The sequence below is a fragment of the Bombyx mori genome, chromosome 22, assembly GCF_030269925.1.
Source record: "Bombyx mori chromosome 22, ASM3026992v2".
NCBI classification, from domain to species: Eukaryota; Metazoa; Arthropoda; class Insecta; order Lepidoptera; family Bombycidae; genus Bombyx; species Bombyx mori.
In genome coordinates, this window is record NC_085128.1 from 7,329,994 (window position 1) to 7,786,740 (window position 456,747).

A 456,747-nucleotide genomic window follows, 5' to 3' on the forward strand; every position below is an offset into this window, starting at 1 on the left:
GAATATCAAACTGGCAATGACAAAATAATATTCGATACACTATAAATGATCAAGGTACGCAAATGCGATGGTCTAGTGGTTAACGCAATTTTTTATACCACGGTTGGTACTGACCCTGTTGGCGTTTCTGCTAAAACTATATATTTGGTATTGAGTATTTCAATATATGTATGTACTTACTCGGTATTTTTTTCGTTAGTGTTTTGGAGCTGTTAACGGCAATAAATTTAAATGTGGAACTTTTAACAGAATTAACTTGAGTTAAATTTGTTTTCAAAGTCGTCGTGACCTAAAGGAGACATGAGACACCCGTATCAAGCGAATATTCTGGTCTTTAAATACCGCACGTAGGAACCATTTTGTTCTAAAAAAATACGAATATAACACGTTTCTACGACCGACTTCCACGATTAAGGAATAGTAGTATCGCGTAATTAAAATTAAACACGCTAAATTTATCGTATATGTTCATTTCGTAATGCCTAGGGGTAACCACTTAACACCAGGTGCACAGTGTGCTCGTTCACCTGCCTAAGCAATAATATGTAGAAATTTACACCTAGTGGTCATATATAATCACACTTTTTTTTTTTTTTTTTTTTTTTTTGTTTTTTTTTTTTTTTTTTTTTTTTTTTTTTTTTTTTTTTTTTTTTTTTTTTTTTTTTTTTTTTTTTTTTTGCTTATATGGGTGGACGAGCTCACAGGCCACCTGGTGTTAAGTGGTTACTGGAGCCCATAGACATCTACAACGTAAATGCGCCACCCACCTCGAGATATAAGTTCTAAGATCTCAGTATAGTTACAACGGCTACCCCACCCTTCGAACCGAAACGCATTACTGCTTCACGGCGGAAATAGGCGGGGTGGTGGTACCTACCCTTTTTTTTTTTTTTTTTTTTTTTTTTTTTTTTTTTTTTTTTTTTTTTTTTTTATGATTGAAAGTTTACTGGTAGCCCGAAGGCCTTTCCAGTTTCACCAGGACAGGTGGGCGAGCAAAGGCTCAGCCAAGAGGGGTGGGATTTGCTAACAACTGCCCGAGCGCCTCCGAAGGAGACTTAACAACTCAAGAGCAATTGTTTCGCGAATGAATCTACTACCGGATCGGAATCGCGACCCGCTGAGAAGATCCGGCGAGAAACTCAGCGGGCTGATGCATGGGTTAGGTTGCACGTCGACCTCTTTGTCGAGTTCGACGAGTACGGTTACCGGGGTCCCTAAGCCTGCCCCTAGTATTAGAGCTGAAGGCATCTAATGCAAAGGTTATTGGATCTGATGGATCCGTAAGGACGTGTCTAGGGCGTCGACGGTGACTGGCTCCTGCATGATCAGGATTCGGGGAGTAGTCAGCGGCGGCAACGATAAGGCGATTATCATGACGCATAGCCTTATCGAAGTATCGTTCCGACGCTGACTTCATGTATTTCCGAATTGATTCGAGGCCCAGGTCGTCGTGTAGGTCAACGTTCCTCACGAACCACGGAGCCCCGACAGCTAACCTGCAAAAGCGGGATTGTAGGGATTGGAGGGTGTCTATGTGTGTGCGGGCCGCGTGAGCGAACACCACACTCGCGTAAGTCATGACGGGCCTTATGCAAGTTTTGTAAAGTGTCACCTTGTTCCGAAGGGACATTTTACTCCGCTTACAGATCATGGGGTAGAGTCTACCGAGAATAAACGCGGCACGGTCACGGACTGATTTTATATGCGGGCGGAATGTCATCGATGCATCCAGGGTAACGCCCAGGTACTTGACCTTCCTGGCCCAGGGTATGGGTTGTCTAAAGAGAGTAATCGGGGGTGTGAGATTCCTCCTCCTAATCCGGGAGGAAATCCGTGTGGAGCTTCCCCTCTGAAATAGCACCGCAGTACTTTTCGCTGGGTTGATGTCTATGCGCCATTTTCGGAACCACTGTCCTAGGGCTAGGGCTGCGCTCTGAAGCTTCTTCGCGATTAGGGACTTATTTCTACTAGAATAGTAAACAGTCGTGTCGTCGGCGAATAAAGCTAAATGGGTCGGCGGCGACCGGGGAATATCGTTGACGAATAAGCTAAATAGGAGGGGTGAGAGGACAGAGCCTTGCGGGACTCCAGCTGTGAGAGGTCGTGGGGAGGAGCGGGTTCCCTCGACTCGATATCGAAAAGAGCGGTTCGACAAGAAGTCCCGTATGATGAGCACGAGACTATCCGGCACGCCCATGTTGAATAGTTTGAAAATCAAACCATTGTGCCAGACTTTGTCGAACGCTTTTGCGACGTCGAAGAAGAGAGCTCCCGTGTATAACGGTTTTGGTCGATTAAGCCCCACAAGAATGTGCTCCGTGAGGCGGTGCACCTGTTGAACGCATGAGTGATTTGTACGGAATCCGAATTGTTCATCGATGAGAATGCCCTTGGATGAGACGAAGTCTCTGAGGCGTTTATAGAGCAGACGCTCATACAGTTTGCCTAGAGACATGAGGAGGCTAATCGGGCGGTGGTACCTACCCGTGCGGACTCACAAGAGGTCCTACCACCAGTGAAACATGACCGGTATACAATCGTATGGTGATATAATACTGAGATATTAATAAGATTTATATTATTATCAAATTGTAATATGTACATATTTAATAAATCTTAGTGTTATTTTATGAAAAGTTTACTTTTATTACTTAAACATTATATTATTTGTCATGTCATTATTTATCGCGTATACTATATATATTAGCTATTACTTCTGTTTGCCGATTAATTGCTGATTATGCCGATATACTCGTAGAATTAATTGGATGAATGGCTGTGTAGAAACGGTTAATGTCACGGCAAATTCACAGAGCTCTCGGAAAATCTAAACCTGAGCACGCGTGACAAATAAAATCAATAAGTAAACGATGTAATAAATGTAGTGATTTAAATGTTTTGTAGTTTGTCTTTGTTGGTATATCTAAATACGTAGAAAGCTTCGATTCACTTGGCCTATTTCAATAAAAAATAATTTGTTTTTGATTTACTTATAACGTTATTTTATTATCATTTATTGTCTATGGTTAATTTTACAATATTGGAGCATTATATAGAGCATACAGCTCAATACACACATACATTGCCTTTGTTATAACCAAATATTCCAAACGATCTGTGATTGATAGCATTCCCTGTCAACAGTGTCATCCATTTAGATAAAATGCGGCGCCGCGCAGTCTGTTACCGCCATGACTCCACGGATTAAACATTCTAAATTTACTTTGATTAATTTTAATTTAGCGGAATATAGCAACTTGCAACTCGCTTGTCTGCCCTCAGGAAACTAGGTCAATGGCGGCTTCGCCGAGAATAGACCGTCGCTTTAGGGTGGATGAAATCTATTGTTGCCTATGACAAGTGGACCACGAGATCTTAAAATCTATGCTTTGTGTAGTTTTTTTAATATAGACAGAAACTAAGCCGCTTTTCATAGGCGATTCGCTGAAATATTTGGCTTCTTTTAGGCAACCTAGGCCACTTTTTATTTATTTATTTTTTATTGCTTAGATGGGTGGACGAGCTCACAGTCCACCTGGTGTTAGGTGGTTACTGGAGCCCATAGACATCTACAACGTAAAATGCGCCACCCACCTTGAGATATAAGTTCTAAGGTCTCAAGTATAGTTACAACGGCTGCCCCGCCCTTCAAACCGAAACACATTACTGCTTCACGGCAGAAATAGGCAGGGTGGTGGTACCTACCCGCGCGGCCTCACAAGAGGTACTACCACCAGTAAAACTTGTTGTTTACCACTAAACTACCACTTGTTCGAATCGAGCTCTTCTTTTTATGCGTGGGCCAATGACCGAATCTCCTACGAGCTCTCCGCATTGAGGGGGCGCCACGGGGTATGTGGAACTGCCAAATCTACTCACTAAACGGCTCTCTTATGTTGTTGCCCACAAGTCAGAGAGCCCCACCCGGGACATAACCTGGGATACAATACTTCGCCATCTAAGGACGCTGGACCGACGGAGTCGTTGGCCAAAACGACTCTACGTCGGCAATCTTGATAGACATCCCTTCAGGCTCCGAACCGTAACCGAGAGAATCTTCTAACCTCTAAGAAAGCTTCAAGCGGAAACTGAAACTAGGCGAAATCCCTTAGCCTAACGGTGGCGGATCGCCCGGAGAGATATCTCTTTCTCTTATAAGCTCCCCGCCTCTATCATCTTCGAGATGGGGATCCTCAGAAGTCGAGAATTACCTTCCGAGACTAGTCGCTGTTGAGCATTGTAATTTTGACGCTTGGCAGCGATAAACTTGTCTTATTTGAGCAACGGGGGACACGATTCAGTTCCTTCCAGGTGGAGCAAGTAGTGAACGCGTGCTTCTCCGTATTCTTATCGCTGCAACAATAGAGTACCAAAGATAACTTTCGAGCAATAGATATTTTCCGAAATTTAGGACTACTGCCAAATTTAGGGCACGTGCGAGTAACATCCTCGTCCTAAAGTTTGTGAAACTTCTAGGCTTCTCTGTTAATATTTAAATTGTTCATGAATTGCACGTCTTTGAGCAGAATTTTGAAATTCACTTAAACTGTTATACATGGGCTCTTCGGAAGAGAACTAGAAAACTTTTGCTTTATTAAGTAAGTTTAGTAGAACGATATTATATCACAATTGTACAACTTTACAGACAGAAAGGATTAATAAATAATTGCTCATTATTACACGAATACATATTAAAAAAACATTTAACTACAAAAGTATTATTTCTTTCTTTCCAAAATTCAAAGTTTGTTTTGATGTTATTTTCCTGAGTGGAGAGTTTATTATCTAGTTTCCAGTGATGTAAGGAAACAAAGCAGCATAGTGGCTAGTGTTTTTACCCAGAAAAAAATATTGGAAAATTTAAGGTCACTTATCGAAATCATCATATTAAAATAAATTTGTACGGGTATATTTCTAATAAACGACCAAATATACTATTTAGTAAATTAAATGAATTTATTATTTATTTATTGTGGTATTTTTTTCAGGTTTCGCGAGTCATTGCCGCAGTTAACCACTGTTACGGCTTAATATCGTGTATATCAGTTTCATTTCATTATTTCCGATGTTTTGGAAACTATAGTTTTATGATCCTTTTAATTTTATTTATTTTATACTTTTTAATTTTTTTATCATTTAAAAAAATGGTGTAATACTCTGTTCCAAAAAGAACGTAATCACTATATTATTTAGTTATCCTACTTTACCTAGAGACACACTCACATATAAAAACGTATTTGCGCGATATACAAACATACACGAACAACATGGCAAACTTTTAAATAAATAAATTTATAAATTACTATAAGATTTGGCTGTAGAACTACATTCCCCAGGTCTGTTTTTGATTTCCGTTCGGATAAGACGTTCGATACATTCGTGTTGAGCGATGCACCGGTGTTCGAATCCCAGGCGGGTACCAATTATTCAAATGAAATACGTACTTAATAAACGTTCATGATTGACATCCACGGTGTAGAAATAATATCGTGTAATAAAAATCAAACCTGCAAAATTATAATTTGCGTAATTACTGGTGGTAGGACCTCTTCTGAGACCGCGCGGGTAGGTACCACCACCCTGCCTATTTCTGCCGTGAAGCAGTAATTCGTTTCGGTTTGAAGGGTGTGGCAGCCGTTGTAACTATAGGTACTTGAGACCTTAGAACTTATATCTCAAGGTGGGTGGCGCATTTACGTTGTAGATGTCTATGGGCTCCAGTAACCACTTAACACCAGGTGGGCTGTGAGCTCGTCCACCCATCTAAACAATAAAAAAAAATTAAGTTTTCTTTTATTTTTGAGTCTAAGAAATATAATTTATATGGTTTTCCTGCAGAAATGAAATCCGTTTACGTAATTATGTAAAAGTACTCGTAGGTATTATATTTCAGAAGCTCTTCGTAAGTTAGATCAATTAACTTTAATAATTATTAAATTATGATAAGCTTAAAGATTTTGGTGTTTTTTTTAAATTATAAAATATAATTATGTAGGCTTTGTAACTATATAGAATATATAACTATAACTTTTTAGATATATAGTGTAATAAGAGAAAACCTTTAATGAATATAAGGTTTTAATAAGCTAAAATTAAAAGTAAATTTTGTTTTAGCTACATTAGATACATTGGCAAATAACTAATAAAACAGATTGACCATAACATCAACTTATGACTGATAGTTTCAAGTAAGAAGTTTTCAATCATATAGGTACTGTACCCGGCGATATATGTTTATTGCATATCGACTTTCGGAAATTGGCTAATTCCGGCTTCGTAGACCGTAATCTCTGTCGCACACCACCTATGTGATATCTACATAGTGCAGTAATAAAATTTGGTATAATCGAAACAATGAACATAGCTTAATGTTGTTTCTTTTTATATTATAATTCCATTACTGTCGGTGACTAAAGCCGGTTAAGGATCTTGGTACCTTTATCAAAACTGTCATTCACAAGGTAAGCCTTTTAGTGTAATTTGATTTTGTTGATGGATTCGCTTAGGTTTGGTTCGAAATCAATATTTTAAAACGTTTCATTAACTTGAAGTGGAAAATAGCACAGATTTTTTTTTATTGCTTAGATGGGTGGACGAGCTCACAGCCCACCTGGTGTTCAGTGGTTACTGGAACCCATAGACATCTACAACGTAAATGCGCCACCCACCTGGAGACATAAGTTCTAAGGTCTCAGGTATAGTTACAGCAGCTGCCCCGCCCTTCAAACCAAAACGCATTACTGCTTCACGGCAGAAATAGGCAGGGTGGGGGTACCTACCCGCGCGGTCTCAGAAGAGGTCCTACCACCAGTATGAAGAATCTAAACTTTCCTTAAATTTATATCATAAAATTTGTAACATTAACCAGAAGTTGTCAAGAACTAAAACTAATATTTTCAGTTGAAATCTTAAAGATGCTTAACCACTATATAATTATGGTCTGAGAGAAATAGAACAAAATTCTCTTCTCATATCAGTAAGATCGAGAAATAAAAATGCCATCATTGCGTGTACATATTAATGACATATGTATAACGTTTAGTCCGTATCGTAATTAGTCACGCGAAGCCACGACGAGCTTTTCCAATTTGACGCTCATGAAAAGGCTGTCTATAAATAATGACTTAATACCACAAGCGTCATTACGAACGGAAAACTTCTACAAATTACTTCCTGATCAAGACGAAAGAAATATTTTATTTGAATTAAGAAGACCTAAAGTATTATAAGTACTTTTTTTCATCAAATATATTCAAGTAGTTTAAAATTAAATTTCATCTTAGAAACAAACAGCCACGTTGTATTTAGATTATGAATTGAGAATTAGGATGTTGTATAAATGAGAGCACGAGGCGAGATGTCGGCACGGTCCAGGTGTGAAAGTTTAACGACACTAAATATTTACGAGTCTCTATAATGCATGTCCGGGGCCCGTTTGATCTGTTTTCTGGTTAAATTTGTAATTCTAGTGAAAGAAATGTATTTTCAGCCTCTTACATAACGGTCGAATAGTTTCTTTTTCGATCAAGTTTCCATGAAATAAAATACATTTCCGAATTCATATTTTGCGGTCACATTTGCGGTGTGATGTGGAATAATAATATCGTAGTTTAAAAATATGTGTTTGACAACGCATTGAAAGAAAATATTGATTTGGAAGTAGTGGGTGTGGAAGTATTGTGTGATTTAACAATAAAATTACCTCGAATTGAATGTATTGTTGACTTGCAAATTTTATTTTGCGTATTTACTCGTACTTATAGTGCTGTAAGTTGAGTGCCCGCCACGATCCTATATAAATTATTCTCACCTTAAACCTTAACTTAAGGTCGAACCGTGGAAGTTTTAACAGTTTTTAATAATATTCGTTTTTAATAATCTTAGAACACGACGATGTCATTCTTCAAAATCTAAAGCGTCGTTAACTCACGGCAGAAATAGGCCAGACCCGCTGGAAGTAAGTAGCCGACGTAAACTTTAACATGGATGTCGTTGTCGCGAACTAACTTCGCTTTGTGTCAAACGCCAGAGTATTTTGACGCCTAGATAATAAGTAACTGTATTCATACTATGTTATTGGGGCAAATATCACCTTTATGTATAGTGATATAAAGAAATTAAAAGCAAAAAAATCTAAACTTGCATTTTTTTTATTCCTTAGATGGGTGGACGAGCTTACAGCCCACCTGGTGTTAAGTGGTTACTAGAGCCCACGGACGTCTACAACGTAAATGCGCCAACCACCTTGAGATATAAGTTCTAAGATCTCAGTATAGTTACAACGTTTGCCCCATCCTTCAAACCGAAACGCATTACTGCTTCACGGCAGAAATAGGCAGGGCGGTGGTACATACCCGCGCGGACTCACAAGAAGTCCTACCACCAGTAAAAACAAAAAAAAAAACAACATGCATTTAAACTAATCCTAATATAATAAAACACAAGACTATCTAGAAAAATATATTAAATTATCCAATAGAAGTTTAGGTACCTACTTTTATCCTAACGTTAGGTAATATCGTAAAAATAATAGCGGATCGTGTAATCAAAGAAAACTTTTCTACTTACCTCGGGGCAAAGGGGAGTTCTTAGAGCTTGTACCTCCAATCAGAAGTCAAAGGAGTTAATAAGTATCGTATCTGGTATTGAGATAAAGTTGTGTAATTAAGCCATGAAAAGAGTACATTACGTTATTACCTCAACAGGATTTTCACGTATTATGAGTATAAAATTTATATTAACGGATATATTAAATAGCATGTTTCACGTATTGAAATTTTCCTATGTTGTGTAATATTTTAGGAGCTTTAAAATGTTTGTGTACAAAAATTGTTCCAATGTAAGCTGTTCCGATTAACGGATAGAAGTGTAAGTACATAATTGCCTAACAAATCTGCAGGCCCGACAAACTGTCATCTACAATTTCTCGTTTTGTAACAACCTCTGTCTGTCGGTTGGCTTATCTCGACACCGAATAGTCGGCATCGACATCTGCCAATCTGGACTTTCAGCGAACAGACAGAAACAGAGGTGGATAAAACTGGGAAACGAGACTGGGAGATAAGTTGTTCGCAACTAAGGATTTTGCGCTTTTACTTGCGATATTAGATAGATACTATACGATATTTAAATATAATTATGAAGTTATGAAAATATGATTATGAGTTGTTAAATTATGACTATTAAGCGGTAGGCAGCGGCTTGGCTCTGCCCCTGGCATTGCTGAAGTCTATGGGCGATGGTAACCACTCACTATCAAGTGGGCCGTGTGCTTGTCTGCCTACAATGGGAATAAAAAAAAAGGTTAAACATAGCAGGTTGTATTCTTCTCTTTGTTGCATATTACACCTCTTTATCGTCTAAGTATACGGCTGTATCTACTAGTGCGAAGAAGAAGAGCGACGATAGCCACTTAGCTGCTTAGAAGACGTCCAAAATATATCTGCCTTGATAAAAAAAGATGTGTGGTTTTGTGGGACACCGGATAGGAACGAAGTTCCTTATTATAAAATATTAATTTTAAGTTCTACTCGAGGTATAAAGAAAATAATTATTAGAGTATACATTTTTTATCATGATTATTTTATTGATAATAATAATAAAAAAACTACTTTACAACTTTATTTTATTCACAATGATTTAAAAAACAAAATGTTATTTTTTGTACTTATTACAAAGTTAAATCCTACACTGTGTGCATTACTAATAAAAATCTTACGTTACGGACGTTTTTCCGGTTACGGTACCCCTCCGCATCGTCCCATAAGGAACTTCGTTCCAAAAAGATAAATTCCATCGAGTAGAGAAGCAGTCAAACAACAGGTAACAAAACTAGCGACAGTACATATTAACATCACCGACACGGGTTTTTATGTTTAGACCAACGATTGTGTGCGACCCTTCTATTGAGAACGATCCTAAATAAATAACATTGCGAACAAGTTCAGTAGGCAGTAAGCAGCGGACCGAATAATATCGCTGGGCACAGGTTTTTAAGTCTAGTCTCTTGAACCATGCAATTTAAAATTTTAACTAAAAATTACTCTCCCCTCCGAAGACGACCTAAAATGGTTTTAGCGGTGTCATTACCGTTGGGATCTATTTGTACATTAGTTTAGTAACATTTGGTTGGGTTCTTCAATAAAATACTGATGATTTTATTTATTTATCGTATGGCATTCGTTTACACTGCGTGGTTATAATTTAAATGTACAGTTTGTGAAATAATCGATAGCTTCTTCTGTTAAATTTTTGAGATCTTCCACTTGGCCTGCGAATTTCGTTAGTGGGCATACCATGACAATGTGGCGCATAGTTTGCTATATTAGGTGATATATTAGGCATTTATTGCACACCTTGCTTAGCTGGCGGTAGGCGAACGACTGCCCTCACAGGAGCGTCGCCCGACATCGCAGAAGTCATATTGCAATATGCAACATTGCATATTATCTACACTACATTAGGAAGTACATTTTTTCAACTCTTTGAACAACTTTGGATTATCAAGCCACATGATATTGAATTGTCACCGAAGTAAACAACACCACAATATGAAAGTTGCCATCCAATCTGAGACCCGAAGTCAAAGCTTTACGTATATTTTGTTTAAGAAGCTTCTTTTTGCATCACAACAACGACTATCATTCAAAATAATTAACGGTACTCAAAGACTATTAATAATAAACATTAAACTAATAAACGATCGAGAATGTTAAGAGACCGAATTTTAACTGCGAGAAATTTCATTTAATGAACACCGAACCCACTTAATTCCTCTTCGCGATGCTTCCCTCGTTTCATGTTTCATTTCATTTAATTTAAAAATATTTTTAGTCCGAGATAGATGTGCCGTTTCCCGGGGGCTCCTCGCTGCCTACCGTTCAGGAGCGTTTCTATTATGGAAGCTAAATTGCGCTAAAATCGCGAACCGTGAAGCGAGAAGTTCCAGTTAAAGAGAGTGCTACGTTTTTCTTTTGCACTCGTTATCTACTCAGTTCTGTGATGTTTACTTTGAAAACTTTAATGCGGATATTTATTGCTTTCGCTCAAAGTTTTATAGTACGGAAGTTATTGAACGTTACAAATTAAAAGTTACTCAATCATGTATTATCAGACAGTAAATAGTACTAGAGGTCCCGCAGTAGTCGAAATTCGACTATAATTAATTAGAATTGTAAGTTTGTACACTATTATGATTGTATTTTATACTTCTATAATCACAAATTTCGTCAAGACTACACTATAAAAAATATTAACAAAAACTAACAATATTTAATCTCAATTTGACAACAGACGTCAACAACAAAAGTTTGACAATAAATAGTATGCATGCGTGTGTGCGTCAAATACATGGTATGTAGTGTGTGTAATGTTTTCTTTATTGATTTAATGTATCTTTTATGTATTATTTAAAAAAAATATTAGCATTGTGCACTTCTTCTTTATATTCTCTAGAAGTTTGGAAAATTTCATACTCCTCCGTCCGCGCAATTTTCGTAAAAAGGGATACAAAGTTTTTGCTTCACGTATTAATATATAGATACTGGTAATTCTTCTCGTCTTTTAGCGATGTACATGCACTGATAATCTCACGGTCTATCTAGTATTAATGGTGTAGTTTGTATAGGAATAATGGGTTACCAAACTACTGAAACACCGATGTTATTTGACAACGCAATGGTGTGAAAGGTATGTTTTTATTTAAAAAAAGAATGTATTCAAAAAGTCGCCAAAACCATTATCATATTTAAAGTTATTATGAAAGGGTTTCTACGTAGCATTTCATTATGTAGAAAAGTTTTAATAGGTCAGGCCGGCAAGTGCTCTAGTCGATAAAGCGTAGGCGTTTTTTCACCCCTTGTTGCATTCATTACTTAACTCCATTTTATGTTTAATTTGTTTTCACTGACCCAGTACTCTGTTTAGGCGTGCATATACATACGTAGTTTATGTACACAATATAACTTATGTAATAATATTATCTTGTTATTGTAGCCTCACGACGGAAATGCGTTATTCATGCCTTGTTTTTATGTTCCACTTCTACGCGAGTGTGTAGATACATATGTACGTATACGCTTGTTTACGCAAACGTAAGTACGTTACAAAATAAAATTTGTAAAACATTTCTAACGGTACGTCTTATAATCGAATTCCAAAATGTAAATTGGTTTGTATCACGTTGATCAACCGAAATTCGTCGTGTAATCTAAATTTTGATTTCAAAACGTGTTCAATGAGTAATTTGATTAGTATTCGTCATTAAAGTGCCTACGTGAAACGTTGATAATTTAAAATCGTCAAAGATACACGTGATGTCGTCGTGGCCTACAGGATAAGACGTCCGGTGCATTCGTATGTAGCGATGCACCGGTGTTCGAATCCCGCAGGCGGGTACCAATTTTTCTAATGAAATACGTACTTAATAAATGTTCACGATTGACTTCCACGGTGAAGGAATAACATCGTGTAATAAAAATCAAACCCGCAAAATTATAATTTGCGTAATCACTGGTGGTAGGACCTCTTGTGAGTCCGCACGGGTAGGTACCACCAACATGCCTAAGTAATAAAAAAACAAAAAAAAAACGTGACAACGTAAAAACTTATTACTGTTACGTAATTTATAAATCTGCGTGGCCTAAAAAAAGATACCCGGGGTACTCGTATCGAGCGATGTGACTTTGCCTGTGTAACAGTGACGCGTTCCGGTTTCAATGCTCAAACAACCGATATATAATTGAGATTTCGACCTCAAGTCTCCAAAAGGGTGGTGGTATCCATGTTGTAACGTGTTTCACACTTTTCACTCAACGTCACTGGTAAGTCGTGAGCTTGTACCTCCAACGATGTATTAAAGAATAAGAATTTAAGAATGGAATCACTGCCCTGCAAACTTCTGGTGGAAATATTGCTGTGTTATTGTTTGAAGGGTAGTAATAGTAGTGATATAATGTAATTGATACGTTGATATCATGAGTTGATCGCAAACGTTAGGGTTACGCTGAAATAGCCTCTCAAGGCTCTCAGCTTAGGTAGGAAAAAAAAAAAAAAGATACGTTGATATCATGAGTTGATCGCATGAAGACTGAAGAGGCGGCATTCTTGTTCCTATACCTATAAGGTGCTCGGGTACCACTAAACCATCAATTGTACATGCAGATTATTCTTGTTAACGTGTCCCGATTCAGATGGGAAGTGATACATTTTGGAATATAAAAGCGCATATAGTGCGTTCATTTTCTCAGCACATGATAGGTAACTTACGTCTTTCTTTCATTCAGCGCACCTCAAGCATCGATACATACTACATCATATTAATCAATGATTGCTGAGTTACATCTCCGATCGGGAGTTTGGAGAATCAATAAAAACAAGAACCACTTAATTACAACATTGATATTTTTGTGTCTAGTAAGGGTGAAATGTTTTCAAAATTATAAATATGTAAAATAAAATAAACGTTTTGATTCAATTACATATATAAACGCTTTGTTATTGTTCACCAACCATTGTATAGCAAATCTTAATAATCACGGATAAATATAACTAAGCCGAATAAAAAGAATTCCAATAAACGGGACGAAAAATGTTGATTAATAAAACAATATACCTGAACGTCAGTCGGTGAAGCCAAAAGAAATACCGAGCAGCTTATTCCCGAAACATATTTAATCCCCTAGTAAGAAAAGGTCAATGTTCTCTATTCGAGCAGACGTAAGTATGTTTGTTCTACTTGCGAAAAAATAAAAGCCGCTATATAGACGGAATATAGAAGCAGTAATATTCATTTGAGTGTGTAATAACAGTAATTTTCGGGATTTCATGTAAATTATGGCCTAGAATATTTGTGAATTAAGGAGAAGCTTGTTTTGTTTTCGGACTTTTTTATTTTTTTTATTGCCATGTAGGCAGACGAGCATACGGCCCATCTGATGGTGAGTGGTTGCCGTCGCTCATGGACGTCAGCATTGCCAGGGGCAGAGCCAAGCCGCTGCCTACCGGCTAAAGTGGAACAGTGACGAATTATCTAAAATACTCGTGATGTCCCATGGCTCTGGCAATTCGGTAATTGCTTTTGCATTAAATCGTAGTATTGTCTTTGAGTTTCGGTGCCCACTATACCCGGACACCGGACACCTTTGAGATGTGGACTCGTTTTGAAGACTAAGTTTTGATTGTTATTAGGCTGGAAGCCGACTTAATTTGGAAGGTGTCACATACCACATATACTTTCAGAACCACAACTAACCAAAAGATATTTCGTGGTGCCCAGCCTCAGATGCAAGACTTTCTGTCTTTTCGGATGTATGGAGTTTAAGGAGCGCATTAATTTAATCTGTGCCTCGTTATGGGACTTTCGGAAAAGCCGCGTTTTTATCAAAGCTAACATACGCTAGGTATGTGTTAATAAACCCGGTTGACACAACAGGAAAGATTGACGTGAAGATGCTGTAAAAAAATCCCAATGGTCTTACTGTAGCAATCTGAAATTGACTTAAACAAATAACGTATTAAAACTTGTTATCAGAAATAGATCTTTAAGAAGTCTTTGCCTTGAAATTACTTTACATGTAATAGGTAGCCGATTTGTTTGTGTAATCCGAGTATCCGATATTGCCCGAATCAGGAGAACGATCGCAAATCGCTTTGTGTTCGCAGGTCGGTAGTTTCGATGTTTGCGATGTCGGCGCGTGGTGAGCCGTTGACCACGCCCTGTCAACAGAGATAACCTCTGAAATGCTTCCCAGAAACTGTGCACTGCAAACATTCCAGCCTTTGTCAAACACTACACTGTTTTCTACCTCTACCACTGTTTCATTTTCTATTTTTGCATTTTAATTCAAAGCACTTAACGTAACTGTAGTGGGTGGCGCATTTACGTTCTAGATGGCTATGGGCTCCAGTAACCACTTAACACCAACACTTGGGCTTAGTGCTCGTTTACTCACCTAAGCAATAAAAAAAAACGTACATTTTATTTATTTAATACATAGACAAGCGAACCAAATCACTGTACTGTAATTATACTGTACGTACTATCGAAGATAAATGAGTCAACAGCTTCAAATCAAATATCAAACACAGTATTCATTCCACCGTAACAATGAAATGTTTCAATTAATTGTTATTTCGTCAACTGTCGAGGGATATACCGGCCTAAGATATAGATCTAAACAGATACATTAATTACAAAGTTTGCTTTGATCACATGTTATATCCTTCCATTAGAAAACTATCTGATGGACTAACTGACTTAATTCGGGAAGATACTTTTTTTGTTTTGAATAGCACACATTTATTTCTATTTGCTGTAAGAATTCACCAGAGCAGTTGAAATGTCATTAAAGTTGGTAAACATTTAACGTTGCCGAGATCGGAAGTACGGAACCAAGACTTGAAATAAAAGCTATTTGTGAAGAATTCCATTGTTCTCTCTTTGTCTCCACTTGAGGTTTATTTATTTACCCATCGAGATAACGCAGAGTCCGGATTGCTTATAGAAATTACACCGGTTGTTTGTCGATGCTTAGAACCTAAAGTTCCAAATTAGGTCACATTTCATTCCTAATATACTACTATCCTAATATATAAATCCTAATATGCTCCTAATATATTATTCCTAATATACTCTTACATATTTATGTGTTCATAATGTCATGAAACACTAGAATATTTGGCATAATCTTTTATCTTCGAAAATTTACGAGTCGTAGTCGTTTCTGTGGTTGGCTATAAAAACGTTCAGAAGCTCGAAACGAATTCAACCCGAAATAATTGTTGTTTTAACATTTAATAATGTTTTAACTACTTTAGCACAGTTCTATATAAATGGGTCATTGGTTTCGTCGTATTAAAACTTCCTCTCGGACGTTCCCACATTTACTACACCGTCGTTACGGTAAATTTTATTGTTAAATTTCTAAAGCTTATTAAGTTGTAAGTGCTACGAACGTAGGCTTTGACTACGAAGTAACAAGATTCTGGTGTTCGACTGTTTATCTCTCGCCTGGTACCTACAACAAACTTTCCAGTGTATAAACAGAACAAACGTCTACATTAGTTAATGTTTGCTACATATACCTATCGTTTGTTCTTGTTCCTACTACTTATCACTTCACTAAGGTAATACGTACTTAACACGTGTTCACTAACAACTTCCACGATAAAGGAATAAAATTACATCGGCCTAATTTTTCAATATTATTGATGGTTGGTTACGTTAGCCAGTAGGTACGTGGATTTACTCCCGTCCCGCCCAGTTTTATAGCAAAGGATTACACAATACAATTGAAGCTGCAATCATGTCTCCAGGGTTGTGATAGCATCAACGTTGTGATGTCTATAGATGCGTAGTTCAATCGCTCTTCGATTTAAGAAAAAAAATACCTTTGTCTTCACTTAAATTGAGTACTCTTAGATTGGGCCTATTTAGTTGTTACTTTATCCTAAGCAAAGAAATAATCCTTAAGTACGTCGTTTAATTGAGTATTAAGTTTCCTTTGATACACTGGATATTTATTTAGGCTTTCATTTTGCAAGGCTTTACCGGCACCTGTTCTCGTTTTCCTCTCTATTGTTAGACCATCGTGTTTTGTTTTATTGGTTTCTATGTTGTACTTAACGAGGGCTTCGAAATGTCGTTACGAAATTGTTTCGTCTACATCCGATTGGCCGGATTAGGAATTCATTTCGTTTCGGTTAATTGAATTTCCAAAAATAGATATGTAATTATTTATTGGATGGAATACCTACGATACGTACAAGGCCGTTTCTTTTTTCTTTATAAACTATATTTACATGTATGGGTGTTTAAAAGGTATGTAATTAACTTCAAAATAATATCCATGATTAGATATTGGGAAAGAGGCCGGTTCCATGGTGTTTGTAAAATCATGACGTCAACGTTGCTGACGCCATTCTCTTCATCATTATTATTGCCTTCTATAGTGATAGTAATTAAGACTCACTTTTCCAATGAATTACATTTATTACATTTCAAGTGACAGCGACAGCAACAGAGAGCTCCGCTCAGTTCGGCTGCTCGAGTCGGAATGTGACGAGCGTTTTTTTTTTCTACCTAAACTGATAGTCTTAAGAGGCTATGTCAGCGTAGCCCTAACAATTAGATGAGCTCACGGGGCTCAAACCTGACACTAACTCTAGCAAGAGCAGTACTTTGCAGAATCTACCACCGGGTCGGAAACGCGACCCACTGAGAAGATCCGGCAAGAAACTCAGTGGGCTGTGTCGGCTAATTTACTCGCCGAGCCCTTGCATACATGCGTTGGGATTATAACAGTTATCCAACATTATTAACATTAAGGAAATAGTTAACTCTAACCATATTAGTTCACTAAATAGCAGGGTTGCGCCGATAGATATTATAATAATAAAGAAGTTAACAAAAACATGAGGTAGTTTTTAGACGGAGAAATACTTTGTAGCTTTTAATACGTACACAGTTTAATGAAACATCTTATCATTAATTAACTGCGTGTCACAGCAGAAGTATGTATTACTCGTAAAATTAACTAATTAGTAGTACAAAAAATTGGAGTAAATTTGAAACATTTTATCGGAAGTAAATTATGAAGTACAAATTCCTCAGACATAGAGATAAATAGTGTTGCACATTTTGCTATTCACAGGATCTGAATAACGGTGCCCGCTCTGAGGTGACCACATCCAGAGCATCGGGTGACAACTTGGCGCCCGAGGGGCGCACTCACAATGACTGCAGATTCTTACTACATTCACATCGCTATGGAATAAATATGTGCTTTGCTTGAAACACTACGTACTATTTCAATTCGCAGTTTCGCCTGCGTGGACTTCATTTTATATCCTGTGGCCGGAGATCCATCTATGGCAGTGGGATAAAAAGACACCTATTATTTTTACTCAGAAAAAAAAAAACTATGACCATACCAAATTTCATAATAATCGGTTCAGTTCTTTGAGGATGAAAAAATCACAGAATGCAATAGTCAGGGCTATTCTCAGTATAATTTTGGACAGACGGATAAAAATTTAGTGTAAACAAACCTATAACGTTGGAATCCAGAAAATAGCACAACCGTTTCTGTCTATTTAATTGAAAAAGTTGGTCATAAAAATAAAGGAATTGAATTTGCTATAAACAGCGTTACTGAAATAAAATAATTGTATTATATGTAGATGGGTATACAATGAAAAGACGCGTCATCGTCAATATTTTTTTAACAAAGACTGTTCACGCTTAAAAGCCTTTCGTAATATGTCATTGGCTTTCATTTATTCTAATTTAACTGACGAAGTCAACTTCATGTAGAATTTTTAGGTGCTTGACATTAATGTTGTTACTGTATCAAAGAGAATTATACCAATAGGTAATTATGGATGTTGTCTTTTTAAATATTTCATCATCATCAGCCTATAGCAGTCCACTGCTGGACATAGGCCTTTTCAATTGTTCGCCACTGAGCACGATCCTCGGCTTCTCTCATCCAGCTCCTGCCAGACACCCTGCACATATCATCACTCCACCGAGCCTGAGGGCGTCGTGCACTGCGTTTTCCAATTCGCGGTTTCCACTCAAGAAGGCTTTTACCCCAACGGTTATCGGTTGTCCGGCTAATATGGCCAGCCTATTGCCACTTCAGCTTACTAATTCGCTTTAAATATTTACCATTCAACAATCTGAACTCACCTTTGCTTCGAACTAGTGTGTTAGAGAACTGAAGCCTTTGTTATAGGAAGTATCCTCTTACAAGCTTTGTGTGCAGGCCGGCACCTCAGTACGGGATGCGTCTAATTGTCCTCATCCCTTCGCGTGGAACCACTCTACGCCTTAAATAACTAACCCTGGACATACAGCATCAGTGTTCTCACTGCAGCGAACATTGCTGACAACTAACCGAGCAGACGAAACGCGAGTGACATAGTGAATTTAATTAAAATATACTTGATTTGAATTTTACGCATAAAATTGACTTACCTCCGTATTATGAGGCACCGTTGCGACGAGAATATGAAATTAATGCCCGACTACGGAACATAACGAAATTACTGTTCGTTCCAGTTTAATAACGAGAATATTATCTTGTTACTATTGCTCATCGTTTGGGTAAGTGAATACGGTGCGATGAGTAGGTATTCGTTTATGATAAAATCGAGAAGAATTATATATAAACGTGATGAAACTCAGTGTAGGTACACAAGCGATTATAGTAATAAATAATGATGATAAAGTATGTACCTATCTTTTTATATTATTTTTGCGTAGATACGTCAGCGAATCTTGATGATATGTGGTTACTGGAACTTTTGTATTTTTTTTTTATTGCTTAGATGGGTGGAGTGTGAGTTCACAGCCCACCGGGTGTTAAGTGGTTACTGGAGCCCATAGACATCTACAACGTAAATGCGCTACTCACTTTGATAGTTGAGATATAAGTTCTAAGATGTCAGTATAGTTACAACGGCTGCCTCACCCTTCAAACCGCAACGGCTGCCCCACCCTTCAAACCGAAACGCATTACTGCTTCACGGCCGAAATAGGCGGTGTGATGGTACCTACCCGTGCGGACTCACAAGAGATCCTACCACCAGTAATTACGCAAATTATATGTTTTTTACTTGATGTGAAAGCCACTACACACTCACCCCATATACGTTTTTACCTCTCTCATTAATTTCAATTTCGTTTTATATTAAGTACTTTCGTTTAAGAATTTCATCGGGGATGTTAAAGTTATTACGAAAATTAAAATTCCTAAGACCCTAATTAAGCGCCGAAATATATTCAAACACAGAATTACTCGATTACCCAAGTAAATATTGTAATATGTTAAATGGATTTCCACTTTGTTTGTCTTACAACTTTTGTTTGAGCCGCTTCCTGGATCCGAAATGGAATCGACTCAATTCCCCATTTGCTCGAATCAAAGCTTCAGAATAAATTTCGCGTATGTGAAAAATCTAGCGGGATTCGATCTGTGATCGTACGTAATCGACTTCTGATGAGATGACAGTCTCGGTTCGCGTCAATTCATCTCAACGTCATCGTAAGGTACAGGAAAATCAATTATTTTCGTATTTAGTGAGCTGGGATCGTATGTGCGGGGTGCGGCGGGTACAGAGCGCTCGATCGATACGCCTCGCGGCCGGTCAGGTAACGCTACACATAAATAATGAAAACGCTCATCGCAACCACGTCGAACTTCACGATACGTATGTAGGTACATAGGTGTACGGTGAACCTTCGAGGATGTCTCGTGTCAAATGTCAATAGCAAACCATTAGTGTGTATAATAAAAAATCCTACATTTATTTCCGTTATCTGGTACCTGTAACACAAGTTCTTTACGAACTTACCACGGGACCAGTTAACGTGGCGTGATTGTTAGTAAATATTTATTTATTTATTAGAGATGCACCACGTGAAAAGTTTACACAGACACGCAAGAAAATTTTCTCTTTCAATTTTAGGCTGCCTTCCTCGCACTATATGATGTGATAAGATTATCTCTGTTACATAATAGTTGTCATAAAATAACATAAAAATACATTTACAGACAATTTTGTCGAAACGAGGAAATTAATTCGAAATCTGAAATTGTTAATGCCACGACAATATTGTTTTAAAAGAGTTTTTCTGACTGACGAGAAACAATAGGCATATACACAATTAGTTTACATCCCAATGTCGTGTTTCAGTTTTTACTGCGATACTTTTTATAGAAGACTTTGTCCTCTGTTCTCCGGTATTTAATTTCCTTCCTCCCTGTACTTAGGTTTCCATTTGATCAAGACGGGGGCGTTTTACGTTACGGATTCCCAGCTGCGAAGTCGTTTGTCGGATTGGGATGTAAGTCAACGTCTTTTATCGAAGGAAATAAAAAGAAAATACCCTTACGTTCTTGCAATTTTTTCATAATTAGTGCATTGATTGGTTTTATGTCAAAAAATACGTGTAAATATCGCTGATTCATTCATGTATGTCATTTTGATTTTTGCAGGTAATCAACAGTCGTACTCAAGACCTCAAGACTCAAGAACCAGAAGAGAGAGCAGTGTAGAAAAATGTCCATGTTTTGACAACTGTATTCGAGTGTGTGGAAGAGTTTTAAAAATCCTCTAGCACCATTCGAATTCAGTGCTCGAACGTGGTTATCCAACACGAAGATTTCTCCAAACGTTTTTCTCAAGAAACATGATAACGTAATTTACTGATAAACTTACTTTATGAATAAAGTTTTTAAATTATCGGAAGCATGAAATGTCAGTCTAATCAATTATAAAATATTGAGTGATGCGTACGATAGATGAGTTGATATAAATAACTTAAGATAATTTTCGTTACTGCTTAAATGAGTGAACGAGTTCACGGCCCACGGTTAATTGGTTAACGGAGCTCATAGTCATCTACAACGTAAATGCCACCACCCGCCCTGAGTATAAGTCTCAGTTTTTACAGAACAACGGATGCCCCACTCTTCGAACCGAAACGCGTAACAAATGTTTGAATATGTTTGAAATTTACGAAATTCTATTCAGTGTACAGTTCATAGTTAGGTATATAAATAAAAGGAAAAAACTGAAGACTTTTGTTTTTTAACTCTTAAAAAAGCGTTGAGAGTCGCAGAATGACATTAAGGTATAAAAATCTAATCTGTTGCTTATTAGCCCCGGAGATTGCTAGTAAATTTCAATCTACTCTTAGTTTCCGTTTGATTAATGTGTATCTACCCTCTACAATAATATTAATCTCGAAAAAATGGAAGGTAAACATGTTGAATGGGATTTTGTGTTCTTTATCATAAAAAAGATTATTGAAACAGTTATTAAATATAAAAGATGTCACGAGTAATATTATATGTACTCTGACTCTTTATGCTTCAATAAAGTGATATTATTTGACTTCTAAGCTTATTTCAAGTAGACATTACCAACTCAATATCAATAACAGTTCGAGTAGCTTCCACTTATTAATTAGATTAGTGAATTAATACAAGTAGCGATCGTCTTCTTACAGCATATTTTATGTATATATTGGATCGCTACACGTTGTTATTTAAGCATTTTTGTACCTATTTTACGACTCTCGTGTGAACAAGGATACTTCTGGAAATACCGCGGAGAAATTTAAATTAAAAGGCGTTAATTTTTGTCTCTGAAAATTCATTCCTCGGCATATAAAACTAATTAACTTTTCATCTTCTTAATCGTTTCGTATGACAGAGTGGTGGTGATCGATATGTAAGCCTTAGAGGGGACACATTTGACGCGTCTCACGATGCGCCGTCATGTCTCCCTGCTCAAGGCCATGCTGTAACACTTTTATAAGGGATCTCCCAATGACTTTAGATGATCGTAAACACGATGCCGAACACACTCTATAGATCATCTGTCTGATCTGGATGGGTCAACAGTGCTAATCCCAACAATGTCATGATTAGCGTGAAATATGGCAAAAAACGATATCTTACAAAATCTAACTGAAAGCTTTATTTGTTGAAAATAATTGTAATATGATAGAAATAAAATTGATGTAATAAGGAATCCACTTCTCGAACTTAAGTTTTGCGTTTGATATTTTTACAAACGCTTCAATTCATTAATTACTCAGGCACAAGTTTTTTATATTCTTTGTGTAGGCGAGCTACTGCCCGTTTTTACTTTTACCGTTTTAAGCTTATTACATCCAGGCTTCAGGCCATGAATACTGTCGACCGCCTCGTGGAGATAACATTTCGTGCAGGATACGTATTCAAACGGGCACGCCTCATTCGTGACAGAAATAGGCTGGTAATGCTAACCGTTGGGCCCTAACACACTTTATCAATATTTTCTACATTGCATTAGGCATACGAGACGGTCCTCATGGTGTTAAGAGATACATAGTTATCACAACGTGAATGATGTTCTCATCTTACCTTTATCTTCACTTGTAAGAAACGAGGAAACCGTTTTTGAAACACAAAGCTATAAAAACATAATTATATGTTAATAAAATGGATATTTGTATAAATTACAATTGTTTAATATCTCTATTTGGCTTTTTTAGCTCTTTTGTGTGTGTGTGTCTCTTACTGGTGGTAGGACCTCTTGTGAGTCCGCGCGGGAAGGTACCACCGCCTTACCTATTTCTGCCGTTAAGCAGTAATGTGTTTCGGTCTGAAGGGTAGGGCAGCCGTTGTAACTATACTGAGACCTTAGAACTTATATCTCAAGGTGGGTGGCGCATTTACGTTGTAGATGTAACCACTCCAGTAACCACTTAACACCAGGTGGGCTGTGAGCACGTCCATCCATCTAAGCAATAAAAAAAATACAATGTTGCCGAGCACCGGTATAGAAGGATGAGGATGAGATAGGCGCTTTAAAATACAATTGACACTTCGACAAAATGTATCAAAGTGGGTGACGACATCGCGCTGTGATGTTCGCAACATGAATTAAGATAAATGATTTTGTGTTTATTGAATTATTTATTATGCAAGGCGATCCGCTTGAGTGGTTTCATTGCAACAAGGGTAACATACCCGTTATTGATACATTAAAGAAAGATGTAGTAGGTAGTTCGCTGAATCTGTGCATGTCCTTCTTTTTCGGTATGACTATGCGTCGGAATTCCGAACTGAGTTGCTGTGTTGGTATTCGTAGTCGGAATTTGTCACATCCTTTCCTTACTACAAATGATCATAGATAATGTACTTAATATAAAAAGCAATCGATGGAACCAGTTATTGTAATTGCTAACATATTTGTTTTTTGATTAGATGGGTGGACGAGCTTACAGCTCACATGTGGTTAACTGGTTACTGGAGCCCATAGATAATGTAAATGCGTCACCCACCTTGAGATATAAGTTCTAAGGTCTCAGTATAGTTATAACGGCTGCCTCACCCGTCAAACCAAAACGCATTACTGCTTCACGGCAGAAATAGGCGGGGTGGTGGTACCTACCCGTGGGGACTCACAAGAGGCCGTGCCACCAGTAAAATTCATAGATTCATTGTAATAGATAGAATTTACTACCAATAAATAAAAAAAACAAATATGTAATATGTACTGTTGCTTACAGGTTGTAGTGCGTGTGAATTTTTTGTAATGATTTTATTCAGTGATTCATATGTTTGTTTTCCAAGCAATCCTTACTTACTGCTGCTACTTAAGCTATGTGTGTGTTTTATATTCGGGGTTAGGTTTTTTAATAGTTTATAACGTTAATATAACGTTGTAGATCTGGGCACACGTACCTATTCTAAAATCCCTCACTACAATAAAGGGAAATAAAAATATAAGCTAAACATAAAATAAGTAGAAATAAACGCTGTTCGATGCACCCACTTCGAACAGGATCATCTGAACCACCTCAATTTTTTTTTTTTTTTACCAGTACTAAGTCTGTGTGAAATGCAATATTATTTTATTAAAATATTTAAATGAATAGTTCTATATGTTACAAGTATGTTTGTATTTATCTATGTTATTTTATTATCATACTGTTTTATGTATGCTTTCCACCCCTCTCATAGAAAGCGATGCAACTGCTTTTGTGTTTTCATGAAAGAAAATGCATCAACGAATCAAGCTCGCGCCTGCACAAGCGGCTTTACAAGTGATTTAAAATTTATGAATCCTTTAAATGAAACAATTATGTATAATACAGAACATTTTTTTTTTAAATATCCGTCTTTAAGTGGCACCAACGCTAAATGAGAGCTTATTACCGTATCTCAATACTTCATAGGTAAACTTCGGATTGGCCGAGTCCTTGTCAAAGTTAGCGACCTTTTTTTTGTGATTGAAAGATTACTGGTGGCCCGGAGGCCTTTCCAGTTGCACCAGGACACGTGGGCGAGCAAAGGCTCAGCCAGAAGGGGTGGGATTTGTTAACAGCTGCCCGAGCGCCTCCAAAGGAGACCTAACAACTCAAGAGCAACTGCTTCGCGAATGAATCTACTGCCGGATCGGAATCGCGACCCTCCGAGAAGATCCGGCGAGAAACTCAGCGAGCTGATGCATGGCTTAGGAGTTAGTGACCCTAAATGCACAGAAAAACATACGGAAAAACTGTTGAGAACTTCGCGTCGTTGTTCTTGAAGAATTTATAATCTGTTTATCCTTCAAACTGTCTATTTATGTACCGTTTCTATTTGTTATTCAAAAATGAAAGTGAATGAAACAAATAAATTTCAAAGGCTATGTTTATTCGTATTATCTTCAATGACATGTAACCTCCTTAATTAATGTGCATAAATAGGAAATTATTATTTACATACATTCGTAGATCACGGTCTTAAAAAAATATTGTATTCAATGACAGCCAGCTGTCTACTATCTTACTTTTCGTAAATGGAAACAAAATAATTAAACATAAATTTCTTAATCACAAAATCCAAACTACATTATCAAACGAAACCGTGTGTTTAACATTGTATTGACTTCAATATTTATCAGTATTCTTTAAGTAATAAAAAAAAAAAATACGCGTGTATTCTTACGAGGAACATTAAAAAGTGTTTTAAAATAAAAAAATTAGCTCCTTTAACTTTCTAGCCGTCTCTTTCTGACGATACATCCTTACTATAGAAATGACTATTATTAATTACAACACATACAACTCGCAACTTATATCTACTAGTGACCGATGTGCAAAAGCGCTCCTTCTGAGGTAATAATAATTTACAATGTGTAAACTGGTGACTACTAATTGACTATTCATAATACCTTAAAATAAAATTAAATAACATCCGATCGTTTACCCAAAAGCCCTAAAGGTAACAACAGAATTGTCATGGATTCGTGAGTTAAATATAACATGAAACGTTAATACAGGGCGCTCGACTCGTGCCCATTAACAAAATAACAGCGTTCTTTATGTTAAACAAGTGGGAATTTATCGACACTTGAGTTCAGAGCATCATGAGAACGCCTCGTATTTTTTTTACAAGGTCGTAAACCGAACCGCCTTTAGCCACAACAACCATTATTATATTACGACCCCGCTCCTTGTGATAATTTTCGTGGTTTGATCTTTCTTCTCGTTGTCCGAATTCAAATTGTGTTTCGACGATTGTATTTTCTGCCACGTTTCGCCTAAGGCCTTGCTGAAGTGGTCGTCAACGCCGCCTTTGTGATTCAATTGCGTTTTCTCATTCTCTTTCGATTTTGACGTTTGCAATTGCCGCCACGTGTCGCCTAAGGCCTTAGCGAAGTGATCGTCAACGGACAAACTGGGGTCGTCTATTTCCATAGCGATGATCTTGGTCGGTTTGGGAGGTTCTTCAGTCTTGAATAGTATAGGGCTGCTGGCTCTGTCCTTCATGTTGGGCTTAGGGCCGGGCTGGGCGTTTTCCGAGTTCTTCTTGAACAAGTTCATGTAATCGTCGCCGAGAGATCTTCTGAAATGCTCGTCGATCACTGGATCACACATCGACATGGAACCTGTTAGAAAATACGTAAGTGTACATTTTGAAATCGATGATATTCACTCTTATCAGTTAAGTTGTGTTAGGGGACGATATATAACTGGTGGTGTAACTGTCCTATACGTAAATACGCCACCCACCTTGGGATATAAGTTCTAAGGTCTCAGTATAGTTACAACGGCTGCCCCGCCCTTCAAACCGAAACGCATTACTGCTTCACGGCAAAAATAGGCAGGGTGGTGTTACCTACCCGTGCGGACTTACAAAAGGTCCTACCTCCGGTAATTATGTTTCCATTATTTCAAAATAAACAGTTTTTATGACTCGGCCAAACTTTTATTTCGCGTGAAATCGTTTGGGTCAATATATATGGCAACCATAAATCATATCATACATTAATACCAAACGTCACACATGATACGCTTTGTTAGTGGCTGGCCAAACGCGAAAATTTAGCCTCACAAAGTTTGTGATTTAATGATTCTGTTTTTTTCCTCCTACCTAATCGTGGGGGCTTAAGAGGCTATTCCAACTACGCACGGAATGATAGGTGAGCTCACGGGATTCAAGATAAGAGGACTTGCTAACACTAGCCCCAGCAAAAGCATGTTTCGTTGTATTTACCACCGGATCAGATTACCCAGTCACTAAAAAAAAACCCGGCGAGAAACATAGTAAACTAAACGATTCAGTATTGGTACAGTCTACTATTACAAATTTCTAGATTGTTTTGTAACGGTTTTCGGTTTCTTTGTAGGCAGACGAGCATACGGTATATTTGATGATAAATAGCCGCTGTTGCCCATGGACATCAGCAATACCAGGGACACATCAAATCTGCTCCCTACTAAATACTGTTCAATGAAAGTTAAATAACAATATTAGGTGCTTTTCTTAATTACAATACTATTGTATTGGCAAAGCCTCTTTCCAGGTAACAAAAAATTTTGAACACTACTCTTTCTTGTACTTCGTATTATTTAAGATAGATAAGTAGTATAGTAGTAGTAGTGGACGGAAAGAGACGTGCTGGGCGAAGAAAAAAGTCATGGCTCCGGAATATCCGGGAGTGAACCGGTATTGCCTCCGTCGAACAGCTGTTCCGGCTGGCTGCTGACAGAAATGAATATAGGAAGCTAACGGCCAACCTTCAGGATTGAAGAGGCACTGGAAGAAGAAGAAGAAGTAGTAGTATACCTACATATGATTTTAGAATCACGATTAGCTCACAATATTTTTTGTCTTTTTTTGTCTTTCAATAAGAAACAAAATGTTTAGGCCGTGCTCCTGGTATTGCTGATGTCCTTGAGCGATCGTGGCTACTCACCTACACGTGGGCCGTATGCTCATCGTCTGCCTGCAACTGTAATATAGGAAATTTAAAAAGAGTTACCTGGTGGGGTGTCGTTGCTTTTGGTGATGACTGAAGGGCGACTGTAGGGCGGTGGGGCGGGTCGGGACCGCAGCCGCATGTCTATGGGAGCCTCGTACTTGCTGCCCGGGTACTCGGGAGGCGCTTCTGCCGAAAACGATACAACACTAATCAATCACATTCGGACAAATCGGCAATCGGACACATTTCGCGGTCTACCTAATAATAATAATAACTGGGAACATCTCTCCATGTGTCGTTTCACGACATCCTTGTACCGGAGGAGCTGGCCGCCATGCTTTCGCTTGCCGTCCTGCAGTTCAGAGAAGAAGATGCGTTTCGCCACTCTTTCCTCCGCTATGCGTGTTACATGACCGCACATCTACAACGTAAATGCGCCACCCACCTTGAGATATAAGTTCTAAGGTCTCAGTATAGTTACAACGGCTGCCGCACCCTTCAAACCGAAACTCATTACTGCTTCACGGCAGAAATAGGCAGGTTGGTGGTACCTATCTGCGCGGACTCACATGAGGTCCTACCACCAGTAATTACGCAAATTATAATTTTGCGGGTTTCATTTTTATTAAACGATGTTATTCCTTCACCGTGGAAGTCAATCGCGAACATTTGTTGAGTACGTATTTCATTAGAAAAATTGGTACCCGCTTGAGATTCGAACACCGGTGCATCGCTCAACACGAGTGCACTGGACGTCTTATCCTTTAAGCCACGACGACTTCAAAACTTCTGTCAGAACATCTGATTTTCATGATGGCACGAAGGCATTTAAGATGGAAGCGATTCAGAGTGCGAATGTGGCGGCGGTACACACACCACGACTCAGAGGAGTATAGGAGGTTTGGCAGCATAATTGCCATGTATATTAAAATCTTTATGTCGAAGTGGTCGTCATGACCGAAATCGGTCGGATGGATCATCATCATCAACTGGGAATAAATCACGTACGGTCATTCAAGCTTAAATTAGGATTTCCTGTGTTATATTCCTGTGTACTAGAGACTAACATACATTCTCGTATAATAACTTAGATAATATAGTAATATATTGTAATGTTCATCATACGAATGTTTGCTCGAAGTGGGAATCGAATCCTCGACCCTCGACGCAACAGTTAGGGGCACTAACTACGGTACCGCCGAGTCAGCCAACAATGTAAGAATGAATTCGCGATCCACCTTGTGTTAAATGGTTATTGAAACACGCATGGGAAGGTACTACTTTCTGTTGTGCAAAGCATGCTTTTTGTTTTTAAGAGTGGGACAACAATATTCTTTGTTTTGTTTTACAGTAAAATTGAGTTACGTCTTAAGATGCGTGGTATTCACCTCAGATATGGGGGTAGCTATGCACTAATAGACTGTGAATTCCGTTTAAGGAATTTAAAAAAAAAGATTGAAAAGTATATGTCTATGTATTATATTAGAAAAGTTATTTTAACTCCGTCAAATGTATCAACGTGTTCAATAATTCAGTATCATTAATAGTTGTGTCTTACTTTTTCCGTTGACAGTGAGATTGGCGGGCCCGTCATCAGTTTCATCGGAGAGATCTCCGTCGCTGTGAGGCTGTGCACGCGTGAACGGGACCACGGTGCGTCTTTCGTTGAACGACTGCGATCTGAGCGCCATCTTCCCGTTCTCCCTTTAAACAAAATAGTTTAGGTACATTAAAACCGGAACAATCGATAAAATATTTAAACGTGTGGGTGCAACTCTAATATCGCGCTGGGCTATCTGTGGTTTTGTTTATGGCGTCGTTTTACGTTTGATTTATGCTTATTTAACACCTCGAATATCTTTGGTATCGTAACGCTGTAGTGGAACGGCGAACTAGATACATTTCGATGAGTTTAGCTGAATTGAAGAATATATTTTTATTGTTTGAAGTAAAATAAATTACAATATATTTAGGACACGAGCAATACTCGTCTTGTCACGTGAAAGAATACTAGTATACAACAGTACAAGGAGTGTCGTGGCGTACAACTCTTTGACAGGACGTAAGACCTAAAACGACTAGATATAGACTAAGACAGACACTTGGCATGAATTTGATAAGAAACAAAGAGAAAAATGGAACGAGGGCGGGCGTGACTAGCGGAGGCAGTACTTTTTGACTTCCTAAAACACGGACACGAACCAGACGACAAGGAACGAACTGACCGTTCTCATATTATTATGTACATAGACATTAAAATAGACAGAAAAGAACGAACCGATCGTTTAAGGAGTATAAATAGTATGCGCACTCAGAATCTAGTCGACCTGTCCTGGTGAAACTGGAAAGGCCTCCGAGCCACCACAGGTAATACATCAATTATAAAAAAAAAGAATCCAGCCGGATCAACTCTGAAGTATAATACGGTCCCGAACTTAAACACTACTTTATCACTCACTTTGGTCTGTATTCAGGCAGACGAATTGATCTCCGTTCCCTCCTCCATTTTCCAGTAGCCTCTTTAGATTGGCTGCGTGGAGTCTCCGGGGACAAGGTGCGATCACCTTCCGACTCGCCACTGGAAGCCGTCGAGGGTGTCTCTGGAAAGAAATAATCGCAATATTTAGTATTAATTTTGATTATAACTTATTACGGAGAAAAACTTTTTGAAACAAAAAAAAAACAGTTTTACTATATCGTAATTGTAAATGCAAGTTTATTTTAATATCTCGGAAATGCATTGTGCACTTGATCAATCGTGCAATCAGTTTAGTTCTGGTCACAAACTGATAATGTTCAAAATTAATTCTGACTTGGCATCATGTTATAATAAAATAATACAAATGAAATACACAATGCAAACTGTGACAATCGCTTAGCCAAAACTGATTAAAATACGATGCTCCAACACTAGTAATATACTAAGTACTTTAATATTACTTCTTTGTTAACAGGTTTTTTTTTGTTAATACTTAATAACAATAATAATAATAAAAATTTAAATGATACAGATTAAACTGTTCCTTTCAACTGTATGGCTTTTTTACGTGATTAAATTTTATGAACTGCCAGTGATAACAACCTACTCTAAGGTCAAATGAACCATTTGGCCCCTTAATGCTTTCCGTTTGAATGTTTTCAATACCAACTAAGATTTAAATAGATAAAACAATGTACACATCTAATCGTGTTGACAACGTATTTGATAAATAAACAAACAAACATGAGATAATCGTATGATATTTTAGATAAAAGGTTATTTGAATAGGTAAATGTTTGGGAGAAAAGCAACTACATATACTGACATATACTGAATGATTCCTAAAGCCTTCATCTTTAATGGAAATCAGTAAAGTTGCTTACAATGCTATGCTGTGCTTAATTACTACCAACATTTAACTGTAACATGTCAGAGAGAAATTAATTACAAAACGATGATTATGATGTTTCGTAATAAACATTAAATTAAATTATATTTTACAAAGAGTTTGTCATCTCATGAATTTACCATTTATTTTGATTAAATGAGATTTTTTTTGACTAGTGTTATTAGTGTATTTATAATTTTAAAGAATTATTATTATTATTTAAAACGAACATCGATACGAGTGCATGTTTTCATCGGACGCTTTGAAATTGGTGATAATTATATTTAGATTTTATAATCTACACCATTAAGTAGCTTTCTTGTAATCTAAAATACACCGAGTCAACATTACCTTGCTTCTGTTGCAGTGGATAAAAAAGTATAAATACTATGTTAAATATTTAAACTTAACTAGAGAAATACCGCGCCTTACAGAAGATATTTAAGGGAAAAAAATAGGGAAACAATGTTGTTAAAGAACAAAAAATATATCCAAGCAGGTAATATATATTTTAGAGTGAAATAATTATATTTCAAGGCTTTTCTGTTGTGCTTCCTTTACCTTTTTCCGGAGATGGCATCCACGGTTGCCATAGCGGCAAACTGAACTTGGGCGACTGAGGTGGCTCCATCGAAAGTAAATGCAATCTCAAAGAAGTCTGAGCCAGAAGTAGCAGGTGATGGGGTAGTTCCATCATCACAACAATCTAACACAATACAATCTACGATGATGTTTCTCATGAATTCTCATACCAACACTTGCAAGAGTTAGTATAATTAAAAGGAAACGGTTATCCGATAATATGTTTTTTTTTTTGTTATAATTTAAATTCTATGCCTTAGAATCGCCTATTATTGATCACAGATTCGCTTATTTCAACTACAATCACAGATAATATCGCATCACATAACCGGGAACAATTCTCGTATCAGAATAAGCACGGCAAAGGAGATCACTTTGGAAACGAAAACTGCAGTTGAACTCCGCGAGACAAGACACTGCAGCCCTTGCACGTTTAACACTGAAGGCTGACTGAATAAAAAATGAACTGGAAGAGATTACATTGGAATAAATAAATGAGATGAACAAAAAAAAAAACGAAACCGAAAAAGAACAAAAAAAAGAGCATCACGCTACATCCACGCGGCCGGACGTTGCGGCGCTTCCTTCGAGCCTCCTATATACAGGGTGTTTCGTGTATCGACATGCCCAAATAAGATCACGATCTCAAGAAATTTTATTATCGAACATCAGCGTTGTTGAGAAAATTAACACAACGTTAATCGTAATTATAAAAATTATATTGCATGACTAACGGAGGCGGGCATCAGAACGGTTCACCTCTCAGCCTTCCATCGAAATAAAACAAAGGAAATGATGACATCACGTCATTTAAAAGTAAAAAGACTTTGTGTGAATGACAAAACGTTGTTTTTGTAATTTCCATTGGCGACCTCAATGCTTTGCTATCAGGAAACGGTTTTGTATTAATCGACACGTATTTTTTGAGATAACGTTGAAGATGAAGTTATGGGTATAAATAAAATTGTTAAACGTAGGTACCATATACCTATATACTCAAATTATTTTCTGTACTTTAATTACAGATGGTAAATATAGATAGCCGTTCGGATATCATGAGAAGGTATAATTTTGCGGCTTCATCCTTCTTTAGCCTTTTACTTCCTCAATTTCAAGTCCTAAGCTATCGTTAGTTTTTTACTGTTCCCTTTGGCTCAAGTCTTAAAGGTGGGATAGCCGTTATTATAATTTAATTAAGACTTGAATCTATAACTACTTAAAATGGGCCGCGGCATTTTCGTTGTCATGTCTGTGGGTTAAGGATCTTAAAATTATGTGGACAGTGATTTAGTTCGCTCATCTATGTGAAAGTATATTCTATAGTAGACACACCTATAATAAATATTTATAGTTAAAATAGATCGGCCTATAGCTACCGACACATCAACCTGTTCGGTCCATTCATGAAAGTGCGTGCGCGCAGGGCGCGGGGATTAATGAACCCCCTCGTTTCCTACGCTCTGTCTGCACCTACAACCTTAATTTTAACTTTATACTTAAACATTTCAAACCCTATTCGGACGTTTTACAGTTTACTTTCGATTGCACCTTGATTTACCATGGACATTGGGGCATGTATACAAAATTAAATTTTAAGTCTTGTAAATAAAGTACGTTTTACTGTGACAATTGTCGTTGTGTTATGTTAGTTCAAAAATAGAAGAGGTTGTATCCTTGGAAGGTTATATTTTATTTTGGTGCTAGAGGTGTCAGGGAGAGGGGACGAGGTTCGGACTGTGAGAAGTTGCCGCATCTCCGCGGGGCTGTATAAGCATTAACTTTTTATTGTCTAATAGAGCGACGGCAAAGGTGTACCGCCAGGTAAGGCTTTGGCGCCGCTGCTTTAATTATTAAGTCTGGTCGATTCGCCGAACAGAAATTAGAATAGAAACTAATAAGAAAATTAATTACAACAGATTACAAAGAAGCCGAACGAAATAATTTTCCAATAGTTGCTACGTTTACGGTTTTCTAATAGTCCTCTCTGCTTCAGAAGTATTACACTTACATTGAAAATTAATAAATATGTTTTAATTCTCTTATTTTAGTCGTCTATACTAATATTATAAAGAGGAAAGATTTATTTGTTTGTTTGTATTGAATAGGCTCCGAAACTACTGAACCGATTTTACTACTACACTATTCCCTAGTGACATAGGCTATAATATTTTTTGAAAAAAATTAGGGATCCTTACTAAAATTCCAATAATGTAACCCAAGGTGTAGAAAAATTACCTGAAATATTCTTTACATCGCGTGCCCTGCGAAAACTATTGATGATAGAATAAGCTAATGTACTACGACTTTGTAGATATGTATCATTATCATTTACAAAACATGTCGCGCCAGCATATGTCTAACTATTATAGTTATGCCGCAATAAGTGTTCTTTTATTTAAAAAAAATAAAACAACGTCAAATATCGTTCAATTTTTTGTTAAAGAACCGAGCGGAGCCGGAGCGGGCCGCTAGTGTTCGATAAAGGTTAATATATATTCGAATTTGGAAATTCATACAAAGCTTCTAGAGCAATATGAGGATAATGTTCTAGTAATGCAAATTCGTTGTATAAACAAGTATCTTCTTTATTTTCTCTCTCGTTTTTAATCAGTAACCAAAACGTTATGCAACATTTAGAAGGTTTTCGAAACTCTTGTAGCCAGTCCCTGTAATTAAAAGAGAATTAGGTCCGTTTTATCCACAGTTTTATCATTACTTTTATTTTGTTTGTAGCATCTCCAGCGGAGCGGATCCCTTCGTATTTTTCAAGGAACTTTTGTTCGGACGTGTTCAAGCGTTGTATTGTGATTGGATAATGAAAGTACAAGTGGACTTCTAACAATAACTCGATATCTTTTTAAAGTGAAAACTTTCCGAAATTCATCTATAAATTTTTAGTAATTTCTTCGGTTTTCGTAAATATCATTTTTATTTATGAATTGTTCTTTAGCAGTTGAATATAATGTGAACTTACGAATATGTAAAGTTTAAAACATTTATAACAGTCAAAATCAAACAAGCAAATTAAATAAAATTTTAAACGTACAAAATAACAATTTAAAACTTGAAATTATGTTAGCATTATGATCTCAAATAAAAATAAGTAGGCAAGTACTTATGCGACGGATAGTGCTTTATTTCTGGTATTTATCTACACGTACAAAATGAAATTTAATTTTAAAACAACTATTTATTCGCAAATCGCTACAGTTTCGCTGCGATTGTGAAATATCATTTTCAAAAGCACATTAAAACGTTCGAAGGGTACTCAACTTCGAGAGCGGAAACCGCGATCGAAAACGTTATCCTGTTCGAAAATATTTAATAAAGGTCTGATAATATGGGGTACATCCTTCTTGAACAGAGGGGAGGATGTGTGTAATTCGGTGGGCGCGCATGCGTGTGAGGAACTCATCTCGACGGCTGGCTACCGAGACCTCGAGGGCTGTTTATTTGCACGAATATCGATTTGCTTGTAACTTAAGCTTTATTTAAACGAATCGTTGTAAAATGCCGTAGGGATCGGATGAGCATTACCCTATAATACACGCGCGCTGTTTTTTTTTTTAATAAATCCTTTTTAAGAGCACAGTCTTAATTTTCTTTGGTGCTACTTATTGTATTTTTTTATTTTTTTACTGCTTCGATGGTGGACGAGCTCACAGCCCACCTGGTGTTAAGTGGTTACTGGAGCCCATAGACATCTAAAACGTAAAATGCGCCACCCACCTTGAGATATAAGTTCTAAGGTCTCAAGTATAGTTACAACGGCTGCCCCACCCTTCAAACCAAACGCATTACTGCTTCACGGCAGAAATAGGCAGGGTGGTGGTACCTACGGACTCACAAGAGGTCCTGCCACCAGTAAAGATCTATTGAATTTAAATATATATTTTTGTGGTTTCGTGGTTTTTTCTGTATTCCATAAATTAATATATAAGATTCAAGAATGTATTTTTATTGTTTTGCAATTTTATTATGTCCATAACATTATTATATTATGCACGTATACACGAACAGCTATTTTCTTTCAATACTAAAGTCTACATTTGGATACTGACAAATAATAAATTTGTATTATAGCTAGCTAAATAAGTTTCCAACAGACAAGTACTTAGAAACCTTTCCGCATTCTAGCGTGGTGCTTCCTCAATAATAGATTAGCTCCTTGACGGCAATTTACGAGTGTATTGTGTATTTAATACCAACATGAATTGTACATAACATCATTTATCATTTGTTAGAATTTCCGTATCGTATTTTTATCTGTCATATTTTTCGTGACTAAAATATTTTATTATTATATTTTAGGACGTATTTTATGAACACAATACATAGTTTTATTATTTTATTATTACAATTGTGTCTTTATACTTATGACCTAAACGACTTCATGAATTTTAATACATTCATCTGTGGATTGACTTAATAGGAGTCTGTTATTTCAACATGGTTAATTATATTGTTATTAAAACAGTATTTCTATTAAACATAATTAAGAAATAGTGAATTCCATCGTATCTTATACAATGCTTAATATAAGTAAATGTAATGTGAACAATCGGGTTTTTGTTCTGGAAAAAACAAGCTCACTGTTCACGTCGTAAAAGTGTTACCGGACAGTATGAGTACTATAGTTAACAATATTTAGTTTCACAAAATAGAACATAAACATAAATTTCAGTCTGAGATTTCATCAATGGTGGTAGGACCTCTTGGGATTCCGTACGGGTAGGTACCACCACCCCGCCTATTTCTGCCGTGCAGCAGTAATGCGTTTCGGTTCGAAGGGTGGGGTAGCCGTTGTTACTATACTGAGACCTTAGAACTTATATCTCGAGGTGGGTGGCGCATTTACGTTGTAGATGTCTATGGGCTCCATTAACCACTTAAAATCAGGTGGGCTGTGAGCTCGTCCATCGATCTAAGCAATAAAAATAAAAACTTTGAAAATGTATGACTGACTAATAGGAAAATAAAAAATAAAAAGCCAAAGGTTTCGGTGCCGCGGCGAAATCTTAAATTAAAACATTTTAATATGAAAAAAAAAACGAACGATTCTAATATGCGTATTATGGTTATTTGAATGTTCAAACGAATACATTAAATATTCAAATTCTTCGTTGCGTGTAGCCAGTAGCCCGATTTGAGGGAACACGGAATGTTAAGCATAAGTGAAACGTTAGGGTTCGCACACACAAGTTAATTAAGACTTAAAAAATATTATTTGAAAAATGAATAATACCATAAATTTGTTTAGTCATCTTTTTTTTTTATTGCTTAGATGGTTGGACGAGCTCACAGCCCACCTGGTGTTAAGTGGTTACTGGAGCCCATAGACATCCACAACGTAAATGCGCCACCCACCTTGAGATACAAATTCTAAGGTCTCAAGTATAGTTACAACGGCTGCCCCACCCTTAAAACCGAAACGCATTACTGCTTCACGTCAGAAATAGGCAGGGTGGTGGCACCCACCCGTGCGGACTCACAAAGAGGTCCTACCACCAGTAAGAGTCATTTTATAAATGTTTGTTTTTCCGCCATTTTTTTTAACAGAAAACATATTAATAATCACGTTTAAGCAAATAAGGTAGGAATATTCTAAGGGATTCTAGTATTTTATGAAGTGAAACTAGATTATCTAAATACGAAGTAACTACAAGCATTAGTTGACATATTTTGCGTCAATAATCGTCATGAATAAAACGATGATGTCCAAGTAATCCAACAATTTAAAATTGAAAAATATAGTGCTTATAGCTTACGAATGTCTCTGTTTAAAGAAACTTCTTAGGAAACCTATAGTCGAAGGATAAATTAAACAACCAATACATTCCTGCCTTTAAAAACGGCAAAAGATATTTCTTTTCTCTCTATGAATCCTCTAAGGATTCTATGAATTTTACCAATACACGTGACATGTAGCAATCGAACTCATCATGAGACATGATATCGTCTAGATTGTGAAGTATAGCGGCTGTTCCAGCCCTTCAAGCCGGAACGTAAGGAGGTATCGCGGCAGAAATAGGCAGATTAGTGGTACTTGTCCGGGCAAGCTTACTATAAGCCATCAGGAATTACGCAAATAATAGTTTATGCGACGTTGTTTTTTATCACACCGCATTCCTTCAACTCGGAAGTCATTCGTAAACATTTATTAAGTAGGTATTTAATTTCAACAAACTGGACCTGCCTACGGGATTTGAACAAAGACTTTATTGCGCCGTCAGACTCGATTACACCGTCTCGTCCTTTTTAGCCCACGGTGCTTTCTATACTAATATGGCGCAATTACGTTGTCTATGGGCTCCAGTGACCACTTAACATCAGGTGGGCTGTGAGCTCGTCCACCCATCTAAGCAATAAAAAAAAGATTTGTGGTGTCGTGGGACACCGGATAGGAACGAAGTTCCTTATTATAAAAATATAAATTTTAAGTTCTATTCGAGGTATAAGGTTATTTTTTGTACGTTATTACAAAGTTGAGTCGTACACTGTGTGCATTACTAATAAAAATCTTACGTTACGGACGATTTTTCCCGGTTAGGGTAACCCTCCGCATCGTCCCATAAGGAACTTCGTTCCAAAAATAATAATAATAATAAAACTTCAAATTTTCGTTCAATAAAATCCCAAGTTTTACAATTTAACGTCGTGTCCACAGCACTGGCGCATCCTGGCTGCCCGGAGGCACATTTACCGGCACGAACGTTCAGAAACCGGTAGCAGCCATCCAGCATATTAGCATATAATAATGCATTTGTATAACATAAATGTACATAAACGTATTACAAATAACGTTACATTGATTTTCTAAAACGTCGTTGACGCAAGATGATGATTTATCGTAAATACCAGTCGTGATTTAATTTATGTATCTTAATGCATAATAATATTAACTAGAGGTCCCGCAGTAGTCGAAATTCGACTATAATTAATTGGGATTGTAAGTTTGTACACTATTATGATTGTATTTTATACTTCTATAATCACAAATTTCGCCAAGGCTACACTATAAAAAAATATGAATAAAGACAAACAATATTTAAACAATTCTCAATTTGACAACAGACGTCAAGGACAAAAGTTTGTCAATAAATATTATGCATGCGTGTGTGCGTCAAATACATGGTATGTAGTGTGTGTAATGTTTTCTTTATTGATTTAATGTATCTTTTATGCATTATTTAAAAAAAATTATTAGCATTGTGCACTTCTCCTCTATATTCTCTATAAGTGTGGAAAATTTCATACTCCTCCGTCCGCGCAATTTTCGTAAAAAGGGATACAAAGTTTTTGCTTCACGTATTAATATAAAAATTTATAGTAATAGACCGAAAGCTATTGAAACCGTCAATTTTGTAACAAAGTCAATTCGGTATTAAAATAGAATAGGTAGTGCTGTAATGATTTTTTGATAAGATTAATTTTCGGTTTCAATTGTCACAAATCTATCTATCTCGTTGACGTTTTTCGAAGTTGACTATTGCCGATAGATTATATGATTCGCCATCAGTATGTGATGTGTATCAGTAGGCATTAGGCATTCTAATCCCTACATTAGGTACAGTTTGCAAGCTTATTTGGTCGGGCAATAATAAGATTCTGCTTTTATACAAATTAACTCGCGGTTGTTGTTTAATACAGCTTATGCTTGACGCTGAGAATATATAATTCACTTTATTATTTAGAGGAACTGTAGATATGGGACATATTAATTGATGACTAACAGGCTAGCTAGGTTAGCTCACTACCTAACATCATTCTTGAAAGGCGCCGAAAGGCGAAATGATTAGATGAAAACAAAAATGGCCTTCGCACCTATACAAAGACTATTTACAAACAACATTGTTAGGCTTAATGAAGATGTATCGAATACAAGTTTACATAACAATATCGTAGTTCAATGCAGCGGCGGAAGGCGAATGTTTCGAGTGAAAGTGCGGGAAGCGTCAAAACATACTGTATAACATCCAAATCTTAGTAAATAAAACATACATTAAAATCTAAACGAAACAGTAAAGATACCTAGGTAAATATAAGCGAATAAGCCTAGATTAACTCATTGAGAACATACATTATTCTTCAACACGTATGATTTGGTTGTATTATAGTAGTTTATTATAGTAATATAGCATTTATTGTTTGATTAAGTTATCAATAAACAACGAAGTTTGGAAGAGAAAAGTGGGGATTAAAAATTGAAATGTTGGCACTCGATTCAACTTGACGATTTTAGCGACATCTAGTTATAAACATCGATATTGATAACATTGAACATGTAAATAAAAAGCGCCACCTAGTAGCGTTTAACAACAACTTTCAAGGTTTAAGTTGGTCTCGGTCTGTCACTGTCACTGATCTTAGTACGAGAGCGTGGTCATTTCAAAGATGGAACTCGTTTCTTATTTTCCATTTTGTTTTTGTACCATAATTAACAAAATGTTTTTATTACATAAGTACTCCGTGAAACCCAGCTTAATTATATGTTGAAATGAGGTCCGCGCCACCTATCGTACGTTGATGACACTATTCTGGAAACCGACCAGAGGCCAACAAAGTCACAAATAAAAATTAATAACTATTGAAATTGAATGTCAATTGGTTAAACGATGAGTGATTGCAAACAAGACAAACGCAATATTCAGGAATTTAATTTCACATTAAAAAGAATGTAGATAAAATGTTTATGATTAGACACGTTTAATGTTAGTAAATTCATTTTCATTTAATACGACAGAATGCTTATTTTTTGAGAAAATTCCAAACTATCGGGTTCAAAATAACGGCTTTTAATAACAAATAAATAATAGTTTAAAAAAAACTAACAAAATACGCTTTTATAGAAAATCCGACTAAAAATAGAAAATAAATTTTAATAAATGTGAATTAAAAATAGTGTAAGAAAAAAATATTTTATTGTAAGAAAGCGTGTTTTATTGTAAAATTCTACTTTTATTATTAATTTTTCAGTTTTTAGTCGAATTTCAATTTTTCAATTTTTTTTTAAATATTGAATTCTCTTCGGTCCTTAATAAGTATACCAAATTTCGAGTTAATCCGACGTTTTGAAGGGGGTCAAAATCATGTTCAATGATTCCGTTACAAACATACTACATACGTCTGAAGCTAATAAAAGCGTATTAAAAACAGTCGAAAATCTCGGTAAGAAATTAACATTAGTCAAAACATGAGTAATTGAAGCAGCAGCGAGTAGAAATTACGTTCTTCCTACTCTCGCTTCGCAGAGCATGACGGACACGTGCCGATGCGTTCAGACCAGTTACACCTTACATCCAGGCCATGACCTTCGCGACAACACGTGGAAACAAGAAAAAAATGTGTGGACTTCCTCGGATTAACGTTTATATTTTGATTCAATTTTGTACTATATACAAAACAGATTTTTTAAAGGCAGGACTGTTTTCGAGAGAATTCAAAATACATCTATACTAATTTTATTATGATGGTTCAGAAAAATACTAAAAATAAGACTTTTGTTGCCCTAAGAGGTCTGATCGTCCGCCATGAGTTAAGTGGTTACCATATATAGACAAGTATAATGTGGGTGCTATCGCTCGTGTTGAGTCTTTGAGACATGAGCTCAATGTCTCAAATATAATGTAATAATGTTATCCACTCGTCGAATCTCTATATATCATACCACCAGTATATACTCGTAGTAGATAGTCATGCTATAGTGGATTCCGGTCATCGTTCTCGTCGAACCCGTCGCTTGCGACGAAGGGCTCGTAAATTAATCCACAGACACAGCCCATTGAGTTTCTCGCCGAATCTTCTCAGTGCATCGCGTTTCCAATCCGGTGGTAGATTCTGCGATGCACGGCTCTTGCTAGGGTTCGTGTTAGCAACGCCGTCAGGTTTGAGCCCCGTGAGCTCACCTACTAGTTAAGGTTACGCTGAAATAGCATCTCAAGGCTTCAAGCATCAGTTTAGGTAAGAAAAAAAAGTGGATTAATACGATGAAAAATACATTCGACTTTCATTTTGATACTGCTGAGTCTACTACGTCAGTTCTACATGTGATAATATTATTTTCACAATAATGACACGAACATTCGACCCCAGCCTCTCCTCGAGCTACCACTATTCCCGGTCTAATAAAATAGACCAAGAGTGGAGGAATGGCGTGCCTCCACTCCTGGTCTATTTTATTACCTAACCTCGCCCGCTCCTAATTCCTATCTTGTGTACTTATAGCAGTTGGTCCCGCCGTCGTCGCTATTTCTACTACTAAGTAATCATGAGTCCTCCTGGCTTTAAAGAGCGATTTAGTCGTTGCTCTAATCTAATGAAGACTTTGGTGTCTGAAGGTGGACAGGTCCGGGCTTTTTTAAAATTCCTGGACCGATGCCGGTGGTAGCGCGTATTGTGAGCTCGCACGGATATAATTACTTTTTTTTTATTGCTTAGATGGGTGGACGAGCTCACAGCCCACCTGGTGTATGTGGTTACTGGAGCCCATAGAAATCTACGACGTAAATGCGCCACCCACCTTGAGATAAGTTCTAAGGTCTCAAGTATAGTTACAACGGCTGCCTCATCCTTCAAACTGAAACGCATTACTGCTTCACGGCAGAAATAGGCGGGGTGGTGGTACCTACCAGCGCGGACTCACAAAAGGTCCTACCACCAGTATAACCAGTATAACTACAATCACACCTATTTCTGCCGTGAAGCAATAAAGCGTTTCGGTTTGAAGGGTGCGGCAGCCGTTGTACTATAAAACTGACAGTTAGAACTCATGTTGGATCATTCTCATCAAGGTGCCGTGAGTCCGTCCACCGATCTAAGCAATAAGAATAAACTCAATATATTTCATATATTCTAATACCTATTGCGAACATGATAGCAGAACACGTTATCTAATACCATATAGAAATTATGATCCACCTTGCGGGTGACATTGACAATCATTGTAAATTAATTTCAATGATTTATTATAATTGAAGCGCTCTGGCTTCTTGTCGATGCCAGGTATTTCATATCTATATATAAATAGGCAAAGAGAATACAGCTGAGTGCCATTTTCTCTTCTGTTTATATCGATTTTCTTTTATTTTTATACGTTAAGTAATGATTGACCCGCTTTAATCTATCTATCTATATATAAAAATGAATTGCTGTTGGTCAGTCTCGCTAAAATTCGAGAACGGCTGGACCGAATGGTCTTGAATTATTTGTGGAAGTCCAGAGAAGGTTTAAAAGGTAGATAAATATGAAAATGCTACGAATAAAATAAAAATATAATAACAATTTTGTTTTTCCTTTGATGTGTCCCCCCCCGTCGGACGGATTCCTTTTGTTTGTTTTAAATTTATTTTATACAAAAGCTTAGGTCTTTTATTTATCGATTGAGGCACTACGAAGTCTGCCGGGTCAGTTAGTTGGCAATAAAATAATTAGTATGTTTTGTTTAATAGTGAGAACTAGCATAAACGAGAGAGTGAGAGAATAGAAGAGAAAATGTAATACATAAAATTAATTTAAATCTTGATGTGGTCTGTGATTGTTGTCGAATATAAAACATCAGACAAACACTAGTTAGTATAAAGGTGTACGTCAGATTTATAGGTAAAATTTAGAATTGATTTTTACCCAGATACATAATGGCAATAGATAAGAAAATATATTTTATTGTTCGTAAACATGAGATAAAAATATATCTTTATCATAAATCGTGTATAAACCCATACATAGAAGAAGTATAATAATATCGCCATGACTTTATCATAAATTAATTCATATTTGGTTTATACGTTAATCGCTTATTGTAAAAAAAAAAATATAAAAATAATATACCGGATCAGCTACAATTTATTTCTTTTGGAATGTACTTTGAAGCGTAATAGTTCCAATACATATAATTTAACTGAATTAGCAATCCATTATGGGTGTCTCTATGTGCCGATTTTTGTTGTTACACAATACGGAATAGCACCACGTATTCGTACGTTTGTATGTTGAGACGTGGTAGCCATGACATGCTTTATTCAATTCAAACGCAACTTAAGGAGATCCCTTGTGTGGATTCATACGCCGCCCCAACGTTTTGTTTGTACAGGCTGCACATCTGAAGATAATTTTATTGTATGTGTAATTTTAATGTTCGCCATTCACTACTCGGAGGAAGCGAATTAACGATGTCAAAATTACGAGTATTCTATGAACTGAATGTATGACTTATTCTAAAAAAAATCATGTGAAGTACTTCGAAATTGATTGCATCACAAGAGGCGTTGCCTGAATTCCACGCATACTTAGTAAATATCTATTTACTGTTTATTGAGAATTTTATTATCTATTTGAGTGAGCACTGAACGTTTCTAATGGACTGAGTGTTTGAAGACGCGATAACAACTCATATAGAGGTCAAGTAAAAAAATTTATCGAACGCCTTCGAAGGCTATTAACATTCTTAACTTATTAATAAGTGCTGATCGAGTCAACTAACTGAAGTCACGAAACAAGAATCGCGGAACAAAATTTAAATGGGCGTGCGTTTTTAAACAATTCGTAATACACATATTTATAAACATGCAGTGATTGTTTTGTTTGAGGTTTCCGGAAGTCTAAGAGATGATTTTAACCAAAATCGGACCAGGATATGATAGCGCTACGTTCTCAATGCTATAATAACTTCCAATGTCCGAATCGAACTGGTTTTCTTAACGAACGAGTCGACATAACAAACTCGCGGTTAAAACTTTTCGTACAAATAATCAGGTTTCAAATATTTTGAACATAGATTTTTTTGAAAATGAATTTTTACTGTTGGTAGGACCTCTTGTGAGTCCGCGTGGGTGGGTACCACCACCCTGCCTATTTCTGCCGTGAAGCAGTAATGCGTTTCGGTTTGAAGGGTGGGGCAGCCGTTGTAACTATACTTGAGACCTTAAACTTATTCTCAAGGTGGGTGGCGCATTTACGTTGTGGATATTTATGGGCTCCAGTATCCACATAACACCAGGAGGGCTGTGAGCTCGTCCACCCATCTAAGCAATAAAAAAAAAAGATGAATTTATATAGTAGTATGTCGTTTGCTTGGCAAACTGCGTTCAGAGAAACAATATGCGAGTCGGCCCGAATAGCTCGAATAGCTGCACTCTCGCTTTGTTGCCAACGAAATGGAATCCATTGCCATTAGAAATTCAACTCGACATGATAACTTCATCGCTCGGAATTCCTTAAGCGTGTTGCGAAGCCGCCACGAATGTCATATTGTCACGCACATCGCATTTTTACCATCGTTCGACCGTTGGTATTTTCGAGCTTTCGTATTTCACACGCGTTACTGCATTATGTCAATGCCGAGATTGCGAATTCAGCTGGCGGTTATTTATTACATGGCCACTGGCTATTCGGCGTTCATAAACAGGTCACCCAAATATACGGATTTATGATGCTGAAAACAATATCAGTACTGTGACAGCTATAGTAAAGTGCTATTGCTAACCAATACGAGATTGCTCGTAGCCGTAGTCCGTAAGGCAACCTACATTCAGCATTCTTTTCGAAACCGTAACACGCCGCCTCCGCGTTCCGGATATAAACATGTGCACGCCACATTCACCCCAATATCTTCCGCTATAAAAACCATTTCATTACGATAAGTCCTTTTAAAGAATGCTAACTATTGCATTTGTAGAGAGTTGTTATACATTTACGTGCATAGTAACGATTGATTGATGTGGCGCCGATTGCCGATCTTAATAACAAATCTCAATAACAAAATTTAAAAGGGGCACTAACAATCACGACGAACGATAATATGAGTCGTCTATTATCAAAGGTGGCAATCTGTGCATTTGGCCAAAAATTTTTTATTGGTATGTCAATACAGATTGATTTGAATATAATCGTCTCCTTCAAAGAATACGGTTCAAAACCTGCATTAAATAAAGGTTAATAGTTAACCTGTTATTTATCTAAGATGTCGTTCCGAAGAGTTTTGTGACTGCCAATGGAATACAAAGTCAATAATTCGTTTTTCTGATTTACCAATCATTGTCCAAAAGTCAGATTGCCGGCTTTGATAATAGTCGACTCATATATATCGCCTAATTGAAAAGCCAGCTGTTAATAGTAGAATCATTTTCGCACACACAGAATGAGTACATTCACTGAAACGTCTTTAGGCGTTCAGCTTAGTTGGCCATACTATGTTTTGATAGCAAATGTTGATGATGATCGTGGTTTCCTTTTAAAGGTTTATTAAGATGTGGTTAATCGCAAGATATAAACATTTTTTCATAGCGATACGTTGTGTCTTCCCGTGGCTTTTGAAACAACCATTTAAAGGATTCATTGGAGATAAAAGAGCAGCGTTTTCAGATAACCAGCTTACTACCATCGCCGATTCACATTTAATGGTGGTATTGTAGAGGTATTAACCCGCACGAGTATGTAACACCAAGCTATTTATTCCTGTCGCAAATCAATTATGCTTTCTTTTTCGTTCTGTTTTTATTCAAGACTAGCTGACCCGGCAGACTTCGAAGTGCCTCAATCGAAAAATAAAATACCTAAACATTAGTATAAAATAAACTTTAAACAAATAAAAGGAATCCGTCCGACGGGGGACATATCAAAGAAAAAACAAAATTGTTATTTTTATTTAATTCTAATTTATCTATCTTTTAAACCTTCTCTGGGCTTCCATAAATAATTCAAGACCAAAATTTGCCAAATCGGTTCAGCCGTTCTCGAGTTTAAGCGAGACTAACGAACAGCAATTCATTTTTATATGTATATAGAGATAGATATAAAACCAAGTAATCAAAATGAATAATTTTATTTCTTTAAAAAAATAGTCGAATTGAGTCGAATAGTCGGTAGTACGAACTTGTTTACTGCTTATTCAGTTTTCGTTTTTATTCGTTTGGAAGTCGTTCTTTTCATAACAAGTTATAATCGATGTTTCGTGTAATGATCGTGTTTTACGCAGCGTAGTCGTCGTCGTGGTAAAAACAGAATGGAATTTGGTGACCGAGACCGGGGGGCACGCTTCGGCCAAATTCCTGAACGCTTTCTCTGGTGGGCGCCGCGACTCGGTGGGGAAGGCACGCGCTGTGCACCACACCGCACGCACTAGCGCAACGAAAGTGAGCGTGCAATATACGAACGACGCTGACGACGCGTTGCATAATTATTCGCTACCCAACCATTGTTTGTAAACACTCAATAAAACGAGAACATTTAAATTTGCGTGATTGTATTTCGATTAGATAGGCCAGGAACGCAGCAATAGACAAACGACATTCTTAATTTAAATTTCATATCTTCTCTTACAAATTTTAATTGCATTCCTTAAGTGTTCAATATCTTAATTGTAGTGGTAGACTTGATTTTATCTTTTAAAGTATTTATGTGTGTACGTTTTTTTTTTAAATCGCACGACTGTATCAAATAACGAATCCGCTTAACACAATATTTAGTACGACATTACATATTATTATGACTTACAGAGGGGTCTATAAAATATGTTTAAACATGTACATATATGTATATTTTATCTGTTTCAGGGCCATAGGTCGGATGGATTGTCAGGTGACGAGGTCTGGTATTTACAATTTACAAGACACGTATTTCGTAAGCAAAATTATTTTTACGATTTAATCAGATTACCAGATTTTATTTAAGTATTTAGCTCGGGTTTATTATTTCTGATTTTTCGAGAACAGTTTTCGTAGTCACGAAGGACTTTATCTATATATTAATACGTGAAGCAAAAACTTTGTATCCCTTTTTACGAAAATTGCGCGGACGGAGGAGTATGAAATTTTCCACACTTATAGAGAATATAGAGAAGAAGTGCACAACGCTAATATTTTTTTAAATAATGCATAAAAGATACATTAAATCAATAAAGAAAACATTACACACACTACATACTATGTATTTGACGCACACACGCATGCATATTTATTGTCAAACTTTTGTTCTTGACGTCTGTGGTCAAATTGATAATAGATTAAATATTGTTTGTCTATATTAATATTTTTTTATAGCCTTGGCGAAATTTGTGATTATAGAAGTATAAAATACAATCGTAATAATAGTGTACAAACTTACAATTCCAATTATAGTCGAATTTCGACTACTGCGGGACCTCTAGTTATTATTATTAGGCTTGATTTAAAAAATCGATATCAATGAACATAGAATTGTTGTTGCGAACAGAGTAACTATTTACAAATTACTACTTGAAAATACCTAGTTAAGAATAAATTTGTTTTAAACAAGTGAAGTAGGTAAGTACGGTTGATCCATTGTTTAGGTAAACGTATAGCCCGGACGTATCGGTTGACTGAGCCAGGATAATGTGGTAAACAATCAACATGACGGTCAACATCTGACGGTCACCATCATTAGATAATGAGGTTTCAATTGTACGATAACTCTTGTGAATTGCTTCCTATTATTTCTTAACTACCTAATTTTTAATGTTTCTGAAATACAATTGCTGGTACAAATACTGGTGGTAGGACCTTTTGTGAGTTCGCGCGGGTAGGTACCACCACCCTGCCTATTTCTGCCGTGAAGCAGTAATTCGTTTCGGTTTGAAGGGTAGGCACCCGTTGTAACTATACTGAGACCTTAGAACTTATATCTCAAGGTGAATGGCGCATTTACGTTGTAGATCTCTATTGGCTCCAGTAACCACTTAGCACCAGGTGGGCTGTGAGCTCGTCCACCCATCTAAGAAATAAAAAATAAAAAATTCACTCTTCAAGATAATTCAGTATTCTAGGATAGTCGGGTCTGTGAAAAACTAAAAATAGAATCTACTACAGTATAATTAAAGTTGAAATAAAACATTGTTCTTCATTCTTTTTGAAGTTTTTTTTTTCCACATGCCTATTCGCTGGTAAGTAGCCTAAGGGGCTGTTCAAGCATCTTGTGGATGAGGAGGTGAGCTCACGGGCTCAACCTGAAAGAATTTACTAACTCTAGCCCTAGCAAGAGCAGTGCTTCGCAGAATCTACCACTTGATCGGAATCACGACCTATTAAGAAGATCCAGCGAGAAACTCAGTGGGCTGTGTCTATGGGTTTCGCTCAAATTGGACGACAGTCCTAAGATGAAATTACCGAAGACACATACATAACACAAAATGAATGGAACTGTTTTATTACAGTGGAGATTATCAGCAAAACATCGCTCTTTTTCGAGAGTTGTTCCCAATACTTGGTAGGATTTGTTAGGCCATGTGTAGAATAAAAAAAACCGGACAAGTGCCAGTAAAACTCGTGCCTTGAAGGTCCCGGTGGCAAGCTGTTGCTTACGTATTGTGCGTGTGTCCCAAATATATTATGCATTACCCAGAAAACAAGTTTACTAACATCAATATTAATGTTAGTTAACTTGTTTAAGAATTTGGCTGTATGGATTATAATCCCTTTACATATCCAGTTTTACGAACGGAAATCAAAACAATTTAGAGATATTTATGTAACAGGAAAATTATTATAAATACAAAATAACTAGACAACGAAAAGAATACGTTTTTAACAACGTATATATTTTCTTTAATGAATTTTAATGAGAAACAAAAATTACTGCGATCATAAGCGATTTGGCCAGTCTGTTTTTGCACGTTAAAAGACAAACTAAGATTTGCGGTCGAAAAATTTAACTCCCATGCAGTTTTTTTTACGTGACAGTCGATGATTTAACTGCAAACGTAACTTTGTAAATAAAATAACAAAAAGTTTTTTGTGTCAGAGATACAAATATATTATAATTTTTAAGTTTTTCCTATATAAAAGCATTTCAATTTTCATGGTTTTATGTAATCGGAAGTACCCTTACAGGCTTGTGACTGATATATTGTGATTATCTAGTAAAATTGAGAAGCTTGACATTTTTATGACTTCCTTCCGTCTTAGACCTTTTTAGGTATTTCGTACTAATTTTAATTTAAAACCAGTTTCTGAGAAAACACGGTCTGAGTGTGGGACCGATAGACAACAAAGTCAAATTACTGCAAGGATTCAGTTTTTCCTTTTTCATGCGGACTCACAAGACGTCCTAAAATATTAAATAAATTCAATGTCATTGTCTAAATGAAATATATTCCCAGTTTTTTTTTTCGTTTTTGTAACTAATGATTCGATTTAATGAACATGATTGTAAAGTTTCTCTTCAGCCATACGTATTATGTTTAACATACAAACTGGCGCGTTCTCGGGAGACAATGTGGTTGGATCTGGAATGCAGCCTGCTTACAAGGCCGCGAACCGTCCTATATCTAACAACTAGATAACGCGACGTACATTCATATCAATTAATTTATATCGCATTTATGCAGCGTATCTGCGTGTATTTAAATGTAAATACAGTGGCGAATATTTTTACATAGGTGTTTCAATGTCTTTTATCTTTCAGAATTTCGAACAAGTCTAACTTTTTTAAATATATCTATACTCTATATAGTCATAGTTTCGACTGTGCCCAGTCTTTACAAAACTGCCCATGGATGTACCAATTTTATCATGTATTATGTGTGAAAGCAGTAGAAGTCAAGTTGCATTTAATTCGATGAAGAAATATCAAACAATCATTTTGAATAAAACGTATTTGTTATGACAAATATTTCGTGTACCTATATTGAGTGTTGTGTCCACTAAACAATGTCAGCTGGAATTCGGAATGCGATCCGCCTACAAGGCCGAAGGCCATCCCGCCGCTAGAAGATAATATGTGTCGTCGAATTAACTATATTTAAATTATTATAATTTCTATTGATTATTACGTAACTTAAAGTTGAGATCATTGGAGGTAAAAGAAACCATTTAAAATTCTTTTTTGACTTATACAACATAATTAGTATTATAATATAACGAGGCATACGTATATCCTGCGGTATGTGATCCGCGAAATCACGAACACATTCAAATGTGAGTTACGCAACAGTAAAAAACAATTTCATAAATTTCCTTCGGCTGTGCCAGTAAGGATAAGATAATTAAACTATAATCCTTACCAAAACTATCGGAGTCGCTGACAGGATAGGCAGGACACGGCTGCACCATGGTGGCAGCTCGTGATAACACATCCAGGGGAGTTTCGACCTTCTCCATTGCTTATCTGAAATTTATATTCGAATCCTATTAGAGAAAGTTTCACTTTCTTTTATTACAACACATTACAAATAAATTTAATGTGTCCTTAAGAGTTTTACGGCAAAATTAATTTATATCGTCAATGAATTATAATTGATATATCAACATTCCGCTATCAAAATAGGATGCCAATAAAATTGCAAAAATGTAAACAGATTAAAGTGTTGGAATGCGGACCGTGACTTAACATTGAATCTCGATTATTTTGAAACAGTCTGGCCGGCGCTGCGAAAAAAAAAACATTCATAAATTAAATAAGTATCGCAGACCGAGAGTCATAAAGGCATACGAATACCGGAGCAGTGGAATTTCCTGACGGCACGTTAACGGCTAGACGTTGGACAGACGTGCGCCAAGTCTTACAGTCACCACGTAAATAAGACAGGAGTCAGATGATCAAACAAAGAGTTGTGAAACGTGGCAATTGGCCGCATACCGCGCACGTCGCGGGAACGAAGCCAATGCTCCACTGTACTCCGGATCCGATATGCTCCACCAGACAATCACTATTATCATCACTATTTCATAAAATTCGAATTACGAAAAACACGGTTTACACCGGAAAATATTTTCGTGTTCTCAACTTATTTATAAATTGAGAAATTAGCCCCAAAATTGAGGGCATAGTAAACTGTCTTACCAACTTACATACCATATTGTCATATATTGCCGTGTTATATATATAATAATATGTAGTTAGACGTGTGGTTAGTTGGTTAGTACATCAGGTGCAAGTCTTGTAGAAATACTATTATTTCACGTTATAAATTCATAAGTTGTATCTTAGGTCATTAATTTGAATCAAAACAAAAGACAACGATCGAGAAAAATTGAATACTTTTTGTATTGTGTACTAAAATTATTGTGGGTTGTAATAATTCGAAGCTGTTTTTTTTTTTGTTCTGCTTTTATTACACCAATCTAAAAATTTCTTAATAGGAAAGCATTAGAACACATTTCTATTTCTATATCTTGTTTTAGATAACATTATTGTTTATTTACACGACCTAAATCAAATCTTAGCTCCTGAAATACAGGTATATTCCAGATTTATTAAATATCTTTCACTCTATCAAACAGTTCTTACGACCGTACTGTTGAAGGGATGGGCAAACAAAAGAGCGGAACAAGCGATGATTTGTTAATGATGAGGAATTTGGTACATTAACCACATTAGAATTTTTGTGTTCAGTGGCGGAGTCACGCGCACTGATGGTATGTCGGTCTGTACACATAGATGCATCATTCGACACAAAGTTAGTCAGATGGTCACGAAGCCATTCAACGGAACATTGAAGTTGTAATGGAATTTGACATGTAAATCCAATTATGTACGTACGTACCAGGAATAGTTGAAATATTACAGGGACTTTTTTGTTGGCTGTAACTTTTGTATACAGAATAAATTCACGACATCTGATAAGTCATTTAAAATATTTTATTTATTAACTAAATATTATTATTTAGATTAAATATTCCGTGATAAAATATGTTAAATATTACCATATAAGTAGATACCTACCTATATTCTTCGAGTTTACGCTACTCGATTTTGCTATTGCACTCAATCATATATTATGGTCTGTTAAAACAGTAATTTTATAATATATTATAGTTTGCTAATAGTTTTTTATAATTTATAAATATATAAGTTAAAATATAAACTTTAAAATATAAACTATGATGAAAAGCCGAAAATATTAAATTATTCTTTCCGATGCTCCTGGTTAGAATATTAGGACAAAATAAAATAAAACACTATATTGTTATTTATGTTCTTGATGCGTGTACAAATTCTCTAATTAATCGGACGATTTGAAATTGTTAAAAAATAAGTTACATAGATAAAAACAGGTCAAGCTAATAAAAACGTGATAAATATATAATTTCCAAATTAGTTGCGTTCACATACAATGGTTCGGAAAATGTAACGTGTATATTATAATCAAAGTGTCGTATGTATGCAGTAGGCAGCGGCTTGGCTCTGCTCCTGGCATTGCTGTAGTCCATGGGCGACGGTAACCACTTACCATCAAGTGGGCCGTACGCTCGTCTGCCTACAAAGAGGCAATAAAAAAAATGTATGAAATTATTGTGAAGTGACGAATTTGATAAATTGCGCTCAAGAATACGTTGATATTGAACCAATATTGGTTAATTAATGTTATCTATAGTACTTTACAACAGTATAATTTAACTGTTCGCTGAACCGTATTAGTGTTATTGATTGTACAATTAGGTACATAATCTCGAATACCAAACTAGTGAATCATTCTGTTTTTCAGTTCATTTGAAATTAAGGCAACATTGCGATTCGTTTTACGCAAATAATTGAGACATTTCAGATACACTATTAAACTGTAAATTTATAATCTTACAGAGTAATTAAAATGCTTTCACCATGGTAAAATTCTTAGGAGGAAAACCTTTTTTTTAAGGATCAATGAATTTTTAAACACACTTTTCAGGGATTTTTTTTCTTTTATTCTATTAAGATTGGACTCAAAATAAGACTTTGCGTAGAGCTACATATGGATAAAAATAGTTTAATAATAGTTGGGCTATTATTATACCTCTTTTGTTAAAAAAATAATAGACACGTAAACTAAATTTCTTTATAATATTTTTTGTCTCAGATTGTTGTCAACTAAAAAAGATGGGTTTTAATTCAAACAACCTATGCTGTTACATTGTGTTGCGTTTATTTGATTGAAGCTGTAGATCGATCAGATATCTAAGTATTTAAGTCCTGTTTAAAATTATATCGTTTTGAATCTAAACAAACATTTGCACAAATTCCGGAAGTTTTGCATACGTTAGATGCTCTGTAAATAGGCAATTCAAAAATAATATTTCTTAAAGGTTACATTATTTTTCATCTAAAATGCATCATGGATTGTTATCACCTGCCAGTCACCAACGAAAACCACATGGTGGTCGAAACCTTGACATTCCGAGCGTTAAAAATAATTCTCTATTTCAGTTAAACGTATTCTAAAACGACTTTCGTTCTACTTCTCACACAGTAAGGTTTGGATTACTTTGAAAGTTGCTTGTTTAATGGTAGCCCGCATTTGGGGTGAATTCTTTTACGACATTCGCCACCCCTGCTGCGCCTGCGCACGTGGTGCAAGGGGAACGAGGGAACTACGGCAGATGTTCCATTTGTAAAACTGCCTATATAGTTATCCATGCGTAGTTAACTGTATTTTTTTTACTATGAATAACTGAGCATTGATTCAGGCATATTATAACGTGGACGTTTTAAAATTGGAATACATATTTGAACTTATTATGTAATACCTACTTACCTACTTACCATTTGTTAATATAGACATGTTTGTTAGACTGTATCTGCTTAGTTTTTTTTATTATTATTAAACGAATTAAAAAAAAAATTATATCATAGATATGCCAATAAAATTCGATTTAATACACTGTATACCTAGGTAGTATTGTTTGGTAATGCTTATCTAGTTTAAAGCGAAATTTTAACGGAAATTCTTTGCTGGGCGTCCGGTTTAGTGTGTGTTTTTGATAAAACTGTTTACTGTATAATACTTATAATACTTTACATATCGTTGACGTATAATAATATATTCTTTTTACATTTAACATCAAAACGTTTTTAAGGTATAATCAACGAATATGAATTTTTAAACAGCTACAGAGCCTTAATGAGATTGATACGCGTTCTAATTATTCTAAGATTCCATTGTTTTATGTACCTACTCAGCATAAATCAAATTTTAAAGGCAACAAGCTTACAGAATAATTAAGGCTGGGAAGATCATAATAATTTTGTTTTTCGTTAATAATGAATTTTCAGCATATTAAAATATTCTAGAGCGAAAATGTATTTGGCAATTGGAATTAATTTAGGTAATAATAACTATCGTGTTTTATACATTTATATTTGTAGATTATTTGGATTGATTTGATAAAGAGCAGATATATCCTAAATTGTTTACCGCAAACGTCCAAATATCTATACGAATGCATAAAATAACCAACTAAAATGAATAAAATGATTTATAAATACGATGAGTATGATGGTCTTGAGCAATCAGTGAACGTTTTATCGTGTCGTTATCAACGTGCGGGCCACATGCATGTGTACCGCGCGAATGTTCGCATTCCACGCTATTATGTTCGCGAGATTCCACGCCGTGGACTAGCTATCAGCCTTCGCCGAATACCGAAGTACTTAGAGGCGAAATTTTTTGTACTCGCCAATTGCAAATCGAACCGGTATGTAACTCATTTCTGAGCAATGTTTTTTTTACTAAGGTATTTAAGCGATCTCATAACCATTATTGATCTTGGGCCCGAATCTAAGTCTGAGCCTAATTTTATGAAGGAAATTTAATAAATAACTAAATGTTTTCATTGAACAAGAATTACTCTAACATTATAGGAACTGGCATTGAAACTCTGTACAGGAAGTTTGATAGTTCTCAAGAAAAAAAAACAGTTTTATAGAGTAAAAACATTGTAAGTACTTACGATATTGATGATTTCCCACGACGTCCAACAACAATCCGAAGTAACTTTCTCACAGCGACAGAAAGTCCCGAAATTTAACGAGTTGTATTCAAACTTAGAATCCAGAAGCGTATATTTACTATAAATTATTTCATGATAAGCTGTATTACACCGGCGAAGTACGAAAATCAATAGGAATGTATCGTAAACGTTTACCAGTCCCCGATAAACTCGGTATGTAAAAAATCGCGATGTAACTTATTGCGACGCAAATTATACAGATTTCTAATAATTAATAATCATCGTTCGCCAAACACTGATGAAGTAAATATTTGTTGTTATTTCGTAAAATCCAACTGCCGCGCCACGACTCTGTTGACGAAGTAGTCGCGTTTGACATTTGAGCCGAGCCCACTACGATCGGAATTCGTGGAATGTCAAATATTTTTAGTGCTGCCATCTGTGTAGAGGAATCCGAATGTATTGAGGCGGCACTGGAGTGGGGCCATTTTGTTTCCTTATATTGAATATTATGTCGCCAACGAAACATTTTAAAACGTAATCTCTTTTGTTGTCTCGTTTATAGCTCCTTATTAGACTGAAGCGTTAAGGTCAAAATCTGAAAACATACGTCGTTGTTCATGACACTTGTAAATACCTTGATTGGATCGCTATGTGTACCACCAGTCCAACGTAAGACTGCCTTGGGCCTCGTATCTTTCTGCCTGTGCGTGATAGTAAGTTTGTGTGGGACTGTGAGAATGCGAGATGTTAGCTAGCGGTCACCGGCCAGCGCAAGTCAGCGCTACAGCGCAGACGTTCTGTTGGCTGCCGACGGCCGCGTCTGCTGCAGGGTTATCGACACACGCCGCGAGGCGAATAGTAGGGTCGACACTCGAGAACAACGTTGGCCTGCGCATGTAGCATGACACACTGTTTCGGTTCGATACTTTCTTTAGAATTTATTATTCAAGAACATGGAATATCTCGTGCAAATAATACTTTTTTTCACAATTTAATAGTGAATTATTAAGTATTCGTATCATCTTAATCTAAGTATCAACAATTTTTTCATTACAACAGCCTTAACCAATGAAATTTCATGAAATCTTGAATTAGTTTGGTTTTAATAAAATTATGGTTAAATAAAATTTAAAATTATGGTTAAATAAAATTTATATTTAGTAGACATTTATTTTAATGATACCTACTAACATTTTTTGTAAAGGTGCGTTAGTGTTCAGAATCGTTTATAGCGATTAAATAATAAAATGAAAATAAAATTGATTATCAAAGAGAGGAAAAATTGTACGGGTAAAGGATAGCACAGCCACTAAGTCATATAACTGACACTTAAGACTTCATAATATCTTAGGTGGGTCGCGGCTGGAGTCATGGTCCAGACGGCTGGCCGATCCTTCGGCTGGTCGTAGGACCGTCGAGGCGATTCGCCCGGTTCTTGTGAACTGGGTGAATCGTGACAGAGGACGCCTCACTTTCCGGCTCACGCAGGTGCTCACTGGGCATGGTTGCTTCGGTGAGTTCCTGCACCGGATCGGAGCCGAGCCGACGGCAGAGTGCCACCATTGTGGTTGCGACTTGGACACGGCGGAGCACACGCTCGTTGCCTGCCCCGCATGGGAGGGGTGGCGCCGTGTCCTCGTCGCAAAAATAGGAAACGACTTGTCGTTGCCGAGTGTTGTGGCATCGATGCTCGGTGACGACGAGTCGTGGAAGGCGATGCTCGACTTCTGCGAGTGCACCATCTCGCAGAAGGAGGCGGCGGGGCGCGTGAGAGACGCACAGGCCCGCCGCCGTCGAGCGGGGGCCAGGGAGGCGGATCTCGCCCAAGCCCTGGCCCTCTAAGTGTTTCGGGTCTCCCTCACATGTCGGCCTGGGGACCGACGAAGGGGGCCTAAGAAGACGACGTGCAAGCTGCTCTGCACGCGTTTTATGCATGAGCATCCGGGTGATGGAAGGCCGGCTATCCTCAACCCACGCTGGCGTAAATCACTTAACACTAGGTAGGCCATGTGCTCGGGCACCCGTTTGGTACGGAATAAAAAATAATAATGTAACCAAGCATGGTTGCTTTAGGAAAACCGAAATGAAATTACTGGTTCGCGGCAAAAATAGATAGAATAACCTATACGTGAGGCATACCGTGATACATCAAGCAAAATACGCACCTCCACAGGTTCTCGCCGAACCTGTCGCTCGCGACGAAGGGCTCGGGCGTAGCAACTCTGGCTTGAGACACGCTAGGGTATCGCTGATATAGCCTCTCAAGATTATCAGCATAGGTAAGAAAAAAACTTGTTTGCAACTTTATTTGCAACTAATGCGCAATGCTTGAGGGACTTACTGTCGAGGATGGAACGTGTGAGCCTTGAGTTTGGATTGAAGATTAACCGCAGTAAGACCAAGGTAATGATTGTCGATCGCGCTAAGAATAACTCACTGGACGTGACTCAAATAGCGGGTTGCGACGTGGTCCAGTCCTACATATACCTTGGGGCTTTAATCTCAAATAATGGCGGATGTGTGGACGCAATCAAAAGGCGCATGCATGGCTGTCACGAGGTCGGCGATGGACGGGCCGAGGAAAGTATGGAGAAATCGAAACATAACCAAAACCACAAAGATCAGGCTCGTTAGAACACTAATATTCTCAATATTTCTATACGCTGCTGAGACGTGGACCGTGCGGGACCTGGAAAGGAAGAAAATAGACGCTCTGGAAATGTGGTGCTGGAGACGAATGCTTGGAGTTTCGTGGACCGACTTTTGTACAAATGTCTCGATACTTCAGGAACTCGGCATCAAGCAGCGTCTATTTGCTATAGTACATTCTCGAATGGTGGATTTCTTAGGATACGTGTCGCGACGAGATGGCCGGTCCATAGAACGCCTCGTTGTACAGGGAAGGGTTGATAGTACAAGACCGCGCGGGAGGTCACCAGTGCGGTGGGCCGACCAAATTAAAACTGCAGTGGGAGGTCCTCTAAATGAGTGCAGTAGCATGGCCTCGAGCAAAACAAATCAGGAGATGAGATGAGATGGCGGGACATCGTGAGACGCATCAAGTCTGCCCCTTCCAACACTACATGACGACCACGACCACTCTGTCAAAAGTGACACGATTGAGAAGAAGAAGGAAAAAAAACCACCACGGGTAAACAAATGTTCATTTTACGAACTAATAGACATGTAGACGTAAATACATCCATAGACAACGTAGTTTTAATGACTATTGACTTACGAGAATCCAGAAACGATCTGCCACTGTCCCAATGAAATATTTATTGCACCTACGATTAAGATACCTATACCTATTACCATCTTGCTTATTTCTGTCTTAAATCAATGAAACGGTCCGGTTTGAGAAGATTTACTTTAAGGTTAGTACGGCTTAGCAGGCAGATACTCATGCGGTCTACCTGATTCTAAATAGTCATTGTCGCTCATGGAGATCAGCATTGTCACAGGCAATGGCCTGCCATTGTTAATTCTTTTCATAAAAGAAGGAAGGGCATCTCATTCTAGTGTCGTATGGTAGGTGGTTATAAGGTTGAATTTGGATGTGCCGTCAGATGGTGCAATGATAAATAAAACGGCGATATAATATCAAGTAGCTCTTCCGAAGACTTTTCCTGTAGCTTACGGTATTAAGTACAACGAGCAGCAAAGTCTCGAGTTCGATCTCCATTCGAAATGGTTCGTGATGTCCGACAGTTTTCAATAATCCGAACATTTTCATAAGCCAGGAGCACGCATTCAGGCTGAAGAAATCGTGGCCTAAAGGACAAGACGTCCTTTACATTCGTATCTAGCGATGCAACGGTGTTCGAATCCCGCAGGCGGGTATCAATTTTTCTAATGAAATATATACTTAACAATTGTTCACGATTGACTTCCACGGTGAAGAATTAACATCGTGTGATAAAAATAAAAAACCCGCAAAATTATAATTTGCGTAATTACTGCTGGTAGGACCTCTTATGAGTCCGCACGGGTAGGTACCACCACCCTTCCTAATAAGCAGTAATGCGTTTCGGTTTGAAGGGTGGGGCAGCCGTTGTAACTATACTGAGACCTTAGAACTCTCATCTCAAGGTGGATGGCGACATTTACGTTGTAGATGTCTATGGGCTCCGGTAATCACTTTACACCAGGTGGGCCGTGAGCTCGTCCACACATATAAGCAATAAAAAAATATAATAAAATAAATACTATTAAAAATCCTTCAACATGAATGACGCCACTCACGGACACTTGAGGTTTTATTATTTCAATATTTTCAATTATATAATAATTACGCAAATTAGCAATTTAAAGGTTTAGTTTTTTTCTCGTTCTTTTCTTCACGGTGAAAGTTATTCCTGCTGAGTACGTATTTCACTAAAAAAATTGGTACCTCTGTCTTGAGGATTTCAACACTAGCATAGTCGCATCGCTTGAGACGAATATCCTTTAGGCCACGACGACTCGAATAGCGAGATGCAATCACTACGAAGTTCTATTAGTACTCGTCTTAAAAATAATAATGCTAAATTACAGATTTTTAAACTAATTTCAACGTTGACGTCATAACTTTTATATTATTAAAGTTTGTATTAATATTGTGTAAACATGATGCATAGAATTACATAGAATTCTAATAACCGAAGCCATTATCTACGTAACTTGTCCAGAAGATCGCAGCAATAAGCGCATAACGTTCCTACGTATTTAGATTTTGTAAGCATTCAACTTTAAAGAAAAACAATCCATATTGAAACCTTTGCTCTGTTCTGGTCTCAATAATAAGGTAACATTCGTTTAATGTTTTAGGTAAGATTCACAAATAAAACAATACGAATTATGACACGATATTTATTTAATCTAAACACAACAGTTTAATTAATCCCTTGACAAATAAATGCATTGTTGACGGAAAACAAACAATTATTTAATACTAAAATAACATAATAATATACGCATAACGAGACCGATCTATATTTTTTTAATTTAATTTCAATCCCAAGCTGCAGTGCGTTGTGTCAAGTTACACTTAGTTCCGGCTAATTCCAAAATACCAATTTTTTTTATATATTTCGTTCATACTTGCATAATTTCCATTTACTATTGCTTTGATATAAGGATGGGTACCACATCTTGACTGGGGCGTTTTAACATATTTAGAAAAGTTCAATCATCAACTCCTATAATGAACTCACTAAAGTTTTTTCGCAGCGTTTGACAACCTTCCTTGTGCTAAGTTTAGATTCTTCTAAGGATTCTAATAATTCCTGTTCTTTGCGGTAGATATTAGATTAATACACGTTGGACTTGTCATCGAAAGCAATAAAACATTAAGATGCAAATATTAAAAAGCAATTACGTTGCTTTGTTTTTCTGCAGAGTGAGATTGAATTTAATCTCTAATAATACCACAAAATCACGATGACTGCATTCAGCTAAAGCTAAGGTCAATTCAATAACGTCTATTGAATAATTTGTTGGTTTTATAAAAAGATAAACTTTCGTAAGCTTTCGAAGCGGTTCGGAGAGTTATTTAAACTTTGACAATATATTTTTTATGAAAAACAGTGGGAAGAAAGTTAAACGATGCGTTTAGTTATTTCAATTCTATTTGTTTATTATTTTTCAATAAGTAATACGTAAGAGAATTGAATCCATCTTTTTGCTGTTCATATCAACATTTTTGTTTTAATTTGACTTACTTATTAATTTGCTTATGTGATTGGAAGATCACTTTTCTGGTAATTGTCTTCTTTAAAACTATAAATAATTATCTACTTTTTAAAAGCACATAAATTAAACTAAGGTAATTCAATAAATCCATTTTGTTTTTGCCCGACCTAACTGTTACATAAAATAGTGTAAAATCTTCCTAGGGACTTTATAAGCGTGCAATTTTCGGGATTTGATCACACTTAATATAATTTTAATTATATCTATCATCTAAGTACAATATAATCCTCTAATTATATCTAACCTAAAATATATATTTGGTTCTGTTTTTCGAAGAGGACTCAATTGATTAAATAATTTTGTCCAACTAAATAAGTGAAAACATTTATAATGTTAAAAACGTTAATTAAGTTTGTTTATTTATTGTGTTTTTGTGTATATTTTTGTTTTAAATCCATGAAATTTTGTCTCTAAAATCATATTTCGTTACGGTAATAAATAATTTAGTGTAGAGAAAAAAAAAACATGTGGGCCTCTACTACTATTAGTATTGTAAATAATACTTAGGTCTCAACTCTATTTATTGACTATTGACTCATTTTGACACTACTATTTATTATTCAGGTCAAAGAAAAAGCATAACTATTAATTTAAATCAATATAACTCAGAGAACAAGCCACAGAGAACAATTTAATTAAATCTTACAATAATTTCATCAACATTTAATTCATAAAAATGAATTGGGACGGACGGCATACATCCAAAATTAATATTTTATTTATTTAAATGAAGTAATTCCCCCCTAATGAAGAAGGAATGTGGGAGAAAAGTATATAAATATTTTATGTATGTTTCAAGTTAATGACGCTAAGTACATTGTTTTAGGAGATAACGAATACCCTGTTGTGTAGTGGAGTATTAAGAATGATAAAATAATCGAAAAAAGTCGAATGACATAATTTGTATTGAATCAGTAACTATAAATAAATAGGCAAAGACAAAACAGATGCGCTTCTTCCCTTGTTTGTTCAGATTACTGTTATTAAATACCTACCTTCAAAATAAAACAAAAGAGAAAATACGTAAAATGAATCTAATTCTTTAGGTGTCAATGATTATGGCTTCTTGGATTGTTATCTGATTATGACCACTAGGCCAACACTAGTAAGGTTCAATTACCACAGACACTACAAACTATAACATTTAATGCAGAATTTTAGACTTCTACGTCAAAGCTTAAGTATTAATGTGCAATACATAATATACATTTTGTCAACATTGATTCAATAAATAGATCATATAAGGAAACATAGTTTTATCATTCATATATACTTTATTGCTAAGTTTCTAAACGTACCAAAGCGATATTATGCCCACCGTATTATGTCAAACAATAAGTTAATTTATCTAATGCGTTATGAACGATAAAGGAATGCAAATAACTAATTATTTTTATTATATTGTTTCCACTTTTACATGCTAACATTGCAATCTACTGACGATTGTACTATGGATAATAGACGTAATAGATTAATGAATAAGTTTTCAAACTACCTTAATAGTAAGTTACTACGATTATTAATGTAATGTATTTATATAGTTAGGTACTTTATAGGTTAATACTTTACCGCAGCCTATAAAATGACTATTATGATTTTCGATCACAAAAAAAAAAACAGTTTTCATGGCGATTTCATTGAAAACTGACAGCACTAAAATTCTGACTTGAATAGTTCCTAAGCAACGGCGGATCCAGCAGGGGGGTCATGGGGGTCATGACCCCCCCCTGAGCTAGTTCCAGGACTTGAACTAACTTGGACTAATTGAAGAACATCATGATTTATTTATTATCTATTGTTATCAAAATTAAATTATAAGTTCTTAACTTGCCCACGACTATGTGACCCCCTCCTGGCGCCAAGGCTGGATCCGCCCTTGTTCCTAAGTAATGCTAAATTGTTATTTCTATTAAAATTATTCGCTATAAGTAATGATAGATTATTTGATGGTCTTTCATATCTCGATTTACTTCATTACTTCGTTGTTTTTTGTGTTTAAGTAGATTTAGCTCATACAGATTGAAATCAGTTTGTGTTATTCTTTGGATATTATAAGACTGTGCGTATGTTGTTACTATATTCGACTGAATTGTTGCATTGAAGTTTAAGTAACGAGACAAGACAAGAACTATATTTATTAATAAATTTTAACTTGCCTAAAACAAATCATTTTGATTCAATGATCTGGCACGATTTAGTGGATTGCCTACTTCGTACGAAATTCGTTTCAGTTTTATCGTCCACTGACAATTATAACTTCTTACTTAACCCTCATTGAGAGTAAATGAATAAGCTTTTGTCCGCATAGGTGTGGGATTATTTTAATTTCTTAAAGATAAGCCTTCTCTAAAATAGCAATAAGTGCACCTTGTCGCATTATTCTATGACAATATTGATTTTATTTCTAGAATTTATCGTTAATTTTTTTACTTGCGAACTAATGTCACACAATGGAATGTTTAAATTAATTGGAGCTTTGAATCAATGGCCGCGTAATTCTTGAAAACAAGTTTGTATCAAACCATTTAGTTTGTAAATGATATGTAGCTAATGTTTTTATTTGCAGAAAAAGGACTTTTTCATGCAAATAGTAATATTTTATATACACAGTATATATAATATATAGTCACTACAATATAATTTACAAAAACATCCCTCGTCACAAATTTTGTAAATTTGGAAGGAACATAAACTCTTCATATTTCAATAGGCCGTGAATTTTTCAATAAATTTAATAAAATCGTTTTGATTTAATATCTAAGTTAATCTTTTACTATACACATATATAGTATTTTATAGCTTTCTATACAGGGTGATTTTTAAACTGGAAAATGACAGCTAAATCTATAACCGCGATGTATAAGTAAAATATGGTGAAAAAACATATAAATAAACAATTAAAATATTCCTTTTATGAGTATTTTTCGGTTATACTGTTTTCAAATTTTGTATTATCCCTAACTGATTACTACAGGGTGTGCTTATGTAACCATAACAAGAACAACTAAAAAAAGGTCGATCTCAAAATTTGCCGGAATTATTAATCACTATTATGAAAATCACCCGAACGCTATATTTGAATTCATAAGATACATACCAATTGGATTATTATCATAAAGTGATGAAATGTGCCTTTAGAATACATAATAAAATTTCTTAATTCGCACGATTTAAATTACGAATACTAATTTTGTTAAATAGCACTAAAAAATTAAATGCTATCTACGTTTTTATTTATTTATAAAACTACTGTACTATTTACTACATTGGTTTTCATTTAGACTATGCAATAGGACCTAAGCCTTATTAAAAAATTGCTCATTTTTTAACAAAAGTGCATTAAAAATACATTTACACATGACAAATTGGCGTTTGAAACAGACACACACTGGAAGCTGGAACACAATCCTTAAATCAAATTTTAAGGATATTTTGTAGCAAGTTCCACGTTAATTATAATTTAATATCTATTCTACTATTCTTAAAATATACATAATAATATTAGTGGAACAAACATACGTCTACGTTCAAACCTACAAATGTGTGAACAAAAAATTAATCTGTAAAAATATTAGGCTAAATTGTCTAGAACAGGGCTGGCCAACCAGTATATCGCGATCGACCTGTCGATCATGGCTATTAGATCAGTCGATCCCGGCAAGACAAAAAATATAAAAAGCAACGTAATCACCAATAGCTGCACGCATCATCTTCATCTTGTATCATTTGTTAACAACCATTAAGTCACATTATTTATGCTCTCTTCTACACAACAGTTCTCTTTTATATAATTTCAGGTGTGTTTTAATATTTTTAATAAAAGAAACAATGCTGCTGTAGCTGGTAACAAATGGCCGGACCAGATACGGTCCACGTTGCTATCCACAAAGCCGAGGATAGGCAGGAATGGCGCAGGATAATACAGGAGAAAGTTTTTAGAGGAGGCCACAACCCTCAGCATTGAGGATTATTGACGCAAGGAGGAGGAATAAAAGAAAATATACTACTTCTTTGTATACTGAACTACATTGTTTCGTTAAATTTCAAATGTCATCGGTAGATCGCAGGGTGTTTCGTCAGTAGACAGTAGATCTTAGTTCTGGTAATCAAGTAGGCCACCCCTGGTCTAGAATTACAAAAAGAGTTGTTTTACGAAACGCAAGGGCCGTTCGCGGGATAGCAGCGGTCTGGGTTGTAAGTGGTTTGGTACGTCTTGACTTGTTCCGGCACACGGAATCATCTTCAAAGGCCTCTTAGAAGACGAAGCCCCACACCTTTGGCAGTGATCCCGCCGAACGCCCAACGGTCTTTGCCACCACCACATGCCGTCCGCGTAAACTCTATGGCCGTCCTCATCAAGGCCCGTACTGTCGTTTCCTATATAACTATCGTATTTATCGTACCCTGATCTAACGTATGTTGGGGAGCTGCCATTGTTGTACTTCGACCAATTCCTTTCCGACCAAGTCGATTCGCTGTCGCATGGTGTGACTGGTGCACTTTGAATCATTTTCGGCGGGTGGTAGAACTTCGACTCGTCTGTAAGGGATCCTCGCTTCTGGAAATTTAAATTAGGTATGTAACGGTAGATGCCCGAGGGTATTTGTTGGATGATAGTATCTATACACTTTGAGAAGGCGGCACGACATGAGAACCCTCTTGTCGTGGCCGTTGGAAACTACATACCCGAGCCTGTAGACCGAATGGTAAACACAAGCCTTGGCAAGAGCAGTGCTTCGCAGAATCTACCACCGGATCAGAAACCTTCAAGATATCTTATTTCGCAATAAGATATTGGTTCTGCATTATACGAGTAGGTATATTACCAATAACGTATCAATCAGTGCTTGTTCTAAATAACTTTTACTTGACAGCAAAGTAAAAAATAGATATTCTGTAATGCAACGTAACATATCAATATTGACAACGCCTAGATTGAGAACATTCCTATGCTTTATCGAATGGTACGAAAGTAAATTGAAATTTTGCATTATTTCACTTTAAAGGTTCGGACTATTTTGATAGACCACTGTAAATTTTCATAATAGCACACCGTAATATACCTGCTGTATCTTTTTCAGAATTTCTCTAGATAAAGCGTTTGTCTAGAAGAGATCGCTTTTAGTGATAAGACCGCTTATTGTACCTGGCTTTTGGCTATTTTTAAATCTTATTTGTGTAATGGTGTGCAATAAAGTATATTCGCTCTCTCTATTTGAAAACTGTGTAATCCAAACACGTAAATATTACGAATGAACAAAAAGAAAAAAATATTTATTAAATGAAATTGAAAAACGAACTCAACTAATTTAAACATATAAGAAATATTAAACTCCAAGAGATGCTACTGAAACTTATTTGACAACAAAATTAAATGTAAGTGTGTTAGAAAGAAAGAAAGAAAGAAAGAAAGAAAGAAATCATTTATTCGCCAAGCATAGTGAAAATGAGTTATTACATAAATTAAAAGCAGCGTGTATGCTTTGTCATTATTTGACATGCGAATTTTAGTGCAGTGCATAGTTATAATATTATATAATTTACCATTCATTCATCCATAATTCAACTAATAATTAAAAATCCATTTATTTTCAATGTCATCCCCAAGAAAATCATTCACGTGATAATAATTTTCACTAATAAGATTACCTTTTAGGTTTTTTTTAAAATTAAAATCATCTAAGTCTCTTAATTTCTTCGGTAGTTTATTAAATATCCTAACGCTCATACATAGTATACTATTATTCTTTAATGTAGTTTTGGTTTTTGGAAAACATAGCTTATCGTCGCGTCGATTTCTGTTTGCCACATTAGACATCTTAGTGAATCTATTGGTTAGTCATTACTTTGTAAAAATACATCTATTAAACGCAGTCACGCTAAATAATTGATATTCAAGCTAATACGGTTGATGAACTGCTTCGTTCATTACCACAAGGCGACCTCGTAAAGGTCATGAAAATAATAGCAAAACAAATTGAAAATGAGTTCGCCAAATATAAACCATGAGTTACATTAGTTTGCATGACTTTTTGTCGGAGCTATTGTTATTATTGTGAATTTTAACGATTCCTAGAAATAGCTTGTTTATTCGAGCAGACTATTATTTTAGAACAGCGTTGAAGATTAGGTAATTTGGTTACGTTTTTTTTTTTAATTTTGTATTTGTCTTATTATCAACTACATGTTAATGATTTTATTAATAACTAGCTGACCCGGCAGACTTCGTAGTGCCTCAATCGATAAATAAAAGACCTAAACTTTTCTATAAAATTAACTTAAAAGAAACAAAAGGAATCCGTCCGACGGGGGACACATCAATGGAAGAACAAAATTGTTATTTTTATTTAATTCTGAACATTTTCATATTTATCTACTATTTAAACCTTCTCTGGACTTCCACAAATAATTCAAGACCAAAATTAGCCAAATCCAATAGTCCAGCTGTTCTCGAGTTTTAGCGAGACTAACGAACAGCAATTCATTTATATATATGTGTATATATATAGATATATAAATAACAATATATAGTTAAGGTAAGTATAACTATAATTAATTATAAGTATTAATTATAATTATAAGTCCTATAGGTTACGGTAGTTTTGTTTTAATTTTATTCCGAAATAGTTTTTGTTGTTTTTATTTTGTTTTTGTATTCTATGTGAAGTGTTATTTTTAATGTAATATGGATGTAATATTTGAAGTAAACGAGATAAATAAATAAAACAAGTTTTAAAAGGAACGCTTCCGTTAATTTAACACTAGATGGACCCTAAGATCTATTTATCATACAGTAATTGAAAAACTTTCCAAATTTATTCCAGTCGAGGGTAAATAAGCGGGCGGTTCACCTAATTACATCTAGCTAACACATGTGGATAATAGAATTTGGTAACAGAAAAACCAAAGTTTATAGTTCAGTAGTTCATCGTGGTCTAAACTCTAAAGAATAAAACGTCTGATGTACTCGTAGCGACCGATGCGACACCCACTAAGTCTCTCGCCAGATCTTAAGACTCAGTGGTTCGGGATACCGATCCGGTGGTAGATTCTGCGAAGCACTGCTGCAGGGCTAGTGTTAGCAAATTCACTTAGATTGAGCCCGTGAGCTCATTTATCAGTCCGAGCGTAGCTGAAATAGCTTCTAAGGCTACCCGCGAATAGGTAGGCAACTAAAGATATGACGACGTTGGTGTACAAAGTCCCTTAGACGAGTACAAATTTTGGTAAAGAAATACGTCCATGCCTCATGTTCACGAATCATCTCCACGATGAAGAATAGCATCGTATAATAAAAATCAATCCAGAAAAAAATTTCATTTACGTAATTACAATACACTTGAGACATAGATATCAAGTCTTAAGGGTGGCGGTATTTACTGTATTTAGGGCTATAATCAATTATATAGGAACAGTTGCAAATGATGTTCACCCATATTTTGGTGTTTCATCCCCATAGGTGACAATTTTTAAATAAATAATTAAAATACCTCAAAAAAATCAAATCCTTAAAAAATGTAACTCGTAACATTTTTAAATAATCGCATCGGCTATATTTTATTATGTCAAATGCAATCTTTCTCAGATGCAGATATAGATACAGTCAATACAGTCACGTGAAAATAGAATTAGATCATTTGATACCCGATTCATAAACAATACAACGTGTAATAAAAGTATGTGTAAGAAAAATTATGAGGTTTTAAAAATTATACATGCCTTCATTAAATCGAAGTTGGGCAGCCTGAAGCGTCACACCTCCTGAAGAAATTTAATTGGGCATACTCCCTGGCGATTGTCGCCAGATCTGATCATCACCATTCCGTCCACTTCGTCACCTACTTGGATCACGATTTGGTCACGGAGCAGCATCAGTCCATTGTCTCCGTCCGACACCTGAAGTTTGGAGTTGTCGGCACAAAGTTAATGTTTAATCTAATCTTTTAAAAGGAATGCATGATGTTTACATGGCACCTTTTTTCAAATGAACTAGGACTGGTACAACTGTTGTTGGCACTCCAAGAAAGGTTTATACTATTGCACTATTAATCTACGGTAGATGGCGTGCAAATCGTATCAAGAAGTGGGTTTATGTTGTCTATAAGCGATAGTCTGATGGTAGGGTGTATCATAAGCCCGCATGGATATGTACTTCAATATTTTCATGTCTCTGTGTGGATATGTTTAAACAGATTTTTATTTATTGTTAGCTTAGGGTGGTCGGGCTCACGGCTCACGGTTCACTTGGTGTTAAATGGTTCCACGAGCCCATGGACATCAACAACGTATATACCACTACCCACTTTGAGACATGAGTTCTAAGCCTCAGTTTTACAGTACAACGGGTACTCCACCCTTCAAACAAAGACGTATGCTTGCGACTGTTTCACGGCAGAAATAGACAGGCTGGTGGTACCTACTCTGCGGGCTCACAGGAAACCCTACTTAAACAAATTATAATTAAGGTTGATTCTTCACCGTGGAAGTTATACGTGAACATTTGTTAAGTACATATTTCATTAGAAAAATCGGTACCTACCCGCGAAATTTGAATCGATACAAAGGCACTGGGCGTTTTAGGTTAGGTCACGACAACTTCATTCCAACGATCACTGTGGAGTAGCTTCGATAAAAACTTAACATTAAGTAGATACTGATAAAAAAGAACAATGGCTATTAAACAAATACTGCTTGCTATAAGCCAAACGTCTGAGGAATTATTTGAGATGATTCCATCATCTCGTTTTTACTATCGCAATGCCCGCCACCGGAGTAGAGTTGCGTTCATCCACAGTACGTTTCCAGAGACCTTTTTTGCCACGTACCATCAGGCTTTGGAATGAGCTCCCCTCCACGGTGTTTCCCGAGCGCTATTACTTTTCCTTCTTCAAACAAGGCTTGTAGAGAGTACTCAACGGTAGGCAGCGGCTTGGCTCTGCCCCTGGCATTGCTGAAGTCCATGAGCGACGGTAACCACTCACCATCAGGTGGGCCGTATGCACGTCTGCTTACAAGGGCAATAAAAAAAAATACGTGGGTAAATTATTTTAGTTAAAAAAATGGAAGAAACGACGAGTGCAATCTTCTGTTAAAAACAAAACTGTTATCAAATTATAATATCAATACTACATCCTATAGTGTAAAATGATTTAGTTGATTAATTATTCAGATAACGTAGAAAAAACTATGCAATAATTGCAAAACGGATAGAATTTTCTTTTTCAAGCAGAATTAACATAAGAAAAAAAAGAGAACTTTATGAATTCATTTATTCGACTTGAATGTTGGTATAAAAACAAACCTGCAGATTATGGGTGACTTGTAGAGGTCTTTCACCGGCTTGCAATTTTGTGCAGTATTTAGATGGAAAATATCCAATCTTTCCCAAGCATTTTCCCTTCCACCAGTCAGGGTCGGAGGTGTCGATGACGGTCACTTTGTAACCAGCTTTAAGATCTAATTCATCAGCATGGCGAGACTTGAAGTTGTATAGAATCACATACAGATTCGTTGGAAGAAGACGTTGATGTTTCTGGAAAAGTTGTTTTAACATACGCGATAAGTAGCGGCTTGGCTGGCAATACTGATGAATAACAGTGGCGGTTACCACTGAAAATTAACAGTCCGTCAATTCCGACGCAGTCCAGGCGCAATAAAAATATTTTATGCAAGTTATTTTCATGATTAAGTTTTTTTTTGGGGAATGACAAGATAAATATTCGTCGGGAATTATGAGGCACACTGGCATGAACGGCACGGCAGTCTCTGTTTCTGCCGTAAGGCAGACATATACGTCATTACGGATCCTCCTGATCCATTAACGGTGCTTTTAGGTACCACATGCACCGGTCAAAGTCCTCGTCGAACCCGTCGCATGCGACGAAGGGCTCGTCGAGCGAATTAACCCACAGAAACGGCCCACTGAGTTTCTCACCGGATCTTCTCAGTGGGTCGCGTTTCCGATCCGTTGGTAGATTCTGCGAAGCACTGCTCTTGCTAAGGCCAGTGTTAGCACCACTCCCATTTGAGCCCCATGAGCTCACCTACATGTTAGGGCGAAACTGAAATAGCCTCTCAAGGCTATGAGAATAGGTAGGATTAAAAAAAAAGGCAGACATGCGTTTCGTTTTGAAAGAAAACCGTTACACAGTACAATTTACAATGTCACGTGACGGTTGCGTGAACGTTTGAATGTCTATGTGTCGTGTCGAATTTTTCGTTGTATCTCAGATTTTTTTTCCCCAAGATTTGTAAATTACATATTTTGTGTTTCAACCTTCGGTTTTCAAGTTGACGGAATTCACGTCGAGGTATCTATATCGGCAACAGCTTACCACTACGTATGTCGTGAATGCATCACTAAATCTACGACAATATATATATTTTTAATAAGCTTTCTCTTTTTTTACTTTTTGTTAGAAAATAGTTTATGACATAAAAAATATATTTGAAATTAATACTTTTCGTTTCGAAACTCAGCACGTTGAAATTGCACTGGAAAATAACCCATCATTCCAATTCCCGAGCCACCGAGAAGTGACTGTAAAAGTATTTTCTTAAATTATCCACTTCAGTTAGCAAATCGGTGAACTGGATATTTTGAAATTACAAATAGATAACTTTTAAATCGAGTATGTCATTCGAGCTCCCGCTTCGGAGCGCTAACACCTCAAATGCCTCACGTAATTGATTTTTTTGCTTACACCTTTAGCTTCTCACGAATTCCAGAGTTGAATATTTTATTATATTTTTCGTAAGTATTCGAAGTGTTATTTTCTTAATAAAAGCTCCAGTAACAGATATTTTCGGTGAAATCTGTACTCCTTTTTTAAATATCATAGCGACAGCTTATTAAACCGTAAACTGAATAGTTAATTGCCCTTTCTTCATCTTCATCAACAAGTGTCTTGATTAAAATAATATCTACACTAATTATAGTAATTCCCCTGCTATTAACCAGTCGTTTATAAAGTTTTAGTAAAATCACATACACGTCAATATCTGTCGTGGCTTGTGCCACACATAGTGTTCCAATTGTTCGCACCCTTTGAATAACTCGTATCTCGTATGTCGTATCACTCTTGTCAGAGCGGTCGTGGTCGTCATCCAGCATCATTGTTGTGGGCAGATGTTATGCACCTCACGAGCAATCGCCATTGCTCCCGGTTTGTGGTGAGCCTGGTACACTCATGCAAACAGCCGCCAACTGCCGACTTGATCTGGTCGGTGGGCATGGGCACCCTTCCACACGGTCTGGTGCCTTCTACTTTGCCCTGAACGACAAGGCGCTCTATGGACAAGTAACAGTAATCTACAAATAATGAAATAAGAAAAACAAACTCACGCTCTGTTGTTTAACTGGCGAAGGGCACGGACTTGCGCTGTTAGAAGACAGGCTTTTGTCCGGTTCGTCTGGCAATTCAACGCTGCTCATGCGACCTCCACGCGTATTCAATAGCTTCCTGCTATGTACCGGCGATGATGGAGCTACGACATTTTAATCGATATTCATTAATGCTGAAAATTTAAAAACAAACATGCACATGCAAATTGTCCGATAGCAACACAAACTAATTTATTTTTGGATAACAATAAAAATTAATTAAATACACAAATGTATTTCAATTGGGTTATACGCATGTAAACATTAGTAATTTAATTTTTTTAAGATAAAATATATTTTTCATCACAGTTTATTGTTCTCTGTACTTGAGAGATTATTCGCGAAAACATTTTTTTTTGTTACTAAATAACACAGGAAAACAATGTAGTACCGGTTACTTGGTTTCATCAAATTAATGAAAAACAAATAAAGAAAGCTTACTGAAGACAGCCTTGGAATAACAGACCGTTTTTGCTGGTCTATCTGTACGTTTCACAGAAGGCGGAAATTACATCACTGTTTTCCTGTTTTAGATTAAACACAATATAGAACGTACATGAACACGTGTATCTATGAACGAGGTGGTTACTTATTCTAGGAAAGCCATATCTCATGCAATTTGCTCTGCAGTAACCTAGAAAAATAAAACAAAACATAAAACTCATGCAAAAAAAAATACTTACGTCATAAACGCATTCAAAATAATACATTCGTAACGGATTTTTTTCTATCAGAATTCTCACTGTTGAAAGTTTTGAAAGAGTCTAAAGTGCCTATACACGATCTGCATTTAAATATTAGATAGAAGAATGTCACCCATGTTTAATGTTAGCTTTTAATAACTTTAAACGTATTCGGAAATTAATCAGACAAGGAAACATCAAAAAGAAAGTGTCCGACAGTAGGCCGGTAAGTACCCGCCTATGTGCTAAAACAATACAATAAATTTCAAAACACACAAAAGCTAAGCCGAAGGGATTTTCTCTCTGGTAAACATCGCTTGTGCCCACAAAACTGCTCGACATCAAATACCCAAGTCCAAATAACGCTATTGTTATTAATCTGTTTTTAAGGTTACAAAAGAAAAAGTAGACTGTTGTGCGGTATGTTGATTCTCATAATAATATTCTGCGAAGAAAGGTCAGTCACGAACTTCCAACATTTTTGATGTGCTTAATTCACCATTGTACACGTCTGAACGTCGGAAATAAATCAATGATCGCGTCGCTGTTTGGGAGTTTGTGTTGATGTCCTTTCAATTCGATGTTTGAAGATTGAGTAAGTCATATAGCATTATTTTGTGGACTCGGGTAGTTTTATTACTGTATGTATTCGTACATAGGACACGGCTGCCCTGCGAGGGCTGTTGGTCTCGTGCTGGTCGACGCCTCAGCTCTCCACACTCTGGCGAGTCCAACGACAAGCTCTTCATCCTAAGGTTCAACTTTTGACGTCTCGGCGAATGCGGTGCTATAACATTTGACTCAATGTGAGCATGGGAACTTACCTAGATTACCATAATTCTTTAATTTGAGTGTTGAGACTTATTTAATATTGAAATAGTATATTTTTTGTGTGTAAAAGTGTTAAATTTGTTACTTAACAATATGTTGTCATATTTACGATTCGCTAGTTAGAGGCAATTAAATAGATTTTCATGTGAGATTCATTTGAATGTACAACCTATTACGAAAAACAACTCATTTACTAAAATTCATTTCATCAAAGCTAACGCTAAATGTATGTTAGTACCTATATTGAAGACAAACAAAGTTCACTATGTTAAAAAATATTATATTATTGTAAGTAGGCAAACAATTTCCACCGCAACAGGGCTACATATAAAATTAAAATAATAGTTTATGTACAAGAACTACGACGAAAAAGTGCGAAAGCAGTGCAAATAAAAATATTAATAAATTTTAGTTAGAATAAGATACAGGATAGAAAAAGATGAAGTGTATAGAAGAAATTCCTATCCGAAATACGTATGTGACTCCTCGCATTCTCAAATAATTGAATTTGATAATTATCGATGATAGCTACTGCGATATGAATTCTATGTTTCGGATGCAGCCTGTGATCAGTAATTTTAGATACAGTAAGACATGATTTCGTCTTATACATGGCATTTTTCATTACTTTCATAATTGCTAACGTGTGGAGTTCTACGAGGGTCGTTTATTATGAAGACATTATTGGTACCAGGTAAGGGACTGGTGCGGTCAGCTTGCCTCAACATTTGGGCACTCTTCGAGTTCTTCATCGTACCTGTGTGGACAAGTAAACAGGAAACTAATCTGTAATTGTTTTGATACTATCACTAAATAGCCCCGAGGCAATGCCCTGAAATTAATGAGAGAGAAAAAAATAATAGATAACGCCATAAAGTGAACAAACAAAACGAAACAAACAGAAAAGTCTTCGATAGTCGATTTATGAGAGTTCTAATTTCGTGTTAGATAACAATATTTTCCGTGGCGCGTGATTTAGTTTTGTTTTAAGTATTAAGAGATTCGTGAAACGTGATACGATAGTTGCCGAGTTCTGGGTTGAGAAGGCTGCGGGTAATATGGTGCAAGTGAAGAGGAATAACGAGTGTCTGTTCGTATATCATCGCCAAAAACGACATGCAGTTAGGGGCACGCTCGGAAAGCCATGCATCACTTACATCAAAACGCTCTCTCGGAGGATGTAATACGCGAATAATTAAAAATCAGTGCTAAATGGTAATCAGAAAAAAAAAGTTGCTCAGATTTAACTTTTATTACAATAACATTTTACATATCACAGTACGCGGGGCGCTTCGGGGTAAATTTTATAAAAGTATAAACAAGACATCCGTGAAGCGGTTCTCTAGAACGAATTACACTACCGCGTTGCGTGCACTGCCCTGTCATGGGCGGGACTCATTTAATGACATCGTTCCCGACGGACCGAATTATATATTTATCATTTTTTCTTGCGAACGCTTGCTGTGGACTTGAGAATTGAAGGTGGTGGATCACCATTTTCGTTAACGAAACATAAGGGCTGTCCGAAAGGTCTCGTTGTCGTCTGCTCCGATTCTGCAAAAATAATGTGCGAACAAAACAAAATAAATGAAATGAATAAAAAAAAATGAAACAAAAACAGTAACGTACAGCACTTCAACGAAAGAATGTATTTAAGTATGATTGGGTTCGGGAAGTTCGATCGCGGTTGTCCATTCCTGTGACAGAACCTTTAGGCAGGATAGGTTCAAGCATCTAAGGTTTTTCCGAGCTTCGTCTAGTTCAATCCTATATTCTAAACTAACACTGCAATCGCGAAACTGAACATAAAATAACATAAAATACTGAACACACAAAGTGACACAAACAAAAACGTTGCACCGTGACCCAGCAGGAGGACTGGACAAACAAAGCCGTGAGACGACTAGAGCGATGCGCTACGGCAGCCGTGGGCGCGTACTTTCCGGTAGAGAAATTGATCGGTGTTGAGGAGAGCCGCGACGAGACCGTGAGCCCCACATCGATAAACTCTTGACTCCGGCGAAGAGCCTCCGCCGCACGCCGCCGTCAGGCCGCATCGCCGCGCCTACCGACAAGCAGCGCTCAGTACCGACCGCACCCCGCCCCCGCCCTGCGCCCGCGACTATACGATGCGTGCAAAAAACAATTCGACACTACTGAAAACGAGTGATTTGAGTAAAGCTGCCGGACGGCCGTCACGCGCCTCGACCGAGCGAAGGACGGCGCGGCGGCCGGCGGCCTACGGCGCGACTCGAGCGAGAAGCGATCGAGCTCGGGTGCGGCGCCAGACCTGAGCTGGAAGAGAGAGGCTGGGGTGCGACAGCCAGTCCGGCGGACGGCCTCGCCGGCGACCGCGCCGCGGGACACTCCTCCGGCGCCGACACGCGCACTACGGGCCCCCCGCCGCCCGGCTTCGATATTTCGTTGGCGCGCTTCAGAACTTGGTAGGTCTGATCCACTTCCTCCTCTGAGTATCGAAATTCGATTAGATCAGGATCGCGATTACGAATGTGGTCACCTAGTACATGTATGGCGAATATGTTTCGTTCGTTAGATCTATAATATTGCTTATGATACATTTACCCAGAATCTAAAGTGGCTAGACTGAATTAGTTACTGTTAAACAGATTTGGTAAATCGTAAAGTAATCAATACAATGTTTTAGTTCTAACAAGGCGAGGTTGTGTACACGAGTTGCGCTAATGGTGTTTGCAGCCGTTAGTGAGTGAGGTTTTGTACAATTATCAAGTTTGTGGGGTATCACTTTTAGTACAATGGTTACAATGTTAGTATAGTCGAACGCTTCGGGAGGTTGCACGGGGTCACTCTGGACTCATACTGTACCCTCGTCACAGAAGCTATCAAAATCATCATCGAACTCGACAGATTTCTTGAATGAAATCTTGGTGAGTCTCTGTCCTGGCAGCCACCCGTCTCCCGCTCCTGGACAACGTGAATTAAGCATCTGATTGTGTTAGTTGTAGCTCGTGTGTATTAGTATGAAATTGAATTGTTAATGAAGACCTTAAAGGCAAATGTAAGATTGTATGGTATAATATTTTAAAGTGGTAGTTTTGTTTTCAGTAAATTTGAAGTTTTCATGAATATTTTTTTACCTTGTGTCTTAGAATCGTTATCAGACGATAGTGTGTTATTTAAATGAAATGTACATAATGAGGATAAAACTTACCACGACTTCGGTTTGCATAATTATCAGTAAAAACGAACGAAAAGTATTCAATGATTAATTTTAGTTTCTATTTTATATTGACTTTCAACATCTCGGTTCAAATATTTACACCTAATGATAGTCGAAAATTTACCTTAAGTATGTAGCGAGTGTTGTTTGATACAAATATGTATTAATAATGATGGTCAATGAGGCTTACTTTCATCTTCGAATGCAGTCTCTTGAACTCTGTGAGACTCGATTTCGGAAGTGCTTTTCTGTCTGCGCAAGAGCCGGGACTTTGTTTGGCATTTGCCTACTTGTGGCATACAATCTGTATGGACGTTCATTTTGCATAAACGGCAGCGGAGACCTTGTCTGGTGTGACCTAAGAACAATTAAATTAATTGTACCGCCGCCTATTGTTTTCTCATAAGTCGTTTGTTAACTCGAATGTATTACAGTCGTCGTGGCCTAAAGGATAAGACGTCCGCTGCATTCGTATCTAGCGATGCAACGGTGTTCGAATCCCGCAGGCGAGTACTAATTTTTCTAATGAAATACGACTTATAAAATGTTCACGATTGACTTCCACGGTGAAGGAATAACGTTGTGTAATAAAAATAAAAAACTCGCAAAAATTATGCGTAATTACGGGTGGTAGGACCTCTTGTGAGTCCGCACGGGTAGGTCCGCACCACCCCGACTATTTCTGCCGCGAAGCAGTAATGCGTTTAGGTTTGAAGGGTGGGGTAGTCGGTGTAACTATACTGAGACCTTAGAAATTTAGAAATTATATCTCAAGGTGGGTAGCGCATTTACGTTGTAGATGTCTATAGGCTCCACTTAGCAGCAGGTGGGCTGTGAGCTCCACCCATCTAAGCAATAACAGAATTAAAAAAACTGGAGAAAAAAGGCACTGAAGTAAAATGTGATGCTCAACGTTTAAATAGTTCTGAAATAACTCGTTACGAACAGATTGTCGAGCTTCGAACAATGAACGAGCAGCCGCTGACAAATTTTAATTCGATTAAATTCGCGCATAAGTTCGCGCGCGTCGGCATCAATCAAAGTCTTGTTTTGAAAACTGGAGTGGCAGGAACTGTTTAACTACTCAGTGACCTAAAACTGTTGGCGGTTAATGCACAGTGAAGACTGAAGATCGGAAAATTTTACAACCTCTTTCATCATTATCGCTAAATTCTTTAAAAACACCGGATCATAATAGAACAGTCGTGATTTGACTTCTAATAAATATTTTGTTACCTTTACGTACGTATTCTTACAAAGGAGCTGTGGGCTTCCAAAATAAATCTTAGAGTACAATATTTATCCTTTTAAATTAATTTGAAGACGAATGAGAAATATACAACGTAAATAGGACTCTTGAACTTTTATCAGAGACCACGAAGGCATGATATCATTATTTTTGACAATAATATTGTAATAAGTTACTAAAATAAAACACAAGACAAGTTTTTCATTGTATTAATAATCTGGCTTACACATCCAAAATCTTTGTAATTTAGTAATTGTCTTGCTTGAGTCAATGAGCTTTTTATTCAAATCATTGTAATTTATGACGAATATATTAATGACACCTCTCAGGTTTTTTTTATTTTTATTATTTGATGAATCTCTCTTTAAGCTGAGGTATCAAATAAACTAAGCCTGTTCAACGTTTTCTTTAGGCGTTGACATTAGTTTAAAGGAATATTTAAAAAAACAATAATATTGAATTTAAAAGAAACATCTCTTAAACAGCTCTTAAAAGGACAGCGTCACTCGGGATGATGTTGAAGCCTTTAAGGATTCTAACGAGGCCTCGCGTACCTGAATCTGTTGAAGTATCTAAAAGTCACGGTGGAAAGAAACTCGCTTAAATAAGCCCTGGAAACATTACAGTATTTTTTCGGGCAGTCCAACATATTCTAATGTGAACGCGATCGCCCAAGTCGAGATGTAAATTGAAAACATGATTATATTGTAATAACGTTTACCTACTACCCCAGCTACTCAAAAACAGGCATTCATTGATGCTGCTTAAGGATTTCGGAATCAATAGGCAACATGGGTATATTGCCTGTATATTAGCTGTACGGGTTTGAAAATTAAAATACGGCTTACCTTCACTAAAACAAGTTGAACACGTAATTTTTAAGCATACGGGTGTGAAGAAACCACGCCCGTAATTAAACCACGAATTAACTACAAGTTGTAGCAAATGAAAAATCAAAACTTTTAATCTCTATATATAAAAATGAATTGCTGTTCGTTAGTCTCGCTAAAACTCGAGAACGGCTGGACTGATTTGGCTAATTTTGGTGTTGAATTATTCGTGAAAGTCCAGAGAAGGTTTAAAAGGTAGATAAATATGAAAATGCTCGGAATTTAATAAAAATATCATAATTTTTTTCCTTTGATGTGTGGGGACACATCAAAGTGGACACACAAAATCGGACGGATTATTTTGATTTATAGATTGAGGCACTACGAAGTCTGCCGGGTCAGCTAGTTATAAATAAATAATAATAAAAAATAAAATTAAAAATTCTGTGATATTCCAGTGCATATCTTAGTTTTCACAAAAATCAGTAGGCATATTATTATGTATAGTCACTATAACGCAGTGAATTCATAAAATATAATTAAAGAATTCTTGTCATTCTTAGTAGGATTAGTAATGAAGAAGTTGTTTTTTGTACGTTTACGTGTTGTTGATATTTGTAGTTTTATTTGTTCGTTTTGTTGAAATTTGATACGTCAGAAAATTGCCTCGAGAATATGCGATGAAGGGAAATTGAGATATGGCACGTGCTTAGTCGATTTTGCTACGACATTATAATATCGATTGCGCGGGCTGTACCACCACAAACACGAACACAGCACGAGTGGTATTTGTTTTGTGATCAAATTATGAATTTAACAATATTCTATAGCTTTATCAAGATATATTCATCTTAGCGTGTCAATATGTACTTGATTTTTTATAAATGTTGTTAAATGTTTTTGTAAAAATTGTAAATGTTTTGACTAAGAAAGCTATTTTGGTTTTTATTAATTATTGATGGCAAGACTTATTGAGATTCTACCACCATTCTGCCGCGAAGTAAAAATTCTTTTTCGTTTGAAGCATGGGAAATTCAAAAGCTGTTTACTGTAAATATTGAGAACTGTGATGGTTTTCTAGCAAATATTTTGTAGAATAAATGAAAAGATCGGTTTTAGAATCTTATTAACTGCATCATCTAAGTATTTTTTTTTATGATTGATGGATTACTGGTGGCCCGGAGGCCTTTCCAGTTTCACCAGGACAGGTGGGCGAGCAAAGGCTCAGCCAGCAGGGTTGGGATTTGCTAACAGCCACCCAAGCACCTCCGAAGGAGACATAAAGCTCAAGAGCAGCTTCGCGAATGAATCTACTACCGGATCGGAATCGCGACCCGCTGAGAAGATCCGGCGAGAAACTCAGCGAGCTGATTCATGGGTTAGGTTGCACGGCGAACTCTTTGTCGAGTTTGACGAGTACGGTTACCGGGGTCCCTAAGCCTGCTCCTAGTGTTAGAGCTGAAGGCGTCTAGTGCAAAGGTTATTGGATCTGATGGATCCGTAAGGACGTGTATCATCTAAGTAGCCTACTATAGTAAAGTATGAAAACCGCGTAATAAACTTATAAAATATTTAACTTTATTAATTTCATTTTATATCTTTAAAAAACATTGTAATTATGAATCCTCCGAAGAGCTGAAAACAGAAATAAAATAATCGGATTTGTACGCGATTAAGGACTTTATCTGGAGATACCAAAGTAGTCTCTAATTAGAGATTTTACAACAAAGACTTTTATGGGTACATTACTTTTTGTGGCTTTCTTACATGTAACACGAATCTTGAAATACTTACTTCAACTGATTCTAACATATAATTTGAAAGAACAAACTCACGATATGTTTATAAAATTGATCAATCGTTAAAAATGCTTTTCCTATTGATGTTTATTTTTCAATATTAGTAAATCAAACTTTTTTTTTTTTATTGCTTAGATGGATGGACGAGCTCACAGCCCACCTGATGTTAAGTGGTTACTGGAGCCCATAGACATCTACAACGTAAATGCGCCACCCACCTCGAGATATAAGTTCTAAGGTCTCAGTATAGTTACAACGGCTACCCCACCCTTCGAACCGAAACACATTACTGCTTCACGGCGGAAATAGGCGGGGTGGTGGTACCTACCCGTGCGGACTCCCAAGAGGTCCTACCACCAGTGAAACTTGATTATTACTGTTATGTATTTGACTTGAATGAAACAAGGACTTCATTGCACCTCTCACTCCTAATATTAAAATGTATTTTCGAGGGTATTTAAGATGTTGCCAAAGTTGGTAGATATTCGAGAAAAAAATTGGAAACGAAGACTTAAATAGCCGAATATTTATAACAAAGAAACAGACGCCTATTGGACTTAAAATACGACTTCTGGTATCATAGTCAAGATCCCCAACAAATTTATTAGTTGGGTGTGTTCATAACAACAACAATATGTACTGAGCTTATGTCAAAAACTTCTTGTTATAAAAAATTTAGAATGTACTAGCTGACCCGGCAGACTTCGTAGTGCCTCAATCGATAAATAAAAGACACATCAAGGGGACACATCAAAGGAAAAACAAAATTGTTTGTTTTTATATAATTCCGAGCTTTTTTATATTTTCTCACCTTTTAAGCCTTCCCTGGACTTCCACGAATAATTCAAGATCGAAATTAGCCAAATCGGTCCAGCCGTTCTCGAGTTTTAGCGAGACTAACGAACAGCAATTCATTTTTATATATAGAGATTACTTACCTCGTAGCACTTGTGAACATACATCGCAAGGTGTGATTTTTTTGTATGTATATTCTTGGAAATTGTGTGCCTCGGAATCTCCTGAACGCATAGATTCGCGCGCCGCACCATTCCTCCTACGAAATAAAATATTGTAATTACATAATTTTATAGGTAGTTTCTGTATTGTTGCAAAACCTAACTATTACAAATTTATTATAGTTATTGTTTTCAATGGTTTCAAAATCGAAATTACGGAACACAACATAAATCGTCTTGTCGCATTAAAACTGTATAATCTCAAAACTTATTTAATTTTACACGAGAGTGTTTTAAAGGTTGATTGATGATTTTTTGTGTTTGATGATGAAAGGTTGATTGATGTTTTTAATATTAATCATCTTTGCAACATTTCTTTTTTACCAGTTACATTATCTGTCTTTTAAAGTAAGATAAAATTATGTATTCATTTTGTTAATAGTAGTCAAATAATAGGTAAACGAAAAGAAAAAACTAAATCTAAACTACGCTCTTTTGACAGTATTTATGAGAAAAATACCTACTGGTGATACCAAATGATTCCGCATATTAACTCAATTTCGAATATTTTAGGAAATCGTACACTTTTGATGCGAAAAGACGAAATGGGTATTTGCGTCATCCATAGAAATAAGGCGGACTACAAATGGAGACATTTAGAATTCATCGATAAATTGATCGTATGTGGTTGCATGTGTAAAACACGACAGCGAAATTAATCGATGGCTTCCAAGGTTAAGGTGAGACGTCATTCACCAAGTCGGCGGTGGTAATCGTTTACCTACCAACATTAGCACAAAAGTAATCACAGGCCTTAATGGGCTTCGTTTAATTAACGTTCTTCTAGGAATGTCATGGACTGTCTCTAACAAAGAATTTTCACTTAATTAAAACCAACAACCAGAATACAAAGCGACATCAGCAGATTTTTAAGAAACGCGAACTTAATCGAAAGCGAGCGAGTGAGCGAATTTAAAATAATTAAAGGGCATTTCGGGAACGTTGCCTTTGCCTTGAAGCTTGGTGTAGCGGAAATAATAAGCCGGTGAACATTAAAACTACTTAAAATATTGTGTGGTACAGAAACATGCTATATTTGAGTGTACTTGCTAAGTGAGAAAGGATGAGTAAGTAGTTTCAGGGGCATGTATCGAGGATAGTAGCACATTTATCAGTTCGTGTCACAAATCTCACACCTACAGGGCACAATTACCTCATCGCCATAACCGTTGACACAGCGTGGTACATTTGATTTTTTCTTAATGATGCAAAAAGAGAGAAATAACAACATGAACAAAACACCGAAATCGTGACAATTTATAAAATAGGCAAAGTATTGCAATTAGATTCTGTGATGTATCGATGTGTGGATTGAAATTGAAATGAATAAAGAATATTCGAATCAACCACATAGTACTTCACTAGTAGGTATGTACATTATTTAAATCCACCTGTCAAATATCGAGGACATCACAGAGTACCAATAAATTTGATTAATATTGTAAGAGATTCAATTAGTACCAGTTGGATTTATTGCAATTATTATATATTCTTTGAGTTTATTTTGAATCTCTCACAAATAGGCACGTGATTAAAATGAATATCTTACAATGATACAAACACAGAAATGTACGTGTAAAACCTGTAAAGCAAAACATTATACACCTCATAATTTGAATTAATAGCGTGGCGTAAACTGAACTAGTTAAATATTGTGATACAAAGATACGCAAAGTACATTACGTCACTGAAAACGCAATTCGAAGACATATTATTATGTATATACAATTAAAATTAGCTTCCTTCTTGCTGGAATCACAATTTGAAGGCACCAGTAGGGATCGTGATCGTCTGTAGCAACGTGAATACTTACACCCTGGGATATTCGATCATAGTCTTATTCTTAGTTTGACGTGATTCCTTTGTCCTGAAAGTCGTTCGTGAGCACGGGTTAAGTGTATATTTCCTTAGAATAAAATGACCTGCGTTATTTGAACTCCGTTATAATCACATCGTTTGATTCGAGCACACCGGACGTCTTATCTTTTAGACTACAATAACTTTGACGTCATTGTGGCGACTTTAACGATTCTGTGAACTTTACCTACTAGTGAATAAGGGTATTTTTTTGTAAAAGTTAGGCCGTAATCAAAACTGGCTACGTCGTAAATGTATACCGCATATAGCTTAGAGTTAGACTAGCTTCATGGCTCAGTAGGACTATCCAATTTTGATTAAACTTGTATGCGCTGCAATGGAAACAGTGTTTGTCATGTGCAGGAGTCAAGTTGTATGGAATTTTGTAGTCGCAATTTCTCAAAGACAGCAGGATTTAAAATTCGGTATAAAATTGAAATCACTACATAGTATAAAACAAAGTCGTTTTCTCTGTCCCTATATCCCTATGTATGCTTCACTCTTTATAACTACGCAACGGATTTTGATGCAGTTTTTTTTAATAGATAGAGTGATTGAAGAGGAAGGTTTATATGTATTTACATGTATAATAACATCCATTAAATAGTGAAAAAATCAATAATAAGTTACAGTTTCCGAAGCGAAGCGAGGGCGGGTCCCTAGTTAAATATAAACCACGATTACGTCCGATTTTGAGACTGTATTAGTTGAGCCTGCAACTCATGATTCACGAGGGGAATTGTCGCTATTCGAGTCCATTGACATTACCTTGAGACGTGTGGTTTCAAGCCTCAAAAGATTTGCTATACGCCTATCCTACCCTAAAAACTGTTACGAGTGAATGCTAAACTAGGACAATGTGTAGGATGGTGGTATCCACAGTGTAGGTTAACATTATGTCCTATCGCTGGAAAAATTGGGAAAGTTGTGTGAAATAAGTAGTAAGAATTAGGGTAGTAGAAGTAAATTGAAGAGAAGATGTTGGATGGGTTAAGAAAATGTGGTAGCAACAGCTAGCGGCTATGCGGCTATTGCGACACGTTCCTCTAATGAATAGTCAGACGTTTATCGGTGCAGAATCCTCTAAAACGTGGGACATCAAAGAGTTTCTGTAAAAATATTTTACGAAAAGTCAAATCTAGCGTACGGCTTCGTTTGTTTCGAGCAAATATGTTTAACTCTTGTATGCATCTCGTTATCTTCAGTTCAAAGACTATGCAGTGTGCAAGTTAAATCGTCTGATTTTGTTGAATACCTACCCTACCTATTGAATCTATATAAGTATATTAATACGTGAAGCAAAAACGTTGTATCCCTTTTTACGAAAATTGCGCGGACGGAGTGGTATGAAATTTTCCACACTTATAGAGAATATAGAGAAGAAGTGCACAATGCAAATTTTTTTTTTAAATTATGCATTAAATTAATTTAAAAAAACATCACACACACCACCCTGTATTTGACACACACTTATATTATACTCTTGCATATACACATACTATTTGTTTACTGTCAAACTTTTGTTATTACTTAGAGTCTGTGGTCAAATTGAGAACAGATTACTTAATATTGTTTATCATTAATTTTATTTGTATAGTGTAGTCTTGGCGAAATCTGTGATTATAGAAATATAATAAATAGTCTTTGTCTCTTTGACAATAGAACCATGATAATGTTCAAACTTATAATTTCAGTTAATTATAGTCGAATTTCGACTACGGCGGGACCACTAGAACCTTTTAAATATGCAATTTAATTCAATTTATATAGTAATTTATTGAGACTAAATTGCTAGTTACAAATTATCCGACAGTGTAATCGGATTTCCAGAAGCACTATTAAAAGAAGCTCTACATGATTTTGTGCAAGTTCTCGTTATAATAATCTTGTTTGTGTATTGCGTCTAATAGTTTTACATTATGTAATACGAAATTCGTTGTTGGCGTACTGTTTGTGTATAATACGCCAGTTTCAGATCTAGCTTCCTTTTGTTCGTGATTACAGACTATCTGGTTCATTCAATTTCGGCGACATGTCGATCGTTCAGACAGCACAACGCCTTTGCAATCTAGTCGATATTCGTGTACACACCTACAATGTCTCGTGTATATATATAAAGATATATTGGTATTGCTTGTATTTATTTTGAGTCATTTGTTTTCGCAGTTTCGTAGGTTACCATCGCTCACGGTCAGCACGTATATGCGTTTTTCTTTGATTTAGCTTTTGATATATATTTAAACAAAAAAATATGTATATACATGGGTTGCTGAGCCTTAGATTCGATTTTGATAAGACTTGGTTCAATTATTATTTGCTATTCAGGGAAGGTCTTTGTAATAGTATGAACGTAAGATAGGAGCTACGTGAGTTCTTTCAAGCCACGATATATTTTTTAAAATTCACAACGCGTGCGGGTTTCAGTAGTTATTAATAACATTTATATAATTTGCTTATGGATTAAGGAAAGATTGCTTAGAAAATAATTTTAAACACGGTTATGTAGGAATAATAGTTAAAGCGACTATAACAAGTTTTTCTAAATATAGTTTCGGTAGAATCTTTTCTATGTTGAATGTTTCATGAAATTTCTATCCAATCCCTTCAGCCGTTTTTGTGTTATTAATATTTATACATAGTTTCATATATAGCATAGATTCCAATAAACCCGTAAATGGTATAATTAGTTCAGTTAGCCAATACTAAGGTGAGTCATACCGCTTCTAGATTCCAGGGATTATGCGGGATATAGATATGCGGGCCAATTCATCTTACGAGCTAAATCCTGTGGTCGACCTAAACGCCAGATTGACGTTATTTATGTTTACGTAAATTACAATATTACAATATCTACTTTACAATACAGATATTGATGTTTTGAAACAAAACCATTTCACGAATTAATTACGAATTTCTACTATTCAGGAAAACTGCAGTACACTGATGTTACTTTATTTAGTGAGAACGTTTGTTTACCTTTGTTTTACTTCTGAGATGCTACTACTAACTATACTGAGATCTTAGAACTTATATCACGAGGTGGGTGGCGCATTTACGTTGTAGATGTCTATGGGCTCCAGTAACCACTTAACACCAGGTGGGCTGTGAGCTCGTCCATCCATCTAAGCAATAAAAAAAAAATCAAAAAAAACTTCTGTCTCGTATTTTCTGAATATATATTGTGTGCAACAAAACATCTACAATTATTTTCTCTGTGCTAGTGTATTTTCGTGCCTATGTCGGAATTTTTTTTATCTTTCGTATCGGTAAATTATTGTATATATTATATAATACTATATATTACATTATTTTATTCGCATAATCTGACTATATACGAATATTTTACTGTTTTTACTGATCTTTGCTTTCGAGATCTTTTTTTCTTAATTTTATTGAAGTGGAAACGAATTTCAATAATGCAGCGTTCTTAGCAAATACGTAAGCAGCTGCTTTTCATTAGTTTTGAAGCAGTTCAAGCACCACTTCTTGAAAACCCAAGTACATATTTCGTAGAAAATACGAAGACTCTTGGAAAAATTTAAAACTATTCATTAGAAAATAAAATTTGATTCATTTTGTAGATATAAAAACCGAAAATGTATTTTGTTTTTTTTTCTGATTGAGGTGTGTTTTTAAACAACTAAATTACAATATCCATTAATCTGTATTATAAAAGAACGTAGAACAAAGGATGTTATCTGGCTAATTACTATTTTACTTAATCGCTCTGAATACACTATTTAAAAAGAGAAACATTTTCCATTAATACTTTTGAAAGTCGTGTAGGTAATCATAAATTAGTTAGAATTTAAATTTATGGTGATATTGTGAGTAAAATTAGCAGCGATAATATTATACGATACTCACTTATCTGGCACGTGTGGCGGAGGTGCGCTAGGCGGCTTTAGGCTCCGAAAAGCCTTCAACCATTTGTTCTTCATACTGCCTGCCGAAGACGAAGATAATTTTCGATCTACCCCTGAAGCACTGTCTGCTTTTGCCGCGAATAGGTCTCTCTGCGCAAAAAAAAGGCCAATTGTAATAACTTAGAACATTGATTTATTATTAGCAATTAACTTCAAACCTTTTGCATAGCGAAAGTAAAATTCAAAAACAAATCAGTCAATGATGACTTTGATCAGTACAAAAATCTATATAGTTATAGTTGTTCTATCACTGTTTCGTTAATATTTAGAATTGCGTGTTTTAAGTCCATTCATATTACACATGTGTACTTTCCCACTTACTGGTTATGGTAAAAATGGTTACAATTAAAGGGCATAACTACACATTTTTGGCAATTAGGTTATTCCATTAATTTTGTTTATGTAGATTGGAAACATACTCTTTCAATTATTTAATTAAAATATTTTTTGACGAAGCATGTTGCTGATAACTTTATTTCTGTAATCTGACGTAGCATGTTGCGGATAATAACATGTGCTTTTAGGTTAGGAATATTGTGTTCTTTTTTTTTATAATAAATAAATTAAAATATGCATGAATATAGATTACTTAACTAAACTTAAGATACGTATAATTTTGGCACCGGTTGGTTTAACCATCCTGCAAATTTCAGCCGCCAATAATTTGTGCATTAGACTCGACGAGGATAGGAAAATGATTACTACAAAACAATTAAAATTCCCAATTAATTTCTCAATGAGGCAATTGACATTCAAGTCAATGGGCTCCGGTATCATCAGATGAGCTCAGAAGTATATCAGAAGTACCAATGTACAGTAAAAATGTGTGTTGCATTTATATTATCGTCTGTCAATATACGTTTCTTATAAATGAGAGTAGCAATATTCATTTTTATCGATATTTTATTCATTATCAAAATAGGTGCTCCTTTTATTAATTTGAGCTTGAAGGAAATCTCAGGGCAGTTGGACAAAGGAACTTTCCGCTCATCTGGTGTAGTAAGTGCTTACCAGAGCTAGAGATATAAATTAACCCATAGACACAGCCCACTGAGTTTCTCGCCGGATCTCAGTGGGTTGCGTTTGCGACCCGGTGGTGGATTCTGCGAAGCACTACACTTGCTAGGGCCAGTATTAGCAACACTCCTGGTTTGAGCCCCGTGAGCTCACCTACTCGTCCGGTTACGCTGACATAGCCTCTCAAGGCTAGGTAAGCTTAGGTATGAAAAAAAAGAGAAATTGGCAACGTAATTACTATCGCACAATAACATAAGCAATACCAGGAGTGCAGCCACTGGCTACTGTGAAGAACTCTTTACTGTCAAACTCTCAATCTTGTTTGAAGAAAATGGTTACCATAGCGCGCTGGGGAAAGAGACGAACGAAGGGATTGATTCTATGGATCGGTCGAGTGTAACTTCTTACCAAAATGTATTTAAAGTATGTATAGATAATGTTATAACGTCTTTTTCATCCGAATAACAAAAAATTAGATAGGTACTCACCTGCACGGAAAAAGATTCAACGAATTTCAAGAATCCACCCAAACACTGTGATGCAAATTAAGAAATTTGCATCCCTTTTCCAATGTTTGGACGTAACTTTTTTTTTATTTGGGTCATCAAAAGCTATGTCCCAAATGTAAACAGTGGCCTTATTCTAAAGCAGTTTTTGGTTTTTGTGTAAAAATATTGTAATTTTGCCTAGATAGAAAACTTTTTGTGTAAACATTCATATATTTTAACAGAACCAAGTTTATAAGTGAGTAAACAGTTATTTTTATTACGTAGAATTTGACTTTACTGGAGGTTTTGAGTATACATTGTATGTAAATATCTCGTATATGTTTAGGATTCGTATCATGATTGCATGAATTATTTGTTTATTTCATATTCCCTACGGTTCTTGGATTGTTTAATGTAAAAAATAAGAAAGATTCGTTATCTCTAAGGCTTAGGCAGTGTTGGATCACAAAAGAGCCTTACTAACAGAATGAGAAAAAGGCAAACGTTAAGTAAAAAAATTACGAATTCTTTTAAAAAATCATGAATTCTTTTTCTTCTTCTTCTTATTTCACATTATGTGAGGTTGGCGTAGCATGTTCTCTTGCCATGCTGCATAGGGATTTGGCATCACTTTTACGACTGGCACCCTGCCTGATGTCAACCCTCTTTGAGTTAAATTTCCAGTAATCATCCATTCCTACATAGGTACCGTAGAGAGGGAGGGACTTTTCTGTTTCTTCTTTGAGGCTTATTTTACACAATCCGTTTTTAGTTCAATGATTTTTTTATTGCTTATATGGGTGGATGAGCTCACAGCCCACCTGGTGTTAAGTGGTTACTAGAGCCCATAGATATCTACAAGGTAAATGCCGCGACCCACCTTGAGATATGATTTCTAAGGTCTCAGTATAGTTACAACGGCTGCCCCACCTTTCAAACCCAAAAGCATTACTGCTTCACGGTAGAAATAGGCAGGGTGGTGATACCTACCCGTGCAGACTCACAAGAGGTCTTACCACCAGTAAATTACATTTTATGATATGTGACGAATAAAATTTTGGAAATTTGTGGATTTTGTAAGCAATACTTGTATTACAAATATACAACTTTTAAGCATTTGGTTATTAGGCGTACCGTCTAATAAGTATGATATGCGATGCAACTTTAAGTTAGCCTTAGCGAATGGCTGCAAAATCCTTTCATGATTTGATAATACATTAAGCACTTGTGTGAATGTCATATTATGTATAAGTAAAAACCCTAAGACCAAGGAAATCGATTTTATTTGACATATTGGCTATGCAAAACTACGAAATAGAGCATTTAAGAGTGAACCGACTCATTTATATTTTCTGAATTCTTTTAAAATCCTGATAAGAGCTCTACAAGTTATCAAAAAGTCATAATTTAGCTTTTTATAAATAGCTATAACAGCACATGTTTATTTGTTACGCTCTTATAGAAGAGTAATAACAGAGAGATATAAATGATCATAAACAACTGTCTAGAGGACATTATCAGTATTGTTAACAATCAAACGACCGTGAGCATTTAATTGCAGTCCATCGAGTCTTATTAGTGGAAATGGATATTCGTTTAGATAAAAGTTTGAGTTGATCTGTAAGGCTTCGACCATGTCAAGCTATTTGAGACTTCGTGTTCCGCCGTCTGTACTTGTAGTAGTATGTTACTACTACTTACTAACCTTATTTTCTAGCCAAAGCTTCTCAATAACTCCTATCCTTCCTAACAAATTCAAGTTCCTTCAAACTAACTATAATTACTTTGGTTACCGCATTAATTATTGTATTGTACCTTAATTCCTACTCTTTGTTCGCTTAAGTCGTGGGTTTGGAGTTTGGAGTCCACACGGGTTAGTAACATCGACCTATTTCTCTCGTAAAGAAACCTCGCGTTTGTGTCTGAAGATAACTGTTATTCCAATGCAAATTAAAATTACTTTAACACAAGATGGATGCCGGCATTTACGTGGTGCCTTAGGGACTCCGTTAGTTCAACATCTACGGAAATTATTAAAAATATGATTTTACCAACCCTACTCAGTCAAGAAGAAGGAGATAGTTCTTCTTCTTCTTGATTGAGTAGGGTTGGCAAACCCATTTCTTGATTAGTATCAAACCAAGATACTAATCAAGAAATGGGTTTCCCTAATATTGAGTTACCTTTTTAATTCGCGAGTAGACTATAATGCTATAGAGTGTGATCATGAAATTCCGTCATTTCTGAACCACAAATCCTAAGAGACGTTTCGCGTTTCCACAACTAGGCTGGTTAATTAGAATTGCCGCTGCGTGACTTTAGTTATGAAGCATGGGATAAAACTATGGACCAATTCGGTCACGCAAAGTAAATTGTAATCAGTGAGCACCGAACACAACTATTCATGACGACGACCCGAATAAGCAATTGCGTGAGCTTCATTTTATCTGGTGTTTGCGATAGCCCCAATTTTGTTCCTTAATGCAAATGTACAGTATTATAGGTGTTTCGTTTTCTTCAGAATATTTAAGTGGTTCAAGATAGAGGTGATGCGTGTCAAGTGCAAATAAAAACCGCCCTCAACCGCCTTATCGCAGCGGATGGACGCCAGCGGTGAGACGGGTTATCTGCAAGCCATTTTATCTTTATTCAAGCCTTTCGGGAACTATCCAGTATTAGAAGTTTGTTAAGATCTCGCTTATTTTACTCTGTAAATAGTTTTTTTTAACATCAAGACATTATTTTCTTTCTGCCTATCTTCCCCGTAAAATAATAATTAATTGCAGATCAAAGAGTAAGACAGTTCTCAACTACATTGTTGTGACAATGACGGCAACTTCATGTGTCTGATTGGCTACGGCGTTTACATCAAGGTGTAGATAGAAGTAGAGTTAAATAATAATTTATGGTCTGGTGGACAATGGGCTCACTTACCCTTACGCTAATTTTATATTATTATTAAATATTTTAAGTATGTACTTAGATAATTTTTAGAATAGTTCTTTAATTGTCACTTCATGCCAATTCCTGAGCTAAGTACCTACATTTGATCTAACCGAGCTCCTTTTCTAGATACTCCTTGAATTGAAATAAAACAACGCAATAAATAGGTAGGTACATAAAGTATTATATGGTAAAGATAGTTTTTTTTTGCACCTAAAATCTATCTCAGCAATTTTCTTTCAACTGTCAACAAAGTCAGTCAAATTAATTATAATATTATAATATTTAACTTTAGCTTAATATAAACTGCATGTAATTACAGAATTGCAATAGAAATATAAGCGTTTCATTTTAAATGACTATCCATTCAACATTCTAGGATTTTCATCTGTGTAATTTGCGTCGGAAACGTCCACGCGTAAACACCCAGACCCCGAATACCACAGAGAGTCAGACCTGAATCACATGATAGAAATCGTCAGGATAGTGGACAAGAAAATTGTTATAACATAAAACGGAACTATTGAAGTTTCTTGAATCGTGCGTCAGTCAAAAACAGACGACGAAGACATTGCATGGCATTCAATAAAATTTATTTTAGGTGTTTACATAGATCATCCACAAATTTACATAAAAGTAAGAGGATTGCTATTTGATTTGGATGTTGTAATTTAATTGTTAACTAGTTAAATTACTATCCGTCCGGCCGTAGCTGGGATAACTCCTTAGGTTACTAGCAAATAAATAGGGAAAAGAAATTGTTATTAATAGCTTTTGTTCACAACTATACTTTTTTATAATTAGAATAATAGGAAAAATGACGCTAAAGTATCTACACAAATTAGTGACCAGAGACTTTTTAAATTTATTTGAAAATATATAGAACCTGGAATCATCTCGACTTAGCTTTTAATAGTTTATTGAAAATGTGATTTTAAAATAACTATACAGCATGATAAGGCTGCGTTTAAACTTATTAGTGGGTAAGTTGGAAGAACCAAATACAGCGAAATCCTAAAAACAATTGTATTTTATGCTTGTCGTATAATTAATTAAATAATAATACTGAAAATTACTGTGGCATATGACGTAATAATAATATTATCTTCTAAACTAGGTAGTCCAAGGATGAAGTTTTAATTGGAAGTTAGGCTGTAAGAATATATATCAGTATATTTTAATAAATAGATGAAAATAATCTGTATATCGTTTTAGTTGTTATAGCTGTTGATACCATGACATGGGGTAAATTGGGATTCTGGGGTAAATTGGGACAAACCTGCGGAAGATTCTCAAAGTACTTGTAGCACGGAATCTACCTAATTTTCTTTAAGGTAATATTTATCAATGTATAGAAGAAAAACCAAGTTAACTATGGAAGTACTAAACATGAGTTAAGTTCCTCACAAGTCGAGTATTTTTTTTTATTTAGTTAATTTTTTTTTTATTTTTTTTTAAATTTATTTATTATAAAAAAAAAAGAACACAATACTCCCAACCCAAAAGTTAAGTTGGTCCCAAAAATTCGTCAATATAATTTAAAATAGTGGTTGAAAAGTGCGTTTTAAAACATCTTAAAGAACTTTTAAAAAAAGTAATATTATCGTTGTTTTTTCAATAAGATCACAGTTTATATAAGTTTTTAATACACCTGGAAATACCACAACAAACGGTAAGTTGCAATATTCTTATTTTAAATACAATATTTCGACAAAATAAAAAATGTATATTTTTTCCTTTCTTTTTGGGGAAAATTGGGACGAATGTAGGGTAATTTGGAACGAGACTGGAAAAATTAGGGACGAGAAAACACAAACTTGGAACGCCAAAAGACAAAATAGGGATGGCGTGTTAGGGTTGTCACTGATATCTTATAATAAATTTTTTAGCCTATACTATCACTTAATTGCGTGATGTAAAGAAGGTTAATGTGTTTATCAGTTAGTTTATGTAAGTATTATAGGTAAAAGAAAAGTATATATATAATTACTTTTTTTTCGCGACATTTACCTTGTAATATCTGCCCGGTCGTATGTTCTTTATAGCAATAAAAAAAATTAAAAGTTAAAAGAACTCAAACGAATCAAAACTTTTGTTATTTCAGAGTCTATTCACGCGTCGAATCATGATTTTGTTAACATTCACAACGAACACACACAAATAAAAACAGGCCTCAGATTTTAAATGTGACATTAATTAAAAATCCGAGATATCCAATTATGAGTGAGTGAATTAATTGAGTTTAGTTATTTCGCTTAGAAAGAATTTCTTTTATTTTTGTTATTATTGGCAGTAATCAGATAAAGCTGTTTTTTTTATCTTATTCACCTGATATCTTACTCTTGCTCAAAGATTATTTTGAAAATGTTGATTAAATAAAATTGTATTATTGCATTTCCAGTCCTTTTGTTTTCTATTTTTTATTCTATTTTATGATTTTGTTTCAGAGTTGTGATTTTTAAGGAAATAAAAAATAATAATTTTCTAAAATATAATATGCACATACTTATTTTGATCATTGGATTGTTGATTATCATTCACGTCACTTCGCTTCGGAATAGAAACCAGCTTAATTTACACTATGTTGTGTATTGTGCTTAAATTATGGATTGTATTCATCATTTCGGTCCATATAAATAATTATATGGCACCTACCTATATATCGCAGTACTGCGAGTTGACAACCCTTACAAATATCCCAATTTAACCCTTAACCGTGTCAATTTACCCCGGACGCTGGGTAAATTGGGACGGCCATTATTTTACCGATTATTTCTTTAAAATGAATAATTAAAATAATGTAACGGTTTTTATCACCTAGGTACGTTCAAGACTCAACTTCTTTCTTTGGTTGAGCAGTGACTATTTAATTGAAACTATTTTAAAATTCAATCTGAAGGTCGATTTTGTCCCTATTTACCCCATTGTACGGTAAGGTATATATTTTTAAAATTAGTAAAACGAAAGTCGAAAATAATAAACGCGAGGTTAAAGCGTAAAGTCAGTTGTAATTAAATAAAGAAAAAATACTTTCGTTGTTTTAATTAATTTAATGTTTTAAGAACTTACGTCATTAAAGTAGACTTGCTCCAACCGCTGGCGTGTTTTATTCGCTTTACTGTATTCAGGCAAGCTAGATTGTCGCCGCATACGCATTTTTTGCTCCCGATCCATTGTCATTAAATCAGACTTTTGAGACAACACTAAATAGTGCAAACGATGTACTAAATCCATATTGAATTTATTTGCCAAAAGCAATTTTTCTTCGATTTTTTTTGTATGAAAAAGGAATAAAGGTTCAGAACATAATTTAGCGAGCAAATTTTATAAACAAAACAAAGCAAGCATTATTTATTCTTTAAATGTAGTTTCCACAAAATATTCAAATTGTATTCACACAAAATATTCTGTAAATTGGTTTCTTTATACAAAGGATTTCAGAGAAAAATAAAATTAAATGACAAGCTAGAAGTCGCGTGCGAGATTACTCCGCCGAGCGGGGCGGGCGCCGAGTGACTGGGCGGCGGCGGTCGGGTCGGGGGTCGACGGAGTCGCCGGATGTAGCGTGCCGGCGCTCAGAGTCGTCGCCCAGCAACCGTTTACAAACAACCAAGAGGAAAACGCTCTATAAGACAATAATTTCTAATTTTCGGGTAAAAATCATTTATGGCCGCTCTGGTGTAGTGTTGGTGTATCTGGTGTAGTGGTAAGTGACATGGTTACTACACAAGGGGGTCGCGGGTTCGAATCCCGCCGAGAGAAGAAATTTGTATGATAAATATAAAATGTCTTTTCCATGGTTATGGATGTATACCTATTAAATATAAAATATGTATGTGTGTAATAAAAATCTTACATTTATTTCCGTTATCTGGTACCTAACGTGGTGTGATTGTTAGCAAATATTTATTTATTTATAAAAAAAATTCAGATCAACGTCATTCAAAATTATAAACAACTGAGTTAATGGTCTTGATTAGGTGAAATGGAGTTGAGGAAAGCTATATCTGAGCTTTATTTCAGGACGCATTTACCTACTGTATATTTTTAATAAATTTACTGATTTAAGTATCCAGTATTAACTTTATTAACCAGTTAGCAGGGTAGTAATTATTTCATTGATTGATTTTATACCTATCTAAATCAGCGGTGCCCATGCCGGTTCGTTTTGGTTGCTCTGGTATAGTATCCGTATAGTACCTACCTATCATTAGTGGATGATCATACCCGATCCTGTGGACCTAATGGTAAACAGTTGACGTCGCCCTAATCACGTCATTCCGGTCCTCTCGATCCATTAACGGTGCTTTTAGGTACCTAAATCAAGCACCGGTCACCGTCCTACCGTAAATTAACCCACATACACTGCCTACTGAGTTTCTCGCCGGATCTTCTCAGTGAATCGCTTTTCCGATCCGTTGGTAGATTCTGCGAAGCACTGCTCTTGCTAGGGCCAGCGTTAGCAACATCTCCGGTTTGAGCCCCGAGAGCTCACCTACACGCTAAGGTAACGCTGATATAGCCTCTCAAGGCAATCAGCATAAGCCTCAGTTTATTTGGTGTTGAGTGGTTATCGGAGCTCATAGACATCATAACGTGAAAGCTATCACAATTGGAATGCTTAGCAGCTGTCCTACCCTTCAGAGCGGTATGCACAATTGCTTCGTCTTAGAAATAATGTACATACCCATACTTGTCTACATACAATACGCCCCACAACTTGTATTTACGAATTTGTTCAAATTTTGCGACTTCAATCTTTATTTTATGATGTTATTCCTTCATTGTGGAAGACGATCATCAGAGTTCAATGCGTGTTACCTTACAAAACTTGGTACCTGCCTCGGGGATTTAAGCACCGGTATAACATGACCCTTAATCCGACAGACATTTTAATGACCTACGCGCTCATTTTAATAATCTTATTTTTGTTGCATAAAGTTAAGAAGTTTGAGGCTTTGCGCTTGCGGTGACCATCAAGAATAAAAAGTTAATGTTTGTCTTTGTTGCTCATTATAAATGAGGTTGAAGTTTCAGTTGAATTTAATAACGACTGTGCCACTCTTCAAATTTGAATAAAGAACTGCATTTTACCCAATGTGGATTTTTTTCGTGAACGTGTTCAGTTCATTCATACGTAATATTGAATTTATAAAAGTAATTTCAACTGGATTTTAGTAATCATTTTACGTAAAATGCATCTTGTTCTTTTGTCGCAAACTTCCTTCCTAGACGTTCACGAGGAAATCGAGTGTTTCTCGCTCAGTGATGAGAGAGCGTCGTCTTTAATTAATATTTATACAAAACTAAAACAAGTTTTAGGTGTCCTTCTCATCCTTTCCAAGTGACTCAACTGGCTTAGCAATCGTACCATTATAAAAAATAAATGAAGAAACTTTGAAACACTTCTAAAAAAGGTTCGCTGTCTCTGAGGTTTTTAAAGGATCTGAAATTTTAAAAGTTTGCTTCGAATTGAATAAGGCGCGGAAAATTTGATGATCTAATTTTTTACTTTTTCGCTTTATTATGATTTCAATTAGGAAATTATAACACTTTTAAATTAAAGTTTTTTATTTATTTATTTCATACAAGGCCATAAAACATGCCTTGTAAAAATGTACAATCTTCATGACAATTTTTATGTATTATATTTACGAGCAATGAAAAAATAAGTCAAAAATATATTTTATATTTTCGTCAACACATGATGTCATGTTATTTAGATCTACTACGAAAAATGCTGTGCGAATGAAAAAAACATCTTTAAAACCTGACAAATATGATTGGATTTCTAAGGATGGAAATAGGTGTAGAAGCTTAAATTTTTGTTGTTATAAATCGATGGAGAACTATTCAAAAATATATTCTGAAATTTTCAAATCAATTCCACGTTTAAAAATTATAAACGTTTGAGCGAGCGTTCTTCGGTCCTTCGTTCATCAACGATTTAAAATGTATTGGAAAGAAAAAGAACGTTAGTAGGTAGTTCTTTTATTTCTTAGAACAATAGACCGTTGATAGAAATTTCTAGAAGAATTAGAGACCCGTGACGAAGCATAAGTTTTAAAACGATCTTCATCGAATAAGTTTCGTTTATACATGAAATGTCTGGGTATCCGAAGAACGGGCACGATACTTCAACTCGGAGTAGTTGATCTCGTAAGAGATCATTTCATGTAAAATCACCTTAATATAGTAATTAAAAAATCTTTTAAATAGAGTTTTTCACTGTCTTAACGGCTTTGTCACAAATAATTATGCATCGAAATTACAAGCAGGCCATAAAAACATTTTAAACAGGTAAACGTGGCCTCTGGTTTAAGATGGATGTCCCTTATAAGTGCGGTTCACAAACACCCCGTCATGTCCTTTTATTAATAATCGATTTGAAAAAAATTGTCGAATAGTATTTGTCATGCGTTCCTTAGGGGTTGGCCGAGGTTTGAATTTGTTTTTTTTTAATTATATGCACATCGGTACTGGTCTCTGCGAAGATAAAGAGGTTATATAAGACTCACCTTTAGCGACAGTAAAGAAGCTCGAAAAGCTGAAAGTTGAAAATGATGCATATGAAGCTGACGAAGGACTGCATATAATGCCGGAATAGCCGATTAACCAGTAAGTTTTCGAAATTGATTTAATAGGCGACATTTTTTTTTTTATTGCCCTTGATATGTCCGTTACTTTTTGAGGGAAATATATTTGAAAATTTTAAAATATACTCTTGAATATAAGTGTTAAATGATCCCATAGTATAAATAAAATAGTGATGTATGTAATCTCTGTCAAAAAAAAACGCAAACCACTAAAAATACGCCATCCTACACCTATTTCATTTTTATTGCACGATTTATAAATGTATACTTAATTTCGTTTTTACAGTTGATATTGAACAAAGATATTCATAATAACACACACATAATAATATGTAATATGAAAATATTCACATTTCGTAACATTGCACTATTTTAGGGTAAATGTAAAACGTTTTTTCAATTCCTTTGTACCATATTATGTAAAAGATAATATTTCTTCAAACGAAAATGATTGAAAGGTTTTGTCAAATCTAATAATGAATTGGCACATTTACTGTATAATATTTTTTTCTCTATTTATATCCCATTTCATTTCGTCAGCTAAAGAAAAAGTTATTTAGTGACATAAGGCACAGTATGGTGATGGTCAACATGTAACATAAGTGATATAAACATCAAATCTATTTCATAACAATATAGTTTGAATTGATTTAATTATCTAGAAATTATGCTAGTTTAAATTACAAAGTTTTTCTTATGATAATGTTAAGATAATTATTTAATGAAATTTGTGCAGTGTGTCAAATCTTAACACCAAATATTTGCAAGTGTTGCAATATTTTTAATACAAGAGAGTAAATTTTTTACAATAGATGCAAGTATTGGTACAATTTGTGGTTGTATGTCAGTAATTAGTTAAAACAAATTAGATAACTTTCAGCCCTAAAAGCAATCAGAATCGCCAAAGTAGGTTGATAACATAAATTCTCAAGTGATAGAACAGTAATTTCAATATAATTGAGCCATTGACAAAATTACAGTTTGTATAATTAAATGTGATATTAGTATTAGACCCATAAAATAGTATTTTTTATTAAATTACTGAACAGAAATTATAAACATGACGATGGTCTCAGACTTTTAGAGTTAATAGTAGATTAATTATCTAATGTGTAAATAAAGTAAAATTCACCCAACAGAATAGAAGAATAAAAAATGTTTAATGTAATATTTCCCCCCAAAATTAGCAGAGCATTATTTGCAAAGATTAAAATGATTCGCAATGTTAAGATTATTCAAATTTTAAACACTCCAAGCTTTAAGATTGTTCACTGTTAGTACATAAGATCTCTTATACATTGTAATCTTAATAAATATAGACTATTTAATTTACACTTAACTATGATTAGCGGTAACAAATATATTGCCAACTCAACTGAGATCTGTTTATAGATCATTAGTTTTATACTGTATGTAGTATCAACTGCAGAAAATTGTGATGCGACTTACTTATTTTTGTTTTAAGTTATAAATACATACAAATTGTACAATAGGCACATGATTTCTCAAAAGTTAGTCTTTCTCTTAATATACTATGTTTATTTTATACTTTTTATGCTTAAATTTTATGCTTAAAATATATTATGATCAAATTATACTTCAGCTATCTTTGACTTTCCATTCAATTTTCCAAGCTGTCCCAACATTAATACAGTGTTTATTAAATTCTCTGAATAAATACGCTGATTAGTTTCCATTTTTCTAAGTTTTTGTACAACATACTTTGAGAAAAATTCTAATTCAGTTTCATTGCCCTGGATTCGAGGTTCTGAATCTTGCTTCTTTTTATGCTTTGTACTCATTTGGTTTTCTGAATTTAAAGACTTTCTCTTAGAAACCTTAGTCCCATTGTTGACAAACGCTTGGTTTAAATCTTCACCTAAGTCATTGGCTTCTTCTTCATTAAGTTGTATGGTTAAGTCATCTGGCACAGTTACCATTGGTATATGGTTTTCAGAAAATATTGGTGATGGTAAAAATGACACCCGTTTACGTACTTTGACCACTTTATCACTTTTATCCAGGTTTGGTGCGCCCACTGTGTGTCGTCTGTTTGTTTTGCTTTTTGGATCCACATTGTGTAATCGGTTACTGGTTTGTTTGTTACTCCAGAAATTGACTTTAATTTTTTGTTTGGGTTTTGGTTTATTCTCAGCTGGTTTTGTCCTATTTAGTACTGTTGGAAATTTGTAGCGAACTTCATCATCATCAATAATTTTCTGTTTCTCTTTTTTATGTTTGTTAGGGGATTTTAAATTATTATTGAAGTATTGAGTATTAAGCTTGTATCTTATGTTATCATCGTCAGATTGATATCCATTTTTCTTATTCATCTTCTTAGCAACTGCGTCTATAACAATTAACAAAATTGATCTGTTCAACTGGATCTCAACATGCCCCTGAAATTTATAAATAAAAGTTATTTTTATATTTTTAAAACAATTATTATTTCTCTCTTTCTTGTTCATACTAATGAAGCATAACAGTTACGTTTCCTATCTTAATATTATATTTAAGTAGGTAGTTGGTTTGCTACTGTTTTATCTACAGGCGACTGACTTTCCCGCCGAAACGGAAGGTTACTTAGACAATGTGTTTATGTTAAAACCTTGATAAATAAAACTTATGGTACTTTCTAAAAAACCAGTCAAAAGCAATAAAGTATAATGTAATTGATTTCAGTAATATGTAAATGCATTTTAGGATACCTACAAAATTATTTTAGCTATTAGTTTATAGGTTAGAATGTGATTTTGTTATCGTGTTCAGAAATGTGTACTTTCACAAAAAAATGAATTATTTTTATAGTACTAATTTAGATATCAAATTGTATGTGGGTCAGTTTATTGTTATCAATACATTAAAAGCAAAATGTGTCATCATTATCAGGTTTTCTGTTTTGTTTCACGAGTTGTTGTTATATAACAGGGAACTCAATTTTAAATTACTTACCTTGATCACTTATGATTTAATTTCTTTATAAATTTTTAAACTTTGTTTTACTGTTCACTGTAAACTAGATAGGCAAACGAAAACAAACAAGACACGCGCACACTGAGCAGCATTCCATGACATGTGTGTGTTCCGAAATTAGCCACGTCTATTGAGGTGGCGCTGTTGACTGCAAACGCGCGGGAAAGCGGTTACGGAAGCGTTCGGCATGAAAATTAATCAACATTCGGAACGTCTCTGAATCGGTTTGTTTGACTTTTTAATATATCTACATTAATATTAAGTGTATTCATATCTATGTATCCGTATAATATTATTTACCTATTTAATGTGTTTCATACAAATTTGTTACAATTTAATTTGTTCAAATTAAATTTAAAACATTTCTACAAATATTAGACGAAAATAAATAGTTTAAAAATAATCCATTATTTTATAGGTAATATTTATCTGCTTAAGCAACTTTATTAAAAATATTGAGTTTTGAAAATTTTGACAAGGGTTTTTAATTTCTCTGTAATATAGCCAAATTTTTTTCTCATAAAATAGTTTCAGTTTTAGTATATAGCATTATGTATTTAATTTAATGTTATGTACTTATAAAATATATACCTCTGAATGAAAGTAAACATTAAAACATAAAACCATTGTAATAATTGTAAAAAAAATCGTATTTTTAATAAATTATGCTCTAGAATAAATGATTATTTGATCATTTGACTTGTATAAATGACATAAGAAGTTGTAGTAGGATAATAAAATACATACCATATGATTTTTCATTGAAATCCAACCCATTTTGGCACGAAATTTAATTTTATGTTTGCGATCCGTGATTATTACAAAAACTCTGAACTTAAAAAAAATGTTTTTTGCACTTTTGTACCGTATTTATACAAAATAATTACGAAACATTCGTATCACACAGTGCGATAGGTTATGTCAATAGTCGAGATCTTGTCTTACACTGAATGGGATGCTGTGCGCAATGCGGCACTGCTCAGTCTCAAAACAATAAAGTTTATTACCAAATGGGGCTACTTGCCAAATAGTTTATAATTTAATCATCTGTATTGTAAGAAAAATACATAAAAAAAGATTGGGTGCTGTAACAAAAGAATTTGAAATATACTAAGCGGCACTTACTGTTTGGAACTGCAATTTTTAAACTTTCATTTTCAGTTAAATGTTAACTAAATGTTAACTACAAGTTTTAATGATAATTGTTATCCAGTTACTTTGAGACTTATTAAGCTACTTTAAATAACGTTGAAAGTAATGGCGCTAATTTTAAATTTATTGATCGAAAATTTTCTACGCATGTGTCACTATTGACTAGAAAAGAACATGCGCAGTTTAGTTGAAGATAATTTCAGGTTTTAATTATTAGGACTACAATTAGGTCACTGCTATTATAGTTTGATATCTTATACTTTCGATTATACTCTAGGAAATTTGGGACTGAAAAAATACAAATAGTTTTGCGGATGACTAAAAAAAAACTTAGGCTACATAAGTTTTATTTTTATAAATAAATTTGTTGTCGTAATTTAACAATTTTGCCTGTTTTTTTCACATTTATATTTTTGAATATTTTGTTTCAAATATGATGATAGTTTAATACAATTTGATTGTTTTGTTATATTTTTGAAGCTTGTAGTGGCTTAACGGATAAGACGCCTGGTACGGCCGTATCGAATATGTCGGTGTTCGAATCCCACTGATAAGTAGGTACATTTTTTTCTAATGAAGTACCTACGCATTTAGCGGATGATTTTCACGGCTAAGAAATAACATCATGAAAGAAAAATGAAACTCGCAAAAGTTATAATTTGACTAATCATTCTAGCTAGGGCTTCTTGTGACCCCATATGCGTACCTACTACCACTCTGCCTATTTCTGCCGTGGAGTAGTAGTAATGCGTTTCAGTCCGAAGGGTGGGGAAGCCGTTGTATTATAACAATGAGCGTTGAACTCATTTCTCAAGGCGCTATTTACGATTTTAATATATGTAGGTTGATATGGGCCAATGGTGAGCTTGTTCACCAATCTAAGCAGTTAAAAAAACCCTTGTTTTCCTTGTTGTATTTTAAAGACGAAATTATTACTAGTGCTACGATATATTGTAATTGCGTATAGGTAAGTAGGTAAGTACCACCCTGCCTATTTTAGTCACCGATTCGGTCGGATCCGGTTATATAAGTTATGACGATATAGTTCCGGTAATTATCCAGTACACATATTTCTATTTATTTTTTATTTTTTCCTTTCGGATTCTCCACTCTGACCTCACGGATCTATTGGAACCTGTGGGCCTACGGATACGCTTTTTTCAGTTTAGGTTTTGTGCTTATTACTTTATATTTCTTATGGAGATTGAGGAATTGCTAAAGTGATCCCGTCATTATAAACAGCTTAACCTTGTCTGTAGTCGGAAACTGCTATTCAATCCACAATTCGTTCCTTCTTGTACCATCAGTCTCTTCTAGCTAATACGACTTACAACAAATATGAACGGTATAATCAATCCCATTAAAAGGATTTAAGCTGATTTTGTGTCTCGATCAGAAATTTAACAGAATTACAAAAGAAAGCTAGTAGATTTTTTTCAAATACTTTTCCATTTTATCTGAATAGGCACATACAATGATTTTCTAAGGTTTTCGCGAATCTAAAATACTCAAGATAAAACTGTTTTTACGCTTTATTCTCGCGTTCATTATTAACGTCATATTATACGACACGGTCAATCGTCCGTGATCACGATATCTATAAAGCATCAGAAAAGTCAGAAATAGCATATTATTATAGACAATAGTGTTTATTACACGAGATAAAACTGTAAAAGTATTTTCAATTTGAAAATAGCAATTTATTTATTGGACAAAACAGTATTAGTGTTAAATACATAATAATATAGTCATTGGACTAGCAAAACTGTCTGACAGATAGAATATAAGCTGTACTAACTAATTGTATGTATGTAAACAATCAGCACAATCTTGATTTCATTGCGAACCAATTTTGAAATATGTATCTACTGGAGTACGAAGATTTTGTTCATAGAATATTTACACTACTTATTGGATGTCCAACGATGAAATTACAAACTTAAACTGTTCCATTGTAGGTCAAAGAATCCGTTACATCTTAGTTCCGGAAACAGTCGCTAGGGCTAACCTTCTCGACACCAACAAATTCGCAGCGTCCAAAGTTTGGACAAAATAAATGAAATGAAACAATGAAAGACAAAACTTACCTGAGCTCTTACAGCCGCAAGATGGAGTTGCGTCGCCCTGTATTCATATTTCTTTATTGACATATCCTCCTAGTTAAAAACACATATCACTTATTATTCGACTTATTATTTCTAAGAAAATTATGATACTATACATACATATAATCTGTAGGTACCACAAAAATTAATAATTTTTAATCTGCTCGTAGTAAGCTCACTTGTTATTTATTTAAAATATTTAGTTAATAATATTATTTATCTTGCATATTTTTTAAGTTATTTTTAATCTAGCAATAGGAAAAACAGAGTCCTGATTTTTCTAATGAAGAATCGTCTCGACGGAGGGTTTAATTGCCCTTGGACGACAGATAGATGTCGCTAGTGTATTGTTGTAGAAATAAACTATCACGCTTAATTGTAAAATAATAATTATAATCTAATAATGTTTCAAATGTTTGTAATGCGTATTACTTTCTATTTATAGATCAAATCATTAATTCAAATTTAATGAAACCGCAAAGGATCTAGGAAAATCTAAGGAATCAGCTGATATATTTAACTTTCACATGAACTTAGTTTTTCTAAAATGAATGCGATTGGTTTTTAATGTGTTCATTTAATATTTTTTTTTGTCGTAGAACTATTTGCTCTAAAATGACTTACTTGTATTTCATTGACTTTACTGTAGACACTATTTTCGAGTCCTCTATTCTGGTGACGGGCTAAAGAGTCCAAGCCATCCTAGAATAGCGTAATATAATTTAAAAAAAACCATGAATATCCATAAATGCAGTATTTTTAGAAATTGCAATCATTATAGTAATACTTTAACAAACAAAATTTGCGTATATATCACAAAAGAAGCAAAATTAAAAGTATACGTATGATTCAAACGGTAACAAAATTTTCTTGCTATAATTGTAACGGTTACAGTAATGAATTTAGACTTTTTTGATAATGTTCCCTTAGTAAATTTTAAGAAATTAATGGATTTTTATTATATAAACTGAATGAAATTAATGTGTCTTTCAATGACCCTTCGTATTTTTTAATAGGTTTTTGTCATGCTTTATCGAACCTGTAAGAGTTTGATTTGGGTTTCGAGATCTTGAGCGTCTTTTCTAAGCTGTTCATAGCTCAGTCGGGCCTGTCCACCAGCCATGCGATCCAGAAGCATTTCTTCACGCAGAACTGGAGGCATGCTCTCCTGTTAAAAACCAGGAAAAATAAAATTATTGATTCGAAAAAAAAACAAAGTAAAAGTCAATTTTTCTTAAATTCTATTGAATACTTTTTTCAATAAGATAAAGAATACCTTTTTTACAGGACTGAGAACCAATAGAAAGTGATGTCAATAAAAAAAAAAAAAACCAAAAAAAAATATAAGTAGGTTTATTTACCCGTACTGGTTATTAGATATCTAAGGCCAATATGTTATGTTGTTCGCGACTTTGGTCGTTAAGCAAGCCGAGGAAAAAAGTTAACCAAACAAGTAAATCATTTTATCATAACACGTAACATGTAATCATTATAGTAAATTTTTGGGTTTCGCCTAAACATTGTGAGGTAAACGAGATTTCGCCAGGATACAGGAATACCGCCATAGATTGTGCGTTGATTTAAACTTGTTTTTTTTTCTAACACACTAGTGACTTTTTACATTCTTACAAGCTGTGAATTTGGAATTAAGAGGGATATTTACCTCTAGGTATTTGTCTTCGCACAAATAAGCAAAGACACTGAACAGTTAAGTACCATTTTGTCTTTCTATTATTTTGTTTGTATTGATGAGCTTTAGTTTTTGTTAGCAATTGTATTTTTTTGAAATATTCAGTATTTCAAAGTGTTATTAACAAGAAAAAAATAATTGCTATACTTAAACGACACGAATGTGGATCTTGAGGTGTCAGTGGTTATCGCCAAAAACAGATCATTGAGCGAATATTGTAATAGTTGTTATGAAATATATTTAGTACGTAGTTTCAGATCATTATCTCAAAGGCATAAGTGGTTTCATTAAAAGTTTACATCCTTGCATCAATCTACATGTACGATATTGGAACATTGTATTGTTTTTGCGTCAGTGTCAGTAAATAAGTACCTTTAGTTTTAAATGAATATAACTGCAGAATAAGGTTATCCTTCAAAGTATTCGCCCTCTTTTTACCCTTCAGGGGTGAGATATAAAAAAAAATCTTTTTAGTAATTAGTTCATTCATAATAATAAGACCTAGTAAATATTTTTACTTTCTACGTTAAGCCTAGTCAGAGGGTTAATCTGCATTCTTCGTTTTATTTATAATATGAAGATTTTTCAGAGCCCATGTATTGTACTATGAAGCCTCTTTTATTTGTAACCCTAGAAACATTCCGACATTCAAATAGAAATATTTATAAATGCAGAATTAATCTAAGCTTCGTGGCTCCTAAAGGTTCGAGCATAAATTGAATTTCGTTCTAGGGATGATTGGATTTTGCTTTGTAACATCTTGCTACTATTATATTTTGTATGTGGTTTGCGAGTCAAATTATTTATTTCCGTTTCTGAAATATTATTGATAAAATTTGGAATAGCATTTTATTTATTTATCAATTCAAAATAAATAAGATTTGAAGAATTACATTTAATAAATTATTTTACTTTTTACTATAAAAATTTAATACTGACCAAGATCATGCATATAGAACTGCGTTGTTACGATTTTCAAATCTATTTAAAATTACCAGCATTCGATCAATAAACAAAATGAGACGTTAATCACTAATATCACAAATTTCAGATTAATTTTGATTATTACATTTTCTGTTTTGTTGGATATTTACAAAATCATTCGAATAACAAAATCTGGTGAGACTAAAGCTCGCCATAATACCTACTACTTAACATAAAAAGATGCAAATTGGTTGACAATCGGATGGGAAAATAGTATTTTGCCTTTTAAGTTTTATCATTCGAGTAATTTATTTACATACAAATTTGACGCCACCCACCTTGAGATATAAGTTCCAAGGTATAATTACAACGGCTGCCCCGCCCTTCAAACCGAAATGCATTACTGCTTCACGGCAGAAATAGGCAGGGTGGTGGTACCTACCCGCGCGGACTCACAAGAGGTCCTACCACCAGTTATTGAGTATATAGAACTATTGCATTTTGTTTCAAGGGGTATTAAATTTACCGCTGGAACGTCCAGTGGCGGGTCGTCAGGTTCTGGCGGGTAAGGCGGCAGGAAAGCCCGCTTCGGCGGCTTCATTGGTGGCTGTGCGGTCAGCAGTGTACGGGCTAAATGCGCCAGATCAGCAGTACTGGATACGGCACGAGCTTGAGCACACAAAGACTCATAGCGACGCAATTGGGTGTTACACTGAGAACAAAAAAAAAACACATTAAAAACATAATACTCAAATCCTCAATACTCAAATTCCTTTACTGTTTCAGCAACTCGTCTTTGGAATAATAGCCTTCCCTCGAGTTTTCGTGAAGCACGTTCAGTTGATATTTTGAAAGCGAAATTACATGGTCTCTTTTTTAAAGCACAGATTGCTTGATTGTTTTGTAGTATGTTGTAGTTTATATAATTTATTTTATTTCATATCTATGTATTTTGTATGTATGTATCTATGTATTTATTTTTGGCAATGTAATTAAAACCTAGTGTTCATTTTTACTCATGTCTACTTCTTTAAATTATCGCCATGGGTTAACTGGAAGAGAATGCCTGCATGGCGTTAAGTTCGCCTTGTACGATATTTTTGTGTAATAAAGAATTTTGATTGATTGATTCATTCATTCATAATAACGCAATTCAATCTTATCTTATAATATCTTATATGTATATGTTTAAATCATCTATGTTTACACAATATCGAGGGGTGAAAGGCTATTTGGTTTAAACGACATTTTGCTTAATTCGCGACATTTATCTTTGTAATTAAGGGCGTGTTTTATCTGGTATTACCATCAACAGTTCAATGTTTTTAATTAAACTTCACTTGAGTTTACTCCATTAGAATAGCCGAAGAAGTTTTTTTTCGTATGATATTTCTTCCAAATTTCAAACTTTAAATGGCTCTCCTCTAAAGTTGCAAACATTTTGCTTAAACCAAACAGCCCTCGATTTAATATTTATTATTATTTTAAATTTTATAATTTTCAACAAGCTTTTAATTTCTTCTTCTTTCTGCGTTCAATTAACAAGCTTGCAGCTCGTAAGCAGATCATAATTATCCTGCCCTTCTCCCAGTCACCTGGGGTCGGCGCAACAGGTTTTCTCCTTCCATACTCTTGTATCATATACCATTTCTTCGCTCACTCTCCTCTTACCCATATCGTCTTTCACGCAATCCATGCTTTTCTTCTTAGGTCTACCTCTATATCCTTCCACATTCATAGTTAACATTCTTCGCAGCTCGTAAGCAGATGTTGCGTGTAGATTGAGCTACTTAGAATATATTTCGTACTATGCTTTGAGTGTGTCTATTCTATGTAATTTTTGCTATGACATAAAATAATTGTTCATAAAGTTACATATTACTATCCGTATCTATCTTATCTTAGAATTTGGGTTGCGTTATCTTATATGTATATTTTATCGACATGATTCATTACACTAATAACAGTTTCAGAATACTATATTTTTTAGTTTATCGTCAAAACAAGTAGGTACGAAGGCTTAATTGAGATGAATAATTACACCAAACATTTTCCTGTGTATTTTCATAACTTTGATCTGTTCGTATATCAAGTTACAAACTGAGTTTATTAATTAAGGAAAGGTATAGGATATAAATATTTGAAAAATGTTGCCACAAAAGTTGTAAAGGTCTATCTATAAGTAAATATGTGCAGAGCCCTCTTATTCGTCTAATCTAGTAAGTTTGATTCAGCTCTTATTACCGTCTAACTTTATTTCCCTTACGGCCTCTAGGGGCTTAACTAAAACAATCTCAAGATGGATGACAAAGATCGATGGGGCATATTTATTGACATCGAATTCTCTTCGTTGCGCTTGGAGAATCGTGGTGTTTTCTCTTTACTTGTTAAGCTTAGAAGGAATCCATTCTGTGAGTGAAAAAAAATATCTAGATTTTTGTGTTGAATATCAAAGCTAATTCATAGTCAGCTTGTAGCAAATTTTACTTTTATAAATATACCTTTTGAAATAGCATTCAAATACAAGTATACAATACAATATGTATGTACCTAGTGAAAATTAATTCAAAATTTTGCATTTATGAAAACCTGTATAAAAAACTGAATTCTGTATATAATATTTTATAATATTGCCCGAGATATATCATATACTTGTTAGGCTTTGTAGTTTTGTTTGAATCCGTTTCTCTGATTGTCAGAACAATTAATTGGCAAGTAATTAAAACGGGATCTGCCATTCGCACCTTTGAGGATACTCTAAATTAAGTTAGTTTGTAGGGTTGCGTACGAAGGAAAATTTAATTTTCTTTAATTACTTTATCATTGTTTAGACAAGTGACCGAGGTCACAGTCCACCTGGTCTTATGTGGCTACCGGAGCCTATAGACATGACCTCTGAAAATGCCGCTACCCAGCTTGAGACCTGAGTTCTAAGTCTCAGTCCAAGGACTGCCCCACCCTTCAAACCGGAACGTATAATTACTAAATACGGGTGATGGTAACTACTCGTGCGGATTGATAAGATACCGTACTGTCAGTACTGGTTAGTGTTAAGATGTGTTGTTGGTATGCACGGGTTGTTACCGATAACCTGTCTATATCGCAATCAAATGTCATTAGGAATAGTAGACATGACAATTGAGGGTTAATAATTATAGGAACGCAGTAATCTCCACCTTCGAGTACTTATAATCCTCATTTAACAAAGACAATCTCGAAAACCGACACATTGTTAATCTAAAATATAGTCATTCAAAGATTATATGGTTTTTTAAGTCAGAAATATGAAAATTGAGATACTTACTTCGTTAATAAATTGATCTGTCTGAGTTCCTGGACTATCTTTCACATTTAGATTAAGCAATATTGTATTATATGTATTTATGTTATGAAGCGGCATATAAAACTCATAAAAAATTACCTTTTCAGTTATAATTTCTCCTCCTTGGCAAATTGCGTCACTTACAGCAGTTGTAACTTCAGTTAGAATCTCTTCCAGCTCCTGAAAGTAATATTTAATAACATTAATTAATTATATTCCGACAGAGAAACATATTTCTTGGCGTTCTTCAAGGTTATTGTAATTAAATTCGGATATCGAAGGACATCATAGACGGTAATCTAATTTTATTGAATCTAGTTTTAATTGAAAGTGTTGTTAGTGGGATTATGTATTTAGAACTCGGATCTGCTTCAGTTGACAAACGAACAAAATAAATTTAACAGTTACTGTAGTTATATCGTCGAGAGCTTGATTAAAATTATGCACAGATCTATATCGTCTTACGTCAGCTTACATTTTGGGAGAGTAATGAGTTACATGAAGGAACAGAACTAAAATAGGTGTAGAACCTTCTTGGATAGTAATCGTTTAATTGGCAACGTGACGCAGTTCTTTTGAAATGAATAAAACGTATGGTAGTCTCCGAACACATTCTCCTTATAACAGATTTGAAGACGGTTCGAAGCACAATTGTATCAAATGGCTTTAAGGGACAAAGATGACAGCACACCAAGCTTAATTTTATTGTAATTTGTTTTGGTCAGTTCACAACATTTTAATACTTTTAATAGTTTTCGCGTCGAATTTAATGGAATTTGCTACAAATTATAACGTTTAATAGTCTTTTATCTTTTAATCTTTCGACAAATTCAAGCAATCGTTTAGCTAATTGGATGTTTATAAGAAAAATACCACTGAAATAATTTCTTACTAAGCTTACTTCGTGATTATAATGCTGTTCATTTTATTATCTATTAGAAATAACTTGTGTATTTTTGACGGATAAAAATAACATTGTAACTATTGTTTAATAACTTCATGTATAATGTTCAAATTCATATTGATGATCCGTTGCTTTTTTAATACGAAAGTAAAACATATTGAAATTTTCTCCAGTAATTAGCTTCTTCAACAGGAAACAGGTATAAGTGGTTTCAATTCCAATATGCCCCAATTCCTTTTGCCTTTGTAGTTTCGATCTATGTCCAGACTGATATTTCAGGTCTGCCCCCAGCTGTCATATTTTCTTCTCTTCCACAATCTTCTTTAGCAAGAACCACAACATTTATAAATTCGGCTAAGGACACAAAACCAACAGCTAACACAAAATATTAGTGCTCCTCGATTTCAAAATGTTGATTTTAACGTTCTGTTCAGAGTACACATATCTTACAATGCTTTTCCATTCCTATTAGCTGGTTTGATAATTATCTTCGACCTTCGTGTAGGCAAGCCCCAGAGTGATGTTCTCTGTCCTCTTCTGTATTCTGCCATTCTTTACTCTGTCATGATCTTCTCCAATTTCCATCTCTACGAAGAAGATTTATAGATATATCGTCACTCGACCAGTCATTGTGGCGAACCTTGCGGAAGGCCTATGTCCAACAGTGGACGTCTATGGGCTTTTGATGGTGTAGTGCCAACCAACGCTCGGTCCTGATTTTTCCATTTCACAAATGCAATTTCTATTCTCGCTCCTTCATTTTGCATGCGGTCAGGCTGTAATACTTGCAGCTCGCTGATATGCGAGTTGGCAAGTCCGTTTTATATTCAAAGTCAAGGAATTTATATCTTGCATCAAACTTATTATTCTGTTCTGCCAAATTCTTATTCGTTTAGTAGATATATAATATATATCCATATCGGGAATATGTAGTATTTAAATCTGCTTTTATGCGTTTTGTGTGTACTCCGATTAATACGTACATTTACGTATGACCACGAATGACTACCAAAACTATAACTTATTCGAAATCTTGGAAAAATATAAGGACAGTAAACAAACGCGAGACTAAATAAGCTTTAATTATGTCTATGACTCGTGAATCCCAAAGAAATCGTTATTTATAGCTTGTCTAAATCCGGTCATCACTTTTAATTATTATTCCGATACTCCCCTCGAGGGTCTGGAAAAGATTTCTTAAAAAAATAAGTTTTTTTACCTACTTTTAAAATTATCTACTATTATGAATTTCTGTGTATACATAAATACGTTCAAGAGATTGTGCTAGCATTTTCAAGGTTTCGGAAAAAATCATAACGCTTGTTTAATCATCTAAAAGAGCTATATTATTTATGCTTGTCAATCATTTTTTAGGAGATAAGATAGATTGATCCCGAGTTCACCAGTAAAAGATGGCTCGAACTTAATAACTTATATTGAATATAGGGCCGTATTATCAAGTTAAGATCGAAAAGACTGTCCATTAATATGATGAAATTGGAAACGTCCCTGAAGTAATGTCGTTTATACTTTAGATATAGGTATTTCAAAACATCATTTATGGGCACTTTTGCATTAGTTGATGAAAACCATTTGCAGTTAGCTTTATTTTACGGCCGACTTACATTTTATTTCGGTACTTTATGTATTCGTAAGTCATTATTTAAATTGAAATAGGATTCGGCCTTAATCGCGACGAATTCGGCATTTCCTTGCCAATTTTTCGCTTTCTGATGCTTAAGTACACTGAAAACACAAAGCTGCCTATGTGTATAAATTATATTATACTAAACCATTTTCAAAATAACAAGAGCAGCGTAATAGGCAGTAGTCCTATCATAGTCATAGCTGACCCCGCTGGTCACTATTGTCTTGTGAGCCTATTCATAGACTGACATAGAAATTCCCGGCCCTAGAATTTTTTTTTTTTTTTATGATTGAAAGATTACTGGTGGCCCGGAGGCCTTTCCAGCTTCACCAGGACAGGTGGGCGAGCAAAGGCTCAGCCTGGAGGGGTGGGATTTGCTAACAGCTACCCGAGCGCCTCCGAAGGAGACCTAACAGCTCAAGAGTAGCTGCTTCGCGAATGAATCTACTACCGGATCGGAATCGCGACCCGCTGAGAAGATCCGGCGAGAAACTCAGCGGGCTGATGCATGGGTTAGGTTGCACGTCGACCTCTTTGTCGAGTTCGACGAGTACGGTTACCGGGGTTCCTCAGCCTGCTCCTAGTGTTAGAGCTGAAGGTATCTAATGCAAGAGTTATTGGATCTGATGGATCCGTAAGGACGTGTCTAGGGCGACGACGGTGACTTGCTCCGGCGTGATCAGGATTCGGGGAGTAATCAGCGGTGGCAACGATAAGGCGATTATCATGACGCATAGACTTATCGAAGTAACGTTCCGACATTGACTTCATGTGTTTGCGGATCGATTCGAGGCCCAGGTCATCGTGTAAGTCGATGTTCCTCACGAACCACGGAGCCCCGACGGCTAACCTACAAAAGCGGGATTGTAGGGATTGGAGGGTGTCTATGTGTGTGCGGGCCGCGTGAGCGAACACCACACTCGCGTAAGTCATGATGGGCCTTATGCAAGTTTTGTAAAGTGTCACCTTGTTCCGAAGGGACATTTTACTCCGCTTACAGATCATGGGATAGAGTCTGCCGAGAATAAATGCGGCACGGTCGCGGACTGTTTTTATATGCGGGCGGAATGTCATGGATGCATCCAGGGTGACTCCCAGGTACTTGACCTTCCTGGCCCAGGGTATAGGTTGGCCGAAGAGGGTGATCGGGGGTGTGATATTTCTCCTCCTAATGCGGGAGGAAATAAGCGGTGAGTTTCCCCTTTGAAATAACACTGCTGTGCTTTTCGCTGGGTTGATGTCTATGCGCCATTTTCGGAACCACTGTCCGAGGGTTAACGCTGCACTCTGGAGTTTACTCGCGATTAGGGACTTGTTTCTACTTGAGTAGTAAACTGTTGTGTCGTCAGCGAATAAGGCTAGCTGGGTCGGCGGCGACCGGGGAATATCATTAACAAATAAACTAAATAGGAGCGGAGAAAGAACGGAGCCTTGCGGGACTCCAGCCGTGAGTAGTCGCGGGGAGGAGCGGGTTCCCTCTACTCGATATCGAAAAGAGCGGTTAGACAAGAAGTCCCGTATGATGAGCACGAGACTGTCCGGTACGCCCATGTTGAAAAGTTTGAAAATCAAACCGTTGTGCCAGACTTTGTCGAACGCTTTTGCGACGTCGAAGAAGAGAGCTGCCGTGTAGATCGGTTTTGGTCGGTTAAGTCCTACGAGAATGTGCTCCGTGAGGCGGTGCACCTGTTGTACGCATGAGTGATTTGCACGGAATCCGAATTGTTCATCGATGAGAATGCCCTTGGATGAGACGAAGTCTCTGAGGCGTTTGTAGAGCAGACGCTCATACAGTTTGCCTAGAGACATGAGGAGGCTAATCGGGCGGTAGCTCGTCGGATGATTTTTTGGTTTACCGGGTTTATGTATGCCGATAACGTCCGCTTCTTTCCACACCGCGGGAAAGATACAGTTCGCCATAGCAGCATTGAAAATAGATGCCAACATCACGATGAGTTGGACGGGTAGAAGCTTAATAACGCGGTTAGATATACCGTCGGAACCGGGAGCCTTGCGAGGACGTAGGTCTTTGATCAAGTCTTTAACTTCCATCGGGGTGACGGGTGGTAACGCATCCGAGGGTGGCAAGGAGGCTCTGCGTTCTACCTCACTGTCTACTAATTCTACATGAACAGGGTCCACAGATTGAGTGCTGGGCGTGCACTGGGTTTGCAATGTATCAGCCAGCAGCTCTGCTTTTTCGTCATCATCGAACGCCGCGAGTCGGCCTGAGGGGCCTACGAGGGGGGGCATAGTTACTACCGTATCCGATTTGAGAGCACGAGCTAAGCGGTAGTAAGACCTTTGGGAGGGCGCGAGTCCTTCTAAGAAATTAGACCATCTGGCATCTCGGACTTCGGTGATGCGAGACTTTACGTCGCGTTGTAGGGCACGCATTCGAATACGATTTTCCGCGGTAGGATACCTATCGTAGGCACGGATCGAGGCGTTCTTAGCTCTAAGGAGCTCCCTAATATCGTCGGGCAATTCGAAGCGGTGAAGGAAGTCCTCCGCCACAACTTGCTTCGATGACCTATCTAATGTCGAGGTGATATGTGACGTTACGATGTCTATGGCTTCAGCGGTATCCTGAGGAGACGGGGTAGAGTCCGGGCTAAACGGGAGCGATGGTGGATCAGATTCAGCCAGGCTAATGCCCAGCGTGTGCCAATCCACCACAGTCCTCGTGACGGGAACGGAATCGGGAGCGCGACCGAGCTTCATAATGACAGGACGGTGGTCTGAATCTAACTCTGAAACTACTTCGATCGAGTGTAAGCGCAGAGTTACGTTTTTTAATAACGCTATGTCGAGTATATCCGGGCGATGCGCGATATTTAGCGGGTAGTGAGTCGGGGTTAGCGGAGCGATGATATCGAAGGCGAGATCATCGACTAACGCGTCGAGCCGCCTGCCATTAGGGGTTGTGGTGTGTGAGTTCCACCTGATGTGTTTACAATTTAGGTCGCCCGCCAGAATGACAGAGCTTCCCATGCCGAGTAGCGCCTCGATATCACTGCTTAGAACGATCTTATCCGGAGGAAGATAAACGGACGCGATAACGATCGGCGCGTGACCCGTCAGTGAGATTCGACACACTGATGCTTCGATGTTAGCGAGCGCGGGAGGATCGAGCGGGACGCAATGCAGGGCTCTTCTATAGTAAATGACGGTACCACCACCACGAGCAGTGAGCCTGTCGTTCCTAACCATGTTATAGTTCGCGATTTTAGGGTCGCGACGCGCGGGCTTGAGTAGGGTCTCCTGCACTAAGAAAATGTCAATTTGATGGTCACGCAAAAAATCACAAACCTGATCACGTTGATTTGCGAGACCGTAAGCGTTAAAAAATCCTATCGTTACCGATAAGGGCTTTATTCTACTAATGTACGCCATTGATTACCGGCGGAGTGAGGGGAGGACGTACGTATTTAACGACGCGTATACGTCAGCGTATTCTTGCACAACGGCGATGAAGTGTTGTGCAGTGGAGGCGGCGCGAATGGCGTCACCCAAAGCGTTAACACGCTCAAAGTTGATCGACTGAAAAAAGTCGATCGCTAGAGCGAGATTATCGGACGCGGTCGGAGTGCTGGTCGCGGGGGAGGAACGAATTGTGGGGGAGGGACGTATCGCGGGGGCGGGACGAATCGCGGAGGGAGGAGCTGCAGCCGTGTTCGTGTACGGCAACGGTTTAGCCCAGGCCGAGCCGCTGGGCACCGGCGCCGGCACGAAGGCAGGCTTAGCCTTCGGCACAGAGGATGCTGAGGCTTTGATGTCTGGGCGGGAAGCTCGGAGGCGGTTTTGGCGGGCGACGCGGCGATTTATTTTTGGAGCTCGGGGGCATCCACGGTAGTTCGCGGGGTGACCCTGTGTTCGGCACAGGACGCAGCTAGGTGGTTCGATGGCGGTTTTCTGGTCGCGAGTACAAAGGGCCGTGGCGTGATCGCCCAAACACTTAACACATCGGGGGCGCGCGTGACAGTTACGGGAAGAGTGCCCGTACAGTTGGCAGTTATGGCACTGACTAGGAGTGCCTTTTTTATGGGGGACTTCGACGGCGATACCGGAGAGCTTACAGACGGTCTGTATGTTAAAAATGTGCTTACCCTCGGGGGTAGGCTGGAGGGCGACTAGAACCATATTGTATGGCTCCCTACCGCGGCCGGTGTGCATGCGGTGCACGGAATTTACTAGTAGGCCTTGTTCTATCAGATCAGCCTTGACGAGATCGGCATCTAGCTCCTTGGGGATTCCACGTATGACAACGCGGAGTTCGCGCTCCTCCTGGAGCGTATAAGTGTGGAAACTTATACGCTCCTTTCGGAGGTAACTTGAGAGGGCCCTATGGTCGTCGGGTGTCGTTACTTTTATTTGAATCCCGTTGGCGAGATTACGGGCGCTGACAAAATTAATATTTTTGGCCTTAAGGGCCAGGGAAACTCGGTCCCAAGCTGCCTTCTCTTGAAGGATTACCGGGGGAGGGGTCTGAGTTTTAGATTGTGCCACTGGACGCGGCGACGATGTGGCACGGACAGCGGGAGCGACGGGGGTTGGAGGGCGGGGACGCGACGCGTTCGCGGCTTTGCATACTTTAGCGGCCGCGGGAGCTCGGGCCTCCGCAGCGCGCTTTTTACCTTTTTGGACTACTGTGAATCCATCAGTCGCGGCGGCGGGGGAAGGGTCGACCTCCATGTCAGACTCTGAATCGGATGAGGAGAGCGCGGGCGACCTGCGGGTGGGTGTTTTAGCGGGCGCAGTGGACGACGCAGGCACGACGGAGGCTGTGGACGAACGCACGGGTGCAACGTAGGCCGCCGACGAACGCACGGTTGGGGCGGAAGCTGCAACGGTCGACGCAGAAGTTTTGGGCGCGAGTATCGGGGACACGGGATCGGCGGGCGCGACGGAGACGGCGATGGACGACGCAGGAGCGACGGGGGCGACGGAGATTGCCGGCGAGTTCGCTGCGTGATGGGTCTTGAATTCTAAAAATTCTGCCGATAGCGTTGGGTACCTAAGGCGAAGAAATTCTGCAAACAGATCGACCGTGGACTCCATTATAATGGACGAGTGCCCAGGGGGGGCTGCCCCGGGACTTTAAAAACACACTCGCCTTACGGCGAGGCCCCAAAAATTGTAATAATCGCAATTAATTACGGCACACAGCCGTCCGCTTGCAAACGGGCCACTAAGTTACCGAACGAATTCCTGGAATTTAGGGGTCCGCCCGCTCACAGATGGCGATGCGACGCAATTAGCACAGGTAGTCACTTCCGAGAAAAACACTTGGACGCCAGATGTGCCCCGAACCGAGGTCGGGCAATCGAACGGTCGATGAGCACGTCAGCACGCGACGGGTGCCTGAATCGGAATGAGGCCCTAGAATACGGAGACTATATATTACTATATACGGGAATATAGAAATGACTATTATTCATTTCGTTCTATCCTATTGTAAGATACAGACTGTAGAACAATAACGATTTTGAATGAAAGGCATTTTTCCAAATAACACATACATATAACTACTTTAAATGTTACTAAAACTTGTCCTTGGATAATTCAAATTAAAATAATTACTGGTTTATTTATAACTTAATGAACGACTTTAATGAATACTTAGGTACAAGAGTTTTTACAATACTACCTTTATATTATTATTAATTTGTTCTATCAGAGAAATAGTCTAAGATAACTTTGCATACCTTAAAAATAAAATTAATAATGACTGTGAACAAAATCGAAGGGTCGTAAGAAAAATTGACATGACTGGATACTTCATGTTATCTTTATAATGCATTATTTGACAACGTTGTAAGGAATATACCGAATGAAGTGGTGTGATAGCCTTGCGGCTTATTGTTTCAAACAATGAAAGACACCTTTACTCAATATGATTCCTTCATCTCCCGCATCGCTGAAGCATAATTCATCCATACTATCTGAAGCCGTTGCGTTAATTCACAGAACGTTTCCAGATATCTTTTTTGGTGCGTACTATTCGAATCTGGAATGAACTGCCTTTCGCAGTGCTTACGGAGCGCTTTGACCCGTCCTTCTTCAAAGATTTGGGGAAAGCCTTTTTTTTATTGCTTAGATGGGTGGACGAGCTCACAGCCCACCTAGTGTTAAGTTACTGGAGCCCATATACATCTACAACCGTAAATGCGCCACCCACCTTGAGATGTAAGTTCTAAGGTCTCAGTATAGCTACAACGGCTGCCCCACCCTTCAAACCGAAACGCATTATTGCTTCACGGCAGAAATGGGCAGAGTGGTGGTACCTACCCGCGCGGACTCACAAGAGGTCCAACCGCCAGTAAAAGCCCTCAGCAGTAGGCAGCGGTTTGACTGTACCCCTGAATTTTTTTTATGTTCCGGTGCGACTGTGACCATACACCATAACGTGTGCCGTATGTTCATCTGCTTAAATGGTAGTTAAAAATATATAAATGAAAGGTATAATTTACCTGTAGTATAGTAGGCAGAGTATGTTTGTGATATTGTTCAAGCATCGCGTTTGTAGCGGTTAATTGCTGCACATAATTGTTGTGTGAATCATAGTAAGTGGCCAAAGCAGCTGAATTCGGACTGTTGCAGTAGGTCAGGAACGCCGCCCGGTAGTCTTGACGGCTCTGGAATATAAATGGGTTATTGACTTTTGTTGCTAACTTACTTACGTCTAGTTTGGAGTTGGCCAGTACGTCAAGTTAGTACTTACGTCTAGTTTCGAGTGTAAAACGAATTACAAATTTGAACTTTGACACGTGGAATAGTTTAGAAAACTTTGTTGATTATAAACGCATCATTGGATTTTTTAGATAAGTAGGCACTGTATTTTTATTTAGACACTTAGAATTTAGCCTATGACTCAAATTTTTGTTTTTGATGACAATCGAAAAAGATAATCGATCGAAAAAGGTCTTTATAAAGATGATTGCCAAAGTTTGACCGACTCGGTGGAGCAGTAGTTAGTACTCCTGGCTGTTGCGTCGAGGGTCGTGGGTTCGATTTCGTGTGACGAACGGATTTATTTGCTCTTTGTCTGGGTCTTTAGTTTCTAATTATGTATGTATATTATGTACCATGTGGTACCCACAGTAACGGAAATTATAGTTTGGGGCCAAGCAATAGTGTGTGACTGGTCCCACAAAAAAGTAAAAAATACATCACAATATGTTCACATTCACATAAGCAAAATAATTTTCTTCAGCTTTTCTCGTAACTATTTTCAATCAGTATAGATATTATAAACAGTTTTTTAAATTACAACCATTTCATTTGTACGTATATCTATCTATCCTATGTCTTCAAGGGACTTTACCCGAAAATAAAGTTTAAATAATCCTATATCTAATATATAAAATTCTCGTGTCACAATGTTCGTTCCCATACTCCTCCGAAACCGCTTGACCGATTCTCATGAAATTTTTTATGCATATTCAGTAAGCCTGAGAATCGGCTACTATCTATTTTTCATACCCCTAAGTGATTAGGGTTGTCCACCCCTAAAATTTTTTTTTATTTGGACGTTTTTTTTTTGTTATGTAGTTGAAGTGGTATTATGTGGTTGAATGAGGTTTTGTTATTTTTATTATATACATATTCCCTCATCGTTCACAGCACTACATACCTCTTTCACTCATTTACCACATCCTTACACACTTACAATAAATTAGTTTTTTTTTCTACACTAGAAATTCCCTAGAAATCTTATATGTGGCAAAACAATGTTTGCCGGGTCAGCTAGTTTATCTATATAATACTATCTTACAAACTACTAAGAAAGATCAATTGCAGTATTTCTTTTGTAAATGGATTGGTAACAAAATCACTATTTTGATGATTCAAAGAGAATATTTTTACGTATAATACATATACGTATTTATGTATTTATGTGGTCATCAAATAATTTTAATTCTCTTTACTAAAGTTTGCCGAATCTCTCATGCATGTATTCATATGCATGGTTATTCTTTCCGTATCTCTAAATGTAATTATATTTATAAAAGTATGCAAATAAAAATGTACTGAAGTAGAAAAATATTGTGTGCTTAATGCTTTTAGAGCGGTTTCTCAATGCGTTTATCGATAGTAGATATGGCATGATGGAGTGTGTGACCGCGCTGTTGATTGCTTTTCGATGTACTTGCAAATAGCCGGGTCTTTTCCGGCTGATTTTCTGTTTATTTCAAATTTTTATTGGATAAATTTTGGTAATTTTATAGTAGTTCAAAGTGAATTGATTAACTTTATGCTCCAATTATTATTTTTTATTGGTTTTAAGTCGATAATTTATAATCAACTAGCTGACCCGGCAGACTTCGTAGTGCCTCAATCGATAAAGAAAATACTTAACCTTTTTTATAAAATAAACTTAAAACAAACAAAAGGAATCCGTCCAACGGGAGACACATCAAAGGAAAAACAAAATTTTTATTTTTATTTAATTCCGAGCATTTTCATATTTATCTACCTTTTAAACCTTCTCTGGACTTCCACATATAATTCAAGACCAAAATTAGCCAAATCGGTCCAGCTGTTCTCCAGAGTTTTAGCGAGACTAACGAACAGCAATTCATTTTTATATATAACTAACTGACCCGGCAAACATTGTTTTGCCATATATAAGATTTCTAGGGAATTTCTAGTGTAGAAAAAAAAAACTAACTTATTGTAAGTGTGTAAGGATGTGGTAAATGAATGAAAGAGGTATGTAGTGCTGTGAACGATGAGGGAATATGAATATAATAAAAATAACAAAACCTCATTCAACCACATAATACCTCATTATAACAAACACCCTATGTGGACAACCCTATTCACTTAGGGTTATAAAAAATAGATAGTAGCCGATTCTCAGGCTTACTGAATATGCATAAAAAATTTCATGAGAATCGGTCAAGCGGTTTCGGAGGAGTATGGGAACGAACATTGTGACACGAGAATTTTATATATTAAATAATATAGATTATCAATATTACAATTTTCCATACAAATTGAATTATATTGGAAAATGTAAAATAATTACATTATGAACGATAATAATTAGAAATTCATTTTATAATATAATGATGATAATTAATTTAGGTTAGATTAATATTAAATTACAGCAGATGGTGATATAAACAATGGATTTGTAGATGATAAAATTAATTAAAATGAGACCGAAGATTTGGAGAACTTCACTTTTCAAGTTTCTGGAACGTCGGTAAATAAAAACTCCGACTATAATGGAATCGTCTTTGATAAAAAATAATTCTAAAGCCTTAAAGTTTAATTTAATAATCTTGACTTAATAAATCCAGTGAAATAAGGCGATTGCAAAGATGAAAGTTCAGAATATTACCTTTTTTTGTGAAAGGGGATTTTAGAGATTTTTTGCAAAAGACTAGTAATTAAAAATGGTGGTCCTTTGGTGGATCTGATTTCGTACATTTAAGTAACGTTTTAATGAACATTCGTTAAACAACTAACATTTTTTATTTATGGCTTTAAATTCTCGAAGACAAGAAAAAGGTAGGTAGTTCGAACAATATATCGATTGTCTGATTGATCGTCTGTACAATTTTTTTTTTTTTTTTTTTTTTTCTTTTTTTTTTTTTTTTTATTGCTTAGATGGGTGGACGAGCTCGCAGCCCACCTGGTGTTAAGTGGTTACTGGAGCCCATAGACATCCACAACGTAAATGCGCCACCCACCTTGAGATACAAGTTCTAAGGTCTCAAGTATAGTTACAACGGCTGCCCCACCCTTCAAACCGAAACGCATTACTGCTTCACGGCAGTTTCAATTATAAAATAGCTCTTGCATTATGAACAAACTATACTCGAATGTAATTACTAAGTGAGATTAATGTTACCGAAAGCACTCACAAAGATATTAAAAACATCCGATAATACGAAGTAAAGAAAAATACATTTCGATATCACTTTGGTGTCGCGTCTACTGTTCATCGCTTCGAGTAAATACGTCAATTCTAACAATTCTCCTCGTGATAGGACACGGATTCATAAATTCAATTTCTTAAGGTCTTCCCGGAAAAAGACTCTTAGTGAATTTCGTCGAAAGTTTTATTTCCAGTTTCATAAGACGTTCAATGTTAATAATGTGGATTTAATATAATGGGAAAGCTCTGTTCGTTTTTGTTTATATACCTACTTATATATCTTGAATTATTTGAGAATTGTTTTTTATATTGAGATACTAGTGATACCCAATTACACTCTAATCTGACTATCGATTATTGTATGAAACTATTTCATGATGTTTGATAATCCTGGTAACAATTATGAAGGAAAATTTCAAAATTGATTCGACCGTTTCGGAATCTATAAGAAACAAACAAACATACATATGTATACAAATCGTATTTTCTATACAATAAATCGTTTAATTTTCATACCTTAGTGAGTTGATCATCTGCCTTTCCAAGAATCACTTCACAGCCCTCACGATGCGCAAATAGCTTCCGCGCTTGTACCTTCATGTGAAAGGTTTTTTCTATAAGTGGAGTCGCCACTATACGCTCCAAAGAAGAAGAAGCGTTGTTGTAACCGATGACATCTGCTTCTATTTCTTGCAATAGCGTCTCCCACGTGTGGAACAAAGAAGACGGACATGTTGCTCTGGCAAAAAATACGATTCAATGTCATTAATGAAATAAACCACTGATTTGCTGTCTTTTTTTTATTATTGCTTAGATGTGATGAGACTTAGGATCTCGTGTTATTTCAGGACCAGCTGGTTAAGATTAGGCCTGGTAACCACCAGAGCTAGAATCGCCTATTACAAATCACGGGATCAGGCTTATTCAATACAAGTAATTTTTATAATAGCTATATAAAATATCTCATAGTTAAGTTAGCAACATTGTTTGTGTCAACATTGTCTGATCAATGCGTAATGCTAAATAATATCATTCTCAGAATTTCACCATTGTTTTAGAAAATGAATTATATGGCGTAAATTATTATGTGAAATATTTAGAACTACTGTAGAGGCTTTAGGGCCTCGTTCCGTTGCTATTATACACTTTATGAATCTTTGTTCTCTTATTTCAGATGTATAATTTATAAATGAAAATTTGGCGATAAAATATCGTTCAAGTTAACAATATGACAACTGGCATCTATTTTGAAAAGGGTCATTAGCCCATGTCGTCTTTCAATCTCGGCAATCGATTACGGGATAAAGCAGTGTAGGGTTGGTGAGTACTCGAAATAGATGACCCGTTTGCGGTATTTTATCTTGAGTTTGTCGCTTCATCATAATTTATTTAACTGAATGTTTTATATTTAAAATTATAAGCCATTAATATAAGAAATTAAATTTATTTTGATAAGTATATATGTAGTAAGTATTTGGATTTTCCGTCTCGAATACATTATATTTCGAACTACTAATCTTATGACAAAGAGATCAACAATGAAAATGCCGCTACGCATTTCGAGACGTGACTTCTAAGTTTCAGTTTTATAGGTAGAACAGCGGATATAGGAAATACGTTGCCTATTGAGGGCTCACAAAACGTCCTACCACCGTTATCACTCTATGTACTTTGCAAGTAAAATACTTAGAAATACATGAGTCGACTATTATCAAAGCCGGCAATCTGACTTTTGGACAATTATTGGTAAATCAGAAAAAGGAATTATTGACTTTGTATTCCATTGGCAGTCACAAAATTTTTGGGAACGACATCTTAGATAAATAACAGGTTAACTATTAACCTTTATTTACTGCAGGTTTTGAACCGTATTCTTTGAAGGAGACGATTATATTCAAATCAATCTGTATTGACATATCAATAAATTTTTTTTGCCCAAATGCGCAGATTGCCACCTTTGATAATAGACGACTCACATGGGGTTAAATTTTCAATGAATTGTGTTGGGCTCCGAACGCATGCCTATTGTTGCTATTAGAAAATGAATGTGTTCAACCTCAAAATATATTTGCACATAAATATCCTATCGGAAAACCAAATAAGCCCATAATATGTTTGAAAATTCTGTATTTAATCGGAAAGCATTGCCGTACATCGATCGATCTGTGTCAAAGTCTTGTAATTAAATCCTTAATGTTATCTTCAGCTATATCACTTGGAATAGGTCTAAAAGGATTTTTCTGGTGTCCTACATTCTATAACGGATATTTATAACGTTAAAAGGTTTTGTCGATAGCAAAAGCAAAATACTCGTACGCAGTATCGTTTACAATATTTTAATTTGACATTTTAATTGATTTGGTAAATTATTTTCTGTGAGACTGCGAGTAAATCACATTGCCTAAAGTATATTCGGTAATTAAATTTTACATTAACTTAGTAGTAACTTAACTAATACATAAGTTTGATGTGTTAATTAAATAAATAGTTAAAAAATTAACTATTAACTAATTAATATTAAATTACACCTTAACATATTTCGAGACTTTTTTTGGAGTTTACTCCTTTAGAATCGATTTACATATATAGGCCCGGGGTATGAAAATTATGGGGACCAAAATCGTACTAGCATGTCACACGAAATGCGTTATGCGCCTGATTGGCTCCTGATTGCGTGATGCGTGCGCGCGCCAATCAAAATCGTACTAGCATGTCACACGAAATGCGTTATGCGCCTGATTGGCTCCTGATTGCGTGATGCGTGCGCGCGCCAATCAGGAGCCAACGCGCGGCCGCGTTATTGCAGGTGACGCCGGGCTGCTGCGCCGGCAGTCCGCCACAAAGCCTCGTACTGATCGCGCGTTTCTCTCATTATTGTATTTTCATATATTTGTTAGTCGTTTGTTTTGTGTCTCGTTAATTTGTTAATAATCTGTAGTGTATCGTGTTGTCGTAATATAGAACTATTTCTCGTATTGTTTCGTTTAATTTTTTATATCCAGTAAACTCCAGTCGTGCGTCGGAGCGGACACACACACTTTTTTTTTGGAGTTTACTCCTTTAGAATCGATTTACATATATAGGCCCGGGGTATGAAAATTATGGGGACCAAAATCGTACTAGCATGTCACACGAAATGCGTTATGCGCCTGATTGGCTCCTGATTGCGTGATGCGTGCGCGCGCCAATCAGGAGCCAACGCGCGGCCGCGTTATCGCAGGTGACGCCGGGCTGCTGCGCCGGCAGTCCGCCACAAAGCCTCGTACTGATCGCGCGTTTCTCTCATTATTGTATTTTCATATATTTGTTAGTCGTTTGTTTTGTGTCTCGTTAATTTGTTAATAATCTGTAGTGTATCGTGTTGTCGTAATATAGAACTATTTCTCGTATTGTTTCGTTTAATTTTTTATATCCAGTAAACTCCAGTCGTGCGTCGGAGCGAACACACACACTTTTTTTTTTTTTAAATAGATTGTTTTTGTGTAAAATAGCTACGTTGTATAATTTAGAACATTATTTAAGATGTATAGTAGTATGACGATTGTTCGTACCTAATTTCACAACCAGTTATTAGAAAATTGCATAAAACGAATTACATAAATCTTTTTCTCACATCATTCTATTAGGTTCATGAGATCGTTATGGTCCAACATAATGTTATAGCCTAATGAAATGGCGTCGTTAAATGTCATTGGAATTTCGATATAAAAGACTTTATTGTATTTCAAATGGGTAATTGACAAGACTAATCGCCGTTTACACGATGCTTGCACAACCATACATACATATACACAAACTGAATGGACTTCATTAACTACAATCAGATGACATTTAAAATCTTTTTCTTTTTAAAAAATTTTATTGCCCATGTAGGCAGATGAACATACGGCCCACCTGATGGTGAGTGGTTACTGTCGCCCATGGATTTCAGCAATGCCAGGGGCATTTAAGTAGGAAAGCGGATACTTTTTTTTCGGTCTGCGGGCCGATCCCCTTGCGAGGCTTCCGCGCCTAGGGGGCGCGTGGTATATGTGGGACTCGACGGTCTGCAGATGTTAAGAGCAGACCGCGGGTCCAAGAATGTTTTAGGGCCCTACCCCACCCAACGACTCCCCTTGCATTTTCTCACTCGACGTCCGATCTCCGCCCGGGGTCAGAATCGGCTCCGGCTCGACGGCGACGGATTTGTGCGGAGAGGGATGAGTTCCCCTCTCTTGTTTCGCCACCTCCTTCTCCAAGGTGGTGGACTCGCAGAAGTCGAGCATGGCTTTCTAGGACTCGTCGCTGCAGAGCATCGTAACTACGACGGTCGGCAGCGATAAGTCCAGTTATATTTGCGAAACAAGGACACGGCACTGCCCCAGCTATGCGGGGCAATGTGCGACCGTGCGCTCGACCGTGTCCTCGTGGCAGTCACAGTGGTGGCACTCCATCGTCGGTTCTCTCCGGGCGAAGTGGTGCAGGTACCGGCCAAATACCCATGACCAGTGAGCGTTTGCGTTAACCGGAAGGTGAGACGCCCTCGCTCGCGTTTCGCCTATTCTGCGAAGACCGGGCGTACCGCCTCGACGGTCCAGAGACTGGTCGACGGGTTTGCTAAGCGGCGAGACCACGCCTCCAGAGGAAATTAGACTCTGGCACTAGACCGGGAAAATACTAGGAAGAAAAAGAAATGTGGATAATTCTTTTTCGTTCATTATAAGTACTATATTTTCATGTTTTAACTTCGGAAATGCCGCTATTGAATGCGAATAATAAATATACCTATAAAAAAATTGAACTAATTAGTTAGAACACAAAATATTATGTTTTTTTTTATTTATATTTGTTGCTGTTACCGTTTATTTAGATTAAAAGACGCAAAAAATAAAATATCACTTGGAGATAGCTTGGATAAAATTCCACAGCATCGTATATTTCACACAGTGGGTAATTATGAGACGGCGAGAGCTCTTAGATCGGTGACAGACGTGCTGGAGTGGGAATCTGATCTGAGCCGTATTCACACCGACCAATCTGTTCAGTATTAGTCAACAGATTTTCATTTAGATCTGCATATTTTCCTGTTTTTCAAATACAATGTGGGAAACCCAGTTTTAAAGACATTTAAAACCTTGTTACTGAAAAATTTTAGAATCATTAAGTAATAAATAAGCCAATCCTCAAAAGCATCTTCTTGTTCATACATAATACATATATCTTATTGTGCAGTGTGCGTTATTTTATGGATGAAACCATATACGTTGTCTAAGACAACTTTATTATTACGAAAAAGCATTACCGACTTATTGTCTTATTTCTTTCCAACCCATTCAAATAGCCATTTGTCTTTGCAAGTGTCCGCCATTCAAATGGAGGTTCTACTTTTTACGACTACCGTTGTTTGACTGACATAAATAGAACCCAATTCACATTCAGCTTTACATCCTTGAACTTAAGATATTTTACACCGACGGCATTATCGTCGAAAATTAGAATTCCTTTGTCAAGTTTTGCTTTAATCTGGTTATTATTATACGCTTCAAACTTCAAAAATAGATGGGTGTTATCAAGAATACGGCGTAGGTAAAGCAGTTTGCGTGTTAAACCTTATTAGCATCGTTATGGAACCATGTCATAGAGTCAAATCACGAGAAAGTCATCCATCAACATTTGGCAGGTCCTTATAATATGAGGACGCTTAGCTTCTTATGTAAAAATGTGACGTCGGCTAAAAATAAACGATCTGTCGATGTTATTTTTACCGCTGTCGATTTTATGATGTTAAGTGTTGTTATTTAATCGAATAATAAACATATTTTCTAATGGAATCTCATTATTATATTCTATTAAGAAGATTTATCTTACTGCGTGATAACTAGCTCACGACCCATTTGCTACTGCTTTTTTTTTTCCTACCTAATCTGATAGCCTTGAGAGGCTATATTAGCGTCGCCTTAACTAGTAGGTGAGCTCACGGGGCTCAAATCTGATGACGTTGCTAACAACGAACCCTAGCAAGAGCCGTGCTTCGCAGAATCTACCACCGGATCGGAAACGCGACTCACTGAGAAGATCCGGCGAGAAACTCAGTGGGCGGTGTCTGAGTGTTAATTTGATGACCGGTGCTTGAGGTACCTAAAAGCACCGTTAGTGGATCGGGAGGATCCGAAATGACGTGGTGCTACTGCAGTTATCGGAGCTTATAGATCGTATCACAGCGTAAATTCCACCGCTCTGAGACATGAGATTGTATTCTTTATTTAATTGTATAGCTGTTGTCGTACTCTTCATCGTACAGAACCGTATAATCGCTTTATAGCAGGAATAGGCAGGGTGGTGGTACCTATCCGTGCGCTGAACTAAGAAACGAAAAATCCGAAGAAACGGGATGGAGCTATTCTAGGCCACCACACAGCTAATCTTTTGTATTGAATTAAGGGCGCGTTAAATTCAACATCAAAATTTATTTATATTCGAATTCCGATTCATTTTGGTAGCATTAGTAATTGGATAATACGTGATTTATGTTCTTACAAGAGGCTTTTTGTTCACACCCAGTTATCTCTTGTTAAATCGAAAAAGGTTTTACACGTTGACAACCGATTCAAAATACAGTTTCATTATCGACAAAAATCGGCAAGTAACTTCAATGTTTGCTTTTTCCAAATACACGTATTTCAGAAATATAATATATAAAATTATAAAATATTTTCGACAAGTATATATAAATACTAAGTATGACTAGAACTATTCTGAGCACTGTCCAAACGTCCGATTATTTTCACTACGCCTGGTCACGTCTACTCAATGATTTATTTTATCTATCTAACAGAAGTCTTATCTTGTTCACAGTATCGTATTGAATGAAGAAAAATTAAAACTTATTAATATCTGTATTTATTATTTGTAGAAGCAAACCTGTACTTTTCAATTTCTGAACATTTGTTAATAAGAAAACCGTTGTGTATGAGTGTTGATTATCTTAAATAGAGGTGAGTTTGTGACTCATACATGTAATATAACCCAAAAGTATAACCCAAAAAAGGTTTTTTTTCAAGGCCCATTGTAACAAGCAGAAATAGTTTAATGGCCGGTCATGTCACTGTCAAAATTCAAATCAGTCGATATACCCGTAGCTGCTACGATGTGGAGTTCAGGTAATATGTTTGTAAGCTTTATATGTATAATAATGGATTCAAGAGCGTGGTATGGACATGTGATGCGTAGAGAGAGGATGCATGTGACTAAGAGATGTATGGAAATGGTAGTGCAAGGTAGAGGGGAAAGAGGTCGTCCAAAGAAGACATGGATGGAGTGTGTGAATGACGATATGAGAGAGAGAGAGGAGTGAGTGTTGAGATGACGGCTGATAGAAGAGAATGGAAGAGAAAAATTAGCTGTACCGACCCCACCTAGTGGGATAAGGTGGAGAAAAAGAAGGAATAATGGATTCAAGAAATATTTACTAATTGAATGAAAGTATTAATTCATAACGTAATAAATATGCATAATCCATTGTGTTCATAAATGTATCATATTGTTTTCGTTTTCGTAATTAGCCGCGGTTTTTAGATACCTCGTATACATCAATAAACGATACGCGAAGCAAGATATACTTCCGGTTTAAAATATGCCTTTATTAATAGATGAAATTTCAACCTCCTGTATCATCAAAGTGGGTGGCACCCATTTCATGAGACAGGGTATCGCTGAGTTGGCCATGAGTGGCATAGAGCTTACTTGTCTACCACGCTAACGAAAATCTCCCACTGAATTTCTCATCGGATCTCCTCAGTGAGACGAAATATCAATCCGGTGGTAGATTCTGCGAGCCGTAGGGCTAGTGTTAGCAAATTCTCTCAGGTTGAGCGCATGAGATCATCTACCCGTCCACGCGTAGCTGGAATAGCCCCTTAGACAACTTGGGTAGGGTAAAAGTATAATATTATGAAAATCAAACATACCTCAATAAAAATCCCACTGTATATGCATCATATTTCAAACCAACAGTTTCCGCGTTACACATTGGGAAATCAATCTAGGATCAGTTAAATTTCGATCAATTTATGAGAGGAAGCTCGCCGCTCAAACATTGAAATTTTTATATTTGATTGATGAATCCTTCAAGGAATATTTTTGCGTCGATTTAACGAAATTGAATTTTTGGAAGAACTTAAGCGGATTCAGTGTTTAACCTTATATAATTAATTAAATCGTAAAATAGATTATTTTGGAGGGAATTCTTTTCTTTTACTACTAGCTCAAATAAATTTAATTGTTTAAGTCATTTTATAAATAAGTCTTAAGTTATTTTAAGTTTGTATCATAAGCACTCTCGTATTGAAAGTTGGTCTCGCCTCGGAAACCTATAGCCTAGTTTGAAAGTTTTTATAAAGTTACGGTGCCAGATGAACCATACCGATTTAACGATGTAAATGCCGATAATCGCGTTTGTTGGGCGAACGGACCACAACTAACACCGTTTTCAAATATGCTTCAAATTGAATTCACATAGAGTATTAGAAATTAAAATCTACCAAAAAAAACTACGCACTGCGAATAAGATTTAAAGTTTCTTGCTTAATCATGCTAATCATGATAATTTTCATAGGTCAATAGTTGTTAGTTTTGGTAAACCGCTATTTTAATGGCAAAAAAACTTGCAATCCGTAATTTTGTATAAGATTACTGTACCATTCTTCTAATACGATTCTGTAAGTCTTACGATTGACGATCGAAGTAGGTAATGTTTCAAGTCTAATAGAAATTTCATTAAAGTCATCGGATGCAATTCAACCGATGCAAAGTTAGCTTGTTTGCACTAGTTAGCTCTCGAAATTTCCGAAATTCGATTTTAATTGTTGTAACTTTATTACGGTGTGTTGGAACTTCCGTCATCTCTATTTCTCTCGCAAAGCAGTCAAACACTCCAGTTTGATGGATGGGATAACTTTTGTACGACACAATCGGGACTTCGTATGATAAGGTGATCCGCGGCATTCACATTGTGATGTCTATGGGCTCCTGTAACCACTAACACCAGATGAGTAGACAGCTAGTTCTTCAAATAGTTTCTTAAATAGAAAATATATATTACCTTCATTATAAAATAGTCGAATCGCTGTTTCCATATTTAGGTCACATGAGTTTCTTTTATAAATATAAAATTCACAGGAAGGATAGTTTTGAATTGATTCCGAGAAATAATTACTTTGCTTAATAGAGTGGAAAGTTTTTGTTAAAGCGGCACATAATCGAAACGAGTTTTTACATTGTCTGAATCTACGTGAAGTCATTAAATACAAGAATCCTGTGCACCTACATAATAAGTTTCTATATTTTGTTACTCAATTATTTCTTTTACTTGCTGATTTTAATAATAATATCAAAGGAATAGAATTAAAAAAAAAAAAAAATTTTTTTTTTTCGGAACACCCACAAGTTTCATATAATTCAGTACCTTCAAATATTTTTCAGGTTATGTTGCGTTAGAGCGTTGTTACGCTTGTCAGACATTGCCTTGAGGTACGAAGTATTAATCGAAATCGACGCTCCAATCGTAATATCAATTATCTTATTTGTCTAACTTACGATACGTAATCCAAATTGTATAATTAGCTTACCTGTACTACGCCAATAAACGTTTGCCGAGAGTGCCTGGATGAAGTTCTATGAAACTAAATCGTTTCCGAAATTTGAGATTGGTACGTAACTTTCGAGCTGACTGATCCAATTAGACGTGTAAGGCCAGGCTTTTAGCGGTAACCGCCTTCTCAGGTAATTGTTAACAAAGTATTCACTGTTCCACGTCTGTTGTAATTCAATTTTATTTTATTAGGACAATGATGAGCGTGATTTTATGTCTATGCTATTTCTCTCATTCACGTAATTCGGATTGACTTTTCTATAATAAATGTAGGCGTTACTTCTTAGTGTATTATGAGCTTACATAGGTAAGCACTGCCATCATTTTTATTTCTACTCGAAGAACTTATTATTATATTATGAATAGTTATGGCTTAATAGACAAGACAGCCATGTTTTAAGAGATGTGAAACAGTTGAAATTTCGATTCGGTGTCTCAAAGGGCCCCGATAATAACTTTTTTTTTTATTGCCCGAACAGGCAGACGAGCATACGGCCCACCTGATGGTTCCGTGGCACCCGATGGACCGTCGCTCATGGACGTCAGCAACGCCAGGGGTAAGAGCCTACCTACCGTTGACTTTATGTCAGACGAACTCATCTATTTATCGACACCAGTAACCAACAAAATCAATTCATGGCATGTGTCGGTTTTTATTTTCCAACTAAATTTTATAGTTGGCTTCAGTGCAGAAAAAAATGTCTCTGGAATTTTTTCTTAATAAAAAGTTAAGACATCAAAATCATAGAAGAATATTTTGTAAACAAATTTAACTGTTTCAAATTTGACACATTTGCGGCCACGGCCACCCATTAGACGTCATTTTTAAAACGTCGCATAAAGAAAATCTTAAAGCTTATGTACCACAAACCTTCGTGGCTTGTGAACTACACCTCTGGTTTGAATTTACAGCTAGAGTCCAGTATCCTTATTGAAGTTATTGAAATCCAACATCAGGGTGTACTTGTCTTGTCATCATAGTATGTTGCTATTGGCAGAGCAGTCGTGGTCATGTGGAATCGTTGTTTATTAAAGCCTTGAAAGAACATCTCTATAGTTCGCGAGCTTAGGCTTGGCGCTCTCGTTAAGTGGGGTTTTGGTAAGGTCTTTCACTTGATCAGTCTAGCGCATGAGGTTTCGTCCACGAGATCTTTTACTATTGACCCTACCCGAACAACAAGTTCCTCGATAGAAACTGCTGGCCGTCGCGATACGTGTCTAAAATATTGAAGAATCCTGGATTGCACCGTTGACCTTTGAGGGATATTAAGTTCTTTTAGGGTCGAATCGTTGGTTGTTGTCTCGTAATTTTCCAATATTCGTAGCAGGAGAGAAAATGATAATTTGATAGATACATGTGCCCTTTAAAAAATAACCACACTCCCGTAAAAATCAATTTAAAAACAAATAATTATTTTGAAGATATAAACAAGACCTTTAGAAAACATTCAACTTTGTAGTCAAAGTATAGGCAGGCATTGTCATTGATAAACTTAAATATTTATTTTGGTTTTGAGATTTTTATAAAAGTAATATAATATAGAAATAGATTCTATGAACATCAAGTAACGATTGTCAAATTGTAATAACTAGAGGTCCCGCAGTAGTCGAAATTCGACTATAATTAATTGGAACTGTAAGTTTCTACACTATTAAGATTGTATTTTATACTTCTATAATCACAAATTTCGCCAAGATTACACTATAAAAAATATTAACAAAGGCAAACAATATTTAATCTATTCTCTATTTGACAACAGACGCCAAGAACAAAAGTTTGACAATAAATAGTATGCATGCGTGTGTGCGTCAAATACATCGTATGTAGTGTGTGTAATGTTTTCTTTATTGATTTAATGTATCTTTTATGCATTATTTAAAAAAAATATTAGCATTGTGCACTTCTTCTCTATATTCTCTATAAGTGTGGAAAATTTCATACTCCTCCGTCCGCGCAATTTTCGTAAAAAGGGATACAAAGTTTTTGCTTCACGTATTAATATATAGATTATCATCAGTTAGGCCCAATTATTTTTTTGTCATCACACTGTCTTTAATCGCTAGCAATCAAAAGTCTAACGTCCTTGTAGACAAATATATACGTAATCAAGTATTGATACGTCACATTCTTTCTTACAAAATCGCTTCTGTTTTAGATATAGATGAGCAATTGAAAGGATAAAGAAGCTCGTGGTTCTTTAAGAGCGTGAGATTGCGTCTGTCCCATTTCCGTGGAACGAACCGGCCCCGGGCGAAACGGCAAAGTACTCCTGAATACTCAAGCTCTGTGATTTACTGTCTATTTCATCATTTAATATTTCTGTAGTGTTGTGCACTATATTCATGTGAATTTGTTTTGTTTTTATTCAAGATGGTGCGATAAAAATGTGCGTTACCATCAAAGTCAAAGACACTCGCCTGATTTCCCTGGCATACCCCCTATGTTACCAGCATAGGTAGGGAAAAAACAAGTCGAGACGTCCAATGCGCAGTAATTGTTGAATGTTCCGCATTATTTAAAGGTATACATTCCAGTACTCAGACTGGGAAAATACTTAATTTATCCAGTGCAGTGAATAGTGTGAAAGAACGCTAAAGTAATTATTTTATGCTTTAGTCTTCTATTTATTTTCATTTGAACAAGCTGAAGATACGCAAAGATGACTGGTTACTTAATTTTAAACGTCTTAACTCTATTGAGTTGTATGGAAATATTCTCTCTTACTATACCTTAAAATTATTCCGATATAATATATTCAGAAACAACGATATTTTAATCATTTCAAATAACTTAATTAGTGTCAATAATGAGTTAATAGACAACACGGATCGACGTTAACTAATAATTTCAATTCACAACTGAAAATCATAATGATACCGGTCTTTCAAAAATCATGAGAAAACAAAACAGATTTATTGACTTAGGTGGACAGATACCGAGCCTATTTAGTTTTAAGCTTTAGTTAGGTAGCCCAATGATAAAACGACATAAAATAATACTAAAGATTAAACTTATACTTGAGGTGAAAATGTGACACAACTGAATTATTCTACATACTTATATTAAAATGAAAAAACCGAACAATTCGAAATCCAAACATAAAATATTTTTTGTGGAGCGAATAATATAGTCCGATCTAACATTGAGTGAAACTGTCTGAAGCAAAACTACCTAAATCCAAATATTCAATACCTCATTGTGTAGTCTAGCTTGACTGTTACAACGATCGATTGTTATTAAAAACGTTGTGACGCTGGTCGTTCAACTCGGCTGTCCTAGCTTATTGTAAAGCTTTTATCACTAAAATACACAGACCACTACGAACACTTTCCGCGTGTCATCGATCTATAACTGTTCGTGCTATTATACTTTGTTACAAGGTGTATGGTATTTCAAATTTCAAAATTCAATGGGGGAGAATACTCGCTGAATAAATGTTCGCTCGTGTTCCTTTGCGGTGTTGCGTTATCTATTTACATATTAATTAAAAATATAGTCGTTATAACTCCTTGTGTATTTCGCTTTTTTTCTACTAGAATTTCTAAATTGGAATTGGATTAAAAGCCCAAAATGCTTAATAATTTTGTTTCTATATCTATAAACGTAGGGTAGTTGTAAAATTTGCGTGTTGTAAAACTGTGTTACCAGAAAATATAACTGGTGTAGGTACCGCATTTTTTGCTCGTTCTTTGTTTCAACACAGTTCAAATTTAAATTATGGAAAACTATTTAAACCTTTACGGACTTAAATCACGGACCACGATTAAAATCTCTCTCTCTCTCTCTCTCAAATCGAACTTAAATTTAAATTACAAAAATTTTAATTTTAATCGCTGTCATTTTGGCTTTCGCTTCTTCTTATTTTAGCATGGCATTCATTATCCAACACAAAACGCATCACCACACACTGATACACAATTTCGCATTTCCATTTATTATAAAACAACAAATACTATATTAGGTAGATATCATCTACATAATACATATCATTGTTGCGACTTCATTTATTTAAATTAATGTCACATTGAAAACGCCCTCAAGAAACCTTCGTTGGATTACGGACTGGAGACCGTGGGTGAGTCACATGTTTTTACTTTGACTAGAGCTCCCGCAGTAGTCGAAATTCGACTATAATTAATTGGAATTGTTAGTTTTTACACTATTATGATTCTATTTTATACATCTATAATTACAAATTTCCCCAAGGCTACACTATAAAAAAAATATTAATAAAGACAAACAGTTTTTAATCTATTCTCAATTTGACAACAGACGTCAAGAACAAAATTTTGACAATAAATAGTATGCATGCGTGTGTGCGTCAAATACATGGTATGTAGTGTGTGTAATGTTTTCTTTATGGATTTAATGTATCTTTTATGCATTATTTAAAAAAAATATTAGCATTGTGCACTTTTTCTCTATATTCTCTATAAGTGTGGAAAATTTCATACTCCTCCGTCCGCGCAATTTTCGTAAAAAGGGGTACAAAGTTTTTGCTTCACGTATTAATATATAGATTTCAGTTGTGTTTTATTATTTTACTTTGCCTCCATAATTTAAATATAGTAGTCATCACTGCATCGTCTGCGCTGTGCAACATTTTTTTATTATTATTAGGCCTTTAATATGGTACTATTTACACGCCCCAGTAACTGGCTCAAAATTAATTATCGCTCTCATCGCAACACGGTGCAGATTCAAGAAAATAACGCTAAACACCTTGGAATCAATTGTGAACTCACTATTTAATGAGTTATTAAGCTACACAGTTTTTTTTTGCATTTTTAGAGGTTCTTCGAAAATATATTACATTTTGACTGATCAGTCACGAAAACAATCAGTTCGTTTTAACCCATGCTGTTAAAAAGTACTGAAAAGAAAAAGTTAATTATGAGCTATTGTAAAATATTTACTATGTGCTCATGTGAGTGTACTCTTAACTAGTTACAATCGTATACACAAGCAACATGTATCAAAGAGGACTAATTAAATATTAATCATTCTCCTGCCCTTCTCCCAGTCACCTGGGGTCGGCGTGATATGTTTTCTCCTTCCATACTCCTCTATCATACACCATTTCTTCGCTCACACCCCTCTTACACACATCGTCTATCACGCAATCCATCCATTTCTTTTTAGGTCTACCTCTTCCTCTGTATCCTTCCACATTCATAGTTAACACTCTTACCAACCTCATTTTCATTTCGTCTCATCACATGTGCATACCATCCCAAATGCGCACTTCTCAACTTCTCTGTCACAGGTGCCACTTTCAGAATTCCTATTAATAATATCATTTGTAAATTTTAAGATAACTAATTTCGTTCCTTTAATTTCGATTATTTTAAGCAATTCACAAATTGCATTTTAAAAATAATACGTCAAAATTTTATTATTCCATGCATTTTCTAGTACGGTAAGGCCACGAGTCGACGCACTACGACATAATTTTATACTTCTCTCTTTTTCACTCGTGGTTGCCAATGGTTTTATTGAGACATGCTGTCCTATTTCCACGTGTCATCCATTGAGTTATTACAATAATGTACTATTTATGTATGCAGGTCGTTTTTGATGGCCGCATGTTGTATAGATAGTTTATGTTCGGCCTTAGTAAGAATATTAGGATTTAATGAAATTTGCTTTTAGACCGTATAACTTTAAATTAGAAAATTAGTTAAGCTCTCCTTCACATATCATCTTCATTAATTACCCACAAAACCTTTTCATTGCTGCATTATTTACTATACCTTTAATTGTATTTTTTTTAACATAGGTTGTATGTATGTGGTTGTATTTACATATTGGCTTAGAAAGATAAACAATAATCATGTCCGACACAAAATTGGAAATCTCTAGTAAAATTTCCTTTAAAAATTGATTTAAACGTTCCCTTCTGGAATTTTCCAAATTGTTCACTTCTGTTTCTATAGATGCTTTGTTGGGACTTCCCACGTACTTTGAATTTGCTGATTGCTTTGAAGATTAATTGAGAATACATAAATTCAGACACAGTTCGTGAATCAATAGGATGATTAATGATTTAATTAGTGTAGACGTTGCAATAATTATGAATTTACAAAGTGAAATCATGACTACAACGTAGTATTTTTGTCTACGATATCAATCAACAATTAAGTTACAGAATAAGGTCACCAGCATTGTGTAATATAATATTAAACTCTCATTCTGCAATTTCTTCAATTTTATTCTAATGTTTCTATCTTATTTTTGAATAGTTCCTGAACTATTATAAACTAGCGACCCACCCTCGCTTTGCTTCGGAAACTGTAATTTATTATTGATTTTTCCACTATTTAATGGATGTTATTATACATATAAACCTTCCTCTTCAATCACTCTATCTATTAAAAAAAACCGCATCTAAATCCGTTGTGTGGTTTTAAAGATTTACGCATACATAGGGATATAGGGACAGAGAAAGCGACTTTGTTTTATACTATGTAGTGATAATTTAAACGTCTTCTTTCTCTTTCGTCCAAAAAGTGGGAAGTCATAATTTTAAATTAACAATTATGTATTTCTTGATAGGTTCTGTCTTTTTTTTACCATAAACCGGCAGCTGAGCTCATGGCTTGCTTCGAATGGTTACTGAAATCTATTGACACTTTGACACCATTTTATATCGCCGCTCACCTGTATCAAAGATACAATTGGTTTTGCAAAAGCGTATGCTACACCCTCCGAAATGAAAATGCCTAATGATTAGATACAAGTAAATTTTCATATCGTATTTCTTCGTATTCGTTTATTATAATTTTTTCATCTTATTCGTTTACACCGTTTATTGCCGTTCATTACCAGAGGCAATAATTTCCAAATAAACTTTGTGAAACAATCAGGAACAATTGTTATTATTAAATCGGAGCATTTAGCCACAGAACTTCGCTATTAACGCGCTTTATGCCTATCGAGAAATTTTAACACCTTATTTTAGGTAGAAAAAAAAGAGCTTTCAAAATTGTTGATCGGTTGTGTTACGATTTACAATTAAAATCAATAAAAAAAAATAATTTAAATCAGTTAAAAAATTCATCTCTCAACTCACTTCCCATTAGAAGCGGATGTGTTGTTACTGAACCAATTAGATATCACTATGCCGTAAATATCTTCGACCATAAATTTCATATATGCAATATCCAGCGAATGCTATATACTTTACAATCAAATTGTCGCGGACAATTTTGCATGCAAAAGCAACGTGACATTTGCTTGCGGAGTTGGCGGCGAAGATTAGCTCCTTCCGGGGCTATGCGTGGGAGGAAAGGATTGAGGAGGCCCGTGAGGACCCCTTTTCCGTGTCCCTCCACCGACTTTGCCGCCAGCTCTCAAATCGGCCTGCCCCCACTTGTCCACTTGTGGACGAGAGGGGCAACCGATGCTTCTCGGCTCAGGCCCGCGCCGATGTCCTGGCCGCAATGCTGGAGCGGCAGTTCGCTCCGAATGACTCTGTATCCTCAGAGGCCGCATTCCACCAATCGGTGGAGGAGAGCGTAGCGAACCTACTCTCCTCCCCGGTGCCACCGTTGGGAGATGATGATTTCATCACTCCCAGCGAATTGCGCCTCTCCATCAAGCGGATGAAGAGGCGCAAGGCGCCGGGTGAGGACGGTATTCCCTCCCTCGCATTCTTCCACTTCCCTGAAACGGTCGTGTCATACATGACACGGCTGTTCAATTCCATTCTGTCCACAGGACACTTCCCGGGAATTTGGAAATTGGGCAAGGTCATTGCCTTGCCCAAGCCCGGCAAGGATAGGAGAAATCCTTCCAGTTACCGTCCGATCACCTTGCTGTCGCATGTGGGCAAGTTGTTCGAGCGGCTGCTGCTGAGAAGGGTGTCGCCGCACATCCTTCTCAGACCCGAGCAATTCGGGTTTCTCAGCGGTCACTCGACAACGCTGCAATTGGTCCGAGTTATGCATCACTTGGCGGATCAGTCCAACGCGCGCCAGTACACGGCCGCAGTCTTTCTCGATATCGAGAAGGCCTTCGACCGTGTCTGGCATGCGGGACTGGTTCACAAGTTGTTGCGGAACACGGACCTCCAGCACGCCTACGTGCGACTGCTGGGGTCGTACCTGGAGGGAAGATCCTTCCTTGTCGCGGTCGAGGGCGCCAAGTCGTCGGTGCGCCCAGTCACGGCCGGAGTTCCTCAGGGGAGTGTCCTGGCACCACTCCTCTACGCTCTCTATACCAACGACATTCCCACGCTTGAGGGCAACCTCCAAGCGTGGGAAGCCGACGTGAAGTTGGCGCTGTTTGCCGACGACAGCGCCTACTTCGCGTCATCCAACTTCCCCTCTGCGGCCATTTCGAGGATGCAGAGGCTATTGGACTTACTGCCCCAGTGGCTGGACCGATGGAGGGTCGCGGTCAACGTGGGGAAGACTGCGGCTATCCTCTTCGGTCCGGTCCGCACAACAGTCGTCCCGGGACAGCTCAGTCTCCGTGGCGCTAATGTCGAGTTTAGATCCAGCGTCCGGTACTTGGGGGTCGATATCGACCGGAGTTTGAGGATGACCGCCCACGCCAAATCGGCGTTGGCGGCCGCTCGCTATGCGAGATTCCTCCTCCGGCCGGTGTTAGCCTCCGGGTTGCCGGTCAGGACTAAGCTCGGCATTTATAAGACGTATGTCCGTTCCCGTATCACGTACGCAGCTGCGGCCTGGTATCACCTCATCCCGCAGGTCATGCGGGTGAAGTTACAGGCCCAGCAGAATCTGGCTCTTCGCACGATAGTCGGAGCAGGGCGTTACGTCAGTAATGCCGTAATCGCCCGGGATCTGGATGTGGAGTCGCTCGAGGAGTTCATCCGGAGGCTAGCTCGTAATCTTTACGAGCGGGCTGACGGTGGACCCCACGAGCATCTCCACAATTTAGCTCCCTTGCACGCCAGACCACCTGATGGTCGGGCGCTACCAAGGGAGCTACTAGAACCCCCTTCTATGGTAAGATAGTCGGCTTAACCGGAGTGATATGGGAGTGCTCATAATGAGTGCCCCCATGGGACTGAGCTGTCCACACTCGTCAGTTCCCCCCACATTGTTGGGGTTCCCCCTTATGGGGACCCATTTCCCACCCCCGTTGGGTGGACCACTCCCCCTTATGGGGAGTGACTATACGTCGGTCCCTCCCCGCGACGGCCTTCCCCTTTTGGGGAGTTCTTAGCGGGTGAGCGCCAAACTAGTGCCGCGGCCCCCCCTCTGAATTGTAGAGGTGGGGCCGCGGCATGGGGCCGGTGGCGGGCCCCTCGTCTGCTGTCTGTTGCCCTGGTTTCTTGTATATAGATGTATATAGTAGTATAGTTAGTTGTAGTTAGTTTAGTTAGAATTAGTTAGATTGTAAGGGAAAAAAAAAAAAAAAAAAAAAAAAAAAAACCGAAGCCAAGGACAGCAGCCGGCGCCGGGGTGCCACCTCCGCGGGCATCAATCCGTCGCTTACATCAAGCTCATCGTATTATGTATATGTATATATTTTGTCGATGTGGAGTGCGCCGAACGCGCATACGAACCCTCTTCCCATTCCCCCCTGCATCAACTCACCCCTGCCCTATGTGGTAGGGAGCTTCTGCCCGGGCAGTGGGGTTCGCCCCGAGGCCCGTTCCGTACCCCCGTAAGGGGGTACGACGACCCTTCTTCTCTTCTCTCATTTGCTTGCTAGAACAATAGCTCACGGATTTCGCATGCATAGTTAACAAACACTAACGTAATAATTCAATATGTAGACATGATTTAGTTTTATAGTTCGAGTACTTAAAAATTTTTTTAGTTTTTATTCATTATGAATTATTTATTCATGCATTACCTACGGCTATATTGTAAGCATCTTAAGTAGCGAATGTACTAAAGAAAGCTAAAAAAAAACTGAAAGTTACCCGGTGGTTCGCTAATAACTTCAGGGCTCCAATTATACTTGAGACCTTAGAACTTATATCTCAAGATGGGTGGCGCATTTACGTTCTGGATGTCTATGGGCTCCAGTAACCACTTAATACCAGGTGGGCTGTGAGCTCGTCCACCCATCTAAGCAATAAAAAAAAATTGACTAAATTCAAATAGCAATTTAAATAGCACACTCATCACTTTTAATTATTATTCTCATAATCCTCTCGCAGGTCTGCTGGAAGAGATTTCTTAAAGAAATAAGCAGTGCCTTTGTACATAATTTTCCTATTACTCTGTACTATGCCTTCTTTTTTTTGTGTGTACATAAATAAATAGCAAACGAACAGAAGGAAATACAACATCAATTATTTAAGCGGGTGACTGTATAATGTCGCAGAGCAAAAACCTACCTTGCTATGCAGTTTCACTGAGCTTTTAATTATTCAATTGTTCTCGTTTTACTGTCGTCGTTTGAAAAGATTTATGATGAAATAAAATACGCGAATCAAAACAAAACGTTGTTAGGGTCGTTTTTGTTGGTGTTTTATCTTTATTAAGCGTAGAAAGAGTTTATAATTTTTAAACGTGAAAAACGTGCAAAACTGGAATACTTAAATAATTATATTATTCGGTATCAGTAAATTTTATGATGTACTAGCTGACCCGGCAGACTTCGTAGTGCCTCAATCGATAAATAAAAGACCTAAACTTGTGTATAAAATAAATTTATAACAAAGAAAAGAAATCCGTCCGACGGGGGACACATAAAAGGAAAAACAAAATTGTTATTTTTATTTAATTCCGAGCATTTTCATATTTATCTACCTTTTAAACCTTCTCTGGACTTCCACAAATAATTCAAGATCAAAATTAGCCAAATCGGTCCAGCCGTTCTCGAGTTTTAGCGAGACCAACGAACAGCAATTCATTTTTATATATAGAGATTAAAGAAAAGCAAGCCAGGAATCATACACTATGTTTGTTTATATTTTAACATTATATATTAGCTTCTCGAACAAGGACTTTTGAATAAAAAGTTTTTTTTTCAGTCTAGTATCAGAAATATATACACGACACTATAATAATGAAATTCATTGAAAACGCCATTATCACAATAAAAAAGATAAAAATGCTTTTGACAAAGCGCTTATTAACAGTGTTTTTACTAGAGCCGTGTGTGGAATTAAACATGTGGTTTGTTCTCACGCTACGATCAAACTATTGGACATGCAATAACATTTGTGTATAACCGAAATGTTAAGTCGACTTTTTAGCTCACACATAACGCATTTGTTCAATATTTTAAATGTACGTAGTCATTGTTATATCACTCTTATTATTGTGAGAGATTATATCGAAATGGAGGTATTTGGGTTTTACTTTATCATTTACTAGCGACCCGCCCTCGCTTCGCTTCGGAAGTTGTAATTTATTATTGATTTCTCCACTATTTAATGGATTTTATTATACATATAAACCTTCCTCTTCAATCACTCTATCTATTAAAAAAAACACATCAAAATCCGTTGCGTAGTTTTAAAGATTTAAGCATACATAGGGACAGACAGATATAGGGACAGAGAAAGCGACTTTGTTTTATACTATGTAGTGAAGCTTATACAAAATAGAAAATAAACGATTTAACATGGAAATACTACTGTACAATATGTAACAGTTTGGCTTTCGGCAATTTATTTTAGGTAGCTGTGCAAATTCAAATAGAAAAGGTAACATGTGTGCGTTATGAACACCGATACAAAGTTATTACAATACACATGAATTATTCTGTTTACTTAAAATTCAAGTTCACAAAACAATTATGAAACTACAAAATGTTGTATATCAGTAAGTGTATGTAAGTATTTAGTAAGTCTGGTTACGATTAGATTTAGAAATTGATATTTATTAAAACTATAGGTATGTATATAATGTTGAAAGTAATATAAAATTTCTTAAGAGACATTTATCAGTAATAAAATTACTTTAAGTATTTCAGTAATAATAAGCATATTAAAAGATCTGGTTTATTTTATTATATTTGCCTAACTAGTATAACTACGTCGCGCTCCGCTGTGATTACCCCGTACCTATGTTTTTTCCCGTGGGTGTCGTAAGAGCTGACTTCACCAACAAATGGACGGCAGTGTTCTCTGAGAGTTATAACAAAGTACTGGTAAGCAAATACCAGTACAGTGTCAGGGTGTATACCAAGACGGATAGATAGTTTCATTCTGTCTATTTCTGCCGCGGAGCTGTCATCGGCAAAGACTTCGACGTGCAACCTAACCCATGCATCAGCCCGCTGAGTTCCTCGCCGGATCTTCTCAGCGGGTCGCGATTCCGATTCGGTAGTAGATTCATTCGCGAAGCAGCTACTCTTGAGTTGTTAGATCTTCTTCGGAGGCGCTCCGGTAGCTGTTAGTAAATCCCACCCCTCCTGGCTGAGCCTTGCTCGTCCACCTGCCCTGGTGAAACAGGAAAGGCCTCCAGGCTACCAGTAATACTTCAATCATAAAAAAAGGCTGTCATCGGTTCGAGTTTAATATTGGACAGATGACAGATTGGACAGCTTTTATACAATTTAATCGAGACTTCGATGCCATGTCTCAAGGTGGTTGGGAAATTTATAATATGATGTGTATGACCTTCGGTAAAAACTTTACTACATATATGCAATTTCGCCCATACTTTACCCATTTAAGCAATAAGTAAATAAAACAACTTTGTTGATACGTCGTTGTTAGAGTGGAAGGAATGATACCTCTGGGAGGCTGTGCGACGCATTGAAATGATTAACGATCTGACCAACGCTCGACTTTTGCATACTATGTTACGCTCTATTCGTCGCAGAGGTAGAAGTAAGTGGAATACCTTAGTCTGTGATAAAATTATAGTACCATGGCCATCGACACATGGAATTTAAATTGATAAACAAAAATTTATTAAATACTAGCTGACCCGGCAGACTTCGTAGTGCCTCAGTCGATAAATAAAAGACCTAAACTCTTGTATAAAATAAACTTAAAACAAATTGTTATTTCTGTTTGATTCTGAAGATATTCATATTTATCTACCTTTACATTTAAACATTCCCTGGACTTCCACAAGTAATTCAAGACCAAAATTAGCCAAATCGGTCCCGCCGTTCTCCAGTTTTAGCGAGACTAACGAACAGCAATTCATCTATACTCTATACTATAATATTATAAAAAGGAAAGATTTGTTTGTTTGTTTCGAATAGGCTCCGAAACTACTGGACCGATTTGAAAAATTCTTTTTCCATTAGAAGCCGACATTGTCCCTGATGAACATAGGCTACTTTTTTTTATTTATTTTTTTATTTTATATTTTTGATTTCATGTGTGTTTTAATGTTTCCGAAGCGAAGCGAGGGCGGGTCGCTAGTTTTTATATATATAGATATGGTTTTTCCTTTTTGTTCATATTGTATGCATTCGTATATTGTATTTAGAATTTTATATTGTCCTACTCCGGCAGATCAGTTAACGGTTCACTAGGTGTTAAGTACCACATTATAAGAAACGCTACATAGTAGAGTGTGTGGGCAGCGTCCATTGCCTTGACTTGAAATTTGGGGCACACAGGTATATTTAGCAATGGTATTGAGGCAGTAGTGATAGCTACTGCCTCAATACAACTGCCAGAACACAAGATGATTGACAGATGCCTGAATCTCGCTTACGACATTTTCAAGATAAGCTTGCATATATACAAGTATTGAATAAAAACATTCAGACCGCCGGTCTACCGAGCGTGATCACCCACCCACTCGGCGGAAGATCTTTCCTTTGTCGTATACCCCCAAAGTATTGTCTAACCCAACCGCAATTCACGAATCACTTCACTGGTTAGGGATAAAGAAATGTTTATGCTGTAAAGAGAGATACATTTTTAATTTTTCATTAGTATTAAAATTTCTGTCTACTAAATGGATTTTAAGTCTCTGAAGTCTATGTCTTTGTCACGAACAAATCATACTTTCGATTATGGGATGAGACCCGTTATTCCAAAGTAATTCATCTCGCAATTCTGCCGATAGTTTTCACAAATCACTTAACCAGGTTGACCAGGACCAGGTTGGTCATGAGCTTGTTTTAAGAAATTAAATCTACTGTACGTATATGTATTGATAAAAAAATTCACAAAGGCTTTTATTATTTTTACAGTTCTTTTTTGTTTACGTCAAGAGATTACGTGAATGTTCGCATTTTTTTTGTCACCGCGTCGAAAGCCTCTCGTTAGCCAATAAACCTGAAATATTACGCACCTAAACAAAGAAAATGATGCTTAAGTCAAGCGCGGAACTTTAATGGAATATTTTTATATTATTTCATCATCTTTGAACGCCTCCAGTTTTCACCAACCGACGCCTGAAAATATCTCAAAATAGAAATCTGTGGTCGTTTAATGACTTGACAGCGAGAGCTAATTAGGGGTTGTACGAATTCACTAATTATTCGACATGCGTCCTGCGGTGATCCGTTTAATGAGTAGGCATTCGGTAAAGTTTACGGTGTCATCGTTTGTAGGGATTCAGTAGGCTCACCCCCCTCCCTCCCCGACTCAAGAGTAGTTTGGTGATTGAAATAGACAGACAGAGACATCATGCAACGACAATAGATATAGTTTTAATTGATTCGGAATTGAAGCTGTCTTAAACATCATATCCGATTACTTCTTAGCAATATGTAGGATCGTCACAATGCGTTAAAGTTGGTAAACTTAAAGCTGATGTATTGTCTGTTGTATTCCAGACATGACATTGCAGACAACATAAATCTTTGTATCTTTATAAAATGTCAAGTCTACAATACAAAATCTTAAATGTATAGTGTGTGTAGGTATTATCTATATCTATACTTCTATACTAATATTATAAAGAGGAAATATTTGTTTGTTTGTTTGTATTGAATAGGCTCAGAAGCTACTGAACCGATTTGAAAAATTATTTCACTGTTTGGAAGCTACACTATTCCCGAGTGATATAGGCTATAATATTTTTTGAAAAAATTAGGGATCCTTACTAAAACTGCAATAATGTAACCCAAGGTGTAAAAAAATTATCTAAAATATTCTTTACATCGCGTACCCTGCGAAAACTATTGATGATAGAATAAAATAATGTACTACGACTTTGTAGAACATATTATTATTTACAAAAAGTGTCGCGACAGCATTTGTCTAAGTATTATAGTTATGCCGCAATAAGTGTTCTTCTATTTAAAACAACGTCAAATATCGTTGAAATTTTTGTTAAAGACCCGAACGGAGCCGGAGCGGGCCGCTAGTAGTTAAATAAGAAGCTTTGTAGACAAACCCATAATAGTTGCCAACACGACCTACGCACACAATATAAAAGTAAGTAACAAGTACCTTATAAAGAGAATTTGGTATTCTTCAAACGATCGTGGAATTATGTTGAAATTAAATTTAATGGAAAAGAAATAATTTAATGCGAACAGAAATGTTTTCGAATCAAAAGAGCATTAAATTTCAATTTGTATTTTGTTTGAGTTGCCTCAATTGACAATATAACATTAGACCCCGTTTTTATTTTATTTTGCCCTTTGTATGAGAAATTTAGTCTCTAAATCAACATACGAACATAAACGTCCATGTAACAAAAACATTGGGGAATCTGTAAATAAAAGTGACCCTTAACTTTTCATTGTTCATTTATTTAAGATAAAGCTATTAAACACGGACCCTTTAATCGAAATTTTAATTGAGTGCCGATACCCGTTTCATAAAAGCAATAAAAAGGGCAGAACACTGTTTTTTTCGGTTCACTTAACGCATATTAAAAAATAGATTGAACGATACTGAAAAAACTGTGAACATTAACCTTGTTATGTTGAAAAATATTTTTTTAACCATAGATCTGCTTTTGTTGAATCAGTATACTGGACATTACATAGGGTTTATTAGTGCCTTTGCAATGGTTCTGTTAACATCAATCAAGCCTTACGTAAGTTTTATTTGCGTAAAGATTCAGCATGTAATAAAAAAAAATCGGTTGTCTGTAAAGTCGGTTTACTGACGATACTTGAACGTGACAACGTCATAAGAAAATACTGATGGAATGGTTTCATTTTTCAAAAGAAAATTTTAATTTTATATGTTTGATAGATATTTTGTATGGATATTGAGAAGGAGGTAAATGGCGCGCTCTCGCTTGCACTTCAAGCCTTAAATGGAACGCCTCAGAGCGAGGTAACGCCGCACGAGTCATGTTTTTTCGTGCGTGCAGCCGGCTCCATCGAATTATAAGACGTTGTCACGTCAAAAAATCTAACAAATTTTTATTACCGCTGACGTTCTTCACGTATTTAAAGTGACCGACATCAGTGTTAGTTTGTGTATCTAGTACGAAAATGTAATCTTTATTTCGGAGCTACATTCATCAAATATGAAAATTCTTTCCAAGCGAATATCTTGCTACTACAAAGCAAAGTGAAAATCGAATCGTTCTCAATTACGTCTAGGAATGTTTACGCTGGAATTCGAATTAGGTATTTCGATGTTGTCAACTATTTACAATTTAGCGATTTTTTGTTCGTCAGTCATCTGGTTCGGATCTGGCCGCGAGCCAAACAGCTGGCTTGGTTGTCGCTCTAGTAGTGCTGGAGCCAATCTCTAGTAATAACCGTGTCACATGGTTTCCCTGACAAAACCACAGATGATATTATCATTACTGGAAACGATGATCCGATTTTATTTATCTTAATGCTGTTAATTTTTTTTTATAGTTATAATGCTATTGATTTTTAGGTATTAAATTTTTGACTTCCAGTTTTGAATTTGAAATTTAATGTTGATTTTATTTTTTCTTCGTTTTTCTGGAGTCAAAGGTACTTATATATAAAATTATTTTTACGGTTACGCGAGATTATCGCGTTTATTAATTTTGTATCAATATTTCCGACGTTTCGGATGCTTAATAGTTTTAGAGACTACACACAACCGGTGAAAGTAAACAAAATTTATAATATTTTACATTTCACTCGATTTATTATCCACGCTAATTTAATTTTGAATTGAAATCAAATTTCTTGAGAATCAGATATCCGATTTTAGGTTTACTCAAAATGATCAGCATACATATAACTGACACAATTAAAACTATTGTATTTCAACTGATCCCGCCATCATAATCCATATTTCTGCTTATCAGCAAACGTAATAGCTCAAGTTAAATTTAAAAAGCATGTCGAATGTTTCTGAAAATAACGTGACTCGGCTGTGTGATAAAATACCTGACGTGATTTTCTCAAATTTATAAACAATTAAATAAATTTAATCTAAAATAACGTGAGTGAAAACTATCTAGTATATTTCACGATCATTGTTGCGTGTTCTACTGTCAAGATCACGATCGTGTTCAGGAGACAAGGTTAATTATGACGGCCGCACTACCACCAACGGTAGCTAGCATACGAAATTCACATTGAATCACACATCCACTTAACGAATAATTCCTGTTTTTTTTTTCTTTACGAATATACGGATTTCAAAGCGAACCTTCGTCGTGATGTTGTTTTTTAATTGGAACTTCGTGTGTGCCGTGTGCCAAGACGTTTACGGATAGGAAGTGATTAGTTGCGATTGTAAATTTAATTTCTGTCAACTATTAATAGTTTTTTAAGGTCAAATATGTTAAGCGGATTTTGCATTGTGTGAATGTGTTTCAGTTATAAACGAAGATGGATCGGCATCGAGAAGTCCAACTATACATCGATTACGATCATTTTACCAATTCATTAATCGATACAATTTATGTTATTTTAATGTACGCTCAATTGGTTATGATAAATGGATCGTACATCAATTTTGCGGTAGGGATTTTAACAGGAAATATCTGTCAGAATGATAGCGATGCTATTCGTTTATTTTTGTGTTGATCGGCCGACGATTTCATGCCTCGACTAATAAAAATAGTCATTATAACCAATATACACCACAACCATTATATAGTATAAAGATACTTCCGCCTCCTAAGATTAGGTTAAAGCTTCAACCGCTTTATCGTCTATCTTATCCAAACCAGAACACGTGACTAATTCAAAGTACAAATAAAGAGGAAGGTAATTTCCTCTTCTGTTCTGAAGCCCGCCCTCTACAAAGATAAGAATTGTATAGATCAACCACTAGCTAGTTAAACAAAAGAAGGTATCAATATTGAAGTCTCATATGATATTATTTCAAGGCAAAACACCAATCATCGTTTTTAACATACATTAGAGGAGAGGCTTAGAGCTTTGGGAATCTACTTAACTAAAAAGTAAATATCATGAATTAGTTAACGAAAGGCATGATTTGCAGTTTTCGATAAATGGTTTTTGGGGTTTAATTAAACTAGTGGCTCATATGGTCAGCTTAACTTATTTTTATGGACATATCATGTTTATCCGTTTGTTTTAATCTATCATTACTAAAATCCACATGGTTTATTTTGTGTGTATCGACCTGTTCATTTTTATAATTTTCATTACTTTTAGTATTCGATATGAAAATGGCGACTTCATATTTTACGTATGTTACATAAAATTTAATTTATGAAAGTGTTAGTTTCATATAAGAGAAAAAAATTGCAGTGAAAATATTTCATTTTTGAAACTTTTATTTTTAAAACTTTTGATAATTTAAGCCGTAAATTATGTTGCTTCTAATGCGAAATAGATTGGCTCGTGTTACTCTAATATGCGAAGTCATATCTCATTTTATTATCAGTCAATGGAGTTCGTTTTTAATATAGCTGTTTAAATCAAGTACATTCGTTTAAAACGTTTTTTTTAATTTTGTAGAGCGATGTTCTTGTAACGAATTGTATTTGCGTTTTGTAACTGTTTCCATTAAGAACTTCTGCTTCGTTCAGTAAACTTGCTGTTCTCGTTTAACTATATTCAAGCTATGTCTGTCCTAGTTCGTTGCAGCGTCAACTTCTGCTCCGCAAATTTTAAACAGTCATTAAGATCGAAAATAAAAGCGTAATCAAGAGCTTATCAAGATTTTTAATCTTAAATTACTTTATGATTTTATGCTGTCCGTAAAGATCAAAGTTACGGGTAAAAAGTTTGAAAACTACTGAAGTTAACATGGAAATAATCTTTCTTTTCTCAAGCGTGGAAATCTGCACAAAGGATGCACCCTTCTATTATCTGGAGAAGTGGATAATCGAATTTCAGAGTACGCAATGAGAAAATTGGTTTTAAATGGAATCTTATAACTAGAAAAGAAGAAAAAAGAAGAAAAGAAAGAAACTAGAAAAAGTAGGTTTTCTCATTAACTTTGACTCGTGATACCATACTCGCGTCAAAGAAACAAAGTTTGATATGAGAAACATTGAACTGTACCTAATGTGTAAATAAATGAAGAACCCGGATTCAACAAATTTAACTACACACACTACACAAATGTGCCAATGTTTTGTTTTTGGATGATCTTAGCACGATGAAGTCAAAAGTATTTTTGTCACAGAGTAAATCACAAATGATTACTCGAGAGTGGCCCGGCCCGGCAGTGAAGGAGGCGAGTCGCGTCGAGGCACCCTGTTGAAACACTTTCGGTGTTTTGATTCGACGATGATTGTCAGTTGACGCCGGGTTACATTAGAGTCACTGAGTTTCTTGTAATAATGGAAGATCCATTATCGTTGTATCATTTGGGTGAATATGAAATAACAAAAAAATACATTGTGGAGTCGTTGTGTTTATTTCAAAACTTAATTATATAATATGATGTCACCGTACAGCCCAGAAACTTCTCTTTGCAAAGTAATATTCTATTGATGTATTTTAAAAGAAAAAGTCAAGAAACACATTTGTGTATTTTAGTATTATTAATAAAATATTAATACGCGATAGTAGAAAAGTATTATAAAACTGATTACTATCCATACAGTCATCAATAGAAGATTTTTATTTTTATTGCTTTTATAGGCAGACTAGCCGTACTCGCCCGTTTCGCTGGGCATTTAAAATTAACTTCATAATTTTTTGTCATTATTATTAGGGAGTCCAACACTCATATAAATATTAGCCTATCCATTAGTACATGTATTTTCTACATGGATACCAAGTTTCAAGTCAATCGGATGCATGGTTCAGTAGTTATACCGGAACATCCGTTAAAACCACTGTGGATTTATATATTAGTATAGATGAGCACATTTGAGCTGGTAAGCGCTCACCATTGCTCACGGACATCAGCATTGCCAGGGACAGAACCAAACCGCTACTTTGCATGCATAGATTTCACTCTAGTTACATCGTTGTACACAATAGAATTTCTTATTTACCTATTGAGCAAACAGGAGCAAACCATAGTTAATTTTGAATAATAAGATTATTCATTAACATTATATATTTCAAGAGAACTTAAAAATTATAAGTAAAAAGTATGTATGCAAATACAAAATATTTAGGTATGCATTTCATTCAACAGTTTCCCTTTTGTTCAACCAATTCAAATTTACGAGGTAAATTAACAAAGGTAACACCGCCGTTGATAAACATCTGGTACAATTGTATAAATTCTCGCTAAGGGGAAGCAATCGGAATCGTTTGAGACCGCACGTTGAAACGTCTCTGAATTCAGGCCTTGACCTCATCCATAATGCAAGCCGCAAGTCGCTGACTACACCTCTGGTATACCTTTAATTTACCAAGGAACAGTAAAACGTATTGTTATTTTAACGTTAGCGTCTTTACTCTTTTTAAAGTGAATTTAAAAACGTTCAAATCAATGTTGTGAACTTTTAAAGTTTGACCGCAATGCATCTTAAGTATAAATCGACAAAATCTCACGAAGAAAATTTCACACTAGATGAACTATTTTGCATAGGGGCTCGTATACTCGTATAATGTCTTGTAACTTCATTAGGATGTGATTTTTACCTTAGTAAATTTACATTGCGCATTGGTACTTTGATTATGTGAATTTAGTGATATTATTTCAACGTGTTAATTAAGTAAACCTTTAGGTTGTTGTTACGCTGTTATCTATCGCCGAATAGTCGACCGAATATCGAAGGATCTAGTAGCACCTAGAACGCTCGAGAAATACAACGCTATCTATTGTCAGATAGCGGAAACACACAATACTCGACTTGTGTGGAATATTCTCGATAATTGTAGGGATGTCGTATCAACTATAAAAGCGTTGCAGAGATGGCACCCAGTTAATCAGTAATCCGAAGAAGAACCCGCGAACGGATCACCTCAAGCGAAGTGGAAGAAGCGAATTAAGAATTTCAAAGTGCTCTGTCTGTGTTCTAAATGATAAATAAAGTTTTAAGTTGTACTTTGGTGGAACATTTATTTAACCAGAACCCCAGCGCGTAACAATATTATTCCAAAAACTATAGTAATAGTATGTGTAGCTATTTTCGATTGTGACCAAAAGTAATTTTCAAGATAGCAAGCAATTTACGAGCACAGGCGGACGAATGTTATGAATTTCATACTAGTTTGTTGTGGAGGCACTTTAGTAGTTTCTTGGGTTTATGTACGAAGGAAACACATTTTTTCCTATGATATATTTTACAAAATTATTTTCAAGCGTATTCTCCATTTAATGTTAATGCACTGGAACAGAGCAAATATACTGATACGCTTAATTAATTAAAATGTCGGTTCGCTTTTGTAGATTGATTTTAAAGGTGCAGTTTAATTAGCGAAATATAATATGTCTAAAGTGCTTGGCGCTTTAGTTAATTGTGAAATAGTGTATTAAGGATGTAAATGAATTATATTGAAACTGTTCGTTTTATGGTGTATGTTTTTATAAAAAGATATGTTTTGTTTGTTCTAGTACATTTTTGATATGTTCTCATTTAATAATTAGTAAGTATGGTATAATATTTATTTAGAATATAATAATGCTAAGTATAGTAAATAGAAGTAAATACTAAATATAGTATATACTTGACCATTTATACTAAAATAATTCATAAAATATTCGAAACCATTAAGCAAACAAATAAATATTGTACTCAAATAGAAGTCCTCCTAATGGCATTTTAATTGGATGTTATTAACTTAATGTAAGAACACCAAAATATATGGTTCTTTTTATAAATTTTCATAACTTTACTACAGTACTCTACCTATAGTAAATTTTATTCTATTATTGGTAGGTGAGTATTGTGTTACTGTGATCATTCTGTGTTGGATGATATGAAATTAATTGTGCTGATCACCAAAAAACCAAAAAATTGAGAGATAGCACTATAATAACAGGTTATCTATCATATTAAAGGATGAGTGCGCCAAACAATTCGTTGTCACTCTTGGTTTGCCGGAAAGAGCCATAATCCCTCCAAAAATTTTAAGGTTTATTTTTCGATTTAAATTATTTAGAATATGTACCTACATAATACTGAATTATTTCAATACCGGTTTTCTTCGGCTTTCGCGAATCGCAGACGTAATAAAAGCTACTTACTAAACTAAACTAAATGGACGACTTCGTGATCACGAAATCTAAAATATTTCAAAACGTCGAAAATGGGAAAATGAAAATGTAAAGCACGAGATTGTATCGTAAAAGTATGTAAGTTTTATGATACTTTATTACTTTAAGCTTTTCTTTAATGAATCTACTGGTATTAAAATTACGAAAAATTACGGTGAAGGAATAACATCGTGTAATAAAAATTAAACCCGCAAAATTATAATTTGCGTAATCACTGGTGGTAGGACCTCTTGGGAGTCCGCACGGATAGGTACCACCACCCCGCCTATTTCCGCCGTGAAGCAGTAATGCGTTTCGGTTCGAAGGGGGGGTAGCCGTTGTAACTAGACTGAGACCTTAGAGCTTATATCTCAAGGTGGGTGGCGCATTTACGTTGTAGATGTCTATGGGCTCCAGTAACCACTTAACACCAGGTGGGCTGTGAGCTCGTCCACACATCGAAGCAATAAAAAAAAAAAATACGAGACCAAATAATTACCCTATTTTTGCGTATGCTGTATAATAATATATTAATTATAAAAATACATATTTAATAAATTTCCACTGTGAGCTCTCCAGGACAAACCTCACGTTTTTATCATATCACTAATTTAGGAAATTGAAATTAAATGATTCAGCAATAATAATGATTACTTTCACAAATAGTAGTAATTATATTGTAATACATTACAAGATCTCATATCTGAGATAGGATTTAACGTATCTAACCGATTATAAAATGAAATAAATTTAATAATCGAAATTTATTTTAATAAATTCTAAGTTGCATTTAATATAAAATTCAATGGTAAAACAGTAAACTAGTGAATTTCTAAGATGTAGACTCGCATCATATTTAGTTTGCGACCCAGCGAATATGTTTAAGCTCAACATGAGCTTGTTAATATTAGATTACTACGTTGGGGAATGGTAGTAGACTAAATTAAACCTACAACCACTACGTGAAAGCGAATAAAGTACATATATAATCATTTGGATGCTATATGTTTACATAGTCACGATAAATCATCTTAAAATGTTTGCAATTATCTTGGAAGTCTGGAGGTGGATTCTTTGATTTCTTCCATTATCTAAGGTCGACTCTTTTTCTTCTTAGGTGACAGGATATTCTACTCTAGGTTGTCTGCGTTTAATGTGATTTATGTCACTGTTTTGTAATACATAGGTTTTGTCTCAATATTTGCTTTGTTAGTTATCAAGCGTATGGAGTATATAACCATTTTTCTGAAAGCATGTTTTTTTCTTTCTTACCTAAGCTGATAGCCTTGAGAGGCTACATCAGCGTCGCCTTAACTAGTAGGTGAGCTCACGGGCCTCAAACCTGATGACGTTGCTAACACGCACCCTAGCGCGAGCCGTGCTTCGCAGAACCTACCATCGAATCGGAAACGCGACCCACTGAGAAGATCCGGCGAGAAACTCAGTGGGCTGTGTCTGAAGGTTAATTTACTCGTCGAGCCGTTTGTCGCAAGCGACGGGTTCGACGAGAACGGTGACCGGTGCTTGAGTTTCCTAAAAGCACCGTTAGTGGATCGGGAGGATCCGAAATGACGTGTAACATCGGACCTGCGATTACATGAGTAGAAATAGAGAGATTTAAATTTGAAATAACTTTAACTGCTTAAGAATTTCAATTGGAACGAGTTTCTCCTTAGTTTGTAATACGATAAACATTTGTCACTATTAAAGCTTAAGACTAGGGCTATTTCTGACTAGGACTATTAAAGGTTAGGTATAATTTTTTTAAGCTTTTCAAGCACCGGTCACCGTCCTTCAGATTATTGAACTCATGCTAGTCTGCACTGCGTTCGCACGTCGACTCCGACGCTGTTAGTCGAAGCCGACGTGCGAAATAGCCCATAGACACAACCCACTGAGTTTCTCGCCGGATCTTCTCTGCGATTCCGATCCGGTAGTAGATTCAGCAAAACACTGCTCTTGCTGGGGCTAGTGTTAGCGATTCTCTCAGGTTGAGCCCGTGAGCTCACCTACCTGTCCGCAGGAAGTTGGAATAGCCTCTGAGACTACCAACGATTAGGGAAAAAATCAACTTTTTATCACGAAAAATCCAAAGTTTCTTCGTGATGGCGTCGGTTTATGCGTTTTTCCTGATCGGCTTTATTAAGTACGCACTTTTCAAATTTTTAGTTTTAAGTAGTCCTAAACAAAACAACATCCGAAAAAGATCAGATGACCTACAACAAAAAAGAAATCAATTTCGACATGTAAATTTACTAGCTTTAAAATATTTTTTAATTTGGTACTGCATATAATACACGCCAGATAATTTAATTAAAATAACAAGTAAGAAGAATCGGCAATTCCACAATTTAGTTGATATTAGTAAACATACAAAAGCAACCAAAGGATGTTGTAATATTTGCAGATGTGGTTTGAAAATCGATTGAAATCTAATTTACGTCACGAACATCGCTTGCAAATTTGAATGTCAAGGAGCGACATCAGGCGACACTATCCAGTTCATTTTACACGTGAATATGGAATATTTTGTTCGAAATGCAGTCTCTTGAATTTGAAAGTATTTAAATTTCAATATCAATTAATACAGATCTTAGCTGTGACATGATAGTATTTTGTAGCAGTAGGAATGTGTCCATGTATACATATAGAAAGTCAGATATATGTACACATACAGACTAATTCATGACGTAAATTTTGCATTAAAAAGCTGCTTGCAATTCATTTCGAATTTCAATTACATTTTTTTGTTTCCGAAAGACTTGGACGTTCTAAAATGCAGTTTCTATTTTTAATTCAATTATCAAAATATCATCATAAAAAAGATTAAGTGACAAAAATATATTTCGGAATTTTGAGTGTTTACAAAAGTGACGATACATCTTCAATAATTATTAGTGGGGATAGGTGACATTATATGTATCTGGTATTGTGCATTCAGTCACATAATTTGAATAGGTATTATATAAAAAGTAATTGTATTATATAAAAATATTATAATGGATATTTTAACGTATATAATATAACGTTCTCCCAGAAATTGCTTGATTTGTTTTTTATTGTGATTTAGTGATGTTACAGAAACGTGAACACGAGAAACCGAATGCTTATGATGTTCTTTTAATTTTGATCAATGGATATTATGTTCGTATACCGGTATTGTATCTAAGCTCTTACAAAAATACTTCTGAATGTGAAAGTAAACAATTCTAACAACGTTTTAATTAAAAAAAACAGTCAACTTGGTTAGTCAAACTTCACGTCATTATGTCACGTAAAAAGAAGTTTACAGACTGGACAATTATAATTACAGTATTTGTCATATTAAAATCAGAGTTAACTGATTGCTTTGAAACGTTTTTTTTTGCGAATATTTTTTGTTGCATAGGCTAGTGGTAATAGTTTAGGGCTGGTTTTGATTCGTTACAAGACCCCATAGAAATAACAATTAATGGCTTCACCTGATACATGAGGTTGAAGTTTAAATCGTATGCCATATGTACTTGCTGTCACACTCACTTCATCGCATCACTTCTTTACGGGTAGCATCGTAATTATCCCAGCGAGCTTACAATGTGTCTTGCCACCAGTAAAATTACATTTAATTATGAGTTAATGTATCATAAAATCTATCTTATAAATGAATTCCTGTTCGTTAGTCTCGCTAAAATTCAAGAAAGGCTGGACCGATTTGGCTAATTTTGGTCTTGAATTATTTGTGGAAGTCCAGAGAAGGTTTAAAAGTTAGATGATAATATGAAAATGCTCGGAATGAAATAAAAATAATAATTTTGTTTTACCTTTGATATGTCCCCCATCGAACGGATTGCTTTTGTTTGTTTTAAGTTTATTTTATACAAAAGTATAGGTCTTTTATGTATCTATTAAGGCACTACGACGTCTGCCGGGTCAACTAGTAACTAATATAATTTTTTTATTTTTTTTTATTGTCCTTGTTGGCAGACGAGCATACGGCCCACCTGATGGTGAGTGGTTACCGTCGCCCATAGACTTCAGCAATGCCAGGGGCGGAGCCAAGCCGCTGCCTACCGCTTAATACTCCTTACAAGCCTCGTTTGAAGAAGGACATGTCATAGCGCTCGGGAAACACCGTGGAGGGGAGTTCATTCCATAGCCGGATGGTACGTGGCAAAAAAGTCCTCTGGAAACGCACTGTGGATGACCGCAGTGGCTCCAGGTAGTATGGATGAACTCTACTCCGGTGGCGGGCGGTGCGATGGTAAAAACGAGATGCCGGTATTATCTCGAACAATTCCTCAGAGCACTCCCCATGGAACATACGGTACAAAATACAGAGGGAACCGAAGTCCCTCCGCAGACCCAGAGGCTCCAAACGATCCGTGAGAATGGGATTATCAACAATCCGAACGGCCCTCCTCTGTATGGAGTCAAATGGAAGAAGCTGATATTTGGGAGCCCCGGCCCAGAGATGGGAGCAGTACTCCACGCGAGGCCGGACTTGTGCTTTATAAAGCAAAAGCCTTTGTCCAGGCGTGAAGTACCGCTTCGCTCTGTTGAGGACTCCCAGCATTTTGGACGCCAACTTGGCTTTGCCTTCCAAATGACTCCGAAACTGGACATCGCTCGAAATGTCGACCCCAAGTATCCCAATACTCTCGGAAGGTTGCAGGGATACTCCTTGGAATTGCGGCGCCATGACAAAGGGGTCCTTCTTCGCAGTGAACGCGCAAACTTGTGTCTTTAACGGGTTGAATTGAGCCAAGTTCAATTCACCCCATTTGGAGACTCGCCCCAGAGAGTTCTCCACTTCAGACACAAGTTTTGATCGTCTCTCTTGCACCACGCTACGACAGAGACTCTGATGGCCGATATATCGCGCATCCCCCGTGCTGTCATCCGCATAGCAATGCATGCCATCACTAGACAGCGTATCATTGATATACAGGATGAAAAGCGTGGGGGAGAGCACCGAACCTTGTGGAAATAATAATAATGTATCATAATACTAGGGCCATGTACTATAAATTCCCGTCAAGGATTTTAGGACATTTTTTTATATTAAACGAGACTCCTTTTTCAATTCAAATTATGAGACAGTCTAATACGTTTGTCAGTTAATTTATTACAGAAATAGGCATCAACAGAGTATAGCTACATTAATCCTGCAGTAGATCTAAAGACCTCGTCGGGTAGATATCTTACACTGACAACGACGAATGCGCGTCATTAATGTAAGATTATTGGATCGATCAGTGAAAGCTGGAGATGTAACTCAAAGTTATTACCGTTTTATGCCTGTGTCAGATTCCACATGAATATACAATTCGTAGCTTTAATAGTATTATATAACTGAACGGCGCATGTACTATGTATAGTGGTTTCAACTTAAATACATGCCATCTAATAAACGATATTAACGACATCTTACATGATTGGAAAACATGCTTATATCATATATTAATTTTTACAATGTCAAGTATTCCACGTTCGTTACTTTTTAAGCTAACTCCGAGTCACATCTAAACACTTAAATATTCATATTTGACGATATATAAATATATCAACTATTCAAACCCAGCCTGTTTTGGTGGCTGATCTTTGCTTTGATTGTTACAAAACTTCACAGGATCGCGTTAGGCTAATATGTTTTTCGATCAGGTAAGATTGTTGGCATGTTTGATTTTTTTATTGTTAGGATGTTCGTGGAGAAAACTCATCGTATGTTGTACAATATACGGTAAAAATATATAGTCCAACATTTTGAACTAGAAGACACGAGCTCTTGACGGTGAAAACAGTAACAATTATAGTCACACACTCGTTCAGATTATACGCCCTATCAAGTACTGTGGGGAGTTCTAGTCTAACTAACAGAAAAGTAAATAATAAAATTATCACATAAATTATGTAATTAGCAATTCAAGTAGGCAAGTATGATTCGTGTTCACAAACAGAATACTGGTCTCGGTTCCTACCTAACATTAATTAGTAAATACTTAATATTTGATATCAAAACTTAAGAGCTTGTTCCGCATTACTATGAGCACATCCCAGCGGAGCTTTAATCAACTTTAGGAGGCCAGCTCATAAAGTTAATCAACAAAATTTTGGCATGTTCATTATAATATAAAATGTTTTCCTACAAGTCAAATTACGTTACATTAGTTAATTTTATTTTGTGTCTAAATAGTTTTTTTTTGTCGTATTGCTATTCATAGTATAGCGTCAAGTTTAAAATTAAAATCTACCACCTTATATCGGCTCAAATTTACATTTAATTGTTACATTTCTTAAACTTTTTGACTCGTGCTACAAATATCGGGCCCACAGGAAGTTCTCCACTTTTTGGTACTGTTATTACCACTGTTACAATATGATAAAACTGCAACAATATATTAATCCAATATTGTTATAAAAATTAACAAATAATCCTGGATTTTTAAGCAAGTCTTCAAACGACATTTCTGTTTAGTAAAGTTCTTCGTTTTTATTGAAATGCATTTTACAATAGATACTCTTTTTGGTCTAATTACAATTATATCTTATCTAAATTTCTTATAACACGACGTTTATATTCGAAACGCTGTCAAGTACAGTTTATTGGTGTCTCCAAAGTTTCAAAGAAATAAACATATCGCCCTAATCCGACAGTTTTAGGGCGGTTCTCCAGGGGAAAGGTAACCGAATTTTATTGAGAATCGTAGGAGATAAATTTATAAAGGCAACATTGAGTACCTAACTTCAAAGACAAACGATTGGTGTATTCCTTTGAATAAATATACCTTTCGCTCGTTTATTTTACTAAGAATTCGTTCCACACTGTACCTATACCTATTTAAATGAAAGTAAAATATAAATAATGGTTGTTTAATGTCTATAGCTGCTTGAGTATCCAAATGATCTGATACAAATTACACTCAAAATATAATTTATATATACACTACGTAATTAAAAACGGAAAGAATCGTTTATATACGATGATGATAAATAAAGTAGATAGTGAGTTCTTGAGTGGAGAACGCACGCACATCGACAAATGTAATTTGGGCTGTTCCCGCGGATATGTGGTGCGGTGCCTTAGGAAGGGTGGCCGGTAAGAAATGTTTAAGGAAAGTCGAAGATCGAGTTCACTGATGTAAATTTTGAGAGGCCAATATCCAACCGGTGACGATTATAGGCTGATGTTGATGGGCAAGTAATGATGCTTTCGCTTCAGGTAACAAGTTGACCAAAAATTATTGTGTTTCTTTATATATATTTATTTATTCAGTTTCATGCACAAAGGTACAATAGCGGACTTAATGCTTGAGGCATTCTCTACCAGTCAACCAAGGTTGGTGAAGAGAATCATGTGGTAGGTGCATTACTTATTGCGAAAATAACAAAAAAAATATATATCATGACATACAACAATGTACACAATATTATATCAATATATAATCACCATCATAATATATATATCCATATACACATTTATACACAATTATAACAACATATAATTACTTGTTTAAAAAAAATTTTTCGTTCGTTCTTCACACAAAAACCAATAAAGCTGATGTTTCAAACAACTTTACTTGATAATTGTTAATGTTATCTCGAAACAACGGCAAAAACCGGGGAAGTATTACTACTGAAGCTACCATTGTACAATAAGTGGACAGACTACTCTTTGCCGAGCTCATCGACACCAGAAAGCCAATACGTCGAGTAATTGAAGAGATGAGAACGTAAACTTAATTATAATGTGGTAACAGTTTCGCTCTAAGCGTGAATACATGAGTACCGAGGAGGAGAATTGGTGGCGATACCGATGCAGTCTTTCATTAAATCGGTTTTCTCACACGTTACTTCTACATCTTACAAGTCGGTCATGTGTTACATTTAATATCTGCCTTGATAGGTAAACGAGCTTGCGGTCCACCATTTTTGTTAAATATCATGTTTTGATTTGTTAAAGTCAAATCGAAGTGTACGAATAATAACAACTGGAATGAATAATATACACGTGTTTGCTCTTATAACGCATTCTGCAAAGGAAAATTTCCCAAATCAGCATTTAATTTGATTTCTTGCTAACAGTATATCGTTCTTGTATTTTTTCCCTTAGATTCAGCATTTTTTTAGATTTCATGTTAAATCGATGTAATTCAAATTCAAATTTTCAAAAAAGTTTCTGGAAGCTATCGCGAGCATAATTCTGCTAATCTGTATAAAGCTTGGGAAATCTTAATGCGTGGATTTTAATGAAGACAGTTTAGTGCTGGAAGAAGATTTAGTCAAGTGCTTGCAATATGCCATACTGCCAGTTAATGCATTATATTGGCAGAATACTCAGAGAACGCTGCTCCCCATTTGCCGGTAAATTCCTTATTCGCCGTCTATGATACCTATAGAAAAGGCAAGCCTGGTGCTTTGCTAGGCCATCACCACAGAGTTAAATTTGTACAAAAATAATGTTGCATGCTTATACGCCACAGTTTCCGGACCACGATATCACTCATGGCTGCTCGATCGATACGCGAACACCTTGCCTTTGACATGCTAGGCTAAAGATAAGCTATTCCAGATTCAAAGCGAAACCGTACTAATATCATGTTTAAATAATGTTTATAAATTTTTTTTTATGCATAGTATGGTAAGTACTTTAAAACCTATTAGATTGAAGACAAGATTCGATCAAAATATGTCGCTAACATACTAATACAAACTAAGTACCGTTTGTATATGAATGATTGGGCCCATTTCAGAGTAAACAAACTTCTCAAGAAATAAGGGATACAAAGGACAGCGAGGCAATCTAATAAAATGTTTCAAGTCTGAGCCGCAAACGCGCTTTTACAAAACCGTAGTTTCCCAGCGAGTCTCATACCAAAAGCTAACGAGTAATTGCCCTTAACGATCCTACTTCCCGGGAGAATGAACTCTTCCTTTTATTTGCACATTATTGTGCAGTTAAGGGCTTTAAGAACTGGTTTTTGTGACAAAATTAGCTATGTTCTCTTAGTGAGGTGCTTTTGGCAAGAAAATCACCGAGCGCCTTATTCTCGTTTATAAATCAATATACTAAAATAAAGGGCATAGTAATAACGGGCAAAATACAATATTATCCAACAGCTGCTTTAAATATGTTGTTTACTACAAATTTAATTAGACAGTTGACCAACGTCGGAGATACTATTTATGTAAATTCATTGTTTAAAAATAAACAAGAATGAATTTGTTACACGGTCACGAGTCATCAATACATTATTATAGGGCTTTATGCAGAAAACGCATCCTGGTTTGCTTAGACAACCGAAAACTAAAGCAATAAACGTGTATATTATTCAGAAAGATGTTGATCTTCTGACGTTTTAGTAATGTTGTCAGGTCTCTGTAGCACACAAGAAAAACATTTGTCGTTTCATCTTTTATTCAATTCTCTCTTGTGGTTGGTAAAGATTATTGTTACGAATTTAGAAGATAATGTAAACCTAAAAAGTAGCCGCGAGCCACACAAAATAATCACGATAGGCTTTATTTTTCACTCTGTATACCAAATTGTTTTTTTTTTATGAATAAAATATTACTGGTGGCCCGGAGGCCTTTCTAGTTTCACCAGAACAGGTGGTCGAGTACGGGCTCAGCCAGGAGGATTGGGATTTGCTAACAGCTGCCCGAGCGTCACCGAAGGAAATCTAACAGCTCAAGAGCTGCTGCTTTGCAAATCCATGCGTCTATATCGGATCGGAACCGCGATGCGCTGAGAAGATCCGACGAGAAACTCAGCGGGCTCATGTAAGGGTTATACGCAATGTATGGTGGGGCCCACGACCCTACACCGCAAAATAAATTTATAGAATAATACAATATTGTTGTATTTTTTTTTAATTGTCAAGATGGGTAGACGACCTCACGGCCCACCTGGTGTTAAGTGGTCACCGGAGCCCATAGATATTAAACACGTCAATGCCACCGCCCATCTTGAGACATGAGTTCTAAGTCTTCGTTTTTACAGTACAACGGCTGTCTCTTCAAAGCAAAACACATTACTGCTTTTTCCCTACCTAATCGCTGGTAGCCCAAAGAGCTATTCTATTATACTGGAAGAACTAGCTAACACTAACCCTAGCAAGAGCATTGGTTCGTTGAATCTACCACCGGATCCAAATCCGCATGTTAGGCAGGACGGTGGTACTTACCTGTGCGGTATCACAAGGGGCGGTACCACCAGTAAATAAAACAGTATTATTTGGGTAAGGGTGACTTTAATGTCGCTCTATAGTATTTTACTCTATTTAAAACTGTAATTTAAGCGGAAAAAATTCACCATAATCGAAATGTTTCTGTACAGATCCAAACGACAAATTCAATGAACTGTAATATTCCAGTTCGCGTATTAATATTGCACCTGATAAGATAAAAAGAAAGGTGAGGCAGACAGATGTGCTAACACGGTAAGGGGATAAGCTTATTACTTCAGTCTGTTGGAGGAAAACTTATTAAATGTGCATGTTTGCATTAAATATTAAAACTCATATTACTTGCTGCCTAAACAATATTTTTTGATAGGAAATATATTTCATCTCGATAGTATTATAATAAAAACAGATGTCATTTAAAAAAGAAAAACTGCCTACATTTTTAATCGATTACAATTTGAATACGATTAGTAATGGATAATGTTCAAAAATTTTGTCATTGCGGTGAGCATTGTTTCACAAATTCTCTATTATTAATAAATATTTCTGTTATTCGATTCATTAATATTTATATTTGTTTTTTTGAATAATTGATTGATTGTTTGATTTTATTAGATGAAATCGTAATAGTAAACTTTGTTATCAACTTCTACCTGTACTTTCCTACCAAACTGGTGAAGCTGGGCTAGCCCCGCCACGCTACCAATGATCGAGTAGGGAAAAGAATGGAAAATTAGTACAGAATAGATTATAGAAGTATTTTTATGCTATGTTACAATCAAAATTAAATCCATCCGATCACTTTTAGGATAAATTGCAGAATATTGTGGACGGAAATAATATGCACACTACGGCTCGGATTAATTAAGACATTATTATTTTACGGAATGTTTTTTATTAAATTCACAGACCATTCAATTTTAACGTGTCAGTGAGATCGTTTGTTTTTAAATATTTACGTTTTAAGCATTTCATATAACACTTTTTATAAAACCCTATTAAATATATTGTTTCGTGAAAGAAGCTCGGCTTTTTCCTAAATTTCGTTACGAAAACGGATAATGTGTTCTCCTCAGAATCGTTCAAATAAGTTTTCATGAAGCGTGTCTCGAGAATCAAGATTTATTTATTTTTAATGAGCACTCACCTCTCCTTTCTGAGTTCGCTGTTCCGTTTGCGGAAGTTGGCAACGAGTATCTGGAGCTCGGAGGAATGCCGCTCATACAGCTGTGACAGTTGCGTCGTAAAGTCCGACACTGGAAGAAACATAAACATTAATTTTGTTAAACATTAACTAAAGAGCCGATTTAAATTACGAAATACATGGACGGCTTAATATATAATGTATATAAGTATATAATCTAATTATTTTATAGTTTTGGAACGAATGATTTTAAAGTTTTGGAACGGATGCGGAGGAGCACCCTAACCGGGAAAAAACGTCCGTAACGTAAGATTTTTATTAGTAATGTACACAGTGTACGACTTAACTTTGTAATCGCGTACAAAAAATTACATATTTTTTTATTATATATTTTTTATAAATCATTGTGAATAAAACATTCTCGCTCACGACTCGGTCGTGCGCGGACGTGCTTTCCGATCCGTGGCCCGCTTGCGAGCTGCGTCTCTGAGATCACAGTTGTGCTCGACAGTTTAGTGACCGTGAATACATTCTCGTTTACGACTCGGTTGTGTGTGAACGTGCCTTCCAATCCGTTGGTCGCTTGCGACCTACGCATCGGAATACACATTTGTGCGTGATAGTGTTGTGACCGTGAATACCCACCTCATACCAACTGTCTTTTTCAAGGCAACCAATCGCTACGATCAGGCTTCCTGTGGCACTCACAGGCTAGCGATTTCCTAACCCTTCCCAAAACAACAGTCTTTTTCAAGACTAGACCCCCGCTCGCGATTCTGCCTGCTGTAGCACTATACAGCCCGAGCGGGTTCCTTTCCTTTTCCCCGCCGATTGCCGTTTTCACGGCATAGGCATTCCCCCCCCCTGCTCCTTGCTGTCCTGCAGCACAGGGGGGTTACAAATCCTATCCGGGGCCTCGCCTTTCGGCGAGTTCAACAAAAGTCCCGGGGCCGCCCCCCCCGGGCAAGAAGACCGAAGAAATGGAGCAAGAAGATGTTAGGGATATTGTCGGGTTCCTCCGGGATAGGTACCCGTCAATTAGGGCCGAGTACCTAGAGTATAGGGCCGCCCGTGGCAATCCCTCCCCCCCCGCGTCCGTCGCCGCGTATCTCAAACGTGCCTCGGAGGCACGCCGCGCGCCCCCCGCCGCCGCGTTAAGTTCGAGCGCACGTTCCGACGATGCGACTCACGAAGCGCCTAGCGCTACCCCCACCCCCGCGCCCGCGTCGACTACGTCATCGCGCGTCTCGTCCGTCGCGACCTCGATCGTTTCGAGTTCAGGCTCCGATACCGAATCGGAGATGGATTTCGAATCCGCGTCAAGCCCTCAGCCTGGAACTTCGGATGGGTTCCAAACCGTAACGCGCGGTAAAAAGCGTACTCGCGCCGTGGAGTCCCGGAGCTCCACGACGAAGCAGACAAAATCCGCGACCGCCTCCCGCCCGCAGGTAGTCGTGACACCGGAGTCGGACTCCGCTCGCCGCGTAACCCCGCCGCCGCGTCCCAAGCCCGCGCCCGCTCCTAAAGCAGCTGCCCCGCCCCCGCTGATTCTCCAGGAAAAAACTGCGTGGAACCGCGTTTCCCAGGCCCTTCAGGCAAATAAAATCAACTACACCCATGCGCGTAACGTCGCGCATGGGATTCAGATCAAGGTCGCAACGCCGGGCGACCATAGGGCCCTCTCAGCATACCTCCGAAAGGAGAACATAGGTTTCCACACCTATGCTCTTCAGGAGGACCGCGAGCTCCGCGTAGTAATACGCGGAGTACCGAAAGAGCTAGACATAGACTACGTTAAGGAGGACCTGATCGCTCAGGCACTCCCTATAGTTAGTGTGCATCGGATGCACAGCGGGCGGGGCAAGCAGCCCTACAACATGATACTCGTCGCGTTGGAGCCAACCCCGGAGGCCAAGAAAAAGATCTCATGCCTCTCGACAGTCTGCGGCCTATCCGGGGTCTCCATCGAAGCCCCCCATAAACGTGGCACTCCCGGGCAGTGCTACAGATGTCAGCTTTACGGCCACTCGGCTCGTAATTGCCACGCGCGCCCCCGCTGCGTAAAGTGCCTCGGCGACCACGCCACACTAGATTGCTCGCGTGTTAGGGAAACCGCGACCGAACCTCCAAGCTGTGTCCTATGCCTTAAGCAAGGGCACCCCGCGAACTACCGTGGATGTCCTAGGGCTCCGCGAAAACGTCCGACCCACCCAGCCCCCCGAACCGTCGGCCCAAAGACTTCGGCGCCTTCAGTGCCGAAACCTGCCTTCGTGCCGGCTGCAGTTCCCACGGTGTCGGCGTGGAAAAAACCGCTGCCGTATACGAAGGCGGGAACGGAAACCGCACCCCCGCCCCCGCTCGTGACACGCCCCGCGCCCCAGCCCTTGCTCGCACCTCGCCCCGCGCCCGCGTTCCGTCCCCCGCAACCCTCTGCCGTCAACGACTTCGCGCTCGTGCGCGACTTCGTTACCGCGGTCAACTTCGACCGTCTGCGATCGTTCGCAGACGCGATACGTAGGTCGGTAACCCCCGAACAGCGGCTCGCGGCCGCTTTCGATCATATGGACGTCTACGAGTCCGTGTCCCGCACGTTATAAAAATCTTTACCGGTAACCAATGGCGCAAAAAGGTAGAGAAAAACCGTATTCCCTTACGTTAGCATTCTATAATGCTAACGGACTCGCGCGGCAACGCGATCAAATTTTTGAATTCCTCCGCGACAATCTTGTAGATATTCTATTAGTGCAGGAAACCTGTCTGAAGCCCTCGCGTCGTGACCCGAAAGTCGCGAATTACGTCATGGTTAGGAATGACAGACTCACCGCCTCCAAAGGCGGGACTGCCATTTACTATAGGCGGGCCCTGCACGTGGTCCCTCTCGATACTCCCTCGCTCTCACATATCGAGGCGTCAGTGTGCCGTATCTCGCTGACGGGACACCAGCCGATCGTCATCGCATCCGTTTATCTCCCCCCGGACAAGCCCCTTCTGAGCAGTGACATCGAGTCACTGTTCGGCATGGGAGACTCTGTCATCCTGGCAGGCGATCTAAATTGCCACCACACTAGGTGGAACTGCCATCGTACAAACGTCAACGGTAGGCGTCTCGACGCGTTTATAGACGACCTCACCTTTGAAATAGTCGGTCCCCCAACTCCAACATGTTATCCATATAACATCGCGCTCCGTCCGAGCACTATAGACCTGGCATTGCTTAGGAACGTAACTCTGCGCTTACGTTCCATCGAAGCAATGTCAGAGCTCGACTCAGACCACCGACCTGTCGTTATGCAGCTCGGTCGCCCTCACAACCCAGTCACTGTTACGAGGACCATGGTGGATTGGAATAAGCTGGGCACGTGCCTAGCCGACGCCGCTCCGCCAATCCTCCCTTACGGCCCGGATTCGAATCCATCCCCCGAGGACACCGTCGAATCCATAAACATCATTACCGATCACATCTCTTCCGCGATCATTAGATCTTCTAAAGAAGTCGATGTGGAGGACAGCTTCCACCGCATCAGACTGTCCCCCGATCTTAGGAATCTCTTAAGAGTTAGGAACGCGGCAATCCGGGCCTACGATCGTCTTCCTACGCATTCAAACCGGATTCAGATGCGTCGCCTACAACGCGAAGTCCACTCCCGCTTAAGCGACGCGCGTAACGATAATTGGCATAGTTATTTAGAACAACTCGCGCCCTCCCACCAAGCATACTGGCGACTAGCTAGGACTCTCAAATCCGAAACTACCGCTACTATGCCTCCCCTCTTACGCCCTTCAGGCCAACCACCGGCATTCGATGACGATGACAAGGCTGAGCTGCTGGCCGATGCACTGCAAGAGCAGTGCACCACCAGCACTCAACACGCGGACCCCGAACACACCGAGTTAGTCGACAGGGAGGTCGAGCGCAGAGCTTCCCTGCCGCCCTCGGACGCGTTACCCCCCATTACCGCTGACGAAGTTAGAGACGCGATCCACAACCTCCAACCTAGGAAGGCACCAGGCTCCGACGGCATCCACAACCGCGCGCTAAAATTTTTGCCAGTCCAACTGATAGCAATGTTGGCTACAATTTTAAATGCCGCTATGACGCACTGCATCTTTCCCGCGGTGTGGAAAGAAGCGGACGTTATCGGTATACATAAGCCGGGCAAACCGAGAAACGAAACTTCTAGTTACCGTCCGATTAGTCTCCTCTCGACGATAGGAAAAATTTACGAACGTCTCCTTAGAAAACGCCTCTGGGATTTTGTTACCGCGAACAAAATACTCATAGACGAACAGTTCGGATTCCGCTCAAAACACTCGTGCGTACAACAAGTGCACCGCCTCACGGAGCACATTCTGATAGGGCTAAATAGGCGTAAACAAATCCCGACCGGCGCCCTCTTCTTCGACATCGCGAAGGCGTTCGACAAAGTCTGGCACAACGGTTTAATTTACAAACTGTACAACATGGGAGTGCCAGACAGACTCGTGCTCATCATACGAGACTTCTTGTCGAACCGTTCGTTTCGATATCGAGTAGAGGGAACTCGTTCTCGTCCCCGTCAACTGACTGCCGGAGTCCCGCAAGGCTCCGCGCTCTCCCCGTTATTATTTAGTTTGTATATCAATGATATACCCCGGTCTCCGGAGACCCATCTAGCGCTCTTCGCCGATGACACGGCTATCTACTACTCGTGTAGGAAGATGTCGCTGCTTCATCGGCGACTCCAGATCGCAGTAGCCACCATGGGACAGTGGTTCCGGAAGTGGCGAATAGACATTAACCCCACGAAAAGCGCAGCGGTGCTCTTCAAAAGGGGTCGCCCTCCGAACATCACTTCGAGCATCCCACTCCGTAGTAGGCGCGCAAACACCTCCGCCGTTAGTCCCATCACTCTCTTTGGCCAGCCCATTCCGTGGGTCTCGAAGGTCAAATATCTAGGCGTCACCCTCGACAGAGGGATGACATTCCGTCCCCATATAAAAACGGTACGCGACCGCGCCGCGTTTATTCTAGGACGACTCTATCCAATGCTTTGTAGTCGAAGCAAACTGTCCCTCCGCAATAAGGTAACTCTCTACAAAACTTGCATACGCCCCGTCATGACGTATGCAAGCGTAGTGTTCGCTCACGCAGCCCGCACCCACTTGAAATCCCTTCAGGTTATTCAATCACGATTCTGCAGGATAGCCGTCGGAGCGCCTTGGTTCCTTAGGAATGTGGATCTCCACGACGACCTGGAGCTCGACTCTTTTAGTAAGTATCTACAGTCGGCATCGCTGCGCCATTTTGAGAAGGCGGCACGACATGAGAACCCTCTCATCGTAGCCGCTGGAAATTACATACCCGACCCAGTAGACCGAATGGTAAACCGTCGACGTCGCCCAAAGCACGTCAATACGGATCCTCCTGATCCATTAACGGTGCTTTTAGGCACCACAAGCACCGGTCACCGTCCTCGTCGAACCCGTCGCTTGCGACGAAGGGCTCGACGAGCGAACTAACCCATAGACACAGCCCACTGAGTTTCTCGCCGGATCTTCTCAGTGGGTCGCGTTTCCGATCCGGTGGTAGATTCTGCGAAGCACTGCTCTTGCTAGGGTCAGTGTTAGCAACTCTCCGGTTGAGCCCCGCGAGCTCACCTACTAACGTTAGGGTGAAGCTGAAATAGCCTCTCAAGGCTATCAGCATAGGTAGGGGAGAAAAAAAAGTGAATAAAATAAAGTTGATAACTTTGTAGTTTTTTTTTATCAATAAAAAAATCATAATAAAAAATGTATACCTGAATGATTATTTTCTTTATAACTCGAATAGAACTTAAAATTAATATTTTTATAATATGGAACTTCGTTCCTATCCCTGTTCCACGACACCACATATCTTTTTTTAAGGATCCGATTTAAATTACAAAATACATGGACGGTTTAATATATAATATAATATTTATTAATTTCAAAGCTCAAAAATATCATACACAATACAGTATTTTACGATGATAAGGGACAAATTATTTGTAATCTACACACCATTGTACTAATCTTCCTATGGTAAACAATTTTGTTTTATCGGAAGTCAAGACCGTCAAGTCTTCTTGATGGTGGTTACTGTCGCTCAAGGCGGTTAGCAATACCAGGGGCACATTCATGCTGCTCCCTACCGGAATATGTTACTGTTTGAATATATTCTGCACAGTCTTGTTGTTGATTTGATTATTTCCAATTGCAAATAATGTCCACCCGTGATCAGGACGTTTGAAACAACGCCGAAGTATCGGAAACTCAATGTGATAATCATAGTGAAAACCCGTTAAACAATTATGTTTGTAATGAAAATCTATCTATATAATATTATTATATATAAATGAATTGCTGTTCGTTAGTCTCGCTAAAACTCGAGAACGGCTGAACCGATTTGGTTAATTTTGGTCTTGAATTATTTGTGAAAGTCCAGAGAAGGTTTAAAAGGTAGATAAATATGAAAATGCTCGGAGTTAAATAAAAATAACAATTTTGTTTTTCCTTTGACGTGTCCCCCGTCGGACGGATTCCTGTTGTTTGTTTTAAGTTACAAAAGCTTAGGTATTTTATTTATCGATTGAGGTACTACGAAGTCTGCCGGGTCAGCTAGTTTTAATATAAATATCAAATTGCTAATCTAGTATTATTTACTTGATATTATTTTCAATTAAAAACCATATTAAACTTTTTCAGTTTAAAAAGTTGAAATTGGTATGAACACGGAACATCATTATCTTTAATGTACATGTCTACACGTAATTCGACGAACGAAACTTATTGATTTGCGCTATAACATGGGAGGCACGATGTTCATTAGACAGAGTGCGTTCTTAAGCCTTCGAAGCTCATTAAGGACTTTTACATTCCCTGCACTCAGAAGCACGAACTTCGCATTTTAAACTTTCCACGCGAATACTACTTTTAATACTTGTTAAATATCTTTACCTATAAATTTAAGCCGTAATTTCTTTCAAAACGTGTGTTCAAAATTCGTGGGTAGTGTGTTCGATTGTATAGATTTTATGATTTTATAACCGAAAATTTGTGGAGATAGGTCAATGGTTCATATTGTTTTGAAATTGCTCAGTAGTGTATGTGTTATATTTACATTAAAATTGAGAATCCAACCTATTGTTTCTAGACTTGTGGCGGCATTCACGACCTAATGGACTTCGCCAGCCACATAACACTGGGTAAATCGCGATCTAGTATCATACGTGTTAAAAATAATGTAAATCACGGTTTTCGCAATGTGGTATTACTGTTTTCTATTTTTGGCTGTCCCACCCTTTAAACCCAAACGCATTTACATTATTTTATAACATAGATTCAAACTAGTGCGATTATTGATGCTTATACGAGTATAGAAATTCATAGTAAATGTTGGATGAAAAAATTAAAATTGTTTGTTATATAAAACAATTTGTAGTTCATAAACAGTAAGTTTTCTGTTCTTTTTGTTCATATCAAGCTACAAATATTTGCCATTATTTAGATATTAAATACATTTATGTGCATAGCTCGACAAGATGCTATTTTAATTTGCAGCATCTACCTTTATAAATTATTCATTTACTCCTATGGAGTATGGCGCTATTGTTGAATAGAATTTTTTAAAACAATGCAAGCTTAACACGTTCACTGCGGAACAGGCCCAAATCAGCCTGCCGCGGAATTTCACCTGGTGCGGACGAAGAAAACTATGTCCCTCTCGCTGGTGCGGAACGATTATCTCAGGTGTTTGTAAAGGTACGACAAAGACAAATATATATTTGAGATTGTGGTCAAAAGTATAGGTGTTCCCTATAAAAACATCACGGCAGGCCTTTATCGGCCTATCAAGCACTGACGGTAAAAAATATCAACTCGGTGCGGGAGGAGGCCTATTGTGGCCCGCCGTCCCAACAGGCTGTTGGCGGCCCGATACCGCACAGAGCGCCCGCCTCGCCAGTTAGTGTTGGGCAAGCTATCGGAACTGACGTACGTCACGTTTTTTTTATTCCTTAAAATTAAAGGCATGATGTCAGGCAACAAAAGAAAGATAAATAGATAAAAAAGGTGTTGACTTCAGCGACCAAATGTCTGCATATTATTCTACATTAAATATTGAAACGAATGAGATGACGGTTGAGAATGAAGTACTTTATTTCTTGGTAATTGACTATGGTACACTACTAGTACATATTGTGACCACTAGATGCCGCTAGTATAAATTAAACTTATTATTTTGATATTAATAAATAAACATATTTTAACAGCACCACTTATCAAAATAATCTAATATCAATTAACAACAAAATCAAGAACAACAACTTGACCTTGACGTTTTTAAACTTTTTGAACTCCTAATAATTTTACTAAATAGTTATGTTTGGCACCACTTAGACTTTTCGTTAATATATCGGCGGGCATCTCAGACGTTGACAGATAAACAATTTTTACAAGCTTATTAGAAACTGCTTCTCGTATAAAATGGTAGCGCACATCTATGTGCTTAGTTCGTTTGTGAAACAAAGGATTTTCCGTCAACTTTTGAGCTCCCTGGTTATCGTTGTAGATTACAACAGTATAATTACAATCAAAAATATCTGATAAAATACTTTTTAAATATATTGCTTCTTTACATGCCTCAGCAATGGCCATGTATTCGGCTTCAGTACTTGACAACGCTACTGTTTGTTGCTTCCTGCATTCATAGGATACTACACAGCCTGACAATTTAAAGCAAAAACCTGTGTAGGATTTCCTATCTATACTATTTGAAGCCCAATCAGCATCTACGAAGCCTTCTAAATTACAAGTGTCTTTAGTAAACTTCAAACCGTAAGACTTAGTTTTTTGTAAATATTTTAAAATTCTTTTTGCATGATGCCAATGAACTGAAGTAAAACAATTATTAAATTGGCTAAGATAGCTCACACTGTATGATATATCTGGACGCGTTAATACTGACAAATACATAAGATTTCCTATAAGCTGTTGATAGGGAAACTGTTTGTCAACACATTCTGCCTTATTTAATCTCAAATTACATTCCATTGGAGTATCTTTTGTATTACAATCATTCATATAAAACTTTTTAAGAATTTGTTTTACAAATTGTTCCTGATCAATGGTGATACAATTATTTTCATATTTCACTCGCATGCCTAAACACCTTTTTATTTTACCTAAATCTTTGATTTTAAATTTTGACATTAGCTTTTTCTTCAAATCATTAGTCATAGTCTTACTATTAGAAAAAATGAAAAAATCATCAACAAATATTGCAATGATAATCTGCTCATTTTTACATTTTTTACTATACAAACATGGTTCTGAAACTGACTTTACATAATCAATGTCTATTAAATAATCATTTATTCTGGTATTCCATGCCCTAGCAGACTGCTTCAAACCATAAACTGCTTTTTTAAGTTTAAGAACACAATTACTTGGACAATTTAAGCTAGGAGGTGCGTACATGTACACATTTTCTGTTAAAAAACCATTTAAAAAGGCTGTAATTACATCAAGATGAAAGATTTCAAAATGAAATTTTACACTTAATGCAAACAGAAGTCTAAGTGTAGAGTATCTAAGCACTGGTGAGTAAGTTTCGTTAAAATCTACTCCATGCTGCTGAGTGTAACCTTTCGCTACAAGTCTAGCTGTATACCTAACACTGTTATTGCTTTCTAACTTTTTCTTGAACACCCATTTGCACTGTACTGCTCTATCTGTCTCCTCTTGTTTAAAAATCTCCCACGCTTGGTTGTCTTCAAACGCTTGAAGTTTATCAGACATAGCCTGCTGCCACTTGTCTTTCTCTGGACCGTTGGTAGCTTCATCATAAGTTATGTCTTCAAACCAAGACTCTGGTTCATCTGAAATACAAAGATTGGTAAAACCATACCTTTCAGGAGGTTTCCTGGTACGCTTTTCCACCAATCGAGGCTCTTCTTTCTCAGATAGCTCTTCTTCTTCAAATAATGTCTGATAAGAGTCTCCTTCAGTAGAAGTTGTACTTTTTTCTGAATCATATACATAAGTGGGATCATCCTGATTTGTCAATGTTATTTCACTTTCTTCAGTAGAACTTTCCTCTTGTGCTGACTGCTGTTTTTCTATCTGTCCTTCATTTATTTCTATTTCCATTACAATGACATCTCTGCTGGTACATATTTTTCTAGTTTCTAAGTTATACAATCTGTAGCCTTTCACATTCTCTGGATACCCCACTAATATGAATTGAACTGCTTTCTTGTCCCATTTCAATCTTTTATTTTTAGGAACATGCATCATTACTGGGCTCCCAAATATTCTGACATGACTGAGATCAGGCTTTTGTCCTGTCCATACTTCAATCGGTGTCTTTTGGTCCAAACCTGAAGCCGGTGATCTATTTTTCAAGTATACTGCCGTGTTAACTGCTTCTGCCCAAAAACTTTTATCCAGTTTGGCCTCGAACAATAAACATCTTGCACGTTCAACTATAGTCCTGTTGAAACGTTCGCTGAGACCATTCTGCTCCGGAGTATATGGGTTCGTCTTCTGATGGATAATTCCACTATCTATCAGATAATTTTCCATCATATCTGAAGAAAACTCCCCTCCATTGTCGGTTCTCAATGTTTTTATCTTTGTTCCTTTTTGATTCTCAACCATTTTTTGAAATTCCTTGAAAAGCTGTAGAGTCTGATTCTTCTCCTTTATAAAATATACAAAAGCCATCCTGCTAGCATCGTCAACAAACAATAGAAAATATCTTGCCTGTCCAATCGATCGAACCTCCATAGGCCCACACAGATCTGAGTGAACTAAATCTAGCGATTCTGTACTTCTATGGTTTCGTAATTGGAACGGTAAACGACTCTGTTTCCCTTCACAACATACTTGACAGTTGGATTTTTTTATATTAGCCTTCATATCAAACGATATTCCGTCTACAGCACCATTTTTCATCTTCTGCAAATCATTACAATTAATGTGTCCCAATCTTCTGTGCCACTTTTTTGTATCTGTAGTCTGAACTGCTGCCGCCAACACTTTCTCTGATCTTACTGTATTCAACTTATACACACCATTTTGTAGATTTGCTATTCCAATAAGCTCATTTCGTTGATTATGTATATAACATACATCACTTTTGAAAGAAACTTTGTTTCCTCTTGCTATCAACTGGCTTACTGACAATAAGTTTGTTGTTAGATTAGGTATGTATAAAATGTTGTTTACCTTAATATCAAACTGAGAATTATTCACAACAGTAGTAATCTGTGAATTTCCGGCACACACTACTGGCACAGTCATATTATTTGCAACAATAATTTCCTTCATATCGTGTACTTTTCTCACTTGCAATAAGTTTTCTTTGCTTGATGTCATATGAGCACTAGCCCCTGAGTCGATATAGTCGATAGTCTTCCCTATTAAATTCACTATGAAAAAAAGCAGCACTAAATGCGTTTACTTGCTTTTCTTTCAATTCAGGACACTGATTCTTAAAATGGCCAATTTTCTTGCACTTGTAGCATTTTATAATCTTTTTTACATTTTGCGTGTAATTTGAAGTCGGGTTTTCAAATTTTTTATTAAAATTTTGATCTACCCTTCGTTTTTGTTTCGACCATAATGCAATTTCTGAGTCATGGTCACCTACCTCAGAACTCATATCAAGCAATTTGGTTTTTATGACATCAGAATTTATGGCAATTCCGGAATGTTCTATTGCCATAATCATCGGGGCAAACTTTTCTGGCAGCCCCGCCAACAGCAATGATCCGATCCATTCCTCATTAATTTCAAACCCTGTACCTTTTAGTCTTTGTGCAGTTTCCACTATCTGACTTACGTAACTTGTCATGGATTCACAATTATCAAGTCGAATGGACATCAGTGTTCGAAGTAGGCTGATTTTTCTTGTGAACCCGCTGTCATCGAATAACTTTTGTAGTTTCTGCCACAAATCCTTGACTTTGGTTTCATTTTTGATGTGCACATATAGCTTGGGATCGATGGTCATGACGAGTTTTGCCTTCGCTTTTCGGTCTTCGGCATGACTCAAATCAACCGGAATGGCGTCCATGTCTATGCCTTCCAAGATAAGAAAGTTTCTTGCTGCGAATGCCCAATCGTCATAATTTTCGCGTCCTTTTAATTTCGGCACATTTAATAAATAACTACCTGACGACATTATAATTTATTTTCTGATACACGACAAGAATTTATATAAAATTATTTGAAACACTTTTGCACTGGGCCCATAACCTATTGAAACGAATGAGATGACGGTTGAGAATGAAGTACTTTATTTCTTGGTAATTGACTATGGTACACTACTAGTACATATTGTGACCACTAGATGCCGCTAGTATAAGTTAAACTTATTATTTTGATATTAATAAATAAACATATTTTAACATTAAAAAGAGGGCTCAAATGGTTCAGAAAAGTGGGTATGGAATATTTGTTTGGCATGGCGTTGGTAAACGCTTGGATTATATACAACATGAAAAATGAGAAGAAGGTTTCAAAGAAAGAATTTACAGAAGCATTAATACAATCAATTACTGGAAAAAATATATGCCCTGATAGTAAGTATAACGACGTGCAACATAACTGTAACCATCTTTAGACCTATGTTGAAGGTGATTCCTTCTGTTTCGTGTTGACGACGTTCTACCTCTGCAACAGGTAACTATTGTCATTATTTTTTACACATTACGAGTGCTTAGGTGGCTGTGCACGGTCTTCGAGCATGAGCTTTGGTTTGACTCCGTTTATTTTTCTGCGAGCAATGTACGGCGTTTATTGCACTACTCCTTGTATTAAGGTATGTTATGACACTCTGTTTACTTACTCAATAACACATGAGTTGTTGTTACGGGTCAGAAGGCTGCATTTAACATGAAAATAACGCTTCAAGTTTACTATATAAGGCCCTGTATTATATGTACATATTTTGTTTTCACAAGCTTAACAAATAGAGTGGTCTGAAAATTGCAGAAAACAAAGTTGTATCACCTTATCTTGTAGCATGTTGTGTTTAATTTTACCCATCAAAGTGTGCACTTTGACAACGCATGGTGATGAGATTTGACTATTTCAAGACCTATGTTAACTTTTTCATTTTAGTTGAGAATCTATTTAATACACAGAGAGCCCTGTAGTCAAATTCATAAGGTAAATGAATCACAGAATTTAAAAAATCATTTCAGGAAATCAAGTAACACCTACGGCCGATCATATCCTTGAGATGAGCGGTAAACGGCGAAATTGTGTAGGGTGCTATGAAAAACTGCGGGAAACCATGAAGAGTTCCGAGGTGAAAAGGAAAGTAAAAAAATTAAAACATACTGCAGAATGTGCAAGCAAAATCTTTGTGCGAAATGTTTTAAAGACAGCCATTAATAAATAATTAAATAAACAATTTTTATTTCTTTACTTTAATTCCGTTTTATTTTCGATATCCCCTTATTTTTGTCTTTCCCATCACTACTAAAAATACTTTCTAGTGCGGTTCTGGTCGATATCGACCCGCCACTTGGTTTATTTCTCATTTTCTGTTCGGCAGATCCCGGGGCGAATCAAATCTAAAGAAGTTGGGTTCAAGGTTTTTCCAACAGTCCAAAAACTGTTCACCTACACTATGTTTTCGCAAAGTTATAGCAATTTAATCTAACCTTGTGCTGACGTGTCGAAAAAGACCTACCACGCACTGGCGGAAAAATCATTGGGGGCACAATTTGGCCCGCCGCCGCACCAGACAAAGGTTTAAGATTTTACTTGCCGCAGCGAACGTGTTAAGTAAATTCAAACATGGTAATATTCAAATATGTACATATGAAAAGAAGGGTAACTGAATAAATTAACATTTGTTTTGCACAAAATTATATTAATTTACCTAATATAACGAGTTTCGCGTTTCTTATATTCTGACTTCGTCACTTTTAGATTACTATTTGGGAAGTGTACTGTATTGTAAAAGAGGATTGAGGAATTACTGCTGGCCCCTTCGTCGATGACACGGCTGTCTACTACTCGTGTAGGAAGAAGTCGCTATTGCATCGGCGACTGCAGATCGCAGCAGCCACCACGGGACACTGGTTCTGGAAGTGGCGCATTAACATCAACCCTACGAACAGCACAGCGGTGCTCTTTAAAAGGTGTCGCCCTTCGAATACCATTTTGAGTAGCCCACTCCCTAATAGACGCGTTAACACCTCCGCCGTTAGCTGCATCACTGTCTTTGGCCAGCCCATATCGTGGGCCTCGAAGGTCAAATATCTAGGCGTCACCTTCGACAGAGGGATGATATTCCAACCCCACATAAAAACGGTACGCGATCGTGTCGCCTTCATACTAGGACTTGATTGTTTCAGCCCCGAGAGCTCACACCTACATGCTGGGGTGAAGCTGAGATAGCCTCTCAAGGCAACAGCATAGACAGAAAAAAATATTCTGGTTCAGAGGCCTTGGCAGCTTCACCAGGACAGGTAGACGAGCAAAGGCTCAGCCAGGAGGGGTGTGATTTGCTAACAGTTGCCCGAGCGCCTTCAAAGGAGACCTAACAATTCAAGAGTAGCTGCTTCGCGAATGAATCTACTACCGGATCGGAATCGCGGCCCGCTGAGTAGATCCGACGTATAACATTCAAAAAGTGTATTTGGTTTTAGTACGGAAAAGGTAGTTTAGTAGTTAAGATTAAAAAGCAGATTCGGCATAGCGAACCGATAAAAATCGAGATAAAGTTTTAAGATGATAGCAATTCGATAAAACCTAGTTTATCAAGTTTGCGCCATCGGGAATGAGAATTCTCCAACGCAATTCTTGCAAGACTTACACAATGAAACAAAAAAAAAAAAGGAAGTTTCAACTAAGTTTGAGGCTCACCACGGCCAAACTCTTTTGAATACTTTATAAAGTTAAGGCGTTGCCGAAGTTTTCTTTCTAAAGTTGTATTAGTGGACTGATTTCCTTTAGTTTGGTAACTGAAGTCGAACGAAAAGTTACGGTTAAGTTAGAACTTAGAACAATAAAACCAATATAAGTTATGAAATCTTTAGTAATAAACTCATTAGAATCATATCTACAGAAACACACAATGAAACTAAATTTTTTTTTTAACTGGAGCAATTGATAGTATTTAAAATAAAACTAACGATATATTGATAATATTTTACTCAGGATATTAGTATACAAAAATAACATTGGATGTACGAACAAAGTTCTAGCGGTTAATGATATCTTATAAAGTGGAAATAACTTTGTTTTCCAATAGGGGACGAAACTAAAAGAAAGAATAAAAATTAACAAAAAAATAATTACTAGTCTGATGATTCCTAAAGATCTCTGTCTAAAGATCTGTGTGGAAAGTCCGACTCCGACCTAGGGGTACTTTTTTTTAATTTTTTTTTTTATTGCCCTTGTAGGCAGACGAGCATACGGCCCACCTGATGGTGAGTGGTTACCGTCGCCCATGGACTTCAGCAATGCCAGGGGCAGAGCCAAGCCGCTGCCTGCGTACTTACATATACCCACTTATTGTGGTATTCCCACTTGTTTTCTTTCTAATTCTATTTATTATTTCTATGTGTTCATTCTAGTTAATGTGTTGGGAACCGTAATTTTTTCCGTGAAATTCAATGTGTCTTTTTTTGTATCATTTGATGTAGATACATAGTAATTGACTAAAGCTCCAGATTTCACGTAAAAGGGAAACCTTCATATCATATTTCAAAATATTTTATTCATTTCTGCACTAGTATCATGAGCACGATAACTTAAGAAATTACGTATCGCATGTTCAATACTGAATTAATATAATATGATATGACTATGTAATTATCTAAGGTAATTCGCCGAATCCCTTGGATCGCTTCCTTGATTAATGTAAATCTAAATATACGTAGTAAATATATGTAGGCCATAGTCCCGAACAATTTACACATCAATTAACATCTATTTATTGTATGTCTATATTTTCTTTAATAGTGAATTTAGTAGGACCGCCACATACCTGCTGTATCTTTTCCAGAATTGTTGTAAATTAAACGGTTGTCTGGAAGAGATCGTTTTTGGCGATAAGTCACCGCTTATTGTACAAATGTATCTACTTGTTGATTGTTTTTTTAATGTAAATTATATTTTGGTGAGGAATAAAGTATATTATTTCTCTCTCTCTCTCTCTCTCTCTCTCTCTCTCCCTCCCTCCCTCCTTAGATAGAGAAACTAAATTTATAGTACTGAAAAGAAACAATTAAAACATCGTAACCATCAGCACGATTTCATGTCCAAGCTTGGTAATTGTTTACAAAAGCTTTTGATTATTTGCGATTCTTAGAAAACAAAGTAACCAATTCGCGGATAGTTGGTTCAGATTCTCATTCCATATTTATTTTGCAAATTTTAACGGTAAAATATAACTTTGTCAAGAATTTGTTTCTCAGATTCGAATAATGGAAAATTTCCATTGTACTTCGTAGGAGCTGTGCGGTTGAATTTGCAAACCAAGAAGAAGAAAAATCCGAATATGTTTTTGTTGCAAGTGTTCAAATCAACTACATTACTTAATTTTAAACTTAGAAAACGACGGCAAATGCAATCCACATTTGTTTTAAATACACCGTGTCTTTGACCTCTCATTAGAGGTCGGTCTTTAGTTAATCGCCTCAACATGTAATCTAGATGAATTTAATCGTGATGCGGGTAATTAGATAGAATGGAGCATCTATAGAGACTCGAATGAGGCTTCACATTGCACTTTAATTGTGGGCGAGTATTTCATTCCGAAATAGTTGAGTCGGTACCTAAACTCAAGTAATTTAAAACATGCTTTGAATTTTACAAATATTTCATCGAGACCAAATTCAAACATGTATGAATACTGATATTAAATGGCTTAGTTCAAATTACATCGAAAATTATTTTGATGTCCATCACTACTAAAAATACTATAGATTAGAAAAAAAATACCACGTGAATGTAACTTTATTGCTGTCTATTTTAGAACATTTTAATAGTTTACAAACAAAAACAATTTATAATAAAAATGAATTTTTGTCGTGAAAGTTTAATATTTCAATAATATATATATTCATAATAGTGGTGAAAAGGGTTGACTGTTTGTGTTTGCCAAACGCGGCGGTACCTGCGGTTTAATATTATTATTCTCACGATGCTGGCTACGTTTACCTTATCTGTACATAGTAATAATGGACGCAAAAATATTCATGTATTCTTAGGACAGGGTTCAAAACAAATATACAGTTGAATTATTTATTTAATACTAAGACCGATAAAAAATTAAGATGTTGGAAAAATTAAATTGCTGTTTGCCGAATTTATTCTATTCTATTTGATTCTATGCTACAAATAATTTTTCAGTGTTCTTGATGGATACCCTATGACCCATTTTATATTAAAAGGTTTAAATGAGCACAAGAAATAAATGAGGTCACAATCTGAAATTTAAGATCGAAATCTCAGTATTTATAATGACAATCTCAGCAAAACAAAAATAATAATAATATAAACCATTCTCGAACATTAATAATAAGTTACAACTTACCAAAACTCAAAGATAATGGTAGAAAGTATTTTAGAAAACTTGTCAAAGCTTTTAACGCGAGAGAAAAAGTTAAAATTTAATGCTAAAAGAAGGTCTCTCGTATTTTCATAAGGTAGGTTACATTTATAAATTTATGTTTCTTTGTAAAACGAAATGATGAAATAAATATTCATAGCAAATAGATTTAATGTAAATGCGAACGTTTCTGTGTATAACTAAATTTAAATCTGAAAATAATAATAGTGAAATGAAATTGTAGTCTCTTATCATGCCTATGATCTAGAAAAATCTCAAAGTATATTTCTACGTGTACGTTTTGTAAGTTGCCCATCGTTTGATTGTATTCTTTTTTTTTTTTTTTTATGATTGAAGGATTACTGGTGGCCCGGAGGCCTTTCCAGCTTCACCAGGACAGGTGGGCGAGCAAATGCTCAGCCAGGAGGGGTGGGATTTGCTAACAACTGCCCGAGCGCCTCCGAAGGAGACCTAACAACTCAAGAGCAGTTGCTTCGCGAATGAATCTACTACCGGATCGGAATCGCGACCCACTGAGAAGATCCGGCGAGAAACTCAGCGGGCTGATGCATGGGTTAGGCTGCACGTCGACCTCTTTGTCGAGTTCGACGCGTACGGTTACCGGGGTTCCTCAGCCTGCTCCTAGTGTTAGAGCTGAAGGTATCTAATGCAAGAGTTATTGGATCTGATGGATCCGTAAGGACGTGTCTAGGGCGACGACGGTGACTTGCTCCTGCGTGATCAGGATTCGGGGAGTAGTCAGCGGCAGCAACGATAAGGCGATTATCATGACGCATAGCCTTATCGAAGTAACGTTCCGACACTGACTTCATGTGTTTGCGGATCGATTCGAGGCCCAGGTCGTCGTGTAGGTCGACGTTCCTCACGAACCACGGAGCCCCGACGGCTAACCTGCAAAAGCGGGATTGTAGGGATTGGAGGGTGTCTATGTGTGTGCGGGCCGCGTGAGCGAACACCACACTCGCGTAAGTCATGACGGGCCTTATGCAAGTTTTGTAAAGTGTCACCTTGTTCCGAAGGGACATTTTACTCCGCTTACAGATCATGGGATAGAGTCTGCCGAGAATAAATGCGGCACGATCGCGGACTGTTTTTATATGCGGGCGGAATGTCATGGATGCATCCAGGGTGACTCCCAGGTACTTGACCTTCCTAGCCCAGGGTATAGGTTGGCCGAAGAGGGTGATCGGGGGTGTGATATTTCTCCTCCTAATGCGGGAGGAAATAAGCGGTGAGTTTCCCCTTTGAAATAACACTGCTGTGCTTTTCGCTGGGTTGATGTCTATGCGCCATTTTCGGAACCACTGTCCGAGGGTTAACGCTGCACTCTGGAGCTTACTCGCGATTAGGGACTTGTTTCTACTTGAGTAGTAAACGGTTGTGTCGTCAGCGAATAAGGCTAGCTGAGTCGGCGGCGACCGGGGAATATCGTAAATAAATAAACTAAATAGGAGCGGAGAGAGAACGGAGCCTTGCGGGACTCCAGCCGTGAGTGGTCGCGGGGAGGAGCGGGTTCCCTCTACTCGATATCGAAAAGAGCGGTTAGACAAGAAGTCTCGTATGATGAGCACGAGACTATCCGGTACGCCCATGTTGAAAAGTTTGAAAATCAAACCGTTGTGCCAGACTTTGTCGAACGCTTTTGCGACGTCGAAGAAGAGGGCTCCAGTATAGATCGGTTTTGGTCGGTTAAGTCCTACAAGAATGTGCTCCGTGAGGCGGTGCACCTGTTGTACGCATGAGTGATTTGCACGGAATCCGAATTGTTCATCGATGAGAATGCCCTTTGATGAGACGAAGTCTCTGAGGCGTTTGTAGAGCAAACGCTCATACAGTTTGCCCAGAGACATGAGGAGGCTAATCGGGCGGTAACTCGTCGGATGATTTTTTGGTTTACCGGGTTTATGTATGCCGATAACGTCTGCTTCTTTCCACACCGCGGGAAAGATACAGTTCGCCATAGCGGCATTGAAAATAGATGCCAACATCACGATGAGTTGGATGGGTAGAAGTTTAATAACGCGGTTAGATATACCGTCGGAACCGGGAGCCTTGCGAGGACGTAGGTCTTTGATCAGGTCTTTAACTTCCATTGGGGTGACGGGTGGTAACGCATCCGAGGGTGGCAAGGAGGCTCTGCGTTCTACCTCACTGTCTACTAATTCTACATGAACAGGGTCCGCGGATTGAATGCTGGGCGTGCACTGGGTTTGCAATGTATCGGCCAGCAGCTCTGCTTTTTCGTCATCATCAAACGCCGCGAGTCGACCTGAGGGGCCTACGAGGGGGGGCATAGTTACAACCGTATCCGATTTGAGAGTACGAGCTAAACGGTAGTAAGACCTTTGAGAGGGCGCGAGTCCTTCTAAGAAATCAGACCACCTAGCATCTCGGATTTCGGCGATGCGAGACTTTACGTCGCGTTGTAGGGCACGCATTCGAATACGATTTTCCATGGTAGGATACCTATCGTAGGCGCGGATCGAAGCGTTCTTAGCTCTAAGGAGTTCCCTAATATCGTCGGGCAATTCGAAGCGGTGAAGGAAGTCCTCCGCTACAACTTGCTTCGATGACCTATCTAATGTCGAGGTAATGTGTGACGTTAGGATGTCTATGGCTTCAGCGGTATCCTGAAGAGACGGGGTAGAGTCCGGGCTAAACGGGAGCGATGGTGGATCAGATTCAGCCAGGCTGATGCCCAGCGTGTGCCAATCCACCACAGTCCTCGTGACGGGAACGGAATCGGGAGCGCGACCGAGTTTCATAACGACGGGACGGTGGTCTGAATCTAACTCTGAAACTACTTCGATCGAGTGTAAGCGCAGAGCTACGTTTTTTAATAACGCTATGTCGAGTATATCCGGGCGATGCGCGATATTTAGCGGGTAGTGAGTCGGGGTTAGCGGAGCGATGATATCGAAGGCGAGATCATCAACTAGCGCGTCGAGCCGCCTGCCATTAGGGGTTGTGGTGTGAGAATTCCACCTGATGTGTTTACAATTTAGGTCGCCCGCCAGAATGACAGAGCTTCCCATGCTGAGCAGCGCCTCGATATCACTGCTTAGAACAATCTTATCCGGTGGAAGATAAACGGACGCGATAACGATCGGCGCGTGTCCCGTCAGTGAGATTCGGCATACTGATGCTTCGATGTTAACGAGCGCGGGGGGATCGAGCGGGATGCAGTGCAAGGCTCTTCTGTAGTAGATGACGGTACCACCACCACGAGCAGTGAGCCTGTCGTTCCTAACCATGTTATAGTTCGCGATTTTAGGGTCGCGGCGCGCGGGCTTAAGTAGAGTCTCCTGTACTAAAAATATGTCAATTTGATGGTCACGCAAAAAATCACAAACCTGATCACGTTGATTTGCGAGACCGTATGCGTTAAAAAATCCTATTGTTACGGATAGGGGTTTCAGCCTACTTTTGTACGCCATTGATTACCGGCGGAGTGAGGGGAGGACGTACGTATTTAACGACGCGTATACGTCGGCGTATTCTTGCACAACGGCGATGAAGTGCTGTGCAGTGGAGGCGGCGCGGATGGCGTCACCTAAAGCGTTAACGCGCTCAAAGTTAATCGATTGAAAGAAGTCGATCGCTAGAGCAAGATTGTCGGACGCTGTCGGAGGGCAATTCGCGGGGGAGGGGCGTATCGCGGGGGCGGGACGAATCGCGGAGGAGGGAGTTGTAGCCGTGTTCGTGTACGGCAGCGGTTTCGCCCAGGCCGAGCCACTGGGCACCGGCGCCGGAACGAATGCTGGCTTAGCCTGCGACACAGAGGGTGCCGAGGCTTTGATGTCTGGGTGGGAAGCTCGGAGGCGGTTTTGGCGGGCGACGCGGCGATTTATTTTCGGGGCTCGGGGGCATCCGCGGTAATTTGCGGGGTGACCCTGTGTTCGACACAGGACGCAGCTAGGCGGTTCCGTCGCGGTTTTTTGATCGCGAGTGCAAAGGGCCGTAGCGTGATCGCCTAGACACTTGACGCATCGGGGGCGCGCGTGACAGTTACGGGAAGAATGCCCGTACAGTTGACAGTTATGGCACTGGCTAGGAGTGCCTTTTTTATGGGGGGCTTCGACGGCGATACCGGAGAGCCTACAGACGGTACGTATGTTAAAAATTTGCTTACCCTCGGGGGTAGGCTGGAGGGCGACTAGAACCATATTATATGGCTCCCTACCGCGGCCGGTGTGCATGCGGTGCACTGAATTTACTGGTAGGCCTTGTTCCAGAAGGTCGGCCTTGACGAGTTCGGCATCCAACTCTTTAGGGATGCCACGTATGACGGCACGAAGTTCGCGCTCCTCCTGGAGCGTATACGTATGGAAACTTATACGCTCCTTACGGAGGTAAGAAGAGAGGGCCCTATGGTCGTCGGGTGTTTGAACCTTAATTTGAATGCCGTTCGCGAGGTTACGGGCATTCGTGAAATTAATATTTTTGGCCTTAAGGGCCAGGGAAACTCGTTCCCAGGCTGCCTTCTCTTGAAGGATTACCGGGGGAGGGGCTTGGATTTTCTTTTGTACTACCGGGCGCGGCGACGGTGTAGCACGGGCAGGGGGAGCAACGGGGGTCGGTGGACGGAGGCGCGACGCGTTCGCGGCTCTGCTTACTTTGGCGGCCGCGGGAGCTCGGGCTTCCGCAGCGCGCCTCTTACCTTTTTGGACTACTGTGAATCCATCAGTCGAGGGGGCGGGGGAAAGATCGACCTCCATGTCCGACTCCGAGTCGGATGAAGAGGAGGGCGCGGGCGACCCGCAGGCGGGCGTTTTAGAGGGCGCGGGGTTGACGGTCGCGACGGAGGCCACGGACAATCGCTCGGGGGCAGAGGACGGCGCGGGCGCGATGGAGGCCGCGGATGAACGCGTGGACGCGACGTGTGCTGCGGATGAGCGCAGGGCTGGAACCGAGACCGCAGCGATCGACGCGGGAGCTTTGCTCGCGAGTATTGGGGACACGGGAGCGGCGGGCGCGACGGAGACCGCTTCTGAGTTCGCGGCGTGATTGGCCTTAAATTCTAAAAATTCGGCCGATAATGTCGGGTACCTCAGACGGAGGAATTCCGCGAACAGATCGATCGTGGACTCCATTGTAACTGTCACGTGCCCAGGGGGGGCTACCCCGGGACTTTAAACACACTCGCCTTACGGCGAGGCCCCAAAACTATAATAATCACGATTAATTACGGCACACAACCGTCCGTTCACAAACGGGCCACTAAGTTGCCGAACGAATTCCAGGAATTTAGGGGTCCGCCCGTTCACAAACGGCGGTGCGACGCAATTAGCACAGGTAGTCACTTCCGAGAAAACACTTGGACGCCAGATGTGCCACGAACCGAGGTCGGGCGATCGAACGAACAATGAGCACGTCAGCACGCGGCGAGTGCTTGGATCGGAATGTTGATTGTATTCTTTCAAAGCAGCGCAAGTTCAAGACTAAAATCTAAAAACAAACGAGCAATAAAACTCTATCCTGAAGAAATTGACATTTGTTTTTGAGAAAATATTGATATTACTAACAATAATTGTAATTTATTTATCTTTTACATATTTCCAACGCTTAAAACATAAATAGTATACGACTTCTGCTATCGAAAGAAGAGAACCCCCGAAGCAAAGGCCGAAACAGTTTCCCATAGCGACCACGAGGTCCAAAGTAGTTCTTGCAACTTGTCTGGTAACTCGCTGATATGGTCTGCTACCCATTATAAATGATGATGGCCTAGCTCTAAGAAATTTCTCGGGTTCTGATAGTTTCTTTGAGATCACATTGTAGTCTGGCTCAATACAAGAGGGTAAACAGTTGCAAACCAAACCAGCTTCGTTCGTGCCCGGAACTTTGAGCTTCCCGAGAGTCTTGTAGTTATTTGTCAAACACTTTAAACCTTCGAAGTCACAAACATGGTCCTTAAACTGGATCGGTGATAAATGGTGAGTACAATTGCACATTCTCAGTTGGGCGTCTATTCTGCACTGTGTTATACAAACAGAATAGCTGTAGTGCTTGAATGCAAGGATGTTTTCGGGTGTTTCATCAGAAAATCGGCACTGACGTGTTTCAGGAGCTATAAGAGACACTTCTGGTTCATTAACTACGTCCATTATTGTAAATGTGACTGTAGCTTGTGATCCGTAAACAATTCTTATTCGTCGATCATATTCCATATTCCAGAAAGGAACGTCTTCAGGCGAATGGATAAATGCTTCGTAATCTTGTGATGTTGTTATTTCTAACTCACCTGGTATACGACGATTGGATGTAGCGACTAATGGAATTTGGGTGCCCGCTACATTTTTATTATTTATTGAAAAACATGTACCGTATTCTGTCGCAAGGGGTTTAAATTGTTTACAGCAGTCGATCGGCCTTCCATTCCATTTGCAACTCAAAAAGAAGTCTTTACAAGGGGTTCGAAACATAGACGCGGTCTGTGTGAAATCCGATGAGCAAATCGGTTTGAAATCACACGTGGCTAAACAAGTATAACATGTTCCGCTGAAGAAAGCAATGTCTCCAATGAAACGATCAAATTTCTCGAAGTTATCGTTCGAGACCTCGTTACTAATCATCCATATTTTTTCAACGTTAGCTATTTCACAAACTGTAACTGAGGCAAAAGTCGTGTTCCACTCCAAATAATCTGTGCGCGTTGTGAAACGAATCGTATTCTCTTGATAATGATTATAATATCTCCGAATGGTTGCGACAGCCGCAATCCATATTTGTACGTATATTAAGAAATATATAACTTTGTACACAAAGTGAACATCTTTTCGCGCGAGGAAACTCGGTCCGTGGACTGTTAAATTTCCACATGTATGCTTAAATCTTCGGTAAAGTAATTCCGTATGCTCTTTAAATTTAGGCCACACTGTCATTTTGTTGAATATTTTCGGCTCTAGTTTTAATAATATAATCTGACGGGTGCCGGAGCTTAAATGAAAGAGTGAAAATAAAACTGTTATTTAAATAATGCAAGGCTTTTAACGATCGCACGAAATATGTCCATTTGGATAATGTCATAGATTGTATATTTAAATGTTAGGTTATTAACGTTTTGTTCAGTAACGACACGGAAAGTGAGATTAAAAGCATGATAAAGACTAGACCATTAATTGTAATGTTGCGCACAAAATATCACTCGACAGTAACACGTAATGAAATTTACTTAAATTAATTAATTAATAATTATTTTATTACTACTGATCCGGCAGACTTCGTAGTGCCTCAATCGATAAATAAAAGAGCTAGGCTTTTGTATAAGATAAACTTAAAACAAACAAAAGGAATCCGTCCGACGGGGCACAAATCAAAGGAAAAACCAAATTGTTATTTTTATTTAACTAGATGATGACCGGTTTTTTTTTTGATAACTTGTTGTGTCTTTACAGCAGTTAGTTGAAATTATGAAAAATAGTATTATTATTCGCCGATAGATGTCGGGAAGAGTTGATTATTGAAAACACGAATAAAACAACATTTTCTGAAAATAAATCGTAGCTAGATCGATTTATCGCCCCCTAAATCCCCTGTATACTAATTTTTATGAAAATCGTTTGGAGCCGTTACCGAGATTCAGATTATATATATATTAATATACAAGAATTGCTCATTTAAAGGTATAAGATTCCGAGCATTTTCATATTTATCTACCTTTTAAACCTTCTCGGGACTTCCACAAATAATTTAAGACCAAAATTAGCCAAATCGGTCCAGCCGTTCTCGAGTTTTAGCGAGACTAATGAACAGCAATTCATTTTTATATATATAGATGAAACATTAACATCTTTATATCTACGAATTACTCTTAAACGACGATGTGACTTATATTCAAATCACAAGACTACAGTTGAAAAGATAAGTTTAAACAAAATTAATATTTATGAAGTGATCAAATCCAATTATCTTGGAACACTCCGACATTGTAAAATCAAGAAAGTCCTTATTCTAATACATTCAAGAGAGCAAGAACGAATAATTGAACGCGCAAAAAGGAAAATCATAATCGAGTAAATCCAATCGAAAACTGTTTAATGGTTGTAGACGAGTCCGCAATTAGATTTCCACGTTTAAATTAAAGTGATTTAGTTAGATGTTTTTTTTATTAGCACTAAAGTGGATTTTACTATTGACGTCACCTTTACTTAATTTGTAGGTATGCTTCAGGATTAAATGAAATGAAACTGAAAAACTGCTAAATAATTCCCAAGCTATTTATTATTATTTTCATTGTATTTTAGATAGGTGATGCACACGTCCTACCACCGGCCAAAACACCCATGGCCAGTAAGATTTCGCGTCAACAGGAAGGTGAGATACCCTCGGTCGCGGTTCACCTATTGGAGATTGGAGCTTCCACAGTCTTCACGATAAAATCGCTCCTTCAAGGACAAGCTGACTATGAGTCTGAGCATAATTGCAGATTCTATGATAATGCAAACACATTTAAATTAATATTTTTACAGAAGAATAGTTATAATTCATGAACATTCGATCGATTACAATTATGAAATTAGGCTTGCACGAAGGCCAACTAAATTTTGTTACTTCTAAAGTCATCTATAACGCGGATTCATTCCAGAACGTGCGAGCTTGAAAATCCATTATGAGATTCAATTATTTCAGGCTTAGTCGGGACTTAATTCCACCATGAAATCGGAAACGAAGAGTTAACGGAATTTAATTTTGAATTAGGTCAAGACAATTAACTTTTTGCCGAAAAAATATCTTACTTTATAAGCTTTTTTCAAAGAAATAAAATAGTTATAGTTAATTTTGATTTGTATGATTTGTTTTACAGTTTTAATTTATCTGTGTCTTTATGATGTTTGTGAAAATATCAAATATAGCGTCAAGTATATTAGTAAATATATGAACACGTTACCCCTTGTGAAGTGTCAGCTCAATGTAAATTACTATGGGATATGTGGTTTGTCAAAGCTGTGACGTGGTGTGTTGAGCTGCCAACCACACGTCGACAACGAAGTGGAAATAGGGGTAAATATACAATCATCGAAATTATTGATTTCACACTACCGGTCGTAGCAAGCCCTGTAAGATATAATCACTATCACTTGTCACTTGTTACTGTACTTAGTTGTACTATTTTTTTCTGTTGTGGTGGTTATCATAAAATATTCTTCTAAAAACTTTTTTTTGTTTTTCGTGTGGCCTAACCTACGAGCTAAGCTTATAAATTACCTACGTATATATAAAATTGTCATGGTTCAACTACAATTTGAACAACGATTTACGAGAAGGGATAAAAAAGTAGTGAGAACGACATACGCCTTGGTAAGAAAAAAATAATACTGGCAGGCATAGCTCAGATACGTATTTGCGAGAAAACGAGAATACGAGAAAATTGTATTGAGCGATCGAAGAGTTACCATCCGATAGTTAATTCAAGAAACGGGCATTTCATATAGAAGTTATTCAATCCATATTGAAACAATCTTTGAATATGAGAAAAGTCTCCGCGAGATGGGTACCGTGAATGTTAACCGACATTCAGAAACAAAATCGACTTGACATTTCGAAAACATTGTTGGACAAGTTTCAAAAAGATTTTGAAAACTTTTTGTCTCGTTTCGTAGCAATGGACGAAACGTGGGTCCATAATTTTGATCCCGAGACAAAACTGCAATCTTCGCAATGGAAACGGCCATCATCACCGACCCCGAAGAAATTTGGTGCCGTGTCATCGGCTGGCAAGGTTATGGCCTCAATATTTTGGGATTCAGAAGGGATATTGTTGATTGATTATTTGGAGCGTGGAACCATTATTACAGGCCAATATTATGCAGCTTTAATTCCCAAGTTGAGGAATGCCATCAAAGAGAAAAGGACAGGAATACTTTGAAGGGGCGTGCTGTTTCATCACGACAACGCACCCGTGCACAGGTCGGCAGTTGCGATGGCTGCCATTCAGCAAGCTGGCTTCGAATTGGTTAACCACCACCCTTATACACCAGATCTGGCGCCTAGTGATTTTTAGCTGTTCCCCACATTGAAAGAATACTTAAGGGGAAACAGGAACAAAGATGATAACGAGGTAATGGATGCCGTGGAGAGTTTTTGCAGGACCAAGACAAGACTTTTTTAAAGGGATTGAAGCCTTGAAAAACCACTGGACTCGTTATGTAGAGAGACTCGGAGACTGTGTAGAAAAATAAATTATTAAGTTATCAATAGTCATTATATTCTATCTTATTTTCACTACTTTTTGATCCTCCTAGTACATAATCATTTTTTTTATTGTTAACCAAGATAATGCTTTTTGATCAACCTAATAATAACTTAGATATAACCCATTTTACATTTAAAGCATACATGTTTGCATAAAACCTACAAAATTAAAATAACTGAAACTTTAGTTCATATTATACTTAAGTTTAAGCTTGAGCGAGTTCAAATATTATAATATTAGTTCTGTACGAGTGAGTATTGCATTATTAAGCTATAGTCAACTTTATTAGCCTGTACAACTGTTGTTTGCTGTACGTGTGTTTCATATTAATTACTGGAATAATATTCCACAAGGGATATATGACCTACATTTGTATAGAAACTATTTTCCATTAATGCCCAGTTCGATGACTTCAATTAGGCGCTAGGCCTCTTAAGGATTTTATTACATGTAGAACGAAGGATTTGGAGAAACGCTTATTGGATATTATCTATACTTCTATACTTATATTATAAAGAGGAAAGATTTGTTTGTTTGTTTGTTTCGAATAGGCTCCGAAACTACTGGACCGATTTGAAAAATTCTTGGTCCATTAGAAGCCGACATTGTCCCTGATGAGCATAGGCTACTTTTTTTAATTTTTTTTATATTTTATTTTTTGGTTTCATGTGTGTTTTAATGTTTCCGAAGCGAAGCGAGGGCGGGTCGCTAGTTGGTATATAATATGTAAAAATTGATTGATACTATGAAAATTTATGAAATCAATATTAATTGCTGTCATCAATTTTTTATTAAGAACTAGCTGACCTGGCAGACTTCATAGTGCCTCAATGCCTCAATCGATAAATAAAAGAGCTAAACTTTTTATCTACCTTTAAACCTTCTCTGGACTCCCACAAATAATTCAAGACCAAAATTAGCCAAATCGGTCCAACGAACGTCGGGAAAACGAACAACAATTCATTTATATATATAAATTAATAATAACACTTAAAAAGCACTCACTTGTTATTCTGTGCTTGTAACTTTGAAACATAACTCTGTTCTTCAAAGGAGTTTTTATGGTCATTCATGTAAAGATAAAACGGGGAAAGGCTGATTGTTAATACGAATTGCAAACAGCGCTCTGGACGTTTTTCCTTCAAAACCAAATTCAGTTTGGCTACTTTTTATACTTTTCACTAAAAACGGAATCCTTTTGAAAATATTTAAAAACCTCGCTACCTTAAGAAATATCTTAAAGTAATTCTTTTCAGACTTGAGACCTTAATGTTATTTCACGTTGTTTTCAAAGGAGTGTATCATCGATAGTACAGGTATCGATTTTGTGGTTTTAACTTATTTTGAACGAATTTACATCTTCACATAAAAAAACACAAGTAATTATTTTGGATGGAATTCCTAAAATCCAGATGACGAATAAATGGTTTCGCTGTTTGCGGCTACAGGGTTAATCTCGTGCGAGCGGCAGTGTTGTGGTACCTAACTAAATTGCATTCGCGAAACGAGATTTGACCCGCAAATAGAACCGTGTCACTGGAGACACAGCTGTATATTAGCATCCAACGTTGACCTGCATTGTATGATAAAAAACTGACAGGTTTAGCCCTAACTTATCATACTGAACTTATAACAAACTATAATCAGTATTATCATTGACAAAAAAAAAGGGTGCGTGTACTTATGCACGCGGGTAGGAAGTTATACTTTATTTTTATTAAATTTATTTCTTTTTTTTAAATATTAAATAATTAATAATAAATATTTAACGGTAATAATTTAATAATATTTAGTATGAATTATATTAAATAATAATTTTGTCATTTATATTACTAAAAAATGAATGCTAATAACACTTTTTTTTACGAGTGTACATGCGCGAAAGTTCACCTGCGACTATATTCAGACTCGCCAAGTTACGTCGGTCGTATTGTAATGAGCGATTTAGTGGGCAACTTCATTCTGTTAATTTTGTGTCACGGTGCGCGCGCATCGTAAAATTTCACTCTCATCAATTTTTCATAAGGCGCCTACAGAAGCATAACTTCAAAAAAACCTGTGCTTTTCGAGACGCCGACAAAAGTGATAACTTGTACTAATCTAAGTTGAACTATTTAATATTAAAATTGTTCAATTTGAGAAAAAGCTTAGGTTATTATTTTTTGTATAATAATATAATAATGTAAGGTAAATTGTAACATAAATTGAAAGAGATATATAAATAGTTAGGAGTTACATACGTTCTCAGTACCGCTGCCGTATGCGTGAGAGAAAGAGAAGACAGACTGGCGCCGTAACGCGTTACGTAACGAAACGGTTTACCTTCCAATAAAAAGTTAACACTTCAATAATAATTTTATAATGTTCACGATTAACTTCGGCGGTGAAGGAATAGTATCGTGTAATAAAAATCAAACCCGCAAAATTATAATTTGCGTAATTACTGGTGGTAGGATCTCTTGTGAGTCCGCACGGGTAGGTACCACCACCTTCCTGTCGTGAAGCAATAATCCATTCAAAATCCGTTCCGTAGTTTTAAAGACTTAAACATACATAGGGATGTAGGGACAGAGAAAGCGACTTTGTTTTATACTATGTTGATGTAGAGAAACCTCAAACGAACCGTGATTTAATTGACCCATCTTAGTAGTTATTTACAATTATATATAATTATATAATTAATTGACTATCAACATTTTCTAAAGAATTTTCTGAAAAGCTATTAACGTTGTTTATCTTGCTTCTCTAAAGTAATGTTTACGGTGAGGAATATTTGTGTAAATGTTTAATGAATAGTACAGACGAGATTTATGTTGGTTTTCGTATTTTGACAAGGTACCTGGCACAAAACAATTTAGTGTTTCCGTTGAAGATAATATAGCAATCAAGCCTTCAACGTCATATCTTAGGGTGAGTAGTAATATTTGCACTACGGCTCTTGTGTTCTGTGCCTTTTAGCCCGGGTACATCATAAGAGGTATCTACCCAAAAAAAAAAAAACGCATCTCTCTCTAATGCGAGCTTTACAATACCGGTGGTAGGACCTCTTGTGAGTCCGCATGGGTAGGTACCACCACCCCGCCTATTTCTGCCGTGAAGCAGTAATGCGTTTGTTTCGGCTTGAAGGGTGGGGCAGCCGTTGTAACTGAACTGAGACCTTAGAACTTACGTCTCAAGGTGGGTGGTGCATTTACAATAAATAAAATTACGTTATTTCAAGTTTCTGGTAATTAGGAGGGTATAATAAATATTTTGTTTAAAAGATATGATATCTGTATATTGCCACACCGCAAATTTTTAGAATTGAATGTTGCGTATAGTAAGCTGCTGTAGTACCACTAAATATGACTGTCAATTTAGTATCACTAACATTAAAGAACTCATAGTCGCCGTGGGGTACAGAATGAGACGTGTAGTAAGCTCATATCGAACGATGCGACTATATATAATATAATTTGATTATTTATATATATTATATTTATTATAATAATATAATTTGCGTAATTACTGGTAGGGCATCTTGTGAACCCACATAGGTAAGTACCACCAAACTGCCAATTTCTATCAGAATGCAGTAATGCTAGATGGTCTCTAGTGTCTAATCTAGGTTTAGGTTTAGGTCGCTAGTCTGAAGTATTGGACAGCCATTATTTGACTATTGACCTCATGTCATCAGGTGGGCAGTGCATTCATGTTGTGTTGTCTTGAGCTCTGGTAAGCACTTAATATCAGATGGGCCAAGAGCTTTTTCGCTAGTTTTTCCTTTAAAAGAATATATAAACATAGAGAGAATTACAGAATAAAAGTAACAAAATAAATCACTACAAACGAATACTGATTTTATCTTCTTATTCTCGACCTAAAAAATATTCAAACAAATTTTATTCTACCTGTTATCGTTTTAATATTGCTAAGCACAACACATAAAGGAAAGCTTTCCATTCATTTATTCAGCGTTACCTTAAATGCGTTCGAAGCACGTTTTCGTTAAAGCCTACCTCAATTCGACAAAAGCAGGATTATAATATTAAAACAAAAAATCTTTCAGTCCATATAATTCACGTTAGCATTTAAGAATGGATTCTGACATTTTGAAAGAAGAAGTCCTAAAGTATTACTCGTTGCAAAGGAGAATTAAACATTGTTTGAGCGTTATTCAATACATCGCCAACTTTATTCATTTTAGTCCACCCAAACAAAAAATGTAAAAGTTGAAGACCCATAGATATTATAATCCTGTGTTACGAACTAAAAGTGATGAACCTCAGTTTCCTATCCAATTCTCTGTAATGGCCAGTTATTGAAATAGGCAAAACAATGCTTGCCTATTCCTACTGCGAAGGAATAATTCATTTTAGCTTGATAATTGTTAGGCCAATACAATATACATTTTGATGAAATTCCTCAAGGTTAGTAGTGGTGGGTAATATCTTGTACTACGGGATAGTGTACCGCTTCATACTAGGTAGCCTGTGAGCTCATCGAGTTATTATTTAAAAAAAGCTCTGTAGGTTGACCACCAAGTGAAAAGAATATTTTACCTTTTTTGCCTTTGTATGCTGTAAAAATGTAATCGATTGAAACTATATATTATTATGTAAAGCTAGGACCCACTTTCGAGTGTCATTCAATTTCAATAGAGCGGCGTAGTTTCCCGAATCGAGTCGCTCGGAACGGATTGAAAAAATGATTCTATTTGACGCTGAAACCTGCCCCTACGTGACGGCTTCCAACTGTAGACACAGTTACTACAAAAACGTTCTTTGTGTTAGCGACGTGCCTCGTGAAATAGTCATTATGCCGCTTTGAGCTACGAAACGTAAAAGGAACGTAGTACGGCGAAAGTACAGGTTTTGTTACGGTATACCTTTTGTTAGGCAAGTTCATTTGATTCCTCGATATGGAAAGACGAAAAGAAAAATAATTAAAAAATAGAAAGATAATTAGAAAATAAATATCGTGTAATAAAAACCAAACCCGCAAAATTATAATTTTGCGTAATCACTGGTGCTAGGACCTCTTGGGAGTCCGCACGGGTAGGTTCCACCACCCCGCCTATTTCCGCCGTGAAGCAGTAATGCGTTTCGGTTCGAAGGGTGGGGTAGCCGTTGCAACTATACTGAGATCTTAGAACTTATATCTCGAGGAGGGTGGCGCATTTACGTTGTAGATGTCTATGGGCTCTAGTAACCACATAACACCAGGTGGGCTGTGAGCTCGTCCATCCATCGAAGCAATAAAAAAAAAAAGTAAATTTAAGAATCATGGAGTTTGTGTAGCTATCTGAACGCAGTGTTACTGATGTGCGCCCTTTCTTTTGATGTGTTGTTCCCGTTTTATCGTTATCGAATTATGATCGAGTATATTCAATTAAGCCGGTTCTCGCGTTAACTAGATTTGTCTTGATGTCGAGTATGCTGGCGGTAAATAGGAATATTTAATTAACGGTCTCAACCGATTTCACTTTAGACGTTTTTGATCGCAGGTTAACTTGCTATTCGAATCCAGCTAGTTATAATTGCTTAAGGAGAATGTTATACCTTTGATAAATTCTGTTATAATTATCTAGTAGTTATTATAAAAGGGAAAAATTTACAAAACGATCATTAGACCTACCGTTCTGTATGGGTCTGAATGTTGGGCGACGAAAGCAAAGCATGAAAGAGGAGTGCATGCGGCAGAGATGCGAATGTTTAGATGGATGTGCGGACTGACAAAAATGGACAAGATAAAGAATGAGTATAACAGAGGAAGTGTGGAAGTAGCCCCGGTAATCAACAAATTAAAGAGCGGACGGTTAGCGTGGTATGGACATGTGATGCGTAGAGAGAAGATGCATGTGACTAGGAGATGTATGGAAAAGGTAGTGCAAGGTAGAGGGGGAAGAGGTCGACCGAAGAAGACATGGTTGGAGTGTGTGAATGACGATATGAGAGAGAAAAGAATGAGTGTTGAGATGACGGCTGATAAAAGATAATGAAAGAAAAAATTAGCTGTACCGACCCCAACTAGTGGGATAAGGTGGAGAAAAAGAGAATTATCTAGTAATTTTATGTTTTAATAGCTGTTCATGCTCAAAGTATCTTACCTGTTTTAACCAGCTTGAAGGTGACTTGCTGTTGATTCTTGAGCTGTTCATTATGAATTGGATGCGTTAGCTCTCGAAGAGCCATCTCCACTGATGGTTGCTGCATGGTAAAAGATGAGGTACGTCTCGGCGGCGTCGAATCTTTGGATCGGCCAAGCCTCCGAAAGAAACTAACTTTCTTCGATTTAGAGTTAGTACCTGTCAAAATGAAGTAATTTTTATTTATGATATTCCAGTAGCCTTCGTTTTTGAAAATATTATTATTTTAAATCAAACGTCTTATCACACGTAGTTAAAAAAAACCACAAAGATGCAATGGAAAATGATGTTAAGTTTACTATCACATCGCAGTCATCATAAGTACCATGCTAAATTGGTGAGGCAGAATCGGTTAGCTAACAAACAAGCGATCTGAAATCCACACTTTCGTTTAAACCTTCAAGAGACGAACGCTGTGGTGTAGAAGTGCGGGTCGAGTTCCCTGGTGAGGGTGTCGGCTCAGAGTTGGGCCGAGGTGGAAGCAGACTTAAAGATGATTCCGCAGGAGAAGGAAAATGTGATGCTGATACATCTGGTCGATGATCTGGCTCAGGGGTCGTAACGCGAATATTTGCGCCGAATTGCGGAGTACTTGCCACTTCGAATAACGCATCGAAATCGCGATCAAATATATTTTTCCTAGAAAAAGCTGGAGTCGGCAAAGGAGCGGGTAGTTCAAACTCGTCGGGGGCGGGTGTCCTAACAATTTTTCCGAAATCATTGTTTTCGTGACGTCCGAGCTTTTTGAAAAGCTTGGCTTTTGTTCGCTCGCGCACCTTGCTCGAGCGGTCGAGCGACGGCGTCGGCGATGCCGGCGCGCGCTCCGCTGGCTCCGGGGGCGCCGTTTTGAGAGAGTTGCCGCAGACGAGGGTGGGGGCCAAGGGCAGGGGGTGCGTGCTGGATGGCAAACTCAGCAGCGGTCCAACCAAAATATCAAGTGTAGGCCGCTGCCGGGGCCGGGGCAGCGAATGCGAGCTGTAAGTCAGGGAAACTACTTCATCCGCAGGATATATTACGTACATCCCTGGTGAGACCGCATCGCGCAAATTCTTCGCGCCCTCCGAAGAGGTTTACGCGCGTCACTTTAACTCACTACCACTACAATCTAGTTCTGGATATAATTTAACGAAATGTCCCAATTAAAATTAAATTATTTTTGACACAAAGCTTAAAAATCTATTTCGACCACAACGTGGAATGTTTTTAAAGGTGACGTAGTGGTTTGATAAATAGACAAGATGAACAACTATTAAGGAATGTTTCAAGGGAAGGATTTTGAGCCATAACTAGTGTTCGACGAAGCAGTTTCTTCCATTAATGTCGCGTTATTCTTCAACCTAGAAAATAATATATAGAATAAAATTAATAAAACATAATATTATACTCGTAGTATGAAGGTTTCCACCTTTGAAAATTGTTTTTTGAAGTGGAAAATTCATAAGCATATTAGATAAGGCCTTGCCTAAAATTAGCTGTCTAAAATGTGCTATATTTTACAGTTGTAAGTAGGTAGATAATACGCTGATACCACAGTGTTACACAATGCTGTCTAGAGACACGAAAGCGTGGTCCGCCTTTCATACGTTATTCGTTAATATTCTTTATCAAATGTCTATGATAAAAATACACTATTTTCAAACTTTTCCATTAACTTTAACGATAAGACCTTGACTCATGTTAAATTTTATGATTTCAGGTCAACGGGAAGTGTCCCTTAATTTTTTATGAGTAACAAAATAGGGTTATATATAATATTTTGATTGTGTCGAATGAGAAGCTGGAGATTTATAACGAATTCTTTCCGTCGTAGATCTAATATTTGCTACTAATTTAAACTTCACATCTCTAGAAGTTCCTGAAAAGCATATTCTTAAGTAACGGACAGATAGGCAGATGAACAACAAAATTATTCTTTCTATAAGTGCTTCATTTTTCCTTTCAAAAATAGTTTTTGCCGAATCCTAAAAATGGAACCAATTGGAGTGACGCGCAGTTGCATCGCTCGATATGAATAGGTTATCAAATGGGCTCTAATAGTCATTTATCACAAGCCTACAAGTAAGTTCTTCAATCAATAGCGCATTTAACAACAAGGAGAGAAGTGTAGTAATAATAAACCTAGACACGAAGCGTGAAAAACATTAATTTCTTCGGAAGTTTCCATATTCAGTTTTAAAAAGAAGGACTTTTCTTCTCAAACATATTCAATGTTCCTTAGAAACACCGTTTGTAGGTGAATGAATTAAATACAGCGAAGTTTAAGTAGGAGTAAAGTTTGAAGAACAAGATATTTCCCTCTGTGAAGATGATTCTAATTAGTGTTTCTTTTAAAATTAATTTATATTGGTTGCCTAAGTTTGCTAGGTTTGTACTTTAAAGCCCTGTAAGTTGAACTTGATATCGGTACATAAATACTGACTTTTCAATTTACACACAAATATTTGTTTTGATCCAATATTAAATGTAAATCTAGTATTATGGGGTTACCGGTGATATTGTATTTTAGCGGTAATCTCTGAGAGGTAATCTTTTGAGCTTGTGGTAGTAGTGTTGTGAGCGCCGGTAGGTACCACAAGCTTGTTTATTTGGGCCTTGAAGCAGTCGTTCATTCACATAAAAGTGTGCACATAAAAATGTGATTTTCATTAGAAATATTTCTGGGCAAGCATATAACATAAAAATAATATGGATTCCTTTTAATTTTGTATTCAAACTTAACGTGAGTGAGTTGAGTCTCCACCTAAGACATATTTTATTTTACTCATTAATTGAACAGTCTAAGTGAAATGAATTAGTAAATGACGAACGAACATATTTAATTACATACATACATAGCATAAAACTATTTTCTCTGTAAGAACTATTTTATAAAATATAAATCATATGTAATATTTAAATGACTTTATCAGGTTACTCACTTCAATGCCCTTGATGTCTTTAGAGTACAATAAAAGCTCTTAAACTTTTCAGACTGGAGAAATATGGATTTTAATGCAAATTTTGAGTTCTATTATTTGTTATAATGTACTTTTATTTAGTTTTCAAACAGTTGTCAGATCATAGCTCTGTGAATAGCACTTGCGTTTAAATATTATGCATTAACTAATATAAACAAATAACTGTCCATTAATTATCTATTTTTGTCGATGACCGAAAACATTCACCCAGATGTTTTAAATTATCTCCTCTATGACCTATTTTATTATTTACTAGCGACCCGCCCTCGCTTCGCTTCGGAAACATTAAAACAAACATGAAAAAAAAAAAAAAAAAAAAAAAAATGCCTATGTTCATCAGGGACAATGTCGGCTTCTAATGGAAAAAGAATTTTTCAAATCGGTCCAGTAGTTTCGGAGCCTATTCGAAACAAACAAACAAACAAATCTTTCCTCTTTATAATATTAGTATAGAGTATAGATATAGATATATAATTTTTCGCAGTAGCAAATTATTCCAATTAAGCTTAATATGTTTTTCGATATAATGATCAGATTTGAGTTGTAGCATGTTTCACTAGAACGGGGCTCAAACAAGCGGGTCAAGTGGTGCCACAATAGCTGGGGGTAGGCCTCGCAACACAAGAACCACTTTAAACTTCCCAACACAGCCTTTACTCAGATTTACATTCGACTTTACTTTCGCCAGAAAGATATTCATTACTTAACGATATTCCTAGTAGTTCCTCTCAACGTAAAGGTCTTATCACAAAATACAAAGACGGACTTAGACACAAAATACCTAAGGTATAAAGAGAAGAGTGAATATAAAAAACAAAATTATTGAGAATTAGGCGGTAGTTAATAAAATAGTAAAATATTGAATAAGGTCTTAGGTGATGTGTCTAAACACCAAAACTTTATAGTATTCAAAACGTTTGAAATACTAAACCCAAGGTTATACTGTAATATTATAAGTTTTAATTTGGTAAAACTTTCCGATTTTCACAAGTCTCGAGACATGATTAAAATATGGGTTTTATGTTTAATTTTAGCTATTCATTAAACGACCGACAATATTGAACCGCAATTTCTATTTTAAGAGACATTTCATTCAATATTGACTTGAAAACTCATAAATTTGGACGGTAAGCAACGGCTTGGCTCTGCCTCTGGAATTGCTGAAGTCCATGGGCGACGGTAATCATTCACCATCACGTGGGTCGTATGGTCGTCTGCCTACAAGGGGAATAATAATAAAAAAAAATTGTTATTTCAAGATTGCAGATTCGATTTTATTTATACTAAATAAAGACTGCTAGGCTATAAAAAAGTAATAGCTGCTGAGAATTCCACAGCTCGCCTACAAATTAGGCAATTTTTCACAATGATCTATTTCTGTGAAAGAGAAAGTTAACGCCAAATAGCTAGCTCGTTCTGTTTATGTTTCTGATTGTTCCTGCTCATAACCTGATCGACTTGTGATTTCCGAAAGTGTGCACGGCATCGTAAGCTGCATTTTGCTAAAAGCGTGTGATCATTTACTGCCCACAGTTCAATGTTTGCGGTTTGGCTCATTGCCTGTGCCTATAAACCTGTGGCTAGACGAGTCGTGACGAATATAGACAGCCATTACCAGTTTATATGGTTTCTTGAGTGAGTACTAGTGATTTGTTTTGTCTTTGTTAATAAATCACTGGTTTTCAAGTCCATTTAATAAAAGTAGATTGACCAGAAAATTTACCAAACTCGTATTTTTTAGCGCATATTTTATTTTTACATCGACTGGGCTTCCGTTACCTCCTAACAAAACAACGACACTAATAAGAAAGCTTATTAGGTAAAATACTAATCCTATCTTTAAAATGGAAAGGGTATTTAAAATCACTGAAAAAGGAATTGAGGTAGTTTGGGAAAAAGTATCATTAATGAGGAAATATCAATATTCATGACAAAAATACTTTGAACATATTGCTGTATTGTACATGTTACTGGGTAGATCCGTTACAAATCAAGTCTGTTTTTCATTGTATAATATGGTTCGTAATTTATGTAAAATATAACAAATCTTCGGAACAACATTAAAAAATAATAAGCTGCAAAATGCAGCTACTTGAGATCGTGAGTAATAAGCAAAACGTGTACTATTTCTGAGAACAGGTAAATGTGAAGGCATTAGTTAGCAATTAGTCGTGCTCAGAGATTAGACCATCAATGAAGATTTGAGCATCAGAACGCAACGATCTATGCTAGGATTACGAATTACACGCATCATTTATGCACACACTAGGCAATCAGCGTAGTGTGTAATGTAGTGTAAAGTGAATGTAATTAAGTGTTGTAATCAAATTAATATTCTTATTGTTCAAGCTAAAAACATTACTTGGTAAGGAGAAACGAAATATTTAATAATAATTTTCTTTATATATTTTTCTTTTCTTAATTTAAATAACCTGGTGACGTCACGCGTAGCTGAAGGTATCACGCTCTGTTAACATGAAATAGTTAAATTGAATATTGTTTAAGTAGCCCGATTTTGTTTTAACAAATCGCGCACGGTTGACCTTTTTTTTTTTTTTTTTGCCCCAAATAAGAATTCCCTATATTATAGGTCCCAGAGACTGACGTATATGTATACTTATAAAAGTTTAAATGTATACACATTTAGACAATAACCACCCACACAAAGAACAAGCAGACTTGTTTGCCGGACATGGGAATAGAACCCACGACCCTAGACGCAACAGTCAGAGCCTTTTTTTTGTTTTGTTTCCTGCCTAAGCTGATAGATAGTCTTGAGAGGCTATATCAGCGTAAACGGGCGAGTAGGTGAGCTCACGGGGCTCTCTAACCTAACCTAACCTAACACGAACCCTAGCAAGAGCCGTGCTTCGCAAAATCTAAGACCGGATCCGATACGCGACCTACTGAGAAGATCCGGCGAGAAATTCAATGGGCTGTGTCTGTGGGTTAATTTACTCGCCGAGCCCTACGTCGCAAGCGACGGGTTCGACGAGAACGATGACCTGAGGACCTAAAAGCACCGTTAGTGGATCAAAAGGACTCGAAATGATGTGAGTCAGGGGCGCTAACTATTGTACCACTGAGTTATTCACTAAAATTAAAATTAATTATTTTTTGGTTAGTTTGCACATAATCTGAGCAATTTTTAGGTCCATGTTAATTTTTAATTTTATTTTACATCCGATTTAGTTTGTTGTCTGATTTTATAGAACACAAAAACGTAATTACAAATTTAATACAAATAATCAAATACAAAAGCGCAATCGCTCCAAGTTTCTGTTCGGTAACCACATTAGATTCGATCGAGCTACATGACATTTCATTTTTGATGTGAAACATCTATAGCCGCACGTAAAACCGATTTCTGTCGTGGCGACGCATGCCGTGGCGACGCGTCGCCATGCGCAATCGACTGTGCGATTCTCTCCCACTCGATCCGGCGTTAAGCCATCTCTCTCGCTACACTGAGCTCGGATACCTATAGTGTATACTCCGTAGTGTATACAGTGTTGTTTACTACAGTACACATAACCTGTGTTTTACTTAAAAACAAATTATTTTTTCGTAATATTTTATTTTATCATTATGACATATTTAGTTCCTATCACAATCTGTTCTTTTCTGCATATTACTTTTACAAAATAAAGTCGATGTTTCACATCTGCTAGGCGTCCCGTAACGGCTCACATTTTTTCAAACGAGGCTTGAAAAAAGTCCTTAGCGGTGTAAAGTGCTCGGTCTTGCCTCTGGTATCATCAATGCTCACGAACGACACACTTCAATTACACTTCTGTATTTAGTTTAAAAACCTCTATCTAGCTTATCTTATCTTAGATTTTAGGGATTGGGCAAGCAATTGTCCGATATTTCCACCCTTGGTATGTTTTTTGTCATTCTCCTATTCTGAGTACTACTTATATCTTGTAGAGGCTTGTGGAGAGTATTAAACGGTGGGCAGCGACGGTAACCACTTACCATCAGGTGGGCCATACGCTCGTCTACCTCTAGAAGGGTAATAAAGAAAGTCTAACCGTCCAGATGAATGTTGCGCATGGAGACCTATTTCTACCGCGAACCAGCCATGCGTTCTGGTTCTAAGCGGGGGGGGGGGGGTTAGCCGTTATACTATAGAACAGAAATTTAGAACTAATGCCTTAATATGGGTCTGGAAATCCGGTGACCACTTATCTTCAGATTCTCAGATCTCGTTTACTCAACCGTGCATTAAAATTCTAAGATAAAAAAAAAAAACTTTAGGACTTAAGGTAGAAGTCTCTTTATTGTAACAATAGCTATTTTATACTTCAAACTAAAACTTAAGAAGGATTGAGTTTTATACAGTTTACTTACAGTTTAGTAATACAATTTCTAAATGAAGCGGTTGGAACAATTAAGAAATTTACCAACTTTATATTGCTGCTCGCCCTTATTTACGGTTTATTAGTATGTTTCCGAACAAAACTCAACTTTCAAGTTAAATATGTACGGATTCTTGAAATAAAAACAAAAATTTCCAATTCATTCCTATTTTGAGTCCAATTACGCTTTCAGTTGGGTTAAAAAGTTTTAAACTCCGAGGAACTTCGAATATTTAATTGTTTAGTCAAAATCAAATATCTGATTAAAACGTTGATCACGACCCTTTTTGGCAAAAAACTTTCACAGCCATTTATAAGTCTTCGAACATGAACTTTTTTGGGTTAGGAGAAAATCGCCCGACTTCCGCCTACGCATTGAAGGCGATAGGCAGGAAATATCACAGTTGGATTGCCTAAAGCCCCCTGTCGCTCAGATGAGACAGAACTGACACAAATCAAGCTGGCGCTAACGTGAAGTGTTTCACGTAGAACGCATGTCATCCTAGCCATAAGGTTTCTCACTCTGAAGCCCTAATTACTCGTAATCTTCGCTACTACTGGAAATTAGTGTTAATATAGTTAGTATTCATTTTAAATTGTCATAACAGTAAATTAAATAATAATTAATTTAAATTGTCAAATACTTTAAATTTAAAGATTAAGGTTTAAGTAAAATAATACTGATTAAACTAGAGTTATAAATATGTATATTGACTGTTCCTGATTGTAAATTAATAGATATTTGTAAATATGAGAAATTACATTGCAAATGATTTATAGTCTAATTTGCCCGTATAATTTTATTTATCAAGCAACTAAGAAGAAGTCTTTGGTATTTTTTAACACTACGGATGGACAGACGAACTTATATAACTATTTCTGCAAGTATTTTTTAACTGAGTATTGATTGCAAATTTTTTTATTATTATGATATTGATAGAATTAAGGAATGCCAATTACGCAAATACTAATTACTAAAAAATATGGAATAAATAACTGTCTATTGCATTTTTTTTAGTAATAACATCACCAGATATTAATACGATTCTATCAATATCATAAATTAAAAATGTGTTCTATCAAATATTCAGTCAAATCTAATACGCATCCTCATGGATATTAGAAAAAGAATATCGTACTTTGAGATTTGAGGTTGAAGTAACAATTTTTATCATGTAACATCCACAGACAAATAGACAAAGGGGAGGTACGTACCCTTATAGACCTATACCGATAATAATCCCTTCCACTTAGCTTAAGAATTCAAATATTTTCAATGGACGTAAAATTTTCGAAGCTCCTACATTCATCCGAATGGAAGTGGGTCATCGTAACTTGAATAAACAACTATTGAAACGTGAACGTAATCGTGAAATAGCATATCTTCATGAGCATATTTTGAGGAAAATTAAATTAAATTTTCTAAAACATTTTATAAGAGTCTTAAAGAAGAAAATTTGTTAATATATACATATACCTATATATTTTTTATAGCTTAGATGGGTGGACGAGCTCACAGCCCACCTGGTGTTAAGTGGTTACTGGAGCCCATAGACATACACAACGTAAATGCGCCACCCACCTTGAGATATAAGTTCTAAGGTCTCATGTAGTTACAACGGCTGCCCCACCCTTCAAACCGGAACACATTACTGCTTCACGGCAGAAATAGGCAGGGTGGTGGTACCTACCCGCGCGGACTCACAAGAGGTCCTACCACCAATAAAAAGTGTGGAGTGTTAGAAAGTATTCCAAGCGTTATTCCTAAGTACATACTGAGTATCCGATATTGTTCAACAACTTTTATAGAATGAATGTCATAGAGATGGCTATTTGTGTTCTCTCAAATTTAACAGCATCTACGACGCATAAATTCGCAATATTTTTATAGGTATTCTCAAGAAATATTTTATAGTGATCACAGGGTATTTATGATAGGGTTTGTTGTCCGCCTGTCATGCGTTTCGGTTCGAAGGGTGGGGCAACCGCTATGCAATAGAATTACTATTTCGAAGTCATCCTCGTTGTGATAATTTTGGGATTCGATAGGCTATTATTACCAGATGGGCCGTAGCCCGGTATAGGTATAGTTAAATAGAAGAATAAAAAATTACACATCAGCTTCGTGTAAGCAAACCTAACCCTGGTCTTCGTTGCCATTAAACATCAAAAGAGCTATATGTATATGGCAATTGAAATCTAGCACATGGCGATATGGTATCCCTGATAACGTAGTAGAAGTATTATGTATCGAAATAATTATCTCTACCTTTTCGGGATGGAAGAAATGCTGATGGCTGAGTGGCCTACTAGCTTTTTTTTTTATTGCCTATATGTGTGGACGAGCTCACAGCCCACCTGGTATTAAGTGGTTACTGGAACCCATAGACAACGTAAATGCGCCACACACCTTGAGGTATAAGTTCTAAGGTGTCAGTATAGTTACAACGGCTGCCCCACCCTTCAAACCGAAACGCATTACTGCTTCACGGCAGAAATAGGCGGGGCGGTGGTACCTACCCGTGCGGACTCACAAGAGGTCCTACCACCAGTAAAAAGGATTGCTTCACAAGGATGGGTGAGCGAAGTCATAGCCCGGGATCCCTCTAAGGTTTCCTGGTAATCACTCGAGCCTCGAAGGAGATTTATTGGTAGAATACAGTACCTAGTAGTAGAGAATAGTTTCTGCCCCCGGATCGAATAATTATTAACACATGAAGAATAGACATGTATAAAATAAAACTGTATATTTGTTATTAATTACAACGCCACAGATCTAATTAGTAAATTTACGTCATTATGAAGGGTGGAAACGTTGATGCTGACCGCTATTTGAAAGAATATAAAATTTCAAGAGAGGTACCCCAATGAAGCGACCGCTCTAGTCCCCTCGGCTGTCATTAGTACGCGCGAAAACCTTTGATTTTATACTTAGTTCTGTACAATATCTATATATTAATACGTGAAGCAAAAACTTTGTATCCCTTTTTACGAAAATTGCGCGGACGGAAGAGTATGAAATTTTCCACACTTAAAGAGAATATAGAGAAGAAGTGCACAATGATAATATTTTTTTAAATAATGCATAAAAGGTAAATTAAATCAATAAAGAAAAACTTACACACACTACATACCATTTATTTGACGCACACACGCATGCATACTATTTATTGTCACAATTTTGTTCCTGGCGTCTGTTGTCAAATTGAGAATAGGTTAAATATTGTTTGCCTTTGTTTATATTTTTTATAGTGTAGTCTTGGCGAAATTTGGTGATTATAGAAGTATAAAATACAATCATAATAGTGTAAAAACTTACAATTCCAATTAATTATAGTCGAATTTCGACTACTGTAGGACCTCTAGTAGTATATTTATATATAGTATATAGTAGTATTTTTAGAACCTACACAAATACTTACCGCCCACGTAATTCGCTTAACTGTTTGAAACTCCCTAATCTTATTAAGTGCAACGATCTGAGAACGAAAAGAGGAAACACGTTTAATTTTGTTTTCAGGTTGAATTAAAATACAGAATCTATAATTAAAATACGAATCATGGAATACGTAACATCATTAACTGGCTCTTGTTTGTTACGTATATGACACGTCTATTACGTTGTTCAGGGTGAATTTTTTTTTTAAAGTATACAATCAATCTGAAATATTCTTTCCTTTGCATATATTTCAATATGGATGAGCACTACAAACATTGGTTTTGTATACTTTTATGTTTTGTATTGCTTTCATATTATGTCGGAACAAATGAGAATATTTTATTGAAACGCAAAGGTTTTACAAATATATAAAATTACTTAATGCTATAATATTATTTACCTATCACACCGGATTATATTTCGTAAGAATTAATGTTAATTTAAAAAATACATAGATACGCTATTTCAGATGTTTAGTAGCGTGGATGTGTATTATAGTAAATTTACAATTCTATAAAATTTGATAACTGAAAGAATTCGACATCTGCGAAAAATTCACTAATTATCAGAATAGTACTCACTACCGTTTAAATGTTCGCAAAAATATCGAGAATAAATAATATTACGTCTTGACTTGAACGACGATTTACAGCGGATGTTATTTTTCCGAACGGCCGAGGTCGTGTCTCTCCTCACGAACATTGTTAACGTGAACATAGGAAGTTATGTAAATAATTTAGTAGCACGAAACGAAGTTTATATGTGCGTTTTATGATCTTTCTTTTTACGTTCCCTTTCTTTTGGCTTATATGTATTAGCAGAATATCCCACAGCCCACCTGGTCTGATTCAATGGTTGGAGCTTTAGAAACCGCAGCGTAAATTCCACTACCCACCTTGTGACGTGAAGTCGAGGCTTCAATAACTTTGTACTACAGTACGATTTATTGTACGGTCTTTAAGCATACCAACCAGTTATACTGGGTGTCGGTGGTGAGAATAATATCGCTTACAGATGTTAGTCAAGTAGAACCATCAGAATAGAAAATTAAGTAGTCTCCTACTTATATCTTCGGGTGAATATTTAGACAGATATTTTTGTAATTTCATCTGAATTCAATATTCAATAATGATTTACGTTTCTTAACACCTTTTCTGCCTGGTTATAATTAGGTATATAGTGTTAGAATTCTGAAAATAGTGGCTACCGCCATTGAGTACAATATTACCAATTCAGTATTATTTTCTCTTAAATAATTTTAAGTGCAAAACTAATTTGATTTTGAAGCAAAATTAAATTTTAATTAACAATCAGTGTCAATGTTTAAAAAAATATATATTTATGTTTTATGTATATCTATTATATTTTTCAAACTCGTATAATTTAAATCATTACGACAACTTCTAAGACAAAATAGAAGGTCTGAAATATCACTAAGCGTTAAAACGACATTGAATATAAAACTTTAGTCCTCGAAAATCTACAAAAACAAGAGACAGACAAGTCACTAATTGGTTAAGCCTCTCCGGAAAGCAGTTAAGCTTCACTTAGAAAAATTGCGGCATAATGGAAAATGGAGTGATGTAGCGCTCTTGCATAAAATTAACCTAGATAGTCTGAACGTTGAATGAACAAAGTGCTAGGCGTCGGATGTCATTAGTTCAGTATATAGAGAATACGGTGCAATGATAGTACAAGCATTCATTTCCCAAAGGACGTCGGCATTCGCTGTCGGCGTATGAATGCATTTGTGGAGTTCGTGTCATATTTCAGAATAAATATGTTTTTTATATATTATAAATAAATCTAGGTCGTTTCATTGAATTAGAAATCAACAAAGTGCTTTATGTTGCTTAAATATTCTCTGAAGTTCATTAAGCAGATTGATTAAAACATTGAAAAATACATCTGTTTATTTATTTGTTAGGATGCTTTTGTATTGTCACTTAACTTAATTAATTTAAATAAAGAAAACAACTTTGTGATGGTAGAAAAACAATCTGTATATTTTCAAAAACAACCATTGATATCGTCAAAAAGCATCCACGTGGACTTAATTTACACTTTGACTAATGTTCCGTCCCACTGCGGAATTAAATCGCTAAAGAGAAAGCTTCGAAATGTTTCTGTTGACATCCGTGCATATTTACTTACATAAAATACTTTATATAACTTTAGAGACAAAAGAGTTTTCAAATAATATGTTTTAAATAGTCTTAGTAGTTAGTTTTCTTATCGTAAAAATATCTTTCAAGAAACAAATTAACACATATTAAAAAAGGATTATTAAAAGAAGGTGAATTTTCCAGTACATCGTCTCGCAAAAGTATCGTATCGCATTTTGTGAATTTACTCAAAAATTTACGTGCATTAAGTCTATTCGAAAATAATATACATCAGATGGTTTTCCATTATTTCAGCTACGATTGGAATCTGAGCTTGCACATGTTATTATTAATGTATAATTAATTTCTCCGACAAGGAAAGCTCTAAGCCGAGTAGAGTGGAAAGAAATGGAGGAGGCCTTTGCCAAAGTTGGGCAAACAGACGAAGTTGTCGATGTCACCGACTCGGCAGAGTCGTTAATTTAAGTTTATTATTTGTAAATATCCTTTGCGTCTGAATAAAGGCTTTTATTATTATTATTATTATAATTTCTCCGTATAATGTTGAAGTAATGTTTTTAAAGTTTCTATTCTTAGCGTTCTTATTAAAACTTTGTAAACACAATATTATTATTCAAGGTACCGGTGTATATTGCTATTGTGGATATGATAATAGTACTTTATGTTTTTAACACATATCAATAAAAAAGAAGGTACTCAATTTAGGATGTGTTTTTTAATAAATTTAGTTTTTTATATGTTAAGATTATTAAATTCACACATTAATCAGATTAATCACAACATCCAACATTCTTAAGTGTCGATTTAATAGTCAGTCAGTGCCATCGTCTTGTCTTATTCTACTCTAAGTTGAAATTGAATGTTTTCCAGTTGAATTTTGACTTTGTCTTGAAAATCCGAGGCATTTATTTTAAAAATACAAGTTAAGTAAATTCAGTCAAGTAAGTATGTGTTACTGTCTGATATTTTAAAGGTATAAGGGCTCCATATACAAATGAACATAGATCTCGTCTACATATATTATGTACTATTGAAATCAATAATCATTTTCTTTTAGACATAAAACCATGAATGGAATTGAAACTGTAACCATAGATAAAACAACAGCAGCTATAAGAACTGAAGAACGACTTCCATAAATGCTTAGAAAACTTATGTATTTCGAAGCACACAGTAATTCTGATTTTACTCACACGCCGTTGTAAATTTTATGCGGCTGTAAAAAGCAAACAAACCATCGTTTTGCATTACCGTGCTGAGAAATACATAAGTACGCTCGACGCATTGAAATTTATTGTAAAGTTAAAAGTTATTTGTTTGACTCGGTGGTGCAGTAGTTAGCAGCCCTGACTATCGCACCGAGGGTCACGGGTTCGATTCCCACATCGAGCAAACATTCTTGTGATGAACAGGTTTATTTGCTTTTTTATGATTGGACTGGTGGGAGAGCAAAGGCTCAACCAGAAGGGGTGGGATTTGCTAACAGTTGTTCGGGCGCCTCCGATGGAGACCTAACAACTCAAGAGCAGTGTTTATTTGCTCTTTGTATGGGTGTTTATTATTTAAAAATGGAGATATTTAAACATTTAAATATACATATATATAGAAGTTTGTATTTCAGTATCTGGTACCCATAATACAGGGAATCCTAATTAGGGGCTGGATGACCATGCGTGTTTGGTTCCCATTTATTTGTTTTTTTAAGTCTCTTGTCGCAGGTAGCCGATACGAAATTGAATTTAGAAAGAAACGAATGCCGTGAGCTCTGATCAATAGTATGATAGTGTGTTTAACTACAAAGTTAGTCCATTTGTAATCCGCGACTCTCAGAACCGGTGCGTTCAAAAGAACGGAAAAATATGCCCACGTAGCGCGTGTTTATTACGAATGAAGGAATTCCCAGCGAGCCCGACTAATGAAAATTTATATGACGGTCAGTAATACCGATGAGACTCGACGTCTGGCACCCTTCGACGGTAATAATCGTTTGTTAAGACCTCTTGAAAAACGACCAGTATTTTGTAAGCGTCAAGTGAGAAAAACATAGGACCAAGGCCCTAGTTCTTTCGTACAAAATTTATGAAACTTCCAAAATGTTTTCATTTCTACGGAACACTCACAAAGACTACTTTCTTTTATTATTCACAGATCGAACTTCGATTTCGTGTCTCGTATCAAATCTTTTGATGTCACGTATCTGAAAGGCATTAAGCCAATGCCCATGTACCGCCCCCGGAAGTGCTTGAGAAAACTTTGAAATTGATACTTTATCGTAAAACATTTTTTTGTATTTCTTTATGACTATCGCAACATAAAAGACTGTGTTTTTAATTAAATTATTACAAATTATAATTAAAGAATTGTATGTTGTGTGTGTTACTTTTTGTAATAAAATCTGTTTGCATCTGTAACAAACTGTTATAAATTCAGTAAGATTTTAAACATGTAATAACGCCGGCTGAGCTGGATGGAAAATTAATTACTCGACATATCGCATAAGTAGGCAGCGGCTTGGCTCTGCCCTTGGCATTGCTGAAGTCCATGGGCGACGGTAACCACTCCATCACCACCACACCATTAGGTGGGCCGTATGCTCGTCTGCCTACAGGGCAATAAAAAAAAATAAAAAAAAATCGACTGTTATGAGTTATTTGTGTCGTCGCACCCATAATCTCAACTCGTAATCTTTGCATACGTTGCTTACGTCTTACAATAACTAAGCGATTGAATCAACACGAATTTTATAAACAATAACATTTATGATTAACACCGGTTCTCAACTTGACCGAGATTCTGCACCGAACTTGGCCCTGTAACAAAAACTGTGTCGTACTCGATTGCCGACTCGCAATCTATTTTGGCAACTCATTATCTCTCCGTGCCAGATTATTCGCATGGAACTTAGTATACATATGTAAGTCGAGAACAATTCATTTCATTTATAAATTAGCTAAAGTTTTACTCGACGAAGTCACATTGGGAGTGACATCGCTGAATTGGTTTAGGAATTTAAATTGCTGTGTTTATAAAAAAGCAAACTAAAGAGCTAAAAGTCCTTTATCTTTTCTTTTTTTTTATTGATTATATGGGTGGACGAGCTCACAGCCCCCCTGGTGTTAAGTGGTCACTGGAGCCCATAGACATCTACGACGTAAATGCGACAGCCACCTTGAGATATAAGTTTTAAGGTCTCATGTATAGTTCTATCTTCTTCTTTTATCTTTATATCTTCTTATATAAATAAATTATTGAGTAATTACGTATTCCTTTAACTTTGTAACTAGTTTTTAAAAAAAGCGCAAAAATATAGTATGAATAAATTACTTCGAAAAAATTGCTACGTACTATCGATAGGCCGATCGGTAAATCTCGATAACTTTATAATAAAATGTGTCAGCAACGGAAAGTAAATCTTTGTAAGTGAATTTATTTTTCGTTTGTGAAGCATCTCATCCTTTTTACTAAATTTATTTCAAAAGAAGATTAAGGGTAAAGTAAAAGACAATTTCTACCTGTGTACAGTTGAAATTTCAGTAAGATTCACTGAAGGATGCTTCACCTCCTGTCTGGTGCCGGTGTTGAGCTAGCAGGCTCCGAGAAGTATTTACACTAGATCGGAGCTGGGCTCACGGCACGTTTTCGAACCGACGTAGAACCTTTCATTTATTTGTCTATTTTTCGGGTCAGGGGAAAATCGCCAAAACTCCGCCTACACTAACCTAACCTAATTCCTAGGAAAGGGGAGGGACATATTGGAATTGAATAGAGTAAAACCTAGTATCTACCAAGTCCAAACCTCATCGTCATCAGCCCACAATCATCTACTGCTAGACATAGGCCTCTCCCAATTTACACTACTGAGCCCAGTATTCGGCTTACCCTCATCCACCTCCTGCTGCCCATTGTTCGGAAGTCATTACACCAGCTAGCCAAGGGGCGTCCCACGTTACATTTTCTGTTGCGCGGTCTCCACCTGAGAACCCATCTACTCCAGCGGTCGTCAGCTCTATGGCATATGTCGTCGGCATATATGGCCAAGCCACCCCCATTTCAGCTTGCTGGTTTTTTAGTGATGTCGATAACTTTAGTTCTCTGTTGAATAACCTCATTCCTGACTTTATCCTTCAGAGAAATTCCGAGCATGGCTTTTTCCGTGGATCGCTGATCGACTTTGAGCTGACGGACCAGCCGCACAGTGAGTGTTCATGTCTCGGCTCCGTAAGTCATGACAGGTACGACGTACTGGTTAAATGCTTTCGTTTTCAGGCTCTGTGGGATGTGCGATGAAGACTCGACATAGTTTGCCGAACGCCACCTAGCTCAGTTGGATCGTTTTTTAACTTCCCTCCACAAGCTCTGTTCACTCATCTGCAGCGTCTCAAGCGAGAAACAACCAAGCGAGGAGACCTGGCTTAAAATGATGCGTTTTGCGCGGAGTGCATCTCCTTACCGGCTGGCGTCTCGGAAGCCCGCCTAGATGATGCCGCCAGCTCGTTTTCCTAGCATACACTAGTCGGTCCGAACCAGTCCAGAATTCGGTCCGCAAGCCACCAAGCGGATGAAACTCAAAACACATAAAGAACCAGGATATAGACGAGATTCTTATTCTATTCTTATTCTCCACGGCGAAGCGTTACAGCGGAGATGGTGCACTTTCAAAATTAAGAAGCATATGGCAGTGATTACCCGCGTAACCCAGGCCCTACAACAATTAAAATACAACAATAATTTTCTGAAGTCATAGTACAGTATTCCTTAAATTGTTACAGTTGAAAAGCCGAAAAAAGGTTGCTTTTTTTTTGGGAAAAAATACTCTTTTACAATAATAATAAAGTAGTAAAATGTTAAAGAGATCAATTTCGAAATATTGCTGGTAAGTATAATAAATACCATTTATTTGTCAGAAACAAAACGCTTTTGCGCGGTGTTTTGCTATCATAAATAAAACATGAACAACACAATTTAACGTATTCCAAAGGACACCGTAACATATTCTGAAACATGTTTCATTCATGTTTTGTTTTGTTTTTCAGCTTTGAAATAGTTCAGTCTTTGTGTCAAAAAAGTTTTGATGCAGATTATAAATTCACGAAGAATACTGAAGTCAGAACAAAAAGGAAGTGACTTAGAAATAGCTTTAAAGATGCTTGAGGTGGACAATGCCGAACCCAACCAAGCCCGTAACGTAAATACTTTAACATGACACACATTTGTTCCATTAATAAATTATTATACTCGGTTAACCCGCTTCTTTGTCACCACGCCCAGGGTATGGCTGTATTTCAGATCTGTTTTACACGAAGAAGTTTCGGAATACCGAAAGTTCTTACACTGGAAGTTGGCTTACTACACAGTTGGACAGTTCACGACAAAACGTATTGATTACTTGACAGCAACTGATGTAACTAACTAAGAGCGTTTTCAAGACTGTTTTTAATAAACAGATGTTGTGTGGGTAGCTCGGAAAATTTTGTGAATTGTTTGTTTTTACAATTTAACAGAAGACTTAAATTAAATCTGTTCAAGATAAATTTCGGAATAAGCCAAAGTAAACAGGGCCCTGAAACTGCGATACTTTAAGACAAATATTTTTTTGTAAGGAAACTAGCGACATCTTGTAGTGCATGCCCCTAAACTTATATGTTGTTAAAGTTAAGGAATTTAATTAATGTACAACTAAGCACAGAAAAAAAAATCATATAAGTCTTTATTTGTTAAAGACAAATTGATTAAATTTAATGAATTTGTGGTTTCTGTAAATTTACAAAATCTTTCATTAAAAATAAAAGATAGGATAACTAATATGTTACTGCCATCTACAGGAGCAATGAGAAACTAATCGAAGCGAAGCCATCTAGTAGCCGACGCCCGTAAACATTTTTGTTGAGTGCTTGAGTTGCTTATCTATAACTAATTTATGTATATTATTTATGAAAGTAAATCAATAACGATATATCAACGAGTGCCTTTATTAAAACATTTCGTAGCAAAGCAATATACTACTAAGTTCACTTTGAGTAAAAAGATATCAACTAAGCCATTGTTGACAGAGATCTCGTTACAGCGGCTAGATTTATTGGCCTCATATTTTAGGTGAATATATTATGCTGTGTTCACTGGATACCTACGTGTTGATTTATGTTTTTATTACAACAACAACAAAGTCAAACTTGTAACCTTTTCAATACAGATAGCCGATGTTATTTTCTGCTACGTTGAAATCTGACGTGAATGAAAATTTACCGTGAAAGATTTAATTGGTGCGGAACGTGTTTGTAATTCATTATATAATTAATTTGTCTATCATATCGGATTTCTTCATCGAAATTAATGTTAATCAGATTAATGGGATTAAAGGAATATTGAATTTGTTTTCGTAAACTGGATTATAACGTAATTAATTTAGTTAGATCGTTAGTTGATTTCAGCATTGACATTAAAAATTTTGAGTGACAATGGATCAACAATCAGTCAAATTAAACTTAAAAATAAAACGATTTGTATTGAAACCATTTATTTATAGTAATTTCCGAGCTTTCAGTGGCAGACATAATTAAAACTACTTTTACTTTTATTTTGAAATTGACAATTAATTTTAATAATTGAATACGATATAAAAAATTATGCATTTCTGTTAATTATTTAATACGAAAATAACCGTAAAAAGTAAACGAGAAAACAAAACAACTGTTTCAATTAACTTGTATTGATCGACCAGTGGCCCGAATTACATGTGAACAGCCTTAATGTTTCATTTCCTCTTTTATTACCGGAATACAAAAAGGTACCGAAAACGTGCGCTATTTGACACGCTAAATAATTCACAGCTTAATTACTCTGACAAAATGTAAGAAACGACAGTTACCATTTAGTGAAACCTAAAAGAAAGCAAGCGACTTATTTTTCTGTAATATCAGTAATACTGTTTAAACTTATTTCAGTGTAAATTGTATTTGAATTGGCTTGAACACAAATTTTAATATGTTTACTAGCACGGTTCATCATCTAACTGTATAATTAAAATAAAAAGAAAATCTTTTATCGAAAGTAGATGAAAGACAGCGAGATATAAATAAAAGTTAGAGAAAAATGAGAATTTATGACCTCTACCGTCCTCTTCGAGAGTTTTCAATAATTTTCCTTCAAAGCGACGAGTTCTAAATAAACTTGCTAACTTTTTCCAATTTATTTAACTATAGCGGTTTTTAAATTGTGTCTGTAAAGTTTTCTGCAAAAACCTTTTATTTTTTTAATTAAGTTTGATAACATCTTTTTATTCGCACAGGGAAAATAATTTGTGTTTTCATTTAGGGCAATACGAAACATTAATTTGCAGTGAAGTCGTTTAACTTTTTGTAAAGCCACTTATTTAAAAACCACTACATACGAAACAGAACCTATTTACATCTAATTTCGTATATCATAAAGAAGCTGAAATCGTATTTTTTATAATCTGTCCAAATAACGGTATGCTATTATTAGCAAAATGGATACAACATGAAACAAAAAAAAAATTACGGAAATTGTTGGAAAACCAAAACAATCTTAATAAACAGAACAAAGTTTATTTTCTTAAATTAATTGCAGGTATGTATGGGTAAACACGCAATCTCAAACGAAGCTAATATTGACCCGCGCGTCAGCTATGTTTAAATTTTATTTCAATGCGTGCAGTAGAAAAAAATTTAACAAGCTTATTTTTTCCACTTTATTTTATATTTTCGTTATCATTGATTGATAGAATGACAAGCACTTCATTTTAAATTTGTGATAAGAAGCTCGGTATATTTGTATCAACATCATTTGTCAGACGAGGATAGCGATTGCCGGCTGTGCGACTTGTGATATAGACGATATTTTATTTAAAAAACAAGTGAACGAATTTTTTTACCAAAAAGCAATTAACAATAATTTAATTAAAAATACTAGCGGCCAAATTTTGATAGGCAACTTGGTAGATATATATTCTCCTAATTATAAATATACATAAAAATTTGGTTTTTAGCAAATAACCAATGAGCGCACTAATCTGCAGTCGGATCTTAGACTATATATATATATATATATTTCTATATAAGTGCTAAAGAAATAACATCGTGTCGTAATATTCGAATACGCAAAATTAATAAATTTGCATAATAACTGACGGTAGGGCGTATTTATTGTAAATGCGCCGGTAAGATACCACAATTCTGCTTATTTGCTTATGCGAAGCATTTATGCGTTCCGTTTTGGGAAATTGGACAACCTTCATACAATATAATTGAAATTTGAGGTCATGATGTCTCGAGGTAGGTGGCAGCTTTACGATAAAAGGCTATGTTCGACAGTAATCACTTATTCGTAGATGGATCTTCTCACTCTTCTATGCAGTATAAAATTATACTTGATATCTGCCTTAATCTTCAGGACTGGTTTCTTTAATAATGCGAAATCGGAAAAGCAAATAATATGGCATTTTAATGATTATTACAACAATGGCACGCGTGTTTTATTATATAGGTCGTTATCCTGTAACATTGCAAAATAAATATATGTTTAAGTCATAGTATATGTAATTGACGTAGGTTCGTACGCCTCGATGAAATCTGGGCGAATAATGATCATTGCCAAAAATCTGCGTCACAATACAAACTATCTGATGACGTCATACTGTCAATTCTTTATTGTAACCTCGAAACTGCTTATTAAAAACAAAAATGTACACGATTTTTCCTGAATCTTCTTGTTTGGTAATCGTTGGTGTTTATGTAAAAAGCAATTGAAATTATAATTAAGATAATATGAAACAACTAAGTGATATATAATTTTGAAGGACATTTTGTTATCTGAATTGAATATTCTTCTTCTTCTGTTTGATTTTGGGTCGCGCGGCTTGCGCATTTGCCACAGAGCAAAATAAAAGGTTGGGAAACTACGTAATCAAAAAAAAAAACTTGATTGGATTCGCAAGGGAAAGATTAGGAAAGTTAGAGAATATATGAAAATGCATACATAAATAAGATTAAATTAAATATGTACATCATTACATAATATAAATAAATACAATAAACTATATACATTAGGAGAATTCATAGATAAAAGACACATAATGGAAATAGGAAAAGGAATACGTAATGAAATCAAATTTAAATAGAAAGAAGAGCAATCATTTAGAGAGCAAGAAAAGAAAATGTGATTAACGTCTCAGACTTCAGTACCGCAATCACAGGCTGGACTATCAACCATTTTGAATTTAAAAAGATGGGCTGGAGTGGAAACATGTCCCAATCGCATGCGAATGAGACATGGATAATCTTCTAAACTACAGCTTCTATATCTTGGTGATTTCGCGCAATGTCCTAAAAGTTGTTACCGACTACTAAAACAGAATCTACGAGCCAACATTTAGTAAGTTTTCAACAATGACACCCAGACCAGATAGGCGGTAAAATATGAGTGTGGGATTCTGTGAATACATTATTTTTATTGGAATAGTTATTTTTGTTAGAATCTGTTTGCATTTGTAAATAAATTGAATTTCGAAAATTTGTAAACAAATTGAATGCTTTAGTAAACAAACTCGTAGAAATATTTGTACCTTTAACATAGAATTTGTATAAGATTTTTTTATTTATTGCCCTTGTAGATAGACGAGCATACGGCCCACCTGATGGTGATTGGTTACCGGCGCCCATGGACTTTTTGGATATTTAAAGATATTAAACTAGCCAATTAAATGAAGATCGTAATTACTATTATAATGAACGGGACCATTAGCTGTTAAAAAGAGTTCCACATTCTTAGAAAGAGCTCACGAAGCAAGCTCTGACCGTTTTCACTTCATACTAACATACGTTTGAAATATTTTAATGGAAATGCTGTAGGTAGCAAATAAATAAATGAATATATCTATAAATGATCCTTTGTGTCACAAACATTAGTAAACGCAATTACAAGGGCAATAAAAAAAAGACGGTTTTCTTAAAAGCAAGTGAGATTGTAATTGAATTTTTTTGGAGGACACACATCAACATTGAAGCCATAAGAATGAATCTACTAAGAAAATGAAATCTACTAAAGAAAATGTAATTCGTTTTTTTTACTTCAATTAAATTAGCATTACCTTAAAAATGATCCTATAAATCGAAGTAAATTCTAAAAATAAAATTTAAAGTTTATGTGGATTCGGTCGCTGGCGATGAAAGCCTGTACTAACTAGTATTCCCATTGTGCAAATGACAAACTAAGAATTATCTTAAATATAGTTAAGAAATCACTTTCATCTGATTTAACTGGAATTTCTGGTATAGTTAATACGTTTTTGCGTAATAACAGTAGCACATCCAAATAGTGGTATAGTATATCTTGCTATCCTATACGTTAAGACGTGAGATCAATCTAGATCGTATTGAAATTCATCTCTGCTACGGGGATGAAATCGACTGAGTGGTGGTACTTACACGTGCTGCTCGATTTAGTATTTAATGGATTTAAGTTCTCAGAGATTATCCAAAAAGTGTATAGTAGGTATCAACATAAGCTTACGGTGAGTTAATTGTGAGATGTAAGAATTAATGACATAATTTCATGCCTCTTCTAACTAACTAAAGAAAGGCCTGAACCTTATGGCTTCAGATATATCAATATATTATTTAGAGCTGTGGTTTATTATGTAAATTACGAACAATTTTGTATAGAAATAAGAAAAAGAAAAAAAGGCTATGAAAATTGTTTTAAAATACTAAGCGTATTCGTTGGTATAGACTACTTTCAAGCATAAACACAATTGATAATGTCTGAGGAGCCGGTCGACTGTGTGATTTGTGGTCGGTAGCTACAAATCACACAGTTGCAGACTAATAAAAATGAATGCTACGACTTGTAGTCACGCAGTGAACAAAAACTCTAACCTAACATTAAAATATGCGTAGGCTTGCATTCGATATGTGACAGAAACATGTATTACTTAAATTTCGAATGGCTGACTTCGGCCCGTGACATATTAACCGAAAACGCTCTCCCTCGAGTCGACTTTATACCTAGAGCAAAAATGTACACAACACTCAGATTAACTTCATATGCTGGGAATAAAGCAGTCGTGAGTTATGATCAAAGCAAATACACGTACGTTACGTGTTTAATGGAACTCTGTAATGTGAACATGAAAAAATCAAAACTTTGTTCTATATTACGAACGTATTTACATATTTAAATTAGGAAGTAAAACTCCTATTAATATATTATTATATAGTGCTTGGTATTGAAAATGTTTATGATTTTTTTTTTTATTGCTTAGATGGGTGGACGAGCTCACAGCCCACCTGGTGTTAAGTGGTTACTGGAGCCCATAGACATCTACAACGTAAATGCGCCACCCACCTCGAGATATGAGTTCTACGGTCTCAGTATAGTTACAACGGCTACCCCACCCTTCGAACCGAAACGCATTACTGCTTCACGGCGGAAATAGGCGGGGTGGTGGTACCTACCCGTGCGGACTCCCAAGAGGTCCTACCACTAGTGATTACGCAAATTATAATTCTGCGGATTTGATTTTTATTACACGATGTTATTCCTTCACCGTGGAAGTCAATCGTGAACATTTGTTGAGTACGTATTTCATTAGAAAAATTGGTACTCGCCTGCGGGATTCGAACACCGGTGCATCGCTACATACGACGTCTTATCCTTTAGGCCACGACGACTACATTATCCTTTAGGCCACGACGACTACAATTCTTTAGGCCACGACGACGAAAAGGTAAAGAAAATGTGATTTCAGTGACAACATAAAATACTTTACTATTGTACCTAGTCAGGTCATAAGTATTGTCACACAGTAAAAACTTTTCTTTTAGAATGCTGGCCACAAAAAAGTTTATTGAATTCGAATTTCGAATTGTTCATGAAAATAAAAATGTATACTTTTAGAATTTTACTCATTTTTAAATATGGAGTGGACGCTTAAAGAATACCGTGTTGCAGTTATTGCGTTGCATCGTTGCGGTTACGCGCCAATTCAAATTTTTAACATACTGAAAAATTTGAATACAATCAAAAGATTTGTTTATCGTACCATCAAACGATACAATGAAGACTCTAGTGTAGATGACAGGTCAAGAAGTGGTTGCCCTCGGTCTGTTAGGACTCCAGCAGTGATAAAAGCTGTGAAGGCGCGAATTCAAAGAAATCCCAAACGTAAGCAGAAACTGTTGGCCCTTCAGATGGGGTTAAGCAGAACCACGGTGAAAAGGATGTTAGATTAAGACTTAGGGCTTCGGGCATATCGAAGAAAAACAGGACATCGTTTGAATGCTCGTCTAATGGACCTGAGACTGAAGAGATGCCGCGCTTTGTTGAAGCGGTACGCGGGAAAAAAATATCGGGAAATTCTTTTTTCGGATGAAAAAATTTTTACCGTAGAAGAGAACTACAACAAACAAAATGATAAGGTGTACGCACACAGTAGTGAAGAAGCGAGCAACCGTATTCCGCGTGTCCAACGATGTCATTTTCCATCCTCGCTCATGGTATGGTTGGGAGTTTCTTATTGGGGCTTAACAGAGGTACATTTTTGTGAGAAAGGTGTAAAAACGAATGCAGTTGTGTATCAAAATACAGTCCTGACGAACCTTGTGGAACCTGTTTCTCATACCATGTTCAATAACAGGCACTGGGTATTCCAACAAGATTCGGCGCCAGCTCATAGAGCGAAGAGCACACAAGACTGGCTGGCGGCGCGTGAAATCGACTTCATCCGGCACGCAGACTGGCCCTCCTCCAGTCCAGATTTGAATCCGTTAGATTACAAGATATGGCAACACTTGGAGGAAAAGGCGTGCTCAAAGCCTCATCCCAATTTGGAGTCAATCAAGACATCCTTGATTAAGGCAGCCGCCGATATTGACATGGACCTCGTTCGTGCTGCGATAGACGACTGGCCGCGCAGATTGAAGGCCTGTATTGAAAATCACGGAGGTCATTTTGAATAAACTTTAGTGTCATAAGAATCTATGTTTTGTTAAGTTCATTTTGGTATATGAATGGTTACATATTGAATAAACTTGTTTCAATTATTTTACATTAAACATGTGACAGAATTTGTGACCTGACTAGTTATTAACTATTTAAAAAAATCACATCTCTTTACATAAATTAAATAAATAATAATAAAGTAATTGCATCAATTAGGCCGTTTTGGCTATTATTGGTCTTAAAAATTTGAAATAGCCCGTGTGAGGTTCTTTTGAAAAAAAAAATTAAATTATTCAGCTACTAATAAATTAATTACTACTAGCAGTAATTAAGTAATTCATATAAATGCTTCTTTTTACGATTGACTAATTATTGTTATATCTCTAACAATACGATTGTTTTGGAATGAAATATTTAACAAATTGGTATTGGCTATCGCGAGTTCTGTATGTGGAGTCTCCAGTATTCACAAAAGTCGTCGTGGCCTAAAGGATAAGACGTCCGGTGCATTCGTGTGTAGCGATGCACCGGTGTTCGAATCCCGCAGGCGGGTACCAATTTTTCTAATGAAATACGTACTCAACAAATGTTCACGATTGACTTCCACGGTGAAGGAATAACATCGTGTAATAAAAATCAAACCCGCAAAATTATAATTTGCGTAATCACTGGTGGTAGGACCTCTTGGGAGTCCGCACGGGTAGTTACCACCACCCCGCCTATTTCCGCCGTGAAGCAGTAATGCGTTTCGGTTCGAAGGGTGGGGTAGCCGTTGTCACTATACTGAGACCTTAGAACTTATATCTCAAGGTGGGTGGCGCATTTACGTTGTAGATGTCTATGGGCTCCAGTAACCACTTAACACCAGGTGGGCTGTGAGCTCGTCCACCCATCTAAGCAATAAAAAAAAAAAAAAAAAAAAATTTCACAAGGGGTCCAGTATTCACAGGGGTATTCATCGAACATTTATAGCTTTCGGACTATTTCAAACTAAAATCTACTGTCATATCCAATATTCTCAGAAGCTAATCCAAGCCGTTTCTATTCACAAAGCGTATCATTTTAGTTTTTCCTTAAAACCTTTCTTGAAAGGTTCTCAAACTTCAAAGGGGAACTCAATCATATATTGCAATCATGCGTTTTATTCTTTCTTTTTTTGATAATAGACGTTTTTAAGCCATAAAGATAGCCAGAGACAACATACAATTGTACCCGGTGTTACCATAAACATTATTTCCATAACATTTTGTTACAAAGTAGTAAAAGTTTTCTTGTCGGTTTTTTTTCTCGAACCTTTGCTTTTTTTTATTGCCCTTGTAGGCAGACGCGCATACGGTCCACCTGATGGTGAGTGGCTACCGTCGCCCATGGACTTCGGCAATGCCAGGGGCGCAGCCAAGCCGCTTCCTACCGCTTGCTTGCGGCTTAGGGAGTTTTTATATTTTTTAATCCTATTCACTTTTAAATTATCGATTGAGTAAAGACCAATAAATACATCCCTTACCAGCTACAAGTGATATTTTAAAACACGCGACATATTTCTGTTTTTGTATCCTTTGATAAAATATTTTTTATCGGACGAGATTTCTTTTGATGATTTCTTTCATTTCTTTAATCGCATTTGAATTACAAATTCGACATGGATGGTTAGATCTTTTTCTGTAACAACTAAAATACCTAGTCAGGTCATAAATTCTGTCACATGTTTAATGTAAAATAATTGAAACAAATTTATTCATTATGTAACCATTCATATACCAAAATGAACTTAACAAAACATAGATTCTTATGACACTAAAGTTTATTCAAAATGACTCTGTGATTTTGAATACAGGCCTTCAATCTGCGCGGCCAGTCGTCTATCGCAGCACGAACGAGGTCCATGTCAATATCGGCGGCTGCCTTAATCAAGGATGTCTTGAGTGACTCCAAATTGGGATGAGGCTTTGAGCACGCCTTTTCCTTCAAATGTTGCCATATCTTGTAATTTAACGGATTCAAATCTGGACTGGAGGAGGGCCAGTCTTCGTGCCGGATGAAGTCGATTTCACGCGCCGCCAGCCAGTCTTGTGTGCTCTTCGCTCTATGAGCTGGCGCCGAATCTTGTTGGAATACCCAGTGCCTGTTATTGAACAATGGTATGAGAAACAGGTTCCACAAGGTTCGTCAGGACTGTATTTTGATACACAACTGCATTCGTTTTTACACCTTTCTCACAAAAATGTACCTCTGTTAAGCCCCAATAAGAAACTCCCACCCATACCATGAGCGAGGATGGAAAATGACCTCGTTGGACACGCGGAATACGGTTGCTTGCTTCTTCACTACTGTGTGCGTACGCCTTATCATTTTGTTTGTTGTAGCTCTCTTCTACGGTAAAAATTTTTTCATCCGAAAAAATAATTTCCCGATATTTTTTTCCCGCGTATCGCTTCAACAAAGCGCGGCATCTCTTCAGTCTCAGGTCCATTAGACGAGCATTCAAACGATTTCCTGTTTTTCTTCGATATGCCCGAAGCCCTAAGTCTTCATTTAACACCTTTTTCACCGTGGTTCTGCTTAACCCCATCTGAAGGGCCAACAGTTTCTGCTTACGTTTGGGATTTCTTTGAATTCGCGCCTTCACAGCTTTTATCACTGCTGGAGTCCTAACAGACCGAGAGCGACCACTTCTTGACCTGTCATCTACACTAGAGTCTTCATTGTATCGTTTGATGGTACGATAAACGAATCTTTTGGTTATATTCAAATTTTTCAGTATGTTAAAAATTTGAATTGGCGCGTAACCGCAACGATGCAACGCAATAACTGCAACACGGTCTTCTTTAAGCGTAAGCACTCCATATTTAAAAATGAGTAAAATTCTAAAAGTATACATTTTTATTTTCATGAACAATTCGAAATTAGAATTCAATAAACTTTTTTGTGGCCAGCATTCTAAAAGAAAAGTTTTTACTGTGTGACAATACTTATGACCTGACTAGGTATATATAAATTATTCAACATTTGTACAAGGACCCGAAATATAAATATTCGACTAATAACAAACGGATGAAGAGTCTTAAGTGTTGGATTTAGCCCTATATTAACTGCTTGGAAACAGAGCACTTTAAAACATTCAACAGAATGATGTGCGAAAATAAGAATTCCTGATTAATATTAAGGATAATGATAGGTTCCAAAATTCTAATGGAATACTGTTTTTTATTATTATAGTAACATTAATATGTTCAGTGATATAAAAATGACCTCATTAAAATATTATGTATTGCCATCCATCATTTTCAATTTTCGATCAATTTAGGATGTCTAAAAAAGAATTTTTGAGATATAATTTTGGATATACCTTAATATCGGATATCTAATAGTTAATTTTCAACACAATTCAACAAAACTTGTAATTTTTTCGTATTCCTTTTTCATATTTATCACTCATATCATACCAACCTATTAAATCAACGACATCATTGTTACATACCTATACTTGTAGACCTACTACATTATTTAAATTCGTACACGAACACGGCTACAACTCCCTCCTCCGCGATTCGTCCCGCCCCCGCGACTCGTCCCTCTCCCGCGACTTGCCCTCCGACCGCGTCCGACAATCTCGCTTTAGCGATCGACTTCTTTCAGTCGATCAACTTTGAGCGCGTTAACGCTTTGGGCGACGCCATTCGCGCTGCCTCCACTGCACAACACTTTATCGCCGTTGTGCAGGAATACGCCGACGTATACGCGTCATTAAATACGTACGCCCTCCCCTCACTCCGCCGGTAATCAATGGCGTATATAAGTAGAATAAAGCCCCTATCCGTAACGATAGGATTTTTTAACGCTTACGGTCTCGCAAATCAACGTGATCAGGTTTCTGACTTTGTGCGTGACCATCAAATTGATATCTTTTTAGTGCAGGAGACCCTACTTAAGCCCGCGCGCCGTGACCCTAAAATCGCGAACTATAACATGGTCAGGAACGACAGGCTCTCTGCCCGTGGTGGTGGTACCGTCATTTACTATAGAAGAGCCCTGCATTGCGTCCCGCTCGATCCTCCGGCGCTCGCTAATATCGAAGCATCAGTGTGCCGAATCTCACTGACGGGACACGCGCCGATCGTTATCGCGTCCGTTTATCTTCCACCGGATAAGATCGTTCTAAGCAGTGATATCGAGGCGCTGCTCGGTATGGGGAGCTCTGTCATTCTGGCGGGCGACCTAAATTGTAAACACATCAGGTGGAACTCACACACCACAACCCCGAATGGCAGGCGGCTTGACGCGTTAGTCGATGATCTCGCCTTCGATATCGTCGCTCCGCTAACCCCGACTCACTACCCGCTAAATATCGCGCATCGCCCGGATATACTCGACATAGCGTTATTAAAAAACGTAACTCTGCGCTTACACTCGATCGAAGTAGTTTCAGAGTTAGATTCAGACCACCGTCCCGTCGTTATGAAGCTCGGTCGCGCTCCCGATTCCGTTCCCGTCACGAGGACTGTGGTGGATTGGCACACGCTGGACATCAGCCTGTCTGAATCTGATCCACCATCGCTTCCGTTTAGTCCGGACTCTATCCCGTCTCCTCAGGATACCGCTGAAGCCATAGACATCTTAACGTCACACATCACCTCGACATTAGATAGGTCATCGAAACAAGTTGTAGCGGAGGACTTCCTTCACCGCTTCAAATTGTCCGACGATATTAGGGAACTCCTTAGAGCTAAGAACGCCTCGATACGCGCCTACGACAGGTATCCTACCGCGGAAAATCGTATTCGAATGCGTGCCCTACAACGCGACGTAAAGTCTCGCATCGCCGAAGTCCGAGATGCCAGATGGTCTGATTTCTTAGAAGGACTCGCGCCCTCCCAAAGGTCTTACTACCGCTTAGCTCGTACTCTCAAATCGGATACGGTAGTAACTATGCCCCCCCTCGTAGGCCCCTCAGGCCGACTCGCGGCGTTCGATGATGACGAAAAAGCAGAGCTGCTGGCCGATACATTGCAAACCCAGTGCACGCCCAGCACTCAATCCGTGGACCCTGTTCATGTAGAATTAGTAGACAGTGAGGTAGAACGCAGAGCCTCCTTGCCACCCTCTGATGCGTTACCACCCGTCACCCCGATGGAAGTTAAAGACTTGATCAAAGACCTACGTCCTCGCAAGGCTCCCGGTTCCGACGGTATATCCAACCGCGTTATTAAACTTCTACCCGTCCAACTCATCGTGATGTTGGCATCTATTTTCAATGCCGCTATGGCGAACTGTATCTTTCCCGCGGTGTGGAAAGAAGCGGACGTTATCGGCATACATAAACCCGGTAAACCAAAAAATCATCCGACGAGCTACCGCCCGATTAGCCTCCTCATGTCTCTAGGCAAACTGTATGAGCGTCTGCTCTACAAACGCCTCAGAGACTTCGTCTCATCCAAGGGCATTCTTATCGATGAACAATTCGGATTCCGTACAAATCACTCATGCGTTCAACAGGTGCACCGCCTCACGGAGCACATTCTTGTGGGGCTTAATCGACCAAAACCGTTATACACGGGAGCTCTCTTCTTCGACGTCGCAAAAGCGTTCGACAAAGTCTGGCACAATGGTTTGATTTTCAAACTATTCAACATGGGCGTGCCGGATAGTCTCGTGCTCATCATACGGGACTTCTTGTCGAACCGCTCTTTTCGATATCGAGTCGAGGGAACCCGCTCCTCCCCACGACCTCTCACAGCTGGAGTCCCGCAAGGCTCTGTCCTCTCACCCCTCCTATTTAGCTTATTCGTCAACGATATTCCCCGGTCGCCGCCGACCCATTTAGCTTTATTCGCCGACGACACGACTGTTTACTATTCTAGTAGAAATAAGTCCCTAATCGCGAAGAAGCTTCAGAGCGCAGCCCTAGCCCTAGGACAGTGGTTCCGAAAATGGCGCATAGACATCAACCCAGCGAAAAGTACTGCGGTGCTATTTCAGAGGGGAAGCTCCACACGGATTTCCTCCCGGATTAGGAGGAGGAATCTCACACCCCCGATTACTCTCTTTAGACAACCCATACCCTGGGCCAGGAAGGTCAAGTACCTGGGCGTTACCCTGGATGCATCGATGACATTCCGCCCGCATATAAAATCAGTCCGTGACCGTGCCGCGTTTATTCTCGGTAGACTCTACCCCATGATCTGTAAGCGGAGTAAAATGTCCCTTCGGAACAAGGTGACAATTTACAAAACTTGCATAAGGCCCGTCATGACTTACGCGAGTGTGGTGTTCGCTCACGCGGCCCGCACACACATAGACACCCTCCAATCCCTACAATCCCGCTTTTGCAGGTTAGCTGTCGGGGCTCCGTGGTTCGTGAGGAACGTTGACCTACACGACGACCTGGGCCTCGAATCAATTCGGAAATACATGAAGTCAGCGTCGGAACGATACTTCGATAAGGCTATGCGTCATGATAATCGCCTTATCGTTGCCGCCGCTGACTACTCCCCGAATCCTGATCATGCAGGAGCCAGTCACCGTCGACGCCCTAGACACGTCCTTACGGATCCATCAGATCCAATAACCTTTGCATTAGATGCCTTCAGCTCTAATACTAGGGGCAGGCTTAGGGACCCCGGTAACCGTACTCGTCGAACTCGACAAAGAGGTCGACGTGCAACCTAACCCATGCATCAGCCCGCTGAGTTTCTCGCCGGATCTTCTCAGCGGGTCGCGATTCCGATCCGGTAGTAGATTCATTCGCGAAACAATTGCTCTTGAGTTGTTAGGTCTCCTTCGGAGGCGCTCGGGCAGTTGTTAGCAAATCCCACCCCTCTTGGCTGAGCCTTTGCTCGCCCACCTGTCCTGGTGAAACTGGAAAGGCCTTCGGGCCACCAGTAAACTTTCAATCATAAAAAAAAAAAAAAAAATTATTTAAATTCCCATTCGTATAATTACACAAGTTGAATGAAAATTAATTGCTCTTCCTTAATGAATGTAAAACTCTTTCGTTTTCGTTTGAAAATGATACGTTTTACACGGAAAAAAACATAAAAGGTTTTTTTGAGTTTAAATATGGTCGACTGTTGTCATCAAACTCATTTTTTGGAATTTTTCCAATGAGCCTTATTTTAATTTAAATATACGATTAGTAGCTGGATGAATCCAAACAATTACTTTGATAGTTTGCCGACTATTTTAATTATAATGTAAATGGACCGCGGTACACGTACCATCTATGGGTAGGTACCGTAGAGCAATCAAGCATTCTTGTTTGAAGGGATTTGTGCTGACAGGGGTATCTTGACGTCTGATTCATTTACCAAATACTAGAAAATGGCCTAATAAGCTTTATGATCCGTAGCCGCTTTGTATTGGCATTGGTATGAACTTTACGGTTAAACAAACCTCATTAGAGATCTAGGTTATAAAATAAGCCAAAGTACTATTTTTTTTTTATTGCTTAGATTGTTGGACGATCTCACAGCCCACCTGGTATTAAGTGGTTACTGGACCCCATAGACATCTACAACGTAGACGCGCCACCCACCTTGAGATACTAGTTCTAAAGTCTCAGTATAGTTACAACGGCTGCCCCACCCTTCAAACCGAAACGCATTACTGCTTCACGGCAGAAATAGGCAGGGTGGTGGTACCAATCCGCGCGGACTCACAAGTGGTCCTATCACCAGTAATTACGCAAATTATAATTTTGCGCGTTTAATTTTTATTACACGATGTTATTCCTTCACCGTGGAAGTCAATCGTGAAGATTTGTTAAGTACGTATTTCATTACAAAAATTGGTACCCGCCTGCGGGATTCGAACACCGTTGCATCGCTTCAACACGAATGCACCGGACGTCTTATCCTTTAGGCCACGACGACTTCTTTATGACCTATTACTTATGACCTTATGATTTTGTAGTTATGTAACAGAAGTTAACTTTCTTTTAATGACAACATAAGCTATCGTGACTTTGTACGCATTCTGACAAATGTCGAGCTGAAATAATAATGCGGTCAGCCTTTAAATTGCCATCCAAACAGTACACACAGTAGTCGGTGAATAATTAATAACGTTTCATATTATCAATGTGGATAATGCCTAACCTGAACATTTTTATATCATCCGATATTTAAATCAAAATAGCTCGGTAATTTCGAACATCCGGTTTTTCATTTTACGAGCGACTTTTCGCTCTATCTAAAATTATTTTAGAGCTACACATTAAGTATTTTCAGTGATTCATTTGATTAATATTAAAATGATTTATTTCATTTCATAATAAAAATGGTAATGAAATTAATAGTTTAACACGTTACGCAAAATCCAATTACGAACCAAAGCATTGGAAAATCTGCTAAAAATAATTTATCACAAAATTACTAAACAGTTCATTGAAAATTGAAGTTTTTATCATCACAGAGTTATTGGTTGTTTCGCGAATCGGCCAACAATCTTACGTTGAGCCTTGGCGAGTGTTGGTGACAATGAACGGATTACGACTCATAATCTAAATTTACATATAGCGGCCCACCTGCGGCCGGGACTCTGCTCAGCTGTTCCGTGACGTACTTACTGGCTTCTACGAGATTTCCCGCACCACGACCTTAAACTGTTCGCGGGATAAATCTTCCGGATTGTTGAACTGCGTGTCTTCGTTCTTTGAAATTTATTTATTTAAGATCTTTTTGATTTTTGTAACAGATTTTCCATTTATTTTGTGACACTAGCCTATCGTGGAGACTTCAATCTCATGTCTCAAGGCATCTCATTTGCGGTGTTATTTAGGTTAGGTATCTCTGTTAAAAAATGCGTCTTAAGATTATTTACATCTACGAAGTAAACTAAAGCTAAACCGGTAGGTAGCGGCTTGGCTCTGCCCCTGGCATTGCTGAAGTCCATGGGCGACGGTAACCACTCACTATCAGGTGGGCCTTATACCCGTCTGCCTACAAGGGAAAAAAAAGAACATTTAAAATACATACTTTGTCTATTTTCTCGTCTGTCATTTACAATATATGCATGTATTCTATTAAATCCATGTTCAAGCTTTGAATTTTAAACAGGTAGTCGCAAAACTGTTCCATTTAGAGATACCGCAAACAGCAAGTTGGATTAGTTAGTGTCACATAAGTTGGGTCGATATTCAATTTAATTTCAATACCCACACCAAAGTATTGGGGTTTCGGTCAGATTGGTTGTACCTTTCCAACGATTATCGATTGTGAGAGCTCCGAAATAAATCGACATCGAGAATACAACATGAATAGTCTAAACAAGTACATTTGTAATTGGATTATCCAGTAAACAAGCATTAAGAGTGAAGTTGTACAAGGGTGAATGGAAATTATGCTCTGAGGTTTCATTGTAATTTTGCATTATAAATAAAAACTATTATTATGGATATGTTCTTAGTAGTGTTCTTGTTCAAATTGGCAGTAGACTATATTTTGACATTTGACAATTGTGTATGTGCAATATCATCTAAGTTGAAGTAACAGACTTGAATAATTTAAAGCAGTACAGGTTGAGAGACACCCTTTTCTATGCTTCGAGTAACTCAGAGACTAAAATTACTCACATCATTAGCCTCTACTCCAGTCTATCAATTAATTGTCAGTCTTTTGTTTAACTCCTAGCTCAAATTACCAGGCTTTCCATTGTGTACCTACGCCGTATTCTACACTTTACAGAATGATTTATTATTACACTATTACTGCATAGAAAGTTTTAGTGTCCGATGGTTACTGGAATAATTGCGGTGAAGAGGCCAAGAGGACGAAGTTCTAAAAAATGTACGGATCTGTATTATAGATGGAATGATACAGTCAAACGACTGCACCAAGAAAATTAAAGAAGAAGAGATTGCAGATAGCGTCTGAAACACAACTGGTAAACTTGTCACCGCTGTAATGTAGCTAGTTTTAATTTGAGGTAATCACGACGGGCTGTTTCAGTTTGTTCGGGGTTAGAACTTATTTCACTTATCAAAGTTTATTCCGTTAAATCTCATTAACGTTTGCTTGTACAGCGTACAGATGAGGTAATACTAAGTATGAAGTTTTTGCTTTTGGGTTTTCACAATTCGAAAGTTGGCCTATTTTTCATTAAAAAAATTACTATCCTGTAATTCAAATCGAGGCTCTTACTCGCGAAATTTGGGAATGTCAGCTCAACCAGGATCCTTCTATTCCTACGAAATTCATCTATAATTGTATTATCCTACCCGTCAATCTTTATTTCCGATGCTACTGTTTCCCTATCACGCCGCGCCTGATTATTTACCGTATCTCTATATCTATAATCTCTCGAATTTACAACACTTTTTCTGTGCTTTAAATTTTTTTCTTATATATATCTTAGAGATTAAGACCCTTTACTCAACTCCACGAGGCAAGATCAAGACGCATTGCGATAGATTTATGGTGCTTTATTCCAGTGAAGAAGAGTATCATTTGAAGTTACAGAAATCCTTAACGAACCTCAAATACATAACACGCTAGTTAAAAAAGGTCGAGAAGTAAACACTCAAAGCCCTAATTCTTATGAAATCCAGTAAATACCAAATGTAAGCAGCCATTACATACAAATACAACATATAAATAAATGTTATATTACTTATTTCACTCAGAAACTGTAACACAATATAATCGGGGATTCGAGATGCGAAAATAAAGGTTTCGACGTAGGCAACTTCTTAATTACTTTAATCGAGAATCCGCTTTACCTATATAGAGCTTGTTATTATGTGTTAATGGTATTGAACATTTTACGTATAGATAAATTGTCTATCATTTAATTGGTATTAAGAACGAAAACTTTAAAAGCTATCCAATACAAGCTTAGCAGAAAATAGTTAACTCATTTTTTTTAAATATTTTATTAGGTCAAAATTTTGTGTATGGGGTTTGGTCTCGACTGAACACGCCCTGTCCTCGTTGCACAAATTGGAACCGAATGTCGCTACCGAGTGTCATAACTGCGAATCTCGATAGAAACGAGTCCTGACGGACGATGCTTGACTTCGGTGAGTGACAAACCGATCTTATCTCTCTTCATCGACCCATTACCGTCAAGCTGGGGCCAAATACTGGCACGGAGCTAAGATTGCACTTGGTACACCAGCCTAGTGATAGTCAAGGTCCATGAAGATGACGTGTTTCTTGGATATTTTTTCTAGAACCTTAGAATCAATGTTTTCATTGTTTCAATTCAATGTTTTTCGCCCAAAGGGAAATTCTGAGGCAAGTAGTTGCTGCCATCATCTCGGTGGTACCTGATAGCCTGTATGTTGACTGAATGTACCGGTGTTTGTGGCTCCACCAATCGCCTGTTCACTGTCAGTAGGGCTCTGTGCAAAAAACTTCAATGGGTTCTGTGCAAAAAAAACTTCACGTTATCCCCACCTCTCTTGGTTAAGTTCTATCTCATCTTAAAGTGGAAGCACTTCCACTCAGTGACAGCAAATTATGTAGTAGTAGTAGTTGAGAAGACCGTCCCTGATCTAATCTTCAAACAGAAAACTCAAAATGGAAGGGCAATATTCAGATTTTTTCTGGTATTTGTTCCATAATCACTCCCACGACTGTAAGTTCTGGTAAGCCAGAATCCACAGCGGCAACCTCGCAACAAATACTTTTAATGATGTAGTTCAGGTAGTCCGAGGGAAAGCTAATTTGTCTTGGATATAACAAATGACATCAGATTCAACGTTTGAATAATTTAGCATTCATTCTGCCAGATACTGCATTCCCATAGGACGTGAAGGGCTGTTTGTTTGTATTTATCTTCGCGTGTTAATCAGTTTAATCAATCAAACAAAGTTCGTTTTGAAGTCATCGTGGCCTAAAGGATCAGACGCCGGTTGTATTCGTATTTAATAATGCAACAATGCCGGTATTCAAATCTCGCAGGCATGGCGAATACTAATCTTCCTAATAAAATGCGTAATACGACCAGAGAGTAAGTAACATTGGGTAATAGAGACCAAATTCTCAAAATTTTCGTAATTACTAGTGGTAGGACATCTTGTTACTCTGCTACTACCTGCCTTTTTCTGTCGCAAAGCAATAATTCAGTTTGAAGAATGGAACAACCGTTATACTATGGAAATGTGACAGACCTAATGTCTCGTGGTGGTAGGCAGCATTCCCGTTATTATGTATATGTGGTTTATGTGGTTAATATATAATATATAGATAAAAAGCGAACTAACCTGTTCATCATAAGAACGTTCGCCCTATGTAGGAATGAAACCCATGACCCTTGGCCGAGAGGTCAGGAGGGCTAACTACTGCTCTAGTGAGTCAGTCAATGCGGACATGATCACGGAAAATAAACCAACTCTGGAAGTGCGAAATTTTGATCTTGTTTGCCCATCGTGCATAATAGCGTACATACTCGTAATAGCCATCAAAATGTCAATTTAGTAATAATTAGATTAAAGATCCATTGAAACCGCTCTATTGCAGCTGTGATATTAGATTACGCTTCGTCTGAAATTACGAACATAGTTATATTCGTTATGAGCTAGAGTGTGTGAGGATATATTTCATTCAAAACTTACATGTTTTGTAAGACATTCTAATCTAGCGAAAGTGATAAGACATCATTTAATTTTCACATGTAGCTCACATAGAGTTGCTTTCAGTTTTCTTAAGTAAATTTATCTAGTCCTTTGTTTAGCTAGCCCTTAAAATTCTGAATAATTTATTTGTCCTAAAAAATGTGCGCTGCTCGGACTTAAATGGAAGTTATCACTTTGAGTAGATTCTCGAGGATTTTCCTATTTCCAAAGTTTTTACAAGAATATATTTTTGTTACTTTGTTCCTAAATTTTTTACGTCTTGAGTTGGGCGGTAGATAATTTACTGTTTAAGGGTCATTTTAAGAGACGAGGCTTAGGATTTTACTTTCAGGAATAAAATATTTGGTGTTCTATTGAATGTTTCTCTTTCTTTATCGGTAACAAAAATTAGCTGTAGTTCTTAACTATAAGTTAAAAGTTTTAGAATTTTCTCCGAACAAAGTTTTGAAATAATCCTCAATGTTGGGCTTGATTTTTCTAATATGAGTAATATTTATAGTTGAAATAAATGATGAAATAAGCTGTAAACTATATGTATGGTTGTAAATAGAATAGTGAATAAATGGGATATGTGTAGTTGAAATATGTAAGTACATCGGAACAAGACGGTACTCTCAAAATTATTAATTAACTACACTGAGCTCACTTGTGAGCTAACTTGACCGAAAGTTTCACTATTAAGAAACTAAATATTAATAATGGTATAAAGATAGTCGTATGGACATCATTAGACTGTGTTTTACTTACACAATATATATTTTCTATAAGAAAAAATATATAAGATACAATTGTATATACTTGCAGAATTAATTAAGTCGACAGTTTTGGATTACATTGAAATATTTTTCACACATCGTTGATGAGTCAAAGTCTTTAACTATAAGGAAGGCGGTTGGCATTGTATAATAATTTTATAAATACTGCACGATGTCATTGGACTTGGCACAAGATATTAGCGTCCTATAATTATAAAGTCGTTATATACGATACAACGTAACACGTTCTGTAATAACATTACAGTAATCCTGATCGCACCGAAAAACATTACACTAACGTTTTGCATTATGTCGTCAAACGTTCTCGTCCTCATTATTTTAAAATAAAACTAGAACACAAGCTAGTATTAGAAAGTTTATTTTCAATGATTCTTCAATGTTATTCAGTTTCGTGATTTTGTAAAGAAATCCTTAGAATTATTTCGTTTCATTCCGATTTGAAATCGACTATGACTATCATTTTTAAACGGACATCAACTAAATCGACTATGACTATAATTTTTAAACGGACACCAACTATATCGACTATGACTATAATTTTTAAACGGACACCAACTAAATCGACTATGACTATAATTTTTAAACGGACATCAACTAAATCGACTATGACTATAATTTTTAAACGGACATCAACTAAATCGACTCTGACTATCATTTTTAAACGGACATCAACTAAATCGACTATGACTACCATTTTTAAACGGACATCAACAAAGCGCTTTATTTGAACTGCAAATTCTTTCCTTAGCCTAACCGTTTTGAAAAACATCTATAGTTGAACATGGGTAATATAAAATCCTTTTATTTTTATTTTCTGATACTTACCAGTTTAATGGAATATTCGAAGGGTACAATGATCCGCTAGCACACTGCTGGTTAAGATTCAAAGGAACTGACACAGTTTTAACGCCTTTAAAACCACTTAACTTATAATTTTACGCTAACGACTACACAGATTAAAGTTCTTTATGGATTTAAATTCAGCACACTCGTATTACTAGAAATAGTAGAGGGTTCTAAAAGGTTCTTAGGGAAGAAAACGAAACCACAAATTTTGTAAATAGTTCATGAAACGGGTAAAATGTTCAAGAAAAAAACTTCAGTCGCTTCTTATGTGTAAATAGGGTTCTCAACAACTCCTCTTTAAGATACATATTTGAATAGAAAAAAAACCAAAGAAGTTTGAAATCGTTCACTACAATGGATAATTAAAACACTAATTATCGAAAGTCGGTAAAAGTTTTCGAAATCGAGTTTCAGTCATACTAGGGTCGCGTGATTCGTTCGATAGGTTCTATCGGGAGAGTTGAAGTGTATTATAGAAGTAATTGAAAAATAAGTTAATTCGTTTGGTCGATCGTAGTCCATTGGGGTTGGAAGGCGCGTGCCAGGGCGCGACACGACACTGCGCGGCGGGCGGCGTGCACGCGGGTCGACGTAGGACTGCCGACTCCGTAGTCAGTACTGCCACTGCTGTCTGCCAACCCTCGGCGCTTCAATGCAAAACCGATGCACTCAAAAGATCACTGTAATTTCGCTTTATCGCCAATATACTGTTTCCCTAATTAACCTAGTTAAATCGGTCAGCCTCGGCTATTATTTTTTAATTTTAATTTGATTTCATTAAATAAATAATTGTTTGGTTATTTGTTTCTAAGGTAACGATTTATATACCAATAATTTGTTTACGGTGAAACTTTTAACTGGGGTTCTTGGTATTTTCGGGGAGGTTTCTGGCATAGTACCATCGATGTACGATAGAAGAAGCGTAAACTATTGGATCGAGTGGTGTATTCATAAAGGATCCTTTTATAAGCCTTTTGGACAAACCAGTCATTGTAGTATAACGATTATTAATAAAAGCCGAATTATTAATAAAACCAGATTAACTGTTACTAGGCCAATCATATTTCCTTTATTAACTATGAATGTATTATTATGTATGAATGTATTTTGGCGGTGACAAACTATGTATACTAAAAGTACGCTCTACACTCTACTACTCAAAACAGTAATCATCTCAGAAGAATAGCAGAGTTCATTCACGTTCTTTTTTCTATTACTCTCTCGCTTCTTTATTGATAGGAGCATCAGAATAAGAAAATTAAATCGTCATGTTTTCGACACATTGACCGGGTCCAATAGTTTTTTTGTGAATGTGCTTAGTATCTTTTTCCCTACCTAATCGTTGATAGCCTAAGGGGCTATTCCAACTAATCCCGAACCGGAGCCTTTATTTATTTATTTATTTATTTATTTATTTATTTATTTGGGAAACAAACAGTACAATACAAAACATACAATATTTAAAAAAATATAGCTAAAACAATAACCAAATATGTTTCCACAATCAAAATCACATATAAGTAGACAGTGAACAAGAAGAGAAATTTAGAAATTTAAATTAAAAAAAAAAAAACAAAAAACAAAAAAACAAAAGCAACACAATACGCACATATAATTTTATACATTAACTCACACTATAAAACTACAACACTTATCGGGCCAAATCACCCTATAAACACTCCAAAATAGCTTTTCTATATGCTACAAGTGACAAGCAAAAGATATCAGCATTAGAGAACTTAGCATCATACAACCTACAAGATCTACGGATCTACTTTAGTAAGAAATAAATGCCTCTTAGTCCACGGAAAAAAATGAATCGGATAATATAATTATTATACTACTATTGAAAGTTATAGGAATAGGAGAAGGCTAGATTCGCTAATCTGTATTACTTGATCAATAGTCGAACATATCATAATACCATCAGTGTACACTTCGAAGCGCGTTGCATTCAGCCGTGCTAGGTTTATTAAATTGCCTGTCCCTTTGTTAGTGGGTGCTCCACTTTAAATTACAGAACAGCAAAGGCATATTAATCAGTGTTGAATTATTTGCAGGATAAAGATTCTTATTTTTTTTTATTGCCTAGTTGTGTGGACGAGCTCACACCTGGTGTTAAGTGGTTACTGGAACCCATAGACATCTACAACGTAAATGCGCCACACACCTTGAGATATAAGTTCTAAGGTCTCAGTATAGTTACAACAGCTGCCCCACCCTTCAAACCGAAACGCATTACTGCTTCACGGCAGAAATAGGCGGGGCGGTGGTACCTACCCGTGCGGACTCACAAGAGGTCCTACCACCAGTAATTACGCAAATTATAATTGTGCGGGTTTGATTTGTTAGTAATATAGAATTTGAATAGTAGAACACTAAAATATCTTTAATATACTCGTATATTGTTCTAATTCAGTGGTTTTAGCACCTACGTTTCTCTATTCAGTGGCATAATAGTTTGAGTGTCTTGATTTTCTAATAACATATTAATTATTTTGAAGAGAGACATTGAAAAAGTTGAGCACGCGCATCGGTTGACGTGTCTCGTGTGACGTCATGCCTCATGCTTGCCGACGTAGCTGCTATTCTTGTCCGCGCGACATTTCCGCGCGTAGCACGCCTGTCGTCTCGCGATGTGTTGCCGAAAATATTTGACGACATTCAAAGGTCAGCAACAAGAAATTAACGTTGTCTTGTTTGTTTTAAACTATCAAATAACGAAAATCTGAAAAAATCTCTTATTTGATAATTTCGAAATGTTAAGCTGTGCAGAATCAACAAAGCAAGAATAAAATAAGTATTTCGTGTAAAAATAACTTAATGAAAAGAATGTTTGGAAGATGCACGTGGTTCTGGGCGTCTACGACAAGCGTATTTAGGTGAAAGATATAACGAGAGCTTTTCACTACCCACCAGATTTTCCTTGTCACATAACAACTAATATTGACGAAGTGTTCCCAAAATATTATTTCGAATGATATTTATAGCAAATATATCAAAAGTAAAAATTTTTGTATTTATTAAAAACTTTAATGTGTATTCTACGTTTTTGACAAATTTCTTTCTAAAGAAATCCAACTTAAATGCATGAAATACACTCTACTTGAAACTGTCGTGGGTTGATGGTACTTTATTTTTAGCTTAGACAAACGAATTCACTGTACACCCGGCGTTGAATGGTAACAGAAAACCTTCCTAAAGTTCAAAATAATATTAATTGTACCAAATATAACAATCGGATGAAGAAATTAGCATGCATGCATGACATGTTCGTTTTAGACTTACGAAAAACATCAATTATGAACTATTCGCGCACCACTTAATTGTATGTTGATAGTACTAACATAGAAACTATCCCCGAAGTGGTAACAATAACTATACCAAGCTTACTATACCATGTTTTGTTCCCACAATAACTGTAATATAAATAATACGTAATATAACAATCGCTGTAGCAAGTAATACTAGTAATTAGTCCACTAGTAGCTTCGTACAGTTACTGTTACTAATAACTAACTAATCTACCAAGCCCGATTACTGCCAACATTAAATTAAAACCAATTTTTGACTATTCAAATTCAAACGAACACAAAATTAAATTACAGTTGGACATCAAATACAATAAACACATTCAACATTTTTTGTTGTAGTATTCTTCTAATTATTAATGCTAATTACTTGGGATTAAGAATAAAATGTATAGTTTTACGACACATAGAAGATTAATATACAACTATTTTTTTATTAATATATAGGTTATTATAATTCAGAAGCTAGGTCTACTGTGGTTCCGGTGGTGAAGCGGTGCATGGTGGCTCCTGTGCGCCGCTCACGGTGTGTCTCCCGAGACGAGGTTCTTCGGGATTTTCCCGGGGGATGAGATCCCGTCTTAACATTAGTACGGGTACCGGCTAAGGCGAGACTTTCGGCGCGCACCGCGGTACCGTCAGTTTCGTCTAGTCGGTGTGGTGGAGCTCGATGGGGTTTAGTCGGTAGTCGTTCTGCGGGACAAGTGCTTCGCGCGCCTTTTTCAAGGCGTAGTCTCCTGTGTGAAATTGGGGGAGGTGAAGGACCTCAGCCCTTCTCTTATCCGTAAATGAATTCCCCAGAGTTAAAAAAAAAATTAAACTACAACAAACAATTTAAATGTAACACTTTCGAGTTACAATCGCTGTAATGTTGTCTTTGTTAAAATAGCTAATAGCTGTTAAAACATAAAATTCCATCACTCATACCAGTTATAAATTGATGATTTTGATTGAACTAGAGGTCCCGCAGTAGTCGAAATTCGACTATAATTAATTGGAATTGTAAGTTGGTACACTGTTATGATTGTATTTTATACTTCTATAATCACAAATTTCGCCAAGACTACACTATAAAAATATTAACAAAGACAAACAATATTTAATCTATCCTCAATTTGACAACAGACGTCAAGAACAAAAGTTTGACAATCTAAAGTATGCATGCGTGTGTGCGTCAAATACATGGTATGTAGTGTGTGTAATGTTTTCTTTATTGATTTAATGTATCTTTTATGCATTATTTTAAAAAAATATTAGTATTGTGCACTTCTTCTCTATATTCTCTATAAGTGTGGAAAATTTCATACTCCTCCATCAGCGCAATTTTCGTAAAAAGGGGTAAAAAGGGAAGTTTTGGCTTCACGTATTAATATATAGATTGATGATTGATTGACTTTGATAGTGCACGTTCTTCTATAACAAACTTTATATCAAAACAAAGAATTTTAATTGTAATTGTCTCAATGGAATAATAGTTTCTGTTTAAGTTTACAATAAAAATCTACCACATACTAAAACACGATTCTAATAAAACGTAGCGTCCGTAGCTTGATGGGTTAGATGTCCAGTATACTTGGCGATCGAATCATATGTGAATATATACTGTGATCATGCCAGAGTTCGAAAACTGGAAATCAATACCTACAATTATTTCGAACAAAATACTTACGTACATATTTAAAACACGCTTACGAACAGCTTCCACAATGAATACATAATTTAGTGTAACAAATAAAAATTACTGATAGAATAAATATGAGAACGCATATTATTATGTACAACCCTACCTATTCTTGATGCTAAGCAGTCAAGCTTTTCGATTTGATAGGACAACCGTTATACAAATAGAAATCTATTGTATGGCATAATAGAGATTTCTAATTCATGTCTCAAGATGATCTCAAGTAAATACGAGTATTTATTAATGAACGACAAAAAAGATAATGTAAATGCCTTGGTTGTTTGTTTTCTAACTGATTATTACGATGGAAGAAGAACTATTGAGGAAAAGAGAGAGAGAGAGAAGGCAGCCTTCATACAAAAAGAAAACACAGAAACAAACCTTAATGCTGATTGTTTTATATTCATTACTAAAATACTATCACAGCTTAGACTACACAAAATGTTGTATGGACCATGAAAACAGTAGTTTTTATTAAACTTGAAGACTGCTTAAGAAAACTGCGTCATCTGTATTACGTATATTTATTCTCTACTTAAAAAAAATGGTTTTGTATTAATCGCTCATATTTATTAACCTCAAAGGGTAAATACTTATTGACAAAGGCGCCACTTAAAAATATTGTAAATAAATCGATGTATCGATATCTTATTTGAACTGTAGGTACATATGTTGTCCCTCGGTTGGATAATCACGAAATCCAATAATGCCCAGTGATTTCATTAATGGAACTTGAAAGGACATACCAATTTGATAAATCACAATACAAATCATTGATCGTGAATGGAATCTCGGCTGAATATGGTCTAGTATTTCAAAGTGGAACGCTTCAAGGCTTCCAGTTAACTAAGTTTATCTAGTGCGATTTCTGGCTTAACATTTCTTGTTTAATTTATTGAACGGTGGAGTCACTTTATTGTTGAGCTTGACTAAGGCTGTATTTATTTTCGATTATATTCTGTTAAGTCAAGTTAAAGTGGTAAAACATGAAATCGTTAAAAAGTTACTTTTTTCCCCCCTTTTTTTTAACCTTGGGGAATCCATTTACGGATACATTTACCCGGTCGAGGGGGTAACGGACCGGGTTATGTCGAACTCTAGCGCCTCCTGAGAGCAAGAAGGGGCGAAGAGAAGGACCAAAGTCCTCCACCTCTCCCAATTTCTCACAGGAGACTACGCCTTGAAAAAGGCGCGCGAGGCACTTGCTCCGCAGAACCGGCTACCGACTAAGCCCCATCGAGCTCCACCACACCGACTAGACGAAACTTACGGTACCGCAGTACGCGCCGAAAGTCCCGTCTTTGCCGGTATATACCCCTATTGATGTACATTTCCCCCTACCTATTCGCTGGTAGCCTAAGAGGCTATTCCAGCTAGGCACGGACAGGTAGGTCATAGGACAGGAGCTCACGCATTCAACCTGACAGTTTTTGCTAAAAATTATCCTAGTAGGAGCTTCCTGCTTCACAGAATCTACCACTGGTTCAGAATCGCGACTCATTGAGGAGATCAGGCGAGAAACTCAGTGCACTGTGTTCATGAGAAAAGTTATGTTTTATTAGCGCATTGTTTGTAAATCTTTATAGTCTGTGCAATGCGACCACACATTCTCACTGCTTTCTCTGATTATTAGGATTAATAATTTTATTGTATTTATCTTCATAAATATGTTACAAATAATAATGTAATAGTTACTTTCTTATGTTTTTGCGAGTCGTAGAAATAATTAAAGATATTAAATCAGTCGTCCGTAACCACGAAAATTGTAAAGCATTCGATGCGTTGGATATTTTTTATTTATTTATTTATTACACTTCATATAAAATTTGCATTGGCGGACTTAATGCCTAGGGCATTCCCTACCAGTCAACCAAAGGTAGTGCAGAGTAAATCGTGGTAGGTGCAATGAAATTTATATTAAATATAATATAATTACAAATAAATACACAAAAAAAATATACATATATACACAAATCACATATACATATATACAGTATGTATACAGTACATATATAGTTTATACAGTATTAAAAGGAAATAATGTAATGACCACAATATAAGACGTTCGATCGTTACATTAAATTAGAATTAACATTAATGTTTACATGAAACTTTTCGGTGCATTACTAATTGTTAGTAAACTCGAAGTTTCGGCTCTTAGCCGATCGTGTAATGTAACCTTTAATTACATTGGAAACTTGTTCAATTATGATAGAGTTCCAGAAACTATACGTAAGTTTGAAATATTGTTTAAGTTTTCAACTACCTTAGAAATATGTTTGTTGGGTGTTACGGAACCCCTTCCTATTAATTGAGAGGAGACAAGTGGTAGAGATTTGTTGCGTGGTAGCATGAAAAATATATATTATTATTCACTAGCAGTGATTATTAAATCATGTTTCGCACGCAAAGTAATATAAAGAAGAAAAAAGGGACGGGTGGAATAAACTGTCTCGTAGGACGGGTTTTTTATTTCATAACATCCTCTATTATTAGACGCCTGCTGCTTTAGCACTAGGGGCAGAGTTGGGACCTTGGTAACCGTACTTGCTTAACTCGCCAAAGAGGTCGACGTGAAACCTAACCCGCTGAGTTCCTCGCCAGATCTTCTCAGCGGGTCGCGATCTGGTGGTAGATGCATTCGCGAAGCATTTGTACCTACATGAGCTGTTAGGTCTCCTTCGGTGGCGCTGTTAGCAAATCCCACCGCTCCTGGCTAAGACTTGCCCATTTGTCCAGGTGAAACAGGAAAAACCTTCCTTCCAAAAAAATATAGCTGGAGGAGGAAAATGCAAGAAATTTGTCCAAGGAAAGCAGTCTAGTTTATGCTAGATTTAATCCTGGACAAAAATACTTTTACACTTTGCAATGATAACATTAGCTCCATAGAGCTCGCAGCGACTGGTGGGCTTATAGACCGACTATAGGCGAGCTATGATACCTAATTACAACTGAATGACTACTGAATCAAATTTATTTATTGGACATCAGACATGCACCGTGAATTCATCCGCGACATATTCGTAATTCAGCACCGTGAAACACGCTATATTTTCGATGATAAGGAATTGCTTATAGTAATTATTATTTGTGTCTCCATTTGAAAGTTTTATTTGTATTTTAGTTCGCGTGACTTATGCTAGAAATATACATTTATCACGAAAAAAGCCGACTAATTATCAGATTCTTGGGTTCGGATCAAACTTCGGGCCGATTTGTTTTTTCCTACCTATTCACTGTTTGCTAACAGGCTATTCCAGCTAGGCGTCGACGGGTAGGTGATCTCAAAGACTCAACCTGTGAAAATTTGCTAACACTAGCTCTAGTTAGGGCAGTGCTTGGCAGTATCTACCACCGGATCGGAATCACTAGAAGATCCAGCCAGAAACTCAGTGGGCTGTGTCTATAGCCTAGTTCGCTTGATGAGTTCGATGAGGACGGTAACCAGCGCTTCAAGAGCCAACACCGATAGCGGATCCGGGGGATCCCGCAAGACACGCTTCGGGCGACGGCGGCTTTGCTTTGCCCTATTTGGGTCGATTAAAAGTCACATTGAAAATCTCACAATTAACTGCAATATTTTTACAGTGCTTCATAGAACGACATCTATGCATTACAATATAAAACAATTGAAAAAAAAACAGCGGTTTTGACCAGTCGTGAACCTTTGTGCAGCTAGTTCTTTTACATTACACGAGGTGTCACTGTTATACTTTTTTTCATTTTGTTCAATAGTTAAAAAAATCTGAACTTAAGATGCTTTGATCTTGTTTAAATTGTTTTATTCATGAATAAGATTAGAATTAAAATTAGCACAGTACAATAGGTACATTGTTTTTATTTTTGCTTTTGTATAAAATTCTTTCGTCGCTTGTCAATGTGGGAAGCCATTCCATAAAACGACTTAGGATCAAGGATAAGGTGAAAGGAATAAGTTTAATAAAAAACAAGACGTATTTTTTTTTCGGCACGCGTATTCTACTCCTAAAAATGAACAGAAGTACGGCCTCCGGCCTTGTCGAAACACGCGGAGATAAACCTAAGTAAGCTACTTTCTCTTGACAGTACGTGTTCACGAAATCTACTATTAATGCTTCGCTTAAAAATGAAAATCGTACTCCGCACAAATGGCAGCACATATTCCCTGATCGACTTGCTGGACGGTACAAACCTGTTTTTTTAAATTACAAATTTAATTTGATTCGTGTCTGTTAACTGACTGAGTTAAAACAAAAATATGTTTTTTTATATTTTTTTATTGCTTAGTTGTGTGAACGACCTCACAAACCACCTGATGTTAAGTGGTTAATGGAGCCCATAGACATCTGCAACGTAAATGCGCCACCCACGTTGAAATATAAGTTCTAAGGTCTCAAGTATAGTTACAACGGCTGCCCCACCCTTCAAGCCGAAACGCATTACCGAGGTACCACGTAGTACCACGTACAAGTCTACACGGGTAGGTACCACCAACCTGCCTATTCCTGCGGTAAAGCAGTAATGCTTTTCGGTTTGAAGGGCGGGGCAACCGTTGTACTGTTAAAAGCGAGACCTTAGAACTCATATTTCAAGGTGGGTGGGCAGCATTTACGTTGGAGATGTCTATGAGCTCCAGTAACCACTTGACACCAGGTGGGTCTTGAACTCGTCCACAAAAGACGGAAGCAGTACACCTGCCGGTGTGGGTTTGCAATATGCCCTATCACCAGTAATTATGAAAATTTAGAATCGTCGTGGCCTAAAGTATAAGTCGCCCGGTGCATTCGTAGCAAGCAATACGACTGTTCCTGTGTTCAAATCCCGCAAGCAGGTACATATTTTTCTATTTCTACGTCTAATTCCAATCTAATACGTATTTAACAAATCACTAAAAATATAATTTGCTACTGTATAATTTAATAATGTAATACTAATGTACTGTTTATCTGAAACCTTAGAAATCATACCTGAAGATGATTTTCGGCATTATAGTTGTTGTCTATGAGCTCCGGTAATCACTTAGCGCCATGTGGGTCGTGAGTTCATCCACCCGTCTAAGCTATAAAAAAATCTAAATTGTGCGGGTTTGATTTTTATTACGTAATGTTGTTATTCTTTCCCAGGCCGCGGGTACGTGCTTCAAAGACAGGCGTGATCGCATTTCACTTGTTTTGATCGTAAATTCTAGTGCATAGTAATCTTGGACCGATTAATGGCATTCACTAATTATATTTGCTATTCAAAGTCTAATAACATTCTTGTCCGATGTCCATTTTACTGGTTCCAATTAAAATAATAAGATAATCAAGAATAAATCATTTACCATTGACTGTCGAAGTGGACTATATCAGTATTGTGAATAAACGCAATTCTGAAAATGACTTCATAAAATAAATTACAGTGACCTTAACAAAAATCGATAATAGCTACGATACGATCAGCGAGTTTAGTAGACATAGTGCTGCCATGGTTGTGTCGAAACATGTGTTATTACAACGAATAATCGATTAAATGACTGTAATATATTATTGCCCTTGTCATTCTATTTCTACAAATGTAATTTAGTCAATTAAGATACGAGCGATGAAGTTTTATAATAAAAATCGGTTGTCTGTAAAGTCGATTTACTGACAATAGTTGAACGTGACAACATCATAAGAAAATACTGATGGAATGGTTTCATTTTTCAGAAGAAAATTTTAATTTTATTTGTTTGATAGATATTTTGTATGGACAATTGACACCACATTCACTTTTCACTGAACTTCATACTTGACGAAAACATGTAAATGTATTATTGTATAACAGCTGTCCACGCGGATGCATCGCTCACTCAAGTAGGAGAGAGACAGATGTCGAACGCTGCCGAACGCGGAGGCCGATTGTGTCTCTTTGTCGCTTGTTGCGCGCTCTCGCTTGCACTTCAAGCTCTAAATGTAATGCCTCAGAGCGAGGTAACGCCGCATGAGTCATGTTTTTTCGTGCGTGCAGCCGGCTCCATCGAATTATAAGACGTTGTCACATCAATATCATAAAATTACAGGTCACATTGAATGCATTTTGTTGGAATAAATAAAAAAATAAATTAAAGTTTGTACAAAACTTGTACAACAATCTTATAGTCGGCTTTACTTATACATATTTATTTATGTCTATGAGGCGCCTGAGGTCCACCTAGTCAAGTTCCCGTTGCACATAAAAATCAGCAACTAAAACGCTGCCAAGAAACTGTCTACCTACAGCAGCAGTAGTGAAGGATTCTTTTCAAATTGCGCTTGACAATTTGGCCGATATCACTGCACTCTGAAAACATTTAGAAGGTGTATTAATTCCAGAAGAAATATGTACAATGTATTTCATACGAATATTAATTGCGCTTTTTTTTTATAGACACGCCGCCTTAACTGGTCCCGTGATAAGTTCGTAAAGAGCTTGTGTTACAGGTACCAGATAACGGATATAAATGTAAGATTTTTATTATACACATACATATATTTAACCAATTTAACCATTGACCATGAGGTCGATATCACTCCACTCTGAAAACATTTAGAAGGTGTATTAATTCCAGAACAAATATGTACGAGTATAATGTATTTCACGCGAACCCACGGGTTTGATCGTACAGCAAAAATGATTCCTGGAAAGGCAAGCTCGTAGAAACACATACTCAATGTTGTGAAATATAGGTAAATGGGTCACGTTAAGTTCAAGGCTTAAACTCACTAAAACCCCTGAAAATTGAATCTCGTATTAAGTTTTTATTCATTGGAATGTACTACGTAATTTTTTAGTGTGTGTAAGATAAAACCATTGTAATTTTTTTGTTTGTACTAGTTATAAATTACCAAATCAAAATAACTTCAAAATAGTCAAAAAAGTAATATGAAATCATTTAAAATAGAAATTCATTAACAAAGTAATTTAATCTTAAACAAAAATATAGTTTAAATAATTTAAATAAATATTTAGATGATGTATTTTAAAAAAGTATTAAGAAAGGTAATTAATTACAATATATAAGAAAAAACACTAAAATTAAATTAATAGTAATTCTGATATAATTAATAATTATCGAATTTGATCTAGATAATTTGAGTTATTTGTTAAACAATGTAGAATATAAAGTTAAATAATCGATCTGTAACGTCTTTTAATCATAATTGTATTATCTTTCCCCAAATCTTTATTCAGAGAACGAGATAAGTCTCATGGCCATTGAGGATCAAGATGCTTATTCTAAAAATAGCAGCTCAATATCATCGCAACTCAACATGAATTGTACACACTTTCTATGTAGTCTAAAAAAATGGTCTAAAAAAGTCTAAAAACAGATTAATGGTAGGAACAATATGAAATTCATATGAATCTGGAGTGGATCTTGACGTAGTAATGCTGTTGCAATTCAAATTCCAGGTTTCATGTTTAAAAAATAGCCTTGTTTGCGTCAGTGTTGACAGGATGCGCGGACACAATGCGCGCGCAACTTATCGCCATTTTGAATTTCCATCCCGCATCTGTTACCATAGAAGGGGGAACATTTAGAGCTTAACAGCTGTGAACGCGAAATACTGCTCATCCCTAAGGATATTCAAATAATTTAGTTAAAACATTTTTCAAGTAAACGCACACAAGCTGCTCATGACAATGGAGCGGTTGCTTTAATTTGTTAGTTTAACAAAAGTATACAACATAAAACAGTAAGTTACGAAATAGCATTTCTGAATTATCGATTGATTTGTTCGTAACAAATCTACGCAGCACGCATTCGTGTTTGCTTGACTTCCCATCCATATAAATTTCAAAGTGGGCTAAATGTGTATAGCCTTGTGAGATCCGCGACAGTGAAGAAAATCGATAAGCAAGTACTTTCCTGTAGCCTTGCCGACTGTAAGGCGAAGATAGTTCTCGAGGTTAATTTGTAAAGGCTAAACAGTTCCTTCGATAGCCTTCTTTGCATCTCATTTACTAGGAAACACAGGAAGACTGTTCAAAGGTATAGTATATTTTTGAAATAATCACAATCATTTTGTTTTAGTTTCATCGAGCGAAATTACCTTGCACTCATAAATTCCATTGTACAATATTTCTAAAAGCGCTTTTGTGTCCCCATTAGAACCCACACCTAAAAATGGGCAACGTTTCAAAAGAAAAAAAAATCTAGCTTTTCCCGAAAACTGCAATTTTTAGATGAATATAAACTGAAATCATATCAGTCTATTTAATCCGAAATGTTTTAGTAATTACTAGTATATTAGCAATAAATAAAATAACATAATCCTATATGTAGTCAATCCGGATTCCGCCCACGCAAGTTCTGTAGTTTATCTGACATGAAAGAACTACGGGATATTGATCACAACTGTAAGTAAATCAGATAACTACAGCATTAAAAAAAACAGCCACCTATCTATTGCACAGGGCTCTAATCCTCTCGGAAAAAAATGAACGGTGCACTTTATACTTATATAATATAAAAATTGCTGTTTGTGCTTAAGAGATTTTGTCTCGATATTTCTCTTTTAGAACTAATCATAGATTATACACTTAATATGAACTAATCATAATTTATTTCTGTAGGTTTATGTCAATAAGGCTTCATTTAAATGCTAAGGCTATTCCGTCTGGAAATTGAAAAATGTCATTAATGTTATTGAAAAATCAACTTAACGTCACTCTATCGCTTAGGAAATGACGTAGGCTCCGTTATCTAAAACAACTTATATACTTTGACGGGATAGCGACAGACATATAGAAAATTGTACTCTATTTGTATGGGCAACAAAGAGCATTATTAAAGCTCATTTAACAAATATAGCTGTGTTTTAATGATAGGTTGTATGGAGCATATAATAGAGTCGCGTTTAGATTAATGTTAAAAACGTTATATGTACACACAATTTGTATGTACATAAACTGTATTTTACTGTTGAACGTTTGAAATAATAGTTTCAGTATGATACTATTTGAGCATTTGTTAGGTGGCTCTGAATAAAAAAATGGATTCTACGTCATGCAAAATTATGAATACAATTGATGAAGAGGTGGTTAGTGAACACAGGTATAAATATAAAAAAAAAAAAAACATATTCCCTATTGATATCTGAGATTTTGATTGTGTGCAGATGACTGGCGAAGCAAAATGGCAGAAAGATGCTGCGGATCAGAACTTCGATTACATGTTCAAACTGTTGATCATAGGAAACAGCTCAGTAGGAAAAACTAGGTAAGAACTTGTCAAGGATCTACTCGAAAACGTATCCCTTTTGATAGTTTATTTCTATTTTCATCAACAACATTTATAAAATGACAACTGTTTATTTAGAGAGGACTCCTTATTTCAAAGAGAAACGACAATTACATAGGTTTAAGGTCAGTAGATGAGTTTTAAACAATGGTACTTTCGAATTTTAAATTCGAGTTGTTCCACCTTATATTTACAGCAAAATCTACATCCTTCTTTTTTTTCGTTATTATTGTTTATGTTCATACCATTTATTTAATTATTTCACTTTCTAATTAGATTTTATTGATATTCCATTAATATTTCATAGAGTTATAAATTTGTGAAGTTTTCCAATTGTATTTTATACATAATGTATTGATTTTTTCTCATTTGCCCCATTTTCAGTTTCCTCTTCCGATATGCAGACGATTCCTTCACTTCAGCCTTTGTGTCTACCGTTGGTATCGACTTCAAAGTGAAAACGGTTTTCCGGCACGATAAGCGCGTCAAATTGCAAATATGGGTGCGTAATTGAATAAATCAGACATTTCATAGATTTCGACAATATATGTCTAAATGACGCAACACATTTTGGTGTTAAGTTAGGGGAATAATATTTTTACGTTATATCGAAAAGGAAAAATTGAAATGTTGTACTACTTACTATGCTATTTTTAAATAAATTCCAGTGATTTAATGAATATCTATCTACATACACTCCATGCTCGAAAAGATAATTTGTTATAAGGTTATATTTCTTTTTCTAGGATACTGCAGGTCAGGAACGCTACCGTACCATCACGACTGCCTATTATCGAGGTGCTATGGGCTTCATTCTGATGTATGATATTACTAACGAAGAAAGTTTCAACAGCGTACAGGACTGGTAAGCTTTGAAGTTTTACTTTCTTTCCATCTGAATCTGTAAGATAAATATAATAGATTTAACGCCCAAACTAATATAAAGTCATACAAAATATTTTTTACTTATGTAAATATACTTCATGATTGTTATTGGTTATGTGAAGTCTGAATTATAAATACATTTTTTTTATGCTTTGATGGGTAGACGAGCTCACAGCCCACCTGGTGTTAAGTGGTCACCGGAGCCCATAAACGTCTACATCGTAAATGCCGCCACCCACATTGAGATATGAGTTCTGAGGTCTCAGTATAGGTATAGTTACTCTCCAAACCAAAACGCATTACTGTTTCACGGCAGAAATAGGCGGACTCACAAGAGGTCCTACCACCAGTAAATACTTCATTAAAGTACATTTGAATTTCCGATTAATTTTTGGTGTCCAGTAGATTGTCCGGTCGTAAGTTTAGTACGTATTTTTTCATTATGTCGTTAAACTACAAGGGGCATGTCTAGTGATGCATAAAATAAACCGACAAACTCCACACCCAAACGCATACAAAAGCATTAAAATATATAATACTAGCTGACCCGGCAGACTTCGTAGTGCTTCAATCGTTAAATAAAAGACCTAAACTTTTGTGTAAAATAAACTTAAAACAAACAAAAGGAATCCGTCCGACGTGGGACACATCGAAGGGAAAACAAAATTGTTATTTTTACTTATTTCCGAGCATTTTCATATTTGTCTACCTTTTAAGCCTTCTTTGGACTTCCACAAATAATTTAAGACCAAAATTAGCCAAATCGGTCCAGCCGTTCTCGAGTTTTAGCGAGACTAACGAACAGCAATTCATTTTTATATGAATATGTATAGAAGATTAACATTAATAAATTATAATGTACTAGGGTTACCCAGATCAAGACATATTCGTGGGATAATGCTCAAGTTATTCTCGTCGGAAACAAATGTGACATGGAAGAAGAACGTGTAGTTAGCGCGGAGCGTGGACGACAGTTGGCTGATCAACTGGGTGTCGAGTTTTATGAAACAAGCGCAAAAGAAAATATAAACGTCAAGGTACAAAACGTCTGCTTTGTTTTAACTATATCAATTGTTTCCGTCTAAAGATCAAACCTAGCCACTTAATAATTTGATTACATGAATAAGAAAAAATAGGTTCGTAGCGTTGATTATAGACAATCGTGATAAATAGCTTACTAATGGGGATTCGTAAATGATAATCGTCAAGGTACAAAATGTCTGCTTTGTTTTAATTACATCAGTTGCTTCCGTCTAAATATCAAACCTAGCCACCTAATAATTTGAATACATGACTAAAAAAAAAATAGATTCATAACGTTGAATATAGACAATCGTGATAAATAGTTTACTAATGGGGATTCGTAAATGATAATCGTCAAGGTACAAAATGTCTGCTTTATTTTAACTATATCAATTGTTTCCGTCTAAAGATCAAACCTAGCCACTTAATAATTTGAATACATGACTAAGAAAAAATACATTCGTAGCGTTGATTATAGACAATCGTGATAAATAGCTTACTAATGGGGATTCGTAAATGATAATCGTCAAGGTACAAAATGTCTGCTTTATTTTAACTATATCAATTGTTTCCGTCTAAAGATCAAACCTAGCCACTTAATAATTTGAATACATGACTAAGAAAAAATACATTCGTAGCGTTGATTATAGACAATCGTGATAAATAGCTTACTAATGGGGATTCGTAAATGATAATCGTCAAGGTACAAAAGGTCTGCTTTGTTTTAATTACATCAATTGCTTCCCTCTAAAGATCAAACCTAGCTACTTAATAATTTGAATACATGACTAAGAAAAAATAGATTCGTAACGATGATTATAGAAACCGTGATAAATAGTTTACTAATGGGGATTCGTGAATGATAATACAATTTTTGTTTAGGCTGTATTCGAGCGACTAGTTGATATAATCTGCGACAAGATGTCCGAAAGTCTTGATTCGGAGCCAGCGATGTTGGCCGGAGGAGCCCGTGGTCAGCGTCTCACGGAGCAGCCTCAAGGAAGCAACAATCCTAACTGTAACTGCTAATAAAATTATTCACTGAAAAAGATAAAATTACTGATTCATTTGATTTATTATAAACGGAGTTTCGTCTTAAACAATTTAATAATGAACAGAATATTATCAAAATCAGTACATAACTATTTGTTTCTTGATATTTACATTGAAATATTTCAAACAAATGTAACGTAAATTTAGACGATTTTAAAAATTTTAAGTACATTTTCAACCAATATAATTATAATATAAATTATTCAAATACTGTTACGTCAATCTTGAATAAAATTATATGTATTAACCAAATAGATTGGCTGTTAAAAATTATGTATTATTAAAATGAAATTATTGTAATAGTATTATTATCTTATAGATGTTACTTAGCTATATATGTGTATACTGCGAGCTGGAGTAGGGATCTGACAATTTACGTCATTTAAATATTTATTTGCACGAAAATTGTTTAACTAAACAAATTGTAACTTAACAAGAAAAATACGATGCTATTATGAATTATTTGAGAATATTATAATCTAAAGCTTCAAAATATCTTGGACCAAAGCTGATTTTGAAAAATAAACCTTAAACCAGATGTTCAAACTGCGCAAAAAGATTTTGATATATAGTTTTAGATTGAATCATTTGAGGAACAACATAATATTAAAGTTTATAAACTCTAACAGCAAAACTCTTAAGATTAAAGCTTTTTTTTTTTATGGCAACAAATAGTATAATGTTTAAAGTAGATAATTAATATATTTAATTTTCTAAAATCGAAGGAAAAATAATCCGTATTAAGCTATATATTTTTGTTGGGCGGAGATTATAAACTTTGATTCTTGTTATCCTCGTTTAGTTTTTGATACTTCTTGTCTATGGATTACGAATGCTTCTGTTACTTTTTGCTACTAATCAACATGTATTTAGATGTTTTAGTGACGGTATTTACTAGAACAACGTCATTTGATTATTAAGTAGTTGATATTAATCGATGTTTGTTGTTATACTTTGATGTAATCTATCTTATTAATCGTGTTACCTAGTGTTGACAAAATTTAACAGGAACAAAACTTTATTGCAAGATTACTCGGCCTCAAGAAAAATTGGAATAATACGTGTCTAATCTTTAAAAAAATATACTGATTATCTAGAATGTGTAAATACGTTAACCGATGTATAAATGAATGTATAGTATTATCTACCTATATAATATAAACTCTCTTTGTATTCTTGTTACTACGCTACGTTAAAATCTTACTATAGGTGTTATTATTTGAACATTAGCGTAAGAATGGTCAAAGTGTTTCAGTTAATCGTTGTCTCATCTCAGGCTGTTACTTAAGAAGAAAAAAATATTAATTTTTAAGTCACTTGTGTGACGTCTTCGTAATCATATTTAAATATATCGACGCTTGAAAGGCAAACGTGACTAAGCGGCAATGCGTGAACTTTACAGTAGACTACTTTAAAGTTGAAATACCTGAAAACAAAATTTATTTTAACGAATCTAGCTGTAGTAGAATCTAGCTAGTAGCTGTAGGATTGAAATGATTTTAATAGACCTAGAAATTTTTTTTTTTGCGCATAGAATATGGTTATTGCCTATCATTTATGTACAAAGCAGTTATTGTCGCAGTCACATTTACCTTTCAATCGTCGATATTGTTGTATTAGTTCGCACGATGGTTACAGGAACAGATTAGGATCAGTTGTCGAAGTTTGTTGGAGGTCTATATCCGGTGGTGGTCATCGTTCGACTGATGATCGATCCATTTGCTTAATGTCCATGTAGTTCATGCTTTAGGATGAGTATTTCTCATGCAAATAGGAAACCGTACATAGTTTTTTTGCAATATTTTTGAAGACATTCGAGTAAAATTTGGCAGCATATTAGGAATTTGTATGTTAATGGAATGAACAATGTTTGGATTTAAATCGTTCTCTCGACTGCTTACATAAGCTTGTTAGAAATTGTATGAGTATTTGCTTAAAATTGTTTTTGATGTCACACATAATAGTTTAAATGTTTTTTAAGCTAGTGTTTGACCTTATCTGTAGAGGAACTAGACAATACATGTTAAAAATTACATTTTGTTGATGACATGAGCACATTATTTTTAGAGTCTAACTATATACCTACTAGAAAATATTAGTTAATAAACATAATTATGATAATCTTCGTTATGAGATGTAAACAAATATACGTATTTACTTACCGTTTTAATATTAACTTATTGCTTTTATAAATATAAAAAGCGCGGAGGTATGAACCATACCAAAATTGCTTCAGAGGACACTTTTATCGTTCTATTTAAAAAAAAAAACATATAATACAAAAACAAGAAAAGATGTTTTTTTAAGCAAAAATTTGATTATTTAAAAAATTGACATTTAGCACTCATCAATATTCACAAATCAAAAGTCAATTCATTCAGAATTAATTATACTCAGTCAGCCCATGTCACTGAATTAAAAACGAATGAAGTTAACATGACATGACAGATCAAATTTAAAAGTTCAGAGGCTTCGATGTCGAAATAAAGTAGAAAGTATAATATCTAGATGAGTGGAGGTTCTTTTCTTAATGAACGAAGATGCATATCGTAGTGATGGGCTTAATGTAGCACTACTTAGAAGAATTTAGTGAATGCAAGACTATGCTTTTCTTTCGTTCTCTTAGGAAAAACTAATATTATGATAATCAGAAAATATGATTTTAAAGATGTTTTCATATTCATATAAAATCATTTATTCTTATTGGTGTCATAAACATGTAATCAATTAGACGTGTTCTCATTATGTGTGTTAAAGTATTTGTTGTGCGTTGATAAAGGATTTATTTAAAAATACACAATGTAAGAGATTCACGAAAATATATTATAAATATTGAATGGGATTGGGTGTTTTCTTTTTCAAATACCTTATAGTTTTTATACTAAAATAAGTACGGACCAATTTTCTTCTGCAACAGATTGACGCAAAAGATGAAAGAAGTGTGAATGAAGTGCCTTTGTACATAATTTTCCTATTACTCTGTACTATGTCTTTTTTTCTGTGTGTACATAAATAAATAAATAAAATAAATAATAAAGTAAAAAAGATTTGAGTGATGAATCACATACAGTGTATTAAGTTACTTTATATTATATTTTTACCGTGAATACAAAATTAGTTTTCCATATATTATATTCTGTTAGACGATGTCAACAAAAACACAATAATATTTAAATAATTGTTATTATTACAAATCTTGACTCTTGATGATCAAATTTAAGCTTATTTAGCAGTTCTGATTTTGCTTGGATACAAGACCACGAGGCGCGTTTCATGAGGTCAAGGCTCTCACGATGTGGCTTGACAAATATCGCAACAACTTTTTAATAATAGAATGACGTAAGCTATTTCCTCATAAGATAATATTAGGGATATGGTAGTCTCATTCACAATCAAAAATCTGATAGTTTATGAATTTCATAATTAATGAACAGCTTAGGTAGTGAATTGAAAGAGCACTCTTCAGATTTCTGCTTTGTCGTTGTCTTGATTGCTGAGGGTCACGTTCAAACTGAATTTTCTTAAATCAATTAATGTATAAAGCCGATCCGTATCTTTATCCTCAACCTTTTTTAATTTCTCAAAGACATGAGGCATTTCATTTGGTTTTTTTAGCGAGCGGATAATCGATCGCATATTTTTTTCCGTCGACTCCGGATACCTCAAAAAGCCTTTTTAAAATAAGGAACACGACCTGGCCGATAATATCACGGCCCATTTGATGTCAAATGGTTGCCGGGACTAATAAATGCAACCCATCCTTAGAAATGAGGCTCATGTGAAGATGTGCAATAGCTTCGATTTTTTTTTCTTTACTTTTGGTTTGTTCTAAGGATAATATTACGACGCTTGAAAGACAAAAGTGACTAAGCGACAATAGCTGCTTTGTACATATGAGTCGTCTATTATCAAAGGTGGCAATCTGTGCATTTGGACAAAAAAAAATTATTGATATGTCAATACAGATTGATTTGAATATAATCGTCTCCTTCAAAGAATACGGTTCAAAACCTGCATTAAATAAAGGTTAATAGTTAACCTGTTATTTATCTAAGATGTCGTTCCGAAGAGTTTTGTGACTGCCAATGGAATACAAAGTCAATAATTCGTTTTTCTGATTTACCAATCATTGTCCAAAAGTCAGATTGCCGTCTTTGATAATAGACGACTCATATATGATAGGCAATAACCATATTCGATGCGCAAAAAAAATATATTTCTAGGTCTATTAAAATCATTTCAATCCTATAGCTACTAGCTAGATTCTACTACAGCTAAATTCGTTAAAATAAATTTTGTTTTCAGGTATTTCAACTTTAAATTAGTCTACTCTAAAGTTCACGCATTGTCGCTTAGTCATGTTTGCCTTTCAAGCGTCGATATGGTCTTGGAACCTTGAATTAGGAAAAATAAAATGAATATAAAATATGACAGTATGATTTAATTGTGTATATGATAGGTTGGGAAAAAAGTTTCTTCGCATTTTAAAAAAAAATTACAACATTTTTTAATATAGTTTATTTACATTTAATTAAAGTATGTATGTACCATTTTGTTCGATAACTTTTTACCATCTTGTAGGTAGGGACATGATCCCATTGCTATATAAATTTTGGAGTTTCTGATCAAAATACCGCGACAATTGGTTTTGGCAGTCCTTTCGTGATGTTGACCCGACACTGCCTAAAGAATTCTGAAGAGACCGAAACAAGTGGAAATCTGAAGGCGCAAGGTCAAGACGGATGCATTAATACCACCCAGCCAAATTCTCCTAATTTTTGCTGAGTGGTTAAAGACATGTGAGGTCTAGCGTTGTCATGATGAAAAACCACACCCCTTCTGTTGAATAATTCCGGCCACTTTCTCTCAACTTCTTGCTTTAATCTCATCAGTTGTTCGCAGTAGAGTTCAGAATCGATGGTCCTGCCTGGTTAAGCTCTGCTAGCTGTTAAGCTCATAATGAATAATGCCCTTCCAATCTCACCACATACACAGCGTCACCTTGTTGCGAGTTAACCCGGGTTTCGCCACAGTCTGTGAAGGCTTTTGACCACGACCTTTTTCAGACGTTCTTGTCATACGTGATCCACTTTTCATCACCAGTTATCAGCTTCTTTAAAAATAGTTCGGTTTCATTACGTCGTAATAAAGAATCACAAATAAGTACACGGTTCATTAGGTTTCTTTCAGTGAGCTCGCGAGGTACCCAAATATCGAGCTTTTTTGTGTACCCAGTTTTTTTCAAATGCGCCAAATCTGTTTCGTGGTCAATTCCCAGTTCTTCAGCTACGTTGTAACTACTGATATACCGATCTTGTTCAACTTTAAAAAAAATGGCATCCATTTTATCCGTAATAGGGCCAACAGAGCGACGTGCATCTTTGACATAAAAAATTCCGGATTGAAAACGCTTAAACCAAATTTGTGCTACTTACTCTCACAGGTCTATCACAACTTTTTTTCGCGGCTTGCGTTGCATATTTACCATTTTTGTAGTAAAATTTTAAAATGTATCGAGTTTCTTCATTAGATTCACTTATCTTGACAGTACAAAAATAAATAAAAATCACACATTTTCCTAATTTGAATTTGGAATTATCTTGTTTAACTTTTAACGATACCAAAACCAGGCAGATACAAATAGCCAAAGAGATTTTATTACAAGTTCATACAACCCATAATGCGAAAAGACTTTTTCTCCAACCTATTAGTATTCCGAAGGTTTTCGACGAAGTAAGCCTCGTTGCTAATAGCTAGAGGGCCACAGGAAAAGTTTTGGAGCTTTTCAAACAGATGGCGGTCTCATAGCGATTTGAGTGGTTTTCGGTGGCAAAGTATAAAGTTTGGTTTACAAGAAGCTAAATATGGCTAAAAGTATTAAGAAATCATTAGAAATAACTGCACTCTAATTAATAATGATTTCAGATAATAATTAATGAACAATTAATGTATGCCAATATTAGAACGCGGTAAATAGTATGTAATGTTGTGTTCAATTTTCTGTTCTTCATTCAATTTGCGGTATCAAAGTTGACACTGACTTGTGTCTTGGTGATTTAAAGTTAGAGTGTTTAGAGCATAAGGCATCTTTTGTAAGGATGCGGATCAGATCGTCTTGTAGTAGTAGTAGTAGTAGCGTCTTGGTCCTTTATACAAGAACATATTTTGCTCCGGTATTATTTACGTAGAATGGATCTGTTTGCTTAGTGCGAGTTTTTTAACGTTCTCGATAGCGTCAAAGTTAACCCAATTTTGTATGCAGTTGGAACAGCGCCCCTAACGGCAAACGTAGGCAAACGATCCTATTCCATACAAATATGAGCTAACTTTTACGCTATCGACAACGTTAAAAAACTCGCACTAAGCACACTGGACTCCAGTCCGCGCGTAATTAAATAGCCTCTGAGGAGCTGCCAACGATGAGGTAGAAAAATAGTGGTCTAACATACGTTTATTACTTACACAAATACAAGTTTATATAATTAAAAATCTCGCAACAACTATTTACGAATTCCTAGTAACGGTCAATTTTTCTGACGTTGATAAATGTCAATTATTGCATAGGTGGATAAACGAGTTCATGGCCTATTTCATATTTGTCATAAGACTAGCTGACCCGGCAAACTTTGTAGTGCCTCAATTGATAAACAACAGACCTAAGCTTTTGTATAAAATAAACTTAAAACCTAAAAAAATAATCCGTCCGACGTCCGTCAAAGGAAAAACAAAATTGTTATTTTTATTTAATTCCGAGAATTTTCATATTTATCTAATCTTTCTATCTATCTTTTAAATCTATCTTTCTATCTTTTAAACCTTCTCTGGATTTCCATAAATAATTCAAGACCAAAATTAGCCAAATCAGTCCAGCCGTTCTCGAGTTTTAGCGATACTAACGAACAGCAACTCATTTTTATATATACCTAGTCAGGTCATAAATTCTGTCACATGTTTAATGTAAAATAATTGAAACAAGTTTATTCATTATGTAACCATTCATATACCAAAATGAACTTAACAAAACATAGAGTCTTATGACACTAAAGTTTATTCAAAATGACCTCCGTGATTTTGAATACAGGCCTTCAATCTGCGCGGCCAGTCGTCTATCGCAGCACGAACGAGGTCCAAGTCAATATCGGCGGCTGCCTTAATCAAGGATGTCTTGAGTGATTCCAAATTGGGATGAGGCTTTGAGCACGCCTTTTCCTCCAAGTGTTGCCATATCTTGTAATCTAACGGATTCAAATCTGGACTGGAGGAGGGCCAGTCTTCGTGCCGGATGAAGTCGATTTCACGCGCCGCCAGCCAGTCTTGTGTGCTCTTCGCTCTATGAGCTGGCGCCGAATCTTGTTGGAATACCCAGTGCCTGTTATTGAACATGGTATGAGAAACAGGTTCCACAAGGTTCGTCAGGACTGTATTTTGATACACAACTGCATTCGTTTTTACACCTTTTTCACAAAAATGTACCTCTGTTAAGCCCCAATAAGAAACTTCCAACCATACCATGAGCGAGGATGGAAAATGACCTCGTTGGACACGCGGAATACGGTTGCTCGCTTCTTCACTACTGTGTGCGTACACCTTATCATTTTGTTTGTTGTAGCTCTCTTCTACGGTAAAAATTTTTTCATCCGAATAAAGAATTTCCCGATTTTTTTTTCCCGCGTACCGCTTCAACAAAGCGCGGCATCTCTTCAGTCTCAGGTCCATTAGACGAGCATTCAAGCGATGTTAACACCCTTTTCACCGTGGTTCTGCTTAACCCCATCTGCAGGGCCAGCAGTTGCTGCTTACGTTTGGGATTTCCTTGAATTCGCGCCTTCACAGCTTTTATCATTGCTGGAGTCCTAACAGACCGAGGGCGACCACTTCTTGACCTGTCATCTACACTAGAGTCTTCATTGTATCGTTTGATGGTACGATAAACGAATCTTTTGGTTATATTCAAATTTTTCAGTATGTTAAAAATTTGAATTGGCGCGTAGCCGCAACGATGCAACGCAATAACTGCAACACGGTCTTCTTTAAGCGTCCACTCCATATTTGTGTAATGAGTAAAATTCTAAAAGTATACATTTTTATTTTCATGAACAATTCGAAATTCGAATTCAATAAACTTTTTTGTGGCCAGCATTCTAAAAGAAAAGTTTTTACTGTGTGACAATACTTATGACCTGACTAGTTACTTAGTCGGGCCATAAATACTGTTACAATTAAAAATAAACAAAATATTACATTTGAATTTGGAATCTGTCATTTTTATATGATTGCTCATTGAGTTTTCTCATTTTGGCGCCAATACATTGTACAATATTTTGCGATATTAAAATGGAGTGGGGTGATAAAGAGAACCGAATCGCTGTGATTGCATACGAGAGCCAAATGCAATTTTTAAAACTCTCCATACGCTTGGTATTAGTAAAATGTTTGTGTACCGGGCTATTAATAGGTGCAATGAGACCTCTTCTGTTTGTGACAGAAAAAGACCTGGCCGTCCACGTAGTGTTCGTACGAAGAAGGTGATCAAAGCAGTAAGGGAAAGAATTCGAAGAAATACTGTCCGAAAGCAAAAGATTAGAAAAATTATCTCGGGAGATGAAGATAGCACCTACAAACATGTCGCGTATTTTAAAAGATGACTTAGGACTTGCAGCCTATAAAAGACGTACTGGTCATTTCTTAACTGATAATTTAAAAGAGAATAGGGTGGTAAAGTCGAAACAACTACTGAAGCGGTACGCTAAGAGAGGTCATAGAAAAATTTTGTTTACGGATGAGAAATTTTTTACAATTGAGCAACATTTTAACAAACAAAATGACCGTATTTATGCTCAAAGCTCTAAGGAAGCTTCCCAATTTGTCGACAGAGTGTAAAGTGGGCACTATCCGACTTCAGTGATGGTTTGGTGGGGTATTAGCTATAAAGGAGTGACTGAGCCATACTTTTGTGAAAAAGCTATCAAAACATCGGCACAAGCGTATCAAGATACCATTCTTGAGAAGGTAGTGAAGCCCCTTAACAACACCATGTTCAATAATCAAAAAATGGTCCTTCCAGCAAGACTCGGCGCCAGGTCATAAAGCTCGGTCTACGCAGTCTTGGTTGGAAACGAACGTTTCGGACTTCATCAGAGCTGAAGACTGGCCGTCGTCTAGTCCCGATCTTAATCCGCTGGATTATGATTTATGGTCAGTTTTAGAGAGTACGGCTTGCTCTAAACGCCATGATAATTTGGAGTCCCTAAAACAATCCGTACGATTGGCAGTGAAAAATTTTCCCATGGAAAGAGTGCGTACTTCTATTAATAACTGGCCTCAACGTTTAAAGGACTGTATTGCAGCCAATGGAGACCACTTCTAATAAGCTTTTTATACTTTAAATTGTTTTATATTTATGTATTAAACTAACATACTGTAAAAGTAATAAATGTTATTTGCAATAGATTTTTTTATATTTTTAATTTAACAGTATTTATGGCCAGACTAAGTATAGATGAAGGCCTTCCGTCAACCTCATGTCTAAAGGTGGAGTTTCAGTGGTATTGAATAATGTCGCGGCACAACAACAGACAGGATGGTGGTAACTAACTAACCGTGCGGATTTACAATACGGCCGTACAATATCATACTAATTCATAATTTTATCGATGATGAAATACTTGAGCTAGTCATTGGGCGGAAAGCGTACATGTTCTAGAATATTTTTTTCAGTTTTCACGATCTATATACCTTTTATTTAAAATATTATAATTTATTAATTAATTTATATTATTAAATAATTTATTTAAAATATTTATATTAATAAATATAATAATAGATATAATTTATTTAAAATATTATATTGTGGCAAATCTGTAAAAGATATCCTAGTCGTCCGTGTGACCAAGAAAATTGTAGAGATTTGGAAACGTCAGAAATAATAATATGAAGAAGTCAAATTAATCCGAGAAAGTGGTGTTGGTAAAATTTTGTGTTTCAAAATCTCTTAATTCAAAATCAGGATTTTAAGAGATAAGCAAAACTTCATTCTTATTACGTAGTTTCTCTATTTTATTTTATCAATTTGGTAATATGACAGCAGAGGTAAAGGCTTAGCCGAAAATACCGTACGTGAAACGCCCAATTTCGTGAGATGAGGGACATTTTTGTTTTTGTTGAGTGGCCTCCACTTTGTGATTGCGTGACAAGGGAGGGCGACTAATCAGTGAAGTGTCACTCAGATTAGGAGCACACGCATTGACGTAATTTCGTTCAATGAGTGCGTCTATAATTAAACTAATTAGTGCTCAGTACTTCTGATAAAAAAAAATTAGGGTTTTTTTTATAACTTCCGGTTTTGTTTATTAATTTTGGGAGCGAATAAGAAAGTCGGCAGGAATAGGTATCATAATCCTGTCTATTTCTGCCGCGAAGTAGATATTTATTCTGGCTTGAAGGTTCGAGTAGCTGTTGTAAAAACAACACGATCCTATATCTCATTGTATATATTTTTGGCAATGATTTATTAATCTTTATTTCTTTCACTCCTTAAGCATAAGTGTATTCCAATGTTTGCTGTCGGAATATTAAGCTTCATCATATATATTTTAGTCTAGTTTGTTGGATAAATTACGCAGTTCATTGACTCCTTGGAACCTACTCGAGGTTAGTTCGATGACTGCATCTATAAATTGATTCGAAAATCTCGTTTATCTATGTTGAAATAAATCAATCGGAAACAAAAATTTAATAATGTTTTTATTTTCTTTGCTTATTTACCGCATGGACTTCATTTTGAATGATACGTTACAAGCTTGTCAAATAATATTTCGAGTTGCAAAGATATGCGTGATTTTCCATATCTTTGTTTTCGAGCAAATTTATACTTTTTAATCTTTATAATCTTCTTTTGTTTATATTCAATGTTTATATTATATGCTGTAAAAAGCATGTATTAATGTAGTAAAGTTTCTGTTCTTTATTCAAATTTGCTGTATCAAAATGAATTAGCTTCTTATAAGGCACTCTAGATAAATAAATACATTTGTGACCTCTCTAAATTCATAGATCTGCATCATGTATTCGTAACGTGAATAAAATATGAAAAAGTTATCATTTAATATTTTCTTTTAGCTTTTAAATTATTTACAAACAAGTACGAGGCGGCACTGAAAATTTCGGGAATTAACGAAGTGACACAACATTACTATTTAAAAATGTATTTATTGCTTTTGGAAGTATTCTCCGCGAAATTTGACACATTTTTCCATACGATGGAACCAATCATTGAAGCAACCATTCCATTCGGAAGTTGGGGTCTCCAAAATGGCCGTTTTGTAGGCGTCCACAGCTTCTTCAGGTGATGAAAATCTCTGTCCACGCAATTTATTCTTTATTTTAGGGAAATTATAGAAATCATTAGGGCTTAGGTCGGGGCTGTACGGCAGATGGTCTAATAATTCTATGTTTTCTTGCTCTAAAAACTCTTTTGTTCTGTGCGCGGTGTGAGAACTCGCATTGTCGTGATGGAGGATGATGCGGCGATTGCAGTTCTCTTCACGGAGTTCAGAAACGACCTGTGGCAAACAAATGCTAGCATACCATTCTGCATTAACCGTTCTTTGTCCCTCAAGAGGAATAGTCGTAACATGGCCGGTTTTGGAGATAAACGTGACCACCATTTTTTTTTGCAACACTCCGTGAACGAACAATTTTTGTTGGCTTTAACTCATTTTCGAACACCCAAACTCGTGACTGGTTTTTTGTTTCGGGTTCGTACGCGTATATCAAGGATTCGTCACCTGATACAATGTTGTATACAGCATTTGAGGATCCTACGCGGAATCTTTCGAGAGTTCTGACGCACCAAGTAACGCGAGCCGCTTTTTGCTCTTCACAGAGCGAATGCGGTATCCATCGGGAAAACAACTTTTTTACACCTAATTGTTCATGCAAGATTGTTTGTATTTGACTCATGCCAATGTCTAAAGTTGCCTGAATTTCACGGTATGTCACATGTCGATCTTCCTCAATCAGCTTACGCACAGCATCAACGTTTTCTTGGGTGACTGCAGTTTTTGGACGACCTTGACGGGGATCATCACTGAGCTTGATACGTCCACGTTGAAACTCAGCAAACCAGCGATAAATTGTGGTTTTGGATGGGGCTTCATCACCAAATGCAGAAATCATCCGGTCAACACACTGTTTTTGTGTTAAACCACTTCGAAAGTCATAATAAATCATCGCTCTTGAATTTTCTCGAGTCAATTCCATTTTCTCAACGACTCGTGACAAAACCTCGTGACAAGACCGAGAATCTTTTTTTAAATAAATAAATGGTATTCGATTTTTAAAACCAAGGAGTTTTCAATTAAAAAGATTTTAATATGACAGGAACAGTGGAAATATTCCATTCCCGATACTTTTAGTGCAGCCTAGTAATTGACACCTTGCTTTGTCATTGATTTTATTCAATTTATTTTGATACAGATGAGTCTAAGGTCAAACAAACAAGTGACATTTACGTTTTATAACAACTTTGAGTAAAGCAACCTGTGAACCAGCGATCGTGTGAAACGATTAAAGTTTTACCTAAGCTATTTATCTTACATTTTTTTATAAAGTTTTATTATTTTTCTTTGTTATAATAGTAATAGTGATGTAAAAAAAATTTTACGTTGCCCGTTATTAAATTTATAAAAATATTGGCGTGTCTTTCTTTATTTAAATATATTTTGTCTGGTGCGTTTGCGCACGATTCGGTAAGAACATTATATTTTAAATCAAAGTATCACAGTGTTTTGCCTTAAGCCTTTATTATACAAGCTATTGTATACTTTTATAAAAGTATTTCTTAGTATATCTAAAAAAAACTATTTTTATTTATGTTTAAGATTCGCGAAAAAGATGGCGAAAGAAAATACTACGAAAGATCGCGAAGATATACTATAATAGTATTATTATTATTATTCGGTTATAGTATATACCTAGTCTTGCCGTAAATAATGAAACAAAGAAAAAAAAAATTGCAAATAACATTTATTACTTTTAAAGTGTTTTAGTTTAATACATAAATATAAAACAATTTAAAATATGCTATAATAAGCTTATTCGAAGTGGTCTCCATTGGCTGCATTAGTCCTTTAAACGTTGAGGCCATTTATCAATAGAAGCACGCACTCTTTCCATGGTAAAAATTTTCACTGCCAAATTGTACGGATTGTTTTAGGGACTTCAAATTATCATGGCGTTTAGAGCAAGCCGTACTCTCTAAAACTGACCATAAATCATAGTCCAGCGGATTAAGGTCGGGACTAGACGACGGCCAGTCTTCAGCTCTGCTTTAGCTTTATGGCCCGGCGCCGAGTCTTGCTGGAAGGACTATTCTTGGTTATTGAACATGGTGTTATTAAGGGGGGCTTCGCTACCTTCTCATGAATGGTATCTTGATACACTTATGCTGATGTTTTACCTTTTGATACCTTTGATACCTTTTTGATTGTACCTATTAACAGCCCGGTACACAAACATTTTATTAATACCAAGTGTATGGAGAGTTTTAAAAATTGCATTTGGCTCCATACCTACTTTGTGTAATGCAATCACAGCGATTTGGTTCTCTTTATCACCCCACTCCATTTTAATATCGCAAAATATTGCACAATGTATTGGCGCCAAAATGAGAAAACTCAATGTACACTCATATAAAATGATAGATTCCAAATTCAAATGTAATATTTGTTTATTTAATTGTAACAGTATTTATGGCCAGACTAAATAAATAAATAAAAATAAATATTTACTAACAATCACGCCACGTTAATTGGTCCCGTGATAAGTTCGTAAAGAACTTGTGTTACAGGTACCAGATAACGGATATAAATGTAAGATTTTTATTATACACATACATATATTTAATAGACATCCATAACCCTGGAAAAGACATTTATATTTATCATACAAATATCTTCCCTTGGCGGGGTTCGAACCCGCGACCCCCTTGTGTAGTGACCATGTCACTTACCACTACACCAGACAGCCGTAGATATGTTATATCTACTATATATATATATATATATATATATATATATAATATATGTTATTCGGTTATAGTAGCTTTTCATAATACGTTTATAATATAAAGAGTTTTTATGCAAGAGCATATAAACGATATGCTGCTCAGCAACGCTTGTTGTAATACAAGTCATTTAAAATCATAAAGCAATACGTAGTTACACCTACTGAAAAACGTAATCGATTTTGAAATCGTAATACAATTATACTAAAAAATATAGCAAAACGTAATACAGACATGTCGTAAAAGTATTACAACACTAGCAATGACATTCAACATTTTGAATGCAACAAACGTATTGTTTGCAATCAAACATGAACATTTAAAATCTTGTGAGAGCTGTATTTTATTCACTACAAATTAAGCTCAAGCAAAAATGAACTATGTGCTACTGATGATAAATGTTTAATTCAAGTTTTCACTTGAATTCTTTTATTGATTCTAGGGTATGTTGCAAGTACGTAAAAGGAGGTACGGTACCCCATCTTTTTTTTTTCTGGCGAGAAACAGCCAGTGGCTCCGGTTTGAAGGGCAGGGCTGCGGTTATGTCATTAAAATAATATCTTAACGTGCTTAATGTCATGCATTTGGTTGATATCCACAGGCACGGATCTAATGAGCAATAAATTTACTACAAAATCAGTAAATAGCTTTATTAATATACGTATTTCGTAATATCTAACATCTATTACTTTTAAAAATAAAAAGCTGTATTTAAGAATCCAAAAATATAATTGTAGTGTATGCTATTTTTCAAATACAAGATGAATAATACTCGGTTTTTTTATTTTTTTATTTAACACAAATCTTTTGTGACATTTAAAAATGGCGTCAATTTATTTTCGAACTCTTGCCAAGAACAAACACCGTATTCGCAAACTGATCTCAGCGGCTCCTCGTTCAAATAGAACACAACATTGTAATCAGGCTCGTTCTTTATTGTGCATCTGTAAACATATAATATTTAAAAGGCATAATTTCAAAACAATCCGTATTAATTTAATTTAATTTATCTAACCTTAAATAAAAAGGAATGATTCCGAAATATTTAGAAATTAAAAAATGTTTGTTTTAGGAGATATTATGGTTTATTTTATTACAGAGATGGATAATTAATCTGTATTTTGAATTATTACATTCGAAATTTGTTCTACTAGAACTTTTTTATTGCTTAGATAGGTGGACGAGTTCACAGCCCACCTGGTGTTGAGTGGTTAATGAAGCCCATAGAAAATCTACAACGTAAATGCGCCACCCACCTTGAGATATAAGTTCTAAGATCTCAGTATAGTTACAACGGCTGCCGTATCCTTCAGACCGAAACGCATTACTGCTTCACGGCAGAAACAGACAGGGTGGTGGTACCTACCCGCGCGGACACAAGAGGCCCTACCACCAGTAATAATAATAATAATAACGATAATGTTTTTATTGCAAGTAACCATGACTCGTATAAATTGTTAATAAGACTTAGACCTATGTTAGTAGTTATATTTAATGACCAGTATTTATTGTTGATAAAATATAACTCTCACATACCTATTTAATACTGCAAACAAGTTTGCTGAAAAAGCAGACAATATGCTAGACCTCCACCTCCTGTGGGGATCCCTTCGAGAGCCCGTGAGAGGATTTTCATCGCGGTAAAGATGAAGAGCACTGCAAACTTCATTTATTTTCGCCGCGTCAGTGAAATACGTGACTATCTTTTTACCAACACCTCTCTTTGCATTTTCGAAGCTATCTAACAAATTTGTTAACGCGATTTGTCCTCGCTTTATGTTCAAAGAATCACCATAACCGCTTCCATAATAGTACCTTAAATCTTCGATGTATTCAAGGACTTTTAGGTCATCGGTCGTAAATAATGCACACCAAGGACTTATTTTTATTTCAAGTCCAGACCAACCAAAACGACATAGTTCATATAAAGTTTTTATGTTTTCATTTGTAAAAGGATAATCAATACCAAGACGCCTTTGTAATCTGTCCTTTGCCTAAAATAATAAAACAAAAATTTAAGTGACCTTTGGGTTAGATGGGTTTTACCAGAGGAGAAATATTGGTGTCTATATACCTATTAATATTATTAAAGTATTTGTTCGTCTATGGTGAAGTTTATTTTACGGATTTCAAAAATAATACTACTTACTTACCGCCAAATATTCAGGACTGTTACGATATTTAACGACTTGGACATAATTGTAATTTTTTTCAGCTTCCTCTTTATTTCTCAAACAAGTGTGTGGTGGCTACAACATAATTTATATTTATTTATATTTTCAAGAAATAAGAAGAAAAACACAAATAAAGTAAACAACTCACAGATACAATTTCGTCATTGTTTTTTGATGTTTCCAAATCAAAGTTTTTTATTTTCAATCCTTCGGCAAAACTCTTTGCACTACTCTCGGTCTTTTTATCAGGAGTAGATCGGAAAGAATAATGGCTTTCCAGGCTATTTAATAATGTCGGATATGCATTTTGAAGCCTTTTCCCAAATTCTATCATCTCTTCTTGCCCCTCGTTTGTTAAATCATTTGCATTTTCAATTATGATGTTATTTAATTTCCAGTTTCTTAAATTTTGTATGTCTTGAGAACATATTGAACTGTTTCCTGAATTATAACTTGAAATGACGAGGTCTCGTATCGTTAACGCTTCTTCTATACTCTTTCCAAACTCTTTTAATGGATAGCTTTTGCTGTGTCTCATTATACCCCATATACTAATCGGTTCACATCCTATGAAAATGTTTTATAGAAGTTGTGCATGATATAATTTTTTAGATATTTACTAAAAACTTTCAACTCACCTTTTATTTTGATATTCGAATCTCGTATATCACCTCTAATCGTACTATAGGGCGTATAACTTGATAAAAACTTGTAAGGGCAACCAGAGTTCCAGTAACAGAATGATGAATGTACGTAGTCGTAACAAAATAACAAAATAAACGTGGAAAGTTTTAATTTCATCTTGCACTGAATTTCGCTTTAAATGTTCTCATAAAAACACAAGTGATCTGCTGAAGAAGCTAGTCACTATAATGCGATTATAAGCTAAATATGTTAATTTCAATCTCGAAGACTTGTTATGGACCGCGATTAATAATACTTAAATGGTAAATATGTAGACAGAAAAAGACAAGGCCAATTTACGAAACGGATTTTATTAACGAATTTCATTGTGACATTTTAGGATAATGATACGCAGACAAGAGTAAAATGAATGTACGAATTTAACTATGTAACAAAATAAAAAAAAGTATCCAGGAACTAGCAAGAGTTACGACATAAAACAACATTTATTACACGACTTTCTAAGCTACCAAGTAGGCAGTCTTAACCTTTAAAGTGAATGATGATAACCTTTTAAAACGATTAGGAATTTCATTCACAAGACAAAAAAATGATTTTAATTTTTTTAAGATATATTTTAATTTCTTTAATTAAATTAAAGTGGTTTAAATGTATGGTAGACTTTTGAATTGACACATATCCGTGTTGGAGTTCATTGTTTTGAACTTGTTTTCGAATTCCTCCCATGTGCACACTCCTTGTTCACAAATTGGTTTCAGTGGCTCTTCGTTTAAGTAAAAAACAACGTTGTAGTCCGTTTTATTTTCTCTATTACACCTAGAAAACAAATAAAGAAAAATATAGTGAGTAAAAAATTTTTTTATAAAATAAGTTAATAATTTAATTTTGGGATTAAGAAAATGTTTGCATACAGCACAATGAATAAATTTCTCACTTTTTATTACTTACGTGGTAAGATTCTACCTGTTTCTATAAATATGTTGACACGGACATCCGTAATCGACAGTAGCCCCTTACTACCGGCTATTTACTCACTCACCTTCAATAAATTAATACCAGTTAATAGCATTGTTGATACATCTATTGAAATCATTCAAATATTAACAAACCTGCTGAGTACTGCAAACATATTTGCTCCGAAGATGGACAATTTACTAGTTCTCCATTTTCTGTCAGGGTTTCTAAGTGAACCAGTTAGTTCAACATCGTCTTTAAACAAATTTAAGGCCGTGTACAACATATCCATCATTGTTGCATGAGTGAAATAAGCTATTATCTTTTTTCCTTTTCCATCTTTAGCTAATTGAAAGCTTTTGAATAAATCACTCAATGGAATCTGTCCTAAATGAGCGTTGATTGAGTTTCCATAACCGTTTCTGTAATAGTGTTTCAGATCTCCTGCGTATTCTAAAACCTTGAGATCCTCAGTCGTAAATAATGCGCACCATGGGCTCATTTTGTCTTTGCTTGACCAAGTGTATCGACAGAGGTCATACAAAGCCGATATGTTTTCATTTGTTAATGGATAATCGATTCCCAATCTCCTTTGAATTCTATCTTTTGTCTGAAATAAACGGACCATTTAAAAACTGATCTCTTAGGAAGTATTGTTACTATTATTGTGATATTTTTTTTTTATTTTTTTTTTATTGCCTTTGTAGGCAGACGGGCATACGGCCCACCTGATGGTGAGTGGTTACCGTCGCCCATGGACTTCAGCAATGCCAGGGGCAGAGCCAAGCCGCTGCCTACCGCTTAATACTCTCCACAAGCCTCGTTTGAAGAAGGACATGTCATAGCGCTCGGGAAACACCGTGGAGGGGAGCTCATTCCATAGCCGGATGGTACGTGGCAAAAAAGATCTCTGGAAACGCATTTTGGATGACCGCAGTGGCTCCAGGTAGTATGGATGAACTCTACTCCGGTGGCGGGCGGTGCGATAGTAAAAAAAATATTTCATGCCATCAGCAGATGAGTACACGTCTAATTTGATGTTAAGTGGTTATCGTCAAATCATTACCAAATACATAACTTGCTTCCATAATTACTTACAGCCAAAAATTCCGTTGTTTCCAAATATTTATTTGATTCGAGGTATATCTCAGGATTCTTTTTTACGTCTCTTTGATATTTGCCACATGTTGTGTAAGGCTGTAATAAAATATTTAAAAGCTTGTTACATTTCTGCATTTAAACTAAAAGACTTTTATAGAAGTAAGCATTCCACACCTTGATAATTCTAACTATATTCACACATAATTAATTGACCAGTTTGGTCCGGTCAATTTCAAATCATAAGAATTAAATATTGTTTTGGAGTTTATCTTTGTTCTCACTTAATTTCTCTAGGTGCTCATATATGCTAGTGACAGACATACAAAATTTGTATTACCTACCGGCCTATATCCATTCTTTTCTAAAGCCATAATACATATCGTTTCAAAGAGTAAGTTAACTATTACTCAATAAGAACCAAGAGCATCATAGCCATAACCACATCAGGTTTCAAAATGAGTGGCGTATCGTTTAATTCGGGTCTTCTAAAGAAGTTAGTAACGTTTTAACATTAGGTAAGTTCTATGTTCAGCTTCCATATAACATCTTCAGGAGAATGATCTCATGAATCATTATCTTAATCATTTGTTTTTGTTACAAATATTGGCTTATGATCCATTCAGTCAGTTCAGTTACTTAGGTCTAGGTTTTAACTGTAACGGCTTTTAATAACTGTAATATATTAATTCTACTTTTACTCACATCCATAATGTCAAAATCAGTAGTAGCCTTTTCAATGTCCAAGTTACCATTAGCGAGTCCATTTACGAATCCTTCAGCACTTTTTTGCATCCACTTGCCAAAAGCCGGTCTAAAAGTGTAGCTCTGACTTTCCAGTTTGTTCAATAATTTAGGAAAAGCTTGTTTAAATCTTTTACCAATATCCATCATCTCTTGATAACCTTCTTCAGAGAGTTGATATGCATTTTCGAACATGCCATAATCAGCGCCCAATTCTCTCAAATTTTCGATATCTTGCGCGCATAATGAGCTGTTTCCATTCTCATAACTAGATACAACGTATTCTCTGATTACAATAGCATTCTTCATAGTCAATGCTAATTCTGCACCAGGATTCCTTTTACCATGTCTTACAAGACCCCAAATACTTATTGGTTCACAATCTGAAACATGAAACTGTGATGTTTAATTTTGATGATTAGGTTTTTGGTTTTTAAAATGAAATAAAAAAGAAAAAGTCTGGTTTTAATTTTGTGACTTTAAATTTTAATTAACTTTTGTTTATTATTAATCATAAATGCAGGTTTAAGGTTAGAGTAATCGATAGGTACTCCAATGTCATTGAGACTAGATCGTTGACAGCAATATTCATGTTATGGCGTTATGGCTCTAGATCGGCCCATCTCTGTTATGACTAAACTAAAATCACATTACAAAAAGTTTAAACTATTTTTTATAATTTTAAGAAATCAATACAAATCATCAAATTTAAAATAATCTACGTACCTACCTACTAATCGATAGAACTATGTCAGCATTCGAATTCTGTAGACAAGTACAATTTTTTCTAAGATGTATAAGACATGTCCCTAGCTATTGTCGAAAACGGTATCCTTAATGACGGAATAGCTTTGTTATATAAACGAAACCCCCAAATTTTAACAATTTTTAGTTACTGGTGTGAAAAATATAACGTACTAACAGGTATTATCATCCTGCCGCAAAGCGGTTATACTGCTATCAACTGGTCTCTAGAGGAGTGACATGAGGTCAAAATATCACGTTTTTGAAGTCTATAAGCTCCAATAGTCACCCGAGACCAAGGTCATCAGCCAATTTAGCGCATATACATATTATTATCTATATAGGATTAATGCAAATTTCCTAAAACGAATTTGACAAACAGATTTGCATAGCATATCACATGTATTAAAAATTTACTTAAAAAAAACTTATTTAAAAAAAAAAAGAAAATATTTGAGAAAAAACAAAAAAAAAGCCCGCTGCGTTTGTTTCGCCGGTTCTTCTCAGGACTGTGGCTTTTTTTGGAACCGGTGGTAGAGTTAACATTGTTATTAAATATTTTGACATTCAACAAGTGTGTTACACTGACATCTAAGTTGAAATAAACGATTTTGATTTTGAATTTGAATTGAATTATTAAAATTATATACATACTTTAGTATGTATAATATTTAAAAAAATTTAAAAAATCCTACCGGTAAGTTTGATAACTGAGTCTCTTATATCCCCTCTGGCTGCATTATATGGAGTTCTGCTAGAAAAATAATTATATGGACAGCCGGTATTCCAATAACAGAACAACGAAATCACAGATCTGGCATAAACGCTTAGAAACACGGTCACGAATAGAAATTTCATTTTGTTTAAGTCACGAAACTCCGTTGTGAAATCACTGCATTTGCTTTTATGCGAATCCAAGCACCGTATGCACACTTTTATCTCACGAGAAGGCCAAAACACGACTAAGTAAGTTCATATCACAACAATACTTGCAATACAGGCTACGTTGTTTTTTTTTTGCCTTAGAGGATGTGATCTTGAGCTTACAATAACCCTTTTGATTTTAGTCGTTTTTCACAATTTGAGACGCAAGGTTAAAAATTATGATTTAACCTTGACTTTTGAGTAACTGTCCAAAATTGGAATCTTTAATGATTTGAAATTGTTTGGTTCTTGTATTAATTGTTCTTATTACTTAGATGGGTGGACGAGCTCACAGCCCACTTGATGTTAAGTGATTACTGGAGCCCATAGACACCTTGAGATATAAGTTCTAAGGTCTCAAGTATAGTTACAACGGCTGCCCCACCCTTCAAACCGAAACTCATTACTGCTTCACGGCAGGAATAGTGGTGGTGGTAACCGCGCGGACTCACAGGAGGTTCAGTTGTGTTTTATTTTTATTTTAACTACCTAACGTTAGTTTAGTCTTAAAAGGTTTACGAGGCAATAAAACAATTTTATGGCACAAATATTTTATTTATTCATCTATTTAATTGGTTAAAGTTAAAGTAGGACATCCATTGTTAAAATTGTGTACTTTATTAATTGAGTTAAAAATCACAGGAATGATTTAGGTATGAGTTTAAATTTAAAAACAATGGAAACATTGGTACATGCATACAATTCAAGGTGAAAACCAACAATTGAACATTTCCAATGCTGTCCCACACATAATTTTTGACACTGCCTTATCTTATGCAAACGTATTGCATCTAAATATCAATTCATTCACGTTAAGTACATTAAAATTTACGAACTATTGCTATTTTCTAATAAATTACTAACATTAAAATTGGCGTTTCATTTAAAACATTAATAAATTTATTTACAATCACTTACTACAAGATATTTATTGATTAATCGATTAACTGACTATTTCCAAGGAAATTAATTGGTGACTTGAAAATACGAAGACGCAGAGTATCTCAGACGCGATTATCAATCATAAGCTTTTAGAAAAAAAATGCTTCAACTTCTAGCTACAATAATTAAATCTCAAAATATTCCAACTAAATGAACACCAACTGCCTTTCCAATCTAGTCATAAAGATTTTGTCGTGATTAGTTTCACCAGTGAGCAACGCTTAAACAAAGCCTCAGTACTTTCAAATTACCGAAGTGAAAGCGTCGTGCTATACCTTTGCATTGGACATTTATTCAAGGCTGTCAAAACCAAACGAGATTCAAAACTATCCTTAGGATATTTTTATTGCCAGTACGTATTTGCTTCTCGGTAGGTATCAGTATCTTTGTTGAAGATACTTGGTGTTCACTGTCTAAATGTACTTGCTCTTGAATGAAGTCCTAGCTTCGGTACATTGAGTGTTGAACTTTTTTTAATAGGTATGTTTGTATCATCAACTTACATCAACATATATTTATAACTAGAATACTTCATGTTTGTTACTATCTATTTTTTTTTTTATTTGTGTATAATTATTTTCTGTCCAAAACATGAAAACGGTGAAGTAAATGTGATCACGAAATTCAATTAGCATTGATATAAAATTACAGTAACCAAAAATATAACTAACAAACTTAGTTGAATCCAAAAGGCTTTTTGCGCCCTATATATGTATGAAACCAAAAAATAATTAAGAGCACAATACTCTTACTAGTATCAGTTTCATTATAATATCAACCAATCTGAATTAATTGTTCCAAGGCAACTTATTATGTTTACGTGATAATAATAATAACCCTTAGATTATGTATGTTTATCCCTATTTTTATCTAGATAAATCAATTTTATAATTTTCATTTTGTAGACGCCTACTACTCTAAAGAGAGAAATGCATAAGACTTTGTATATCACTAGATGAATCACATCCAATAGATTTTATCTAATATTTTTTTTCATATAATTAAAATTCATTTAACCTAAATTCATAAAACAAATTTTGGTCCAAATTTTAATAATTCAAATTGCTTCAATAACCTGTTCTGAGATTACGAAATCGTTTTGTTTGCTTTAAAAATATAAATCATAAAAAAGTTATTAAAACACACGCTATAGTAAATCTAAATTGAAATAAAATCTATTATTTCATATGTAGGCCTTTATTGCACTCAATCCTACACAAAAAGTAAAAGTAACTATATATTATATTGTTTTACATTATCAATGAATGAATACATAATATTAAATCAAAATAGGAATTAGAATGAATCAGTTATGTATAGTGTTTGAAAGGATGAAAAGAGGATTAAGACTTAGCAGTTTAAATGATTAAGTACTTATAGTAAGTATATTTATAGAAAAAGGGAAAAAGACTAAACTAAAAACTACGAGGTGCAAATCTAAGAAGAAGTGTTGAATTTCTAGTCAGGAAATATTTTTAAATACGCTTGACAGTTAATTATATTTCAGCTAAGTTATGTTAATATATTAACATCAAATATGTTATTTTGAAACTTTATCATTTTCACATATTAGATATTATAGAATATTGGAGGAATGAATACTATTAGAACCTTGAAGTTTAAACATTTATTAATTCGCATTGTCACCAATAATCATTATCAATAGCCTTTCATTATTCAAATAATTAAATTTAAATACGAGCAAGGAGTTTAACTTTGATAAATACGTTTTATCGAACTAAATAAGAAATGCACGTGCTTTTTTTTTCAATTTTATAATATATAATTATCTTTTGAGTTATATAAATACCATATAATTATCATGAAGAATTTTCTCGGTATAACTTAACTCATCAATATAAAAACACAAATATCAATTTATTAACACTAAACAAGTTTAGTTGACAACTATAAAAACGTATTCCTTTAGATATAATTAGTACTAATTATTATTAAAGCACTTCAAATTTTCTGATCATAGCTATTATTCACTTTGTAATAAGTTTTATCAGTAACATTATTTATAGTGCCAAATTTAACTACAACCTAGTCTGGACGTTAACGACCCCAAAAAAGTTAATTCTCCAGTACCATAGTTTAAATTGTTTGACGCAGATAAAATACTGAAATAACAACAAAATGTAGATATCTCAAACACGACAACGATTCAAGACACTGAAATGAACACCGATTGACTATCTACTAATCTACAAACGCCAATTGGCGTGTCCGCATCAAACAATATAAAAAGGCACTAGCTCAGCCCCCACGGGCACATATCCATAACTCGTTACTTCCCTCAAATCGAAAAGCTATGAGATTCACAAATAAATCCTCTACAGATCTGTACCATTCCAAGTCTCGCATAGATAATTCTATTCATCCCGGATCTTCTTTGGGATCTAAGTTCGCCCGTCTTTCTTGTAGTGCTGCTAATAAAGCCTCTCTGACTTCGCGTTCTGAACTTCGCCAAAGTCTAATCAACTCTTCTTCAGATAGTAAGGAAAGTTCGGATCGAGCACCCGCCGGAGAAACTCTAGGATATGGTGGCGCAGGAGGTATATCATGTTCATCAGAAATTAAAATATCTATACTCGCTCGAGACGTTGGAGCATCTGTGCTAACATAATTTTCGGATCTTAAGGATACGTCTTGGTAAGAACGGGTTGAAGAAGCTTCGGTCCGTCTTATCATCGGAGACGGTGTTCGCAATCGGGTGTTTAAATCTGGAGGGGAATTTGTTAAGCAGCTGACATCTCGACTAAGTCGTCTGCCTATGTTGTGGCAAGTTCTCTCATAAATATTGGAAACAGAATCTGAACCCAACACTGAATCGGTACTAAATCTCCTAACGTTTAATCCTGCGAGACTGCATCTTTTTCGACGACCTTTAGGCGAACGAAGCTGTCGAGGTGAACGACCTTGTCTTGGTGAGCGGTGCGATGTGTCGGGTGACGGGGATAAAAACTTTGATTCAGTTAATTCTTCTGTTGTCTCAGATGTATCAACTGGCTCTTGTTCTTTAATAGACCCCAAAGAGTGATCCCGTTGTTGTACTCTATCAATAAATGAAATTCAGAATTAGAAAGTTATTTTACACAAATATTAAGAAAAAAAAATTATGTATCTTTTACCTTCTAATCGCTTGAATCATTTCGTACAATTGCGCTTTACTCTTACGACGCCTGCGCTGTTCATGTTCCTTCTGAAACAAACGTTCTCTCCTATCGTAATCTGATATTACATGATTTAGTGAGGTATCAAGGTGGGGTGGCGCATTTGCGTCGTAGGTGTCTATGGGTTCCAGTAACCATTAAACACCAGGTGGGCTGTGAGCTCGTCCGCCCATCTAAGCAATAAATAAATAAAAATTGTGAAACGAACTTCGTTTTTATTATTATTTGAAATTAACATTAAAGTAATCTTGAATTAAAAATGGTAAATAGCATACCCTTTTAACGCTCTTTTGGAACAGAGAAGTGAAATGACCTTGGCGTATTGTATTGACTAATTCTCGGGCGGCATGGTGCGGCGATACCAATTCAACACAATTGATAAATCGGTATAGTTTCTGAAAAAATATACAAATGGTAAAGCTGCGCGTAACAAAGCGCACGAACTACAAGTGTTGGAAATGCAATCCGAGGAGATTATGCGGCCAAGACAAGAGCTCTTTCAGTGTTAAAATCCGATGTGGAGCGTTGTTCGGTCGACTTAATCCCACAAGAAGCCATCTTGGCTTCGCGCTTGAATAAGGCAAACAAAGTATCTTTAAACTGTAGATCCGTACAAAAACCGTTTACAATAAAACGAGCAACGTATTCTGGTGACCATAATATGAAAACTATATAGATTAGTAAATAAACATTATATATTGCGCCCAAACAGATGTTACCTTTGATGTGGAATGTGAACATGATTATAATCTCAAAGATACCTGACTGAAAAACATAATGTTCCTGCTCCTCCAGATTGTTCCTTTCGGTTGATGCCTTAATATAGGTAAAGTGTATTTATAAAACAGATGTTCGAAAATCAAAATGATAATTCCAACGATCATTCCTACTCCAAGAAGAATAAAAACACCAGCCACAGCCGCCACACCTAAAACAATATTAAGCGTTAAAAAATATTTGATGGTAGCAGTCCCTAAAAAATTTAACTTAATAATTCATAAATGAATTCTTCTTGCAAAACAGAGGAGGCAATTAAATTATTACTTTATTTCTTTCTTTCCTTTTGATGTTCATTTTCTTTGAATTCAGTTCCGCGAATCAAATTTTAGAATCACATTTATGATTGTATTAAGGATGTTTAATGTTGAACTATTAAATAATGTAATTTGTTAATGAAAAATGTTTTTTTGCCTTTTTGGCTTAATTGTAGGTAGACAGTCACCGTCTCCTGGATTTCAGCAATAGCAGAGGGCTTTACTTGTCTTTGACATGTCTTTCATTGTTTCATTAAAATAGAACACAACTGAACTCAACCCCGTCAAGATTTCCGAAAGATGATAATAAATTTGTTAGGATTCATAAATAAAAGCCAATCGGATTTCAATAGGAAATATTGCGCTCATATTTTTCTTTTTATTTTATATCGATGCCGTTTGATCCGTTACAAAGAAATTCCTTTCGTATTAACTCATGTTCGGTGCTTACGATGTACAGGCTCTATTATGTAATCCATCAAATCGGCAATTTGCTAGATGTCCAGTGGCATGTTACGTTGATTGATCATACAAATTGAAGGTCGAGCCTGATTTTTTTAAGTATTGTATCGTTAATAACGTTTTTAATATTATTTTTCGTAGACCATTTAAACATGATGATTTTATCAAGCAAAAATGTATAGTATAATTACCGGAAAATTTTACTGTGAAATAAAAACGTAGATTAGTGAAATCTAAACAAGGATTAAAAATAGGAAAAAATATTTTTTTAAATTAGAAAACATTATTTCCTTTACGTGATACGTAACAGATTGACGTTTGTGTTCAGCTCGTAAAATCCCCAAAAATTACCAGAATACTTATTCATCGGAGATATTTTTTGACTAATAATATAATTTAGATTTAAGTAAATTTTTGAAACAAAATCCAAGTTGGACAAGCAGTAATTGCAATTTTGCAAACTTTCAACTTTTATACGAGACATTCTTCGCAATATCTAACAGCTGTAAAAGCTTGTACTGTAGCGGCAGCTAGTATTGTAGAAAAGATCGGGATGGTACAATTTTATTGCCATCATAAAAAGTGAAGTTAACCCATTGCAGTTGAGAGCTTCGTATCGAAAATACTCAAAATTTATTTTACTTCATTTACAGATTTGTATTGATTCTTAGTCTATTGCAATTAGTTATATAATATTATATAATCCTGTTTTATTGTTAACAAGGCTACGAATTTGTTTTGAAAAAGTAAATATAGTCTTGGTGTCGGCTCATTTTTTCAAACGATAAATCCCATGTTTAATCTTTTAGGTCGGTCGGTGGTAATACCGCTTCCCTCGCCGCGCGACGCTAGGGGCGGATTAACGCAGGGATGGCGATAAATTCTAATGAAATTTCCGCCAGAGACGAGCCATCTGACTATATGGATACGTGAGAACGAATACACACTAAAGTAGTGACATGTAATTAAATTTTCTTTGGTTTAAGATTCTAAGTAAAATAATACATACTTTGAAAAATATCTTAAGAGAAAACTTAAAAACAAACATACTAATTTCGATAACCTTATAATTCTTAAGTATAGTATACAAACTGGCTGTTCTGGTAAAAGTTGTCCTATCCAAATTTAAGACGTTTACTCTTTCTCGAATTAATAATAAGTCTTTTCTGACAATAAACTTATACAAACCATGAAAAAAAATTCTGAAATGCCTCCATTAATTATTTTTTCTAGAAATTTGTGTAACAGTTTTACCACTTACCTAAAGGTTTCGGTTGAATGCCATAATCTGGGCTGAGTTTAAAACAAGGTAGACCGCCGTACCATTTTTCAGTTAATATGTCCATATATCCATTCGACGAATACTTAGCTATAACTGAAGATATACTGTCCTGTGAAAATATATTTTGAATGTAGTTTTATGGGGTTTTTTTTACGTTGTTCACTTATCAAAATACCAATTCGGCGTGAGAGATCACAATTAACGTGAAAAACATCATAATATTCTCAACTGTATTAGAAAACTAATATAATCATAAAATATCAGAATGAGCCATTGCTTTATTGCAGAGTCAAACAATATTATGTGCATCATTTATACGTGGAATCCGCTAAAAATCAAATTCGTGAAAAAAAATATTAACCTCTGTTATATGATTAGAAGGCTTAATTACTCAGTTTTTTATTTAAAAATCCCTGTCGCTCAACCACCTATCTCCGAAATTCGGATCAGACAAAACTCAACCAAAGCAGTTGGGTTCGAGAAAGGGATATAAGGTGACGCGATAATTGATTACTTAACAATGTGATAATACAATCTTAATTTAAATGAGAAACTAACAATTAAAGATTTAAATATTGCTACTTTTTTCTATTACGGACAACAATAGACATTCAATTTTAAATTAAAATATAACTTTATATAAACGAGAACGAAAATATATGATACTAAGGAGATCGTTTGTCTAGTATATTGACGAAGTGCCACAAAGGGGTTTCTGTAAAAACGCGCCGTCACCGACGGAACAAAAATTATTTCTGAGCCGTTGATTTATGTCACTGATCCACGTAAACCTCAGTGGTATATTGAACAACGTCAAGATAAAATGACGTATAATCGGCTGAGCCGGGGTTACATGACACCCTACTATCGATCACACCATTAGGAGGTTCGCGTGCGTCATCCATCAATCTTTCTCTCCTATATCCTAAAAGTCTTCACTACTCAGCCATCGCAATCGACCACTCACTTATGTAACTATAAGTCAAGTTCCTCAATTTAAGTACTATAACAATTATGTATGCACAATGATTTATGTTTCTCAGATTAAAAAATTATAAACCAAACCAAATTGTAAACTTTTACATGCCTTCAATGGAAATCCTTTTGTCATGCCAATAGCATAGGTATCTTCTGCCAGAGTACGACCGCCCACACGTTGAAGCTTACATCCATGATCGGTTGCTCTATAGTAATCCAAAACAGGAGTGTCTGATATCAAGAGATCTAGTGTTCCGTTTCTGTAATCAAACTTAGCAATTTATCGAGGTATAAATAAATTTAAGACAATTTAAGGCGATTTAAGACAAAATTTAATATATTTTTTGTTCGCCGAATGATGGAAACACTGTTATACGACATGCTTAAGGTTAATTTTGTTTTTTGTTTGATTATTGATAGTTCTTTCTTATGAAAGTGAAACAAAACCAAATTTCAAACGAAACAATACTTAAATTCTTTTGGTCAACAGAAAATAAGAAGCTACTGAGCTGCTTTGTCGATATATATATAAAAATGTTGAATTCAATGAGGATCAAATGAGTCCAATAGTAAATCAGTTTATAGTCTAATTGATGAAATGCGAAACGGCGTACTAAATCGGAATATAAAGCAGATCTAATAAAAGAATAAAGTGGCCATTGGAGAACCTCAAACTTTATGAGTTCATAAAACGGTTCCGTTTTCCATTGTTTCGTCACAGCATCCAAATCGTTATTCACTGTTGTCAATGTGAGATTTCAAATCGTCAATTCGCCGAAAAGGCTGTTAATAGCATTTCGCTGAAGTGTGTTCATTGAATGTTGTATTATTTAGAAAATAGCAATAATGATATTTTACACGTAAAACTGCATATTTAGCTGTCATAGATGGGAAGATGAGCTCATAGACATTACAGCATAGTGGCTTCCAATCTTTTAAACTAGACTCTAATTAACGGTAAAGTAGGCATCGTAAATTTAACAATATGGATGTCGCCACTCACCTTGAGAGATGAGTAAAATATAAACTGATAACCGGTTTATACCAGAAAAAATCGTTAAAATACTCAAAATAAATGTTCCATAATACCGACCTAAGCCGTTGAATACCCTCTTCGATATCCTGGAGGGCATAGCGACGCATCTGCTGGGCCAAATGCGGATTATTTCTTTGAACATAATATTCAGCTACGGATGATCTTGCGGTCCCCACTTTAAGCGAAAGCCACTGAAATCAAAATGGATTAAGTACTTGTCACAGTGTACACTTCACAGTGTATAAGTTTAATTCAATTATAGTATTTCGATTCAATCTCGTGATGATTATTTTATCGCATAAAGATGAACCTAAGTAATTATAACTATTTTACTCACATTATCACCTCCTTGAAAATCATCGACAGCGTTATGAAAAAATAATCCAGCTATAAGTGCAGCTATGTTTGCAGTATAACTTGCAACAAATATTACAGAAAATCCACCCCAGACGTTGATAAGAAACTTATTAGGCCAACTTTTGGGTGCTTTAAATGCTACCAAATGCCCACACAGGAGCCCCCACATCACCCACAGAGCACTGGAAATACTAAAATTCTTTGATCTCTGACGACCCCACGGATTCAGTCCAAATGGTGACAACCATTCATATATTGCAACGGCAATCGCAGTCACGTTTAACGATGTAAATATTGCAATCCACAACTCCGGCGAAAAGGGCAAAAGAAAAGCTAGTAAAGGTATATCTGGTCTTTGATTTGGAGCTGCCAATACGGAAATACCGCTAAAAAAATAAGGTTGACTAAAATCGATAACTTCCGCTCTAGCTGAAGAGACGCTTAAGGCAGCAAAGGACATATGCGCAGCTCCAGAAACTAAATCTCCTACAACCCCATTCCATTTCATTACGTCCTCATCTTCGAGGTCATCGGAAATTAACGGTATCTCAGACGTCTGTTGTAAGATAGTGTAATCGTTTCTATATTGTGACCTGTAGTTTTCATCGTGCAAAGTCATATATTTGTCTGTAGGTCTAGTATATTCGTGAAAACTGCGAAAAGTTTTTACAAGTTGTCTTGATCCGTAGGCACCGTCTTCCACAATGTATAAATGGAAATCAAATTCAAGTTCTTGTGCAATATTTTCTAAAAGATCCATGGCTAAGCCGTAACAACAATGTGTGGCCATTTTTGTTACAGTTGGTTTAGGTGTTGGAAAGAAAAAATCATCAGGCTCCGGATCAGTGTCCCTTTCTAATTCATTGAATGCAAGGGTTAGATTATCACGATCTGACGTTTGCGGTCGATGACACAATAATCCTCTTAGACATTGACCGTCTTCATCTAATTCTCCTTCCATTACAAAAGGCGGTGCAAGAGCCGTGACAATACGAAATATTGTTCTTGCTCCATCAGAATGTCCATGTGCAACAAATCTTCCACCCGGCCAAACTATCGTATGAAGTCGAACATTACGACCCTCTACTTGCCCAACTTGCCTCCAAATATTATTACCATCTGTGCCTTGAACTAGGTTTAGAAATGCAAATTTGGCCATGAGTGCACTTTCCCGCCTTTCTGTACCACCTGATAAGACAGCTTCTGTTGCTAATCTTGTCTCTCTAAAATCAAACGAAAATGATTTAGTTCTGTTAAGCTTAAGATTATTTTAATTTCATTGAAAAATTGTTCTCGATAGGAGAAAAAAAATATTATAAACAAATTTAATAATATCTAGTATTGGACGGCATTTTACGTTAACAAATCCATTTAATTAATATAATATGTAATTAAAACATCACTCTTAAGATATAAGCTATTATCATTTGAACATTTTGACTATTTATGTAAAAAAAACCTTTATGTAGTTTGTAACTTTACTTTAACTATGTAACTTATATTAAAATATCTCTTATTTTATTATATTAATATGTTTTCTACCTGTTACGTGGATTTACACATATCAAGAACTGATAAAAGCATGATTTATCTGTTAAAATAGAAGCATTTTAGGAATGCAATAAAAGAGTTAAAGCTTAAAGTAAAAGCGTAAGTTAGCCTGAGCTATATTTCTGGCCTGACCTATTTAGTCGTCCTAATTTCTCAACCAACTTAAAAGGGAAACTATCTACGTCAAGACATGTCAATAGATGGCGATCGTTTTGCTGAGTCAGCTTCCAAAAGCTGGCAAGGGGCCAATATTTGCTTCCATGCAACTCAAACCAATTTACTATAATATGAACCACTTGGATTTGAACCAAAACTATAAGTACTCCACATCTATAATTCAGTCAACTTTAAAGTTATCATATTTATTTAATTCTTTATGAATGCTATCCAAAGTTTGTGAAAAGGACCAGGTTAGATTTTTTTGCAGAATTAGTCCAGTATTTTTTAGTTATGTTCATCACGTTATAGGACCAGTTGAAACGCTGTTTGAAGTTGTGATGTTGTGAATTATTTAAACTGTAAAGAGTAGTGGTAACATTTTACTACAACGAAAAATTTGATATTTTCTTTGGGATGTTTACAAAGCTTAGGTTGCAAATTAAGTTAACCAACTCCTGGTATATCCGATCAGAATTACGAAATATTCTTGATAAAAGAAAACGCCCAAGCAAGTGATAAAAATGCTTTCAAGTCCTAATTTAGTTTTTTTTTTATCATTCTGTGAAGAGTTTTTGCGTACAGCGCCAAGAAGTTGTTTTGTTATCATAACCTACTCAATCAAAAATGTTCTGGTTATTAACTACTAGCGACCCGCCCTCGCTTCGCTTCGGAAACTGTAACTTGTTATTGATTTCTCCTATTTTATGGACTATTTAATGGATGTTATTATACATATAAACCTTCCTCTTCAATCACTCTATCTATTAAAAAAAACCGCATCAAAATCCGTTGCGTAGTTTTAAAGATTTAAGCATACATAGGGACAGACATATATAAGGACACAGAAAGCGACTTTGTTTTATACTATGTTGAGAAATGATTTATGTAAAATTTTCTGAGCTAAAACAATAAAGATTTGTAAACTCGGTGAAACGTTTGTTATGTAGGATGGATATGGCGGTACAGAAACCAGCGCTTCATTATGTTAGTGTAAATAATACAATAGTTTGCACAATGGGGTTGTTGTTTTAACGTTTAACGTTTTTGTTTAACTTCTGTAAAGTACAGGTCACATATAAACATCTATTTTCTCTTTGTTCACTCTAGTGAACTCGCTGTGACGGCTAACTAACAAATGGTTTTAGATATAGTTTTATGAAATAGTAGTGTACCCGTCTGTATATATTATGGATAAAACCAATGAACAAGGCTTAATTTGGATAACTCTAGTGGCGACCGGCAACGACAAGAGCGTTGTGGCTTTCATGATATCCGGTTAATACGTTTTAAAATATTATTAGATACACCACAGCATAGGATTAAGCCTTAAGGGCTTTAAAATGCTATTACTGGTGGTAGGACCTCTTGTGAGTCCGCGCGGGTACCACCACCCTGCCTATTTCTGCCGTGAAGCAGTAATGCGTTTCGGTTTGAAGGGTGGGGCAGCCGTTGTAACTATACTTGAGACCTTAGAACTTATATCTCAAGGTGGGTGGCGCATTTATTTATGGGCTCCAGTAACCACTTAACACCAGGTGGGCTGTGAGCTCGTCCACCCATCTAAGCAATAAAAAAAATTTTTGTAAGTAAATCTGTACTTTTTATTTCATTAATCACAGTTAAAAAAAGAACCAACATCGTAGACATGAGATTTTGGTCGAAGTATGAACGCACTTACAAGAAGTGAATAAAAAGTAATTGTAGGTAGTTTTTAGTAATGAAATTGAGAAATAGGCTAGAAACATGCTTAAATTTATATTATTAAAACATATCGTATCCAATACATTAATTTTGAACAAGGTATATTTAAAAAAGTTGATACCGCTGTGACATTTAAAAGTTTTTATACATTTTACCACAACTTTTAACTCTGATAAAGAGAGAGCCCTCATCCACTATTACTACTAGTACTACTAAAAAAAAGCATCATAGTTCGTTCCTGCCTAGTCACATAACTTTTTTAAACAAAAGAAACATTCTATATGTCACCAAAGTTTCACCCGGGCTTTTTAAATAGCCTTAAAACTTTATATAATCCAGGAAGTGTCGTTTTGCTGGAAGCGTAATGAGTTGATTCAAGGGCCTGCCATTAATCATTGCCAAGTCCTGAACGTTTACACGCGTCTTCTGGATACATTACGTCCTTACTTCGACATGGATATCGGTTGCGGATCACGTATTTTATTGAATAACGCTTCGTTCCAAGAACGTGCGCCTTCCGATACCACTATCAAAGAGGTCAAGTGCCAGAGAAGCTCTTGAATTCGTTGCTTGGAGATCTCTTTGGCTTCTCAACTAACTTGGTTACGTGAAAATAAGAAACCCGTAGCTGTTTGTATTGATAGTGTATACATTAAGTATTATTGGACATACTTACTAAATTGTTTTTTTGGATAGCTTTTTGAACTGCAATACATTTCAGCCTTTTACTTGACTTACCAATGAACGTGTTGGAATAGCTGATAATGATGTAATTGAACTAGCCAAAGAATAATCTATGGATGGAAATTGATATGAAAATGCACCGCGTTTATTTTGTTTTATTAAAGAAAAAAGTCAGAAATTGTCGTCATAATATCTAGTCAACGAGGTACATAACATGTTCAAACTTATTTACTTCGTCGTTCATTAATTTTGGCTCTCAGTATGAGAATACAGAGTATAATAGAATATCACAGCCTTAACAATTCGTTCAGGAAATATTTCATTAAAGAAATTTGCATCTGTGATTGGCAAAGTAAAGTCAGAGTCTGATAATGTATATTAGTATATAAAAAAAGATGTAGTGTCGTGGGACACCAGGTAGGAACGAAGTTCCTGCGGCTAAAGTAGAATCGACACAATTTGCAAAAAAAAAAGTGCTGAATTTTATGTAGGTTTTCTTGATTTTTTTCTTAAATTTTGCTGATTAGTTTTTATTTAAGTACAAGAAAGTATTTAGGAAATTCAGTATTTTAGGAAATAATAAATTATATAAAATAAAATAAAATCTTAATTCAAATTATCAATTAAAATAACAAAATATGTCTCTTTATTTTTTTTGACAACATAAAATTACATAGAAATAGAAATAATTACAAAAAGGAGAAAGAGAAAGGTATTATACACTACTCGCTTGTGTATACGGCTGTCGCGCCTGCGCACGTCTCATTTAACGGTTTTATTCCACGGGCTTTTTCTTACGGTTTTACTATCACATTTTTTTCAGTTCGGTCGCGCAGCAAAATCCCTATCTCCTCCAAGCCTGCCGTAAGGAACTTCGTTCCAATTAGACTTAGAAAAGCTTCTAAACCAATTTCCGAGTTATTTTAAATTCAATATTGTTTGAATAAACACAAATGAAATTTATCCGAAGATTCCTTAAATAAACTATTCCGTATTTATATTAGGTCTAAACTAAGTTTTGATAAGTGGTCCCGAAAGGCCTCATAAAGGATTAAGCATACATTAACCATTAAGTCATAACGTTATATTTTAAGTTTATCCACACGAACGACATTGTAACTAACTATATTGTTAGTGAAACAAGCTACCGTTTGAATATTTTATTTTATTTGAACAACGAAACGTAAATGTCATGTTCAGTAACCATAACGCCACATTCACTCGTCTATTCACGCATTGAAAAAAACCCTGCGAATCATATAAATAAAATTGTATTAATTTTATGAGAATATTTAAATATATATATTTAAACCACAAATAACTTATAGGCATACAATTCAAGTTGTCAGATACAACGAAAACTGGAAGTCGAGAGATAAACGAGAGAAACCTCATTGTACGAACTCAAACGAAACAGAAAATACATCATTTATAATGAGTAAATTATAAGGAAATATATTTGTTTGTTTATTGTAAGTTGTAAGTAACAATGATGAAATGCGCCACTGCAGCAGTCATATGACATGTAGAATCGCGAAAAATATGGAATCCGCAAAAAATCCGCACGTGTAGGTACCACCACCCCGCCTATTTCTGCCGTGAAGCAGTAATGCGTTTCGGCTTGAAGGGTGGGGCAGCCGTTGTAACTATACTGAGACCTTAGAACTTATATCTCAAGGTGGGTGGCGCATTTACGTTGTAAATGTCTATGGGCTCCAGTAACCACTTAACACCAGGTGGGCGGTGAGCTCGTCCACCCATATGAGCAATAAATAAAATAACCGTCATCACGTAGACTATACGTTAGACACTGTATAGCCATCATACTAAGACTATACATACATAATAAAAATCTTACGTTACGGACGTTTTTTTCCCGGTTAGGGTATCCCTCCGCATAGTCCCATAAGAAACTTCGTTCCAAAAATAGTGTAACCGCGTACCACAGAAAGATGATATCGGAGAAAATGATGCTCCTCGTTTCATAGTCATAGCCGAAGTTCCACAGCAGTTTGCACGTGTCTGCCAGTTCTCCAAAGCGACAAAAATGATTCTAACTCGAGACTAGCTTAAAAGCTTATCCATCCTACTTCTGTGAAACCTCATGGGAAGAGCCAATTTATTAATCAAGGACCGTTCTTAGTAAAATATGTTTGGAAGCGATTTTTGTTAAGTAGATGCGTCCCTTATAAGACTTCATTCCCGATCCTGCGGACAGAATGGAAAGCAGTCGACGTCGCCCAAAACACGTCATCTCGGATCCTCCCAATCCACTAACGGTGCTTTTAGGTACTTCAAGCACCGGTCACCGTTCTCGTCGAACCCGTCGCTTGCGACGAAGGGCTCGACGGGTAAATTAACTCTCAGACACAGCCCACTGAGTTTCTCGCCGGATCTTTTCAGTGGGTCGCGTTTCCGATCCGGTGGTAGATTCTGCGAAGCACGGCTCTTGCTAGGGTTCGTGTTAGCAACGTCATCAGGTTTGAGCCCCGTGAGCTCACCTACTAAAGTTAGGGTTACGCTGAAATAGACCCTAGGGCTATCAGCTTAGGTAGGAAAAAAAAAATTAAAAAAAAAATAAGACTTACGCAACATTGGTAGTAAACTGTAAAAGCAGGTACTGTATTTATAATTAATTATTCATCTTTACATTCAATTGGTAAAAACAATATTATATTAGTCGATCTAATAAATTAACTATATAGCGGATAGCCAGAAAATACAATCTCAAAATCAATCGTATTTTTACTTAATGAATATAATAATAGCTTGCAAAAGTATTCCTCCATGTACTGGCGGATGAAAGAAATTCCGCAACCGATATTTTCATTATGTTGAATCCATTACTTACTGACCTCACCGTACGTTGGATCCCCGATGGGTCGTTTTGTTAAAAACATACTTCTGTAAGTAATTTTTCACTGAGAATTTCATTTCATTCATTTTAAATGTTTTAACATTTCCGGAATTATTGCATATCAAAATGGTTAATCGTTCACGTTTGCAAAGCGCTAGATGGGAAGTTGAACGCACGATTTATCTGGTGATAATAGGTTACCGAAGTCAGTAGATATCACAACGTGAACACAGCTACCTATTTTGTAAAATGGGATCGAAGAATTAATGGTAATGATATTAAAGGTAGGTTCCTTTACGTCGGAGAACATGCAATTTCAGAGGTTTTGTTGTTATCTATAAAATTTATAATAATATAATATATAAAATATTGAACCCCGGTAGAAACCTATCATTTGATCCGATTTTGTCTGGTGCCATCTATATTTAATTATTTTCTATTCTATTACATTTATTCGAAAGTGCCATAACATATACTTAAAACCATTACAAGAGTAAAAACAAATAGAGTGCTATGGAAATTGGAAGAAACGGGAAAAATGAATGATAGAAACCGTTATAAAATATAGAAAGATTTTGTACGAAATTTGATGGTCGAACTACCCTCGTCAATGTCGGGTCACACGGCGCGAAGCGACGGGCCGGGTACCACCGCGATTAATAAACCACAACCACCCCACCGAGACTCAATTATGTATTATTTATCGATGTTTATTGAATTAGTTTGAAATTAATCACAAGCGAAGTTTTTCTTAAACTTTTCTTTGAAACTTTTTTATTTATTTATTGCATAGATTGATGGATGAGCTCACAGCCCACCTGGTGTTAAGTGGTTACCGTGACCCACAGACATCTACAACATAAATGCCGCCACCCGCCTTGAGATATAAGTTCTAAGGTCTCAGTATAGTTACAACGGCTAACCCCCCCCCTTTAAACCGAAATGCCGTCAAAAGCGTGGAAGTCAATCGTGAACATTTGTTAAGTACCCATTTCATTAGAAAAATTGGTAGCCGTCTGCGGTATTCGAACACCGCTGCATCGCAAGATACGAATACACCGATTGTCTTATCCTTTAGGCCACGACGACTTCAAAAGTGTGCGAAGTGTAAACAGAGTCTGTGGGCTTCCCGCAAATCCAACTGAGGTTCAGTTCGCTTGGTAGCTTCGCAACAGCAAAGGCTAGGACTTTGAAAAATCAGCAGATCTCCAAGAAAACAAATAAGGTATATAACAATCAGAATTAGTCCGGTAATATCCATGAGATGCTTGAAGGCACATACACAATACACAAAGAGACCACAGCTAAGCACCGCAATGGAATATTTAGGTACTTGTAAATATCTCCTATGTATTTTTTTTATTGCCGCGGCAGACGAGAGTGCGCCTACATAAATTTAGAATTGTTTACAAACGCAAAAACATTGTAATCTGTACATGCATATAGACAAGGCTACGTTATTCAGCACGGGTATAAAGCCTCAGAGCTTCATCCTTTAGCCAGGACAGACATAAAAGTAATCTTGCATCGCGCTCGGACCCACTAGCCAATTTACTTTTACGATGATGTTCTACATTTATTGCTATCCTATTATTGCATGTCCATAATATTACCCTTATGGCGTATGATAAAATATAAGTTTGTAAACTTCTTTATTTTCTGACAGACAAGTATTCTGCCGACATTTCTGTCAATCATAACAACGTTGTTACTTTATTCATTCATAAGGCAAGTGTCATTCGTGAATTCGTTTTTTAAATGGACTTTTTTGTATTCAAATAAATCGCAAACTAAAGGAGACTGAAACGATTACATACATTTTTGGGCCCGAATGTAACGTGATGAAACTAATATGAATTAATAGATTCAGATTTATCAGTACCTTGCTGAAAATTATAAAAGTTTTCTCAATCTGAGAGCCGAGTTAATAAAGATTTAGTAAAAGTTAGGTTATGTTACAATCTCTTTAAAAGAGCTGAATAATAACTTATTTAAGCAAGGTTATGTTACAATCTCTTTAAAAGAGCTGAATAATAACTTATTTAAGCAAGGTTATGTTACAATCTCTTTAAAAGAGCTGAATAATAACTTATTTAAGCATAAGTAAATGTTTATTATATCCATTGGATAATCATTTAAATGTCATAATAAGAGTGAATATCAATGATATATATTAGGTATGGAATATGGAATTGCTATCCCACAATTCACACAGCGATCCATAATTTCTACAGTATCCAATGCAACAATTTCAAGTCAAACGTGTGAGCGATCTTCGGTGTCCAGTGTAGAAGCAATTGTCGTACAAGGCTGGCAGAGTTGGAATCCGTAATAATAAAGCAGTGATCGTTGAAAATATAAAAACAGCCCGATAGATACACACTCAAAATGCGTCGAAAATACAAAACGAGTAAAGCAGAAAAAACCAACAAGCGCCAAAAAATAATTGTATAATCTATGAACAAACGTCATGTCAGCTTACTGTCAAAGCTGTCATCAAAAATACAATCGATTTTAATCGATTTGAAATCGATAATCATATTACTTTGTTAAGTAATAATAGACTTTTTCTTCATTTATGTATATAATCGCAATTAAATCCGGCGTATACCGTACTTGTATACAACAAGTATAAATCGTTCATTTAATTACTTTGCTTTAACTACCTAGTGCAATGTTTTTCTTTTTATAATCCTGTAATCGATTAATTAAATCGATCACACCGTTATACCGACAAAAACTAACTTTCTCATTTTTCTCCGGTCCCAGAAAGAGGATTGAGGTGATTTTTTATATTCTTATATAAAAAAATATGACAAATTTTTTAGACTACATTCCAAGTTATTACATTTTTGGCCCACGATTTTCCGTCTCCTATGTGTACTAAATCTTAACGAAAACTTGATAATTTTTTGTTTTCAAAATATTGTTATTGATAAGCCTCGCGAGACTTTATTTTAAAAGTATCAAAATTATTGATTATTTTGTGCGCCTATTTGCCATTTTTCTGAACTGAACTAGTCTGAAAAATAAAACTCAAAGTATGTTAGTTAATAGTAATTAATATTTATAATTGCACCGGATCTTCGCAGACATGATGGTTATGCTAATGTTAACTTAAATAAAGACATATAAGTCCTCACAAAATATGTAAAAGAGCTAAAATAAGAAATTAAATAACATCGTCAAGTAATCTTTTCTTAAGGATCGGTACCAGTAAATGCATAAATAGGAACTGACTACACTTGTGTAATTTTTTCTGTGGCTTTTTAACATCTTCCGTGGTTCGATTAAAAATGTTTCCGTTGTCTTCACCGTGTATACATAAAAGTATAATAAATCCTTCGGAGGTTTCGAGGCTTTAAAGATATAACCAAACCTATTTGTTAAAACCATACTGATTTAGAAAATACTATAAATGAAGTCAAAAGTTGCAATAGATCAATGTACTGACTTATAAATTATCTAGGTTCGCTTTTGAACTTTGGACGTATTTAGGTTGCTTCAGAGAATTTAATAAAAAACTATTAACTGCGTTTTAAAGGAAATTCTTACTCCATTATTCTTCAAATTTTGTAAACGTTTCTTGTGAATCGCTCAAAATAAAGCGGTTAATACTCATTTAATAGATTTAAAATAATCTGGATTCACTAATTGTTATCCTGTTAGCTTTATTAAATTAAAATAATAAGAGCTGTGATTTGTTTCTTACCTTACAAATTCCAATGAAAAATCTGCAGCTACATCACTCGGTTCATCCCAGCATGATGCTGTTGCGTCACTGAAGAACTGTGCTTGTGCAGACCAAGCGTCGCAAGCGTGCAAAACACGACGTAATGCTCCAACCATTAATCTTACTGCTGCACGAATATATACACGATCTGCCAAATTTATGAATTTCATTAAAATTTACAAATAATGATTTAAAAAATTAAAAATACCAACCTATTTTCATCGGCTGTGGATGCAAAGCCAGAAGTCCTACGGGAAGACTGTTGAAAATTAAAGTTGCATTTTTTATTCCATGGCTTTCTTCAGTACTTCTAAATTTCTCCGTAAACAGTTTTTCACTTCTTTTCTCAATTGGATCTCTAAGCTTATCTCCTGAAGACTCATGCACCGTGGGATTCATTAGGAAATCACTTAATAATATATTGTTTTCTTTTATATCTAAATTTTTATCGTTGCTAACACTACTTATATCCTTTTCGATTAATACGTTGTTTGTATTAGGTGTATCATTCAAATGTATACTATTTACATACTTATTAAAAGATTCGTTTCTCATTTTTTTATTACTAACACGCTTACTATAATTCCTACTGAAGGTTTCTCTATCCTTCGTAGTAAAAATGTTTTCTATTTTAGAAGTTTCAACGCCTTTTTTATATACAATTCTATCACTTTCTCCAATAATATGACTATCACTATCATACGGTTGACTAAAACTCTTACTTAACGATTTACTTTTAACACTGTGCGTTCTGAACATTTCCGTATTTGTTCTGACACGATTAGTTAAATTTGGACTTATTGAATTATTATTTATATTATTTTTACTTAAATTTACAGCTATATTGCTAATTTTATCCATCACCATCACAGGTGGTCGGTAATCCGTTGAATACTTTACTGTATTATTGTCTACATCATTACGCTTATTGCGAACAAAGCTGTCTTTAGCAAAGTTTTCACTCCCATCTTTCATATTTTCAAACTCAGCAATGTCATCCTCAACAAATTGAGTTTTATCGTTGATGTTGTGAAAAACATCAAAATCTTTTGAAGCATCAATCCAAAGCCAGAAAAAATGTCCATCAAGCATGTTAAGGCGTTTAGCTTCATCTATAACGAGCTTAGCGTAATGGATGTCGCATATCAGTACAACAATGCCTCTGGTAAGCCTTGAAATTTCTGCTAGTCTCCTATAAAAAATCATGTGTTGTCATTATTTTCAGAATTACAAATGGAAAATTACTTTGTTACTAGTACAGTTATTACCTGAAAATTATATGTCGTGAATATTTAGAAGGAAGCGTAAGCCATTTCGGGTTTAATGGCTGAGCCGACAAAATAGGAAAAAGATCTTTTCGAAGAAATAATGTAGAATGTATATCTTCTTCGGCTAATAATGTAAACGTATGCCAGTGTGTATGTAATAAGGTTGCTCTGTAAAAAGAAGAACACAATAAAAATCTACCTAAAACCTGAATTTATACTGTTTTTAATGTGGTCAAGAATGGCATCGAATAGTTCATAATTGTGGATCCCCTGAAGTAATAATGTTAATGTCGAGCATCTTATGTTATAATATTATTATGATTTTAAATAGGAAGTTTTTAAATATTTTAAACGAAAGATGGCGAACGAGCTCACAACCCACTTGGGCTTAGGTGAGGGCCCATAAATATAACAGCGTGAATGACCTTGAGGTCTGAAACTTGAAGTCTCAATTATAATGTTTAACGCTGCATGCAGGCGGGATGATTGTAACCACCAATGAAAGGCTTCAGACGAGATTACCATCAGGGATATGCATAAATATTCCGTATTTTATTTTTATTTCACGATGCTTTTCTCTCATCGTCGAAGTTGGTCATGAACACGTGTTAAATTCGTATTTCCTTTAAATATTAAAGATATATGAATGTATGGTATTTTCTTTGGGTTTTGTGAGTCGTAGACATAACTAAAATTGCATTTACTGCTTGCGACAACTAACACCCATCCGTGAAAAAGTTGAATATTCGAAACTTTGGAAATTATGTAAAGACAATCAAAATACAAGATTAAACCTTAAAATTAATGCTAATTATATAAATGGTCTAGTTTTCCAGTGAAATGTGATCTTAACCAAAAAGACGAACAGAAAAACCGTTATCTTGTTTTTGTGGGCAATTTATTCGCCATAATAATTCAGTAGTGATTTAAAATTGAATATATTTCTGGCGAAACACTTTTTACGGTCACAGTACGATTAGTTATCTGTTTTATTTCGGAACTAGAGTACAAAGTAGAGAACATGAGTATACTCTTGTCGCGACAAAGTTCGACAGAGTTAGAGCAGTAAAACAATTATTATTGACAGAATTACCTGAGTGCTTGCAAAGTTTCCCGCGCAGTAATTTCGAGTCTTATTTCTAGAGGTAGCATATCCTAAAAGAAATAAAAATTCCAGTTGAATAGCCACAGTGCTTAATACCGGTCGGTTTCCACTATTGTAGCGGCACCTCTATTCTAGTGAACGCAATTTGTTCTAAAACAGTTATAACTCAAACGTGACGAGATATTCGGGTGACATTAATCCACGTCAATTTGTAATCGGGGCCAAAGTGGCTAATAAATGACCCATAATTTTGTGCGACGCTCACCGCTCTCGTGAGGGACAGGGACGTGAATCTCTTCGAAAAAAAAAAGAAGAAAATATATGAAAAGAATCTTTCCTTGAACGGAAACGTCTCTCGATTGCCAGGATGTTATGCACATAATAACGTGTCGTTTGCGGATATTGTGACGAAACGTATATATTTTGAAGGAAAATACAAAATTTGTTTGATACTTACGTACAGTTATTGCGAATTCTTTATTCAATAATGACAACAAAACGATTCTAGTATTATTAAGTTAAAGATTCTAATAAATTTTTTTACTAATGATTTAGTCGTTTGCGTTAAGGATCTTTTATTGATTTTTTTCCTTGACACATAATCTTTAGTTTAAGACACGTAAAAGAAACACGATATCTAATCATATGATCTGCATATCGTATAAATAATGTTAGAACGTGTCCCGTGTACCGTCACTCGGCACATCTGTCACGTAGCAACATTATTTCATCGGCTGGGTGGCTATCCCCTTTATCGTGGAGCCAAGGATGAATCGCACTCACTGAATTAAATTATAAGGGGTGTGTCAGATAACAAAATAAGAGATCTACATGATTTTAAAACTTTAAAATTCTTATTCTTAATTCAACTTTGACATTGGTCGGGAACAGAAACTACATTTTATGTTTCTGTTACAGGGTATTGTATTCGCGGGGGGTAGTCAGTAAGGTCATTAAACTAAGTGAGCTCTGCAGAGAATTTGAACATAAAACAATGTGCCGATCAAGGTAAAACACATTGGAATACATAGTAGGTAAAAGTTTTAGTTAAGGTGTAAAAAAAAAATTGATGCCATAGTAGGCTTTTACATTTTTACAAAGCTAATTCTAACCAAATGTTTTTTTTTATTGCTTAGCTGGGTGGACGAGCTCACGGCCCACGTAATGTTTAGTGGTTACCGGAGCCCATAGAAATCTACAATGTAAATGCCGCCACCCACCTTGATATATGAGTTCTAAGGTCTCACTATAGTTACAACGGTTGCCCCACCCTTCAAACCGAAACGCATAACTGTTTCATGGCAGAAATAGGCAGGGTGGTGGTACCTACTCGGGCGGACTCACTAGAGGTCCTACCACCAGTAATTACGCAAATTATACTTTGCGGGTTTGATTTTTATTACACGACGTTATTCCTTCACGTTATTACATTAATACGCAGAATTAAATCGCCTTACTTTAAGCACATTTTTTTATAATAAGCATTGCATTATGATATAATGTTAGCTTTTGTTTATAACTCACGTTAGCTATAGTGTAGGCGAGATGCAGATGCGAAGGAGTAGTGCGAAGTACGGGAACGCCAGCTCTAGTTGCCGCCGTCACCACTGCCGCTGCAGCAGATCCGCCCCCGCAGACCAGCAAGGCGGCGACGCGTCGATCTTCCAGTGTTGAGCATGTACGCTCCAGAACACGGGTATTGAACCTGTGATTGATACATCATTCAATAGATAGGAATCGTTCTAAAGCTTTATAAAATATAGCGGCCCGCTCCGGCTCCTCTCGGGTCTTTAACAAATATTTTAACGATATTAGACGTTGTTTTATTTTTTTTAATAAAGAAACCCTTATTGCGGCATAACTATAATAGTTAGACATATGCTGTCGTGACACTTTTTGTAAATAATAATGTGTTGTACAAAGTCGTAGTACATTATTTTATTCTGTCATCAATAGTTTTCGCAGGGCACGCGATGTAAAGAATATTTTAAGTAATTTTTTTAGACCTTGAATTACATTATTGGAGTTTTAGTAAGGATCCTTAATATTTTTCAAAAAACATTACAGCCTATGTCACTAGGGAAAAGTGTAGCTTCCAAACTGTGAAGGAATCTCTCCTAGAAACAAATCTTTCCTCTTTATAATAATTATTAGTATAGATTTTTTTTTTTCAAATGTATTTGGGAAAAAAACGAGTAGCCACTTAACACCAGGTGGGCTGTGAGCTCGTCCACCCATCTAAGAAATAAAAAAAATAAAAATAAAAAAAAGTGAAGAACTTGAATCAATTATACCTATTTTTATAATATCTAATTAATTACCTAAGCTAACTAATACCTAATAGTTTTAATCATAATTTATCGGGACCCGCATGGTTTATTTTATGAAAAATTAACTTGTATTGCAAATAATATCTGCCAAATATATTATTTGCAATGCAATATGTCTTTCTTTTACACGTCTGCCGATTATAGTTTTGTAAATATAAGTTTTAGATCGTTTTCAATAATTTTATATTCAATGTTACTTTTTTCTATATACATATTTTTTTGTATTAATAACAGTAGATGTACCACTGATTTCGATTAATCTACTTAATCTTAACGAACTGATCTAAGCATAATACAATCTTAATAAACACGGACAGAAGCAAAACTTTAACTCGGAAACTCCTAACAATTTTGATTAGCATTGTCTCGGTACAGAGAGAACTTTGACTGCAAACCAATAATAGCCCTACAGTATCTTAATAAAGTTGGTTTATAATAACAAAACACGAAAACCTTTACGCTGTTTAAGTGCTGAAATAAAAAAGCAAACTTTAAAATCCACGAAAAATTAACAAACAAATTTAAAACGAGATAGACTTTTTGTACGGATAAATATGCAGATTAAACAACCAGGCGCTACACGAATATGCGATATCGTATGTACCTACTCTGGAAAAGGCTTTTTCTATGCACGTACGCGAGAAAATATGGCCTAAAATATAGTATAATAACCAATGGTAATTTTGTATCCTTCGTACGAGTATATGTATTTTTGCGTACAAACACTTTCCGAATTGCATAGGAATCGTGTTTCGGTTCGCGTTCTGCACTGATTTTTGTCAAAATTGATACTACTACTTTTACAACTATTACTAAATGAAAGATTTCTCACCGCTTGGATTGTTTTCGGTATATTGTTTATGTAAATATTTATGTTGTATAAATTCTTAAAAATCATTAACATTCACTTCCACGAGTGATGGATGAACGACTTTTTTTTTTTATTGCTAGATGGGTGGACGAGCTCACAGCCCACTTGGTGTTAAGTGGTTACTGGAGCCCATAGACATTTTACGACATAAATGTGCCACCCACCTTGAGATATAAGTTCTAAGATCTCAGTATAGTTACAACGGCTGCCCCACCCTTCAAACCGAAACGCATTACTGCTTCACGGCAGAAATAGGCAGGGTGGTGGTACCCACCCGCGCGGACTCACAAGAGGTCCTACCACCAGTAAAAGAGGTCCTACCACCAGTAAAGAGACTCTAATACATTTGTAAGAAATTAAGCTATTATTACTGTTGTTGTATCCAAGCTTCAAAGTGAAATTGAAAATCAGGTTTTTTTAGTTAGTGGTGATTAAATAAAGTTTACGTTTAAGGCAATGGCGATAGCGTCTGTATTTTATTATTATTTTATTATACGAATACGAAAAATCCGTAAAAATTGCGTTCAACTAAACATATATTTGCATTACCTAGTGGATTCTTATACGAGTGTTTTTTTTTGTAAAACGAAGTATATTACCGCAGGCACAGGGCCAGAACAACGGCAAATGAAATGAGGTAAATACAAAAAAGATTGTTCGTACACGATCCCGTAAGGTTACGCAGAAGCAATATTTTAGTAATGTCCCTACTGAAAAAGATTTTCCATGTGGTTAGTTTTCCGTCTGACAGCTTTTTTATTCCAGATTTTTTATATTTTTACCTCATTACTCGTCTCTATTGTTATAATAAATTACTTTATTGACATTTTGTTCAGAAATGTATTATTACACGTAAAAGGACTATGGTTTTTAGGTTAGGTAAATAGAAAACATAATATGGACTTTTGGCGGGAATGCGAGGTGCGTAGATATTTGAGTAGTGTTTTGTTTTGTTAATTTAGTGTTTCTTCATTAATTGTTTATTAATTGTTTAGTATCTGTGAAAGTGCACAAATGTGGGAAAATGAAACAAAGCCGATGGACGTGGCTTCTCGGGTCTTCTAAAAAGTCTCAATAAATAATCGCCATTTGACTGAGATTAAATTTCATCCCATATCATCTCGTTTCTTTTCGTTCAATATTATTTTTCAGATAACAGAATATCTAAAAGATTAGGCTCTATGGAATGATATCTTTACCTTTCCTTTTAGAAAATGGAACTACTAAACTGAAAACATATAACTACTATGTACTGCCAAATAATAATACATATTATTAACCATAGATACAAGAATTTTAAGAAGTTACAGCAGCGTAAATACATAACCTACAACGTTAAAGTCATAACCCATCTAGAGATGTGATTCTTTTTTTTTTTTTATGATTGAAAGTTTACTGGTGGCCCGAAGGCCTTTCCAGTTTCACCAGGACAGGTGGGCGAGCAAAGGCTCAGCCAAGAGGGGTGGGATTTGCTAACAACTGCCCGAGCGCCTCCGAAGGAGACCTAACAACTCAAGAGCAATTGTTTCGTGAATGAATCTACTACCGGATCGGAATCGCGACCCGCTGAGAAGATCCGGCGAGAAACTCAGCGGGCTGATGCATGGGTTAGGTTGCACGTCGACCTCTTTGTCGAGTTCGACGAGTACGGTTACCGGGGTCCCTAAGCCTGCCCCTAGTATTAGAGCTGAAGGCATCTAATGCAAAGGTTATTGGATCTGATGGATCCGTAAGGACGTGTCTAGGGCGTCGACGGTGACTGGCTCCTGCATGATCAGGATTCGGGGAGTAGTCAGCGGCGGCAACGATAAGGCGATTATCATGACGCATAGCCTTATCGAAGTATCGTTCCGACGCTGACTTCATGTATTTCCGAATTGATTCGAGGCCCAGGTCGTCGTGTAGGTCAACGTTCCTCACGAACCACGGAGCCCCGACAGCTAACCTGCAAAAGCGGGATTGTAGGGATTGGAGGGTGTCTATGTGTGTGCGGGCCGCGTGAGCGAACACCACACTCGCGTAAGTCATGACGGGCCTTATGCAAGTTTTGTAAAGTGTCACCTTGTTCCGAAGGGACATTTTACTCCGCTTACAGATCATGGGGTAGAGTCTACCGAGAATAAACGCGGCACGGTCACGGACTGATTTTATATGCGGGCGGAATGTCATCGATGCATCCAGGGTAACGCCCAGGTACTTGACCTTCCTGGCCCAGGGTATGGGTTGTCTAAAGAGAGTAATCGGGGGTGTGAGATTCCTCCTCCTAATCCGGGAGGAAATCCGTGTGGAGCTTCCCCTCTGAAATAGCACCGCAGTACTTTTCGCTGGGTTGATGTCTATGCGCCATTTTCGGAACCACTGTCCTAGGGCTAGGGCTGCGCTCTGAAGCTTCTTCGCGATTAGGGACTTATTTCTACTAGAATAGTAAACAGTCGTGTCGTCGGCGAATAAAGCTAAATGGGTCGGCGGCGACCGGGGAATATCGTTGACGAATAAGCTAAATAGGAGGGGTGAGAGGACAGAGCCTTGCGGGACTCCAGCTGTGAGAGGTCGTGGGGAGGAGCGGGTTCCCTCGACTCGATATCGAAAAGAGCGGTTCGACAAGAAGTCCCGTATGATGAGCACGAGACTATCCGGCACGCCCATGTTGAATAGTTTGAAAATCAAACCATTGTGCCAGACTTTGTCGAACGCTTTTGCGACGTCGAAGAAGAGAGCTCCCGTGTATAACGGTTTTGGTCGATTAAGCCCCACAAGAATGTGCTCCGTGAGGCGGTGCACCTGTTGAACGCATGAGTGATTTGTACGGAATCCGAATTGTTCATCGATGATAATGCCCTTGGATGAGACGAAGTCTCTGAGGCGTTTGTAGAGCAGACGCTCATACAGTTTGCCTAGAGACATGAGGAGGCTAATCGGGCGGTAGCTCGTCGGATGATTTTTTGGGTTACCGGGTTTATGTATGCCGATAACGTCCGCTTCTTTCCACACCGCGGGAAAGATACAGTTCGCCATAGCGGCATTGAAAATAGATGCCAACATCACGATGAGTTGGACGGGTAGAAGTTTAATAACGCGGTTAGATATACCGTCGGAACCGGGAGCCTTGCGAGGACGTAGGTCTTTGATCAAGTCTTTAACTTCTATCGGGGTGACGGGTGGTAACGCATCCGATGGTGGCAAGGAGGCTCTGTGTTCTACCTCACTGTCTACTAATTCTACATGAACAGGGTCCACGGATTGAGTGCTGGGCGTGCACTGGGTTTGCAATGTATCGGCCAGCAGCTCTGCTTTTTCGTCATCATCGAACGCCGCGAGTCGGCCTGAGGGGCCTACGAGGGGGGGCATAGTTACTACCGTATCCGATTTGAGAGTACGAGCTAAGCGGTAGTAAGACCTTTGGGAGGGCGCGAGTCCTTCTAAGAAATCAGACCATCTGGCATCTCGGACTTCGGCGATGCGAGACTTTACGTCGCGTTGTAGGGCACGCATTCGAATACGATTTTCCGCGGTAGGATACCTGTCGTAGGCGCGTATCGAGGCGTTCTTAGCTCTAAGGAGTTCCCTAATATCGTCGGACAATTTGAAGCGGTGAAGGAAGTCCTCCGCTACAACTTGTTTCGATGACCTATCTAATGTCGAGGTGATGTGTGACGTTAAGATGTCTATGGCTTCAGCGGTATCCTGAGGAGACGGGATAGAGTCCGGGTTAAACGGGAGCGATGGTGGATCAGATTCAGCCAGGCTGATGCCCAGCGTGTGCCAATCCACCACAGTCCTCGTGACGGGAACGGAATCGGGAGCGCGACCGAGCTTCATAACGACGGGACGGTGGTCTGAATCTAACTCTGAAACTACTTCGATCGAGTGTAAGCGCAGAGTTACGTTTTTTAATAACGCTATGTCGAGTATATCCGGGCGATGCGCGATATTTAGCGGGTAGTGAGTCGGGGTTAGCGGAGCGACGATATCGAAGGCGAGATCATCGACTAACGCGTCAAGCCGCCTGCCATTCGGGGTTGTGGTGTGTGAGTTCCACCTGATGTGTTTACAATTTAGGTCGCCCGCCAGAATGACAGAGCTCCCCATACCGAGCAGTGCCTCGATATCACTGCTTAGAACGATCTTATCCGGTGGAAGATAAACGGACGCGATAACGATCGGCGCGTGTCCCGTCAGTGAGATTCGGCACACTGATGCTTCGATATTAGCGAGCGCGGGAGGATCAAGCGGGACGCAATGCAGGGCTCTTCTATAGTAAATGACGGTACCACCACCACGGGCAGAGAGCCTGTCGTTCCTGACCATGTTATAGTTCGCGATTTTAGGGTCACGGCGCGCGGGCTTAAGTAGGGTCTCTTGCACTAAAAAGATATCAATTTGGTGGTCACGCAAAAAGTCAGAAACCTGATCACGTTGATTTGCGAGACCGTAAGCGTTAAAAAATCCTATCGTTACGGACAGGGGCTTTATTCTACTTATATACGCCATTGATTACCGGCGGAGTGAGGGGAGGACGTACGTATTTAATGACGCGTATACGTCGGCGTATTCCTGCACAACGGCGATAAAGTGTTGTGCAGTGGAGGCAGCGCGAATGGCGTCGCCCAAAGCGTTAACGCGCTCAAAGTTGATCGACTGAAAGAAGTCGATCGCTAAAGCGAGATTGTCGGACGCGGTCGGAGGGCAAGTCGCGGGAGAGGGACGAGTCGCGGGGGCGGAACGAATCGCGGAGGAGGGAGTTGTAGCCGTGTTCGTGTACGGCAGCGGTTTTGCCCAGGCCGAGACACTGGGCACCGCCGCCGGAACGAACGCTGGCTTAGCCTGCGACGCAGAGGGTGCCGAGGCTTTGATGTCTGGGCCGGAAGCTCGGAGGCGGTTTTGGCGGGCGACGCGGCGATTTATTTTAGGGGCTCGGGGGCAACCACGGTAATTCGCGGGGTGACCCTGTGTTCGACACAGGACGCAGCTAGGCGGTTCCGTCGCGGTTTTTTGGTCGCGAGCGCAGAGGGCCGTGGCGTGATCGCCCAAACACTTAACACATCGGGGGCGCGCGTGACAGTTACGGGAAGAGTGCCCGTACAATTGACAGTTATGGCACTGGCTAGGAGTGCCTTTTTTATGGGGGGCTTCGACAGCGATACCAGAGAGCCTACAGACGGTCTGTGTGTTAAAGATTTTCTTACCCTCGGGGGTAGGCTGGAGAGCGACTAGAACCATATTATATGGCTCCCTACCGCGACCGGTGTGCATACGGTGCACAGAATTCACTGGTAGGCCTTGTTCTAACAGGTCGGCTTTTACGAGCTCTACATCTAACTCTTTAGGGATTCCGCGTATTACAACGCGGAGTTCGCGCTCCTCCTGGAGCGTATACGTATGGAAACTTATACGCTCCTTACGGAGGTAAGAAGAGAGGGCCCTATGGTCGTCGGGTGTTTGAACCTTAATTTGAATGCCGTTCGCGAGGTTACGGGCATTCGTGAAATTTATATTTTTGGCCTTAAGGGCCAGGCAAACTCGATCCCAAGCTGCCTTCTCCTGAAGGATAACCGGGGGAGGGGTCTGGGTTTTATTTTGTGCCACCGGACGCGGCGACGGAGTGGCACGGGCTGGGGGCGCAACGGGAGTCTGAGGGCGGGGGCGCGACGCGTTCACGGCTTTGCTAATTTTAGCGGCCGCGGGAGCTCGAGACTCCGCGGCACGCTTCTTACCCTTCTGTACCAGGGTGAATCCATCCGTCGATGAGGCGGGGGCGAGGTCGACCTCCATGTCCGAGTCAGAGTCGGAGCACGAGGAGGCGGGTGCAGGCGACCTACGAGCAAGTGTAGGTGTTTTAGAGGGCGCGACGGAGGCCGTGGATGATCGCTCAGCTGAAACGATGGTCACGGCGGACGACGCAGCAGCTTTTCTCGCCAGTATAGGCGACACGGGAGCGGCAGGCACGACAGAGGCTGCGGTGCTCAATGCAGAAGCTCTGCACGCAGGTACAGGCGACGCAGGAGCAGCGAGCGCGGCGGAGTCCTCGAGAGGGCTCGCAGTGTGATTGGCCTTGAAAGCCAAAAACTCCGAGGCGAGCTGTGGGTGGCGAAGTCGGAGGAATTCCGCGAATACAGCGTCCATGATCGCTGAGTACCCAGGTGGGGCGGCCCCGGGTCTTGAAAACACTCGCCTTGCGGCGAGGCCCCAACTTCTCGGACCTGAGCGGTTCTATTGAACACAGGTGGCAATGCGGCGCGATTACTACAGGACAAAGAAAAAGCACAACAAAACAGAAATTACGAAAAGAAACAAAACAAATAAATACTTGCAGGAAACCACTTTGTCGGCAGATGTACCACGAACACAGAAACAACAAAAGGAAACAAAACAAATAAAAACTTCCAGAAAGAGCACTTAGTCGGCAGATGTACCACAAACACAGGCCGGGCTAACAAAAGCCGGGCGAACAAAGACCGGGCGATCGAGTGGACGATGAGCACGTCCGCACGTGACGGGTGCCTCTATCGGAATGAGAGATGTGATATGGAGGTCTCAATTTTACATTACAATGATAATCCTACGCTTCAAACTAGAACGTTTGACTGCTTCTCGGGAGCAATAGGCAAGATTGTATCAACAACTCGTACGGGTTAACAGTAGACCCTAGCACCAGTCTTTAACTGATTATAAGAGGATTTTTTGATCGTAACATTAAATTTGAGAACTTCGTGCAAGTTTTGCTACATTATTGATAGATGTTGTTTTTCTACGCCCACTATTGCCGTAGCTAAGCAGCTAACTAAAGTCATTAAATTATATATAAGTTTGAAGTCGTCGTGGCCTAAAGGATAAGACGTTCGGTGCATTCGTATCTAGCGATGCACCAGTGTTCGAATCCCGCAGGCGGGTACCAATTTTTCTAATGAAATACGTACTTAACAAATGTTCACGATTGACTTCCTCGGTGAAGGAATAACATCGTGTATTAAAAATCAAACCCGCAAAATTATAATTTGCGTAATTACTGGTGGTAGGACCTCTTGCGAGTCCGCACGGGTAGGTACCACCGCCCCCCGGGGGCGCCCGGTACTCGACTGTCGGTCCGGTGGTGGGGCGGTGCAAGGTGGCTCCTGTGCGCCGCCCACGGTGTATCTCCCGAAATGACGTCCTTCGGGATTTTCCCGGAGATGAAATCCCGTCTTATCATCAGGACGGGTACCGGCGAAGGCGCGCACTGCGGTACCGTAGGTCTGGTGTAGCCGGTGTGGTGGAGCTCGATGGGGTTTAGTCGTTCTGCGGGGCAAGTGCTTTGCGCGCCTTTTTCAAGGCATAGTCTCTTGCGAGGAATTCGGGGAGGTGGAGGACCTTGGCCCCCCTCGTCTCCCTCTTCTTCTCAGGAGGTGCCGGAGTCCGACATAACCCGGTTCGTTACCCCCCCGGGCCGGGTATCCGTAAATGGATTCCCCAGCGTTAAAAAAAAAAAAAGGTACCACCGCCCCTCCTGTTTATGCCGTGAAGCAGTAATGCGTTTCGGTTTAAAGGGTGGGGCAGCTGTTGCAACTATACCTACTAAGACCTTAGAACTTATATCTCAAGGTGTGTGGCACATTTACGTTGTAGATGTCTATGGGCTCCAGTAACCACTTAATACCAGGTGGGCTGTGAGCTCGTCCACACATCTAAGCAATAAAAAAAATAATTAAAGGGTAAATGACAATCGAACTTGTAAGTAGCTCAGTAACGATGTAGTATCGAGTAGATTTTTCAAACGAGTACGAATGTAAATTTTGGTAATGTTATACCAATAGGTGTTGGTTCTTTTTTAATGAGAGTGGACAAAAAACCTATCGCATGGCTAGTTATAAAAAAGAACATAAAAGCAAAAGTTAAAAATAAAAAAGAAGGCTATCGCCGACCGCACCGCACGCGTTGTACACGCACACGCCGCTTGTTTTGTCACATAAATATTTTTGTAGACTCTTGTTAATTTTCTACTAACTTACGAACTCTTACTGACGATCATATTCGTCGTTGCGCGAGTGGTATACCAGTTTTATGGACAAATTATTTAGAAGAGTGCCGTGTCAAGTCGTCAGGCCAGCCGCCGCCATTACGCGTCGTCCAGCAGTGACGTTGAATTCTGCAGCCTCTAAGAAGCTAGCGACGGGTTGGCAGATACGTCTACTCCTCATAACCTAGCCTCGGCCTACCCCTTTTTTTGTGCATCTTTAGCGATACTCGCTCCCGCAAAAACTTCCTTCCAAAAATATAGAACCAGCGCACCGCGCCGCGGTGAAAGTTTGTAAAGAGTTTTTCCCACTACGTACGTTTTTCAGAAGAGTATAAAAACATTTTGTGTACATGCCTTATGTAAAGTAAGCATTTGAGTAACTGAGATAGAAGGAGATGAATCTAACTATGTTGCAGAATTGTGTACCAAGCACGAATTCTAACTTACAACCCTAAAAAGTAAAAGTAACAAAGTTTTACTACAATACTTTTTTAATACAGTTGAAATGAACATTGTAACCAGAAATTCAGTGACTTTGTTGAACATCAACATTGTTATGGATATATTTATAGCATGACCTGTTAAATTAAAAATTTCGGATCGTTGACATACCTCAAGCGCTTAAGAAGGCGCGGATGATGGAATGATTTTCGATTGATGCCTAAAATTAATCAACGTCTGTTCAAGGGGACCGAAACGCCCCTACCAATTTGTTTAGTCATAAAGCCACGACCCTAATATCGGTAATCGTGAAAACGTTGTTTGTAGTCGTATCTTTAGTATGTTATATATTTAATGATGTAGGGAAGAGAGGTCACGCTTTGCTGCGACTGTGGCAAATTCTTATGTCAAACATGTGGCCGGTAGCCATCTACAACGCAAGGTATTTGACAGATGCCTGTATCTCGCTTACGACATTTTCAAGATAAGCTTGCATTTATACAAGTTGCGAACAATAACATTTGAACCATCGGTCTACCGAGCAATATCCTCCGCTCGGTAGAAGATCCTTTCGTCGTCTCAGCCTCCACTAACACATTACACGAATTTACTTAATACCATAAATATCTATATATTAATACGTGAAACAAAAACTTTGTATCCCTTTTTACGAAAATCGCGCCGACGGAGGAGTATGAAATTTTCCACACTTATAGAGAATGTAGAGAAGAAGTGCACAATGCTAATATTTTTTTAAAATAATGCATAAAAGATACATTAAATCAATAAAGAAAACATTACACACACTACATACCATTTATTTGACGCACACACGCATGCATACTATTTACTGTCAAACTTTTGTTCTTTTTGTTGTCAAATTGAGATTAGATTAAAATATATTGTTTGTCTTTGTTAATATTTTTTATAGTGTAGTCTTGGGGAAATTTGTGATTATAGAAGTATAACATACAATCATAATAGTGTACAAACTTACAATTCCAATTAATTATAGTCGAATTTCGACTACTGCGGGACCTCTAGTTTTAGTAAAAGCTCAATTAACAATATTTCGACTAGATCGCGTAACCCAATTCACGCGTAATTTACGCAATTTACCAATTTTTCTATAAGAATACTCATCGAACGCGTTTCCAAGAAATATTACCCCAATGAAGGAACAGATCTAATAAAAGGCAATAATGATAGTGTTTTGCGTATTTAATGGCGCAATAAGGTATTGTGAACACCCTGAAGCAGTCATACGCTTCGGTTTGTTAGGCGGTACAGCCCTGACACAATACAAATGAGACTACACCCCCTTTTGCATAAATGGATGGACAAGCTCACGACCCATCTGGTGCTAAGTGGTTACGGAGCCCATAGAAATTAACAACGTAAATGCGGCTACCCGCCTTGGGACATGAGTTCTAAGTCTCCGTTTTTAGAACTGTTGTTGCAATCTTAAAACCGTAACACATTACTGCTTTACAGCAGCAGCAATAGGTATCTTGCAGTGCCCTTAAATCAGCTCGCCCTAACTATGTATAAAAAAGGAACATTTACACTCATAAACATTAAAATGCTGTATACCAAAAAAAAAAATTAATGTAAAATCCACCGACTATAACAGCCGACTGCTTATAACTTACTTACGACCACAATCAGATCTCGAGTATAGTTTACATGGATCACAACGCGCCGCGCCGCATTGACCTATTTATGTGGCGACTATTATATACAGCGTGTTGCGGATTCTATTGCAAAGCTAATGTTATCTGTGGGTAATTAATGTTCGATTGTGCAGGCTATTAGATGATTATGTTAACACGATCGTTTTAATGGAATATGTGGTTCGTGCACTAAATCATAGCTAGGGGTATTTCATGTTGATCAAAATCCTCCTCCTTGCGTCGGTTTCCTCATTACTGAGGGTCGTGGTCATGGCCTTGAAACAGTTTGTTTTTTGTAATGCACCGCCATCTGTTCCTATCTGCAGCTGAGTGCAGAGCATCGTGCACTGTTGTATCAAGGGCTGCACAAATATGGTCCGTCCAACGGGTCGAGCTCCTGCCTCTTGGTCGCATAACCTCGACCTTTCCAGTGACCACAAATTTCTCCAAGTTGATCAAAATCAAGGTATGTATATATTCGTAGTCTGTACGGCACGTTATTTGCTACACGCATTTGCCAAAACTCATTAGCTTTTGTAACTTCGAGACCTGTCCGCCTCTTGTTCAATATGGAGTTATAAGCTGCCACGCAGGAGCAGTTAGGACGAGCGTTAGACCAAGCCTAGCTAGATATAAGTTAAATAGATGATTATCGAAAATGATCCACTTTTCATCGCCAGTAACAAAGCGGTTCGAAATCCCTTCATTTATGTCAGCGCTATTGCGTTAGCGATCATTCAGTTCGTGCGGCACCCATTTGTCAGGCTGCTTGTCTAAAACCGCTGCTAACTAAGCCATTTACCACCAGCTTCTACGGTCGCCTTAATTCGTCGTGAAGACAATAGTTTTTAGACGACCGCGACATGTTTTTTTTTTTAGATTTAAATATCCAGAACGGAAGCCTTTAAACCAATAACAGACCGTGCGTTCGTTTGTAAGTAATAGGTGCACCAGATATTAAACTTCATATATTGTGTATATCCGTCATTGAGGTAGCGTAGTGTTTATGCCGCATTGCTATCATGATGAAACTGGTCCTCCGAAATTACTTGTAATTTAAATGACCTGACGACAATAAAAATGTGATGAAACCAAAACACTAAGTAAAGTAATGAACTAGAATTCCATATTTTTTGTAGTACATATAGTTGAAATTTTTTTTTAACGATAACTTGAAACAACTAGAAACTGTAAAAGTATGGCTGTGGTTAAACTAATATATCCTAATGAACAACTTTTACAAATTAAAGAGAAAATTCTAATTAAGCCCACTGTGTACCACCTATATAATAACAAGTAGCAATGAACATGGTACGTGTACAAACTATACATTATCTAACAGAATCATAGATAGTTACGACAGTAAACTGTATTGGAAACATTCAGTATCAATTCACTCCTTGAATATTGCGGGGATCGATTGAAATTTAAAATCTTAAAGCCGTTTGTGTATTCGCAGTGCACTCGCAATAAAATGTCTTCTCGGGAGTACCCTAAAGTGTGGAGTCGTTTCGAGCGTACTATCCAAGGAGACAGAACATTACAGTTTGAAATAGAAGATATACCGGAGTCGATGTGGAGTACCGCAGTGGAGTTCATGCTCGGAAATTATATTAGAGAAGATGTCTGGTGGTCAACGGCGGGTGATTCAGTTTTTATCGACCATACTCACTTTTGAAAATATGCAGTTGAAGAAAATTCATAAATAAAATTAAATAAACTCATAAAATTTATATGAATAATTGTGTTCTTTGTTTGTTTTTAGTGGTTTTAACGTTCGAACTTCGCTAATCCGTTTTACTTGAAAATTGTTTTAATTTTAAAATTCACCGATTTTTAGATTATATTATAATCGATAGAAACATACACACGACTGTTATATTCGTTTATGTTTTATAAAAAGTACAAAGGCTGTGGCGCTACGCCAACTAAAGCTCCGCGAAAATAGAGATCCAGTCGGAAGCCAGGAGATCTTAATGTCTTTCAACCAAATAAATCTATCTTTTAACCAGACGACACGAGAAAGTGAACCTGGTCTCCTTTAGCTAATAAATGCGCTTATTACTATTTCTTCCCTATCTTCATAATTTCGATGCTAGTTTTTGCTATTTAATATTACTGAAAAAGTGGATTGTGAGCTAGCGTCAACATTTTTGCTGGCGTAAATAAATATACGCCTTAATCGTCGATACAAAGAACATACATATTTTTTTCTGAATTAACTTTTTTATTTTTTATTTAAAATCTAAGTTTCCTAAATCAGTTCTGAAACCTTATGAAGATCGGAATTCTCAGATTGTCCGAAAATAGAATTATGTTCTAACATCTTTTTTTTTTCTTCTTTCTTGCGTTTAGTAAATCCTATGACGGTGAAAGCTTCTCACGCAAGAAAATACGTAAGTCATTAGCAGGAGCACGACCCGAGTCGCCCAATTACGGCAGAGCCAGAGCAAAAACCCTAAATGCGATGTCATTAGACACCCTTTTCGCAGCACTCGAACCGGATTTTCAAACTCTGAGCTTTGTTTTACATCGGGAGATAGCCACTCTGAAATACTGCTCGAACAAGAAAACGCTACTAAAAAGCAGTGGACCCGAATACCTCCGTTTGTATACATTCCGTCGAGTATCTAATTAATCGTTAAAGAGAAATCCGGGGACTATAAAATTTCACTTCACACTCAATTAAAACAAAGTTAACAAAGTAATTACAATTTCAACGAGCAAAATTTGTATACAATGATTTAAAAAGCAAAAACACTGACAGCAGTCAATGTTAATTTTTTTGAAAACATTTTTTCAGAATATGACTTTACAATAAAAGGTGAATTTAGGATGTAGAGTTGAGCCAAATCTATACTAATATATAAATCTACAGTGGTTTTTACGGATGTTCCGTTATAACTACTGAACCATGCATCTGATTGACTTGAAACTTGGTATCCATGTAGAAAATATATATACTTAATGGATATGCTAATATTGATATGAGTGTGGAACTCCCTAATAACAATGACAACAAATAATAATGTTAATTTTAAATGCCCCAGCGAAGCCCGCGAATACAGCTAGTCAGTAATAAAATGACAACAAAACAATTAATCAAAATCGATATTGACAGGGACAGCACAGAACATGGATGCTGTTCAGGAGTATCGCGTGTTGCTGACATCGATCATTAAGCAGAAAGCGAGCGTCGCTTGCTTCCTCGCTGAAGGAGACGGCTCCGGGCGAACGCTTGTTGGCGTTAACATGTGCTTGCCTCAGGAAAAAGGACGCTTCGTTGATCACAAACCGGTAAACCCATTGTCACACGCAGACTTGCTCCCATATCAATTTGAAAATCGTGTTTGTTAAGCACGATGATAAAATTTAATTAAGGATTCAAATATTTGGCATTGTTTTATTTCAATCTATTGTTTCGTAGTAAATTTGTTCGACCTAGTTTCTTGTGTCTAGGAACGTTCGCCTGACCTACCTGCGAGCTAAAAGGTTTTCGGTGTTTTCAATTGAATTAATTATTAAATTCTGCTGTCTCTTATTATAATACTCTGCTCTTTCCTGCGTTTGGCTGATTTTTGGTTTCGCCTTATTAAATCCCAATGTTAATAAATCATAACAATTATTTCGCAGCCAAAGACCAAGGCGGGTTTATTGTCCCTCCGAATGCTCGCCGAGGCAATGAAAGTGACAGCAATTTATGACAAATACGACGTGAATGAATATCTCATGGGAGCTGGGCTCTCAGTCACGCCTGAATACAGAGGCCTTGGTATCGCCGTCGAGTTACTTAGAGCAAGGTATGTGTTAACTGTATTAAGTGGGATAATTAATTACCTACGCTCGAGCTGTTCTCGTGTACCCAATGCTTGTGTTACGGATTAATATCAGATCAAATTTTAAGCATTAGTTTATTATTAAACTAGGAATAAGAAATCGGCATCGTGAGAGATCTATTCTATACTAGCAGACCCGGCCACACGTTGCTGTGGCTAAGGTTTTTGTTTCTAAATAACACGTGGCCGACTATGCTAATACCAAAAATTAACAAAGTAAGAACAATTGGATTTCACTGTATTGCGTTTACTACGAAATAAATTTCACTTATACTTTAGCCTCAGCAACACAGTGGCACAGTTTTTGCCATTAAATTGTAGCTTATATGAAACGTTGGTATTTTGAATACAGCGCTATCTATGAGATCTTAATGTCAGACAGTATTACAATTGTCTGTAAAAACTGATTTAATTCTATGGCTTAAGTTGGAACAAAATACACATTAAAAAAAAGTATCGCGTACATGTCACGTTGTTACGTGACACGTAATTTATATATATTATGATTATAGCAATTCTAAAAATAATAAGTAACAATCATAATTTAATAAATTGGTGTCGAATACGAAAATACCGCTATCCATCTTCAAACATGACATTAAACTATGTAATCCAGGATTGGATTCAAAATCAAATATCTATATTATATGTTTCATCACACAAAGAATAAAACTAGACCTAGACCGTTGTTTATTATCCATTTTGGACTATATGATTTTGTTTACTACAAAAAAGAAAAATGTCATTTTGAACTAACTTTACTATTTTACGGCTAGAGATAAAAGAATGAGATCTAGGACCAAGTTTCTGATACGAAACGTCCGCTTTCATCTACAATACCGTTTGTCACTCTCACGATGCCCACACTAATCTCAACCCTTTTCTTTTACTCTCGTATCTTATTTGATTCTGGATTTTGTGAAAGATTTTTAGTTTGTTTCTATTTTATATTTATTATTTATATTACCTAAAAGTTTTTCTCTCGGTAACTCATCATCTACTAGATTAGCATAAGATCAATCAATATTGATTTGCCTTCGAACTTTGAAATTGAATAATAAAACAAAGGAATCAGATCTGACATTAAAAATAAAGTTATGGACAACGAAAAAATATATAATCTGTGCCTGGAACAGTAACAATATAATGTTGTTCAACTTAGTTTAGTTTTGGTTTCGGTACAACAGTGAACGTATTGGAAACTTTGTTTTTATCGGAATGGCCAAGCCACGTATTTATAAATTCTAGAAAAACTTAAAGGAATAGTGTTTTAATAGGGATGAAGTACATAGATAGCGCCATAATTTAAGCCGTATAAAATTGGTGACGCTTATGCCGAAAAACTGGGAAATAAACCATTTGTTTGATACTTGATAAAATTGCTATAACGATCAATCTATCTCTTTTTATTACTAACCAACCACATAATAAAATCTATAGATCTAAATTCGGTCTCTAAAATAAAATACTACTAGCACCCAATAACAAAAAACTCGAATAACCTTACTTATATCAAAAAAGATAAATTATATAAATTAACGTTGAATAATGTATATTTTATTGACATCGTTTTTCTTTTCTTCTTTCTTTTTTAACAAACAAAAATTGTCGGCCGTTCTTATCTTCAGATTATAAACTGCATCCTGCATCTTAAGATCTAGCTGAAAACCTATTTTATTTGTTTTTTTTTTCTTGCAGAATAAATCTAGCCAGGGAATTACGGTTTCGTGTAACTGGTGGTATCTTTACCGGCCAAAGAGCGCAGAACTCTGCAGAAAAAGCCGACATGGAATGCGTCTATAAAATATCATATAAGGATTTCGGTAAACGGTGCAATATCAAATTTAATACCGACACAAAGGAGTTGAAATTCTATGCCATAAGAACATAAGATACAGTTTATTTATTTCGAACCTTATTGAGAATCATCGATCGACACTGTTTCTCGTTTTTTTCTCAAGAACTGTCACCGTCAAAAGTCATAACACAGCGATTAAATAGCTTACTCATTAAAAAATATTAAATTAGAATAAAATATTTAAAATTTTTGCTTTTCCAATGTTATAGTTAAATCTAAGTTATATGTTATTTCATATAGACAACTATTAGACAACAACATTATTAGATATATTAATAGACAACCCGTAATTTCCAACTGTTGTAAAATGGAATTGATCTCAGTAGTAAAAATTTGTAAATTTATTCACCCAAACTAAGAAGTCTATTATTATGGCGATCCTGAGATTAACGGATGAGATAGAATCAAGTCCCCATTTATATTGAATGGTGGACACTATTAAAATTCGAGGTGTGTAATAAATTCGTAGTGCAAGTATTATAACTGCAATTAAATATATAATATGAAATACTCATCGTTTTGTTGCATTACTCAAATAAAATACCTTCATATTCGGATCGCGTTCAGTATTTTATTTTAGCTGTTAATTATTTATTTAAATCTGCAAGGTAATAATAAATCTTGCTAGTAATAGCAATATTACTAATAATAAATTCACTTCATCACTCGATCTAAATGCAAAAGTAGCTTTGAGTTAAAAACAAAAATCAATTTTGGTAATCTCGTGTTTTCAAAACTGGGTAGCAAAAACATTAGATAATACATGGAATGGGTTTAAATTATACTATTCGCAAACAATTATTGTTAGAAGTGACACGTCCAAGTTCCTTTACAATCTTGATCGTGACATTCCCATTTCGCTACGTGACAAAAGTTATTGGGCGTACCGTTGAAACAAGATAAATCCTGCAGGAAAATATCTGAGCCAATGCTACCAATATTAACGAACAATTTAACGAATGGCTTCAATCCAATTTTAGATATTCGCGCTGAAAATATTCGACTTTGTCTAATACCGTTGTAGGTTTACAGCTCATCTGATTGTTAGAAGTTACCATCGGTCAGAGATATATTCTTTACGTTAACACGAATACATGCAACATTTAAATGTTTTACCTAAATTACAGTTTTCATGATCACGGGAGTGTTTTCGAAATCTGTAATTGTGAATACCTAAAAATCAAATATTATATCGAATATATATATGTATAAGTTAGCGCTTTTTATTCTTTGTTAATATGTCTCTATTTTTCTTCCTTCGAATATCACGAAAAGCGTGCAGAGCCGAATTTAAAACTGCTATGGGTTTTATTGATCTCGCTACCAAAGCGGAAATTGAAGAATTATGCATAACATCACGTTTTTGATTACCAATTATACCAAAGCGTGTGAACGCGTATTTCAAATAGGTACATTCAATATTTGACACGGGTGGAACCGCAATAATCAGATTGTTATACAAAATAAGCAAGTACATATTACGAATTTTAGTTTCAATTAAAGATAAGTTAAATAATTGTTTTTATAATATAAAACGTTATATTTGGTAGATAGCGGCTTGACTAGCATTCCTGCCATTCATGAGTGGTGTTAACAACTCACTATCAGGTAGAAGGTACGAACTCCTGTTTGTAATGGAAGTAATAAAAAAGTTCATAAGAAATTTCGACCAGATATCTAACAAAAAGTCAAATTCGTCAACTAAACCTTTCCGGTTCGAACCCAGTAACTTCGATGCGTTACAATCAAATAGAACAACTTCTACGATAACCATAATGTGTTTCGCCTCGCACAGAACATGTATTGCCTTGTCGGAAATCGAAACTTCAGAATGGTTCTGTTTCTGGACTATTCTTGACGCAATAAAGCGAAGATTGATCGCCGAGTGAATAGACTGTGTTGGTTATTTCGCCTTTGTAATAAAACACGATAGTTTGAAATGGTTTTTATAATTAAACTAGCTTTTGCCCGCGACTTCGTCCGCGTGGAATAGTTACTTTGGCGTATATCTCCATATAGCGTAAGCTCTCAAAAGGGAAGAATACCCCGATTTTTAAACATTCTTTATTGGTGCTCCGCTTGGTCCTATTGGTCTTAGCGCAATATTATGTAGCCTTCCTCAATAAATGAGCTATCTGATATGGACAGAATTTTTCAGACCAATAGTTGCTGAGATTAGCGCGTTCAAACAAACAAACTCTTCAGCTTTATAATATTATATGGATTGAATACTTTTATCGTTTCACATGGGATCGTCAATTAAATCTTGTATTAAATTTTCATGCATTTATTTAAAACGAAAGTATTAGGTAGCTAAAGTACGTACCTTTCATCTTCTGGCAACTCGATGTAAAGGGGGAGTAGTGAAATGTTGCGCAGGTAAAGCGGGTAGTCGGCGGCCAGGTGCGTCTGTGCAACTTCCGCGAGAGATCGGTTGAACGCGCGCACGACGGCGGAGGCCGAGGGAGGCGCAGCGATGCCTAAGTAGAAAGCGGCGCGCGCGTCCGCTTGTAGCACGCGGAGCTCGCGACCAGCAGTGGTCGCCGCGAACACCGCGAACCAAGCCGCATAAATGCACCATGCTGCGTAAAGCGCCGACCGCATCACGCCGTGCGCCAATCTCACCGACGCACGCGCCCCGCCCTCCCCCCACACCGCGCCGCCATACCTCACACCCGCGCAACACCATCCACGCTGGGCGCGCTACCCGCCGTTCTTCATTTGCCACTTCAACAACAATCAATAGGGGCCAATGGTTAAAATTCTTCGGTTAAAAGGGAAAAAAAACAATCCAAAAGTTATTTATCTGTAGCACGAGCTTGGACGGCAATTAAATAACCACCAATCTCAATCTTCTTTCGTTTGGCAATACTCATTTCTTATCTTCTACGTGGGTGAAACCTGCAACAAAACGATACTAATCATAGATTGTTCATTTCTGTTTTTAATGGGGTTTTTTTTTCTAAGTTCTATGCCCTTTATTCAGTTTAATTGAAATCGAATAATTTAATTTTTACTCTCAAAATAATGTTTGATAAGATTGAACCATCGAGCTTAATTCACCCTTCGACCCCAGCTTGCGAACACTTGTCGCAACACGGCCTATTTATTTCGACGAAAAAGCGTCTTTAGTTAATGTCCTTCATTAATTATTTTAGATGTGCTTAGGAAGCGACACGCGAGGAGACATAAGACATGTTCCTGTAAAATATATCAAAGATTAATTTATTGAATCCATGAGAATGTTTTTCCTTTATAATCTTAAGTCTGGGCTAACATTGTAAATATGACGCTTATTAGGCTATTAATATCTGGAAAGAGATTACGATAAATTATGGAATATACAATATTCATCTTCGCATTATTATTTTGAATTGATTCTCAACAGCCCCTTGCCAGTAACTTGACCGAGTTAATTGTAATTGAATTTGGCACCACAAAATTGAGGTTAATTTTAGTGACATAACTATGTCCTTAGCTATTAAGAGCTAGCCCCACCCTTCCTAAAACAATTACATAAATTACATCAGTTTTAATACCAAATTAATAGTTGTTTCATTTATATTAATGTGTTTACCAATTTGGGTTTCTGGAAATGATCCTGTCTGATCAAGCATTGAATTTTCTAAATCGTATTTTTTTGTTGTGGAAAAAGGCAATTTTTATATACGGAGCCCTGTTAATTTCATCTTATTTCTCTACCTATTCGTCCGTAGATACCATAGCTATAATTTTCAGAGTTCTGATACAGTCTAATTATAGTAAATTTTAGCTAGAAAACTGTATTTTACTAACTATTTAGCACATAATAACAATAATGAATTTACGAAATAATAATAATTAGAAGAGGCACCAATATAAGTGAGAAAAGAAATCCAGTGTAGGTACATGAGTATACTGGACAGCAATAAGTATGATGTCTTTTAAATGACCACAGTAAAGAGGTTTCTAAATAGCCTCTCTGTCTACGGTTAATAAAATTGGTGCATGGTCCGGCACTTAAACACCTTTATGGCGAATGCTTTCTTAGTACTAGTCCGGTTCGTAAATTGTTGCCTAACTGAGTATCGGATGGTATCAAATGTTAACGGTAGACAGCAGCTTGGATTTGCTCCTGGAATTGCTGACATCCATGAGCGACGCATACCTTTTTTTTGCTTTGATGAGTGGACGAGCTCACAGCCCACTTGGTGGTTACTGAAGCCCATAGACATCTACAACGCAAATGCGCCACCCACCTTGAGATAAAAGTTCTAAGGTCTCAGTATAGTTACAACGGCTGCCCAACCCTTCAAACTGAAACGTATTCTGAAACGTATTACTGCTTCACGGTAGAAATAGGCAAGGCGGTGCGGACCGTGCGGACTCACAAGAGGTCCTACCACCAGTAATTACGCAAATTATATTTTTTACATAATGGGGAATCCATTAGGTGGACTGTATGCTCGTTAGCTTATAAATGCAATAAAAAAATTGCATTATAACTATAATTGTTTCAAAGGACACTCGCCATATGGACATGAAAATTAAGCTAAATCAAAATTGAGTTTCTAAGTTTAAATACCGGTTATGACTTAACCTATATTTAAGAAACGTTAGTAATGAAATTGCAATTAGCGTTACAATTAAAAGCAATCGTCAAACCGCGATTTCAGCACTAACATTCACATGACTAATAGAATAGTTTGTAACAATTCGTAATGGATGTTCGTTATTTTATAAACTCGTGTTTAACAGCGTGAACATTTGCAGATGTATTATTCTTTTAAGATTTTAATCGATTCATCATAACTTGTTGTTCATAAATCAAGCTTGACAATCCTTAATTCCGAGTAATGTTTGTTATTGAAAAATGTTCATAAATGTGTTTTGGATTCAGTTATAATACATAATAACAATGATCGAAAATAAGTCACGCAGTGTCATCTGGCTCCAAATTAGGACTACATACGATTATATACGTTTAAAAATAAATACTATGTACTACATATATTTATTTATTTATTCAACTTAATGCACATAAGTACAATGGCGGACTTAATGCCTGAGGCATTCTCTACCAGTCAACCAAGGGTGGTGTAGAGAATCCTGTGGTGTATATAATAACTTGACTAGACTTTGAGAGAACTCATATCTCTAGTTATGTGGTGGCATTTGCGTTGTGGACTTCTGTGACTTCAGGACTTCTTAACAACAAGAGGGCCGTGACATATCTAACTAATAAATAAATAAAAGTGATTTTCTTAATAGGGTGAGTGAAAAATTTATAAAGTCACATGCCGTTAACTTATTGATAATTACAATTAGACACTTTTTTTTCCATAAATGTGTTTTGCTAATCGTCCAGTCAAATCAACTAGTTCACATTTTCTAATGTGTTTTTGGAAATTTCAACGCGGTGCAATATAGTAGCGTATATCCAAAACTTTCAAAACATGTAAATTTCGTGAATACTCTCCCTTGAAACTTTTGGAATCGATACTCCAACAACTTTGAGTACCACGAAAGATTCAAACCGAGCGCTGGATTTGAAATCAACGTGAATTGTTTTGAATTTTTTTCTTCATTTTGGTTATTCCTTTTATTTTAAAATGAACGACTGTTACTAAAAAGATTTAAAATAGGTAGTGTGAATTGAAAGTATAATAATAAGTAATAAATGTATTCTGTGGTATTCACAGAAAAAAAAGGGATGGTTTATTCATGGCTAAGCGCGGTTTAAAATAAGTATATTATTCAAATAATTAATTGAAATCGATCGACATATTTCTTAAAACAGTTTAAATATTTATAGTCTCTATATTTATTTTTATTTAGATTAATGATTTTACTGTCTTGCCTGTGATTTTTCACGTAGATTTAGGCAATAAAAAACATTGTTATTTAATGGTTAGGCAGCGTCATATAGAAGAGGAACTAAACGTCCTTATATTTTTATCTGAACGTTATTTAATGTATTATGTGCTCGTAACGGCTCCATTTTTAATGATCTCTTAAAAAAATCACAAATGTTATCGTCAAACAATTTTCCTCTTCTCATTTTAAGAAACTCAATCAAAATACGTTACGCCCATGTCTCAATAACGATAGAAAAAAGCTTCGCGTTACAGCTGCTTTGTTCAATTTTTTTATGACATTTTATATTTCGTGCTTCATAAAATGTGCTCAAGAAACTTATTTTCGGTGTTCGCCCACAAACGGGTACGGTTTATTTATTTTACCGACAATGTCGAGAAACACAACAAGTATTAAGTACATTTGTCACTATAATATCTTAATTTTTCAGGGTTATATACCTTTTTTGTCTTTTTTTTTTGCTTAGATGGGTGAACGAGCTCACAGCCCACCTGATGTTAAGTGGTTACTGGAGCCCATAGACATCTACAACGTAGACGCGCCACCCACCTTGAGATACAAGTTCTAAAGTCTCAGTATAGTTACAACGGCTGCCCCACCCTTCAAACCGAAACGCATTACTGCTTCACGGCAGAAATAAGCAGGGCGGTGGTACCTATCCGCGCGGACTCACAAGTGGTCCTACCACCAGTATGTCTTTTTATAATACTAAAGATTTTCTAACAGTTTTTATGATTAGCTTAGAGTAACAGCTACTTGTATTAGAAGGTTTTTTAAAGTTGTAAATAGTGTTTTCGAAGGATTCGTAAATTGTTAATATTAACTTTTGTGTCCTATGGTCTTACGATTCGCTAGAGACACCGCAGAATCACCTCCAACCCTCTCACGGTCGTCGAGGTCAACGTATCCATTAACTGGATATAACATCAACCCCACACTTCAACCTGGAAATATATAACTGCTATGCGGGGAAAATGAGCACAATGATGATGCTACCAAAAGTTGGCTACAACCCTATATTTGAAGACTTAAACTAGTAATAATTGGAGAAATAGTATTTAATTGAAGACTAAGGACTTTAATGGAAAAAAGAAATTGCTAGGAATAGTAAAGTACTTTTAATGTTTTATCTCCTTTCATTCATATTAAAGATAGTAGCTGTAATAGTAAGCTTTTAATAAGCTTCCATTTATGGGACAAAAATTACATTATCAATTAGCTGGATAAGAAAGGTAATGAACTACTTACTACAACTGGTAACAAATTATAATGTCATAATGGTGCAAATAGCTTTAAATTTCCTAAATTGTTTTTCAAATAGGGATAAATATGTCCTTGAACTATTACACGATTTCTCAAGCATACTTTACCCCTTTTAGAAACAATTACCAGACTCCAACTACTTTATATGTATCTTTTTTCTTCAAGGTTAATTAGAATCATTTTTACAATAATTTTAGCAAACTAATATTTTTTTCTAGTAATGAATATAAGACTAGATCACTGAAGCATGATTTCAAATTAAAATACCTAATCACAGTGCAGAATCGCATCTAACATACTTCCGTTGCTGCTCGTTGTTAGGAAGGCCCTTTTTTTTTTTTTTTTTTTTTTTTTTCGGGCCGGGGGCCGAACCTCCTACGAGGTCCCCGCGCCTAGGGGGCGCGCGGGGTATGTGAGACTCAACGATCTGCAGGTGTTGAGAGCAGATCGCGGGCCCAAGGATTTTAGGGCCCACCCACTAAACGACTCCCCTGCACTCTTACACCCGACGTCCGATCTCCGTCCGGGGTCAGAACCCGTTCAGAGTAGGGGGGTTCCCGCGGTCAACACTACAACCAGACACGCGGCGCCACCCCGAGGACGCCCGACCGACGGGTCGTCGAGGCGATAGTCGACGACCAACGACGTCGGTCTCCGCGGTACGGCGGCCCTACCAGGCCGCCCGGGCGGTGCCGCTGGTGTTCCGGGATACCCCGCTGGGCCAGAACCAGCCTGCCGGGTCGGAACGCGATACACCGCCGACCGGGTTGCTCTTCAACAGTATGTTCGGCGACGACAGCGACGACGAAAATGCGGACCGCATCGCAGTCCGCAGCCGCCGACGCGCCGTCCCGTCCTCCTGGTGCCAGCGCGCTAGAGTGACGGTAGCGTGCGGCGCAGCCTCAACCCCCTTAGGTCGCCCCGTGACCATCACCGGGAGGAGACTGCCTCCTCATAGGGGCTGGAGCTGGACAAACGCCCTCCTCCGAACCCCGGCTCGACGGCGGCGGCACGGCGCCGAGAGGGAAGAAGAGCTCTCCCTCTCCCGTTCCGCCGCCTCCTTCTGCGAGATGGTGGACTCGCAGAAGTCGAGCATCGCCTGCCAGGACTCGTCGCTGCCAAGCATCGTAGCCACGACGGTCGGAAGCGACAAGTCCGGTCCTATATTTGCAACGAGGACGCGGCGCTGCTCCGCGAAAGCGGGGCAGTACGCGAGCGTGTGCTCCGCCGTGTCCTCGTTGCAGCCACTGCAGTGGTGGCACTTCGGCGTCGGCTCCCTCCGGGCGACAAGGTGCAGGTAGCGACCGAAACAGCCGTGTCCCGTGAGCACCTGTGTCGCTCGGAAGGTGAGACGTCCTCGGTCGCGATTCACCCATTCCGAGAGGACCGGGCGGATCGCCTCGACGGTCCGTCGCCCGTAGGCGGGGTCCGCCAGGCGGCGAGACCACGCCTCGAGCACGGCACGCCGAGATTGAAGCTTCCGCGCTCGAACTTCCGCCGCCCCGGGACGCGGCTCCCCCCTGGAGCGGAGATCGCATCGCCACGCGTAATCCGCAGCGAGCGCCTCCGCTTCCAGGTCCCAGGGAGGCGTCCCAGCTAGCACGCACGCCGCCTCAAACGAGACGGTGCGGTATCCACGAACCGCCCTGACCGCAATCGCGCGCTGCGGACGTCGCAACGCCGCAACGTTGTCGCGGGTCAGGGCGTGGCACCACACGGGAGCCCCGTACAGTGCCATCGACCGCACCACCCCCGTGTAGAGGCGGCGCACCACCAAGTCAGGCCCCCCGACGTTCGGCAACAGCCGACTCAGCGAGCCGGCAGCCGCCATCAGTCGGGAACCTAATCTTTCAAAGTGAGCGCGGAAGCTCCAACGACCGTCCAGTACGAGACCGAGGTACCGCAACCCGGTTGCCTCGATCTCGACGCGAACGCCTCCGATCACGAGGTGGGCCCCCTGAGGCGGCGCTCTCCGGGCCCCGTGAAACAACAGGGCCTGGGATTTATCGAGCGCCACCTCCAGACCCAGCCTTCGGATCCTGCCGATGACGAAGGCCACCCCCGCGCAGGAAAGACGGGCAGACTCTCGCAAGTCCCTCCCCCGGGCCACGACCAAAGTGTCGTCCGCGTAACAAACTACGCTCAGACCCGTGAGAGGAGCACTTAGGGCGCTACGCAGGACCCAGTCGTAGCCGATGTTCCACAAGAGAGGGCCAAGGACCGACCCCTGTGGAACACCGCGCTGGACGGGGAAGCGGAGCACCGCCCCACCGTGCCCGGTGCACACGACCGACCTGTCCTCGAGGTAGGACCCGATCAGCCGACGGAGATACGCAGGGACACCGTGATACTCCAGCGCCCCTGCGATCACCGACCAGGGCAAGGTGTTGAACGCGTTGGCGATGTCAAGGGACACCGCCAGTGCAACCCCGCCCTGGCCGACAGCCTCATCAGAGAGGGCACGCACGCGCATCACCGCGTCGATGGTCGAGCGGCCCTCCCTGAATCCGAACTGCTCCGCTGACAGATCGGGACCCACCCCCGTCAGATGCTGGACGATGCGGGCGGCCACCACCCGCTCGAGCAATTTTCCAGCCTCGTCCAGCAGCACGATGGGACGATATCCCGCAGGTGAGTCCGCGGGGCGTCCCTCCTTCCTTAGCAGAACAAGTCTGCCCGTCTTCCACTGCTTCGGAAACCGTCCCGACTCGAGGCAGGCTTCATAGAGCCGCACGAGTCGGTCCCCAAGGGCACCGAAGGCCAAATCCCAGACCCGGCCGTGAACACCGTCAGGGCCGGGGGCCGCGTCCTTCCTCCGCATCCTCGACACGGCCGCACGAATCTCCTCCTCCGAGATGCTCGGAGGGACCACCTCAGCAGGGGCATCACCGCTCACGCTACTGCGTGGTGGCGCGCCCATGGAAGGGGGCTCGAAGCCCCTCTCCATCCGCGGGAACAGCCCGGAGACAATCTCCCGCAGCTGCTGAGGCTGGAGACGTTCCGTCACCGGGAGCGCCCACGGCCGCAATTTCTTGCGGACCGTTTGGTACGGGCGCCCCCAAGGATCTTGGTCAAGCGTCTCCAGGAGCGTCTTCATGCTCTGAGACTTGGCCTCGCCGATGGCCCGCCGCAGTGCCTCCTGCTTCTGACGGCAGTCGGCATGCAGGCGGGTCGCCACCTCCGCGAAGTCCGCATCGCGAAGGCGGCGACGGCGGTGGCGGGCGCTTCGGCGGCGCGCCCGCACGCACTCCTCTCGGAGGAGCGCGATCTCGGGCGTCCACCAGTACGCACCGCCACGCGGAGCGCGACCGCTGACCCGGGGCATCGCAGCATCGCAGACGCGACGCATCGTACCCCGGAACCATTCGGCCTCCAACTCCACGTCCACTAGACGCGCGGGCATCGGCGCCCACGCGGCCACTGTGGCCGCCTCCACCGCAAGCACCTTGTTCAGGCGCTTCAGTGCCCATCGCGGGAATGATCGGGGAGCACTACGCGGGAGCTCCTCCTCGCCGCGGGCGTCTTCAGCCGGCGCGTTCAACGAGGTGGAAACGGAGAGCTCAAATCGGACGAACCGATGATCCGAGAGCGTCTCCGCCCCCTCGAGGACACGCCAACCACAGACACGGCGCGCGGCGGACGGAGACGCGAACGATACGTCCACGTGTGATTCCCCGTTCCACCGCACGCAGGTCGCGACCGAACCTCTGTTTAGGAGACAGAGGCCGGTCGCGAAAGCCCACTCCGACAGGAATTCGCCACGCGAGTCCGTGCGGGGGGATCCCCACGCCGTACATTTAGCGTTGAGGTCCCCCGCTAGTATCACTGGGCGAGACTCGAAGCGATGAACCAACGCCTCGAGCCCACCCAGGAACTGCTCGAACTCGGCGAGACTCCTGTTCGGAGAGAAGTACACCCCGATCACGACGGTTTCGTCGACCCTAACTACGACGTACCCAGATCCCCTGGCCACCATTCCAAGGGGGGGTAACGCCGCCGACTGTCGCATCACGATCGCCACGGAGCCATCGACATCTCCGGCCCAGGAGTCCTCCCGGTCGGAAGGTACGAAGTATGGCTCCGCGACGATCGCGATGTCGATGAACCACTCCGCCATGGTATGGACGAGGAGATCCTGCGCCCTGGCGGAGTGGTTCACGTTCGCTTGAAGGAAGCGATGGACGTGATCCATTATTGAGGTATCACGTCCATCGCTCCCTCGTCTTCCGTCCCGCCTTGCGGCCCGACGGCCGCGGCGGGAACTGACGGGCCGGCTGTTTCACACGCAGCCGGCTCTTCCTCTGACTTTTTCTTCTTTTTCCCGCCACGCCTCCTCTTTGTGGAGGAGGGTGCGGAAAGACAGGCCGGACCCCCGGCCCGATGATCGGCCCGCCGTTTCGCTGCATCACACAACACGCAGTGCGGTGTTGCAGCGGTGCAGGAGGCTGCCTTGTGTCCGGGCTGACAGCAACGGAAGCAAAGTCCGCTGCGATCCACAGCCGACGGGCACTTGGCGAGGCCGTGCCCGGTGCCAAAGCACCGGAGGCATCGCCATGGACGTGCCTCCTGCAGCTGCACGTGGGCTATCACCCAACCCACGCGCAGCCTCCCCGGCGAGTCGGCAGGCCGACCTTGTGGAGGCGTGGCCAACAGGGTGGCCGCCTGCACGGGGCAACGCGCCCACACGGTGAAAGCCCCAGAGTAACAACTCCGGAGCTCTCCCACCTTCACTTGTGCGAGGGCGCAGTTGCCCTGCGATGCAATAGCGGCGGCCACTTCCATCTGAGTAGCGCACTCATCCAGGCCCGTCACCTTAATCTCTGCCATCTTGACGGGCCTCTCGATTCGCACGACTTCCGGGTCCGGCAGGACTTCGCGAAGCCGGGCCGCCAGTCTGTCTGCAGCCGCGCCGGAGTCGGCACCGGGACATTCAAGCAGCCGAGCCCCGTTAGCTGTGTGCCGGACTCGGATGCCACCCTCTACGCCTATAGCGTCTACATCAACGCTACAGCGCGCCCGGGCCATCACCTCCCCGTAAGTGAAGCCTTTTTCCTTCGCAGCCGGCAGCAGCTCTAAAACTACTGCCGCCGACCGTGGGGCGCGCGGTTTCCTTGACTTCCGCCCTTTCTTTTTTGTCCTAGCTGCCTCTCGACCCATAGTCTGGGGAGCGGCGGCCACAAGGACGGGCCGAGGGTCAAGCGAGGTTTGTGTTTTCCTTCCACCCCGCCTCACCACTGTGGTCCACGCCTCGTTCATGTTGGACGGGGCGGATGGTAGCGGACGGGGCTGGGGGGTCTGCGCCTGCTTGGCGGCGTTCAGGCCCTTCTTCTGCTTACCGCGACTCCTTCCAGGCCCCGCTTTTGCTGGCTGGAGTGGGGCAGGAGCGGCGGTCGGCGGCCTTGCGGGCTGAGCATGCACTCGCCTGCTAGCAGACTTGACCGGTGCGGCCAAGTTAGCCAAAGCGCGCGTCGCGGGTGCTGCACCCACTTTGGTCACTGTGGCTTTTGAAGGCGCTGGTGCCGCCACTGTTCCACGTGACGATGACATAGGCGCGGGGCGCTCGTGCGCCAGCAATGGCCTCGCGCGCTCAACTTTGGAGGTGCGAGCCTCCAGGATCGTGATTTGCCGCTTCAGCTCCTCGATCTCCTTATCCTTTTCTTGTAGAATGTCTTCTAGCGGGGGTTGCGGAATTGTCAAATTGCTTTGGCATCCAACAACCCCATCGAGGGTCGCACGCATATCAGTCAACTCCTCTCTCGCACGCACGCTCTCCATCCGTAGCTCCCCATTTTCTGAGTGCAACCGCTCCAGTTGCGACCGCAGGTTGGCTACCTCCTCCGTGCTTGTGCGCTGAAGGAAAGCCTCCAGATATACTTCCAGGGTAGCGGCTACACACTTCAGGGCCCGGACGTACGTGCCCTTTAAAGAGCCTGACTTGGACGCCACTGAGGAGACAATTTCCTTCAGCACATGAAACTTTCCTCCGGGGTCATCTGGATCTATCTCCATGAGGGAGCGGGTCAGCCGCTCAACCTCACCTTCTCGGGTCCGTTCCGCTGTCCGACAGCGGGGGGCATCGGTTCGCACCGAAGGGGTAGCAGCTGGTATGCTATAAGTCAGCCTCAGCTCCTGACTACGTTCCATGGCCGAACACACCACAACGTTTACCGGCCCTTCCTCAACCGCCATGAATTTGGCGGGCGCGGGTTCAACCTCCGATGAGTCGGAAGGAGCGGTGGTCGCTGGTCGTTGGACCGTCTTCCGCTTCCTCCGAGTCCTTGGTTCAGCCTGGTTCCGGCTGATAGATCGCCCAACGCTGTCTTGCAGGAACAGCGGCGACTCTCGACCGCTTGACGCGTATCCCCTTGCGGAGCTTCGCGTTGAGCGTAGTGAGAGCGCGCTGTCACAGCGCTCAGGTTGCACGAACGGGATCCTCTCCCTTTCGCGGTTCGTGCTACCGCCTCCTACATCTTGGCAATTGTTGCCCCCCCCAGAATACGAGGGGCTGCGTGCCTCCGATTGCTCGGAGGCACGGAGGGATTCTCCTCCCGCTGAGCGGGAGGTACCCTCCTGGGGTAATTTCTCTTTACAATTGTCCATTATTCATAATTGTCCTTTCTTATTTAACCAGGGGTGAGGTCCCCTGGGATCAGGTGATGCCCTCGGGACTGGACTCCCTCCAGCCATTCATCCCATCGCCGGGCATCGGAGCTTAGGATTGGGGCATTTTTTATAGAGGTTTACGTCCTCGCGACCCCATGCCTTACGGCAGCGGCCACCGTCCCCCACCCAGTGGGGATTACGGGTTGGCCGGAAGGCTACCGAGTGCACAGGGCAACCCAGCAGACAACCGCCCGACGCTCGATACGAGCAACCACGGAGCCACGCCGGCGAACCGGTGCCTCCCATATCTGGGGGGCGTTCCCCTGTAGCCGAAGCCGGGGACATGGCAACCAGCGGCAAGCAGTCGCAGAAATGCAACGCCAGCTCACTTTCACCACAATGGGGCACAGGGTGCCACCGCTCACGGCACGCCGGCGAACCGGTGCCATCGGAAGCTGCGTTCTCCAGAAGGAGCACTCTTCACTTAGTGAAGAGTGTGGAGGGCGCAGTCCTTCCGCTCTTCCTAGTGCTGGTTTGGTCCGCGTCATCCGATCTCTTTCGTTGCAAAGCCTAACTAAGCTATCCTAAACCTAAACCTATACCTAATCCTACACCTAGGACTTCAAACTGCATCTAAATGTTAGGAAGGCCCTAGGGCAACTCCTCGGACTAAGTAATTGTACGTATTCTAGCTTCGTTCATTTCGAATGAAATTAACCGTAGACAGCTGTGGAAGTATTAGTTATAACCTAAAAGGAAGACTTTAATTACTTCGTACAGCTTGATTAAAGAGGAAATGAAACAACTCGCTTGTTCTCTGAAACTCCACCGAGGCTTTAATTAAGCTTAAGAAAAATTATATTCATTCGGCCAAAAGAAAATAGGGTCTGGTATCTTTCAATGCAATACGTCTGCGATAGATAACATCTTTATAAGACTTCGCCCTATGTTGTTTGTGCGACATCCAAAGCGATCAGTGTTCTAAAGGAAACGCATTTCACGCTCGATAAATTTTGACTCGCATCATATTTTATAAATTCACGACGAACATTTCTGATAATCCCATGCATTTCCACTACTTCTAATCGAGCACGCGCATTCCTTACAGAACATTTAGTTTCGTGTGTCTATATTGAATGCGAAGGGAAATGTTCTAAGCAACTTTTGCGTAAACCGCTAATGTGAACTCGAAGCAAGGTGTTAGTGGCGCACTCAGTTTGTTGAAAGTTTTAGTGAATTATAGACGTTCTTGATGCCGCTTAGTGTACAAAGTTTTACTTTAAATTACTTTAATTTACTCGGAGACGGTGACGCAATGTTTGAGCCTAGTATGATTTGCATGCTGAAACGGAAAATTAGCGAATAAACTTAATAAGATTAATGTTGGAATAAACTAATGCTTAAGTAAACTTAATGCTTAAATTAATGTATAGTGATTGAATTAATACATAGCTGAGTGGGCTTTGAAGGCAAACTTTAAATTATTTAAATAAAGCCAGCCGTTATTTATTGATTATTTTGGAAATCACTGAACTAACATGTTAACGTTTAAGTGTTGAAATACTCTTTCGTTATTTGTTTTCTTTTTACTCCGATCCAATATTTAAGAAGTGTTTTGAAAGTCTATTCAACGCTAGATGCTACGTTATCGGATTTCAGAATTTGTATTGCCCTATCATTTTATTACACGATCGCTGTTGATTGAAGTGCGGATTAGTGGAATGACAGAGCACGGTAAAACCTCAATTTTAGCTCAACTCATTTTTTGTAAGGCATCTACGTTAGATATCTACACGTTTTGAATGATATACATCCATTAATTAAAAAGTTTATTTTTTTTTTTTTTTTTTTTTTTTTTATTGCCCTTGTAGGCAGACGAGCATACGGCCCACCTGATGGTGAGTGGTTACCGTCGCCCATGGACTTCAGCAATGCCAGGGGCAGAGCCAAGCCGCTGCCTACCGAAAAAATTGATTTATTTTATTCACTTAATAGTATTTATTGTTTATTCGATCTTTTATGAGTATATAATCCATATATAATCAATTCAAATTATGCTATTTTTCTACAAATGACACAATACTATGTTACATATAAATTTTAAATACTTGTAGTTAATTTTGGTTGAATCATTTTCCTTTGTTGTAAATACTTACTCTACGTAGAAAGTTTCCTAGACGACATCTTTTCAAACCAATATGGCTGTAAATTATTCTTGCTAATTGGCTTTTGTTAGGTAGTTGTATGTTTTACTTTTTTATTCGTGGTGCTGTCTAAAATATACAGTACATGTTCAAGTTGTAGATGTTTGAAGAGTTAACAAGATTTTTTCCCTATAGACACAACCCACTGAGTTTCTCGTCAGATTTTCTCAGTATGTTCTTAGTGATTCCGATCGTGCACTGGATTCAGAGAAGCATTATTCTTACTATGGCAAGTGCTAGGAACTCCTTCAGGCTGAGAGAAATTGGTGAAACTGGAATAGCCCCCCTTGAAGCTACCAGTGATTAGGAAGTTAAAAAAAGAGTGTTTAAAGAACATTAACAAAAGTCACAAGAAATACACAACTATTTTATGTCACCACATAATAAAAGATCCACTCATTTTTCTTGAAAACACAAACTTTGTTTCGTAGTAAATTTAATAGTAGGAAGGTAAATGCGTTATCTAGAAAATACTTCATAATATTTTCTCTATCTAAACGTTCCATTTAAAGTCGACGATGTTCTCCTCGGAGAATTGTCTCAAATAATTTACGAAGAAACTGTCGATTTCCTTGGAGACAATGCCGTCTTCAAAACATAGGCTATATGTAGCGTGGCTTTTGTTAGTTTCATGTACCTATCTATCCTAGTTTTAAGACTCAGAATGATTAATATATTTATAAATAATAAAACCTCATATTTTTTAGTAAAACCTAACCGTAAACCTTAAATTTCAAGTGCTAGGTCCTGTGAATTTCACGATGAACATGATATCATAAGACAAGCTAATATTAAGTAACCGATGTTTTTTTTGGCTATAAGAAAGATGTGCAAACAAGTTTAAGATTTTCGCGGTGTTAACATAGAGGCTTTATCTACTAAGACGTATATATGCTATTCTTGAGACGTGAGATCAAAGACTCAACTTGTGTTAATCACAATGCTATCAAAAGCTTAGCTTGCAAGCCAGTAAGCATGAATGGTTTGCGGCAGAAAAGGTAAAATATTGTTATTTACTCTTATGGGCTCACATTACTCTACAATGACGAAAAATTTAAGTGCATTGTACTTGCAAATACACTTTTATCGGCTCGTGGTACTGAAATTTGATAAATTTGTTACGATTACTTTAATTTTTGTATCACTTCAATTAGTAGTAGTAAAAATAAGTATAAAAAAAATCTTAGTAAATAATTTAACTAAGACGATCGCTAGTAATTAATTTTTGGAAGAAATGGAAAAAAATCCTCCGACTTGTACTATTTAAGCAACAAAAATTAGAAAAACTAACGCAAAATGCGTACTCACAGAAGCGATTCCTTTAGGCCATGTCTCAAGGGCCCACAAAAACAGAGGTACATCAAATAAATCGTAGTTGTTACAGAAATTCCGGAGATCATCGCTCTTGTCGACAATTTCAGTCGGCGGAAAACGAATACGATAAACGACTCTGCCCTTTATGATAACTGCGAGCCGAAAAAGTAGTTTACGGGTAAACTATGAACCCCAAATACGCCGGAAATTGTCCTGCTCGAATTGTTCAACGACAATTTTCATTTACCATTGCCGCCCGCGTCGAGTATATAATTGGTTTTTTGGTGTTTATTAACAGTGATCGTATTTGATGTATCGTCAGCGGATGTTTAAGTGTATTATCGAAAGTAAACAACGGGTATTTTGAAGTCCGAGTATTGATGGGCGGTAAACAGTTTTAAAAATTTTATGTTTCCATGAAAGCTATTTTCTCTACACTTGTGATAATTAAAATTGTTTATGTCGAATGTTACACAGAAACAATTGCTAGTCCAGGCTTTAAGTTTGTGGTTATAGTTAATTCTTTGTTTTCGACATCATGTTATTATCAATCTAAGCATTAAGCAATATTTTTCTGCTGCTGCGGAGCTCTTTACAAAAAATATATTGTAAAATTAAATATAATCGTCTATATTCTAACCAAAACGTGTATGTATAATATACATGTATATCAAATGCATTCGATTTTGAGTTTTTTTGTTATTGCCCTTGTAGGCAGACGGTCATACAGCCCACCGGATAGTGAGTGGTTATCGTCGTCCATGGACTTCAGCAATGTCAGGACCAGAGCCAAGCCGCTGCCTACCGTTAAATTAAATATTCTCTACCGTCGTAGTAAAACCTTATCTTCGATTTTTTTTAATTAGTCAAACTATTCCCAGGTCCTCTACTTCTCATCACTAACTAACAGCCCTCATGAATCGTACAGTAGTGCTTGGAAATAACAGCCTGTACACAGCTTGGTCCAGTTAACCGTTACCTAAGAGATCCACTCTTTTTCTTGCTAAGCCGTTACTCTCAGGACGCATGCAATGCACAGATTCAAGCTCATCTATGTAATTTCGTCACGTTGCGTCATAAGACTAGTTTGTCTTATGTAGGTACTCTCCATTGCCGAAACTCCCTGTGAGGGCCCCAAGTTAATGTCTTAATACACTTCACCCTCATCTTAGTACACCTATAAAACTTAATAACTCTAAAGTAAATTACTAAATTATCGTTAGAGTACTTATAATATTGGTATCAGTACCACCCTGGAAGAGCAAGTGCTAATAAAACTATTGAAGATGTCTTCTGACGTCGAGAATGTTTTGCTCGGAAAAACTCTTCCAATACGCATATGAAATGATAATTAGTAATTGCGACTGCCAATAACTCGAAAGTATTGTTTGGATTTCTACCTTATTGAGGCTTATGACGGAAAAATCATGTAGAGTTGGTTTCAGAGCTTATGAGCAGATTTTTGGTAAAAAATAAAGCATTATCATTCACCAATGTCAGCTTTCACTTAATCGGATCTCCTTGAACATTAACACCCGTATCTTTAGTCGTTTACACGAGCTTAACTCGACTCGACTCAACCTCCAACGCGCGTTTTGGTATGATTAGTCGTAAAAATAAACTCCACTCAAACGTACTTGGAAATTTTTCCTAACCGGAGCGAAGTAAGCGAACTGTCAAGTCAAGGTACGTCGCGACGTACCTTGAACGTTCCTCAAGGCTGGTTTTCTATCAATGTCCAAATAGTATGTGGACCGCAAATGGAAATATATGATATTGTTGTGCAATGGCCTGGATCTGTGCATGATTCCCGCATATTTTGATAATTTAAGTTTGATAATATTTATTAATAAAGTAAATAGTTCGAGGTTAGACATTTGAAACTCTTTATTTTATTTAACTACATAAGAGACATATTTTGCTTACTACGTGATAAATAAAGTCAATGCGATTATAAGTTTTATTTATATAATAATAAACTGGTGGTTGTGGAAAAGCACTTCAACAACACGATGCAACCAAAATCACACAAAAGCGGCGAATAAAAATACAAAACCTGATCCGAAATCTAAAATAATAATAGGTTAGAAAATAAATAATACACTTTCAGATTTACCGCACGCACACATATTTACGAATAACTCAGCAACATAGACCTATATAGTAGGGACACGACATATTGTTCTATACGTACAATTGCTTATATAAATAGCACCCATTTTGAAGGCACATACATAAACATATATCTATCTCGTTCTTACTCAGCACTTTAACTCGCAGGAAAACAATATAACAGTATTTCAGTGCGTACATAAAATGAAACATGAATATACGTAAATATCTCCGTCTCCGTCTAATGAGGCCGAAAATCCGCCATGTTTAGCGCGCCAAATGTCATTGTCACGTCAGTTCGGCCGTCTGTTTTGGGTTGTACATTATTTATTGACTTTGATATCGATTTAATATGATTGATTATATAAAATTTCATAATTTATCATGCTTAAAACATACAAAAATAATAATTAAAACGTATTTTATAGGATCTCAAGAAAGTCGATATCCTAAAACTATTATCTATATGTATTTAAATTCATTATGGAGCCCTCATCCGAAAAATCCATTTTTCGGTCGGAATCTATTGATCATGACACTAATCATAAATACCACTTTAAAATATGTCATCAAAACATATTTAGACATTCTGTTTAGATATTTCGGGAAAAAGGCTACCGACAAAATCTCTTCGGAACTATTTAAATAAAATAGTTTTATTCCGCAGTGAGTAAAACACTATTGTAAATTTGTTAAATATTTAATAATTAAGTGATTTTAGAGAGGAAGTCACAAGGAACGACGTTTGTAATTAATGAATAAATGTTCTGTAGGTGTTTTTTTTTTCACGCGGTCCCTTGATAAGTTTAAAATTTGAATCACTCTCAAGCGAAAGTGATTCAAATGGTGCGGCGCTCCTTCCTTGGGGTGCGCTGCGGTAGTATGTTACGGACTTTAGAGTCAGCAAAACAATTAAAATAGATTGTAATAGTCTAAGAAAAACACGTACTCAAAATACGATAACATTTAGCATGCTAGAAATGGGCAGATTGCACTGTACTGCGCGATATCTTTACGTTTTGCGACAAACGACAACTTTATAAAATCAGTGTAGCAACTTTTAAAAATCATCATATCGTTTACTTGGCAAATTCGAAGGACGAACTTGTCTTTGATTTCACCCATCTAAATCATATCATATTTGCACATAACAATATACCTACTTACTTCCCATTAAAGTATAAATTCTACAAATAAATAATACTCAACAATATTTAAAATAAAATGAGCCAAGAACGTTTATCGATAAAACCTGATAACATTGAAATCTTTTGTACAGCACTAAAGCCGCCATGTTTTGTGGCCAGATGACGTCACAGTGGCACGAAATTTTGGTTGACGTTTCATTTCCATAGGTTTCCTACTTCATTGCTCAGCAACCAAAACATCAAACAAGTTCATCTAGTGTCAAACAGACAGCGGCAGCTTGACTTTGACATTAAACAATGACCATAGACTACAGAACTCTATGGGTTTGATGCTAGCTTGATCAAATTTTCATCATTATTACCTCACTCGAGGACAGTTGAGGAATATTGTAATGGTCGACTAAAAATACCAAACTCGAGTAAGTTTGGAGGGAATTCTCGAGCATCATCGGATGAGTTAAGAGTGGAGGACTATTTTACGAAACGTCTAAAGATACGGGCATAAGTATGTTAACGCTAAGCCTAATTGATAATACGTTGTCGGAAGCTATGAAACTTGGCTTGGGGTCGCCCGCATGGTTCAATTTGATTTTCTTTACCACGATATTGGAACTTCTCAAGCTATTATGGTACCGGCTATCGCTAGTCGAATTTCAGCGTAAATTTTCAAAAGAACTTAGAGTAATCTAAGCTGTATATTATTATTCAGGTTCGATTCTGTACGGTAGGCAGCGATTTGGCTCTGCCCCTGGCATTGCTGAAGTCCATGGGCGACGGTAACCACCCACCATCAGGTGGGCCGTATGCTCGTCTGCCTACAAAAGTCAAAAATAAAGAATATAAAACCGGTATTGGAAAAATAACAGTCAGTAAAAAAATGTAAAAGGAGTGATTACGGAAATGAAAGGTGATGCTATCACCTAGCTTCACTTTTGCAGTGTTTTTTGTTCAAATTATGACATTTGACGTATTTAAAATCAACTCTAACATGCGTATGTTACTACGAACGTTACGATGCAACACAATAACATCACGGTCTATCATCCACAAGATTCCAATATGAGAGACTATACGATGCCTTCAATAACTACTGTGTACGTAACAAAGGGAACTTCACCGAGAACCGCATCCGAATCGACTTGAACGTAAATGCCAACACAATTGAATTCACTCCGTGCACGGACTTTAATTAAAAGACTGATCGGGATGTGTGAATAAGTAGTGTATTTAATTTTCATTTATTTTTATTTTTTAACTACAAGTACCTTTGAAAGCTTGCCATGTAACTATCGAAATTTTTCTAATGAATTACGTACTCAACAAATGTTCACGATTGACTTCCACGGTGAATGAATAACATCGTGTAATAAAAATGAAACCCGCAAAATTATAATTTGCGTAATTACTGGTGGTAGGACCTATTGTGAGTCCGCGCGGGTAGGTACCACCGCCCTGCTTATCTCTGCCGTGAAGCAGTAATGCGTTTTGGTTTGAAGGGTGGGGCAGCCGGTGTAACTACATTCAAGACCTTAGAATTTATATCTCAAGGTGGGTGGCGCATTTACATCGTAGATGTCTATGGGCTCCAGTAACCACTTAACACCAGGTAGGCTGTGAGCTCGTCCACCCATCTGGCAATAAAAAAAAATTAGTCCAAATTAAATCCTCCAAAGTTCCATTAAAACTTTGTCACATAATAAGTTAATTAGAGCCGTAACTGCATACGAGCTTTGGTTCTGATTTTGAATTTGCTTTGAATAAACTTTTTAAGGAGAAGGGCCTCTTCTTGCTCATTGGAGGTTTTCGTTATTATGTTTAACATTAATCCTATACAGAACACAGCGTCTTAAGCATGTTATTTTATTAATTGAACAAAAACAACATGGTTATCTCATCTTTCTGTATCGCGATTATTCTCAAGGAAAATTTTAGACAAAGGTCTGTGTATGAGGTGGTTTGTCGCCGGCGGCGGATCCGCTTCGTTCAGAACATATTCAATACAAAGTAAACTTGTCCTAGATTGCGGAACATAGTCACAATCTTCTTAAGTGTTATTCTATTTGAATTTTAAATCTTTTGAACGGTTTGCTCTTTGAAACAAAGTGATGGAATTTTTCGACTTTGGCGTCTAAAGTGAAATGAGTTTGTGATACAGCACATATGTGTTTTACATTTAAATAGGATTTTAGAATTTTTATATCATCTCGCAATACACGTGTGACCTAGAACGTAATATATTACAAGTTTGCGTTTCAAGGAAAAATAAACCTTCTATATTTTTCTAGAAATTTATTAAGAATATAAGCGGGATAGTATTACGTACTCGTGCGGGCTTACAATGGCGATGTTGTTTCTTCATCGTGAAGTTTCTTCGAAATAGATAAGAATTTATTTTGGAGAAATACTGATCGTATAATTTAAATTCTAGAACAATCGCAACATTTGAAATGAGTAGATACATCTATCGTCTTACCAGTAGACCATAGAAGTTAATTTGGCTCATATTTGTACTCAATATTACTGTTACTCCGAGTTACAAAACAATTCCATTTGAAATTCAATTTCCGCGAATCGAAAACGATTGGCAGTAAATAAATAGGCCATGCTAAATCAGCCTTCGTATATCTAACTGCCCACAATGGGTCAAAGAATCCTTTTTATTACTGAAGCTGAAGAAATAAATGAAAGCCATAAAAATAAGGCTGGCGGTACACGCGCACTGAGTAAATGTAGTTGATTGGTCAATTTATTTAAAAAATTTGGTTCGTTCATCAAATTTGTGCCACAATTGTGGCGCTCTGTCGAATCGATTTATACGATTAATTCACATAATAATCGAGAGATAGCCATCAGTGTGACGTTTAAGCCGAAAATAACGAGAATTTTGAACAAGCCTCATTATGAAACTGAAATTAATGTTTAATTTGTACGTTATAAAGAAAACAGACCAACTGATACTACGTTTTCAAATAATTTTCCTAATACAGTACCCGTCCCTTGATCCCTCAGTAATAATTTATGTGTAGACCTTTATCTTATCTTCAGAATATATTAGGGTACAATATTAGAGCAATTAATAACATCACTTTTACTTAGATTCCAGTCGATCTTATAGACTACAATATCGGTTGGTCGAATGTAAGTAAATCATGGAGAAAGTGGCACCACGTCAATTTACGACAGCGGACTATCTCGTTTCGGGTGTCGTTCCATTAAGGCCTTCCCCTAATGGCTCACGTAACACAAGTATACCTACCTACATAAAGCAGTATGTTGGAAACTTGTTTTTCATGAACAAAAACACGTTCGCATCCTTCGAAAGACGTTTGTCGCGATCGATGTGTCGCGTTTCCGTGTTTTTTGTCTCGATTCGATATTCAAAATTTATTGTTTGTCGCAAACATTTTTTTTTTATTTTCGAAATTCCGGCTTCTACCTATTTAAAATAAATAAATTTAAGAAAAGGTTTTAGTTAATACTACTGTATTGTTTTAAGGTGACGTTTATGCTTTTTAAGAACAAGAACCTAAAAAGTACTCGTTCACATTTTCCCATTAAAAGAGCACAAATAACGAACTGTTCAGAATTACATTTATCCTTATTGTATTATTTCATATTTAAAAAGTAAAGATATTTCTTTAATACATTTAGTTTTATCTTATAATAATTCGATCAAACGTCACTGACTTTCTAACTTATAATAAATAAGTAACATGTACACTTTGCTCTTAATAATGTTATTGATAGACTGTGACAGATTAGACTTGTTTATGACCCTTTTTGTTCAATAGAACAAGTTTATGTCATAACAAAAAAATGTACACAAGTATATTCTGAAATTTTATACATAATATATATTCTCAAATACAGAGCTCACATCCGACTGACTGTAATTTTTGTTTCAAATAGCCCCGCTGACCTCTTAACATCGCGTAAACAGTGAGCTCAGTTTTCTTTCTTATTAATTAATAAAAATAACAATAAATATAAGATAATGAATGAATGAACATGAATAATATAAACAAAAACTAATGGAATAAGAAAAACGTTTGAAATTGAATGAAACGAAATGTTGACTGAAAAGTATTCCAATTAGCAAGAAGGTTATTTACGAGCAGCACGCATAGCAAAATTTCACACAGTACAGATTATGTGACACTCTGACTGATAAAATCAACCTCGCATAAATTTAATAAATTCTGAAAGCGATTGTGGTCTGTCTCTCTAAATACTGTCACTGTTTATTAGAACAATTATAACATGAAAGTTTAAACCAAAAAAATATACTTTTTTTGGTTAATTGAAAATTACGTTCACTTTAGAGTAGTTTATGTCACTCTCAAACATATTTGACAAATTTCATTTTTTATCTTATAAACTAGGTGACCCGGCAGACTTCGTAGTGCCTCAATCGATAAATAAAAGACACATCAAGGGGACACAACTAAGGAAAAACAACATTGTTGTTTTTTGTATAATTCCAAGCATTTTCATATTTTTTCACCTTTTAAACCTTCTCTGGACTTCCACGAATAATTCAAGATCAAAATTAGCCAAATCGGTCCAGCCGTTCTCGAGTTTTAGCGAGACTAACGAACAGCAATTCATTTTTATATATATAGATTAGCGCTTTTTTATTTATTGCTAAGATAGGTAGACGAGGTTACGGCCCACCTGGTTGTTAAGTGTTTACCGGAGATCATAGACATCAACAACGTAAAAGCAGCCACCTTGAGACATGACTTTTTGATATATGAGACAAAGAGATAAAGGGATGATATAAAGTCTCCGTTTTATAGTACAAGGGCTGCCTCACCCTTCACAGCAAAACACATTACTGCTTCGCAGCAGAAATAGGCAGGGTTGTAGTACCAACTCGTGCGTGCTCACAAGACGCCATACCACCAGTAGCGATTATCTATTTTTTAATGTTGCTGAGAGACATTACAGCACTATTTTTGTCAACGATATGTAATTTATAGATTATTTTGTCATTTGTGCGTAAAAAGTTACGGACACACTTTAATTCGAGCAAAGGAATTAGTTTGTCATTTCGGATCCTCCCGCTCCACTACCGGTGCTTTTAGGTACATCATCCCGTACGGCATCGGTCACCGTTCTCGTCGAACCCGTCGCTTGTGACGAAGGGTTCGGCGAGAAACTAGCCCATAGACCCCGCGCACTGAGTTTCTCGCCGGATCTTCTCAATGGGTCGCGTTTCCGATCCGGCGGTAGTAGATTCTGCGAAGCACTGCTCTTGCTATAACTAGTGTTAGCAACGTCCTCAGGTTAGAGCCCCGTGAGCTTACCTAATCGCTCGGTGAAGCTGGCATGTCCATTTAAGGCTACAAGCTTAGGTAAAAAAAATAGACTTACTTTAGTCTAAAAACTTGTTTAAGACTTTTAAACGTTAATCCATACATTAATCCAGTGCAATCTTAAAATAGCCGAAAAATAAAACAGCCATCGCGATTATGGAAATCAAACGACAGAGATTATCCGGTTCGTTGGGAACTGACGGTTATTTCAGTTTCATATTTAGTACGCACCAACGGGCACCGACCATTAAAAGATTCGAATAAAGATGGCAATGAAAAGGTACGATTATGTCCAATGTTAGTACAACGTTAACCTATCAGATCGTAAATGTCTTTATGCTTATGGAACAATAAACTTTGAAAAGTAGTGTATACTGCCACATTACGTTTGATAGCAGTTGCGTCTTCAAGATTATCGTACTTCCATTATTACCTTCCATTATTTTTAAAAGTTCAAGCCTTTAACGGGTTCATACATTATTTCAATTATTTCAGAGTTTTGAGTTTTATATTGCGAGTGCAATAAAATTATATCCTAAAATAAATGTTCGTTTAATAACTAAAACATGAAAGTTGGTCGTTTTAGTAAATTCCGATTAAGCAGGCAGCTGTCAAACGCCTCCCGTATTATCTCGATATCATGATTAACGTGCGTCAACTGATTCATAATTTTGTAGCACTGCGTATAAGATAGAAAACAAAAGCTAAAACTAAAATCTAAAGTTTGCGTTTATTTTCCAATATCCCTTGTACGTTATTGATAGAATACACAGCTCTGAGCATATCATTTATTTACAGCAGAAGCTTTTGGAGACTTATTCAGGCTATGATTATTATTGATGACTGCTTTGCTTATGCCCTCGGCACACTATATTTTTAAATACACAACTTTTTAACGAACTATCTCAAGAAATACTTCTTACCCCTACATACCGTTAACTGACACCAAATATTCATATTTGGGTATTTTTTGATTAGATTAGCAAACCTTGAGTAAGGTTCTTAATCTCTTTTAAATATAATACATCCGATCACGTATACAGTATAATAGTCCATATTATATTAATTCAAAAATATATTTCATCCAAAAATGTTTTAGCTAAAAGTAGGTATTAAAAATTGTGTGGTAATTTAATAAGCATTTCTACTTTTGACGTCAAATTAATTAAAGCTGTTTAAGATCGTTGAAAATTCCTGCAATGCCCGTTGAAGTGAAAACCTCCTATCTATTAGCGGAGAATTACTTTTCTTGCGTTGGTAGTAACCATATTAAAAATAACGAACCTCTAAAAATATATAGCAAATACAAGGGTATACAGGGATAATTGAAAGGTTATTTCTATATAATTAGGAATCAGTTTCTATTGTTTTGAGCTTTGACTGTGCGCTGGAAGAATTAATATACTTATCCGTTCTCACAACTTTAATGGTGAGGATGTTGACTAGGTTTCAAGATTACCTGTTTTTCTTCCCGCTTTTGTCTAACCGAGTTAGTCTGGCACTATATGTTTCTAAATTGTTTTTTTTTGTCTTTATTAAATTTGAGTACGATTTCATAATAAATTACTTAATATAATGCACTTATACACAATAAAATACGGCATATTGTTATTCTTATGCGCTAAGCCAAAATTAATCAAGCTTTTGTGTATATATAAGCCTTAACTTCTAATTAAAAATGCCTATTTCTGAGTAGCAAGATAAACACATTCGAAACAAAAGATAGGTAACACAGTTTTATGGAATGGGGCTTGAGATATATTTCGATTTTGGGACAGACTACTTGAACGCGATATGCAGATGTTAACTTTTTCGAAGATTATTGGAGAGTGTATCAGACCATGTAACGATCGACTCAAAAACGCTATGTCTGTAATTTCTCTTCGAACAATGAACGAAGAGTCGAATGGTATTGTTACGCCGGTAAGAGTACGCCATCTATTGTCGAACAGTCGAACGAATATCGAAGGATCTAGCAGCACCTAGAACGATCGAGAAGTACAATGCCATCTATTGTCAGATAGCCGAAACACAATACTAGAGATGTGTGGAGTATTCTCGATAATTGTAGGGATGAGGTGTCGACTATAAAAACGTTGCTGGGATGGCACGCAGTCAGTCAGTAATCGGAACAACTCGTAGCGAAACAGCGAACGGATCACCTGAAGCGAAGCGGAAGAAGCGAATTGAGAGTTTTAAAGTGTTTGTTGAGCGTTTTAAGTGTTCTAAGTGTTGAATACAGTTTTAGTTGTACTTTGGTGGAATTTTATTTATCCCGAGCCCCAGCGCGTAACAGTATTATAATACATGAAATGATCCAACATAATGTTAAGATGCGACACTGCAAATGAGAATACAGACCAGTGTATTAAAACCATTTTATGCAGAACTTCAATCCGCTCTGATTGTGTTTATACGATGCATTCTATCAAACTATAATATTCAAAAATACAATTTACAACCGAAACAAATATTAGTACTGTTAGACTTGAGTTCCTTAATATATTTAACTATCTTAATTAATATTATATATCTTGCAAATATTAGTATGTGTATGATCCAGTGTCATCTATAAGTATTATCTAACCGTATGAATTTTAATAAAACCAATTTTGAAAAAGAAACCTGGTGCGTATCAGTACTTACTCGCTGCGAGTTCACTCTACAAGCGAATTACTACACATAAGCCGTATAGTTGCAGCTTCAAGACCTGAAATGGCCTCTCACCGAAAATTGCTTTTCCTCTAGGCAAGCCTTCAGGCAATTTCGTCACAAGATAACCTCTATCTTCCATTACATGTACAAATCATTGTTTGTTTTATTCCAGTTACGATTACATATAATACATATTATTATTTATTTTATATTATGTATATTGGTATTAAGATGTTAACATGATTTATATTGATTTGATTATATTTGATTAACTTTTCTGAGATTTAAAATAGTCGAAGTGAAGAAACTGAAATAATACATCCAACGGCATGCCAAGAAAGGAAGCCAAACCGAAAATTTCTCATGCTTACTTCATTCCCAAGTTAAATTAAGATAAGTGCTGCTTTATCTTTTTAGAAAATGATGTCTTAAATTTATGAATGCACTCAGAACTGGTTGCTTTATTAGTTTCCTTGTAGCACGTAATGTTACGAGGTTTACTTTAAAAAAAATACAATTTACAATTTGCATTATTTTGAAAAATATGCGTATGGTAGCGTCTTGTGAGTCTGTACCGGTGGGTACCACTAGCCTGCCTATATCTCCCGTGAATCGGTAAAGCTTTTCAATTTAAAGAGTGGGGCAGCCGTTGTACATAAAGCTGGGACTTAGAGCTCATGTCTCAAGGCGGCGGGCAGCGCTGATGATGTCTATGGGCTCCGGTAACCACTTAATATCAGGTTGATTGTGAGCACCTTCACCTTACTAGGCAATAATAAAAAAATAAAAAACTGTTTCGGAGTCCAAGATTAGCTTTGGACCTTTGCTTTAAACCAGAGCAGTAAACAAGTAATCAACTATTTAATTTTCAATTCTCTAATAATTTAGCAGATTAATAAAATACATATAAACCAATCTAATTCAATATGTCACAATATATTATTAATTATTTACAGTATCACCTGCGTCTATAATGATAAGCTTCATAAATTGAATCCTATTCAGAGCACAATATACAATTAGAATAATACAGAGTTAAACTCTGGTACAAAAGAGTTCCTCGGATAAAATAAAATCTTGTTCCTTCGAATTCACAGTACGATTCAAGAAAGCTATTGTGAAGAGCAGCTTTGAGCAATTATCCAGCATTTTACCCCTAGCTTCCAGATTTGCAGCCAACGTACGGAAAGCGGGTTACACTCGAGTGGCTCTAAGAATGCTAAACCGAACCTCGTCATACATATTCAAACCTGCCCGGTCCCGATCTCATTTTCATTGATATGTGAATGCGAAGAGCCAGCTAGCTTTTTAATACGCTTTTATTAGCTTCAGACGTATGTATGTATGTAACGGAATCTTAGAACATGATTTTGACCCCCTTCAAAACATCGGATTGACTTGATTTTTAAAGGCCGATGACAATTGAATATTAAAAAAAAATTGAAAAAATTGAAATTCAACTAAAATTACTAAAAAATTAAAAAGAACAAATAGTTTAAAAAAACTAACAAAATACGCTTTTATAGGAAATCCAAATAAAAAATAGAAAATAAATTTGAATTAAAAATAGTGTAAGAAAAAGTAATTTAATTGTAAAAAAAAGCGTGGGGTGCATAGTATCAGTAGTTATAAATATTTTATGAACAGATATGAGTAGAAGGGTTATTTTGGTAATATCCTGAAAAGTATTAAAATTTATTTTCTATTTTTTAGTTGGATTTTCTATAAAAGCGTATTTTGTTAGTTTTTTTAAACTATTATTTATTTTTAATATTGCCCTCAACAGTTCTAAAGCAATAATGTATTTCAGTGAAACTAAGTTTAAACAATCGACAATTACAATAAATATATTAGGACATCCTAAATCAGATACTTTCATATCTTTCTGTGCGTTAGTAAATATCATTGTCAGTATTATTATTATTTTTCTATTACATATCACAGCAAATATCAAATATTACCTTAGTTGTATGACCACGAAAACTTAAGTATTTGTAATATTGGAAATCTTATAATAAATATAGAGTACTAAAGGTGAAATGAAAAAGTTGTAGAGAGTAAAAGAAGTAGCAGTAGTTTGAATCATGTCTACGACTTTAGTAAGGTATAAAAAATATTACTATATACACAAATTTTGACCGAATCCATTAACTAACGGTAGCTTGTTCACAAAATTGTTGTTATTTTAGTTTTAATTCGAATCATAGTCCTAGAGAAACATGTTTGATCAAAAAAAATTATTAGTTACATTGAGAAACACTAGTTATTCAAGATTCGTACAACAACGCAACACAGCTCCACAAATAGACGTGAGATAGCACAGTCGGGCCCATAATTCAATAGGTCGTCGCAATAAAAGGCATTTTTTTCCATACGTGCCCGGCACATAAACTGCCCGGTAAGTAATTTCAGTCACGGAAAACATTTTGGAGATTACAAATACGGCTTTTTAAATGAGACAATATTACAGAGCAAAATTGATGAAATATACAACAATATTTGATGTCTAACCTATTTTCTTATGAAACGTTTAGGAAAAGCGTAAAATTCAAATTGATTATTTAGTCTTAAGCGACTCTAGGTACTTGATAGGTTATTGTGTCTCTAAGAGATATGCGAAGCGTCTCTTTGATATAAACATTAAAGGGGTAGCTGAATAATGATCTAACAACAAAAATTGATATGATGATGCATGATTAAAGGTTAAACATACTACAGTCGACGTCTGTAGGGAGAATTTTCTCTTGTGATTATCGGAAACCTTCAAACGAGTACATGGACACCAAAATCCAGAACACCAAATATAATTTAACGAATAGACTTACTCTAACTATTGATAATACCACTTTATTACTAATGGTGGGATGTCTTGTGAGATCGCACGGATAGGTTTTTTTACTTTTTATTGCTTTAATGGATGGATGAGCTCGTGACCCACCTGGTGTTAAGTGGTTACCGGGGCCCGTAGATATCTACAACGAAAATGCTGCCACCCACCATGAGATATAAGTTCTAAGGTCTCAGTTATTACAGCAACGGCTGCAGGCAGGCAGGGCGGTGCTACCCGTGCAGACTCACAAGACGTCCTACCGTCAGTAGGTATTAAATTTCAGCCGTGAAGCAGTAACACTTTCCAGTTTAAAGCGTAGAACGAACGTTATACTATACAGATAAGACGTATTCGTCACATCTTGCCAAGCCTTGAACCGTTTCACACATCTATGAAATACAAGACACCGACGACATGAACACGGTCGTGAACTTCTCTTTCTAAATCGTCTATCCAATTTTTTTTTATTGCCTTAATGTGTGGACGAGTTCGCAGCCCACCTGGTGTTAAGTGGTTACTGGAGCCCATAGACATCTACAACGTAAATGCGCCACACACCTTGACATATAAGTTCTAAGGTCTCAGTATAGTTACAACGGCTGCCCCACCCTTCAAACCGAAACGCATTACTGCTTCACGGCAGAAATCGGCAGGGTGGTGGTACCTACCCGTGCGGACTCACAAGAGGTCCTGCCACCAGTAAAAAAGTAATTCGTCTGTAGCATTTAAAATTAACAGAAAATTTTGTCGATTGATTAAACTTAAAGTAGTTTAATTTATGTTGTATTTCTCACACATTATTTCCTAATATTTTCTTTTCGCATTCATGAAATACGCTTACAATTTCATAACTCAATACTCTTTATTACGTGTTATTAATGCTATTTTCCCAAAATTGCCTGAAGGTAATCGGAGACAAAAGCACATTTGGGCTTCCCGTCATATTTCTTTAGTACAACATCATTATTTACAACCCTCCTTCTGAATACATAATTTGCTAATAGATAAATGTAATTATTATTGTGTAAACACAAATAAGGTAGCCAGTAATAAAATTCTTTGGAAATGGTAAAAATTCTATAAGCCGAGTACGTTGTCTAATTTAGCTAGTGAAGAAAACAATAATATGACAATAACAATATGCATTTATGTATGTATTCCCTATCTCACATACAGAAATCGTCATACTATAATACAGCTTGTGGTTGAAGATGACTGGTAGAAATTATCACGTAAGGAAAAAGCGTTCTGCCTTCTCCATACATATTTTTCTCTCCTCGATTAGGTATCTGTCTATTTTATAAGAATGTGTATGTGTCGACATTCAAGCTAATGATCATTTACTATTTAAGTAAGTAACTAATTGTTTCTAAAATATTTAATGAAGCTTTTTGATTAAGGATGCTTTTTAGTAATGAAGAAATTCGTTTCTGATACCCTGACAACACACTTTTTCTTTTCTTTGATTTCTAGTCTAATAAACACGGACCATTGATAAGCATATTTTGACTATCATTGATAAATTAAATAAACCATTGGTCCTATGATTAAAATGACGTGTTTTTAATTTAGATTAGATTTTAACACAACAACCAGATTTGGTTACAGTATGCTTGCTTGCGTTATTGGACTAATTAGTATGTAGGTATATAAAATATGACAATGTTCAACCCTTTTTAAGACTTAGAAGAATGCTGTCTTTGTACATTGCTACTATGCAAATAGGTTTCAAATTTGTCAATTTATATTAATGTGGACTTTGGTTTGAAATTCGGAAGAAATATTCACTGACTAACAGTTGTATCACTTCAGTGACCAGCCTTGTATGTAAAATATTAATGTACATTAAACTGCTAGTTGTCATAAAATAGTACAAAGTAAAATATTTTTGGTAAAATAATGTAATGAGACCGAAAAAAAATACATTGTATATACCCTTTGAGATCGTAAAACATGATGGGAAAGCAAGTAGGTAATACGATTGATGACGAGATAAACAACACTGACTCGTGAAGGAGTATTAGGAGGCGAAAAATTCAGAAAGTATTTTGGACTTGTTTTTTTTCCAGCAAAGGGTACCTTATGTAATTCATTAAAACCGTACATTTCGGCTTTTTATACAAACTATAATTGCAATATTAACTTTTGTTGCATAAATATTAGTTGCATAAATTTACCTATTATTTTTTTCCAATGTAATTACTGCGTTAGAGCCAACGCTTTCCTTTATTACAAATTGAAACGCGAGTATTTCCCATAACAGAAACAGCTAAATGAATATGATTCATATATCAATTATTCAATTTATTCACCTTGGAATTTTAGAGGGACTCCAGTTAACAATAAGAGTTTTTTAATACCTTTTTTTCACATCACAGAAATTTAATGAATGATTTTAAACTTTATTCTTCATTTCAGTTAAGGAACACTAAAGCAGACTTAAGAAACCAGTGCAAACATATATCTGTGTGAAACTGTCCTAGACGGGGGCTTTAAGTTTGCACTTCAACCGATAAGTCAGGATTAAGGGACCATCTGAAGTCACTAACTTTTCGGTGTAAATATCAGTAAGTATGCTGTTGGCAAACAAAACTGATCCCTCTGTTCGGGGAACTAAGCTAAACACGTAATTTAAATTACGATGACCGCTCTCCGAAATAATAAATCTATTCTAATTAGTTAAGCTCTTGAAAAATGACTGGGTAGAACGGGAGGGCGGTCACCTTGTAGGTTTATCACGTTAATAAGTCTCTTGGACTAAACAGTATTAAATGAGATAGACGGCTACTTTATGTTTCTAATACACTGAAATTTGTATCTTTTTTAGTGCTTAGCGGTCGTGGACGTATAAATATTCTTTTTTACGAATAAATCTCGAAAGTTCTTTTCCGTCAACAACAATCACGAAAACTGTAATTTAATTAAAAGCAATTGAGGCGTCTACGCCTATATTAAATTTAGGATAGCTTAATAAGCAACCACGTTAGAAAATGAGTGTTAATTAAAAATTCTGAAACGAATACATAAGACCTACTATATAAATAAAGGTTATAAAAAAGTTTCTGACTTTCCACTTCGCTGTATTTTGAGCCGATACGAAAGATCATCTTAATTTAATAATAAAAAATACAATTAATAAGCTTAAACGATATCAGATTGAGCAGTTTTCTAAAAATTCTACAGACATTTCTGCATATATTTAAGTACTTAATTTATATTTGCTTATTTGTGATATTTTAAAAAGGTGCTAGAATTGACATTTGGACAATGTGGAAGTCTTACTCTCTCTTTCTTGCATACTTTCGTTAAGTGTTCTTTCGGTTTTAGAGCGAAAATAACTTATCTCTCGTGACAGTTTAAATCGCCGATTAAAAATTGCGTTTCGTAAAAATCATTTCACAGCTTATCAAATCCTTCTTCAAACGAGGCTTGTGGAGAATACTTAACGGTAGGCTGCGGCTTGGCTCTGCCCCTGGCATTACTGAAGTCCATGGGCGACGGAACCACTCACTATCAGGTGGGCCGTATGCTCGTCTGCCTACAAGGGCAATAAAAAATCGATTTTAAGTACTAAGTTATGAGACTTTGATAATCATTATCTAACTTCGACCTCCCGTGTCAAGATAGGGAGTAGAATTTATAAAAACAAATGAAAAAAGTTGAATTTCATTATACTGGGTTGACTATTATAATATTTTGTAATCCGATGACCAACTGAAATGCTGATGTTAAATTACGGCACTAAAATGAAATTTGAATTAAGAATTTGTCGTAACAAAGAGGAAAATGAAAATCTCATAATTAACAAATAAATTTCAAAGCATTCGTTCAGAAATTCAAATGAGCAAATATATTATAATTCAGTCGTCGTTCATATTCCGCGGTATAAAATCTTGGATAAACGTCTTGATGCTCGTTGTAATGATACGCCTATTTAACGAACAAAATTTTAAACGAATAATCAAAGAATAATAATTAATTAATGCAGCTTCTGAATGAAATACTGTTTACAACGCGGTATGCAAACAATGACCGAGTAAAGCTGGTAATAAGATAGATAGATGGATAAGATAGATAGATAATAAGATTTATAGGTCATTAACATATTTATGCATGTTTTTATTCGTAGTTAAATTTAGTTAGGGTTTGCAAAAAAACTTGCACTGTGAAAATAGAATGAAAATCGAAAATATTCCATCGATAGCATACATTTTATATATAGTTTCCATTAATGTTAAATATCTCCACTTGCTTTTTAAGAGACAATCTTACCTGACTGCGAGATTTGAACATCGGCATTGTCGCATCGTTTGACATATATGTAAGTATAATGATTATCATATCCTTTAAGAAACGACGACCACAAATTGGAAAATAACAATTTACTGCACACAAAAATTACAAGGTTTTTTTTTATTTCATTTACTACAGATTTTGCATCCATATTAGATTAATTAACAATAAAATTTCACATAGATAAAAACAATAACTACAATTTCGGAATAAAAAAAATATAAAAAAAATAAAAAATTATCTACTTTAACCAAAAGGCTGGTTTGGATCCACACGCATACGTGTCCAGTGTTGCATTATTGGGCAGTCCAGATCCATCCGCGAGGCGAACATATGGTCTCACTGTAATAAATCTAAGAACTAATTACCATGAACATTAACCTCTATCTCTCTGTAATTAAGAGACGTTTTATTATCCCTTCGGATGAAAGTGGCTTTACAATAGCCAATCAAAGTCTATATAAATCTTTGGAACTTACAACAAAGCATGGACCCGCTACTGACTAAAGCCTCCGCAGATAACGCCCATGGTGATTCTGATAATAACCAAAGAGACTAACAAAAACTCATTAACCGAATCTGTCTTTAACAAGTTCGAGATAACGGTTCCCGATATTAAAGGCTCCTCCGTCAGTTTTTGTTCTGCGGAACCTTGTTCGCTCTTCTATTGATTTCATCCTATCCGAACTCAGCTTCTGATTTATGATATCTTTTACTTTTCTTCTTCGACGTTGAAAAGTTATGTTAAACTTCACAACAGAAATATAAAAGCAGGGTAAAATGGATTTCGGCCTTCTAATATGTAAGCCGTGCGGATTAAGCGGCACGTTTGTATTTTGTACAAAAATACGTGTTGGAATAATTCGAAGTATGTTTTTTTTTATTTTATTTTTATTGCCCTTGTAGGCAGACGAGTATACGGCCCACCTGATGGTGAGTGGTTACCGTCGCCCATGGACTTCAGCAATGCCAGGGGCAGAGCCAAACCGCTGCCTATCGCAAACAATAGGGTGAATACTTTAGGCTTTTTTTTGTTTTTACACTGTCAATTGAATAAACTATAGTACTTATTTTTTTACTTCTAGAAAAAAAAGACTACAATAGTTTTTCCTCAAGATTTCGTTATATTATGAATAAATTGTTTCTCTTTTCTTCTGAAAATTTAAAACTCACAAATAAAACATCGTCACTCAAAGAACACGAAATGACTTCACACACAATTTCGCTGGTTTTTAATAAAAAATATTACACGAATGCTGTAAAGGGATACAGATGGGAAATTATTTCTATTGCCTAAGAAGGCGAGGTGTGGAGCTTGCGTTATTCAAATTTGAGACATCAACAGCTCACCGAACAAATATAAGGCTACACAGAGACCGGCTATTCATAAATAAGGCGCATAAAGTACGTGACGCGGCAAGCTAGTTGTAAGGAAGTATTTTCGAGTTTTATGAGATAAAGCAGACATCTTCTGCTGAATAGCAAACACCTCGTATTTTACTAAATAAGCTATTTTAGACTATATGAGATTTAAAGATCGCTGCATTATTTTAAAAGTACTGTAATATTTAGTTGACAGAAATTATATAAATAGAATGTAGTTGGTTAATGTTGAGTTTCTCCTATTAAATTTTAAAAACGTCGTTGGCAAAATAACTTTTAATTATATTATAATTATTGCTTTGTTTATTTTAACATAGGCAAATAAAATCTTGCTTATCTATATTTTACTTTACCAATGTTACGTCGTGTGCTTTTTACAGGATTTCAGAACAAAATTCTAACAAGCATTTTTTTGCTATTCTGAAAGAAACTCAGCGAACGAAAACCAATAAAAACTCGACAGATGTATTGTATCTGAAGTAAAAAGTCGAAAAAGTATAAGATTAGAGGGACCGCAGAGGGATCGCTAACAAGGCCAATCCGTTTTATTGTGCGTAAAGACTGCAAGTTACGAGAGCTTCAACGTACAACAGAAATTATTAAAAGTATTTTTCGTGTTTATAATTCAAACAGAAACGACAAGGATTCCTATCTCTATATATAAAAATTAATTGCTGTTCGTTAGTCTCGCTAAAACTCAAGAACGGCTGAACCGATTTGGCTAATTTTGTTCTTAAACTATTTGTGGAAGTCCAGAGAAGGTTTAAAAGGTAGATATATGTGAAAATGCTCGGAATTTAATAAAAATAACAATTTTGTTTTTCCTTTGGTGTCCCCCCCGTCGAACGGATTCCTTTTGTTTGTTTTAAATTTATTTTACACAAAAGCTTAGGACTTTTATTTATCGATTGAGGCACTACAAAGTCTGCCGGGTCAGTTAGTTATATAATATAATTATATTCATGGATCCAGGAGTGTACGTTAACTACGTATTGAAATTTACAAATGAGTTTCATAATCTAAACAGCACTGCTGCATAAATGTATTTACTAGTCGCATTGCGATCTATGAATTTAGATTGAACGCAAATAACATTACGTGCCTATATTATAAACAGCACGGGTGAAACAGTAATGCGTTTCGGTTTGAAGGGCGGGGCAGCCGTTGATACTATACTTGAGACCTTAGAACTTATATCTCAAAGTGGGTGGCGCATTTACGTCGTAGATGTCTATGGGCTCCAGTAACCACTTAACACCAGGTGGGCTGTGAGCTCGTCCACCCATCCAGCAATAAAAAATAAAAGAACAACGCTTTTTTTACCTTAGAATATAAATAAATAATCGTATGACTATCCTTTAGTAAAACGTTGTTCACCATTGCTGATTGATATAAATTTAAGATATTTTATGGTTAAAGTAAATTCTCGTCTAGAGTTCAGCTTAACATCAGGGAATTTCCGCAAGGGCCTCTGCTTAATGGCTTGGAGATAATTAGTTGGATTCCGGCCAGTTTCCGTGTAAATAAAATACTAGATGCCAGTCAATAAAGGGGACCCTTGTGGAAATGAAACTGTGGATCTCATTTTTGCAGGACGTGTTAATGAAATGATAAATCAAGGAATCATAGACATACCTAAGTGAAAAAGGCGCCATTAATCAACCATTATTCAATAATTTGCTGACCATTTAACGTAAGTTATACGACTGATTTATCTAATGCAGTTATTCATTTGGGCTTTTATAAGCAATTGTAAATTACATTATAGTAATATATTAAAATATATCCGAGTATATCCTATAGTATAAACATTGTATCAGAATTAATGCATTTTTTTAAATACAAGTGGTCATCGTAGTCGAGAGACATTAACGATGTCAATACCCACCTATCTTGAGTTTTAAATCTCCATTTTAACAGGCACTTAAACACACAACAGATATAATTTCGAAAAAATCTATTTATGTAAACAAACTACATTTACTAATATAGAATACGTATTGAACTATAACAATAATAATAAATAATGGCTATCGTTTTTCTCGTTATAAACAAGACAAACAATTATCAATACAAACATAAACCGTAGAATATAAACTTTGTACACAATTAAATCGCGTTACTTAAATTGAAAACTAATTAAATTAGTTCGAGAATCTTCTCTTGAAATTTATAGAAGGATTTGAACTTTTTAAAAATAAATAAAACCGAAAACGTGAAATTGAGTTCAATTACAAGAGGTCCGGAATAGGAGCAACTTACGATACAGCCAATTTGTTTGGCCCTTGTCTTATAGGACCCCTGCTAGGTCTACCGTGCGGCCGGCAAACGTAAATCTTTTTAGATTAAGTGGTACATGATGGTCGAGATTAATGGGGGACTTGAAACAAGATAAAGTTTTCTGTCTACATGCGTCAAGCAGCTTCTTTTCAAGATTAAGTAGTAGTGTGCGAATTCATTCTTTTGCTTTCGAAGCGTCGATTCTATGCCTGATAATAAACAATCACCACTATTTTTTTTATTGCTCAGATGGGTGGACGAGCTCACAGCCTACTTGGTGTTAAGTGGTTACTGGAGGCCATAGACGTAAATGCGCCACTCACCTTGAGATATATGTTCTAAGGTCTCAAATATAGTTACTGTAGGACCTCTTTACTGGTGGTAGGACCTCTTGTGCGTCCGCGCGGGTAGGTACCACCACCCTGCCTATTTCTGCCGTGAAGCAATAATGCGTTTCCGTTTGAAGGGTAGGGCAGCCGTTGTAACTATACTATTCAAAGACATAGGTAAGTTAGGGGCACAGCCAAACCGATTCCAATCAGTAATTTCATTATCAAAACATTTTCATTATTAATATTTTATTGAGGATTATTTAATATAAATTAGACAAAAAGACTGTTATTTCACTTGCATCAAAAATAACACATTATAACGTTGTGAGTATGCGTTATTATTTTTAGAAAACCTAGAATAAGATCAGCGTGATCAAATAAAATTCAACAAATGTAGTGAAAGCATTTGGAAAGACATTCAAAGTTTGATTCTTCAAATAAACCGTTAACTCAATGGTTCTCGAAGTTGCCCATATAACAAGGAAGACAAACAAGGGTCAACAATAAAATAAATAAACCAACATGACTCTCTTATCCTTGGCCACTAAACCCATTTCTTTTATGACAAATAGAGTAGTGACACCGACAGCGTAAAACTTTTAGCCGAAAAATATCTTTCATCGTTTCGGAGAGAAATAGTTATCTAACCTTTTTTTTAATAATATCCACTTTATTTTTTTTATTATTAGCGTATACACATAGACAATATCCCTGCCAATCCTATGTTAATATTTGTTTACATAAAAACTATTTTATTTTATTTTATTTTTTTAAGAAGCAATACTATGTATCTATTTATACATCAATTTATATAAAGAGTACTTAGTGGTAGGGCATCTTGTGAGCCCTCACGAGTAGGTACCAGCACCCTGCCTATTGTTGTCGTGAAGCAGTAATTCGTTTAAGTTTGAAGGGTGGAGATCCCATTGTATTGTAAAAACTGAAACTTAGAAATTATGTCTACAGGTCGATGGGTCATTTACGTTGTTGATGTCTATGGGCTCCGGTGACCGTATAACACCAGGGGGACCGTGAGCTCGTCCAACCGTCTAAGAAATTAAATTTTTTTATTTCATAATTCAGGCATTAAATATTAATCTCTGACTCTTGTATCAATCTTGAGATTCATTAATGCACTAAATACCTAGAGCGCCATCAGCCGGGTATCCGCTAAATGGATACTCCGCCGTAAAAAAATGTCCTTACTTAGACCAGCATTAGCTTCACTTGAAACGGATAGTAAAACAGAAGCGCTCATTAATGGTATAGAGCTTAATGGCGCTTCACTGGATTCCTAGAGTATAATGTAAAATAAAATAGAGTTCCATGCTAAAAAAAACACAATTCCTTTGATGTCTCCCAAGGTGGTCTCATTAGTGATAGTTGTAAGACAACGTAGGTAATTAAGATAGTAAATACAATAATGCTGGATACAAATTCATGTATTATTTATTACCTCGTAGCTATGAACAAATCCGTATTCTTGAATGAATTATTTTGCTTGTTTTTTTATTCATGATATTTCATCAAGGTTAGAACTGTAATTATTATTTACTTACATGAAATATACTCATTTATTAAATATACACACTAGAGCGCCTGATGTCCAACAAAATTGGACTTAATCGAAAAAATTCTAAATCAACGCATACAAAACGATTATACAATAAATTGACCATTACTAATAATACAGATACTGTCAATATTGTCGGAAACGAGAATGGACTAATTAATGTGATTTCCAAAAATTATTACTATTAAGATTTTTTACCACCTGGGCAACGTTTAAAAATGGTTTGACATATCGTCGCTGTCAAACCAAATTCTGCTATGTGCAAAAACTCTATTTTGAATTAACGAGTCAAAACATTTTCGTATAAAATTTTGAAGTTGAATTTTTAAGAACTATATCAAATGAAAGCTATACATAAATATTAAAGCTATATAGTCACATAACAGTTTTTTATACGGTAGATAGGGCTGTAAACTATACGAAAAGGTCAAAAAGTAAAAATCTCAAAAGTACACATAGCAAATTTTGGTTTGACAACGACGATATGGATCTACGGTCTCGCGATACCGGGAAGGAGTGTCCGCAACTATATTTACTACATCTCAAGCATTACATCACTATTCCACGAAATATAAACTTATTAAAACAATAAGTATTAATGTTTAGTTTCGAATTCAGGTGAGGTTGAGGTTTCTGAACACCTTCTTTGTCAAAAATATGGAAAAGTCTATGTGTATATCTTATTATCATGTCGGCTAAATCGTACACGATAAATAATTCTGTCTCATCAAACGATACAATTTTACTGGTGGTAGGACCTCATGTGAGTCCGCACGGGTAGGTACCACCATCCTGCCTATTTCTGCCGTGAAGCAGTAATGCGTTTCGGTTTGAAGGGTGGGGCAGCCGTTGTAACTATACTTGAGACCTTAGAACTTATATATCAAGGTGGGTGGCCCATTTACGATGTAGATGTCTATGGGCTCCAGTAACCACTTAACACCAGGTGGGCTGTGAGCTCGTCCACCCATCTAAACAATAAAAAAAACTATCAAAACAAGATCAGAAATCAATAAATGTGAAGAACTTAAATTGACTAAACGAGTAATAATTCAATAGAATTAGTTCAATGGAATTAAACCAAGCGTAGTTTTTAAAATATATCTTTTGAAATACATAGAATAGGGGTTAGTTTAACGAATGTCGCCACATCGTCCTTCAGCTGTCCCGACCAACGAGTATGTACCCGGCCGGGTCATAGCCGCGGCCTTGGTGGCGCCGGCAACCGAACGATTTCGGGTCGCACACTTCATCACTACATAGTATAAAACAAAGTCGCTTTCTCTGTCCCTATATCCCTATGTATGCTTAAATCTTTAAAACTACGCAACGGATTTTGATGCGGTTTTTTTTTAATAGATAGAGTGATTGAAGAGGAATGTTTATCTATATATTAATACGTGAAGCAAAAACTTTGCATCCCTTTTTACGAAAATTGCGCCGACGGAGGGGTATGAAAATTTCCACACTTATAGAGAATTTAGAGAAGAAGTGCACAATGCTAATATTTTCTTAAAATAACGCATAAAATCGTTAAATACGTTAAATCAATAAAGAAAACATTACACAACTACATACTATGTATTTGACGCACACACGCATGCATACTATTTATTTATTGTCAAACTTTTGTTCTTGACGTCTGTGGTTACTGAAGTATGAAACCTATAGGTCTATGTCTGTGGTCAAATTGAGAATAGATTAAATATTGTTTGTCTTTATTAATATTTTTCTATAGAGTAGTCTTGGCGAAATTTATGATATATGAAATAGGTTTTGAAAATAGAATCATAATAGTGTACAAGCTTACAATTTCAATTAATTATAGTCGAATTTTGACTAGTATGTATAATAACGTCCATTAAATAGTGGAGAAATCAATAATAAATTACAGTTTCCGAAGCGAAGCGAGGGCGGGTCGCTAGTCTAAAGATAAAACGTATTAACTGTGCCGCAACTTTATGGAGAGATCGAGCTCAAAAACAGAGTTGATGAGATGAACAAATTACATCGACCAACGAAAAAAGGTTTTTATAAGAAAACATTTTGTGGTACGACTCTAAGATTTTTCTGGAACAAAACATTTTAATGCGGTAACGATATCTAAGATCATTTTGTCTTAGATATCAAAATTTAGAGTTGTATCTTCGAAAATGATATTTATACTGACTACTTATACCTTCCCTATTGTAACTTAATTATCAACGATGACGATTTAATAAGTTTCTGTAAAGTGCACTAATTGTAAAATAATATGTAATTTTTATTAAGGTCACTGACAAATCTCTTGGAACCGTCGTAATCTGGCTTTTCATAGTATAAAATCTATTCACCGAATATCGATGGTAATAAATTTTATTCGCCATAAAACCCGAATTCGCCAGTTACATACTCGAATAATACGAAAGTAAAGCTCACCCGACGTATGGATGTACGCCAACCCTTGAATGTGTGAGACGTTTTAAGGTTCAATGTTTTCTGAATACTATAAAAACACACTAAAAAATACAAGTGCGGGCCTACCCTTGTATTTCTTTCATCTATTGAAACAACAGACACTATACTTTTGAATATAAAAATGGAAACGAATAGAAATTGATGCGCTTCTACATTGTAAAATGTTGGTTTTGGCAGAATGTATCTACTTAGAAACGATGTATGCGGCATACTGCAACGAATATAAAGAATTTTCGAAATTTTCGTAAGCTATCACTATACCTGATACTTAATACTACGTATTGTTTATATATCTTTACATATATATTTCTTCTGTGCGTGTGTTTGTCACTGAACTCCTCTAAAACGGCTGGACCGATTTGAACGATTGTTTTTTGTATGCGTTGGTGGTGCCCTGGGTGGTTTAGATTCACAAATCAGCCCGGCAGATGGCGCTGCTGTCGGTATTTAGATTATTTATCTTTCCTAGAAGTAAATTATATGGCAAAACAATGTTTGCCGGGTCACCTAGTACTATTATATATAGACTGTTTATATTTACTTTTATATCTTAAGTTATGTTATGTTCGGGGAGGACACAGCGCAACACACGCTCGCCGAGTGTGTAGCTTGGGAGGAGCAGCGCCGTATTCTCACAAATGAAGTAGGAAGCGATCTGTCACTGCCGGCCGTAGTGCGGAGGATGGTCGGCAGCGCAGAGTCGTGGGACGCCGTGGTGTCCTTCTGCGAGGACGTGATGTCGCAGAAGGAAGCTGCGGAACGAAAGAGGGAGATCTCGACTCCCTTCCCCGGCCGCAGAAGACGCACCGGGCGCAGGAGAAGGGTGGACAACGCCCTTTTCCGCATCCCATGAATGGGTCCAGGGGCGAGGGACTTGGGAAAGCCCCCGCCCCCTATTCAATGGACCTGAGACGGAGGCGCGTGCGGGTGTCGGCTCGTGCCTCTGAGGCGATGCACGAAGTAGCTGAACGCCTCACTACCCCGTGCAGAAGACAAGGCCTGGACAGACCAGGCCAGCACTGGTGTGGGGCTGCGGAAGAATTTGGATTCTCGCGGCCCTGCGCGCACGTGTGTGTGGACTATACATGTTAGTTTAGCAATAGTAAATTTAATTTGAATAGTGTTTTCTATGTGCGTTTTATATTAAAATGTTTTTTTTGAGCTGAGGATGGGTAAATGAACTCACAGTTGATCTGATGCTAAGCCACTACCGGAACTAATAGCAATCACATTTGGATATGAGGTTGATGTCTCAAGAAAGAGACGACGACACAATTTTGCAGATACTAGAGAGAAACAAACAATTCTTGACCATTTCATAATAATTGTACTTGACTTGAAAATTGACTTTGACTAAATTACTTGTCAATCATAAAAGCCTACGATCACGAAGACAGTGATTAATGTCTGTCAAACTCAAACAATTCCGGGGGCATAAACAAGCTGATACCAATTATCTAGCAGCTATTTATTTGACATAAAACAAAAACTACCCTCGCTCAAAGATCGATTTGCGATATCTAGAGAGGAAATCTTCCGTGAATTTATTAATCATAAGACTGTCGCGACTAACTACATTTTGATATCGTCAAATCTTCTTCGAAATATACTTTTCCGTCACGCTAAAGACTTTTCTTTTATAGTAGGAATACTATCTGATTTTTAAAAACTTGTAAGCATAAGGTAAACTTAAATCTTGCCTCTCTTTCGATAGAAGATTAAAAATAAGCCCTAAATAGTTAAAACCTCCTTACATTTCCATTACCTTTTTTTTTTTTTAAATAACGCTATGTCCACAATCTTAAAATGTACATAAATATGTAATGAATTGGTACTTTAACATCCTCAACACTTATCCCATTTAAAACACTTGCAAGTTTATCAGAGGAAGTTAATAAAAACAAAATGTAATGTGTGAACAGCAAATTGGATTTAAACACTAACTACGTAGAAACATACATCCATCTGTCTAGTCCTAACTCTTCTAGTTTAGTTCTGTTCCGGCTCGGTTCACTTCGAGCTATCAATTTAAAGCCTCGCGAAGTAAGTTCGTAAACTTTATAATTACTACAGCGATTCATGTTGAATTGATTAATGTTGTGCACATAGGTATCTTCTAACTTAATTTACTAGTGGCGTGTTTGGATACATGAATTTCTATGCTCGAGATACTACATATACTACCAATACTACTACCAAAGCCTTACAATCCATGCGTAAGAGTATTACCTTCATTTTTCTCATTTCTCTTCTCGTTCGGGTTCTTTATTTTCAAAGGTCAAGCCGTTCACGCATTTTCGCCCCATTTCATATTAAATGCGCACATTTGGTTCTCGCTTTCGGCACTGCTAAGATCAGATAATAGACACTGATTGTCGTTATTTGGTCATAATAGCCGCATTTTTTCTCCTAACCTCGTCCTTGCATCGCGTTCCCCAGTGCTGATAGTCGTGACTCTTACGGAGCACTTTTCTTCGGACTATGTTCCTCCATTCTTTCCCGTCCTCTGCAGAGAGAACAGTGACAATGATTCTGGAATCCAATGTCATCCAATGTCGTCGTCTTAATTTGATTGAACCAGCGCATGTGACTGCGCCACCTTGGCCACTTTCCTTCCACTTTGCCGATGATGAGTAGTTTTTTGAAATTGTCACCCTGCTTCCTAGAAACGTGACCGAATAACTCGGAAATCCTACGTAGGCATGTGGTGGAAAGCCTTGTGGAGACGCCTAGTTCTCCCAAAATTGATGCGTTGGTCTGATTTGCATCGAGGGATTTCGCAGCAGCATATCTCAAACGCGTCGACCCTAGTTCGATTCTCCTTCTTTAGAGTCCACGTCTCCGCCCCACATAAAAAGCACCAGACACACAAGCTTACGCTTGGTTTTTATGGAGATTTGTTTTTATCGGACCAGAGGCAATGAAGCTGACATATAGCACCTTTTGCTATCGCAATACGACTTCGCATCTCAGGCTCCTGACATCTCTTCCTTAATTTAATTTCCTTGAACATTATATAATAGAGTGATTTGTGTACTCGCACAGATTTGTATTTAAAGTCCTGCATATATATATATATCCGCCACATAACATGAGCGCTGGTTTCGAAAACCAACAAGAACAATAGAATATAACAAAAAGCAATGAAATATTATTTTTCTTTATAAATATTGCAATCGTTCTAATTACAAAATGATATTTAAAATGAAATTGTCAGACCGCTTATACGAAACCAAATTAAAAGTCAAGTGTTTGATACATATCGCGCTGTGAATACTGCCGAAATTGGACGAATTGAAAATCCGTTCGTGGTTCATGCAAAACTACGAAATTACGTGCGGGAGAGATTTGCGGCTTTTTCATTGTTCGCGTCACTGACGTTTGCGGTATGCTGAATGACTAAATTTTTTTGTGACGAGGAGTAAATATACCTAACAATAACTCTCCATTAAATCAACCAATTTCGATTTATATAACTAGTGTGCCAACAATAAGCGAACTGTCTATATGTCACCAATAGTAAAACATTTGCGGGTAGGACATAACATATTAATATTAATTAATTAATTAATTAAATTAAGACTTAAACCTCATGTCTTAAGGTGGATGTCGACATTGACATTGAAATATCTGGTGGCTTCGGCCTTGGACGGCTTAGGTCTTACTTCTTACGCTGTCGTCATTAAAACATATTAAAATTAATTAATTAAATTAAGACTTAAACCTCATGTCTTAAGGTGGATGTCAACATTGACATTGAAATATCTGGTGGCTTCGGCCTTGGATGGCTTACGTGCGTCTACTTCTTACGCTGTCGTAATAAAATGAACCAGATCTCTATGAGATTATATTAACTAAAATATCACTCTAGATTTGAATATTCATATCTCGCTTTAAATCTCACCATACCAATTTACTTAAAGATTTTTTTTATTTTATTTCCATAAGACTCCGAGTGATCTCAAAAAATATCTTATATTATTTTGGGTTCGTTCAATAAGACTGGATATATTTCAAACTCTTTTATTTCTTTGTTGATCCAATTAGGAAAGGGAAATGAGGTAGAAATATTCGTTGCAAATTGAGCATCCATCAAACAAATGTCCGTTGTCAAGAGTCCGCACGGTTCTATTTATTTATTCCTCATCTACATTAAACCTCGAAAGGTTAAACCCTCAATGCCGACCAAGTCGACTTCAACTCGGAAAACTGAATAGATACAGAACTTTAACACTATGTCAATTACACTAATCTTTAGTGGTCGTGTAGACTTTGAATAGCAGCAAAGAATTACTATTTCAACGCTTCTAAACGAAATCATTCTGCGTTCAATCATTTAAAAAATAACTATCTGTCTAAGTAATATACTTTCCATATTTGATAGTGTACCGAAATCCGAAAGCTGCCCTGCTGTAGCTTGTATGAGCAACAAGGTTGACGTACAGAGGTGAAATTTTTCCTGTTTCCGCAACAAACTCATCGAATCTCTTAGGATATTTTCTTTGTTAATTCATATATATATTTAATATTTTCCTGTAACATCAACCAAAATCATAGTTTTAGGTCAGGGTTTTTATTGATGACTACAGACGTCACCTGGTCGTAACATAGTTTGCTAACCACATCACTACATAGTATAAAACAAAGTCACTTTCTCTGTCCCTTTATCCCTATGTATGCTTAAATCTTTAAAACTGCGCAACGGATTTTGATGCGGTTTTTTTTAATAGATAGAGTGATTGAAGAGGATGTTATTATATGTATAATAACATCCATTAAATAGTGGAGAAATCAATAATAAACTACAGTCTCCGAAGCGAGGCGAGGGTGGGTCGCTAGTATTATATAAGTTGAAGATAATGAAGCGTATTGTATACTCGCACACGTACTCGTAAGTTCAACCATTCTGCCCATTTTTGCTCCGAAACATTTATCTATTTTGGTTTGCAAGTTGGGACGGCCACTAAACAATATAATGAAGGCTTGGAAATCAGGGTGGATGGCGCCAATTAATCCCAAATAGGCATTGATGTCGTTAACCCATTTACGAAATAAAAATTCTGATCTGAATCACAATTGGCTTTGTATTAACAGTTTGAACACCGTTTTGAAGTTTTAAACTTTTTGATATAGAATTTTCCTCGAATACATTAAAAATATCAAAGATTCCTAAGTTCTTCACTAAACTTCTAAATCCAATGTATACTATATGGCCATCCACTACAGAAAAATGTTTTGATATTCGTTCAGTAAAATAAATAAGGTTAACGTTCCGTTGCTTCCGTAAATATTTTTAGGAATAGGTATTCCCCGAGGAAGATCCTCAAAGCTTATGCCTTCCAATTTAACCGAGTTGACACAGTTCAGTGAAATATTTATTTTATCTTTCCATTTTTTCTCTTTCATACAAAAAATGTGTGAGCATAATTTAATTCAATTCAAATTTTTTGTCATTTTTTTGTACAATCTTGTTTCTTTCTTTTTGTATGCTTAAAATAATTTCAATTCTGAATGATTTATCTTACAGGTCATAAACCGAATGAAAAGCGATTGTAATTAAATACGTACTACGTTTTTTTGCCTTTATTAATTAAGGCAGACAAGAAGTTAGATTAAATCTAAATGAACCGTCATTTAAGCTAATCGCTTAATTTAAGGACCTTTATGTACACTTCACTTCCCATACCATAACGTAAAGGCCAGGCGAGGTTTTTCTTAATACTAATTATACAACGACCATTCTCCTTAACCGATTTTGGCCACGGTGATCACCTCAACTCCGTTTATAATTGTCACAGTGCGCTCGTGTGTGGCTAACATAGCCGATCTTATTCCTACACGTTCGTGCACATTGCGGACAGGTAACCACACCATTATAATACATAGTTGTAAGAGATAGTACTTAATAGATTGTTCATTCATTCAGTTTAAATGCTGATTATAAGAAGTCGAACTCACCATCCACCTAGTATTAAATAGTTACAAGATCCCATATACATTAACAATTAAATGCCACCACCCACCTTAAAACATACAGGGTGAGTCTCAATCGTATTCTAATAACGTCTCTTTCATAATTACCTATAGTTTTGTGAATGTGGGCTCAGTGTGTCAGAGTCAAACGCAACTAAATGAATCCTCTATCGCTAGAAACTCGACCGTCAAAAGTCTTGCTCTTTTAAACTAGCCGTAATAAGAATGCAAAAGGCTAACTTATAATCGTCTTCCATTTACATGGCATGAAGAATCTCACTAATTTGAAGGGATAAACTTTGTTCCCAACACGGCACTGGTGCATTGTTGTGGAGATAGGTTAGCTTCGTCACGCTACACCGCTTCCTACTACGATGTTGTAGACTCCCAAAAGTTGAGGAAATGGCTTTCTATGATTAATCGCTCCCAAACATCATAGCCACAAGAAGTTTTCATTGAGCGTCTTCAATAAGAATTCTCTCTTCTAACCAGAGCAACAAGCTTTCGAATATTTCAATATACTTATATCGCCGCCACAGTGATGCGAGTTTTTATCTAAGCCAGTAAACACCTACATCGCCGGGAAAGAAGAGGTCTCAATTCATCCAGACGATAAAATGTGAGCAAATCATGTCTACGGTGAATAAATTAACTGTTAAATCAAATCTCTCACCTAATTTTAAAAATAGGAATCCAAGTTATAATAAGTGGCCAGCTTTCATCTACAACCTCTCATTTGAAGGACACGCATGGCAGTGACAGTTGCACTGAACACTTGCTCGTACTTTTCACTACTACATGTATTCTTTGATAATTATGTACAAAAACAAATTTGTAATAACTCTTAAATTACCATCTCATTCGATTCCATTTAAAATGTCTATGTTTTGTTTAACATATTCATCACAATATTAATGATTTATTTTCAGCCCTTTGATACCCACTGTTGAGTTTAGGTCTTCCCAACTTTATGCCATAATGTTCGATCGCCCTAGATAAGTCTTACGGCACCTTTACAATAAAATCTTGACCACTATTCTATCGCTGTCCTACCCCATCTGTCAGCATTTCTCCTTGCTAAGTGTCCAGTCCAACTCCATTTCAAATTCGCTGTTCTCTTACCAACATCTGTAACTTTTGTTAGGCGTTTAATCTAGGTAAAAAACCCACTCCCCTTATTTATCATTAAAAATAATAATTTGAAATCCTGCATAAAACATCAACAGTCCTCGGAATTAATGGTCACAATCATTGCGTTCATAAACCAAAGCGAAAGCACCCAAATTAAGGACACAAAAGCAAACAAATCTGCTGAACAAGCCTCTCATTAGAACACGATTTATGTTAAGTGTGGCGCCTGGATCGGTGATAGAATTAACTTAAATGCTTTATTAATTTTACTTATCGACACGGTAAATATTCACTGTTCCAATCTAAAATCACTGATCCTATTAATGACTCTTTTTCGGATCGGTTATCTATCTATCTATATACCTATATATAAAAATTAATTGGCTGGACCGATTTGGCTAATTTTTGTCTTGAATTATTTGTGGAAGTCCAGAGAAGGTTTACAAGGTAAATAAATATGAAAATGCTCAGAAATAAATAAAAATAACAATTTTGTTTTTCCTTTGATGTGTCCCTCGTCGGATGGATTCCTTTTGTTTGTTTTATTTTATACGAAAATTTAGGTCTTTTATTTATCGATTGAGGCACTACGAAGTCTGCCGGGTCAGCTAGTTGTTAATAAATCTTTTAAATGTTAATGCAATTAAATTGATAGGTATTAAGCAAAGTCATAAAATTGCCGATATGCCTAATAGTTTTAATGGTGTTAGAACGAAGAGTAAGCCCGTGCGGGTAATAATTAGCATTCTACGTATTTCGACCATAAAACAGACAAGCGTTTCTGTTTAAAGAGTGACACAGCTTCCATACCATATAATAAAAATTTCGTACCGCTTGCTATAAAATTAACAGGCACCTATTGCAGGAACCAACTTAAATTTTTATATATTTCCATCACTGAACACTTTTTAATATTTGATACGGACTCACTTGCGTTCCGTATAGTCTCAAAACGAGGCAAAAGTAATCGGCCTAATTCAGGAGATAAAGTCTTCAAAAATAAATAAAAATCTATTACTCCCTGAACCAGTAAGCCTTTGGAAAGAAAACAGTTGTTAAAAGAGAGAACGCTACCATGGATTTTAATATTTCATTGAGAACGTCACTCACCCTAACTCTTTAACTCCACTGTAGAAAAAAAGCTTCGATAAATTTAATGAACATGTACCGAAAGTTTTAAAAAACAAAACAGTGCTTCGAAGTTCAGAATCAAGAAAACACGCTAATATATTACTATTATAATAAACACGAATTCAATGGAAATGCGCTAACACGACTGGACATAATTTAGAGGTCAAGTCGTTACAGTTCTGTTAAACAAAACAGGAATCTCGAACTATGTATAAACGAGAGAAGATTACGACTTTAGTAGAAAAGTTATAAGTATACATACAAGTATAATTCGGTAAGTCAAACACTAATACTAACTATTTTATTGGATTTCATTCATTCTTTAGGCGAAATCGTATGGGGCATGATAATGTTTTGCATCATTAACCTATTGCTCCTACTTCTCTCTAAGCTTTTTTAGTACAAATTTAATCAAATAATAAAGTAATTTTGAAAATGTACGACAATATGACAAATCGAACTCTATCACCGTTTTGTGCAAATATATTACTGGTTAGAAGGATCCAACTAACCTACGTTGGAAAAAGCAGCGAAATAAACTCGACGGACGTATCTTTCTTTTACTCTTATACAAAAATCGCGAATTCAACATTAATCGAAAACAAAACAGAGATATTACTAAGCTAGATACGCGGCCATGTTAGCTGTTTATCCTTTAAATATAAATCACGTTACATATTCTAGAACTACTGATATGCATGCTTGCGGTTACTCTTTGATCAATAAACTATCAGTAGATTTGTAGTTGGCGTGTGAAATCCAAACCAACGGACATGCTGTCGTATTTAAAGTATACCTTATTATACTTTACTACCTTATTACACTAATTATTTAATATATCTTATTTTACAAAAGAAAGTAATTTAAATTGAAAATTAATCAATAGCATTCTAATTTGTAAAGAAAACGGCTTCCACTAAAGGACTTCTGAAAAAAAAAAAAAGATCACCATGGCGTACTAGGACTACTTATAACTTCAATATAATATTCTAGTAGGTCTCTCAAAATAGACCAAACCTGTAAATAAAAAATAACAAAAAAAAAGTATTCGCCATTTCCTTTCAGAGTATTCAATTGAGGAAAAAGTTTTGCAACTCAGCCTTGCGATTCTCTAAAAGTCAAACAAGAACTCGCATCTCACTACGAAATTCTCCATCACTTCGCATTCGCAATAGAATGACCTTGAATTGGCATTCTGTAAACACTAATTTTAATTACCCTGCCTCGAGCGAAGTGAAGTGACAACGAAGTTTGTTTATACTACTACTAGGGATAGCCGTTAACACGCAAATGTAAATCGAAGCTTACCGGTTTCAGTTTTTCGTTGTATTTATAAGCATTCTGTAAGAAAATACTATGAATTTAAGCTTTGGTGTTAAAGCCACATCTAATATAACTAAAAAGAAAATTAAAAGTCATATATTTATGATATTAATTGTAATTTCTGGCTGCACGCTAAGTTCCTTTGCGTGCACTAGCGAATACCAGAATTAAAAAACAAAATTTTAATTGTTTTCAAAACAATCTCGAGCGGTCGGAAGTTTTTATTTTACTTTTTCTAGATTTTTTGTTACTTTGTGAGTGAATTTAACGTTAAATAAAAATTATGAGGTAAGTAAAAGTTAGTTTTCAGGCTATCAATGGTTCATCCATTTGTTTTTTAATCTAAAATTTCAATATATTACCAACAGATTTAACGAGCGTTCTTCTCATCCGACATTGGTGCAAATAGAGGCATTGATAGACGTTTTGGATTAAAAGCTAGCGAAACAAAAGGTTTAATCGTATCTCAACATGTTCAATAAGAGAACAAGGATATTAAAAAAATATAGGAACTAAATTCTCTTGTCAGATATGATCCATTCCCGGTGAGATATTTAGGACATGTTAACATCTATTTATGTATGATAAATCTATCTACTACGTTTTTATTTATATTCTATTTTAACAGGGAATATCGGTAATTTATCTGTATCTCAAATTCACCAATAACCAATTCAAAAAATTATATTGAATTAAATAAATCAAATCATTAACAATTAAGGTATTGCAAGTTGGATTGATGTTGTTGGAATGTTTTTATTGATGCAGAGGTGACTGTATTTATGGTAAAGGGTGTGCATATTGGTACAGGGGTGGCAGGCAGTTCCAGAGTATTGACTAAACTGACATTATGTAGGCTAAAGGCTGCATACTCCGTTTAAAATAAATGAACAAAATTTAGGCATAACCTATTTTATTATATTTAAGGAACTACAACAGATTGAAAATACTAATCCACATCATCAGAATATTGTAAGGATAATTTATTGCCAACTTGGAAAATGTATCAGTATTGGAACAATCCCAAACATACAGGTATGTATGTTATACCTAATTATCTTAAATAAATACCTAAACAAAACTTGCATTTTAAAAATTAATATTTATTGGCTTTTTAGCATTGCATCAAGAATCACCTATTTTGCAGTCATCCTCCCCTAACTAAATGCAAGTGACTTCTACTTATTGTGATGCTACTACTAGTAGCTCCAGCCACAGTAGGTCTCATGTTAGTCAAGAGATTGGGTTGTTAGGTAAGTGTTTATTCAGGTCAAAGTACCTATTCATTGAACAACCATATTAGGGACATTGATTTGTGCATAATGCTGTTACTTGTTAATAAAAACCTTTTCTTGTATGTATTCTAAACATTGTATTTTAACTAACCTTGTTTTTAAATAAATTGATTTTTTTCAGCACCTCAACACCTGACCTGCTATTTCACCACTTTTCAATGAAAAGCAGAGTGTACTCAAATTACAACAAATTACACAGTACCAGGATATATAACTTAAACAACCATGGGGGAATAAATAGTCGACAGTCTGCAAGAAGGATGAACTGTTGGTGGAATTAGCATATGCAGCTAGGAATTTTAAACCTGTATTTCCACATATTACTGATGCAAACAAATTTCAAAATTATTGTATATAACTATTGAATAAAACTATAATAAAACTATTTTTATAAATCATTAATTTATATTTGAAGTTACTTCACACTATAAGTAAGCTAATTAGTAGAATTTAACAAAGTAATTCAACATGACCACCATAATGTAAATGTAATCTCATAATCTGAGATTATGGGAACTGGCAGCTCTGCACAATTGCAAATGTTGTGCAAAACACAACACGCAACAGCTATTTTTGCTACCTTATCAGGGTGATAAATTGGCACCCTATGGATCAGCAAACACCTGAATCTACTCTTTAACAGAACTATTGTTCTTTTCACTGAGTTACGGGCAGTGGAATGAAGGTGGTGCTACAAAGCTTCAGGAGTATCTCTCTCCGTATTAGCATTAGCTAGCCATTATTAGCAGGTATTAGCTAGCATAGCATTATCGCCTATTTCTGAAGCAGTAATGCGTTTCGGTTTGAAGGGTGGCGCAGCCGTTGTAACTATACTGAGACCTTCGAATTTATATCTCAAGGTTGGTGGCGCATTTACGTTGTAGATGTCTATGGGCTCCAGTAACCACTTAACACCAGGTGGGCTGTGAGCTCGTCTAACCATTTAGATGGTGAAATGAAAAAAAAATTAGCATATATTATACAGAAAGACCGAAAAGATGTTAAATAATTATAATGGTCATTACTTGCTGTCATTGACTAATCTTTAGTAGATTTTATTTTGTTTTTTTTATAACTGAATAAAGTTTATTTAATATAAATACTAAATTTCACAATAACTTTAAAGCAATATACACAATTCAATTTAACTGAAATGAATACAATCTGAATACATAGTTTATAATACACATTTCGTTTATGGATTACATATCATCAGAATTTCGAAAAATATTAATGGCTTTACAAATTGTACATTTTCTGGCATGATAGCCTTTGTGACAGTAAAACCATTTTTTATTGGTAGCAGGTCTTTTTAAGGCCACCAACGTCCCATCAATACACCCAACAACCAAAGTGATTTTAATTTTTTTACAAAAACTGCAATATTTAGCATTAGATTAATATTGGTACTTTTTTTAGAAGAAAAAAAATATTTATTTAGTTTAAACCACCTTCTTCTTTTTTCTTCAGTTTTCCTTCAACTTTTGCCATTCTTGAGCATTCTGCGGGAATCTTAAATATTTATATATAGTTGCTGGGTTGTTCAGAGCCTCCACAACCTCAGATATACACTGGGATATCTGGGACAAATATGTTCTTATATTTTCTTTTATAATTTTTTTGGTAACTTCATTTGCCCAAATAAACAAGGTGCACAATAACTGAAACTAAGAAATAATAATTATACAATACACATAGTTATTAGAGAATCTAATTTGTATTCTTTCAAGATATTTTTGGTAGATTAGTTTAGTGGTATTGTTTTACAATTATGGGAGAGTTGGATATAAACAAATGAGCAAACTTTAATAATATGTTTTAAAGTACCTATTTTGTACATAAAGACACAATCTTACCACATGGAATACCTACCTTTAGAAGAGTTGAAAGTCCTTTTCAATGGCTTTTAGTGGTCTTCGTCAAAGGGTGTAATTCACACCCTAACTGGTTCATATGATCCTTCGACAATCTATACACTTTCTTTATACTTTTACATAGTCGTCATCTCAAGTTAAAAGTGATAAATTGTGAATTTCGTAGGCTTGTCGACGCATTTCACGCTGATCCGTAGCGTCAGCCTTTTCAACAATGTTTTCAATAAAAACATACGCTCCATAAAATATCGATGAAGAATAAAGTTATATTAAAGTGCAATTTTGTTAATTAATAGTATTTTTTTTATAATTAACAGCGTTTTATAACGTTTTCGTATATTCTCACTCACAACAAACACTTAAAACACTAACTTTTGATTTGACAAATAAAATGATTTTGCGATGCGAAGTTCTTGCCGAAATTCGACGTGATTTACACTACAGAATGCCGTTTCAAACGTCAACTCATACATTTTAGTAAAAAAAACTCACGCTTGCTAGTTCAATTCACCCGCGAGGGGCGCTAGTGTAGATTCGGCACTACAATGAAATTTACAGAATGCCAATTTGAAAACTCACACCAAATTCACGTGCGAGTTTGTTAAACAACGCTTACAGAATCGCACGGCAGATCATTGTTGCAAAAGTATTTTACAGGGATACTATGAGTTTCATTTTCATAAAATATTTTATTTTTGTAAGTTGATTTCCCTAAAACACTATTATGGTTCTCTATCTCTTATCAACCGAATGATCATTGTTCTATACTCTTCGTATATACCTACTGTGCTACTTATAATATTTTGTATGCAAGTTTAACAATATTTGCTATGTGTATGTGCATTACTATAATTCACATGTTATTTTTGTTATTTTAGCTGTTCTACACACACTCATCACTTTTAATTATTATTCTCATAATCCTCTCACAGGTCTGCTGGAAGAGATTTCTTAAAGAAATAAGCAGTGCCTTTGTACATAATTTACCTATTACTCTGTACTATGTCTTCCTTTTTGTGTGTACATAAATAAATAAACAAATAAATATAAATAAATAAATAGTTTTTGTAGTTTGCCTAATGGTATAGCGGTGCCTTCACGGACAACAGATTTGACGATTATTTGACGATATTTGATGAGAGATTAAATGGTAGGCAGCGGCTTGGTTCTGCCCCTGGCATTGCTGAAGTCCATGGGCGACGGTAACCACTCACCATCAGGTGGGCCGTATGCTCGTCTGCCTAAAAAGGCAATAAAAAAAAAGAATTTTTTTTAATACATACATTTATTTAATAAATGTTTATAGATTTATACGAGCTTATGTAAAATCCTCCCGAAAAATGTGAACATTAAACCTACGAAATTAGCAGCAATGTACATTAATTCTAGTAAAATAAAAATATGAAACCACTTAACATTATTTGTTGTTAATTAACATAAGAGTCTAGCTTCTAAGCTCTTGAACGTAAATTAATTCAGTGAAACTCTTGACACCTAACGTTAGCTCAGCCTTCATAACACAAGTTTGTTTGATATATAGTGCAAATTATTACACTACAGAACTTCTGTGACATAAATTGAGTTATCTAGTGCTACATATATGTGTGTTTGTGTGTGTGTGTGTGTTGTGTGTGTGGTAGTTATGTCTTTATAACTTCATAAATAAAATTGAGTAATTTTTTTTTATCGACAGTTCTTATTTCATCCCTTAGAGCTTTAGATTGTTAAATTCAATAAACAGCAATATGTAAATATCACTGCACAACTTGAGATACATACGAGTATATGACGGTAGAGATTGTAATGGCGCACGGATAAGTACTACCATTAGCACTTACTGTCGCAAGCCAATTACGCGCCAATGTTCACGGAAGAGACTTCGACTTCATGTTTTAAGGAGAATAAGTTCAATAAAAAAAATGGCTCTTAAGTATTAAGTACCGTCATTTTCAGTGTTAGGCCACTAACAAAAAAACAATTGATTTATTCAGTATTAACAAAATAACAAATAAAAGTTTTTAACATTTTTAATTTTCCTAATAATAAGTTTATAATGTTTATGAAAACGTCCCATTAAATGATTAATTAAAGAACTGTGCGATTTATATTATTAATAGTGTTCATTGAATTTTATATTCATTTTAAATGCGCCAAACTAACACACTAATATGTAGTTCCGTTCTATTTAGTTTTTTTTCTTCCTTTGTTGGATTTGAAAAGGTTTGTTTGCAGTGAACACAATCAGGCAATGTTTGCTTGTGGCCGTATGCGAGAAAAATGTTTATCTGTAGCGGCGAGAAAAACACACACGGTCTTAATTTCAACACAGAAAATTTACTTGTGTTAGCTTGCGATTTAGACGGAAAAACCTTATCTATACTAATATTATAAAGAGGAAAGATTTGTTTGGTTCGAATAGGCTCCGAAACTACTGGACCGATTTGAAAAATTCTTTTTCCATTAGAAGTCGACATTGTCCATGATGAACATAGGCTACTTTTTTTTTTTTTTTTTTTTTTTTTTTTTTTTTTTTTTTTTTTTTTTTTTTTTTTTTTTTTTTTTTTTTTTTTTTTTTTTTTTTTTTTTTGGTTTCATGTGTGTTTTAATGTTTCCGAAGCGAAGCGAGGGCGGGTCGCTAGTTTCTTTATAAATGTACACTTTATATCTTTCTTTTATTGGGCACTTCGTTTCACATACGAATCACTTCAATACTTCAATTGAATTTATAGATATGTAACTAATAAAATTATGTTTTTTTTTTGCAAATAACACTTAACGTATTTTTATACATTAAAAAAATTAAATAATTTAAATTTAGATTATAATGAAAATTAGAACAAAAATATAAATATTAGAATTTATCCTACTTGTCCAATGTATTTTCTCTCTATCTCTCACTCTTTCAGCCCACACAATTTATTCTACTCTATAATAATATTCTAACAACTCATAAGAAGCGGAACCAGGATTAACATCGTGTCGTAAAACCAAACATTAATTTTAAATAAAATTGCATGATTACTAACTTTATCCAATTTTTCAGTCTGCTGCCTCCATTGTAGGTATTTCTACCACGGAAGATATTTAAATAATAATTCAATGATCGTTGATAACCCTTCAACACAGTTAAATGTTCTATATTTGCAACGTTTATTTTTAACTGAAAACACTTTTATCTTTCATAATACTATACATCTAAAGGTAAATATTTCAAAATGTCTTGCTACTAAGTTATCAAGTTATCAAGCCTCTCTTATAATATATAATTGATTTTTCTAATTAGATCGTAACAATTACTACAGAAAACTTTAGCAATAAATTCGGTATTATAACACATAAGGTGTTTACTGGTATTCAATAATCCCAACGTCCTATAGAACCAAGCAAAACACAAGGACATTCTTTCATGATCCCCTAGTCGACGACCCGTCACGTTCCGAAAATATTTATATGACGAAATATGTTCACAGTAATCGGTATTCCATTCTCGTACCTTTCTTTACAACATCGACTATCGATCGTTGCCAAACTTCGTTGACTCTGATTTATGGGAAACTGCAATACGGAAATTTCGTGAGAAAATTTTCTTCTGAAAGCTTTTGTTCGGAATTTAATCTCCTCTGCAGCTTCTGTAAAGTAGGAATTTCAGAGAGAAAACCGCTTTTAATCTAGGTAAGCTGTTCTGATTGCGAGGTGGCAAAAACAGAATTGAAAGTGCGTCTCGGTCATTACGTGCATTACTTTAAGCTCCTCTTTAAATTATTGAAACATTTTTAAAAGATAACCAGAAATATCATGATTCGTTTGTTTTGAATTTTGAAACGGGAATCTACTTAAAATAATTTTGCCTATTTCAGCTCAAGCCTATTTGATTAATGACCGTTCGTGTCTACAAGTTGTTTTATCTCTGGAAAGCTCCCGCCGAAGCCGTGGAAGCCTAGATAAGATGCAGATAAGAAGCAAATTGGAAGTGGAATAGCAATAAATCATTGTTACTCTGAGTCTAGCGATATACATATCAATAAATCCTAAATTTTATTTGCATATATTTCAATTTACTTTGATGAAATTCTTTCATTGTAAAATAATTTTACAATAAAACTGATAAAGAATAATTGTAAATTGTATAAATATAACTACATATTTATACACACGTTTCTTTTTTCTTAATACTCAATTTATTCATTGACGCACACACTATCCGCGCTGAAAAAGTAAGATAGATAATCGTAAAAGTTGATATCCATTTCTATACTTTCCGACGTCATTTTTCAATATCCAACATTCATCACTCGATGAGCGTCATCAACTTTCGGTCTTTATTTCTCGATAAATCCGAGAATTCTCAGCGAAATTCTCTTAAGTACAATAAATCTATATGGAAAGAATCAGACTTGGCTTTTTACTTGCAATGTCATTGATCAAATTAACATTCGCATTTGTTGGAGATTGATTTATTGAAACGGGCGTTTGCCTAAACGAAAACGAAACGAAAATGCAATTTAAATCACGAACAATTCGCAGAATCCAATCACAAGAGGAGAAACACAAAGTGCTTTGAAAAGAATTGCAATCTTTTAAAAAGTTATAATGGTGAAATCTACTAACGTAACGTAAAGTTATGATATTTCAAAATAAGTTGTTTCAACTATCTTTCGTAACATATAGCCGAACAAAGAATGTTATTAGAATGAAGTCAGCAAATGTCGAACAATATCGAGTGTCATCCATTTCACATCTGATGTAGGTCTCGCTGACGTTTGCTTTTCGATTTAATATTGTTACGCGTTTTCGGGATAAATAAAACTTCCGCCACAGTACAAATTGAAACTCTATTTAACACTTAGAAGACTTTCAAAGCACTTTAAAATTCGTAATTCGCTTCTTCCGCTTCGCTTCAGGTGAGCCATTCGCTGTTTCGCTTCGAGTATATCCGATCACTAACTGCCGTGTACTTCGGTGGAAGTTTTATTGATCCCGAACCCCAGCGCATAACAATATCACAGTTCCACAATATGCTGTTTAATATTTTTAAGGAAACCATTTCAGTTTTTTTTAATATTATTCGATAAACATAAATGGAGAAGTCAAGTTTAAAATGTAACATTATACAAAGCTTTTTTTTTGCTTGAAAATCAATCTCAATATAAATAAACAATTTAATATGTATATTCTACTCTATCGAATAGATTACATTTGACCCTATTCCAGTACCGAGTAAGACGAATTCTTTAAAATACTGTACGGCTTGCGCGCCCATTTTATTGAGAGGGAAGGATTACTGGTGAGATCAAGAGACCTTTTCAGCTTCAAAAGGACACGTATGCAATTCAAAGGCAGCGGCGTCGCGAATGCATCTGCTACCGAATCGGAATCGCGGCCCGCTGACAATATCCGGTGAGAAGCTCAGCGATATGATGATATGGGTAAGATTTCACGTCGGATTCTTCGACCAGTACGGTTACCAAGGTCCCTATACTCCACATGCTAGAGCCACTGGCGTCTAATAGTCGAGTTAGTGGATTGCGTGAATCCGTAAAGACGTGCTTAGGCTATCGACGGTGACTGGACCTGATATAGCCGGATTCGGTGATGTGGAAGTTATCATGCCGCATCGTCTTATCGAAGTAGCGTTCGCATCAGGGTTTCAGATATTTCTTGATGGGTTCAAGGCCTAGATCGTTATTGAAATCTACTTTTATCACAATCCGCAGTAGTCCGATGGCTATTTTGCAAAAACTACAATTTGAGGACTGGAGGGTATCTACGTATATGAGTGCAGGCAGCGTGGTTGATTACCACATTGGCATAGGTCAATATGTCTATTTTTTTTTATTGCTCTTGTAGGCAGACGAGCATACGGCCCACCTGATGGTGAGTAGTATATGGGACGGATGCAAGTTTTGTAAAGTCTCACTGTACCAAGAAGGGACAGTTAACTCTAGTTGTACATTTAAGATAAAGTCTGCCAAGGATTAAGGAGGCGCGCTTATGAACAGACTTTATGTGGTGGCGGAAAGTCGTGGGACTATCTAGGAAAACTCCCAGATATTTGACCTTTTGGGTCAAGGACTGGTCAAAAAGGGCGATCTGCAGAAGCTACTAAATCTGCAGTTATAGTGTCTTTATATGGAGACAAAGTTTACCCTCCACGCCGATTTTAGCGCAGACTATTCTCCGACCAAGCCCTTGGCAGTTTCCTCATCATTAATTATTCCTTTTAAGTATATTCCTATTTACTTTATCCCTAACCCCTGTTCTAAGTAACAATACGAGCTCACACGGATTGCTACCATCAGTCCTTCTGTTTCCATCGAGAAGCTATCATATGATCTTACGATTTTACGACATTTACACATTCTTTAACCTTATGGTATCAATGTGGTCGGAGGAAACTTTATTTTTAATGTTGTACAAAAAAAAATTTTTTTATTGCTTAGATGGTTGCACGAGCTCACAGCCCATCTGGTGTTAAGTGGAAAGGGGAGATCATAGACATCTACAACGTATATGCGCCACCCATCTTGAGATATAAGTTTTAAGGTCTCAAGTATAGTTACAACGGCTGCCCCACTCTTCAAACCGAAACGCACTAATATAGTCATAAAAGTCATCAAATGGGAATCAATTATTTACTCATCACATATTTTGTTATATGTCTAACAAATCCACGTATCACCTATTTAATCTATCTTCGATTGCCTAAGATTACGGAATAGGTAAAATTACTTAGACTTACAAAGCAATTTATCCTTCTTCAAATCCCTGTTGACATATACTCACCGTATATCCCTTGTTACAGAGTAGTCTCTAATTAATCGAAGATTCTAGACGGTCGCGTCCGTACCAATTTGTTGCTGATTTTTCGTTAAATCATATTCTGTTCGTATCATACTTCAAAGCAAATCATATTTATATAATATTATATTTTGGTTTCACAATATAATTTTTGCTTTCAGTTGAATATGTACGAAAAAATCAATGATCAGTCTAACGATTACATTTTATGGAGTTTTAAGAAGATATTGTTTTGCTTTAGTACAACGAACTAGGTTTTAAAAACTAGGATTATACCTTGTTCCCCTATGAAAATTGAATTATGACATTGTTCTTTGAAGATCTTGAAGAAAGCGTTGTGTATAGTTTCTATTTTAATTATATACTCGTGGTATTTTCTGTTCTACCTACATAAATAACCATTGAGTTTTATGCAATTAAATTATCTTTTTCGTAGTGCGCTCTGATGGCTATGGGGGCTAAAATTTCTTTCATCGTGTATAACCAATTTTAATTCAATTTAATACCTCTATAACTTTACAATTCTTTTCTTTATAAAAATGTTTTTTTCTTCCGTTATTTGTGTAAATGATATCACGGTTAAAATTGGTATATTTTAATGACCGTCCCAAATTCTTTAAAACGTCCAACACTGTTCAGAATTAAATTCCCCAAACAAATTTCCTTAGATACCATCTTTTACATTGAATCCACTATTTTGTGTTAGGAATACAAAATATTCAATTCGAATCAGCAGCAGACGGAAAGTGAATTTTAAAATGTTTGCAGTCAAACATACATATGCAGTCGCAGATGAAGTGAAAACTCAGTTCCATGCATTTGAAGCAGTCCAATCAAGTTCAGCTTATGGTATCGAGCCGTACTATAGTCGACGCAGCTGGAAGCAAACTTAGCATATCACTAGGAAAAGCAAACTTTTCGGATTAACATTTAAAACGAGTTGAATATTCGTTGCGTTTGTAAGATTCAACAATTCATGATTGTGTATTTGACATATAGATTAGCAAAATCTGCTTGCTAATCTATATGTCACACAGAATACGAAATGCGTATGTAATTGTATTTACTACGTGTATTACACAGGCTGTTATTTCGAATTACGTCAGAGCGTTTCGACTTTAACAAATTAACAGTAACTAGTATATTAGTCGCGAACATTTTTTTTTAAAAATGAATAAATAATTATTTAAGAAAGAAAAATTTACAATAAAAACTTTATTTTTAAAACAACCCTAATAGACTCTTTGAATAAGTATTTACTCACCCCACATCAACCGTCGGATACCGAAAAAAAATCCTTCCCGAATTGCGATCAAAGGATAAAAATAACGACATTTTTTTTCCGGTGGGAACATGTCTTCTCCGTGAATAAACGAATCTAAATCGAATTATGCGATGTTTTCTTTTATAGAACATATGATTTATGATTTGACTGGTAGAATATTACTTCCGTATAATATTTACCTTTAACTACCGCTGATTTAAGGTAGTGTTACTTCAATGAACGTTTTACTTTACTTCATTACAAGCAAGTATCCGCTGACAACATAGTGCACAATGGGATCATTCATTTTTCAAATCAATTTTTAATTAACCATGATAGGTAGCAAGCCTATCTAATCTTGCGATTACAGCGGCTACCAGAGCCCAGACACCATAATATGAATACTGTTACCATGGTGATTAGTGTTACTATAAAAACATAAAATATCAATTGCATTTTTTCAACGGCTGCCCTAGCGCATGTTTGGTTTGCAATATAAAGATAATAAGAGATATCGTTTCATGCAGACGTGGGCTATATGCTAGCAGCAGTAAAATGATGTTAAATGGTATTAACAACGTCAGTATCGAAATAGTCGTTCTTTTATGACAACAATAAATTTCGTTTTGGTCGTATTATACAAACATTTTTTATTTTTAGAATAACAGCACAAATGGCGATTAACGGTTCCACCGAAGAACGGCCAACAGCAGTATTCTCTGACTATCATTAACAATGTAAGGCAAGGCAATGTAAGGTATCAGCAATTAACAATGTAAGACCGCACTATCACGATTTTGTAGATTGGTATTAAATGGTTAAGGAAGCGTAAATGCCGCCACCCACCAAGAGATACGAATTCTAAGTCTCAGTTTTTTTTACAGTACAACGACTACTCTACCCTTCAAACCGGAACGCTTTACTGCTTCACGGCAGAATTAAGCAGGGCGGTGGTACCTACTCATGTGGGTGCACAAGACGCCTTGTAACCTTGTAATTAAGAACAAAAAAAGTGTGTGTGTCCGCTCCGACGCACGACTGGAGTTTACTGGATATAAATATAAATTTGTGTCAGTTGAATACAGTAAAATATGGAAGTTACGTATTCTAGTGAGAATGATCCGGGAGTTGCGGAACACGTGGATGCGGTAATTAAGTAAGTCTATATAATTCACTTTTACAATTAATATATAAGTTGTCCATTCACTGATAGAAGGAATTGTTTATATTTAATAAGCTTTATTAATAAATGATTTGTAGCGGGTTATATTCGGGTATCAACCCACTAACAGTTGATACGTTCAGGAATCGAACCCGAACGGCGTCCGGCCACAAGCAAAACGATGTCGGTAAATTAAACGAAACAATACGAGAAATAGTTCTATATTACGACAACACGATACACTACAGATTATTAACAAATTAACGAGACACAAAACAAACGACTAACAAATATATGAAAATACAATAATGAGAGAAACGCGCGATCAGTACGAGGCTTTGTGGCGGACTGCCGGCGCAGCAGCCCGGCGTCACCTGCGATAACGCGGCCGCGCGTTGGCTCCTGATTGGCGCGCGCACGCATCACCTGGCAATGGTGATGCGTGCGCGCGCCAATCAGGAGCCAATCAGGCGCATAACGCATTTCGTGTGACATGCTATACTCTCTAGTACGATTTTGGTCCCCATAATTTTCATACCCCGGGCCTATATATGTAAATCGATTCTTAAGGAGTAAACTCCAAAAAATAAAAGTGGGTGTAGCCTAGTGGTGTACCTAAGTGCAAGATCTTTCAATTGTTTCTAGGATTGCCTGTACTATGGGAACTAGGGACTGATATACAAACTTAAATACGTTTAAATTCGTACATATGACGGATAGTCGTATATTGTGTGCTGACATCTGCGAGGGCTAGTGTTAGCAATGTCATCAGGTTTGAGCTCCGCGAGCTCACCTACTTGTTAGGGTTACGCTGAAATGTCCTCTCAAGGCCATCAATTTAGGTAGGAAAAAAAAGCTCTGCACACATTTGAACGGATGCGTCTTGGTGTGCGAACCATTGATTTTTTTTATTGCCCTTGTAGGCAGACGAGCATACGGCCCACCTGATGGTGAGTGGTTACCGTCGCTCATGGACTTCAGCAATGCCAGAGGCAGAGCCAAGCCGCTGCCTACCGCTTAATACTCTCCACAAGCCTCGTTTGAAGGAGGACATGTCATAGCGCTCGGGAAACACCGTGGTGGGGAGCCCATTGCCGGATGGTACGTGGCAAAAAAGATCTCTGGAAACGCACTGTGGATGACCGCAGTGGCTCCAGGTAGTATGGGTGAACTCTACTCTCCGGTGGCGGGCGGTGCGATGGTAAAAACGAGATGCCGGTATCATCTCGAACAATTCCTTAGAGCACTCCCCATGGAACATACGGTACAAAATGCAGAGGGAACCGAAGTCCCTCCGCAGACCCAGAGGTTCCAAACGATCTGTGAGAATGGGATTATCGACAATCCAAACGGCCCTCCTCTGTATGGAGTCAAATGAAAGAAGCTGGTATTTGGGAGCCCCGGCCCAGAGATGGGAGCAGTACTCCACGCGAGGCCGGACTTGTGCTTTATAAAGCAAAAGTCTTTGTCCAGGCGTAAAGTACCTCTTCGCTCTGTTGAGGACTCCCAGCATTTTGGACGCCAACTTGAACCAAGTTCAATTCATCCCATTCGGAGACTCGCCCTAGAGAGTTCTCCTTGTCTTTCGACAGTTGTCAGTACTGCACATAAGTTGGACGTGGAACATTGTCTTTGACTACTGTATTTATTGCGGTGGGTGCACGGAACTCTGACAGGTAGTACTGCCCTATGTGATCGCCTATATTGCCATTCGCAGTCTACAAAATTATCCTTGATTTAGTTATTATTATTCATGATTGTCATTTAATTAGTTTTCTCCACTTTTATAGTTTATTTAGATTACTGGGTTACGATCGGTGATTATTTAATAGTAATAAATTCGTGTATGATATATCTCGGTTTCATTCCTGATGTCTGACTCGTAGCCTGACACGTACAAAGTAAAAATGACTATTTATCATACAAATGTTTTTCGACGTGAGAATCGAACCCACAACCTTCGGCCTAGCACTTAGAGCCGCTAACAACTGCACCACCGAGTAAGTTAAATTAAAGAAGAGCTGAAGTTTACTTAATCTTCTTATCTTCTTATCTCAATATATAAAAATGAATTGCTGTTCGTTAGTCTCGCTAAAACTCGAGAACTACTCGCTGGATCGATTTGGCTAATTTTGGTCTTGAATTATTTGTGGAAGTCCAGAGAAGGTTTAAAAGGTAGATAAATATGAAAATGCTAGGAATTAATTAAAAAAAAAATTTTTTGCTTTCCCTTTGACATGTCCCCAGTCGGACGGATTCTTTTTTGTTTGTTTTAAGTTTATTTTATACAAAAGATTAGGTCTTTTATTTGTCGATTGAAGCACTACGAAGTCTGCCGGGTCAGCTAGTTGTTAATAAAAACATGTTTTCCCGATGACAGTTACTGCTCACTCAATATTAAATCCTCGAAGAAGCGTAAGAATAAGTAGTCAGTGAAACAAAATATCGATCAGGCTACATTCGTAAATAACTAATTAGTACAAATCCACACAGTACACGCGCTTACATCAAACAGACCCTCGCAAAGATAACGTTATCCGAAGCCGGGACAGCTCAAGAAATTTAATTCGGTTTTTGCACACGCCTTTCTCGCAAACCCCTCAGAAGTCCTGTGTGACCCATTTGTGTTTTATACCTTTATGGGTGAATGCTTTTTGTTAAATGTCTGTGGGTATTACCGACACTAATGTATACTGTTAATGTGAGCAAGGAAGGTGAATTTAATTCTCAAACATATAATTTCCTTTTCTTACCGTTCGTTTTAAATAGATTTTCGTAATATTTTGGAGTTGTCACCATCGAGGAACAATATTGTATGAATATATAATCATATACTTTAATACTAGTAGTTTGTTACGAGTAAGACAGGCGTTCTTCAAATCGAGATGAGTCAAATACGTTATGTATTATAATTTCAGTTAAAAATGAATGTAATTTTTTTTTCATAACTCTTCTAGTTACCTCTAGGAGTTATTCTAGATTTACCGATTTAGTAGGTGAGCTCTAATCGAGATGAGTCAAATACGTTATGTATTATAATTTCAGTTATAAATGAATGTAATTTTTTTTTTTCGTTCCTCTTCTAGTTACCTCAAGGAGTTATTCTAGATTCACCGATTTAGTAGGTGAGCTCTAATCGAGATGAGTCAAATACGTTATATATTATAATTTCAGTTATAAATGAATGTAATTTTTTTTTCTTACCTATTCTAATAACCTCAATGAGTTATTCTAGATTTACCGAACTAGTAAGTGAGCTCATGGGGCTCAAATCTGACTTCGTTGCTAACACTAACCCCAGCCAGAGTAGTGCTTCGCAGAATCTACCACCGGATCGGAAACGCGACCCACTGAGAAAATCCGGCGAGAAACTCAGTGTGATGTGTCTATGAGTTCATTTACTCGCCGAACCCTTGGTCGCAGGTGATGGGTTCGACGAGAACGATGACCGGTGAATGTAATTTTTAATGATTTACGCAATCAAATTTTCTAATAGTCAATATAGAAAAAATCTATGATATTACATAATCGTTACGTAACTAAGGTTGACGAAATATTTTTGTTACAAATACACATGTTGATCTCTAAATATATTATGTAAATTATTATCATTGTTTGCAGCATGAAGAATGGAAATTAAGCTTATCATACTTAGTCTTGACTCTGTAAAAAAATAAAAAATAAAAAGTACATAGTTAAACCGGCAGCTACCGTCACGGTAGTCAATTAAAATATAGAATATCTTATGTATCGGTAATGGGGCATGTTTCAGGTCCAAATTAGTGGGAACCAGAATCCAACCTCTTTCTGCAAATAAGCGTTTTAATTTTGGAGGATCGCTTTTAGTATTAATATTTAATTAAGGGAAACCATCGTTCGAAAATTCACATTACTTCATTCATAACGCTACGAAACAACAAAACACATTAAAACTTCGACTGAAAATAAATGATCGGAAGGGCAAACTCATAAACCTTCCAGCACAAAATTCATTAACGAGAAACAAATTAGCATCAGTCATATCCTAACAATTATTCATAGTTATTCAATTACAGTCAAAGAACAATACCTGTGCAGATGTAGCCTATTGTAATACACTAACCGGGGGCGTTAAGGGCCCCTTTGAACTCGTGAGTTACGTTTTAAATTGGGAGGGTCAAAGTTCGTGACTGTTATGTATCCGCCTTTCGGGCGCCGCATGCCTACAAAGAGATTCGTTATGATTGTGTTTATCTGAATGCTCTTTAATAAACGGTGACAGTCGGGTTAAAGACTGCTATGTTAACACGCACCACAAGTGTTTCATAAAATCTCACCATCGTGAACGTGTTATTTATTAAGTACAAGTTATCTGTATTCGCGAGTGTGTAATAAAACTTTATTTACTCGGTTTACAATGGAAATTTGAAACCGTAACCAAAATGTGTTTATGCGTCTAATATTTTTTACATTATATACTAGCTGAGACACGCGATGTTACGGTCCGACAATAACCGCGAGTGACGCCGCGGGGCGAAGCTAGTCTAAAAAGCTAGTCTAAGTAGCCTAAGTTACTCCCTGTATCATCAACTACCTATCAGTGGAAGTCTCGTTAAAATCAGTCCAGAAGTTACAGAGATTAGCCGTAACAAACAGACAGACAGACAAACAGTGCAAAAAATGTTATTTTGGTGTATTCACATGCATGTAGTAAAAAGCGATTATTTCAATATTACAAACAAACACTCCAATTGAATTCATATATATAGATTACAATAGTAAAATAATATTAAGGTTTATCTTACCACAAATCAGGCAATTACAAATTTTTCGTCTGCCGATTTATTTGCTTGCTTGTTTGTTCTAACAAAACTATTCTCCTTATATTGAAAAACCATTTGTGTTCAAAAATATGAAATTACAATTATAACAGATTTACGTATCGCTTTTGTAGGACGCTAATACTACATTTATCCAGTCCATTTTGTAAAGACCAACTTAATTGCCCTAATCCTAATTGAAAGCGATTGGGATCGAGCTACTCTGTATGACCATTATTTAACATAATGAATTTTAAACAATCCCGTCAAATAAATTACTGTATATGAATCTAATCAAATCTCTCAAATATAAATTATATTTTTTTTGGAATACCACCTTCACGTATTCAATGTCGAAATAACCTTCATCGATGTTTCCAAAAAGATCCTAACCCTGCGTGGAAACCGCAAAATAGCTGGGTTGTTTATTTGACTTCTTCTATTTTACACAGCGGCATGGCTATGCTCTTGATATGGCTGACATTCGTTAGCGATGGTGACCACTGAGCCGGATATACTAGTATACTGGTCTGCCTACAAAGGGCAAACAAAAACTCAATCAACAAGATTCCAATCAAATACCTACAAGCAAACGGCTTGTTTCCGCAATATTATCTAACAAACAGAAATCTTATCATTTTGTTATGTTGTATATTCCATCACTGCTTTTTGAATAGTTATTTAACATTTTTTGGCATCATAGTCAAACGATGTACATTTTAAAGAGTGTCTTCTTTATCAATTCGAGACGTCTAAATTTTACTTTAATGTTTTTCTTACGATAATTCTCGTCGAACTTAAAATGCTTATCAAAAAAAAAAGTAGTTCCAACGCTCAGAACAGCTATATTCTTATTCAAAATAATGACATTGAGTGATGGTCAGACCGGAATAAAATCATCAAGGCTACATTTCCTCGTCATTAATCTTAGAAAGATATTTCGGGGCTCACGTCCTAAGCTTCTTTTTCATTTCGCTACGTTACGATTCCTTTCGTTATTATTCACGTATTATTTGCCTTCGTCTTAAAATAACATTTTGCATTTTCATCGTTTTTCGTTTGTACGCATTTACAAAAAGTATGTACTTAAAGTAATTTAACCACCCATCTGGTGTTAAATAGTTACTGCAGCTGTATCGTAACATGAACAAATCCTCTAGAATTTAGATATTAAATTTGACATTGTATAGAATTGACATTGGATTAACGACTATCGCTACATTCTGACTACTCTAATAGGAACGCGTGTTGGCACTGAAGCAGAAGTAGACAAGATATATAATTGTCTCTAATTACATAGAACATGTCAGCCATGTTGAAAGTTGTATTGCCACAATTGCCATGCTTGACATTGGCGAACGTAGTGTGTTGTTAATATACTGCTATTGCCTATTTAATGGATAATCCCTTAATTGCCTCTAACGATACCTACGGGGGGAGAAGGGCAGTCTGTATTATTCAAGACCGACATCACACGGCCAGGGTTAATAGGTCTTAGTAGGTCTATCACAAGGTGGACCGATGACCTATTAAAGGATCGGCATCGGCTGGTGGCAAGCAACACAGAACCGGTCGTTGTGGCGAGGCTTAGGGGAGGCTTATGTTCAGCAATGGACTTTTGTGAGCTGAAAAATAGATTAAGTATCGGGTTCACTCATAGACTAATAAATAAGACTATACTCGGAATTTCTCTGCTAGATTTAATCAGGAATGGCGAGATTCGTAGGGAAAATATAACCCATATAGCCCATATAGCCCATAACCCATATAGCCCACAAGATTGCGTGGCTGAAATGACACAGTACGTATTTCACAAAACGTATTACTTACGAAATTTTATATGTATGTCATGTAAACACAATGACAGACGGCATTACTCTTATTTGCTACCAAAGTATGTCAAATACAATACATATAACTGTATACTATATAACGTTTAATGTGTGTAACAGTGAATATGTGAGAACTTTACCAACACTCATTCCTATGCGCCCAAAGCTTTTAACTCATATCTAGCAACGTCATAAGACTCTTGAGTGTTTCTTAACAAAGCGAAGAGGCGAACGAACCTTGTTTCGTCTCAAAATCGATACCTCTTAACAAATTTAATAATTAGAAGTTGTCATTTAAAATTATCGTTTTCTACGGATTTTAGTACGACAGTAACAATTTACGTCATATAACAAATAAGTAATAAGATAGCCAATATTCTTCGAATCTATTCAGCCATTCCACTCTCTATTTAATAAGCCCAAATGTATTGTTTCAATATTATTTTTCGTTACTGTTTCATTTTATAAAAAATAGAACTAAGAATACATCCTTAATTGCTACATAACTTTAATGTACTGTAACTATACTGAGACTCTAGAACTTATATCTTTTTTTTTTTATTGCCCTTGTAGGCAGACGAGTATACGGCCCACCTGATGGTGAGTGGTTACCGTCGCCCATGGACTTCAGCAATGTAAGGGGCAGAGCCAAGCCGCTGCCTACCGTTAAAGGTAACCTATCTCAAGATGGGTGGCGCATTTACGTTGTAGATGTCTATGGGATCCAGTAACCACTTAACACCAAGTAGGCTGTGAGCTCGTCCACCCATCAAAGCAATAAAAAAAAACATAATTTACGAAGTAATCAGTTTTGCGTTTTTTAAATTTGACCAAAGCAAAATTCACACGTACAATCTAGGTGCATACAATTTTGGCTACAAATACTCTTATTAGGCATTGGAAAATATAGCCAGTTTCTTTGTTTACATTGGGATATTGATTAAAAATAACGAAATCAACCTTATAGCCTTAGCTATATCGAAAAGAAAGTTAATTGCTAGTTGTAGTATTTGCTAAGCTTGTTACTTCAAAAAAGCTGGACTACATCGACACTGTCCATAATAATTCGTGTACTGTGTTATAGAGAGAAAAAATATCTATGATTATAAAATAAATAAAATTCACTAATAGACAAAATTTACTTTTAAATTTGCTATTCACGCTATTCGGTTAGTTATTCAGGCATAAAACATAATTTTGAAAATGAATGAATCAAGCAATCATTAATCGATTTGTGTAATAAGTACTCGACAACACGTTGGATAGATTTCTCCCTTTGACAACTTCAGCCAAACGAGACATTTGCAGATAAAGACCTTAGCACATACATAAACTTTCATCCTTAACTCTTAAATTACATTGATTTTTACCTCATTTTTTACTTCGATGGTTTACACGTAGATAGCATTTAATAAACTTGTCTTTCTCTATTGTTATTGTATTATTAAAGGATTAATGCTAAGGCACAAATACATAGCCTAATTGAGGGCTCAATTGATCTTATGACCTTGACTCGTGAACATCAAAAATATCAGGCATGCAACAAATCTGCCACTACCATATTATGACGTCACACGTCATACCATACTATGACGTCACATGATAGCGCTCAGACAATGTGGATGGAAACATCATCATTCATTCATATCATTGTACAGTCAAACACGCACTGCAAGTAAACACATAAATTCCGAAGAGTAAGGATGAATTCTGCTCCCATAGTGTGCCGCGATAGCTATGAAGAGATAACTGAAAAATATCAACCAATGCAAAGCACACCCCATGTAATATATGGTACAAAACACAAAGAAAATCAGACTGTGCGTAGATATTTGAAACAAAATATGTACCATCTAAATTTTCAATTCACATTTTTAGACTATGTGACGTTTGTGTATATTCTGGTGACCATTTAAAAATCGAAAGGCTGTAGCCTGGTTTGTCTGCTCACCAACGTAAATGAAAATTCAATTTCAGTAAGTAAATTTATAAAATAATTTCTGGAGAAACATACGTTTAAAAGTAACGTATTAAACCAAATAATGACCTCGAGCGATACATGTGAACCTTTTCGTGCGGTATCACAGACTAACTAAATTATTACCCTCTCGGTGTAAATAACAGATAAATAAATACCCTTGTTTTTCACGAAGAATATTATGGACGGTGAATTATCGCATCGTAATATGTTAACATTGGTTTCGTGTTGTTGGCCCAAACCATTAAATATTTACAACTCATCACGAATGCTGTGAACCATATTGATTCAAAACTCATAGACACAACCCACTGAGTTTCTTGCTGGATTTTCTCAGTGGTTCGCGATTCGGATCCGGTGGTAGATTCAGTGAAGTTATTGCTCTTGTTAGCAAGTTCTCCTGGGTTAAGGGCTGTGCTCTTCCACATGGGTTAAAGCCTGCGATCTCACCTACCAGTCCGCGCGTATTTGGAATATCCCCTTAAGCTATTAACGAATAGGTAGAGAAAAACAAGAGTCAAAGACGAAGTTTGAAATGTGTTACCGGGATCGTCAGCCCTTATGGGGGCATGGAATGGGCCTCGGGGCGAACCCCTCTGCCCGAGCAATGATCTCTCTGCCACGTTGGGTAGGGGTGAATTCAAATGTGTTGGATAGTAGCTTTCTAAGTCTTCAAATACCCGGTATACAACAGATATTGTGGGATCGTGCACCGGTTTCATGTGATATACATTATTTCCCCGTTGAACATAAAGTGTAATTGGATGCCAAAAAGTGTCAGTATGTAAACCGCACCGCAGAGGACACGGTGGTCGTAAACTGGAGGCATAATTTTAACGAGAATGTCATATTAACGATATTGATGACATTAACTATATAACAAAAAAATCGTATTAATATATTTTTTCAATATCATGTATAGATACAACTCTACTTTAAAAAAGGTTTTTAAAATAAGGTAGGTAAGGTTTAAAATAAACGAATACTTTCTAACAACAATGAGTAAGGAACGAACGTGATTCGTTGTAAGACTCGTTTAAAAAATATGTATATTGCAAAAGGTTAATAATATATGTCATACAGATAGAAAGGTTCGAAGAAATTTCAATTATAATAATTTAATGAAATAAATTTAATTTGAAACGGTATTCAAAAACCTGTAATGATTTCCGTAAAACAATCTAATACTATGTATATATTATAATATTGTGAGATGAAATGAAAATACGTTGGTTTGGTTAGTGTAGAATGTAATCTTCCGTATTATTATTTTTCTTTCAAAACATAAAACAATGCGAGCAAATGCGCTGGGAAAAGTTTTGAACTTTTTGTAATAAATTATGCGAAATACAAGGACTCGTTGTTTCAAAGAAAAAAATTAACAAACACACTTTACACATTGTTCTCAGATTACCAAAATACCTTCTTTTATAATCTCTGAATTTTTCATTCTTTTTATACATAAAAACTGGATAAGGAAGCTCTTGCTAAAATCAACAACCACTTAAAAATTCTACAAATTCAGTGTCTTTTCTTCGTCGTCATTTGAAATTTGAATCCTTCGGAAACTCAAACGAAATTATCTACTATCTTGCGATAAAGTTATCTTTATGTTAGTTAATTTAAACATAGAGGCGTTTCCTTTCATTCCTGGAAGCGTTTCATTTGATAAATAAACATTGATTCATTTATTATATTTACAAATAATTAGTAAAAAAATTGTGTTTATTAACAAAAATTTGATACATTATTGACAAATATATACCACATTTAATGATTACTAAAAGATTGATGAGCCACTAAGTACACAAGGTTCCTTTGAGATTTGAAATGGAAGATTCTAATGTTTGATTAACAGCTATTCAAGCCTTCAATTTGAAACGCACGATAGATCTATGATAATAGCCAGCACGACAGTGAATTAAACATAATCATTGCCATTTATTCACGTCATAGAGTATGTGGCATAAGTAGTAGCTTAAAAACTGGTGGTCAATAAAAACGTCTGCCTATAACGCTATGCTCATTTAAGCACCATTCCTAAGACAAAACACAGAAATAATGACCTATGTGCACTCATGCTTAAACTATCAAGAGAGGTTTTAGAAAATGATTTTTTTACTTGAATGCAAAGGATCTGAAATCACAAAATCTATTTAAATATTTTTATTACAGCTTAAGTTAAGCTCTATTCTACTTCTTAAATATTATAGTTTTCATTCTCCATAAAAACTGTTTTCGGAAATTCAGGTCGATTAATAAATTAAAAAGGCTTTTAACGTATGAATTAATTTATGTGCATTGTATTTTAAGCTGTAAACAAAAATGAGTGCTTTCAGGATCCATTTTATATATTGGTTTCTTAGAAAAATCACAGAATAAATAGTGTAATAAGAAACGTATTCAATCACTGAACGAGAAACGTAATAAGAAGGAAAAAGAACCAACCTAGCACTGCAGAAATATTAGAGTTTTGCGGGTTTCTTGTGACACGAGGAAAAAGCTTTGCTTTTATTAAATCGAATACTTACAATAAATCTGTACATTAAGGTTAACCAAACACAAGGTGTCTGAAAAACAACACACATTTTTTATAGCCATCGATGGCAAAAGAGGATATAGCCAAGCTGATATTAAATACTGACCGTGGTTAATGGACACTAACAATAGCAACGACACAATCACCACTCATCGAATACATTATAAGTACAGAAAGCACTATTGTTCATTACATACGACATCTAATAAGAAACACTGTATTCACATTCTCAAATAGACTGCAATGTTTTTTTTTTTTTTTTTTAATAACTAAAACAGGAAGTCTATGTTCAAATTAATTAAGCAGCTTTTATTCTTTACTATGTTATTAGCTTCATCCAGGCGTTTTCAAATGGGCTATGAGTTCCATAGCTCCCGCTCTGTAACACTCACTTTCAACGTATTTTATTTTGGAAGCTTGAGTTACAAAGGGTTAATTTGCATATAATTTTCAACGCAAATGCACCGTGTTTTTGGTACAACGTACAGTACTACTGCTCACTTTAAATTTAAACAGCTTTGTGAAATGCCAAATCGTGCTTGTAAACATTCGTATAACATGTAAATAAAATACTGCTTGTTAATGGAAGAAAATTGGAACGTATGTAATTTTGTCCAATTTATGTAACAAATCCTTGGGATAGTGAATAGATAGAAGATTCGGTAGTATCACAACTCAGTTAGTAATCGATTAAATTTGATGCAGTTGTTTTTACTTAGATCAGACTCCCAGGATATCGAGCTAATGCAACCGAAGCCCTTAGCTGTTTTAGTGTGGGAAGCCACTCAAAGTTTGTTTTTAAAAAACGAATGATACAAAGAAAATAGGTTTAGACAAACTCAGCTATCTCAATCTAAATCCTAGAATAATTTTACATCATTAAAGTGTTCTCATTTTGGTATGCATAAATTATTTGCTATTTTTCGACTAAATAACTGTTCACATTGGGTCAAATTATTTACACATACCAATGCGTAAAAGGGTCTAATTGAAAGGGCCGTCAAATCCATTAAGTGATCAAACGCAACCTGGCCTTAGAAAACTTGAGTTTTCTGAACTTAATGGAATTTTAATACGATATTGATTCGCTAATTTCATAGAAGAGTTGAAGAACAACCAAACGGAGAATAGAAGAAGACTAGAATAGAGTGTGCTTTAGTGCACACTAATATAAAATAAAAGAGGCTAAACATTAAAATATAAAATAAGTACAATGGTTGACGTTATCGCTAATCTATCTCTTCCAGACAATCAAGTGGACAAGAATCATCCAATGAAAGAAAATAGCCGTGGTCTACTTACCGATTGAAAGAATTTTTTTTTATTGCTTCGATGGATGAACGAGCTCACGGCTCACCCGGTGTTTAGTGGTTACCGAAGCCCATAGACATCTACAACATAAATTCCGCCACCCATATCTTTGGACATTTGCTGAAATATTCCTCCACACTAACTCAGCCGAGCAGTCCTCCAAAACTTACTCGAGTTCGGTATTTTTATTCGACCATTACAATATTCCTCAACTCTATTCGAGTGAGGTAGAGTCGAGGTATTGCGTCACCATGACGTCATCAGTTCGAGGAAATTTGATCAAGCTAGCATCAAACCCATAGAGATCAGTCTATGGTTAATGTCAAAGTCAAGCTGCCACTGCCTGTTTGACTCTAGTAGCATTAAAAAAAAAAAAATTATTAATAAATTAAAATAACCATACCACATGATCCAAATGAAAGTTATAAATTACAGATATTCTATGTAGACACAAAGGCACATTATGCGCAAACCTTAAAATTGCCTGTTGCGTAAAATCGCAGAGCAATTAGCACTTGTAATCTCGGCGTTAAAGGTAGTCCACGATTGTTTTCATTAATGTTGTTAGTCAACAAAGGCAGCAAAATATCTACAACTGAATCTTTGCTGAATCGGTAACATTTTCGGAATTCGTCGTCGTCGTAAACTTCCAAGGGGTTATTCCCATATCCCAAATACCTTTGCGACGGATAATTATATACTCTGTTATCAAAAATATACTTACACTACAAAAATAACTACTATCAGAAGCCATCTTGTAGGTACTAAACGCTGTTTCAAGGTTTTGAGGAACGTTCAAGGTACGTCGCGATGTACCTTGACTTGACAGTTCATTTACTCCGCTCCGGTGAGGAAACTTTTCGAGGAGCGTTTGAGTGGAGTTAATTTTTACGATCAAGCATAGCAAAACGCGCATTGGAGGTTGAGTCAAGTCGAATTAAACTCGTGTGAACGACTAAACATATCGGGGATAAGTCTCAGCTTTTACAGTATAACGGCAGCCCCGCCCTTCAGGTCGAAACGCATTACTGCTTCAAGGGAGAAATAGGCAGGAAGATCGTACCTACCCATGCGGTCTCGTAAGACATGCTGCCACCACTTATTTATATAATATAAATTTCAATAAAAATATTAAGTACTATTTTAACCATGAAAATAAATAACCAATTATATATAAATATCACATCATATTTACAAAATTGACTAAATATGTACAAAGAAAAATCTGACTGTAATGAATATATGAACGAGATCAGAATATGATATGAATATGATATTAATTCTAGGAGAGTATTACATATTGATAACTAAAAGTCTTGCTGTCAACAGAATAGACGGAGCTGAAATACGTGAAGGATCTGCAATAAAATTATGTTTCAATTTAACAAGGATTTACATTTTAATACCAAGCCGCCATTATTAATAGAAAACATCCGACTAAGAATAGTTCAAATTGTTACAGTTTAGTTATAATTTTATGTATAACGGAATTATGGTAATGAATCGGTTCAAGGGACTGCATACATAAAAGTTGGGATTCCAGCCAACAAAGTTTGAATTTAGTGCAGCATAAATTTCAAGATTCAACATGACAATCGCTATTTATTATAAAGAAAATGGAATTAAAACATGAAATAAGAAAGTTTATGTATAATTATATATATAATTATATATTCTTTCTATACGCTTCTTTGTATAAAATATATAATATTGCATGTAAAGATCAGAGAACGGTTTTGCTACAAAACAAGAACTGCTATTAAAAGTACTATAAAATGTACAAAGAAAAAGTAAACAATTAGATATACATGTGACATGTAAATATAAGAGATCAACATCAAAATTTTCAATGAAAATTATTGGATGCTAGGCAGAATGTTCTAAAATAAATAGGAAAGAAAATATTTTCTCTATGCTTAACTGTAGTACGTACGTTATACTTTTTACGCTTACATCTCACCCATACATTAATTACACAACTACTTCGAACACTGCTTATTTCTGCCGTGAAGCAGTAATGCGTTTCGGTTTGAAGGATGGGGCAGCCGTTAACTACACCGAAACCTCGGAACTCATATCTCAAGGTAGGTGGCGGCACCAGGAGGACGGGACGGCGCGTCGGCGGCTGCGGACTGCGATGCGGTCCGCATTTTCGTCGTCGCTGTCGTCGCCGAACATACTGTTGAAGAGCAACCCGGTCGGCGGTGTATCGCGTTCCGACCCGGCAGGCTGGTTCTGGCCCAGCGGGGTATCCCGGAACACCAGCGGCACCGCCCGGGCGGCCTGGTAGGGCCGCCGTACCGCGGAGACCGACGTCGTTGGTCGTCGACTATCGCCTCGACGACCCGTCGGTCGGGCGTCCTCGGGGTGGTGCCGCGGGTCTGGTTGTAGTGTTGACCGCGGGAACCCCCCTACTCTGAACGGGTTCTGACCCCGGACGGAGATCGGACGTCGGGTGTAAGAGTGCAGGGGAGTCGTTTAGTGGGTGGGCCCTAAAATCCTTGGGCCCGCGATCTGCTCTCAACACCTGCAGATCGTTGAGTCTCACATACCCCGCGCGCCCCCTAGGCGCGGGGACCTCGTAGTCGGCCCCAAGCCCGAAAAAAAAAAAAAAAAAAAAAAAAAAAAAAAAAAAAAAAAAAAAAAAAAAGGTGGCGGCATTTAAGTTGTACATTTCAATGGGCTGTGGTTACCACTTAACACCAGGTGGACCGTGAGCTCGTCCATACAACTAAGCAATAAAAAAATTGGCTTTTTGTGGTACAGGTTAGCAAAATATGCTATGGATTACAAAATACTCAAACAAAGTCAATTAACCTTTCTCTTTATAATGAAGAACAAGAGAAAATTCAGTAACAAGACAAAACTCAGTAACTTTCTGCTTACGTTTAGACGATTTCCAAAAATGAAATCTTTGTAAGTTAATATTTCCGGTTGTTACCAAAGCACGTTCTGTAGTTCAAAGTGAGTTATAATCTGCTTTACATAAAACAATAGAAAACGCATTTATAACTTTGCAATTTTTATCAATACATAAGTCCCGACAGAATAATTTACTTTTTACTGGTTCGTAATTTGCATGAATATAATTCATGGCTAGGATCGCGTCTAAAAACATTTTGGAGGCAAAGATTAGTGGTTTAAGCTTCTTTTTTGCCTGCCTATCTGCTAGTAGCCTAGAGGGGCTATTCTGACTTCATGACTGGTGGGCGAACGGGGCTCAATCAGAACTTAGGCTTATAATTAGAATTTTATTTTAAATGGCGTTTTTAACACGTCCTGTTGTAGGGACCGATGAGTTGATTAGCGGGTTTCTTAAGCCACCGTATCCCAGCAGCGGACTCCCCACTTGCGTAAGAATGGCAACGTCGTTCAACATTCTTTCGATTCTGTGTCTATCCAGGAAGCTTTTACATTGCCATTTTTTATCATTGCTTAGATTGATGGACGAGCGCACAGCCCGCTTGATGTTAAGTGGTCACCGGAGCCCATATACATCTACAACTTTATTGCCGGCACCCACCTTGAGACATGAGTTATAAGGTCTCACTTTTAACCGTATAACGGCTGCCCCGATTTCCATATTTTTTCATAATACCCTTTTGAATTTAGGGTTTACTGCCAGTCTTATATATTTACATAAATTAAGTTTCAAATGGCCAGTACCGTACAAAGGCGACTTCATTTTTTAGATATGGAGCTATCTCTATCTATAAAAATGAATTGCTGTTCGTTAGTCTCGCTAAAACTCAAGAACGGCTGAACCGATTTGGCTAATTTTGATCTTGAATTATTTGTAGAAGTCCAGAAAAGGTTTAAAAGGTAGATAAATATGAAAATGCTCGGAATTGAATAAAAATAACAATTTTCCGGACGGATTCCTTTTGTTTGTTTTAAGTTTATTTTATACAAAAGCTTAAGTCTTTTATTTATCGATTGAGGCACTACGAAGTCTGCCGGGTCAGCTGGTTATTTATAAATATTTGATATTTAATTTGTGGAGAAGGCTTCATGTTATGGCATCTAAGGCTCCGGTAACCACTTTACACCAGATTATTATTTGTATGAGGTACTTTAAGCGCATGTTCAGATACAGATGCTATGTATAAAAAAATACGGAAATTTTCTGAAAATACGAATATTTTTTTAAGCGTCCATAGATGTATGCGTAGTTCCTCAAACATCGACAAACAACAACTTTTAAGTTTGTGACAACGTAACATTGTAAAACAATTACTAAAATTAAAAGAATAAACGCGTGATTAAACCATAAGAGTACTTTTAATTATGTGTTAATTTGGTCAACTGCTTTGGTAATCCCACTTACTAAACTAAACTAAACTCTTACCAACCAATAATTATATATTACACATAGCTGTCTATCACAGTGAAAGAACTAACCCAACCATTTCCGATCACAGTTTAGACGAATAACTAGCGTAATTCTCCCAATTAACATTGGAAAGCCAAACAATATTCTCTTTTATAAGATCAGACTGTTACACCACAAATCCAACTATTAATGCAAATCTTGAAACAAAACACTCTAGCAATAATAATATTATGGTTATCTTTGGGAAATTGCTTAATTTCAAACTATAACCACTAAAGACAGGCTTGTGTAATCCACCGCAGTTTTACTGTCACCCCAGGCCGGTTCCGGAATGGCGAGGCCCGCATTTGGCGTAAAACCAATTTAATTAGAACGAACAGAGAGAGAGAGACGGAATACAAAAGCAATTATGGAAGTTAAAGATTAAGAGTAAGATAATAATCATCTTCCATGCCCTTCGGAGAAACGAATGGCTTTTTATACAGTTCAACTTGTTTCTTTGTGTTCGATTATTTTGCGCTTTAAACTTTATTTGATATTGGGCTGCCTACTTTCTTAGTAGCATAGCAGAGCTTTTCTCACGGTAAACATGCATGATTATTTCGGCAATGCGCAGATGATAGTACAAGCCCCTGTGGGTTGGCATAAGTCCTAGCATCGTTACTTTACTTAATTGATTATACAATTTTCTACTAAATAATGTGTTGAATAATGTACAAAAATATCCGGATTTCGACGTGTATTGTTGTTGGAAATTTTAATTTAATATTTAACACGACCCTCAATATTAAAGATTATCGACGCAAAGAGGGGATTTAATCGTTCCATACTTCAAGTGGGTGAGTTCAATCCCGGGCATAATCAGTAGATTTGTGAAAAGTCCTTTATATTCAGATACCTATTGGTGTACATATTTTTTACTTTTATTTATTTTTAGAACCCATAACACAGGTGAAAATCGTTACGTAGATGAATCGGTGATATGAAAAATTGTGGTTTATTTGGTTATAAATTACATTTTATCAATGTACTTACTACCTTAATTAATTTCACAATAGAAACACAATTAACAGTGATCAGAGAAACTAAAAAATGTGAACTTATTATGTTATAGATAAAGACACAGCAAGTCTCGACAATAAGGAATAGATCCGAGCAGTATGTGGCAAGCTCAGAATACAGAAAAAAGTTTTTTCTGTATTCTGAGGTGGCAAGAATCTAAAGAATTTGAAAAGAAGAACACATTTCATTAAACTTGTTCATAAATTGGCATTTCATTGTGTTCAGAGTATATCGATATGTGTATCATAATATGTATATCTATATGAAAAATTTAGCGAGAAAGTGAACTTATTTTGAAAAGTAAACGAAAGACAAATTCAATCCAAAATCTACGACTGATGGACCACGAAATATATTCAAAGATATACAGAACGTGACTTAACATTTCAAATCAAACAAAAAAGGCCATTCAGTATGATTTAAGTATCGATCTTGGAAATTTCAACAAGGTTATTGAAAAGCATTTGTGGCAAAATACATAATAAGCAACGATTGAATTTGATGATTATTTAATTAAATTGTTTTTCCAACGGTACGAATACATTATGATATTTATTGTAACGATCGATCGAGGTAATGGAAAGCTAATTAATTACATAACAGTATCCACGAGCGTCAGAAATAAATAAAATAAGGAACATAATCGTGAAACTGTGTAAACTGTGTACGATATTTGAAATCCTACTAAAGTATTGAGTATTTACAGATTTAAAATGCAACGAAACATAAAACATTAATACACATAAGCTGAAACTGGTTGACAGGCTTTAAAATCGAGTATGAATTGTCCACATGACAAATTCGCTCATACGAAACACTGCGAAAATGTGATAAAGAGATTAACATAATGAATCTATGCTTGTTTATTTGTATGATATTGTGTGATTTAAAACTTAACTAAAGCATTATTGGACTTGGGCTATAATTTACAAGATAACTTTCTAAATTTAAAGCACATATTTTTTTTTCCCTACCTATGCTGATAGCCTTGAGAGGCTATTTCAGCTTCGCCCTAACGTTAGTAGGTGAGCTCGCGGGGCTCAACCGGAGAGTTGCTAACACTGACCCTAGCAAGAGCAGTGCTTCGCAGAATCTACCACCGGATCGGAAACGCGACCCACTGAGAAGATCCGGCGAGAAACTCGAAGTGATGTTCGGAGGGCGACCCCGTTTTGAAGAGCACCGCTGCGCTTTTCGTGGGGTTGATGTCTATTCGCCACTTCCGGAACCACTGTCCCATGGTGGCTACTGCGATCTGGAGTCGCCGATGAAGCAGCGACATCTTCCTACACGAGTAGTAGATAGCCGTGTCATCGGCGAAGAGCGCTAGATGGGTCTCCGGAGACCGGGGTATATCATTGATATACAAACTAAATAATAACGGGGAGAGCGCGGAGCCTTGCGGGACTCCGGCAGTCAGTTGACGGGGACGAGAACGAGTTCCCTCTACTCGATATCGAAACGAACGGTTCGACAAGAAGTCTCGTATGATGAGCACGAGTCTGTCTGGCACTCCCATGTTGTACAGTTTGTAAATTAAACCGTTGTGCCAAACTTTGTCGAACGCCTTCGCGATGTCGAAGAAGAGGGCGCCGGTCGGGATTTGTTTACGCCTATTTAGTCCTATCAGAATGTGCTCCGTGAGGCGGTGCACTTGTTGTACGCACGAGTGTTTTGAGCGGAATCCGAACTGTTCGTCTATGAGAATTTTGTTCGCGGTAACAAAATCCCAGAGGCGTTTCCTAAGGAGACGTTCGTAAATTTTTCCTATCGTCGAGAGGAGACTAATCGGACGGTAACTAGAAGTTTCGTTTCTCGGTTTGCCCGGCTTATGTATACCGATAACGTCCGCTTCTTTCCACACCGCGGGAAAGATGCAGTGCGTCATAGCGGCATTTAAAATTGTAGCCAACATTGCTATCAGTTGGACTGGCAAAAATTTTAGCGCGCGGTTGTGGATGCCGTCGGAGCCTGGTGCCTTCCTAGGTTGGAGGTTGTGGATCGCGTCTCTAACTTCGTCCGTGGTAATGGGGGGGTAACGCGTCCGAGGGCGGCAGGGAAGCTCTGCGCTCGACCTCCCTGTCGACTAACTCGGTGTGTTCGGGGTCCGCGTGTTGAGTGCTGGTGGTGCACTGCTCTTGCAGTGCATCGGCCAGCAGCTCAGCCTTGTCATCGTCATCGAATGCCGGTGGTTGGCCTGAAGGGCGTAAGAGGGGAGGCATAGTAGCGGTAGTTTCGGATTTGAGAGTCCTAGCTAGTCGCCACTATGCTTGGTGGGAGGGCGCGAGTTGTTCTAAATAACTATGCCAATTATCGTTACGCGCGTCGCTTAAGCGGGAGTGGACTTCGCGTTGTAGACGACGCATCTGAATCCGGTTTGCATGCGTGGGAAGACGATCGTAGGCCCGGATTGCCGCGTTCCTAATTCTTAAGAGATTCCTAAGATCGGGGGACAGTCTGATGCGGTGGAAGCTGTCCTCCACATCGACTTCTTTAGAAGATCTAATGATCGCGGAAGAGATGTGATCGGTAATGATGTTTATGGATTCGACGGTGTCCTCGGGGGATGGATTCGAATCCGGGCCGTAAGGGAGGATTGGCGGAGCGGCGTCGGCTAGGCACGTGCCCAGCTTATTCCAATCCACCATGGTCCTCGTAACAGTGGCTGGGTTGTGAGGGCGACCGAGCTGCATAACGACAGGTCGGTGGTCTGAGTCGAGCTCTGACATTGCTTCGATGGAACGCAAGCGCAGAGTTACGTTCCTAAGCAATGCCAGGTCTATAGTGCTCGGACGGAGCGCGATGTTATACGGATAACATGTTGGAGTTGGGGGACCGACTATTTCAAAGGTGAGGTCGTCTATAAACGCGTCGAGACGCCTACCGTTAACGTTTGTACGATGGCAGTTCCACCTAGTGTGGTGGCAATTTAAATCGCCTGCCAGGATGACAGAGTCTCCCATGCCGAACAGTGACTCGATGTCACTGCTCAGAAGGGGCTTGTCCGGGGGGAGATAAACGGATGCGATGAAGATCGGCTGGTGTCCCGTCAGCGAGATGCGGCACACTGACGCCTCGATATGTGAGAGCGAGGGAGTATCGAGAGGGACAACGTGCAGGGCCCGCCTATAGTAAATGGCAGTCCCGCCTTTGGAGGCGGTGAGTCTGTCATTCCTAACCATGACGTAATTCGCGACTTTCGGGTCGCGACGCGAGGGCTTCAGACAGGTTTCCTGCACTAATAGAATATCTACAAGATTATCGCGGAGGAATTCAAAAATTTGATCGCGTTGCCGCGCGAGTCCGTTAGCATTATAGAATGCTAACGTAAGGGAATACGGTTTTTCTCTACCTTTTTGCGCCATTGGTTACCGGTAAAGATTTTATAACGTACGCGACACGGACTCGTAGACGTCCATGTGATCGAAAGCGGCCGCGAGCCGCTGTTCGGGGGTTACCGACCTACGTATCGCGTCTGCGAACGATCGCAGACGGTCGAAGTTGACCGCGGTGACGAAGTCACGCACGAGCGCGAAGTCGTTGACGGCAGAGGGTTGCGGGGGACGGAACGCGGGCGCGGGGCGAGGTGCGAGCAGGGGCTGGGGCGCGGGGCGTGTCACGAGCGGGGGCGGGGGTGCGGTTTCCGTTCCCGCCTTCGTATACGGCAGCGGCTTTTTCCACGCCGAGACCGTGGGAACTGCAGCCGGCACGAAGGCGGGTTTCGGCACTGAAGGTGCCGAAGTCTTTGGGCCGACGGTTCGCGGAGCTGGGTGGGTTGGGCGTTTTCGCGGAGCCCTGGGACATCCACGGTAGTTCGCGGGGTGCCCTTGCTTAAGGCATAGGACACAGCTGGGAGGTTCGGTCGCGGTTTCCCTATCTCTAACGCAATCTAACGTAGCGTGATCGCCGAGGCATTTCACGCAGCGGGGGCGCGCGTGGCAATTACGCGCCGAGTGGCCATAGAGTTGGCACCTGTAGCACTGCCCGGGAGTGCCACGCTTGTGGGGGGCTTCGATCGAGATCCCGGATAGGCCGCAAATTGTCGTGAGACATGCGATCTTCTTTTTGGCCTCCGGGGTGGGTTCTAACGCCACGAGTATCATATTATAGGGCTGTTTGCCCCGCCCGCTGTGCATCCGGTGCACACTAACTATCGGGAGGGCCTGAGCGGTCAGATCCTCCTTAATGTAGTCTATTTCTAGCTCCTTAGGGACTCCGCGTATTACTACGCGGAGCTCGCGGTCCTCCTGAAGAGCATAGGTGTGGAAACCTATGTTCTCCTTTCGGAGGTATGCTGAGAGGGCCCTATGGTCGCCCGGCGTTGCGACCTTGATCTGAATCCCATGCGCGACGTTACGCGCATGGGTGTAGTTAATTTTATTTGCCTGAAGGGCCTGGGACACGCGATTCCACGCTGTCTTCTCTTGAAGTATCAGCGGGGGCGGGGCAGCTACTTTGGGAGCGGGCGCGGGCTTGGGACGCGGCGGTGGGGTTACGCGGCGCGCGGAGTCCGACTCCGGTGTTACGACTACCTGCGGGCGGGAGGCGGTCGCGGATTTAGTCTGTTTCGTCGTGGAGCTCCGGGACTCCACGGCGCGAGTACGCTTTTTGCCGCGCGTTACGGTTTGGAACCCATCCGAAGTTCCAGGCTGAGGGCTTGACGCGGATTCGAAATCCATCTCCGATTCGGTATCGGAGCCTGAACTCGAAACGATCAAGGTCGCGACGGACGAAGCGCGCGATGACGTAAACGACGCGGGCGCGGGGGTGGGGGTAGCGCTAGGCGCTTCGTGAGTCGCATCGTCGGAACGTGCGCTCGAACTTAACGCGGCGGCGGGGGGCGCGCGGCGTGCCTCCGAGGCACGGTTGAAATACGCGGCGACGGACGCGGGGGGGGAGGGATTGCCACGGGAGGCCCTATACGCTAAGTACTCGGCCCTAATTGACGGGTACCTATCCCGGAGGAACCCGACAATGTCACTAGCACTTTCACTGACACTTTCTTCATGCTGCATTTTCGGTCTTCTTGCCCGGGGGGGGCGGCCCCGGGACTTTTGTTGAACTCGCCGAAAGGCGAGGCCCCGGATAGGATTTGTAACCCCCCTGTGCTGCAGGACAGCAAGGAGCAGGGGGGGGGGAATGCCTATGCCGTGAAAACGGCAATCGGCGGGGAAAAGGAAAGGAACCCGCTCGGGCTGTATAGTGCTACAGCAGGCAGAATCGCGAGCGGGGGTCTAGTCTTGAAAAAGACTGTTGTTTTGGGAAGGGTTAGGAAATCGCTAGCCTGTGAGTGCCACAGGAAGCCTGATCGTAGCGATTGGTTTTGCCTTGAAAAAGGCAGTTGGTAAAGGGTGGGTTCGCGGTTACAACACTTTAGCGCACAAAAATGGACTCCGAGACGCAAATCGCAAGCGACCAACGGATCGGCACGTCCGCACTACTGAATTGTAAGCACGATGTATTCACGGTCACTACACTGTCGAGCACAACTGTGAGTTCAGAGACGCAGCTCGCAAGCGGGCCACGGATCGGAAAGCACGTCCGCGCACGACCGAGTCGTGAGCGAGAATGAGCACATATTAAATATCGTTATCTTATTTCAAGGAATTTATGTTAATTAACTAAATAATTATATAATTAATCTAAAGGAGCTGGAGAATAATATCAAAGAAAACAATGAAACAACTTAAATCGTTAAATATAAAACTTATGATGTCAAATAAATTATTTTACAAAATGGATGATTGTCATATGTGAATAAAGCCCGGACTGAAATTAATATACGATTAACTGTTGGATAATATTTACAATCCAAAATTTTCTTTGACGACTCAGAAATGTCCGTTTCGATATTTATAATACCATATCTTAAAATACGGTTTTTAAATGATTTTAATAAACCTCTCCAAAAGACTGTTGCAAAAGCTGTTTTATGTTCTTAATGAGATACACACAGACTTCTTTCCTTTTGTCATCTTTACCATCTAGTAGATCCATCCTGTCTCTTCTTCTCGCGAAACAGTTTTGTATTCCTGTTCGAAGGTAGATATAATCATGGTATAGTAGAATGGAAAGTTCGTCTTCATTTTCAAGGTAGATAGATATCAGTATTCATTTTTCGGTGATTCTGGTAATATCAGCTCGGAATCACCAGTATTTGCAACCAGACATCAAAATCAATAATTAAGTATCTATTTGCAAAAGTGAAGCATAACCTTTGTCCTACCTGAAAATAAAACATCTGGTCGCCCTATCTACTGCGTCCGAGCCCACTGAGTTTCCCGCTGGATCTTCTCAGTGGGTTGCTTTTGCGATCCGGTGGTAGATTCTGTGAAGCACGGCTCTTACTAGGCTCAGTGTTAGCAACACTCTGGTTTGAGCCTGGTGAGCTCACCTACACGTCAAGGAGAAGCTGAAATAACCTCTCAAGGCTATCAGCATGGGTAGAAAAAAAAAGCGTCCATTTTAAGCTTTTTATAAAAATCGATCGACAAAATAGTAAGGTTTTTTATCTTATCAGGAGTTTACGAAAAATAGTTTACAAATTCATGTCTATAGTTGAAAAAAAACTTGGTGATTTGCCAGCGGGGGAACATCCAACTTTTCAATTTATAATTAAGATTCGAATGTTAAGATAACCGGACAGGGTGAATGGGAAACATTTATAACTTAAACTAGATTGCAACGCTACCTGTTAAATTAAAATGTTAATTTAAATAATTACCGGAACTACGTAAACATACTACAACTACGTAAAAATCAATTGTCCATTATGACGTAATCTGAACGATTTTTTGAAATGAATTCATTACAATAAGATATCTAAAGACGTAGACACATCACACACCTACCTAACATACATGCTAACTGATCACCGGTTACAATAGTACAACTTTTTTTTTTTCGGACAGCGGGCTCCTCCGAGGTTTCCGCGCCTAGGGGGTACGCGGGGTATGTGGGACTTGACGGTCTACAGATCTTGGGTGTGTTAGGGCCCTACACACCAAACGAATCCCCTTGCACTCTCTCACCCGACGTCCGATCTCCGCCCGGGGTCCGAACCCAGATCGTTTTTTTTTTTATTACCCTTATAGGCAGACGAGCATATGGCCCACCTGATGATGAGTGGTTACCGTCGCCCATGGACTTCAGCAATGCCAGGGGCAGAGCCAAGCCGCTGCCTACCGTTGAGTACTCTCCACAAGCCTCGTTTGAAGAAGAACAATTAGGGGGGTACCCGCGGTCAACACTACAATAAGACTCGCGGCGCCACCGCGAAGACACGGCTCATCGTGGCGATTGTCGACGACCAGCCTCATCAAACTTTACGATACCGCGGCCCGTCAGGCCACACGGTCAGTGACGCTAGTGATACCCGCTGGGTCAGAACCAGCTGGCCGGGTCGGAACGCGATGTCACCGCTCGTGCTCTTGATGATCGTTGCTCTTCTACAGCACGTTCGGCGAAGACAACGCGGACGGCACTGCGACCCACTGCTGTGTCAATAGTTGTAATCGGAATTTAAAGAGTACATTAACGGTTCGGAATGCGTGAACGCTCAGCTATACATTAATTCCGCGTGACGATACCCACCCTTGTGAGGGACACCACCAATATTAACAACCAAGCAATAATAAACACACATTTGAACCGTGAATTCTTTTTTTTTTTTAATAATCATTGAAGTTCTGATTCGACTTTACGCTTTCTTGAAAAACAAAACGAGTATATACAAGCTGTTCGCAGACAAAAGCTCCGTGAAGACAATAGTTTGAAAGCTTTGTCCATTTTGCCGAATGTCATTGTTACTGAAAGCTACAAAGAACAACGTACGTGAATCTCACGGTCGGTTTACTCTATTCGATGTGTTTCATTAAATGAAATAAAAAACCTAAATTCTTAGCGTCAATCTTGAGGTTCAGTAAACCTTTTCTAATTAACTCGAACGAATACTGAAATGCAGTAAGATGATGCTTTGTTATTATTTACTTTTATGTAGGAATTTACATTTGAAATTTTAATTCTAATGACAAAATATTATCTATATATTAATACGTGAAGGAAAAACTGTATCCCTTTTTACGAAAATTGTGCGGACGGAGGAGTATGAAATTTTCCACACTTATAGAGAATATAGAGAAGAACTGCACAATGCTAATATTTTTCTTAAATAATGCATAAAAGATACATTAAATCAATAAAGAAAACATTACACACACTACATACCATGTATTAGACGCACACACGCATACATACTATTTATTGTCAAACTTTTGTTCTTGACGTCTGTTGTCAAATTGAGAATAGAATATGGTTTGTCTTTGTTAATATTTTTAATAGTGGGCGAAATTTGTGATTATAGAAGTTTAAAATACAATCATAATAGTGTACAAACTTACAATTCCAATTAATTATAGTCGAATTTCGACTACTGCGGGACCACTAGTTAATATAAATCTACCATATTCTTTTCACGTTCCAAATTTTCTGAGAAAAGTAAAATAGCGCATAAAATATGTCTTGTTATTCCGTTATTTAATACAGAGTATTGATACAACGAACATGAATTTCATGGAACGAATCACATGTGCTATCGAAAGTCGAAACTCATGAATTTTAATTCCAAATCATTTAGCGTTCATAGGATCTTAAAAGGAAAGACCATGGCAGGGCATTTTTTCGGAACATATTAATATTCTAATGTATGTTAATTTTAAGAATCGGTTTCCGCTATGAAGGTTTAGATAGTGAAAATATTAAAAAAATTCAATAAGCTTCTTTGTCGTTATAAATTAAAGTAATTTATTTGCTTCAAGTACTTATTTGTAACATAGCAATCAAGTGTTGTCCGTTTATTACCAACCTTTTATTTTAATAACAACTAACTATAGTCAGTTATAGTTAGTTGGTTAGTTATAACTAAACCTATTTTAAACGGTAGGCAGTGGCTTGGCTCTACCCCTGGCATTGCTGACGTACATGAGCGAGGGTTACCACTCACCATCAGGTGAGCTGTATGCACGTCTGCCTACAAGGGCAAATATAAGTAAATATAAACATAATTATGTTTCCGGCTTTCTTTACTTATCTGTCTTTTTCTAATTTCGTTTTTAATGATTGGACGCATTGTGTATTCATACGGGCTTTTACCACTCATAATATTTCTAAAAATCATTTTATTTTCGATAATATAACACGATATTATATGCATAACTAGCTGACCGGGCAGACTTCGTTGTACCTCAATCGATAAATAAAAGACCTAACCTTTTGTATAAAATAAACTTAAAACAAACAAAAGGAATCCGTCCGACGGGGGACACATCAAAGGGAAAAAATATATATTATTTTTATTTAATTCCGAGAATTTTCACATTTATCTACCATTCAATACCAAAATTAGTCAAATCGGTCCAGCCGTTCTCGGGTTTTAGCGAGACTAACGAACAGCAATTCATTTATAAACTATTAATCATAGTAATCATTTGCGGCCACGTGTTTAAATCAATCCACAGATAGATATAAATATCATTCCAATTAATGAAACAACGACAAAGGTAGTATAGAGACGAACTACCTTCAAAACTACATATACCTAATGCTGAGTAAAAAATTCGGCTCTATAACTTCACTAATAACCGAGACCAATGCGCCGCCAACCGTTAACTTTTACGCTTCGTTCGAATAAAAAAAAAAACAGCATGCCTTTATGTTGCAGTGTGATAAAATTGTGAAGCAGCCGTGGACCGTGCTTTATCGGTGTCGTTTTATTCAGATCAAGATTGTCCTCAGGCCGTAAGTCTTTTATAGGGTTCCTTAGTTTTCTTTTTTTGGAATTCAAAACCGTTATTTACATTAAACTGCAATAAATTCAGCCTGGGACTGATCTAAAAATCTATAGGGCTCTAGGGTCATTTTATTATTATGTTTAGAGATTATTAATTCGAAAATTTAAAACGTTCATGTTTTATATTAGAATCTAACAGAATCTAACTATATTTCCCCTCGTTAAAAAATGATCACACAACATACAATACTTCCGTAGTTTCTCTCTTTTAGTTGTTAAATACCTGAACTCTGGTAAGCCTCAAAATTTTAATAAAAGACATTGCAGTACTGTCTGTTTGTAGATAAATTGTCGGCACAATTGATTACGCAACTATAGCTCTCCGTGCTCAGAACTCTTATTTGTTAACAAATCGTATGTAACCAATAATAAAATTAAACTAGCGATGACACTGTTCGAAGTTCACACCTTAAACGAATTGAAAGTGCGCAATATTTTTCTAATGTTAATAAAATCAGTTTAATATTTGGTAAATATTTCGAAAAAAAAAATTTTTTTATTTTTTTTTCGGATTTTAACCATAATTCGAAGGCAGTTTCAAAATACGATTCGTTGAAAACGGCGCCAAAATACAAATAAAGCAATTTATTTCTAACTACCACAACATCAATCTTACCTGAATTACATACATCCGAAAATAATCTAGAACCGGAGACAAAGTGCGCTTCGGTTAGATACACAAAAAAAAAAGTCCAAGTCCTATGAAATAAAGCTACACGCACTGTTTTTTGAACGGAAAGTTTATGATCTCGTAACGGCGCGGGTAGGCGAAAGTTGTTTGGGCGGGCGAACGAGTGGATGTGTAGCGCGCCGCCCGAGAAGTGACGGGCGAGGGGTGTCGAGGGCTGTAGGGAATATCGGGGGGCGCATGCGTCGTTAGCCATCCGCGCCCGGACGCTGACGTCACACGCAAACTCCGCCACACTGCCGCCCGCTCACAGCTTGGCCCCGACACCCCTATTTCGCACGCTGTTTGAATTTGATTCGACGACGCAAAGGATTAGGAAGAACATAATATTTAGAAAACCTAAAAAAAAAACTTAAGAATACTAGCTTAGTTCGATTTTACAATAAAACGTCATTTAAAAAAAAATTACAAGCTTACCTAAAGGAAAGTGTAAAAATTAAGTCTAAGCTGGATAATAACACGTTTTTACTAAATGTAAGCTATAAAAGATATAAGAAAGGTAATTATAATTTTTAATGGAAACCTCCAAAGTGACATCATCTAAAGTTTTAATATTTTCTGACGACGGAAACGATGAGCGATAACCGTAACCAAAGAACCGTTTCAACTTTACGAAGAAAACTTTTGTATGATTTACGAATTCGTTTAGATAAAATCATTCGGGTTTTAATTTTGACCGATGCTCGGTGCCCGCATAGCTTGGTAGCACTGTCTAATTTATTTATGTTGTAAAACAATTTCGCGATTCGGGTTGCGTGGTAAAAGCGTCGTTGTCCGTTGTCATTGACATTTTGATGTATTCTGTCAAAGTGGGCGGTGTCTTTGACCTCCAATATTAAAATTGCGCTCATTTAGATAGAAATACGCATAGAAATACCCTCATTTATTTTTTGTTAAGTTCATTTACCCAGTCAATAATTTTCTGGACATTTTTTCTCAGTTTTAGTTTCTCTATCTGATATCGACCACTAACAAGATTGACAGTAGTCAGTTTATGACTAGTTTATTTGATATTCTATGATAGCGATTTTAAAGTCGTACAAATATTTTAAACAACCAGAAAAAATTAAACTCTGTAAAAAATTTAAAGTATAAAAATTCTGTTAATTAGATTAAAAGTATATTAAAATTGAGATAATTTTCCCTTGGACCAATATTCGAGGCTGCGTTGAGGTCCTCTTTATTGCCCATTCATAATTTTAATTAGTACATTCTCTCAACAAAATAAATAATGATACATAATCTCTTACATTAAAGGAAGAAGATATTTAGATACTGTGTTGTAAGCATTAATGGACGGTAATTATTTTTAATTTGTGTCGTATTACTTTATTAGTCTCATATACTCATTTTCCTGTTTCCTATTTGAGTTGCCTTTTGAGTTCAGGCTTTTTGTTATCTCTAAATATTTTATTTAATATTTAATAACACTAAACCATTGAATAAAGTGGCGTGTTTGATTCAACTATTTCTTTAGAACAATTAACGCCGATATTCTTTCTCCTTTTCCAAATATACTGATGGTGGGGTTTATTTTTACTTTTATTTTATTGTTTAGACACGGCAGAGCTTACGCTCGTCGCCTGCCCCGCATGGGAGAGGTGGCGCTGTGTCCTCGTCGCAAAAATAGGAAATGATTTGTCGTTGCCAAGTATTGTGGTATCGATGCTCGGCGACGACGAGTCGTGGAAGGCGATGCTCGACTTCTGCGAGTGCACCATCTCGCAGAAGGAGGAGGCGGGGCGCATGAGAGACGCACAAGCCCGCCGCCGTCGGGCCAGGGAGGCGGTTCTCGCCTAAGCCCTGGCCCTCTAAGTGTTTCGGGCCCCCTTCACATGTCGGTCTGGGGACCGGCGAGGGGGGCCTAAGAAGATGACGTGCAAGCTGCTCTGCACGCGTTTTACGCAAGAGCATCCGGGTGATGGAAGGCCGGCTATCCTCGATCCACGCTGGTTCTGGTCCAGCGGGGTGTTCCGTAGGATAGCTCACTCTAACCGACGCCATCTAGGCGGGCTTCGGATAGCCTGCCGACCGAGAGGACTGGTGGTTGTGGCGCCGACGACCGCCGGTCTGGCGTCCCGAAGGGGAGGGTGTTGGGAAAGATGTGCTCCGCACTAAGCACTTCACTTTCCCCCCTTTGCCTTTTCATGAGTTCTGTCTCATGCGAGGTTTGGACGTTGGTTGTTGAGCGACAGGAGGTTTCAGTCAGTTCGACTCTGACAAGCCCCGCCCTCTATCCCCAGTAGAGGACGGAAGTCCGGCGATTTCCTCCTGACCAAAAAAAAAGTGGGTGCACGAACTCACGGCCCACCTGATGTTAAGCGGTTACCGGAGCCCATAGACATCTACAATGTAAATACCGCCACCTATCTTGAGATATAAGTTCTAAGGTTACAACAGCTGCCCCATCAAACCGAAATGCATTTATTTCTTTTAATTTACTAGTGCTAGCTCAGGAAACATCTGAGCTGGCTTGCCTACTCCACCTCCTCCTCGCGTCATTTCCTTACTTCTGAGGGTCGTGACCATCATGTTTAGACAGGGTTTTATTTTTTTGTTATGGCTTTCCAGCGTTTCTAATCATTGGCCGCGTGAAGGGCTTCTCCATCATATAACATATTTCTTTAACGAAGCTATTGGGCATTCAGACTTAATAGGTGAGAGAGCCGTTATAAAATAGAATTGTGTGTTCGACCTCATCTCAGGGGAGTGGCGTTCACTTGATAGCCTATGGGCTCCGACTACTTCAAACCAGATGAGCCGTTGATAAGCTTATTCACCCTTATAATGCAAAAATGTAAAAAATAAAGTAAAAGTAAAAATTAATAAAAGATAGAACAGTCGTTTAGTTATCCAAATAAAAGTTATGTTTAGTTTATAGTGAAGCGTCGAATAACTGGGATTAAATGGTTTAATCTAGCATAGACATCCGCAATGTGTGAATCGAAAACCGTACACAACTTTAAGCTGGGAGCTCTTTTTCGAATCGCTGTTAGAGTATTGTGGACAAATTGTGATGGATTTTTTTTAAACAGATTGTGTTCGATTATATAATATTTGAATTTGGAAACTCAACTTGCACTACACAGTAATAAACAGTACATTAACCCTTTGGGCCTGAACCGTCGATAGATCGACTCTCTATTAATGCGTATAAAGTGCAGAGTGTCGGAATACCGACTATTGGGCAGTTTGACTATAGGTATTAAGTATCGACCTGTACGAAGGCATTTTCTTACGCGCATGTATTTAATAAGTTAATTGATAAATAAATAAGTTAATTTGAATAACTTGATCACATCTATACATATAAATAAAATTAGAGTGTCTGTTTGTAATATAGAAATAACCGGTTTTTACTACATGCATATACGGCACATACACCAAAATAACATTTTTTACAATTTTTGTCTATCTGTCCGTCTGTCTGTCTATCTGTTTGCTCCGGCTAATCTCTGGAACGGCTGAACCGATTTTGACGGGACTTTCACTAATAGGTAGCTGATGATATAAGGAGTAACTTAGGCTACTTTTTTTAGACTAGCTTCGCCCCGCGGCTTCACTTGCGGTACGACAATAACCGCGGGTAACATCGCGGGACTCAGCTATCAATCAATAATAAAAATATGTTTCCGAAGCGAAGCGAGGGCGGGTCGCTAGTTTAAAATTATTTTATTATAAACTTAGCAATGTTTTGTATTTTTTGTTAAGTCAACGTTTTTATACGGTACATTTTTTTCGATAATCCTTTAGAAATATCTGTAAAATATGTGAAAATAAGTTTAGCATTAGAGTTACCTTTATTTACCTAAACTAAAGGAACAAATCAACATACAATACTCATTCGATACTATTTTTTACGTTTGCTCGGCGGTTGTCTAGAGAGATAGTTTTATAGTTCGTTATGTTGTAGCATAGAATATTCTGCACTATAAACTAGAGTGTGTTTTTTGTAGAATCAATATTTTTCAGTCAGAATGTTTTGTTTTCAAAATCTCAAAAACAAAAATTGTACTAAAATAAAAAAATCCGTTCACTACATACTTACTCTTTTAATAACTTAGAAACATTCCAATTTTGATTGAATGTAAATGCACATTAGAAAAATACCTAAGATAAAGAAAAGGTTTGTGACATGAAGTACACAAAAAGAAAAAAAATATATGTAGCAAGATATATCTGAATAGCTTAAACTTAGTTCACATTTAACGTTGCTTCATTTAAATCAGTTCAAAATAATTGTAGTTGCTCAATTAATTGAGTACAAAATACATCACAAATACATGGATAAAATTACAAACATAGCTCGCAAAGAATCTAGTCATATATTGTACAATTATATTAATATATATGTTTCAGAACGACAAACAACTCTTCATTGTGACCTTTCATCGGAGAGATACAAGCAGAGTTCATATCTGTAGACGACAGAATAAAACAAGGATTTTATAAGAATCTCTTCAAAAAATATACGAAAAATCTCTCAAATTGGTCGAATAGAAGATGCTTTTTGTTTTAAAATAAATTATTTACGGCTAAAAAGCTGATAATAATACTAAGTCTAGATTCTATATATCTATACATACATATAAATAAAATTGGAGTGTCTGTTTGTAATATTGAAATAACCGCTTTTTACTACATGCAAAATCTATACATATAAATAAAATTGGAGTGTCTGTTTGTAATATTGAAATAACCGCTTTTTACTACATGCATATGAATGTATTATATATACAGTACATAGACCATAATAACATTTTTTACAATTTTTGTCTGTCTGTCAGTCTGTATGTCTGTTTGTTCCGGCTGATCTCTGGAATGGTTGGACTGGTTTTGACCAGACTTTCACTGATAGATAGCTGATGATATAAGGAGAAACTTAGGCTACTTTTTTTAGACAAGCTTTGCCCCGAGGTGTTACCTGCGGTACGACAATAATCGCGGGTAACATTGCGAGACTCTGCTATCAATAATAAAATTTAATGTTTCCGAAGCGAAGCGAGGGCGGGTCGCCAGTATACTATAATCAAGAACTACAATACTCCATTAGCAATAGGTATAAAACGTGGTATGTGAGCTTGAATTAATTTACACAACGGACATTGTCGATGTAACATTACAAATTGAAAGTCGACATCACAATGCCCTGACTTTATGGTGAACATTTACAATGATTTTACAATCTGTAATGATTTGAAAGCTAAATGAGTCAGTGGGTTATCGAAATTTGTCCGGCTATTAATCATAGCATCTCGATATACGAGTTCAACCTCTTTATGCTACATACTACTTTCCTGTGTTGTATTTGCTGTAATTAACAGTTTATTAAGTCAGTTTTTGGAACGAAGTTCCTTATCGCGCGTTGTGAAAGGGGGCTAGACGGGAAAAATTCTTACGAAAAGTTGTCACGACACTTTTTAGATCCGTCATTCTGACCAATCAACGTGTAGGCGCTTATCGCGTGACATTGCTCGTATACGATTGGTCAGTGTAATGAGTACAGTTTCTCGAGATAGCGATTCAACAATAGTAATTTAGTTCATAGTATTGTTTTTTTCTTCTTCATAATGCCGTAATTTATTATTATAACTTTAAAAAAAAATTACAATTGCTTCACTAATTAATCGAAAGGAGCTTCGTTCCATCCGGGTGTCCTTTGACACCTCTGAAGTTTTATATTTATATATGTCAGTTATATATTTATTATTTATTTATGTTCAAAGTAAACTGACTTTTTTTTATTGCTTACATGGTTGAAAGTGCTCACGGCCCACCTGGTGTTAAGTTGTTGCCGGAGCACATAGACATCTACAATGTAAATGCCTCCATCCGTCTCGAGAGATAAGTTCTAAGGTCTCAGTTTTTACACTACAACGGCTGCCCCCCCCCTCCCTCAAACTGAAACGCATTACTGTTTTACGGCAGAAACAGACTGGGTAGAGGTAGGACCCGTGAGGACTTGCAGCACGACCTACCACCAATAATTACAGAAATTATAGTTTTGCGGGCTTGATTTTATTACACGATGTTATTCCTTCACCGCGGAAGTCAATCGCGAACATTTGTTAAGTACGTAATTCATCTGAAAAATTGGTACCCGCCTGCGGGATCAAAACACCGGTGCATCGATACAAATGCACCGGACGTCTTATCCTTTACACCCCCACGACCTGACATTAAGCAGATGAGTGATAAAGGAAAAAAGACGCAAAAATTTAAAACATTTTTTTACGTATAATAATAAATAAAGAAAAAGCTTCAAGATACGATATTGTTCGCGACGGACATGAATAAATGCAGCTTAATAGATATTGTTCGCGACGGACATTGATAGTTTAATAGATAAATAGTTAAATAGAGATATGTTCGCAAAGTACAGCGAGATTTAATAGAAATAGACAATGTCCGCAAATAGATAGTATATGAAAAATAGCTGTGAAATAAATAGATAGAGAATGTCCGTAATGAACATAGTAAATATATAATAGAAATGTCCGTAATAAATAGTTATGTTAAAAATAAGTTAACATAAAATAGATAATAAATAGTTTATAATAGAGAATGTCCGTGATAGACAGTATGTTAAAAAATAGTTAGCATACAAATGTAAATAGATATAAGTAAATTTGTAAATATTTGTTTGAAAATAAAGATTGGTCCTCGTGGTCTTTAATTTGGCGTGGGAGCGCAGGAGCGAGTCACAATACGGGCAACTAATAGAGCGACTAGGCAAACAATAGGCGAGCGAGGCGGCCGAGAGAACAATAGACGCCCACCGTGCTCGGACTCATAATAGCGCTGGCCGAGTGCGCGTGGGCGACCATAAATAGGGGGCCTACCTCGCTGCAAATTCAGTTCGAGACAGCGAGCCGACGAGTCCAGACCTCTCCAAAGAAGAGGAGAGCGCCAACCGAAGAAGAAAAGACTCGCTCCTACGCCCTGCGCCGGTCAAGCCACGAGGACCGTGTGAACGCCATACTTGAAGCCTTCGTTATTTTCCTCGAACCAATCCCAGCACCCGTTCCGCGACAGCCACTGCGGCAATACTCGAGCCACCACGTTGCCACAAGTAAGAAGTCTAAAAATCACACGTGGTGGCCGAAACCTGAGCGGTGGCCGTCCGGAATAGATATTCTCGTGCGTATGAGGCCCCAGACACCAAATAAATAACCTTCACAAAGATCCCGGATCCCTACGGTCTACAAGTATCAGGCGATGAAACTATGTGGGTTAAATTCTTGCAGGCAAATACCAATTTTTCAGAAGAAACATGTACTTTTTTGTGTAGTTGCTGATGGTATTGTAAACCTACATGTCTTAGTACCACCATCTTTACTATTTCTTCGGCAGAGTAATAATGCTTTCTGGTATGAAGGGTTATTTGTTCAGGAGGAAATCGTAGGACTTCCGCCTACGCGTTAGGGGCGGTAGGCGGGGCATGTCAGAATTGAACCGGCTAAAATCCCCTCTCGCTTAACAATCCGCCTCTGGCCCTCGAACGAGACAGAACACGGCTGAGCCAAGCGAGTTGTAAGAAGACACGAACGCTCTACGCTCATCGCATCTGTTCCCCTCACTAGGACGCCGAACCATCGTTCGTGAGCACCACGACCACGGCGCATCTCGGTCTATACCGCCAAATCGTACCAGGTATTCTGGATACCCTACTAGGTTCAAAACTAGTGTGGAACTGGAGTGCGGTCATATGTCACCCGGTTGCTCTTTTAAAAAAGTATGTAGAATGAACAGCTACATCAATTTCATGGGTGTCCCTCACCCGTTTCTAAGCTGATATACCGGTTCAGAGGGGATCTGAAACACTTACGGGACCAGGGTTCCGTGAGACTTGTATTCCAGCCCACAGCCATTCGATGGCGATCGCTCCGGACAGAGAAAATGCCCCGCCGCTTACTTCTGCAAGATGATGCACACGCAGACGTCGAGCATCGCCCGCCTCGACTCACTGCTGGCAACTGGTTTTAAGAATGTGCAACAATTATACAATACTGTTGATATTTCGATCTTATATCTAGTATACTAAATAAAAATATAATATATTTAAATAGAGGGAACAAGGCCTAGGGGTAGAAGTCCCAAACGATGGTCGAACCAAGTAGCAAAGGAACTGAGGGTACCTGTCAGCGACGCACTCCGCCAAGCTACAAAACGGGATCGATGGAGACAGCTGGTTGACGGAATCGGAAGGAGTCACGATCCTCAGCAGTGAAGGACCGATCGGAGAGAGAAAGAAAGAGAGATCTAGTATACTGTAGACATTTCAATCTTATATCTGGTATTCATTCACTTTTTTAAGTCTATGGGCTCCGATAAGCAGTTAACACCAGTTGGGCTGTGAGCTTGCTGTCAATGGACAAAATAACACGAGGCAGTTGAAAGAAACCTTGCGCCTTGAAGTTTTTAAAAATGTACATAACGCGTAAACCATAAATCTCTAGTAAATAATATTTTCGAAAGTCGTCATTTTCAGGAACGCTTCCAATACACCACGTAGGTATGCTAAAGAGACTATTAAATTTCATTTCCACGCTGCCGAACACCTCGTAAGCGTCAGACTACTGGACCCGGTGCCTCACATCTATTAATATGCAAATACTTAAATCTGCTCACATTCCACGTGAACACGATGTTTTCATAATACTGAAACCCAAACATTTGTAGGTATGCTTTGTACGACGAAGCCACGACGAAGCAGACAAAATCCGCGACCGCCTCCCGCCCGCAGGTAGTCGTGACACCGGAGTCGGACTCCGCTCGCCGCGTAACCCCGCCGCCGCGTCCCAAGCCCGCGCCCGCTCCTAAAGCAGCTGCCCCGCCCCCGCTGATTCTCCAGGAAAAAACTGCGTGGAACCGCGTTTCCCAGGCCCTTCAGGCAAATAAAATTAATTATACCCATGCGCGTAACGTCGCGCATGGGATTCAGATAAAGGTCGCAACGCCGGGCGACCATAGGGCCCTCTCAGCATACCTCCGAAAGGAGAACATAGGTTTCCACACCTATGCTCTTCAGGAGGACCGCGAGCTCCGCGTAGTGATACGCGGAGTCCCTAAAGAACTCGACATCGACTACATAAAGGAGGATCTGACCGCTCAGGCCCTCCCGATAGTTAGTGTGCACCGGATGCACAGCGGGCGGGGCAAACAGCCCTACAATATGATACTCGTGGCGTTAGAACCCACCCCGGAGGCCAAAAAGAAGATCGCATGTCTCACGACAATTTGCGGCCTATCCGGGATCTCAATCGAAGCCCCCCACAAGCGTGGCACTCCCGGGCAGTGCTACAGATGTCAGCTTTACGGCCACTCGGCTCGTAATTGCCACGCGCGCCCCCGCTGCGTAAAGTGCCTCGGCGACCACGCCACACTAGATTGCTCGCGTGTTAGGGAAACCGCGACCGAACCCCCAAGTTGTGTCCTATGCCTTAAGCAAGGGCACCCCGCGAACTACCGTGGATGTCCTAGGGCTCCGCGCAAGCGTTCAACCCTCCCAGCTCCGCGAACCGTCGGCCCAAAGACTTCGGCACCCTCAGTGCCGAAACCTGCCTTCGTGCCGGCTGCAGTTCCCACGGTTTCAGCGTGGAAAAAGCCGCTGCCGTATACGAAGGCGGGAACACAAACCGCACCCCCGCCCCCGCTCGCGACACGCCCCGCGCCTCAGCCCCTGCTCGCACCTCGCCCCGCGCCCGCGTTCCGTCCCCCGCAACCCTCTGCCGCCAACGACTTCGCGCTCGTGCGCGACTTCGTCACCGCGGTGAACTTCGACCGTCTGCGATCGTTCGCTGACGCTATCCGTAGGTCGACAACCCCCGAACAGCGGCTCGCGGCCGCGTTCGATCACATGGACGTTTATGAGTCCGTGTCGCGTACGTTATAAAATCTTTACCGGTAATCAATGGCGCAAAAAGGTAGAGAAAAACCGTATTCCCTTACGTTAGCATTCTACAATGCTAACGGACTCGCGCGGCAACGCGATCAAATTTTCGAATTCCTCCGCGATAATCTTGTAGATATTCTATTAGTGCAGGAAACCTGTCTGAAGCCCTCGCGTCGCGACCCGAAAGTCGCGAATTACGTCATGGTTAGGAATGACAGACTCACCGCCTCCAAAGGCGGGACTGCCATTTGTCCTCCCAAGTGGAAAAGTGTCCGGGAGTGCCGCGGGGCTCACAAGCGATGCCCCCCTCCCGCCAAATATTGCCTACGCAATACTCGCCGGCGTCGCCAACGGGACCGAACAGCGGGGTCTGTCGTCGAGTGGTCAGACCTCCCAGCACCGCGACACCGGCGACAACTTCAGGCGACGCAGCAACGGAGAGCGTCGTATCCGCGAGCCAGAACAGGAAAGAGTCAGCGCTCACGGCCAATCCAATTGTACACGGGTCCCACATCACGGACGCCGCTGCCAAAATCTCGACGACAGAAGAAGGCTCCACACTCCGCCACGGGATGGCGCCACCAGTACGAGGATCTTCGAGAAAGTCGAGTCAACAGTCACAACGGCTGTTGCTTATGGCGCGCCTCAAAGAAGAGCATCTTCGCGCCAAAGAAGAACAAGCCCGACTCCAAGCAGAGCTCGCCGCCGCCCGCATCTCAACGTTAGAAGCCGAAGCGCTCGTTGAAGAGGAGGAAGATGCGCGCACAACACTCACGGAGGACGAGAACGAGCAAACACAGCGCGTCGATACATGGCTCAGTCAGCAACGATCGATCGCGCTACAGGGAGTCGAAGAAAGAGTAATGCAGTCAACACACGGATCACCAGCCACCATCGAGCAACCGCAACTGGAACTTCCCGCACCAATAGAACAGCTGAAGCTACCGGCCCCTGCCGCGGCACCGATTGCCGCACCTGTCGCACCGAAGAGCGACATCGCCGAACTAGCAGCTGCCATCGCGACGGCCGCCCGCCAGGCCAGGCCCGGACCATCGCACCGGTACTACGGGGAGCTTCCAGTGTACAGTGGATCGCATCAGGAATGGCTCTCCTTCAAGGTCGCCTACGCCGAATCAGCGGACAGCTTCAGCGCTGCAGAGAACACTGCGAGACTTCGGCGTACGTTGAGAGGAAGAGCAAGAGAAGCGGTCGAAAACTTGTTGCTGCATTACACCGAGCCCGCCGAGATCATGCGGACTCTAGAATCGCGCTTCGGACGTCCAGAAGTAATCGCCGCAACGGAGCTGGAACGACTGCGCGCGCTGCCACGCTGCACGGACACACCGAGGGACATTTGCGTATTTGCAAATAAGGTGAACAACGTCGTCGCCGCTCTGAGGGCCCTCGACCGCGTACATTACATGTACAACCCGGAGCTCACCAACATCACAACAGAGAAGCTGCCGTCCACTCTACGCCACCGCTGGTTCGAATTCTCAGCAACTCAACCGGCGGGAGAACCGGACCTCGTCAAGCTGTCGCGCTTCCTGCAACGCGAGGCGGACCTGTGCAGCCCATACGCACAGCCGGAACCAGAGACGAGAGTGGAGAACACCAGCGGTCGGCGGAAGATGGTGAATATGCCTCAGAAGACGCACACCACGCAAGCGAAGGAAGAGAGGAAATGCGCAGCATGTCAGAAGCCGGGGCACATCCCACAAGATTGTCCCGAATTCAAGAGAGCAGCCGTCAGCGAGCGCTGGGATACGGCGAAGCGCGAAAATTTGTGTTTCCGGTGCCTACGGTTCCGGTCCCGGGGACACGTATGCAAAAAGAAGAAGTGCGGCGTCGACAGCTGTGAACGCACGCACCACGAGCTGTTGCATAAGAAGCCAGCATGGCAGAAGCCGAAGGAAAAAGAAGAGGCGGTCACCTCGACGTGGGCCGCAAGAAGTGCGACAGCCTACCTGAAGATGGCGCCAATTACCGTTATCGGACCGGCGGGAGAAGCAGATACATGGGCCCTGCTGGACGACGGGTCAACGATCTCGCTGATCGACGAAGACTTCGCGAGACAAGTGGGCGCCAAAGGACCGATTGAACCCCTCTTCATCACTGCCATCGGAGACAACAAGATAGACGCAACACGCTCACGACGCGTCCCGCTGAAGCTATGCGGACGCACGGGGGAACCGCAAGAACTGAACCTACGGACAGTCAACGGCTTAAAATTAACACCACAGCGACTGAACATCGAAGTCCTCGCGTCGTGCCATCACCTCACCGACCTCCGCCATCACTTCAAAACAAGCTACGCCTCGCCGAAGATCCTGATCGGCCAAGACAACTGGCACCTGCTGGTGACGGAGGAGATGCGGACGGGACGACGCGATCAACCAGTGGCGTCTCGTACTCCGCTCGGGTGGGTCGTGCACGGAGCACACCCGGGAGGCAAGAGACAGCGCGTCAACTTCGTGGCACACGCGACGACGGCCGACGCGAACATGGACGAAGCCCTCAGGCACTACTTCGCGATCGAGGGACTCACCGTCGCCGCCAAGACGCCAAAGAATGACCCAGACGAGCGCGCGCTGAAGATCCTGAGAGAGACCACTCATCAGCAACCCGACGGCCGCTACGAGACCGCACTGCTGTGGCGTGAGGAGGGCCTGAAGATGCCCAACAATTTCGAAGCCGCGCTAAATCGCCTGACGTCCGTAGAGAAGAAACTGGAGAAGGATCCTTTTTTTTTTTTTTTTTTTTTTTTTATGATTGAAGGATTACTGGTGGCCCGGAGGCCTTTCCAGTTTCACCAGGACAGGTGGGCGAGCAAAGGCTCAGCCAGGAGGGGTGGGATTTGCTAACAGCTACCCGAGCGCCTCCGAAGGAGACCTAACAGCTCAAGAGCAGCTGCTTCGCGAATGAATCTACTACCGGATCGGAATCGCGACCCGCTGAGAAGATCCGGCGAGAAACTCAGCGAGCTGATTCATGGGTTAGGTTGCACGGCGAACTCTTTGTCGAGTTCGACGAGTACGGTTACCGAGGTCCCTAAGCCTGCTCCTAGAGCTGAAGGCGTCTAGTGCGAAGGTTATTGGATCTGATGGATCCGTAAGGACATGTCTAGGGCGTCGACGGTGACTGGCTCCTGCATGATCAGGATTCGGGGAGTAGTCAGCGGCGGCTACGATAAGGCGATTATCATGACGCATAGCCTTATCGAAGTACCGTTCCGACGCTGACTTCATGTATTTCTGTATAGATTCGAGGCCCAGGTCGTCGTGTAGGTCAACGTTCCTCACGAACCACGGAGCTCCGACGGCTAACCTGCAAAAGCGGGATTGTAGAGATTGAAGGGTGTCTATGTGCGTGCGGGCCGCGTGAGCGAACACCACACTCGCGTAAGTCATGACGGGCCTTATGCAAGTTTTGTAAAGTGTCACCTTGTTCCGAAGGGACATTTTACTCCGCTTACAAATCATGGGGTAGAGTCTACCGAGAATAAACGCGGCACGGTCACGGACTGATTTTATATGCGGGCGGAATGTCATCGATGCATCCAGGGTAACGCCCAGGTACTTGACCTTCCTGGCCCAGGGTATGGATTGACTAAAGAGAGTAATCGGGGGTGTGAGATTCCTCCTCCTAATACGGGAGGAAATCCGTGTGGAGCTTCCCCTCTGAAAGAGCACCGCAGTACTTTTCGCTGGGTTGATGTCTATGCGCCATTTTCGGAACCACTGTCCTAGGGCTAGGGCTGCGCTCTGAAGCTTCTTCGCGATTAGGGACTTGTTTCTACTGGAATAGTAAACAGTCGTGTCGTCGGCGAATAAAGCTAAATGGGTCGGCGGCGACCGGGGAATATCGTTAACGAATAAGCTAAATAGGAGGGGTGAGAGGACAGAGCCTTGCGGGACTCCAGCTGTGAGAGGTCGTGGGGAGGAGCGGGTTCCCTCGACTCGATATCGAAAAGAGCGGTTCGACAAGAAGTCCCGTATGATGAGCACGAGACTATCCGGCACACCCATGTTGAATAGTTTGAAAATCAAACCGTTGTGCCAGACTTTGTCGAACGCTTTTGCGACGTCGAAGAAGAGAGCTCCCGTGTATAACGGTTTTGGTCGATTAAGCCCCACAAGAATGTGCTCCGTGAGGCGGTGCACCTGTTGAACGCATGAGTGATTTGTACGGAATCCGAATTGTTCATCGATGAGAATGCCCTTGGATGAGACGAAGTCTCTGAGGCGTTTGTAGAGCAGACGCTCATACAGTTTGCCTAGAGACATGAGGAGGCTAATCGGGCGGTAGCTCGTCGGATGATTTTTTGGTTTACCGGGTTTATGTATGCCGATAACGTCCGCTTCTTTCCACACCGCGGGAAAGATACAGTTCGCCATAGCGGCATTGAAAATAGATGCCAACATCACGATGAGTTGGACGGGTAGAAGTTTAATAACGCGGTTGGATATACCGTCGGAACCGGGAGCCTTGCGAGGACGTAGGTCTTTGATCAAGTCTTTAACTTCCATCGGGGTGACGGGTGGTAACACATCAGAGGGTGGCAAGGAGGCTCTGCGTTCTACCTCACTGTCTACTAATTCTACATGCACAGGGTCCACGGATTGAGTGCTGGGCGTGCACTGGGTTTGCAATGTATCGGCCAGCAGCTCTGCTTTTTCGTCATCATCGAACGCCGTGAGTCGGCCTGAGGGGCCTACGAGGGGGGGCATAGTTACTACCGTATCCGATTTGAGAGTACGAGCTAAGCGGTAGTAAGACCTTTGGGAGGGCGCGAGTCCTTCTAAGAAATCAGACCATCTGGCATCTCGGACTTCGGCGATGCGAGACTTTACGTCGCGTTGTAGGGCACGCATTCGAATACGATTTTCCGCGGTAGGATACCTGTCGTAGGCGCGTATCGAGGCGTTCTTAGCTCTAAGGAGTTCCCTAATATCGTCAGACAATTTGAAGCGGTGAAGGAAGTCCTCCGCTACAACTTGTTTCGATGACCTATCTAATGTCGAGGTGATGTGTGACGTTAAGATGTCTATGGCTTCAGCGGTATCCTGAGGAGACGGGGTAGAGTCCGGGCTAAACGGTAGCGATGGTGGATCAGATTCAGCCAGGCTGATGCCCAGCGTGTGCCAATCCACCACAGTCCTCGTGACGGGAACGGAATCGGGAGCGCGACCGAGCTTCATAACGACGGGACGGTGGTCTGAATCTAACTCTGAAACTACTTCGATCGAGTGTAAGCGCAGAGTTACGTTTTTTAATAACGCTATGTCGAGTATATCCGGGCGATGCGCGATATTTAGCGGGTAGTGAGTCGGGATTAGCGGAGCGACGATATCGAAGGCGAGATTATCGACTAACGCGTCAAGCCGCCTGCCATTCGGGGTTGTGGTGTGTGAGTTCCACCTAATGTGTTTACAATTTAGGTCGCCCGCCAGAATGACAGAGCTCCCCATGCCGAGCAGCGCCTCGATATCACTGCTTAGAACGATCTTATCCGGTGGAAGATAAACGGACGCGATAACGATCGGCGCGTGTCCCGTCAGTGAGATTCGGCACACTGATGCTTCGATATTAGCGAGCGCGGGAGGATCGAATGGGACGCAATGCAGGGCTCTTCTATAGTAAATGACGGTACCACCACCACGAGCAGAGAGCCTGTCGTTCCTGACCATGTTATAGTTCGCGATTTTAGGGTCACGGCGCGCGGGCTTAAGTAGGGTCTCCTGCACTAAAAAGATATCAATTTGATGGTCACGCAAAAAGTCAGAAACCTGACCACGCTGATTTGCGAGACCGTAAGCGTTAAAAAATCCTATCGTTACGGATAGGGGCTTTATTCTACTTATATACGCCATTGATTACCGGCGGAGTGAGGGGAGGACGTACGTTTTTAATGACGCGTATACGTCGGCGTATTCTTGCACAACGGCGATAAAGTGTTGTGCAGTGGAGGCAGCGCGAATGGCGTCGCCCAAAGCGTTAACGCGCTCAAAGTTGATCGACTGAAAGAAGTCGATCGCTAAAGCGAGATTGTCGGACGCGGTCGGAGGACAAGTCGCGGGAGAGGGACGAGTCGCGGGGGCGGGACGAATCGCGGAGGAGGGAGTTGTAGCCGTGTTCGTGTACGGCAGCGGTTTTGCCCAGGCCGAGACACTGGGCACCGGCGCCGGAACGAACGCTGGCTTAGCCTGCGACACAGAGGGTGCCGAGGCTTTGATGTCTGGGCCGGAAGCTCGGAGGCGGTTTTGGCGGGCGACGCGGCGATTTATTTTCGGGGCTCGGGGGCATCCGCGGTAATTTGCGGGGTGACCCTGTGTTCGACACAGGACGCAGCTAGGCGGTTCTGTCGCGGTTTTTTGATCGCGAGTGCATAGGGCCGTGGCGTGATCGCCTAAGCACTTGACGCATCGGGGGCGCGCGTGACAGTTACGGGAAGAATGCCCGTATAATTGGCAGTTATGGCACTGACTAGGTGTGCCTTTCTTGTGTGGGGTTTCGACTGCGATTCCGGAAAGGCTACAGACCGTTCGGATGTTGAATATTTGCTTACCCTCGGGGGTAGGCTGGAGGGCGACGAGAACCATATTATATGGCTCCCTTCCGCGGCCTGTGTGCATGCGGTGTACGGAGTTAACCGGTAGGCCTTGTTCGAGAAGGTCGGCCTTGACGAGCTCGGCATCCAACTCTTTAGGGATGCCACGTATAACGGCACGGAGTTCGCGCTCCTCCTGGAGCGTATATGTGTGGAAACTTATACGCTCCTTACGGAGGTAAGAAGAGAGGGCCCTATGGTCGTCGGATGTTCGAACCTTAATTTGAATGCCGTTCGCGAGGTTACGGGCATTCGTAAAATTGATATTTTTGGCCTTAAGGGCCAGGGAAACTCGTTCCCAAGCTGCCTTCTCTTGAAGGATTACCGGGGGAGGAGTCTGGGCTTTATTTTGTGCCACCGGACGCGGCGACGGAGTGGCACGGGCTGGAGGCGCAACGGGAGTCTGAGGGCGGGGGCGCGACGCGTTCGCGGCTTTGCTAATTTTAGCGGCCGCGGGAGCTCGAGACTCCGCGGCACGCTTCTTACCCTTTTGCACCAGGGTGAATCCATCCGTCGATGAGGCGGGAGCGAGGTCGACCTCCATCTCCGAGTCAGAGTCGGAGGACGAGGAGGCGGGCGCAGGTGACCTACGAGTAGGTGTTTTGGACGGCGCGACGGAGGCCGCGGATGATCGCGCTGCTGGAACGGTGACCACGGCGGACGACGCAGCAGTTTTACTCGCCAGTATAGGCGACGCGGGAACGGCAGGCACGACGGAGGCTGCGGTGCTCGATGCAGAAGCTTTGCACGCAGGTACAGGCGACGCAGGAGCAGCGAGCTCGGTGGAGTCCACGAGAGGGCTCGCAGTGTGATCGGCCTTGAAGGCCTGAAACTCGGAAGTGAGCTTTGGGTAGCGAAGCCGGAGAAATTCCGCAAATACAGCGTCCATGATGTCTACGTGCCCAGGTGGGGCTACCCTGGGTCTTAGAAAACACTCGCCTTGCGGCGAGGCCCCAACTTCTCGGACCTGAGCGGTTCTATTGAACACAGGTGGCGATGCGGCACGATTACTGCAGGACAAAGAAAAATCACAACAAAACGGAAATAACAAAAAGAAACAAAACAATTAAACACTTCCAGGAAGACAGTTTGTCGGCAGATGTACCACGAACACAGAAATAACAAAAGGAAACAAAACAAATAAAAACTTCCAGGAAGAGCACTTAGTCGGCAGATGTACCACGAACACAGGCCGCGCGAACAATGGCCGGGCTAACAAAAGCCGGGCGAACAAAGGCCGGGCGATCGAGTGGTCGATGAGCACGTCCGCGCGTGACGGGTGCCTCTATCGGAATGAGAAGGATCCAAATTTGAAAGAGCGCTACAAGCAACAAATGGACGCACTGGTAGCGAAAGGGTACGCCGAAGTAGCTCCGTCAACGGGGACGAAGGACCGAACCTGGTACCTGCCGCACTTCGGCGTAACACATCCGATGAAGCCGGACAAGATTCGCATCGTGCACGATGCCGCTGCGAAGACCAGGGGGAAGAGCCTCAACGACTTCCTGCTCACCGGCCCGGACCTGCTGCAGTCTCTGCCTGGAGTGATGATGCGCTTCAGGCAGCACGCCGTCGCCGTCTCAGCGGACATCACGGAGATGTTCATGCAAATAGGCGTCCGAAGCGAGGACCGCGACGCGCTCCGGTACTTATGGAGGGAGGACCCTTCACAGGAGCCTACAGAGTACCGGATGAAATCTATAATCTTTGGCGCGACAAGCTCACCCGCGACCGCCATCTACGTGAAGAACGCCAACGCGGAGAAGTACCGACTGCAGTACCCGGACGCCGCCGACGCAATCGTACGCAACCACTATATGGACGATTACCTGGGAAGTTACCGGACAAGCGAAGACGCGATCAGGATCGCAAATGAGGTGAGGGCAGTACACCGGCAAGGCCATTTCGAGTTACGAAAATGGACCTCGAACAACGAGGAGGTACGGTGCCACATGACCGACGAAGCCCCACCTACAAGTGTGACGCTGTCCGATGGAACGGAAATAGAACGAGTACTTGGCCTGGTGTGGAGACCTGCTGAAGACGTCCTCGCCTTCAATCTGGACATGGCGCGAATCCCAAAAGAAGTCTTGGAGAGCAGCGCGCCTACGAAGAGACAGGCTCTGCGAATAATGATGTCCGTCTACGATCCCCAAGGCATCGCATCACCAGTCACTGTCGGAGCGAAGAAGATCCTGCAAGAGACGTGGCGCCGAGGGACGGCGTGGGACTCCCCCCTCGATGAAGACCTCTGCGCGATGTGGAGAGAGTGGATCGACCACTTAAGACGCCTGCGCGGCGTCTCAGTGCCGCGCTGCTATCCCGGCTACTCAGACGCCGCCAACCTCCAGCTCCACACATACGTAGACGCCAGTGAGTCCGCCTACGCCGCCGCGTTATACTGGCGCGCCGAAATGCCCGACGGGGAGATCAGGACCTCCCTCGTACTCGCCAAAGCCCGAGTCGCGCCCTTGAAACTCACCTCGATACCGCGCCTCGAGCTACAAGCTGCCGTGATGGGCAGCCGCATGGCCGCGGCTGTCACAGAGGAACACGACAGAAAACCAGACGCGAGAGTGTTCTGGACAGACAGCGCCACCGTATTGACCTGGCTGCGAACGGGGTCGAGGTCGTATCGACCGTTCGTCGCTCACCGCATTGCAGCGATAGAAGAGAACAGCACTGTGGAGGAATGGCGCTGGGTCCCCACGAAGGAAAATGTCGCCGACGACGCCACTAGAGAGCTACCCGTCGGCTTTGAAAGAAACCACCGCTGGTTCATAGGCCCGGAATACCTAAGACGGCATCCGGATGATTGGCCCGTACAACGGACTGCAAGAAGGGCAGAAGATACGGGCGAAGAGAAGTGCGCAACGCTCGCCGTGAGCAGAGAGAGCCTCGGCGAAGCGATCCCGGACCCAAGACGCTTCTCCAAGTGGGAGAAGTACCTGCGTGCAACGGGGCGAATACTGCAGTTCGTCGACCTATGCCGCAGAAGTCGCGAGCGCACTCATTACAAGAGGACCAGACGGAACCCGCGTTCGGACCCGACGTGGGAGAAGAATAGAAAGAAGACGACTTCGAAGACCCCGCTGAACACACCGCGGACGCCAGAGCAAGCTGTCATTCAATGGAAGACTTTAGACGCCGACACGCTTCGACGCGCCGAGATGCTCATTTGGCAACAGAGCCAGCGGGCGGCCTTCGAGGAAGAGATTTTGACGCTCCAGCGAGGGAAACAGATATCCCCAGCGAGCCGACTGCGAAACTTGTCCGTAACTTACGCGGACGGGATATTGAGAATAAACGGACGCATCGGCAACATTGAGGGAGCTGACGTCATCACCTCACCTCTCGTGCTAGACGGATCCCGACGCGAAACGAGACTGATGATAGACTTCATCCATAGAAAGATGCACCACGCCGGAACCGAAGCTACGATCGCCGAGTGCCGACAGTCGTACTGGGTCTTGCGCCTACGCCCAGTGACACGGAGCGTGATCCACAACTGTCTTCCGTGTCGTATCCGCAAGGACACTCCACCGCGTCCAGCCACAGGCGATCACCCACCGAGCAGACTGGCACACCATCGGCGACCATTTACATACGTGGGCCTCGATTACTTCGGGCCCTATCAAGTGACCACCGGCAGAAGCACCCAGAAGCACTACGTGGCCATCTTCACATGTCTCACTACGCGTGCGGTGCATTTAGAACCGGCAGCGAGCCTCAGCACGGACTCAGCAGTGATGGCACTCCGGCGCATGATCGCGCGCCGGGGAGCTCCGACGGAGATATGGAGCGACAACGGCACCAATTTACGGGGTGCCGACAAGGAGCTGCGCCAAGCTTTGGACAAGGCGACTGAGCATGAAGCGAGCTTAAAACTTATCCAATGGCGCTTCATCCCACCGGGCGCGCCTTTCATGGGCGGCGCCTGGGAGAGAATGGTGCGGGCGGTAAAGGCCGCACTCTCGGCCACGGAACAGCCGAGGCGCCCGACGCCCGAAATATTTCATACTCTGCTAGCAGAGGCAGAGTTCACAGTGAACAGCCGACCTCTCACCCACGTATCGGTGAGCGCCGACGATCCCGACCCTCTGACACCGAACCACTTCCTGCTGGGAGGCCCGGCGCGAGTCCCCGTGCCGGGCAAATTTGACGACGCCGACCTCATAGGGCGCGCACACTGGCGCGCAGCACAACGTCTGGCAGATGTGTTCTGGAGTCGCTGGCTCCGGGAGTACCTGCCCGACCTGCAGAACCGGCGGGAGCCCCACAGCCGCGGGCCCGCCCTGAAGATAGGCGACGTCGTGATAATAGCAGACGGAACGCTCCCACGCAACACCTGGCCACGTGGGATCATCCAGGAGGTTTACCCGGGGGCCGACGGCATCACTCGAGTGGTCGACGTACGCACCGCCGGCGGTATATTGCGACGCCCGGCAAAGAAGATCATCGTGCTGCCCACGATGTCCGCCGCTCACCAAGGAGGATGCAGCGACGTGAACGACGCTGCACGGCGGGAGGATGTTCGCGACGGACATGAATAAATGCAGCTTAATAGATATTGTTCGCGACGGACATTGATAGTTTAATAGATAAATAGTTAAATAGAGATATGTTCGCAAAGTACAGCGAGATTTAATAGAAATAGACAATGTCCGCAAATAGATAGTATATGAAAAATAGCTGTGAAATAAATAGATAGAGAATGTCCGTAATGAACATAGTAAATATATAATAGAAATGTCCGTAATAAATAGTTATGTTAAAAATAAGTTAACATAAAATAGATAATAAATAGTTTATAATAGAGAATGTCCGTGATAGACAGTATGTTAAAAAATAGTTAGCATACAAATGTAAATAGATATAAGTAAATTTGTAAATATTTGTTTGAAAATAAAGATTGGTCCTCGTGGTCTTTAATTTGGCGTGGGAGCGCAGGAGCGAGTCACAATACGGGCAACTAATAGAGCGACTAGGCAAACAATAGGCGAGCGAGGCGGCCGAGAGAACAATAGACGCCCACCGTGCTCGGACTCATAATAGCGCTGGCCGAGTGCGCGTGGGCGACCATAAATAGGGGGCCTACCTCGCTGCAAATTCAGTTCGAGACAGCGAGCCGACGAGTCCAGACCTCTCCAAAGAAGAGGAGAGCGCCAACCGAAGAAGAAAAGACTCGCTCCTACGCCCTGCGCCGGTCAAGCCACGAGGACCGTGTGAGCCCGGGACACCAGTGCTACGAGGCCCCTACTGTGTTGTGCTGTGCGGATAGTGAGTGCCCAAAGCGTGCGTGTTGTTATCTAGCGGTGTTGTTTCGGCGCGGAGACGTTCCGAGCAACGTAACGCAGGACCCGGGAACAGGTGAGTTGTTCGACACTTTCTTTCCTAACATTGGTTAATTGCGGGTAGTTGTCGTTCAGCCTGGAAAAGCTGCGTACTCATTTTATTCTAAGAATAAAAACCGAGTTACGTTAGCGCCTTCGAGTCTGGCCATCTGTGTCCGTTCCCAGTCCTCCCCTACCCTTCGGGGTTAGGAGGGGCTGTTACTAAACCCGCGTAAGCCGATTTACGGTGGTGGACCTCGGCAACGTCGGGAACCCCGTATACAGTTTGTTTTTAGATATAGTAGTAGTTCATAGTAGTTTTCTTTATTCTTGCTTTATTGTCTTTAAATTGTTATTATTTCTATTACTAATTATTTAAACTAATTTTGAGATATTAATTATAATTCCTATTTTGTAATCACCCACTAGCGCCACTGTGGCAGATCTATTTACTATAATTAAGTCTTTTCAAATATACCCTCCATAGTTTTAATATTTTAAATTCATGTAAATATAAATTTAATTTTTACGTTCCAATATTGGCGAACCGACCGACCCTTGTAAGTGGTCATTTCAATTTTTCTTTTAGTAATTAGTACGAACACGCTGTAGGTTTCCCCGTCGTTGCCGACTTACAGTAGTTTGTTTTCTTTGTAGATTGTAGATTAAATTTATGTGTCTGTTGGAATTCTATCCCCACCTTACTACAAGCTGGGGTGGAATCCTGCAGGTCCATCGGTATCGTGTCGGGGCGATTGAACGCTCGACGCATACATATACATAATTGTTAATAGTCTCCTTATTTCTTTATTTTACACCAAATTATTATAGTTTAGTATTTACTAGGTTGAATATTTTACAACATTTAGATGCATATAAATAAGAACTCGAGTCTTCAATAGTAAGTACATTGTTAATTTTGTAGATTTTTATTATTTTATGTTAATTTTCCTACGCACACTACAAGTGGCCGGCTGCGGCGGATGCCTGCAGGGTGGACCGTTGCAGATTAATTTTAGTGTATGTTCAATTTTTTGTCTTTGCTATTAGTTTAATCCAATTTTTTATTATTATTATTCTATAATTCTTTTCAAGTAGCTTAAATTAGGGTATCTTTGACCAGTTAATTAGTTTAGTTCAGTTAATTATAAGCACCTATTAATTTATTAGTTAAAGCCAACAAATACATCGGTCGGTTAGCGGAAGTATATGGTTATATAGTAACTATCACGGATGTACCGACAGTCGTGGGACCCGTTAAAATAATTGGCTAAAACATGTCTGGGGGGACATCACCCCCCATTATCAGCACCCCCGGCCCGTCCCGTAAGGGACGCCAAGTTATGTCGAGTCTAAGATTCAGACCAGCACCAGCAACCCGTACAGTCTCGATGGGACTCGGGACGGACAGCCGGCCCGGGCCTCCGGTCGCGGCCCAGAGGACTCCGAGGATCGAACCGGAGGAAGATGTCCTTCCCCCGTTGACCGATCCCTCTGGGCCCTCTCGGCCGCGGAAGAAGGCCAGGTCCGAGTCTGACCGAGGCTCATCGAGCGAAAAGGACAAGCGTCCTAGAATAGGCCCCTCGTCTAGATCGGAGGGAGAGGAGAGTGCGACCACATCCTCTGCACACTCCTCAACCGAATCGGTCACTCCTTCCTCGTCTAGGTCTTCGTCCCCCTCTGGGAGTCCAATCCCAGCTCAACCAATTCCGAAGCCTAGGGCTCCCGCCAGGACAGGGACAGCCCCAAGGCAAGTAAGATCCCCTCCTCGCTCTCCTTCCCCAACGCTATCTCCAATCCCGGTAGACTCAACCCGAGGTGCCCCCGCCCTAAGCGGCACGGCGGGCAACCTGGATTCGACCAGGTACATGGACCTCGAGTCTACCAGACCTCAACAAGTCACTAAGCCCAACCCCACTCCCTCCACCTCCTATGCTGCCATGGCAGCTAGGCCAGGTATCCCTACCGCCCAGAGGACTTCCCAATCCTCACGAGTCCCTCCCCCGAGGCCGAAGGGTCGCGCCCAGGAGGAACTGCGCCGACACCCGCCAATTATGGTGGAGGCCCTTCCAAATTGGTCCCGCCACATGGCGGCCATTAGGGAGCGCCTGGGCCGCGCCCCCTCGGTGCGACCCTTCGGCGCCGGTTTCAGATTTCTGCCGACGTCGGCTGAGGAGTATAGGGCGGTCCAGGCCTACCTGTCGGAGGCCTCTGCCAGGGACGGTACCATTAAATGGTACTGTTACGCCCTGGCGGAGGAGATGCCTTCGAAGGTGGCGGTCCGGGGCCTCCCTGCCGACACCGACGAGGCAGAAATCATCAATGCCCTGAAGGAGCTGGGATTCCCGGCCCGATATGCCAGGTGCATTAGGTCCCAAAGAGGGCGTCCGGGCTGCGTGTTTCACGTAGCTCTGGACCACCTCTCGAAGGACGACCTCGCCCGCTTGTACGCAGTCAACGAACTGCTGTACCTGCCGGGGGTGACGGTCGAAGGATGGCGTCCAATCCGAGGGCCTGCGCAGTGTCATCGCTGCCAGGCCTTCGGACACGCCTCCTACAACTGTCATCGTGCGGTCCGTTGCGTAAGGTGTGCCGGGGAGCACATCGTAGCGGACTGCCCGAGGCCGAGGGACGGCCCGTTCTCCTGTGCCAACTGCGGGAAGGACCACGCCGCCGTAGACAGACGGTGTGCGGTCTTCCGCAAACGGGCCAGGATGATGGGAGTAACCGTCCCTCCTCCTGTACCACAGGCGCCTCGGGCCGGGAGTACAGCTCTTCCGGCTTCAGTACCTGTAGCAAAAGGGAAGGGGAAGGGGAAAGGGAAAACTTCCCAGCCCCCTCCCCCATCCCACTCCGCTCCGTCTGCTGTGGTGGTGGAGGCACTGCCATCGGCGCCTACGCTGATGGCACAGGCCAACCCACCACGGCGGATAAATAAACCCAAACCCACTCCTGCTCCCCGTGGTCGTACATCTGCTGGTATACCAGTGCCTAAACTACTCCCGACTAGCGGCCCTACGTCCACTAAAAGGGAGAAGAACAAGAGGAAAAAGGCTAAAAGGAAATTAAGAAAAAGGGAAGAAAGAGAGAGACTAAGGGGTACATCTGAGCCCACATTGCCAGAACCCCAACAAACCAATATCGAAACCATGGAGGTCGCTGAGGCCCCCCTTACTGCCCAACAACCGACATCAAGCCAACCACTGCCTACAGCCCATCCGGCCGAAGGCAAGCACGACTTGAACAACCAGCCCCCCCTACCCCCCCGCCCTCAGCGCGAGCGCCGCAGCGGTCGACAGGCCTCCCAGCCTGCCGGCTTTGCTGCATGGCTGCTCGCACTGTGGGAGAAATTGTCCGAGGTGATCTCCGGAGTAATCCGTGAGATCGCCTCGGGAGCCAGTCCCTTCGGGGCGCTCCTGTCGGGGTTCTACCGAATGATTGCGCAGTTCAATGGCTAGCCAGGAGCTGCGCATCATTTATTGGAACCCCGACGGGATAAAGTCCCGAAAGAACGACCTGCTTGTTCTCGCCCGGGAGTATAACCCAGAGGTTGTGCTCCTGGGCGAGACCAAGCTACGTCCTCAGGATGCGTTCAGGATTCCAAACTACTTCATGTACCGACGTGACGAGCTTACCCCTGCCGGGCGGCCGTTCAGGGGCACTGCGGCCCTCGTCAGGCGGGACGTGGTGCATGATCAGTTGGATTTGCTGTCCTTCACATCGACAAGGTCAGTCGGTGTGAGGGTACACACCTCGGGGGGAGATATGCGGATTTATGCCGCGTATAGACCCCCGGGGCCTGAATTTCACCCTGAGGACATAAGGCGGGCCCTGAATCACGACAGCCGCCCAGCTCTGCTGGTCGGGGACCTCAACGCGAAGCACGTCGCGTGGGGCTCCCGACTTAACTCAGCAGTGGGCAGGCGGCTGTTAGAAGATGCCGATAGGGGCGACTACTCTGTGGTCGGCCCCGACGAACCCACACACATCCCGACCGCCGCGCGATATCAGCCCGATGTGCTGGATGTGTGTGTGCACAAGGGGCTACGGTGCCCCGTAACGATCGAGGCACTGTACGACCTGGGTACCCCACATCTCCCTGTCCTGGTGACACTGGGAATGGGGCTCACCCGGGTTGCGACCTCGCCCCTACGACCGAAGGTCGACTGGGAGCTCTTTAAGAGACGACTAGTCGACCTTCCCGTGATTCAGGACCCCAACACCCCTGATGGGGTCGACGATGCGGCAACCCGCCTTGTTGACTCCATCAGGGGAGCGATCGACCAGGCGACGACTCTTGTGCCCAGCGGCGGGCCCAGAGGTATACTCCCGGCCCATCTGAAGGCGATTATTCGCCGGAAGAGGGGCTTGAGGAGGCTCTGGGCGACAACTCGTTGTCCCAGGATAAAGCGCGAGCTTAATGAGCTGGAAGCGGAGCTGGCGACAAAGATTAGCACCTTTAGGGGCTATGCCTGGCAGGAGAGGATCGAGGAGGCCCGCGAGGACCCCTCCTCAGTATCCCTCCACCGGCTTTGTCGCCAGCTCTCAAATCGGCCTGCCCCGACTTGTCCACTCGTGGACGAGAGGGGCAACCGATGCTTCTCGGCTCAGGCCCGCGCCGATATCCTGGCCGAAATGCTGGAGCGGCAGTTCGCTCCTAATGACTCTGCACCCTCAGAGGCCGCATTCCACCAATCGGTGGAAGAGAGCGTAGCAAGCCTACTCTCCTCCCCGGTGCCACCGTTGGGAGATGGTGATCTCATCACTCCCAGCGAATTGCGCCTCATCATCAAGCGGATGAAGAGGCGCAAGGCGCCGGGCGAGGACGGTATTCCCTCCCTCGCTTTTTTCCACTTCCCTGAAACGGTCGTGTCATATATGACACGGCTGTTCAACTCCATTCTGTCCACAGGACACTTCCCGGGAATTTGGAAATTGGGCAAGGTTATCGCCTTGCCCAAACCCGGCAAGGACAGGAGAAATCCCTCCAGTTATCGTCCGATCACGTTGCTGTCGCACGTGGGCAAGTTGTTCGAGCGGCTGCTGCTGAGAAGGATGTCGCCGCACATCCTTCTCAGACCCGAGCAATTCGGGTTTCGTAGCGGTCACTCGACAACGCTGCAATTGGTCCGCGTCATGCATCACTTGGCGGATCGGTCCAACGCGCGCCAGTACACGGCCGCAGTCTTTCTCGATATCGAGAAGGCCTTCGACCGTGTCTGGCATGCGGGACTGATCCACAAGCTGTTGCAGAACACGGACCTCCAGCACGCCTACGTGCGACTGCTGGGGTCGTACCTGGAGGGAAGATCCTTCCTTGTCGCGGTCGAGGGCGCCAAGTCGTCGGTGCGCCCAGTCACGGCCTGAGTTCCGCAGGGGAGCGTCCTGGCACCATTCCTCTACGCTCTCTATACCAACGATATTCCCACGCTCGAGGGCAACCTCCAAGCGTGGGAAGCCGACGTGAAGTTGGCGCTGTTTGCCGACGACAGCGCCTACTTCGCGTCATCCAACTTCCCCTCTGCGGCCATTTCGAGGATGCAGAGGTTATTGGACTTACTGCCCCAGTGGCTGGACCGATGGAGGGTCGCGGTCAACGTGGGGAAGACTGCGGCTATTCTCTTCGGTCCAGTCCGCACAACAGTCGTCCCGGGACAGCTCAGTCTCCGTGGCGCTAATGTCGAGTTTGGATCCAGCGTCCGGTACTTGGGGGTCGATATCGACCGGAGTTTGAGGATGACCGCCCACGCCATGTCGGCGTTGGCGGCAGCTCGCTATGCGAGATTCCTCCTCCGGCCGGTGTTGGCCTCCAGGTTGCCGGTCAGGACTAAGCTCGGCATTTATAAGACGTATGTCCGTTCCCGTATCACGTACGCAGCTGCGGCCTGGTATCACCTCATCCCGCAGGCCATGCGGGTGAAGTTACAGGCCCAGCAGAATCTGGCTCTTCGCACGATAGTCGGAGCAGGGCGTTACGTCAGTAATGCCGTAATCGCCCGGGATCTGGATGTGGAGTCGCTCGAGGAGTTCATCCGGAGGCTAGCTCGTAATCTTTACGAGCGGGCTGACGGTGGACCCCACGAGCATCTCCACAATTTAGCTCCCTTGCACGCTAGACCACCTGATGGTCTGGCGCTACCAAGGGAGCTACTGGAACCCCCGGCTATGGTAAGATAGTCGGCTTAATCGGAGTGATATGGGAGTGCTCATAATGAGTGCCCCCATGGGACTGAGCTGTCCACACTCGTCACTTCCCCCCACATTGTTGGGGTGCCCCCCTATGGGGACCCATTTTCCACCCCAGAGGGTGGACCACTCCCCCGTCTGGGGAGTGTTTTAAGTCGGCCCCTCCCCGTGACGGACTTCCCCTTCTGGGGAGCCCGGAGCGGGTGAGCGCCTTACTAGTGCCGCGGCTCCCCCTCTGACTTGTAGAGGCGGGGCCGCGGCATGGGGCCGGTGGCGGGCCCCTCGTATCCGCTGACTGTTGTCCTGTGCTGTTGTAAATAGTAGTGTAGTTTAGTTTTAGTTAGCTTGTAGTTAGTCAGTAAGGAAAAAAAAAAAAAAAAAAAAAAAAAAAAAAAAAAAAAAAAAAAAAAAAAAAAAAAAAAAAAAAAAAAATTAGCTTTAGGAAGCAGAGGACAACACGACGCCGGAGGATCCTGCTGCCGGGCGTCATCCCTGGAGCCATTCAAGCCCATCGTATTATATTTAAGTATTTATTTATTTTGTCGATGTAGTGCGCCGAGACGCGCATAACGAACAGCCCCCCCCTAGTATAACATCTTGCATCCACATCACCCCTGCCCTGTGTGGCAGGGAGCTTCGTCCCGGGCAGTGGGGATTGCCCCGAGGCCCGTTCCGTACCCCCGAAAGGGGGTACGACGACCCTTCTTGCTGTTGCAAATTCAGTTCGAGACAGCGAGCCGACGAGTCCAGACCTCTCCAAAGAAGAGGAGAGCGCCAACCGAAGAAGAAAAGACTCGCTCCTACGCCCTGCGCCGGTCAAGCCACGAGGACCGTGTGAACGCCATACTTGAAGCCTTCGTTATTTTCCTCGAACCAATCCCAGCACCCGTTCCGCGACAGCCACTGCGGCAATACTCGAGCCACCACGTTGCCACAAGTAAGAAGTCTAAAAATCACACGTGGTGGCCGAAACCTGAGCGGTGGCCGTCCGGAATAGATATTCTCGTGCGTATGAGGCCCCAGACACCAAATAAATAACCTTCACAAAGATCCCGGATCCCTACGGTCTACAAGTATCAGGCGATGAAACTATGTGGGTTAAATTCTTGCAGGCAAATACCAATTTTTCAGAAGAAACATGTACTTTTTTGTGTAGTTGCTGATGGTATTGTAAACCTACATGTCTTAGTACCACCATCTTTACTATTTCTTCGGCAGAGTAATAATGCTTTCTGGTATGAAGGGTTATTTGTTCAGGAGGAAATCGTAGGACTTCCGCCTACGCGTTAGGGGCGGTAGGCGGGGCATGTCAGAATTGAACCGGCTAAAATCCCCTCTCGCTTAACAATCCGCCTCTGGCCCTCGAACGAGACAGAACACGGCTGAGCCAAGCGAGTTGTAAGAAGACACGAACGCTCTACGCTCATCGCATCTGTTCCCCTCACTAGGACGCCGAACCATCGTTCGTGAGCACCACGACCACGGCGCATCTCGGTCTATACCGCCAAATCGTACCAGGTATTCTGGATACCCTACTAGGTTCAAAACTAGTGTGGAACTGGAGTGCGGTCATATGTCACCCGGTTGCTCTTTTAAAAAAGTATGTAGAATGAACAGCTACATCAATTTCATGGGTGTCCCTCACCCGTTTCTAAGCTGATATACCGGTTCAGAGGGGATCTGAAACACTTACGGGACCAGGGTTCCGTGAGACTTGTATTCCAGCCCACAGCCATTCGATGGCGATCGCTCCGGACAGAGAAAATGCCCCGCCGCTTACTTCTGCAAGATGATGCACACGCAGACGTCGAGCATCGCCCGCCTCGACTCACTGCTGGCAACTGGTTTTAAGAATGTGCAACAATTATACAATACTGTTGATATTTCGATCTTATATCTAGTATACTAAATAAAAATATAATATATTTAAATAGAGGGAACAAGGCCTAGGGGTAGAAGTCCCAAACGATGGTCGAACCAAGTAGCAAAGGAACTGAGGGTACCTGTCAGCGACGCACTCCGCCAAGCTACAAAACGGGATCGATGGAGACAGCTGGTTGACGGAATCGGAAGGAGTCACGATCCTCAGCAGTGAAGGACCGATCGGAGAGAGAAAGAAAGAGAGATCTAGTATACTGTAGACATTTCAATCTTATATCTGGTATTCATTCACTTTTTTAAGTCTATGGGCTCCGATAAGCAGTTAACACCAGTTGGGCTGTGAGCTTGCTGTCAATGGACAAAATAACACGAGGCAGTTGAAAGAAACCTTGCGCCTTGAAGTTTTTAAAAATGTACATAACGCGTAAACCATAAATCTCTAGTAAATAATATTTTCGAAAGTCGTCATTTTCAGGAACGCTTCCAATACACCACGTAGGTATGCTAAAGAGACTATTAAATTTCATTTCCACGCTGCCGAACACCTCGTAAGCGTCAGACTACTGGACCCGGTGCCTCACATCTATTAATATGCAAATACTTAAATCTGCTCACATTCCACGTGAACACGATGTTTTCATAATACTGAAACCCAAACATTTGTAGGTATGCTTTGTTTTAAGAGCCTTAATTGCGCAGATAAACTAACGGCCCGCCCAGTGTAAAGCGATTAACGGAACATAGACATCATTTGAAATACACTCACTATGAGAAATCCCCATTACAGGTACTTCAAGCCGGAAAACACCGGTTGGTACCTCTATTGTTCTTAATTGAAGAGTGGGACAGCCGTTTAACAATACCATTGAGACTTAGACCTCAGGCCTAAGGTGCAGTCTTACTATACGCTGTACCACCAAAATGGTCCTATAGCCTACGTTGTGTTTACTAGAATCCATCGATACAGGCAGACCGGAGTAGAAATTAGCAGCTGAAGTCCAAAGTAGCTAGTGGTCAAACACAAATCTTGTGATTAATAATTTGTACAAACTACTTGACAAAAACATGCTTTTGTTCCTTTTCAATATACTATTATTTCCCTATCGTATTCGTGTATTATACACAAGTACAATTTTCTACGGTTTGACTTTTCCAAGTGTGTTGTAGGAAACGTGTGTGCTGATTAAAATTTCATGAATTGGTTGGAACACGGAAAAAACTACGACATCCTTTAGCCGAGTTAACCGTCTCTCGTACGCAATAATGGACATTATTTTGCAGTTAGTTTGGTACTATTAACCGTCTGCGATACGATTGCGTCTACGATTCGTAATCGTCATCGTCAAAGAAGTCGTCGTGGCCTAAAGGATAAGAAGTCCGGTGCATTCGTGTTGAGCGATGCACCGGTGTTCGAATCTCAGGCGGGTACCAATTTTTCTAATGAAATACGTACTCAACAAAATGTTCACGATTGCCATCCACGGTGAAGGAATAACATCGTGTAATAAAAATCAAACCCGCAAAATTATAATTATCGCAATTACTGGTGGTTGGATTTATAGTGAGTCCGCGCGGGTAGGTACCACCGCCCTGCCTATTTCTGCCGTGAAGCAGTAATGCGTTTCGGTTTGAAGGGTGGGGCAGCCGTTGTAGCTATACTTGAGACCTTAGAACTTATATATCTCAAGGTGGGTGGCGCATTTACGTCGTAGACGTCTATGGGCTATCTATAGTATAATATTATTCTGATTAAATTATCCCTTTTCTATTTTATTACTTTTCTTCAATATATGGACATATCAAATTCTACAGTTTTATTGTATGCATTGATTTACCAATTTGAAAGACATCACACAGCACACATTTAGGACATCTATTCGACATCTTTGTCAATAAAACGTATCACGTATCACAATATTATTAAAAGCTCCTTGGCATTTGAACTTAGCCAACAAAAGACTGGATCAACGCAATCTTACTTTCAAATAAGGATAAACAAGTTTCTTGACTTTACGGTGAAACCACTTCGAAAAACATGCTACGAAAACTCATAAATCATTTCGTCAAAATGAAGTAGGGCAACCGATAATAATGCAAGTGAAACTTTATTTAGTGTTGAGTAACTATTGAATTCTAACCGTCAGATCATCGATCATGAACTTCCAGCCGAGACGTAGAGAAATTCCAACAAAATACATAATGTATCGTAATTTGCTACATAATGCTATAAGGGGGTTAGCAGAAGTTACGCGAGTCGCGGTTTTACCTGGCTTATTTCATATTAATGACGTGTAACATGCCGTAAGCAACGTGTATTATATGCGGCTTCGGTCACGGCTGATGTCGGTACACGTTAATTTGGCTGCTTCGAAATAAAGTTTGGACGTGTGCTGAGTTTGTTGCGCCGGCTCTTCTCAAGACTGTGGCTCTGTAAGAATTCATGGTAAATTTACCGTGGATTCACATGGATATTATAACATTATACTTTTCTTTTTTTATTTCATTGGTTTGTATTTTTTTAACAGTAATTCTTGTTCCCCCTCAAGAACAAAAATCTCGTAAGCAGGTATCAATTTTTCTAAGGATATATGAGTCGTCTATTATCAAAGGCGGCAATCTGTACATTTGGACAAAAAATTTTTATTGATATGTCAATACAGATTTATTTGAATATAATCGTCTCCTTCAAAGAATACGGTTCAAAACCTGCATTAAATAAAGGTTAATAGTTAACCTGTTATTTATCTAAGATGTCGTTCCGAAGAGTTTTGTGACTGCCAATGGAATACAAAGTCAATAATTCGTTTTTCTGATTTACCAATCATTGTCCAAAAGTCAGATTGCCGCCTTTGATAATAGTCGACTCATATGTACCTAATACGAGCAACTTCCACGATAAAGGAAATGGCATACAATGGAATCAAACTCACAAAGGTTAAAAAAAATTACATATTTATTACAAGACGTATTTCACGTCTGGACAGATATGTACATACCACCCGGAACGTTGACCTACACGACGACCTGGGCCTCGAATCTATCCAGAAATACATGAAGTCAGCGTCGGAACGGTACTTCGATAAGGCTATGCGTCATGATAATCGCCTTATCGTTGCCGCCGCTGACTACTCCCCGAATCCTGATCACGCAGGAGCCAGTCACCGTCGACGCCCTAGACACGTCCTTACGGATCCATCAGATCCAATAACCTTTGCATTAGACGCCTTCAGCTCTAACACTAGGAGCAGGCTTAGGGACCTCGGTAACCGTACTCGTCGAACTCGACAAAGAGTTCGCCGTGCAACCTAACCCATGAATCAGCTCGCTGAGTTTCTCGCCGGATCTTCTCAGCGGGTCGCGATTCCGATCCGGTAGTAGATTCATTCGCGAAGCAGCTACTCTTGAGCTGTTAGGTCTCCTTCGGAGGCGCTCGGCTAGCTGTTAGCAAATCCCACCCCTCCTGGCTGAGCCTTTGCTCGCCCACCTGTCCTGGTGAAACTGGAAAGGCCTTCGGGCCACCAGTAATCCTTCAATCATAAAAAAAAAAAAAAAAAAAAAAAAAACATACCACCCAGAGAATTCCATGCATATCGGAGAAAGGCGGTAATTGCGTTGTAATAACTGTTGCCTAATAATATAACATCAACCGTGTGTGAGCTTGTTATTGTTTTATACACCATACTTATGTAAATAATACAATATGTGGTGCCAATTGTTGTTAAATACGCGCCATTTGACTTTTTCTGGGAAATTAATTAGTCTTCTATAGCGACATCTCTTGGTAAATTGAAAACTCGTAACGCTATTACTTCAGCGTCAGAATTTGGTGCGACCTCTATGTTTAACAAATCCACTTGATTAACTGTGATATTGACGACAGAGAATGAAAATTTTACTTTGTGAAAGGTGCGAGAGATTTTAATGTCGTACCGTACACATAGATGTCGCTTTTGGAATTAAAACCATATTAAATTCTTGGGATCCAACTTAATTACTTTTAGAGTCACTGAATTAAACAACAAAAAATTATTTTTCTAAACCCTATGCACTTCTTCTAAAATTTCATCTCACTACTTGAATATATGAACTGTTGAACAAATGTATGATAATGAATGGCGGAAGGGTATTGTGGTCAGAGAACTAATAAGTTGCGAATTATCGTCAAACTTTAATCAATAGTGAGGTCCAAAATATACTGTTTCCATAATCTCAGTGAATGCCCTATTGGTAGCTCGAACTCAACATGATATTGCATCCCAAAAACATCAACATCCACGGCAGAGATTTAATACGTTAATAAAATGGAAACAATATTGTATAATATGTAGGCTGTAGATAGTAGTTTCATAACACTAAATGACAATACCCTTATAAATAGATAAAAATTCCTTATAAAATTGTAACCTTTTATATCTTGTTTAATGAATAGGGTAGGTCAAGCATGATCATAATTTCGAATATTGTTACACAGCCCTTTTTCATTTGATTTGTTGTTACCTAAGATAAGCCGATGACCTGAAAAAGAATCTGATACATATCCGGATAGACCATTATCAAGATGTCCTAAGGTAAAATCATAGACATTAACTATGTGGATTTTTAGCAATAGTGTTCTCTGTTTTTTTTCTACCTTTTCTAGTAACCTCAAGGGGTTATTCTAGATTAGGGGGCTCAAACCAGGAGTGTTGGTAACACTGGCCCTAGCAAGAGCAGTGCTTCGCAGAATCTACCACCGTATCAGAAATGCGACCCACTGAGAAGATCCGGCGAGAAACTCAGTAGGCTGTATCTATGGGTTAATTTACTCGTCGAGCCCTTCGTCGCAATTCTGAAAATTTTAACAACGTACTGCAATTGCCGGCCTGTACTCATTGCTGGTATGGCCTATTTAAAACCCACACGGGTAGATACAAACATCGTGCCGATTTCTGCCGTGAAGCAGGATGGAATAGCCGCTGTAAAATATAACTGAGACTTCGACCACTCCTTGAGTTGCGACAGTCATATCATGATGTGGTTTAAGCTTTACGGCAACCACTTCATGCGAGCCAAGAAAGAAAAAAAAAAAAAGGTATTTTAACTAGAACATAGTAATTACTTTTGTATAGTTTCTGATAAATGCCATTAAATATATTTACCTGAATTCCATGTACCTTTCACTTCTGTTACTGAGGATCGCAAAAGGATATCAATGATCTTGAACATTTCTCAGAACTTGATCGAAGATCCGTATTTAATTTCAAATGTTTACGTCTGGTTCTTTCCTACGCTATTGTAAAACATGTAATATTATATTTCTTACTGTTGTAAAAGATATGTATATCAAAGTATATTGTAATGCACAGTAGTGTACAAGTATGTTATTTTCACTACAACTGATAACAGAGAGTTTCTAGTCTGAGACTCAGAAGTACTCAAAAAAGACCTTACAAAATACCTAACACACTCAAGTTATTTTTTCTTATAAGAACAATTACTAAATTTACAGAAACAATTCGAAATTTATTAGTGTTACTAGGGAAAAAATATAAGGAAAAAAACACGAGACTCGCAAATTGATTGTATTACAATGTTCTGCAAAATCTAGTCAGTCATAATAACAGCTTCTTAGAGGTGTCCATTACAAAGCAACATAGCAGCTTATTGTAACATAATACATATTAAATTGGAAAGACACGTAAACTCTGACGACCTTCAAATTACGTTCACCAATACAATAATGTGTTGAGATTAAAGCAGCCGCTCGGCTGATACACTTTTCTACAACTTGTCACCAAATTTAAAACTATCGTAATATTTAAGATCACCCACCTAACAACGTGCAAAAATAAATTACATTACATTGAAAAGAAAATGATTAATAAAATCCATAGGTATTTAATTAGATTCATAGGAATCGAATAGAATTTCGAACAGTATCTTTACCAAATTTGTCTTTTTTATACATTAAAAAAAAACTGTAGCATCACAGTACTACAATTTTTCAATAATTCCTCCTCCTCCGTGCGTCGTGTTCCTCAGTGCTGAGGAGGACCTTTACGGAATACATACGTAAAGGTTTTCTTGGGAAAATTGCTAGTGGTGGGTTCCCGCTTCCTTCCAAAGAAGAATTTCAGAGGCGATTTAGTTCCTCTCGGCTACTGAAGCCCTAGTTCGGGTTAGTTGACCGCTGCCCGTTGCTCGGCGTTATATTTTTACGGCATAATAATTACATACATAATATTAATCTGATAAAGATCCATAGACTTGCGGAGATTCACGTCCGCGTCGCCTCCTGAACTTCACGCCTCCGTAGAAATAAGATCACCGTGCTCTAATAACATAAGTTGTCCAACCTTTTTCCTCGTAATTGGTGGACTTAAGTTTCTATGATGGAGCGCCATTAGAAAAGCGCGAAACATGAGGTTCGCGATTTTGTAGCACGCTTTTGAATTCAAGATTACATGTTTGCGAATGAATAAATTTATTTTATGCACTGGTGGTAGGACCTCTTGTGAGTCCGCGCGGGTAGGTACCACCACCCTGCCTATTTCTGCCGTGAAGCAGTAATGCGTTTCGCTTTGAAGGGTGGGGCAGCCGTTGTAACTATACTTGAGACCTTCGAACTTATATCTCAAGGTGGATGGCGCATTTACGTTGTAGATGTCTATGGGATCCAGTAACCACTTAACATCAGGTAGGCTGTGAGCTCGTCCATCCAATAAAGCAAAAAAAAAAAACAGCAAAATGATGCAGATATCATTGTTTGCTTCTTTTTTGGTGGTAATTTTTATGTTATCACAGAATATATATGAAGTTATACAGTCTCAACTAAAAATTAAAAGTATGTAACAATTTTATAGTATTCATAACTAGATAGCGCTATCACTAATATTTTAGGAATCTAACTAGTGTTTTACAATTCACTTGTACCATCAATAGTTACTATATGGAATTTTAAACATAGCACAAAGTGTAAAACTGCTTCCAAATTCCAATTAGAAACTATGTTAAAATATCAATAAGTTCATGACTTTTATTATTATTATTATTGGGGGAACACTAGTGGCTCGTGCATAATCAGAATTCAAGAAGTAATCAGCGGCGGAAACGATAAGGCGATTATCATGACGCATAGTTTTATCGAAGTTTTGTTCCGATGCTGACTTCATGTACATGACATATTCTACATGTATTTTTATAATATAAGTGTATCCAGTACAATATATTCACATCTCGCTACATTCATAAGTACTATGCTAATTTCCTTGATAGGACAGTTTTTAGGAAATAATTTACGGGTAGAGTAAATGATTATTTTTAATCCAAGTGTATAACCGGTGTTTTATAACAAACAGTTGCGGACACTTAAAAAAAAAAAATTTTTAGTAGAACATATTTTCTCTTGAGTTTTATTTTTGCAACATTTGAACTATTTATAGTATATTACAATGTATCAACCAAGTGTGCAGCAATAGCAATTAAACATTTTCAAATTAATTCACTGCATAATAAATCACAAGAAGAGCCATTGATTACACCTATCCGAACACCATAATTACTAATTCAAATTCAAGAAAACCCATAAAAGCTACATTACGTGATCTTTAAACATTCCCATAACGAAACAACGTATATAAAATTAGAATTAAAATAACTTCATGCAATCCACGATTATTTGACTCTATAGAATAAACCATGACATTAATAATACGAATCGAATTCATTTCATAATCATTACCGAGAATTATATTTTTATTATCAATTACTTTGATGTTAATGAAATAAAGATTTAAAAGAAATATGTAGTTATGTTGGAGATTTAGTAGCTTCTTCAAAAGATAGGCAAGAGGCCTACCTTTTTGCTTTCTCTAAGTGTTTCGGGTCCCCCTCACATGTCGGTCTGGGGACCGGCGAGGGTGGCCTAAGAAGACGACGTGCAAGCTGCTCTGCACGCGTTTTACGCAAGAGCATCCGGGTGATGGAAGGCCGGCTATCCTCGACCCACGCTGGTTCTGGCCCAGCGGGGTATTCCGTAGGGTAACCCACTCTAACCGGCGCCATGTAGGCAGGCTTCGGACAGTCTGCCGACCGAGAGGGCTGGTGGTCGTGGCGCCGACGACCGCCAGTCCGGCGTCCCGAGGGGGAGGGTGATGGGAGAGATGTGCTCCGCACTAAACGCTTCACTTTCCCCCCTTTGCCTTGTCATGAGTTCTGTCTCATGCGAGGTTTGGACGTTGATTGTTGAGCGACAGGAGGTTTTAGTCAGTTCGATTCTGACATACCCCGCCCAGTATCCCCAGAAAAGGGCGGAAGTCCGGCGATTTCCTCCTGACCAAAAAAAAAAACCTTTTTGCTTTATGTTTATTACCAAGCTTCACAAAGCGAAGTAAATATGTTCCATGCTGAATGTGTAACCATTAAAATTATTCGTATTAACATATAAATCATAGATAGTTTATTAGTAAAACAATCCACCAAGTAGCCTCAAAATCTTCATAAAGCCTTGCCATTGGCGGTGTTTTGTAACAGAGATGATGATCTATTTTGTTAGAATTAAAATGGTCATCTTTATTACGAGAATGAATCTTGCGACACGATTCAAGTTTTCAAATTAACATAGCAAAATTGAATTATGTATCATTTTATACATCACACATCACGTATTAAGGATGACTTAAGAATCTTTAAATACATAGTTTTGAAAACCAAGGTTATCGATCTAAGATTATGTTCAATATTTCTTGTTATTGTTTTTAAAAATATATATATTTTTTTACGGCATGGTCATAATACTTTAAGACTTTCATTTCACTACGTGGCAGCTAATTTTACAATTCTAGTTGGTATGTAATAAATTACAAAGCAACTGAACAGACAGAATTTGATGAAACTTCTATCATAAAATCGTTATTGGCGCGACCTTGGAATACTTCGTGTTGGCATTCCGGTTGTTAGCAAATTACACACATACTTTAATTTAAAAGGCCAACTTGATTTAGAATAAAATAACCACATAAAATATTTCTCATCTATTTTTTTAATTCAATAAAATTATGTAAAATTTCAAGCGCTCTAAAATTTACTCCAAACCTCAAGTTTAAATATCTTCAATAACAATTTATATAAAATAAAGTAATTTAATACTGACATAAACTAATAAGCAAATAAGACCTGATTTCGTGTTTAATTTTCTTCATTCTAATTTTCTGATCAATAAAACATATCGAGAGGACTTTGGTTTAACCGACATTTTTGCAAAATCACAGGCTTGGTAGGCAGCGGCTTGGCTCTGTCACTGGCATCGCTGAAGTCTATGGACGACGGTAACCACTGGGGCCAATTGATAACTCACTTAAATACTAGCTGCTTGAGACACGAAATCAACTTTACTATTATAGAAGCCAGTGCCAGATAAACTATTACTAAAAAACTAGCTTACCGGGAGTAAAACTTGGGCACAGTCTCGTAACAACACCTACTGTCTTTCATACTACAACACTACGGGTACATCTTTAAATTTGGCGTGAGCATTTTTATGCAATGCTTTAATGGATAATATTTTATCAATATTAATCATAGCTATGAACAAAATGTTACCAAAACAAAAGTCCTATACAAGTCTAACTGGGAGCTCTCAAATTCAAACATATATAGTATAATATTATTCTGTAATTGTACGTACATACACACATTCAAACATACATTGTACCAAAACTCGTTCGTTGTTTAATTAATTTGGTTAAATTCTATGATTGAGACTCTAGATCAACTAAACATATCTTAACCGTCTTCTAGCAAAAATTTGCACATCAGACATGCGCCTGTAACAAGAAAACCTTCTTCTGTATATTTAAAATATGGTCTGACTGACTCACAGACAACGCACTTCTTAAGACAGCTCTTGGGACGAAGAATCTTGAAAAAAAATTGATAAATTTCTACTTAAAGAATTTCTATATTAGCATTCAGAATTTCTATATTATCCTTCTATCAGGCCAAATATCAGGTACCCGATCATTTAACTCGTCTATGTACATATATTGTAAATTGTAAATCAAACACAGACAAAATATTTCATCAAAATATCAGTCCAGTAAAAGCTCAATACATCGTACCTAAAGTGACTATTGACATTCGATGCGGAGTTGCATCTTAACATTATTTTATTATTGCAAGACCTTTCAGCTATGCACGTTTTTTTCAACATTCAAAGCGTGTAACTGAACTCTCAAGCTTTGCCTCATTTCACCTATTGAATTCCTCCACCAGGTTAGCAATCAGAAAAAATATTAAAATCAATGGGCGAATATACGCAAAATAGCAAATGACACACGGAGACCGGTAGCGCTTTGTATATTCTGATCAGTGACGGACAGGTTATTAACATTAGATCCTCAGAATTAATGCTATTATTGTAATTGAATATCAAATGTTTTGCAACACGCTATAGCTAATCTTCACATTCTTAGTTAACGCGACAATATCTTATAATGAGCAGATCATTATTTCGATTTTCGTGACGACCATGAGTGAATTTGACATGCCAATTATTTATTGTATGACAAATGTAAATGTATGTTTCAATATAATGACGATAATGCCTTTTTTGATGAATGTTACATATTTGTAACGTTAAAAATCATGTTAACATAGAAATGGTAGACATAATAATATAGTGATACTGCATTTTAATGGGATAACTATGAATATTAAAACGAATGATCTTAATATCGTATAAACACAATAATATGTATTGTTATTTTTAAGCTATTGCATAGCTTTTATCGCGGGCCTTGAGCGCGGCGACCGAATCATGAAATTAGGTAACGAAAAAAACCTTACACCCGTCACTCCGCCTACCATGTAGCTCGCGTTCAACACATTCAACGTTACGCTTGTGTAGTGTTTGTGAATAAGCGCGTGGCGTGACGTCACACTGCATGCGCATCATGAAAAGTCTGCCCATCTCTCTCTCGCGTGGTCTAGCTTATGAGTGTGAAGGGGACAGTTAAGGTTTTGCTTTTATTAATGTTTAATATAGCGTGGTCTTGTTTTATTATTGTTTTAATATTTAATTATCATTGTCTAATTATAATTGCATATGTTGATAAAAAATGCTATGCAATAGCTTTACCGCGGCAGTTCTCGAGTGCCACACATTTATTTTTACTTGCCTTTAAAACAATTCACGTTCATTCAAGCACCCTGAACCGGGGTTTACTTCTGTGTTATTCCGGAAATATATTTCAAACAATGAGGAGTTTATCAAGACCCCGAAAATAAAATATATTTATCAAAGATTAAGATTAGGAATTGAAATGGTACGCATTATAGCAGCTAAGTTACTTACGATCAATTAATACTCGTATAATTTTTTCGATAGCAAAGCGTGTACATATCGTTAGCATAAGGAATTGACAAAAAAATCTATAGATAATATAGACGCCGCATCCAATAATTACGAGTGTGTATCTAATATGCACTCTTGAACAAAGACATAGTTGAGATATACAATTAAGGTTCATTTTGTTGAAAATGAATTGTTATTTACTTAATTAATTACAGTGAGATTTTATATCACCAGCGTATAGCTTCTGCGAAGAAGCATACGTTTATAGCAGCTCATCTTTGACAATCCACTGATTTCAGCTAATTTTAGTTAAAGTATTATTGTATTTTTTTTTTATTTATTGCTTAGATGGATGGACGAGCTCTAAGCCCCCTGATATTAAGTGGTTATTGGAGCCCAAAGACATCTACAACGTAAATGCGTCACCCACCTTGAGATATTAGTTCTAAGATCTCAGTATACTTAGTCTTGCCATAAATACTGTTACAATTAAAAATAAACAAAATATTACATTTGAATTTGGAATCTGTCATTTTTATATGATTACTCATAGAGTTTTCTCATTTTGGCGCCAATACATTGTACAATATTTTGCGATATTAAAATGGAGTGGGGTGATAAAGAGAACCGAATCGCTGTGATTGCATTACACAAAGTAGGTATGGAGCCAAATGCAATTTTTAAAACTTTCCATACGCTTGGTATTAGTAAAATGTTTGTGTACCGGGCTATTAATAGATGCAATGAGACCTCCTCTGTTTGTGACAGAAAAAGATCTGGTCGTCCACGTAGTGCTCGTACGAAAAAGGTGGTCAAAGCAGTAAGGGAAAGAATTCGAAGAAATCCTGTCCGAAAGCAAAAGATTAGAAGAATTATCTCGGGAGAGGAAGATAGC

General features: G+C 37.9%; 7 protein-coding genes, 6 long non-coding RNA genes and 1 other non-coding gene across 26 annotated transcripts; 6 read left to right on the forward strand and 8 right to left on the reverse strand.

The window, feature by feature from the left end:
- Nucleotides 1–21,067: 21,067 nt before the first annotated feature.
- Nucleotides 21,068–21,156, forward strand: Mir285 (microRNA mir-285). The gene has a single exon (NR_107270.1). It is a non-coding gene; the product is annotated as a microRNA mir-285 (primary transcript).
- A 4,026-nt stretch (nucleotides 21,157–25,182) lies between these two features.
- Nucleotides 25,183–56,521, reverse strand: LOC101738724 (transcription cofactor vestigial-like protein 4). 4 transcript variants are annotated; one of them, XM_038018900.2, is made up of 6 exons: nucleotides 55,998–56,521; nucleotides 50,716–50,819; nucleotides 30,212–30,353; nucleotides 29,312–29,457; nucleotides 27,814–27,939; nucleotides 25,183–26,436 (listed from the first exon to the last, which is right to left on the reverse strand). In XM_038018900.2, the coding sequence occupies exons 2-6, from the start codon at nucleotides 50,810–50,812 to the stop codon at nucleotides 25,982–25,984; spliced, it is 966 nt and encodes a 321-aa protein (XP_037874828.1). In that variant the 5' UTR covers nucleotides 50,813–50,819; nucleotides 55,998–56,521; the 3' UTR covers nucleotides 25,183–25,981. The 4 variants fall into 4 exon arrangements, with proteins under 4 accessions (XP_037874828.1, XP_037874826.1, XP_037874827.1 ...); XM_038018898.2 differs by having other exon boundaries at nucleotides 55,361–56,097; XM_038018899.2 differs by lacking the exon at nucleotides 55,998–56,521 and adding an exon at nucleotides 51,150–51,309.
- LOC134200969 (uncharacterized) lies at nucleotides 52,808–66,308 on the forward strand. Its single transcript, XR_009976106.1, has 2 exons — nucleotides 52,808–55,105; nucleotides 64,894–66,308. It is a non-coding gene; the product is annotated as an uncharacterized LOC134200969 (long non-coding RNA).
- On the reverse strand, nucleotides 60,201–241,560 carry LOC101741686 (uncharacterized). The gene is made up of 21 exons (XM_038018733.2): nucleotides 240,780–241,560; nucleotides 201,162–202,101; nucleotides 200,726–200,923; nucleotides 166,847–166,955; nucleotides 124,040–124,262; nucleotides 120,105–120,269; nucleotides 111,179–111,259; nucleotides 108,284–108,469; nucleotides 106,183–106,311; nucleotides 105,768–105,845; nucleotides 105,126–105,194; nucleotides 87,811–87,959; nucleotides 82,009–82,124; nucleotides 77,383–77,550; nucleotides 76,284–76,460; nucleotides 73,818–73,949; nucleotides 73,036–73,113; nucleotides 72,441–72,583; nucleotides 70,398–70,628; nucleotides 68,816–68,992; nucleotides 60,201–65,654 (listed from the first exon to the last, which is right to left on the reverse strand). The coding sequence occupies exons 2-20, from the start codon at nucleotides 201,784–201,786 to the stop codon at nucleotides 68,849–68,851; spliced, it is 3,201 nt and encodes a 1,066-aa protein (XP_037874661.1). The 5' UTR covers nucleotides 201,787–202,101; nucleotides 240,780–241,560; the 3' UTR covers nucleotides 60,201–65,654; nucleotides 68,816–68,848.
- On the reverse strand, nucleotides 97,871–102,080 carry LOC101738500 (uncharacterized). Its single transcript, XR_009976105.1, has 2 exons — nucleotides 101,866–102,080; nucleotides 97,871–101,312 (listed from the first exon to the last, which is right to left on the reverse strand). It is a non-coding gene; the product is annotated as an uncharacterized LOC101738500 (long non-coding RNA).
- LOC134200930 (uncharacterized) lies at nucleotides 236,055–237,203 on the forward strand. 2 transcript variants are annotated; one of them, XR_009976045.1, is made up of 2 exons: nucleotides 236,055–236,483; nucleotides 236,955–237,203. It is a non-coding gene; the product is annotated as an uncharacterized LOC134200930 (long non-coding RNA). The 2 variants fall into 2 exon arrangements; XR_009976046.1 differs by having other exon boundaries at nucleotides 237,031–237,203.
- Nucleotides 241,561–253,220: 11,660 nt separating the features above from the next.
- Rab3 (ras-related GTP-binding protein Rab3) lies at nucleotides 253,221–260,821 on the forward strand. 5 transcript variants are annotated; one of them, XM_012695264.4, is made up of 6 exons: nucleotides 253,221–253,767; nucleotides 254,897–254,997; nucleotides 255,403–255,520; nucleotides 255,765–255,883; nucleotides 256,769–256,940; nucleotides 257,809–260,821. In XM_012695264.4, exons 2-6 carry the CDS (start codon nucleotides 254,897–254,899, stop codon nucleotides 257,953–257,955), a joined length of 657 nt encoding a protein of 218 aa, XP_012550718.1. In that variant the 5' UTR covers nucleotides 253,221–253,767; the 3' UTR covers nucleotides 257,956–260,821. The 5 variants fall into 5 exon arrangements, with proteins under 5 accessions (XP_012550718.1, XP_037874640.1, XP_037874641.1 ...); XM_038018712.2 differs by lacking the exon at nucleotides 253,221–253,767 and adding an exon at nucleotides 254,659–254,818; XM_038018713.2 differs by lacking the exon at nucleotides 253,221–253,767 and adding an exon at nucleotides 254,669–254,815.
- On the reverse strand, nucleotides 255,032–260,283 carry LOC134200970 (uncharacterized). The gene is made up of 2 exons (XR_009976107.1): nucleotides 260,142–260,283; nucleotides 255,032–255,919 (listed from the first exon to the last, which is right to left on the reverse strand). It is a non-coding gene; the product is annotated as an uncharacterized LOC134200970 (long non-coding RNA).
- Nucleotides 260,822–272,754: 11,933 nt separating the features above from the next.
- On the reverse strand, nucleotides 272,755–275,197 carry LOC101738359 (multiple inositol polyphosphate phosphatase 1). Its single transcript, XM_004931871.5, has 5 exons — nucleotides 274,857–275,197; nucleotides 274,367–274,785; nucleotides 274,198–274,293; nucleotides 273,581–274,038; nucleotides 272,755–272,988 (listed from the first exon to the last, which is right to left on the reverse strand). The coding sequence occupies exons 1-5, from the start codon at nucleotides 275,017–275,019 to the stop codon at nucleotides 272,838–272,840; spliced, it is 1,287 nt and encodes a 428-aa protein (XP_004931928.2). The 5' UTR covers nucleotides 275,020–275,197; the 3' UTR covers nucleotides 272,755–272,837.
- Nucleotides 275,195–279,374, reverse strand: LOC101738228 (multiple inositol polyphosphate phosphatase 1). 4 transcript variants are annotated; one of them, XR_009976102.1, is made up of 6 exons: nucleotides 279,099–279,374; nucleotides 277,621–278,042; nucleotides 276,916–277,014; nucleotides 275,973–276,427; nucleotides 275,812–275,902; nucleotides 275,561–275,679 (listed from the first exon to the last, which is right to left on the reverse strand). XR_009976102.1 is itself a non-coding variant. In XM_004931870.5 (5 exons), the coding sequence occupies exons 1-5, from the start codon at nucleotides 279,259–279,261 to the stop codon at nucleotides 275,508–275,510; spliced, it is 1,311 nt and encodes a 436-aa protein (XP_004931927.1). In that variant the 5' UTR covers nucleotides 279,262–279,374; the 3' UTR covers nucleotides 275,195–275,507. The 4 variants fall into 4 exon arrangements, 3 of the variants coding, with proteins under 3 accessions (XP_004931927.1, XP_062530892.1, XP_062530891.1); XM_004931870.5 differs by lacking the exon at nucleotides 275,812–275,902 and having other exon boundaries at nucleotides 275,195–275,679; XM_062674908.1 differs by lacking the exons at nucleotides 275,812–275,902; nucleotides 279,099–279,374 and adding an exon at nucleotides 278,390–278,407 and having other exon boundaries at nucleotides 275,195–275,679.
- Nucleotides 279,375–279,861: 487 nt separating this feature from the next.
- LOC101741124 (uncharacterized) lies at nucleotides 279,862–414,731 on the reverse strand. The gene is made up of 15 exons (XM_021351791.3): nucleotides 414,544–414,731; nucleotides 322,981–323,555; nucleotides 303,177–303,357; nucleotides 301,641–301,702; nucleotides 300,548–300,715; nucleotides 299,492–300,471; nucleotides 299,259–299,427; nucleotides 288,575–289,817; nucleotides 288,295–288,428; nucleotides 287,311–287,461; nucleotides 286,203–286,332; nucleotides 284,207–284,373; nucleotides 283,721–283,840; nucleotides 283,404–283,474; nucleotides 279,862–283,327 (listed from the first exon to the last, which is right to left on the reverse strand). The coding sequence occupies exons 2-15, from the start codon at nucleotides 323,256–323,258 to the stop codon at nucleotides 282,649–282,651; spliced, it is 4,533 nt and encodes a 1,510-aa protein (XP_021207466.1). The 5' UTR covers nucleotides 323,259–323,555; nucleotides 414,544–414,731; the 3' UTR covers nucleotides 279,862–282,648.
- Nucleotides 314,090–317,759, reverse strand: LOC119630220 (uncharacterized). The gene is made up of 2 exons (XR_005246003.2): nucleotides 317,563–317,759; nucleotides 314,090–316,025 (listed from the first exon to the last, which is right to left on the reverse strand). It is a non-coding gene; the product is annotated as an uncharacterized LOC119630220 (long non-coding RNA).
- On the forward strand, nucleotides 316,424–321,193 carry LOC101740982 (uncharacterized). The gene is made up of 4 exons (XM_004931973.4): nucleotides 316,424–316,603; nucleotides 318,082–318,257; nucleotides 318,594–318,760; nucleotides 320,495–321,193. The coding sequence occupies exons 1-4, from the start codon at nucleotides 316,435–316,437 to the stop codon at nucleotides 320,685–320,687; spliced, it is 705 nt and encodes a 234-aa protein (XP_004932030.3). The 5' UTR covers nucleotides 316,424–316,434; the 3' UTR covers nucleotides 320,688–321,193.
- Nucleotides 373,751–375,530, forward strand: LOC119630219 (uncharacterized). 2 transcript variants are annotated; one of them, XR_005246002.2, is made up of 5 exons: nucleotides 373,751–374,121; nucleotides 374,202–374,378; nucleotides 374,761–374,868; nucleotides 374,952–375,086; nucleotides 375,250–375,530. It is a non-coding gene; the product is annotated as an uncharacterized LOC119630219 (long non-coding RNA). The 2 variants fall into 2 exon arrangements; XR_009976104.1 differs by having other exon boundaries at nucleotides 373,956–374,121; nucleotides 374,773–374,868.
- Nucleotides 414,732–456,747: the final 42,016 nt, after the last annotated feature.

Coding starts and splice junctions, on each gene's coding strand:
- LOC101741124 (XM_021351791.3), bottom strand. CDS start 323,258: ATGCGGTCGGCGCTTTACGCAGCATGGTGCATTTATGCGGCTTGGTTC. Junction 301,703..303,176: donor TCGCCTACACTATAGCTAAC/GTGAGTTATAAA, acceptor TATTTCTTTTAG/GATATGCTACCTCTAGAAAT. Junction 300,716..301,640: donor GAAACTTTGCAAGCACTCAG/GTAATTCTGTCA, acceptor TTCTTTTTACAG/AGCAACCTTATTACATACAC.
- LOC101738359 (XM_004931871.5), bottom strand. CDS start 275,019: ATGAAATTAAAACTTTCCACGTTTATTTTGTTATTTTGTTACGACTAC. Junction 274,786..274,856: donor TTCGAATATCAAAATAAAAG/GTGAGTTGAAAG, acceptor ACATTTTCATAG/GATGTGAACCGATTAGTATA. Junction 274,039..274,197: donor ACAGTCCTGAATATTTGGCG/GTAAGTAAGTAG, acceptor TTATTATTTTAG/GCAAAGGACAGATTACAAAG.
- LOC101738724 (XM_004931874.5), bottom strand. CDS start 31,818: ATGATGGAACTACCCCATCACCTGCTACTTCTGGCTCAGACTTCTTTG. Junction 30,354..31,682: donor GATGCCATCTCCGGAAAAAG/GTAAAGGAAGCA, acceptor ATTTCTTTCCAG/AGACACCCTCGACGGCTTCC. Junction 26,437..27,813: donor AAGCAACGACACCCCACCAG/GTAACTCTTTTT, acceptor ATTTTCTAACAG/GTTCCATGTCGATGTGTGAT.
- Rab3 (XM_038018712.2), top strand. CDS start 254,771: ATGGATTCTACGTCATGCAAAATTATGAATACAATTGATGAAGAGGTG. Junction 254,819..254,896: donor ATACAATTGATGAAGAGGTG/GTTAGTGAACAC, acceptor GATTGTGTGCAG/ATGACTGGCGAAGCAAAATG. Junction 255,884..256,768: donor TTCAACAGCGTACAGGACTG/GTAAGCTTTGAA, acceptor ATAATGTACTAG/GGTTACCCAGATCAAGACAT.
- LOC101740982 (XM_004931973.4), top strand. CDS start 316,435: ATGTCTTCTCGGGAGTACCCTAAAGTGTGGAGTCGTTTCGAGCGTACT. Junction 316,604..318,081: donor TGTCTGGTGGTCAACGGCGG/GTGATTCAGTTT, acceptor CGATATTGACAG/GGACAGCACAGAACATGGAT. Junction 318,258..318,593: donor GCTTCGTTGATCACAAACCG/GTAAACCCATTG, acceptor ATTATTTCGCAG/CCAAAGACCAAGGCGGGTTT.
- LOC101741686 (XM_038018733.2), bottom strand. CDS start 201,786: ATGTACGTAATATATCCTGCGGATGAAGTAGTTTCCCTGACTTACAGC. Junction 108,470..111,178: donor GAGAAATTATAACTGAAAAG/GTAATTTTTTAT, acceptor TTTTGTTCTCAG/TGTAACACCCAATTGCGTCG. Junction 68,993..70,397: donor AAGTCACCCATAATCTGCAG/GTTTGTTTTTAT, acceptor TCCAAACTTCAG/GTGTCGGACGGAGACAATGG.
- LOC101738228 (XM_004931870.5), bottom strand. CDS start 279,261: ATGAAATTTCTATTCGTGACCGTGTTTCTAAGCGTTTATGCCAGATCT. Junction 278,043..279,098: donor CTCAGTTATCAAACTTACCG/GTAGGATTTTTT, acceptor TTCATGTTTCAG/ATTGTGAACCAATAAGTATT. Junction 275,680..275,972: donor ATGTTTGCAGTACTCAGCAG/GTTTGTTAATAT, acceptor TTTGTTTTCTAG/GTGTAATAGAGAAAATAAAA.